Below are 576,716 nucleotides of genomic sequence, written 5' to 3'. Positions count from 1 at the left end.
ATGCCATCCAGCCATCTCATCTTCTGTCGTCCCCTTCTCCTCCTGCCCCCAATCCCTCCCAGCATCAGAGTCTTTTCCAATGAGTCAACTCTTTGCATGAGGTGGCCAAAGTACTGGAGTTTCAGCTTTAGCATCATTCCTTCCAAAGAAATCCCAGGTCTGATCTCCTTCAGAATGGACTGTTTGGATCTCCTTGCCATCCAAGGGTCTCTCAAGAGTCTTCTCCAACACCACAGTTCAAAAGCATCAATTCTTCGGCGCTCAGCTTTCTTCACAGTCCAACTCTCACATCCATACATGACCACTGGAAAAACCATAGCCTTGACTAGACGGACCTTTGTTGGAAAAATTATTCCCCTGCTTTTGAATATGCTATCTAGATTGGTCATAACTTTCCTTCCAAGGAGTAAGCATTTTTTAATTTCATGACTGCAATCACCATCTGAAGTGATTTTGGAGCCCCCAAAAATAAAGTCTGACACTGTTTCCACTGTTTCCCCATCTATTTCCCATGAAGTGATGGGACCAGATGCCATGATCTTAGTTTTCTGAATGTTGAGCTTTAACCCAACTTTTTCACTCTCCACTTTCACTTCCATCAAGAGGCTTTTGAGTTCCTCTTCACTTTTTGCCATAAGGGTGGTGTCATCTGTATATCTGAATTATTGATATTTCTCCTGGCAATCTTGATTCCAGCTTGTGCTTCATACAACCTAGCTTTTCTCATGATGTACTCTGCATAGAAATTAAATAAGCAAGGTGACAATATACAGCCTTGACATACTCCTTTTCCTATTTGGAACCAGTCTGTTGTTCCATGTCCAGTTCTAACTGGTGCTTCCTGACCTGCATATAGGTTTCTCAAGAGGCAGATCAGGTGCTCTGGTATACCCATCTCTTTCAGAATTTTCCACAGTTTGTTGTGATTCACACAGTCAAAGGCTTTGGCATAGTCAATAAAGCAGAAATCAATGGTTTTCTGGAACTCTCTTTCTTTTTGGTGATTCAGCGGACGTTGGCAATTTGATCTCTGGTTCCTCTGCCTTTTCTAAAACCAGCTTGAACATCTGGAAGTTCATGGTTCATGTATTGCTGAAGCCTGGCTTGGAGAATTTTGAGCATTACTTTACTAGCATGTGAAATAAGTGCCATTGTGCAGTAGTTTGAGCATTCTTTGGCATTGCTTTTTTTGGGACTGGAATGAAAACTGACCTTTTCCAGTTCTGTGGGCACTGTTGAGTTTTCCAAATCTGCTGGCATATTGAGTGCAGCACTTTCACAGCATCATCTTTCAGGATTTGAAATAGCTCAACTGGAATTCCATCACCTCCACTAGCTTTGTTTATAATGATGCTTTCTAAGGCCCACTTAATTTTGCATTCCAGGATATCCGGCTCTAGGTGAGTGATCACACCATCGTGATTATCTTGGTCGTGAAGATCTTTTTTGTACAGTTCTTCTGTGTATTCTTGCCAACTCTTCTTAATATCTTCTGTTTCTGTTAGATCCATACCATTTCTGTCCTTTATGAAGCCCATCTTTGCATGAAATGTTCCCTTGGCATCTCTAATTTTCTTGAAGAGATCTCTAGTCTTTCCCATTCTGTTGTTTTCTTCTGTTTCTTTGCACTGATCACTGAGGAAGGCTTTGTTATCTCTCCTTGCTATTTTTTGAAACTCTGCATTTAGATGTTTATATCTTTCCTTTTCTCCTTTGTTTTTCGCTTCTCTTCTTTTCACAGCTATTTGTAAGGTCTCCCCAGACAGCCATTTTGCTTTTTTGCATTTCTTTTCCGTGGGAATGGTCTTGATCCCTGTCTGCTGTACAATGTCATGAACCTCCATCCATAGTTCATCAGGCACTCTATCTATCAGATCTAGTCCCTAAATCTATGTTTCACTTCCACTGTATAATCATAAGGGATTTGATTTAGATCATACCTGAATGGTCTAGTGGTTTTCCCTACTTTCTTCAATTTATGTCTGAATTTGGTAATAAGGAGTTCATGATCTGAGCCACAGTCAGCTCCCGTTCTTGTTTTTGCTGACTGTATAGAGCATCTCCATCTTTGGCTGCAAAGAATATAATCAATCTGATTTTGGTGTAGACCATCTGGTGATGTCCATGTGTAGAGTCTTCTCTTGCGTGGTTGGAAGATGGTGTTTGCTATGACCAATGCGTTCTCTTGGTAAAACTCTATTGGCCTTTGCCCTGCCTCATTCCATATTCCAAGGCCAAGTTTGCCTGTTACTCCAGGTGTTTCTTGACTTCCTACTTTTGCATTCCAGTCCCCTATAATGAAAAGGACATCGCAATGCAAATCAAAACCACAATGAGCTGTCAACTCACACCACTCAGAATGGCCATTATTAAAAAAAAAAAAAAATCTGCAAATAATAGATCCTGGAGAGAGTGTAGACAAAAGGGAACCCTCTCACACAGCTGGTGCAAATGTAAATTGACACAGCCACTATGGATAATAGTATGGACATGCCTTAAAACACTAGGTATAAAACTACTATATGACCCAAAATCCCACTACTGGGTAAATATCCTGAGGAAATCGTAATTGGAAAAGGCACATGTACTCTAGTGTTTATTGCAGCACTGTTTACAATAGCTAGAATTGGAGGCAATCTAGATGTCCATCGACGGATGAGGGATGAAAAAGTTGTGGTACCTATATACAGTGGTATGTTATTCAGCCATTAAAAGGAGCACATATGAGTTAGTTCTAACGAGGTGAATAAATCTAGGGCCTATTATACAGAGTGAAGCAAGCCAGAAAAAGAAAAACAAATATAACATATTAACACATATATATGAAATCTAGAAAGATGGTACTGATGAACGTATTTGCAGGGCAGCAATGGAGATGCAGACATAGAGAACAGACGTGTGGACACAGTGGGGAAAGAAGATAGTGGGACAAATTGAGAGAATAGCATTGAAACATGTGCATTACCATTTGCAAAATGGATAGCCAGTGGGAATTTGCTGTGTGATATAGGGAGCTCAGGGCTTCCCAGATGGTGCTAGTGGTAAAAGAACTCACCTGTCAATGCAGGGACCCTAAGAGACATAGGTATCCTGGGTCAGGAAGATACCCTGGAGGAAGGCATGGTAACCCACCCCAGTATTCTTGCCGAGGAATCCTGTAGATTGAGGAGCCTGGCTGGCTACAGTCCATGGACATAACTGAAGTGACTTAGCATGCATACACGCAGAGAGCTCAAACTCAGTGCTCTGTGACAATCAAGAGAATTGGGATGGTGGGAGGGGTCGGATAGGGTGGGAGGTGGGAGATAGACTGAAGAGGGAAGGGACATATATATACATATATATATACCTATAACTGATTCGGGTTGATGTATGGCAGAAATCAACACAATATTGTAGTTATCCTCCAATTCAGTCTTATGGACTCTGTGGGAGAGGGAGAGGGTGGGGACATTTGGGAGAATAGCATTGAAACATGTATAATATCATGTATGAAACGAGTTGCCAGTACAGGTTCGATGCACGGTACTGGATGCTTGGGGCTGGTGCACTGAGACGACCCAGAGGGAGGGTAGGGGAGGGAGGAGGGTTCAGGATGGGGAACGTGGGTATACCTGTGGCGGATTCATTTCGATATTTGGCAAAACTAATACAATATTGTAAAGTTTAAAAATAAAATAAAATTAAAATAAATAAATATATTTATTTTTATAAATAAAACGTATTTATATTTATAAATAAATAAAATATATTTGAGGCTATGATCAAAAATCTCCCAAAAAACAGAAGCCCAGGACCAGGTGGCTTCACAGGAGAATTCTATCAAGCATTTAGAGTAGAGCTCATGCCTATTATTCTAAAACTCTTTCAAAAAATTGCAGAATAAGAAACTTCCAAACTCATTCTACAAGGCCACCATCATCCTGATATCAAAACCAGACAAAGACAACACACAAAAAGAAAACTATGGGCCAATATCACTGATGAACATAGATGCAAAAATCCTCAACAAAATTTTAGCAAACTGAATTCAGCAACATGTCAAAAAGCTCATACACTGTGATCAAGTTGGATTTATTCTAGGGATGCAAGGATTCTTCAATATATGCAAATAAATCAATGTGATACACTATATTAACAAATTGAAAGATAAAAATCATATGATAATCTCAATAGATGAAGGAAAAAAACCTTTGATATAATTCAGCATCCATTTATTATTAAAACTCTTCAAAAAATGGGCATAGATGGAACCTACCTCAACATGGTAAAGGCCATATGTGATAAGCCTACAGAAAACGTTCTCAATGGTGAAAAACTGAAAGCATTCCCCCTAAGATCAGGAACAAGACAAGTGTGTTCACTTCCACCACTATTATTCAACATAGTTCTGGAAATCCTAGCTATTTGAAAAGCAGAGACATTACTTTGCCAACAAAGGTCCATCTAGTCAAGGATATGGTTTTCCCAGTGGTCATGTATGGATGTGAGAGTTGGACTGTGAAGAAAGCTGAGTGCTGAAGAATTGATGCTTTTGAACTGTGGTGCTGGAGAAGACTCTTGCGAGTCCCTTGGACTGCAAGGAGATCCAACCAGTCCATTCTGAAGGAGATCAGCCCTGGGATTTCTTTAGAGGGAATAATGCTAAAGCTGAAGCTCCAGTACTTTGGCCAACTCATGTGAAGAGTTGACTCATTGGAAAAGACTCTGATGTTGGGAGGGATTGGGGGCAGGAGGAGAAGGGGATGACTGAGGATGAGATAGCTGGAATGCATCATGGACATGAGTCTGGGTGAACTCTGGGAGTTGGTGATGGACAGGGAGGCCTGGCGTTCTGCGATTCATGGGGTCACAAAGAGTCGGACACGACTGAGCGACTGAACTGAACTGAATGAAAGAAATCAAAGATGCCATAAACAGATGGAGAGATATGCCATGTTTCTGGGTAGGAGAATTAATATTGTGAAAGTGACTACACTACCAAATGCAATCAACAGATTCAATGTGATCCCTATCAAATTACCAATGGCATTTTTCACAGAACTAGAACAAAAAAATTCACAGTTCATATGGAAACACAAAAAATCCCGAATAGCCTAAGCAGTCTTGAGAAAGAAGAATGGAGCTGGAGGAATCAACCTTCCTGACTTCGGATCATACTCCAAAGATACAGTCATCAAGACAGTATGGTGCTGGCACAAAAACAGAAATACAGACCAATGGAACAAGATAGACAGCCCAGAAATAAACCCATGCACCTAAGGGTCTATTATATTTGACAAAGGATGCAAGAATATACAATGGGGCAAAGACAGCCTCTTCAATAAATGGTGCTGGGAAAACTGGACAGCTACATGTAAAAGAATGAAATTAGAACACTTCCTAACATCATACACAAAGTTAAACTCAAAATAGATTAAAGACCTAAATGTAATACCAGAAACTTTAAAACTCTTAGAACAAAACATAGGCAGAACACTCAAAGACATAAATCAATGCCAGATCCTCTATGACCCAGCTCCTTGAGTAATGGAAATAAATAAGCAAGTGGGACCTGATTAAACTTAAAAACTTTTGTATAGCAAAAGAAATTATAAGGAAGGTGAACAGGCAACCCTCAAAATGGGAGAAATGAAACAACTGACAAAGGATTAATTTCAAAAATATACAAGCAACTCATACAACTCAATACCAGAAAATCAAACAACTCAATCAAAGAGTCGGAAAAAGATCTAAACAGATATTTCTCCAAAGAAGACATAAAGATGGCTAACAAACACATGAAAAGATGCTCAATATCACTCATTATTAGAGAAATGTAAATCAAAACTGCAATGAGATATCACCTCACACCAGTCAGAATGGCCATCATCAAAAAGTCTACAAACAATAAGTGCTGGGGTGGGTGTGGAGAAAAGGGAACACTCTTACATTGTTGGTGGGAATGTAAATTGATACAGCCACTATGGAAGACGGTATGGTGATTCCTTAAATAATTAGGAATAAAACCACCATATGACCCAGTAATCCCACTCCTAGGCAAATACTCTGAGGAAACCAAAATTGCAAAAGACACATGTATCCCATTGTTCATTGCAGCACTATTTACAATAGCTAGAACATGGAAGCAACCTAGACATCCTTGGACAGATGAATTCACAAGGAAGTTGTGGTACATATACACAATGGAATATTACTCAGTCATAAAAAGTAACACATTTGAGTCAGTTGTAATGAAGTGGATGAAACTAGAACCTATTATACAGAGTGAAGTAAGTCAGAAAGAGAAAGATAAATATCATATTCTAATACATATAAATGGAATCTTAAAAATGACACTGAAGTTTATTTACAGGGCAACAATGGAGAAACAGATATAGAGAATAGACTTGTGGACATAGGGAGAGGGGAGGAGAGGGTGAGATGCATGGAAAGAGTAACATGGAAACTTATACTACCATATGTAAAATAGATAGCCAACGGGAATTTGCTGTATGGCTCAGGAAACTCAAACAAGGGCTCTGTATCAATCTAGAGGGATGGGATGGGGAGGGAGATGGTGGAGGGGAGCTTCACAAAGGAGGGGATATATGTATACATATGGCTGATTCATGTTGAGTTTTGACAGAAAACAACAAAATTCTATAAAGGAATTATCTTTCAATTAAAAAAATATATAAAGATATATAAACCATACCATGAACCAGGTTTATCCAAAGTATTTGTTGCTCCTTTTTGAAACTTTATTTTGTTGAATCGCCTTGAAAGATGTGTGGTTACACTCAAACATCTCTTCTGGGTATTAATCTGCTCAGGAGTATTATAATCCTTCATTGTTCCATGGAATCTTAAGAAGACTATTGAGCTAATAATGCCAGTGCAATAATTATTCTCTTCCATAAGATTGATAGACTGTTCATTCAGTGATATAATTGTGATATTTGTGGAAAAAATGTAATTTTAAGAATGTTTAGAAGACTTTAAGTATGAAGAGAATTTTGGAAGTATTTCAGTTAGCAGAATTCTGTTAACATCTAAGTTTATGGTCCTCCTCATAGTTTTAAGAGATGACCGCTTAAGCTTCTTGCATCTTATATCTTATCTAGTAAAATGTCAAAATTACCACAAACCTGATGACACTAATTCTATATGGAAAATCCAATAGATAGCTAGTGTATCTGTATATTACCCTTTTTATTCTATTACTAAAGCCCAAATTCATTGCTTTAATTGACAAACATGAAGTATTATATAGAAGTCAAGTTTAAATGCCAATAGCTTTTATTTTTACAGTCAATATTGTTATTTGCAAAGCTAAAGAGTTATTTTCCAAACTATAACTGGAGACTTCAATTTATAATTTCCTTAACTAAACCTGTATTTTAATGTATTTCTTCCTGTCACTGAATGCTTCCAGCCTTTTACTTTAAACAGTGTTTGCATTTGTTTTTGACAAATGTTGGCCTTATTATAAAACCAACCATTCATTTATATCCGTCAATTTCACATAACAACTGACAACTGAACCAATATCCTTTCCTTTAAAACTTTGGCATGTAAGGCAAGTCTTGCATGATTTTACCACTTGACTTTAATTTTCTCCACATGAAGGGGTTATAGGCACTTTAAACCTGATATCTACCACCTTGTGTACCATAAAAGTCAATGCAAGTTATTGTTTTGAATATCAGAGATCAATGGCATAATTTGTTTTTAAATAATGCATTCTCACTATGCCCAAAATAGTAAATTCTGATATCTAGAATTTTTTACATCAAGGTACATAGAATGAAACATAAATCTTAGAAAACTCTTCTTTCTCCTTCAAAAACATAGCAGTGCATGCTGATTCAACATGTTCAACTTTTCCTAAAATATGTCTACAATACTTATTATTACCTTTCTTCTCATGGCCATGTTCACTGTAGTTTACTGTAGTATACCATCATGCCATGTCACCTGGACTATTGAAACAGGCTCCAATCTAGTATATGTGCTGCAAATTCTTGCCTCATCTACTTGGTTCTATACAGTAATATCTCTGGTGGCTCAGTCAGTAAAGAATCTGCCTGCAATACAGGAGACCCAGGTTCAATGCCTGGGTCAGAAAGATACCCTGGAGAAGGGAATGGCAACCCATTCCAGTCTTCTTGCCTAGAGAATTTCATGAACAGAGGAGTCTGGTGGGCTACAGTCCATGGGGTTGCATAGTTGGACATGACTTAGTGATAAACACAAACACAGTAATATTAAAAAGGATTTTCTAAGAGCAAAATAAAGGTTGCTGCTGCTGCTGCTAAGTCACTTCAGTCGTGTCCGACTCTGTGCGACCCCATAGATGGAAGCCCACCAGCCTCCCCCGTCCCTGGGATTCTCCAGGCAAGAACACTGGAGTGGGTTGCCATTTCCTTCTCCAATGCAGGAAAGTGAAAAGTGAAAGTGAAGTCACTCAGTCGTATCTGACTCTTAGGGACCCCATGAACTGCAGCCTACTAGGCTCCTCCATCCATAGGATTTTCCAGGCAAAGAGTACTGGAGTGGTGTGCCATTGCCTTCTCCAAAATAAGGGTTAGACCTCCCAAATACCCAGGATCTTCATATGACATAAAATATGCTATTTGTTCTGAAACATGTCATTCTCTTGACTTTTAACACACCTTGCTGAACTTTGCAGTTTAACTATATAAAATAAGAGTAATAAATTTAGTACTACTACTAATAATAAAATATAATGAAAATAATATAATATAAATGAAACTAATATAATATTTGTTGTTTAGTCACTAAGTCATGTCTGACTTTCTGAGATCCCAAGGACTGCAACACACCAGGCTTCCCTGTCCTTTACCATCTCCTGGAGCTTGCACAAACTCTTGTCCATTGAGTCCATGATGCCATCCAATAACCTCATCCTCTGTCGTGCCTTTCTCCTCCTGCCTTTAGTTTCTCCAAGCATTAGGGTCTTTTCCAATGAGTCAGCTCTTCGCATCAGGTGGCCAAAGTATTGGAACTTCAGCTTCAGCATCAGTTCTCCCAATGAATATTCAGGAGTGATGTTTGCATTTTCTTTTCTTGAGGATGGTTTTGATCACCACCTCCTGTACAATGTTACAAACCTCTTACCATAGTTCTTCAAGCATTCTACCAGATCTATTCTCTTGAATCTATTTGTCACTTCCACTGTATAAAGATAATAGTAATTAAAAATAATAATAAAAAGAACTATTAACAGTATTTATTTAGTATTTAATATATAGCAGATATGCTAAGCTTTTTAAGAGAATTTTCTTATGTTATCACAATTCTCTAAGAAATCCATATTTTAAATTCCATTTCATAGACCAAGAAAGATATGTTTAATATATCTAATTACTTGCTCAAAGTTACAGAGCAGAGGCAGTATTTAACCTGATTCCTGGCACAAAGGCAAACTCTTAATGACTATACCACACAATTTAGATTTTTTATCTTTGCTTCATCCTCTACTGTTTTTCAAAATTCAGGATTCAGTTTGTGAGTAGCCTCTTTCATGGAACTTTCCTAAAATATACCTATTCTGACTTTATCAAATAAGCTAACCACACTTTTGTAAAATATAATCTCACTGTATTTTAAGCTTTTTTTCATTTCCGAAACTTCAGTTTATGAGCTGTGCTTTCTGATGCATTACATTTTAAAATTCTATTGTAAAAGAAAATGAATAAAATCAATGATGGAGTATACATTAAGTTGCTAAATTGAAAATAATTTATCACAGCAAAGATCCTTTGCTAAAGGAAATATTGGTCCTCCTTTTGAGATATCAAAATTTTGTTTCTCATATGAAATGAGAATACACTTTTAAATATCCTTTAAAAATAAAAGCAGTTTGAGCCCTCTACTTAAGATGTTAATAAATTATGAAATCTCATAATCTGAAAAACCATGGTCTACACTGAAGTCTCATGGGACCCTATATTTATTTATGTACAGATTTTCTTCTATACTGTAAAAACTCTTTAAGGATTAGTCATTTTCTATTTAACTTCACATTATTGGGACCATTATACTTTCTGCTTGTAGCGCAGGCTTAATATTGCTTTTGAATGTAGAGACATACTTGTGAAGGTTTCTTTCTAAATCCAAATTTTCTGTAACATTCTGTCAGTCCAAAATTTATACCTTTTTTCTTGCTGTCAACAGTACTGCTATTATTGCTACAATTACAAACCTGCTGTCTTACATTACCATTTAAATATTTCATGTGTATTATCTCCCACTCTTTTTCCTCATAAACACATGTTGCAGCAGATGGGGCACATTCAGTTATTTTAATAAAGCAGGAGAAGAAATTAAAGCTCAGAGAGATAAAATATTTGGTAACAATTCTTCAATTATTAAGTTATAGAGTTGGAATCAGAATCTGATTCTTTTGTCAGCCTAGTGAACACAGCGCCATGTCATATTCAGGTTTCTCTAACTCAAACTAGTTTATAAGCCCCACATTGTTAAGGATTATTTTGAATACTTTCTCACAGAGGTAGTACAAATGCCCTACATATGAAGATCTAAAAAGTAATAATAATCTTTTACACATAGTATCAATCAACAGGGTAAATTGATACTGTGTATAAATAGATAACTAATGAGAAACTACTGTATAGCTCAGGGGACTCTACTCAGTGCTCTATGGTGACCTAAATGGGAAAGAAATCCAAAAAAGAGGGGATATATGTACACATGTAACTGATTCACTATACCATACAGTCAAAACTGACACAGCAGTGTGAAGCAACTATACTCTAATACAATTTAATATAACACAATCAAAGAGAGTCAATTAAAGAAGTCTGTAGTTAATATTTGGAGAGTCCTAAATCAGGATGGGGCTTCCTGGTGGCTCAGTGGTAAAGAATATGTTTGCCATTACAGGAGACCTGGGTTTGATCCCTGGGTTGGGAATATACCCTGGAGAAGGAAACGGCAATCCACTCTAGTATTCCTGCCTGGGAAATCCCATGGACATAAGAGCCTGGCAGGCTACGGTCCATAGCTGCAAAAGAGCCAGACATGACTAAACAACAGCAATCAAATCAGGATACTCTTTCAGACTTGTCAAATAAATTACTTTGGTCAATATTATATCAGATAACTAGAATAATTTGATTTAGGTATACAATTTTCAAGCTATCATTCATCATTACCCATGCTTAATGCATGAACATGCTGCGTGGTTTCAGGTCTCTCGATCACCTTTCTTTTTAGAGCTAATTTAAGATCAACTAAGCTCTAGTTTGTTCTGCTACAGGAAATCTTGGATCTCACTTAAAATCCAAAGGCATTCTCTGAATGCTGATGCAAAGTACAGTGTCAAGAAAATCACAGAAGAATATACTTTTGTGTAAATTGGAGACTGAACATACCAACAATGGTCTATATGTATTTTGCCACCTTAAAATAATTTTTTAAAATAAAGACTTGATTTTTTAGAGCTATTTAAGGTTCACAGCAAAACTGAGGGAAACATGCAGAGGTAGCCCATATACCCCCTGCATCCAGTCATATATAGCCTCAACTCACCTGTGAAAGTGATATTCACTCAGTTATGTATGACTCTTCATGACCCATGGACTGTGGCCTGCCAGGCTCCTCTGTCCATGGAATTCTCCACTCAAGAATATTGGAGTCGGTAGCCATTCCTTTCTGGGGTTCTTCCAACCCAGGAATTGAACACTAGTCTATTGAAAAGGTGCACTGGGATGACCCAGAGGGAGGGTAGGGGAGGGAGGAGGGAGGAGGGTTCAGGATGGGGAACGCGGGTATACCTGTGGTGGATTCATTTCGATATTTGGCAAAACTAATACAATATTGTAAAGTTTAAAAATAAAAAAAAATTAAAAAAAAGAAAAAAAAAAGAAAGTTGCTTTAAAATTTTGGCAATTATAAGTAAAGCTTCTACGAACATCCATGTACAGATTTTTGAGTGGACATAAATTTTTAACTCCTTTGTGTGAATAAAGCATGTTTTGTTTTGTAAAAAGCTGTCAAACTGTCTTCTGAAGTGGATGCACCATTTTTATCCCCACCAGCACTGAATGAGGGTTCTTGTTGCTCTAAATCCTTGTCAGCATTTGGTGATGTCAGTATTCCAGATTTTCTAACAGGCATGTGGTGGTATCTCACTGTTGTTTTAATTTGCAGTTCTGTAATGACATATGATATTGAGCATCTTTTCATATGTGTATTTGTACTTTGTATGTTGTCTTAGACGAGGTATGTATTAAAATCTTTTGCTTATTTTAAAAATTGAGTTATTAAGTTTTAAGAGTTCCTTTTATATTTTGATAATAGTCATTTATCAGATAGGTCTTTTGTAAATATTTTCCCCCAAGCTGTAGCTTATCTTATTGTTTTCCACAGGACAGATTCAAAAATATTTTCAAAATCTGAAAACATCTCATATCCAAATGAATCTGAGCCAATGAAATATATAAAATTCTAACAGTTCTTAGAGATCATTCTACTTTGAAATCTTAGAGATGAAACTATTTTTGGTGGAGCTGACACTAAGCAAAAAGTTGAGAAGATTTTGGATGAGATTCCAAGAATTCTGGCATCTTTTTGGCAATCGTATACCCTAAATGCTTTGCAAGTTCCATTGTTATATTTTCTGACATCACCAGCACTTGACTTTTAAACAATAGGAATTTCAGTTTATCTTGCATATATAAATTGCTGTCACAAAATATTAGCTTAATGGGGAGCAGAATAATGACTTAAATAAGCAGATGAGCTTTTTTTTTTTTTTCTTTTAATTGCAAGTTTAAAGCCAAGAATTTTAGAGTAACATCAATTAGAAACTCTAAAAAGAGAATATAAATCTAGATTGATATGTTCTTATTTGGAAACATATATGACTTTTGTGAATTATTGACTTTGTTAGCTCCTTCCTCTAAAGGAAAAATATTTTAAATATGCTATGAGTACATTTATATTTAAATATGCTATGAGTACATTTCCAAATTTGGACTGGTTCCAAACTGGGAGAAGAGTACGTCAAGGTTGTATATTGTCACCCTGCTTATTTAACTTATATGCAGAGTACATCTTGCAAAATGCTGTACTGGATAAAGCATGAGCTGGAATGAAGATTGTCAAGAGAAATATCAGTTACCTCAGATATGCAGATAACATCACCTTTATGGCAGAAAGCAAAGAGGAAATCAAGAGCCTCTTGATGAAAGTGAAAGAGGAAAGTGAGAAAGTTGGCTTAAAACTCAACATATAGAAAACTAAGATCATGGCATCTGGTCCCATCACCTCATGGCCAATAAATGCAGAAACAATAGAAACAGTGACAGACTTTCTTTTTTGGGCTCCAAAATCACCGCAGCCATGAAATTAAAAGACGCTTGCTCCTTGGAAGAAAGGCTATGACCAACCTAGACAGCATATTAAAAAGCAGAGACATTACTTTGCCAACAAAGTTCAACTAGTCAAAGCTATGGTTTTTCTAGTAGTCACATATGGATGTGAGAGTTGTACCATAAAGAAAGCTTGGACCAAAGAATTGATGCTTTTAAACTGCGGTGTTGGAGAAGACTCTTAGAGTCCCTTGGACTGCAAAGAGATCAAACCAGTCCATCCTAAAGGAAATCAGTCCTGAGTATTCATTGGAAAGACTGATGCTGAAGCTGAAGCTCCAATACTTTGGCCATCAGATGCGATGAATGGACTCATTGGAAAAGGCCTTGATTCTGGGAAAGATTGAAGGCAGAAGGAGAAGAGGATGACAGAGGATGAGGTTGTTGAATGGCATCACTGACTCAATGAACATGAGTTTGAGCAAACTCTGGGTGTTGGTGATGGACAGGGAGCCTGGTGTGCTGCAGTCCATGAGTTTACAAAGAGTCGGACATGACTGAGTGACTGATGCGTATCTTAGTATAAGAAGGAATATAACCAGACTATGTACTATCAGACATTCACTATTAGACATATTTTCCTTCCTTAAAAAAAAAGTGAAAATTAAAATATTTTTTATATCCCTGAAAGTATCAAGGGCCTGCTGCACTGTGACTAATGGATAAGTCACTCTACCTCATAGTAATACTTTTATTAATTAGTTTAGTGTTTTTATTTATCTCAAATTTCATTCTTAAGATTTACTGCTTCCCATTCTGTTAGGAAGCTGAAATTGACCAGGTTATTAATAATAGCTAACATTTTTTCCACTTGTACTTATTATGTGCAATACTCACTCAAACATTGTTCCAAATACTTTTACATATATAAGCTCATTTAATTTTTATAACAAGCATAAGAGGAAGTATTACTTGTTAAAATTTTAATTGAGTAGTTGACAAAGTATTATATTATTTTCAGGTCCACAACATAGTGACTCAGTAATTTTATAGATTATACTCCATATAAAGTTAGTATAAAATGTTGGTTATATTTCCTGTGGTACATTGCATTCTCATGTCTTACTTGCTGTTTAGTTATTTGTACCTCTTAATCCCTTTCACCTCTCTTGCCTCTTTTCCCATTCCTCTTCCCACTGTTAGCCACTGTTTTTTCCTATGTATCTGTAAAACCATGAGGATTCCTCAAAAAATTAAAAATTAAACTACTACAGGAACCAGAAATTCCTGGTTGTATATATCTGAGTTATATCTGAAGAAAACAAAAAAGCTAATTCAAGAAGATATATCCACCTCAATGATCATAGTGGCATTATTTGCAGTAGTCAAGATATGGAGGAAGTATAATTTTCATGATTTCTCTTCTGTTTTCTGCTGTTGTATAAAATATTTCTCCAAAACAATGGAAAACAACAATTATTTTATTTTGTTCACATTTTGTGCATTAGGAATTTGCTAAGGGCTTCCCTGGTGACTCAGTGGTAAAGAATCCACCTGCCAATGCAGGAGACACTGGTTGCATCCCTGAGTTGGGAAAGTCCCCTGGGAAAGGACCCACTGGAGTCGACTCACTCCAGTATTCTTGCCTGGGAAATCCCATGGACAGAGGAGCCTGGCAGGCTACAAGTCATGGGGTCACATAAGAAATAGACACAACTAAGCAACTAAGAAACACCAAGGGCTCACCAGGATAGTTCTTCCTTGCAGTCTTTCTTATTAGATACCTGAACTGACTGTATTTTTAATGTGGCTCTTTTATACAGCTGGAAATTGTTCCTGGTTATTGGCTGGGAGATCAGCTGGAGTTGTTGACTGAAATAAATACATGTGGATCACAGGGCAGTTGTATTTTGTACATGCATTCTGACTTTCACCAGAGCAAACAGAGATAATCAAGTAACTCAATAGCTTTTTCTGATTCAGCTTTGTCAAACAAAGCATCATATTTGCTGTATTGTGCTGGTTATTTAAATCATGAAGAGTAGTTTAAAGTCAAGAATAAGAAATATAGACTATACTTCTCAGTAGAGGGAGTGCCAAAGAATTTATAGATTTGTTTTATTTATTTTTTTTTTCCATTTGGTTTTTTTATTTTATTTTTTTATTTAATTTAAATTTATTTTGAAACTTTACAATATTGTATTGGTTTTGCCATATATCAACATGCATCTGCCACAGGTATACACATGTTCCCCATCCTGAACCCTCCTCCTTTCTCCCTTTGCATACCATCCCTCTGGGTCGTCCCAGTGCACAAACCCCAAGCATCCAGTATCGTGCATCAAACATGGACTGGTGACTCATTTCATATATGATATTATACACGTTTCAATGCCATTCTCCCAAATCATCCCACCCTCTCCCTCTCCCACAGAGTCCAAAAGACTGTTCTATACATCAGTGTCTCTTTTGCTGTCTCGTATACAGAGTTATTGTTACCATCTTTCTAAATTCCATATATATGCATTAGTATATATATTGTATTGGTGTTTTTCTTTCTGGCTTACTTCACTCTGTATAATAGGCTCCAGTTTCACCCACCTCATTAGAACTGATTCAAATGTATTATTTTTAATGGCTGAGTAATATTCCATTGTGTATATGTACCCCAGCTTTCTTATCCATTCATCTGCTGATGGACATCTAGGTTGCTTCCATGTCCTGGCTATTATAAACAGTGCTGCAATGAACAATGGGGTACACGTATCTCTTTCAATTCTGGTTTCCTCAGTGTGTATGCCCAGCAGTGGGATTTCTGGGTCATAAGGCAGTTCTATTTCCAATTTTTAAAGGAATCTCAACACTGTTCTCCATAGTGGCTGTACTAGTTTGCATTCCCACCAACAGTGTAAGAGGGTTCCCTTTTCTCCACCCCCTCTCCAGCCTTTATTGCTTGTAGACTTTTGGATCACAGCCATTCTGACTGGTGTGAAATGGTACCTCATAATGGTTTTGATTTGTTTTAAATTGTCACAATTCCCTACTGATGTTGAGAAAATTGTAGAAAGAGGTGAAGTAAATTAAATGGGGAATCTAGTATTTAAACCCAGGCCATTCCAGCTCCTGGGACATTACATGTAACCACTCTTCTATGGAGCCACACTTGAGGCAGAATTGACATGGTCTGTGTAAGCACTCTGCTGTAATATGTCAGATCACTTTATTTAAACTCATGTCAATTTTTTAATGATTCTTTTGGAGAATATAGCAAAAGATGAAACATTAAAATTCATTTAGCCCAACTCAAGGATACTGTGTCTCATGGGCCAAATCTGGCCAATAATCCATTCCTGTTAAAAGAATGTTATCAGAACAAAACCTCACCTATTTTTTTTTTTACATATTGTCTATGGCTGCTTTTTTGTTTCAATGGCAGAGTCCAGTGGTCCCCATATGGATCATTTGTTCGCCAATTTCTACAATAGTTATTATCTGACTTTTAAGAAAATATTTTCCAATTCTTATTTAAAAGATCAGAGATTAAATGCTAAAGTAAGAGAGAAAACAGGCATTGTGATAAGAAAGGCTAAATAGCTAGCCCATTATTACTAAATCAATCAGTGTAGAGATTAATGCTAGTAAACAGGTAATGTCTCTTAAAGGAACATTCATTTTCATTTTATAATATCTGTATTTTATTCTAGTGATAGCTACATTCAATTATATAATAAGAGTCATAGTATTAAGTACATAAAAATGCCAACAGCATCATGCTGTAGTGAAAATAACATAAATTTGAAATTATAACAGAAAGAAGTCTTCCACTTATGATTATCAATAGTTTATACCGTCAGATCTCTGATTTGTCAAATAGGATTTTTGAGTTTTAATTAATTACTACATATAAAGTATATTCAATCTCACTTGTCACTGTTGTGAAAAGAATACTTTATGTGTTGACTTAGAATAAGGTATACCACTCCGATACTCATAAATTATGAGGAAGAAACCAGGATAAGCTAAGACAAAACCTAGACCTGTAAAACTGACAATTGAAAGTTAGGTTAGTCCCTAGGAAGGAATATTATTCAGAGAAACATAGTAAATTATTTATTTATGTGTTATGTAGTAATTTGTCAAGAAGCACAAAAGAAAGTTGTATTTAGAACCCCTATTATTACAGATGGCAGAAAAATGAACAGTAATCAAAATGAAAGAGTTCAGGTCATATTAATCTGAAATTTTTGAGCCCGTCTTTGAGGTTATTGAATAGGTGCTTTGATGACAGTTAAGGCAAGAAGAACATTAGAATTATCTCATTTAGCTCTTTCCATAAATCTTTGGCAATGATACAATTTTTCCTTGTTTCTCACATGAGGAATTGAGGTTGAGGAAATTCAAATCATATGTCCAAGGTCCCAGAATTACCAAGAAGAAGAATCAAAACTTCAATCAAACACTTTGTGATATAAAACATGTGTACCATAGCATTGACCATCACTAAAGGAGAAAAGAGAAATTTGGTTATTTGAAATGCAGTTTCTCAGAAATAATATCATGTTTTCATGTGTATTAGTCTTATATGCTAATACAAATAAAGACAATAATAACAACAATGATAAAAATCTTCCCAAAATATAGCTGTTAATCTTCCAATGTAATACTATCATTAAGCCTTTTTTCTCCCCTAATCAATCTTGCCAACCACCTGAAAACCAATAAAGAATTCTGATTTTAATCTCCATAACAGGCAAAAAGATAAAACTATGAAGAGAAATGGAATGCTCTGCCACTTCCTAGTCTTCTGCTTGTAATAGGTTACTTAAGCTGACCTAAAATATATTTATCTCATATTGTTGTTGGGAGGATTAAGTCAGACAATGTACACAAACTTGCTAGCATAGAATTATCAAATAGAAACTTAGGGAGTTCAAACTGTTGTGCTATCAGTATTATTGCCTTCTGGCACCGCAGTAAAGACATGCAACTTTGTGCAACTTCAAAGATGTTTTAGAAGACGGATTTAGCAGTAGATATGAGAAGAAGTCGAGGGTAAGTCTCCAGGGTCCAGAATAAGGGACTCCAGGCCCTTTAAATTAAGAAGAGCTTAAGGAGATATGGTGAGTAAATGTAATATGAATTCTGGAATTGAAAAGGGGCATTAGGCAAAATCAAAGAGACTTTGAACCCAATATGGGCTCTAGTTGATAATAATGTATCAATATTTATTCATTAACCATAAAAAATATGTAATATAAATGTAAGATATTAATAATAGTGATTGATGCTTTTAATAATAGGATTGATGCTTTTGAACTGTGGTGTTGGAGAAGACTCTTGAGAGTCCCTTGGACTGCAAGGAGATCAAACCAGTCAATCCTAAAGGAAATCAGTCCTGATTATTCATTAGAAGGACTGACATTGAAGCTGAGACTCCAATACTTTGGTCACCTGATGCAAAGAACTGACTCATTGGGAAAGACCTTAATGCTGGGAAAGATTGAATGCAGAAGGAGAAGGGGACGACAGAGGATGAGATGGTTGGTTGGCTTCACTGACTCAATGGACATGAGTTTGAGTAAGTTTCGGGAGTTCGTGAGGGACAGGGAAGCCTGGCATGCTGTGGTTCATGGGGTCACAAAGAGCTGGACACGACCTAATGACTGAACTGAACCGAATAATAGGGGCATCAGGGTACAGGATAAATGGAAACTTTATGTTGTACCTTTGTAGTTTTCTCTATGTATTAAATTGATCTAAAAAATAAAGTGTATGCATTTATATTTGTATAGAAATAGTGGATTTAAAGTACAGTGATTCACATTAGACCTTGGGCTAAGTAAATTCTTTCCTTAATTAAAACCCACTACACCCTCACCCTATAGGAATGTAACTTTATTTGGGTGGTGTCTGTTTTAAGAATAATCACCCCTGGAGAAATAAGTGTCCTGGTTGACTGACCACTGTCACAAGGAGAGGGTCATAAATTGTCAGCAGGCCCCCTGGCCAGAAGATGATGTAACACCCCTAAGACCTCTATACATTTGTATGAAGCACCTGACTTTGATAAAAGTCAGGACTGCTGACCCCGCGTGACTTTTGCATAACATCTCAGTGTATAAAAGTAGACCATGGAAAATAAAGAATTGGGATGAGTTTCTCAAAATAAATAAATAAATAAATAAAGTACAGTGATTCAATATTTTTATAAATTATACTCTATCAAAATTTGTTACAAAGTAATGGCTAAATTCACTGTGCTGTACAGTATGTCATTATTTCTCCTCTCTTTTATACTTAGTGGCTTATGTAACTAAGTCCCATATTTCTACCTTGCTACTGGCACCTTCTCTCTCCGCATTGGTAAACACTAGTTTGTTTTCTACATAGGTGAATCTCTCTGTTTTTCTATACACATTGGTAGGTTTTGTTTTTTAGATTCCACATAAAGTAATGACATAGAGCATTCTGCCTTTGTCTGTCTGACTGATTTCACTAAGCATAATATTCTCTAGGTCCATCCACATTGCTGCAAATGGTGGGATTTTATTCCTTCTTTATGACTAACATTCTGTTGTACGTATGAGCCATATCTTCTTCATCCATTCATCTGTTGATGGACATTTGCTTCCATGTTGGCTATTGTAAATAGTGCTGCTATGAACTTTGGGAGATATGTATCTTTCCTAATTAATGTTTTACTTTTTTTTGTATATATACCCAGGAATGAATATATCATATAATAGTTCTATTTTTATTTCTTTGAGGGAACCTCATCCTGTTTTCCACAGTGACAACATAAATGTACATTCCAACTGAGTGCACAAGGCTCCCTTTTCTCTACATCTTTATCTACATTACCTATAGTTACAGTTATATTAGTTATAGTTATTAGACCTCTTGATGATAGCCATTCTGACTGATGTGAGATGTTATCTCATTGTGGTTTTGATTTGCACACCTCTAGTAAATAATGGGGTTGAGAATCTTCATGTGCCTGTTTGCAATCTTTTTGTCTTCTTTGAAAAAGGGACTATTCAGGTCTTCTGCTCATTTTTAAAACAAATTTATCGCTTCTTTTATATGTAGAATTTTGTGAGCTGTTTATAAATTTTGAATATTATCATCTTATTATCATCTGTGATATCATTTGCAAATATTTTCTACCAGTCAGTAGATTGTCTTTTCATGTTATTATTTGCTGTGCCAAAACTTTTATACTTAATTAGGTTCCATTGTTTATTTTTAGTTTTATTTATTTTGCCTTAGGAAACATCTAAAAAATATTGCTATATGTTAAAGAGTATTCTATTTACTTATTTTTTCTTCTCGGAATTCTACAGTTTTAGGTCTCACAGTCAGGTCTTTGATTCATTTTCAGTCTATTTTTATATATGGTGTGAGGTAATGTTCTAATCTCTTTCTTTTGCATGTAGTTGTTATTCCAGCCAGTCACCGTATGTCTTTTGATTGGAGTAGTTAATCCATTGGCATTTAAAATTGTTATTGATAGGTTTATGGTTATCATCATTTTATTACTTGTTTTCTGATTGTTTTATAAATTATTCTCTTTATTTCTTTCTTTGTCGATTGAAGATTTTCTTTAGTAAAATACCTATGTTCATTTCTTTTTAGTTTCTATATATATATATTGTAGATCGATGATTTGTGGCTAGTATAGTGTTTATATACGTGGTATGCATGCATGCTAAATTGCTTCAGTTATGTCTGACTCTGTGCAACCCTATGGACTTCAGTCCTCCAGGCTTCTCTGTCCATGGTTATTTTCCAGGAAAGAATACTGGAGTGGGTTGTTGCCATGCCCTCCTGCAGGGGGCCTTCCCGACTCAGGGGTTGAACCCACATCTCTTATGTCTCTTGAATTGACAGGCTGGTTCTTTACCTTTAGTGCCACCTGGGAAGCCCTCACATACGTGGGCTTATAACAATTTATATCTACTTGTTTTAAAGTCATTTAAGTTCAAACACATTCTAAAACACCTACATTTTTGCTCCCTTTTCCCTCATTTTTATTTCTATTGTCATGTTTTATATCTTCATGCTTATCCTTTAATTGTTGATTGTAGTTATAGATGCTGTTACAATCTTTTTTTGCCTTTAATATTTTTATGGCTCAATCACAATTGAATCAGTCCCTAATATATATATATATATATATTAGGGACTAATATATATATATATATATATATATATATATATATATATATATCCTTTCCTAGTGGGCTTTTCCCTTTCCTATATATTCTTTTCTATTTAGAGCAGACCTCTTAACATTTCTTTAGTGTAAATTTAGTATTAATGAACTCTTTTAGTTCTTCGTTGTCTGAAAGGTTTTTATATTTCCTTTGATACTAAATGAGAATTTTTCTGGGTGTAGTATCTTAAGTTTCAGGTTTACCCTCTTTTAGCACTTTGAGTATTGGAGAAGGAAATGGCAACCCACTCCAGTGTTCTTGCCTGGAGAATCCCAGGGACGGGGGAGCCTGTGGGCTTCCGTCTATGGGGTCGCACAGAGTCGGACACGACTGAAGTGACTTAGCAGCAGCAGCAGCAGCAGCACTTTGAGTATATCATGCCACTCCTTTATGGTCTACAATTTTTCTGCAGAGAAATCAGCTCATAGCATTATGGGGATTACCTTATAAATATTACTCTTTGTTTTTATCTTTCTGCCTTTTAGAATTCTTTCTTTATCTTTAGCTGTTACTACGGAGAAGGCAATGGCACCCCACTCGAGTACTCTTGCTTGGAAAATCCCATGGACGGAGGAGCCTGTTAGGCTGCAATCCATGGGGTCGCTAAGAGTTGGACATGACTGAGCGACTTCATTTTCACTTTTCACTTTCACGCATTGGAGAAGGAAATGGCAACCCACTCCAGTGTTCTTGCCTGGAGAATCCCAGGGACGGAGGAGCCTGGTGGGCTTCCATCTATGGCGTCGCACAGAGTCCGACACTACTGAAGTGACTTAGCATAGCATAGCCTAGCTGTTACTATTTTAATTATGAAATGTCTTTGTACCAATCATTCTTTTTTTTTTCATCTTGATTGAAACCCCCCACCCCACCATGCTTTCTGTACCTGAATATCTGTTTCCTCTTTCAGGTTTGGGAAATTTTCAGCCATAATTTCCTCATATGCATTTTTGATCCCCTTCTTTCTCTCTTTTCTTTCTTTCTCAAGAATTCCAATAATGCAAATATATGTAAGCTCAATTTTATCTCATAAATCTCGTAAACTTTTTCATATTTTGATAGTCCAGATGTTTATTAAATGACATTTTATCATCAAGCAATTAGTAATAATCTTTCTTTCTTTTCTTCCTTCAACAAATATTTAGTAAGCATTTATTACATACCAGATATTATTTTATGTGCTGGAATAAGACAATAAGCAAGTTAAAGAAAAAATAAACATAAATCATTTTCAGTGATGAAGGAAATAAAACAGGTGATGTGATAAAGAATGTCTAGGTGGGGTGGGCTACCTTAACTCCAATGATCAGGGAAGTTGTCCCTGAAGAGTTTCAGAAAGCTCAGAAGCAAGAGAGAGGGCAAGAGTTTTCATCAGATAAGTTGCAAAAGGAATCATAAAAGTCCTAAGATGGTGTATTAGTCTCCTACAGCAGTTGTAAAAGACTATCACAAACTAAAAACTGTTTTCTTTTAGCTGTTCTGATTTGGTGATTTCTATTATTCTCTCTTCCAGATCACTTATGTGTTCTTCTGTATCACTTAGTAAGTTACTCATTCATTCCTCGTAGTGTTTGTTTTTAATTTCAGTTATTGAGTTGTTTATTTTTTAGATTTGGGTCTTTTTCTTATTTTTAAAACCTTGTTAAATTTTTACTATGTTCATCTATTCTTTTACCTAATTCAGTTAACATTCTTATTACCAATGTCTTGAGTTCTTTATAAAGTAAATTGCTTCTTTCTATTTCATTATTTTTTCAGAGGTTTTCTCTGGCTATTTCAATGAGACCAGTTTCTCTACACTTTCATTTTGTTTAACTTTCTCTCCTTCTATTAATTTAGATGAAACAGTTACCTATTGTAATCTTGAAGTAGTGTTCTTATGTGGGAGCATCTGTATAGAGACTATGCATAGCCAGTGCATTTGGTCACTCTCAAACTGGGTTTGATTTGAAGTCATAGATTTCCCCATGTTGTTATGCAGCTATCACTTTGGTAATGTTTGGGGCTGGAGATGGAGATGCTAGAGCAATGGCTGGGTGTGAGACATGACTTCCTTTCTGTTCAGTTTCCTTCATCACCCTCATGGGGTAGGGTACTGGATTAGAAGTTCTGAGAATGGGCCCTGAGTTGGCTCTGTTCCTTTCAAGTGTGTACTTCCAGCATAGAAATTCTTGTCCCAGCAGGGGATAGTGCTGAAATAAGGAATGCCTATGCATGTTTGTTTGTTTGTTTTCAGTAGCAGAGATCCAAGGTGTCTTCAACGCATTGCTTGTACAAGTGCCTACAATTGCTTGTCTTGATCTGAACAGATGCAGACACAGGTGAAAGTCCCCTTTGTCTTTCACAGCTGATCACTGCCCCCAGCCTCCACTGTCCCCGCATCCTCTCTATGGAGCCTCACTATAGTGCAAGGGAGCCCATGTGGGCACTTTTGTATATCAAGGTGTGATCTTTAATAAAGCAGCCACTGTCAGAGTTCTGGGCTCTTTCTGAGGGACTTTTGAGTAGGTGCCAACAATGGTCACCAGCCTACCCATGATTCACCCCAGGACCAGGTTGCCTTAGTGTTCCAGGGCCAAGTTTTCTCCCTGGTTACAGCATTCCTAGATCCCGTGCCACACTGCGAAGTGCAGTAAATAGGGATGAAGTGTTTGCTCTGCTCAGGTTCTGGTGCATGTCAAGGCAGGTGTGGGAAACCTGAAAGCCATTAGAGCAGTCTCCAGACTGCACCCTTCACCTTTCCTTAGGTGCAATCCAGAAACAATGTGCTTCTCATAAGTGGAGGGCTGACTTATCATAGCCCTCCTGCTAGTTTCAGTGGTCCTCCAGATAGCCAAAGACATCATCTCCCATGGGGGTGGGGGATGGTGGATGTAGGATATGGGAATTGGGCCTCCCAGTCTGTGACTTTTGATACTCACTCCAGGCAGGTTTCTCTCTTTCCCTTCGAGTTCCTTCTGAGAGTCTCAGGTCCCAACCCAATTGTCATTCCTTCTTACATGTTCATCGTTCTTACAGTCTTTCTACCAATTTCCATTCAGTTTTCAGTGAGAACTGTTCCATGTGTATATGTATTATTTTTTTTCTTTTTAAAATTCATTTATTTTTTAGTTGAATGAAATTACTTTACAGGATTTTGTTGTTTCCTGTCAGACTACAGTATGAATCAGCCACAGGTATTCATGTGTGCCCTCGTTCTTGAAACTCCCTCGCACTTCCCTCCCCATCCCACCCATCTAGGTTGATACACAGCTCCTGTTTAAGTTTTCTGAAACCTACAGAAAATTCCCCTTGGCTGTCTAATTTGCATATGGTAATGTAAGTTTCCATGTTGCTCTCTCCATATATCTCACCCTCGCCTCCTCTCTTCCATGTCCATAAGTCTGTTCTCTATTTCTGTTTCTCCATTGCTGACCTGAAAATAAATTCTTTGGCACCATCTTTCTAGATTCCATATATATGCATTAGTATATGAGCAGGGTCTTTTCAAATGAGTCAGGTAGCCAAAGTATTGAGTTTCAGCTTCAGCATCAGTCGTTTCAATGAATATTCAAGACTGATTTCCTTTAGGATGGACTGGTTGGATCTCCTTGCAATCCAAGGGACTCTCAAAAGTCTTCTCTAACACCACAGTTCAAAAGCATCAATCCTATTATTAAAAGCATCAGTCCCTATTATTAATATCTTATATTTTCTATTGCATATTGATTTATGATTAATGAATAAATATTGATACATTATTATCAATTAAAGCCCATACTGGGTTCAAAGTCAGTTTGATTTTGCCTAATGCCCTTTTTCATTTCCAGGATTCACATTACATTTACTCATTATATCTCCTTAAGCTCTTCTTAACTTAAAGGGCCTGGAGCCCCTGATTCTGGACTGTGGAGAATCTTCTCATATCTACTGCTAAAACTTCCTCCTAAAACACCTTTGAAGTTGAGCAAATTGCCTCTATCTCTTTACTGAGGTGCCAGAAGGCAATAATACAGATAGCACAGCAGTTTGAATTCCCTAAGTTTTTATTTGATAATTCTATGCTAACAAGTTTGTATACATTGTCTTGCTTAATCCTCCCAACAACAATATGAAATAAATATATTTTAGGTCAGCTTAAGTAACCTGCTACAAGCACAAGACTAGAAAGTGGCAGAGCAACACATTTCTCTTAATAGTTGTATCTTTTTGCCTGTCATGGAGTTTCAAATCAGAGTTCTTTATTGGTTTTGAGGTGGTTGGGAGGACCAAGGGGAAAAAAAGCCTTAATGATAGTATTACATTGGAAGATTAACTGCTGTATTTTGGGGTAGAGATATTTTTATTATTGTTGTTATTGTTGTCTGTTTATTTGTACTAGCATATAAGATGAACACACATACAAACATAATAATGCCTGCTAAGTCACTTCAGTTGTGTCCCACTCTGTGCAACCCCATAGACGGCAGCCACCAGGCTCCCCCGTCCCTGGGATTCTCCAGGCAAGAACACTGGAGTGGGTTGCCGTTTCCTTCTCCAAGGCATGAAAGTGAAAAGTGAAAGTGAAGTCGCTCAGTCGTGTCCGACTCTTAGCGAGCCCATGGACTGCAGCCTACCAGGCTCCTCCATCCATGGGATTTTCCAGGTAAAGTACTGGAGTGGGGTGCCATTGCCTTCTCCAAATAATAATAATATTTATATAATAATAATAATAATAATGCCTAGCTCTTCTCTAAATGTTTGATAGAATTAACCTGTTAAGTCATCTGGTCTTAGGCTTTTGTTTTTGGGAGATTTTGGATCACAGTTTCAGTTTCATTGCTTGTAATTGGATTGGTCATAATTTTTATTTTTTCCTGGTTAAGTCTTGGAAGATTGATCTTTTCTAAGAATCTGTCCATTTCTTCCAGGTTATCCAGTTTATTGTAATATAATTGTTCATAATAGTTTCTTATAATCCTTCATATTCCTGCATTGCCCATAGTAACCTCTCCTTTTCATTTCTAATTTTGTTGATTTGAGTCTTCTCTCTTTTTTTCTTGATGAGTGAGACTAAAAGTTTGTCAATTTTGTTTATCTTCTCAAGGAACCAGCTTCTAATTTTATATATCTTTCCTATTGTTTCTTTCATTTCTTTTTCCTTTATTTCTTCTCTGATTTTTATTTCTTTCCTTCTGCTATTTTTTGGGTTTTTCTTTCTTCTTCTTTTCCAGTTGTTTTAGGTGTAAAGTTAGGTTGTCTATTCAGTGTTTTTCTTGTTTCTTGAGATAGGATTGTATTCCCGTAGGTTTTGAGTTGTCATATTTTCATTGTCATTTATTTATAGGCTTTTTTGAGTTCCTTTTTGATTTCTTCAGTAACCTGTTTCTTATTTAGAAACATATTGCTTAATCTCCGTTTTTTACCAAATTTTTTTTCTTGTGATTAATATCTAGTCTCATAGTGTTGAGGTCAGAAAAGACGTTTGATTCAATTTCAATTTTCTTAAATTTACTGAGATTTGATTTGTGACTCAAGATGTGGTCTATCTTGAATGTTCCATGTGCACATGATAAGATTTATTCTTCTGCTTTTGGATGAAATTCCCTGAAGATACCAATGTGATCCATCTCATCTAATGTACCATTTAAGACTTGTGTTTCCTTATTAAATTTCTGTTTGAATGATCTGTCCATTGGTTTGAGTGGGATATTAAAGTCGCCTACTATTATTATATTACTGTCAATTTCTCCTTTTATGTCTGTTAGTGTTTGTCTTATGTATCGAGATGTTGGGTGCATAGATATTTATAATTGTCATGTCTTCCTCTTGGACTTATCACTTGATCATTATGTAGTGTCCTTCCTTATCTCTTGTAATATTCCTTATTTTAAGGTCTACATTGTCTGATATGTGGATTGCTGCTCTAGCTTTCTTTTACTTCCCATTTGTATGGAATATGTTTTTCCATCCTCTCACTTTCAGTCTATATGTGTCTTTAGGTCTGAAGTGGGTTTCTTGTAGACAGCATATATATGGGTTTTGTTTTTTTGATCCATTCAATCAGTCTGTGTCTTTTGGTTGGAGCATTTAATCCATTTACATTTAAAGTAATTACTGATATATATGTTCCTATTGCCATTTTCTTAATTGTTTGGGTTTGTTTTTGTGGATCTTTTCCTTCTCTTATATTTCCTGACTGTATAAGTCCCTTTAACATTCATTGTAATGCTGGTTTGGTGGTACTGAATTCTTTTAACTTTTGCTTGTCTGAAAGCTTGTGATTTCTCCATCAATTCTGAATGAGATCCTTGCTGGGTAGAGTAATCTTGGTTATAGATTTTCCCCTTTCAGTACTTTAAATATGTTCTGCCATTCCATTCTGGCCTGCAGAGTTCCTGCTGAAAGATCAGCTGTTAAACATATGGTGTTTCCATTGTATGTTACTTGTTGCTTTTCCCTTGAGGTTTTTTATATTCTTTCTTTGTATTTAATCTTTGTAAGATTGATTGGTATGGGTCTTGGCATGTTTCTCCTTGCATTTACCCTGTATGAGACTGTTTGCACCTCTTGGACTTGATTGACTATTTCTTTTTCCATGTTGGGGAAAATTTCAACTATGATCTTTTTTTAAAAAAAAAAATAAATGTATTTATTTTAATTGGAGGTTAATTACTTTACAATATTGTATTGGTTTTGCCATACATCAACATGAATCCGCCACAGGTATACACGTGTTCCCCATCCTGAACCCCCCTCCCTCCTCCCTCCCTGTACCATCATTTTGATTCCAACTATGATCTCTTTAAAAATTTTCTCATACCTTTTCTTTTCTTCTTCTTCTGGGACCCCTATAATTCGAATGTTGTTGCATTTAATATTGTCCCAGAGGTCTCTGAGACTATTCTTAGCTCTTTTCATTCTTTTTACTTTATTCTGCTCTTCAGCAGTTATTTCCACTACTTTATCTTCCAGCTCACTGATTCATTCTTCTGCTTCAGATATTCTGCTATTGATTTCTTCTAGGGTATATTTAATGTCAGTAATTGTGTTTTCTCTGTATGTTAATTCTTTAATTCTTCTAGGTCTTTGTTAATTGATTCTTGCATTTTCTCCATTCTATTTTAAAGGTTTTTGATCATCTTTACTATTATTATTCTGAATTTTTTTTTCAGGCACTTTGCCTATTTCCTTTTCATTTATCTGGAGTTCTGTATTTCTAGTTTGTTCCTTCATTTGGACAATGTTTCTCTGCCTTTTCATTATTTTTTAAAGCTTATTTTGTTTGAGATATCCTTTTCCCAAGCTTCAAGGTTGAACTCTTTCTTCCGTTTGGTTTCTGCCCTCCTAAGGTTGGTCCAGTGGTTTATGTAGTGGTTTATGTAATCTTTGTATATAGTGAGATACATGCTGAGGGTTTTTTTTTTTTTTTCCCCCCCTCTGATGTGCAGGGTTGAGTGAGGTGCTAATCCTGTCTGCTGATGGTAGGTTTGTATTTTTGTCTTGTTTGTTGTTTGGATGAGGCATCCCGTACAGGGTGCTACTGGTAGTTGGATGATGCTGGCTCTCTTTTTCAAATGGTTTCCTTTGTGGGAATTCTCACTATTTGATACTCCCTAGGGCTAGAAGTTCTCTGGTAGTCTAGGGTCTTGGAGTCAGTGCTCCCACTCCGAAGTCTCAGGGCTTGATCTCCGGCCAAGAACAGAGATTCCACAGGTGGCTTGCTATGGCATTAAATAAGATTAAAACAAATACCCAGAAGTTAGAAACCGAAGATGAAACCCCAGTCAAGTGACAGTTACAAAGTCAGGCAAATAATAATTAAAATAATGGAATACACACACACACACATATACACTTATAAGCAAAATCAAAACAGTCCAACAAAAATAAAGTACAATATATTGACCCAGTGAGCAAAGGAAACCAGAAGTTAAGAACAAAACTGGAAAACAAAGCTAAAGCAAGGTGCCAATTGGGGAATAAAACAATGAAACCAAAACTAACAAATATGCTGAGAAAAAGATTGAAAAGAAAGAATAGAAATTCAAAGTTCAATAGGAGTAGATAAAGAAGATTTATATATATTAAAGATTAACTTCAAGGGGAAAAGAACAGTAGGAGAAGCAAAGGAATAAATGTAGATAAAAATTATAGGTTAAAATTTTAAAATTAAAATAAAAAAAAAAAAAAAAAGGAAAGGAAATTCCATAGAACTGCAAAAAGCCAATATAGAGGCAGAGGTTTATAACAGCAATAAAAAGTGTGATTAAAGAAAAAAAACCTCAAAATCTTAATTAGATTTCATAGTGCTACTCAAAACCTTAATTAGATTTCATAGTGCTAATAAAATCAACAAATAGAAGGGGGTTGGGGGGATGAAAGAAAAAAAGAAAAGAAAAGAAAAAAATCCAAAAGTAACCACAGAAAAAGTCAAAATATAAGAATAATGTTTTTATTTACTATCTGCTGTCAGAATCCTTTCCCTTTCTGGGGGTCACAGTCCACTTCACCTCCCTAGGATGGCCTCCAACACTGTGCTGAACTCTGGACCTGCTGTGGGAGCAGCTCAGACTGTAATCTGGCCCTACTCCTGTGTGTTCTTGTCTCCAATGTCCAAAGCTATCAGAAATAGTTCATTTTCTTTTGTGGGAGCTCTCAGTGTCCTTTTATATATTCCATAGACATAGAGTCTGCCTAGGTGATTGTGTGAACTTAATTATCAGCTTCCACAGCTGGTGGAAAGGTTTTGAGTCTTCCTTAGACACACTGCCCCTGGGTTTCAGTTGTGGTTTTATTTCCACCTCTGCAAGTGGGTCGTCCACTGAGGTTTGCTGCTGAGGCTGCCATGAAGACTTGGGTTTGTCCTGGTGAGGGCCAGGTGGGATGTGGGGTAGCTCCTTGGGTCACAGGAGTTCTGGCAGCACCAGGTACTCAAGAGAAGTTGGCGGCTAAGGCATCAGGAAATATAGTGCTCTAGAAGGGTATCACAACCAGCAGTGGACAATACATTTCAATATTCCTGCTTGGAGAATCCCACTGACAGAGAAGCCTGGCAAGCCACATTCCACAGGGTTGCAAAGAGTTGGACACGATCAAAGTTGACCCCTTGTACATAAATGCAAGATTTTTTTTTTTTTTTTTTTTGCCTGTTATAGCTCTGTCACAGTGAGTGATGAGCATGAAGTTAGTGCAGCTGCTTGGGTCGCAGGGACCCTGATGGTGCCAAGTGTGCAGGGATTAAGACTTCTTCAGCCACAGGAGTTATGGCCCTATCAGAGTCTTTTTTCAAGCTGTAGCTGGCAATCAGAAGACCTCTTTGGCTTGTCTTTCTTTGTAGCTCCACCCTTTCAGGTACTTAGTGGGCTCCCTTGCCAGGGGTACTTCTCTGTTGTTTGTTGCCTCAGCACCACTGGTTGGGGTCCTACTCTGTAATTTGGTGCATCAGTCACTTCAAGGGGCACCCTAGGTGGGGTCCTACTCTATTGTTCCTGTGTTAGGCACCTGATGGGCCAGCCTCTGTATTGTTCAGCTACCAAAGCTGGCATGTCAGGGGAGAGAGGTGCTATGGTGATGGCTCCACCCTCTAATTGTGACTCAGCAGTATCGCCTTGCTTCCATGGCTGCCTGGCTTTCCTCCACAGGCATCTCTCACCACGATCTCTTCCCTCATGTCTTCTCAGTCCATTTCTCCATAGTCAACAGCAGCCCTTGCCCTGGGATTCCTCCACAATCCCTATGCTCCAGCTCCTGACTGCTGCTCCTTCCAGGAGACCTGTGTCCCTATCCAGGGCATGTATGGCTGTGGCAAGGACTGTCTGATTCTCATTCCATTTAGGCTGCCACAGATCAGTTGTTTCACTCTCAGCTGTAAATGTTTCTCCTCTGAACCACACAATTGTCCTGATGTGGGGATTGGACCCCTGCTTCAGTTCCCCTACTTGCCAAGGGAAGGTTCAGTCCTACTAACACTCCTGTTCCCCACCCCCACCCCGATTCTTTTGTCCTACAGAGCTTTGCGTGGCTCTATATATTCTTTTCCAGTGCTTACGTACTCCTGTCCACTCTCAGCTGGTGTTCTGCAAGCACTTCTGTGTCTGAGGGTGTATTCCTGATGCATCCACAGAGAGAGATGTACTCCATGTCCACCTACTCCTCTGTCACCTTTTTCCTGTTGCCCACATGTATATGTATTTTTAATGTGTTCATGGGAGGAAGTGAATTTCACATCCTCGTACCCCACCATCTCAATCTAACTGCCAATAAAGTTTATTTAAAAAAAAGTTATATTGGCTGTCTTTTGGATCTTTGCACAAAAATCCATACAATCAAGTCAATGATTTTCTTGAAGTTTAATTACATTGAAGGTGACATATTTGGGGCTCTTATTTCTAATAAAGAATATTTAAAGTTATATCTTGCAAATGCAGAAGCATAACAGTATCAGAGAGGAAGCTTAGTACATAAACGAAATTATGGCAAACTTAATCATAAACAGATTTGGCCATTTGACCAAATTTCTGAGATACACAAAAGCACACATTTGGATAAACTTTTATCCATAGAGAGTTATCTCCTTCTGTTTAATTCATTATAGAATATAAATGATATATTAATTCATGCATATAATATTCATATAAAATAGAGTCTACTAGCTATTGCATGTCATTTATTATTTGCAATGCCTCAAATAAAATGTAGTGATGTTCAGTTTTCTTTTTTGAAGTGCCATAGGGAAGAACATTATAATGAAAGTATTCCTCATTTTGCAAAATCTATTTCTGATTTTATTCATATTTTGCAAGTGATCTAAGTTATGAAAGGCAATTTGAATTGTCAATCACTGCCTGAGCCTGGTTTAAGTGATGAATTTTGCTTAGACTCATATGGCATATACAGGTTTAGTTTCAAAGGAGAGTTTTCTCTTTCAAATGTTACAAATATTAAAATTTTACCAAAGGAATTGAAATTGTCAGAAAAAAATATGACACTATTCTTTCAATTACAAAAATATATATGCCTTTCAAAGATACTGGTTATTTTCATCAGAATGGAAATATCTTTTCATTATTATTTTATAATAAAAGCAATTTCATACACTGCTTTCTACTGAGAGAATGAACCAAAAATGAGCCTTTTAAAAATCTGTCTTGATAATTAAGCATGCAAACAGGCATACGTAATTATTTAACAAGCTATTTCATGTGCCAGAAAGTAGACTATTTCAAAATAAATGAAGGGAAATTCTTGAAAATATTAGTATCCACAGGGCATGCATATACATATATGTATTATTATTAAATATAAATTAACTATCCTCCTTATCCTTGAGCATTATATAGATTCAGATTCCACCTTCTTTTTTTTCCTACTTACATTTACAATGCTATTACTTTTGAAACTTAAGTCTTTGTTGGTAATCTTTAATTGTGTTTCTTTATCTTAGTTTAAGTACTGCAGAGGAGTATTCAGGGGGAAGGTGTCATTCAGCATATAAGTCTACATTGTTTAAACTTATCAGTGTGGTTTGGAACCACAGGACCAATTTCCAAGCATCAATCTTTTCTTCTGGGAAGTACTTCTCTCTTCCCACACTCCAGTCACCCAGAAGGGACTTGGCATATTTGTACAAACCACTTCACCTCTTGACCTCCAGTTGAAGATGAGTCAAGAAAAAATAAGGTCAATGAATCTTTCCCTGGGATCTCTGGTCCTGGAACTAAGATGAGAGATTTTTGTCTCTTTCCATCAACTGAACTTGCAATATATAAAACACAGAGGTGATGCCTAACACCTTGCAGAAAGAAGTACTTTACAGGCTGAAAATTAGAAATCTATTACACAGAGTAGAAATGGGAGACACACTCAAAAACATTCAGTTAAGTCCCTGTTGTTCCTGAGGCTGAGCTGCACATGTCTATTTAGTAGACCCTACTGGTTCCCATCAAGATGCATTTAACTGATGCTAGGTGCTTGATTCTAGGTGCTTGCCCATCAATCTGGTTTCTCTGAGTTTGTTCATGGTCTTTTGGTAGATCCCTCTTTCACTTAAATCAATCTGCATTGAACTTCTATCACTTGCTTCAAAGAAAATTTTAAGTACAGAATATCCTACCAAAATACTATAAATGACATCTCAAACAATCAAGCGTGACAAATGTAGTGATTTTATTTTTATGTAATTAATGAAATAATCTGTATCAACCTACTGCATGTAGACTAAAAGTAATTACTAAACACTAATAGCCAATATTGTGTTATTTCAAATAGACCTTTAATATATTTTTGCTTTAATATTGGCAATGAACATCCTACTCCCATTTATATCACAGTATCTAGAAATGTATTCTAGCATATTTTATTTTCAGAGTTGATCTATTAGATAATCTTGAATATCTTGAAAATTCACATCATAGGGTGAAATATTTCTTATTGAATAATGTTTCATATATATGTAGTCACCATAAACCAGCAGATATCTGCTCATCTTCTGAGCAGATATCACTGTCCTCATCCATTAACGAGAGGGTTGTAAAGATTAAATAAGAGAACACATTTGAATATCTTACGTATAGCATGCAATTAATAAATATTTTTCATACCTCTTTTATACCATTATTTTTTCTATGATGGTTTATTATAATTATCTATTCCCATTTATAAACACATGTTGAAATTCTATTGTATTCTTTTATCTTTAAAAAACCAGGGATTTTTGGACACAAAATGATCTGAAGTATGGAATGCTTATTCTTTTTCAGTTTTTTCCTCCCCTTCAATTATTACTTTAATACTTTCTTGTCAAAGTTGAAGACGTCATCTAAATTTGCTAACATAAAGTTGTTGTTCAATTTCCCTTTTAATTTCAATCAGTCATTCTCAAACTTTAGCACCCATTCACAGAGAAATGATTGAAACATACATTTCTGAGCCTTAACTGAGTTTCTTCTCTTCCTCCTTCTTCTCCTCCATTTCCTCCTCTTTCTTTCTTAAGTAACAGAGGGACATCTCAATTTTTGATCAAAGAAGTAAACATACTTAAAGACATGTTTACACGAAACCCTCATTCCTTTAAATTATAATGATTTTACAAAGCCATTTTTATACTATAAGTCTCTCATTAATCATTTGCAAAGTGAGTGAATAAAGTTAACTTCCTCACATCTTCAAAGTCATATATGCCCTTATTTCTGATTTTGGCACCTTCTTTAAAACAAGTGAAACATTTGGTTTTATCTTTTCTTTATTCTGTCTAAACCATTCTATACTTTTTGCAACATTAGGACTACCACCAAATTTTTCACAGATTTTATTTCACAGATATTCTTCCCTTGTGGCTCAGCTGGTAAAGAATCCACATGCAATTAGGGAGACCTGGGTTCGATCCCTGGGTTGGGAAGATCTCCTGAAGAAAGGAAAGGCTACCCACTCCAGTATTCTGGCCTAGAGAATTCCATGGACTGTACAGCCCATGGGGTCGCAAAGAGTCAGATACAACTGAGAGACTTTCACTTTCACATTCTCTTATAAACCTCTACCTCTCATATTGCCTTTTCTTTAAACGCCTTAATACGTTCATGAACTTGAAAACAGATTATTTTGAATCAGATTTATTTTTATAGTATACAAGAAAACCAAAGTCATTCAAGATTTAGCTAGACTAGAGATGCTAATTTTTAAAAATTAAAAAAAGTATTTCAGAGAAGTTTTAACATTCGTGTTTCCTTTTTTTTTTTTTTTGCTTCTTATTTGTTGCTCATATATGACCCTTCTATTTAACAGAAAATGAATCCTTTAAGTAAATTCAGAAAATACAATTTGAAACTTCAGTAAAACAGATGCAAGTGATGATTTGGTATATTTTGTGATTATAGGCTACTAGAAAAACAAATTGATACATTCATTAGCTCTGCCCCTTTGTTTTGATCCAATGAGAATGCTATTTTTGTTATTCCTTTTATTCCAAAGCTTCCAGGTGGTGTATGTACCTACCACTTTTATGTCAAGATAGTTTAGAAGATTGTATCTCCAGGCTTTAACATTGGTAGCTTCAGATAGTGTTTTATTATTTTTTTTATTTTTGTATTTATGATTCCTCTTCCTCCAGATTTTCATAGCACATATCAAGTATCAGATGTTTGTTAAACATACTCTGATTTGTGAACAGCATCTTAGAAATGAAACAACTTTGAAATCATACAAAATAGTCATGAATTTAAATTTCAACTCTGCAGTTTATTAATTACAAGTCTTGGGTGAATAACTCAAGATCCCTTAAAAATCTATAAATGGAAATATTCTACATGCTTCACTACTTGCTGTGAGGATTAAGCAAGAGGTAATGTGCAAAATCCTGAGCATCATATTTAGCCCAAGCCATGAGTCACATAGCATCATCCTCACCACCACATGAACAATCAGATGTGACTTCTCTCTTCTTTCTCATTCTTCGTAAGCTCTGATTGTCAATGTTGTTGCATATTCATCTTTATCCATTCTTCTTCAATTGATTTTTGGAATTTAGCACTGAAGATGTCTTAGCTATCATTTCTTTTCTTAAATGGAACTATGTTAGTGATATAAATCAATTTTTGTAAAACACATACAAATTTCAGAATTTCCTATTTGTTTTATTTTTTATGAATTTATTAAGTTGACTTTATTTTAAAAATATACTTGCATAAAGTTGTTTATTATAATTTATCATTTTGTTAATAAAAACATCCATAGAAAGACTACTTTTGCTTTTGATACAAATGTTTGTATTTCTCCTATTTTATTCAAAAGTATCATTCAATTGTGTTAATGTTTTCATGGAGCAAACTTTATTTTTTGTTTTCTCTATTATGTATTTATATTATATTTAATTTTTTAACTGACTCCAATTTTGCATTTTATGTGAGCTTAGTTTTCTATTTTTAACTTTTTGATTTAAATAGTGAGATTATTGATTTTCAGGTTTTGTTTCTTAATATAAGCTTTTAAGTATTTCCTAATATAAGCATATAAGTGTAAAGACTTCAATTTTGGCCTCCTTTAGCTATGCTCAACACAGTTTTAATTTAATGTTTTGCACTAATTATAGGGGCTTTGCTGGTGGCTGACTGGTAAAGAATCCACCTGCCAATGCAGGAGATGTGGATTCAATCCCGGCAGGCTACAGTCCATGGGGTCACTGAAAAGTGGGATGCAATTTAGTGACTAAACACAACAGTAACAACAGCATTCATTATCGCACAGGGAAGAAACCTCTGCAGGAACCAGTACTGGGATAGGGAAGCCTCAACTGTAATTGATTAATCACTGTATGCTAAGTGTAGACAGTTCCAAAAATTAAGAAGCTCCACCAGGATGCAGTAATACAAGTTGTCCCATGCTTTTCAGTTTTACCACCAGGAGCTCTATTACCATCACACAGATTATATCAGAGAAAAATTCCCTCATGCTTCCAACAAAAGATGGGGGGAAGTCAACCTTTTGAAATATGCCAGAGCATTCTTTTCATCTTAACAAGATATGACTTCAGGAGAAACTATATAACCGGAGCTTAACCTACCTGAGGGAAAGAAAAAACTCAACTCCAGCACCCTCCAGCTATCCTGTCCCATCTAAAACTAGGACCTCATTACAGGGCATTAGGTGCTTCCCCTCCCCCCACAGAATACTACTGCATTACTAAAGGCCTGCTTACCGCAGGTCTTAACCAGAATGTTATACTCAACTCTCTACAAAAACAACAAAGCATAATGAAAGGGAGAAAGAAAGAGTTTGAGGAGACTAAACAAGCTTCAGAACCAGAGTCAAATACATCAGATATGTTGGACTTATCAGATTAGGATTTTTTAAAAAAGTAATGAATATGCTGAAGGCATTAATTCTAAAGTAAACAACATGAAAGAACAGGTAGTGTAAACATAAAAGTAGAAATTCTAGCATTTATTTTTGAATGAATTTTGAAAGATTCAAAAATAAATGCTAGATCAAAAATGCTAACAACACAAATGAAGAATGCCTTTGATGGGCTCCTTAGCAGAATGAACATGGCTGAAGAAACTCTGAGCTTGTGGATATGACAAGAGACACTTCCAAAATTAAAAAACAAAGAAAAAAATTCCACCAGAACAGTGTTCAAGAGGGATGGTATGGGGAGGGAGGTGGGAGGGGGGTTCAGGATGGGGAATACATGTACGCCCATGGCGGATGCATGTTGATGTATGGCAAAACCAATACAATATTGTAAAGTAAAAAAGAAAAAAAATAATAAAAAATTAAAAAAAAAGAAAAATGTGTAACATCTACAAAGGATATAACATACACATAATGGGAGAGCTAAAAGGAAAATAAAGGATAAGAAGCAATATGTGAAGCAATGAAAACTGAGCAGTTTCTTAAACTAATGCCAAAGACCAAACCACAAATACAAATAGCTCAGAAACAGCAAGCAGGCTAAGGACTAAAAATTATGCTAAATCATACTGTCTTCAAAGTTTAGAAAAAGGGAAGAAATTTTCATCTACAGTGAAATGTACTTCCAGAAAAGTTTATCTCTCTCCCATTTATTTATTCATGGTAAATTGCAAACCTTTATGTGGATTTTCAACTGTGCAGAGGGTCTGTACTCCAACCCCTGCTTTGCTGCTTTGTTCAAGAGTCACCTATATAGAGTATATATATATATATGTAAAATAAAGGACAGCAATGATACAAGGTATGGAATGAAGAGCTAGGAAAATTTTGCTTTTGTAGAGTACTTGCCTTACGTGGAAAATGGTACAGTGTTAATTCAAAGTGGATTTGGATTAGCTGTAAATGAAAATTATAAACTCTAAGGAAAACACTAAAAATTGTAAAATTAAAAGTATAACTGATGTACTATGAAATGAGAGAAATTGAAATCATAGAAAATCTTCCATTATAACCATAAAATACAGAATATGTAAGACAAAAATAAGAACAAAGACCAATTTAAATAAACAGAAAACAGTAAAAAAAAAAAAGTTGATTTTATTCTAACTATGTCAATATTCACTTTAAATATTAATGGTCTAAATACACCAAATAAAAGACAGAGATAAGCAGGGTGGATCAAAATACAAGATCTAGTTTTATGTTGTCTATAAAAGCCTTGATTTAATTAAGGAGATACACATGTCGTATAGCTGGACCTGCTTTGTTTCAATTAGTGCTAAGGGTAAAGAAATGGAAAAAAGATATAGTACTAATCAAAAGAAAGCAAGTCCAGCTATACTCACTCAGACAGTACAGATTTCAGTGTAAGGAAGGTTATTAGGAGTAGAGATGGACATTACATAATAACAAAAAGATAAATTCTCCAAGAAGACATACCAATCTTTGATATGCATGCACCTGGCAACAGAATGTTGAAGTATTTTATCTACCCTGGTTATCTCTGTCTTTTATTTGTTGTTTTATATTAATATTAACATTTAAAATGAATATTGACATAATCAGAAAAATCAACCCTATTTTTTTGTTGCTTTTTTCTACTTATTTTTTTTTTTTTCTACTTGTTAAAATTGTACTTTGTCTAAGAGTGATAGAGCTACAAGGAGATATAGACAAATCCACTATTATTTTTGGAGAGTTTAACACAGGTCAAGAAGCAACAGTTAGAACTGGACATGAAACAAAAGACTGGTTCCAAATAGGAAAAGGAGTACGTCAAGGCTGTATATTGTCACCCCGCTTATTTAACTTATATGCAGAGTACATCATGAGAAACACTGGGCTGGAAGAAGCACAAGCTGGAATCAAGATGGCTGGGAGAAATATCAATAACCTCAGATATGCAGATGACACCACCCTTATGGCAGAAAGTGAAGAGGAACTAAAAAAACCTCTTGATGAAAGTGAAAGAGGAGAGTGAAAAAGTTGGCTCACAGCTCAACATTCAGAAGATGAAGATCATGGCATCTGGTCCCATTACGTCATGGAAATAGATGGGGAAACAGTGGAAACAGTGTCAGATTTTATTTTGGGGGGCTCCAAAATCGCTGCAGATGGTGATTGCAGCCATGAAATTAAAAAATGCTTATTCCTTGGAAGGAACGTTATGACCAACCTGGATAGCATATTGAAAAACAGAGACATTACTTTGCCAACAGAGGTCCATCTAGTCAAGGCTATGGTTTTTCCAGTGGTCATGTATGGATGTGAGAGTTGGACTGTGAAGAAGGCTGAGCGCTGAAGAATTGATGCTTTTGAACTGTGGTGTTGGAGAAGACTCCTGAGAGTCCCTTGGACTTCAAGGAGATCCAACCAGTCCATCCTAAAGGAGATCAGTCCTGGGTGTTCATTGGAAGGACTGATGCTGAAGCGGAAATTCCAATACTTTGGCCACCTCATGCGAAGAGTTAAGTCATTGGAAAAGACTCTGATGCTGGGAGGGATTGGGGTCAGGAGGAGAAGGGGATGGCAGAGGATGAGCTGGCTGGATGGGATCACCGACTCGATGGACATGAGTTTGAGTGAACTCTGGGAGTTGGTGATGGACAGGGAGGCCTGGCGTGCTGTGATTCATGGGGTTGCAAGGAGTCAGACACGACTGAGCAACTGAACTGAACTGAACTGAACACCTCTTTATCAGAAATGGAGAGATCCAACAGACAAATAAACAGTAAGGATATAGTTGAACTCAGTAATGCCACTATCAACTTGATTTAGTTGACATCTACAGATTACTTCATTCTGAAACAACAAAACATACATTCCTCAAGCTCACATGAAACATTCCCAAATATAAACAACATTTTGGGTCATAAACACACCTTAACAAATTTAAAAATAATATAAATCATATAATATCTGCCCTCACACCACATTGGAATTAAACTAGATATCAGTATCAGATGTATGACTGGACAATCCCCAAATATTTCCAGATTAAATCCACTTCTAAGCCACATACAGTCAAAAAGTAAGTATCAAGATATATTTTTAATTATTTTGAGCTAAATGAAAAAAAAATTGCAACTCTCCAACACTTGTTTCATATACTATAAGTTGTGCTTAGAGGAAATTTTATGGCATTGAAAGCATATATTTGAATAGAAATAAAGAAAGATATAAAATCAATAGTCTAAGCTCCCACCTTAGAATATCAGAAAAGGAAGAGCAAATTAAAGTATGCAGAAGAAAAGAAAATATGAAAATCATAGCAGAAATTATCAGAAAAAGCAATTCAAATAAAAACTGGTTCTTTGAAAAGATAAGTAGACAATAGACTGATGCCTCTAGCCAAGCTAACTAAAAACAAAAAAAGAGAAGATTTAAATATCAATATAAGATATGAAGAAGGAAATACAGAAGGAAATGGCAACCCACTCCAGTATTCTTGCCTGGATAATTCCATGGACAGAGGAGCCTGGCAGGCTACTGTTTATGGGCTTGCAAGAGTTAGACACGACTTAGCACTATAAGATATGAAAGAGGGGATATCACTGTAGATTCTGTGGATATTAAAAGGACAGAAAATATATAAAAGAACTAATTAAATGGAGAGATATTCCATGTTCAAGGAAAGAGGACTCAGGTATAGTTTTTCCCAACTTGATTGATAGGTTCAATGCAATCTCAACCCAAATTCTGGCAAGTTATTTTGTAGATATTGACAAACATTATAAAGTTTTTATGGAAAGCAAAATCTGAGAATAATCAGCTTGTTATTTAAAGAGAAGAACAAAGTTGGAGCACTGACATTATCCTATTTCAGGACTTAACAGTAGTCAAACTACAATATTCAAGGTAGTGTGATATTAGTGAAACAATGGTCAAATATAACAACAGGACAGTATTGAAAGACCACAAATTGAACCATATATAGTCAATTGGTCTTTGACAAAGGAGCAGGGAAATACAATGGAGCCAAGTAATTATTAATAATGGTGCTGGATCAGGTGGGCATTCACATCCAAGAAAAATGAATCTAGACATGGACCTTACCCCATTCAGGAAAATTAACTCAAAGTAGGTCATCAATCTAAATGTAAACATGCAACTGTAAAACATCTAGAATGTAAATTAGAAGAAAACCTAGAGGTCCTTGGATATTGCAATGACTTTTTTAATGCAATACCAAAGTTAAAATCCATGAAATATTTGACAACCTGATTTCATTAAAATTAAGAACTTCAGCTCTGTGAAAGACAGTGTCAAGAGATTTTGAATATAAGCCACAGCCTGGAAGAAAATACTTGGAAAAGAAGTATCTAATAAAAGACTGTTATCCAAAATAAACAAAGAACTCTGAAAACTTTAAAAATTGATTAAAGAATGAGCAAAAGAACTGAACAAGGAATATACCCAGATGACAAACAAGCATATGAATGCGTGTTCAACATCAATTTGTGTCACATGAGTAATGTAACCTAAAACTACAATGCAATAACACTTTTATAATACTGATGAGATGACCAGAATCTGAAACACTGACAACACCAAATGCTGACAAGGATGTGATGCACCAAATGAATTTGAAATTTATATCTACATAGAAACCTGAATTCTGATAATATTTATGCTTTATTTATAATGGCCAAAAAGTTTTTAGCAATAAAATTTTTCTTCAGTAAGTAAATGGATAAATAAACTGAGATACACCCAGACAATGGAATATTTTTTAGTTCTAGAAATAATGAGCTATACAGCCATACAAAGATATGGAGGAAATTTAAGTACATATTACTAAATGAAATAAATTGATCTTTAAACCCTACACACCATCTAATTTTATCTATCTTAAATTCTGGAAAAGTGAAAACTATAGAGCAGTAGAATAGTGGTTGCAGGTATTCAAAGGGAGGGAGAGATGAATAGGCAGAGCACAGAAAAATTTTAACCAAGTGAATTCTACATATATAGCATATTGTCCTCTCTAAATCAAACAATGATAATTATGGATAAAGAGAATACTTAATGTGTATTATCTTTAAATTTTGTATTACTCAAATAAAAGCAAAAAGTTGTAAAATAATAAACTAAACATAATTATGTCTATAATTCAGTTCAGTTCAGTTGCTCAGTCGTGTCCAACTCTTTGTGACCCCATGGACTGCAGCACAGCAGGATTCCCTGTCCATCATCAACTCTCAGAGCTGACTCAAACTAAAGTCCATCGAGTCAGTGAGGCCATTCAACCATCTCGTCCTCTGTCATCCCCTTCTCCTCTTGCTTAAATCTTTCCCAGCATCAGGGTCTTTTCAAATGAGTCAGCTCTTTACATTAGGTGGCCAAAGTATTGGACTTTTAACTTCAACATCAGTCCTTCCAGTGAACACCCAGGACTGATCTCCTTTAGGATGGACTGATTGGATCTCCTTGCATTCCAAGAGACAAGAGTCTTCTACAACACCATGGTTCAAAAGCACCAATTCTTTGGCCCTCAGCTCTCTTTACAGTCCAACTCTCACATCCATACATGACTACTGGAAAAACCATAGCCTTGAATAGATGGACCTTTGTCAAAGTAATGTCTCTGCTTTTTAATACGCTGTCTAGGTTGGTCATAACTTTCCTTCCAAGAAGCAAGCGTCTTTTAGTTTCATGGCTTCAGTCACCATCTGCAGTGATTTTGGAGCCCAGAAAAAATAAAGTCTGCAACAATTTCCACGGTTTCTCCATCTGTTTGCCATGAAGTGATGGGACTGGATGCCATGATCTTTGTTTTCTGAATGGTGATCTTTAAGCCAACTTTTTCACTCTCCTTTTCACTTTAATCAAGAGGCTCTTTAGTTCTTCTTCACTTTCTGTCGTAAGGGTGGTGTCGTCTGCATATCTGCGGTTATTGATATTTCTCCCAACAATCTTAATTCCAGATTGCAATGTCTGTAATTGTATTTAATGTCTACAATTACATTTATAATAATAAGGATTGCCCTTAGAAGTTGTTCATAATCTACTAAAAGCTTGGCATCACCATATGCTATGTAACTAAGAGGCAGTTTAGATATAAATGCACAGGTAAGTTGAAAGTAGAAGGATGAGATAACATATCCCAGGCAAATAATAAGATTATTAATTCTAGTATGGCTATAATATCAAACAAATTTATCTTCAAGTAAAAATTATTATAAGAACTACAGTAAGTCATCTCATAGTGATAGGAAAATTAATTCAGTAGGAAGAAAACGATCATAAAAACAGATCATACATTGACCAAAATGAAAGTTAATAGACAAATCTAAAACATAGTCTGAAAATATATCACTGAGTTTCAATAATTGATGAAAATGTTAAAAACAAAAGTCATAAAGATATAGATCTGAACAACATTATCAAAAATCTTGACCTAACTGTAACTTATAAGGCAAGTACACCTAAAAACTGCAAAATACTCTTTCTTTAGCATGCTATTCAACAAAAAGTACTTATTATTGGAGCATAAAAAAAGTGTTAATAATTTAGAAAGATTGTAGTATTACAGATATTTGCTATTATGTTACCAAAGGAGAAGTGTTATAATATAAAGCAATAAGATATCTTTAAAATGCTCACATCTTAGAAATTAAAAAAAAAACACATTTTTAATATACGTATGAGTAAAAAATGTCAAAATTTAAAATTGCATTCTATTTCAACCTGGGAGATGAAGAAAGTATAACATATCAAAAGTTGGTGGATGCATGCAAAGCGGTGCTAAGAGGAAAACGTTTAGGTTTAATTGTTTACATTTTAGACTTGAAGAAAGCTCTACCTCTACATTCAATGAAATGATTTTTATTTACTTTAAAATAAACTTAGTTTTTTAAAGTTCTTGATTTAAAGAGAAGTTGCATAGATAATACAGAGAGTTCTCATAAATGTCTCACCAAGTTTTCCTTGTTGTTGACCTTTTATATTGCTATGAAATCAACAGTGGTTCTTTAGTACAAATAAAAAGAAATATTTGGTAGAAAAAATCAGCAAATTTTACACAGAGTGTAGAGGAGTAAGAACATAAAATAAATGAAAAAGCTTAAAAATATATTTAATTTGCTGAAGTTTATTTTTTTATAAATATCAATAAAGTAAATAAAATCTTATCAACACTGAACAACAAATAAAATCTTATCAACACATGAACTTATATATGTATAAGTTAATCACTAATGGACAGGGAGGCCTGGCCTGCTGCGATTCATGGGGTCACAGAGAGTCAGACACGACTGAATGACTGAACTGAACTGAACTGATATACTTGAAACCAACACAGCATTGTTGATCTACACCAATATAAGAAAAAAAAAAGTCATTGTAACAGTCACACACAAAAAAGAAAAATAATAGAAACACAATCCACCATCACATAAAAGTGGAATTTTTGCATGCAAAAATATATTTTTATTTTATCTATGCAATTTATTTATTTTTTTAAATTATAAGAAATATTACGAATAATTATATGCCAAGAAATTTGCTATATATTTTAGTCACATTTAGCCTCCTATAAGTAAAATTTCAAGATCAAAAGATTTTATTGGTAAATTATTTTAGTCATTTAAGGAAGCTATACAGCACACTTAAATGAAAATTTTTAAAGGATAAAGAGAAAACAATTTGAAATCTCTTGTGAAGTCATATAATCCTGATACTAAAATTGACAAAAACACTAAAATAAAAATCACCTCCATAAGTATAGATGCAAATAATTTTAACAAAGTATTATCAGCAAAATTCAGGACTACGTGCAAAGTAAAATATGATAAAGAACAAACAAACGTAGCACAAAAGTACATTGAGTACCAAAGAGATTTATCCTAGAAATGTGAAGTTGGTTTAATGTTTTAAAATCAGTGAAAGTAATTCACACCATCAAAAGGAAAACATACGTGTATGTACACACACAAAACACAACTCAGCCATTAAAAAGAATACATTTGAATCAGTTCTAATGAGGTGGATGAAACTGGAGCCTATTATACAGAGTGAAGTAAGCCAGAAAGAAAAACACCAATACAGTATACTAACGCATATATATGGAATTTAGAAAGATGGTAACAATAACCCTGTGTATGAGACAGCAAAAGAGACAACGATGTATAGAACAGTCTTATGGACTCTGTGGGAGAGGGAGAGGGTGGGAAGATTTGGAAGAATGGCATTGAAACATGTAAAATATCATGTATGAAACGAGTTGCCGCTCCAGGTTTGATGCACGATACTGGATGCTTGGGGCTAGTGCACTGAGACGACCCAGAGGGATGGTATGGGGAGGGAGGAGGGAGGAGGGTTCAGGATGGGGAACACATGTATACCTGTGGCGGATTCATTTTGATATTTGGCAAAACTAATACAATTATGTAAAGTTTAAAAATAAAATAAAATTAAAAAAAATATTACAAAAGAAAATGAAAAATCATTTGCTGCTTGTCACAATTTTTTTACAATAAAAACTCAGCAAACTTTGAACGGAAGGAAAGTTGTTAAATACAATTGATAATATCTATGAAAAAAACCACAAAGATACATTTAACGTAACCTACTTAATACATGCTCATTATAATAGGAATAAGGCAAAGATATTTTTCCACAGCCTGATTTAATGCTATAATCGATGATCAGTCCAATAAAATGTAGACAAATTAGGTTATAGATTCAAAAGTTAGAACTATTTGCAAATAACATCGCTTTTTATTAAGAAAATCTTCATGAATCTAAAATTAACTGCTGAAACTAAGTAGGTAATTTACCAAGGTGATAGAATATAATGTCATTACACAAAATTTTAATCTATTTTGCTGTGTTTGGATCAAACTACTAGAAAGTGAACCAAAAAACATGTATTTTTAATAGCAAAAGAAAATAAAATATCAAGGAGTAGATCCACCAAAAGATGTGCAAGAGTTTTATTCTCTTATCTGAAATTTACACTGACAGAGACATTTCTACAGCAAAGATGGGCTTATTTGGGATTAGCAGATAATTACAAATTGAGTTTTGCAACCATGAAGAGCATGTGTGCTCAGTCCCTTCAGTCATGTCCGACTCTTTGAGACCCTATGGATTGTAGCAATCCAGGCTCCTCTGTCCATGGGATTCTCCAGACATGAATACTGGAGTGGGTTGCCATCTCCTCCTCCAGAGGATCTTCCCGACCCAGGGATCAAACTCAGGTCTATTTTATCTCCTTCATTGGCAGGCTGATTCTTTACCACCAGTGCCACGTGCAAAGCCCCCAGATGAACCATATTTAAAGTCTCACTTGGCAAAAGAAGGAGAACACTTTGGTAAAAAGGAAAAGGAAGATGGGAGGGCAATATGGAACAGAGACCATGACTTTTCATTGGCTAAGTTCTTGCTAGGAATGAAGAAGATTTTTTTTTTCCTGTTTGGCTCTGTTGTTGCAGGACATGAGAATTCCCCATTCTGGACTCCCAATTCTGTTCAACTGAGATTTGTGTTTATTAAGTTTTACAATACTAAAGCTTATATAAATATAGAATTCATGGATGCATGTCATATACATGATTGTCAAGAAGCTAATTTGTCTAAGATTGATACATGAATTTGATATAATGCAATAAAAATATGAATAATTATTTTGATATAAATTGGCGACTAATTATAAAACTTACATAGAATTACAAAAGATTCAAATGACAAGAATAATTTTTTTTTAATTTTATTTTTTAACTTTACAATATTGTATTGGTTTTGCCATATATCAACATGAATCCACCACAGGTATACACAAGAATAATTTTAAGAGGGCTAATCTGGAAGACTTACTCCACATGACTTCATAATATCAGGAGAGTGCAGAGAAGGCAATGGCAAGCCACTCCAGTATTCTTGCCTGGAAAATCCCATGGACAGAGGAGCCTGGTAGGCTGGAGTCCATGGGGTCTAGAAGAGTCCGACACGACTGAGCGACTTCACTTTCACTTTTCACTTTCATGCATTGGAGAAGGAAATGGCAACCCATTCCAGTGTTCTTGCCTGGAGAATTCCAGGGAGGGTGGAGCCTGGTGGGCTGCCATCTATGAGGTCGCACAGAGTTGGACATGACTGCAGCGACTTAGAAGCAGCAGCATCAGAAGAGTGCAGTATAAGCATTAAGATACACAATACTGTCAATGTAACATAAATATGTAAGAAATATAACAGCACCAAATTGAAGAAATTTAAAAGGTGGAGAAAAAAACTTTTCAACAAAAAACTGGATTTCAGTGCAGAAAAATACATATCTATTTTCTATTATATGTAACTTAGAAAAACTATTTTGAATAAAGCATAAAAAGTTGTCTTCACTACTTTGAATTAGCTAGTCCTGTCTGACTCTTTGCGACCCCATGGACTGTAGCCTGCCAGGCTCCTCTGCCAGTGGAATTATTCAGGCCAGAATACTGGAGTGGGTAGCTGTTCCATTCTCCAGGGGATCTTCCCAACCCAGGGATTGAATCCAGGTATCCCACATTACAGGCAAATTCCTTACCGTCTGAGCCCAGGGAAGCTCAGAAAAGACATACAAAACTCAAAATATAAAATTTAAAAATTGATATATTATACTCCATCGATATGATAAACCATCAAAAGTCACATTTTAGAACGTATAAAGAAAAGCCACAGACTGTGAGCAAATATTTGCTATATGTATTTCTTACTCAGAACTTGTATTTAGAATACATAAATAACTCTCCCACGTAAATTATGAAAAAAGATCCATATAAATGAGAGTATTAGTCTGGGTTTTCCAGAGACAAAAAATGAATATCTGTCTCTATATCTAGATGTAAATAGGGTCAGAGAGAGAAGAAAGAGAGACAGAGACAGAGAGAGAGAGGAAAGAGAGACAGAGACAGGCAGAGAGAAAGAGACATTATATGATAGTGTTTTTCTTTAGAAACACACACACACAGACAACACACTACACCATTCTCAGAGATAAGGATGATTCAAGTTTGTTAGAAACACAAAGGGTCTATTTATCATCCTTGAGTAAGAGAGAGGGGGCATCATATATAACACATGTTAGTTACCTAGTGAGAACAAAGGAAATCTGGTGCTTCTTTTTTTAAAAATTGAACGTGAGATTTTCATTATGATACCCTGTCCCAACTATTATAAAACCCCCACTAAGAAAGCTCTTACTAATACGGCAGAGATTGAACTAAACTCTAAAGTTCCAAAGATAAAATTTCTTTCCTTCTGCATTTTGTGATCACTATTTCTTAAATGATTAAATTCTAACAATAAATTATGCCCCCTTTTCCTCCCTGCCCACCAAAATTCATATACTTAAGTCCTACCACCACTTCAGATTGTGATTGTGTTTGGAGTTTGAGTAATTTACAGTGGAAATTAAAGTAAAATGAAGTCATTAAGGTAAACCCTAATCCAATATTACCCATGTTCTCATAAGAAGAGATTTAGATATAGACACAGAAGAAAGCTAATGTGAAGGCACAAGAAGATATTCATCTACAAGCCTAGGAGAGAGGCCTGGGACAGATCCTTCTTTCATGGCCTTCAGAAGGGAACACTGCTGACACTGGCCTCAGGCTTTTGGCCTCCAGAACCATGAGAAAACTCATGTCTGTTGTTTAAGCCCCCCAGTCTGTAGTACTTTGTTACAGCAGCCTTAGCAAACAAATACGAAGTACATTTAAACAGTAATTTATTTTTCTGCTTTATATTCTGTTTTAAAATAGGCTTACCATTTAATAGTTTAAATGCTAAACCAGTAATTATACACAAACATATACTCATATATTTCCCAAACTATACAGAAATAAAAATCAAAATTAGATTTTCTTTCTTTTCATTAGAGTTACATAAAAAAGCAATACTGACATTTCCATGTGTAAATCCTTCTAGAGAAGGATTCCTTTAATATAAGTAGAATCATAATAATGATAAAGATGATGGTGATGGTGATGACAATGATGACTTATTTATTTACAATGTCACAGGCAGTGTTCTAAATGTGCACACATACTATTAATAACATTTACTCTTCAAAATAAACCATGGAGTAAATGTTATTATTTTCATTTTACAGTATATTAAATCTTACATTTCGTATTACAAATGGGGGTCACTTTCCCCAAACCATGAAGATATTAGTTAAATAAAGGAATTCAAGATTTCACAGGCTAGATGGTGTTCCTTCTTTGTATTTATGTATGTATGTGTATGGGCTTCCCACGTGGCCCAATGGGTAAAGAATCCACCTGCAATGCAGGAGATGCAGGAGATGAGGGTTTGATCCCTGAGCTGGGAAGACCACCTGGAGGAGATCATGACAACGCACTTTAGTATTCTTGCCTGGAGACTCCCATTGACAGAGGAACCTAGAGGGCTATGGTTCATAGGGTAGCAAAAGACAGACCTCTCTGAAGTGACTGAGCATACACACATGCATGTATGTGTATACATGTATACACACACATATACGTGTATACATATATATATAGTATATATATATTACTATATATAATACATATGCAAATATATATATATTACTATATATAATACATATGCATTTTAAAGTGTATGTACACACTACACTTAAAATACATATGACTACATTTTACAGAATTATATTGTGTTAACTTTGACACATAATAAAGATATATCTACACCAAAACATTGAGTTTTACCTTAATTCTAAAATTATTGCATAGGATTTGATAGTCTATATGTATCATTTTTTATTTAAATTTCTCCAAATTCATGGTCACTTAGGTTGACCTTAGCTTTTTCCCCTATATTACAATCATTGCTGTAACGAACAGCATGGCTTATGCCACTTTTTTAATTCTTTATTTCTCTGGGGGAAATATTAATAGAGAAATTGCTATTATTTCACTAAGTAGTAGAGAAATTGCTAGGTTAACATATGTAAATAAAAGATTTGTATAGTCACTGACAAATCTCTTGTCAAAATCTTGAAACAATTTAAAATCCCTCCACACTGTATGACAGTGTCTTTTCTCAAGGTGAAGACTTTTAAATATTAAGGTTATTTTATTTATACCACAGACAGCAGATTCAAATGATTTATTGATATTCCATAAAAGACAATTTTTGAGAAGTGCACAGAAAATCAAGGGTCTTGTTGATTACTTATAGTAACCCCTTTATCAGAGATCATGCTATAATAATAATCCTAATTGCTTTTCTTCCTTTCTTGTTTGTCTTAAGAAAAATGTATCCCTCATCTTCTTTCTTCTTATGGCAAGTTAGCTCCATTATAAACTATAATTAAATCAAATTCATAATCTTGTCTTCTTTCTATTATTATTAGATCTCTTTGTATGGGTAATTCTAATATGGATACAGATCTTCATTTTATCCAGGAAATATATCTTGGCAGCATATTCTAATATCTTGACCTATCGTGCATTTATACTTTGATTTAACCTCTTCTATATTCATAACCCTGATCCCAATTACTTTTTCCAGGATTCCTTATTATTGCCAAGGCACACATCGAATTCTCTTGACCCAATTAGCATAATATTTCTTCCCTTGGGAAGCTCAAGTCATTTTGTTTGGATGTGCATACTTGTGTATATGAATCAAATGGTGTTTTCTCAGGCACTATAGAATTATCATGAAAATGAAACAAACACAGGTATAAATGCAAAACTGTAACACTGACAATCTGCACTTCAACTGCCCATTCAAATGAGATGACAAAAATATTGATAGCTACACTTTTGAAGAAATGGTCTAGGTTAATAACTATCATTCAATAATCAATGCAATAAAAATTAGGAATACACCACAGTTCTATGTGATCACTTTGTATTATTTCCAGATGACTGAAGATTACAGTCAGCAGAGCTGTGAATAACTGGCCCTACTTATTTCAGTGAATATTTATTGAAAACCTATCTTGGGGAAGCCCCTCTGCAAAATTTTGTAAATAGATCTACACCAGGATTCATGGGTTTTCTGTCTTCCTTCCAGCAAGGCTCTTAACAACCAGATTATACACATAATAAAGCTAGACCTCAAGTGCATCAATCAAATCTGAGGGGAAACACACATAAAATAAAGGGAAATCTCAAATAATCAAGAGTAAGATATTTTTGTATGTTATGGACTATTTGTTTAAACATTCTTTTCTATCAGAAATGACATCCTCATTTTGGTCCAATTCAGTCCCTATTCAGAAAGCAGGGGAACAAGCCAGTAGTCCATTGCATACATATTTATTAAGAATTTCCTCTATAAACACACAGCAAGCACTGTTCTTAGGCTAGAAATTCAATGGTAAACAAAAATCTTGTGCTCTTATGATGATGTTGGAGAGATAAACAATGAACCAATAAAATAAATAAAATGCCAACTGATGACATATTCTATGGAGAAAAGTATTTCTGGGTACTGTTAGGGGGGATGGGGGTTGCTGCCTTCTATAGGTGTTTAAGGGTGTTCTCCTTGATAAGATTATATTTGAGGACAGACATAAATGCAGTACACTTGGCAGTTATCTGGATTTGTTTCCTCAGAAAGAGATTTTCCACCAGCAAAAGGGATAGCATTAAAGCCCTAAATTGTCAGCTTCCATTGTGATAAAAAGAACAAGAAGTATGTATATCTTTCTGGAACACAGTGGGGAAAAGAGAGAATGGTAGAGGATGAATCAGAGAAGCAGTTAGTAAGAGGTCATGTAGAGCCTTGTGGACAGACACGATGGTGGCCTCCATAGTCATGTCCTGTATAATGTCTTTTCCCTGAGCATAGGTATGACTTGTCATAGCTTTTCACTCTTAGAAGATGGCAAAGGTGATGGATTGTTACTCTCATGACTTCATAAGATACTTGCACCCCAATGTTCATTGCAATACTGTTTACAGTAGCCAGGACATGGAAACAATGAAAATGTCCATCAACAGAGGAATGGATAAAGAAGATGTGTTGTGTATACATATGGAGAAAGAAATGACAACCCACTCCAGTATTCTTGTCTGGGACATCCCCTGGACAGAGGAACTTGGTGGGCTATGGTCAATGGGATCTCAAAGAATAAGACATGACTGAGACTGAGCACACATATTCATATGTGTATACATACACACATATGCATGTGCACACACACACACACAGTGGAATATTTCTCAGCAATAAAAAGGAACCAAATTGTGCCATGTTCATAGATATGGATGGATCTAAAGATTGTGTGAAGTAAGTCAGAAAGAGAAATATCATATATTAGAACATTTGTGTGGAATCTAGAAAAATGGTACAGCTGAACCTATTTGCAAAGCAGAAATAGAGACATAGATATAGAGAACAAATGTATGAACACCAAGTAGGGAAAGTGAGGGTGAGATGAATTAGGAGATTGGGATTGACATGTATACACTACTATGTATAAAATAGATGACTAATGAGAACCTACTGTATAGCACAGGGAACTCTATTCAGTGCTCTGTAGTGACCTAGTTGGGAAGGAAATCCAAAAAAGAGGGGGAAAGTGTATACTTATAACTTATTCACCTTGCTGTACAGCAGACTCTAACATAATGTTATAAAACAACCATGTGTGTGCATGCTCAGTCACTTAGTCATGTCTATTTTTTGTGACCTCATGGAATATACTCCAATAATTTTTTTAGAAAATGCAGTATGATTTTACACACACACACACACACGAGATTCTCTTTCTCCATGTTGGTTTTGAAAAAATAAATTATTGTGTTCTGATAGAGTCTATGGACAGGGTCGCATGAGAAGAAATGCAGGTGACCCTTAGCAATGAGTGACCTGTGCATGGCAGCCAAAAAGAAAAAAATAGACCTCAGTCCTACAACCAATCACAAACTAGAAGCGGATTCTGCCAACAAACTGAGGAAGCTTGGAAGCACACCCAACTCATGATGAGACCATAATCCTGTCAGCATTAGGATTTCAGCCTGGTGAGACCTGAAACAAAAATCCTGGATAAGCTGTATCCAGACACAGCCCAGAGAAATCGTGAGATAATAAATATGTGTGATTTTAAGTCTTCTAAATTTATGGAGCAGTATGATACAGATACAAGATTTGTTAAGGTATTGTAAGGAATTTGTATGTCACTGCCTTACTCAAACATGGAAATGTTGAAAGATTTTGAACATAGAAGTGTCATGATCTGACTTACATTTATTTATTTATTTTTTTCTGACTTACATTTAAAAGGATGGTCTGGCTGCTGTGATGGAAAAACAAACAAACAAAAAACAGAGGAAAGCACAAAGGTAGAGATGTGGGACTAATTTAAACAAGAGATTTTTCTGTCTTAGGCTTGACTGGTATGATGTGATTTGATTATAAGTTGGGTTTGAAAATAGAAATGTTAGAGAAGAGCCAGGAATACCAAGTTTTTTGACCTGAACAAATGAAAGACTCTGTTGTCATTGGATATGACAGATAATCCTGAAAGTTGTACTAATCATCTGCTCCTCAAAGTAGACCTTTACTGACAAATGTCCCTATAGTCAAAGCAATGGTTTTTCCAGTAGTCATATATGGATGTGAGACTTGGACCATAAAGAAGGCTGAACAATGAAGAATTGATGCTTTTGAACTGTGGTGTTGGATAAGACACTTGAGAGTCCTTTGGACTACAAGAGATCAAACCAGTCCTAAAAGAAGTTAGCCCTGAATATTCATTGGAAGGACTGATGCTGAAGATGAAGCTCTGATACTTTGGCCACCTGATGCGAAGTGCCAACTCATTAAAAAATACCCTGATGCTGGGAAAGATTGAAGACAGGAGAAGAAGGCGACGACAGAGGAAGAGATGGTTGGACTTGATGGACATGCATTTGAGCAAGCTCTGGGAGATGGTGAAGAACAGGGAAGCTTGGGGTGCTGCAGTCTGTGGGGTTGCAAACAGTTGGACATAACTGAGTGACTGAACAACAACAGATCCCCAAAAGTAAGTGGTATGAAGCCTATGAATAAATAACTAAGGATATCATTAATTTTCCAATCCTTTTATGGGAGAACAACAGGGCAACAGGGCAACAATAGTTGTGGTCAACAGGGCAACAATAGTCAATGTGCTATGGAAGTGTTCCAGTCCAAGTTAACCTCACTGGTTATTGTTTACCTAATACTCTGTATCTGCAAACTGTATCATAAGACTGAATATCTAGGGCTTCTCATCTAGCCATATCTAGTCATATCCACACTGCTAAATACAACTTGTAGATATCATAGCTGTTGCTCAGTTTTTATCAAGAGATTATTTTATGCTTAACACCTTTCTGTTTTATATTCTTCATAAAATCCTATAACTATTAATTAATATTCATTAACAAAATGAGGTATTAAATTACCAAAGGTGGTCAGACCTTAAAGAATCCACTTGCCAAGTAGGAGATGCAGGTTTGATTCCTGGGTAGGGAAGATCTCCTGGAGAAGGAAATGACAACCTAATCCAGTATTCTTGTCCTGGAAATTCCATGGAAAGAGGAGCGGGGTGGATTATAGTCTGTGAGATTGCAGAGTTGGACAAGACTGAGTGACTAACACTTTAATAATTAATGTGGTAAAATTTATGCACATGGAGTGCCTTGATATTAGGTATTCTGTAGATGTTTGTAATAGAACACAGCAATAAACAGACCAAAGATCCAAATCATTATTTATGTAATTTTGATATGAAAAAATCATTTTTGCCGCTAAGACTATGTAAAACTCCTGTATGAATTCACGTACCTTCCCATAGTTACACCTGTAGAGATCAAGTTAGTGTAGTTTTTGCACTTGTGTGTAAATATTACAATTTAATGATGTTTATTAGATTTTATTCATACAAGACCCAAACTTAAAAGAAACGATGAAGAAAACTGCTTTCAACCTTTGTAAGAAAAATGTCTAAGTATAACCAACAAGAATTATATCTGATAAATTGAGGGCAATTTCCTTTCTAGAGTGTAAAAGTTGCCATAATCTTTTATTTTTTATTTATTTGTATATTTTTAATTTAAAATTATTTATTTTAATTGGAGGCTAATTACTTTACCATATTGTATTGGTTCTGCCACACATCAACATGAATCTGCCATGGGCATACACGTGTTACCCATCCTGAACACCCCTCCCACCTCCCTCCCCGTACCATCCCTCCAGGTCATCCCAGCGCACCAGCCCCAAGCATCCTGTATTGAACCTGGACTGGTGACTCATTTCTTACATGATATTATACATGTTTCAATGCCATTCCCCCAAATCATCCCACCTTCTCCCTGTCCCACAGAGTCCAAAAGACTGTTCTATACATCTGTGTCTCTTTTGCTATCTCACATACAGAATTATCGTTACCATCTTTCTAAATTCCATATTGGTGTTTTTCTTTCTGGCTTACTTCACTCTGTATAATAGGCTCCAGTTTCATCCACCTCATTAGAACTGATTCAAATGTATTCTTTTTAATGGCTGAGTAATACTCCATTGTGTGTATGTACCACAGCTTTTTTATCCATTCATCTGCTTATGGACGTCTAGGTTGCTTCCATGTCTTGGCTATTATAAACAGTGCTGTGATGAACATTGGGGTACTTGTAAATGAATGAAACTAGAACACTTTCTAACACCATACACAAAGACAAACTCAAAATGAATTAAAGATCTAAACGTAAGACCAGAAACCATAAAACTCTTAGAGGAGAACGTAGGCAAAACACTCTCTGACATAAATCACAGCAGGATCCTCTATGACCCACCTCCAAGAATATTGGAAATAAAAGCAAAAATAAACAAATGGGACCTAATTAAACTTAAAATGTTTTGCACAACAAAGGAAACTATAAGCAAGGTGAAAAGACAGCCTTCAGAATGGGAGAAAATAATGGCAAATGAAGCAACTGACAACTAATCTCAAAAATATACAAGCAACTCCTGCAGCTCAATTCCAGAAAAATAAACAACCCAATCAAAAAATGGGCCAAAGAACTAAACAGACATTTCTCCAAAGAAGACATACAGATGGCTAACAAACACAAGGAAAGATGTTTAACATCACTCATTATCAGAGAAATGCAAATCAAAACCACAATGAGGTACCATTTCATGCCAGTCAGAATGGCTTCTCCACTCCAGTACTCTTGCCTGGAAAATCCCATGGACAGAGGAGCCTGGAAGGCTGAAGTCCATGGGGTCGCTGAGGGTTGGACATGACTGAGCAACTTCACTTTCACTTTTCACTTTCATGCATTGGAGAATGAAATGGCAACCTACTCCAGTGTTCTTGCCTGGAGAATCCCAGGGACGGGGGAGCCTGGTGGGCTGCCGTCTATGGGGTCACACAGAGTCGGACACGACTGAAGCAACTTAGCAGCAGCAGCAGCAGCAGCAGAATGGCTTCTATACAAAAGTCTACAAGCAATAAATGCTGGAGAGGATGTGGAGAAATGGGAACCCTCTTACACTGTTGGTGGGAATGAAAAGTAGTACAGCCACTATGGAGAACAGTGTGGAGATTCCTTAAAAAACTGGAAATAGAACTTCCTTATGACCCAGCAATCCCACTGCTGGGTATATACACTGAGGGAGCCCTAATCTTTTAAATGTATTATTTTACTCTTCTCATCCAACTTCAACTCCTACCCAAAGTAAAATCTTTTACAAATTTGGGTAGTTTTTCTTGGAATATAGATAATCTGTTTTTTAAGCATAATGAAACATTTTGTAAAAAGTTTCACTATTTAAAAAAAAAACAAAAAAAAACTTTCCTGTCAACAAATTCATTGTAGATGTGATAAAAAATGTAAATTCTGGGTTCACAATATGTCAAGAAAAATTAAAGTTTTATGGGCTCATTTAATGCAAATCCATTAAACTTTATTAAATCTTATGCTTATGTCTAATATAATCATTGAGTCAGATCTACATGCATGAAAATAGTATAATGTTACCAGTTCTTAATGAAACAGTTTTCCAATTTGAAATATGACCAAAAGTTTCTAAAACAAACATATTTGATTTTCTTCAATATTACAGATTTACAAGAAGGAAATGCAGATTTCATTGTAATACCTGCCACTTCGGCAGCTGCAGCCACCCTTGGGTGTATTAGCAAGAAATAGAGGTTTCGTTGCCAGTTGAAAGTGAAAGTGTTTCCAATTCTTTGTGACTCCATGGAGGATAGCCTACCAGGGTCTTAGGTCCATGGGATTTTCCAGGCAAGAATACTGGAGTGGTTTCCCATTCCCCTCCCCCCCCAAGGGATCTTCCTGACCCAGGGATTGAACCTTGGTCTCCCACATTGTAGTCAGATGCTTTACCGTCTGAGCTACCAGGGAAGCCATTGCCAGTTTGGACTCCCATAACACTAGAAAGAAAAAAAAAAAAACACACACACAACAGAGATGGTGTGGTATCTACTTTTAAGAACATTTCTTTGTCTACTGAAGAAATGGGAAAATAAACAGAATTGTCAGCCTGCTAAGGTGTGTGTATGTATGTGTATATATATATATATATATATATATATATATATTATGTATTTGGAGCAAAGCCATGAGTGCAATTAAATTAAATATTAGATAAGGAATTAGATGGGGTGTTAGTGGGTAAAATTAAGGATAAAACATGTGGAGAGATAAGAAAAGGCTAAAGAAGTGGGCAAAGGTCCTGTGATAAAGGATCTTATTTGCCAGTATAAGAATTTACGTTTCTGAAGTGAAAGAAAAACTGAAATATTTAAGCAAAAATAATAGGCTTTTATTTTAGTTAGAAGATAGCTTTTATAGCGTTAAATGTACAGAAGTGAAAACTAATGAAAAAAAAGGCCCAGACCAAGATATTATCATTTAAGAGGCACATTTTTATTTCTGTAAAATCTGTTGAAAGAGATATGAGGCAAGGAGGCATGTTTGGGAATATTAATTAAGGAATCATCTGTGACAGGAGGTAAGTGGAATGAAGAAGGTCATGAGTCATCTTAGGAAAGTATACACAAGAGCAGGAAGGTGATAAAAAAAATCTTGAGCAACATCAATATTTGAAGGAGAGGAATAAGAAGTAAAGTGAGCAAGGTGGGGGGGGGCGTAGAATAAGGGATAGAAAGGTAAACAACTCTATGAGACCCCACGGACTGTAGCCAACCAGGCTTCTCTGTCCATGGAATTCTCCAGGCAAGAATACTGAAGTGGATAGCCATTCCCTTCTCCAGGGGATCTTCCCAACCGAGAGATGGAGCCTGAGCCTCCTGCATTGCAGAGATTTTCTGTACCATCCTAACCACAAAGGAAGCCCAAAGGAATCTATGTAATATGAAACTATAGACTCAAGAGAGCAGAGGTCTATGAAGGAGGGAACGGTATAGAGTGTCAAATGGAGCAGAATATGACAAGGTTAAGACTGAAATGTTTTTCACGGCAAATATAAATCTTTGATAAATTTAGTGAGCCTTGTTCCATACCAGTTAGGGCAGGACCTTAAGTACAGTGGTTTATGGAATGTATTGAATGAGTAGAATGAGAATAAAATTTACCATCTAAATCAGAACACTTTAAGAATAACAGTGAGAGTTAGTAACAATTTCAGCAGGTAAACAGATAAAACTAGAACTATTGTACCAAAGTCAGGGCATAAATTTACTCTGGAGATGTGTATTCTACATTGTCAAAAATGGTGGATGATATAAGAAGGAGAATAGATAGTATTTAGACAGAAATGCAGAGAATCAGGGAATTATTTTATACAATGAGAGCAACTGAACATGTAATGGCATCTAGAAATTAAAAAAGAAATGTAACATTTTTGAGTTAAATGACGTGGTCACAGAAATATCTGTGAAGGCAGAAGTGTAAGGAACGTCAGTCTGGCAGATAGTAAGTGGAGATAAGGTTGTACTGGCAGCAGATAACAGAATTGATCTCTATATACATGAATCACGAACAAGACTGTAGCATTCAGGAGCTGTATAGATAGGTATAGAACCTGTATAGATAGGTAACTTTCTACTAAACAGAAGATTGTATTCCCATATTATGCTGGATATGAGGCAGTTTTACTGATTTAATCTTTTTCCATGTTGAGAAAAAAAAAGTAAATACTTCAAATCAGAGTCTCAGGCAGTATATAACAGGCAGAAATCCAGTTATAAACCAAAACTGCTATAAGGACCCAGGGTATAGAATAGGCAGAAACCAAGTTAATGGAATGGCGATATGTTACAATGGAGCAATTCAAACGGTAGGCTTTGTTGGAGACACAATGTGTTGGATGTATGTGAAAGTTGCTCAGTCATGTCTGACTCTTTCAGACACCATTGACTGTAGTCCATGGAATTCTCCAGGCCAGAATACTGGAATGGGTAGCCTTTCCCTTCTCCAGGGGATCTTCTCAACCCAGGGATTAAAGCCAGGTCTCCTGCACTACAGGTAGATTCTTTACAAGCTGAGCCACAGGGGAAGGCCAGGAATACTGGAGTGGGTAGCCTATCCCTTCTCCAGTGGATCTTTCAACCCAGGAATCAAACGGGTCCCCTGAATTGCAGGTGGATTATTTACCAAATGCGCTATCAGGAATGTATACATCATGAGATTTTAAGCATACAATAGTGCATAACATAATTAACATTTGTTATCAGCATATATCAGTATCAAGAAATTCCAGTTATTCAATGTGGAGGACTGATTTACCAGAATAGCATATAGGCATAGGGTTTACTTTTTCCAGACCTGTGTTTTTATGATTTGGGGGGACAATTATATTGAACCTATTTGACTTATTTATTTTTAGGATTCATCTTTTGACATATGCAAATAAGACTCCATAAAATAATACTTATAATCATAAACTTGCATTTTAGATATGTAGTCTTAATGTATTCTAGACTTGTGTGTCTGCGTGTGTGTGTGCAATGAGTGTATAGAGGGTATTTGTGCATATTACTAATTCTTCTATAATTTTACAAAAAGACATTCTTTGTTATGCTTGCTCAGGTATTTTTACATGGAAAGATCTCTCCCATATCTTATCTAGATAGAAAAATTAAGAAATGCAAGCTTTTGTATTTTGTAGTATTACAAAAATAATCATTTTAACCAGCATTTCAATGCCTTAGCAGTAGAATGAGAACTTATACTGTTTTCATGACTACACAGCATCTGAGATCTTGCAATATCTTCATATGAAAGGGAAAATTCTTGCTAGATTAAGATATTTTTAGTGTCTCTCATTTGGTAGTCCAAGTGAATGATAATTTATGATTAATTTATGCTTAGATACCACTACATATTTGATTATATGGAGATTTTTCTTCAGTTTGTATGAGCACTTTCTAGTAAAAAGTTCTTAGAAGTATAGTAACAATTTAAATATTGACTATGTTTATGTTTAAAAAGTAAATATCTTTCTAAGTTTATTTTTAAAAGTGATATTAACAATGATAACAACCTAGTGGAACTAACAACTGACATGTGTTCAACACCTCTCTGTGCATGTATGCTCAGTTGCTGTCATGTCTGACTCTTAGCAACCCCACTGACTGTAGTTTGACAGGCTTCTCTGCCCATGGGATTATCTCAGTAGGAATATTTGAGTGGATTGCCATTTCCAAAGCTCCAGGGAATCTTCTTGACCCAAGGGATCGAGCCTGCATCTCCTTTGGCTCCTGCATTGGCAGGTGGGTTCTTTACCACTGATTCACCTGGGAAGCCCACCTTAACATTTATTGTTCACCATATGTTGGACTCAGCAATTTATGAGTCGTATGTTTATCAGCCACTTCAAAACACTCTGACAAATGATTCATTTAATTTACCAATGAAGAAACAGAGGTTAACAACATGGCTAAGTTGTCCAAGGTCACAGATGGGGTTAATGGTATCAGATAGGGTTTCGGCTTCTGTTCATCTTCAAAGTCTGGGCTCTTAAGCATTATCATTGACGTTCTGGTTTTCACCTTGAAAGGTAGTTAATGTTTGATGATTTATATTTTTCACTTTATCTTCATCAACTGCCTTTTCTTTGTCCATAACTCTGATCCAAACCTCTCTCTTCTGGCATTCAGATCAGATCAGATCAGTCCCTCAGTCGTGTCCGACTCTTTGCAACCCCATGAATCGCAGCACGCCAGGCCTCCCTGTCCATCACCAACTCCCGGAGTTCACTGAGACTCACGTCCATCGAGTCAGTGATGCCATCCAGCCATCTCATCCTCTGTCATCCCCTTCTCCTCCTGCCCTCATTCCCTCCCAGCATCAGCGTCTTTTCCAATGAGTCAACTCTTCACATGAGGTGGCCAAAGTACTGGAGCTTCAGCTTTAGCATCATTCTTTCCAAAGAAATCCCAGGGCTGATCTCCTTCAGAATGGACTGGTTGGATCTCCTTGCAGTCCAAGGGACTCTCAAGAGTCTTCTCCAACACCACAGTTCAAAAGCATGAATTCTTCAGCACTCAGCCTTCTTCACAGTCCAACTCTCACATCCATACATGACCACAGGAAAAACCATAGCCTTGACTAGATGGACCTTTGTTGGCAAAGTAATGCCTCTGCTTTTGAGTATGCTATCTAGGTTGGTCATAACTTTCCTTCCAAGGAGTAAGCATCTTTTAATTTCATGGCTGCAGTCACAATCTGCAGTGATTTTGGAGCCCCCCAAAATAAAGTCTGACACTGTTTCCACTGTTTCCCCATCTATTTCCCATGAAGTGATGGGACCGGATGCCATGATCTTCGTTTTCTGAATGTTGAACTTTAAGCCAACCTTCTCACTCTCCACTTTCACTTTCATCAAGAGGCTTTTGAGTTCCTCTTCACTTTCTGCCATAAGGGTGGTGTCATCTGCATATCTGAGGTTATTGATATTTCTCCTGGCAATCTTGATTCCAGCTTGTGTTTCTTCCAGTCCAGCGTTTCTCATGATGTACTCTGCATAGAAGTTAAATAAGCAGGGTGACAATATACAGCCTTGACGTACTCCTTTTCCTATTTGGAACCAGTCTGTTGTTCCATGTCCAGTTCTAACTGTTGCTTCCTGACCTGCATACAAATTTCTCAAGAGGCAGATCAGGTGGTCTGGTGTTCTCATCTCTTTCAGAATTCTCCACAGTTTATTGTGATCCACACAGTCAAAGACTTTGGCATAGTCAATAAAGCAGAAATAGATGTTTTTCTGGAACTCTCTTGCTTTTTCCAAGATCCAGCGGATGTTGGCAATTTGATCTCTGGTTCCTCTGCCTTTTCTAAAACCAGCTTGAACATCAGGAAGTTCACGGTTCACATATTGCTGAAGCCTGGCTTAGAGAATTTTGAGCATTACTGTACTAGCGTGTGAGATGAGTGCAATTGTGTGGTAGTTTGAGCACTCTTTGGCATTGCCTTTCTCTGGCATTGCCTAACTCCAAATATGAATGCTGCTGAAGTGCCTTCTGTATGTAGCCAATCTTTGGTATATGTAATAAAACTAAGTCATGATGGAGTGGCTGGCTGTTCCTAACTGGGAGCTAATATTCTAGCCAAGATGATTTTCCCCCTCAAAAACAGAATGACAGCCCAGAGAGAAGACAAAAGGTTAAAATGAGAGAGAAAAACGGAAAAGATACTGTACAATTTTCTAAGTGAAGCAGACAAAATTTGTGTGGAGGGTCAGCAAAGTTCATTTCTTTTCTTCTTTTTTCTCCTCTGTGGTCTGTTCCACAAACCATACACTTTGTGATTTAAAAGAAAATAACTTACAATAGCCCCTTTTCTTTTCAAAAATCTTTCAAATTGGCAAACAGCCATTTGGAATGCTAGGCACATTCTGGTCTTTCTACACTGATGTGAGGTTGGTACTTGTCCAAGAAAGAAATAGTCTTTATTTTCTATGAAACCACAGAAACTACACTCCTTTCCAAGAAAATCTATCTTTATAGCCAAATAGTTAACCCTGAAATCTCTAGTTTGAGTCAAATTCCCAGATTCATGAACATAGAATCTGAATAATGTTGGCAATGTTAAAACCATGTCCTTTCAATAGATTAGAAAGATAAATAGATTGCCAGGTGAGTTTTACAAACTCAATGTTTAATGAACATTGTAACCATTTTTTATACAGATAAAGTTAAGTGGGCTCTTCCTTTTATGCTTAATATAGTCATTCAGATAGAAGGCTTAAGGCCATATCTGCCTAGCCCTATGGTGATCCACAGCTCTTGGCACATGAGTGCGCGCGCACACACACACACACTCACACCATTGTTGACTTATTTGGAGAAAAAAAAAAAAACATAACTCTAAAAGTCTTCTACATGCCTTTTATATATATTAAGTCCATAACTTTGCAAGCTTTTTGTATAAATTTGATGCCAATCCCACATAAACATATTGTGATTTGTCAAGAAAATAGGCTGCCTACCAGCTCCTATTTGTTTAACTTCCAACATCTCAATTCATAGATGTTTGCTGTGTATTTTAAAATTTTCTGTAGATTAGGTTAAGGAAATAGAATTGCTGGATCAAAAGACTTGAGATATATATATTTATTATCAAATCGCTTTGAAATACATTATATATGTATAATTTACTATCAAATTGCTTTATAAAATATATAATATGCCTATATTTTTCAATTGTATTGAGTATATTATGTAGTATTTTATATATAAAATATACATATATTCTCATTATTTTCAATTATAATTTAGCCAAAATTATTATCAAATATTGGAGAAGGAAATGGCAACCCACTCCCGTGTTCTTGCCTGGAGAATCTCAGGGATGGGAGAGCCTGGTGGGCTGCTGTCTATGGGGTCGCACAGAGTTGGACATGACTGAAGCGACTTAGCAGCAGCATTATCAAATATATTTATGTATTATAGCATATATATAGTATATTGCAATGCATTATATCATTTATTATATCACTGCATACATGTAATATTATATGATATATATGTTATAATTAGCATTTTCATAACTAAGATGATAAATATATTTAATATGCTTATTTTGTATTTATAGTTTCTATATTAATTGCATAATTGTAAGCTTTGCAAATTTTTTCCCCTTGCACTCTTTTTTATATTAAAACTTTTATATATGTTAAAAATATTTACTTCAAGATTTTCATTTACTTTTTAACTTTGTGATTTCTCTTTATGAGCACATTTTTAAAATTTACTTAATGTAAATGAAATATATTTAACTTTATTCAGTGTGTGAAGCAGAGTGTCTGACTTTGTTTTTTTAAAAATGTATACCATTTGTCCCAAAATTTGTTGAAACATCACATTGTCTCCTGTGAGTAAAAGATGATATTTAATATAAATTAAATCCCAATCTACTATTGGTTCTTTATCTGGGGTTTATTTATTATGTTCCATAGAACAATATTTAAATTTTTTTGTGATAATGACAAACACATTCAATTATGATTTCCTTATATTACATCTGAAACTTGAAAGATCAACTACCTTGTGCTGGGCTGCATCCCACAGTACTGCAGCCTTTGCAACTATCCAGCCTCGAAACTAAAGAAGAACTCAGAGTCAGAGACAGAGACATCAATAATTTGTTGAACAGGGAGTCTTACAAGTCAGAGGCAAAGACCCAGGAGCAACACACTGCCTTGTATGGCTAAGGGCAGGCAGGACTCCACAGCCAGCTTTGCTACTCAGGAGAGGAAGAGGCTACCAATTACAGGGTGAATGACATCAGAAGGGCTCCCTAGTTACCAGGGGAACTGTGGAAGGAACGCATTCCCCACAAGCCTTCAGGATAGCAACCATCCAGGGGACTGACATTGTTGATCCCCCAATAATGGAGCCTCAAATCTGAGAATCAGAACAATTCTTAGCTGAAAGTTAAGGGATCATGCAGGCAGTTACTGATAAGATTAGGAGAGTGATGCAATCAGGGGCTTCCCAGGTGGTGCTGGTGGTAAAGAACCCACCTGCCAATGCATGAGACTTAAAAGATTCTAGTTTGATCCCTGGGTTGGAAAGATCCCCTGGAGAAGGAAAAGGCAACCCAGTCCTGTAATCTTGCCTGGAGAATCCCATGAATAGTTGGAGAGCTGCAGTTCATAGGGTCGCACAGAGTCAGACACGACTGAAGCAACTTAGCACACAGGCACACAATCATGTGAGTAAGGTGAAAGTGAAGCAGAACCTGGTAGGGTGTTGTCATCCTGTTCAGTCACTCAGTCGTGTCTGACTCTTTGCGACTGCATGGACTGCAGCACACCAGGCTTCCCTGTCCTTTGCCATCTCCCAGAGCTTGCTCAAACTCATGTCCATTGAGTCAGGGATGCCATCCAACAATCTCACCCTCTGTTGTCCTATTTTGCTCCTGCCTTCAATCTTTCCCAGCATGAGGGTCTTTTCCAATGAATTGGCTCTTTGCATCAGGTGGGCAAAGTATTGAAACTTCAGCTTCAGCATCAGTCCTTCCAATGAATATTCGGGGTTGATTTTCTTCAGGACTGACTCATTTGATCTCATAGGGGAATTCTACCAAACATAAAACCTATCCTTTTCAAATGAGTCTAAAATTTTGAAGAGGAGGTAACACTCTCAAATTCATTCTACAAGGTCATCATTACGTTGATGTGAAAACCAGACAAAATTTAAAAAGAAAATTGCAGGCCAGTATCTCTTGTGTATATGGATGCAAAAGTGCCTAACAAAATGTTAGCAAGCCAAAATTAAAAATTAAAAAAGGATTATACACCTGGAGTGGTATAGATAGAAAACACAAATCCCCCAGATAGATCACTGTGACTAATGATATGGGAAGAAGGAACTTACTTTACCCAGTTTCTGGACTTAAGCATTTTACTTATTTTGGATTAGAACTTTATAATATTTGATGATTTATCATGTATACTGTTTTGAAGAATGGAATAAAAAGCTGTAGATTGTTAACTCCAAGTTACATATCACCTATGCCTTCAATAATTTCTTTTAGGCCAGTATATTTCATATATGATACCCCATGTAATAAAACCAGTGAATCCAGTTGTTGCCAATGAACTGCTATACGTGTTTTTTTTTTTTTTTTCCTGTAAAGGGAAACCCTGGCTCTGATGTACCATTAGGCTAAATTCCATAGCAGTGTATCCAATGTTCTTAAACTCCTAAATACTGGGGCTAACTTATAAGTATATACTCATATTCATTCAAGGGATTCAGTTTAGTTTATTTGACAGGACCCCATAGGTGAATTGCAACACAAGCCCTTAGGATTTTGAAGAAAAGCTCTAACATACTCTCCTGACAGCTGTCTCCTTTTGAGAAACAACTCTCAGCCTGCTAGTAGGCCTTAGTAGAGATTGAATATTTAATCATGGGCCACCAAGTTATGCAACCTGAGCTGCCCACAATAAACTGGGTGTCATCTGACCTGCCAATCCATAAATTTAGTCATGGACAATAGCTGTCCATCATCAGAAGGAAGTGGTAAGTATATGATCGGGCTCAAGCCACTCCTGAAGGCACAAGTAAATTACTTCAACAAGTAGCCTGTGGTCTTCACTCATATGTCACATACTCCTCACTCCAAGCTTATGGTCTGCTAGGGAGTTCCCTATGCTCAGTTGACAGAGGAAAAGAAGCTTTGGGTTTTGTTAACATTTGATTCTGTGCAATATGCAGGCACTATTCAAAAGTGGACAGCTGTATCATTATACACTCTTTCTAGGATATTCCTGAAAAAATAGTGGTAATGGGGAATCCTCCCAGTGGGCAGAAACTTGAGCAGTGCCCAAGACTATCCACATTGTTTGAAATAAGAAATGACCAGATATGCAATTACTGATTCCTGCTCATGATGAGCTGTTTTTTTTTTTTTTTTTTTTTGTCATGGACTTGGAACTCATATGATTTAAAAATTGGTGAGAAGGAAATTTGGAAAATAGGTATATGGATAGAATTTTCTGTATGAGCAAAAAACATGAATATATTTGTGTCCCATGTAAATTCTCATCAAAAGGTGACCTCAGCAGAGAAAAAAATATTTATAGTCAAGTGGATCAGTTCAGTTCAGTTCAGTGGCTCAGTTGTGTCTGACTCTTTGAGAAGACCCCATGAATCGCAGCACGCCAGGCCTCCTGTCCATCACCAACTTCCACAGTTCACCCAGACTCACATCCATTGAGTCAGTGATGCCATCCAGCCATCTCATCCTCTGTCGTCCCCTTCTCCTCCTGCCCCCAATCCCTCCCAGCATCAGAGTCTTTTCCAGTGAGTCAACTCTTCGCATGAGGTGCCCAAAGTACTGGAGTTTCAGATTCAGCATCATTCCTTCCAAAGAAACCCCAGGGCTGATCTCCTTCAGAATGGGCTGGTTGGATCTCCTTGCAGTCCAAGGGACTCTCAAGAGTCTTCTCCAACACCACAGTTCAAAAGCATTAATTCTTTGGCACTCAGCCTTCTTCAGTCCAACTCAAGTGGATAGGATAAACTTTTCTATGTATACCACTCAGTCTCTTTCTCCAACTAACCTTGTAATTCCCCAAAGAAATGTGGATAAAGTTGTCAGTCACACAGGGGTGGAGGTTATGCCACCACTGGTCTTATAACATGGTCTTCCAGTAACTAAAGCCACCTGACCACAGTCACTGGTGAGAGCCCAATCTGCAAGCAGTAGAAATCAATTCTGAGTCCTAGATATGGCACTCTTCCCCAGGGTGATTAGTGAGCTCCCTGGTATTGGATTGATTATACTAGGGCTGTTTCATCATGAAAGGGCAGCATTTTTTCCCTTTGGAATAGATACTCTGTATATGGATTTCTCTTCATTGCATGTGGTGCTTCTTCAAAAATCACAGTGTGTGCAGTTACATGTTTCATTAATTGCCATGGTATTCCACACAACATTGCTTCTAATGAGTAAAAGTTACTTCACCACAAATGAAGTGCAGCAATGGGCCAGTAATTCACTGGTGTTACCGTGTTCTTCACCATTTTGGAGCAGCTAGCTTGACAGAGCAGTGGAATGACCTCTTGAAGTTTGTTACCTTGCCAGCTATATGGCAATGTTTGGCACGTCTGGGACACATTTCTCCAGAAGACTATTTACTCTCAGTATACAACTTGTGGCACTGTTTCTTTCTGATCCAATATTCACTGGTCCAGGAATCAGGAGATGGAAACTGAAGTAGCACCACTCATTATTACTCCTAGCTATCCATCAGCAAAAACTTTGCTATCTATTCCCATGATTTTGTGATCCGTTGGCCCAGAGATCTTAGTTTTAGAGAGAAGTTTACTTCTACCAGAAAACACATTGATTCTATTAAACTGGAATTTAAGACTGTGGTCCAGTTACTTTGTTCTTCTCATACCTCTGAGTCAACAGATGAAGGAGGGAGTTACTGGAGTAACCGATCTTGACTATCAAGGGGAAAATTGTACTATTATTCCACAATGGGACTAAAAGAGATCATGTTTGGAATAGAGCAGATCCCTCAGGGAATCTCTTAGTATTATTATGTCCTATAACTAAGGTCAATTTTAAATTACAACAGTCCAGACCAGACAGGAATAATAATGGCTTAGACCATTCACTGTGACCATGAGATGCTTGCTGAAGGCAGAGTGAATATGGAAAAGATAGTGGAAGAAGGTAATTGTAAATACCAGTTATGACCACTTGGACTTGTGTTGGTTAATTCTGTGTATCAACTCAGTTGGTACATGGAGTACCCAGGTAGCTGATTAAACATTATTTCTGGGTGTGTCTGTGATGGTATTTGCAGAATAAAATAGTACTTGAATTCACGGACTGAGTGAAGCTGATTGACTTCCCCAATTAGAGTGGATATCGTCCAGTCCTTTGAGGGCTTCAGTCAGGGGAAAAGAAAAAAAAAAAAAAAGCCAGAGGAAGGTCAGATTTGCTCTTTGCCTGACTGTTGAATTGGGACATCAATATTCTCCTGCCACTGGTTTTGTGACTCTGAGGCCTTCAGAAGTGTTTCTGGCTTTCCTGGGCCTCCAACTAGCATGCAGAAGATTGCTGAAATTCTCAGCTTCAATAATCACATGAGCCAATATCTCATAATAATATTTTTTGCACAAATATATGTACATATGCTGTGAAAATGCTGCACTCAATATGTCAGCAAATATGGAAAACTCAGCAGTGGCCACAGGACTGGAAAATGTCAGTTTTCATTCCAATCCCAAAGAAAGGCAATGTCAAAAAATGTGCAAAATATTGCACTCCTCTCACACGCTAGTAAAGTAAACCTTAAAATTCTCCAAGCCAAGCTTCAGCAATACACGAACCATGACCTTCCAGATGTTCAAGCTGGTTTTAGAAAAGGCAGAGGAACCAGATCATCAAAAAAGCAAGAGAGTTCCAGGAAAACATCTATTTCTGCTTTACTGACTATGCCAAAGCCTTCGACTGTGTGGATCACAATAAACTGTGGAAAATTCTGAAAGAGATGGGGATACCAGAGCACCTGACCTGCCTCTTGAGAAACCTGTATGCAGAGCAGGAAGCAACGGTTAGAACTGGACAAAGAACAACAGACTGGTTTCAAATAGGAAAAGGAGTACATCAGTGCTGTATATTCTCACCCTGCTTATTTAACTTATATGCAGAGCACATTATGAGAAATGTTGGGCTGAAGGAAGCACAAGCTGGAATCAAGATTACCAGGAGAAATATCAATAACCTCAGATATGCAGATGACACCAGCCTTATGGCAGAAAGTGAAGAAGAACTAAAGAGCCTCTTGATGAAAGTGAAAGAGGAGAGTGAAAAAGTTGACTTAAAGCTCAACATTCAGAAAACTAAGATCATGGCATCCGGTCCCATCACTTCATGGCAAATAGATGGGGAAACAGTGGAAACAGTGGCTGACTTTATTTTTCTGGGCTCCAAAATCACTGCAGATGGTGACTGAAGCCATGAAATTAAAAGATGCTTGCTCCTTGGAAGGAAAGTTATGACCAACCCACACAGCATATTAAAAAGCAGAGACATTACTTTGTCAACAAAGGTCCGTCTAGTCAAGGCTATGGTTTTTTCCAGTAGTCATGTATGGATGTGAGAGTGGGACTATAAAGCACGTTGAGCGCTGAAGAATTGATGCTTTTGAACTGTGGTGTTGGAGAAGATGCTTGAGAGCCCCTTGGACTGCAAGGAGATCCAACCAGTTCATCCTAAAGGAGATCAGTCCTGGGTGTTCACTGGAGGGACTCATGTTGAGGCTGAAACTCCAATATTTTGGCCACCTGATGCGAAGAGCTGACTTATTGGAAAAGACCCTCATGCTGGGAAAGATTGAGGGCAGGAGGAGAAGGGGATGACATAGGATGAGATGGCTGGATGGCATCACCACCTCATGAACATGGGTTTGGGTAAACTCCGGGAGTTGGTGATGGACAGGGAGCTCTGGCGTGCTGTGGTTCATGGGGTCACAAAGAGTCAGACACGACTGAGCAACTGAACTAATTGATGTACACACTTACTTACAATGAATAGGCAATTGTAAGAAACATGGAGTAATAAGGGCCAAACAGGGACTCAGGTCACACAAGCATGACATTTGATATTACATAACCAGGAAAACCCAACCTTCCAGCTGCAGCCCTTATTGTGTGTGTCTACAATATGCCTCTCTAATTCCGGTGTGCTAAGTCTTTTGTAGAGTCTGCATAAATGCTGAGATTAAGTCAAACTGGATTACCTTGATATATTGGAGAAACCTGAGGTTTCTGCTACTTACATATAAATTATTTTTCTCCATTTCTAACATGAGAATGTGATTTGCTCAATTACTTCCTTGCTCTCTTCTTTGCTATTCTGCCTTTTGGCTTTAAGTCTGTTGTTGATGGGAGCTACTATTTTGAAGACTGACTTCTTTTGAAGGTAAAATACTTCTAGTCTTCACTCCATGTGCTGAACTATTATCACTTATGTACTCCTCTCTATCACTGTATTGCAAAGAACACTCATTGAGCTCAAATAAAGATGTACCATTGGATGAAGAAAAGCAGAAAGCATCAGGGAAGGCGAATCAAGCAGTTATACATACTACCCCCATTCTTCTGTTCTTGCTCATCCAATTATTTCAGTGGGAGCAATTTTATACAGTGAACAGCACACATTAAAAATAAATGTGGGGAATTCTCAGGAAAATTTAAATCTAGTTAAACAATTAAGAAGTTATGCTATTTAGTATCAGTTCATTTAATTAGAAATTTATTTTTCTTTGTATAATTATTTTTATTATGGAAAAATATGGATAGCTTACTGATTTAGTTATTTTAAAATGGCATAAGTCCTTTCATGATGTTGCTCAACCACCATTGTCATCATTATTATTTTAATTGGAGGAGAGTTGCTTTACAGTGTTGCATTGGTTTCTGCTGTACAACAATGCAAATCATCCATTAGTGTATACATATGTATATATCCCCTCTGTTTTGAGCCTCCCTCCCACCCACCCCCATTTCACCCCTCTAAGTCATCACAGAGCACTGCACTGGGCTCCCTGTGTATACAGCAGCTTTTCACTAGCTATATCTATTTTATACATTGTGATGTATATATGTCAGTGCTACTCTCATAATTCATCCCACCCTCTTTTTCCCTCACTGTGTCCACAAGACTGTCTACTATGTCTGTGTCTCTATTCCTATCCTGCCTATATGTTCATCAGTACAGTTTTTCTAGATCCCATATATATGCTTTAACAATGTTTGTTTTTCTGAGTTCACTCTGTATAACAGGCTTAGCTTCATCCACCTCATTTTAACTGACTCAAATTCATACCTTAAAAAAAAAAAATCACATTTTCATTTATTGACACCTTTCAGATCTTTAGATAGCTTTAGTAAAACATATTATTTAATGGAAATATGAAGAAAATATGGCTGATTAAACTTGAAAGACAATGATAGGTTAAAATTATGGTAATTTCTATAGCCAGCATTTTTCAACTCTAATTATTTTAAAATCTGAGTAGTATTTGATACTCTACCATTGTATACATTCAGGGCACTTGAAAAATTTAAAGAATATTCTTTGAAATTGTCTTTTTCAGTTTAAATGTTCAGTCTTTCAGAATGTTTTCTCTTTTCCTCCCTCTTAATAAAGACATAACAAGAAGGTAACCTTTGAAAAACAAACAAAGAGGACTGAGAAGAAATCAAATCTACCAACACCTTGATCTTGGACTTCTAGTCTGCAGAACTGTGAGAAAATAAATTCCGATGTTATTTTGTAATGGCAGCCCTAATAAACCTCTTAATTTCAGTTATTTGTTGATATACATCTGCTGCTAAGTCGCTTCAGTCGTGTCCAACTCTGTGTGACCACATAGACGGCAGCCGACCAGGCTCCCCCGTCCCTGGGATTCTCCAGGCAAGAACACCGGAGTGGGTTGCCATTTCCTTCTCCAACGCATGACAGTGAAAAGTGAAAGTGAAGTCGCTCAGTCCTGTCTGACTCTTTGCTACCCAATGAACTGCAGCCCACCAGGCTCCTCTGTCCATGGGATTTTCCAGGCAAGAGTACTGGAGTGGGGTGCCATTGCCTTCTCCATGATACACATCAGGTGAATACAAATTCACACCACAACCAAAGTACATGAATTCATTTTTTTTTTTTATGTCCCCTCAGGCAAGGGAAGCAAAAGCAAAACCACATTGGACTATACCAAACTAAAAAGCTCTTGCATAGTAAAGGAAGCAATAAAATGACAAGACCACCTACTGAATAGGTGAAGATATTTTCAATTGTTATATATAATAAAGGGTTAATATCCAAAATATACAAAGAACTAATACAACTCAACATCAAAATAAGCAAACAGCCTAATTAAAAAATGGGCTGAGGATCTGATTGGACATTTTTCTGCGGAAGGTATGCAGATGGCCAATAGACACATGAAGAGATGCTCTATAGCATCAATCTTCAGTGAAATGCAAATTAAAACCACAACAACATATCACTTCACACTTGTCAAAATGGCTATTGTCAAAAACACAAAAAATAGCAATTATTGATGAGGATGTGAGAAGAGATAATCCTTATGTGCTGTTGCTGGGACTGTAAACTGATACAGCCACTATGGAAAACATTATGGAGATTACTCAAAAACTAAAAATTGAACTACTGTATGACCCAGAAACGGTAACCCACTCCAGTATTCTTGCCTGGAGAATCCCTTGGATGGAGAAGCCTGGTAGTCCACAGGGCCTACAGTCCACAGGGCCACAAAGAGTCGGACATGACTGAGTGGCTTAACTAACTATGACCCAGCAACACCACTCTTAGGTTTTTATACAAATGAAACAAAAACACTGTTAAAAAAGATATATACCCCCTATATTCATTACACTATTATTTATAATAGATAAGATATGAAATTTATATGAATTCATTTATAATAGATAAGATATGAAAGCAACTTAAATGTCCATTAATAGACAATTTAACAAAAAAGGAAAAAATTAGTCTTGCTATTTACAACAAAAGAATGAACTGTGAGGGTTTACCATGCTAAGTGACATAGTCAGAGTAAGACAAATATTGTGTGTTTTCACTTATATATGGAATCCAATAAAACAAAAGGAACAGACATAACAAGGCATCAGTTCAGTTCAGTTCAGTCACTCAGTCATGTATGACTCATTGCGACCCCGTGAATCGCAGCACTCCAAGGCCTCCCTGTCCATCACCAACTCCCGGAGTTCACTCAAACTCACATCCATCGAGTCGGTGATGCCATCTAGCCATCTCATCCTCTGTCATCCCCTTCTCCTCTTGCCCCCAATCCCTCCCAGAATCAGAGTCTTTACCAGTGAATCAACTATTTGCATGAGGTGGCCAAAGTACTGGAGTTTCAGCTTTAGCATCATTCCTTCCAAAGAATACCCAGGGCTGATCTCCTTCAGAATGGACTGGTTGGATCTCCTTGCAGTCCAAGGGACTCTCAAGAGTCTTCTCCAACACCACAGTTCAAAAGCAACAATTCTTCTGTGCTCAGCATTCTTCGTAGTCCAACTCTAACATCCATACGTGACCACTGGAAAAACCATAGCCTTGACTAGACGGACCTATGTTGGCAAAGTAATGTCTCTCTCTGCTTTTGAGTATGCTATCTAGGTTGGTCATAACTTTCCTTCCAAGGAGTAAGCATCTTTTAATTCATGTCTGCAATCACCATCTGCAGTGACTTTGGAGCTCCCCAAAATAAAGTCTGACACTGTTTCCACTGTTTCCCCATCTATTTCCCATGAAGTGATCGGACCAAATGCCATGATCTTCATCTTCTGAATGTTGAGCTATAAGCCAACTTTTTCACTCTCCTCTTTCACTTTCATCAAGAGGCATTATAGTTCCTCTTCACTTTCTGCCATAAGGGTGGTGTCATCTGCATATCTGAGGTTATTGATATTTCTCCTGGCAATCTTGATTCTAGCTTGTGCTTTTTCCAGTCCAGTGTTTCTCATGATGTACTCTGCATAGAAGTTAAATAAGTAGGGTGACAGTATATAGCCTTGACGTACTCCTTTTCCTATTTGGAACCAGTCTGTTGTTCCATGTCCAGTTCAAACTGTTGCTTCCTGACCTGCATACAGGTTTTTCAAGAGGCAGGTCAAGTGCTCTGGTATCCCCATCTCTTTCAGAATTTTCCACAGTTTATTGTGATCCACACAGTCAAAGACTTTGGCATAGTCAATAAAGCAGAAGTAGATGTTTTTCTGGAGCTCTCTTGCTTTTTCAGTGATCCAGTGGATGTTGGCAATTTGATCTCCAGTTCCTCTGCCTTTTCTAAAACCAGCTTGAACATCTGGAAGTATACGGTTCACGTATTGCTAAAGCCTGGCTTGGAGAATTTTGAGCATTACCTTACCAGCGTGTGAGGTGAGGGCAATTGTGCGGTAGTTTGAGGATTCTTTGGAATTGCCTTTCTTTGGGATTGAAATGAAAACTGACCTTCTCCAGTCCTGTGGCCACTGCTGAGTTTTCCAAATTTGCTGGCATAAGGAGTGCAGCACTTTCACAGCCTCATCTTTCAGGATTTAAAATAGCTCAGCTGGAATTCCATCACCTCCACTAGCTTTGTTCATAGTGATTTCTAAGGCCCCCTTGACTTCACATTCCAGGATGTCTGGCTCTAGGTGAGTGATCACACCATCATGATTATCTTGGTCATGAATATCTTTTTTGTACAGTTCTGTGTATTCTTGCCACCTCTTCTTAATATCTTCTGCTTCTGTTAGGTCCAAACCATTTCTGTCCTGTATCAAGCCCATCTTTGCATGAAATGTTCCCTTGACATATCTAAATTTCTTGAAGAGATCTCTAGTCTTTCCATTCTGTTGTTTTCCTCTATTTCTTTGCATTGATCACTGAGGAAGGCTTTCTTATGTTTCCTTGCTATTCTTTGGACCTCTGCGTTCTGATGCCTATATCTTTCCTTTTCTTTTTACAGCTATTTGTAAGGCCTCCCCAGACAGCCATTTTGCTTTTTTGCATTTCTTTTCCATCGAGATGGTCTTGATCTCTGTCTCCTGTACAATGTCACGAACCTCCCCGTCCATAGTTCATCAGGCATTCTATCTACCAGATCTAGTCCCTTAAATCTATTTCTCACTTCCACTGTATAATCATAAAGGATTTGATTTAGGTCATACCTGAATGGTCTAGTGGTTTTCCCTACTTTCTTCAATTTAAGTCTGAATTTGGTAATAAGGAGCTCATGATCTGAGCCACAGTCAGTTCCCAGTCTTGTTTTTGCTGACTGTATACAGATTCTCCATCTTTGGTTGCAAAGAATATAATCAATCTGATTTCAGTGTTGACCATCTGGTGATGTCCATGTGTAGAGTCTTCTCTTGTGTTGTTGGAAGAGGGTGCCTGCTATGACCAGTGCTTTCTCTTGGCAAAACTCTATTAGCCTTTGCCCTGGTTCAAATTTGCCTGTTATTCAGGTGTTTCTTGACTTCCTACTTTTGCATTCCAGTCCCCTATAATGAAAAGGACATCTTTTGGGGTGTTACTTCAACTTCTTCAGCATTACTGGTTAAGGCATAGATTTGGATTACTGTGCTATTGAATGGTTTGCCTTGGAAATGAACAGAGATAGACATAGTTAAAGATACAGAGAACATGTGTTTGCCAGACAGGAGGTAAGTAGGTGGAGGAAAGCAATTGCTGAGGAGGATTAAGAGGTACAAACTTACAGCTGCAAAATAAATGAGTCACTGATATGGGTACAAAATGTACATTAGGGTATTATATTCAACTATGAAATTTGCATGGTGACATATTGTAACTAGGCTTATTGTGGTGATCATGCTGAAATCTATAGAAATATCAAATTACTTTTTTTTGTAACAAGATACAACATAGTGTTGTAAGCCAATTATACTTCCAAAATAAGAAAAGTCATAGAAAAAGAGATCAAATTTGTGATTATCATTGATGGAGAGATGGGCAAGTGAGGGACTGGGGGAGGGGGATTTGAATGAAGGTAGTCAAAAGTACAAATTTCCAGTTATAATATTAATAGGTACTAGAGATATAATGTACAACATAATAAATATGATTAACACTACTGCTTGTAATATATGAAAGTTGTTAAAAGAATAAATCTTGAATCCTCATCCCAAGGTAAAACAAGGTGTCTATTGTTTTATTTAGTATCTATAGGAGATAGTAGTTATTCACAAAACTTGTGATAATCATTTCATAATGTGTGTAACTCCAATCTCTCTGCTGTACACCTTATACCATGGTATATGTCAGTTCTATCTCAATAAAACTGGAAGAAAAAATTAAATGAGAATATACAGAGACTCAAAATTGTTTGGTCCTGTCCTTGCTTTCTGGAGTCCCTAATTCAAAAACTTTCCTGTTTGTCACCACTATTATAATGTTTATGAGGGGCAGATTTTTTTTTTCCCCTCTGTTTTCAAGCAACTATATCACCTGATGTTAAAAGAGTATCTGGAACATAGTAGGCTTTTAAGAAACATGCATTGAATGAATGAATAAATAAACATATTTATTAAATACTCAGTAGGTATTGATATTCTAGTGTAATTAAGCCATGAAAAAGCTTAAGTACCTGCACCCATGAACTTACTGTCTATTGTTTACAACAATAAACTTGGAAACAGTATAATACAAGAACATGATAAAAATAAGAAAGAAAATAAAAATCAAGTAATATGATAGTGAATGGGAAGGAACTGAATATCATCTACTTGGGTGGGCAGAAAGGGTCTCTCTGGAAGATTTTACTTGGGCTGATTTTGATAACGAGGAAGACCAACCATACTAACATGTACAAGAAGTGTGTTCTAGGTATATGGTACAAAATGTGCAATGATATGAAATGGGAATGAGGAAGAGATTTTCCAGGAAGTGAAAGAATGTAACTGTTGCTAAAGAATTATGGTCATGGAGAAAGGATGAAATCAGCAAAAGTCACTCAGTTGTGTCCAACTCTGATAATTCTCCAGGTCACAATACTGGAGTGGGTAGCCTTTCCCTTCTCCAGGGGATCTTCCCAACCCAGGGATTGAACCCAGGTCTTTCACATTGCAGGCAGATTCTTTACCAGCTGAGCCACAAGAAATCAGGGATGTAGACAAAAAGTTCAGGCTGCATGGCCTCACCTACACAGAAAATTCAGATTTTATTCTAACTTTAACTGGAATAACTGCCACATGACAGCTTTCAAATGGAGGGAAAATAACTGAGAAGAGCTATGAAAATATCAGTTTTATTGCTATTGCTATGTGGTGATTGGATGATCATGGTGTGTAAAAATATTGATATTATTGTCCACTATTTCATTTACTGAACCACATTTGCATAGTTAAAAAATAAATCCTCTTTATTTCAGGTAGTTAGATATTGACTGTTTTTTTCTTTTTAAATACCTCTTTATACTTTCAATAGCATATTTTTTCTTAGTCAATTTAATTATTTTAAAAATTCATTTTATTTTTTTCAACATAATTAAGATTTATACAATTTTCACACAACAGATCAGATCATATCAGTCACTCAGTCGTGTCCAACTCTTTGCGACCCCATGAATCGCAGCACGCCAGGCTTCCCTGTCCATCACCAACTCCCGGAGTTCATTCAGACTCACGTCCATCGAGTCAGTGATGCCATCCAGCCATCTCATCCTCTGTTGTCCCCTTCTCCTCTTGCCCCTAATCCCTCCCAGCATCAGAGTCTTTTCCAATGAGTCAACTCTTTGCATTCTGATCTCCTTCCGAATGGACTGGTTGGATCTCCTTGCAGTTCAAGGGACTCTCAAGAATCTTCTCCAACACCACAGTTCAAAAGCATCAATTCTTCAGTGCTCAGCCTTCTTCACAGTCCAACTTTCACATCCATACATGACCACAGGAAAAACCATAGCCTTGACTAGACGGACCTTTGTTGGCAAAGTAATGTCTCTGCTTTTGAATATGCTATCTAGATTGGTCATAACTTTCCTTCCAAGGAGTAAGCGTCTTTTAATTTCATGGCTGCAGTCACCATCTGCAGTGATTTTGGAGCCCAGAAAAATAAAGTCTGACACTATTTCCACTGTTTTCCCATCTATTTGCCATGAAGTGATGGGGCCGGATGCCATGATCTTTGTTTTCTGAGTGTTGAGCTATAAGCCAACTTTTTCACTCTCCACTTTCACTTTCATCAAGAGGCTTTTGAGTTCCTCTTCACTTTTTGCCATAAGGGTGGTGTCATCTGCATATCTGAGGTTATTGATATTTCTCCTGGCAACCTTTATTCCAGCTTGTGTTTCTTCCAGTCCAGCGTTTTTCATGATGTACTCTGCATATAAGTTAAATAAACAGGGTGACAATATACAGCCTTGACGTACTCCTTTTCCTATTTGGAACCAGTCTGTTGTTCCATGTCCAGTTCAAACTGTTGCTTCCTGACCTGCATACAAATTTCTCAAGAGGCAGATCAGGTGGTTTGGTATTCCCATCTCTTTCAGAATTTTCCACAGTTTATTGTGATCCACACAGTCAAAGGCTTTGGCATAGTCAATAAAGCAGAAGTAGATGTTTTTTTGGAACTCTCTTGCTTTTTCCATGATCCAGCGGATGTTGGCAATTTGATCTCTGGTTCCTCTGCCTTTTCTAAAACCAGCTTGAACATCAGGAAGTTCACGGTTCACATATTGCTGAAGCCTGGCTTGGAGAATTTTGAGCATTACTTTACTAGCGTGTGAGAGGAGTGCAAAAATTCATTTTATTTTTTTCAACATAATTAAGATTTATACAATTTTCACACAACAGCAGGACACAAATGTTATTTGAGTCCCCATAGACTATAAACCAGGAGTCACTGGAATATATCCAGGGGCATAATACAAGGTGCAAAACCTTCAAGATCTGGAAGTCTTGGAATCATGCAGAACCTGTTCTCTTATCACTATGAAATCATGTTAACAATCAATATGAAAACATATTTGAAAAAAATCCACATATTTTCAAGTGCAACGTGACATTTACCAAGAGACATCTTTGACTTAGCCATTCAAAGTCTCAATAAAATTAAAAGACTAAAAAAAACGCAGAGGGTGATTACAGAGAAGAAAGCATTTAATTGAGAAATTAATATCAAAATCAGTAGTTAATATCAAAGATCCTGTAAAGACCCCATGTATTTGGAAATTAAATGTCCACTGTTAAATGATGGATATTAGAAAATATTTGTAACAATGAAAATGAAAAGAGAATTTATCAGAATATGTTGCATGCAGCTGAAGGTGCTCAATGCAACTACAATGTAGAATCTTAAATAAGACATAATAACAAATAATGGACTGTAGCATAAAATTTTGTGAAATTTGAACAAAATCTATACTTTAGTTAATGATACTGTTTCACATTGATTTCCTGTTTTTTAACAATGTATATTTATTGGTAGTCTCAAAATTCAATTAGAAGTTTCAAGCCTCATTCAAAATTTTCAAAAAATAATAATTTTTTAGACTATATAATATATAATACCACTCTGTTATATCAGATATAATATAAGCTGTCAGTGGAATTCTCCAGGCAAGAATACTAGAGTTTGTAGGCATTCCCTTCTTCAGGGGATTTTCCTGACCCAGAGATTGAACCTGGGTCTTCTGCACTGAAAGCAGATTCTCTACCATCTGAGACACCAGGGAAGCATAAAATATAATACCATTTTATCATTATTAGTCAACAGAAATAATATAATTCTATTCACTAGAAAGAAAGAAAGTGAAGTTGCTCAATCATGTCCGACTCTCTGCGACACCATGGACTCCTTCTCCTTGGGATTTTCCAGGCAAGAGTATTGGGGTGGGTTGCCATTTCCTTCTCCAGGAGATCTTTCCCACCCAGGGATCGAACCCAGGCCTCCCGCATTGCTGGCACACGCTTTACCATCTAAGCCACCAGGGAAGCCATATCACTAGAACTACCATTTAATAGAAATTGAAACATGTATATTATCATATGTGAAACAGATCACCAGTACAGGTTTGATGCATGAGACAGGGTGCTCAGGGCTGGTGCACTGGGATGACTCAGAGGGATGGGATGGGGAGGGAGGTGGGAGGGGGTTCAGGATGGGGAACACATGTGCACCCATGGCTGATTCATGTCAATATATGGCAAAAAACCACTACAATATTTTAATTAGCCTCCAATTAAAATAAATAAATTAAAAAAAGAAAACCCTGTAATCACTTTTTAAAAAATCCAGATGCATATTAAAATAGTATTGGAACTTATTGAAAAATAGAAATGCCCAGGTATTGCCTTTTTTCTCTCCAAAGCACCAGATGTGATTCTAGTGAGCAGACAGGTTTAAAAACAACTGGACTATATGATGATCTTTTCTTTTATATAGTTTGTTTCACTTTTTCTACTTCATATTCATTTAATTTAGGTCTCCCATTTCACTTACTTTATGTTTTCCAATTTTCCCATCTATTTTTGTTGTTGTTGTTGTTGTTCTTTCTCAAGCATTATCAAGTATAGTAGAAAGGCTTTTGTATACATGCCTGCATGCATGCTAAGTTACTTCTGTTTTGTCCGATTCTGTGACCCTATGGAGTGTAGCCTGCCAGGCTCCTCTGTCCAAAGGATTCTCCAGGCAAGACTGCTGGAGTGAGTTGCCATGCCCTCCTCCAGAGTATCTTCCCAACCCAGGGATTGAACCTGCGTCTCATGTCTCCTGCTTTGGCAGGCGGGTTATTTACCACTAGCGCCACCTGGGAAGCCCCATAACTAAATGGGTCCACTTAAATGATTGCTGTTCAGTCCCTAAGTCATGTCTGTCTCTGTGACCTCATGAACTGCAGCAAGTCAGGCTCCTCTGTCTAATGGGATTCTCCAGCCAAGAGTACTGGAATGGGTTGCCATGCCCTCCTCCAGGGGATCTGGACTCAGGGATAATCTCCTGCATTGACAGGTGGGTTCTTTACCAAGAAAGCCACCTGAGAAGCCCTTTGTGTGTGTGTGCACGTGTGTTTGTGTTGTATGTATAATATATATGTTTTCAAAAACATGAATTTTTGCTTCAGTTCAGTTCAGTTCAGTTGCTCAGTTGTGTCTGACTCTTTGCGACCCCATGGACTACAGCACACCAGGCCTCCCAGTTCATCGACAACTCCTGCAGTTTACTCAAACTCATGTCCATGGAGTCAGTGATGCCATCCAACCATCTCATGCTTTGTCGTCCCCTTCTCTTGCCTTCATTCTTTCCCAGCATCAGGGTCTTTTCAAATGAGTCAGTTTTATGACATTTTGATTCCACTTGTTTGACTAAGAATGCTAAATTTCTAATTTATATTCACTCAAAACTTTGATAAAGTTCAGTTTATTCTGGCATCTAATGTTACTGCTAAAAGTCAATTTAATTTTCTAATGGCTATCATTAATGATTTTTTAAACAACTACATTGTTTATACAACTATTAAAAGTTGAGACTTCAGTGCATATATATTTAGTGTATATCTATATATGTGTGTGTGTTTCCCAGGAGGCTCAGTGGGTAAAGAGACCTCCTGCAATACAGGAGACACAGGAGATGTGGGTTCGATCCCTGGGTCAGGAAGATCCCCTGGAGGAGGGCACAGCAACTCAATCCAGTATTCTTGCCTAGAGAATCCAATGGACAGAGGACCCTGGAAGGTTACAGTCCATAGAGTCACAGAGATTCAGACATATCTGAAGTGACTTAGCAGCAGCAACAGCATATATGTGTGCATGTATACATATATACAAATGTATTTGACTTGCTCTGTGCATGCATATTTGTACAGTGTGAGTTGTCTGTTTCATTGCTGGACCAAGAGATTCTGCATTAACCAATCTGATTGATCCTGCAGCAAGGTAGGCCCTCAATTGTTGTTGGGGAGACTGAATCACTGTTACTAGATATAGGGGTGACAGGCTGAGATTTAAAAATTCCTTTCCTTGTCTTGATAAATTTATTTTTCACCTAGCTTGTTATATTCTTTGTGTTTCCTTTTTCTCTTTCGAACATAGCTGTTGCTAGTAAATGGAGTTTGTAAGAAGTGAAGAGTTTTGCAGTCTCCACTCTCATGTTCCTATCATGCAAAACAAATCGTTTTCAAGCAATTTGTGTACCAAAAATATATTTCAGATGAAAATTAAATGCCAAAAATATTTGGTAAAGGGATGTAGAACTCTCAGCTGCAAGTATTTTCCCCACTATATCTTGTCATAGGTTCATCCCAATTTTATGATCTTCTGAATTTAATATCTATCAAAATATTTGTAAGTATTCAGTATCCTAAGACAAAAGCTAACATCCAACACTGGAATTGTACATTCACAGACAATCACACTCACAAGAATAACATATTTACTTAAAACTTCTCCATATAAAATATTCCTGTGTTTAAAGCAAAGGAGGATTTATTACATGGTTAAATCAATGTTGAAACGTATTTGTGAAGGTATATATTAGATAAATATAATACAGCTAATGAAATTCTATAGCATGAACAGTCTGCCTTGAGCATATATTATTTAAGGTCTGTGAAAACTGAGTGTTTTAACGCTCATTGTGCTGTTGATCATTATAGGTTTTTGACATCTTAAAAACAGGTTGTGTTTACATCTTGGGGATATGAAAATAAACAAACGCATTGAAACCTAGAGTCTCCTCTGTAATACAAGCTTTCATTTTATAGGTGCTTATTATGAACAGCAAGCTTTTCACAAATGGTTAGACTTAGGCTTAAAATGGTATTGAAAGACTTTTGTTTGAGTTTATAGTGCTGTTAAAATTGTAGACAGCTTTTTTCACTAAATATAATGGCATTCAAGGAGATGACAGGTTGCGGTGTCCCTTTTCATATCTATAAATTCTGTTTCTGTGTATGTGTAACAGCAAGGAAAATCTGAGAAATGTCACATCATACTCCCAACTTCCTATTCCTTAATGCTTTTGCATGATGGTATACTGGGATCTCATTACCCCATCTATAGTTGATCCATGACTCTATTTTAGTAAAAGTGCACCTTCTTTTGTGTGCTACCCTCTCACTTTGGCTCATTTCAAGTTATTGTTTGAGTACTTATCATGTTCAAGACAAAATGCCAGGCAATGCATACTCAAAAGTGATAAACCCAGGGCTCCTTTTCTGAAGGAACTGTTTGAATATACATGTATGTTCACAAACATTTTCTTTGTAAAAAAGTGAGTGGAAAGAGGTGGCATACATAAAGTGTTATGGTGATGTGAACAATGCTGAATTTTGGAAGAGATAATCTCATTATTTAAGTAAAGTATAAAAAACTGATTATGAATTCATATATTACCCTTCTAATCCACAGGTAATCTGAAAACATGAATATTTAAATTATTTACTTAAAGAAGTCTGGCTCTAGGTGAGTGATCACACTATCGTGATTATCTGGGTCATGAAGACATTTTTGTACAGTTTTCTGTGTATTTTTGCCACCTCTTAATAGCTTCTGCTTCTATTAGGTCCCTACTATTTCTGTCCTTTATTGAACCCATCTTTGGATGAATGTTCCCTTGGTATATATAATTTTCTTGAAGTGATCTCTAGTCTTTCCCATTCTATTGTTTTCCTCTATTTCTTTGCATTGGTCACTGAGGAAGGCTTTCTTATCTCTCCTTGCTATTCTTTGGAACTCTGCATTCAAATGTGTATATCTTTCCTTTTCTCCTTTGCTTTTTGCTTCTCTTCTTTTTACAGCTATTTGTAAGGCCTTCTCAGACAGCCATTTTGCTTTTTTGCATTTCTTTTTCTTGGGGATGGTCTTGATTCCTGTCTTCTCTACAATGTCATGAACCTCTGTCCATAGTTCATCAGGCATTCTGTCTATCAGATCAATCCCTTAAATCTATTCCTCACTTCCACTGTATAGTGCCTCTTGAGAAACCTGTATGCAGGTCAGGAAGCAACAGTTCGAACTGGACATGGAACAACAGACTGGTTCCAAATAGGAAAAGGAGTACGTCAAGGCTGTATATTGTCACCTTGCTTATTTAACTTATATGCAGAGTGCATCATGAGAAACGCTGGGCTGGAAGAAGCACAAGCTGGAATCAAAATTGCCAGGAGAAGTATCAATAACCTCAGATATGCAGATGACACCATCCTTATGGCAGAAAGTGAAGAAGAACTAAAGAGTCTCTTAATGAAAATGAAAGAGGAGAGTGAAAAAGTTGGCTTAAAGTTCAACATTCAGAAAACGAAGATCATGGCATCTGGTCCCATTGCTTCATGGCAAATAGATGGGGAAACAGTGGAAACAGTGTCAGACTTTATTTTTTGGGGGCTCCAAAATCACTGCAGATGGTGATTGCAGCCATGAAATTAAAAGACACTTACTCCTTGGAAGGAAAGTTATCACCAACCTAGACACCATGTTAAAAAGCAGAGCCATTACTTTGTCAACAAAGGTCTGTCTAGTCAAAGCTATGGCTTTTCCAGTGGTCATGTATGGATGTGAGAGTTGGAGTATAAAGGAAGCCGAGCATCGAAGAACTGATGCTTTTGAACTGTGGTGTTGGAGAAGACTCTTGAGAGTCCCTTGGACAGAAAGGATATCCGACCAGTCCATCCTAAAGGAGATCAGTCCTGGGTATTCACTGGAAGGACTGTTCATTGAAGCTGAAACTCCAGTACTTTGGCCACCTGATGTGAAGAGCTGACTAATTTGAGAAGACCCTGATGCTGGGAAAGATCGAGGGCAGGAGGAGAAGGGGATGACAGAGGATGAGATGATTGGATGGCATCACTGACTCAATGGACATGGGTTTGGGTAGACTCTGGGAATTGGTAATGGACAGGGAGGCCGGGCGTGCAGCAGTCCATGGGGTCGCAAAGAGTCAGACATGAGTGAGTGACTGAACTGAACTGAACTGAACATAAAGAAGTAAATAATTTGAGGAACTTCATGGAAAAACTGATAGGACATTTTAAATACAGAGTGAAGAGAGAAATTTTCATGTATATCGTATTCCACTAGGCAGGTCATTTGCTATGTGTTGCTGTAAATAATTACTTTATAGAAAATTGTTAATTTAGTTTTAATATTGATAGAAATTTCACTCCAGGAACAAGAAAATATGTACTACATATAATGGACTAGAAAGTGAGTGGATCAGCACTAGAATATTGTTTTATTACAAAAGAATACCATATCTACTATATGAAGAAATTTTGATAAAATATTTAACTTGCACAGCAATATGATTTAAGTAATTAAAATGATAGCAACATAGCTGTAGTGTATAAAAGTTAACATATGCTAATCTGTAAACATTGCAAGTAATTTTGGAGATTATTCCTTAGTTGTACAAAGGCTTATTTAAAAAGACTCTCACCTTAGGAAAGAACAAAACAAATGAATATGGTACATAAATTAATGACATATCTATAAAAATTTTCTGAGCCTGTCTTTCATTAGGTTCATTAATAGATACTTTGACTACAGTTAGAACCAAGTGGAGGGACTTCCCTGATGCCTAGTGGTTAAGAGTCTGCATTCCAATGCAGGGGATGTGTAGTCAATCTCTCTGTGGGAACTAAGATCCCACAAGTCTTGGGGTGGCTAAACCTGTGCCTGACAACTGGAGAGAAACCTGACAACGAAGAGCTGGCATGCTGCAACTAAGACCTGACACAACCAATCGCTCAAATTAGTCAGTATTAAAAAAATGAACAAGAAATTGGACAGAATTAGTTCATGCATTTCTTACTATTAGTATAATCTTATGATATTGATATAATCCCCTTTGTTTCTCAGAACAGGAACCAAGACTGAGGAAATTCAACTATCATATTCAAGGTCCCATAACTAGCAAGCAGCAGAATCAGAATTTAGTGACCAGAAGTCTTACAGATTCTATGGTGTACAGAAAAAGTTAAAAAAGTTAAAAAATATGAAAACAAAACAAACAAACAAAAAAAACCATGCACTGCCCTTGACTGAAAAATTCATGGAACCATATCAAGATGAATAATTTTTTTGTTTGTTCATTCTCTAATTTGTGTCCAACACTTTGTGACCCCATGGACTGCAGCATGCCAGGCTTCCTTCTCCTTCACTGTCTCCCAGATTTTGCTTATACTCATGTGTAGAAATGGTAGTGAGTGTGTTATGCACAGAAACTGGAGAAGGGATTGATACTTCTTCTTTGAATACTTGGACATATAATATATTTAAGGAAAAAATCAAGGAGCTTCAAGTATAGTGTGCCTGAAGTTTTAAAAAGAAAATACATAGCTGGAATAAAGACCACGCTTAGCTATACTTAGTACATCATGTGAGATCCTATTGTAAAATTAATATAAAGAAACAATTGATGTTATTTAGAGTACGTTTAAATGATATTTTTAAAAGAGAAAAAAATGATTCCAGGTACATGAGATTCAAATACTCATTAAGTTTGCTTCAACCTGACTAAAGACCTCTAAAATCACCCTTTTCAATCAAGTGTTATTCTTGCTTTATCTGATTAATATTCTGTTGCTGTTGACCTTTGCTATCTAAATTTGAGACCATTTTTCACATTTTGATTTCTTTTAAAGCTTTCTTTTATGAAAAGCACATTATGCCAAATATTTTGTGAATATGTTATTCCAATACTTAAGCAATCATAGGGAGTCAATATTATTATCATGATAGAGCTCAGAGAAGTAATTCACCCAGAGGCACACAAAATCCACATATCTGAACTGGGCCTTGAAGATAATTGTAGTCTTTCTATTGTGTCATCCAGTGTTATACTTTTCGTTGCAATCTTGGAAGTAGTTGGGCAGAGACTTTAATTATTTCAGAGAGCTTCAAGAATGAGGAACCATTTTCATGTTTTAGTATATGTTCTAATCTAGAACAGTGTCAAAATGAAATTTAAAGTTAAGTTGAAGTTTATGGGTTAAATATCAGCCTTAGAATGTAATGATATTAAAAAAATTAGCTGTAATAGGATCTGGATAACAAGTGAAAAATACTGAAATATAGACTAAATAATTATCAATAGGCAAATTGTTGTGTAAGTAGAATTTGATTTTGGTTGTTAAAACATGTTAATAATATTAGGCAATTAATCCTTGCTTCACACAATGAATGGTTTTAGATCATTTTGATATCTGGCAAAACTAATACAATTAAGTAAAGTTTAAAAATAAAATAAAATTAAAAAAAAACAAAATAGATGAAATGATACTACTGGTACTAACATTAGAAATCAGTCAGGTTTGCCTCTTCAGTTTACAAATGAAGATAGAACTTAAACTACTTGTGTAACTCCAAAATATCTATAAAAACACATGGGTAATTATTTCCTAAAATTTGCCTTCTGTCCCCTATTTAGAGTTCTTTTCATCATACATCACTGATTGTAGTTTTAGAAAGCAAGCAGAAAACTGAGACTGACAAATACAGAACTTTGTTGAAATAGAAAAGAGAGAAATAACATCAAATACAGAAGGAAATTAAAATCTGTCACAAGCTTACATCAAAATATCTGATTGTTTGGAGTAGGTAGACTACCATATGGCACAGTCCTAACAAATGTTAAGTTGCTCTGAGAATTTCTACTCTAGGAGCAACAAATAACAATGATTAAAGCAATCTACCACTGACTGATTCATCCATCCTGAAATTAAAATTATTGGTAGCCCACAACGAGGAACGGCTGTGCAAGTGTGTCAAAATATTAGAATTATTAAGGACAGTCATTTGGTAAACAGTTATCAAAACACTTTGCTCCAATATATTATCATGGTTTTCTAAAAATATTTTTTTGATGTGAAAATTAAGTCCTCATAGAATGATTGATATCTCCAGCTTTTGGTGTTTTCTTCTTTGTCCCATAGGTTTTCTTGGGATTGGGGGATGTAGCATTGCTAACCCAGTCCCCATGGATATTTGTAGTGGAGCCAGTTAGGAGGAAGATGTAGAGTTTGAAGCAGCACACCTGACAACAGAACCAAATCATTGGCAAATTGTCTCTGAAAGGAGACAGCACCAAGAAAACCGAAACTGTACACAAAGTGAGGAATGGAGGGATTAGAAGAAGTGGGGTGGATGGGTGCTTTAGGCAGCAAATAGGCCACCAGATGCTGACAAATACTGAAAGAAATCAATTCTGAAAATGACAGAGTGAGGAAAAGACACACATTCTAAATGGATAATTTTTCTTATCCCTAAATGTCTCATTTTTTTCAAAGTTTTATTATAAAATTTTCAAACGTAGAAAAACTAAAAAAAAAAAAAAATTAATGAATGTTAATTTGGCCACTCTAGATATTTTGCCCTTAATATTTTAATATGATTGGTTTCCTCATATGTATCAAACTATTTATCCCTCCATCTATCCATCCATCAATTCATTTCATTTTTGCTGTATCTCAAAGTAACTTGTGAATCTCAGTGCTGCTGCTGCTGCTGCTAAGTTGCTTCAGTCGTGTCCGACTCTGTGTGACCCCATAGATGGAAGCCCACCAGGCTCCTCCGTCCCTGTGATTCCCCAGGCAAGAACACTGGAGTGGGTTGCCATTTCTTTCTCCAATGCATCAAATTGAAAAGTGAAAGTGAAGTTGCTCAGTCGTGTCCAACTCTTGGCGATCCCATGGACTGCAGCCTACCAGGCTCCTCTGTCTATGGGGTTTTCCAGGCAAGAACACTGGAGTGGGGTGCCATCGCCTTCTCATGCCCTTAAATACATCTGTGTATCTCTTTTAAAAGGCCCTCCTGTGGTAAAATCTCCCCTCATTTAAATTTAAAGTGCTTTAAATATTTAAGGTTCTGAAAATTTCTACAAATACATGGCAAAGTATTTGCTATAGGATATAAAACTTTGGAGAATTTCATAAGCACACTGGAAGACTATATAATTTTAGTTCGAGTCAATATTCTTGGCAGTCTAACAATTGAAGATACACATGGTGTTAGAAGTTTCCATCAGTTCAGTTCAATTGCTCAGTCAGGCAGGACTCCCTGCATCCCCATGGGCTGCGGAAAGCCAGGCCTCCCTGTCCATCACCAATGCCTGGAGCCTACTCAAACTCATATTCAATGCATTGGTGATGCCATCCAACCATCTCATCCTCTGTTGTCCCCTTTGCCTCCCGCCTTCAATCTTTCCCAGCATCAGGGACTTTTCCAGTGAGTCAGCTCTTTGCATCAGGTGGCCAAAGTATTGGAGCTTCAGATTCAGCATCAGTCCTTCTAATGAATTATCAGGACTGATTTCTTTTAGGATTGACTGGTTTGATCTCATTGTAGTCCAAGGGCCTCTCAAGAGTCTTCTCCAACACCACAATTCAAAAGCATCAATTTTTCAGTGCTCAGCTTTCTTTACAGTCCAACTCTCACATCCATGCATGATTACTGGGAAAACCATAGCTTTGACTAGATGGACCTTTGTTGGCAGAGCAATGTCTCTGTATTTTAATGTGCTGCCTAGCTTTCTCATAGCTTGTCATCCAAGGAGCAAGCTTCTTTTAATTTCATGGCTGCAGTCACCATCTGCAATGATTTTGGAGCCCAAGAAAAGATAGTCTGTCACTGTTCCTATTGTTTCCCATCTATTTGCCATAAAGTGATGGGACTGGATGCCATGATCTTCATTTTTTGAATGCTGAGTTTTAAGCCAGCTTTTTCACTCTCCTCTTTCACTTTCATAAAGAAGTTCTTCAGTTCCTCTTTGCTTTCTACCATAAGGGTGGTATCATCTGCGTATCTGAGGTTATTGATATTTCTCCCAGAAATCTTGATTCCAGCTTGTGCTTCATCCAGGCTGGCAGTTCACATGATGTACTCTGCATATAAGTTAAGTGAGCAGGGTGAAAATATACAGCCTTGATGTACTCCTATCTCAATTGGGAAACTGTCCATTGTTCCATGTCTGAATTGAATTGCTGCTTCTTGACCTGCATACAGATTTTTCAGGAGGCAGGTCAGGTGGTCTGGTATTCCCATCTCTTGAAGAATTTTCTAGAGTTTGTTGTGATCTGCACAGTCAAAGGTTTTGCTGTATTCAATAAAGCAGAAGTAGATGTTTTTCTGTAACTCTCTTGCTTTTTTGATAATTCAACGGATGTTGCCAATTTTATTTCTGGTTCCTCTGCCTTTTCTACATCCTGCTTGAACATCTGGAAATTCTTGATTCATGTGCTGTTGAAGCCTCACTTGGAGAATTTTGAGCATTATTTTGCTGGCATGTAAGATGAGTGCAATTGTGCTGAAGTTTGAACATACTTTGGCATTGCCTTTCTTCAAGATTAGAATAAAAACTGACCTTTTCCAGTCCTGTGGCCACTGCTGTGTTTTCCAAATTTGCTGGCATATTGAGTAGAGCACTTTCACAGCATCATCTTTAAGACTTGAAATAGTTCAGCTAGAATTCCATCACCTCTACTAGCTTTGTTTGTAGTGATACTTCCTCAGGCCCACTTGACTTCAGACTAAAGGATGTCTGGCTCTAGATGAGTGATCACACCATCATGGTTATTTGGGTCATGAAGACCTTTTTTGTATAGTTCTTCTGTGTATTCTTGTCACCACTTCTTAATATCTTCTGCTTCTGTTAGGTCCATACCATTTCTGTTCTTTGTTGTTCCCATTTTACATGAAATATTCCCTTGGTATCTCTAATTTTCTTGAAGAGATCTCTAGTCTTTCCCATTCTATGTTTTCGTCTATTTCTTTGCATTGATCATTTAGGAAGGCTTTCTCATATCTCCTTGCTATTCTTTGGAACATTGCATTCAGATGAGTATATCTTTCCTCTCCTCCTTTGCAGAGGAGCCTAGCAGGTTACAGTCCATAGTGCCACAAAGAGTTAGACACAGCCGAAGTCACTTAGCACACATGAACATCTGTAGATATGTATTAAGTTTAACTGGTCTGCTACTGCTACTAAGTCACTTCAGTCGTGTCCGACTCCATAGCAGCCCATCTATGTGTGACCCTATAGATGGCAGCCCACCAGGCTCCCCCATCCTTGGGATTCTCCAGGCAAGAACACTGGAGTGGGTTGCTATTTCCTTCTCCAATGCATGAAAGTGAAAAGTGAAAGTGAGGTCGCTCAGTCGTGTCCGACCCTCAGTGACCCCATGGACTGCAGCCTTCCAGGCTCCTCCATCTATGGGATTTTCCAGGCAAGAGTACTGGAGTGGGGTGCCATTGTCCTAAAAGAACTTTGTTGTTTATTCATTTTTTGTCTGGGTGATAATTGGGCTGGTAAATTTCCATACTATTTTGTTAAGGTTTATTTCTATTTTTCTATCTGTTAATATTTGCTTTTTGTATTTAGGTACTTCTGAATTAGACACATGAATACTGTTTTATATCTTTTTTATTTATCCTTATATCATCAACAATGCCTTCCTTTGTCTTTTGTATATACTTTGTTTTAGAGTCTATTTTGTCTGATATGAGTTTTGCTGTCCCTAATTTTTGGTTTTTCTGTTTCATGAAATATCATTTTCATCCCCTGAATTTTAGTCTCCTTTGTCATTAACTCTGAAGTGAATCTCTTGTAAGATGTATAAATGGTTCTTCTTTTTTTATCCAATATGCCACCCTATGTCTTTAGATTAGAGTACATAATTCAATGATATTTAAAATAGTTATTGATAGTTATGTACTCATTACCACTTTATTACTTGTTTTCTGTTTTTTTTGTTTTTTGTTTTTCAGTTCTCTGTTCTTTTCATTTTTGAGTTCATCTTTTGCAGTCTTATAATTTTTTTTAGTGGTATGCTTGCATTTCATCTTTTGTGGATTGATAACTTTCTTTAGTGATGTACTTGTGTTCTTTTCCCTCTATTGTTTTATGTATTTATTGTAGGTTTTTTATTTGATCAGAGATGGGAATACCAGACCACCTGATCTGCCTCTTGAGAAATTTGTATGAAGGTCAGGAAGCAACAGTTAGAACTGGACATGGAACAACACACTGGTTACAAATAGGAAAAGGAGTTCATCAAGGCTGTATATTGTCACCCTGTTTATTTAACTTCTATGCAGAGTACATCATGAGATGCTGGACTGGAAGAAACACAAGCTGGAATCAAGATTGCCAGGAGAAATATCAATAACCTCAGATATGCAGATGACACCACCCTTATGGCAGAAAGTGAAGAGGAACTAAAAAGTCTCTTGATGAAAGTGAAAGTGGAGAGTGAAAAAGTTGGCTTAAAGCTCAACATTCAGAAAATGAAAATCATGGCATACGGTCCCATCACTTCATGGGAAATAGATGGGGAAACAGTGGAAACAGTGTTAGACTTTATATTTCTGGGCTCCAAAATCACTACAGATGATGACTGCAGCCATGAAATTAAAAGAGGCTTCCTCCTTGGAAGGAAAGTTATGACCAACCTAGATAGCATATTCAAAAGCAGAGACATTATTTGCAAACAAAGATTCGTCTAGTCAAGGCTATGGTTTTTCCTGTGGTCATGTATGAATGTGAGAGTAGGACTGTGAAGAAGGCTGAGTGGCGAAGAATTGATGCTTTTGAACTGTGGTGTTGGAGAAGACTCTTGAGAGTCCCTTGGACTGCAAGGAGATCCAACCCGTCCATTCTGAAGGAGATCAGCCCTGGGATTTCTTTGGAAGGACTGATGCTAAAGCTGAAACTCCAGTTCTTTGGTCACCTCATGCGAAGAGTTGACTCATTTTCCACTATTTCTTTGCATTGATTGCTGAGGAAGGCTTTCTTATCTATCCTTGCTATTCTTTGGAACTCTGCATTCAGATGCTTATATCTTTCCTTTTCTACTTTGTTTTTTGCTTCTCTTCTTTTCACAGGTATTTGTAAGGCCTCCCCAGACAGCCATTATGCTTTTTTGCATTTCTTTTCCTTGGGGATGGTCCTGATCCCTGTCTCCTGTACAAGGTTGCAAACCTCCATCTGTAGTTCATCAGGCACTCTATCAGATCTAGTCCCTTAAATCTATTTCTCACTTCCACTGTATAATCATAAGGGATTTGATTTAGGTCATACCTGAATGGTCTAGTGGTTTTCCCCACTTTCTTCAATTTAAGTCTGAATTTGTCAATAAGGAGCTCATGATCTGAGCCAGTCAGCTTTCGGTCTTGTTTTTGCTGAAAGTATACAGCTTCTCCATCTTTGGCTGTAAAGAATATAATCAATCTGATTTCGGTGTTGACCATCTGGTGATGTGCATGTGTAGAGTCTTCTTTTGTGTTGTTGGAAGAGAGTGTTTGTTATTACCAGTGCATTCTCTTGACAAAACTCTATTAGCCGTTGCCCTGGTTCATCCCATATTCCAAGGCCAAATTTGCTGTTACTTTAGGTGTTTCTTGACTTCCTACTTTTGCATTCCAGTCCCCTATACTGAAAAAGGCATCTTTTTGAGTGTTAGTTGGCATCTTTTTGAGTGTTAGTTTTAAAAGGTCTTGTAGGTCTTCATAGAAATGTTCAACTTCAGCTTCTTCAGTGTTACTGGTTGGAGCATAGGCTTGGATTACTGTGATATTGAATGTTTTGCCTTGGAAACAAACAGAGATCATTCTGTCTTTTTTGAGATTGCATCCAAGTACTGCATTTCGGACTCTTTTGTTGACCATGATAGCGTCTCCATTTCTTCTAAGGGATTCCTGCCCACAGTAGTAGATAAAATGGTCATTTGAGTTAAATTCACCCATTCTAGTCCATTTTAGTTCTCTGATTCCTAGAATGCCGACATTCACTCTTGCCATCTCCTGTTTGACCACTTCCAATTTGCCTTGATTCATGGACCTGACATTCCAGGTTCCTATGCAATATTGCTCTTTACAGCATTGGACCTTGCTTCTATCACCAGTCACATACACAACTGCGTATTGTTTTTGCTTTGGCCCCATCCCTTCGTTCTTTCTGAAGTTATTTCTCCACTGATGTCCAGTAGCATATAGGGCACCTACTGACCTGGGGAGTTCCCCTTTCAGTATCCTATCATTTTGCCTTTTCATATTGTTCATGGGGTTCTAAGACAAAAATACTGAAGGGTTTGTCATTCCCTTCTCCAGTGGATCACATTCTGTCAGACCTCTCCACCATGACCCGCCCATCTTGGGTGGCCCCACATGGCGTGGCTTAGTTTCATTGAATTAGACAAGTCTGTAGTCCATGTGATCAGATTGGCTAGTTTTCTGTGGTTATGGTTTCAGTGTGTCTGTCCTCTGATGCACTTCGCAACACCTACTACCTTACTTGGGTTTCTCTTACCTTGGATGTGTGGTATCTCTTCATGGCTGTTCCAGCAAAGCACAGCTGCTGCTCCTTACATTGGACGAGGGATATTAAAAACAAAAAACGTTTTTACTGTCTGAGCCACCAGGGAAGTCTTCAAAGAGTATCTTAGGTTTCAAATTTTTCCCTTTTAGCACTTTGAATATATCATGCCAATAGCCTCTGGGCTACAAAATTTCTGCTGGAAAATCAAGCCTTAAGATAGCTTCCCGTGCTTGTAACTCTTTTTTTTTTTTTTTTGCCTTTTTGTCTTTAGAATTCTTTTTATTTAACTTTTGTCATTTTAATTATCATATGTGTTGGTGTAGGTCTGTTTGGGTTCATCTTTTTGTGACCCTCTGTTGTTTCTAATACCTGGATATGTGTTTTCTTCTTTAAGTTTGGGAAGTTTTAAGCCACAATTTTATCAAATATATTTTGAATATTCTTCTCTCTTATCCTTTGGGACCACTACTCATGACTGTAGGTAGACTTAATATTATCTCATAGATTCCTTACACTGTTTTATTAAAAAAAATTTTTTTTTTCTGTTCAAATTGGGTGTTTTCCATTATTATATCAAGATCACTTAAACATTTTTATGTATCACCTGGTCTGCTATTAATTCCTTGTATTATGTTTTTCATTTCTATTATTGTATTCTCTAGTTTTGTCTGGTACATTTTAATATTTTCCACTTCTTTGTTAAGATTCTCACTGTATTCATCTCTTTCCCCAAATTCAGTTAGCTTTCTTTTTTCTAATGTTTTGAATTCTTTATCTGGTAAATTGTTTATTTCTGTTTCATTACTTGTTTTTACAAAGTTTTGTCTTCCTCTTCTAATTAAGATCATTTCTTCTGTCTTCTCATTTTGCTTAACCTTTATATTTCTATGAATCTTGGAAATAGTTACCTAATGTGGTCTTGAAGGAGTGTCCTTATGTGAGAGAGTCTCAGTGCAGTTTGTGCCCAGTTGCTTTGCTGGGAGACATGGATTTGCTGTGAACATGCCACATATTTCCTCAGGATATGCTGTCTGCTACCTTGCTGGGAGGTGGGGTAAATTTTGAGAGACTAAGGAAGGAGTGAAGAAGAACTAAAAAGCCTCTTGATGAAAGTGAAAGAGGAGAGTGAAAAAGTTGGCTTAAAGCTCAACATTCAGAAAACAAAGATAATGGCTTCCCATTACTTCATGGGAAATAGATGCAGAAACAGTGGAAACAGTGTCAGACTTCATTTTTTTGGGCTCCAAAATCACTGCAGATGGTGATTGCAGCCATGAAATTAAAAGATGCTTACTCCTTGGAAGGAAAGTTATGACCAACCTAGATAGCATATTCAAAAGCAGAGACTTTACCTTGCCAACAAAGGTCCGTCTAGTCAAGCCTATGGTTTTTCCAGTGGTCATGTATGGATGTGAGAGTTGGACTGTGAAGAAAGCTGAGCACTGAAGAACTGATGCTTTTGAACTGTGGTGTTGGAGAAGACTCTTGAGAGTCCCTTGGACTGCAAGGAGATCCAACCAGTCCATTCTGAAGGAGATCAGCCCTGGGATTTCTTTGGAAGGAATGATGCTAAAGCTGAAACTCCAGTACTTTGGCCACCTCATGTGAAGAGTTGACTAATTGGAAAAGACTCTGATGCTGGGAGGGATTGGGGGCAGGAGGAGAAGGGGACGACAGAGGATGAGATGGCTGGATGGCATCACTGACTCGATGGACATGAGTCTGTGTGTACTCGTGGATTTGGTGATGGACAGGGAGGCCTGGAATGCTGTGATTCATGGGGTTGCAAAGAGTCAGACATGATTGAGTGGCTGAACTGAACTGAACTGAACTGAAGGAAGGAGTCAGGTGTGAGCCAGATCTCCTCTATGCTCAGGGTCTATCACTGCCTTAGTAGGTGTGGAGTTTGTCCCCAAGTGCTACAGCAAAGATCCTGAATGTTTGATATTTATTGGCCCAATTCCTTCCCCCTGCCAGCACCAGTACCCCAGAGTGGAGAGTGCTGGAGCAAGAAGGATCTGTGCCACTTCAAAGCATGAGTCATTATCTTGGCTGTAGCTTTCCAGCTACAGACTGAGATCAGAGCTCTTTTGATGAACTGCTTAAATAAGTACCAGTAATAGCTGCTCCCACCCTGCTCATATTTGCCACTTCAGGTCTGATCTCCCTTTGTCTCACTGCCGGTCTTTCCCTTAGCTGCTGCCAACTTCACCCTGTTGTGGATTTGCTACACAAGGCTGTGAGTCCTTTGTGTGTTTCCAGCTGGTGTTCAGGGTATGAACTGGAGTGGTCCAGTTATAGATAGAGATTGGAGCTTCACCTGATGCACTGCTTTGTATAAGTACCTGTAATGAATGCTCCTACCTTGCTTTGATCCCATCTCTTTGTTTGAATCAAACCTTCTTCTTAGTTTGGAGTTGCATTGTGAAGCAGGCAGTACTGGAGTGTCAGGAGCCATGTTAGGCATTACTGACAAAATAGAGGCATGGCCCCAAACCCCTCTCCTCATCTCGCAAGCATGGTCCCTGGATGAAGGAGTTAGGCCTTGTGATTCTGACTTTTTCTTTCCTTTCTTCAGTTGAGTTGGCTGGAAAGAATGTTAAAGTGCTTGAGAGAAGCATGAGAAAGCACAAAGACTTCTGCAGTTATGCCCAGAAAATAATCTATAAAATAACCATTGACATTTGTTCAAGGATCTTTACAAAGAATGTTCCAGGATGAGCATGTAGGCTGCAACTTGAGGCCATGGGGAGGATTATGATCTGAGACCTGTTTGTGAGGGGAATGTTTATGGCAAAAGAAGTTCTCTGAGTTTAGGGTTTAGGAATAATTAAGAATAGCTAGAAGACTTTTTAGGAGATAGTGATCTTAAGATACTTGGGGCAAACAGGATTTAGAAAGATAAGAAATAAACTGAGGAATGTGGCATGAGTTACAGTGCAATCACAAGTTAAGTATAGGACACATAAGAGAAAGTAGATAACAGATAGTAAAGCTATCTGTTATTTAAGAAAGTAAATAGATAGTAAAAGATTCTGAGAGAATAGCTGAAGCAGGAACTCTGTTTGTAGGACAACAATGATTTCTGGAGACAATAAATCTGGGTGGGGAAAACTAAAAATGTCAAACCTCTGACCTAATGCTTTTGTCAAAGTATAAAAGAAAATCTGAAGCTTGAAATAAACATATAGTTCCGTACTATGAGTCAGAGGCTACATCATCGTCAGCCGACACCACTCACCCCTTCAGGCTGATTCCCTGGCTGCTAGGGCTAGACTCCGGCACTGGAGAATTCACTTGGCTCATGCTGGAACCAGCCACCCCGGCAGTCTCACTCTGGTCCCCTTCCCTTCTTTGGGAGCAAGTAGTTATGCATGTGGGCTTCCCTGGTAGCTCAGCTTGTAAAGAATCCTTCTGCAATGCAGGAGTCTCCAGTTCAATTGGAGAAAGGAGAGGATATCCATTCCAGTTTTCTTGGCCTTTCCTGGTGGCTCAGATAGTAAAGAATCCACCTGCACTGTGGGAAACATGGGTTCCATCCCTGGGTTGGAAAGATCCCCTGGAGGAGGGCATGCAACCTACTCCAGTATTCTTGCCTGGAGAATCTCCATGGACAGAGGAGCTGGGTGGGCTGCAGTCCATGGATCACAAAGAGTCAGACATGACTGAGTGACAAAACACAACCCAGCCCAGTTATGTATGTGCTTTTAATGAGTAATGTTCAAGCTTCCCATGGCCTTCTTGATAGTACCAGTGGCCTTCCAGTCAGCAAGCAACTGGTGTTCCCTGTTTGGACCTGAGGGTTGGAGGATCCAATTTGTGGCTTCAACTACTCACTCCCTAGGTAGGCTCTTCATCTATTTATTCGTCCTTTTCCTCTGAAATCCCTTCCAGGGCCATAGGTTGTCACTTGGTCACTTACCTTTCCTTCCTATCTGATTCCACATGGATCTTTCTTTCATCCTTAGTTGTTTGGGAGTCTTTCTGCCAGTTTCCAGTTGATTTTATTTTTCTGTTTTTTTTGGTTTAGATATTTTATTTTGTATTGGGGTGTAGCCAATTAACAATGTTGTGATAGCTTCACGCGGACTGCGAAGGGACTCAGCCATACATATACATGTATCCAATCTTCTTGAAAACCCCCTCCCATCCAGGTTGCCATAAAGCATTGAGCAGAGTTCCATGTGTTATATAGGAGGTTCTTTTGGTTATCTATTTTAAATACAGCAGTCTACCTCAAACTCCCTAACTTTCCCTCTAACTGATAATAGGGAAGTAAGTTTATAAGTAAGTTTATTTGTATCATTTATTTTTAGATTCCACATATAAAGGATGACGTATGATATTTCTTCTATGCCATTTTCAGCAACATGGATGATCCTAGAGATTGTCATACTGAGTGAAGTAAATCCAGTTAGTTTTCAGTGACACTTGTTCCATATGCAAATGCATTTTTAATGTGCACAGGGGGAGGGAAGTTTCATGCTCTCCTGCTCTACCATATTGGTCTCAGCCTTCTCAAACAGCACTTTTTTGAAATGTCTAAAGCATAATGTTTCTCGAAAATCATAATGGGCCTTTAGTCTAAATTTTCTATGTATTTTACTCTCTAGCACACATGTGTTAAAATGGCACCTGGAGTATTTGCCAGTTTATATTTACCACACTCACTTTCAATGGGAATTGAAAAGAAATATTTTTCAAGTTAATGTGCACATATGAACAACACAAGCTATGCTGGTCTATTTCTGTAAAGATAACACATTAAACATAGTATCCACAACCATGATTCATCTGGATTTTAAAGGGATTAAATTATGAATTGAATGCATACATTATGTCCCCACCCACTTGGCTTCTTTGGTCTTGGAGGGTGTTGGTAAACTCTGAAATTACTCTAAGATGCATTTATTGCCATTTAATTTATTGCCTATCCAATATCAGTACAAAATTTGTGTTTGTGTGCATGTATATACTTATAAACAAATAGCAGAATAAATAATATCAGAATTTCATATGATCTTTCTAACACTGATTAGACTTACACTAATTGTTTGTACATCTTCTTTAACCAATTCCCTAAACTTTATAAAATCTACTAGTAATCTGTCTTTTGCATTATATAAAACATTTATGCTAATCTGATAACCACAAATTCATATTTTGAGCTAATTAAATTAACTAGAACACTATGGTCTTTCCAGTAGTCATGTATTGATTTGAGAGTTGGACTGTGAAGAAAGCCGAGCACTGAAGAATTGATGCTTTTGAACTGTGGTGTTGGAGAAGACTCCTGAGAGTCCCTTGGACTGCAAGGAGATTCAACCAGTCCATTGTAAAGGACATCAGTCTTGGGTGTTCTTTGGAAGGAATGATGCTAAAGCTGAAACTCCAGTACTTTGGCCACCTCATGTGAAGAGTTGACTCATTGGAAAAGACTCTGATGCTGGGAGGGATTGGGGGCAGGAGGAGAAGGGGACAACAGAGGATGAGATGGCTGGATGGCATCACTGACTCGATGGACGTGAGTTTGAGTGAACTCCGGGAGTTGATGATGGACAGGGAGGCCTGGCATGCTGTGATTCATGGGGTTGCAAAGAGTCGGACACGACTGAGCAACTGAACTGAACACATTTTTTTTAAGTCTTTATTTTTTGTGATGGTTTGTTATACAGTAAAAGCCATCTGATTCAAAATTGAGAACTAGAAGAGAGGTATTGTCATAACAAAAGCGTAAAATATGTGTCTTTGGCATTGGCTGTAAAGAGGGGCTGGAGAAGTTTACTGCAAAAATGGCAACCCATATTGTTTTTTCTGATAATTTGTAAAACTGTCACCTGTTGTAACTAGAAATATAGAAAATACACAGTGAACATTTGGAATTGAGAAACAAAACAGTGAAGCACAATGTTGAAAGTCCAGTTAATTTCCATATGATAATGTCTCAATAGAAATATAGCAGCTAAAGAAAAACCTCTCCAATTTGTAAGCAGAATTTGGAAGAAATACAGAGGGATTGTGTGCTAAGTGGCTTCAGCTGTGTCCAATTCTTTGCAATCCCATGGACTGTAGCTCACCAGGCTCCTCTGTCCATGGGATTCTCCAGGCAAGAATATTGGTGTATGTTACCATGTCCTCCTTTGGGGGATCTTTCTGACCCAGGGATTGAACTCAAGGCTCTTATGTCTCCTTCATTGGCAGGCAGATTCTTCACCACTATTCCACCTGGGAAGCCCATCAGTTCAGTTCAGTTCAGTCGCTCAGTCGTGTCCAACTCTTTGCGACCCCATGAATTGCAGCACACCAGGCCTCCCTGTCCATCACAAACTCCCAGAGTTCACTCAGACTCATGACCATGGAGTCAGTGATGCCATCCAGCCATCTCATCCTCTGTTGTCCCCTTCTCCTCCTGCCCCCAATCCCTCCCAGCATCAGAGTCTTTTCCAATGAGTCAACTCTTCAAATGAGGTGGCCAAAGTACTGGAGTTTCCGCTTTAGCATCATTCCTTCCAAAGAAATCCCAGGGCTGATCTCCTTCAGAATGGAAGTCCATAGATGGATTATAACTTAATAAATTAGAAAATGAAAGCATTTCTGTATCCAACTTTTAAAATTCAACAGTGTTGTAAGAAAAAAAAATAGATTTGGTCTAAAAGTTGAATCAAATATATGGATCTAGATCACTTTTATAAAACTTTTGAAATTATTCATGTTAAATAACCTGTAGGGACACTTCAAAACCCAAATTCATGCAGGAATAATAAGACTATTGGACTACAATGTAAATTCACTAGATTATACACACAGTAGCTTGACTTTCTGAAAGAGAAGGTGGCTTAAAATAAATTAAGTCCTTAAGTCAAATTCATGGACAAAGTACACAAAATTTGAAAGATTTGTTAAAAGTTCTATCAGTCTTACTAAGAAACACTGAAATTGTTCAAAATTCTAAAAAATAAACAAACAACAAAGTTTACTTTGTTTTCCAATTTTCTATAGCCTAAAAGAAGGTTAAGAAAGTTGGTCAAAGGCCTATTAGAGTTCCATTTCAAAAGTGGTCAAGGTAGAAAAGGGAAAGCATTCCCGAAAGGGGAGCTAAGAGCCATGGAGAAAACTTCAAGGAATCGGGGCCCTTGCCAAAGACTATGTTTTCCTCTGGAGTAATGCACAGAATACTGAAAGTGTCAGTAGTATTTTCCACGTGTGATATTTTGTTCTCTGTTGACCTCTACATTTTTTAAAGTTGGAACATTCTTACATCACTTTCCAGACTGATTTCCTCATTTCATAAAATACATTCAAGCTTTGAACTCAAATCCCAGAAATTGTCTTTACTCGGAATCTGTTGACATTTTGACTGCTATATGTTGGGACTTGCATTCTTCAAAAATCTGTGTATTTGTCTGTCTTTCTCTTTTTAACTTCTCAACATTATGACACCACATATGTGCCTGTACATTCTATAAGGATTTAGATATATTCATTATGTTGATATATTCATTATGACCAGCAGCAACAAAATAAAAATGGGTATCCAAGAGATTCACAGATGTTTCTAACATATGCAATATTAGGAAAGATACACTTTTGAACTGTGGTGTTGAAGAAGACTCATGAGAGTCCCTTAGACTGAAAGGAGATCCAACCCATCCATCCTAAAGGAGATCAGTCCTGGGTGTTCATTGGAAGGACTGATTTTGAAGCTGAAACTCCAATACTTTGGCCACCTGGTGCGGAGAGCTGACTCATTTGAAAAGACCTTGATGCTGGGAAAGACTGAGGGCAGGAGGAGAAAGGAACAACGGAGGATGAGATGGTTGGATGGCATCACTGACACAATGGACATGGGTTTGGGTGAACTCCAGGAGTTGGTGACTGACAGGGAGGCCTGGGGTGCTGTGTTTCATGGGGTCGCAAAGAATCGAACACGACTGAGTGACTGAACTGAACTGAACTGACCTGAACACTAGTGATAAATAGTGACATTAAATTATTTTTTATAACAGCATGTAATGAAACTTTTTCTTTTCTAAGAACTTGCTGTAATTTGGGAAACTCACTCCTAGCATATTCTCTGAAGTTAAATGCCAAATCAAAGACATTTAGAGAAATATAGAGGCAATACACTCTTTCTATTAATTTTTTATCCTAGAGTAATTGACTGTGAAGAGACTAACTAGGATGATTTTTTCTTATAAGAACAATTATCTTTGTGTAAATTTACTTAAATAAAGCCAATAAAACTGCTACATGTCAGAATTTTCTACTTTTCTTTGCAAAAAGCAACAACATTGACTTCATGATATTTTCTCCTGTAGAAGAGTAATGAAGTCTTTACACTTTATGCACTGATTGAAAGGTAGAAAATATTGTTTAATATTGGTTCAATGCAATATTACTGGAAACTTAATGCCTCACTTTCATTAAGCTGAATGATGATCTTGATTTGTTACTTTTTGTGAGAAAATAATGGTATATTTAAAGAGTTGAAGTAACTTTCTCTTAGTTTATCAAATGTTAATGTTTTATAAAAATAGAAAATAAAATGAAATATGAATTTTACAATTATTCAATAAATTTCTTGATTCTTTCCAAATATGAAATTAATAAAGCAACAGTGAAAATCACTCTATCTATATTCCTATTAATTCTATTATGTCCAGAAATTAGAAAAGACCAAAAAATAAAGCCTAATTTTTGAGGAATTATTTTTTAAAGAAAATTTTAAAATAAATCACAAAAGTTCACACATATTTTCTTATGAAACAATATAGACTAGACTCAATATAATACAGTATACCATGAAATAATATAGGTAATACAGATATTATACCATTATATATAAAGACTGGTGAATGGAGAAACAAGACTGAAAAAGGAAAAAAAATGAATAAATTATTTGAAGAGAATGCAGGAAATTTAAGAGTTATACAGAAACCATATACAGAGTTATACCATGAAATAATGTAGGTAATACAGATATTATACCATTATATATAAAGACTGGTGAATGGAGAAACAAGACTGAAAAAGGAAAAAAAATGAATAATATATTTGAAGAGAATACAGGAAATTAAAGAGTTATACAGAAGGAAACAAGAGAGACATAGAGAATATCTGAAAAAGCTACAATTCCAAGTATATTATTTACATATACTTTTTTTATAGTAATGTCAAAATTTTTAAATATATCACATACTTTCAATTTAAGCTTCAGATGCTGTTATAGATTTCTTGATTATAGGCATAAAATTGTAATGAGTACTTATATTTTTCCAAATCAGCTTTATTAAAAATAAGGTTCACAGAGTTTAGGAGAAAAGGTCAAATATTTGCTGCTAAATATATATACCGATCAGCCCTGGGATTTCTTTGGAAGGAATGATGCTAAAGCTGAAACTCCAGTACTTTGGCCACCTCATGTGAAGAGTTGACTCATTGGAAAAGACTCTGATGCTGGGAGGGATTGGGGGCAGGAGGAGAAGGGGACGACAGAGGATGAGATGGCTGGATGTCATCACTGACTCGATGGACGTGAGTCTGAGTGAACTCCAGAAGTTGGTGATGGACAAGGAGGCCTGGCGTGCTGTGATTCATGGGGTCGCAAAGAGTCAGACACAACTGAGCGACTGATCTGATCTGATCTGATCTGATATATACCGTCACAACCATTATCTCAATAAAGGTATACAATATTTTTATCTCCATGAAGTGTTTTGTTGTACTTAAGCATTGCCTTATTTGGAAAAGCCTATTGACTGTGATTGGTTATCCTTAAGCTTTGATTTCTCAAGTTCAAGTCATTTTAGGCTTAGGCTTTGGTTTGCTTATGTAGGCAACTAATGCATTAGAGTTACCTCAGTTTAATGACCCCCATGTTTAATTTAATCTGTGGGAATTGCTTTTATGTGAAAACAAAGAATTTCATGGAGGCATGTCTATTGAAGTAGTATTTGTATTTGCAAGATAAAAAAAGAAAACAAAACAAAACAGCTTAAATGTTCTAGAGCAGAATGGAAAATTAAACCTTAAGGCTATACATCAGTTAAGGGCAAAGACCCAGGAGGCAGACTGCCTGGTTCAAATTCTGTATTTTTCATTTGCAATGTGACTATGGGCAGTTACTGACCCTCTCTATAAAAAGGAACTAGTAATAGACTATTTACCTCATAGGAGTGTATTGAGAATTAAAGTAAGTTAAAATATTTTAAATGGGTTCAAGTAAACATCTTGAATTAATAAAAATCATTTTATAACACAAAGAGTCTCAAGATAATTTTTACAACCCCATTTTACAGATAAGCAAATGACAGTCCAGTGAAGGGAAAGCAGCTTATGTGCCTGAGAGAGGCAATGAGCCCAATATTCAGATGCTTCTACTACAAAGCTCCTTCACAGCACTTTCTGTATTACTTATAATTGCTGAGTAGTATTTTACTGTATAACTTAAATTTTGTATTCACTCTCCTGTTAATGAACATAAGATTTTTAAATATTTTTTGGATATAAGAATTCAGGCCTCAGAATTTTATGACTATTCATAATTTTCATTATATATATATTACATATATATATGTGTGTATTTTAATAAATATATATGTAAAGATTTAGAGATATAAATAGATAGTTGGACCATAAAGAAGGATGAACACAGAAAAATTGATGATTTTGAGCTGTGGTGTTGGAGAAGACTCGAGTGTCCTTTGTTTTGTTTTGTTTTTTTTAAATTTTATTTTTAAACTTTACATAATTGTATTAGTTTTGCCAAATATCAAAATGAATCCATCACAGGTATACATGTGCTCCCCATCCTGAACCCTCCCCCCTCCTCTCTCCCCATACCATCCCTCTGGGTCGTCCCAGTGCACTAGCCCCAAGCATCCAGTATCGTGTGTTGACCCTGGACTGCAAGGAGATCAAACCAGTCAATCCTAAAGGATATCAATCCTGAATATTCATTGGAAAGACTAATGCTGAAGCTTAAACTCCAATATTTTGTACACCTAATGTGAAAGCTGACTCATTAGAAAGACCGTGATGCGGGGAGAGATAGTAGGTAGAAGGAGAAGGGGGAGACAGAGGACGAGATGGCTGGATGGCATCACCTGCTCAATGGACGTGAGATTGACCAAGCTTTGGGAGATGGTGAAGGACAGGGAAACCTGGTGTGCTGGAGTTCATGGGGTCACAAATAGTTGGATATGACTGCGAGACTGAACAGCAACACCAAATATATGTCCATAAAATTTCTGTAGTGGAATTGGTGAGTATTATAATGAGGATATAGTTGTCACAGAAAATTGCAGTTATTTTCTACTGTGGTTAAAATCTTTCGTATTCCCACCAGCAATTTATGACCATTCAAATTGTTTCACAGCCTTGTTAACCTGATATTACCACATTTTTAATTTAGCTCTTCTAGAGAGTTGATGCAATATTATTTAAGGAAACTATGTTAATTATCTTTTCATACATATTCAGGCAATCATATTATATTTTGAAAAATGTCTGTTTATTTTTGTTTTCTTTTTATTCGTTGCTTTTTTATTGTGGACATTTAAATTTTTCTTTACATATCTTGAAAACAAGTACTTGTTAAATATATGTGTTGAGTATTTTATCCCAGTTGTGGTTTGCCTTTTAATATGCTTAATGATAGCATATGAAGAGCAAAATTATTTACTTTTAAGTCCCATTTATTATTTCACTTTTCATTGTGTTGGCATTTTACTATGTTATTTATAGAAGATTTATTATTATTTTAGCTTTTATATTTATTATCCATCTTAAATTTCTTATATTGTACATAGATTTAGAAAATGTTTCAGCTTTTTTTTTTTTCTACAAGGATATCCAAACATTACAGTATCAAATGTAAAGATTTTCCTTTTTCCATTATGTTACCTGGGGTCTTTTTCAAAAATCAGTTTAATAAATATATACATATATATATATATATATACTTCATAATTTGGTTTTTATATTGTTTCATTTATCCATTTTTGTCTGTGTGTATGTAAATGCTATAGTTTTTTTTTTTTTTTTTTTTTTATCTTTTACTTTGTAGTAAGTTTTATGGTTCGTGAGTCCTCCAAATTAGCCTTTTTTCCCTTCAACATTTTTTGGACATTCTGGGTTTTTTTGGTTTGGAGAACAAGTTTAGAGTCAGTTTTTCAGTTAAAAAATGTTGAATTTTAGAATTAAACTTGCTGGTTAGTTTGGGGGAATTGACATCTTCACCATATTGAGTCTTCCAAATAATGAACAACATCCATTTTTCTATTTATTTATATCATATTTAAAATTTGCTTCTGTATTTTAATAGAGATCTTACACATTAATCATTAAAGTTTAAGTGTTTTAAAAGTTTTGATGTTATTTAAATCATAGAATAAAATTTGATATTATGTTAGTACATATAAATGAACTTTTTTTGTATACAGATCTTGTTTTCTGTAAAATTCATTATTTTTGTAGATTTCCTAAAGTTATTTTCTTCCCAATTTGCAAACCATTCTTTTTTTTATTATTACCTCATTGCACTGTCTGGGGATTTCAGTCCAAGAGTGTTAAAAAAAATAGGAGAGAAGACAACATTTTCTTGTTCCAAAATTTAATAGAAAAGCACTCATTCTTTCACTTCTAAGTGCAATGTTAGCTGTAGGTTTTATGGATGAAGGGAGGGGGTTCAAAAGAATTAAACTTCCAGTTATAAAACAAATGTAATGGAAATATAATGTGTAGTATGGTAATTAAAGCTGACAATATTTTATTGCATGTTTGAAAATTGTTGAGAGTGGATCCTAAAAGTCCACATCACAAGAAAAACAGTATATGGTGGTGGATATTAACTAATCTTGGTGATCATTTTGCAATTTATACACACATTGACTCATTATGTTGTACATCTGAAATTAATATAATGTTATGTGTCAGCTATAATCCAATTAAAAAAAAAACTGCAATGAGAGTGAAGTATATAAAACATGCAGAGTGAAAATTTCAAGGTAATATTTAAAGCTGGTTTATGTATCTTTTAAAACTTTTTTTTTTTTTGGGGTATCTTTTAAAACTTTTGATGGAAATATTTGTGTTTTAGGTGGTCAATAATTTCTACAATGTGGTATTCCATGTAGTACTCCATTCTAAACATTGAGAAATCCCAGTCTACTTTCTACTTTAAAAAGTTCATTTCTGCAGAATAACATTTTATTTTATTTTTTTTTAATTTTTTTTTCTAATTTTATTTTATTTTTAAACTTTACATAATTGTATTAGTTTTGCCAAATATCAAAATGAATCCGCCACAGGTATACATGTGTTTCCCATCCCGAACCCTCCTCCCTCCTCCCTCCCCATACCATCCCTCTGGGCCGTCCCAGTGCACCAGCCCCAAGCATCCGGCATCGTGCATCGAACCTGGACTGGCAACTCGTTTCCTACATGATATTTTACATGTTTCATTGCCATTCTCCCAAATCTTCCCACCCTCTCCCTCTCCCACAGAGTCCATAAGACTGTTCTATACATCAGTGTCTCTTTTGCTGTCTCGTACACCGGGTTATTGTTACCATCTTTCTAAATTCCATATATATGCATTAGTATACTGTATTTATGTTTTTCCTTCTGGCTTACTTCACTCTGTATAATAGGCTCCAGTTTCATCCACCTCATTAGAACTGATTCAAATGTATTCTTTTTAATGGCTGAGTAATACTCCATTGTGTATATGTACCACAGCTTTCTTATCCATTCATCTGCTGATGGACATCTAGGTTGCTTCCATGTCTTGGCTATTATAAACAGTGCTGCGATGAATATTGGGGTACACGTGTCTCTTTCCTTTCTGGTTTCCTCAGTGTGTATGCCCAGCAGTGGGATTGCTGGATCATAAGGCAGTTCTATTTCCAGTTTTTTAAGGAATCTCCACACTGTTCTCCATAGTGGCTGTACTAGTTTGCATTCCCACCAACAGTGTAAGAGGGTTCCCTTTTCTCCACACCCTCTCCAGCATTTATTATTTATAGACTTTTGGATCGCAGCCATTCTGACTGGCGTGAAATGGTACCTCATAGTGGTTTTGATTTGCATTTCTCTGATAATGAGTGATGTTGAGCATCTTTTCATGTGTTTGTTAGCCATCTGTATGTCTTCTTTGGAGAAATGTCTATTTAGTTCTTTGGCCCATTTTTTGATTGGGTCGTTTATTTTTCTGGAGTTGAGCTGTAGGAGTTGCTTGTATATTTTTGAGATTAGTTGTTTGTCGGTTGCTTCATTTGCTATTATTTTCTCTATTTTAAAAGGCATTCTTCTGACTCTAAGGATTTGGGGATTAGGGAATATCTGTCCCTTAGGTTTAATCTATTGCTGGTATTTCTTTCTATATAGCTTTTTGACATTTGATTTACTGAAAATGTTGAGCCCTACTTTGTTATTAGATTGTTAGTGAAAAAAAATAACATTCTGAGCAGAATAAGTCACTCCATCACTGCCTATGACCAATGTTTACTACATAATGGAATTCGATTCATAATGACATGTGACAGAAAAATTTGCTTGCTTTTTAGGGCTGATGAGTACGACCATAGAGATTGACATCAGCATAATTCTTTTTTATTTGTTTGCTTTTTATATTAGTGTGATTCTAAAAAGCATTTTTAAGAAGGGACAGATGGCATATTGGGTATGTATTGGCTTTGCTATCAGAGCTCTAAACTTTCTTGCTGGGTTGCTTAGTGAATTTTAGGATTCTCATCCATAGGTTAGGAAACAAGGATGTTAAATAACATAGTGCTGTGAATTCCATGGTGGTCCAGTGGTTAGAATGCTCTATTTTCTCTGCTGAGGGCATGGATTCAATCCCTGGTTAGGGAACTAAGATCCTATAAGTCTCATTGTGCATACAAAAAAAAAAAAAAATAGACATAAGGTACATGGGGCATGGAAATAAAATTAGTTATTCAAAGTAAACAAAATAATGTCTAAATAAATTGAGTAGACTTCTGACATGGAAAGGAACAATGACATTTATGGATTGAATTTATTATTTCCTTAAGTTTTTTTTTTTTTTTTTAAGATTTGGCTCTCAGAAAACATTAAATAGAATGATGATTTTTCTCACATCCTATATTTCATGGAAGAAATGTAATATATTTGATATTTATTTTTAAATGCTTACTTGAATTTTCTAATGTAACTATCTGGACCTGAAGTTTTCTTTAAAGAAAGGTACTAATTAGACCTTCAGTTAATTTACTATATATGGGACTATTTCAGTTCAGTTCAGTTCAGTTCAGTCGCTCAGTCCTATCTGACTCTTTGCAACCCCATGAATTGCAGCACGCCAGGCCTCCCTGTCCATCACCAACTCCCAGAGTTCACCCAAACTCTTGTCCATCGAGTCTGTGATGCCATGCAGCCATCTCATCCTCTGTCGTCCCCTTCTCCTCCTGTCCCCAATCCCTCCCAGCATCAGAGTCTTTTCCAATGAGTCAACCCTTCGCATGAGGTGGCCAAAGTATTAGAATTCCTGCTTCAGCATCATTCCTTCCAAAGAACACCCAGGACTGGTCTCCTTTAGGATGGACTGGTTGGATCTCCTTGCAGTCCAAGGGACTGTCAAAAGTCTTCTCCAACACCACAGTTTAAAAGCATCAATTCTTCGGCGCTCAGCTTTCCTCACAGTCCAACTTTCACATCCATACATGACCACTGGAAAAACCATAGCCTTGACTAGACGGACCTTTGGTGGCAAAGTAATGTCTCTGTTTTTGAATATGTTATCTAGGTTGGTCATAACTTTCCTTCCAAGGAATAAGCGTCTTTTAATTTCATGGCTGCAGCCATTATCTGCAGTGATTTTGGAGCCCCCAAAAATAAAGTCTGACACTGTTTCCACTGTTTACCCATCTATTTTCTGTGAAGTGATGGGACCAGATGCCATGATCTTCATTTTCTGAATGTTGAGCTTTAAGCCAACTTTTTCACTCTCCTCTTTCACTTTCATCAAGAGGCTTTTTAGTTCCTCTTCACTTTCTGGTATAAGGGTGGTGTCCTCTGCATATCTGAGGTTACTGATATTTCTCCTGGCAATCTTGATTCAAGCTTGTGCTTAGTATCCTTTTCCAGTTTTATGAATTTGTGTTTTTCAACACATCTATAATTCCATGTATATCATATAATTTATTAGCATAAAGCTGTTCATGAAGTTGTCATAATATCTTTTAAATATCTGTAGTAATATCTCTCAGAGAAGGCAATAACAACCCACTCCAGTACTCTTGCCTGGGAAATCCCATGGACGGAGGAGCCTGGTAGGCTACAGTCTATGGGGTCGGGAAGATTCTGATACAACTGAATGACTTCAATTTCACTTTTTACTTTCATGCATTGGAGGAGGAAATGGCAACCCACTCCAGTATTCTTGCTTGGAGAATCCTAGGGACAGGAGCCTGGTGGGCTGCCGTCTGTGGGGTTGCGCAGAGTCGGACATGACTGACATGACTTAGCAGCAATGGCAGCAGAAGTAATAGCTCTGGGCTCCCCTGGTGACTCAATATTAAAGAATACGCCTGCCAGTGCAGGAAATGTGGGTTTGATACCTGGGTCTGGAAGATCCCCTGGAGAAGTAAGTGGTGCTCCATTATACTTGCCTGGGAAATCCCATGGACAGAGGAGACTAGCAGGCTACAGATCCATGGAGTGCAAAAAGAGTCGCACAAGACTTAACGACTAAACAACATCAGTTAATATCTCTATTGATGGCTCTTGTTTTCTTGTTGGGTTTTTCCAATTTTTTCTGTTGTTTATCAATCTAGCTAGAAGTTTAGCAAATTTATTTTTTTTCCCCAATCAGATTTGAGTGTCTTTGAAATTCTTTTTCTTTGTCAATTTATTACTATTGATCTCTGCTCTTATTTTTATTGCTTACTTATTTCTTACATTGAGCTCAATTTACACCTCTTTTTCTTGCTTCATAAGGTAGAAATTTAATTATTGACTTAAATCTTATCTTTTCTAAAGTAAATGTTGAAATCTATACATTTCACTCAAAGTACTACTCTAGATGTATGATCAAAATCATATACCATGATTTTGATGTTTTGTTTTAACTATTATTTAGTTTGTACTGCTGTCTAATTCTTGTAATTTTTAAACTGATTTGTAAGAATTTGTTTGGTAAAAGAACATTCTGTTTATGATTTCTGTATTTTGAAATGTATCAAACTTATTTTATGGTCCATTATATTATCTACATCAACCAATGTTCAATGCTCATTTTAAAAGAATATGCAGTTTGTTATTGCATATGTTATGTTTCATGAGTCTTTGAGACCGATATGGTTGACAGGGTTGTTCTAGTTTATCCTCACTGATACTTCTCTATACTGTTATCAGTTGTTAAAAGGAGATTGTTGAAATCTTCCATTACATTTTGTTACTTTTTGAATTCTTTCAATTTTTACTTTATTTATTTTAAACTATAATTAGCCACATTTCAATCTGTTATCTCTTCTTTGTAAAATGACTTTTATCTATAATGATAATATTTGTTTATCTTTGGTAAATCATTTATTCTAAATTCTATCACATACAATATAAATATAATTTTATATTGGATACAATATAAAAATAGCTTCCTTACAATTTGTGTGTGCCTTATATCTTTTCCATCTTTTCAAATTTTTACCTACCTATATTTTTCTATTAAAACATCCTTCTCTTAGAAAGCATAAGGTTAGATCTTGGTCTTGTATACTGCCTAACAGTATCTGCTTTTTTTATTGCATTGTTGTGACTAATTCTATAATAAAATTATATTGGAGATAATACTAACATTTATATTTATTTTGTTTTATGTCTCAATTTAAAAAATTCTATTTGATGCCTTCTTTTGGATTGTATACTGTTTAATGTCAAAATTTGAATCCTTTATTGGATTATAAGCTATACTAGTATAATTTGTTGCTTATTGCTATAAAGTTTGCAATATATATTGATAAATTATTACCAATTTGACTTCAGTAATTTTATATTTATTATTATTATGCCACATAATATATGTTATTAAACTTTCAACAATGTAGTTTCATTTCTCTATTCCATCTTCTGTGCTTTGTTGCCATAGGTATTATTGCTACTTAAAATTTAAACCTCACAGTGTGTTGCTATCTTAAAGGTCATTTTTAAGTTTCATAATAAACATGATAGATGAATAAGTTTAGGAATATACATCATCACTTTTCTCTCTTTATTGTGCCTATGTGATTCAAGTACCAGTAACATTATATGATCTGGGAGAGTGTTATAAATGCAGCATCTCAGTCCCCATCCATATTCACTGAATCAAAAGCTGTAGTTTGAGAATACCTTCTTGTGATAATTATGCATTTGAAAGATTTAGAATCATCATTCTAATTTACTTTGAAAGGCAATTTTTTGAAAAGCTAATAATCAATAAAGACTAATAAAATGAGTTTTTTGGTACTATTGAAGCCATGGTGTTTCTGAAGAGGATTTTCTCATTTCTTTTGGTGAATAGTAGTTCTTTCACTTTAATGGTAGACTCCTTTATCAGTGTTTTTTCAGGAGTATTTTTAGTTTAACTGAATCATACATCATTATCCCTCCTATAATAAACATAACCAGATTTCATTTCCCTAACACTTTTCCAGAGATAATTACTTGCTTTGCTACAAGGGAATTATTAGATTCTTATATAAATTTGTGGCAAAGGAAAAGATCACAGTGTTTCCAAATTCTGTATTAAAATGCTTGTAAATATCTTAGAGATAAAAGTCAACTGTCAAAATTTATGTCCTGTGTGGTGACTTTTCATAAAGGAAATTAGCAATCCACAATACTATATAACTGCAATCTAAAGGCTGGGATATTAGTCACCTGATGAATCAGGGGAATAGCTGATACTCCCTGAACTATAAATGATAAAAGAAGACACAAGGCCATTTTTCCACTATGTTCTATCTTTGCAGACACAGACTATGAACCTGTCTCTTTGATAACATCCCTTATGATATTGGTATTCTTCTATCTCATGAAAGTTATAAGGTGAACATCGTTGCTGGACAGTGTTCTGCCAATCCCTTATCATATCATTTGACAATGCTGGTCTTCCTCTATGTGACATAAAAATTTCAAACCCAGGGATTGGGGATCCTTTTCAAAAGTTTGACATCTATCTTTATTAAATTCTTATGTGTTTTCTTAGAGTGTTCTGTCAACACTTTGCTAAATGTTTATGTGTTTCTTAGAGTGCTCTGTGACGCTGTTCTCTCTGTATGTGTCCTGAAAAAGCATGGTGCACTATATATTCTTAAGTATATAATTTTTTAAATCATAAAATACCTACTGTATGTGCCATTTTCTCAACTATATAAATATATTTATTTATTAAGAAAACATATTTGATCTTTTATAGGTATGCCAGGAAATTTAAATGTTAGGAAAGATACAGACAACTATATTGGTTCAAATCAAGCAGACCCTGTCCCTAATCTCAGTCATAATAATCAGGTAGGAAGGTAAACAAGAAAATAATTGAAAATATAATTAAAAAGTAAAAAGCAATGAATTGAGAAATACTCACAGTTACTCCAATTTGAAAGAAATGAATGTTTCACCAGAGCTGAAGAGTATATGCCATTTTTCACATTGAAGAAGCTTTAGGCAAAAATACTGCTACTTCTCCATGAGCATGAAACAACAACAACAAAATATAGCACTGGCAAGGCTATAACTTTCCTAGGAATTTACTGAAATATTAAAAATGGAAGGAAAAAATAAGATAGAAAATGAAGGTGTTTGATATATGTGACTCATGGCATATTTTCCAGTCATGGTGAGAATCTTATTTCTATATGCCTCCTGACACACAGCAATGGCAAGGCCAATTTATACAAAAGCAATGAAATTTTTTCACACATCTCTGTATCCAGGACCCCAAAACACCCCTCAGAGTTCAGAGAAAGAGAAAAATCTTAAGTTTATTTCTTGCTTTGGAATCTCAATTCCAATTCTTACAATTCATCTTTGTTCATTGATTTGTTGTCTTGCTTTGTTGCCTAAGAATACCTTAGAGAACAATTTTTAATAACACAGTTTAGAAGTTCTGATACATTTCATACATAAAAAACCAGCATACTAGATACAATAACAATCTAGCATATACAAGTCAAGTTAGTCCTTCTTTGCTTCATTATTCCTTTTACCATTTCTCTAGCTCAAGGACAAAAGAGCAGATTGGTCTGTTGTCTCATTTATCTTATTCTACATTCTCTATGATAAATTGCCCTAACAAAAAAAATACAGGTGCTTACAATACAATATATGACAAACACAAACATACATCTCTGCAAGAACAGGATTAACACAAAGACAAAAGGATTCTAAACTTCCATAGTGAAAAATTTTCACTTATAATTTTATAAATATTTATAGATAATTCAGGACTCTGAAACATTTTCACTTTTCTCTTGGAATCTTCCAACCATCCCATCCCCTAAATTGTAACAATCTTGGAATTTGTTTTCATATCATAGTGATTTTGATGTTTTAAAAATGTTTTCATTATGTAATAACACATATATAGAATTAACTCTAATTTATTTAGCTTCTATCAATATTGACTATTTTTTTTATTCTCTTTAGTATATGATCCTCCAACTTTATTTATTTACATAACTGTTTTTGTTATTTGGAGACCCTTGAAATTCCAGATGAATTTTAAGATGAATTTCTTTCTATTTCTGCCAAAAATATAATTAGGATTTTTAGAGGGATTCCACTGAATCTATAGATTGTGTTGGTTAGTATTGACATTGATTGTAACAATAGTAAGTTTTCCAGTCTGTGAACTTAATGTCTTTCTGTCATTTTATGTCTTCTTTAATTTTTTCAGCAATTTTTACAATTTTCAGCTTTACAAATTTTCAATTTTACAAATTTCAGTTTACAAATCTTTCAACTCCTTGGCTAGATTAAATTCTAAGTATTTTATTTGATTTTTATTGCAAATTGAATTAATTTACATTTTTTTTTACATTGTTCATTGTTAGTCTATAGAATACAGCTGATATTTGTGCATTGGTCTTGTATTCTGAAAAATTTGCCGATTTTTTTTTTTAAGCTTTAACAGTTTTCTGTGGCATCCTTAGAGTTTTCTAAATAGAAGATCTTGTAACTTTATATGAAATAATTTTACTTCTTCCTTTCCAATGTGGAGTCTTTTTATATCATTTTCTTGACTAACTGCCATGGCTAGAATGACCAGTGTTATGGTGATTCAAAATGGTGAGAGAGAGAGCACCTTTGTTACATTTCTAATTTTGGAGGAAAAGCATTATCTTTCATGACTGAATATTAAGCTGTAAGTTTTTCATAAATGCTATTTGTTTTGTCAAAGTTGTTTCCACTTCATGAAAGGATACTGAATTCTGTCAAATGTTTTTCTGAAACAATTGAGATGATTGTAATTTTTTCCTCAATTCTATTAATGTGATGTTTTACTTTGGTGAATTTTTATATGCTGAATCATGCTTAATTTCCAGAGATAAATCCCACATCGTCATAGTATATATCCTTTTAACATCGTGCTGTATTTGATATGCTAGTATTTCTTTGAGGCTTTTTTCTTCAATATTAATCAAGGGTGCTGACCTGTAGTTTTCTTGTAGTGTCTTTGTCTTGCTTTGGTGATGGGATAATGCTTGCTTTCCCCTTCATGGATCATAGTCTGATCATGGGGAAGGAGCTTGCATAATTCAATGAAGTGATGAGCTATGTCAGGTAGGGCCATCCACAGCAATGGGTCACAGTGAAGAGTTCTAACAAAATGTGGTCCATTGGAAAAGGAAATGACAACCTGCTCCAGTATTCTTGCCTGGAGAACCTCATGGGAAGATATTCAGTCACTGTCATGTCCAACTCTTTGAGACCCCGTGGACTGCAGCATTCAAGGCTTCTCTGTCCTCCACTATCTCCCAGAGTTTTCTCAAGTTTCTGCAGTCCTTGGGTGTAATCTCAAAAACAACAGGTTAATTTCAGTTCATTTTCAAGGGAAACCATTCAGCATCACAGTAATCCAAGTCTATGCCCCAACCACTGACGCTGAAGTGGCTGAAGTTGATCAGTTCTTTGAAGATCTACAAGACCTTCTAGAACTAACACCAAAAAAAGATGTATTTTTCATCATAGAGAACTAGGATGTGAAAGCAGGAAGTCAAGAGATACATGGAGTAACAGGCAAGTTTGGCCTTTGAGTACAAAATACTCTGGACTTCAATAGCTAACTAGCTCAGAGGAGCAACTACTAACGTAGGAATAAACCTTGAGTAAATTTAATGGGGAATATACTACTGAAGAATAAAGAGGAAGAAATTGAAGAAGATGGAGTGAGTCTATCTACACAGTCCAATGAAGATCTGACACTAATAGAGGATAAGGGGATGATAGGAAGATTGGGGGAAAATCAGACTGCAGCACAGTTCTAAGAAAGATTAAGCCAATTTGATTGAGAGTCCCTTAGCCTATGTGTTTTTTTGGAGGAGTCCTGCTTTAGTAATGGGAGGCAGGAATAGGCCTGAGTGAGTATCCTGCTATGCTCAGATATGGGCTGGAAGTAGTCAGCAGAAAGCAAGTCCTCAGCATGGACGTGCTCATAGACTCATAAAAGCAAGAATATGACTCAGTCAGCAATGCTCCCCACAGAAAGAGATCTGAACAGTACATGCTCATGGCTACCATATCTAAGATAATGCTTGTAGTCACTAGACAGAGGATCTTCTTGTTTCTTTGTCAGGGACACTTAACTTGAGGAGCACTGATAAGTGACCAGTTCAACAGCCATCTATCTCAGCTTAGACTTAGATTTGCAGACTATCCTCATTTTGGTGGTGATTTATTGTCTAAGTCGTGTCAGACTCTTGTGACCCCATGGACAGTAGCCTCTCAGGCTCCTCTGCCCATGGGATTCTCAGGCAAAAATACTGAAGTGGGTTCCCATTTCCTTCTCCAGTCCTCATTTTATTCCTCACCAAATTTCATCTTTTAAGTAATTCTCACATTTTTTAGCCTATTGATGCCAAAATTCTATGCTTCTGCCTGCTTTTATAGATGTGTTCTTTAGAATTGGTAGGATAATTATTTCTTTCCTTTCAAACAGTGAAATTCCAATTGGGTATGCATGATGCTCATACCAATATTTTAAGCTTATGTCATGGAGTAGCACATAACCATAAATGTTCACTTAAATCTACCAAGATAATTTTACAAATATTCATGATTAAGGTCCATGATAGATATGCCTAAAATATATAAATAAAATCAGAAATTATTTTATACTTTTTCCTGAGTGCAAAGATAGATTCTATTATTTAAAAATTGTTAACAGTTGCAAGACAGTAACCACAGAACATTAAATCAAGTATGGGGTCTATTTAATCATGTGACTCTACTACACAGGTCATACACCCATGAAAAGCCAAACCTGTCTGAAATACAAATACATGCTCAGAATATTAGGATGGTTTCACTATCTGAAAGATTATTGTAAGGGAACTCTAGCTGCAAAAATAGAGTTGTAAAACCTGATACATCCAATTTATGTTACACAGCAATACATCACTTCTGTTTTGAGATTCTTCTATACATTCAAGCCTCCTAAAGAATTTAACGAATATCTTTTTACATTTCTGTAACTAAATGGGTCCACTTAAGTTATTTTTGTTCAGTTGCTGAATTGTATCCAATTTTTTTGCATCTACATGTCATGCAGCACACCAGCCTCTTCTGTCCTCTGGTATCTCCCGGAGTTTGCTCAAATTCAAGTCTGTTGACTCGGTGTTGCTATTCCACCATCTCATCCTCTACTGACCCCTTCTCCTTTTGCCTTCAGTCTTTCCCGGAATCAGGTTCTTTTCCAATGAATTGGCTCTTTGGATCAGGTGGCCAAAGGATTTGAGCTTCAGCTTCAGTAGCTCAAATGACAATTCTCAGGAAAACAAAGTATGGTGTCCCTTAGAACTGAGTTTAAATTAAAAAAAAAAAAAGAAGAAGAAGAAGAAGAAAAAATTCTAAACTGTAAAATGCCTTCTTTCCCCCCAGCAATAAGAGTAAAAACCAATGAACACAAAAACTCTCAAACTGAAATTTATCCCATGGAACTGGCAGATGGTACTGTAAATGTAAATAAATGCACACATTCTGTTTTTCTAGTAGAATGTTGTTGCTATTCAGTCACTAAGTCATGGCTGATTCTTTGTGACCCCATGAACTGCAGCACATCAGACTTCCCTGTCTTTCACTATTTCCCAGAGTTTGCTCAAACTCATGTCCATTGAATTGATGATGCCATACAACCAGCTCATCCTCTGTTGCCTGCTTCTTTGCCCTCAATCTTTTCCGAGCATCAGGGTCTTTTCCAATGTGTCAGCTTTTCTCATCAGGTGGCCAAAGTACTGGAGCTTTAGCTTCAACATCAGTCCTTCAGTGAAAATTCTGGATTGATTTCTTTAGGATTGACTGGTTTGATCTCCTTGCTGTCCAAGGGACTCTCAAGAGTCTTCTCCAGCACCCCAACTCAAAAGTATCCATTCTTCAGTGCTCAGCCTTCTTTATGGTCCAACTCTCACATCTGCACATGATTACTGGTTAAATCATAGCTTTGACTCTACAGACTTTGTTGGCAAAGTGATGTCTCTGATTTTTAATATGCTGTCTAAGTTTGTCATAGATTTTCTTCCAAAAAGCAAGTCTCTTTTAATTTCATAGCTGCAGTTACTGTCTGCAGTGATTTTGGAGCCCAAGAAAATAAAATCTGCCACTGTTTCCACTTTTCCACATCTATTTGCCATAAAGTGATGGAACCAGATGCCATAATCTTAGTTTTTTGAATATTGAGTTTATAACCCAGCTTTTTCACTCTCCTCTTTCCATCAAGAGGCTCTTTAGTTCTTCTTCACTTTCTGCCATTAGAGTGATACCATCTGCATATCTGAGGTTGTTGAAATTTTTCCTGGCAGTCTTGATTCCAGCTTGTAAGTCACCCAGGCCAGTATTTCACATAATGTACATTGCATATGTATGTGAAAGTCACTCAGTCATGTCCAACTCTTTGCAACCCCATGCACTATAGAGTCCATGGAATTCTCCAGGTAAGAATACTGGAGTGGGTAGCCTTCCCTTTCTCCAAGAGATCTTCCCAACCCAGGGATCAAACCCAGGTCTTCCATATGGCAGGCAGATTCTTTACTAGCTGAGCTACAAGAGAAGCCCAAGAATACTGGAGTGGGTAATCTATCCCTTCTCCAGCAGATCTTCTAGAATCAAGAATAGAATCAGGGTCTCTTGCATTGCAGGCAGATACTTTACTAACTGAGCTATCAGCAATGAATACCAAACAAAGAGTTTAGTAACCCAAAAGGGTTAATACAGTTTGCCTTTGAAAGATTTCAGTCAATGAGGAAAGAACAAAATTCAGTATTAAATCAAAAAGTCAAATATTCACAGCTTTGGAAGTATTAAGTAGGAAGTCCTCATTTTTATTACAGGAAATTAAAAAAATAATTATTTCCACAAGAACAGTAAAAAAAAACTAATATTTAAAGCCCCAAATAACTGCAAATGTCATGTGATAAAATACTTGTGAAAAAAAATTATTCTCTGCTCCTAAAATACAAAAGGCAAAAAAAGTCAGTAAAGAATTATTCCCATTGCCCTACTGTTAAAAAGATTAAGGATGAGTATTTTGATAGTTGATGTTATGGAATGAATTATTGTTTATTTGCTTGTGATTCTGAAATAATTACTGGGCCATTTATTGTGGAAAAGATGAATTGATGGGCATAATCCTAGCACTATGATTTCCGTTGTTTCTCCTCTAGGTTTGCTCTGTGAGTTATTCATGCTCATTTTCCCATTCAACAAAACTCTTACACTGTATAAATTTACAGACTCTAATGCACAATTGGAAACGAACAAAGATCATTCTGTCGTTTTTGAGGTTGCATCCAAGTACTGCATTTCAGACTCTTTTGTTGACCATGATGGCTACTCCATTTCTTCTAAGGGATTCCTGCCCACAGTAGTAGATATAATGGTCATCTGAGTTAAATTCACCCATTCCAGTCCATTTTAGTTCGCTGATTCCTAGAATGTCAATGTTCACTCTTGCCATCTCCTGTTTGACCACTTCCAATTTGCCTTGATTCATGGACCTGACATTCTAGGTTCCTATGCAATATTGCTCTTTACAGCATTGGACCTTGTTTCTATCTCCAGTCACATCCACAACTGGGTATTGTTTTTGCTTTGGCTCCACCCCTTCAATCTTTCCAGAGTTATTTTTCCACTGATGTCCAGTAGCATATAGGGCACCTACTGACCTGGGGAGTTTATCTTTCAGTATCCTATCATTTTGCCTTTTCATACTGTTCATGGGGTTCTCAAGGTAAGAATACTGAAGTGGTTTCCCTTTCCCTTCTCCAGTGGACCACATTCTGTCAGACTTCTCCACCATGCCCACCCATCTTAGGTGACCCCACAGGGCATGGCTTAGTTTCATTGAGTTAGACAAGGCTGTGGTCCTAGTGTGATTAGACTGACTAGTTTTCTGTGATTATGGTTTCAGTGTGTCTGCCCTCTGAGGCCCTCTTGCAACACCTACCAACAGAATGGGAAAGACTAGAGATCTCTTCAAGAAAATTAGAGATACCAAGAGAACATTTCATGCAAAGATGGGCTGGATAAAGGACAGAAATGGTATGGACATAACAGAAGCAGAAGATATTAAGAAGAGGTGGCAGGAATACACAGAAAAACTGTACAAAAAAAGGTCTTCATGGCCAAGATAATCATGATGGTGTGATCACTCACCTAGAGCCAGACATCCTGGAATGTGAAGTCAAGTGGGTCTTAGAAAGCATAACTACGAACAAATCTAGTAGAAATGATGGAATTCCAGCTGAGCTTTTTCAAATCCTGAAAGACAATGCTGTGAAAATGCTGCACTCAATATGCCAGCAAATTTGGAAAACTCAGCAGTGGCCACAAGACTGGAAAAGGGCAATTTTCATTCCAATCCCAAAGAAAGGCAATGCCAAAGAATGCTCACACTACCACACAATTGCACTCATCTCACATGCTAGTAAAGTAATGCTCAAAATTCTCCAAGCCATGCTTCAGCAATACGTGAACCGTGAACTTCCAGATGTTCAAGATGGTTTTAGAAAAGACAGAGGAACCAGAGATCAAATTGCCAGCATCCGCTGGATCATGGAAAAAGCAAGAGAGTTCTGGAAAAACATCTATTTCTGCTTTATGGACTATGCCAAAGCCTTTGACTGTGTGGATCACAATAAACTGTGGAAAATTCTGAAAGAGATGGGAATACCAGATCACCTGACCTGCCTCTTGAGAAACCTATATGCATGTCAGGAAGCAACAGGAAGAACTGGACATGGAACAACAGACTGGTTCCAAATAGGAAAAGGAGTACGTCAAGGCTGTGTATTATCACCCTGTTTATTTAACTTCTATGCAGAGTACATAAGAAACACTGGGCTGGAAGAAGCACAAACTGGAATCAACATTGCCCAGAGAAAAATCAATAACCTCAGATATGCAGATGACACCACCCTTATGGCAGAAAGTGAAGAGGAACTAAAAAGCCTCTTGATGAAAGTGGAAGAGGAGAGTGAAAAAGTTGGCTTAAAGCTCAACATTCAGAAGACGAAGATCATGGCATTTGGTCCGATCACTTTATGGGAAATAGGTGGGGAAACAGTGGAAACAGTGTCAGACTTTATTTTTTGGGGCTCCCAAATCATTGCAGATGGTGACTGAAGCCATGAAATTAAAAGATGCTTACTTCTTGGAAGAAAAGTTATGACCAACCTAGATAGCATATTGAAAAGCAGAGACATTACTTTGCCAACAAAGGTCCGTCTAGTCAAGGCTATGGTTTGTCCAGTGGTCATGTATGGATGTGAGAGTTGGACTGTGAAAAAAGTTGAGTACCAAAGAATTGATGCTTTTGAACTGTGGTGCTGGAGAAGACTCTTGAGAGTCCCTTGGACTGCAAGGAGAGCCAACCAGTCCATTCTGAAGGAGATCAGCCCTGGGATTTCTTTGAAAGGAATGATGCTAAAGCTGAAGCTCCAGTACTTTGGCCACCTCATGAGAAGAGTTGACTCATTGGAAAAGACTCTGATGCTGGGAGGGATTGGGGGCAGGAGGAGAAGGGGACGACAGAGGATGAGATGGCTGGATGGCATCACTGACTCGATGGATGTGAGTCTGAGTGAACTCTGGGAGTTGGTGATGGACAGGGAGGCCTGGTGTGCTGCAGTTCATGGGGTCACAAAGAGTCGGACACGACTGAGTGACTAAACTGAACTGAACTGAATACACAATTATTCTGCATGAAATTATTATTGTCATGAACTTCTATTTAATGTAACATAACTGAGCAACCTCTATTTAATGTAACTGGGCAACTCTCTGCTTACAGCATCAACTCTTGCCTGCCATGTTGAACATTCCATAGAATATGGTTTCTAACATAAAATTCTGCTTAGCATCTAATTTTGTTACATACCAGAATTCCTGCCTGAACCCTGTGTTGCTTTATTGAACACTGGCCTATGTCTGTGCTTATTTGCCTTGAGATTTTGGGTGTTATTGTCCTAAACTGGTTTTCTGGATGAGATTGTCTTTTTTTTTAATTTAAATTTATTTATTTTAATTGGAGGCTATTGGGATTGTCTTCTAAATGTACACTTTTACAACTATCAGTGAAGCTTCCCTCGTTGCTCAATAGGTAAAGATTCTGCCTGCAATGAAGGAGACCCGGGTTCAGTCACTGCATTGGGAAGATCCCCTGGAAAGGAAATGGAAACCCACTCTAGTATTCTTGCCTGCAGAATTCCATAGACAAAGGAGCCTGGCAGGCTACAGTCCATGGGTTCACAAAGAGTCAGACATGACTGAGTGACTATCACTTCATTATCAGTGAAGATTTTGAGACTTTAACTAGCATTTCCTTAAACCTATTCCCAGACACAAAACTCAACTTCTGGATCCTGATACAAATTACAGCCACTTTACACAAGGGCTTCCTTGGTGGCTCAAAAAGTAAAGAATTTGCATGCAATGCAGGATACCCAAGTTCCATCCTTGGGTTGGAAGTTCCCCTGGAGAATGAAATGGTTGTTCACTCCAATATTCTTGCCTGGAGAATTCCAGGGACAGGGGAGCCTGGTGGGCCACGGTCCATGGGTTGCAAAGAGTAGGACATGACTGAATGACTAGCACTTTCATTTACTTTACACACTTCATATTTTACCTAATTGTCCATCCTTTCACGAGTCTGATAAACTTGTCAAGTTTTCAAGTACCAAATGCTGAAGTAGTTTTAATATCAAATACAATTGGATAAGAATAAGGATAGTAGGAAAGGGAATAGAACCAAATGTTTATTAGAAACACACAATGCTCAATGATTTGTAGGGCAACTTACATTATACCCTACTAAAGCAATACTATATATGTAATTTAATGCAATATGAAATGACAAAGCAAATAATAATATTACATGAGGTCAGGGAGCAAATAAAGACAGCTAGGCACCAGATCTTGGCAGCAAAATAGGCACTAAATTTATCACCTGTTGACAAAGAAAAAGAAAGTAGAAGAGAAAGGATGTGACCTTCAAGACACAGTGATTACACTTACTAGTGAATGCAGACCATTGTCCCATAATTTAACCAATGATTTATAATCATTTTCTCTCTACATAGTGAAGTTAAGAAACTCCATCTACAACTCTATTTTGGTAATATGATAGGCTGTAGGATCCAGGATTATTTTTGAATATTATTGGAACTTTTTCTACAGTGTATTTGGAAGATAATTCCAGCTTCCAGAATTTCTGTAAATGAGAGTAACTGTGTAATAAATTAAAGCTTCTGTTAAAAAACATAAGAAGAAACTTGATAAATTTACTTAACCTGTAGTACATTTTATATTATTTTTATGTCTTTTAAATATGTTCTTGTTTTGCTATTTAATTTTTATTAGAATTCTAGACAATTATTTTTAAAATGAGATATAACTGGTTCTTCATAGCTAACGTTTTCTCAGCTGTTACTTCATAACAGATTGTGCTAAGCATTATATATAACATGTGAGAGAGTTAATTCTTAGGTAGGTTGCTAAGAAGTCTGGGGTCCTGAGGAGGCAAAAAGGACAATTTTTTTTCCCCCTACATTCTTAGTCTTAGTCACATAATTTTTTTTTTCTCTTTTCTTTAAGCCCAGAGCTGATGATTACACAACAAAATATCTCATTTTAAAGTCTTTACTAAGGATTATATAACAAGAATAAATCCTGCTTGAGGACATGTTTCTCCTTCATAAGGACTGCTCACTAAGCCTGATATCTTAAAATATATATTGTGGGAGTAGGTCTGTTAAGATCTTTCTATTGTTAGTTCTAATCCTGTCATCTTAAAATGTAAACTATTCGAGTGGGTCTGGTAGGATCTTTACAACCTTGAAACATTCCTTGATTTGCCCATAATAACTAACTAATTTAGAAAAGGATTTAAAAAAAGGGAGAGTAACCAGAGATCAAATTGCCAACATCTGTTGGATCATAGAAAAAGCAAGAGAGTTCCAGAAAAACTTCTGCTTTATTGACTATGCCAAAGCCTTTGACTGTGTGGATCACAACAAACTGTGGAAAATTCTTTAAGAGATGGGAATACATGACCACCTTACCTGCCTCCTGAAAAATCTGTATGCAGGTCAAGAAGCAACAGTTGGAACCAGACATGGAACAACTGACTGGTTACAAATTGCGAAGGCAGTACGTCAAGGCTGTATACTGTCACTCAGCTTATTTAACTTATATGCAGAGTATATCATGAGAAATGCCAGGCTGGAAGAAGCACAAGCTGGAATCAAGACTGCCAGGAAAAATATTAATAACTTCAGATATGCAGATGACACCACCCTTATGGCAAAAAGTGAAGAACTAAAGAGCCTGTTGATGAAAGTGAAAGAGGAGAGTGAAAAAGTTGGCTTAAAACTCAACATTCAAAAAAGTAAAACAAACAAACAAACAAACAAACAAAAAGTAAGATCATGGCATCCAGTTCCATCACTTCATGGCAAATAGGTGGGAAAACAATGGAAACAGTGAGAGACTATTTTTGAGCACTCCAAAACCACTGCAGCCATGAAGTTAAAAGATGCTTGCTCCTTAGAAGAAAAGCCATGACCAACCTAGTCAGCATATTCAAAACCAGAGACATTACTTTGCTGACAAAGGTCCATCTAGCCAAAGCTTTGGTTTTGCCAGTAGTCATGTATGGATATGAGAATTGGACTATGAAGAAAGCTAAGTGCTGAAGAATATATACTTTTGAACTGTGGTGTTAGAGAAGACTCTTGAGAATCCCTTTGACTGCAAGGAAATCAAACCAGACAATCCTAAAGGAAGTCTGTCCTGGATATCCATTGGAAGGACTGACATTGAAGCTGAAACTCTAATACTCTGGCCACCTGATGCAAGGAACTGACTCAATGGAAAAGAATCTGATACTGGGAAAGATTGAAGGCAGGAGGAGAAGGGGACGACAAAAGATGAGATGGTCGGATGGCATCACCAACTCTATGGATATGAGTTTGAGCAAGGTCCGAGAGTTGGTGATGGACAGGGAAGTCTTGCGTGCTGTAGTCCATGGGGTCGCAAAGAGCCGGACACGACTCAGATACTGAACTTAACCGAATAACCAATTGAAAAAGTATATAGCTCCCTTGCTAAGACTAGTGACAAGGCACTCTCCGCCCCCTTATGTCTATGTCAGAGGCTTTCTTGTCCTTTTTCTCTGTAATAAGACTTCTACCATACAAAAGCTTTGAGTGGTCAAGCCTGGTCCCTGATCCGGAAGCTAAATCTTCTTATTTTGAGATCTTAATTCCTACACCATTCACTGTAAGCTATAACATGTGTATATACATATATATATAATTTTATTTTGATAGAAATAATGAATATGAGTTTTCTTATTTTATAGATGAAGAAAGTAAGGCACAATAATGCGAAACAAAGTCACCAGGCCTTTTTTTGGTGGGTAATGCTTTTGCAAATCAGAGTTTTAGATTTTGATCATGTATTACTAATTTTTGCTCAAGGAAATATGGATTTCATCCAAGGAAAAACAATTGCATAGAAAGAAAGAGCAAATTATGAATGAAGACGATTAGTGATAAAAAATGTCAGAAATTGTAAATAGCACATTTTTATCACATGTATGATTTCCATGAATTTCATATAAAGTTACATATGAATATGTAAATATTCACCTCTCTAGTTATAATATGCATTCAGGCTGGATGTAAGTTTAATATCTTTTATAAAAGAGATATTAATGCATAATATTAGGAATCTAGGGGATTCTGGATTTACCTACATTTCAGAATAATTTAAAAAAATGTTGCACAATAGAAGCTAATGATTCTAAAGCAAGTACTATTGAATCTTTATATTAGTAAGTGAAGATATTCAAATCTTATATGTGCTTATATCACACACAGAACTTTAACTTCAAATTTTCCAAATTTCCTTATAAATGTTGCTATGTATATACTTAAACCACAGAGAAAGTTAGTTAAAATGTTTCAAGGTTTAAATTACCCCAAATATATTCAGTATATATTTTGAAATAAATTATTACACATCAATTTGTAAAGTACTGTGAAGCTAACCACAGATAAAAATAGGTTAAAATTTTTATGTAAATATAAAACATGGGTTTGTGCTTTTTCATGAATCTGAGTTTTGTTTTTTTTTTTCTCTTTCTGAAGTAATTTAGTGAATAGAGAGACTGTTCAACTAATAGCATCTTGTTCTTCGGTTCCCTTGCTACCTCTTGAAATGGTAGGGTATATTTCTTAATATGAATAATGTTGTCATTAAATAATGGCTTATAGATGCTTAGTTAAATTATGGTTCTAAACAAATAAACTATATATCATGCCTTCATATATGGCAAGTCAATTCTTTATGGATCAGACATATTATATCAAGGGCTTCCCTTGTGGTTCAGCTGGTGAACAATCCACCTGCAATGGGGGAGACCTGGGTTTGATACCTGGGTTGGGAAGATCCCCTGGTGAAAGGAAAGGCCACCCACTCTAGTATTTGGGCCTGTATAGTCCATGGGATTGCAAAGAGTTGGACACAACTGAGCGACTTTCATTTCATTTATAATAAAGAGCAAACAACTTTGTGCTAATTTGTTCTACTACAATGAATAACAACAAAAAAAATGATAATTAGAATTGGCACATTGAATAGAAATGAATTCAAACTGAGAGTCTGGAAGAAATTTTTTTTAGTATATGTGTCTTTTAAACTTCCAATGATTTATCATGGAACTTAGAGCCAGACATTAAAATAATTTACTCACTTTTTTATTCAAATTATTTTACTTCTCTGTGTTTGAGATGATTAGTTGGAACATAGTTGATTTTTAAATTAAATTTGACAATCTCCATCCTTTATCCAGTGAGCTTTGTCCAGTTGTCTTTTTAGGGGTTATTCCTAAGATATTTGGAACTATCCTTATGGTTTTGAGATTTTGTTTATCCTGACCATTGCATATATTTTATTTTTCATGTTTGCTTTATTTAGGATTAATCACATATATTGCTTATACTTCTACTGTTTTGGAAATTGTAACATATTTTTGTTTAATCTCTCACTTTTTATACTGCATATTTAGGTTAAATGAATAAGTAATATATTCATGTTTTTACAGAAAAAGAGAAGATTAAAATAACTTATTCAAGTGTCCTTAACTGTCCTTTATCATTGCTTTCCACTTTTAAGTTCTAATATTGAAATTAGGTGACTAGGCTGGTAAAACAACCTGCCTGCTAATGCAGAAGATTCGTGAGATGCCCTTTTCCAAGATATCTTCCCAACCCAGGGATCAAACCCAGCTTTCCACATTGCAGGTGGGCTCTTAACTATGTGAATCACCAGGGAAGCCCAAAGTTTTAACCATACCCCGCAACTTTTATTAATTTATATTGTGTGGTAAGAGAATGTACACTATATTATTTAATTCTTTGAAATTTGTAGCTAATAGCCTTATGGCACTGTGTAATTTCTATTTTGGTAAATGGTCCAAGTGCCCCTGGAAACACAGATAAGCTCAACTATTCTATATAAGTGAATTGGTCTTCTCTGGTAGCTCAGCAGTAAAGTATCCACTCAAGCAGGGGACTTGAGTTTAATCCCTGAATCAGGATGATTCCCTGGAGAAGGGAACAGCAACCCACTCTAGTATTCTTGCCTGGGAAATCCCAAAGACAAGGGAGCCTGGCGGGTTACAGTTCATGGGGTTGTTAAGAGTCAGACATGACCTAGCGACTATACCAGCACCAACATAAGTAAATTAAATAAATTTGAACAATCTTATTTAAACCTGATACATTCTTAATGATTTTATTTCTGTCCACTTATCAGTTATTGAAAGATGATCTAAAATCCCCAATTATGATTCCAGTATATAGTGATTATTTAATATTCTTATAAGATGTCAGTATTCAAATCACTTGTAGAAATGCTCTATTAATTGCCTATTTTTCTCACTTTTAAGATATTCTCATAAATTTTCCTTGAATTTTGAATATTGTGGATTAATAAAAAAACTTGGAAAGAGAGATATTAAATGACTTATCTTTTCTTAAAAAGGCTTAACATTTGAATTTAGCCTTTCTAGGGTCTGGCTATCACTTTTAGGAATCATCCTTTCTGAAGCCTCTAGTAAAAGTTGTGTACTTACAAAGTCCCTGCCACTTTGTCAGAGTTTCAACATTTTTCTTGCCCCCCAAATGCTGAACTTACTATTCAGCTCTTTTCTGCTTCCTAGATGGATTTTACTTTCCCTGTTGTTTTATAGTCTTGCTCTGCACATGCTGAACTTACAGCTTAGAGTGATTTGTATGTATATTGCATTTATGAACTTCTCTGCATTTCAGTCTTCTCCAGGATTTTGTCCCTTAATGCTAGCCACTTTACAATCCCTAAACTTTGATCTTTACTTTCTGAGCCCAGAATGGTTGCTGTTTTCCATTTTAATTTTCTTTCCCTTTGCACTAAGATTTAGAGAAAATGCTGTTAGAGAAAAAAGTGATGTGAAAATAGAGCTCGTTCCATGTGTTGCTTTTCTTTCAGTGACCATGGTCATCAAATCATTCATGCCTGATTTTTCTCCAGAGTCTCCATTGTTTTAAACATTTTTATAATATGTATTTTGCTCAAATGTTACTATTCTTCTGTGAGAAAGCTAGCCTAGTATAGTTATTTCATTTTGTCCAGTGCCAAAAATATCTTTTAGAAGTTTTAATCTTCTGTCTTTTAATAAAAAATTTTTCATGACTGTAATTGACATTTGTGAATGGTTTGAGGCAAGGGTTTCAAATTCCTTTTTCTTTATCTTGATAGTAATTTCCCCCAGTAATGTTTATTTTGTGATTCATTCATGGAAATACACCTATATCTTCATTTTTCTTCTTAACCTCATTATGGAAATTGCTTTTGCAACCTACAATTATTATATTCTTTAAAATTGTTGATGATGTTCTAATATTCAATGATATGGCCATATCATATATTAACCAATATCCTATTGTTAAGAATTTGTGTGGTTTTCAATTCTCTTTCATTCTTTTTTTTCACTTTCTGGCAATTAGATTGAGAATAAAAATTATTAAACTTGTATGTAATAATTGCTTTTAATTGTGTAGTTAAATATATGTTTAAATCTTAAGAGAACTTACTCTGCTTCAAATCTATTAATGATATTTTAGGAAACATAAATATGGGAAAAATAAATAAATAAGATATACCATCTCTAAGTATACACTGGACCCACTCTATTTACAGAGACACATATAAGTGAAAGAATTCCATGTATGTGATAAGTCTACATAGCATATTACATGGACCTTCTTATTCTCAGGGTTGTTTCTGCTGCCAATTTCCATTGTTCTTATTCTGTCATCCTGGAGTTTAGGCTGTCAGAATCCATGGAAATTTCTGACTTAAATGATTTCCTTACTAACTCCTTTTGTATATGTATGCATTTTAAGAAATCTTTTTAAAGTTTAATTTTTATTGGAGTAGAGTTGCTTTACAATGTTATTTTAGTTTCTGTTGTACAGGAAAGTGAAACAGTTATACATATATCCACTCTTTTTTTTTTTTTTTTTAGATTTTATTCCCATTTAGGTCACCACAGAGAACTGAGTAGAGTGCCCTGTGCTATACAGTAGGCTCTCACTAGCTATCTATTTTATATATAGCAGTGTGTATATGTCAATCATAATCTCCCAATTCATCCCACACCCTCTCTTCCTTCCTTTTGTAACCATGTTTGTTTTCTACATTTGTGACTATTTCTGCTTTGCAAATAAGTTCATCTGTACATTTTAATAAATTCCTCATATAAGGATTATTATACTATGTTTGTCTTTCTCTTTCTGACTTACTTTACTCTGTATAAAAATCATGAGGCCCATCCATATTCCAGCAAGTGATATTATTTTATTCCTTTTTTATTTGTTGCTGTTGTTTACTTGCTAAGTCGTGTCTGACTCTTTGTGACCCCATGAACAGCAGCATGTCAGGTTTCCCTGTCCTTCACTATCTCATGGAGGTTGCTCAAACTCATGTCCATTGATTTGGTGATGCTGTCCAACTACCTCATCCTCTGTCAATTCCTTCTCCTCTTGCCTTCAATATTGCCCAGCATCAATTTTCCAAAGGGTCTTTTCCAGTGAGTCAGCATTTCACATTAGGTGTCCAAAGTATTCAAGCTTCAGTTTCAGCATCAGTCCTTCCAAAAAATATTCAGAGTTGATTCTTTAGTCCTATTCTTTAGGATGGACTGGTTGGATCTCCTTGCAGTCCAAGGGACTCTCAAGAGTCTTCTCCAGCACCACAGTTCAAAAGCATTGGTTTTTCAGCACTCAACCTTCTTTATGGTCCAACTCTCACATTCATACAAGACTACTGGAAAAATCACAGCTTCGACTCAGCTTCAGTTCAGTTCAGTCACTCAGTTGTGTCCAACTCTTTGCAACCTCATAAACCGCAGCACGCCAGGCCTCCCTGTCCATCACCAACTCCCGGAGTTCACCCAAACCCATGTCCATCGAGCTGGTGATGCCATCCAACCATCTCATCCTCTATCATCCCCTTCTCCTCCTGCCCTCAATCTTTCCCAGCTTCGAATATAAGGACCTTTATCAGCAAAGTGATGTCTCTGTTGTTTAAGACATTGTCTAGGTTTGTCATAGCTTTCCTTCCAAGGAGAAAATGTTTAATTTCATGGCTACAGTCACCATCTGCAGAGATTTTGGAGCCCAAGAAAATAAAATCTATCAGTGTTTCCACTTTTTCCCCTTTTATTTGCCATGAAGTGATGGGACCAGATGCCATGATATTGTCAACCTGTTTATTCATCTTATATGCAGATTAAGTAAGTAAGCAAAAGTCACTCAGTTGTGTCCGAATCTTTGCAACACCTTTGACTATACATTCCATGGAATTCTCCAGTCCCAATCTGTTTCCTTTTCCAGGTGATCTTCCCAAGCCAGGGATTGGACCCAGGTCTCCAGATTGTAGGTGGATTCTTTATATGGTCAGCCACCAGAGAAACGTGGTGTATATGCAGAGTACATAATGCAAAACACTGGGCTGGATGACTCACAAGCTGGAATCAAGACTGCTGGGAGAAATATCAGCAACCTCAGATATGCAGACAATGCCACTCTAACAGTAGAAAGTGAAGAGGAATTAAAGAGACTATTGTTAAGGGTGAAAGAAGAGAGTGAATAAGCTGTATTAAAACTCAACATTCCTATTTATGATTAAGGAATATTCCATTGTATATATGTACCACATCTTATTTTTCCATTACTGTCAATGGACATTAGTTTGCTTAAATGTCCTGTTTATTACAAATAGTGTTGCACTAAACACTGGCGAGCACGTATTCTTTCGAATTATGGTTTTCTCTGTCCAAGAATGTGATTGCTGGGTGACATGGTAGCTCTGTTTTCAGTTTATAAGGAATATCTCTACTGTTCTCTATAGTAATTATATCAATTTACATCTCTACCAACTGTGCGGGCTTTCCAGGTGGCGCTAGTGATAAAGAACTTGCCCGTTAATGGAGGAAACATAAGAGACCTGTGTTCGATCCCTGGGACAGGAAGATGCCCTGGAGGAGGACATGACAACCGTCTCCAATATTCCTGCCTGGAGAGTCCCATGGACAGAGGATTGCCAGGCTACAGTCTATAAGGTCACAAAGAGTTGGATATGACTGAAGTGACTTAGCATGCAGTATACACACAGTGTGCATCCACCAACAGTGTAGGAAGGTTTCTTTTTTTCCACTCTCTCTTTAGCATGTACTGTTTGTAAATTTTTTTGATGATGGCCATTCTGAATGGTTTGAGGTGAATACCTCATTGTAGTTTTGATTTGCATTTCTCTAATAATTACTGATATTGAGAATATTTTTGTGTGTTTGTTGGTCATCTTCATGTCTTCTTTGAATAAATATCTATTTAGATTTTCCACCCTTTTTTGATCTTATTTTTTATTGAGTTATTTGTATATTTTAGACATTAAGGTTTTTTTTGTTTGTTCATTTGCAAATATTTTCTCTCATTTCTTTTCATTTTGTTTATGCTTTTCATTGCTGTGCAAAAGCTTTTAAGTTTAATCAGGTCCATATCCTACACCTCATGTCTACTGATTAGGTAGAAGTTTTGACATAGAATGTTTTAAAATTGTATATGATAATTAAAATTATAGTAAAGAGAATATATATCTTGGCATTCAGTATTTAGCTTCTGCTCTGCCCTAACTTACTTCCATAGTTTAACCTGATATATCAGGTTATATGGATATTGCATTATATATTAAAATTTATATCTTGACATAGTACTGCTGGTGCACTTCCACTATCACTTAATTGCATTTAAAACTGCAAAAAAAATTTAAGAATATTCTGTTTAATTTGATTTTACACTTATTTGATGACAAAACATAATATATGGAAAAATATGACATATTCTTTATTTTTCAGTTCAGTTCAGTTCAGTTCTGTCGCTCAGTCATGTCTGACTCTTTGCAACCCCATGAATCACAGCACCCCAGGCCTCCCTGTCCATCACCAACTCCCGGAGTTCACCCAGACTCATGTCCATCGAGTCAGTGATGCCATCCAGCCATCTCATCCTCTGTCATCCACTTCTCCTCCTGCCCCCAACCCCTCCCGGCATTAGAGTCTTTTCCAATGACTCAACTCTTCGCATGAGGTGGCCAAAGTCCTGGAGCTTCAGCTTTAGCATCATTCCTTCCAAAGAAATCCCAGGGCTGATCTCCTTCAGAATGGACTGGTTGGGTCTCCTTGCAGTCCAAGGGACTCTAAAGAGTCTTCTCCAACACCACAGTTCAAAAGCATCAATTCTTCGGCGCTCAGCCTTCTTTCACAGTCCAACTCTCACATCCATACATGACCACAGGAAAAACGATAGCCTTGACTAGATGGACCTTTGTTGGCAAAGTAATGTCTCTGCTTTTGAATATGTTATCTAGGTTAGTCACAAATTTCCTTCCAAGGAGTAAACGTCTTTTAATTTCATGGCTGCAGTCACTATCTGCAGTGATTTTGGAGCCCCCAAAAATAAAGTCTGTCACTGTTTCCACTGTTTTCCCATCTATTTCCCATGAAGTGATGGGACCAGATGCCATGATCTTAGTTTTCTGAATGTTGAGCTTTAAGCCAACTTTTTCACTCTCCACTTTTGAGTATAAATATTTGTATGCATCAAAGCATACAGTGTATTAAATAACATGGTATTATTGTGTATTTCACTATAACTACAAATACTTGGCATATGAATAGTATAGCTTTTTAAATTGATATTCAGAATTTTGAAAATTATTTGGCCCCAAGGATTTATAAAATAATAGAGATTATCTAAATTTTTTCTTTCAAAGTGCCATCAGTACCATTTTCTGTGTGTGCAAATTTATGTCAATTAATTTTTTATTACTAGCTAATCATTTATGGAATTAGAAAATAAATGAATCTTCCATCAGAGGACTTTGTGAGGAGGATAAATGAGGCACACACACTTTAAATAATTCATGCTATATAAAAATGTTTATATCAGATTTTTTATTGTAGTCATTGTTTGTCTCTTTTTCCTTCCAGTCCTCCCTTCACTATTCAATGCCACATTTTATAAATAACAAAAAAATTCAATCTGCTATTTATCATTTTTTTCATTCATGAGGTCTAAACTGTATTTTGGAGAAGGCAATGGCACCCCACTCCAGTACTCTTGCCTGGAGAATCCCATGGATGAAGGAGCCTGGTGGGCTGCAGTCCATGGGGTCACTAAGATTCAGACATAACTGAGCAACTTCACTTTCACTTTTCACTTTCATGCATTGGAGAAGGAGATGGCAACCCACTCCAGTATTCTTGCCTGGAAAATCCCAGGGATGGGGGAGCCTGGTGGGTTGCCATCTATGGGGTCGCACAGAGTAGGACATGACTGAAGTGACTTAGCAGCAGCAGCAGCAAACTGTATTTGCTATCTTATATTCTCATATACATGCTTATGCTTACAGAATGCCAATATAAACTAGAACTTTTTCCTATTAGCAATGTTACAATTTGCAACTAATCAAGTCAATAATTGATCAAGTCATTGAGAAGTTATAAAACTAGGAAGGATTATGTGTATCTAGGTCATTTAATTAATTTATTTCCAACTCTATTTTTTAATAGATCTCTTGGCACATGTAATATTTTAGGTACACTTTGTTATTATTGAATATCACTTAACCTATCATTTTATGAATGAAAGTAGGTGATCACAATTAAGACGTACTTAAAAAAATTCTTCTACTACTTTTGTATTAAATCTAATAAAGATGTTATAAAATAACAAATATAATTAAATTATTTAAATAATTATATAAACATAAGAATCTGTATGGCTCATATGTATGCATCAGTTCGGTTTGCATCAGAAACTTCCTGTAGTAGTGGTAGATATAGTAGTAGTAGAATACACTGAGAAATACTGATAACCAGTGATGCCATAAGATAAAACTCACATGGGAAAATGCTTACATTAACACATGAATCAATAACCTTGTTGGAGATGTCAAACTGTGAAACTAAAAGACCTTTTCAATTGCTCTGGGGAGTATTTAACCTTCACTGGCAGAATTTTACAAAAAACAAATAATAACTAAATTTGAAAGAAAAATAGTAATGCTGTCAATAAACATATAGATTAGCAAGAAAGTATTTCATAAAGCTCTCTCAGATAAAAATCCAAAATATTATCTAAGTAGTTGTGGAAAGACAAAGAGAAGCAATTAAAGAAATACAGAAAATAGAATAATTTTTTTTTTATTTTTAACTAGTCATTACTGATGTAAAAAAGTCACTTAAAAATGAGAGAATGAAAAGAGAAAGAGATTGTGGGAAAGGGGGGAGAGAATGAAATTGAACTCTCATTGAACTAAATTTCTTTTGAGATTTCTTGTCTCCTAAATGCAGAGCTCCTTCTCAAAGAATCATTTTTTTATGTGTTAAACTACTCTAAAAAAAGTCACTGTTTTAGGTCAATTTCTTTGAAATTTACACTTCTCAGTTCTATTTCCCAGACATCTGAACTAAGTCTTTACTAAACCAGTTTCCACATAAAACTTACATGTCATCTTTATGTAGTAGGTGTTCTATTTAATTACTGGTTAAAGTTCAAGGTCATCAGATACATACTGAGGATAAAAGCAGATAAATAATTTGCAGAGTCCAGTATAAAAATGACTATTCAGGGCACCTGATTCTGATTATGAATTTAAGTACAGTGACAGCTGAGCCTTAAACTAAGTAGTGGGTGAGTGAAAGTCGCTCAGTCATGTCCTACTCTTTGCGACCCCATAGACTATACAGTTCATGGAATTCTCCAGGCCTGAATACTGGAGTGGATAGCCTTTGCCTTCTCCAGGGGATCTTCCTAACCCAGGGATAGAACCCAGGTCTCCCACATTGTAGGAGGATTCTTTACCAGCTAAGTAGAGGTCCCATCTAAAGGGAGAGACTTGTGGGACTGCACATTCATGAAGCACATTCATGAAACAGATTTCATCCAAGAGATATCCCTGTGACATAAGAGGTTCAACTGAAAACATCTATAGCCATGCCATGCAACATGGAAGCCACTAGCTATGTAGGTACCAAGCCACTGAGCACCTGAAATGAGGCTACTGCAACTGAGAAACCACCAATTAATTTAACTGAAACTTACATTTGTAAATCAAATAAAGTAAAATTTTATTTCTGATAAACAAATTTTTATTTTTTTGGCAGAATTATATTTTATTTTAAAATTGAAAGTTTCATGTGTAAATTGAGATGAGATATTAAGGTTAAAAGCATATTATGTTTCAAAGACTGAAACATGTAGTATGATAAAAGGGAGGTTCAATATCTCAATACATTTTGAAAATTAACTCCATGTTGTAATAACAAAACTCCACATATATTAAGTTAAGTAGAATATTTAAATAATTTAACTTTAAAAATTTTACTTTTTAAATATGAAAACCAGAAACTTTAAAATCACGTGTATGTCATACATTATTTTTCTATCTGAAAGTATTGATATAGAGATATAAAGAACTCGGGAAAGAACAAACCTAAGGTTTGTTAGTTTGTTCTTTAGGTTTGTAAATCATAAACAGTATTTCCTTGAAATTTTACTTTTCTAAGCAGTCTTATAATCGAGAGGGCAGTTGAAGAAATTCAGTGTACTGTAGATTTCAGAAAACTGGCATTGTACTGACAAAGTTGAGGTTTACATAATGTCTTTGATATCTTGATAAAATAAGAAAGTCTGCAAGGAGAAAATTAATGAAAAGAAAAAATAATCAGAGGGTATGAATTGAAAGAGAAATTAGATTATAAGAAGCAAAAGAAATGGAAATTTTGGAACAGTTTCTTTGTTGTGGCTGGTGGCAGCTGTAGACCCAGTCATGTCTGATTATTTGTGATCCCATGGATTGTAGCCCACCAGGCTCCTCTGTTCATGAGATTCTCCAGGCAAGAATACTGGAGTGGTTTGCCATTTCCTTCTCCAGTTGAGGCTGGTGAGAATTTACAAATAGCTTGGTCTGAGTCAGGGAAACACTTTTAATACTGGATTTAGATTTCATTGTGCTTATTCTCAGGCAGGCATAACAATACAGCCTAGATGTTTGAGAAAGCAGGTGCCTAATTCAATAAGAGTAATGACTTCTGTATTATTCAGTTGGATATGATGCAATTATTGGGAATCCAGACTGTATTTGATACATCAAAAGCACTTTTCAAACTGGAGTCTGGTGTGACCTGAAATGCAGGGGTTTCACCAGACAACTGGTGATCTCATCCAAGATCTCATATATTACAACTTTGGTAATCCATATTAAACTTGGAAGTAAGCATCTGTATTCTGTTTGTATAAATGACAAGGGAACTGTAAGGGGCATATTTTCCCCAGTATTACCCTGGTGTTTCACAGCAAAAGAAAGTTCCAGAAAGAATGCAAACTGCTATTTCCAAAAGAATCATTTTGGCTCCAGCCATTTTGAATCCTAAGAGAATTATGCCTTCTAAATGTAACTATCTATTTAAGCAGTGGCAAATCAATATGAAATTATTAAAAATGTTTTATAAATAGCTTATATCATATTTATTTCTATTGTGATGACTATTTATTTACTAATGTGATAACTATTCTTATTATTGTCATCATCATCATCATTCATATTATCGTATTATTGGTTTTTTGTTGTTGTTCAGCCAATCAGTTTAGTTCAACTCTATGTAACCCCTTGGACTGCAGCACACAGGCTTCCCTGTCCTTGACCATCCTCTTGAGCTTGCTCAAACTTATGTCCATTAAGTCAATGATGCCATCCAACCATCTCACCCTCTGTCATCCCCTTCTCCTCCCGCCTTCAATCTCAGCATCAGGGTCTTTTCCATTGAGTCGGCTCTTCACATCAGGTGGCCAAAGTATTGGAGCTTCAACTTCACCATCAGTCCTTCTAATGAATATTCAGGACCGATTTCCTTTAGGATGGACTGGTTGGATCTCCTTGTAACCAAGAGAATCTCAAGAGTCTGCTTCAACACCACAGCTCAAAAGCATCAGTTCTTTGGTGTTCAGCCTTCTTTATGGCCCAATTCTAAAATCCATACATGACCACCAGAAAAAACATAGCTTTGGCTAGACAAACCTTTGTCAGCAAAGTGATGTCTCTGCTTTTTCGTGTGCCGTCTAGGTTTGTCATACCTTTGCTTCCAAGGAGCAACTTTCTTTTAATTTTGTGATTGCAGTCGCCATGTGCAGTGATTTTGAAGCCCAAGAAAATAAAGTCTGTCACTGTTTCCATTGTTTCCCCATCTATCTGCCATGAAGAGATGGAATCAGATGCCATGATCTTTGTTTTTTGAATGTTGAGATTTAAGACAGCTTTTTCAATCCCTCTTTCACCTTCATCAAGAGACTCTTTAGCTCCTCTTCACTTTCTGCCGTAAGTGTGATGTCATCTGCATATCTGAGGTTATTGATATTTCTCCTGGCAATCTTGATTTCAGCCTGTGCTTCATCCAGCCTGATATTTTTGTATTTTTAATGGCCAATGAATGATGTTGGTATTAATACTTTATAACCACAAATATATCGATAATGTTAGACACTTATTTGGAGATAATACTACTTCCTGCATCCTTTGGCAACATATTCCTTTAACCTTCTAATTTAATTTTCTTGACACAATATTAAAGCACATAATTTTACATTAAAAGCAATTTTAGTGTTAAATGGATAAAAGATATTTTTAAGACTCTTAGAACTTTAAAAAATCCTCTTCCAGGTATTGCAGAATTCTTTAGCATTGATTTAGTTTGAAAAAAAAAATTCATTAGCAATAATAATTTTTCTTTATTAAATTTTATTTTCTGCATGTTTCTATGTAGACTGAACAGTAAATGGAAAATAGAATATAGTCCAGTTATTTTTTTCTTTTATCAGTGGCTTTTGTAAAAAATAAATAAGTATATATGGTGTAAAGAAAGTTAGTCTTGACTAAAACTATTAAATGTCTGATGTGCTTTGTGAGCTAAATCGCTTCAATCATGTCCAACTCTTTGTGGCCCTATGGACTGTAGCCTAATATACTCCTCTGTCGGTGGGCTTCTCAAGGGGAGAATACTGTAGTGGGTGTCTATGTCCTCTCCCAGGAATCTTTTCAACCCAGGGATTAACTTGACTTTCTTATGTCTCCTGCTTTGGCAGTTGAGTTCTTTACCACTCATGTCAATTATAATTTTTACTTTTAATTATTAGCATTTTTTTTTACTCCAAATGAGATATTAGTGCATTTTTTGAATCTTCATGCCATAGTGAGTGAAGTTGCTCAGTCGTGTCCGACTCTTTGTGATACCATGGACTGTAGCCCACCAGGCTCCTACCATCCATGGAATTTTCTAGGCAAGAGTACTGGAGTAGATTGCCATTTATAGTGCTAGTGATTAAAGGATTGATACTACACTGATGCTATACTCAGCCTATTCCTACATCCAGAAGGAAAGTAAATACCACCTCAAAAGGAAGTAGCACCTAAATATTGGTACATCAACAAATTTAAAATTGCATATGCTGAAGAAAATAACATTTTGAATAATTAGCTTGAATTTCAATATTACTTTTCATTGGATGAGGTAGCTATATGATTTTCAGCTTCTGTGTTAGCCCCAAACCAAGCTAAAGTTCTATGTTACACTTTATTATTTTCAGGAGAACTATTATATTTCAATATTCATAGTGCAGAACAATTTAGGTTTAAAGGAATTGAATTGAGAATAGATAGTAAGAATTCTCGGAAGTTACTGCAATTCAGATTCAGTAGAATATGTGTCAGGAGACACATAGGATTAGATTAGGTATGAATAGAGAAATGTAAGGAGTATAGGAAATCTTAATATTGGAAACTCTGCAAGTACTAAGTGTCAATTCATCTACATTTATTGATCACAAGGCTTACTTCAACATGGTATATGAAGCAATCTTGGAAAAATAGCTCAAAGTTTAGTAAAGAGTGATACTTGTACTTGGGTTCAAAAAAAAAAACAGGAAAATCTAATGTAGTTAGCACTTCATCTTCGTATGAATAGTCTCTGAGAAATTTTTAATTTTAGTGCAGTTTCACAAGCTTCTTAATCAGTTTGGCTAGCGTTCAGATGGAAATGTTGAAGTTAGTTGTCACATTGACATAAGGTGGTAATTACAAGGAAACCAAAGAAGAACATCTTGCTGACAATAAAGGTTGGTTTCATCATTTCAGAAGTTTGAGCCTGAACAGTGATTTTTGTTAACCACTCTTTCAGACAAAGTGAGTACCGTCCATATACTGAAAAGCTGAAATGCATAATTACCCAATTTAAACTAATTTGACAGTTTTATCTTTTGATAGATTTATCTTCCTCAAAACAGCAGATTATATATTCAGTTCAAGTGCACACAAAGAATTTACCAAGATAGCCTATATTCTGGACAATACAACAATCTTGGGTATATTTATAAGGATTCAAGTCATGCAAAATATATTTTCTGAATTTAATGGAATTAAATTTGAGGTTCACAACAGAATTAACTCTGAGAAAACTTAATATTAGGAAACTAAATAACATGCATCTAAATAAACCAATGGATCAGAAAAAGAAATAAAAAAAGAAACTGCAAAATATTTGGAAGTTGTAGAGGGATGGGAATGCTTATCGATTCCTAGTGTGAACATAAACTGCTAAAACCATTTTGGATAATGAGTTGTCAATTTCTTAAAAATTTACATGTAGATCTGCAATAATGTCCAGCTATTTCAATCCTCAGTACTTGCCCAAGATCACATATTTACATGCAGATTTGCATAGGAATATTTATAGCTGCTTTATTTGCAGTGATCCAAACTGAAAACTATTCAAATGTCTATCAGCAAGTAAATGGATAAACAGATTGTCCCATATCCATATCATGAAACACAGTCTAGCCTTACAAAGGAAAGAGCTATGGTACAGAAAACACCACCGGTCAATCTCAAAATAATTTTCCTAAGTGAAAAAAGCAGAAAAACAACAAAAAAGAGCATATACTCTCATTCAATTTATGTTGTTGTTTAGTCGCTGGCTTGTGTCTGCCTCTTTGTGACCACATGTTCTATAGCCCACCAGGCTCCTCTCGTCATGGGATTTCCCAGGCAACTTACTTCAGTAGTGGGTTGACATTTTCTTCTTCAGAGAATCTTCCTGACCAGGGATTGAATGCGTGTCTCCTGTGTTTCCTGATGGCAAGCAGATTCTTTACCACTGAGTCACCTGGAAAGCCCATTTGATTTATTTAAAAATCTAGAAATGGCAAATTAAAATATTAGGATTAGCAGATCAAGTTTTGCTTGGAGATGAAGCAAAAAGTTTTACTTGGAGTGTGAGTAGGATGAGCAGCAGGAAATAATTACCACAGGGAACAGGGAAATATATGAAGATGATATATTAATGCATGTTTATTATCTTAATTGCACAAATTATTTTATGAGTGTGTATAAAAACATCATATTGCTCACTTTTAAATAAATGTAACTTATTTCAATTTCAGCTCAATAAAATTATTTTTATAAAGAAAAAGAAATTTAGGTTTTTCTACTTGCTTCTACTAAAATAGAATGATATGCATGTTAAGAGGAACTAAAAAGCCACTTGATGAAAGTGAAAGAGGAGAGTGAAAAAGTTGGCTTAAACCTCAACATTCAGAAAACGAAGATCATGGCATCTGGTCCCATCACTTCATGGGAAATGGATGGGGAAACAGTGGAAACAGTGTCAGACTTTATTTTTGGGGGGCTCCAAAATCACTGCAGATAGTGACTGCAGCCATGAAATTAAAAGACGCTTCCTCCTTGGAAGGAAAGTTATGACCAACCTAGATAGCATATTCAAAAGCAGAGACATTACTTTGCCAACAAAGGTCCGTCTAATCAAGGCTATGGTTTTTCCTGTGGTCATGTATGCATGTGAGAGTTGGACTGTGAAGAAAGCTGAGTGCCAAAGAATTGATGCTTTTGAACTGTGGTGTTGGAGAACTCTTGAGAGTCCCTTGGACTGCAAGGAGATCCAACCAGTCCATTCTGAAGGAGATCAGCCCTGGGATTTCTTTGGAAGGAATGATGCTAAAGCTGAAACTCCAGTACTTTGGCCACCTCATGTGAAGAGTTGACTCATTGGAAAAGACTCTGATGCTGGGAGGGATTGGGGGCAGGAGGAGAAGGGGACGACAGAGGATGAGATGGCTGGATGGCATCACTGACTCGATGGACGTGAATCTGGTTGAGCTCCGGGAGTTGGTGATGGACAGGGTGGCCTGGTGTGCTGCGATTCATGGGGTGGCAAAGAGTCAGACACGACTGAGCAACTGAACTCTACTGAACTGAGCAAACAGTCCCAAAAAGCCATACATGCATGAATTGCAGAAGGAAGTTTCACAGAAAAATATAACCTGACTTTTGAAAGACTACAAAAGTGTTTGGTATAGAAAGGATATTTTATTTGGCATTGCCCAGGGATGAAGAAAGCCATGGTTATTTAATATATGTTAAAAAATAGGAAATGGACAAGAAAAATGAAAAAAAAAAATTGCTTCTATAAAGGCCATAAAGTATGGGAGAATTTACACTGACTGGCATAAACAAATTTAAAGTAGTAACCAATACATGGAAACAGACAAAAAAATTTCTAGATCTAGTTGAAGGAGGAAATGGACAGCACAGGCTCCATCTTGAAAGCAGGGCTCCATCTTGGGCCCTACTGTGGACTTTGAGCTATATGCCCAGTATCCGTGGAAACGACATACCAATACCAATTGGAAAACCAGGCTGCCGCCCCCCACCCACCCACCCATGGAAGAGCCCCAAGGCTCATACCTAGACTCTCTGCTGCTTAAAAGAATACCCTAATTATCTGTGTAACCAAATAGAATCATAAATTCTATTATGCTTATTGGAGTATGACCACAGGCCTATTGATAATTGTCCACTGTTAACTCACTAGGCTTAAGGCATACAAATCACGGGTTTAAGGCATATGAATCACAGGTTAACTTTGATTGTATCTTTATTTTCCTTTGCTCAGACTAGCTTCAGAGAATTTGGGGAGGTGAGTTTGAACACGTACATTTAGGTTATATAAGGTTTTCACAAAAACTGGTCGGGGACCTTGGCTAAGAGGAGACTCTGCCTTGGGCCCGCCAGTGTAATAAACTGCATTCCACTATCTGCATTGTCCTTCTGAGAGTTTGTTTCCTGAAATGCGTGGCTACAACACAGTCACATACAAAAAAAGAGGACCAGCATGTTTTCAACATTTCTTTTCTCTACAAGGCTTTGAACAGAGTATTTAAAAAATGATCAAAGGAACCAACTTCACTATTAATGATTTGCCACAAGATGTGGAGATATTTGTGACTCCCAGAGAAATTAAAAATGATGGCCAATACCAGATCTTAGAGATATTACAAAGGAGATATGCTATAGCTATAGGAAGTGCATTTGTTGACAGAGAAATTATGTGAGTTGAATACTAAACTTTCTAAATGCTTAAAAATGTTTATTTCTGTCAATTCTTACATCTCTCTCATGTATACTGCAAAGAAATATTTATTTTTATTATCATGAATATCAGGATGCAAATAGTTGTATTAAATATTAAAGTTGTAGAAGGCAATGGCACCCACTCCAGTACTTTTGCCTAGAAAATCCCATGGATGGAGGAGCCTGGTAGGCTGCAGTCCATGGGGTCGCTAGAGTCGGACATGACTGAGTGACTTCACTTTCACTTTTCACTTTCACTTTCATGCATTGGAGAAGGAAATGGCAACCCACTCCAGTGTTCTTGCCTGGAGAATCCCAGGGACAGGGAAGCTGGTGGGCTGCCGTCTATTGAGTCACACAGAGTCGGACATGACTGAAGCGACTTAGCAGCAGCAGCAGCATACATAAATATGCAAATATGTGTTGTTTAGTTTCTCAGTCATGTCCAACTTTTTTGCAACCCCAACAAAATGTATATAATGTAAAGTAAACATATTTTACAACTACTATATCAGTTATAATACACACATGTAGATTCTTATGTATTTGGATTTACAGATGTAATTTTAGATTTTATTATAAGATCTCAGAAACAAGTGTACATGTACGTACAAATTATTGTGAGTATTCACCCAGACATTGTAAAAATAGATATCAGAACTATGAAATTTTGAACAGAAAACTGTAGTAATAAAATAAGCACATTATAACTATGATTATAGTCTAACAAGAGCATGGGGAAACATTAACAGATGATTCCACTCATTCAAAAATGCTTTTTAGTTTTTTAGTATGTATTTCAAAATCTCATTTGCATGCATTTAATTAAAATGTAGTATTTTTTATTCATCTTCTGAGTCCTGAAAAATATTCACATACCAGTAAGCTGTAAGGAAAGCAGAAAAATAAATGTAATCCAAAGTATCAAACAAAAATAAATAAAAGTTTTATTTCAAACTTCTACTCACTTTCATATTTTGTCTTGACAGACCAGCTGTTTCTGACAGTACCAGGAATGTGTTGTCTAGAGCTATTGTCTCAATATGGAAAAGAGATTCAAAGTGAACTAGATTTGTCAAACTAGAAAAATTCGTGGAGGTGAGAGTTTAGACCAATAATAAAAGAGATGGAAAACTTAGCAGCTAAATTATTTAAAATCTTATTCATCCAAGAAGCTTCTTGAGTTTTTACCTTTAAGCAAACATGTACATATTTTATTTAAATAGACATATATTTTCTTCATAATATATGTCACTAAAAATAAGTCTATGACTTTCTCTAAAACTAGTTTGCTTTCTTTTAACTTGAAGTTTCCACCTTCCAGAATATTTAGAAATATCATTGCTATTGAGAAAGGTCAGCATAAAGAAGTTTTGACCTTTAACTGAGCTGAGGTGAATCCCAAGTGAACAGTTCTAAGGAGGAGTGTTTTATTTTTGCATTCTATTTGACTCCATTCTTTGCTTAATTCTAATTATAAACCTGATATCATCCAATAATTTTTTAATTTCCTAGTGGTCACTATCTTACTATAAAAATGAGATTCCATTCAGTATATGCATTGGCATAACTTGTTAAGTGTGCAGATCATTTATTTAAATATAGTAAGTGAGGAATCAGACTGAATCCCACAGGAAGTTTTAAACTTCAGTTATTTAAAATAATGAATGCCATTTTGCATATGTCAATTTGTGTTTTTATCCACCTAGAGATTGATAAATATAGCTGGTAAAATTTTTTCTCTATTAAATGAACAAGTATAAATTGATTTGATAGCAATTGACTGAATAAACTCTTAGGTGTTTTTTTGAATATATCATATTGGTGTGTGTGACATCTTATTTACTTAGTGTTTTTGTTGTCTGTCACTTTATCCAATCAAACTTAAGTATTATCCATTATGTCCTACTTTTTGAAGGTGACATGTTCATTCATGTACTTCTATAACTCCATTAATGCTTCTCCTTTTACGTAGAATTCTCTAATCTCCTTCAATAGTTCAAAGTGTATTCATATTTCACAGAGCACAAGTGTGATCTCCAGTGTGAAGCCTTCAAATTTCTATGTTGTCAACTCGATCCTTTAATTGAGGATACATTTAAAGCACACTATATTTGTTCATATATTTCTTATAATATAGTTTATACATTGATTTTATTTATGAAAATAGTTACAAGTCAACCTTATAGTCAAATTGCCTAATTTTTTTAGTAAATGAGAATTAAGCTTCTTTTCTTCTTTGCTTCTTTTGTTGTTGCATTATATCATTGTTTCAAATAAGCACTGTTTTTTTTTTTATTGTTGTTTGTTTGTCTTTGTGTTCTTAAAACCATATTTTAGAATGTTAGACCTTAGAGTGAGAAAAAGCAAAGAAAAATTTCTGACCTGAGTTATGGTAACTCCACCAAACTTCAGAACTTTATTGAGTATATATATCAGTTACTTTCACATACATTTTTCTTTCAATACCTATAAATAAATTAAGCAGTTTATCCCTAGTTAATGTCAAACTAGTGATCCCTAGTTTCCAGATGATGATTGAGGTAGATAATATTAAGAAATTTGGCCAAAGTTATTCAGATGTAAGTGACAAAGTCAAGAGTCAAGTAGATCTCATTAAAACACAACTGGAATAACAATAGGCTCATGAAAAGTGTCATAAATAGCTATACTATTGTGTCTAGCTATTGAATCATCTTCATCTTTATTAAAGTTAAGGTTTTTATTTAGTTATCTTTAAAAAATTTTCCTCAAAGTTAAAATTTACTGAGAGAAAAATAAAAAACAAGTTTTGTCTTTGCTGTAGTAACACACTCTCCTCCCCACCTACATATTCAAGTAAACTCTGATAGTTCAAACTGTGCCCCAACAATATATATCTATACCTTGTTTTCTATATTTCTTGGAATAGGTATCGTTTTTATAAATTGTACTCTGATAGTACTTAAATAGTTAATGCATGAGTTGGTATTCTAATCTGTCATTAAAAAATCTTAAGAAAAGAGAGACTTGCATACCATATTTAATTATCATCCAACTGGAAACTGTTTAATTATTTTTAAGTGAGTTTGTTTTTTGATATTTCTCTAAGTGATAGTAACAGAGTTAAGGGAAAAAGTAGGTGATTAAATAGTTAATCCTACTAAGTGATCATAAAGTGAAAGTGAAGTCGCTCAGTTCTGTCCGACTCTTTGTGACCCCCTGTATTGTAGCCTATCAGGCTCCTCAGTTCATGGAATTTTCTAGGCAAGAGTACTGGAGTGGGTTGCCATTTCCTTCTCCACAGGATCTTCCTGACCCAGGGATCGAACCTAGGTCTCCCACATTGCAGGCAGACACTTTACTGTCTGAGCCACCATGGAAGTGATCATAAGTAAAGGAAAAAGTATGAGAGACACCTATAAGTTGATGATCATTCAACAAAGCAGGCTTGCTTAGCAACAAAACCAAACAGCCTTGCTAAGCAACAAAGCCATGCAACAGAAGCATGAGTCATGCCCCCAAACAAAAAAACGATGATGGAACAAGACCCACATGCTGATCAGCAAGGTGAGTAAGTTAATGATCCCTAGGACATGCTGTCTGCATGCACTAAAAACACAAATATAAGGAAAAGGTGACATTATACTAAAACTTGAAATTACTATATTTTAGTATATGTTACTGACGATTTTGCTCATTTCCGTTGTGCCATAACCGTCGAAGTTTGACCATGCCGGGAGAAGGAAACTCCCTTGCTAGAAGTGGAGAAGGAACTGATGATGAAAGCTTGACATCTACTTAAGAATGAAAAAGGTGTTCTTCTTCCCCTCCCCACTTTCCCTTTGATTATAAAACTGTAGCCCACTAAGTTTCAGGGTGGCACCTCTTGCCCATCTGCTTATAAACATCGCAAGCACCCTATTCTAATAACTCATTTTGCCTCATGCTGAATTCTTTCTTAGCTGAGACATAAGGAACCAGAGCTCCTGAGAGCCCCCTGAGACATATTTCTGCAGTTTCACAAGGAATAATTAGCATTAATATCTAACAACTGTTTTAAAGGAATTTAAAGTATAATTCAAACATGTCATATAATTTTGCAACTGTGTAAATATTTTCTTGGTAATAAATTGTTACTTCCTGGCACAGCATTTCTCCTGACATCTTATCTTAAAAAATTTATGTGAGTGCATGTTAGGTCGCTTCAGACATGTCCGACTTTTTGAGACCCTAAGGATTGTAGCTCGCCAGTCTTCTCTGTCCATGGGATTCTCGAGGCAAGAATACTGGAGTGGGTTTTGACACCTCCCGGGTTGAACTCATCTCTCCTTTCTTTTGGTGAGTCTTCACCACTAACGCCACGTGGGAAGCCCTTTGAGAATTCAAAGTTTAGCTAAAGAAAACATGAGTATAAAACCAATAACTGATTTTAAATTGCATGATCATTCCCATATTATTATAGGAAAAATACACAATAAAATTTTGGAGTGCCTATACCTCATGTTCATTTAATGAGATGTAAATTTTCCCTGGAACATCAATCTTTGAGAGAAGAAACTATGGAAAACAATTCATAAGATGGGATGATTGTTTTTCCCAGCACCAGTAAGGAAACCATAAAGAAAATATAACAAATTAAACCAAGCTTTAAAATTGGATATAGTTTAGAAAACAATTCTTAGGTCATAACCGTCTTTTTCCAGAAATAAGATTTAAAATCAGTTTGGTCCAAATTTTTAGCTTCATGAAACAGTTAAGCCATCATGAATCTTCCTATTAAGTTTAAAATTAATTTATCCATTGATAGGGCAAGCTGGTGAAAAGTAGGAATTTTATAACTACAAATTGGACTCTGCAAAGAGAACAGTTTGAAAATAGATAACTGTTTTATCTAATGAAGGCTCTGACTCTTCATTAAATTCACAATTTAGGGCAGTAGGTGTCTAAATGATCAAAGGGATAAATAAGATTTAAAATTTTCATTTTAAAAGTGGAGAGAAATGATAAAGCTAGTATAATTCCCTCAAAACCTAAAACCATAACTAAATTTTTGGGTAAAGCACTCTTTAAGAGCATTATTTTGGAGCCTGTACAAAGATAACATCCAAAGTATGACATGTTTCTAAATAGACTGGGTACCAACTCACCGGCATAATGAAAATTATAGGTCTGTGTACTTCAAGTGCAGAATCCATGCAATTCATGTTTCTGAAATTAATTAAATGATTATTGGTTATTCAGTGGTTGGTGTCTATTGGGTGTCTAAATGATATAAAGATATTTTCGTCAATAGTCATAAATGCATGAGCATTGAGTGAAAATGACGATTATTGGTTTATCAACACATTAACCAACTATATTGAAGCAATTTCCTATTTAACCCAATAACTGATATCCAATTATTTCATCCCCCCCCCCTCCTGCCCTGGCACTCTAGATGTCATTTTATTTCTTTTATTATTCTCTGAAATTATCTTTCCTTTTCTTCAGTTTTCATAACAAAAATTCCTGAAGATATCATCTACTCTTGGCATGTTGGAGTTTAAAGGAATATTTGGAAAAAATGTAATGTTTTAGCCTGGTTCCATTTTCTTAAACTGAAAGAGAATGTGAATTCAAAATGTAACTACTATTGCTAAATGTCACCCAATTTTAGAAGATGTCTGAATATCTGGCAGCTGATATGAAATTCATATTCGTTCTCAGAGATTTTAAATAAAAGAAGCAAATTACATGCAAAGCTAAAAAGGGAAGTATTTATATTTCCACATTTTGATAGGAAAAAGCAGATGGCTTGTGGAGCACTCTGGAAATGCAAAAATGTTGTGCTGTTTAATAGCAAGAATAGAGGATAAAGGGGGTAAAAACCTGAGAAGGTTCCAATAAGGAAGTTCGCCAAAACATTTGCATATCATAATTCTTCATGATAATGATAGCATGACAATTTGTTCAGAGTAAATAAGAGAAAAAGTGAATGTTTGATTCATGGATTCACCATTCAAAAAGGACCTGGTAAATAGCTGAATCTGCAGCTGTCCTGAACTTACCTGCCTATACTCCATGTCGTTTTCCACTTTCTTTGCATTCATTAAAAGAGCTTGAATAAATAACATCACTTGGCTGATCTTTCAGGTTTGTTGACAACAGGAAAGTTTGCCCAACAAAAAATGGATGGAGAGATATAAGTGGGATGATAAATTCTCTCAATATATTTCTTCTTTCAGTTCAGTTCAGTTCAGTCGCTCAGTCCTGTCCGACTCTTGGGATTCCATGAATCACAGCACGCCAGGCCACCCTGTCCATCACCAACTCCCGGAGTTCACTGAGACTCACGTCCATCAAGTCGGTGATGCCATCCAGCCATCTCATCCTCTGTCATCCCCTTCTCCTCCTGCCCCCAATCCCTCCCAGCATCAGAGTCGTTTCCAATGAGTCAACTCTTCACATGAGGTGGCCAAAGTACTGGAGTTTCCACTTTAGCATCATTCCTTCCAAAGAAATCCCAGGGCTAATCTCCTTCAGAATGGACTGGTTGGATCTCCTTGCAGTCCAAGGGACTCTCAAGAGTCTTCTCCAACACCACAGTTCAAAAGCATCAATTCTTCGGCACTCAGCTTTCTTCATAGTCCAACTCTCACATCCATACATGACCACAGGAAAAACCATAGCCTTGACTAGATGGACCTTTTTTGGCAAAGTAAAGTCTCTGCTTTTGAATATGCTATGTAGGTTGGTCATAACTTTCCTTCCAAGGAGGAAGCGTCTTTTAATTTCATGGCTGCTCTCTAGAGAGAGTTAAAATCTGCATTTGGCAGTTAACATCCACCTTGTACTGAACCAACCTGAGAAATGCATAATCTTTAACCAAAATTGTTGTACATTTTGCCACTGTAACCAATAGGTTTTACAATTTTTTTTCCTTTATGAGGAAGAATTTGAAATTAAAAAATTGGGAGAAAAGATCTGTGGAAATAATATAATGTGATTTCTATATAATTTTATAGCATATTTACTCCAGTTACTTTTCAGTCTTGGTTGACAATATATCTTTGGCAACAATGTGATGGAAACACTAATAGCCTTCCTCTCAGGTTTAATGTGGAGAAGGCAATGGCATCCCACTCCAGTACTCATGCCTGGAAAATCCCATGGACAGAGGAGCCTGGTAGGCTGCAGTCCATGGGGTTGCTAAGAGTCAGACACGACTGAGCAACTTCACCTTCACTTTTCACTTTCCTGCATTGGAGAAGGAAGTGGCAACCCACTCCAGTGTTCTTGCCTGGAGAATCCCAAGGACAGGAGAGCCTGGTGGGCTACCTTCTATGGGGTCACATAGAGTCTGACACCACTGAAGCGACTTAGCAGTAGCAGAAGGTTTAATGATGTATCAAATCATGCATATTGATAGTGAAAAAGAAGCATACTCATTTGGTCCACCCATAGTGGTTTTAATCAAGTGACTGTTTAAAAAACTAAATCATTTTGGAAAATGGCTTTTCTTCTTTCATTAAATTGTTTAATCTATGGAATTATAAAGTATATGAAAGTATAAAGTAATTTAGCTTCTTAACTATGTTTCTTCTTTAGTTCAGTTAAGTACTCACGAGTTGCACTGAAAGATATAATCTGGGGTCAATAATGACGAATAGCAACCATTGATCTTGTGTTCTCTCTGTCCATCATGCCTTTAAGAAAACTTGTACAGGACACAATAGAGCAAATGCTATAATTCAGATTAAATGTCTATTGGAAAAAAGATATTTCCAAGAGTTTCCCTGCCAGACTTATCTCTAATGAGAACCTGATGTGAGATCTTGGTCTCTGAATCCTGGCTTTACCATTTTCTTACTATGGGAATCTGAGCAAATAATTTAACTTCTTCATCCCTCATTTCACCCTCTATTAAATGAGGAAAATAGTACTTATCTCATAGGTTTGATATAAGGATTAAATGAATCTGAATCTTTAAAATTATTACAATAAAGCTTTGGACATATTAAGCAGTGTGTGTTAGCTAAGTTCATTTCAGTTGAGTCGCTCAGTCATGTCCAACCCTTTGCGACCCCATGGACTGCAGCACACCAGGCCTCCCTGTCCATCACCAATTCCTGGAGCTTGCTCAAACTCATGTCCATCAAGTCAGTGATGTCATACAACCCTCTTATCCTCTGAGGTCCCCTTCTCCTCCTGCCTCCTGCCTTTCCCAGCATCAGGGTTTTTCCAATGAGTCAGTTCTTTGTATCAGGTGTCCAAAGTATTGGAGTTTCAGCTTCTGCGCCAGTCTTTCCAATGATGTTAGCTAAATATAGAAACATTCGTTAAAGATGATTTTTTTCCCAAGTAGAAGCCACAGGTGTGTTGTGTTTATGTGTGTTTGGGTATAGGTAATGAAGTTTACAACGCTGTTTTTCTTGCCAATATATTTGAGCTGGAATATTTAAACTAGCAAGACATGCTCACTTATTTAAAACATTTTGGGAATAGAAGTACAAATCAATGCTGTGTTATCCAATTATAACACATGATATATAATGTGTTATAATATCAGAAAATCTATATATTCAATGTATACATTATTAGAGTTTATTATATTTGAAATATACTTTCTCACAAAAATCTTGTGTTTTTTAAAGTTCTAATTCAGTCAGAGATAATACCACTTACAAGCTGTGTGACTTTAGAGGCAGCACTGGTTTTTAGTGTCTCATTTTGAAAATCTTTAAAATAGGCATAAACACTTCTATGTTGCAAGGTTATTGAAAGCATAAAACCCATAGTATATAAAACATCTGACACACTCAAAGGGCCAGATAAGTGGAAACTATGTTTTACTTCTCCATATTAGTTTACAAATATTATACAGAGAGTAGAATATGTGAAGTGGAATGGGTGATAGATGACACAATCTTCTCAGAAACTCAACTGTAATAGCTAACATTTACTGAGTTCCTACCATGGGCCAGTTACTATTCTAAGTACTTTAGAAGTATTGCTTCATTTAATCTGATAAACCTCCAAAGATAGAGTCTTTGATTTTTTTTTCAGATTTTACACGTGAGATAACCATGGTATAAAATGGATAAGTAACTTGCCTATGGCTTCACAGCTTTTGTTAAATGTGGGGAGAAATGATCCAGGAGTTGAGTTTTTGGAGAAGGGTACCCCTAAGCATTGTTACCGGGCTGTTTCAACAGACATTGGGAGGCATTAAAGTCCAAATGACTAACCTTTATAACCCATTCAGTGTTTCCAGATTAAGACTAAGTTATTTTAACTGCCTCATTCACTATAAACTATTTGTTAGGAAAAACACTAACCTCTCTGTCAGTGTCTCTCTTTCAATTGCTTCATGTTGGTTTTGTCAGCAAATGAATGACAGTTTTAGAGAAGACAATTCAGAACTTTGATACTGTAAAAATTAACCAGTTCTTTTCCATTTGATTTGTGCAGACATCTGTTTAGATGCAGCAGCAGCTCAGAGAGTTTGACTGCTTTTTTAATTAAGCAAACAGAACTACCACAGAATCCTCAGATCTTATAACTTTGTGTGATTAAAAAAACATGAAGTTTCTAGCATTGCTGAGTATTTTCTCCTCACTGAATTCTCTTCTGATATTCTGAAGCACAATGCGAGAAACATCATTCTGTAATCCTTGGTCTATTTGTCTATAATGATTTACTTTCTGTGCTATTTAATAATGACAGATACCCTTTAACATTTTATACTTCCTCTTTACTTATTTATAATAGAGCATACTTTCAGTGGTCATTTGTCAAGTAACCTTTCTCCAATACCAATGCAGAATAGGTAATATACTTGCATAAATTAACCTGAAACTTCTGTAGCATTAAAAAAAAAAAGAAAAAAGCTCTGATGGGAACAGAGAAGTGATCTGGAACAGATGCCACCATTAATTTCACCTAATTCTAGCAACCTCTCTTAGGCAGCTACTCCAAGTTCACCTTCTTGTTTCTTCACACAATGACCTAAAAAACTGTTAAATGCACATGGAAAACTCAAGTTGGGGCACTGTTTGTGGTATCTTAAGGAACAGTCACTAAGGAGGCTGTAATAAAAATATTCTAAAAGTTTGCAACAGTGTCACATCGCCTGACAGGGGAGTATCCAAGTTCCTTTGTCCTTTGCTAACTCTTTAGAGATACTGTACTGTGTTCTCACTAGTGATGAGAGACAAAGAATGATCCAGTTCTTCCTGAATTAGATATTATTCACCTTCACTGAAGCCAGTTGTGAAAGTTGTGGAAATTCTTCATTGTGGTTGTACTCATGGAAACAGAGCAACACAGAGCAGCAGTTTTGCTGCTGAAAAGATGGAGACTTGTGTGTGAAAGTGTTGTCACTGAAACAGCCACAGCTCCTTACAATTGTTCCAAGACTCAGATGAGAACAGACACTGATGTGTGATGCCACTGGGTTTGCTGTTCAGATTGCTTCATCCAAGTCAAAGAAGACTAAAATCTATGAAGCATATTAGACAGAGAATAATTAATTTTTTATCTTAACAAGATTCGCTTTAGCAGAAAGTCCCACTAATAAATTATATAACACAAACACACATACATTTTGAGGAACACATTCAAAATTGAGGGCTGTTTCCAGATTTTATATAGGTATGACTGATCAAAATTGTATATATTTAATATATGTAACTTGATATTTTGGTTTGATATACACATATTCTGTGAAATGATCACCACAAAGAAAAAAGAAAGGAAAATGGTGACCTTTGTGAGATAATGGATTTCTTTTGTTTCTTTCTTCATCGCTTCCTTTCTTTCTTCTTTTCTTTTCTTCTGTTTTCCTCTTTTTCTCTTTCTCTCCTTCTTTACTCTCTTTCTTGTCACAAAATTTACCATTTCCTTCCTTCCTTCTTTTCCTCCCTTCCTTCCTTTTGTGTGTGTGTGTGTGTGTGTGTGGTAAGAAAGCTTAAGATTTATCCTTCTGGTAAATTTCAAGTATACAATTTTGAGTTTTGTTAACTATAATCACATTGCTATACTTTAGATCTCTAGAATTTAATCATCCTTCATAACTGAGACTTTGTATCCTTTGACCTATAAATATCTCCTCCTTCCTCCTCCTGAGGGTCTGACAACCAACAATGTACTCTGCTTCTATGACTTTGTCTATTTTTGACCCTATAAGTAAATTAGATTTCTTTTCTGCATCTGGATTATTCGATCTAACATAATGTACTCCAGGTTTATGCCATTGTTTTTGGTTTGACTATAATGATAATCTCTGATTCCATTGACTTATGTAAACACATGTTCATGAAAGGTTTTAGAATAGTCAGTGAAGCAGAAATAGATGTTTTACTGGAACTGTCTTGCTTTGCCAATGATCCAATAGATATTGGCAATTTGATCTCTGTTTCTTCTGCCTTTTCTAAATGCAGCTTGAATATCTGGAAGTTCACAGTTCACATATTGTTGAAGCCAGGCTTGGAGAATTTTGAACATTACTTTGCTAGTGTGTGAAATGTGTGCAATTGTGCAGTAGTTTGAACATTCTTTGGCATTGCCTTTCTTTGGGATTGGAATGAAAACTGACCCTTTCCAGTCCTGTGGCTACCACTGAGTTTTCCAAATTTGCTGGCATATTGAGTACAGCACTTTCACAGCATCATCTTTTAGGATTTGAATAGCTCAATTGAAATTCCATCACCTCCACTAGCTTTTCTCACAATGATGTTTCCTTAGGCCCATTTGACTTCTCATTCCAGGATGTCTGGCTCTGGGTGAGAGATCACACCATTGTTCTTATCTAGGTCATGATAATCTTTTTTGTATACTTATTCTGTGTATTCTTGCCACCTCTACTTAATATCTTTGGCTTATGTTAGGTCCACACCATTTCTGTCCTTTATTATGCCTATCTTTGCATGAAATATTGCCTTGGTATCTCCGATTTTCTTGAAGAGATCTCTAGTCTTTCCCATTCTATTTTTTCCACTATTTCTTTGCATTGATCACTGAGGAAGGCTTTCTTATCTCTCCTTGCTATTCTTTGGAATTCTGCATTCAGATGGGTATACCTTTCCTTTTCTCCTTCCCTTTAGCTTCTGCTCTTTTCTCAGTTATTTGTAAAGCCTTCTCAGACAACCATTTTGTATTCTTGCATTTCTTTATCTCGGTGTTGATATTGATCACTGTCTCCTGTACAATGTCACAAAACTCTATCCATAGTTCTTCAGGAACTCTATCAGGTCTAATCTCCTGAATCCATTGTATCGTCAAAAAAGCAAAAGAGTTCCAGATAAACATCTACTTTTGCTTTATTGACTATTCCAAAACCTTTGACTGTGTAGATCACTAGAAACTGTGGAAAATTCTTAAAGAAACAGGAATATCAGACCACCTGATCTGGCTCTTTAGAAATCTGCATGCCGGTCAAGAAGCAACAGGTAAAACCAGACATGGAACGACAGACTGGTTCCAAATTGGGAAAGGAGTACATCAAGGCTGTATATTATCACCCTGCTTATTTAACTTCTATGCAGAATACATCATGTGAAATGCTGGGCTGGATGAAACACAATATGGAATCAAGATTGCTAGGAGAAATAACAATAACCTAAGATATGCAGATGACACCACTTTTATGGCAGAAATTGAAGAAGAACTAAGAAGCCTCTTGATGAATGTGAAAAAGGAAAGTGAAAAGTTGGCTTAAACCTCAACTTTCAGAAAACTAAGATAATGACATCCAGTCCCATCACTTCGTGACAAACAGATGGAGAAGTAATGGAAACATCGACAGATTTTATGTTCTTGGATTTTAAAATTACTGCAGATGGTGACTGCAGCCATGAAATTAAAAAATGCTTGCTCTTTGGAAGAAAAGCTATGAGAAACCTAGACAGCATATTAAAAGACAGAGACATTACTTTGCCAATAGAGATCAGTCTAGTCAAAGTGATGGTTTTTCCAGTAGTCATATATGAATGTGAGAGTTGGACTATAAAGAAAGCTGAGCACCAAAGAATTGATGCTTTTGAAATGTGTAGAAGACTCTTGAGAGTCCCTTGCACTGCAAGAAAATCAAACCAGTCCATCCTAAAGGAAATCAGTCCTGAATACTCATTGGAAGGACTGATGCTGAAGCTGAAACTCAATACTTTGACCATTTGATGTGAGAAAGTGACTCCTTGTAAAAGACCCTGATACTGGGAAAGATTGAAGGCAGGAGGAGTAGGGCACAATGGAGGATGAGATGGTTGGATGTCATCACCAACTGGATGGAGACGAGTTTGAGCAAGCTCCATTAGTTGGTGATGGACAGGGAAGCCTGGAGTGCTGCATGCCATGGAGTTTTAAAGAGTTGGACATGACTGAGCAACTGAACTGAACACGTTCATTATCATTTTCCAGATTATTTCCCCCAAAAGAGTGACTAAAACTGGTGATTTGTTTATTTTCAGAACAAGGGTCATTGGAAGCTAATTTCCTCCTGTCCTGACCTTCTATACAGGTTTAAATAATGTATTCAAGGCCAAATTACAACAGAGAATAGAGATAGTATTTTGTTTTTCATTGACAGCATTAATTCAAAAAGTTAATTTTTTTCTTACCTGTAAAAGTTAGTCATTCCCAACATTGTCTGTCCATATTGTAACTTTACTTGTCTTATCATGCTTACTACTTTATAAGTAGAATTTTAGATAAAATTACAGTAACTTTTGTGATTTGATTTAGATCTGCAACAAATTTTTTATTACTCTTTAGATTTTACCTCTACGGCTGCACTTCTCTTCATAACTTCATCTAATTTACCTTCAGTTCATAGACCAAATAGGAGTCATCCAAATTGCTTTGCCTTGCCATAATTGTGGCAAGGTTTTATTCTATCACACTGTGATAAATTAGTAACAACACCTCGACAGGATCTTCAGTGGGACAGGTATAAGGAATAATTTAGTGTTTGAATTTTTTAGCAGGGCAGTGTTAGCATGATTTATGTCTCTTTCATAGTGCTGAAAAGGAAAGCTAAGAACTACTAAAGGATTCCATACCTGCAGCAATGGGCTGTCAAGCCAAAAAATAACCCAACAAGAAATAAAAGTCCAAACCAAGAAGGGGGAGTGTGTACCTCGGACACAAGCATTGAGTGCAGCATCTATACTCTTAGAGGAACCGAATGTGCTAACCTCTTGGAGAAGGGACAACACATCAGCTACCTCGATGCATTCTGTTTCCTTTCTAAATGCAATAAACATATTCAAATGCTCAACTCTTATTCCACTTAATTTTTCTTATAATGTATCTTTAGAAAATAACCTCTTGCTACAACACAAATATAGTGGCACAGGTTTTATTTCATTAAATTTTAGCTAAACGATGGTACCATTCTTTTTCGCACGTTTCTAGTTTCTATAGAAGGGAATTAACAAGCTGTTGTTTATATCCTTGGTGGGGAAAAAACATCAATTCAGAAAAGACTTCTATTCAAGCAGGTGTTTCAGCTTGTAAAAAGTTGAATTACATCTAACAGCTATATTCCAATATAACCTTTTGTTGTTGAGGATAATAATGGCAGCTAAAGACAGCTGCTAAGCTTTATTTATTTATTTTTTTACAGCTAACCAACTTCTAGTTTACATCACTGTAACTGAATTTATTGCCTTTGACATATATAGATAAGTACAAATGCATTAAAATGATTTTGGGAAGGCTGCTCTGCTGCTATCTCTTGGAATTCTGTGAGCTTCTATATAACACTAACATAGATTCCACTGATCTGTATATCTTAGTCTCATCAACCTCTCAACTCTCTATGCTGATTTTACAAATGAGTTTATATTTTATGTAATATTCTATATAATATTTTATTAAATATCTATAATTCCATGTTAATGTCAGTCTTCCCCAATATATTGTAGACTCCATAGAAGCAGGTACCATTGTTTTTTTATTCACTATCTTTTTTACCTTACTTTTCTGAGGGCCTGGCTTCCCAGCTGGCACTAGTGGTAAAGAACCCCCCTGCCAAATGCAGGAGATATGAAACCTGGTTTGATCCTTGGGTCGGGAAGATCCCCTGGAGGAGGTCATGGTAACCCTCTCCAGTATTCTTGCCTGGAGAATCCCATGGACAGAGCAGCCTGGCTGGCTAAAGCCCATAGGGTCAAACAGAGTCAGACATGACTGAAGTGACTTATCTCTCTGATACACAGCAGGATTTAAGAGAAAAATGTTCTCTGAATACTACACTAATGCATATGAGAAATTCTTTCCCTTGATTAAATATGAAAGCATCAAAAAGTTTTGTTCAGAATGACTACACTTAACTTACTGAAACAAAAACTGTATTAATCCAACTGCACATAGTTATATACAATATACAAGAAAGAATAGAAGGTTTTATTCTTATGTCAGTGGCCAAATCTTTCTCACTAAAAACCTGGTGAACTGATTTTTTTTTTCTTTCTTTTTTTTTTTTTTTCTGTTGGATCTATCTGAACCTTCTTATATATGTCCTACCTAGTTCTGTCCTACACTTGTAGAGTCTCCATTTGTTACAGGGTCTTTGTTACTAGTCCTTATTACTAGTCACAGGCTTCCCTGGTGGTTCAGTGGTAAAGAATCTGATTGCCAGTGCTGGAGGCTTGGATTAGATCCCTGGATCTGGAAGATCCCCTGAATAGGCAGATGGCAACCTGCTCCAGTATTCTTGCCTGGAAAATCCCATGGACAGAGGAGCCTTGTAGACTTCAGTCCACAGGATCACAAGCGAGTTTGGCACGACTTAGCAACTGAAAAGCAATAACAATACAGATGGTCACAGAGAATACTTGGACCATGCTGACATTTCCAGTACATTACACAGGCTTCAAATATGTTAACTTTATCTTCGGTGTTCGATAATTTCAACTCCGGTAAAATATTCTTAAGCTCTTTCCTGGGATATAGATAAGTCACTTGGAAACACGTTGATCCTTCAGATCTTGCCTTAAAAATCTGTTAGTAAGAACAAGAGATGTTCTCAAGCTTTTGAAAATTGTTCCTTATTACTGAGGTGACCTGTGGAATCAAGGTTTTTCTGCCTGTTTGGTGGGAACCAGCACCATTCCCAGTCCTGCATGAAAGGTTTGCAGTTTTCTTCTAATCCTTTTAGAAGATTACTTTCCTAGCCTTAAGTCATTTTCTCTCATGCCTATGATCATCAATGCTCTGCTGAATAGACAAGGGATAACTTCTATATAGCTCTCTGCCCTCTAACAATGTCCTACAGATTCTTTCGTCCATGGTCTTCTTATCACTTGAAAACATTACTCAATTCAGAAGAGTCCCTTAGGCTACACTTGGTCTCCTCCTTTGAATATATTGAAAATTCTATCAGTGCAGTAAACAGAGAAGATCTTGAAATCAGAACTCATCTAGCTTGCTTCTAGCTGTAAGGAATCACTCTCCTCTGTTACTTGATGTCTTGAATCTTAAAAATTGTTGTCATATAAATTTGCTGTTGTAGTTTGTATTTTTAATATACTTTTTAGATCAGTTTTATGGTCACAGCAAAATTTAACAGAAAGTAGAAAGAGTTCTCATGCACTCCCTACCCCAGCCCAGACATGAATATATGCCCCCGATATGAATATTCTGCACTATAATTTGTAACTTGTTACAACCTATAATCGTTCATGGACACATCATTATTACTCAAAGTCTGTAGTTTGCATTAGTGTTCACTCTTGGTTGTTGTATACTCTATGGGTTTTTGCAAATGTGTAATTACAAGTATCCACAGTTGCCAGGAGAAATATCAATAACCTCAGATATGCAGATGACACCACCTTTATGGCAGAAAGTGAAGAGGAACTAAAAAGCCTCTTGATGAAAGTGAAAGTGGAGAGGGAAAAAGCTGGATTAAAGCTCAACATTCAGAAAACGAAGATCATGGCATCCGGTCCCATCACTTCATGGGAAATAGATGGGCAAACAGTGGAAACTGTGTCAGACTTTATTTTTTGGGGCTCCAAAATCACTGCAGATGGTGACTGCAGCCATGAAATTAAAAGACGCTTCCTCCTTGGAAGGAAAGTTGTGACCAACCTAGATAGCATATTCAAAAGCAGAGACATTACTTTGCCAACAAAGGTCCGTCTAGTCAAGCCTATGGTTTTTCCTGTGGTCATGTATGGATGTGAGAGTTGGACTGTGAAGAAAGCTGACACCGAAGAATTCATGCTATTGAACTGTGGTGTTGGAGAAGACTTTTGAGAGTCCCCTGGATGGCAAGGAGATCCAACCAGTCCATTCTGAAGGAAATCAGCCCTGGGATTTCTTTGGAAAGAATGATGCTAAAGCTGAAACTCCAGTACTTTGGGCACCTCAGGCGAAGAGATGACTCATTGGAAAAGACCCTGATGCTGGGAGGGATTGGGGGCAGGAGGAGAAGGGGATGACAGAGGATGAGATGGCTGGATGGCATCACTGACTTGATGGACGTGAGTCTGAGTGAACTCCAGGAGTTGGTGATGCACAGGGAGGTCTGGTGTGCTGCAATTCATGGGGTCGCAAAGAGTTGGACACGACTGAGCAATTGAACTGAACTGAACAGTTAGAGTAGAATACAGAATACTTCAAATACTCTGAAAATTCTGTGTGTTCTTCCTATTCACTTCTTCCACACCCATAACTATGGCAACCACTGATCTTCCTATTGTCTCTATATTTTTTCCTCTTCTAGAATATTTTGACATTCTAGAATGTCACATATACAGAATCACACAGTATGCAGTCTCTTCAGATTGGTTTCTTTCATTTAGTCATATGTATGTTAAAGCTCATCCATGGCTTTTCATGTCTTGATAGCTAATTTCTTTTTTGTAATTTTACTTATTTATTTATCATTGTGCTGGATCTTTGCTCTAGTTGCAGAAAGCAGGGATTACTCTTTATTTCCTTGTATGCACTTCTCATTATGGTGGCTTCTCTTGTGGAGAACTAGCTCAAGGGTGTTCAGGCTTTGGTAGTTTTGGTTGCTGGTCTGTAGAACACAGGGTCAGTAGCTGTGGGGCACAGGCTTAGCTCCTTCAAGACAGGTGGGGCCTTTCTGGAGCAGGAATTGAACCCATGTCTCCTACATTGGCAAGTGGATTCTTTACCACTGACACACCAGGGAAGCCCTCATTTCTTTTTAGTGCTGAATAATATGTCACTGTCCTAAATATATTGCAGTTTATTTGTCCATTCATTGACTGAAGACTGTGTTGGTTGCTTCCAAGTTTTGGCAATTATAAAAAAAGAGTCTAAATCTTCACATGTAGGTTTTGCATGGACTTTGGGTAAATAACAAGTAGAGTGATGGATCATACTGTAAGAGTGTTTAGTCTTATAAGAAATTGCCAAACTGTCTTCCGCAATGTCTATACCATTTTGCATTTTCAATAGCAGTGAATGAGAGCTCCTGTTGCTGTATACCCTTGTAAGCATTTGATGTTGGATTTGGTAATTCTAATTGTTTAATTCAGTTCAGTCACTCAGTCGTGTCCGACTCTTTGTGACCCCATGAACCACAACACACCAGGCCTCCCTGTCCATCACCAACTCCTGGAGTCCACACAAATGCATGCCCATCGAGTTGGTGATGTCATCCAACCATCTCATACATACTCTGTCGTCCCATGCTCCTCCAGCCCTCAATCTTTCCCAGCATCAGGGTGTTTTCAAATAAGTCAGTTCTTCGCATCAGGCGGCCAAAGTATTGGAGCTTCAGCTTCAACATCAGTCCTTCCAATGAACACCCAAGAGTGATCTCCTTTAGGATGGACTAGTTGGATCTCCTTGGAGTCCAAGGGACTCTCAAGAGTCTTCTCCAACACCACATTTCAAAAGCATCAATTATTCAGTGCTCAGCTTTCTTTATAGTCCAAATCTCACATCCATATATGACCACTGGAAAAACCATAGCCTTGATTACATGGACCTTTGTTGACAAAGTAATTCTGCTTTTTAATATGCTGTCTAGGTTGGTCACAACTTTCCTTCCAAGGAGTATGGCTTTTAATTTCATGGCTGCAATCACCATCTGCAGTGATTTTGGAGCCCAGAACAATAAAGCCAGCCACTGTTTCCACTGTTTCCCCATCTATTTGCCATGAAGTGACGGGACCGGATGCCAGGATCTTAGTTTTCTGAATGTTGAGCTTTAAGCCAACTTTTTCACTCTCCTCTTTCACTTTCATCAAGAGGCATTAAATAAGTAAGACGCATTAAATAAGCAGAGTGACAATATACAGCCTTAACGTACTTCTTTTTATATTTGGAACCAGTCTGTTGTTCCATGTCCAGTTCTAACTGTTGCTTCCTGACCTTCATACAAGTTTCTGAAGAGTCGGGTAAGGAGTCTGGTATTCCCATCTCTTTCAGAATTTTCTACAGTTTATTGTGATCCACACAGTCAAAGGCTTTGACACAGTGAATAAAGCAGAAATAGATGTTTTTCTGGAACTCTCTTTTTCCATGATCCAGTGGATGTTGGCAATTTGATCTCTGGTTCCTCTGCCTTTTCTAAAACCATCTTGAACATCTGGAAGTTCATGGTTCATGTATTGCTGAAGCCTGGCTTGGAGAATTTTGAGCATTACTTTACCAGCATGTGAGATGAGTGCAATTGTGTGGTAGTTTGAGCATTCTATGGCATTGTCTTTCTTTGGGATTGGAATGAAAACTGACCTTTTCCAGTCCTGTGGCCACTGCTTAGGCTTCCAAATTTGCTGGCATATTGAGTATAGCACTTTCAGCATCATCTTTCAGGATTTGAAATAGCTCAACTGGAATTCCATCACCTCCACCAGCTTTGTTTGTGGTGATGCTTTCTAAGGCCTACTTGACTTCTCATTCTGGGATGTCTGGATTCTAATATTTAGGTATTGGCATCTTGTTGTTGTTTCAGTTTTCAGTTGCCTGCTGACTTTCATATGCTTATTTGCCACTGCTTATCTTCAACTGAAAATAACAGAATGGGAAAGACTAGAGATCCCTTCAAGAAAATTAGAGACACCCAGGGAACATTTCATGAAAAAGATGGGCTCTATAAAGGACAGAAATGGTATGGACCTAACAGAAGCAGAAGGTATTAAGAAGAGGTGCCAAGAATACACAGAAGAACTGTACAAAAAATATCTTCAAGACTCAGATAATCAAGATGGTGTGATCAGTCACCTAGAGCAGGACATCCTGGAATGCCAAGTCAAGTGGGCCTTAGAAAGCATCACTATGAACAAAGCTAGTGGAGGTGATGGGATTCCAGTTGAGCTATTTCAAATCCTGAAAGATGATGCTGCGAAAGTGCTGCACTCAATATGCCAGCAAATTTGGAAACCTAAGCAGTGGCCACAGGACTAGGAAAGGTCAGTTTTCATTCCAATCCCAAAGAAAGGCAATGCCAAAGAATGCTCAGACTATCAAACAGTCGCACTCATCTCACACACTAGTAAAATAATGCTCAAAATACTCCAAGCAAGGCTTCATCAATACATGAACCGTGAATTTCCAGATGTTCAAGCTCGTTTTAGAAAAGGCAGAAGAACCAGAGATCAAATTGCCAACATCTGCTGGATCATGGTAAAAGCAAGAGAGTTCCAGAAAAACATCTATTTTTGCTTCATTGACTATGCCAAATCAGTTGACTGTGTGGATCACAAGGAACTGTGGAAAATTCTGAAAGAGATGGGAATAGCAGACCATATGAACCTGCTTGTTGAGAAACCTATATGCAGGTCAGGAAGCAACAGTTAGAACTGGACATGGAACAAGAGACTGGTTTCAAATAGGAAAAGGAGTATGTCAAGGCTGTATATTGTCACTCTGCTTATTTAACTTATATGCAGAGTACATGATGAGAAATGCTGGGCTGGAAGAAGCACAAGCCAGAAACAAGATTGCCAGGAGAAATATCAATAACCTCAGATATGGAGATAACACCACCCTTATGGCAGAAAGTGAAGAGGAACTAAAAAGCCTCTTGATGAAAGTGAAAGTGGAGAGGGAAAAAGTTGGCTTAAAGCTCAACATTCAGAAAACGAAGATCATGGCATCCGGTCCCATCACTTCATGGGAAATAGATGGGCAAACAATGGAAACAGTGTCAGACTTTATTTTTTGGGGCTCCAAAATCACTGCAGATGGTAACTGCAGCCATGAAATTAAAAGACGCTTCCTCCTTAGAAGGAAAGTTATGACCAACCTAGATAGCATATTCAAAAGCAGAGACATTACTTTGCCAACAAAGGTCCGTCTAATCAAGGCTATGGTTTTTCCTGTGGTCATGTATGGATGTGAGAGTTGGACTGTGAAGAAAGCTAAGAGCCGAAGAATTGATGCTTTTGAACTGTGGTGCTGGAGAAGACTCTTGAGAGTCCCTTGGACAGCAAGGAGATCCAACCAGTCCATTCTGAAGGAGATCAGCCCTGGGATTTCTTTGGAAAGAATGATGCTAAAGCTGAAACTCCAGTACTTTGGGCACCTCATGCGAAGAGTTGACTCACTGGAAAAGACCCTGATGCTGGGAGGGATTGGGGGCAGGAGGAGAAAGGGACGAGAGAGGATGAGATGGCTGGATGGCATCACTGACTCGATGGATGTGAGTCTGTGTGTACTCGTGGAGTTGGTGATGGACAGGGAGGCCTGGCATGCTTTGATTCATGGGGTTGCAAAGAGTCAGACACGACTGAGTAACTGAGCTGAAATGAACTGATCTTCAACTGTTGACCTAATACAATATAAAGTAGACTGCTATTCAAAGAATCATGGTTTCATCAGATTCTTTGAGGTAAAAGCTTTATATAAGTAACATTTGTTCTGGCTGTAGATATGTTGTAAGGGTTATTATCAGATTAATTTATTATTTACTTAAGTAATTCTTTTGCTAAGAATTTTACAATCTGTCAAATTCTTTTTATTTCTCTCTTTGGTCTGTTCTTTTTTAAATCTTCATTTATGTCATTAGATTTCATATCTTTTAATTTTCTAAAACAATAAACGTTTTCTAATAAGTATTTTGAATTTTTTTTCTAATGGGGTATAGATTCTGTCTCACATGTTTCTAGTCTTTTGTTTATTGCAATTGTCATTTTCTTTTTTTTTTTTTTTTTTTGAATGAGATCCTTATTATATAGAAGTTTAGGTAATTGATTTTCAGATCTTATTTTTTTAAATACAGTAAAATGCTTATACACTCCTCTCTATACATTCTCTTAGCTTTACTGTTAAGGTTTTTACATGTGAACTTTTATGTTATTTTAGTTCAAAATAGTTTCAAATTTCCAAGTTGGTTTCTTCATTTATCAATGAGTTAGAAGTATACCTGTGGCAGATTCATGTTGATATATGGCAAAACCAATACAATATTGTAAAGTTAAAAAATAAAATTAAAAAAATAGAACTAGGTTGCATAATTTACAATAAGTTAGATGATTTATTACTTACCAGTATGTTATGGATATCTTTAACAATATATTTTATTTTGTAGAAAACTTAGAGGTTTACAGAAAGATTAGGTGGAATGTACAAACTATTTAATGTAACCCTTTACCCACTCTAATATAGTCTTCATATGTAAAACCTTGCATTAATGTACTATATTTTTATAATTGATGAGCCAAATTTACATTTTATTATTAGTAAAAGTCCATAATTTACATGGTGATAAGTCTTTGTGCTTTAAAAATTTTCTCTCGGTCTATGGCTTATCCATTCATTTAACATTGTCTTTCACAAAACACAAGTTTTAAATTTTATTTAGTTTGGAGCCCAGGTTGTTAACATTTTTTAATACTTTGTGCTTCTCGTGTTATACCTAAAAATTCATCACAAGCCCAAAGTCACCTAGATTTGCTCCTACGTATTCTTCTAATAGTGTTAAATTTTTGTGTTTTACATTTAAGACTATCATTTGAGTTTATTTATTGTTAAAAATGTAAGATCTCTGTCTAGATTAATTTCTTTACATGTGAATGCCCAGTTGTTCCAGCATCATTTGTTGCTGCATTGAATTGCCTTTGATCCTTTTTCAAAGACTAATTAATTATATTTGTGTTGCTCTATTTTTAGGCTCTCTATTCTGCTCCATTGATCTACTTGTCTGTTCATTTACCAATACCACAATCTTGATTACTACAGCTTTAGAACAAGTCTTAAAACAGGTTAGTATAACTATTCCAACTTTGTTTTTCTTCTTCAATATTGTGTTGGATTTTCTGAATATTTTAGATTAGAAATTATTAAGAGTTATTTCATACTCAGGAATAGTTATCTATCAATTACTTCATTTTCCATTTCTTCTTCCATTTCTTCATACCTCACTAGCTATTTTGCCTTAAGAATTTCTGGAATTTTTATATGTAAGGTATTTACATAAGCACACATAATCAAATAAAATACTGCTATTATTTTGAAGAAAATGTTATCTGTTCAATTAAGAGTAAGAAAATATAAAAATTTCTCTTTTGCCTTTGCTTATTTCTGCTTTGATGCTGTTCCTTTCTTTATGTAGAGCTGAATTTCTGACCTAAATCATAATCCTTCTTTCTAAAGAACTTTAAAGAGACATTTCTTGATAAACAGATCTACTGGCACCAAATTTCTTCTTCTTTTCTTATCCTAAGAAAGTACTTCTCTTTCACTTTTGAAGGATATTTTTACAGGGACAGAGTTTTGTTTCTTTTTTTTTTTTTCTTTCTCTCTCTGCACTATAAATAGTTCACTTTATTGTTTCGCTTGCACTGTTTCTAAGCAGAGGTTGAACATAATTCCTTTTTTGTTTCTCTATTAGGTAAAGTTTCTTTCAGGATTTTACACTTAGTTTGATTTTCTACTGTTTTGAAAATGATATGCCTTGTGATAGTGTTTGTAGATTTATCCTGTTTGGTCTTCTCTAAGCTTGCTGGATTCTGTGTACGGCATTTATTTGGGTAAATTATAAACAATTATTGTTTCTCCTGTTTCTCTTTCTTCTTCTGGTATTATTATTACACATATATTACATCTTTGAAGTTATCTCATGGTCTTTGGATATACTGTTATGTCTTATTACAGCTTTTATTCTCCTTGCATTTTAATATTTGATGTTTCTATTGTTATATCCTAAGGCTCAGATTCTTTATTCAGCCAATCAAGACTAGTAATAAGTCCATCAAAGACATTCTTCATTTATTTTTCAGTGTTTTTTATCTCTAGCATTCTTTTTTTGGTTCTTTCTTAGGATATCCATCTCTTTATTTGAATTGTCTAGGTTGGTCATAGCTTTTCTTCCAAGGAGCAAGCATCTCTAATTTCATGGCTGCAGTCACTATCTGCAGTGATTTGGGGGCCCCCCAAAATTAAATCTGTCACTGTTTCCATTGTTTCCACATCTATTTGCCAGGAAGTGATTGGACTGGATCCCATGATCTTAGTTTTTTAAATGTTGAGTTTTATGCCAACTATTTCACTCTCCTCTTTCACTTTCATCAAGAGGCTTTTTACTTTTTCACTTTCTGCCATAAGAGTGGTGTCATTTGCATATCTGAGGTTACTGATATTTCTCCCCAAATCTTGATTCCAGCTTTTGCTTCATCCAGCCCGGCATTTCACATGATGTTCTCTGCATGTAAGTTAAGCAAGCAGGGTGACAATATACAGCCTTCACGTACTCCTTCCCCATTTGGAACCAATCTGTTCAATGTCCAGTTCTAACTGTTGCTTCATGACCTGCATGCAGATTTCTCAGGACGGAGGTCAGGTGATCTGTTATTCCCATCTTTTGAAGAGTTTTCCACAGTTTGTTGTGATTCACACAGTCAAATGCTTTTGTATACTCAATAAAGCAGAAATAGATGTGTTTTTTTTTTTTTTTTTCTGGAACTCTCTTGCTTTCTCAATGATCCAATGGGTGTTTGCAATTTGATCTCTGGTTACTCTGCTTTTTTAAATCCAGTTTAAACATCTGGAAGTTCAAGGTTCATGTACTGTTGAAGACTGGCTTGGAGAATTTTGAGCATTACTTTCCTAGCATGTGAGAAGACTGCAATTGTGTGGTAGCTTGAAAATTTTTTTACACTTTCTTTGGGATTGGAATGAAAACTTATCTTTTCCAATCCTGTGGCCACTGCTAAGTTTTCCAAATTTGCTGGCATACTGACTGCAGCACTTTCACAGCATCATCCTATAAGATTTGAAATCGCTCAACTGGAATTCCATTGCCTCCACGAGCTTTGTTCGAAGTGATGCTTCCTAAAGCCCACTTTGACTTAGCATTCCAGGATGTCTGGCTCTAGATGAGTGATCACACCATCATGGTTATCTGGGTCATGAGGATCTTTTTGTATAGGTCTTCTGTGTATTCTTGCCACCTTTTCTTAATACCTTCTTCTTCTGTTAGGTCCATACCATTTCTTTCCTTCATTGTGTCCATCTTTACATGAAATGTTCCCTTGATATCTAATTTTCTTGAAGAGATCTCTAGTCTTTCCCATTCTATTTTTTCCTCTCTTTGTTTACATTGATCACTGAGGAAGACTTTATCTGTCCTTGCTATTCTCTGAAACTGTGCATTTAAATGGGTGTATCTTCCCTTTTCTCCTTTGCCTTTAGCTTCTCTTTTCTCATCTATTTGTAAGGCTTCTTCAGACAATCATTTTTCCTTTTTTAATTTCTTTTTCTTGGGGATGAACTTGATCACTGCCTCCTGTACAGTGACATGAACTGCCATCCATAGTTCTTAAGGCACTCTGTCATATCTAATCTCTTGAATCTATTTGTCACTTCCACTGTATAATCATAAGTGATTTTATTTAAGTCATACCTGAATTGTCTAGTGATTTTCCCCATTTTGTTCAATTTAAGCCTGAATTTGGCAATAAGGTGTTCAAGATCTGAGCCACAGTCAGCTCCCGGTCTTGATTTTGTTGACTGTATAGAGCTTCTCCATCTTTGGCTGCAAAGAAAATAATCATCTGATTTTGGTATTGACCATCTGGTGATGTCCATGTGTAGAGTCTTCTCTTGTTTTGTTGGAAGAGGATGGCTGCTATGACCAGTGCATTCTCTTGGCAAAATTCTGTTAGCATTTGCCCTGCTTCATTTTGTACTCCAAGGTGAATTATGCCTGTTACTCCAGGTATCTCTTAACTTCCTACTCTTTCATTCCAGTCCCTTATGATGAAAAGTACATATTTTTTGGTTGTTAGTTCTAGAAGATCTTTATAGAACCATTCAATTTCAGCTTCTTCAGCATTACTGCTCAGGACATAGACTTGGATTACTGTGATACTGAATTGTTTGTCTTGGAAATGGACAGAGATCATTCTGTCATTTTTGAGATTGCATCCAAGTACTACATTTCAGACTCTTTTGTTGACTATGATGGCTACTCCATTTATTCTAAGGGATTCTTGCCCTTGGGAATATTATATTTAAATATTATATTATTTAAATATAATTCCAAACTCATCTCTCTTCAAAACTGCACTTATCTGAAAATAAATAAATAAACAAACACAAAGAAGTCTGTTATCTTGCATGTAAATTTCTTAGTTAAGGTCATTGGGATAGTCTCTGAATTCAGGAAGCACCCCTACTGGAAAAAATAACAATTATAGATAAAGTCTTTTTACGAGAGTATGAGCAACTCAGAGCAATGCATTAACAAATATCAACTCAAAATAGTGATTCAAAAACTTGATAAACATAAACCAAGAGGAAATCTAGTAAGGCTGTCAAAATTCATGTAAAGACTTCGGAATCAAGCCATCTTCAACAATTGTGGGAGTATGTGGAAGACATCAGTGAGAATAAAAGACCTGTAACTAGGGCCAGGGGTTCTTACACATCAGTTGCTTTTTTGGAAGTCAAATGGTGAGTATTCAGGGATGACTTGGTTGAAGCTTAGATCTGGAGATAATGAAGAACACCTGGTTGAATCAGACAACAAAAGGAAGGTACTTCCTGACAACTGCATTTTAGTTTTGTGGAAAAGTATCCATTTTGGAATTTTATAAACCACTTTCAATGCAAAGAACATAGTGAATATCCATCCATATTTTACCAATTCTGTCTAACTTATTTTTTAAAATAAATAGTTTTCAGGGTAAATTTTCTTATTTGTTGTACAATATTTTAAAAAATTTAAGGCCATATTTTAAACTGCTTTAGTATACTCACAATTTACTCAAATCCTTCCTCTGTGGTTTAAGAATATTTTGAGATTTCTGCTCATAGAAAAACACCTGGAATTGTAAATTGTTAGCATGGAATAAAATTAGCTTGTTTTATCACAGCTCCCTTCTTCTAAGTGCCTACCAAAGACTGGCAGATACCTCTGGTAACTTTTTTGCGAGTCAGCATTTAAGACAAGATTTCTCATAGGATAGTACAATAAGGGGTCCCTAGCCTTCCACATCAAAATCCATATTGACAACTTGCCATAAGCCTGAGGGCTAAACCTAATTAGCAGAGCTGCATTTCTCAAAATAAATTAATTAAGTCTAAACTTGGCTTAAAATTACTGAACTCTTATGGAACACTTTAAAAATATTATTACAAATGAGTGACTTTAATTATACACTCTTGTCAAGTTTTCTTGTACTTAGGAATTATCCAAGAAGCAAAATAGTGTGTTGAAACACTTCTAATCATATTTCCCTTTACATGACATGCAATATTCTTCATATTCTGACCCTTACCTCACTGTCCAGATTAATCTCCTATGTTTCCACGCCAGACAAAACTAAATTTTGACAGGATGTATTTGCATATATTTGTGTGCCTAATTATATAGTGTCTCCTCTGTTTGAAATGCTCTTTCCTGACTAGTATTTGAAAATCTTATTATTGTCACAGATCTTTACTCTGAATAAACATCTTCTGAAAGCGTTGCTTATTCTCCCAGTAGAGTTTGAAGTCTTTGCTCTTGTATTTAACCTCCTATTATCACAACTATCTTACATCTATGTCATTGTTTTTGGGCATCTACCCATTAGGATCCAAGTTTCTAAAAATCAAAGATGCTGTTATGTTTAATAAGTATTTGTAGAATGAATGAGTGAATGCAATGAGGGCAAAAACTTTTTAGCATTTTGCAAATAAATGAGACCTGCGGTAGTACAGACACATAGCACTGTGCCTCAAGGCATATAATGTCACCCTGAGGGTGGACAGAGATAAAATCTATCAGACAACATTACATTAAGTCCTGATTATAGTGTGAATGATACCTGCAGTGATATATATTTACTACAGATTTACCTTCAATATTTCTCACCTAGATACTCTTCCAAAATATTTGCTTCATATATATAAAAGTGGTTTCAGGTTACAAAGGGATATTTTCAAATACAATATATATCTGTAGAAAGTTTGTTTCTCAAAATATGTGATCTCTCCATGGTGTGCCCCAACCCATCTCACCAAAATAGCCACTGAGAATTTGGAATGATTTATATTTCTGCTATTCTAAATAAATAAAAAGTAAAGCTTTACAAGTGCTTTTGTTATAGATTTACTTGATATAACCTATCTGTCAGATAATTCATTATCTGTTATGTGGAGTGCCTAGTACAGAGTATACATGTTCAATAATGTTGCTCAGTATAAAGTAGCCAATAAATTATATTTATTATTATTATAGGTGGAAATATATTTTATTTATCTTTGGAATAGTATTTTATAGTATTTTTCTTATCAAAATGAATAAACACTTTTATTAATTTAAAATGAAATAGGCTTTGTTTTAGACCAAATGTTTGTGTCCTCACACTGCAAATTCATATGTTGGAATTGCAATTCCACATACAATGGTTTTAGGAAATGGAACATTTGGGCATTGATTTGGTCAAATGTGTGGAGCCCTCAAAAATGTATTTGGTGCCTTTATGAGAGTGCTCTTTGTTCACCTTGTAAAGATATAAGGAGAAAATAAGCATCTGCAATCCAGGAAGAGAACCTGCAATAAAAACCTAATTATATTGGCCCTGATCTCAAACTTCCAGTCTCCAGTATAAGAAATAACTTACTGATTAACTGCTCAGTTTATTTTATATATATATATATATATATATATATACACACACACACACATGTATGTATATATGTATATATTTAATAACAGCCTGGACTGACATGAAGCAGTTCCATAATTTTTTTTTTCATATATTTCACTCAAAATACTTAAGCCCTTCCAAACAAAAGAACCAAGACCTCCTTTCTTAAGGAAGTTACATTTTAACAGGGAAGAAAAAGTAATAATTATATAGGTAAATCATACTGTCATAAGAATGATAATGAAAACTATGAAACATATGATATTGAAGACCAAGTTAAGTATTTACTAGGAAGGAAGCAGGCTGAAATATCAAATTTGGTGTTATTTTCTTGCTGCTTTGATTAACACTAATAAGGTTCAAAGATAAGGCTAAAATTGTTAAATTTTTTTTAAAAATTAAAATAATCTTAATAATAACTTAGTTTTACACTTCTATAAATCTACAGAAAAGCAAACAATTGTTTTTATTGTCTGTTCCCAAAATCCTTATTTGAAATACATGCTAGTTGAGTTGACCAAATCAATTAATCCTTTTGAAATAATGTTGAAAACCTTGTATTTCATGGATAACTTTGTGAGAGGATAAAAACTAGGGAAATTTTAGCTTATATATCACTTCAATAATTTTATAATAACTAGCAAAATTAAATTACTATTTAGTAAACACACATTCCATATGAGAATTGTTATCTGCTTTATTCATTTTTAGGAAGGGGGCGATTTCTTTTATTCCTCCTATTTTGAAGTATAATTGAACTGCAATATTCTATTTGTTTCCGATATACAGCATAATAATTTGATATTTTTATACATAATGAAATGATCCCCATATAAGTCTAGTTACCATCTGTCACCAAAGTTCAATTCAGTTCAGTTCAGTTCAGTCACTCAGTCGTGTCCAACTTTGCGACCCCATGAACTGCAGCACTCCAGGCCTCCCTGTCCATCACCAAAGTTATTACAACATTATTAGCTATATCCCTTAAATAAGTCCCAGTGACTTATTTATTTTATAATTGAAAATTTGTACCTCTTAACCCCATCCATCTCTCCCTACCTTCATTTCCCCCTCTTGCTTCTGGCAACCACCAGTTTGTCCCCTGTATCTATGAGTCTGTTTCTGTTTTGCTCTGTTTGTTCCTTTGTTTTATTTTTAAATTTCCACATATAGGTGACATTACATGGGATCCACTTTATACAGTTTATCTCATTTAATTTTTCAGAACCACCATGAGGTAATTATTTTATAATTCCTTAACAGTTTAGAAAACCAAAGTTCAGGGAGATGAAAGAAATATCCAGACTTGTACTTATATCAAATAACAGAACTAGAACATAAATCCAGTCTTTCTGACTCCGAAGTTAATGACCTTTTCACGATAGTTTCAAATATTCTTTATCTTTTCTACAATCTTCTTTTAATGCTAATAGCAACTGAAATAGGCCTTAGACCAAATGAAAGCCAGATCTTGATATATCTGTACTAGTCTCATTTTCACACTTTAGATTCTTATGTAGGACAAAGATAAAAATTCAATTTCCTTGAATCCTTATAGCAGTTGAATCATTTGTACATGTTAAGAGTTTTCCTAAAATAAAAAAGTGCCTTTTTTTCCCATTATTCTTTTGTTGTGTCACAGACTTGCTAATTAGTTCTACCAACTCCTGTGGCATTTTCTTCTGACTTGAGTTATAATGACTCACGCATGAAAGTCAATTATTGAAATGATGATGCACGACAAGGATGAACAGTGATGAAATGCCATACTATTCTTATTTCCAAAACAGTCGAATAATACAAATCCTACCTGCATTAGTTCTCTAGTGTTATTATCTTTAGAATAAATCATCCACCATGGCCCATAAGTTAAAATGTAGCTTTTAATGAAAGCTACATTCATCTATAATTAATCTAACTAAATGCGGGATAGAAGGATCAAAACTTACACAATACCATTAATCACTTGCCTTGTTGACAACAACAAAAATAATAGAAAGCACAATCTATCAGGCATTTTCTATATGCCAGATACTGTGTGCCAATGAGTGCATTTGTTTGTAGTCTCATTTTAGTCTCTTATAATCCCTTAAAATTTGTCTTAGTGATGAGGGAAAAGCAACAGATAGGATTTAATACTTGATCTAAAGTCATAGATCTACTAAGTTCCTTGGCTAGAATTCAAACGTAGATTTTTCTGTCAATATATCATCTATTACACTGTCTCCTTTCTGGAAACAGTACAAGCTTCTTCTCAGCACTTGGTTAAAGTTAAGATTTCTTCTCTAAGATTATTACCAAAGAAGGTAACATAAAATGGTTACACAGACAAGTAGTTTTTAAAGTGTGTCTACAGACTTCTAGGCAGCTCAGAGAAAATTCCGTGAGACTGTAATGACAACAATTTTCATAATGATACTAAAATACATTATTTTTGTCTTTTTCATTGTGCTAGCTTGTGCCCTGATAGTGAACCTGTAAGTCTTTGGAATGATTCAAGTTTGTGGAATCAAGCAACATTATCATTGTATTCCTCATCTCTACACACTCACAGAAAAAAAAGTAACAATAAGAGATACATAGTGTACATATATATTTGCATTGCTTCTATTTTTTTACCCTTCTATTTGACATAAAGTGATAGGACCAGATGCCATGATCTAATTATTTTAATGTTGAATTATAAGCCAGCTTTTTAATTCTCCTCTTTCACTCTCATAAAGAGGCTTTTAGTTCTCCATCTCTTTCTGCCATTTAGTTCCTCATCTCTTTCTGCCATCTGCATATCTGAGATTTTTTTATATTTCCCCCAGCAATCTTGATTACAGCTTACATCTCATCCAGCCAAGCATCTCACATAATGTACACTGCATATAAGTTAAATAAACTGTGTGACAGTATACAGCCTTGTCATACTCGTTTCCCAGTTTTGAACCAGTAAGTTCCATCTAAGGTTCTAACTGTTGCTTCTGACCCATATATAAGTTTTTGAGGAGACAGACAAGATGGTCTTGTATTCCCATCTCTTCAAAAATTTCCCACAGCTCGTTGTGATCCACGCAAAGAGTTTCTGGTAGTCAATGAAGCAGAAGTAGATGTTTTTCTGAAATTTCCTTGCTTTCTCTATGGTCCAACAGATGTTGACAATTTGATCTCTGGTTCCTCTACCTTTTCTATACCCAGCTTATACATCTCAAAGTTCTCAGTAGATGTACTGCTAAAACTTCACTTTAAGGATTTTGCATATAAATTTACTAGCATGGGAAAGAGCACAATTGTCCAATAGTTTGAACATTCTGTGACTCTGCCATTCTTTGGGATGGGAATGAAAACTGACTTTTTCCAGTCCTGGGATAACTGCTGAGTTTTCCAAATTTGCTGGAATATTGGGCACAGTACATTAACAGCATCATCTTTTAGGATTTCAAATAGCTCAACTGGAATCCCATTACCTCCACTGGCTTTGTTTATAGTAATGCTTCCTAAGGCCCACTTGACTTCACACTCCAAGATGTCCGGCTCTAAGTGAGTGGCCATACCATTGTGGCTATCTGGGTCATTAAAATCTTTTTTGTATACTTCTTCTGTGTATTTTGTCACCTCTTCTTAATTTTTTCTGCCTCTGTTAGGTCCTTGCTGCTTCTGTTCTTTATCTTGCCCATATTTTCATGAAATGTTCCCTTAATATCTCCAAGTTTCTTGAAAAGATCTCTAGTCTTTCCCATTCCATTGTTTTCCTGTATTTCTTTGAATTCATCACTTAAGAAGGCTTTCTTATCTCTCCTTGATATTATCTGGAACTCTACATTCAACTGAGTGTATCTTTTCCTTTCTTCTTTGCCTGGTGCCTCTCTTCTTTCCTCAGCTATTTGTAAAAACTCCTCAGACAACTACTTTGCCTTCTTGCATTGCTTTTTCTTTAGGATGATTTTGGTCAGTGCCTTCTATAACATGTTACTAGCTTCTGTCCATAGTTCTTCAGGTACTCTGTTTATCAGATCTAGTCCCTTGAATCTATTCGTCACCTCCAATGTATAATCATAAGGGATTTGATTCAGGTCATACAGGAATGGCCTGGTGGTTTTCCCTACTTTCTTCAATTTAAGCTTGCATTTTGAAGTGAGGATTTGGTGATTTGAGCCACAATCAGCTCCCAGGCTTATTTTTCCTAATGCTGTAGAACTTCTCTATCAGTTCAGTTCAGTTCAGTTGCTCAGTCGTGTCCGACTCTTTGCGACCCCATGAATTGCAGCACGCCAGGCCTCCCTGTCCATCACCAACTCCCAGAGTTCACTCAAACTCACGTCCATCGAGTCAGTGATGCCATCCAGCCATCTCATCCTCTGTCGTCCCCTTCTCCTCTTGCCCCCAATCCTTCCCAGCATCAGAGTCTTTTCCAATGAGTCAACTCTTCGCATGAGATGGCCAAAGTATTGGAGTTTCGGCTTTAGCATCATTCCTTCCAAATAACTTCTCTGTATTCAGCTGCAAAGAATATAATTAATCTGATTTCAGTATTGACCATTTGGTGACGTCCAAAGGTAGAATAGTCTCTTGTGTTTTTCGAAATAGATGTTTTCTATGACCAGTGTGTTCTCTTGGCAAAATTCTGTTCACCTTTTCCCTTCTTTATTTTGTACTCCAAGGCCAAATTTGCCTGTAACACCAGGCATTTTTTGATTTCCTACTTTTTCTTTCTAATCCCCTATGATGGAAAGGACATCTTTTTTTGTTGTTGTTGTTGTTAATTCTAGAAGGTCATCAAACTGGTCAATTTCATCTTCTTCAGTATCAGGGGTTGGGGCAGAGACTTGGATTACTGTGATGGTGAATGCTTTGTCTTGGAAATAACCTGAGATCATTGTATCATTTTTGAGACTGCACCCAGTTATTGCATTTCAAAGTCTTTTGTTGACTATGAGGGCTACTCAATTTCTTCTAAGGGAATCTTGCCCACAGGTAAGGTCATCTGAAATAAATTCACCTATTTCTATTCATTTTATTTCACTGATTTCTAAGATATTGATGTTCACCTTGCCATTTCCTGCTTAACTATGTCCAATTTAGCTTGATTCATGGACCAAGTTCCTATGGTCCAATATTGTTCTTCACAGCACTGGACATTATTTTCACAACTAGCTATATCCACAGTTGAGTGTTGTTAACATTTTAGCTCAGCCACTTCATTCTTTCTAGAGCTATTAGTAATTATCCTCTGCTCTTCCCCAGTAGCATGTTGGACACCTTCTAACCTGAAGGACTCATCTTTCAGTGTCCTACCTTTTTCAATTTTCATACTACTCATGGAGTTCTCATGGCAAGAATACTGGAGTTGTTCGCCATTCCCTCTTCCTGTGGGCATGTTTTGACAGAACTCTTCACTATAATCCAGCTGTCTTGGGTGGCCCTGCATGGCATGGCTCATAGCATCATTGAGTTACATGAACACCTTTGTCATGACAAGGCTGTGATCCATGAAGTGCAAGTCGAAGCAGTAACAGGTTTTCTTTTCTTGGACTCCAAAATAACTGTGGATGCTGACTGCAGCCATGAAATTAAAAGACACTTGCTTCTTGGAAGGAAAGCTATGACAAAACATGACAGCATATTAAAAAGCAAATACATTAGTTTGCTGACAAAGGTCTGGATAGTGAAAGCTATTTTTTCTTTTAGTAGCCATGTACAGATGTCAGATTTGGACCATAAACAAGGCTGAATGTCAAAGTATTGATGTTTTCAAATTGTGGTGCTGGAGGAGATGCTTGAGAGTCTCATTGACTGCGAGAAGATCAAACCAGTCAGCCCTAGAGGAAATCAACCCTGAATATTCACTGGAAGGACTAATGCTAAAGCTGAAGCTCCTATATGTTTGCCACCTGGTGAATAGAACTGACACTTTGGAAAAGACCCTGATGCTGGGAAAGATTGAAGGCAGAAGGAGAAGTGGGTGACAGAAGATGAGATGGTTATATATTATCACTGACTCAATGGACATGAACTTGAACAAATTCTGGGAGATAGTGTAGGATAGGGAAGCCTGGAGTGGTGCATCATGGAGTCACAAAGAGTCAGAGTGACCTAGTGACTGAACACAATGATATATTTATGTGTATATATGTGTGATGTGTCTATGTATGTGTGAATAATACATATTCACACATATATACACACATATATCATTGTGTTCAGTCACTAGGTCGCTCTGACTGTGACCCCATGATGCATATATATATACATATAATAGGTATTTCCCTGGTGGCTCAGGTGGTAAAGAATCTGCCTGCAATGCAAGAGGCCACGGGTTCAATCCCTGGATCAGGAAGATCCCCTGGATAGTGCATGGCAACCCACTCATGTATTCTTGCCTGGCAAATCCTTTGGACAGTGGGGCCTGCTGGGCTTCAGTCCTTGGCATCACAAAGAGTTGGACACTACTGAGTGACTAACACTTTCACTTTCATGTGTGTTTGTGTGTAGCATAAAAAAGAATGCTTCAAGTTTTAAGGGTTTGCAACTACATCTTTGAGCTTCCCTGGTAGTTCAGTGGTAAAGAATCTGCCTGCCAGTGCATGAGACACAGGTTCACTCCCTGGGTCAGGAAGATCCTATGGAGAAAGAAATGGCAAGAATACTCCAGTATTCTTGCTTGGAAAATACCATGGACAGAGGAATCTGATGGGCTACAGTCCACTGGGTTGCAAAGAGTCAGATATGATTTAGCGACTAAACAAATACTAGACAAACTGCATTTTTTCCACTTATTAAAAGAGGTAGTATCACAATTCTGGACTATGGTAGATGCTAAATAAATAGGATTTATTTTTAGATATCTGTATAAAACTCCTGGAGTCTGCACCAGTGAAATTAATCTTTCCTACACTATTTCCACAAAAAACTGTGGAAAATTCTGAAAGAGATGGGAATACCAGACCACCTGACCTGCCTCTTGAGAAACCTATATGCAGGTCAAGAAGCAACAGTTAGAACTGGACATGGAACAACAGACTGGTTCCAAATAGGAAAAGGAGTACGTCAAGGCTGTATATTGTTACCCTGCTTATTTAACTTCTAGGCAGAGTACATCATGAGAAACACTGGACTGGAAGAAACACAAGCTGGAATCAAGACTGCCAGGAGAAATATCAATAACCTCAGATATGCAGATGACACCACCTTTATGGCAGAAAGTGAAGAACTAAAGAGCCTCTTGATGAAAGTGAAAGAGGAGAGTGAAAAAGTTGGCTTAAAGCTCAACATTCAGAAAACGAAGATCATGGCATCTGGTCCCATCACTTCATGGCAAATAGATGGGGAAACAGTGTCAGACTTTATTTTTTTGGGCTCCAAAATCACTGTGGATGTTGATTGCAGCCATGAGATTAAAAGACGCTTGCTCCTTGGAAGGAAAGTTATGACCAACCTAGATAGCATATTCAAAAGCAGAGACATTACTTTGCCAACAAAGGTCCATCTATTCAAGGCTACAGTTTTTTCAGTGGTCATGTATGGATGTGAGAATTGGACTATAAAGAAAGCTGAGAGCTGAAGAATTGATGCTTTTGAACTGTGGTGTTGGAGAAGACTCTTGAGAGTCCCTTGGACTGCATGGAGATCCAACCAGTCCATCCTAAACGAGATCACTCTTGGGTGTTCATTAGAAGGACTGATATTGAAGCTGAAATTCCAATATTTTGGCCACCTGATGTGAAGAGCTGATTCATTTGAGAACAGCCTGATGCTGGGAAAGATTGAGGTCAGGAGGAGAAGGGGACATCAGAGGATGAGATGGTTGGATGGCATCACCGACTCAATGGACATGGTTTTGTGTGGACTCTGGGAGTTGGTGATGGACAGAGAGGCCTGGCATTTTGCGGTTAATGGGGTCACAAAGAGTCAGACACGGCTGAGTGACTGAACTGAACTGAACTGAACACTATTTTGCAGTTACATTTGGTCTGTGCTTCTGGCATATTTCAGTCTGCTTTCCCAAGTTATTTGTTACATAATTTTGTTCATCATTAGCTTGTGAACTGCTGCGTTGAGGGGCTACAACATAATCATCTTTGTATACTCCACTTTACCCAGTAGACTGTTTTGCTCTTTAATTGTTCATGTTTTTCCTTGCTTGACCTAGAAGCCTTAAGTGTATAGGTTTGAAATATCAAAATGTGAGCAGACAGATAAATGGATAGGATGTGAGAGTGACCTTCCAACACATTTAATTTTTCCCCAGTATTGTCATTTATTTCAGTAATTCTGTTTACCAGACTAAAGTCAGACATCTCTGAAAAATAGGGAGGGTGCAAGAAAGATAGCAAAGGCAGGGGAAGACTGATTATATCTACTCTGGCTACTACAGTAAGTGCTGCAGCATCAAGATCAATATTATAGAATGAAATTCCAAGAATCAGTTGTGACAAATCAAAAACAAAACCTTGTTTTGCTGAAGATTTAGCCTGGACTTAAGTTGTATCCACAGTGGAATCCATGAGAAAATTCTTTCCACGGGAAGAGCATTAGGCATTTCAAGTATGACAGTAACAAACTTTGTTAGTGTTAGATAAGGGTCATTCTGGACACAGCATGTGATATTCTTCTCAGATTAATCTCATTTTCATCCCCAGCATAAGTAGAATTTATGCTGAATCTCACTGCTTTAAAGAGAGTTGGACTGGGAATTTAAATAAAAGTAAAAGTTCTGTTTCACTAAAAACTATTTGAAGTGTTAAGACCCACATTCATAGCATGGTTTTATTTACAGTCAGCACAATATAATAAAAAGTGAGGAGAAACACTCTTCTTCACATTGTAACTCAGTATATTAGAGTTTTGGCAGCTTGAGAATTCCAATGTGCCAAGCATATTAAGCTGTAAAAACAGTTGTCTTGTGGATCTAGTAGAACATAACAACAGGGCCCAAAACAACTCTCTTACTACCTAGTAAATGCAGGGGAACCCCTAGAAAGTGAAGTGAGGCATGAGAAGAGAGCTTAATTGGCAATGCCACACAAAATCTAAAAAGACTGTTCATAATCACTTATTAAACATACCTTGTGCTTCCTAAAACTGTCACAAGGAACTTTGCTGTAGATAACTTCCCACAAATGGGGGCAACATAGTCTGAAATAGACTATATGTAAATAATTTCATACATGTTTCTTTTTTGTATCTGTCCACCCTTTATTCACCTTTCCAATCTCATTCATTTAAAAGGATAAATCTAGGCATCTATTATCATCTTTAAATCTCTCCATCTACAGACCCCAGTGGGTGTTTCATAAGTGTTAGACCAGCCAGTATTGGACTGAAATGGCTGGTTAATAGATGGTGCATCTGTTTTTTTTTTTTTTTTTTTTTTTTTAGCAAAACACTGGAATTTTCCCCAGAGAGTGGGAGTGGGGAGTGGGATGAGAAAAAATACCTTGGTACTTTGAGTTTGGATTATGATCACTCAACAGGCTGAAAAGACACCCACAGTTATGCTGACAAATCTCTCTTTAAATAAATAAATAAAAAATGTTGCCTTAGGGCTAAGTGCTTTAATTTCCCTAGACAGTTATTATCCTCTAGTCTTAGACAATTCTTCCATACAATTGTTTTCCTAAAAATTACCACATTTCCTTGCATTGGCTTTATATCTACTGGTGACTTTGCTTTCAGTTTTGGACATAGAATAGAAACAATCAGAAGACAATCTCCAGGCTTCCATCCTGCTTTAGTATCTGCTTTAGTCATTACACCATATTTTCCTTTCAATTTCAATGGATATAATATTCCTGTTTCTATGAACTACTCCTATTCATCCTACCTTACTGAAAAAAAAAATGCCACTTACCTAGTTAGTATCTTTCTCTCCTGAGTCATCATTTTGTTTTTCCTGTTACATTATTTCAATCAGAGTATAACATACTAATGTTTATCTCTTTTAAAAATGTGGATTAAAATATTAATTTTAAAGTAGAATATAATTTCTTTACCATTTTATGTTGGTTTCTGTCATCCGTTCAGTTCAGTTCAGTTCAGTCGCTCAGTCATGTCCGACTCTTTGTGACCCCATGAATCGCAGCACACCAGGCCTCCCTGTCCATCACCAACTCCTGAAGTTCACCCAGACTCAAGTCCATCGAGTCAGTGATGCCATCCAGCCATCTCATCCTCTGTCATCCCCTTCTCCTCCTGCCCCAATCCCTCCCAGCATCAGAGTCTTTTCCAATGAGTCAACTCTTCACATGAGGTGGCCAAAGTACTGGAGTTTCACCTTTAGCATCATTCCTTCCAAAGAAATCCCAGGGCTGATCTCCTTCAGAATGGACTGGTTGGATCTCCTTGCAGTCCAAGGGACTCGCAAGAGTCTTCTCCAGCACCACAGTTCAAAAGCATCAATTCTTCAGCGCTCAGCCTTCTTCACAGTCCAACTCTCACATCCATACATGACCACAGGAAAAACCATAGGCTTGACTGGATGGACCTTTGTTGGCAAAGTAATGTCTCTGCTTTTGAATATGCTATCTAGGTTGGTCATAACTTTCCTTCCAAGGAGGAAGCGTCTTTTAATTTCATGGCTGCAGTCACCATCTGCAGTGATTTTGGAGCCCCCCAAAATAAAGTCTGACACTGTTTCCACTGTTTCCCCATCTATTTCCCATGAAGTGATGGGACCAGATGCCATGATCTTCGTTTTGTGAATGTTGAGATTTAAGCCAACTTTTTCACTCTCCTCTTTCACTTTCATCAAGAGGCTTTTTTAGTTCCTCTTCACTTTGCCATAAAGGTGGTGTTATCTGCATATCTGAGGTTATTGATATTTCTCCCAGCAATCTTGATTCCAGCTTGTGTTTCTTCCAGTCCAGTGTTTCCCATGATGTACTCTGCATAGAAGTTAAATAAGCAGAGTGACAATATACAGATTTGACGTACTCCTTTTTCTATTTGGAACCAGTCTGTTGTTCCATGTCCAGTTCGAACTGTTGCTTCCTGACCTGCATACAAATTTCTCGAGAGGCAGGTCAAGTGGTCTGGTATTCCCATCTCTTTCAGAATTTTCCACAGTTTATTGTGATCCACACAGTCAAAGGCTTTGGCATAGTCAATAAAGCAGAAATAGATGTTTTTCTGGAACTCTCTTGCTTTTTCCATGATCCAGCAGATGTTGGCAATTTGATCTCTGGTTCCTCTGCCTTTTCTAAAACCAGCTTGAACATCAGGAAGTTCACAGTTCACATATTGCTGAAGCCTGGCTTGGAGAATTTTGAGCTTTATTTTACTAGTGTGTGAGATGAGTGCAATTGTGCAGTAGTTTGAGCATTTTTGGCATTGCCTTTCTTTGGGATTGGAATGAAAACTGACCTTTTCCAGTCCTGTGGCCACTGCTGAGTTTTCCAACCTTGCTGGCATATTGAGTGCAGCACTTTCACAGCATTATCTTTCAGGATTTGAAATAGCTCAACTGGAATTCCATCACCTCCACTATCTTTGTTCATAGTGATGCTTTCTAAGGCCCACTTGGCTTCACATTCCAGGATGTCTGGCTCTAGGTCAGTGATCATGTTTCTGTCATACAACAAAGCAAATAAGTCATAATTATATCCCCTTCCTCTTGAGCATCCCTCTCTCCTCCCATTCCACCCCTCTAGTTTGTCACAGAGTGCCAGGCTGTGTTCCCTGTGTTTTATTGAAGCTTTCTGCTAGTTATCTATTTCACACATAGTACTGTGGGCTTTCTTGGTGGCTCACATGGTAAAGAATCCACCTGCAATGTGGGAGACCTGGGTTTGATCTTTGGGTTGGGAAGATCCCCTGGAGGAGGGCATGGCAACCCACTCTAGTATTCTTGCCTGGAGAATCCCCATGGCCAGAGGAACCTGGTGGGCTACAGTCCATGGGGTTGCAGAAAGTTGGACATGACTAGGCAACTAAGTACAGCACAGCACAGCACAGCACAAAGTCAATGCTACTTCCCAAATAATGTTCATTTCTTTTCTCAAGTCAATTTTTCAAGTTATATTTATTTTGTTTCTTCTCAAGCAAAATTTCTCACATTATATACACTCAGTGCCTGCATTTTGTTTTCTCTCTGTTTTAAGAATAATTATTTAATTTGATATATACCAAAGAAAATATTTTTACTTACATAGGTTGTAAAACAAAACATGCATCCATGGACTTAGCATTTAGTCTATCTGGTTTTTATTGATAATGCTGAATCTTATGTGTATGTTTTCTCTTATGTGTAACATTGCTTCATCAGTTTTACCTACTGTGTGATGCTATATGGTATGAGTGGACTATGTATTGATTGTCTTCATTTTTGGTTTTCTTCTTTATTGTTATTAATCTTACAATCTGCTATGAACATTCTTGTCTATGTACATAAGCATGGTTTTCCTTAATTATGGTTTAGTTGATTTATGCAATTATATTAAGGTTGGTGAAAATATAACTGTGGTTTCAGATTGTGAATTTTAAATTATTATAATTACGCTTAAACATATCTTTATAAATCTAAATCAACACATTTTTACCAATGGGAGCTAAGTTTGCTTATTCATGTAACATAAATCCATGCTTCAGTATTGAATGAATTCTCAGAAAACATTTTCTGACTCCTGCTGTTTGCAGAAGTGTTTTCCCTGCAAAAAGTTGTCAAGATGCTTAAAGAAGTTGTAGTCAGTTGGCGAGAGGTCAGGTTAATATGGTGGAAGTGGCAAAACTGTGTAGCACAATTCATTCACCTTTTGAAACATTGGTTGTGCAATGCGTGGTCAGGCATTATTGTGGAGAAGAATTCGGCCCTTTCTATTGGCCAATCCTGGATGAAAGCATTGCAATTTTTGGTGCATCTCATCAATTTGCTGAACATACTTCTCGGATGTAATGGTTTCTCCAGGATAAGCTGTAGCAGGTCAGATGAGCAGCAGACCACCAAACAGTGATCAAGTCCATTTAAGGTGCAGGTTTGGCTTTTGGAAGTGCTTTGGAGTTTCTTCTCTGTCCAACCACTGAGCTTGTCATGGCTGGTTATAGTATACATCCACTTTTTGTCGCATGTCACAATCCAATCCAAAAATGATTCATTGTTGTTGAGTAGAATAAGAGAAGATGACTCTTCAAAATGACAATATTTTTGATATGTGGTCAGCTTTGGGACTTCCCTGGTGGCTCAGCTGATAAAGAATCTGCCTGCAATGTGGGAGACCTGGGTTTGATCCCTGGGTTGGAAAGATTCCCTAGAGAAGGGAATGACTAACCACTCCAGTATTCTGGCCTGAAGAATTCCATGGACTGTTATAGTCTATAGGGTGGCAAGAAATTGGACAGGACTGAATGACTTTCACTTTCACTTCATGAGGCACTCACTTATCGAACTTTTTCACCTTTCCAGTTTGCTTCAAATAACTAGAATGGTTGACATTGAGTTCTTCAGCAACTTCTCATCTAGTTACGAGAGGATCAACCTCAACGATGGCTCTCAGTTGGTCATTGTCAACTTCTGATGGTTGATTATGCCCCACATCTTCAAGGCTCTTGTCTCCTCTGCAAAACTTCTTGAACTACCACTGCACTGTACATTTGTTAGCAGTTCCTGTGCCAAAGGTGTTGTTGATGTTTTGAGTTGTCTCTGCTGCTTTACAATCCATTTTGAACTAGAATAAGAAAATTATTTGAATTTCCTTTTATCTAACATAATTTCCAAAGTCTAAAATAAATATAAAATGAACAGTAAGTAATAAGTCATTAGGAAAAAACATAAAGCGAGAAATGTGCAATAAAATGATATATAACATAACCACATTTATCTTAGAATATATTCCAATATCAAACTGAAAATTTCAACAATGTGAAAATCGCGATTATGTTTGCACCAAATAACTTCAGTCTATGCACATTTGTTCCAGATTGTTGCACCATGTTTCCTTCTATAAATTGTTCATAGCAGCTATTGTTGCTCAGATTTTGCCAACAGTTGGCAATCACTGATATCCTTAATTTCAGATTAACTGAGTATCTGTATTTCATCTCAGTTTGCCTTAATTTGTATTCTCTTGAACACTTTCTAGTTTCAAACTCTTTATGGGCTGTTGCATTTTACTTATGCTTTTTTCCCTTATGTGAAATGTCTTATTTATGTATATTTTTCCACAATTTTCTACTGGACTGTTGGAGTTTTGTTTATTGATTTGTAGAATTTTGTTACATGGCCTGTATATAACATAAATTTGTGTTATGAGATTTCTTTAATTTTTTAAAACATGAGTTATAATTTACATACCATAAAATTTATTATTTCAGAGTGTGCAATAGTTATATTTAGTATATTCACAGAAGTATACAACCATATTTTGATTGCTGGCTCTTCATCCCTTGGGTGATAGAGATAGTTTCACCCTTGAGATATGGAGATGGCCAAACACATGACACCTGAAACTAAGCAGATGAAACTGATATCAGCTTATTAATCTCACATACTCAAACTCCCAGGGAGAGGACATAGCATGGCACATTGGGTCACAAAGAAATTGTGCTCAGAAACACAGTGAAGGAGCAGGGACTGTGGGAGGGAAGCTTTGCCAAATCAGGAGGGTAGAATGATCCTTAGTTTCCACAGAAAGATTTTTTTAAAAAAATAATTTCACAGACTGTCAAGGAACTGCAACCTGCTAGTCAAGTATATGCAGAATTTTGCCTTGTGTCTGTGATGATGGATGTTGTATGGATAGGGGACCTTATTCACAAGAGTAGGTTGTGGAGGATGGCTTACAGTTCAGTGATTAGACTCACAACCTCCCCTTCATTTCAGATGTCAACAAAGCACATAATATTGAACCTTCACAGTATTGAACCACAACCATGACCACTCTATTTTTAGAACATTTTCTGCTTAATGCTTAGTCATTCAGTTGTGTCCAACTCTTTGTGATTCCATGGACTCTAGCCTGCCAGGCTCTTCTGTCCATGGGGATTCTCCAGGTAAGAAAACTGGAGTAGGTCGCCATGCCCTTATCCAGGGAATCGTCCCAATCCAAGGAATGAACCCAGGTCTCCCATGTTGCAGGTGGATTCTTTACTGTGTGAGCCACAAGGGAAGCCCATTAGAACATTTTAATCACCCTTAAAAGGATGGCCATACCCATTAACAGTCACAGTACACTTTCTCTCTCTGTGAATTTGCTTATTCTGAATGTTTCATATAAATGGGATAATACAATAAATGAATCTCTTGTGTCTGTTTTTTTTTTTTTTTTTTTTTTCATTTAGCATGTTTTTGGACTTAATCCATATTGTAGCATGTATCAGTATTTCATTCTTTTTTTATGGATGACTAATATTCCATTTTAAGGATATACCACTTGGGTTTGCCCGTTCATCAGCTGATAGATAATTGTGACTTTTTTGGTTATTATATACAATAATTCTATGACTGTTCATGTGCAAGTATTTGTGTGGATGTATATTTTCAACTTACTTGTATATGTATACCCAGGAGTGCGATTTCTTGATCATGTGGTACATAGATGTTTAAAGTCTGAGGGACTGCTTAGACCATTTTCTAAATCAGCTGCATCAATTTTATGTTTCATAATGCTTTATTGCACCAGCACATATGAGGATTTGAGGGTTTGAATTTCTTCACATTTTTGCCAACCCCTGATATTTTCCATCATTTTTATTATGGCCATTTTATCCTGTGATAAGAACAAAAGCATTTGCTTTCTACTTTTATGTCTTTGTTCCATGTGAAATTGACTTATTTGCATGGCATGATATAAATATGATTTTTTTCAATATTGAGATCTAATTGCTCTTGTTATTGTTCAGTTACTCAATCTTGTCTTTAAGATCCCATGGACTTCAGCATGCCAAGCTTCCCTGTCCTTCACCATTGCCCAGAGATTGATCAAACTCATGTCCATTGAACTGGTGATGCCATCCAAACATCTTGTTCTCTGATTGCTCCTGCCTTCAATCTTTCCTAACATCAGGGTCTTTTCCAATGAGTCAGCTCTTTGCATCAGGTGGCCAAAGTATTGGAGCTTCAGCTTCAGCATCAGTCCTTCCAATGAATATTTAAGGTTGATTTCCTTTAGCATTGACTGGTTTGATCTCCTTGCTGTCCAAGGAACTCCCAAGAGTCTTCCAACACCACAGTTTGAAAGCATCAGTTCTTCAGTGCTCAGCCTTCTTTATGGCCCAAATCTCACATGCATTCATGACTACTGGAAAAACTGTAGCTTTGAGTAAATGAAGGCTACAGTCCATGAGGTCGCAAGAGTCGGACACGACTTAGTGCACTGTTTCAAATGGACTTTTGTTGGCAAAGTAATGTCTTTGCTATTTAATATGCTGTCTAGGTTTATCATAGCTTTTCTTCCAAGGAGCAAGTATCTTTTAATTTCATGGCTGCAGTCACCATCTGCAGTGTTTTTGGAGCCCAAGAAAAGAAAGTCTCTCACTGTTTCCATTGTTTCCCCATCTATTTGCCATGAAGTAGTGGAACTGTATGCCATGATCTTCATTTTTTGAATGTTGAGTTTTAAGCCAGCTTTTTCACTCTTCCTCTTTCACCTTCATCAAGAGGCTTTTTAGTTCGTCTTCACTTTTTTGCCAGAAGAGTGGTGTTATCTGCATATCTGAGGTTATTGAAATTTCTTTTTTTTTTTTTTTTTATTTTATTTTATTTATTTATTTTTTCTAATTTTATTTTATTTTTAAACTTCTTTTGGTGATCCTGTGGTTGTGCCAGATTGTACTTCATCCAGCCTGGCATTTTGCATGAACACTGCATATAAGTTAAATAAGCAAGGTGATGATATACAGTTTTGATGTACTCCTTTCCCAATTTTGAGCCAGTCCATTGTTCCATGTCCGCTTCTAAGTGTTGACTCTTAACCTGCATACAAGTTTCTCAGGAGGCAGCTAAGGTGGTCTGCTATTCCCATCTCTTTAGTAATTTTCCACAGTTTGTTGTGATCCACACAACATATTGATCATAAATTGTCCCAGAAACCTTTATCTATAATCCTCTTTTCTTTTTGTAATCTGGAATCACACTTTCACTATAAATTAAATCTCTAGGTTTCTCTATCTTGTTATACTTTTTAGTATGCATTTACTTTATCTTCATGTTATGAAAAAAATTTCTTGACATCTAATATGAGAAGATCCCCCACTTCCTGTTCCTTTGAAAGTGATCTGGCTAGTTCTTGACCTTTTGTTTTTCATATGAGTTCAAAATTAGTTTATCTTATTTTTCAAAGAACTTTTCTAAGATTTTTATTGGAATTGCACTGAGTTGATGAATCAACATGGAGAATATTGACAGCTTCACTTTTGTGAGTCTTGCCTAACATGAGCATAATATATGGCTTCGTTATTACAAAGTCCCCACATAGATACCATCTTCCACTCAAGAAGCAAATTGAGGCTTTAACTTATTGTAATTCTAATTACTAAACAGAGCTTACAGAAAAAATTCTGGGCTCCCCAAATCTTTCTTTTTGTTTAAATAATCCACTTTAATAGTCTCAGGTTTCCAGTATGTCTTTCAACTTCAATCTTGACTTTCACATATGTTAATTATTTTTAGAGACCCAAAATAAGGGGAAAAAAAAACCCAAACTCCTATATCAAAACTTACGGTTATAATAATAATAAAAAAATGAATTCAACAAATGCCCAAACCAATGTAACATTAGATACAAAGGAATGTGAAATCAAATGGATATTATCAAAATGGAAGAGAAACTCACAGGAAAGGACATTATACAATACTACAAATTTTCCAGAGGAAACTAAACCCAATTAGTACAAAGATATATCTTTTCCAGCTGAATGCTGAAAGCCGCTTCGTGTGTGTGTTAGTCACTCAGTCATATTCTAGTTTTTGTGACCCCATGGACTATAGCTTGCCAGGCTCGTCTGTCCATGGAATTCTCCAGGCAAGAATACTGGAGTGCGTTTCCATGCCCTCCTCCTGGGGATCTTCCCAACCCAGGGATCAAACCCAGGTCTCCCTCATTGCCTTTACCATTTGAGCCACCAGGTGTTCCTAAAAGTCTCTTTAGGAGTATTTATTTCATATATCACTTTTAAGTACATTTGAAAATAAGTTTCTAACAGCGATGGATTTAAATACAAAGGCTGGAATCACACTCACACAAGTCAGTGATCTTACTAAGACCTTACTAAGATAACCCTGAGGAATAAATACAGCTGGGAGACTTCAGGGATTGTCAAGGCAACTGTCCTTGCTACTTTGGATGTTTCTTACTCACATTGAATAGGAAATCCCCTAATTACTGTATGCAGGTACATTAGTGACAAAGAAAAATAAATCTGTTTTGATTATTAAGCATCTCCATTTTATACCCAGATAGTTACATAGAATAGGTGAAAGCCATGCACTGGAAATCCATTGATTGTGGACTTGTTTACTATTAAACATTGCTGGATATTGTAGGTACATCTTCCTAAAGCATTCTATTCATAGGGATTCTTCCAGTAGTAAATATCATTAGTTTGATTTCTAGAAGGTTTACCATTAACATTAGCATTATAATAATGTTTGACTGACTGACTTGCTTTCTTTCCTGGACTACATCATTGTTAGAGGAGAAAATGAATGGTAGATCTGTAGCTTAGCAATTTACTTCACAATATTCATAAAATTTGAATTTCATCAAACAGAATTAATAGAGGAGATTATTTTCGAACATAATTATAGATTTACATAAATTAATGAAGAAAAGGAACAACATGTTTGCATTTAAATGCTTTATCATCATCCTGTACAAATTATAATCCAAGCATTTCTTAACAGGAAAATCTACTAGAGATTTGGAATCATATCTATGCTTATCTTTTCAACTTAAACTACCATCAGCTTTGAACAACAATTTATTAAACAATCAAAGAAAAGAATGCGTAATATTACTGTCTAGCCCACCATGGCTTTTCAGTGCATTTTTTGGTCTGAAGGACTCATGCAATAAGCATATTGGCTGGTGCTGAAATAAGATTGTGCAATAGTTCAGCAATAAAATGGCACCCTCCAAATAATTTAAATTTCATAATCTCTGCATTTTTCATTTACAGCTTTTGCATTTAATATCTTTTAGGTAATACATCTTCTGTCTACTGGATTGTAAACTGTATGCATGTAAGACTGCCTCCTAGCCAGCATACACACACACACTTCTACATTAGAAATGATTGGGGCCATTTTAATTATGGATAAATGCACCTTAAAATTATTAATATTAGAAATGGAAAACTATAAACTAGAAACACTGAATGGAGCCCCAAAATAAGTACGCAAGTAAAAATTCTTATAGATAGGACCAAAGCCCCATTGTCTAAGGCTTTTAGACTCAAATTGGATGATAAAATCAATGATTACAGCTAGAGGCATACTCTTCATGGTGTGTAAATTTTCTGGGGCTCTGTAGAATGCAGAGTTGGAGTCACACTTTAGATAGGAATCAGGGTCCAAAAATAGGTCAAAATTCAAAATTGGAAATGAACCACCTACCTGAATGAGGTGAAGCTTTAAAATTCCTAGGCCAAATATTTTCTTTTTGTGTCATTAAAGATATAACTCCTTTATCTCTGATAAATAGACGATTGTACTTCCTCTGCAGGCACCCTTTCCTTTCTCTCTACTGACTAAAAAACTATCAGCTGTTGACAAAAGTAAAACTTCTCCTACCATTGTAACTCCCCCCCCCCCTTTTTTTTTCTCTGCTTAGGCTTTACTGGATCATCATTGAACATTTTCACTCAGCATACTTATGTCTGGTCGGTTTCTTCTTAGGTCCTTGTCTTGTAGTCATGAAAATTTAAACCAATAGTCCATGAAAGCTCATGCAGGAAGGACTTATTAAACAAGGGATGGAGTGATACCTTAGTTAGATGTAAGAGCTGATCAACCCTGTAGGAGTGGCCCCACCTCCTTCTGCAGGTTTTCCCTTTTTAGGTTTTCCTTTTTATGTCCTTTGTTCTCTCCCTTCAGTGGTCCCTGGTCCCTGGAACCTGATTGGTTTTGCCCCATGCCAAGCAGGGCTTGAGGGGACGTGCTGGGCCTGTTTTTCCCTCTGGAGGTTTTCACTCTTGACCTTCAGGTTTTGTGGGCTTTTTCTTCCTTGGTCTCTTTTCATGGGCTTTTCTTCCTCTAACCACCATTTTGGATTCATTCTTCTAAACTCTGAGTACCTAACACAAATCTCACTTAATATTTAACAAACATGATACTCACTGAAGAATGGTTAAAGTATATCATCTGCAAAGAATATATATTTATATATGTAAAGATATTGACTTAATGAAAATAATTGCTTATATTATTAAAAGTAGTGTCATATATTATTATTGAATGTTCCAAATATTAATGACATTTCAACCCTCCAATATGCAATTATAGTCCCCTTTGATTTATAAATATGTTGAATTTTAGCAATCTATTAGTAAATACAAAATGTGGCTTACTTTTTTGAGTTAGTCACTTTATATTTTTAGGTGAACTGTTGACATCTTTTTGCTAAAATTATATTTGTTTTTATATCATTAGAATATACAACTTGGGCTTAGTGCTTTCCTTTTTCTACCAGTGGTTTATCAATTTATTTACAAAGAAATTATTTGTTTAACTTTTCCATTACATCTTATGTGTATTTTGGAATTTTTTTTAAATTTTCTTCCAAAGGAAAAAAAAGACTTTGTCTCTAAAAAAATGCCCTGATTTAGTCCAGCTGTTCAACTTATTTTCAAATATTTTAGTATTTTACTAAAAATGATGTTTTTAAAAAAATTCTTATAACTGTGATTAGTTTATGCCTCCTTGAAATGACTTGAAATGTGAAAAGTTTACCTACATGTGCTCTCTAATTAATAAAGCTTTCTTAATGGAAAAACAAACAAACAAACAAAAAACAAAAACCAAAAACTGGCTTCAAGGTGAGTTGCTTTTATCTGAAGAAAATTTTAAAAGCTAAAAAAGCTGAAATATATTTTATTTCTATTTTTCAGCTAATTTATACATCTCAAAAACAGTTTCTATTTATACAGTCAAATGAATCCTCCATTTCCATGACAATAAATTTTATATCCTGCTTAATGTTGGTGAATCTTAAATAAGTATTTGTTAAATTGACAAAAATAGATGAATGCAAATATAACTGACATGCAGAAAATTTATAATCACTATAAATATCAGAGCATTTTGTAAGTAACTACACTTGATTCTGCACTTTCAGATAAAATATCTTTTTCATTTTACTGAATAAGATAGCTTAGTATGCATTACTATATTATAAATTAGCAAACCAGTAAACTCTTCAATCAGCTACATTTGCAAAACATCTTTATTCAGTAAGGCTGTAGTAATCATAATAAAGAAAAGTGACTCGCAAGGGTGAAATCATGAAAGAAATGTCTCAGAAGTTTAGTCCTGAGTATCTTAATCACAATTATGCCCTGCATTAGACCTCTGTCATAGTGACCTATTTCACTCCTGCACCCCATTACCTGAAATACTTTACAGAAATCAGCAGGACTAAAAAGGAGATCCTGTTTCAAAATGAGTAATCATAAAGAAAATAGCTTAGGCACTTATTTATAACAAAAGTCTCTCAAATATTTACTGTATGAATTACACAAGGAATTATAAATGAATATTTTACAACATGACTTTGATAAAATCAAAGAAAATAATGATATTTCCAAAAAAAAAAAAAAAAAAAGGCTATAATACCATAGAAGGAGATGAAATGTAATGTAAGCTGGTAGAACTCAGGAAAGAAATGAAACTAAAAAATAAGATATTATGTAAATTAGAGCCTCATTGGAAGTGTTGATTCTCCCCTGATTACCCCAGTGAGTAATCTGATGCCAGCCTTGTACTATGCCAAGCCCCCAGTCACTGCAACAACATGTTTGAGAAAGAAGAGTGATAATCCCGTGTTTTGGACAAGTTCCTGTTCTAGGGCTATAATTACACATTGGCAGCTTTCATCTCCCCTTCCTATAGCTGCTTCTTCTCACAAAGAACTTCAAATGTATCACCCCACCAGGAGTGCTTTCTGCTGCCCTCTGTGCTCATTGAGAATTCAGGGAGGAGGGATCATGAAATGCTGAGATTTACAGCACTGTGGTACACAGATGACACTCTGTGAAAACGTCTCACCATCAACCTCAAGCCAGCAGGGTCCCAGCTGTCCTTAGGCTTGTCAGAAGTGGAAACTCTAATGAAAACACCTTGGCAGATATACAATAAAAAGAAATAAGGAAATAACGCTTTTGAGGAAAGAACTTTGAAAAAATGCCAGGATGCCGTCTTACTTTAGGCTAGAAAATTTCCTTCTTAAACTATTTGTCTATTTGATATTATCAAGACTTCGTCAGGCTTCTTAGACTTGTAGCGGCACATGCTAGCCAAGATGTTTTCAAGCTAGTTTTAGAGTGGAATAATGGCTTCCCATTTCACTTCAGGTACATAATGAGACTGTAAAAAATAAATGTTAAGTAGTTTGATGTGTCTTTGTCATTTGACAATTTGCAGTACCTAAAGAGTCACTGCATTTTATTTTATGTTAATCATTTGCAGAATTGCAGAGTGTTTTTGAAAATGATACTGAAGCTCAAACGCTACAGGTCTATAAATATTTGGAGAGACTGTAGCACTAGTTAATTTGTAAGAAGTGGTTTTATTTCTAGGGCACTCATAACTAGTCATGTGAATTTACTTGTACTATTGGGTATACAGGCGTACCAGACTGCCTCTTGAGAAACCTGTATGCAGGTCAGGAAGCAGCAGTTAGAACTGGATGTGGAACAACAGACTGGTTCCAAATGGGAAAAGGGGTATGTCAAGGCTGTATATTGTCACCCTGTTTATTTAACTTCTAGACAGAGTACATCATGAGAAACACTGGACTGGAAGAAACAAGCTGGAATCAAGATTGCTGGGAGAAATATCAATAGCCTCAGATATGCAGATGACACCACCCTTATGGCAGAAAGTGAAGAAGAACTAAAGAGCCTCTTGATGAAAGTGAAAGAGGAGAGTGAAAAATGTGGCTTAAAGCTCAACATTCAGAAAACTAAGATCATGGCATCTGGTCCCATCACTTCATGGCAGATAGTGGAAACAGTGGCTGACTTTATTTTTTTGGGCTCCAAAATCACTGCAGATGGTGATTGCAGCCATGAAATTAAAATGCTTACTCCCTGGAAGGAAGGTTATGACCAACCTAGACAGCATATTCAAAAGCAGAGACATTACTTTGCCAACAAAGGTCGGTCTAGTCAAGGCTATGGTTTTTCCAGTGGTCATGTATGGATGTGAGAGTTGGACTATAAAGAAAGCTGAGTGCCAAAGAATTGATGCTTTTGAACTGTGGTGTTGGAGAAGTCCCTTGAGAGTCCCTTGGACTGCAAGGAGATCCAGCAAGTCCATCCTAAAGGAGATCAGTCCTGGGTGTTCATTGGAAGGACTGATGTTGAAGCTGAAACTCCAATACTTTGGCCACCTGATGTGAGGAGCTTACTCATTGGAAAAGACCCTGATGCTGGGAAAGACTGAGAGCAGGAGGAGAAGGGAACGACAGAAGATGAGATGGTTGGATGGCATCACCGACTGGATGGACATGGGTTTGGGTGGACTCTGGGAGTTGGTGATGGACAGGGAAGCCTGGCATTCTGTGGTTCATGGGGTCACAGAGTCGGACATGACTGAGCGACTGAACTGAACTGATTGGGTATATTGTTTCTGAACTTCCTCATTTATAAAATGAGTTACCACTGTCTGCCCTGGGTATTTAATTGGAATTTCCAAATACACCTTGCATGTTCACACCTGTATGTCTTACCAAATGTTGTTTCTTCTATACAGGAATGCTCACACTCACTTTTTTTTTCTCAGCCATGTAAAGTCACCCTCAAGTTTATTCTTTATTATCACTCATTTCCAACTTCTCCCACTACCAAGAAAAAATACTATTATCTCCTCTGTATTCTACAGTTCACTTAGTATTTTTAGTAAACATTATGGCTCCTAACTCTGGGAGATTATGATTTACAGGCCTGGTGGTCATGAATCAGTAATTTTTAACAAACTTACTGATGCTTCTTATGTAAAAAGTTCCTTGGCACTGAATTTAAGAAACTTCTACGGTAGCTTCTCATACGTATTTCTATTTTAGCTCTTAACATATTGCTACAATTAAATCATCGGAAAAGAGGTCATGTTTAATTGTTCTTTCAATACTGAGAACATAATTGAAAAATTAAATCAATACAATTTCATTGAATGAATGAAGCAAAATAGAGAAGAAACCCATAAGACATGATTTTCTGATATTATATCTTTCACTGCTTCTTTGGTTGAATGTTGAATGAGAGAACTTCACCACAGTAACAGGCTAAATAAGAAAAAAACTCACATTCATATCAACTGAGGCAAAAACAAATGTTTAACAGAATTTAATACCCACTCAAGGTAAAAATTCTTAGCAGACAATGATTACAAGAGCGTTCCTCCAGCTTGATAAAAAGTATCTACAAAATAGCATCATTTAAAATAATAACAATGACTGATTGGATATATCCTCATTAATATTGGGAACCAGACACATATGTCCATTTTCATCATTATTTTTTTTAACATTGAACTGGAAATTCAAGACAGTTCAATAAAAGCAGAAGAAGAAATAAAATGCCCTCTGATTAGAAAGGAAGGGTTAAAACTGTCTCAGTTGCAAGTTATGTGAAGTTAAATGTAGAAAATCCTAAGGAATTAAAAAAAAAAAAAAAGCAGATTAGAGATTTCTTCGTTACAATTGGAGATGCAAAAGGAACATTTCATGCAAAGTTGGGCACAATAAAGGACAGAAATGGCAAGGACCTAACAGAAGCAGAAGATATTAAGAAGAGGAAGCTAGAATACACAAAATAACTATATAAGGTCTTAAAGACCCTGATAACCTCGATGATGTGGTCAATCACCTAGAGCCAGACATCCTGGAGTGTGAAGTCAAATGGACATTAGGAAGCATTACTATGAACAAAGCAGGTGGAGGTGATAGTATTCCAGCTGAGCTATTTTAAATCCAAAATGATATTGCTTCCTGGTGGCTCAGAATCCTCAACCAGTAAAGAATCTGCCTGCAATGCAGGAGACCAGGTTCTATCTCTGTGTTGGGAAGATCTCTTGAAGAAGGGAATTGCAACCCACTCCAGTATTCTTGTTTGGAGAATTCCATGGACAGAGGAGCTTGGTGGGTTATAGTCCGAGGGGTCGCAAAGAATCAGGCACAACTGAGTGACTAACATGTTCACTTTAACTTGCAAAAGATGTTGCTGTGAAAGTGCTGAACTCAATATGCCAGCAAATTTGGAAAACTTGACAGTGGCCACAGGACTGGAAAAGGTCAGTTTTCATTCCAGTATCAAAGAAGGGCAATGCCAAAGGATGTTCAAACTACCATATAATTGCACTCATTTCACATGCTAGCATGACAATGTTAAAAATCCTTTAAGCTAGATTTCAGCAGTACATGAACCAAATTGGGTTTAGAAGAGGCAGAGGAATCAGAGATCAAATTGCCAACATCCATTAGATTATAGATAAAACAAGGAAATTCCAGTAAAACATCTATTTCTGCTTCACTGACTAGAAGAAATCCTTTGACTGTGTGGATCACAACAAACTTTGGAAAATTCGTAAAGAGATGGAAATACCAGACCACGTTATGGGCTTCCCAGGTGGTGCTAGTGCTAAAGAACCTGCTTCTTAATGCAAGAGACGCAAGTAGATACGGGTTTGATCCCTGGGTCAGGAAGATTCCCTGGAAAAGGGAATGATAACCCACTCCAGTACTCTTGCCTGGAGAATCCCAAGGACAGAGGAGCCTGGTGGACTATGGTCCATAGGGTCACAAAGAGTTGGACACTACTAAAGTGACTTAGCATGTAAGAGAAGCTGAGAAACTTATATGCAAGTTAAGAAGTAGCAGTTAGAACCAGACACAAAACAAAGTTCATTAGACAAAATTCTGTCAAACATGAGACTGGTTCAAAATTGAGAAAAGAGTGTGTCAAGACTGTATATTGTTACCCTGCATATTTAGTTTCTAGGCCGAGTACATCACATGAAATGACAGGATAGGTGAATCACAAGCTGGAATCAAAATACTGGGAGAAATAGCAACAATCTCAATTATGTAGATGATGCCTCCCTAATGGCAGAAAGCAAGAGGAACTGAAGAACCTCTTGATGAGGGTGAATTAAGAGAGTGAAATATCTGGCTTATAAGTCAACATTCAAAAAACTAAGACCATGGTATCCATTCCCACCACTTCATGGCAAATAGATGGGAAAACAATGGAAGCAGTGACAGGCTTTATTTTCTTGGGCTCCAAAATCATTGCAGACAGTGACTGCAGTCCTGAAATTCAAAGGTGCTTGCTCCTTGGAAAGAAATCTATTACAAACATAGATAATGCATTAAAAAGCAAAGACGTTGCTTTGCCAACAAAAGTAGGTTTAGTCAAAGCTCTGGTTTTTCCAGTAGTCATATTTGGATGTGAGAACTGGGCCATAAATGAGGCTGAGCACTGAAGAACTGATGCTTTTGAATTGTGGCGCTAGTGAAGACTCTTGAGAATCCCTTGGGCAGCAAGGAGATCAAACCAGTCAATCTGAAAGGAAATCAACACTGAAATTCATTGGAAGAACTGATGCTGAAGATGATGTTTAGATTCTTTGGCCATCTGATGCAAAGAGCCAACTCATTGGAAAAGAATTTGATGCTGAGAAGACTGAGGGTAGGAGGAGAAGGAGGTGACAGAGGATGAGATGGTGGGATGGCATCACTGACTCAATGGATGTGAGTTTGAGCAAACTCCAGGAGATAGTGAAGGACAGGGAAACTTGGTGTGCTGGAGGCCATGGAGTCACAAACAGCAGAACACAACTTAGTTACTGAACATCATCAACAACAAAAAGCTAGTTCTATTTTGAGCTTTTTGAAGAAGCTCCATACTGTATTCCATAGTGGCCACACCAATGTACATGTTCACCAGCAGTATTCAAGGCAAATCTGAGTTTCTGATATGTATAATTTTCCTTCTTTCTGAAGAACGTCTTTTAATATTTTTTCAGTGCAAATTGTTGGACAACAAATTCCCACATAAGTTGCTTGTGTGAGGAAGTTTTCTCTTTCATTTTTGAAGAATAATTGTGTAGGATACACCATTTTTGGTTGATGATGTTTTCTTTCTTTCTTTTTTTTTCTCAATATGTGAAATATTTCCATCCACAATATTCTTTCTTTTATAGCTTCTGAGAAGTAAGATGTAGTTCTCATCTTTGCTCTTCTCTCCCTTTAAAAGAACTACTTTGCTTTCTTTCAATGTTTTTTCTTAATCTTTGATTTTCTGCTATTTGCATACTACATATTGCAATATAAAAAGAAATAGAGAAAGCTTCTGACATAGACATCAGAAGGGGACAGAAAGAGTGCCTCCTTGATAGTATTTTGTTATTGTTCAATTGGTCAGTAGTGTCTGACTCTTTGCAACACCATGGACTGCGGCACTCCAGGCTTCCCTGTCCTTCATCAGCTCCTTGCTCAAACTCATGTCCACTGAGTTGGTGATGCCATCCAATCATCTCATCCTCTATTGTCCTCTTCTCCTACCTTCAATCTTTCCCAGCATCAGGGTCTTTTCCAATGAGTCAGCTCTTTGCATCAGATGGCCAAAATATTGTAGCTTCAGCATCAGTCCTTCTACTGAATATTCAAGGTTGATTTCCTTTAGGATGGACTGGTTTGATCTCATTGCATTCCAAGGAATTCTCAAGAGTCTTCTTCAACACCATAGTTCAAAAGCACCAGTTCTTTGACGCTCATCCTTTTTTATGGTCAAACTCACATCTGAGCATGACTACTGGAAAAACCATACCTTTGACTATAAGGACCTTTGTTGGTAAAGTAATGCTAGGTTTTAGCAAGGCATTTTATACCTGTTAACAAAGTGCTAATCAGATAAAAGAACACCTCTAGACTGAGATAGTTGTCCCAGTTGCTCCCACAACATGCATTTTGAGGTAGAATGGCACAAGAGAAGTCATCTCTGGCCATAAAACAATTGACATGAATCTTGAATAAAGGCAGATTTCAAAGCAAATACATAGTTTCATTAATATAGTTTAAGAAAACTTTTCCAAGAGTAAGATGTACTGGTTTGTGAGTCATTATTAGCTCAAGGTTTGAAAAAAAGGTAAGTCTTAGGGGGAACTGATTTGAAGAAAGGCAGATGCCAAAGCAAATACATAGTTTCACTGACATAGCTTAAGAAAAACATTTCCATAAGAAAAACTGCTGCAGTTAGCTGAAGACTTGAGAAAAGTTAAGTTCGGGGGAACCAGGTGTCCTCATAACACAGGAATAGAAGAGAGAGAGAAAGAAAAACAAAACAAAACAAAACAAAACAAAACAAAACGCTGCTACTTGCAGTTTATTTCCTCCTGCCTCTTAGGGACCTCTGGCCTCCCTATGGAAGCTGTTAGTCCTTTCACTTGCTTCTATAGTTTTGGGAATCCCTCATCTTAATTTCTTTTAGTGACTTAAGTTTTGCAACAGTCTTTCCTATTGACAGCCTTGACTTGTATTGAGTGTGGCAAGATTATGTGATGGATGCCTATTTTCTATGGGAAGATTTGGTTTATACACACTTATCAAACCTACAGCAAACTTACTGGTGGAAGGAGCACCAGCACCACAAAATGTTCAGTGTGTCCTACTGTTGAGCAAAAATTGTATAAATCTTAATTATGTGGATTTAAGTTTAGAGCCACACTGATTTTTTTTTTTAGGTTTTCATTTTTTTAAATTATGAAAATATGATAACACATTATAGGAGACTTGGAAAATACACAACAAGGTTAAATATAGTTCTACTACATATTGCAATTGTTTTTTTAAGACAGATAAATTCAGATTTTTAGTTGGAGTGTCAATATCACACTCTCAAAAATTAACAGAATAAATATACAGAGAAGTAGAAACATATAGTAGACCTGAAAAGCACTGTGAATGAATTCAACATAATTAAGATTTATACAGTTTTCACTCAACAGTAGGACACACTGAACATTTTGTGGTGCTGGTGCTCCACCAGTAAGTTTGTTGTAGGCTTGATAAATATGTATAAACACTTTTATGTGTATTCCTATGGTTCCTTCCAGATAAAGGTTAGCTAGGTATTAGCATTACCTTTTTGCTTTAGCTCATTCCTTTTTTATTCAGGGTGAGGTTACTCTCATTTGGGTTATTCTGTCATTTAACACCAGTTATAGGGAAACTGGGGGCTTCCCTGGTCGCTCTGACAGTAAAGAATATGCCTGCAATGCAAGAGACCTGGTTTCGATTCCTGGGTTGGAAAGAGTTCCTGTAGGAGGGCATGGCAACCCACTCCAGTGTTCTTGCCTGGAGAATCCCCATGGCAGACGGACCTGGAAGGCTACAGTCCACGTGGTCGCAAAAAGTCAGACATGCCTGAGCGACTAAACGCAGCACAGCACATAGGCACAGTGGACAACATGGTGGGTAGGAAAAATCCTGAGGTTTATGTTCAAGGTTTTTTTTTTTTTGGTTGTTTTTATTTTTTTAAATACATGTAAATGATTATTTTTTACTCACATAAAAATAAATGGCTTTCTATGAATCGTGAAAAAATTAATTGTGGATATATTCTTTAAAATGTCAATGGGTTAACACTAGTATCACTAATACTATTGATTTACATCTAATACAATGCCCTGTAGTTTTGTTTTCAGTAGTAAAGGAAAAAAGATTATAGATTTAACTTAAAGGGAAAGAAAGACTTCTGCTCGGGTTATTTGGCAAGGTAAATTCTGATTCCTAGAGACTGCTGCTTTATGAAAGAAAAGGCTCTGCACTGTTTCTCAGCTTAGAGGAAGATATTAACTCTTACCAAGGATGGATCAGGCTCAGAAGATTCATAAGATTTATGTGTGAAGGTCTCATTTTTCCCAGCCAGAGCGCTAATCTTGGCATAATAATAAAGTTACTTTGGCTGAGTGCTTACCTGTCTTTGAAGTTTAACCACAGTTTTGAATTTTCTATTCAGCTTTCTTTGCCCTTCCCTTAGAGAAGATTAGAAATTCTTTATATGTAGTCAAAGTGACCCTCAGGCTTCTATATCTGTCTTTCAAGTGCCAGTTTCTTTATCCCAAATGCTCATTTCCTCTAGATAGCATTAATCATGCTCAGGAGTGATTATATAATAACACTTCCTAACATCTGCTATTTATTTTGCAAGTCTCAAATACCTGGCCAGTCAGCTAATGGATTCCTTTCCACCCATACACCATCAAGATTCATCTCTGGCTTTAGCAATTGAACTGCCACCTTTTGCCAGGGACTGTCTGTACTCCAACTATCAAAAATGATGATGCCTTTATTACCAGTGAGGTGACTAGTTTGGTTATAAAATTTTATTACTTGCATTTTAAAACCATTTCTCTTTAAACTGTCTTATATGTTCTCCAGAAGCAGAAGTGACAGAGTTTGGAGTGCCATATACTCTCTAGCGATCAACACTTGTGAAAGGAATATAGACAGAACAGGATCAGGCAGGGTACAATTGAAGCTGTGATTCAGGCCCAACAAAGCCTCATTCAACTTAGTAAAAGCTCTGGAGTAACATTGTCCCTCTGAGTTTTCTTTTTAGAGGAAAGTAAAAATGTTAGGCCATTTTATCCCTGTGTCATTCAGTCACTGGATGCGAACTGACCAGTGAAAGGAAGGACATTTGGTCAGTAGGCTCTGTGGTGGAGAGCCTGAAAGAATTGATAGCTGGAATATTTCTCCTGACCATGCTTCCTTATGTAGGCAGTCTGGAATTCCTTGGAGTCTTATGGCTTTGTATACCATAGATATATAATTAACCACCTATAAGTTTAGCCAATGTCATGAAACTCTGTCCATAGTTCATCAGGCACTCTGTCTATCAGATCTAGTCCCTTAAATCTATTTCTCACTTCCACTATATAATCATACAGGAATTGATTTAGGTCATACCTGAATGGTCTAGTGGTTTTCACTACTTTCTTCAATTTCAGCCTGAATTTGGCAATAAGGAGTTCATGATCTGAGCCACAGTTTCAGCTCCTGGTCTTGTTTTTGCTGACTATATAGAGCTTCTCCATTTTTGGCTGCCAAGAATATAATCAATCTGATTTCAGTGTTGACCATGTGGTGATGTCCATGTGTAGAGTCTTCTCTTGTGTTGTTGGAAGAGGGTGTTTGCTATGACCAGTGCATTCTCTTGACAAAGCTCTATTAGCCTTTGTCCTGCTTCATTCCATATTCCAAGGCCAAATTTCCCTGTTACTCCAGGTGTTTCTTAACTTCCTACTTTTGCATTCCAGTCCTCTATAATTAAAAGGACATCATTTTTGGGTGTTATTTCTAAAAGGTTTTGTAGGTCTTCATAGAACCATTCAAATTCAGCTTCTTCAGCATCACTGGTTGGGGCATAGACTTGGATAACTGTGATATTGAATGGTTTGCCTTGGAAATGAACAGAGATCATTCTGTCATTTTTGAGATTGCATCCAAGTACTGCATTTTGGACATTTTTGTCGACCATGATGGCTACTCCATTTCTTCTAAAGGATTCCTGCCCACAGGATATAATTGTCATCTGAGTTAAATTCACCCATTCCAGTCCATTTTAGTTCACTGATTCCTAAAATGTTGACGATCACTCTTGCCATCTACTGTTTGACCACTTCCAATTTGCCTTGATTCATGTACCTAACATTCCAGGTTCCTATGCAATATTGCTCTTTATAGCATTGGACCTTGCTTTTATCACCAGTCACATCCACAACTGCGTATTGTTTCGTGACATTGTACAGGAGACAGGGATCAAGACCATCCCCATGGAAAAGAAATGCAAAAAAGCAAAATGGCTGTCTGGGGAGACCTTACAATTAGATGTGAAAAGAAGAGAAGCGAAAAACAAAGGAGAAAAGGAAAGATATAAGCATATGAATGCAGAGTTCCAAAGAATAGCAAGGAAAGATAAGAAAGACTTCCTCAGGGATCAATGAAAGAAATAGAGGAAAACAATAGAATGGGAATGACTAGGGATCTCTTCAAGAAAATTAGAGATGCCGAGGGAACATTTCATGCAAAGATCGGCTTGATAAAGGACAGAAATGATATGGACCTAACAGAAGCAGAAGATATTAAGAAGAGGTGACAAGAATACACAGAAGAACTGTACAAAAAAGATCCTCACCACCAAGATAATCATGATGGTGTGATCACTCATCTAGAGCTAGACATCGTGGAATGTGAAGTCAAATAGGCTTTAGTAAGCATCACTACGAGCAAAGCTAGTGGAGGTGATGGAATTTCAGTTGAGCTATTTCAAATCCTGAAATATGATGCTGCAAAAGTGCTACACTCAATATGCCAGCAAATTTGGAAACCTAAGCAGTGGCCACAGGACTGGAAAAGGTCAGTTTTCATTCCAATCCCAAAGAAAGACAAAGGTAAAGAATGCTCAAACTATCACATAATTGCACTCATCTCACATGCTAGTAAACTAATGTTCAAAATTCTCCAAGCCAGGCTACAGCAATACATGAATCATGAACTTCCAGATGTAGAAGCTGGTTTTAGAAAAGGCAGAGGAACCAGAGATCAAATTGCCAACATCCACTGGATCATCAAAAAAGCAAGAGGGTTCCAGAAAAACATCTATTTCTGCTTTATTAACTATGCCAAAGCCTTTGACTGTGTGGATCAGAATAAACTGTGGAAAATTCTGAAAGAGATGGGAATACCAGACGACCTGACCTGCCTCTTGAGAAATCTGTATGCAGGTCAGGAAGCAACATTAGAAATGGACTTTGGACAACAGACTGGTTCCAAATAGGAAAAGGAGGACATCAAGCCTGTATATTGTACCCTGCTTGTTCAACTTATATGCAGAGTACATCATGAGAAACACTGGACTGGATGAAGCACATGCTGGAATCAAGATTGCTGGTAGAAATATCAATTACCTTAGATACGTAGATGATACCACCGTTATGGCAGAAAGTGAAGAAGAACTAAAGAGCCTTTTGATAAAAGTGAAAGAAAAAGGAGAGTGAAAAAGTTGGCTTAAAGCTCAACATTCAGAAAACTAAAATCATGGCATCTGGTCCCATCACTTCATGGCAAATAGACGGGGAAACAGTGGAAACAGTGGCAGCCTTTATTCTTTTGGGCTCTAAAATCACTGCATATGGTGACTTCAGCCATTAAATTAAAAGATTCTTACTCCTTGGAAGGAAAATTGTGACCAACCTAGACAGCATACTAAAAAGCAGAGACATTACTTTGCCAACAGAGGTCTGTCTAGTCAAGGCTATTGTTTTTCCAGTTGTCATGTATGAATGTAAGTTGGACTATAAAGAAAACTCAACACCAAAGTATTAATGCTTTTGAACTGTGGTGTTGGAGAAGACTCTAGAGAGTCCCTTGGTCTGCAAGGACATCCAATGAGTCCATCCTAAAGGAGATTGGTCCTGAGTGTTCACGGGAAGGACTGATGTTGAAGCTGAAACTCCAGTAGTTTGGCTACCTGATGCGAAGAGCTGACTCAGTTGAAAGGACCCTGATACTGGGAAAGATTGAAGGCGGGAGGAGAAGGGGTCGATAGAGGATGAGATGGTTGGATGACATCACTGACTCAATGGACATGAGTTTGGGTATGCTCTAGGAGTTGGTGATGGACAGGGAGCCATGGTGTGCTGCAGTGTATTTGGTCACCAAGAGTCGGACACAACTGAGGGACTGAACTGAACTGACTGACTATATATATATGGGCTTCCCTGGTAAGTCATTTGGTAAAGACTCCTCTAGCATTACAGGAGACCCAAGTTCAATCCCAGGATTGTGAAGATGCCCCACAGCAGGCAAGAGCTACCCAGTCAAGTATTCTGGTCTGGAGAATTCCACAGACCATGTAGTCAGTAGGGTGGCAAAGAGGTGGACATGATTGAACCACTCAACTTATTATATATATATATATATATATATATAATAAAATGTAATGAAAAGTGAAAGTTTCTCAGTCCTGTATGTGTGTGTGTGTGTGTATATATATATATATATATATATATATATATATATATATATATATATATGTTAGTTTTGCCTGGTTGAGTTGCTCTTTGCCACCATATGGACTACATCATGCCAGGCTTCTTTGCTGTTTGTCAATTTACTGCGGGATCTTATTCAAACTCATGTCATTCTAGCCGGTGATGCCATTCAACCATCTCATCCTCTGTTGTCCTTTCTCTTCCTGCCCTCAATTTTTCCCAGCATCAGGGTCTTTTCAAATGAGGCAGTTCTTCATATCAGGTGGCCAAAGTTTTATAGTTTCAGCTTCATCATCAGTCCTTCCAATGATTATTCAGGACCAATTTCCTTTAGGATGGACTGATTGGATCTCCTTGTAGTCCAAGGGACTCTTGAGAGTCTTTTCTAACAGCACAGTTCAAAAGCATCAATTTTTCAATGCTCAGCTTTCTTTATGGCCCAAATTTCAAATCCAAGCATGAAGACTGGAAAAACCATAGCTTTGACTAGATAGACCTTTGTTAGCAAGGTGATGTCTCCGCTTTTTAATACAGTATCTAGTTTGGTCATAGTTTGTCTTTCAAGGAGCAAGAATCTTTTAATTTCATGGCTGCAGTCTCCATCTGCAGTGATTTTGGAGCCCACAAAAATAAAATCTCTTGCTGTTTCCATTGTTTCCCCATCTATTTGCCATGAAGTGACTGGACCGGATGCCACTATCTTAGTTTTCTGAATGTTGAGTTTTTTTTTTTTTTTTTTTTTTGAGTTTTAGACCAACTTTTTCACTCTACTTTCACATTCATCAAGAAGCTCTTTAGCTTTGCTTTGCTTTCTGCAATAAGGTTGCTGTGTTCTGCGTATATGATGTAATTGATATCACTCCTGACAATCTTGATTCCAGCTTGTGGTTCTTCCTGCCCAGCATTTCACATGATGTTCTCTGCATATAAGTTAAATAAGCAGGTTGACAATAAGCAACCTTTGATGTACTCCTTTCCCAATTTGGAAGAATTTTGTTGTTCTGTGTCCAGTTCTAACTGTTGCTTCTTGACCTGCCTACAGATTTCTCAGGAAGCAGGTAAGGTGGTCTGGTATTTCCATCTCTTGAAGAATTTTCCATAGTTTGTTGTGACCTACACAGGCAAAGATTTTGGTGTAATCAATGAAGCAGAAGTAGACATTTTTCTGATATTCTCTTGCTTTTTCAATGGTCCAAGGGATGATAGCAATTTGGTCTCTGGTTCCTCTGCCTTTTCTAAATCCAGCTTGAACATGTGGAAGTTCATGCTTCATGTATTGTTGAAGCCTGGATTGGAAAATTGTGAGCCTTACTTTACTATCATGTGAGATGAATGCAATTGTGCAGTAGTTTGAACATTCTTTGGCATTACCCTTGTTTGGGATTGGAATGAAAACTGATCTTTTGCAGTCCTGTGGCCACTGCTGAGTTTTCCATATTTGCTGGCATTACTGAGTGCAGCACTTTCACAGCATCATTTTTTTTTAGAATTTAAAATGGCTCAACTAGAATTCCATCACGTCCACTAGCTTTGTTGTTTGTGATGCTTCCTACGGCCCACTTGACATGACATTCTAGGATGTCTGGCTCTAGGTGAGTAATCACACCACTGTGGTCATCTGGTTCATGAAGATTTTTTGTTGTTGTTATATAGTTCTTCTATGCATTCTTCCATCTCTTCTTAATATCTTCTGCTTCTCTTTGGTCCATACCATTTCTGTCCTTTATTGAGCCCACCTTTGCATTAACTGTTTCCTTGATATCTCTAATTTTCTTGAAGAGATCTCTGGTCTTTCCCATTCTGTTTTTTCCCTCTATTTCTTGCACTGATTACTGAGGAAGGCTTTCTTATCTCTCCTTGCTATTCTTTGGAACTTTGCATTCAAATAGGTATATCTTTACTTTTCTCCTTTGCCTTTAACTTTATATATAGCATGCCTTTTGGAGAAGGTGATGGGATCCCTTTCCAGTACTCTTGCCTGGAAAATCCCATGGATGGAAGAGCCTGGTGGGCTGCCGTCTATGGGGTTGCACAGAGTCGGACATGACTGAAGCAACTTAGCAGCAGCAGCAGATAGCATGCCTTTATGTATACACACCATTATTTGGGAAATTTATGTGATCTAATATTGGAAAATTTGGCATTACTAATACTTTGAAGGTATCTATCATATCAAGTTTCTTTGGTTAGCAATTATTTTTTTGGAAATGCTTAGAGGACTAACAAGTGGTATTAAATATGGTCCAAAAGGTAACAATAATAGATTACTGGAGTACCAGAGATGGTTTTTGAATCTTGCCATGAGCAACTGGGTGGCAATTGTAAGATGGTTTATTTGCTGTGAAATACAACATTCAGATATTGTCCCTTCTTGCAAATACTCTGTGATGTCGTTTCCCCTACTTTTCCTACTTCAGTGTACGAGACATGCATTCTTTGAGTTAAGAGTGTATCAACAGCTTCAATAGAGCTTCAAGAGCTTCAATAGCTCAGTTCATGGTTCCCCTTGAATTTAAAAATATTTAAAGTTGGCAGAGTTGCTGATATCAAGCAGGGTTCAGTGGAGCTCTTGTGCATAAAATGTTCCTATGTCCTCCATTTCTTAGATTACAAGAAATGGCTTCATTCAGCTTCCAGGATGTCCCCTGAGTTCAAAATGGTAGGTTCCAAAGGTTAGAGAGAGAAGGGAGGAGATGCAAGACTAGGGAGTAACCATGAAGAAAACAGTAGCGCGGCCTTATGGCAAGGCCTGGTTTCTCATCAAGGAATACACTCAAAAATATCATTGAGCTATTTTGCAGATACTGAAATCCTACCACGTGGGAGAAGTTAATGGTTAATAATGGTATGCTGCTTATAAGCACGTAGATACCAGACCAGTTGGTGAGTGATGCTGACTCCTCCCAGTTAACACCAATCAGAAGAATATCCACAAGCTGAATAATGCCCTCTTTGAACCTCTATGTTTTGTACTATAAAACATCTCCCTACTTCCTCCAGATTGGGGCAGAAAATGCTGAAGGAATTAACCCATTGTGGCTCTCTGCCTGGCCAAGCTATAAAGCTCTTCTTTTCTCCTTGACCAAAAACTATGTCACTGAGATTTAATTAACAGGGTACAGAGACTAGATTCAGCTTCATTGCTATCATGTGCATAAATCTCTAGTTTTTACCTTTCCTTGACCACATAGCTTTCCTCATTATTCCATTTAGCATCCCTAGTCTCCCTCTCAGGAGTGTTTTCTTAACAAGTGGTTTCCTTGGAAGCTATGCAATATTTTTGAGGGCTTGAATAAGAGTCGATTTACTACCAGAAAGAGTAGTTTGGACATTATTTTCTAGATACACTATATATCTAAGATTCAATTTGGACCTTCATGTTCCCATACTGCAAATATGGGTCAAATTTCATCAGTTCACATACTTATACTCAAAACCTCCTGTGTTATTTTGTATTGGAAAATTCCATAGTCAAACAGAAGTGTAATATATGAAAAACTGGCATATGAGTTAATAAGCTGCTTTCAACTGATATTCAATTATAATAAAAATAGGGGCAAAACTTAAAGCCTTTGGTTTTGTATGTTTGGATGTTTTGTTTTGTTTGTTCATTTTTAGCTTAACTTTATCTGTGCAATCCTTTTCTATGCCCAAACATGGATAGTTGACTTTTTCTAGCAGAGCTGATTAAGCAGTTCTAAAAATCTCTCTGCATTTTAGCTTGCAGCTATATTTAATCAAATTTAATAAAGCAAAGAATGCCTGCTTAAAAACTGCACATATTTCATCATTCATAATTGTATTGCTAATTATCTTCCTACTTTCTGTTCATGAATTCATACCATTAGAAATTCTGAGGCTTTGCCTCTCCACTTGGATTGATAATTTGATTCATTTATTCACTACTATGTACCATACAGTGATAAATAAAATAAAGGTACAGAGTTACATACTAAAAAAGTTTCATTTCACTTATTCAAGCAATAAAGAAGTAAACATTTATAAAATAATGTCAATACAAGTATAGAAAGTAAAATGTTAAAAATAAATGTAACAATTTGAATAAAGAGTTGTTGCAAGAGGGTTGTTGAAAGAATCATAGAGGAGATGATCTTTTAAGCTTGGACATATATAAATAGGATATCATCTAGGGGAAAATAGAAAATACTAGCTTAGGTATTTGGAGTAAATAATATAAAAGAAGAGAAGAATTTTGAAGTAACCTGTTGTGTATGAGAGAGAAACAAACTAGTTAATATATACTACAAGATTGTAGTAGCTAAAATGAAACTGCTTATTTGCATCAACTCTGAAGAAAACATTGTAGAAAGTATTTTAGAACATTATAAAAATCAGAAGAGGTATCTGTGTCTCACAGTGTATGGTATAAAGAAGATATTCTGTAAATATATGTGTTCAAATGTATGTTTCCCCAGGGGTCAGATTAAGAGATTAAGACATACAAAAATCATGCAATATAGTATATAGTTTAGGAAATTGAGATTATTTCTTTTGAAATTGATTGTATTAGGCCATTATAAGATAGTTATTTTCAAAATAATGGCTCAAGACAATGATTGCAACAAGATAGGATTATTGATGACACGTAGTGTTTTTTAATATAAATTTATGTATTTTAATTAGAGGTTAATTACTTTGCAATATTGTATTGGTTTTGCCATACATCAAGAAAGCTGTGGTACATATACACAATGGAGTATTACTCAGCCATTAAAAAGAATACATTTGAATCAGTTGTAATGAGGTGGATGAAACTGGAGCCTATTATACAGAGTGAAGTAAGCCGGAAAGAAAAACACCAATACAGTATACTAATGCATATATATGGAATTTAGAAAGATGGTACCAATAACCCTGTATGCAAGACAGCAAAAGAGACACAGTTGTATAGAACATTCTTTTGGACATAAAGTGTTTTTAAAAATTATGTCCAGCATGTCTGCTTCACATTGTTGCTATCTATCTAAAGCCAATGTTTCCAAAAAATTATCTAGAGAACCGCTAGGATGTATTAGGGTGAACATACTATGCTGATTCATCTTGAACATTTTCAGCAAAAGTTAAAGCCAAAAGGGTATGAGCTATAAAATGTATACTCTATTTTGTGTTATCATAAAACTCCTCTAGGGAAACCAATACCTAATCCTAACTAGGGCTCTTGAACATCAAATGCTCTAGGGAGCACCTACCATTAAAAAGTTCAAATCTGTTTATTGCTACCCCTTCATATTCTGTGTCTGCTTGGAAACTGCTTCTGAAATAATATAGTCATCCACACAGAGGCTCCATCAACTTCAAACAGCTGAGAGGGCACCAAGATAACCCTGAGAAAATGTGGTGTTGCTACATATTTTTAAAAGCACCAACAACTTAAATCAGATAATCCCTTATAAGACCTTTAGATAAATGACAGGAAGAGGGAAAGTTTAATCTTAAATATTTTATGGTGCTTAACTTGAGTCTGCTGATTCACCATTCAGGTAACTGGATCTCAGCACCAGCTTAAGGATTTCCAGTGGTTGCGGATTCAAGTTATAAAAGAAGATGTTCTAGTGTCAGGACAAATTAAAATCATAAAAATAAAGGGTCAAGGAATTAATATAAAATGCTTCATGGACTTAAGGTGGTATGTAGATTCATAAAATTTTAGGGATGTAAAAGAACTTTTATTTATATGGTTTAAATGTCTAGTTTTGCTCTTACAGAACAAGGTTGTGTAAGGTAGTAAAATATGAAATTCTATCCTTTCCAGCTGGGAAAATTTGGGTATAACATAGTTGCCAGCATAATTTAACTTTATTAAGAACAGTATATTCAAGCAAATATTCATGTTATCTTTAATTCTATCTTTAAAACGATGCTGTGAAAGTGCTGCACTCAATATGCCAGCAAATTTGGAAAACTCAGCAGTAGCCACAGGACTGGAAAGAGGTAAGTTTTCACTCCAATCCCAAAGAAAGGCAATGCCAAAGAATGCTCAAACTACCACACAATTGCACTCATCTCACACGCTAGTAAAGTAATGCTCAAAATTCTCCAAGCCAGGCTTCAGCAATACATGAACTGTGAACTTCCAGATGTTAAAGCTGGTTTTAGAAAAGGCAAAGGAACCAGAGACCAAATTGCCAACATCTACGGGATCATCAAAAAAGCAAGAGAGTTCCAAAAAAACATCTATTTCTGCTTACGGACTATGCCAAAGCCTTTGACTGTGTGGATCACAATAAACTGTGGAAAATTCTGAAAGAGATGGGAATACCAGACCACCTGACCTGCCTATTGAGAAATATGTATGCAGGTCAGGAAGCAACAGTTAGAACTGGACATGTCACAACAGACTGGTTCCAAATAGAAAAAGGAGTACGTCAAGGCTGTATATTGTTGCCCTGCTTATTTAACTTCTATGCAGAGTACATCATGAGAAATGCTGGGCTGGAAGAAGCACAAGCTGGAATCAAGATTGCCAGGAGAAATATCAATAACCTCAGATATGCAGATGACACCACCCTTATGGCAGAAAGTGAAGAGGAACTAAAAAGCCTCTTGATGAAGGTGAAAGAGGAGAATGAAAAAGTTGGCTTAAAACTCAACATTCAGAAAACGGAGATCATGGCATCTGGTCCCATCACATCATGGGAAATAGATGGGGAAACAGTGGAAACAGCGTCAGACTTTATTTTTCTGGGCTCCAAAATCACTGCAGATGGTGACTGCAGCCATGAAATTCAAAGATGCTTACTTCTTGGAAGAAAAGTTATGACCAACATAGATAGCATATTGAAAAGCAGAGACATTACTTTGCCGACAAAGGCCCGTCTAGTCAAGGCTATGGTTTTTCCAGTGTTCATGTATGGATGTGAGAGTTGGACTGTGAAGAAAGCTGAGCACTGAAGAATTGATGCTTTTGAACTGTGGTGTTGGAGAAGAGTCTTCAGAGTCCCTTGGACTGCAAGGAGATCCAACCAGTCCATTCTGAAGGAGATCAGCCCTGGGGTTTCTTTGGAAGGAATGATGCTAAAGCTGAAACTCCAGTACATTGACCACCTCGTGCAAAGAGTTGACTCATTGGAAAATACTGTGATGCTGGGAGGGATTGGGGGCAGGAGGAGAAGGGGACGACAGAGGATGAGATGGCTGGATGGCATCACTGACTCGATGGTTGTGAGTCTGAGTGAAGTACGGAAATTGGTGATGGACAGGGAGGCCTGGCATGCTGCGACTCATGGGGTTGCAAAGAGTCGGGCATGCCTGAGTGACTGAACTGAACTGAGAAAAAGAGATAATAGATAATATAAATGGTCACAGAAGTGAGTGTATAATTTAAAATTGAGAGAGGGACTGGAAATGAATAACACGTTTAACAAAATAATCTGGCCAAGACTTGCTGTAGAGAGAGACATTGCTGAAGAAGAAATTCATTGCTTGAATTAGGTCTGAAGCTGGGCTCAGTGATGAAGAGGGACAGATATCAAGTAGACCAAGATGAATCATCCCACACAATTTACCTGACTCCTTCCTACCCCAACAAGTTCATCTCAAACTGCTCTCTCAATGACTATTTGAAAAAGAGGGATTGATTATCTGAATCTTACAGAAATGAGAGAGATAGTAGTATCGAATGGGCCAGGATCATGATGAACCTTGTGAGACAGTCTAAGCATTTTTAAATCCCTTGACTACTTTATGAATAGTGTGAGTCTAGTGAGAGTATATTGTGGAGATTTGATTTCTTGAGAGATTCTCTTTGCTTACACAACAGAGATGAGTGATGATATAACACTCATTATACTTGAAGGTTCTCAAAACATACATGTGTGACAAAATATCATAATGTTTATTAAATTATAAAGATTCACAAACAGGCAGGCATATATGAGTATGTGTGTATGACACACAAACACACACAATCACACATATATGTATGCATTCAGTATTACTACACCAAAAATACAAATGACACAGCTACATGCACAAATAAATTTAGTCTAAGTAAAAAAAAAAAATAAATTCAGAAATGTCAGGTAAGCTTAATTACTGAGAGTTTTGTGGAGTCTTTACTAAAGTACTGACTAACAGAGATGATAAAAATGAAGACTGATCCTTATAGTATATGTATGTTTTGTTGCCTTCTCAAGCTTCCAAATTTACAATCTAGTTAGTTTAACATAAGTGACTTGGTATTCTACACTATACTAACTTTCTCCCCAACCCCTTTCTATGTGACTCAATTGCAATTACCTTTTCTGAGATGATCATCAGATCAAATTTTATAATTTTACCTATGAAATGATGCACTAGAAAAAGTGTCATTTTCTTTCAAGTATTGGATTAATTATTCTACAAAATAGTACATCTATTTAGCACTTTAGCACTTATTTATGCTACATATAAAACCGTCATCTATGATAGTAACATGTAAGAAATGTAATATTATACTCACTTGAAAATAGCAAGTGTTGGGGTCAAGGAATTTAAACTGCCTATGCTGCTGCTGCTGCTAAGTCACTTCAGTCGTGCAACCCCATGAACTGCAGCCTACCAGGCTTCTCCATCCATGAGATTCTCCAGGCAAGAACACTGGAGTGGGTTGCCATTTCTTTCTCCAATGCATGAAAGTGGAAAGTGAAAGTGAAGTCGCTCAGTCTTTTCTGACTCTTAGCGACCCCATGGACTGCAACCTACCAGGCTCTTCCATCCATGGGATTTTCCGGGCAACAGTACTGGAGTGGGGTGCCATTGCCTTCTCCCAAACTGCCTATAGGTACACTGATAACTTGAAAACTCTGTCAAACCCATCGTATTTCATCAAAGTCTAGAGTCCTCCACATACATGAAGCTGATCAGAAACTTGGGTTCAAACAAAATTTCACTTATTCCTAAGTAAAACTCTTGGCACTACACATATTTGAACACTGAAATTAAATTTTTTACTAGAGTTCATAATAAGTTGGTATTCAACTAATATGGATTTTAGTTGAAAACAACAACAGTGATTGGGCACCAAAATGGAATACTCATGACTCTCAGTGTCTTTCAATCTTGAGGAACAATTAAAACTGGCTATGGTTATGTTAATACACAGCCCATCCCTTTTCCTTTAAATATAGGTAAATTTATCTTTTCAACACTGGTTACTTGTGCCAGAGCAGTAATACCTCATAAGAAATTGTTGAGATCTTGAGTAACAAATTGTTAATAACATTAAATAAACCACAGATAAGACATAGAATTAGTTTCAATCTAAAATTTATCTTTTCATACTGTTCATGGTGTTCTTGAGGCAAGAATAATGAAGTGATTTGCCATCCCTTCTCCATGGACCACATTTTGTCAGAACTCTACACAATGACCCATCCTCTTTGGTGGCTTATTTAACTTATATGCAGAGGATATCATGTGAAATTCTGGGCTGGATGACTCACAAGCTTGAATCAAGATTTCTGGGAGAAATATCAACAGCCTCAATTATGTAGATGATGCAACTCTAATGGTGGAAAATGAAGAGGAAGTAAAAGAGCCTCTTGACGAGGGTGAAAGAAGAGAGTGAAGAAGCTGGCTTAAACTCATCGTTCAAAAAACTAAGATCATGGCATCCAGTCACATCACTTCATAGCAAAAAAAGTGGAAACAGTGACAGACTGTATCTTCTTGGGCTCCAAAGCACAATGAATGGTGACTGCAACCACAAAATTAAAATACACTTTATCTTTGGAAGAAAACCTAGATAGCATATTAAGAAACAGAGATAACACTTTGCTGACTAAGGTCAAAGCTATGTTTTTTCTAATAGTCATGTGCAGATGTGAGAGTTAGACCATAAAGAAGGCTGAGCACCAAAGAATTGATGTTTTCAAATTATAGTGCTGCAGAAGACTCTTGAGAGCACCTTGGACAGCAAGATCAAACCAGTCAATCCTAAAAAAAAAAAAAAAAAAAAAAAAAAAACCCTGAATATTCATTTTTGTTGTTGTTGTTGTTTTTTTTCTGAATATTCATTTGAAGGACTGATGTTGAAACTCCAATAATTTAGACTGCCTGATGCAAAGAGCCAACTCATAGGAAAAGGCACTGATACTGGGAAAGATTGAGGGCAGGAGGAGAAGGGGCAACAGAGAATGAGATGGTTGGATGGCCATGACTTTGAGGAAAACCCAGGAGATAGTGAATGACAGGGAAGCCTGGTGTGATGCAGCTCCTGGGGTTACAAAGATTTGGACACAGCTTACCAACTGAACAACAACAACAAAATTTATCTTAGTGTATCACATATGGTTAATAGAATGCTTTAAATTCAGTTAAACATATCATAGGAAATCATTGATGAAGAATTAATTCTGTTTTAGAAATATGTTTGAATTCTCTGTTGATCACCAATATGGTTACATGGATAGATATGCATAAATATGACTCTTTCCATCATATATTTCAGCATGAGGGGGAACATTTGGATGACTTGGAAAGCAGATGTTCTTTTTTTTTTTTTTTTTTTTTTACTTTTACTTTTCTCCAGCTCAAGAACTTAGGAGGTGCTATTTTTAACATTCACTTGAGAATTTTCAGAATTCCAATACTGATTCTTTCTGTTTCTAAAGTTTTTTCTGTTGCCTTAACATATCTCTAAGCTTAATTTTTTAAATTGCAGTGTAGAATTGGCTTATTTTCCCTTTGTCTTTCCATAATTATGTGTAATCAGGTTTACCATATCCCGTATTTACAGATATATCAAACATATGTATAGTATCACAAATTTGGGCCCCTTCATGCTCCATCTCACAGATGATCTTTCTCATTAAGTTCTCATTCATCACCATTGCTGTTGTGATATGACCAGTCTCATATTTCTCAATTTTTTGATGGAACTGTCTTACCAAGACTACTAAACTGCATGAAATTCAAAGTAGTGACCTAAAGGACAAAAGTTTATTAGGATTTCCTCACCTTTTGCCTGGCGCCTGAAATCTAAGTACTTTAAAACTTAGCCATTAACGATTTAAGTCTACAATTTTTTAAGCCATATTGCTGCTGTCAGTGCAAATATTTTCTTCAAAAGGAACACAAGATAACTCCAAAGGCAAGCTGATCCTTTATAAGCAATGCTAGAGGAAGTTTTAAGTTACAAGTTTTTAATAATTATTCACTAAAACCTCATTTAAATGAATCATATTTCAAAATGACAATGAAGATACTAAATATAATTAAACATTCAAGTTATTCTGAATGTGTCACTTGAAAGGGAGAAATATAATCAGTATGTGCATAGGTAACAAACTATCCTGAAAAGGAAATCATCAAAGGTTATGAAAATATAGTTCATTCCCTGGCATGGTTCTTTCAGTTGTAGTCAGCAGAGAGTCCACTATTTTATGTTATGAGACATAATTTTTCTTTGCAAATTTTATTATATGTTTTACTCAGATTTTGTAACATTTCAAAAGTTTGTGTTTGTTGATGATGTCATCAGCAGTTTCATAGAATGAAACATTACTTTGAAATATGAAATATGGGAAATAGAAGACTTTGAATGAGTCACTTTAAGATTGCATTGTTTTTATTAAAATATGCATGCTAAGTTGCTTTCAGTCGTGTCCAACTCTTTGCAACACTATGGACTGGTACGCCGCCAGGCTCCTCTTCCATGGGATTCTCTGGGCAAGAAGACTAGAGTGGGTTGCCATTTCCTTAGGGAAGGGGACCTTCCTGACCTAGGGACTGAACCCACATCTCTTGGGTCTCCTGCCCTGGCAAGTGGATTCTTTACCACTAGCAAAAGTAATTAACCTCCAATTAAAGTAAATAAATTTATATTAAAAAAAGAAAAAATATAGAACATCTAATTAAAAGAAAGGAAAACAGATGTTTCACATTCCAATAGTCATGTGAAGACTACAATAGTCGTGTTTACATCAATAACACATTAAAAACTTTGTTGAATAAAGTTTATAATTTTTCTGTTTATTTTAATGTCTTCATTTTTCAAATATTTCTCTTTTTATTTCTAGTTTTTGTCTTCAACTATCATGTGGCTAATAAACTTATCCTGTGTTATAATTTATTGGAGTGTATCTAGCAGCAATGTTTTTTCTGATATCTTATTAATTTCATGCACATAATGATTGTTACATTTGAGGAAATGTGATTTACTCTTCCTTAAATATGCAAGTTTTGAAAATTTTTAAAAAATGAGATAAATGTGACTATTGGTGAATGCACATTATTTTTCATATAATGCTAATCTAGATAATGCAAAAACAAAAACAATTTCCCCAAACTGCTAAGCCCATACATTATTGCTACAAAGGTCAGAATATTTTTACCTCATCTTGGCACATCCAAAATATCTAGACATATAAAAAATTTAGAACATGAATTCTCAATGTTACTGAATATCCAATAATAGTGATATTTCAAAAATTGCTGCTCTATAGGCTTTAGATTCAGATTAATCAAAGACCTGGTGAACCCAGGAATTCATTTCACATCCTAGCTCTACCACTTGTCTAGATAAATTTGCCCTATGGAAATCCTTCAGTGAGTGTTTAGCATTCTTATTTTTAAATGCTTTCCAAATAATAGATGCTTAATATAATTTTCTTCATATGATTAAGATTCATGATTATTTAATGGAATATAACTGACAACATTACTTTGATCGCTTTCTTGTTTATAGATTTGCTTTTATATTATTGCTTATTGGTAAATGGCACTAATAAATGATTATTCCCAGTAATATAAATAAATGAGACTCACAGTAGCAGTATTTAGTTTGTGAAACAGTCGTAGTTAGTTTGTTTCTTCTATTATTCTCCTTAACCAAACCCTCATAATTTGATGAGTTAGTATGTTATCACAATTTTATGACAGATTAAAGAGTGCATTTATAAAATGAATTCAAGGAAAATCCTAAGATAATTAATCAAAAATAATCATAATTTTTGTTGCATTTTTATTTAATTAGTGGTGGTGGTTTAGTCGTTAAGTAGTGTCCAACTTTTGCGGCCCCATGGACTTTAGCCTGCCAGGCTCCTTTGTTCATGGGATTCTCCAGGCAAGAATACTGGAGTGGGTTGCCATTTCTTTCTCCAGGGGATCTTCCCAACTGAGGAATTGAACCCAGGTAATTTTATTTAATTATACGAGTTCAAATATGTATTTTGTTATCAATTTTAAATAATCCCAATAAATAAAGTTACTTTGTTTCCTAGATTTTACTTTCTAACTGAATGTTTTTTCCTTTGTTACTTTATTAAATATAACAAATTTATAATTTAAGAAAAACATATGTACATATACTTATTTATTTTTATCCTTTTTATCTATACTTTGTTAGTTTTGTCTGATTAAAATTATTTTTCTCTTTTTCTAAGTATTGCACTGCTGCTGCTGCTGCTAAGTCGCTTATCGTGTCCGACTCTTTGTGACTCCATGGACTACAGCCTACCAGGCTCCTCTATCCATGGGATTTTCCAGGCAAGATCCTCAATTTTGAATTTATTAATTTAATATATTTTATATACATATTCACATTTTATGAAAAGGGATAATAATGATGTTAGCTTATTAACTTAGATATATTTTAAACATATTTCCATATTATAAAATATACATTATATAGTATATTTATATACTATATATATATATATATATATATATGAAGTGAGACTTCATATGGTTATGACAATAATTGTTTGCAGGAATAAAAAAAGTTGTAAAAATCTATTCTAAAATATTGTAGGTAAACCTCTGGCCACTAAAAAAAGATATTTCCTTAGTATGAATGCTAAAGAAGTTACATTTTAAGGATAAAGACATGAATTTTTTAAATTAAATTTATTTATTTTAGTTAGAGGCTAATTACTTTACAATATTGTTACATTAAACTTTGGCTAATGGTTTTTTACATTTTATGTTTTAAATTTATTTTTTAGTTGAAGAATAATTGCTTTACATAATTTTGTTGTTTTCTGTCAAATACCAACATCACAAAGTAATATAAACAAAATCAAGATTTTATAGATGCAATTCTATCTTTAATATCATTACTGTATAAACAAGATACTTGGAAAGTGTTTCTTTTTTTGCCATTAGCTTACTATATAGGGAGATATTTGGCTAACTATTCAGGTTTATTCTGTAATACTCTGTAGCAAGCATTTTCACATGATTAGTAATGTTTCCTATTTCATCATTACTACTCACATGTTTCTAAAACTAGACTTAAAATCCGATATTGCACTCAGTCTACTATGAAATTTATATAGTTTAAATTTAAAAATTTTGGAGACACATGGGGAGAGTAGTAGTCTTTTTTTTTTAAATTTTATTTTATTTTTAAACTTTACAATATTGTATTGGTTTTGCCAAATATCGAAATGAATCCGCCACAGGTATACATGTGTTCCCCATCCTGAACCCTCCTCCCTCCTCCCTCCCCATACATCCCTCTGGGTCGTCCCAGTGCACCAGCCCCAAGCATCCAGTATCGTGCATCGAACCTGGACTGGCGACTCGTTCCATATATGATATTATACATATTTCAAAGCCATTCTCCCAAATCATCCCACCCTCTCCCTCTCCCACAAAGTCCAAAAGACTGTTCTATACATCAGTGTCTCTTTTGCTGTCTCGTATACAGGGTTATTGTTACCATCTTTCTAAATTCCATATATATGTGTTAGTATACTGTATTGGTGTTTTTTTTTTTTTGCTTACTTCGCTCTGTATAATAGGCTCCAGTTTCATCCACCTCATTAGAACTGATTCAAATGTATTTTTTTTAATGGCTGAGTAATACTCCATTGTGTATATGAAATCACTAATATTTGCTTTCTATGGTCAAATATAAAGTTCTCTGATATTTGAAGGGAAAAGGCAGAAGCAGTATGAATTAGAGCACAAAGATTCCTAATATTAAAATCATAGTTTTTTTTCCGTTTTCATTTTACACTTTTGGAAATAGCCAGACTTTCACTATGATACTGAACTTCTTTGCTGAGTGCAATGATGCCAAATGTGGAAAAAAAAAACTGTACCATTGTACCCACTTTACTCATCAAGCTATCTGAGACGATTGATTGCTTAGTCTTACATCCTTTTGAATGTACTTTGTGTATTTATCAAGGTTAAAATTTGCTCTTCATGTGTTTATTTATTCATTTAAAAATATTAATTATAAATCTAAGGTGAGTTATGTCAGGAACCTTCATAGGAACTGGTGACATGAACAGTCTGTCTTAAGAATTTTACATTCTAATTATTAAGAAAGTGAAGAAAAAGAAAAGTTTAAAACTATGTGAATGTTATTTAAGGTGGAAAAAAAAATGCTGTGATAAAGATAAAGCTAGGATAAGAGGGGGAAAGACTGCTGTGGAAAAAGGTTGTTGTATGGATAATCAGAAAGGACTTCTCTGCTGAAGTAATATGTGAGCAGAGAAAGTAAAGGAGGATAAAATGCATAGCTTCTTAGAGAAGACTGGCAGGGAAGATCAAATCAGATCAGATCAGTCGTTCAGTCGTGTCCGACTCTTTGCGACCCCATGAATCGCAGCACGCCAGGCCTCCCTGTCCAACACCAACTCCCGGAGTTCACTGAGACTCACAGCAGGGAAGATAGCAACTACAAAACTGCAAAGTGGGAGTATGCCTCTTCTATTCTAAAAAGAGTAAAACATCAAGTGAGTTTGGAGTGAAAAACAAATACAAGGAACATGGTGAGTTTTGAGAGACACTAGGGATTCAGATTATGTAAGGATTTAGAGAACATCTTGAGGAATTCTCTTTTTAAGTTTTGAAAAGCTGTAGAGTCTTGGGAAAATTTTTAACAGAAAAATGACTTGTGTTTTCTTTTCTATTTTTCAAAATATTTGATTACAATATTGACAGGAAATTATAGAATTCTGTGTTAGTTTTCTATGAATTCTGTAAGAAATTATCAAAAGCTTGGCAGTTTAAAACACAAGATATTTATTATTTTATAGTTCTGATAATAAGGAGTTGGACACCTACCTTACTGGGCTAAGATCAAGGTACTGACAGGTATATTCTCTTCTGGAAGCTCTATTGAGAAATTCATTTAGCTTCTTTGCCTTTTTCAGCTTCTTGTAGCTACTCACTTTTCTTGTCTCATGGTCTTTTCTTCCATCTTCACATTATTAACTTTAGGTAAAGTCCTTACATGCTCCTAGTTTTCTCTTCTGCTTTCTTCTTCTAATTTGAAGGACCCTTGTGATTATTTATGTTGTTAAAGTCAGCTGATTAGCAAAATATTTTTATCTGCTATCTTAAGTTTTCTTTCCTTATCACTAAAATATTAATAAGTTTTTGGGTCTGTGATGTGGACATATTTGGGGGGCATTATTCTGTCTATCACAGATAAGATCAATGTTGAAGAAAAGACTGGTAAGAAGGCTACTGAAATACACTATAAAAGATGATTGTAATTGCAACACAGTGAAAATAGCTGAGATGAAGAGAAATGGTTGAATTATGGAAATATTTTGAAAGTGTAAGAAGAGATTTCATTATACAAGTGTGTGTTTCTCATAGTGTGTGTATTAAAGAAGTAGACAGGGATAAGCACATAATTTCAGACTTGAACATCAGTGAAAATGAGAAGTTGTGATTCTTAAAATGGAAGAGACTGGATGAAAACTTGGATTTCTGTGTGTGTTTGCTATTGAGGGACAAAAACAGCTTGATTTTTTATAAAGTAATTTTGAGATGTCTATTAGACAGTAAAAGCATGATGATGAGCAGCCAATCAGCATGCAAAAAGTGCAGAGCTGAGTTTCGTAATGCAGATATGCAGATACAAATTTGTTAGCCTTCAAACTGGGTATCTGGATGAGAATATTTAGGAAATGAATGTTGATATGAAAGAGAATAGGTTCAGATCTAGAGCCTTTTGAACTTATAAAAAAGGATTTATACAGAAGGATGATGAGGTGAAATAGAAAGGAAAGCTGAAAATTAGCAATTAGTGAAGTAGGAGGAGAGATAATAGACTGGTATCCCAAAGGTCAAGGGAGTGCTTCAGGAAGAAGGGAGGGTTATTAAATATATCTGATAGTACTAATTAGCTACAGACTAAAAAATAATAATGGGACCTTGCAATATGGATGTCATCATGACTTGAACAAGAGCTATTTCTGTAATAGAAAGGCAGAATCTAAAACCTAACTGAAATGGATTCTGAAAGAATGTGATGAGAAAAAAAAAATGGAGTAGGCATAAATGAAAGATTCTTCTAAGAAGTTCTGTTACTATTGGAAAAGAATTGTGGGGAAATTAACAAGATGAACCCAGTCAGACTTTCTTGCCCTATGTTTTCACTCCTAGAAGGGGACGACAGAGGATGAGATAGCTGGATGGCATCACTGACTTGATGGACGTGAGTCTGGGTGAACTCTGGGAGTTGGTGATGCACAGGGAGGTCTGGCGTGCTGCGATTCATGGGATTGCAGGGTCAGGCACAACTGAGCGACTGAACTGAATTGAACTGAACCCCATATTCTGTAAACAATGACTTTACACGTTTATGTAACAGCTGAGATCACTCACAGAACTGAGCATGCATGTTACGAGGTACTCACTCAGTCACGGGCTACTTTGTGCTGTACACCTGTTTGAGCTTCACTATGAAAGCCCTGGATGCTGCTGCATTGGGGCTACACTGGAGCGACATCATGATTACGTTATATGAGTTTTAGCTATGGCTCCGTTATGGTTATGTTGTGGCTGCGGCTACAGCCACTGCGTCAGCCAGGATAGAGGCTGTGTTATCGCTTCCGTGCCAGCCAGGAGAGAATAAACATGTCTGTAGTTCCTACAGGCCCTTGAGTCTTCTTCCAGCATCTAAACTCGTGCCTTGCCTGACATGAGTTCAGCAAACAGTGCCCACAGTGTGAACAGCAAGACAATTGGCATCACGAACAGGATCAGCAATACAAGAACAAATGAGACTCAGGCAAGATACCAATGAGTTGTCAAATTGTTTTTAACTTGTTATATATTTTTCCTTTGTTTCTATTGTGAAAAATATCTCCAAAAAGAGATTATTTAATATATTTGAAAATGTAGTGACCAACATAACAGTAGTCAGAAAGATTAGCATTATTCATACAACCAGGTAGTAGCACTTGGCTTAAAACATTGAACACTGGTTACCAGTTTTGTAGCACTCTTTAAGTGACCTTTTCCATTTTCATATGACTTACTTTGCTCCTCTATCAACGGTGGATTTTATGTTAATAATTCTTTTTTTTTCCTGTACATTTATCTTATGTGTAAACACCCTTAAAATACTTTTTTAACCTAATATTGAATTTTATGTAAACAGAATAATTCTTTCTTTTTTATATAATTTTGATACATTCTTTTGTATATCTGCTAGATAATAATTCATTTGTTTTTAAACTTTATTAAAAGGAATGCCATGCTGTGTGTAATCTTTTGACATTTTCTTTACTTGATATCATGTTGCAAATATTCATCTGTATTGCTGCTTGTGGGTGAAGATCTTTACTTTGAATGCTAAATTATATTGTATTATGAGACTACATCTAAGTTTTATCATTCCTCCCTCCGTGAATGGGGATTTTGATCATGTCCAAGTTTTTGCTGCTATGAATGTTATTTTTGACACGTACGAGTCTCCCTTGATATACATGACATTTAGTACAGGTTGTGCTGTGTAAGAATTTCTCTAGGAATGGAATGGCTGTGTCATGAGATATGTGAGATAAGCCAACAGTTTTGTAAAATGGCTTCACCACCTTACTCTTCCACCAGCTAAGTATGAGTTCCTGTACATCCATATATTGACCAATACTTGGTACTTTGAGATCATTTAATTATTTTGAGTCAATGGAAAGTTTATCTCCAAGACAGAGTGAGAGCTTATGGCCTTAATACTATCTTGGGCTGAGTTGATTTGTAACCGGAGTGAAATATATTATGTTTCAGTCCACTCCTGACTCAACCCTGTTTCTAGGACACAGTCTTTCATAATTTTCAACTGAAATCTTGATGTTTTCTCTAGGACCTCTCCCTTGATAGGTCCCAAACTCTGATATTCGTTCCTCAGCACTATAAGCTGAACAAAAGTTCTCCTCTATTTTATAGATGTCTTTATCTTAATTTTGTTATCTATTTGCTCCATGCAGCTTAAAAAGCTTACAAACTGAATGGAAGCCAAGTATTTAAGGCTGTTCAAAATGTCCATGGTGTTTTCTCAATGCCAAGCAACTGCACAAAACTTTGTTGGCTTCTCTTCTTCAAGCAGCATCCCCTTCCCTGATTAATGCCTGGAAAAGCAAAAGTAAATTGCCCTATGTAACAAACCTGCAAATGCCCTTAGTAGAAAGTGAGTGCAGAACATTTGTTATTTTCTTTGACTCCAGGTCCCTAATGTCCTCATTGCTTAAAAGTTTTTCAATGTCATTAAAAATGGTTTTCTTGCTTCATCTAACTTTTCTACTTGTTCTTGTCTAATACAAGCGTGTGTATTTTAAGTGTCTTCTTCCCAAATATCATGTCATTTTGTTCTGTGGTCTCATTGTCCTTTAGTGGAGTTTCAGCTTCTATTAACAATGTGTATTGGGGAAAGCTGGATTTTGTTTTTGTTGTTTCCATAAAGAGGGTGGATAAATAGGGTGAAAAGATCTATTACTAAAAGCCTCAAAAGTGTCAGAAAATATAAACATTCCTTATCTGAAAAAAGCTTTTCAGATCTTCATTTCCTTTGTATATCTAGTGAAACATGGAGTTGGAGAGAGATATTCCTCAGATTATAATAAAGAATTTCTAGGAGTTTGTGCATTGGGGGTTGAATAAGTGGTTAACCTGTGGTTAGTGAATCTCCACTTGTTTTCTTAGTTGGTGATTACTGTACAAACAACATCTTTACTAGACACAATTCCCAGAATGGTATAGATAATTTTTTACTCATGATAACATAAATTACTGCAAAGAGTAAAGGACCAACAACAACAGAATCAAATGAAAACTTGAAGACCCCATTTTCCCTTTATATACCATTTCAAAACAGCCTCGCCTCCCATTGCTCCAAGTTCTCGTCATTGTTTCATTTTTTAAAAAAAATTATATTCGGAAATACATTGCAATTGATATTCTTATTTATCTTCTTGTGCATGTGTGCATGTACAAGTGTTTCTTTTTCTCTAGGTCTGAAACTATTAACACTAATTGTGTGGTATGCTTTAATCAACTTTAATTGACTTTGGCAAATTGCTTTTCTGGGCTCTGTAGTACTGCTGCTCCCTTACACCAGCAGTATAAGAAGAACTCCTCTGGCACTCACTCTGTATCCTAATAGATATTTGATTTTGAATGTTAATTTTTGCCAGTTGTTTTAATTTGATGTTATCTCATAATAATTTTATTTTGTATTTCCTAGTTACTAATGAGTTTGGTCATTATTCGATCTGTGTATTCACTAATTGTGCCTCTTACTCTGGAAATGCTTATTTATTTCTTTTGATTGCTTAATTAATTGTGTGATTAATATTGATTTGTTTTGCAGTTATTCTCAATTTGTGAGATATTTCTTTATGTATTTTGGATGATAATTCTTTATTAGTATAACTTTATTACAAATATCTTCTACTTTGAAACTTTTAAATTGTGTTTTCAACAAAATAAATTCTTAAATGCAATGTTTTCAAATGTATTTTTCTTTATTATATGTGCTTTTGATCTTGTTTAAGAAATGTTTCTCTATCTTAACATTAAAAGATATTTTCTAGAATTTCTCCATATTAAAAAAAATTGCTACTCACTTGTAAGAAAAGTTAGATTAGGAATTTTTTTGCATCGGTTTGAGGTCATGATCTTTCTTGATTTTTCTATATTATGTTAAAAAAATCCTTCTATTTTTACCGAATACTTTGTTCTTCCCCCTAACTTGCTATGGCTTATTAAACTAGTCTATATCCAAATATATCATGCGTACACACACACACACTGTACTGAAAGCTACATCTGTTTTACTTATTGTCAAGAGCTAAATGAAAATATAAACTGAGGTGAACTTGAATTATCGGAAACTACATTTATCCAGGAATAACAGAGGAATTTCAGCTCAGGAAATGCAAACTGGAGTAAACTTCAGGTTGTGAGTGCATTGAAGATTTGGAGAGGGCTATATATATGGGCAAGATGTGCAAGGAAGTGGGAGTCCAGGCAGAGTCCAAACAGTAAGTTGATTGACTTGAGGATGGGGAGAAATTCTTAGCAGATGTTCATTGGTCAGGAAACAGGTTTCCATTTTCTGTAAATCAGGAATATATGGGAAAGCAGTGTCTCAGTTCTTAAACTTTATATTCCTAAAGGCACACATGTGAGATTCTCTATTTCCTGTCTTCTGTTTCCATTTTAGATGGAAATTCACATTATTTTTTCATTTATTGCTACATTAATAGCACATTGTATTAATTAAGATGCTCTACTGACATCTATTAGAGCTAATTTTCCTTACTGGTTTTTATTCAGGAGTACCTTGACACTTTATAGCTCTTAATATTCAATATCAATTTTTAAATTGTTTAATTCTATACCAGCAGAAGTTGCATAAAATCTATACATAATTTTGACATGTAGATAAATGAATTGCTGTTTTATTATAATGTGTTTTCCACTCTATAAACATCATATGTCCTTTTCAAGATTTCATATTTCAAAACAGTTTTAGAGTATTTTGCTAGAATTTTAAGTTCACTCATTTTATTTTGCTTATTTAGAAGTATAAAGTTTTATCTATGTCTAGGTAGATAGAAAATTGTGTTTCTTACTTGTTTGTTGCTGGAAGATACAAATGTAATTGAAATTTTGGAGTTAAATTTTATCCTACAAAATCTCTAATACTTATTAGTTAAAATACCTTGTTCAAAAATTACTTTATCTATATTAACAAGCATACAATCTGCAATTATGGCAAGTTCTTTATTTCTATTTATATCTTATTTCACATAAGTCAACAATATTGAATTTCTAGGATTTCAACTTTAGGTCACCTAGCTGCTCTCCAAATCTCAGGCCTAGTCTTTGTAGTGTGTCCAAGTACTTAGCTAGCTAAAGCCACTGCTCTAGGCCAATAATGACAGGCAAATACTCCAAAGACAAAGACACAAACATTGGTTTCAACAGAAGCTTGTGATTTAGGGATTGTTTTTTCTTGTTATTTCTTGACTTCAATAATTTTTTAAAAAATTTTCTTGCAGTTTAAAAGTACTTTAAAATATTTTTTTTTGTTTGTTTGTTTGTTTTTCTTGTTTTAGCTATCATTTTTGTGATTGCTTTTCTGGAAGAGGATGACATTGGTCTGAAGTTTTTGTCTCCTTTGTGCTGACATGGAAATGTTTTACATTAGTTTTAGTTTAGTTTTGTTTTTAAGATAGGTAATAGCTTAGAAAATGCATTTTTATGCTGATGGGAATTAACTGGCAGACAGAATAATTAATCATGTGGAAATGTGGGAAAACAACTGAGTGGCAATATCTTTGCATAGTAGATTCTGAAAGGGAATGGGCTACGAGTCACAAGTGAAGGATTTATCCTTAGATGTTCAGACATTGTACAAGTGGAAATATAGAGAAGGTAAAGAGTAAGAATTCTGATACACAGAGATTTGTAGAACTGATAGTATGGCTGATAGATGTCTTTCTTTTTTCTCTGGCACTTGCTGCACTTAATTAAAGGGTCTTCATGGAGTTATGTTGAAAGGCCTTACCTCTACGCTCTGCTGCTGCTGCTTCTAAGTCGCTTCAGTCGCGTCCGACTCTGTGTGACCCCATAGACGGCAGCCCACCAGGCTCCCCCATCCCTGGGATTCTCCAGGCAGGAACACTGGAGTGGGTTGCCGTTTCCTTCTCCAATGAATGAAAGTGAAAAGTGAAAGTGAAGTTGTTCAGTCATGTCCGACTCCCAGCTACCCTATGGACTACAGCCTACCAGGTTCCTCCGTCCATGGGATTTTCCAGGCAAGAGTACTGGAGTGATGGGCTCCTTTTCCTGTCATGGTGAGTTTGCAGGTAAGATTTTCAGGCTCTTTTTCTTGAACTTGAATGATGATAGTCATTATTATTTGGTGTCCAATACTGATATGAATATTTCTATCCTATTTGTATAATTTATAGCTCTCCTAACAAACAAACCTGAATTAAGGCATTGAAATGTGTAGGTTTAAGTAGCTACCTCAAATCAAACTTGTTTTCTACATAATGATCTTTCTTGAGTGGGGCTCAGAGAGAATAATTTTTAGGGAAACACAGTGAAAGATATTTGTCCTGAGAGGTGTGGGAAGAATTTTGTAGTGTTCTAGTGATTGTGGAACTTTGGACATATTAGTTCACATTTTTTGCAGCTTGGTTCCTCCAAATATATAATATAGAGGTTTACCTTAATGAACATTTAATATCTCTTACAGATCTCACACAGAGGCTGGCAATTCTGGACGTGGACTATAAAACCAGATTTGTTTAACTATCACCTTCTGTCCTAATGTCAGTTCTTTATGGGATTAGGTAAATAAAATGACAGCAATAAATCAAGTGGAGTTTGCAAATGAATGTCTGAAGGTAATTTTTGTGCCAACCATCATAAACCTGTAGTTTGAACTGCATTCAAATTGGTCTAATTCGTAATTACCTTAAAATGAGATCATCTGTTAAAATCAATAGAGAAACTCAAATGTGAGGTAAGCATGTCCCTTCACTCTCATTATTTCTGAAACTTTCTGGAAGACATTAAGCCCTATAACTCGTAAACCTCTGTAATTCTTGTTTTCATTTTCTTTTCTCTCTTTTCCTTGAGTGTTCTGTCTCCTAGGAGCAAATTGATTGATTCAGATTCCATCAAAGAACAACCATTATACACTAAAGAGGTACATATTTGCTTAAAGACATTATAATTGATAACTTCTAATATTTTCAAAGGAGTAGAAAGTGTATAATTTTCTATAAGTTTAGAATGAGAGCAAGTTGCCCATATTAGTCCATATTAATAACATTTTAATGTGTTTCTAACAAGGAATAACTAATTTCACATCCAACATTTACAATAAAATATTCATTAGCCATTTATTTCAGTTTGTAATGCAAGTGAGGCAATGGAATCTCACTTAGTAATCGTGAGTTTTGTTTAAGCACAGATCCATAAACAGAAAAGCACTATATAATGTCTCTCCTATGGTGATTAAAAGTGACCTCTGAAAGTGAATGTGAAGTAGAAAAATAGTATAAAGTATGAGGAGTCATTAGGCATGAGTTCTTGACCTGATCATTCAGCGATCCTCAAACTGTGCATGTTATACCACTTTTTATTAATCTTTATTTTAAAGTTTTTTTTTTTCTTTTAATTGAAGTATGATTGATTTACAATGTCATGTTAGGTCCCTGTGCTATACAGTGGGACCTTGTTGTTAACTTATTTTTACATAATATCATGTATCTGCTAATCCAACATTTCTAATTTATTTTTCATCCCTGTTTCCCTTTCAGTAACTATAAATTTGTTTTCTATGTGTATGAGTCTGTTTCTGTTTTAAAATAAATTCTTTGCATCATTTTTTATATCACATGATATTTGTATTTTCCTGAATTACCTTTCTTTGTATGATAATCTATAGGTTAAGTTTCAAATGTTTGCTCAATCATAGGCACATTTTCATTTCACCTTTAGATACCAGAGGTAGGTGCGCTGTGTGTTAAGTTACTCCATTGGTGTCTGACTCTTTGCGACTCTATGGACTGTAACTTGCTAGGCTCCCTTATCCAAGGGATTTTCCAGGCAGGAATATTGGAGTGGGTTTCCATGCCCTCCTCCAGGGGATCATCCTGACCCAGGGATTGAAACCACATCTCTTATGTCTCCAGCATTGGCAGGTTCCACCTGAGAAGCCCAGAGGTAGGGAATGACATTTTTACTAGATAAAGTCTCATCAGAGAGACCTGGGAAATTCAGAGGTATCTTTACTATATAAGGTCTCATTAAGCAGGAAGCCTAAGTCAAAGTAAACTTTAAAAAAAATTACCAGGAAGGAAAGTTTGGTTATAGTCAGACCAATCTTTCACCTAGTTTTTGCCTGATGAAACTGCTAACATTAATAAATTTGATGGCTCATTATTTCCTAAGCAGAGGAGTACAAATATTTTACTAACCCACCCAAGACGAAGCAATTCTTTTCTTTAAACAAAAGGTTGCAGAAGCCTGGGGGAGGAGATGTTTGGTGAAAAAGTCAATGCTGCATTCATTCCAAGAACCAACTTATCATTAGCTCTAAGAGAAGAATTAATGTTCTATTGCTATAACTCTTGAAGTTGACTGCTATTTTTTTATATGTCCACTACAGACATGGGCATTTGACATAACTATTCTTAGAAGCATTTCTCTAGCCATGAGATGTGACTATAAGTAGATGGAGTTCTTAAATCCTTTTAAAGCTGGAAAATTAGCTATGAATATTTTATTTTACATCCAAAGAAATGGAAACTGCCATTCTTCCACCTTTAATTTTCTACTTTGTCCTTGTAGTTAAGAATGATCTTTCTGAAAAGGGAAATATAAATTATTTTCAATATTATGATTCAATTATACTAGGAAGATTTTCTAATTTGAGTCCCTCTTTGAAATAAAATTTTTCTTTGAACAAATATCTTCCATGTGTCTTTTTTGTCTACATATTCTTGTCACTATGAATTAAAGTTTAGAAAATTTAAAATAAATATAGATCTTTATCTTCTATTTCTGAGGTTCAAACTGTTAAAATTGAGTTTTGACTATGTGCCATCATTTTGTGCCATCATATTTTAAGATAACTTCTTAAAATCATAATTTCATAAGAGGCTTGTAAATATACTTAGGTGTGACCGTCTGATAATTCAAAATACTCTCTTCCCTACAAAAGTGGGGGGAGGGGGAAAGCATTGATTGTCTATATGTTTCAGTAGGAAGTAAATTTTCTCTCTCACTTCTCTTTCTCAATAAACACTGATATCATGTTGGAAAGTTAAAATTTTCCAATCTCCTAAATTATGAAATTATTTTTGAATGTTCCATAAAATTAAATAATATATCTCCAGGTAAAACCTCAAATGATGGCTAAATTATATTATAATTATCCCATAAATTTTCTTTTCTCAAATCAATTAACAGAAAATTATTACAGTTGAAAATATAATTTTGAAAAGACAAATTATGAATTACATTCAAACATAAATTAATATTTGTATTTAGTTAACATTAATTATTAAGTGAGTTAATTGTTTCAAAAAACTTGTCACTTTAGACATAAAACTGGTAATGTCCAACAGTCTCATAAACTGGACTCTAGGGTTATTTTTTCCATTGGACAAAAGATATTTACTGGTTTATTGGGCAAAAGTGTGCAAATTAAGCTTTGCTGCTACATAACTGTAAAATAACCTAGAAAATATCAGAAAATCAAGCTCAGCCCTATAGTAAAAGATCTTATAGCAAACTATTTTACCTATTTCTAAAGATTAATATTTTTTTCCTGGCAGAAATTTATGTGATATGACTTCGTAGACCTTCAAAGAATTGACTATACATGGGGAGAACACAGATTTAATGTGGAATTTCACATATTGGTATTTCCTGCCCCCAAATGTGAAACAGACATTTAGTAACACTTTACCCCAAATCAGTAAAATTGCAAATGTAGAGCCTGGTTCACAGGGAAATGTAAAGTTGAGAAGATCTAAAGGCTTTATGTGTTTGTTTCTGTTTTATTGTTTTATTTTATTAAAAAATTTAAGTTGAAGTATAGTTGATATACAATATAATATGTTATAAATCTACAATTTAGTGATTTACATTTTTAAGAGTGTACTGTGCTCCATTTATAGTTATAAAATATTACCTATATACCCTGTGTTATGCACTATATATATCCTTATAATTTTGTACATAATAGTTTGCACTTTTTAATCACCTAACTTTATATTGTCACTCTGCTAATCTAACTTATATGCGGAGCACATCATGTAAAACGCCAGGCTGGATGAAACACAAGCTGGAATCAACATTGTCAGGACAAATATCAATAACCAAAGATACACAGATAACACCACCCTTATGTCAGAAACTGAAGAAGAAATAAAGAACCTCTTGATGAAAGTGAAAGAGGAGAGTGAAAAAAACTGGCTTAAAACTCAACATTTGAAAAATGAAGATCACGTCATCTGGTCCCATCACTTCATGACTAATAGATGGGGAAACAATGGAAACAGTGACAGACTTTATTTTCTTGTGTTCCAAAATCACTGCAGATGGTGGCTGGAGTCAGGAAAATAAAATACACTTGCTCCTTGGAGGAAAATTATGACCAACCAAGACACCATATTAAAAAGCAGAGACATTACTTTGCCAACAAAGGTCTGTCTAGTGAAAGCTATGGTTTTTCCAGTAGTCATGTATGGATGGAAGAGTTGGACTATAAAGAAAGTGGAACACTGAAGAATTAATGCTTCTGAATTGTGGTGTTGGAGAAGATCCTTGAGAGTCCTTTGGACTGCAAGGAGATCAAACCAGTCAATCTTTTTTTTTTTTTTTTTATATTCTCTTTTTATTTTATTTTTATTTTTTATTGGAGTTTCAGCTTTATTTTTATTATTTTTTTAATTTAGTTTAATCTAATTTATTTATTTTTTAAATTTTATTTTACTTTTAAACTTTACAATATTGTATTGGTTTTGCCAAATATCGAAATGAATCCGCCACAGGTATTCATGTGTTCCCCATCCTGAACCCTCTTCCCTCCTCCCTCCCCATACCATCCCTCTGGGTCGTCCCAGTGCACCAGCCCCAAGCATCCAGTATCGTGCATCGACCCTGGACTGGTGACTCGTTCCATATATGATATTACACATATTTCAATGCCATTCTCCCAAATCATCCCACCTTCTCCCTCTCCCACAGACTCCAAAAGATTGTTCTATACATCAGTGTCTCTTTTGCTGTCTCGTACACAAGGTTATTGTTACCATCTTTCTAAATTCCATATATATGCATTAGTATACTGTATTGGTGTTTTTCTTTCTGGCTTACTTCACTCTGTATAATAGGCTCCAGTTTCATCCATCTCATTAGAACTGATTCAAATATATTCTTTTTAATGGTTGAGTAATACTCCATTGTGTATATGTACCACAGCTTTCTTATCCATTCATCTGCTGATGGACATCTAGGTTGCTTCCATGTCCTGGCTATTATAAACAATGCTGCGATGAACACTAGGGTACACGTGTCTCTTTCAATTCTGGTTTCCTCAGTGTGTATGCCCAGCAGTGGGATTGCTGGATCATAAGGCAGTTCTATTTCCAGTTTTTTAAGGAATCTCCACACTGTTCTCCATAGTGGCTGTACTAGTTTGCATTCCCACCAACAGTATAAGAGGGTTCCCTTTTCTCCACACCCTCTCCAGCATTTATTGCTTGTAGACTTTTGGATCACAGCCATTCTGACTGGCGTGAAATGGTACCTCATAGTGGTTTTGATTTGCATTTCTGTGATAATGAGTGATGTTGAACATCTTTTCATGTGTTTGTTAGCTATCTGTATGTCTTCTTTGGAGAAATGTCTATTTAATTCTTTGGCCCGTTTTTTAATTGGGTCATTTATTTTTCTGGAATTGAGCTGTAGGAGTTGCTTGTATATTTTTGAGATTAGTCCCTTGTCAGTTGCTTCATTTGCTATTATTTTCTTCCATTCTGAAGGCTGTCTTTTTACTTTGCTTATAGTTTCCTTTGTTGTGCAGAAGCTTTTAAGTTTAATTAGGTCCCATTTGTTTATTTTTGCTTTTATTTCCAATATTCTGGGAGGTGGGTCATAGAAGATCCTGCTGTGATGTATGTCGGAGAGTGTTTTGCCTATGTTCTCCTCTAGGAGTTTTATAGTTTCTGGTCTTACATTGAGATCTTTAATCCATTTTGAGTTTATTTTTGTGTATGGTGTTAGAAAGTGCTCTAGTTTCATTCTTTTACAAGTGGTTGACCACTTTTCACAGAACCACTTGTTAAAGAGATTGTCTTTAATCCATTGTATATTCTTGCCTCCTTTGTCAAAGATAAGGTATCCATATGTGTGTGGATTTACCTGTGGGCTTTCTATTTTTTTCCATTGATCTATATTTCTGTCTTTGTGCCAGTACCGTACTGTCTTGATGACTGTGGCTTTGTAGTAGAGCCTGAAGTCAGGCAGGTTTGATTCCTCCAGTTCCATTCTTCTTTCTCAAGATAGCTTTGGCTATTCGAGGCTTTTTGTATTTCCATACAAATTGTGAAATTATTTTTTCTAGCTCTGTGAAGAATACCGTTGGTAGCTTGATAGGGGTTGCATTGTATCTATAAATTGCTTTGGGTAGTATACTCATTTTCACTACATTGATTCTTCCAATCCATGAACATGGTATATTTCTCCATCTATTAGTGTCCTCTTTGATTTCTTTCACCAGTGTTTAATAGTTTTCTATATACAGGTCTTTAGTTTCTTTAGGTAGATATATTCCTAAGTATTTTATTCTTTTCGTTGCAATGGTGAATGGAATTTTTCCTTAATTTCTCTTTCAGTTTTCTCATTATTAGTGTATAGGAATGCAAGGGATTTCTGTGTGTTGATTTTATATCCTACAACTTTACCATAATGATTGATTAGTTCTAGTAATTTTCTGGTGGAGTCTTTAGGGTTTTCTATGAAGAGGATCATGTCATCTGCAAACAGTAAGAGTTTTACTTCTTCTTTTCCAAGTTGGATTCCTTTTATATCTTTTTCTGCTCTGATTGCTGTGGCCAAAACTTCCACCTAAGTCTACACCTAAAACAACTAGAAAAGGAAGAAATTAAGAACCCCAGGGTTAGTAGAAGGAAAGAAATCTTAAAAATTAGGGAAGACATAAATGCAAAAGAAACGAAAGAGACCAAAGCAAAAGTCAACAAAGCCAAAAGCTGGTTCTTTGAAAGGATAAATAAAATTGACAAACCATTAGCCAGACTCATCAAGAAACAAAGGGAGAAAAATCAAATCAATAAAATTAGAAATGAAAATGGAGAGATCACTACAGACAACACAGAAATACAAAGGATCATAAGAGACTACTATCAACAACTGTATGCCAATAAAATGGACAACGTGGAAGAAATGGACAAATTCATAGAAAAGTACAACTTTCCAAAACTCGACCAGGAAGAAATAGAAAATCTTAATAGACCCATCACAAGCACGGAAATTGAAACTGTAATCAGAAATCTTTCAGCAAACAAAATCCCAGGTCCAGACGGCTTCACAGCTGAATTCTACCAAAAATTTAGAGAAGAGCTAACACCTATCCTGCTCAAACTCTTCCAGAAAATTGCAGAGGAAGGTAAACTTCCAAACTCATTCTATGAGGCCACCATCACCCTAATACCAAAACCTGACAAAGATGCCACAAAAAAAGAAAACTACAGGCCAATATCACTGATGAACATAGATGCAAAAATCCTTAACAAAATTCTAGCAATCTGAATCCAACAACACATTAAAAAGATCATACACCATGACCAAGTGGACTTTATCCCAGGGATACAAGGATTCTTCAATATCCGTAAATCAATCAATGTAATACACCACATTAACAAATTGAAAAATAAAAACCATATGATTATCTCAATAGATGCAGAGAAAGCCTTTGACAAAATTCAACATCCATTTATGATAAAAACTCTCCAGAAAGCAGGAATAGAAGGAACATACCTCAACAGAATAAAAGCTATATATGACAAACCCACAGCAAACATTATCCTCAATGGTGAAAAATTGAAAGCATTTCCTCTAAAGTCAGGAACAAGACAAGGGTGCCCACTTTCACCAAACCAGTCAATCTTAAAGTAAATCAGTCCTGACTATTCATTGGAAGGACTGATACTGAAGCTAAAGCTCCAGTACTTTGGCCACCTGATGCAAAGAACTGACTCCTTGAAAAAGACCCTGATACTGGGAAAGATTGAAGGCAGGAGAAGGGGACGACAGAGGATGCGATGGTTGGATGGCACCACCAACTCGATGGACATGAGTTTGAGCAAGGTCCAGGAGTTGGTGATGGACAGGGAAGCCTGATATGCTGCAGTCCATGGGGTTTGAATCAGACACAACCGAGCGACTGAACTGAACCTTATATTGCCCCTCCATCATTTTCCTGTCCCTTCAAGTAATCACTAGCTTTTTCTATATATCTGTGAGTCTTTCTTTTTTATCTTATCACTACTTTGCTGTATATTTTATGTTCCACATACTAGTGATATCATACAGTAGTTATCTTTCTCTGACTAACTTATTTCACTTCGCATGTGTGTGTGTGTGCGTGCGCTAAGTTCCTTCAGTCATGTCTGACTCTTTATGAATCCGTAGACTTTAGCCCGCCAGGGTCCTCTGTCCATGGGATTCTCCTGGTAAGAATACTGGAGTGAGTTTCCAAGCCCTCCTCCAGGGGATCTTCCCTATTCAAGCCTCTCCATGTTGTTGCAAATAGCAAAATTTAATTCTTTTTTATGTCTGAAAACAATATCACCATGTACATATGTGTGTGTGTATATATATATACACACATATATGAAGTGAAAATCTCAGTCGTATCTGACTCTTGGCTCCATGGACTATACAGTTCATGGAATTCCCTAGGCCAGAATCCTGGAGTGGGTGGCCATTCTCTTCTCCAGGGGATCTTCCCAACCCAGGGATGGAACACTGGTCTCCCACATTTCAGGCAGGTTCTTTACCATCTGAGCCATCAGGGAAACCCAAGAATACTGGAATGGGTAGCCTATCCCTTCTCCAGGTGACCTTCCCATCCCAGGAATTGAACCGAGTCTCCAGCTTTGCAGGCAGATTCTTTACCAGCTGAGCTATCATGGAAGCTTATATATCGAAATATCTCACATCTTCTTTATCTATTCATCAGTTGGTGGGCACTTCCATGTCTTGGCAATCATATATAATGCTGCTATGATCATTGGAATGCATATACCTTATTGAGTTTGTATTTTTGGTCGATAAGGGACAGAAATGGTATGGACCTAACTGAAGCAGAAGATATTAAGAAAAGGTGGCAAGAATACACAGAAGAACTGTACAAAAAAGATCTTCACGACCAAGATAAACACGATGGTGTGATCACTCACCTAGAGCCAGATATCCTGGAATGTGAGGTCAAGTGGGCCTTAGAAAGCATCACTATGAACAAAACTAGTGGGGATGATGGAATTCCAGTTGAGCTATTTCAAATCCTGAAAGATGATGCTGTGAAAGTGCTGCACTCGATATGCCAGCAAATTTGGAAAACTCAGCAGTGGCCACAGGACTGGAAAAGGCCAGTTTACATTCCAATCCTAATGAAAAGTAATGCCAAAGAATTCTCAAACTACTGCACAATTGTACTCATCTTACATGTTAGTAAAGTAATGCTCAAAATTCTCCAAGCCAGGCCTCAGCAATACGTGAAGCATGAACTTCCAGATGTTCAAGCTGGTTTTAGAAAAGGCAGAGGAAACAGAGATCAAATTGCCAACATCTGCTGGATCATCAAAAAAGCAAGAGAGTTCCAGAAAAACATCTATTTCTGCTTTATTGACTATGCCAAAGCCTTTGACTGTGTGAAACAATAAACTGTGCAAAATTCTGAAAGAGATGGGAATACCAGACCACCTGACCGGCCTCTTGAGAAACATGTATGCAGGTCAAGAAGCAACAGTTAGAACTGGAAGTGAAACAGACTGGTTCCAAATAGGAAAAGGAGTATGTCAAGACTGTATATAGTCATCCTGCTTATTTAACTTATATGTAGAGTACACCATGAGAAACGCTGGGCTGGAAGAAGCACAAGCTGGAATCAAGGTTGCCGGGAGAAATATCAATACCCTCAGATATGCAGATGACACCACCCTTATGGCAGAAAGTGAAGAGGAACTCAAAAGCCTCTTGATGAAAGTGAAAGTGGAGAGTGAAAAAGTTGGCTTATAGCTCAACATTCAGAAAACGAAGATCATAGCTTCTGATCCCATCACTTCATGGGAAATAGATGGGTAAACAGTGGAAACAGTGTCAGACTTTATTTTTTTGGCCTCCAAAATCACTGTAGATGGTGATTTCAGCCATGAAATTAAAAGACACTTACTCCTGGGAAGGAAAGTTATAACCAACCTAGATAGCACATTAAAAAGCAGAGACATTACTTTGCCAAAAAAGGTCCATCTAGTCAAGGCTATCAGAGAAGGCAATGGCACCCCACTCCAGTACTCTTGCCTGGAAAATCCCATGGATGGAGGAGCCTGGTAGGCTGTAGTCCATGGGGTCCCTGGGAGTCAGACACGACTGAGCAACTTCCCTTTCACTTTTCACTTTCATGCATTGGAGAAGGAAATGGCAACCCACTCCAGTGTTCTTACCTGGAGAATCCCAGAGACCGGGGGGCCTGGTGGGCTTTCATCTATGGGGTTGCACAGAGTCGGACACGACTGAAGCAACTTAGCAGCAGCAGCAGCAGTCAAGGCTGTGGTTTTTCCAGTAGTCACGTTTGGATGTGAGAGTTGGACTGTGAAGAAAGCTGAGTGCCGAAGAATTGATGCCTTTGAAGTGTGGTGTTGGAGAAGACTCTTGAGAGTCCCTTGTACTGCAAGGAGATCCAACCAGTCCATCCTATAGGAGATTAGTCCTGGGTGTTCTTTGGAAGGACTGATGCTAAAGCTGAAATTCCAATACTGTGGCCACCTCATTCGAAGAGTTGACTCATTGGAAAAAACTCTGATGCTGGAAGGGATTGGGGGCAGGAGGAGAAGGGGACAGCAGAGGATGAGATGGTTGGATGGCATCACCGACTCAACGAACATGAGTTTGAGTGAACTCCAGGAGTTGGTGATGGACAGGGAGGCCTGGAGTGCTGCAATTCATGGGGTCGCAAAGAGTCAGACACGACTGAATGACTGAATTTAACTGAATACCAGAGTATGATTTTGAACATCTTTTCATATGCCCGTTGGCCACCTGCATATTTTCTTTGGGAAAAATTGTGTGTTCACGTCTTCTGTTCAATTTTTAATTGGGTTGTTTGGTTTTGGATGTTGAGTTGTATAAACTGTTTATATATTTTGGACAGTAATCCCTTTGATCATATGATTTGCAAATATTTTCTCCATTCAGTAGGTTTTTTTCATTTTTTGTTGGTTTCTTTTGCTGTGCAAAAACTTTTCAGTTAAATTCGGTCTCATTTATTTATTTTGCCTTTATTTGTTTTACTTTAGGAGATGGATCAAAAATATATTGCTATGATTTATGTCAAAGTGTTTTCTGCCTATGTTTGTTTTCCTCTAGGAGTATTATGGTTTCTGGTTTCATGTTCAGATCTTTAAGCCATTCGGTGTTTATTTTTGTGTATGGTCTTAGAGAACATTGTAATTTCTTCCTTTTACACATAGCTCTCCTGTTTTTCTAGCCACACTTATGAAGAGACTATATTTTAACTTTTGTATATGCTTGTCTCCTTTTTTTTGTGGATTAATTGAGTATGAATTAAAGTTATTTAAAAATTTTTTTTCTGATTCTGTGGATTTTGTTCCTAAACTGCTTAAGCCTTAGTTGGACAATAGGTAAGATATGTAAAATTGAAATAACAGTTATACCAACTCCACACGAAAATGGTGAAGAGTAGATGAGAATATGTTTATAAAACATCAGCAAGTTAACTGGTATATATATAGTAAGCTCTCATGAAATTATGTTTTTACCCACAGGTAAATTTTTGTCAATATATATTTCATTTCAAATAGTTTTTTTTACATAGCTTAATAATACCTCAAATGGACTCACATAGTGGATCCTCCCCTCCTATTTGATCAATTTTGACTACAGCTCATTTCATACTTTCAGAACTATTATAAATCCAAATGAAATGTGGTAGTGTAAATGGGGGAATATTGATGTCATCGTTTGTAAGTTATTGACATTGTTGTGATGGTGGTGTTGTTTAGTTGCTAGGTCATGTTTGACTCTTTTTGACCCCATGGACTGCAGCATGCCAGGCCTGCCAATGCCATTCCCTTCTTTTTCTGCCTTCAATCTTTCCCAGCATCAAGATTTTTTTCAATAAGTCAGCTCTTACCATCAGGTGTCCAAAGTGTTGGAGTTTCTCCTTTAGCATTAATCCTCCTAATGAATATCCAGTGTTGATTCCCTTAGGATTGATTGATTTGATCTCTTTACAGTCCAAGGGACTCTCCAGAGTCTTCTCTAGCCCCACAATTCAAAAGCATCAATTCTTCGGCCCTCAGTCTTCTTTATGGTCCAACTCACACATCTGGACTTGACTACTGGAAAAACCATAGCTTTGATTATACATGCATTTATTGGCAAAATGATGTCTCTGATTTTTAGTATGCTGTCTAGCCTTCTCATAGCTTTCCTTCCAAGGAGCAAATGCCTTTCAATTTCATGGCTGCAATCAAATTCTGCACTGATTTTGAAGCCTAAGAAAATAAAGTCTGTCACTGTTTCCATTTATCCCCATTTGCCATGAAGTGATGGAACAAGATGCTATGATCTTAGTTTTTTGAATGTTGAATTTTAAGCCAGCTTTTTCACTCTCCTCTTTCACCCTCATCAAGAGGCTCTTCGGTTCCTCTTCACTTTCTGCTATTAGAGTGGTATCATGTGCATATCTGAGGTTGTCGATATTTCTCCTGGTAATCTTGATTCCAGCTTGTAAGTCCAGCCTGGGATTTTTCCTGATGTACTCTGCAAATAAGTTAAACAGAGTGACAATATACAGCCTTGTAGTATTTCCGTCCCAATTTTGAACCAGTCCATTTTTCCATGTCTCTTGATCAGGTTTCTCAGGAGACAGCTAAAGTGGTCTGATATTCCTATCTCTTTAAGACTTTTCCATAATTTGTTGTGATCCACAGTCAAAGGCTTTCATGTAGTCAATCAAGCAGAAGTATCTCTGGAATTCTCTTGCTTTCTCTTTGATCCAACAAATGTTGGCAATTTAATCTCTTGTTCCTCTCCCTTTTCTAAGTCCAGCTTGTGGAACTGGAAGTTCTCATTTCATGTACTGCTGAAGCTTAGTTTGAAGGATTTTGAGCATAACTTTAGCATGTGAAATGAGTGCAGTTGTAAGTCATTGACATAGGCTTGTTAACTATTTAATTGTCATTTGTTAATGCTTGATGAGTACCAAAAGAGTGCTTAAAATTAACCTCAGAATGTTTTCCTTTGTGATATATTTTATATCCCTAAAGGAATAAGTGGGTTTTATTTGTAGTAGCAAATTATTATTAATGAGATACAATTTCCTTAAGTTAGTAGATGTTACTGTGCTTGTGTATTCGGATATTCCCCCTGAAAAAGTTAGTACACATATACTTTATTAGTTTTGTAGTGATACAGTAATAAATACCACAAACTGGTGGCTTACAGAAAACCAGAATTTTACCTTTTCATAGATCTGGAGTCTAGAAGTCCAAGACAAAGTTGTCAGTAGATTTGGTTTCTTCTGAGGCCTCTCTCCCTGAATTGCAGAATGCAGTCTTCTTGCTGTGTCCCCTCCATGGTGTTTTCTCTGTGCATACCTTCAGCTGGTATCTCACTCACACTGAATTAGGTTGAACCCAAATTATCTCATTTTACCTTAATTATATGCTCAAAGGCCTGTCTCTATTACAGTTACATTCTGAGTTTCTAGGGGCTAGAACTTCAACATGTGAATTTGTGGGGGACACATATTCAGTCTACAACATATTTATAAGGCTGGATGTATATATGTCTTGGGAAACTGTTTGAGCTTCTTTTGAATAAGGGAAAAATATCTCACCAGAAAGATGCTCTCTAAAACTATGCCGTGTGTATTTGTTGCTCAGTTGTGTCTGACTATTTGCGACCCCATGGACTCTAGACTGCCAACTCCTTTTTCCATGGAATTCTCCAGGCAAGGGTACTGGAATGAGTTGCCATTCCTTTTCTCCAGAGGATCTTCCCAACTCAGGTATTGAACCTGGGTCTCCTACATTGCAGGTGGATTCTTTACCATCCAAGCCACCAGAGACATTAATACTGCCTGATCTTGTACGCCACTCTACCACTACTTCCTCTGTCATTCTGAAAGCTACTTAATGTCCATGTATCTTATTCTTCTTTCTTCAATAGAGATAAAATTATAACACATATCTCCTATATTTGATGTAGAAAAGTGAGTTAATTCATTTATTACATTTAGAAGAATATCTATAAATATTCAATAATTCTTGGATCATATTGGTACTTATTTATTCCCTTGATGTAACATATCACAAGGAATATATTTTATATATATATATATATATATATATATATATATACCTCTCTTTATCTGAGGTACTGTATTTCATTAGTTAGCAACTAAAATATCTTCAATCAGGTTGATCCGTGTATTATCAGATTTCCAACAACCAAGAGAGAAAAGACTCTGTGTCTCTCTTAACCTGTACTAGAAAACACTCATTAGAACTGATTCAAATATATTCTTTTTAATGACTGAGTAATACTCCATTGTGTACTCCAAAGTACTTTGGAGTAATACTCCAAAGCTGTGTACCACAGCTTTCTTATGCATTCATCTGCTGATGGATATCTAGGTTGCTTCCATGTCCTCGCTATTATAAACTGTGGGAGAGGGAGAGGGTGGGATGATTTGGGAGAATGACATTGAAACATGTATAATATCATATATTAAATGAGTCGCCAGTCCAGGTTCAATGCACGATACTGGATGTTTGGGGCTGGTGCACTGGGACGACCCAGAGAGATAGTACAGGGAGGGAGGAGGGAGGAGGATTCAGGATGGGGAACACGTGTATACCTGTGGTGGATTCAGTTGATATATGGCAAAACCAATACAATATTGTAAAGTTAAAAAAAAAAAAAAAGATGCTATGTAGGAAAAAAAAATAAAAAAATTAGTAGTCACTGAGAAGTGAAAGTGAAAAAAAAAAGAAAACACTCAATCCTTTTTTGTGTGATTAATTCAACACAGTTGTTTATGAAATATATATAACATAAAATCTGGAGAAGATATATTTTGCTATTCTTTACATATATTTTGTTCCTCCACACAGCTTGTGGGATCTTAGTTGTCTGACCAGGGATAGAACCCATACTCCTTTAAATGGAAATGCAGACACCTAACCCCTGGACCACCAGGGAATTCCCTCCTTTACATAATTGATATTTAAGGTAATGGAATGTATTATATCAATAAGTTACTTGAAGAAATAATAGAGAATTTGAGAATTCTGTTCCTGATAGCTGGCTTCAATGCATGATGGCACTAAAGTAACATTCCATATTTGATGAAAAAGAAAACAGAGAAAAGAATGAGGATGAAAAGGGAATATTTGGTAACTATATATAAGCAAACATCAAATTGTGAGCTTATGTTAAGACAAAAATACTTAATAGAAGCTAATCCTAAAGTAGTGGTTTAAGGTCACATATTAGAAGCTGCTATCTATCTATTTGCAAAGTGAAATACAACACTGCACATTTTATCAGAGATTTCTGCATCTCTCTGACCCTGTGAGTCTGTAGAAACTTTACAGATATGATACAGCTCTCATAAATACTCATGACACCTCTTCAGCACTGAGTCAAAGGCAATTGATCTGGGTTGGCCTTCATCTGTATGATGCCAGGTGTATATTGTACTTTTCTTCTATTTTATCCCTAAATTATGATGACAGTTTCCCATTTTGCATCAGGTGTTTATTCTTACTCTCATTGGTGTTCACTTGAGAGGTTGGAAACAATCTGTATTTGCTCTATAGGAAGTTCAGTCCTTCCAACTCTTTGCAATATTATATTTGAGATTTTTTTAAACAACAGCTATCTTAATAATTCATATATAACCATAGGGTAAAAAATTGCTGATGATCCTGAAAAGAAGCAGAACCATGTTTCCCAGTTCCAGCTTATGGCCTTGATCTGACAAGCAACAATAAAAGGTAAGATTTACTGGCAGCAAAGAATAGCTAAGAAATTCATGGGCTAAGAGAATTTGACTTATTTATTTAACTGAGTATGAAATGAAATATATAGTATAGTGCAGGTGAGGGTCAGGGAGGAATTAAATAGAAGATTGGGGAGTAGAAATATTACCTGAGTTTGACTGAATATCAAATAAACACAATATATACTTGCTATGTTCTTTTAGAAATGCTTTATTAAAACAGTTTTCTTCCTCATTATTTTAAATGAATTTTATATTCCATTGGAAGGAAAAAGATACTGGCAGGACATTTTTGTTAGGTTTGAAGAACTGAATTTATACCAGCAAATAGGAATTTTATTGATCTTTCTAATCAATGTGTTTCCCTAATTGACAGCATTGCTAACTGGATTAGGCTTAGCTGAAAGATACTTTTTCTGTTCATTTATTAACATTATTGTCCTATACAGACATTGTGTGCTCTTTGAAAGGCAAAAGTCTAAGCTTTATTCATATGAAAGAAAACAAGATAAAATAGAGAAGTTATTCACAAATGTCAAAAATATTTTGAAAAACTTAAAGGAAAGACATCGTTGGCATAGAAACCTCAATGTCGTATCTAATTTCCTTATAACCAAAATGTTTGCAGAACATGATGAATACACAAGAAGAATAAGCTCATCAAAGACAGTCCACCATCACTGTGAACAGAATACTCAAGTGCTCATATTTCAGTTTTTGGACCTCAAAGCCTTAATAAATCTCCCATTTAATTTTCTATATGTAAAATAAACCCCCCTCAAAAAAAAAAGAAAAAAAAAAAAAAAAAGGTTTTTTATCTCAAGAAATTGCTCTCCAGGGAGTAGTTTGGTGTTAGAGATATTGGTTGATAAGATTTATACTTATTGTGTTGAAATCTCTGAATGCAAATATATGAATATCTGTAGATTTAAAACATTATATACTTCTTTTTCTCATCTAGGAATAAAATACTGCTATATGAGAAAAACAAACTGTCTTCATCTTATTTATTTAAATTTCTTTAGATTTTCTGAGAAACACTTCATTTTTTTTTCAATTTTAATGTTTTATTTTATATTGGGTTATAATTGACTAGGGGCTTCCCAGGTGACATTTGCGGTAAAGAACCTGCCTGCCAATGCAGGAGACATAGGAGATGTGGGTTCAATCCCTGGGTCAAGAGATCCTTTGGAGAAGGGCATGGCAACCCACACCAGTATTCTTGCCTGGAGACTCTCATGGACAGAGGAACACGCTACAGCCTATGGGGTTACAAAGAGTTGGACACAACTAAAGCGACTTAGCATGCATGCACATAGTTGATTAACAATTGCAGGCAAATATCACTGGTGAACATAGACACAAAAATCCTCAACAAAATATTAGCAATCCAAATCCAGCAATACATTAACAGGATCATGCATCATGATCAAGTGGGATTTATCCCAGGGATGCAAAGATTTTTCAATATCTGTAAATATATCAGTGTGGTGCACCACATCAAAAGATTGAAGAATAAAAATCATATGATCACCTCAATAGATGCAGAAAAGACTTGTGACAAAATTCAGCATCCATTTATGATAAAAGACTTTCCAGAAAGTAGACATAGAGGGAACACAGGTCAACGTGGTTAAAGCCATATATGACAAACCCATAGCTAACATCACATTCAACATTGAAAAACTGAAAGCATTTCCTCTAAGATCAGGAATAAGACAAAGACGTCCACTCTCACTGATATATTTACATCAAAAGAATATGGAACTGGAACAAAATTAGAAATACAGCTCAACAGAACATGATAGAAAGTCCTGACATAAGCCCACGCTCTTAGGCTCCATTAATCTATAATGAAGGATATAAAATTATACAATGGTAGAAAGAAAGTCTCTACAATAAATGGTGCTTGGAAAACTGGACAGTTACTTGTAAGAAAATAAAATAATTAGGCCATTCTTTAATGCCATACAAAAAATAAGCTCAAAATGGGATAAAGACCTAAATGTGGGACCAGACATGATAAAACTCTTAGAGAAAATCATAGGTAGAACACTCTCTGCCATAAATCACAGCAATTTCTTCTTTGATCCATCCCCCAGAGTAATGGAAATAAAAACAAAAATAAACAAATGGAACCTAATTATACTCAAACATTTTTCACACAAAGTAAACCATAAACAAATGAAAAGACAACCTATAGATTGGTAGAAAATATTTGCAAATGATATGACTGGCAAGGGGTTAGACTCCAAAGCTTTCAAAAACTTCATGTGATTCAGTATCATCAAAACAAACAACTCAATCAAAAACTAGGCAGAAGACCTACTTAGACATTTCTACAAAGAAGACATACAGATGGCCAACAGGCAAATGACAAAACATTTGCCATCTCTAAATCTTAGAGAGAGGCAAATCAAAACTGCAATGAGATTTCACTTCAAAATGTCAAAATGGCTAGCATAAAAAAAATCTATAAAAAATAAATTCTGGGGAGGCTGTGGAGAGAAAGGTACACTCCTACTCTATTGGTGGGAGTGTAAGTTGGTAGAACCACTGTGGAGCACAGTGTGAAGGTTTCTTAAAAACTAGAAACAGAGCTTCCACCAGCAATCCCACTCCTAGGTAGATATTCAAAGAAAGGCATGGTCTGAAATGACATATGAACCCAGTGCTGCTCATTGCAGCACTGTTTATAGTAGCCAAGACATGGGAGCAACCTAAATGTCAATTGAACACACATGCATGCTTAGTTGTGTCCAACTCTTTGTGACCCCATGGACTGTAGACTACCAAATTCCTCAGTCCATGGGATTCTCCAGGCAAGAATTCTGGAGTGCATTGCCATTTTCTTCTCCAGGGGATCTTCTCGACCCAGGGATGGAACTCATATCACCTGAAGCTCCGGCACTGGCAGGGAGATTCTTTACCACTGAGCCACCTGAGAAGTTTCAATGTCAATCAAAAGAGGAATGGATAAAGATGTGCAGATGACTCAGCAGTAAAGAAGCTACTTGCCATGCAAGAGATGAAGGAAATACGTGTTCTCTACTGTTGTAGAGTTTTAAGAAATCTGTGCCAGGTACTCAGAAAAGAGTACAATATATACATATTTTCTATTATTTCACACAATACACTTACAATAAATAATTATTAAGAAACTGGAAGCATGAACCTTAAGTTCTAATCCTTTAAAAATGTAGGAAATGAGTGAGGCTTAGGGAGGACAGTATGCAAAGGACAAAAAGAATCAAAGCCAGAGCCTTAGGACCAACCGCATATATTTAAGAGTTCAGAAAAGGACGATGATGAGTTGTTAACAACAGAGATAAGTAATGGTCAAAATGAAAACGACATGCTGGAATAGGCTACAGATAGAAATCAAAACAAAGGATTTCCAAAAGAAAGATGTAAAATGCACACTGTCCAGAAGGAGCAAATCAGTCATGAAAGTAGAAGGGTAACTTAGAGAAGGAGCTGACCATTAGTGGACACCAATATGTACAAAAAGTCAATATTATAAGTGAGAAAACTGATGTTTATATTCTTCAGTAACTTGGCCAGGGTCAGAACATTAGACCAAAGACAGTATTTTATTAAATAAAATTATCATAAACCCATCTTGTCCATTGAAGCACAAGAAACTGCCAAGTTTCATGCATAGAAAGGTTTAATTACCATGAAATTTTTCAGTCGGTAAAAATTATTCTGAAGCTATACTCCAACATTGTCTTCCACAATGCCCATTGGTACTTCCATCCATGTTTTTCTATCCTTTCTCTCTTTCACTTCACACTAGTTAGGGGCTTTGCATTCATGTGCTTGCATGAAGGCCTATGTGCATTCTAGTGTGTGCATATTTAACTAAGGTCTGTGATTTGAAAGGATAGATTTTATTCATTAGTTTGCTGAGTTTGTTCAAGAATCTAGGATAAAAATTTCACAATTATTTTATTCTCAAACTGACATTATTAATCAACCTTCATATTTATCAATAATATAAAAATGTGTCATATACTTTCAAATTTATGTCAATACCCAAAAATATAGCCTTAGAATTTATAAATATAATTAATCCAAAAGTGTTGCTCTGTATCAAAAAATTTTAATTTATTTATTTTAATTGGAGGTTAATTACTTTACAATATTGTATTGGTTTTGCCATACATCAACATGAATCCAAAATTTTGACTAACAGTAAAAAATAAAATAAGTGTTTTCCTGGATATTTTGACTTTTCTTGTGAGAATTTATTTTTATATGATGAGATTTTGTCTCAGATGAGCTGAATCACAAAAATATTGTGCAACCTATATACATAGAATTGGAAAATACATGGCTTAAACTTTTCTTGCTTAAGTAATTTGTTTTCTTTTTGAGATAATTCTTCAAAGAAGGAAAATATAATTTCAGTGTCCCTAAATATAAACTAGAATATCTTTGATTTTATCCACTGTCAAAGAGCCTACAGATTTGCTGCCTACTGTTTAAGGGACCCCCTAGATTTTACAGCCACATAAAGATGATTGCTGAGAAAATAAAAAAGGAAAATTATATGTTAAAAGGAGAATTACTATCATATCAGAATGTGGTATTAGGTATGAGGGATTTAGAATGAGTTATTTGGGACTTAACAAATGAGAAGTATTTTTAAGCAGGACATATGCTACATCATGTTACATACAGGACAAAATTTTTAGATGGATATTTGCACACACTCTTCATGCTCTTACAAATCTTTATTATACTTATACATGTAATAGGGTCAAATAAAAAATCCAAAAATTATTTATTTATTTTTTTTGGTGGCACCTAGATTTGTGGAGTCTTAGCTCCTTAATTACGGATTGAACCTGGGCCTTTCATAGTGAGAGTACATAGTCCTAACCAATGGACCACCAGTTCTAACCACTGGACCACCATAAATTTGCATTAAATTTAAATGCAAAAATTTAAATTTGCATTTAAGTTCTTCTTATGAAAAGCAATGTATTCTTATTTATAAAAAGTAAAAACACAGTTTTATTCAAAAAGAAAGTGACAGAAAGATGATGACACCATCAAAGAGAGAAATATTATTCATGAAGTTTTTATTTTACTGTTTAATATTTATCTGATTATTTTACTCATTAATTTTTATCTGGTGGATTTCTCACAGGACACACAAGTTTGTGACTTGTCTCTTAATATGATACCAGTATACTTTGCAATATCAGTAGGTATCTCTGTACATTTAATGTTAAATATTATCTGTTATTCATTTTATGTAAAATATATTGAATATTTGGCTTAAATTTGGGGAATTACAAAATATACAGTAATATTTCACTTTACATAAATGCTTTTTTGCATGCCTTGATACTATTGTATTCCTATCCCTAGAAGTAGACATTGCATGAATAATTTAAACAAACAAACACATACAATGCAATCGTTCATGTTGCTGAAAGATTCGTATTGCCAGATTGTTTTGCAGGAGGTTATAGTTGGCACTTGTGGTAAATAACCAGCCTGCCAATGCAGGAGACATAAGAGATGTAGGTTTGATCACCTGGTTGGAAAGATCTCTTGGCGGTGGGCGTGGCAATCCACCCCAGTATTCATGCCTGGAGAATAGCATGGACAGAGGAGTGTGGCAGTCTACCGTCTATAGCATGGCAAAGAATTGGATGTGACTGAAACGACTTAGCCTGCACACAGGCATACACACATACTAATGTATATTCCAAATGAGAGCATAAGAACGCTTGATTCCCTGGTGGCTCAGAGGTCAAAGAGTCGGGCCACAAAGCAGGAGACCTGAGTTCTATCTCTGGGTCAGGAAGACTCCCTGGAGAAGAATGGCAACGACTTCAGTATTCTTGCCTGGAAAATCCCATGGATGGAGGAGCCAGGCAGGCTACAGTCCTTAGGGTCACAAAGAGTCAGACACGACTGAGCGACTTCATTTTCACTTTCAAGTATCCTTGAAAAAAACTTAGAAACGACAAATTTTGCAGAAAATAGATATTTCCTTACTGGTTTGTTATAGATTTGCTTTTATTAATAGTGGGGTTGAATATTTTTCATATATATTCATGTGTTATCTAGTGTTTCCATTGCATATTATGGACTAAATGTAAGTTTCTTTGTCTCCTGGCTTCTAAGTTAACATCTTATGTTTGAGATTTGTAATTACAGTAGCACCAGACTTCTAGATGACAATTTCTATGTCAATTTCAGTAACTAAAAATGAAAGCTTTAATTTCTTATTCATTTTACATGTTCATAGAATTCTAGTAGAATCTTGTTTTTTACATGATTCTTATAACTTAGATAACAAATATTTATTAGAGGATAATGTCAGAGTGTCTTGAACTGGTTGTTAATGTTCTCATCAGAACATGACACATATTTCTTTTATTCCCAACTCTTTTTACTAGAAGAAGTCTCATGTCCCTATCCCAAAAAATAAACCAAGAAGTTCAATCTGAGAAGTGGGCACAAACATTTCAATTGTTTGATGCTATTATGTAGTACAATTGCTTTTTAGTTAATCTTGTATTTTCTGACTTTACTAAATTCACATTTTAGTTACGACAGAATTTCATGTTGTTTTAACTTTATATGTACAGTTATTATCACCTGTAAAACTCTTTTGAACATTTGATTTAAATTTTTAACTTTTTAAAAGTTTTTCCCAAAATGGCTATTTAAAAAATACACTTTTTTTTTTTAATTGAAGGATAATTTCTTTACAGAATTTTGTTGGTTTCTGCCAAACATCAACATGAATTAGCCATAGTTATACATACGTCCCCTCCCTCTTGAATCTCCCTCTCACCTCCCTCCCCATTCCACCCCTTTAGGTTGTTACAGAGCCCTGGTTTGAGTGCCCTGAGCCATACAGCAAACCCATTGGCTATCTGTTTTACATGATGTGATATAAGTTTCCATGTTTCTCTCTCCATACATCCCACACTCTTCTTCCTCCTTCCCTCATCCCAACATGTTCATAGTCTGTACTCAGTGTCTGGGTATCCATTGTTACCATGCAAATAATTTCAACAGTATCATCTTTCTAGATTCCATATATGTGTTCAGTTCAGTTCAGTTGCTCAGCCATGTTTGGCTCTTTGTGAAGTCAGGCCTCCATGTCCATCACCAACTCCCTGAGATTACTCAAGTCATGCCCATTGAGTTGGTGATGCCATCCAACAATCTCATCCTCTGTCATTCCTTCTCTTCTCACCATCAATCTTTTCCAGCATCAAAGTCTTTTCAAATGAGTCAGTTCTTTGCATCAGGTGGCCAAAGTATTCAGTTTCAGCTTCAACATTAGTCCTTCCAAAGAATAGTCAGGACTGATTCCCTTTAGGATGGACTGGTTGGATCTTCATGCAGTCCAAGGGATTCTCAAGAGTCTTCTCCAGTACCACAGTTCAAAAGTATCAGTTCTTTGGTGCTCAGCTTTCTTTACAGTCCAACTCTCACATCCATACATGACTACTGGAAAAATCATAGCTTTGACTAGACAGACCTTTGTTGACAAAGAAATGTCTCTGCTTTTGAATATGATTTTTAGGTTGGTCATAACTTTCCTTCCAAGGAGTAAGCGTCTTTTAATTTCATGGCTGGATCACCAACTGCAGTGACTTTGGACCCCCCAAAAATAAAGTCTGACACTGTTTCCACTGTTTCCCATTCTATTTTCCATGAAGTGATGGGGCCAGATGCCATGATCCTCGTTTTCTGAATGTTGAGCTTTAAACCAACGTTTTCACTCCCCTCTTTCACTGTCATCAAGAGGCTTTTTAGTTCCTCTTCACTTTCTGCCATAAGGGTGGTGTCATCTGCATATCTGAGGGTATTGATATTTCTCCTAGCAATCTTGATTCCAGCTTGTGCTTCATCCAGTCCAGCATTTCTCATGATGTACTCAATCTTGATTCCAGCTTGTGCTTCATCCAGTCCAGCATTTCTCATGATGTACTCTGCAAATAAGTTAAATAAGCAAGGTGACAATATACAGCCTTAACGTACTCCTTTTCTTATTTGAAACCAGTCTGTTGTTCCATGTCCAGTTCTAACTGTTGCTTCTTGACCTGCATACAGATTTCTCAAGAGGCAAGTCAGTTGGTCTGGTATTCCCATCACTTTCAAACTTTCCACAGTTTATTGTGTTTCACACAGTCAAAGGCTTTGGCATAGTCAATAAAGCAGAAAAACATGTTTCCTGGAACTCTCTTGCTTTTTCAATGATCCAGCGGATGTTGGCATTTGATCTCTGACCCTCTGCCTTTTCTAAATCCAGCTTGAACATCTGGAAGTTCAGGGTTCACATACTGTTGAAGACTGGCTTGGAGAATTTTGAGCATTGTTTTACTAGCGTGTGAGATGAGTGTAATTGTGCAGGAGCTTGAGCATTCTTTGGCATTGCCTTTCTTAGGGATTGGAATTAAAACTGATTTTTCCAGTCCTGTGGCCAATGCTGAGTTTTCCAAAATAACTGGCACATTGAGTGCAGCTCTTTCAAAGCATCATCTTTTAGGATTTGAAATAGCTCAACTGGAATTCCATCACCTCCACTAGCTTTGTTCATAGTGATGCTTCCTAAAGCACACTTGGCTTCACATTCCAGGATGTCTGTCTCTAGGTGAGTGATCACACCATCACAATTACCTGGGTCATGAAGATATGCTTTGTATAGTTCTTCTGTGTATTCTTGCCACCTCTTCTTAATATCTTCTGCTTCTGTTAGGTCCATACAGTTTCTGTCCTATATCGAGCCCATCTTTGCATGATATTTTCCCTTGGTATCTCTAATTTTCTTGAAGAGATCTCTAGTATTTCCCATTCTATTGTTGTCCTCTATTTCTTGCACTGATCACTGAGGAAGTCTTTCTTATCTTTCCTTGCTATTGTTTGGAACTCTGCATTCAAATGGTATATCTTTCCTTTTATCCTTTGCTTTTCAATTTTCACAGCTATTTGTAAGGCCTCCTCAGACCACCATTTTGCTTTTATGCATTTCTTTTTCTTGGAGATGGTCTTGATCCCTGTCTCTTGTACAATGTCATGAAACTGTTTATAGTTCATCAGGCACTCTGTCTATCAGATCTGATCCCTTAAATCTATTGTTCAATTCAGCTGTATAATCATAAGGGATTTGATTTAGGCCATATTTGAATGGTCTAGTATTTTTCCCTACTTTCTTCAAATTAAGTATGAATTTGGCACTTAGGAGGGCTGAGAGGAGGTACTCTATGTTAAAATCAGGATGGGTGACTGTGAGGAGATAACCCTTGTCCAAGGTAAGGAGCAGTGGCTTCGCTTTGGTGGAGCAGCCGTGAAGAGATATCCCACGTCCAAGGAAGAGAAACCCAAGTAAGATGGTAGGTGTTGTGAGAAAGCATAAGAGGGCAGACACACTGAAACCATAATGACAGAAAACTAGCCAATCTGATCACACAGACCACAGCCTTGCCCAACTCAATGAAACTAAGCTATGCCATGTGGAACCACCCAAGATGGACGGGTCATGGTGAAGAGGTCTGACAGAATGTGGTCTACTGGAGAAGGGAACGGCAAGCCACTTCAGTATTCTTGCCTTGAGAACCCCATGAACAGTATGAAAAGGCAAAATGATAGGATACTGAAAGGGGATCCTATCAGTAGAACTGATCCTAACAGTAGCACCCTCACTACTGAAAGGGTTGGTAGATGCCCAATATGCTACTGGATATCAGTGTGGAAATAACTCCAGAAAGAATGAAGGGATGGAGCCAAAGCAAAAACAATACCCAGTTGCGGATGTGACTGGTGATAGAATCAAGGTCCGATAATGTAAAGAGCAATATTGCATAGGAACCTAGAATGTCAGGTCCATGAATCAAGGCAAATTGGAAGTGATCAAATAGCAGATGGCAAGAGTGAACATCAACATTCTAGGAATCAGCAAACTAAAATAGACTGGAATAGGTGAATTTAACTCAGATGACCATTATATCTACTACTGCGGGCAGGATCCCTTAGAAGAAACGGAATAGCCATCATGGTCAACAAAAGAGTTCGAAATGCAGTACTTGGATGCAATCTCAAAAACAACAGAATGATCTCTGTTCGTTTACAAGGCAAATAATTCAATATCACCGTAATCCAAGCCTATGCCACAACTAGTAATGCTGAAGAAGCTGAAGTTGAACGGTTCTATGAAGACCTACAAGACCTTTCAGAACTAACACCCAAAAAAGATGTCTTTTTCATTATAGGGGACTGGAATGCAAAAGTAGGAAGTCAAGAAACACCTGGAGTAACAGGCAAATTTGGCCTTGGAATACTGAATGAACCAGGACAAAGGCTAATAAGTTTTGCCAAGAGAACACACTGGTTATAGCAAACACCCTCTTCCAACAACACAAGAGAAGACTCTACACATGGACATCACCAGATGGTCAACACTGAAATCAGATTGATTATATTCTTGGCAGCCAAAGTTGGAGAAGCTGTATACAGTCAGAAAAAACAAGACCAGGAGCAGAATGCGGTTCAGATCATGAACTCCTTATTGCTAAATTCAGACTTAAATTGAGGAAAGTAGGGAAAACCACTAGACCATTCAGTTCAGTTCAGTTCAGTTCAGTCGCTCAGTCGTGTCCCACTCTTTGCGACCCCATGATTCCCAGCACACCAGGCCTCCCTGTCCATCACCAACACCTGGAGCTCACTCAGACTCATGTTCATTGAGTCAATGATGCCATCCAGCCATCTTGTCCTCTGTCATTCCCTTCTCCTCCTGACTGCAATCCCTCCCAGCATCAGAGTCTTTTCCAATCAGTCAACTCTTCGCATGAGGTGGCCAAAGTACTGGAGTTTCAACTTCAGCATCATTCCCTCCAAAGAAATCTCAGGGCTGATCTTCAGAATGGACTGGCTGTATCTCCTTGAAGTCCAAGGGATTCTCGAGTCTTTTCTAACATCACAGTTCAAAAGCATCAATTCTTCGATGCTAAGCTTTCTTCACAGTCCAACTCTCACATCCATACATGACCACTGGAAAAACCATAGCCTTGACTAGACAGACCTTTGTTGGCAAAGTAATGTCTCTGCTTTTCAACATGCTATCTAGATTGGTCATAACTTTTCTTCCAAGGAGTAAGCGTCTTTTAATTTCATGGCTGCAGTAACCATCTGCAGTGATTTTGGAGCCCAAAAAAGTAAAGTCTGGCACTTTTCCCACTGTTCCCCATCTATTTCCCATGAAGTGATGAGACCAGATGTCACGATCTTAGTTTTCTGAATGTTGAGCTTTAAGCCAACTTTTTCACTCTCCAGTTTCACTTTCATCAAGAGGTTTTTTAGTTCCTCTTCACGTTCTGCCGTAAGAGTGGTGTCATCTGCATATCTGAGGTTATTGAGATTTCTCCTGGCAATCTTGATTCCAGCTTGTGTTTCTTTCCACCCAGCATTTCTCATGATGTACTCTGCATATAAGTTAAATAAGCAGGGTGACAATATACTGCCTTGCCGTTCTCCTTTTTAGGTATGACCTAAATCAAATCCTTTATGATTATACAGTGGAAGTGAGACATAGATTTAAGGCACTAGATCTGATGTACAGAGTGCCTGACGAACTATGGGCAGAGGTTCATGACATTGTACAGGACACAGAGATCAAAGCCATCTCCATGGAAAAGAAATACAAAAAAGCAAAATGGTTGTCTGAGGAGGCCTTAAAAATAGCTCTGAAAAGAAGAGGAGCAAAAAGCAAAGGAGAAAAAGAAAGATATAAGCTTTTGAATGCAGATTTCTAAAGAATAGCAAGGAGAGATAAGAAAGCCTTCCTCAGCAATCAAGGCAAAGAAATAGAACAAAACAACAGAATGAAAAGACTAGAGATCTCTTCACGAAAATTAAAGGTGGATTTAAAAATTAAAACAAGGAAATATTACATGCAAAGATGGGCTCAATAAAGGACAGAAATGGTATGGACCTAACAGAAGCAGAAGTATTAAGAAGAGATGGCAAGAACACAGAAGAAAAGTACCAAATACAAGAGCTTCACGACCAAGATAATCATGACGGTGTGATAACTCACCTAGAGCCAGACATCCTGGAATGTGAAGTCAAGTGGGCCTTAGGAAGCATCAGTATGAACAAAGCTAGTGGAGGTGATGGAATTCCAGTTGAGCTATTTCAAATCCTGAACGATGATGCTGTGAAAGTGCTTCACTCAATATGCCAGCAAATTTGGAAAACTCATCAGTGGCCACAGGACTGGAAACTTTTAGTTTTCATTCCAATCCCAGAGAAAAGCAATGCCAAAGAATGCTCAAATTACTGCACAATTGCACTCATCTCACATGCTAGTAAAGTAATGCTCAAAATTCTCCAAGCCAGACTTCAGCAATACATGAACCATGAACTTCCAAATGTTCAAGTTGGTTTTAGAAAAGGCAAAGGAACCAGAGATCAAATTGCCAACATCCACTGGATCATGGAAAAAGCAAGAGACTTCCAGAAAAACATGTAATTCTGCTTTATTGACTATGCCAAAGCCTTTGTCTGTGTGGGTCATAATGAACTGTGGAAAATTCTGAAAGAGATGGGAATACCAGACCACTTGACCTGCGTCTTGAGTAATCTATATGCAGATCAAGAAGCAACAGTTAGAACTGGACATGGAACAACAGACTTGTTCCAAATAGGAAAAGGAGTATGTGAAGGCTGTATATTGTCACCCTGCTTATTTAACTTATATGCAGAGTACATCATGAGAAACGCTGGGTTGGGGGAAGCACAAGCTGGAATCAAGATTGCCAGGAGAAATATCAATAACCTCAGATATGCAGATGACACCACCCTTATGGCAGAAAGTGAAGAGGAACTAAAAAGCCTCTTGATGAAGGTGAAAAAGGAGAGTGAAAAAGTTGGCTTAAAGCTCGGCATTCAGAAAACTAAGATCATGGCATCCGGTCCCATCGCTTCATGGGAAATAGATGGGGAACAGTGGAAAAAGTGTCAGACTTTACTCTTTTGGGCTCCAAAATCACTGCAGATGGTGACTGCAGCCATGAAATTAAAAGACGCTTACTCCTTGGAAGGGAAGTTATGACCAACCTAAATAGTACATTGAAATGCAGAGATTTTACTTTGCCAACGAGGGTCCGTGTAGTCAAGGCTATGGTTTTTCCAGTGGTCATGTATGGATGTGAGAGTTGGACTGTGAAGAAATTTGAGCACCAAAGAATTGATGCTTTTGAACTATGGTGTTGGAGAAGACTCTTGAGAGTCCCTTGGCCTGCAGGGAGATCCAACCAGTTCATCCTAAAGGAGATCAGTCATGGGTGTTCAGTGGAAGGATGGATGCTAAAGCTGAAACTCCAATACTTTGGCCACCTCATGCGAAGAGTTGACTCATTGGAAAAGACTCTGATGCTGGGAGGGATTGAGGGCAAGAGGAGACAGCCAAGACAGATGATGAGATGGCTGGATGTCAATACCAGCTTGATGGACATGAGTTTTCCTGATCTCCGGGATTTGGTGATGGACAAGGAGGCCTGGCGTGCTCTAATTCATGCGGTCACAAGGAGTAGGACACGACTGAGCAACTGAACTTAACTGAACTGAACTGAGGTCATGATGTCAGCCAAAATCAGCTCCCAGTCTTGTTTTTGCTGACTGTATACAGCTTCTCCATCTTTGGCTGCCAAGAATACAATCAATCTGATTTCAGTGTAAATATCTGGTTATGTCCATGTGTAGAGTCTTCCATTCTGTTGTTGGAACAGTCTATTTGCTATGACCAGTGCATGCTCCTGGCAAAACTCTATTAGCCTTTGCCCTACTTCATTCTGTACTCCAAAGCCAAATTTACCTGTTACTCCAGGTATTTATTGATTTCCTACTTTGGCATTCCAGTCCCCTATAATGAAAAGGAAATCTTTTTTGGGTGTTAGCTCTAAAAAGTCTTGTAGGTCTTCAGAGAATGATCCAACTTCAGCTTCTTCAGCATTACTGGTCGGGGCATAGACTAGGCTTGGATTACTGTAATACTGAATGGTTTGCCTTGGAAACGAACAGAGGTCATTCTGTCATTTTTGAGATTACATCCAATCACTGAATTTTGAACTCTTGTTGACTATGATGGTAACTCCATTTCTTCTAAGGGATTCTTGCCCACAGTAGTAGATATAATGGTCATCTCTGTTAAATTCACCCATTCCAGTCCATTTTAGTGCACTGATTCCTAAAATGTCAACGTTCACTCTTGCCATCTTCTGTTTGATCTCTTCCAATTTGCCTTAATTCATGGACCTAGCATTCAAGATTCCTAGCAATATTGCTCTTTATAGCATTGGACCTTGTTTTCATCACCAGTCATGTCCACAACTTTGTTCATCCCTTCATTTTTTCTGAAGTTATTTCTCCACTGATCTCCCATAGCATATTGGGCACTTACTGACCTTAGGAGTTCACCTTTCAGTGTCCTACCTTTTTGCCTTTTCACACTGTTCATGGGGTTCTCAAGGCAAGAATACTGAAGTGGTTTGCCATTCCCTTCTCTAGTGGACCACATTTTGCCAGAACTCTTCTTCTTCGGACAATGTCTTGTCCGTCTTGGGTGGCCCTACATGGCATGGTTCATAGTTTCATTTAGTTAGACAAGGCTTTAGCCCATGTGATTAGAATAGTTAGGTTTCTGTGATTGTGGTTTTCAGTCTCTCTGCCCTTTGATGGAGAAGGATAAGAGGCTTATGGAAGCTTCCTGATTGTAGAGACTGACTGAGGGGGAAACTGGGTTTTGTTCTGAAGGTGGGCAGGGAAGGACCCAAGAGGAAGGGTCCTCTTCAATTCTCTCTATCAGATAACAGTCAGATCTTTTAAAACTAGTTGTAAGTGTTAACTTCTCACAGTTTATGAGAAATATTGTGTATTATTATTTGCTCTTTGTATGTTTGACAGAACTTATCATTAAAACTTCATGGTGCTGGAGTTTCCTTTATGGAAAATACATTAAAACAAATGTATTACAATAAATTCAGCATTTCAGATAGGTGGATCTATTTAAATCCATGTCTGAAATATATTAATATGTTGATTCAACAGAAAACATACATTAAAATGAATTTTTCAATTTTTCAAAAGGTGAATACATATAGGATTTGCTTTAACAGAGACTTTTTTCTCTGATTCATATATTTTCATGGGACTGCAAATTTGGGACATTTTTGTCAGTTAATCCTTTAAGCAATTTTTATGTTCCAATCTCTATCTACTCTCTCTTTGGAACTTTATTTACACAAGTATTTAAGTCCTTGATATTGTTGCACAGGTTCCCAATGATCTGTTAAATTTTTAAAGCATTTTCTCTCATTTTTCAAGATATAATTTTTTTTCTGTATTGATGTTTACTCACTTTTTCTGGTATTGTTTCCATATTGCTATTAATTCTAGGCCATAAAATTTTTATTTCAGATACTGCATGTTTCTCTTTCAGAATTTCCATCTGGGTTCTTTTTTATGTTTTCTGTTTCTTAGTTAATATTTTGTTACTGAATTTATCAAAAATATTTTAAAAAATAGCAAAGAAAACATACTTAAAATAGTTGCTTTAAACTTCTTTTGAACACTTCAACCTCTGGGTCATTTATCTTAAGCCTTGTCTCTGTTGCTGATTTGTTATTTTTGTTTTCCTTGAAATTCATTAACCTTTTCTTATTCTCTATGTGCTTGTTAATTTGGTTGTTTCTCAAACTATGTGTGTGCTATAATTTGGGGTTCCTGATTTTATTACATACCTCAAAAGAGTATGTGTGTTTTTATATTTGCTTGTTTAAATCAGTCAATTATTCTGATTAGACTTATACATTAAACTCAGTCTTTAACGGATGGCAGCTCAAATCTCAATTTCATTATTTTAGCTTTATCTCCAAACTGTTTTTAGTCTGCCCTCTTAATTTGTAGCTTAATGATCAGAGACTTAAGTAGTCTTTGGAATCTCTGTTTTCTGCAGTTTCTCTTGGGAAGACTCCCTCAGGAGGAGGCCTTGGATTACAATTCTTCTTATGTAACTCAGATTCTACTTAACACTCTTCTTTGCTCCATTTCTGGATAGCTGCAGCTTTTATCATGGGCTCTTTGCTTCCCACGAATATGATTCCAAGTTTGTTTGTTGGTCTGTTTAACATAACTTGTAGTTTACTCATATGCTACGATATAAAATAATCAGGAGCATAAGCTGTACTTGTTTCTCCATTTTATGTTCCTAGCAGAGTTAATGTTACATATGGGACACAACATATTCTTTTATTTTACTATAAAACCAATTTAAAAAAGATTTTGGAAAATAAGTATACACATTGAAAATCCCTAATGGAGGAATGCCACAAGTCTATCTCATGGTGCAAAGAAAATGACAGGTTTTGACTGTTCTTAAAAATTGAAAACTTTTCATAGTATGTTGCTAACATTACAAAATTTGTAGATGGTTGGAAATCGTTTTGCTATTGAAGAACTACAAAACACATTTTACTAAATGATCATTTGACCAAAAAAAAAAAAAAAATGGCAGGAAGGATAGAAAGGTAATCAAGTCTTCAACTATGCAATTTATTTGATTGCCACTCTTTAAAATGAACATATATGGTTACCTGATTATGAAAAGGAGAATGACATTGGAAGTTTTGGTGAAATATCTTGTTGGATCTTTTAAAGAAAATAAAAACCATATTATCCTAATATAATTTATATATTGATGTCCTGGTTTGAACTTACATTGGTGTTTGTTGTATAATCAACTCTGATAGATGCTTAAACCTTTTTTTTTTTTTTTTTTATTTACTTGATTGAAACCTCACTGTAAAATCCTTATGCTTATTCAACATTGTCTCCATAATGCCTAATATAAGGAAGGAGAAGTATGTTGTTTAGAAAACTGGTACCCATACACATGGGGCAAAGAAAGACTGAAGAAAGAGCCAGATATAGAAGTCTTTCCTGGGTTCAGCTATGTATACCATCCAGATGGTCTTAACAACTCCTTACCCTCTCAAGGCTATGTCTTTAAACAGCTCCTACTGCAGGAGTGTTAGATAGAATGTATATTCCAAGGACACATGGATGGAATGAGGAGCTTCCTATTGCCAGGGTCCAGCCCAAGTGTCAACCAGTGGTTATGTCCTCTCCATTATCTTCTCCAATACTCCAACTCCTGTGACTAGCTCTTAAAATCTCATATACCCCACTTCCTCATTGTACTCTGAATGGTCGGCAAGGAGTTTTCCTAGAATGGAGGCAGTTTGTTTTCAGCAGCTATCTGTCTCCATTGGAGGTGGATACTACAGTAACAATGATATTCAGTTCAGTTCAGCTCAGTTCAGTCTCTCAGTTGTATCCGACTCTTTGCGACCCCATGGACTATATATAGCATGCCAGGCTTCCCTGTTCATCACGAACTCCTGAGCTTGCTCAAACTCGTGTCCATTGAGTCGGTGATGCCAACCATCTCAACTTCTGTTGTCCCTTTCTCCTCTCACTCTCAGTGTTTCCCAGCATCAGGGTGGGTCTTTTTCAATGAGTAAATTGTTCGTATCAGATGGCCAAAGTACTGGAGCTTCAGCTTCAGCATCAGTTCTTCCGATGATATTAGGCACACACAAAAAACAAAGATTCAGATAAGGATTCCCACGATAGACAGCAATGTTTTCCACCAAGAATCCTAAGATCTGAACAACTGATCTCTTAATTTCTTTAGACTCAGGCAAGATCACTCAGGGCATTCACTTGTCTCCTCATGTGAATGAATAAAGATGATACATTAGCAGTTTCATCAGGTATGAACACACAACATTCTGTTTGGATAATGTCACAAGCACCTCCTTTTAAAGAAGTAATAAATCCAAGCCCACCTTATTTTCGATCACAACTTTTTCCTTTAGAGACATTTTTTGTGTTCAGTAAAGACAGACTCTATTGGCTACCATTTAAGTTTTGTGGGGTGAATTTAGTAGGAGCTTCTCTGTATGCCATGTCCTCCAGGCAAGCTGAAGAGACCAGGACAGTGGCAGTAAGGAGACAAAGACAAATGGCTATTCCAGCAGAAAATAGAGCATGCTCATCCGGCCTTGAACAGAGGGAGGTTGGAAGCTTAAGGAACTTGTCCTGGTTGTGCATACCATATGTGTTGTCCTAGGGAGGCAGCACTGTCAGATGTGACCAGATGGACTGATGACAGGATATGCCAGACCAGGAACCCTTCCTTCTCCTCTCTTTCAATGTTCCATTCTAAGTATAGTGCATTTCAAAAGGTTTGCAGTAAAAAAATGGGGTCCCATGGGAGACAGTAGTTTTCTCTCACCCCAAAGTGAAAGGTGTCTCTCACCCCAAAGTGAAAGGTGTCTCAAGACATCCCTGTGGGATGTCTCATTGAAAACTGGAGGAGATAATGCTGTTCCCTGGGATAATGGGGCTTTGTGTTCTCAGTGCACTGCATATTGATCCATGATGAAAGTTGGAGCACTAGTTGTTTCCCACAATTTCCATACTTTCAGGGCATTGAGTATCTCTGTGGGGGTCCCATCTGACATACAGGGCATCAAGCCCTATTCCCAATTTCTAGCTATTGATTGAGTGTATCTGTACATGGTATTCAGCTTCCCTGGTGGCTCAGATGGTAAAGAATCCACCTGCATTGGGGGATGACTGGGTTCAGTCCCTTGGTTGGGAATATCACTTGGAGGAGGACATGGCATCCTGCTCTAGTATTCTAGCCTAGAGAATCCCATGGACAGAGGAACCTGGCAGGCTGTAGTCCATGGAGTCACAAAGAGTTGAACATGACTGAATGACTAAGCACAGCACAGCATAATCCTCTAATGATGGTGGTCTGATTTTCTTGGCAATGGAAAACTTACGGCAGGCCAGACACAGTATCCAAAAAATCAAGGCATATTTCAAACCCTCACTCAGAGTGAGGGAGTCAATATGATCAATTTTTCAATCTCACACCAACTTGCCAATCCCTCATTTGGGAACTGAAGTGGATGGCCTGAGTCCTTTGGCAGTTGCCTTGGGCATTGCTCAGAACACACAGAACATACTGCTGTTGCCACATAACGGAATCACTGTATTTCAAGGACAAATCTGGCATCCATGGGAATTTGCCATTCTGCCCAGTGCTCATACCCTGACTTAACACATCAGCTTCTTGATTGACAGTACATGTCACTGCCTTATGAATCAGGGTGAGGAAACAGTAAGGTATGCCTCATTCTCTTGCAGGTGAATCAAAATGTCTTCACATATCCTGACCCCTCAATGGCTTATTCATGATCATCTACCCCTTGTCTTTCCATCATCTAAGCCATAGAGTTAATTCCTCTAAAACAGCCCAACTGTCATTGTAAAGGCTCAAAAACCAGGGTTACTGTGTGATCATCAGCCCAACTGCTTTGAGTTCAGCCCATGGACTTGTTCATGTTTCTAGGCATTTCTATACCAGCCATTAGTAGGAATTTCCCCCACTCCCTCCCTAAAGGGCACAGGGTCTACTGTAGAAATAGAGGTGGGGGCCTACAAAGGACCTACATACACTGTAGGGCCTAGTAGCACCCACATTTCTAGAGACAGAGAGTTAGCAGACATGGTTGTCCTCTGCTGGCAATAGACTACCACTTGGTCAAAGTGGAGATTTGAGTCATGGCAAAGATGGGTCGATGGAACATATTCTCAATTTGCCCCTTGATAAGAAAGATATTTCTTACAATGATAATATGCTCCTTTCTAAGAAGCTTTATCTGGAAGAAATTAGAAGCTGTTGCTCTATTGGGGTATATTGGGTTTCTGCTCCTTTTCAGAGCTGGGACCAAAATCCTAGGGATAATGTCTCTGTTTCTGCCATAGTACCCAATCTGTACCTTCCAGAGTCACAAATACATTTAACTCAAATGATAGCCTGCTTGAGAGATGCCCCAAGCTTTATTCAGCTTGCCATATATATGTATATATATATATATTTTTTTTTTTTTTTTTCTTCTTCTTCTCAAAGGCAGTTTGTTCCTAGGACTATGACTCTCACATATGCCTTTTCTTCAGCAGGCAGTATAAGGGACAGGGACAGTATACCGAGATGAGAAATAAAATCCCCAACATCCGTATCCCTCTACCTTCTTAGGGACTGGATAGGATTGCACCTTCTCAGTCGTCAGTGCAGGGACAATATGTGTCTTACCCAACCTAGAACTTACCAAAACTTTAAAAAGGTGCCTTTGATTCAGATACACTGCTCATCCACTCCCTTGTAGATGTTCCAGAAAACCTTGCAGAGGGTCCTGAAGCAGAAGCAAGTATTTATATGTTAACATTATATCATATGTATAATATAGAGTTTACTGATGTGGGGAATAGGAAATGAGACAGATATTGGGCTATTATACCATGACATAATGTGGAATTGTGCAAGTAGACTTGGGAAAGTACTTGGAAGATGCATTATGGCCTCTCCAACATAAAGGCAAATTGATTTTAATACCAAAACCTGTACTTATTGGAGTCTTTTCCATGAATCTCCTTCAAGATGAAGCACTTTTGCAGGAACATGTTTGCAAAAGCATCAGAGTAAAACTGGCTTTTCATAACTCATAAAAGTTTTATTTTGGCTGTGTTTCACTGAATGTAGGATCTTAGTTCCCTGACCAGGGATAAAACTCATTACCGCTGTAGTGGAAGTACAGAGGCTTCAGCAAAGGACTTCCAGGGAATTCCCAGACAAAAGACTCAAAAGTAGTCATGGTTAAAAATTTCATGAGAGTTCACCATAATGCAATTGACAAGAAAATCTAGTCATTTCTGTGACAAGTATTTTAAAATTATAAATGAAAACATTATACAACAGCACATCATATTTTTAGGAATTTCATACAAATATAGCCTAAATAAAAATTTAGCATCACTTATTTGATAATGTTTCTAATTTAAAGTATCAAATAAGCCTAATTAGCTTAATATCTCTCATTTATAAGAAAAGATAACACATCTTTTGAGATATTAAGGGAAGGGAAGTCGTTCAGTCGTGTCTGACCCTCAGCGACCCCATGGACTGCAGCCTACCAGGCTCCTCCATCGATGGGATTTTCCAGGCAAGAATACTGGAGTGGGGTGCCATTGCCTTCTCCGACCCATTAGTGAGATATTAAAAAGAACTTCTAAAAAATCCAATTTTTTTTTCTAGTTCACCAAGAGTTCAATTAGAATTTGATTTTTGGAAAGTTTTTCAAAAAATATCAAAAGGTTTTAAAATACTTGTTTAAATAGGATAATCAGTTCAGTTCAGTTCAGTCGCTCATTCATGTCCGACTCTTTGCAATCCCATGAATTGCAGCATGCCAGGCTTCCTTGTCCATCACCAGCTCCCGGAGTTCACCCAAACTCATGTCCATCGAGTCGGTGATGCCATCCAGCCATCTCATCCTCTGTCGTCCCCTTCTCCTCCTGCTCCAAATTCCTCCCAGCATCAGAGTCTTTTCCAATGAGTCAACTCTTCGCATGAGGTGATCTCTGTAAAATAATGCTTACTTTTCCTTTAGCCATTATGATGACTAAATACTTCAAAGATAAATACAGATAATTAAATAGTTGTTAAAAACGTAGCTCTTTTAATAGAGAAGACTCAGTTTTCTTAAATAATCAGAGATCTGATAAAGGCAATATAAAATACAATAAATTATTTTGATAGATCTAGAATCTTTTCTTTCCAGGCAGAATAGGGTATGTCTGAACATTCTTTTCTAACCTCAGGTTTTTCTCCAAATTTCTTATTTGAGCTTCAGCTTCTAATTGTACATCAGTGGCCAGCTGAACTGCTTACAGTAGACATACTGTAGCAGGTGTTCGTTTCCCTTCTTTGTACTAGTGACTGATAAACAATTTCTCAAACACATTAAAACAGCCATGCCTTTCAGTGTACTTGTATTCACAGGGCATGCCACATCTTTGATATATAAGGGTCACCTCTCTCCACATAGACAGAGGTCAATGGCCAACTGGATATTTCCCCAGATGCCTCTTCCCCAAAACCCAGTTCTTTAATCTCCTGGCTCACTTGCCAATTCTTGGTACACAAATTGATTCCTGTACACAAAGGGTAAAGGGAGATTGAAAAAAGAAGCAGACCGTAAGTGGCAGTTTTAATCAGCAAGGAAACTTACTAAGTAGCCACAGTATGACCAAATCTCTGCATACACCTGCCAGAATCTTAGTTTATATAAAGATATTAACTGGGCTTAGTCATGTATATCATACTTCAGTATTCTTGCCTTGAGAAGCCCATGAACAGTATGAAAAGGTAAAAAGATAGGACACTGAAAGATGAACTCCCCAGGTTGGTAGGTGCCCAATATAGTACTGGAGATCAGTGGAGAAATAACTCTAGAAAAAATGAACAGACAGAGCCAAAGCCAAAAAAAAAACAAAAAAAAACCCACTTGTGGATGTGACTGGTGATGTAAGTAAAGTCTGATGCTGTAAAGAGCAATAATTGGAAGTAGTCAAACAGGAGATGGTAAGAGTGAACATTGACGTTTTAGGAATCAGCGAAATAAACTGGATTGGAATTGGTGAATTTAACTCAGATAACCATTATATCTACTACTGTGGGCAAGAATCCCTTAGTAGAAATGGAGAAGCCATCATAATAAACAAAACAGTCTGAAATGCAGTACTTTGATGCAGTCTCAAAAATGACAGGATAATCTCTCTTCATTTCCAAGGCAAACCATTCAATATCATGGCAATCTAAGTCTATACCTGACCATGCTGAAGAAGCTGAAGTTGAATCGTTCTATGAAGATCTACAAGACCTTCTAGAACTAATATCCAAAAAAAAAAAAAAAAAAAGATGCCCTTTTCCTTATAGGGGACTGGAATGCAAAAGCATGAATAAATACCTGGAGTAACAGGCTAATTTCACCTTGGAGTACAGAATGAGCAGGGCAAAGGCTAACAGAGCTTTGCCAAGTGAACACACTAGTCATAGCAAACACGCTCTTCCAAAAACAGAAGAGATACTCTACATATGGACATCACCAGATGGTCAATACTGAAATCAGGTTGATTATATATCATGTAGGTAAAAATAGAGAAGGTCTATACAGACAGCAAAAACAAGACTGGCAAATGAATGTGCCTCAGATCACGAATGCTTTATTGCCAAATTCAGACTTAAACTGAAAAAAGTAGGGAAAACCCCTAGACAATTCAGGTATGACCTAAATCAAATCCCTTCTGATTCTACAATTAAAGTGAAAAATAGGTTCAAGGGATTAGATCTGATAAACAGAGTGCCTGAAGAATATGGACAGAGGTTCCTGAAATAGTACAGGAGGCAGTGGTCAAGACCATCCCCAAGAAAAAGAAATGCAAAAAGGCAAAATGGTGGTCTGAGTAGTACTTACAAATAGATGAGAAAAGAAGAGAAACAAAAGGCAAAGGAGAAAAGGAAAGAAATACCCATTTGAATGCAGAGTTCTAAAGAACAGCAAGGAAAGATAAGAAAGCCTTCCTCAGTGATCAATGCAAAGAAATAGAGGCAAACAATAGAATGGGAAATACTAGAGAGCTCTTCAAGAAAATTACACTTAGCAAGGGAACATTTCATGCAAAGATGGGCACAATGAAGGACAGAAATGATACGGACCTAACAGAAGCAGCAGATATTAATAAGAGTTGGCAAGAATACACAGAAGAACTATAAAAAACACATCTTCAAGACCCAGATAACCACGATGGTGTGATCATTCACCTAGAGCCAGACATCCTGAAATGTGAAGTCAAGTGGGCTTTAGGAAGCATCACTATGAACAAAGCTAGGAGAGGTGATGGAATTCCAGTTGAGCTATTTCAAATCCTAAAAGATGGTGCTGTGAAAGAGCTGCACTCAATATGCCAGCAAATTTGGAAAACTCAGCAGTGACCACAGAGCTGTAAAAAGTCAGTTTTCATTCTACCCTCAAAGAAAGGCAATACCAAAGAATGCTCAAATAATGCACAATTGCACTTATCTCACATGCTAACAAAGTACTGCTCAAAATTATATAAGCCAGGCTTCAATAGAATGTGAACCATAAACTTTCAGCTGTTCAAGCTGAATTTAGAAAAGGCAGAGGACCAGAAATCAAATAGCCAACATCCTCTGGATCATCGAAAAAGCAACAGAGTTCCAGAGAAACATCTACTTCTGCTTTACTGACCATGCCAAGGCCTTTGACTGTATGGATCACCACAAACTGTGGACAATTCTGAAAGAGATGGAAATACCAGACCACCTGACCTGCCTCCTGAGAAATCTGTATGCAGGTCAGGAAGCAACAGTTAGAACTGGACATGGAACATCAGACTGGTTCCAAATGGGGAAAGGAGTATGTCAAGGCTGTATATTGTCATACTGCTTACTTAACTTCTAATACTGGACTGGATGAAGCACAAGCTAGAATCAAGATTGCTGAGAGAAATGTCAATAACTTCAGATATGCAGATTCCACCACCCTTATGGCAGAAAGTGAAGAGGGACTAAAGTGCCTCTGATGAAAGTGAAACAGGAGAGTGAAAAAGTTGGCTTAAAACTCAACATTCAGAAAACTAAGATCATGGCATTGGGCCCCATCACTTCATGGGAAATAGATGGGGAAACAGTGGAAACAGTGAAAGACTTTATTTTTTTGGACTCCAAAACCACTCCAGATGGTGATTTCAACCATGATATTAAAAGACGCTTGCTCCTTGGAAGAAAAGTTTTGACCAACCTAGGCAGCATATTAAATAACAGAGACATTACTTTGCCAACAAAGGTCCATCTAGTCAATCTACGGTTTTTCCAGTAGTCATATATGGATGTGAGAGTTGGACTGTAAAACAAGCTGAGTGCTGAAGAATCGATGCTTTTGAACTGTGGTGTTGGAGAAGACTCTTGAGAGTCCCTTGGAAAGAAAGGAAATCCAATCATTCCATCCTAAAGGAAATCAGTCCTGAATATTCATTGGAAGGATTGATGCTGAAGCTGAAACTCCAATATTTTGGCCACCTGATGCCAAGAACTAACACCCTGGAGAAGACCCTGGTGCTGCAAAAGTTTGAAGGCAGGAGGAGAAGGGGATGACAGAGGATGAAACTCTGGGAGTTGGTGATGGACAGGGAGGCCTGGGCATGCTGTAGTCCATGGGGACACAAAGAGTCAGACATGACTGACTGACTGAACTGAACTGAACCATCCAGATGGTCGGAACAGTACCTTACTCTCTGTAGGCTCTGTCCTTGTAACAGCTTCCACTATGCATATGATGGGAGAACATATATTCCAAGGACAGAGAAAGAAGTGAGGCATCTATGATTGCCTAGATCCAGTTTAATGGTCAATAAGAATGTGCATCCTCTTGATAACTTCCTCCAAGAACTAATAGAAATTAATGCAGCAAATAAAAGAAACTAAGAAAATATTAGTGCTTTAAGTGCCTAAAAGGAAACATATTTCCCCTTAACAAGGAAGTAAAATTGTACTGCAAGGTAAATATTTTTTAAAACTCTTAAATCAGGAAAGGAAAAGTACATTAAACATGAACAGAATGACTATCATAATTCATGTAAAAATATTTTTTAATTAAGCAACTTAAACTTGTTTTTATACATTTAAAACCCAATATTGAGGCCAAGATATTTTGTGCTCGAAATCTTCAAGTGAGTTTTTAAGGAAAAAAATGATTAAGCAAATCTTTATTAACATTTAAAACTATTCTCTATAGTTATTCCTCATAGATATCTTTCCTAAGTCTTTCACAGTCTACTGGGATTTCTAGCATATTTAGCTATCTCTAAAAGTTTTCAACAGGGATGTGATATTTTTAATATACAGGATAAATTGAGTGAATGGAAAAAATTTCGTTTCTGTGTCATATTGCTAAGATAAAATACCTGCTAAATCTTCACATACAAAATGCTGATCATGTTTCTTCTTATTCTGATGAGAAAAGACTTAATTACCTACAATCAGGGTGTTTATAGATATATGATAACCTAAAGGTTATTCATTTAGTTTGTGCCTAGTATCTGCACTCTGCCCTCCTATTTTTCCCTCTTCAAAGAAAATACTGGGTAAGGAAAAAGAGCATATCTCCTTATTTGTAAAAATTGCTAAAACAAGGAATACAGTCAGGGTTCCTTATGGCTGTTGACTTTCCCTACCCTTATTAACAATGCTCTAACTCTTTTACAAGAAGTTCTCATGAAATATTTTGTTTTAAAATTTTACTTTTCTTGCCTTTTGGTGACCTCACTTGGATAATTGCAGCATATGGTCTAAGTGAGTATGAAATTTAACTGTCTTAAAACATGCCAAAAGCAAGTATAACAAGAACTTTTTACCCAGTGCTCTCTAATGAACAAAATGATAATTTACCAGATGTTTCAGATTTGCAATAATTAGAACCATAAAATCTTTCCAATAGAATTGAGCAAGGATATAGAAAATCATATTTTTTTATATACTTGAGCTATGATTTCAGAGCCCAAATTAAATATCAGACTCTTTGTTAAAAATGTAAAAAATTACATAAGGATTTTGATTCTGAACTGTACTTTCAAGTATTAAAATTGGTAATCCATCACAATCACACTTTATAGCAATAAGAGCCTTCAGAAGTCAAGTGGAGGATGAGTCTGTAATTTTAGAAGAGAATAGCTGTTCTTAGTAAATTGTGTAGTAGTTTAAATATCAGATACTCAAAAGGTTATGTAAAGGACTGTTAGAATGCTATGTGTATCATTAACATATGCTTAATAATCATTTAATGGATATATCATTTGCAATAATAATAGTAACAATTATAATCTGAGTTAATTGAATTAGCTCATATATATTATGTGTCTTTCCGAACTTAACATATTATAAAATGAAACTGCTAGTAAAGTAATGCTCAAAATTCTCCAAGCCAGGCTTCAGTAATACCTGAACCATGAACTTCCAGTTGTTCAAGCTGGTTTTAGAAAAGGCAGAGGAACCAGAGACCAAATTGCCAACATCTGCTGGATCATTGAAAAAGCAAGAGAGTTCCACAAAAACATATATTTCTGCTTTATTGACTATGACAAGGCCTTTGACTGTGTGGATCACAATAAACTGTGGAGAATTCTGTAAGAGATGGGAGTACCAGACCACCTGACTTGCCTCTTGAGAAATTTGTATGCAGGTCAGGAAGCAACAGTTAGAACTGGACATGGAACAACAGACTGGTTCCAAATAGGAAAAGGAGTACGTCAAGGCTGTATATTATCACCCTGCTTATTTAACTTCTATGCAGAGTACATCATGAGAAATGCTGGGCTGGAAGAAGCACAAGCTGGAATCAAGAGTGCCCGGAGAAATATCAATACCCTCAGATATGCAGATGACACCACCCTTATGGCAGAAAGTGAAGAGGAACTAAAAAGCCTCTTGATGAAGGTGAAAGAGGAGAGTGAAAAAATTGGCTTAAAACTCAACATTCAGAAAACAAAGATCATGGCATCCGGTCCCATCACTTCATGGGAAATAGATGGGTAAACAGTGGAAACAGTGTCAGACTTTCTTTTTTGGGGCTCCAAAATCACTGCAGACGGTGACTGCAGCCATGAAATTAAAAGACGCTTACTCCTTGGAAGGAAAGTTATGACCAACCTAGATAGCATATTCAAAAGCAAAGACATTACTTTGCCAAGAAAGGTGCATCTAGTCAAGGTTATGGTTTTTCCTGTGGTCATGTATGGATGTGAGAGTTGGACTGTGAAGAAGGCTGAGTGCCGAAGAATTGATGCTTTTGAACTGTGGTGTTGGAGAAGACTCTTGAGAGTCCCTTGGACTGCAAGGAGATCCAACCAGTCCATTCTGAAGGAGATCAGCCCTGGGTGCTCTTTGGAAGGAATGATGCTAAAGCTGAAGCTCCAGTACTTTGGCCACCTCATGCGAAGAGTTGACTCATTGGAAAAGAGTCTGATGCTGGGAGGGATTGGGGGCAGGAGGAGAAGGGGACGACAGAGGATGAGATGGCTGTATGGCATCCTTGACTCAATGGATGTGAGTCTGAGTGAACTCCAGGAGTTGGTGATGGACAGGGAGGCCTGGCGTGCTGCAATTCATGGGGTCACAAAGAGTTGGACACAACTGAGTGACTGAACTGAACTCAGCTGAAGAGAATACCAGTGGAGATTATAAGTTAGGAGGAAGAAAACAATCTCTATAATATGTCTAGTTTACTACTGCATTGTTTGTGCTCATTATACATCTCAAAATTTTATTCTAATTCTTCCTAAAGGAATAATGATTATTATTGAAATTATTAGAAGTTACAGAGATAAATGCCAAAATTAAATTTGTGATAGTACCTAAAATAATTTATTTTGGTTTCACTTTATACATTGTGAATATTAAAATAATTGCATTTTGTTTAATTATATGCAAGCAATTTAAAATGGAAGAAAAATGATAAAATATTAAAACACAAAACCTAGACTTACAGCCTATCTTTGCACAATCAATATATTACAAGATATATATTTAAAGTGGACAAAACAATTAATGAGAAATTTGAATGACACAGTAAAATGGAATAAAAATGTATTTAAAGCAAATGGATACCTTGAAATCTTACACACTTTTAAGAAGTGCTATTTAGTTACATTTCATTGTAATTATAAAATTATTACTTTTATTATTTTATCTTATGGACTTTATATTTATAATGCTCAGAATAATATTTTCAATAGTTTATTTGGAAAAATAAATGAGTGAAATAAAGATTAGATCTAGAGATTAATGTTTAGGATTAGAAGGGAGATACTCTGCACTTTTCCAAGGCTTTTTATCCCTTGATGATGAATGAACCAGTGTCTAATTGTATAATTTTCAGATTTAGTTCATCATAGGATAATTTTCAGATTTGTTCATATTGGGCTAGTGTGGTTCTAATTAAAACATCTAGAAAAAAAATGCATAAGGGAAAGGAGATGCCACTGATTAGTATCGTTAGATCAAACATAAAGAAAAACATGAGAATAATATTACTAGACTCCAATTGAGCCTAATAGAGGAAAAATTATTTAGATTATCATTTTTATCCTCAATTCCAGGAGATAGCTCTTAATTTAGAGTTATGTATTAGTTAATCAAGTTCCAATTTAACATCTACCTAATACATTTCAATTACTTTGTTAGAAGAATAGAAACAATTTAAATCTATTGTTTCAAAAAATGTCCACCTCATTTCATTTGGAGTGCACCATTTTTAAAAATTATGTAGACTGCCTTTATACAAATATCTTCAATCTAGTTGCCTAATCTCTTTTTTATGCTGTTCATTTCATTCTTTTAATGAGTTTTCTCCAAGCTTGGCTTCAACATTACAAGATATTCAAGGTGAATTTAGAAAAGGCAGAAGAACCAGAAATCAAATTGCCAACATCCATTGGATCATACAAAAAGCAAGAGAGTTCCAGAAAAACATCTCCTTCTGCTTTACTGACTGTACCCAAACTTTTGACAGTGTGGATCACAATGAACTGTGGACAATTCTTAAGCAGATGGGAATACCAGACCACCTGACCTGCCTCTTGAGAAATCTGTGTGCAGGTCAAGAAGCAACCGTTAGAACTGGGCATGGGACAACAGACTGGATCCAAATCAGGAAAGGAGTACATCAAGGCTGTATATTGTCACCCTGCTTATTTAAATTATATGCAGAATACATCATAAGAAACACAGGGCTGGATGAAGCACAAGCTGGAATCAAGATTGCCAGGAGAAATATCAATAGCCTCAGATAAGCAGATGACACCACCCTTATGGCAGAAAGCAAAGAACTAAAGAGCCTCTTGATGAAACTGAAAGAGGAGACTGAAAAAGTTGGCTTAAAACTCAACATTCAGCCTAAGATGGCAGAGGAATAGGACCGGGAGACCATTTTCTTCCCTACTAATTCATTGAAAGAACATTTGAACGCTGAGTGAATTCCACAAAACAACTTCTGAATGCTGGCAGAGGACATCAAGCACCCAGAAAGGAAGCCCATTGTCTTCGAAAGGAGGTAGAAAATAATATAAAAGATAAAAAGAGAGACAAAAGAGGTAGGGACAGAGATCCATCCTGGGAAAGTGAAAGTGAAGTCACTTAGTCATGTCCGACTCTTTGCGACCCCATGGACTATAGCCTACCAGGCTTCTCAGTCCATGGGATTTTCCAGGCAAGAGTACTGGAGTGGGTTGCCATTCCCTTCTCCAGGGGATCTTTCCTACCCAGTGATTGAACCCGGGTCTCCTGCATTGTAGGCAGACACTTTACCCTCTGAGCCACCAGGGAAGCCCAAGGGAGTCTTAAAAAAGAGAGAAGTTTCCAAATACCAGCAAACACTCTCATTGGTGAGTCTGTGGTGAGCCTTGAAACCTCAGAGGACAACATAACCAGAAGGAAAAATAAATAAATAATTAAAACCCACAGATAACGTGCCTAATGGCAACTCCCAGCAGAGAAGCAGTGCAGATGCTCACATTTGCCACTAGCAAGTGGGAGCTGCATTGCTTAGGGTAAGGACCAGGCCTGAATGCCCTGAGGGCAATCTGAGGGAGCTAACTTGAGATAGTAACCCAGACTGTGGAATAGCTATCCCGTGAAATGCCCTAACCTAAGACACCACCAGGTCCACTCACAGAACAAAGGACTGAGCAGAGCTAGCCAGCTGTGGACCAGCCCATCCCCTGCCAGAGACAGACAGGTGAGGGCAACCAGAGCCAGAAGGGGACAATCATGGCCCCAGAGAGGCATCATTTACTAAACTGCAAGCAGGCTTCATTGCTAACTAAGACTTCTTGGGATGCTGGGCGGTCAACATCTGCCGGGAAGTTCGCAGCCAGAAATCAGCTCCCCAGAAGAGACAGACACATGGCACACCTGAGAAGGTGCACCAGTTGTACACCTAGAAAACCGAGTGGCAGGGACGGGGGAAGAGCTAAGTTGCAGCCCATACCTGGGGGCAACCGCACTCGCCAAGCACCTGGTCACCTGAGCTGCTAGGACCTGGGAAGGGCACAAAACGCAGGCCCAACCAAGTCTGCGCCTCTGTGGAATACCCGAGAAACTGAACCTGAGTGGCTTAGACCTGGGAAGTGCATACAACTCAGGACCCATCTCAGACATTTCCCTGCAGAGCAACCTAGACCTAAGTAGTGTAGACTGGGAAAGCACATACGCTGTGAGTGGAGGCAAACCCAGTGTGGCCGAGACACTGTGAGCACAAGCCAGTGATATTTGTTTGAAGTGTCCCTCCCCACAGCACGAGTGAGCAAGTGAGCCTAAAAAGGTGACCACCACTGCCCCCTTGGGTCAGGGCGGAAATCAGACACTGAAAAGACCAGCAAACAGAAGCAGCTAAAACAAAGAGAGGGAACCGCCTTGGAAGTGACAGGTGCAATAGATTAAAACCCACTAGTTAGCACCAACTACACAGGAAGGAGCCTATACACCTTGAGAAGTATAAGCGGGATCAATGAATTATCTGAAAATGAACTGACCCCACACTGTCCACAATACCACCAGAGAAAGTCCTAGATATCCAACCAGTCCATTCTGAAGGAGATCAGCTAAAGCTGAAACTCCAGTACTTTGGCCACCTCATGCGAAGAGTTGACTCATTGGAAACGACTCTGATGCTGGGAAGGATTGGGGGCAGGAGGAGAAAAGGACGACAGAGGATGAGATGGCTGGATGGCATCACTGAGTCGATGGACGTGAATCTGAGTGAACTACGGGAGTTGGTGATGGACAGGGAGGCCTGGCGTGCTGTGATTCATCGGGTGGCAAAGAGTCGGACTCGACTGAGTGATTGAACTGAACTGATTATCATTTTTAAATTAAAAAATATAAAATTTTATACATCTGTGTCTCTTTTGCTGTCTCGCATACAGGGTTATTGTTAAGTCCTCTATTACTCCTTTAATTTTCATTTTTATAACCTACTATTACTTTGCAAAAAAAGATCCTATTTTATAAAGCAAACTTTATATATATATATATATATATATATAATTTTTTGACTTTGTTTTTTTTTTAATATTGCATTTTGGAGAATCCAAACTCTACTCTAGATTTTTAATCTTTGTTTTTTGGTATTTGTTATCAATTTTGTGCTTTAAGAACCCAATCTTCAGTACCCATTTTTACTTGGGAAAGAGATTACTGGCTTGACTGCTCTCAGCCCCTTTGGACTCTCCTTTTTCTCCACCAGTCGCCTCTATTTCCTCCCTCCCCCTTCTCTTCTCTACCCAACTCTGTGAATCTCTTTGTGTGTTCTGGGCTGTGAAGAACACTTAGGGAACTGATTACTGGTAGATCTGTCTCTATCCTTTTGATTCCACCTTTTATCCTCCTGGCCACCTCTGTCTCCTTCCTCCCTCCTCTCTTCTCTATGTAACTCTACGAACATCTCTGAGCGGTCCAGACTGTGCAGAGCATGTAGGGAAGTGATTACTGGCTAGCTTGCTCTCCCCTCTTTTGATTCCCTCTCTTTTCCTCCTGGTCACCTCTATCGCCCTCCTCCCTCTTCTTTTCTCCATGTAGCTCTGTGTACCTCTCTGGTTGTCCCTCACTGTGGAGAAACTTTTTATCTTTAACCCGGATGTTTTATAATCAATGCTGTATAGATGGAGAAGTCTTGAGGCTATTGTAAGAATAAGACTGAAAACCAGAGGCAGGAGGCTTAAGTCCAAATCCTGAGAACACCAGAGAACTCCTGACTCCAGGGAACATTAATCGACAGGAGCTCATCAAAAGGAGTTTCAATAGAAACTCTTCAGCCCAGGAGGGAATGGCAGGACATACTTAAAGTGATGAAAGAAAATAACCTACAGCCCAGATTACTGTACCCAGCAAGGATCTCATTCAAATATGAAGGAAAAATCAAAAGCTTTACAGACAAGCAAAAGCTGAGAGAATTCAGCACCACCAAATCAGCTCTCCAACAAATGCTAAAGGAACTTCTCTAGACAGGAAACATAGAAAGGGTGTATAAATTCGAACCCAAAACAATGAAGTAAATGGCAACAGGATCATACTTATCAATAATTACCCAATGGTTTGAATGCCCCAACCAAAAGACAAAGACTGGCTGAATGGATACTAAAACAAGACCTCTATATGTTGTCTACAAGAGACCCACCTCAAAACAAGGGACAAATACAGACTGAAAGTGAAGGGCTGGAAAAAGATATCCCATGCAAATAGAAATCAAAAGAAAGCAGGAGTAACAATACTCATATCAGATAAAATAGACTTTAAAACAAAGGCTGTGAAAAGAGACAAAAAGGACACTACATAGTGATTAAAGGATCAATCCAATAGAAGATATAACAATTATAAATATATATGCACCCAACATAGGAGCACTACAACATGTAAGAAAAATACTAACAAGTATGAAAGGGGAAATTGACAACAACACATAATAGTGGAGTCTTTAATACCCCACTCACATCTATGAATAGATCAACTAAACAGAAAATTAACAAGGAATCACAAACTTTAAATGATACAAAGACCATTTAGACTTATTTGATATCTATAGTCAAGGCTATGGTTTTTCCAGTGGTCATGTATGCATGTGAGAGTTGTACTGTGAAGAAACCTGAGCACCGAAGTATTGATGCTTTTGAACTGTGGTGTTGGAGAAGACTCTTGAGAGTCCCTTGGAATGCAAGGAGATTCAACAAGTCCATCCTAAAGGAGATCAGCCCTGGGTGTACTTTGGAAGGAATGATGCTAAAGCTGAAACGCCAATACTTTGGCCACCTCATGCAAAGAGTTGACTCATTGGAAAAGACTCTGATGCTGGGAGGGATTGGGGGCAGGGGGAGAAGGGGACGACAGAGGATGAGATGGCTGGATGGCATTACCAACTCGATGGATGTGAGTTTGAGTGAATTCTGGGAGTTGGTGATGGACAGGGAGGCCTGGCATGCTGCAATTCATGGGGTCGCAAAGAGTTGGACATGGCTGAGTGACTGAACTGAACAGAACTGAATAGGACATTTCACCCCAAAACAACAAATTTCACCTTTTTCTCAAGTGCACATGGAACCTTCTCCAGGATAGATCACATCCTAGGCCATAAATCAAGCCTAGTAAACTAACAAAATGGAAATCATTCCACGCATCTTTTCTGACCACAATTCAGTAAGATTATATCTCAGTTACAGGAGAAAAGCTATTAAAAAGTCCAACATATGGAGGCTGAACAACACGCTGCTGAATAACCAACAAATCACAGAAGAAATAAAAAAAGAAATCAAAATCTGTATAGAAAAGAATGAAAATGAAAACATAACAACCCAAAACCTGTGGGGCAGTGTAAAAGCAATGCTAAGGGGAAGGTTCATAGCAAGCAATACAGGCATACCTCAAGAAACAAGAAAAAAAGTCAAATAAATAATCTAACTCTACACTTAAAGCAACTAGAAAAGGAAGAAATAAAGAACCCCAAGGTTAGTAGAAGGAAAGAAATATTAAAAATTAAGGCATAAATAAATGCAAAAACCAAAAGGGACCATAGCAAAAATCAACAAAGCAAAAAGATGGTTCTTGAGAAGATAAATAAAATTGACAAACCATTAGCCAGACTCATCAAGACACAAAGGCAGAAAAATCAAATCAATAAAATTAGAAATGAAAATGGAGAGATTGCAACAGACAACACAGAAATACAAAGGATCATCAGATCAGTTAAGTTCAGTTCAGTCGCTCAGTCGTGTCCGACTCTTTGCGAGCCCATGAATCCCAGCACACCAGGCCTCCCTGTCCATCACCAACTCCCGGAGTTCACTCAAACTCATGTCCATTGAGTCAGTGATGCCATCCAGCCATCTCATCCTCTGTCTTCCCCTTCTCCTCCTGCCCCCAATCCCTCGCATCATCAGAGTCTTTACCAATGAATCAACTCTTCACATGAAGTGGCCAAAGTATTGGAGTTTCAGCTTTAGCATCAGTCCTTCCAACGAACACCCAAGACAGCTCTCCTTTAGGATGGACTGGTTGGATCTCCTTGCAGTCCAAGGGACTCTCAAGAGTCCTCTCTAATACCACAGTTCAAAAGCAACAATTCTTCAGTGCTCAACTTTCTTCACAGTCCAACTCTCATATCCATATATGACCACTGGGAAAAACGTAGCCTTGACTAGGTGGACCTTTGTTGGCAAAGTAATGTCTCTGCTTTTGAATATGCTACCTAGGTTGGTCATAACTTTCCTTCCAAGATGTAAGCGTCTTTTAATTTCATGGCTGCAATCATCACCTGCAGTGATTTTGGAGCCTAAAAAGATAAAAAGTCTGCCACTTTTCCCACTATTTCCCCATCTATTTCCCATGAAGTGCTGGGACCAGATGCCATGATCTTCGTTTTCTGAATGTTGAGCTTTAAGCCAACTATTTCAATCCCTTCTTGACTTTCATCAAGAGGCTTTTTAGTTCATCTTCTGTTTCTGACATAAGAGTGGTGTCATCTGCATATCTGAGGTTATTGATATTTCTCTGGGCACTCTTGATTCCAGCTTGTGCTTCTTCCAGCCCAGTGTTTCTCATGATGTACTCGGCATATACGTTAAGTAAGCAGAGTGACAATATACAGCCTTGACATACTACTTTTCTTATTTGGAACCAATCTGTTGTTCCATGTTCATTTCTAACTATTGCTTCCTGACCTGCATATAGGTTTTTCAAGAGGCAGGTCAGGTGGTCTGGTATTCTCATCTCTTTCAGAATTTTCCACAGTTTATTGTGATCCACAAAGGATATTAAAAGACTACCATTAGCAAATATATGCCAATAAAATGAACAACTTGGAAGAAATGGACAAATTCTTAGAAAAATACAACTTTCCAAAACTGAACCAGGAAAAAATATAAAATATTAACAAGCACAGAAAATATGACAAGCACAGAAATTGAAACTGTAATCAGAAATCTACTAGCAAACAAAAGCCCAAAGCCCAGGACCAGATGGATTCACAGCTGAATTCTACCAAAATTAGAATTTTGGTAGAATTTTGGTTAGAGAATTAGAATTTTGGTAGAATTTTGGTTAAGAGAAGAGCTAACACCTATCTTACTCAAACTATTCCAGAAAATTGCAGAGGAAGGTAAACTTCCAAACTCATTCTATGAGGCCACCATCACCCTAATACCAAAATGAGACAAAGATGTCACAAAAAAAGAAAACTACAGGCCAATATCATTGATGAACATAGATGCAAAATCTTTAACAAAATTCTAGCAAACAGAATCCAACAACATAATAAAAAGAACATACAACATGACCAAGTGGGTTTTATCCCAGGGTTGAAGGGATTCTTCAATATCCACAAATCAGTCAATGTAATACACCACATTAACAATTTGAAAAATAAAAGCCATATAATTATCTCAATAGATGCAGAGAAAGCCTTTGACAAAATTCAACATCCATTTATGATAAAAAAAACCCTCCAGAAACAAGAATATAAGGAACACACCTCAACATAATAAAAGCTATATATGACAAACCCACAGCTAACATTATCCTCAATGGTGAAAAATTGAAAGCATTTCTCCTAACGTCAGGAACAAGATAAGGGTGCCCATTCTCACCACTACTATTCAACATAGTTTTGTAAGTTTTGGCCATAGCAATTAGAACAGAAAAAGGAATCCATATTAGAAAAGAAGTAAAACACTCCCTGTTTGGAGATGACATGATCTTCTATAAAGAAAACCCTAAAGCCACCACAAGAGAACTACTAAAGCTAATCAATGAATATAGTAAAGTTGCAGGATATAAAATCAACACACAGAAATCCCTTGTATTCCTACACACTAACAATGAGAAAATAGAAAGAGAAATTAAGGAACAAATTACATTCACCATTGCAATGAAAAGAATAAAATACTTAGGAATTATATCTACCTAAATAAACAATATATATATATATATATATATATATATATATATATATATATATATATAAAAAACTATAAAACACTGGTGAAAGAAATCAAGGAGGACACAAATAGATGGATAAATATACCATGTTCATGGATCAGAGGAATCAATATAGTGAAAATATGTATACTACCCAAAGCATTCTATAGATTCAATGCAATCCCTTTCAAGCTATCAACAGAGCTAGAACAAATAATTTCACACTTTATATGGAAATACAAAAACCTCGAATAGCCAAAGCAATCTTGAGAAAGAAGAATGGACCTGGAAGAATCAACCTGAGTGACTTCAGACTTTACTACAAAGCCACGGTCATCAAGACAGTATGGTACTGGCACAAAGACAGAAATATAGATCAACGGAACAATATAGAAAGCCCAGAGATAAATCCATGCACCTATGAACACCTTATCTTTGACAAAGGAGGCAAGAATATACAATGGAGAAAAGACAATCTCTTTAACAAGTGGTGCTGGGAAAACTGGTTAACTGCTTGTAAAAGAATGAAACTAGAGCACTTTCTAACACCATACACAAAAATAAACTCAAAACGGATTAAAGATCTAAACATAAGACCAGAAACTATAAAACTCCTAGAAGAGAACATAGGCAAAACACTCTCTGACATACATCACAGCAGGATCTTCTATGGCCCACCTCCCAGAATATTGGAAATAAAATCAAAAATAAACAAATGGGACCTAATTAAACTTAAAAGCTTCTGCACAACAAAGGAAACTATAAGCAAGGTGAAAAGACAGCCTTCAGAATGGGAGAAAATAATAGCAAATGGCACAACTGACAAATAATTAATCTCTAAAATATACAAGCAACTCTTGTAGCACAATTCCAGAAAAATAAACGACCCAATCAAAAAATGGGCCAAATAATTAAACAGACATTTCTCCAAAGAAGACATACAGATGGCTAACAAAAACATGAAAAGATGCTCAACATCACTCATTATCACAGAAATGCAAATCAAAACCACAATGAGGTACCATTTCACGCCAGTCAGAATGGCTGCGATCCAAAAGTCTACAAGCAATAAATGCTGGAGAGGGTGTGGAGAAAAGGGAACCCTCTTACAGTGTTGGTGGGAATGTAAGCTATTACACATACTATGGAGAACAGTGTGGAGATTCCTTAAAACATTGGAAATAGAACTGCCATAGGACCCAGAAATCCCACTGCTGGGCATACAAACTGAGGAAACCAGAATTGAAAGAGCCACATGTACCCCACTGTTCATCGCAGCACTGTTTATAATAGCCAGGACATGGAAGCAATCTAGATGTCCATCAGCAGATGAATGGATAAGAAAGCTGTGGTACATATACACAGTGGAGTATTACTCAGCCATTAAAATGAATATATTTGAATCAGTTCTAATGAGGTAGATGAAACGAGCCTATTATACAGAATGAAGTAAGCCAAAAAGAAAAACACCAATGCAGTATAATAATGCATATATATGGAATTTAGAAAGAAGATAATGATAACCCTATATACTGCTGCTGCTAAGTCACTTCAGTCATTTCCGACTCTGTGTGACCCCAGAGAAGGCAGCCCACCAGGCTCCCCCATCCCTGGGATTCTCCAGGCAAGAACCCTGGAGTGGGTTGCCATTTCCTTCTCCAATGCATGAAAGTGAAAAGTGAAAGTGAAGTCACTCAGTCGTGTCCAACCCTCAGCGACCCCATGGACTGCAGCCTTCTAGGCTCCTATATGTGAGACAGCAAAAGAGACAGAGATGTATAGAACTGTCTTTTGGACACTGTGAGAGAGGCAAGGGTGGGATAATTTGGCAAAGTGGTATTGAAACATGTATATTATCATATGTGAAACGAATCGCCAGTCCAGGTTTGATGCATGATATAGGGTGCTTGGGGCTGGTGCACTGGGATGACCCAGAGGGATGGGATGGAGAGGGTGATGGGAGAGGGGTCAGGATGGGGGACACAGGTATACCCATGAAGGATTCATGTCAATATATGGCAAAACCAATACAATGTTGTAATTAGCCTCCAATTAAAATAAATTTATATTAAAAAACCCCTCAACATTCAGAAAACTAAGATCATGGCATCCAGTCCCATCACTTAATGACAAATAGATGGGGAAACAGTGGAAATAGTGGCAGACTTTATTTTGGGGGGCTCTAAAATCACTGTAGATGGTGACTGCAGCCATGATAATAAAAGAAGCTTCCTCTTTTGAGGAAAAGTTATCACCAACCTAGACAACATATTGAAGAGCAGAGACATTAGTTTACCAACAGAAATTTGACTAATCAAAGCTTTGATTTTTCCAGTAGTCATGTGTGTATGTGAGAGTTGGATTTTAGAGAAAGCTGAGCACTGATGAATTGATGCTTTTGAACTGTGGTGTTGAGAAGACTCTTGAGAGTCCCTTGGACTGCAAGGAGATCAACCAGTCCATCCTAAAGGAAATCAGTCCTGAATATTCATTTGAAGGACTGATGCTGAAGCTGAAACTCCAATACTTTGGCCACCTAATGTGAAGAGCTGACTCATTTGAAAAGACCCTGGTGCTGGGAAAGATTGATGGCGGGAGGAGAAGGGGACGACAGAGAATGAAATGGTTGGATGGCATCACTGACTCAAGGGACATGAGTTTGAGTAAGCTTCCAGAGTTGGTGATGGTCAGGGAAGCCTGACATGCTGCAATCCATGGGGTTACAAAGAATCAGACACCGCTGAGCGACTGAACTGAACTGAATAAGTTTTTTATAATTCCTGGTATTTGGTTAGAAAGAAGAGCCAAAATTTGGATAATCCTATAAAATCTACCTTTACCTTTAAAGTAATAAGATTAGTCATTAACTCAAAATAAATCCTGCATACAATAGCATTCCCACTTAAAATAATTTTCAAAATATTTATCATTTTCCATGTCTTTCCTTTAAGCTGAAGTTTAATAGATGGGGAACGCGTGTGCAGCCATGGTGGATTCATGTTGATGTGTGGAGAAGCCAATACAATATTCTAAAGTAAAAAAATATATATATACATATATATTTATAAAATATTTTATATATAAAATAAAATATTGTATATATATATATATATATATACACAATTTTTGTTTTTTAAAAAATACCAAATTGCTATCTTTTACCTGACTCCTGTGGCTTCCCAGGTGGTGCTGTGGTAAAGAATCAATTTGCCAACGCAGGAGACATAAGAGAGGCAAAATCAATCTCTGGGTCGTGAAGATCCCCTGGAAGCAGGAATGGCAATTCACTCCAGTATTCTTGCCTGGAGAATATCTTGGACAGAGGAGCCTGGTGGGCTACAGTCCACAGCATCATAGAGGGTCAGATACAACTGAAGCAACTTAGTGTGCTCACACCTGACATTCCATGTTCATATATACAAAAGTTCAAGGAAAAAATTTTAAGGAAATAACCTAATCATATCATGAAATTCATATTTACCAATTCATCACTTGTTTTCAGAGTAACTCAGAGAATACTCACCTAATCTTAGGAATGACAGTGCTAAAAGTTAGGATCTTTTTGACTATGGACCATAATAATTTCTGATATTTATAATGCACTTATTCATTTATTGATTTCTTTATCTAGTAGATATTTATTGAAGGTTTAGTTTATCCCATGGAGGATGGTAGATACTGAATTTACTAGTGAACAACACTATCAGGATAACTAAATGAAGAGAGCCTATATTCATAGTATGGTTCTTACGGATTGAATTGTGATAGTCTAAAATTCATATGTTAGATTCCTAACACTCAAGACCTCTGAATCTGACTTTATTTAGAGATGAGGTCTTTAAAGAGAGAAGTTAAAATGAGATCATTAGGATGAGCCTTAATTCAGTATGACTGGTATCCTAATAAAAAGAGGAAATTTGAACAAAGACAGATACAGAAAAAAGACCATGTAGATATGCAGATGACACCACCCTTATGGCAGAAACTGAAGAGGAATTAAAAAGCCTCTTGATGAAAGTGAAAGTGGAGAGTGAAAAAGTTGGCTTAAAGCTCAACGTTCAGATAACAAAGATCATGGCATCCCATCCCATCACTTCATGGGAAATAGATGGGGAAACAGTGTCAGACTTTCTTTTTCTGGGCTCCAAAATCACTGCAGATGGTGACTGCAGCCATGAAATTAAAAGACACTTACTCCTTGGAAGAAAAGTTATGACCAACCTAGATAGCATAGTCAAAAGCAGAGACCTTACTTTGCCAACAAAGGTCCATCTAGTCAAGGCTATGGTTTTTCCAATAGTCATGTATGGATGTGAGAGTTGGACTATAAAGATATCTGAGAATCAAAGAATTGATTCTTTTGAACTGTGGTGTTGGAGAAGACTCTTGAGAGTCCCTTGGACTGCAAGGAGATCCAACAAGTCCATCCTAAAGGAGATCAGTCTTGGGTGTTCATTGGAAGGAATGATGCTAAAGCTGAAACTCCAGTACTTTGGCCACCTCATGCGAAGAGTTGACTCATTGGAAAAGACTCTGATGCTGGGAGGGATTGGGGGCAGGAGGAGAAGGGGATGACAGAGGATGAGAGGGCTGGATGGCATCACTGACTCGATGGACGTGAGTCTAAGTGAACTCTGGGAGTTGGTGATGGACAGGGAGGCCTGGAGTGCTGTGATTTATGGGGTCGAGAAGAGTCAGACACGACTGAGCGACTGAACTGAACTGAACTGAACTGAAAGACAGGTAGTGAGGACAGCTATCTACAAACCAAAGACAGAAGTCGCAGAAGAAATCAAGCCTGCCCATACATTCTTCTCAGTATTTAGAAACACAAGAATACACAAAATACATTTCTAGTATTTAGAAACACAAGAAAATTAATTGATGTTTTGTAGACCACCAAATGTATTTTTTTTAATGACAATTCAAGCAACCTAATACAAGGAATAGATAATATATAGAAGATAACCTTAGAATGCCATACTTGTTATGATAAGTAAAACACAAGATACCATAAATTAACCAAAAAGTGATATTGAACCTGGACTGAGAGCCAGCTTCATGAACATACTATTTGTGCAGTCAAACAAAGCCCTGCATTTGGTTTAATGCTTTGCTGTTGTCTTGGAATAGACTGCTAGATATTCCTCTAGCCAAGATGGGTTTATTTGGGATCAGCAGAGTCTTGCAATTTGGGGTCTGCAACCATGATTAGCAAAGTTCAAGTTCTCACATAGAAAGGGGGAGGAGAACACATCTATGGAGAGGAAGAAACTGATACAGCTAGAGTTAACAAAGTCTTCATGGATTTTCATTGACTAAGTACTTGTAAGGAAAGAAAAATAATCTTTCTTCTTCCTGTTGAGCTCTGCTACAATCTCAGATTGGTCAACCAAGTCTACTCAAAGTTTCTGTTTATTAGTTTTTACACTGTCATTGTCCTCAAGTTTTAATGTATTTTGACCAAGAGTCAAAATTTCATTTTGCACTGGGCTACACAGATTATATCTCTAGTCTTATTTGGATTTGTGGATCAAGAAGAGAATTCCTGGAGGAAGTTAAAGGATAAGTAAGGTTAAATTAGTGTGCTCAGCACATCTGTTATACTCATGAGTCCTTAAGTAAACTGAAACAAACATGAATTGTGCCTGGATATGTGTGCAAGTTTGTGTATATGTGTGTGTTGAAAGGCCAAGAGAAGAACACATTAAATTAATTGATTATATGTACAGTAATTTAAATGCAATTTCAAGTAGTCCTAAGTGTAGTGACAACAGAGTTACTTTAGAGAATCACACTTTCCTCTAAATCAAAAATAACATGTACATAATTAAAACTAAGGTGTAACTATTTTCCAGCAATTTTTGGTGATGGAAGGTATTATTAGGCTAGAATTAAATGACCTTATGCATTAACATATGTAAGGTGAAAAGTGAAAGTCGCTCAGTTGTGTCCACCTCTTTGTGACCCTATGGACTATATAGTCCATGGAGTTTTCTAGGCCAGAACACTGGAGTGGATAGCCTTTCCTTTCCCCAGGGGATCTTCCTAAACCAGGGATCGAACCTAGGTCTCCCACATTGCAGGCAGATTCTTTATCAGTTGTACCACAAAGAAAGCCCAGGAATACTGGAGTGGGTAGCCTATCCCTTCTCCAGGGGATCTTCCCAACCCAGGAATTGAACTGGGGTCCCCTGCATTGCAAGAGGACTCTTTATTAACTGAGCTGTCAGAGAAGGTAGAGTGTGTATAATGGTTTCAATAATCTTTGTTCACTCTCCTTTTTATTTTAGTGATTTTCATAATTTTGAAATTTTTATTATACTCAAAAAATCTAGCTTCTTACTAGAAAGAAATCGTTTTAGAGCATGAAGAATACAAAAAGAATCCCTAGTCCACTTTCTCAGCTTTTAGGATGGTTCGATACAGCTTTCCTATCTCTTCCTAGCAGGATTTTTATAAACAGACAACCGAGAAAAAAGATGTGAAACACATATAAGATAAATAATTCACTTTCTTAAAATGTCATTCTTCAGATTGCAAGAATTTGTTAATGTTCACAACAAAATTCTGGAAAATATTTTTGAAATTTTAGAATAAAATTAATGAAATATTGATATATGATGAAAAAGAGAGATGGAGAATAATTTTATCATAAAGGCATGAAAGCAGAAATCTGAATGGTAGCTATCAAAAGAGATATGTGGTCTATGCATTATTGCTCCCAAAATAGATTTCTGGAAACTGAACTCTCAGACCTTTGTTGACAATTTTGTTATACATTCATTTCTGCATTGTAGATTATTCCCCTTCTTTGTGAATTTGTAACACATACTTGAATTCTAAGTTGCTTCAGTCATGTCTGCCTCTTTGTGACCCTATGGACTGTAGCTTGGCAAGCTCCTCTGTCTATGAATAGACAGGAAGAATACTGGAGTGGGTTGCCATGCCATCTTCCAGGAGATCTTCCTGAGGCAGGGATCCAACCTGCATCTCTTAGGTCTCCTGCATTGGCAGGTGGTTTCTTTATTACTAGAGCCACATGGGAAGCTCTTATAACACATCACACTGTATTAAAATTGATGCTAACTTGCCTCAGTTTATTGATACATTGAGAAATTCTGAAGGGTAAGAGTCATATCTTTCATTTCTCTTTCCTAAATATTTAGTTCAATATCTCACAAGTAACAGCTGAAAACTAAATATATATATATATATATATTTATATATATATATTTATAAATATTTTATATATATTTTAATTATTTATAATTAATATTTATTTTTAATTAATTTAATTTAATTAATTTAATTTAATTAATTTAATTTAATTAAATTAATTAATTTAATTAATTAATATAATTTAATTAATAATAAATATTAATATTTATATTAATAATTAATTATTAATATATATTTAAATATATATATATATATATATATATATATATATTGAATGAGTGGAATGCTGATGGGCATCATCATGATTCCAAGGTGTTATAATTGAAAGATAGCAACCTAGAAAGAATATGAGAGAAGATTTACAGAATCATATATATATATATATATTTAAAATTAATTTTTATTGGAATATAGTTGATTTACAATGTTGTGTTAGTTTCTGCTGTACAGCAAAGTGAGTCAGTTATAGTGTGAAAGTGAAGTGTTAGTCATTCAGTCCTGTCTGACTCTGCAACCCACTGGACTGTAGCCTGCCAGGCTCCTATGTCCATGGAATTCTCCAGGCAAGAACACTGAAGTGAGTTGCCATTCCCTTTTCCCTTTGCCTTCCTTTTCCCTTTTCCATTTCCCATTCCCTTTTCTTCCCAACACAGGGATTGAACACAGGTCTTCAGGGCAGACAGATTCTTTACCATCTGAGCCACCAGGGAACGTGAGTCAGTTATACATACAGATCTATCCACTCTCTTTTTTAGATTTTAATAAGAACCATTAAATAGCAGAGGGAACTCTATTCAATATTCTGTAATGATCTATATGGAAATAGAATCTATAAAAAAAGAACCATATGTTTTTAAAGAAAAGTTCATATTCAAAATAAAAATAAACTTCTCAAACAAAAATGCTTTTCAAGTGATATTTTAGAAGACACTCATTAACTACTAGATAAGCATAACTTAAAGCATGTCAGAAAGGGCAGAAATTTAAAAAATCACAATTAACTAGATATGTTTGAACAAAATGATTCTTTTTACAAACTATATAATTAGTATCTATGTATATTAAGTAGGTACATGAATTATTGTTCATATTGGTTGCTAAATTGTTTTGTTTGTCAGATTAATATGTTGTTTTTATCTAAAATAAATTTATAAAACTTAGTTTAGGAAACGTAAAATAACAAAGATGTGTTACTTGGAGAAAGAAGCATGAGAATAATTGATAAAATTAAATTCAAATTAATTTCAAAGCAACTGAAATTAATAATTTCCTTGGAAACCAGAGTTCATAAAATTTGATTACAGTAGAGATGTAAGAGCTTTAGAAATAGAAATTAGAACATACACACATTATTATACGGATAATGAAGTGATGCAAGACAATTTCCAATCCCTGAAAGATAATAGGTATCTAGATTGAAATAACTCATTTTGTGCCCAGCACAATAGATTTGACAAAACCCACGCTAAGACGCCATTGATAATGACTCAGTTTCTGGTGAAGGTATGCAGACATTGATATAGAATCAATTTATATGCATGATTATGTTATAACATATCATGCTCTGAATAATATAGAGGAAATAATATTTTGTCATGAAAAAGAGATTAAGTAAAATTGGAGATCTCTGGAATTTTTTTTTAAATTTTATTTCATTTTTAAACTTTACAATATTGTATTAGTTTTGCCAAATATCGAAATGAATAAGACACAGGTATACCTGTGTTCCCCATCCTGAACCCTCCTCCCTCCTCCCATACCCTCCCTCTGGGTCGTCCCAGTGCACCAGCCCCAAGCATCCAGTATCGTGCATCGAACCTGGACTGGCAACTCATTTCATACATTATATTATACATGTTTCACTGCTATTCTCCCAAATTTCCCCACCCTCTCCCTCTCCCACAGAGTCCATAAGACTGATGTATACATCAGTGTCTCTTTTGCTGTCTCGTACACAAGGTTATTGTTACCATCTTTCTAAATTCCATATATATGCGTTAGTATACTGTATTGGTGTTTTTCTTTCTGGCTTACTACACTCTGTATAACAGGCTTCAGTTTCATCCATCTCATTAGAACTGATTCAAATGTATTCTTTTTAATGGCTGAGTAATACTCCATTGTGTATATGTACCACAGCTTTCTTTCTTTTTCTTTTCTTTTTTTTTTTTTGTGGAACAGGTCTTTTATTTATTTATTTTTTTCTTCTTTATTTTTACATGTGTTCCCCATCCTGAACCCTCCTCCCTCCTCCCTCCCCATACCATCCCTCTAGTCGTCCCAGTGCACCAGCCCCAAGCATCCAGTATTGTGCATTGAACCTGGACTGGCATCTCGTTTCATACATGACATTTCACATGTTTCAATGCCATTCTCCCAAATCTTCCCACCCTCTCCCTCTCCCACAGAGTCCATAAGACTGTTCTATACATCAGCGTCTCTTTTGCTGTCTCGTATACAGGGTTATCGTTACCATCTTTATAAATTCCATATATATGCGTTAGTATACTGTATTGGTGTTTTTCCTTCTGGCTTACTTCACTCTGTATAATAGGCTCCAGTTTCATCCACCTCATTAGAACTGATTCAAATGTATTCTTTTTAATGGCTGAGTAATACTCCATTGTGTATATGTACCACAGCTTTCTTATCCATTCATCTGCTGATGGACACCTCCCAGAATATTGGAAATAAAAGCAAAAAAAAAAACAAAAACAAAAACAAATGGGACCTAATTAAACTTAAAAGCTTCTGCACCTCAAAGGAAACTATTAGCAAGGTGAATATTAGACAGCCTTCAGAATGGGAGAAAATAATAGCAAATGAAGCAACTGGCAAAAAACTAATCTCAAAAATATACAAGCAACTCCTACAGCTCAACTCGAGAAAAATAAATGACCCAATCAAAAAATGGGCCAAAGAACTAAATAGACATTTCTCCAAAGAAGACATACAGATGGCTAACAAACATATGAAAAGATGCTCAACAGCACTCATTATCAGAGAAATGCAAATCAAAACCACTATGAGGTACCATTTCACACCAGTCAGAATGGCTGCGATCCAAAAGTCTACAAGCAATAAATGCTGGAGAGGGTGTGGAGAAAAGGGAACCCTCTTACACTGTTGCTGGGAATGCAAACTAGTACAGCCACTATGGAGAACAGTGTGGAGATTCCTTAAAAAACTGGAAATAGAACTGCCTTATGATCCAGCAATCCCACTGCTGGGCATACACACTGAGGAAACCAGAAGGGAAAGAGACACGTGTACCCCAATGTTCATCACAGCACTGTTTATAATAGCCAGGACATGGAAGCAACCTAGATGCCCATCAGCAGATGAATGGATAAGAAAGCTGTGGTAGCTTCCATGTCCTGGCTATTATAAACAGTGCTGCTATGAACATTGGGGTACACGTGTCTCTTTCCCTTCTGGTTTCCTCAGTGTGTATGCCCAGCAGTGGGATTGCTGGATCATAAGGCAGTTCTATTTCCAGTTTTTTAAGGAATCTCCACACTGTTCTCCATAGTGGCTGTACTAGTTTGCATTCCCACCAACAGTGTAAGAGGGTTCCCTTTTCTCCACACCCTCTCCAGCATTTATTGCTTGTAGACTTTTGGATCGCAGCCATTCTGACTGGTGTGAAATGGTACCTCATAGTGGTTTTGATTTGCATTTCTCTGATAATGAGTGCTGTTGAGCATCTTTTCATATGTTTGTTAGCCATCTGTATGTCTTCTTTGGAGAAATGTCTATTTAGTTCTTTGGCCCAGTTTTTGATTGGGTCGTTTATTTTTCTGGAGTTGAGCTGTAGGAGTTGCTTGTATATTTTTGAGATTAGTTGTTTCTCAGTTGCTTCATTTGCTATTATTTTCTCCCATTCTGAAGGCTGCCTTTTCACCTTGCTTATAGTTTCCTTTGTTGTGCAGAAGCTTTTAAGTTTAATTAGGTCCCATTGTTTTATTTTTGCATTTATTTCCAATATTCTGGGAGTTGGGTCATAGAGGATCCTGCTGTGATGTATATCGGAGAGTGTTTTACCTATGTTCTCTTCTAGGAGTTTTATAGTTTCTGGTCTTACGTTGAGATCTTTAATCCATTTTGAGTTTATTTTTGTGTATGGTGTTAGAAAGTGTTCTAGTTTCATTCTTTTACAAGTGGTTGTCCAGTTTTCTCAGCACCACTTGTTAAAGATATTGTATTTAATCCATTGTATATTCTTGCCTCCTTTGTCAAAGATTAGGTGTCCATATGTGCGTGGATTTATCTCTGGGCTTTCTATTTTGTTCCATTGATCTATATTTCTGTCTTTGTGCCAGTACCATACTGTCTTGATAACTGTGGCTTTGTAATAGAGCCTGAAGTTAGGTAGGTTGATTCCTCCAGTTCCATTCTTTCTCAGGATAGCTTTGGTTATTCGCAGTTTTTTGTATTTCCATACAAATTGTGAAATTATTTGTTCTAGCTCTGTGAAGAATACCGTTGGTAGCTTGACAGGGATTGCATTGAATCTATAAATTGCTTTGGGTAGTATACTCATTTTCACTACATTGATTCTTCCAATCCATGAACATGGTATATTCTTCCATCTATTAGTGTCCTCTTTGATTTCTTTCACCAGTGTTTTATAGTTTGCTATATATAGGTCTTTCATTTCTTTAGGTAGATATATTCCTAAGTATTTTATTCTTTCCATTGCAATGGTGAATGGAATTGTTACTTTAATTTCTCTTTCAGTTTTCTCATTACTAGTGTATAGGAATGCAAGGGATTTCTGTGTGTTGATTTTATATTCTGCAACTTTACTATAATCATTGATTAGTTCTAGTAATTTTCTGGTGCAGTCTTTAGGGTTTTCTATGTAGAGGATCATGTCATCTGCAAACAGTGAGAGTTTTACTTCTTCTTTTCCAATTTGGATTCCTTTTATTTCTTTTTCTGCTCTGATTGCTGTGGCCAAAACTTCCAAAACTATGTTGAATAGTAATGGTGAAAGTGGGCACCCTTGTCTTGTTCCTGACTTTAGAGGAAATGCTTTCAATTTTTCACCATTGAGGATAATGTTTGCTGTGGGTTTGTCATATATAGCTTTTATTATGTTAAGGTATGTTCCTTCTATTCCTGCTTTCTGGAGAGTTCTTATCATAATTGGATATTGAATTTTGTCAAAGGCTTTCTCTGCATCTATTGAGATAATCATATGGTTTTTATTTTTTAATTTGTTAATGTGGTGTATAACATTGATTGATTTGCAGATATTGAAGAATCCCTGCATCCCTGGGATAAAGCCCACTTGGTCATGGTGTATGATCTTTTTAATGTGTTGTTGGGTTCTGATTGCTAGAATTTTGTTAAGGATTTTTGCATCTATGTTCATCAGTGTTATTGGCCTGTAGTTTTCTTTTTTTGTGGCATCTTTGTCAGGTTTTGGTATTAGGGTGATGGTGGCCTCATAGAATGTGTTTGGAAGTTTACCTTCCTCTGCAATTTTCTGGAATAGTTTGAGCAGGATAGGTGTTAGCTCTTCTCTAAATTTTTGGTAGAATTCAGCTGTGAAGCCGTCTGGACGGGGGCTTTTGTTTGCTGGAAGATTTCTGATTACAATTTCAATATCCGTGCTTGTGATGGGTCTGTTAAGATTTTCTATTTCTTCCTGGTCCAGTTTGGGAAAGTTGTACTTTTCTAAGAATTTGTCCACTTCTTCCATGTTTTCCATTTTATTGGCATATAATTGTTGATAGTAGTCTCTTATGATCCTTTGTATTTCTGTGTTGTCTGTTGTGATCTCTCTATTTTCATTTCTAATTTTGTTGATTTGATTTTTCTCCCTTTGTTTCTTGATGAGTCTGGCTAATGGTCTGTCAATTTTATTTATCCTTTCAAAGAACCAGCTTTTGGCTTTGTTGATTTTTGCTATGGTCTCTTTTGTTTCTTTTGCATTTATTTCTGCCCTAATTTTTAAGATTTCTTTCCTTCTACTAACCCTGGGGTTCTTCATTTCTTCCTTTTCTAGTTGCTTTAGGTGTAGGGTTAGGTTATTTATTTGACTTTTTTCTTGTTTCTTGAGGTATGCCTGTATTGCTATGAACTTTCCCCTTAGGACTGGTTTTAAACTGTCCCACAGGGTTTGAGTTGTTGTGTTTTCATTTTCATTAGTTTCTATGCAAATTTTGATTTCTTTTTTTATTTTTTCTGTGATTTGTTGGTTATTCAGCAGCGTGTTTTTCATCCTCCATATGTTGGAATTTTTAATAGTTTTGCTCCTGTAATTGAGATCTTATCTTACTGCATTGTGATCAGAAAAGATGCTTTGAATGATTTATATTTTTTTTTAATTTTCCAAGGCTAGATTTATGGCCCAGGATGTGATCTATCCTGGAGAAGGTTCCATGTGTGCTTAAGAAAAAGGTGAAATTCATTGTTTTGGGATGAAATATCCTATAGATATCAATTAGGTCTAACTGGTCTATTGTATCATTTAACGTTTGTGTTTCCTTGTTAATTTTCTGTTTAGTTGATCTATCCATAGGTGTGAGTGGGGTATTAAAGTCTCCCACTATTATTGTGTTATTGTTAATTTCTCCTTTCATACTTCTTAGCATTTGTCTTACATATTGTGGTGCTCCCGTGTTGGGTGCATATATATTTATAGTTGTTATATCTTCTTCTTGGATTGATCCTTTGATCATTATGTACTGACCATCTTTGTCTCTTTTCACAGCCTTTGTTATAAAGTCTATTTTATCTGATATAAGTATTGCTACTCCTGCTTTCTTTTGGTCCCTATTTGCATGGAAAATCTTTTTCCAGCCCTTCACTTTCAGTCTGTATGTGTCCCCTGTTTTGAGGTGGGTTTCTTGTAGACAACATATGTAGGGGTCTTGTTTTTGTATCCATTCAGCCAGTCTTTGTCTTTTGGTTGGGGCATTCAACCCATTTACGTTTAAGGTAATTACTAATAAGTATGATCCCGTTGCCGTTTACTTTATTGTTTTGGGTTCGAGTTTATATACCGTTTTTGTGTTTGCTGTCTAGAGAATATCCTTTAGTATTTGTTGGAGAGGTGGTTTGGTGGTGCTGAATTCTCTCAGCTTTTGCTTGTCTGCGAAGCTTTTGATTTCTCCTTCATATTTGAATGAGATCCTTGCTGGGTACAATAATCTTGGCTGTAGGTTATTTTCTTTCATCACTTTAAGTATGTCTTGCCATTCCCTCCTGACTTGAAGAGCTTCTATTGAAAGATCAGCTGTTATCCTTATGGGAATTCCCTTGTGTGTTATTTGTTGTTTTTCCCTTGTTGCTTTTAATATTTGTTCTTTGTGTTTGATCTTTGTTAATTTGATTAATATGTGTCTTGGGGTGTTTTGCCTTGGGTTTATCCTGTTTGGGACTCTCTGGGTTTCTTGGACTTGGGTGATTATTTCCTTCCCCATTTTAGGGAAGTTTTCAACTATTATCTCCTCAAGTATTTTCTCATGGTCTTTCTTTTTGTCTTCTTCTTCTGGGACCCCTATGATTCGAATGTTGTAGCATTTAATATTGTCCTGGAGGTCTCTGAGATTGTCCTCATTTCTTTTAATTCGTTTTTCTTTTGTCCTCTCTGATTCATTTATTTCTACCATTCTATCTTCTAATTCACTAATCCTATCTTCTGCCTCTGTTATTCTACTATTTGTTGCCTCCAGAGTGTTTTTAATTTCATTTATTGCATTACTCATTTTATCTTGACTCTCATTTATTTCTTCTAGGTCCTTGTTAAAACTTTCTTGCATCTTCTCAATCTTTGTCTCCAGGCTATTTATCTGTGATTCCATTTTGATCTCAAGATTTTGGATCAATTTCACTATCATTATTCGGAATTCTTTATCAGGTAGATTCCCTATCTCTTCCTCTTTTGTTTGGTTTGGTGGGCATTTATCCTGTTCCTTTATCTGCTGGGTATTCCTCTGTCTCTTCATCTTGTTTAAATTGCTGAGTTTGGGGTGTCCTTTCTGTATTCTGGCAGTTTGTGGAGTTCTCTTTATTGTGGCGTTTCCTCGCTGTGTGTGGGTTTGTACAGGTGGCTTGTCAAGGTTTCTTGGTTAGGGAAGCTTGTGTCAGTGTTCTGGTGAGTGGAGCTGTATTTCTTCTCTCTGGAGTGCAATGAAATGTCCAGTAATGAATTATGGGATGTCTATGGTTTTGGGGTGACTTTGGGCTGCCTGTATCTTGGAGCTCAGGGCTGTGTTCCTTGCTGCTGGAGAATTTGCTTGGTATGTCTTGCCCTGAAACTTGTTTCACCCAGAGAGGTTTACAGCGTTATATGGAGAAGAGAAGAGTGAGGAGGGAGTTAGAGGTGACCCGAATGAGATGAGGTGGAATCAATAGAGGAGAGAGTGGGCTATTAAGTAATCTCTTCCTTATGTGCACTCCACAACTGGACCACTCAGAGATGTTCACGGAGTTATACAGAGAAGGGAAGAAGGAGGAAGGTGGCAAAGGTGGCCAGGAGGATAAATGGGGGGAATGAAAAGGAGGGAGAAAGATCCAGCCAGTAATCAGTTCCCTAAGTGTTCTCCACCGTCTGGAACACACAGAAATTCACAGAATTGGGTAGAGTAGAGAGGGGTTAGGGAGGAGACACAGGCAACCTAGTGGAGAAAAAGGAGAGTCCAAAGGGAGAGAGAGCAGTTTAGCCAGTAATCTCGCTCCCTAGTGAAAAATGGGTACTGAAGACTGGGTTCTTAAAGGTACAAAAGTGGTAACAAATACATAAAAGCAAAAATTAAAAATCTAGAGTAGAGTTTGGAATTTCAAAAATACGATGTTAAAGAAAAGAAGAAGGAAAAGAAAGAGAGAAAAAACAAACAAAAACAAACAAGGTTGCAAAAATTATAAAGAAAATATAGGTACAAAATTGATAACTAATACCAAAAAGCAAAAGTTAAAAATCTAGAGTAGAGTTTGGAATTTAGGAAAAAAAAAAAACAAGAACAAAAAAATCGCATAAATTATATATATAAAAAAAATACAGGTACAAAATTGATAACAAATACCAAAACCATAAATTAAAAATCTAGAGTAGAGTTTGGAATTTCAGATATACAATGTTATTTAAAAGAAGAAGAGAAAGAAACAGAGAAAAAGAAAAAAAAAAAAAAAAAGGGTCACAGAAATTATATAAAAACAAAAACAAAACAAAAAAAAAAAACTATAGGTACAAAATTGATAAGAAATACTAAAAAGCTAAAATTAAAAATCTAGAGTAGAGTTTGGAATTTCAAAATACAATGTTAAAGAAAAGAAGGGAAAAAAAGTCAAAAAATTATAAAATATATATATATATATAGTTTGCTTTAAAAAAATTTTTTTTTGCAAAGTAATCGGTTATAAAAGTGGAAATTATAGGAATAATAGAGGACTTAAAAACATTTTTTAAAATTAAAAAAAATAATTAAAAAAAAAAAAAAAAGATAGAATGATTGTACAAATAGTAAAAATATATCTAGGGCTTTTTCCAGTTTTGTTGTGAGTATTGTGGGTTCAGTTCATTTTTGGCTAGTTCCTTGGTCTGACTTATATTTCTCAAGATCTATAGGCCCTTTCCTATGTAGATGGTAGTAACCACAGGGTTTTAATCTATTGCCTGTAGCTTCCAAGGCGGTTCCCTCTGTTATAGCTTCTTCTGTTTGCTGGTCTCTTCAGTGTCTGGTTTCCACCCTGACACAAAGGGGATGGTGGAGGACACTTTTTTTTTTTTTTTAGGCTCACTTGTTCAGTCATGCTGAGGGGAGGTAGGGAGGGATGCTGCAAACAAGTAACACTGGCATGCGCTCGCAGTGCCTCAGCCACACTGGGTCTGCCCCCCATTTACAGCGCGTGGAGCCTCTCTGCCCACGCTGCTCAGGCTCTAGGTTGCTCTGCCGGGAACCATCCGCGGCCGGCCCTGGGCTGCCTGTACTTCCCAGGTCTAAGCCGCTCAGGTTCAGGCACTCGGGTAGTCCTCAGAGGCGCAGACTCTCGGTTGGGCCTGCGTTTTGTGCCCTTCCCAGGTCCGAGCAGCTCAGGTGATGAGGTGTTTTGCGTGCGCGATTGCTGCAACTTATCGCCTCCTCGCCGCTCAGTTATCTAGTTGTGCACTGGCACACCTTCTCAGGCAGATGTTGACCGTCCAGACCCCCAAGAAGTTTTAGTTAGCAAAGAAGCCTGTTTACAGTTTTATAGATAATGTCTCTCTGGGGCTGCAATTGTCCCCTTCCAGCTCTGGCTGCCTATCACTGGAGGGGGATGGTCTGCCGCCGGCTATCTCTGTTCAGTCCTTTGTTCCGTGCGCGGGCCTGGCGGTGTCATAGGTTAGGGCTGGCATTTCGCGTGGTAGATATCCCACAGTCTGGTTTGCTAGCCCAAAGTATTTCACTCAGATAGCGCTCAGGGTATTCAGGACAGATTCTTGCGATGCAGCCCGCGCCACACCTCCCTGCCCAGCCCCCGCTTGCTAATGGCGGATGCAGGCGTCTGCGCTGCTTCTCCGCTGGGGGAGTTACCGTAGGGCTCACAATGTGTGGGTTTTAATTATTTATTTTTCCTCCCTGTTATGTTGCCCTCTGTGCTTCCAAGGCTCGGCACAGATGCGGCAGTGAGAAGGTTTCCTGGAGTTTGGAAACTTCTCTCTTTTTAAGACTCCCTTCCTGGGACGGAACTCCGTCCCTCCCTCTTTTGTCCCTTTTTTTGTCTTTTATATTTTTTCCTACCTCCTTTTGAAGACTTGGGTTGCTTTTCTGGGTGCCTGATGTCCTCTGCTGGCATTCAGAAGTTGTTTTGTGGAATTTACTCAGCGTTTAAATGTTCTTTTGATGAATTTGTGGGGGAGAAGTGTTCTCCCTGTCCTACTCCTCCACCATCTTAGCTCTTCCATGGATTTTTAAGTTTATATCAGGATCATGTAGTCGGTGGGAAGGAGAAAAATCTATATTCCTATTGCCAATTCTAAAATTTGAGTTGAGAGGTGTAACAAAGAAAATATTATATAGATTTTTTTCAATTGGTAAGAAGAGTAGGTACCAGTGGAGTTTTGAGGGGGCTCATGATTCAGGAGAGCCTATTGAGCCTATTGTTAGCATCTCTTCTCAACTCTGTTCACTGACGTCAGATTGGAACTTGACCGTAATGGGAGTACTTTCAAGATAGAAATTGGCAAGCACCCCAAAGCAAAACTCTCTCACTTATTTATTTTTTCCACCACTGATTAACAAATTGTCATGGATTTACAAATACACAAGGATTCCTTCAAGAGTAATGGTGAAATATATTGTAGTTGGTTAAGATGGAAAACAATGTTTTCCAGAATCCTCTTTCCTGAATGGTTCTAGACCCAAAGAGGAACTTACACAAGTTTTTGAAGGCAGATGTGAAGCACAAAGACTTAAATTTTGAAGGCTCTTATGTCATCTCTATTCTCCACCACTTCAGATCCAGCTCATCCTCCTGACTCCTGGCTATGCTGACAGGAATTCTGTCAGATCCACATGGATGCTAACTATGAAGGGACTATAGTTTACTATACAGAGTTCTATTTTGCCACTGGATGTGCTTGACTTATTTGATATTTATACACTTTGCACTTTATCTCCTTGCACTATTGCTTTAGATGAATAAGCTAATGACTCTTTTTCTGATCCTAATATAAGGTGTTGTACAGTATCTGGACATAACATAGACTTCAGTAATACTTAAACTTGCCTAAAAATAAAAATCACCTAGGAAAGTCATTCAGCTATCTATCTTGTGTTAATCGTTGAGTCATGTTCAACTCTTTGCGACTCCTTGGACTGTAGACCTCCAGGCTCCTCTGTCCATGGAATCTTCTACACAAGAATACTGGAGTGGGTTGCCATTTTAATACTAATGAACCAGAATCTTCAAAGAATGATACTAGTAAACTATATGGCATGCAACTTTTAAAAGTAGCTTAATAAAAAGTTTTAAACATTTTGGAGCATGGGTTATAAAGGATTTTGTATATGTGAAAGATTAATGATGATAATGAAGGGCATATATTATCCATGTAGGAAATTGGAGGCAGCGATGGAGGCTGTTTCTGAATTATTTTAGAAAATATTTAATGATTATTTGAAATAGAAGGATAGTAGTTATGGAGATGGATCAGAGCAAATAGAAGAGAGACGAATAGAATTATCAAGATATAATGAAAACGTGTAAATCACAACATTTGCAAATGGTTCTTTATAGAGAGAAATACTTATTTTCTGAGATCTTTCCTGAGAGAGATACAGTTACATATAAAATCTGGACTTCTCTGAGTATCTTTTGATATTCTTAAGTGATAACTGGTAAAGTTTGATTACTTGTGAATTTCGATTAGCATATTTCTTATCTGCAAATATCTAGACACTTGAGTGATGCGAAAAACAACTTTCAGAGAGAGATTCGATTTACATTCATTGTGACCACATCAGTTCAGTATACTCTTGTCTTTTACTTCCATTCTACAACAAAAAAAGGAAAAAGGGTATTTGTAAAGTACTATGCTAACACTGAGAGATCCGTTGAGAAAACAACAATCTTTGGAAAGTATGAACTACCTGTAGTTATAGAAATACTTATTGTTAGCTGATCATCATTATTATTATTATTTTGCAAAGATAAGATAAAGCCCAAATATAGGGGCTTTGAAACCATGCTTAGCAGTTTGCACCTAATTCATTAGACAAGGGGGAGTATTAAAGGAAAGTGAGGAAAACAGAACTATGAAAAAACATTGGAAAATATTGATATAATTTAGAATATTGATATGGTACCAACATATAAAACAAAACTGAATAGGGAAGAACTATGAGTTGCAGCCATGAATGAGAAAGATACCATGACAAGACCTTTTAGAACTAACATCCTTTTCAATACAGGGGACTGGGATACAAAAGTAGGAAGTCAAGTGATACCTGGAGTAACAGACAAGTTTGACCTTGGAATACAAAATGAAGCAGGGCAAAGTCTAACAATTTCACCGAGAGAACGCACTGGTCATAGCAAATACCCTCTTCCAACAACACAAGAGAGAACTTTACACATGGACATTACCAGATGGTCAATACCGACATCAGGTTGATTATATTCTTTACAGTCAAAGATGGAGAAGCTCTTATGTAGTCAGCAAAAACAAGACTGGGAGCTGACTGTGGCTCAGATCACAAACTACTCATTGCAAAATTCAGACTTAAACTGAAGAAAGTAGGGAAAATCACTAGACAACTCAAGTATGACCTAAATCAAATCCTTTATGATTATACAGTGGAAGTGACAAATAGATTCAAGGGATTAGATCTGATAGAGTGGCTGAAGGAAAATGGTGGAGGTTTGTAACCTTGTAAAGGAGGCCATGAGCAAAACATGCCAAGGAAAAGAAACGCAAAGAGTCAAAATAGTTGTCTGAGGAGGCCTTATAAATAGATGAAAAAAGGAGAGAAACTAAAGGCAAAGGAGAAAAGGAAAGATATATCCATCTGATGCAGAGTTCCAAAGAATAGTGAGGAAAGATAAGAAAGGCTTCCTCAGTGATCAATGCAAAGAAACAGAGGAAAACAATAGAATGGGAAAGACTGGAGATCTCTTTAAGAAAATTACGGATATCAAAGGAAAATTTAATGCAAAAATGGGCACAATAAAGGACAGAAATGTTATGGAACTAACAGAAGCAGAAGATGTTAAGAAGAGGTGGCAAGAATACACAGAAGAATTATTCAAAAAGATCTTGATGGCCCAGATAGCCACAATTCTGTGATCAATCACCTAGACTGGGTGACCTGGGATGGGAAGTCAAGTGAGACTTAGGAAGCATCACTACAGACAAAGCTAACAGAGTTGATGGAATTCCAGCTGAGCTACTTCAAATCCTAAAAGATGATGCTGTGAAAGTGCTGTGTACAATATTCCAGAAAATCTGAAAAACTAAGCAGTGGCTACAGAGCTGGAGAAGGTCAATTTTCATTCCAATCCCAAGGAAAGGCAATGTCAAATAATATTCAAACTACCACACAATTGTACTCATCTCACACTCTAGCAAAGTAAATGCTCAAAGTTAGACTTCAACAGTGCATGAACTGAGAACTTCCAGATGTTCAAGCTGGATTTACAAAAGGAAGAAGAACTAGAGATCAAATTGCCAACCTCCATTGAATCATAGAAAAATCAAAAGAGTTCCAGAAAAACATCTACTTCTGCTTCATTGACTATGCTAAAACCTTTGACTGTGGATCACAACACACTGTGGAACATTCTTAAAGAGATGAAAACACCAGACCACCTTATCCTTCTCCCGAGAAACCTATATGCAGGTCAAGAAGCATCAATTAGAATGAGACATGGAACATGGCCTGGTTCCAAATTGGGAAAGAAGTAGGTCAAGGCTGTATATTGTCACCCTGCTTATTTACTTATATGCAGAGCACATCAAATGAAATGCTAGGCTGGATGAAGTACACGGTGAAATCAAATTGCTTGGAGAAATATCAATAATCTCAAATACACAGATGATACCACCCTTATGGCAGAAAGCAAAAAAAGAACTAAAGAGCCTCTTGATGAAAGTGAAAAAGCTGGCTTGAAACTTTCAAAAAACAAAGATCATGGCATCCGGTCCCATCACTTCATGGCAAATAGTTGGGAAAACAACAGATACAGTGACAGATTTTATTTTCTTAGGCTCCAAAATCTCTGCAGATGGTGACTACAGCCATGAAATTAACAGACATTTGCTCCTTGGAAGAAAAGCTATGACCAGCATAGATAGCATATTAAAAAACAGAGACATTACTTTGCTAGCAAAGTTCCATCTAGTCAGAGCTATGGTTTTCCAGTTGTCTTGTATGGATGTGAGAGTTGGACTATAAAGAAAGCTGAGCATTGAAGAACTGATCCTTTTGAAGTGTGGTGTTGGAGAAGACTCTTGAGAGTCCCTTGGTCTGCAAGGAGATCAAACCAGTCTGTCCTAAAGAAATCAGTCCTGAATATTCTTTGTAAGGACTGATGCTGAAGCTGAATCTGAAGCTCCAATACCTTGGCCACCTGATGTGAAGAACTGACTTACTGGAAAAGATTCTGATCCTGGGAAATATTGAAGGCAGGAGGAGAAGAGGATGACAGAGGATGAGATGGTTGGATGGCATCATTGACTTGACGGACATGAGTTTGAGCAAGCTCCAAGAGTTGGTGATGGTTAGGGAAGCCTGCGTGCTGCAGTCCATGGGGTCGCAAAGAGTTGGACACGACTGAGCAACTGAACTGAACTGAGTGACTGATCTCTCCTGAACTGATGATAGAATAGATGGTAATCAAAATACTCAAACCAAAGAGGTGATAATGATGCTGTATGAAAATTTCATCCTATCAATAACCAATATTATTGTGGAACCAGCCCTTCTTAGTCTTAGTATGATTATAAAGTATCCTTCAGCTGTAGCCATCAGGAAAATGAAAAGAAATGAAGTTTTTATTTATGAGACCTGGAAATTACTTAGCACACCTGAAGCCACATAGTGAGATTGAGAGTAGAGAGAGAAAGAGCACATGTAAGCCTGTTGTTGTTCAGTCACTGTTTCATCCAATTCTTTGAAACTCCAAGGACTGCAGGCATGGTAGTCTTCCCTGTCCTTCACTATCTCCTGGAGTTTGCTCAAACTCATGTCCATCGAGTCCGTGATGTCATCCTCTGTGGTACCCTTCACCTGCCTTCAATCTTTCCCAGCATCAGGGTCTTTTCCAATGAGTTAGCTCATTGGAGCCTAGTGGTCTTTTATTGAGGTAGACTGTGGGGGCCTAGGGTTTCACAAACTCACTCTTTATTGGTGAATTTAAAGCATAAAAGAATAAATTTAAAGTGAGGGAAGAGAAAAAAATAAAAATACAAGTGGCCCCAAATGTGCGCTTATCAAAATCAACCAGGATTTCTAAAACAAAAGAGCTTCAGTGAAGAAAGGGGGCCTGGCCCTTTATCTAGAGTGTGACTGGCAATGTGTTTATTTGAGATAGACCTCTTTGAAGTGGATGTTTCTTTGAAGTGGATGTCTCAGTAATAAAAGCTTAAGCCAGGCACTTATATTACAAAAAGAGAAGCCAACTGTCAGGGCTTACACAGCAAATGAGAAGAGAACAGAAGTACAGATTTAAAAGTTATTTCAGTTATACATTATGCAAAACTGGAAAATGGTTAGATATGGTATGCAATTTGGAAAGAAGAGTCAAAAATGTAAATGAACAGAAATGCAAAAGTTAACAGAAATGAGGCAAGTGGTTTCATTGTGTCCTTCTTATAATCACAAGCAGATTAACCATGAAGCTGGTGATGTGAGGCTTCAGAACCCTTGCAAAAAGAGTCGTTTTGAACTATTAGAAGGAATCCTAAGACTACAAAAAAGAGGTTTTTTTTTTTTTTTTGTAGAATTTACAGAAGGAAGATATTTTAATCACAGTCAGTTAAGGCTGCTACCTCTTTTCATTCCAGCTTTCATTTTATTCCACATCTTACTGCCCTTCTTGTTGGGTGACTGGGAATGACTGCAGGCACTTTTGTGATCTAGCTAACTGAAATTTACTTGCTGACACATTTAAATTTTGTAGAATATATTCATTTGCTTCACAGTCAATTTCCTGTATAATTAAGTTATTCTTAGTCTTCCTGGTATTAAAATGGTTTCCAGGAAGACAAGTACCTCTCACTCTGTAGATTCAGTCGTCATTAAAGTGGGAGATGCAAAGTCTGATGTGTTACTCTAACAGTATTGGGAGGAAAACATTTCCTATACCCTTCTAGGTTCTTCTGACTAGTCTAGTAATTAAATTGACACAAAACATAAGTAAAAAAAGACAAAATTTATATGTATATATAGAAATCTCAGTTATGTGGGACTTAAATGACTTAAACAAATGACTAAAGCAGGCAGTTTTTATACTTTCAAACAAAGAAACAATGCATCTGTGAAAAATTGATAAGATAATAGAGTTTGAGCTTGGGGTAGTAAATTAGTGAATAAGTAACAAGCCCTGTCTCTCTACTTCCTAGCACAGGGAGGATACCTTTCACAGGGCAGATTAATTTCTTATTTTCAGGGAGGGAGAGAGGAGGGTCAGAGTGTCCTCCTTGTATCAACTGTTTTACTAGTAACTTTAATTAAAAATAATAAACATGCCATGTAGACAAATATAGGGGTAGCCTGCTCTGCAGAGAAGGCAGTGGCACCCTACTCCAGTACTCTTGCCTGGAAAATCCCATGGACGGAGGAGCCCGATCGTCTGCAGTTCATGGGGTCACTAGAGTCGGACACGAATGAGCGGCTTCACTTTCACTTTTCACTTTTATGCACTGGAGAAGGAAATGGCAACTCACTCCAGTGTTCTTGCTTGGAGAATCCCAGGGACGGGGGAGCCTGGTAGGCTGCCTTCTATGGGGTCACGACTGAAGCAACTTAGCAGCAGCAGCAGCAGCAGCCTGCTCTGAGTCCCAGTGTGTGATGTCAAGTTTGTACTTGGTAGAGGAGAAAAAGGTTTTTGCAGTGTGTGGAGCTGAACATTAGGACTTCCCTGATGGCTTAGCACATAAAGAATCTGCCTGCAATGCAGGTGACCAGGGTTTGATCCCTGGGTTGAGAAGATCCCCTGAAAAAAGGAATGGGTACCCACTCCAGTATTCCTGCCAGGAGAATCCCACGGACAGAGGAGCTTGGCAGGCTACCGTCCATGGGGTCAGGTCGAAAACAGTTGGACACGGAGCTGAAAGTTAGACTATGGATATTCCTCCTGTCATTATTTTGTTGTTGTTGTTGCTTCAGTCGTGTCCGACTCTGCGTGACCCCATAGACGGCAGCCCACCAGGCTCCCCCGTCCCTGGGATTCTCCAAGCAAGAACACTGGCCTGGATTGCCATTTCCTTCTCCAATGCAGGAAAATGAAAAGTGAAAGTGAAGTCGCTCAGTCGTGTCCAACTCTTGGCGACCCCATGGACTGCAGCCTACCAGGCTCCTCCGTCCATGGGATTTTCCAGGCAAGAGTACTGGAGTGGGGTGCCATTGCCTTCTCTGCCTCCTGTCATTATATGTGTAAAATTATAAAACTTGATTGTATAGAATATATAATTATAAGAATTACTATATATCCTTTTCCCTTTATTAAAGCACATGCAGGATCTATTAAGCTTGATAAGTCATTTTTAACTGGAATTTAGCAAGATTATTTGGGACACTTGAATAAATCAAGTCAGAAATTATTGACTCCTGATTTGACTTATGAAGAAAACTTAAGACAATTATGTTGGATAATGTATAAGTAATTAAGTACAGAAAATTCAGATAAAATTATATTGTTTGAAAAACAGAATAAAGTAAAAAGCCAATAGAAATATTTTTACATGCAGGCATCAATTTTGAAGAAAATAATATATAATACATATACAGTAAATCATTAAGAGGAATAGATAAATTTCTGTGGATGAATAAACTCATTTGATAATCAAATTAATTAAAAGCATAAATCATATGTATACTTGTAAACATTTTATATCTTTCTTAATTAAAATAAAATACTGGCATTAATGTAGGTAAGATAAAAAATTCAAATGTGCCAATACAATGATATATTGCAGAAAAATCAATTCAAAAATACTTAAGCAAGCATAAAACATGAAATACTTTAAGTTCTTACAGCTTGTATACAAAGTACATTTTATTTTCCAAATTTAACTTTCTAAAATATGTGACTGATGTTGCCAATAAGTTGTGAAGAGGAAAAGAAAATTTCTAAGCAATTAAGAAGTAAAAAAAAAATAAAAATAAAAACCATGTTAGAGGCAAGAATTGTCTCATTTTCTTTCTAAAGAAGATAGTATCACAATATTTTGTCAAAGTGTATACAGACAAAAGTATAAAGAAATGTGTATTTTTAGAATTGTCTAGTGTTTAGTTAACTCAAAAATTTTTTCTGATTTTTTATTTTGATGTTATTTTAAAATTTTGTAATTGTTATAACACATTCTAAATATAAACAAAGTTCACTACATTTATTCATAAATTTATTGATTTTTTGAATAGCCCTCACTTTTGCATTTGTATGAACTTCAAGTACCCTGATTTGGAATTGCCTCTATCTAACTGAGTGCCGAAGAACTGATGCTTTTGAACTGTGGTGTTGGAGAAGACTCTTGAGAGTCCCTTGGACTGCAAGGAGATCCAACCAGCCCATTCCAAAGGAGATCAGTTCTGGGTGTTCTTTGGAAGGAATGATGCTAAAGCTGAAACTCCATTACTTTGGCCACCTCATGTGAGGAGTTGACTCATTGGAAAAGACTCTGATGCTGGGAGGGATTGGGGGCAGGAGGAGAAGGGGACGACAGAGGATGAGATGGCTGGATGGCATCACTGACTCGATGGACAAGAGTTTGGGTGAACTCCAGGAGTTGGTGACGGACAGGGAGGCTTGGCATGCTGCGATTCATGGGGTTGCAAAGAGTTGGACAGGACTGAGTGACTGAACTGAACTGAACTATCTAACTAGTCAATGAAACTTTGATATATACTTAACTTTTTAAAATATCTCTTTTCTCTCCTGGGTAGGAATACATTGTTCTCTGATTGTGTATGCAGCTTGGGTAAAAATGATGGAAGAGAAACTGCTGAACATAATTTCCTTTTGTATGACCTAGTAGTATAATTATTATTGATTGTGATTTTATTTTTGATACATTAATGCATTATAAGTCAACTTATAAGTTGACCTCTTTATATGTCAATTTTGTAAAATGACTTTTGTCATTTTACAATGTAATATGTCAATTTTGTAAAATGAAGTGACTTTCCTACAAAAGAGGAGAAAAGAGACAATTTTCAAGAAAGTCAAAAGGCTAATGAGAAATGTGTAGGTTACCTACATATTGCTGAAGATAAGTAATTGAGAGTAATTTATATTTCATGTTGAGCTTCCCAGATGTTGCTAATGGTAAAAAAATACTCGCCTGCCGATGCAAGATACATGAGATGCAGGTTAGATCCCTAGGTTTGGAAGATCCCCTGGAGAAAACCATGGCAATGCGCTCCAGTATTCCATGGACAGAGGAGCCTGGAGAGCTACAGTCCACAGGGTTGCAAAGAGTTGGACCTGACTGAAACGACTTAGCATGCGTGTATATTCCATGTGTCTCTTTTTTTAACCTTAAAATATTTCATAAAAAGTAACTTACATACAGTAAAGTTGAAAAGGGATAAATTTATGCAACTATCAACAAGGTTAAGATGTGTAATATCCCATCAGTTTTCTTAACATTCAACCTTCAGAGGTGATCCATATTTTAATTTCTATCAAAGATTAATTTTCCTTATTATATTCAAGTAGCTTTTGGTACCATTTCTAGGAAGGGTATACCCCATGTCTGCTTAACTACTAGTTACTCAGAACGTCAATAATTTTTGATGGAACTACATTATTAATGATATATTTCCCACAGAAAACATTTAATTGGTTCTTTCTTGGGAAAAAAAACACAAAAAACTTAGGGAATCAAGTATACTATTCTCTCTAACTATGCGGGCTTGTATGTCCATGTCTGTTCTTTGTGTTTGTATGTGTGAGCATGGTGTGTGTATGTGTGTGTGTGTGTGTGTGTGTGTGTCTGTGCTCATGTGAACTCATGTACTCAGGCAAACCTTTTTAATTTGGGGGACCTGGAAGAAACACAAGCTGTAATCAAGATTGCCGGGAGAAATATCAATACCCTCAGATATGCAGATGACACCACCCTTATGGCAGAAAGTGAAGAGGAACTAAAAAACCTCTTGATGAAGGTGAAAGTGGAGAGTGAAAAAGTTGGCTTAAAGCTCAACATTCAGAAAATGAAGATCATGACATCCGGTCCCATCACTTCATGGGAAATAGATGGGGAAACAGTGGAAACAGTGTCAGACTTTCTTTTTTGGGGCTCCAAAATCACTGCAGATGGTGACTGCAGACATGAAATTAAAAGATGCTTACTCCTTGGAAGGAAAGTTATGACCAACCTAGATAGCACATTCAAAAGCAGAGACATTACTTTGCCAACAAAGGTTCGTCTAGTCAAGGCTATGGTTTTTCCTGTGGTCATGTATGGATGTGAGAATTAGACTGTGAAGAAGGCTGAGCGCTGAAGAATTGATGCTTTTGAACTGTGATGTTGGAGAAGACTCTTGAGAGTCCCTTGGACTGCAAGGAGATCCAACCAGTCCATTCTGAAGGAGATCAGCCCTGAGATTTCTTTGGAAGGAATGATGCTAAAGCTGAAACTCCATTACTTTGGCCACCTCATGTGAAGAGTTGACTCATTGGAAAAGACTCTGAAGCTGGGAGGGATTGGGGGCAGGAGGAGAAGGGGATGACAGAGGATGAGATGGCTGGATGGCATCACTGACTCAATGGACGTGAGTCTGAGTGAACTCTGGGAGTTGGTGATGGACAGGGAGGCCTGGCGTGCTGCGATTCATGGGGTCGCAGAGTCGGACACGACTGAGCGACTGATCTGATGTGATCTGATCTGAATGATAACAGGTGATTGCAGCCATGAAATTAAAAGATGCTTACTCCTTGGAAGAAAAGTTATGATCAACCTAGACAGCATATTAAAAAGCAGAGACATTACTTTGCCAACAAAGGTCCCTCTAGTTAAGGCTACGGTTTTTCCAGTGGTCATGTATGGATGTGAGAGTTGGACTGTGAAGAAAGCTGAGCGCCGAACAATTGATGCTTTTGAACTGTGGTGTTGGAGAAGACTCCTGAGAGTCCCTTGGACTGCAAGGAGATCCAACCAGTTCATCCTAAAGGAGAATAATCCTGGATGTTCATTGGTAGGACTGATGTGGAAGCTGAAACTCCAATACTTTGGCCACCTGATGCGAAGTGCTGACTCATTTGAGAAGATCCTGATGCTGGGAAAGATTGAGGGCAGGAGAAGGGGACAACAGAGGGAGATGGTTGGATGGTATCACCGACTGGATGGACATGGGTTTGGGTGGACTCTGGGAGTTAATGATGGACAGGGAGGCCTGGCACACTGCATTCCATAGGGTCATAAAGAGTCAGACATGACTGTGTGACTGAAGTGAACTGAATGAGAACAGAAAAAAGAAAGAAAAAAGAAATAAGTGTACTACATTTACTGTTCTAATTTATATTTTTCTAAAAATAATCTTTTAGTAGAATAATTACATAAGTTGCTACATTTCTTTCATATCAATGCAGGAAAACTTTTGAAAAATTCAGTTTATCTATGTTTTGCAAAGTATGAGAGAGTTAAGGATTGATGGAAAGGAAACAGATGAACATTCAATTGAATGAAGAGGAAGAGCCCAAATACTGATAAAGGAGTAAACAAATTATGCAATCTAGCTGCCTAGCTAGTGAGCAGGTAGGTATTGTGATAGGGCTTCCTAGGTGCCTTAGTGGTAAAGAATCCACCTGCCAATGCCAGAGACACCGGAGATGTAGTTTCCATCCCTGGATATGGAAGATCCCCTGAAGGAGGGCATGGCAAGCCACTCCAGTATTCTTGCCTGAAAAAACCCATGGACAGAGGAGCCTGGTTGGCTACCGTCCATGGGGTTGCAAAGGATCCGACACAACTGAGCGGCTGAGCAGGAACATGGGAAGTTAGAGTAAAGCAAAGAAGAGAGGCATAAAGAAAAAATGAAATCAAGAAAGCAGACAAAGGACAATTGATATGCTTATCCCAATATGGATCAGAGTGGAGGGCTAACAAAACATAACTTCAGTGTAAGTAACAACCAGAAAATGGAGATTTTTCATTAAAGAAAAGATACTTTCTTTTATCCACTTGGTAAAAAGAGAAACCATAGATGTCGAGCTGTGTTTGCTTTGTCAGAGAATTCTAATTTGTGGTGCTTTAAGCAAATATTTGAGTGCCTTTTTCTGCCAGGTTCATTTTTTCTGTTATTCTGTTTTGTTTTCATTTTCGTTTTGGTGTGTGATGTCAAATAAATGCTGTCAAAGCAATCTCTTATTTCAGTACACAACACAGAGCCATATTTTTATTTCATGCTTCCTTGAAACATTTGAATTAATAAATCTTGCTTAAGATCCCAGTTTTCAAGTGCAATCAGTAGTCAATCTGAGATATCTCCTTCTCTAGAAAGCATTATTTTTCTTGTTTTCTCACTAATCCAACAATTCTTTTTGCTACTTTAAGGCATAGCATAAATAAAATAGCAGGGGGCTGATTAAATGTAGATGTTCCTCATTTAACAAATTGCAGTATCAACCTTATGTTTTTAAACTAGAAAGGAAGTACAAAGCATTATCTTATTCTCTATATTCTAGAATGGGAATATCCGTTTTGCAGGGACACTTTTCTGGGGTCAACTTTTCTGTTAACCCTTGCAAGGGTGGCATAATTGTTTTGTTCAATGATCCTTAATTCAGAGGCATGATTGGCTCAGATTCAAATTCTATAATTTAATATGTCATTTTTTAAATTCTATAACTTGGACAAATTACTTCTTATGCATCTTCACCTATAAAATAGGGATAGTAACCATATCTATTTCAAGCATTGCATTGATTGTTAATTGAAACAGTTGATGCAGCACTGTTGCAGCTCTTATCAGTTGTCCGAATTCCATTTGGAATTAGTACTTTTCCTGTTTTGTCTCTGAAAAGTTTTCCCTTTATTTCATATCCTTTTATGAGCCATAGATTCTCAGACTACTTAAAAACCCATTCCAAGAAACCAGTCTTTAGAAATTGTAGATTCATCCACCCTACACCATGCAAGCACAGCTCATAAATTGCAGCTGTGCTGTTGATTTCTGTATTCATGCTGGCTTGCTAGACAAACCTTTATCTTCTTTAACTTTCTTGGCACACAGAAAAATACTATAGCGTGTTTCAAATGAGAGATCTATGACTTCCTTAGCGTCAATTTGAATAAATTTGCACCCAATGCTGCTGAGACTACCATTCAGATCATTCACTAAAATGGCTAGTTTATCATAGTTAACTTCAAGCAGCCTTAGGACTGTATGAATAATAGGAAAATTTAAGCTTAACTCTTCAGATATTTAGACCTTGGGCAGACATATTATCTGCAAAGTTTATGGAGTGTGCCTTGGTGGAGAGGGGAAGCATTTGGTGTCATTATCTAGACTCCTGGGAATGAATACTCCAGAAATGGAATAAATCAACTCACTCCTTCAAATTATGCAAATATCCATTTTTCCCCTAATTCAAGGGCATTTATGCTTTTGAAGGATCAGATTTCTTTTTGATATCCAGCATTACTTTGATTATTATTAAGTTTATTGCACAGATAGCATATGTGCATATTTACAGTGTATTATTTATGATGGTTCGGTTCTTCCCATAGCCATGAACTCCTGACAAGCTACCAATATCTCTTGCCTATTTTGTTGGCAAAAGAAATAGATGCCATTAAATGGTTTATTATCTGATTCAAACTTAAAACCTTTCAATAGCTTCCTGTTTTTCTTAAGATAAAGGTCAAATGTCCATCATCAATACTTTGGCTACCTGATGAGAACAGCCAACTCACTGGAAAAGACCCTGATGCTTGGGAAAAGTTGAAGACAGAGGGAGAAGAGGGTGACAGAGGATGATTTGGTTGGATGGCATCCCTGATTCAATGGACATAAACTTGGACAAATTCTGGGAGTTGATGAGGGACAGGGAAGCCTGGCATGTTGCAGCCCATGGGTTCATGATGAGTTGGATGTGACTTGGTGACTGAAGAAAGGTCAATATCCTTAAAATTAACCTATGACCTTACAGGTTGGACCCTGCTCTAGTCTTCCTTGCATAGTACTTTCCATAGCTTCAGTTGCAGAAGTTTCCCTTCATTTCCTTACTCTTCCTTCCCACAGTAGAGTCTGCATATGTTGCTTACTGGGACAGAATTAGCCCCTCTCCCCAAACCAGCAAGCCTGCACCTAGTTAAATTCTAAAAGTCTATTAATGTAGAGATATTAGATTACCTAAGCCTTCTCTGAACCAAAGTCTGGTCAGGTTTTTATATAACATTCTCCTGTTTTAAAGATTACTTTTCTTTGGAGCACATATGCCAGTCTATGAATGGTTATTTCTTTTTATTTGCATATCTGTTTATAGTTTGCCTCCACTGATCAGTCTATAAACTCAGTAGAACCAGCACTGTGCTCCAAAGAAAAGTAATCATTTAAAACAGGAGGTCAATATATATATAAATCAGAGAAGGCAATGGCAACCCACTCCAGAACTCTAGCCTGGAAAATCCTATGGATGGAGGAGCCTAGTAGGCTGCATTCCATGGGGTCGCTAAGAGTCAGGCACGACTGAATGACTTCACTTTCATTTTTCACTTTCACTTTTCACTTTCATGCATTGGAGAAGGAAATGGCAACCCACTCCAGTGTTCTTGCCCGGAGAATCCCAAGGACCGGGGAGCCTGGTGGGCTGCCGTCTATGGGGTCTCACAGAGTTGGACACAAGCAGCAGCAGCAGCATATATATAAATTTGACTTTAATTGGAGGATAATTGCTTTACAATATTGTGTTGGATTCTGCCATACACCAAGATGAATTAACCATCAGTTCAGTTCAGTTCAGTTGCTCAGTTGTGTCCTACTGCAGCACATCAGGCCTCCCTGTCTATCACCAACTCCCAGAGTTTACTCAAACTCATGCCCATTGAGTCGGTGATGCCATCCAACCATCACATTCTTTGTCATCCCCTTTCTCCTCCCACCTTCAATCTTTCCCAGCATCAGGGTCTTTTCCAATGAGTCAGCTCTTCGCATCAGATGGCCAAAGTACTGGAGTCTCAGCTTCAGCATCAGTCCTTCCAATGAAAATTCAGGACTGATCTCCTTTAGGATGGACTGGTTGGATTCTCAAAAATCTTCTCCAACACCACAGTTCAAAAGCAGCAATTCTTTTGCTGTCTCAGCAAAAGAGACACAGATGTACAGAACAGTCTTTTGGACTCTGTGGGAGAAGGAAGGGGGATGATTTTGGAGAATGGCATTGAAACATGTATAATATCATATAAGAAATGAATCGCCAGTCCAGGTTTGATGCAGGATACAGGAAGCTTGGGGCTGGTGCACTGGGATGACCCAGAGGGACTGTATGGGGAGGGAGGTGGGAGGGGGGTTCAGGATTGGCAACACATGTACACCCATAGTGGATTCATGTTGATGTATGGCCAAACCAATACAATATTGTAAAGTAATTAGCCTCTAATTAAAATAAATAAATTTAAATTAAAAAAAAAGAAAAGCAAAAATTCTTCGGTGCTTAGCTTTCTTTATGGTCCAACTCTCACATCCATACATGACCACTGGAAAGACCATAGCCTTGACTAGATGGACCTTTGCTAGCAAAGTAATGTCTCTACTTTTTAATATGCTGCCTATGTTGGTCATAACTTTCCTTCCAAAAAGTAAGCATCTTTTAATATCATGGCTGCAGTCACCATCTGCAGTGAGTTTGGAGCCCTCAGAAATAAAGTCAGCCACTGTTTCCACTGTTTCCATATCTATTTGCCATGAATTGATGGGACGGGATGCCATGATCTTAGTCTTCTGAATGCTGAGCTTTAAGCCAACTTTTTCAGTCTCCTCTTTCACTTTCATCAAGAGGCTCTTTAGTTTCTTCACTTTCTGCCATAAGGGTGGTGCCATCTGCATATCTGAGGTTATTGATATTTCCCCCAGCAATGTTGATTCTAGCTTGTGCTTCCTCCAGCCCTGCGTTTCTCATGATATACTCTGCATATAAGTTAAATAAGCAGGGTGACACTATATAGCCTTATGAGCTGCATACAGATTTCTCAAGAGGCAGGTCAGGTTGTCTGGTATTCTCATCTCTTTCAGAATATTCCAGTTTATTGTGATCCACGAATCAAGGCAAATTGGAAGTGATCAAACAGGAGATAACAAGAGTGAATTTCAACATTTTAAGAATCAGCAAACTAAAATGGACTGGAATTGGTGAATTGAACTTAGATGACCATTATATCTACTACTGTGGGCAAGAATACCTTAGAAGAAATGGAATAGCTATCATAGTCAACAAAAGAGTCCAAAATGCAGTACTTGAATGCAATTTCAGAAACGACAGAAGGATCTCTGCTCCTTTCCAAGGCAAACCATTCAATATCACGGTAATCCAAGTTGATGTCCCAACCAGTAATGCTGAAGAAGCTGAAGTTGAATCGACCATAAGTATACATATATGTCCTCTGTCTAGAACCTCTCCCCCAGTCCCCACTCCATCCCACCCTTCTAGGTTGTAAATGAAAAAACTGATAAAACTTACAAGGAGTTCATGCAGTTCAATACCAGAAAAACAAAGAACCCAGTCGAAAAATGGATGGAAAACCTGAACAGATATTTCTCCAAAGATGAAATATAGTTGGTCAACAAACACATGAAAAGATGCTCAACATTTCTCATAATTAGAGAAATGCAAATCAAAACTACAATGAGATATCACTTCACACTGGTCAGAATGGCCATCAGCAAAAAATTACGAACAATAAATGCTAAAGAGGATGTGGAAAAGGAAACCCTCTTGCACTGTTGGGAAATGTAAACTGATACAGTCTCTATGGAAACCACTGTGGAGATTCCTTTAAAAAACTGGGAATAAAACTACTATTTTCTCCCTATCTTATCCCCTGGGCTTGGCCCTGTGAGAGGCATGGTTATAGTTACAGAAGGTGCTAACTCTGAAAGTTAGAAACCAGGTACTGATGGAAACTTACTTTAAAGCATAAGTAAGGTAGAGGTGACAACTAATTCTAGATTAATACCATATCTTTTTGAAATGAACTGTGGGGAATAGAAAAGAGTAATCTGACTCTTGACTCTTGAGTGTTGAATTTACAAATCTAGGGTCCATTTTTTGAAACTAAAGAGCTGAATTTAAATTGGTGCTTTTTTGATAGGGTTTACAGAAAACAGGGGGGCAGGAGGAGAAGGGGACAACAAAGGATGAGATGGCTGGTTGGCATCACTGACTTGATGGACGTGGGTTTGAGTGAACTCCGGGAGTTGGTGATGGACAGGGAGGCCTGGCATGCTGGAGTTCATGGGGTCTCAAAGAGTCGGACATGACTAAGCGACTGAACTGAACAGACAACAGAATTCTCTATTTTAAATACATTTCTTGGAAAGTTTTAAAATATAACAGACAAAATTTAAGACTCCAAAATAATTGAAAAAGATGACAAGATCAGAAGAACACCATCTATTTAAATAAATTACTACTATTTTCAGCATCTTACCATGTAATCCCTCTCTTTTATCCTTGAGATCCATTATGCAGATGAAGTGTTATAGGTATAGCTACATGGTAAATTTTAGTATTGGTTAGTTTGCTATAAAGTAGTGTGCTCTTTGAACTGATGATAATCTTAGGGTATAAGTATGCTGGTTTGGAGTTAAGTGGAAATATGAGTTTGTCTCTTAAATTAACCTCTCTTTAGATAGGTTTAGATCAAGTAATTAAAATAGTGAGATATTTGGCCTGTTGGCTATCTGATTTATGAATTCTTTACAAATTTCTTATTCAGACAATTTATTTGAATGCTAAACTGTCAAAATATTGTTTAATAATTTGGATTCTTAGCACAGATTTTGCTTATGTGATATATTATTAAATTTCAATTATAATACAGCATTCTTGAGTATCAAATTGTGCTGGTGTTATTATTATTTCTTGTTAACTTATAAATATAAATAATATCAATGATAGTAACTAATTTACATATTAAAACACTTTATTTTGCTATAAACTATACTAGGTAATTTATATAGAATACTCTAATCCTTTGACAGCATCTCTGTAGTATTTAGCATAAGATGAGCAAATATAGGTTCATTAGGACTATTTCATGAAATAATAAAGAAATGTGAAGACTGGCATTTTATTTCAGCTCCACTATTTTATTTTATTTTATTTTTAAACTTTACAATATATTAGTTTTGCCAAATATCGAAATGAGCTCTACTATAACTTATGTCCACCCTCTTTCAGAAATGCATAATTTTTAAAATTATAAAAAAGTAAGAAATTCTTCTTATCTTCAAAGGAAACAAGCTAGATTATAATCTTTCTTTTTAATCTAAATTACTAACAACAGGTAGTCCTGTTAAAAATGGAGACATGTATTTTGTGTAATCTTAACTTTTAAAGATAAATCTTAATATTGATCACAGAACTCCTTCAAGAAACATATTTTTTTAGTTTTATTTTTTCATATTTCTGGGAAATAGGTGATCATTTAATTTATTATTTCATTGCTAATGTCTCTTATGGCCTAAATAACTCCCAGAGGGTAGTTAATAATCACTTTCAAAATGAATTGATAGTTGAATAACAAAATCCTCTTTCATGTTCAGTAAATGCAAATATCTGAAATTGACTAAGTCAAAGCCCCTTTTCCTTGTGAATCATATTACTTCCTCTAGCTTAAACATAGCTGTTTCTTTCTAAGATCATTATATGAAAGCAACATTTAATAGAATGTACATCAGAAACATGTCAAAAAGCAATAGTTAGAACCCTGTAAGGAACAAGTGCTTGGTTCAAGATTGAGAAAGTAGTATGACAGGACTGTCTGCTGTCACCCTGTTTGTTTAACCTATATGCTGAGTACAACATGAGAAATGCCAGGCTGGATGGGTTACAAACTGGAATCAAGATAGACAGGAGAAACATCAACAACCTCAGATATGCAGATGATACCACTCTACTTGCAGACAGTTAAGAGGAACTAAAGAACCTCTTGATGAAGGTGAACAAGGAGAATGAAAGATCCAGCTTAAGATTAAATATTAAAAAAACTAAGATCATGGCATCTGCCTCCATTATTGCATGGCAAATAGAAGGGAAAAAGGTGGTAGAGACATATTCCCTCTTCTGGGGCTCCAAAATCACTGCAGATTGTGACTGCACCCATGAAACCTGAAGATGATTGCTTCTTGGCAGGAACCTGATGGGAAACATAGACAGAGTGTTGAAAAGCAGAGACATTATCCTGTCGACAAAGGTCCATATAGTCAAGGCTATGGTCTTCCCAGTGGTCATGTTCAGTTGTGAGAGCTGGACTGTAAAGAAGGCAGAATGACAAAGAATTGATGCCTTTGTACTGTGGTGCTGGAGAAGACTCATGGAAGTCCCTTGGACAGCAAAGAGATCATTCTTAAGCGAGGGCAACCCTGAATTTTCATTGAAAGGACTGATACTGAAGCTGAAGCTCCAGTATTTTGGTCATCTGTTGCAAACAACCAACTCATTGGAAAAGTCCCTGATGCTGGGAAAGGTTGAGGGCAGAAGGAGAAGAGGGCATCAGAAGATTAAATGGTGGACGGCATCACAGATGCAAAGAACATGAACTTGGGCAAACTCCAAGAGATGATGAGGAACAGGGAAGCCTGGTGTGCTGTACTCCATGGGGTCACAAAAAGGTGGACATGACTGGGTGACTGAACAACAATAACATCAGAAATATTCTTTGATTAAATTCAGCAACTTACAAAATAACATAGAGAAAATTACTAAAAACTTTTTATAGGTTGGGAGATTTTGTATACTCTAAAGTTCCGTAAAGCATATTAGAATTTGTTATATAATTCTATTATATAATGTTGTTATATAATGCTACTTATGCTTCATTAGATAATTTGCATCTGGTGATAAATTTAATTCTTAAAACAATCTCATGAGTCAGTTAGTGCTATTAGCTTTTAAAATTATATTGCTAAGCTTAGAAATCTATTATTCTAAATGCACATGTGGCTTTATTCTATTGAAATTGTAGTTCTGAGATATGAATCTAATAAGCTAGGGATCCTGGTACATAATAGAATATTGTAGATTTATTAAAGGATCATTTCTATTATTGCAGGCTAAATGGATACTCTTTGTGTATTACATATCCCAGATTTATCTGCCTATAAATTTTATCAAAAATATATTGAGAATATTCTGGCATGACATATAATTGTAAACTAGATAAAATATTCACTGATAATAACTTTCCTTTGAAACTATTCTCAATGTTTGCCCTTACATTTTTCTCCTGAAATTACACTGACATCACAATCAAGTTTAATTCACGTGTAGTTATCATTACCATATGCATCCAATTAAAAACATCATGGCATCTTTGATGCCAATATTTGTATGAACAATCCAGATTACTTTAACTTTTATTAATGCTGAGGTGTGTAACACTTTCACCAGGAAAACTGCATTAAGTTTCAAAATGTATATCACCATTCACTATTTTTGGGGTTTAGATCTCTCATTTATGTTTCCCCCATGCTTTACTATACTTGAAGTTTAAATTTGAATAAAATTGATGCTGCTTGATGATTCAGCTCTATGAATGTTAACACACATACAGATTCATGCAACACCATCACACTCAGGATGGAGACACGTTCTATTACTCCCCAAAACTCTTTCATGCTATTCCACTAAAGTCACACATTTTCCTAACTCCTAACCGTAGCACCAAAGCTTCTCTGGTGACTCAGTGGTAAAGAATCCACCTGCCAATGCAGGGAATGTGGGTTCAGTCCCTGGGTTGGGAAGATCCCCTAGAGAAGGAAATAGCAACCCACTCTGGTATTCTTGCCTGGGAAATCCCATGGATCGAGGAACCTGGTGGGCTACAGTCCAGAGGGTTGCAGAAGTGTCAGACACAACTGAGTGACTAAACAATAATAACAAGAAACCCTAGCAACCACTGATTTATGCTGCCTCACTATTAATTTTGTCTTTTCAAGAACACTATATGAATGAAATGGCATGCAACCTTATAAAATTGGCTTGTTACACTCAGTATGTAGCCCTTAAGAGACATTCAGGTTGTTGTAAGTATCAATAGAATGGTCCTTTGTATTACTGAGTAGTGTTCCATTGTATTGATGTGTAGTTTGGATAGCCATTTACCCGTTGAAGACATTTGAGCTGTTTCCAGGGTATACAGTAAGTCCCCTACATATGAACTTTCGAGTTGTGAACTTACAAAGATGTGAATGTGCCTTAGCGTGTCCATTCATGTAAGTTTGTTCACATGTCTACTTCACACTGTTATGTGTAAGCATCCTCTACAGGAGGTTGTGATTTGTGTACTTCACTGTACAGTACTGTATAGAGTACAATAGTACAGTATTTATTTCAAGCTAGAACTCCAAGAGAATAACATCATTGAACTCCTTGATGTTCAACATGAGGAACTTACTAATGAAGACTTGATGGAATTGGAGGCCCAGAGGGAGAATGAAGAGAGACGAGATGGAAAAGTATTTGAAGAACCAAAGAAATTCATGATGAAGGAAATGGAAAAGGGATTTTATTTATTTGACAAAGCACTGTTAGTTTCTGAGAAAGAGAAGCCAAATAAAGAATCGTAGAAGAAGGTTTCAGCAGCTGTTCAGAATGCAATCCAGTGTACTGTGTCATCTATGACAAGAAAAAAAGAGCTATTACCCAGACATCACTGGGTCATTTTTTTCAAAAGGATAGATAGGATTGAATTCAGCAAGGAATCAGGATCTGTGTCATTAACATCAGAGGTGAGTGAAATTGGAGCTTGCCCTCTATCTCCTATTAGTGACAATCCTTGAGCTTTATCATCTTCTCTGCTGCTGCTGCTGCTAAGTTGCTTCAGTAGTGTCCGACTCTGTGCGACCGCATAGACGGCAGCCCATCAGGCTCCACCGTCCCTGGGATTCTCCAGGCAAGAACACTGGAGCGGGTTGCCATTTCCTTTTCCAATGCATGAAAGTGAAAAGTGAAAGTGAAGTCACTCGGTCGTGTCCGACCCTTAGCGACCCCATGGACTGCAGCTTACCAGGCTCCTCTGTCCATGGGATTTTCCAGGCAAGAGTACTGGAGTGGGATGCCATTGCCTTCTCCAATCATCTTCTCTACCACCTCTTATTTGTTCAGTCAGTAACCCTTCTTGCTTTACTACTGATACTTACGACAACTTGATTGACTTAACAGATGCATGTTGAGTGAAATGCCAGCCCCAGTATGCCAGCTATTGTACTGTACTACTGTACTTTTCAAGGTACTCTATTGTAAAATTAAAAATGGTTTCTTTATATTTTGTATTTCTTTGTTTATATGTATTATTTGTGTGAGAAGTATTATAAACTTATTATGGTACAGTATTATATACCCAATTGTGTTAGGTGAGTAACTAGGCTAACTTTGAACAAATACACTCTTGGAACAGAACTTCTTTGTATGTAAGGGATTCACTGTATTATGAATACAGATACTATAAATATTTGCATATAGGTTTGTGTGTAAATGTAAGATTACAATTCTTTAGGGTAAGCACATAGGAGCAGAATTACTCAGACAATGTCAATATATGGACAACTTTATGAGAAACTATAAAGCTTCTTCCTCGAATGTATGTAACATTTTGCACTTATACAAGAAATGTGAAAGAGATACAACTGCTTGGTATACTTGCCATCAGTTTGTATTTCCAGTATTTTATTTGCTTATTAAAATGTTTTTCTTTCAGGTTTCTTAAATTGAAGGATAGTTAATTTACAATATTGTATTAGTTTCAACCGAATAACATAGTGATTCAATATTTTATATATTATATTGCATTTAAAGTTAATATATATTACTATATTAGTTACTATATTTTGGTGCATATAAATCTTTATAGCTTATTTATTTTATACATAGTTTATAGTTTTTATCCTCTATCCCTATATTGCCCCTTCCTCCTTCCCATTACCCACCAGTAATCATTAATTTTGTTCTCTTTGTCTGTTAGTCTATTCCAGCTATGTCATATCCATTTCTTTCATTTCAGGTCAGTCGCTCAGTCGTGTCTGACTCTTTGCGACCCCATGAACTGCAGCACACCAAGCCTCCCTGTCCATCACCAGCTCCTGGAGTTCACTCAAACTCATGTCCATTGAGTCGGTGATGCAATCCAGCCATCTCATCCTCTGTCATCCACCTTTTCCTCCTGCCCCCAATCCCTCCCAGCATCAGAGTCTTTTCCAATGAGTCAACTCTTGGCATGAGATGGCCAAAGTACTGGAGTTTCAGCTTTAGCATCATTCCTTCCAAAGAACACCCAGGGCTGGTCTCCTTTAGAATGGACTGGTTGGATCTCTTTGCAAATTATTTCAATTTCACATATAAGTGATAACAATATTTTCTGATTATTCAAGTGGTAAAGAATCCACCTGCCAATACGGGAGACATGGGTTCTATCTCTGGGTTGGGAAGAATCCCTGGAAAATAAAGTGGCAACTCACTCCAGTATTCATGCTTGGGAAATCACATGGAGAGGAGCCTGGTGGACTATAGTCCATAGCGTCGCAAAAGAATGGGATATGACTTAGTGACTAAATAGCAACAATAAGTGATAACATGCAATTTTTGTTTTTCTCTGATTTATTTCACTAAGAATACCGTCCAAGTCCATCCAGGTTGTTGTAAATGGCAAAATTTCATTATCTTTATGGATGATAAAGGTGATATATTCCATTTTATATGCACACACACACATGCAGTTGCTGTTGTTTAGTTGCTAAGTAATATTTGACCATTTTGCAACCCAGTGGACCATATTCCTACATGCTCCTCTGTCCATGGGTTTTCCCAGGCAAGAACACTGGAGTGGGTTACCATGTTCTTTTCCAGTGGATCATTCCTACCCAGGTTTTTAACCCATGTCTCCTGTATTATAGCCAGATTTTTTACTGCTGACCCACCAGGGGAAATTTATACGTGTATTAAGAAATAGAGGAAAACATAGAATGAGAAAGACTAGAGATCTCCTCAAGAAAATTAGAGATACCAAGGGAAGATTTCATGCAAAGATGGGCTCAATAAAAGACAGAAATGGTATGGACCTGACAGAAGCAGAATATTAAGAAGAGTTGGCAAGACTCCACAAAAAAACTGTACAAAAAAGATCTTCATGACCCAGATAAACACGATGGTGTGATCACTCACCTAGAGACAGACATCCTGGAATGTGAAGTCAAGTGGGCCTTAGGAAGCATCACTACGAACAAAGTTTGTGGAGGTGATGGAATTCCAGTTGAGCTACTTCAAATCCTAAAAGATGATGCTGTGAAAGTGCCACACTTAATATGTCAGCAAATTTGGAAAACACAACAGTAACCACAGGACAGGAAAAGGTCAGTTTTCATTCCAATCCCAAAGAAAGGCAATGCCAAAGAATGTTCAAGCTACTGCACAATTGCACTCATCTCACATGCTAGCAAAGTAATGCTCAAAATTCTCCAAGCCAGGCTTTGGCAGTAGGTGAACTGTGAACTTCCAGATGTTCAAGTTGGTTTTATAAAAGACAGAGGAACCAGAGATCAAATTGCCAACATCTGCTGGATCATTGGAAAAGCAACAGAGTTCCAGATAAACATTTATTACTGTTTTATCGACTATGCCAAAGTTTTGACTGTGTGGATCACAATAAATTGTGGAAAATTCTGAAAGAGATGGAAATACCAGGCCACCTGACCTGCCTCTTGAGAAACCTCTATGCAGATCAGGAATCAACAGCTAGAACTGGACATGGAACAACAGACTGGTTCCAAACAGGAAAAGGAGTTCGTCAAGGCTGTATATCGTTACCCTGCTTATTTAACTGCTATGCAGAGTACATCATGAGAAACGCTGGGCTGGAGGAAGCACAAGCTGGAATCAAGATTGCTGGGAGAAATATCAATAACCTCAGATATGCAGAAGACACCATGCTTATGGCAGAAAGTGAAGAAGAACTAAAGAGCCTCTTGATGAAAGTGAAAGAGGAGAGTGAAAAAGTTGGCTTAAAGCTCAACATTCAGAAAACAAAGCTCATGGCATCTGGTCCCATCACTTCATGGCAAGTAGATAGGTAAACAGTGGAAACAGTGACTGACTTTATTTTTGGGGGCCTCAAAATCACAGCAGATGAAAAAAAATCACAGCAGATGGTAATTGCAGCTATGAAGTTATAAGACGCTTACTCCTTGGGAGGAAAGTTATGAGCAACCTAGCCAGCATATTAAAAAGCAGAGACCTATGTTCTCTTCTAGCAGTTTTATAGTTTCTGGTCTTACGTGTAGATCTTTTTGATCATTTTGAGTTTATTTTTGTGTATGGTGTTAGAAAGTGTCCCAGTTTCATTCTTTTACAAGTGGTTAACCAGTTTTCCCAGCACCACCTGTTAAAGAGATTGTCTTTTCTCCATTGTATATTTTTGCCTCCTTTGTCAAAGATAAGGTGTCCATAGGTGCGTGGATTTTTCTCTGGGCTTTCTATTTTGTTCCATTGATCTGTATTTCTGTCTTTGTGCTAGTACCATACTGTCTTGATGACTGTGGCTTTGTAGTAGAGCCTGAAGTCAGGCAGGTTGATTCCTCCAGTTCAATTTTTTTTTCTCAACATTGCTTTGGGTATTCGAGGTTTTTTGTATTTCCATACAAATTGTGGAATTATTTGTTCTAGCTGTGAAAAATACTGTTGGTAGCTTGATAAGGATTGCATTGAGTCTATAGGTTGCTTTGGGTAGTATACATATTTTCACTCTATTGATTCTTCCGATCCATGAACATGGCATATTTATTCCTCTATCTATTAGTGTCCTCTTTGATTTCTTTCACCAGTGTTTAATAGTTTTCTATATATAGGTATTTAGTTTCTTTAGGTAGTTATATTCCTAAGTATTTTATTCTTTTCGTTGCAATGGTGAATGGAATTGTTTCCTTAATTTCTCTTTCTATTTTCTCATTATTAGTGTATAGGAATGAAAGGGAATTCTGTGTGTTGATTTTATATCCTGCAACTTTACTATATTCATTGATTAGCTCTAGTAATTTTCTGGTGGAGTCTTTAGGGTTTTCTATGTAGAGGATCATGTCATTTGCAAACAGTGAGAGTTTTACTCTCCAACATAAATCACAGCAGGATCCTCTGTGACCCACCTCCCAGAATATTGGAAATAAAAGCAAAAATAAACAAATGGGACTAATTAAAATTAAAAGCTTCTGCACAACAAAGGAAACTATAAGCAAGGTGAAAAGACAGCCTTCAGAATGGGAGAAAATAATACCAAATGAAGCAACTGACAAACAACTAATCTCAAAAATATACAAACATCTTCTGTAGCTCAATTCCAGAAAAATAAATGACCCCATCAAAAAATGGGCCAAAGAACTAAAAGACATTTCTCCAAAGAAGACATACAGATGACTAACAAACACATGAAAAGATGCTCAACATCACTCATTATCGCTAATCGCTAAGTCATTTCAGTCATGTCCAACTCTGTACGACCCCATAGACGGCAGCCCACCAGGCTCCCCCCTGCCTGGGATTCTCCAGGCAAGAACACTGGAGTGGGTTGCCATTTCCTACTCCAAAGCATGAAGGTGAAAAGTGAAAGTGAAGTCACTCAGTCATGTCCGACTCTAGTGACACCATGGACTGCAGCCTACCAGGCTCCTCTGTCCATGGGATTTTCCAGACAAAAGTACTGGAGTGGGGTGAGAAATGCAAATCAAAACCACAATGTGGTACCATTTCATGCCAGTAAGAATGGCTGCAATCCAAAAGTCTACAAGCAATAAATGCTGGAGAGGGTGCGGAGAAAAGGGAACCCTCTTACACTGTTGCTGGGAATGCAAACTAGTACAGCCACTATGGAGAACAGTGTGGAGATTCCTTTAAAAAACTGGAAATAGAACTGCCTTATGACCCAGCAATCCCACTGCTGGGCATACACACCAAGGAAACCAGAATTGAAAGAGACACATGTACCCCAATGTTCATCTCAGCACTGTTTATAATAGCCAGGACATGGAAGCAACCTAGATGTCCATCAGCAGATGAATGGATAAGAAAGTTGTGGTACATATACACAATGGAGTATTACTCAGACATTAAAAAGAATATATTTGAATCAGTTCTAATGAGATGGATGAAACTGGAGCCTATTATACAGAGTGAAATAAGCCAGAAAGAAAAACACCAATACAGTATACTAACATAAATGGAATTTAGAAAGATGGTAACGACAACCCTGTATGCGAGACAGCAAAAGAGACACAGATGTATAGAATAGTCTTTTGTTCTCTTGGGAGAGGGAGAGGGAGGGGTGATTTGAGAGAATGGCATTGAAACATGTATAATACCATATATGAAATGAATCGCCAGTCCAGGTTTGATGCATGATACTGGATGCTTGGGGCTGGTGCACTGGGATGACCTAGAGGGATGGTACAGGGAGGGAGGTGGGAGGGGGGTTCAGGATGGGGAACACGTGTATACCTGTGGCAGATTCAAGTTGATATATGGCAAAACCAAAACAATATTTTAAAGTAATTAGCCTCCAATTAAAATAAATAAATTTAAATTAAAAAGAAAAAAAAGAGAGACCTTGACAACAAAGGTCCATCTATTCAAGGCTATGATTTTTCCAGTACTCATGTATGGATGTAAGAGTTGTACTGTAAAGAAAGCTGAGCACCGAAGAATCCATTCTTTTGAACTTTGGTGTTGAGAAGACTCTTGAGAGTCCCTTGGACTGCAAGGAGATCTAACCAGTCCATCCTAAAGGAAATCAGTCCTGGGTGTTCATTGGAAGGACTGATATTGAAGCTGGAACTTCAATACTTTGGCCATCTGATGCAAAGAGCTGACTCATTTGGAAAAAAAAAAAAAACCTGATGCTGGGAATGATTGAAGGCAAGAGAAGGTGATGACAGAGGATGAGATGATTGGATGGCATCATTGTCTCAATAGACATGAGTTTGGGTAGACTCCGGGAGTTGGTGGTAGATAGGGAGGCCTGGAGTGCTATAGTCCATGGGGTCACAAAGAGTTGGTCATGACTGAGCAACCAAACTGAACTGAAAAAAAAAAAATCATCATACACAGAAAGAATGTGATGTTTGCCCTTGCATTTCTTAAAGTACAGGAAAAAAGATGAGGCACATTGAAAACAAGTTTCAATAAAGTTTAGAAGAAAATGCAGAATGGTCCATCATATCAACCAAGATAAAACATTAGAATCCATTCTAAGTATTCTAACATCACTCAAAGAGTTTAAAGATGTAAGTGAAGAGAAAAACTGATGTTTACAAACAAAAGAGAGTGGTTTTCAAAGGGAAAAAGAGTAATTGAAGGGAGTTCACTGATTTATTTTAGGAAATACTGAAACATAATGGAGTTCTTTTCTAAATGCCATCCATTATGAGAGAAAAGCTGTTGCCCCACAACCCAGTTTTCTTCAGGAAAACTTTACACAGACCTAATGTGTTCATCAGAGGCCTTTACATTCTACTATACATCCACAAATATACTAATGAAATAAAATTCAAAGTTCACAGAATATATAGGAATAAGCATTTTCAAAATGATGCTATCGGCATCTATTTTGGCCTAAGGATTGCTCAGCCAGTCCAGTTGCAAGGTGGTGTCTAACTCTTTGCAAGCTCATGGACTCCAGCATGTCAGGCTTCCCTGTCCATCATTAACTCCCAGAGCTTGCTCAAACTCATCTCCATCAAGTCAGTGAGCCATCCAACCATCTCATCCTCTGTCATCCCCTTCTCCTGTCTTCAGTCTTTCCCAGCATCAGGGTCTTTTCCAATAAGTCAGTTCTTCGCATCAGGTGGCCAAATTATTGAGGAGACCAAAGCACCATGTGGCCAAAGGATTGCTGGTAGAAACTTTTTTTTTTTCTCATAATTAGAGTTCCTCTTGCAGACGAGGTAATACCTAGATGATAGTAATGAAGAATTAAAGTACTAGCTATTGGTCTGTATTTGGTCTGTATTGGAGAAGGAATTGGCAACCCACTCCAGTATTCCTGCCTGGAGACTCCCCATGGACAGAGGATCCTGGAGGGCTATAGTCCATGGGATTGTAAAGACTCAGACATGACTAAGTGACTAACATACACACACACACACACACACACACACACACACACATTGGTCTGTATGTATATGTCCATTATTCTTGGTCTGTAAGTGAAATATTTCACTATGCTAAACCCAACAGCTTCATTATATCAAACTATGTGTGTATACTTTCATAAGCATATCTATTTCAGTTTAGGGATTGCACACCTCTTAAGGACATTTAGAGCACACCATGTTCCCTTAACTCCAGCTATCAAGGGTAAGGAATAGGATTAGAGGAAAGAAAAAAAAAAAAAAGTGAGAGAGAGAGAAAGAGAGCGCAAAATGGTGATCATTTTGATTCTTGCCTAAAGATATCTAACCCCCAAGAAGGAGGAAACTGGGCTTGTGCTATGTTGCTTGTATGGCATTTAAATTCCACTCAGAAAGAAAAAAAAAAAAAGACATTGAGGAACCAATTTATTTGCAGCTCATTTCATGTTTAAATACTCTGCCAACAGTTTACTCCATATTTCATTTAAGGTGAAGTTGACTAAGAGAAAACTACTTCGACATGGGCTTGCTGCTAATTAACATAATTATGTTTCCTTCATTTCTTTCTTTTAGATACAGTGATAAGAGGTACTAGGTGCATACCAAGTCAGTCATACACAATAACATTGTTTTTGAGCAACAATTCAGTCTAGCTTTTAAAAAGAACATATTGCTAATGGGCTTTGCCAATACTGCTTTCAGATGTCATTAGATTTACATGGATAATAGCAACATGGATAATGGCAGAGTATATTGGGATTAAAATAGCAAATCAAGAGTGTGCCATTATTTCTCTACATCCATGTTTATAACTTAATTTTTTTTCCTTTACCTTAACAACAAATTGACAATGCATTAATTTAAACGTTCAATTTAAATCCAGCTTCAAAGTTAATGCATTTAAATTGGTAAAAGGAAAGATAACAATAGGCGGAAAGCTTGGTGAAAATTGAAATGCTATCAACCCAATTTTAATAATTCTGGTTCTACCATGATTTATTGTCCTTATACTAGACTAAGACTTATCCACTTAGCTATTACTAATTTTAAAGTTTTGAAAACTCTTTGTTAATATCAAGGAACATGTTTGGGGAAATTGCCAGGGATTATCAGAGATTAATTGAACATCCCTCAAGACAAAACAATATCCTTTTTAAATCAGAGAATGAAGTTAAATTTTAATAGTTTTAGATCAATGCTATTTTTGAGAACATTTCAAAACAATGAATTATACTATACAAAGAAGTTTATGAAAAATATTTGATATATAAGTACATATGAATATAATTAAATTCATTTCAGGAATAAAACCTATTATAAAATTTTATTATCTGAGTAGAATGAAAAGTATAAACATATCCAAGTGCAATTTTAAAAATCCTAATTGATTGCGAAGTAAATCTATTCATAAATATCTCGATGTAAAATGAATTTTCTCACATTTTAGCTCAAACTTATATTGAACAAAGGTTTAAAAACCTTCTGTCTACTACAACTCTATTAAAATAAGTTATCATGGTCATCTACTCCAGAGGACATAGGCAATCTTGTTAAGTCATATTTGAAAAAAAAAAAAAAACAACTTACCAGAGAGCCAAGCAAACTTAGAGTTACAGGACAACAGGTTTAACTAAACCTAAACCTTGAGGACCATTAGTAAAATCTCATACACAAGATAAAAATCTAAGGTTTTTTTTTCATGATCATTGTTCTTTTCAATCTGTAAAATATTAGCAAATTTTCTTTCTTTCAAGGCTCTAGTCTTATTGTTTTGACTATATACTGCTTTGACTACATACTTATTTCACATACAAATGCTGTATATCAAAACGTAAGACTCTGTTATCACTCACATTAAAACATATTCTCTGGAACTGGGTGCGTATACCATATTCCTATAAAAATGCTGTATTCTAATTGTGATTCAGAATTATTTATAAAAATACTCAAATTATTAACTGCAGTTAATATGGGGGTAACTTTTTGAGGCTCTCCAAAGAAAATAATAGGTCGATTGAGAATGAATAAAAAAATTCGGTGTCCCCCACCTGATGGTTTTCGTTTTTTGCTTTTTGGGTATTTTGTTTTGTTACGTTTTGTTTCTCCTCTAGCATACCCTAGGCAGACACAATATCTGGAATTGGACACTAGGGCATAGACAGAACTCTAAATAAAGCTCTCTGATTTTGGCTTAAGGCACAGGAAATCAACTCTGTCTCCAAATATAGCCACACTGGAAGTGAGGGCTTCAACATATGAATTTGTGAGAACATGCAATTTAGTTCATAAAACCCAGAAAATTCATGTAGATACCAGAGCTCAAGTGAGTGAATCCGAGGCTTTTTAGGATTGATGAACTCACCGTTGAGTGGCACCTCTGTTGATCATCCCACAATAAGAATATCTGGGTAAATAAATGTAGACCACCAACTAAGCATTCCATACTGAATACCAGGTGATGAATTAATGGTATAGATTCAAGAAAGTCTTTGAAAACTGGACTGATATTAGAATTACAGCCTACAGAAAATAGTTGAAACTGAGAGTCTGAAATTTACCATGTTGTTTGTCTACTAAAACAAACAGAAAAAGATTCATTTCTAGGATTTAAATAAAGTCTGGGTTCTCATAATGCAACTTTCAAAAAGTCCATTATATAATTTAAAATTAATCTGCATGTAAAGAACAGGAAGCATGTAATATTACATGGGAAAAGAAAATCAACAGATATCAAACCTGAGATGACACAAACTTCAGCAGATGAATGGATAAGAAAGCTGTGGTACATATGTACACTGGAGTATTACTCAGCCATTAAAAAGAATACATTTGAATCAGTTCTAATGAGGTGGATGAAACTGGAGCCTATTATACAGAGTGAAGTAAGCCAGAAAGAAAAACACCACTACAGTATACTAATGCATATATATGGAATTTAGAAAGATGGTAACAATAACCCTGTATACAAGACAGCAAAAGAGACACTGATGTATAGAACAGTCTTTTGGACTCTGTGGGAGAGGGAGAGGGTGGGATGATTTGGGAGAATGGCATTGAAACATGTGTAATATCATATATGAAACGAGTCGCCAGTCCAGGTTTGATGCACGATACTGGATGCTTGCGGCTGGTGCACTGGGACGACCCAGAGGGATGGTACAGGGAGGGAGGAGGGAGGAGGGTTCAGGATGGGGAACACGTGTATACCTGTGGCAGATTCATGTTGATATATGGCAAAAACAATACAATATTGTAAAGTTAAAAAATAAAATAAAATTTAAAAATATATTAAAGAAGATATCTTTTAAAGGAATCATGAATATTTTTGAAAAATATGGAAAAATAAAGCATATAAATGTGTCAACTGAATATTCTAGCACTGAAATACAGTGACTAAATTTATTATATAAATAGAAACCCTCAGGTAGATTGGTCCAATGAATATGACAGAAGAGTAAGTAAATCCAAAGGCAAAGCTATAGAAAACATTCATTCTGTGCAAAAATAAATAAATAAATAAATGAAGTTCTTGCCTGGAGAATCCCAGGGACGGGAGCCTCGTGGGCTGCCGTCTATGGGGTTGCACAGAGTCGGACATGACTGAAGCGACTTAGCAGCAGCAGCAGCAGCAGCAACAGAGGCCTATTGGATGATAAGAAATTCTTCCATTTGATTCCCAAGACTCTAAGAAAGTAAAAAAGGAAGGTTGTGAGGCCAAAAAAAAAAGATATTTAATGAAATTATAACTAAAAACTTCTGAACTTTTGTGACACACATATAATTCAAAACATTCAGAAAGCCCCAAAGAAGGTAGGTAAATAAAAATATTAGTGCTCAAATACATCATAAGCAAAGTGCTAAAAACGCAAGTCAGGGAATAACTCTTGAAAGTGGGGGAAAAAAAAAAAGGGTAGCCTATAAGAAAACAGCAACAAGAATGTTTGCAGATTTCTCATTAGAAATTATGGTACTGAAATGGCACAGAAATTTTTTAGGTGCTAAAAAAATAGCATATTCTGTAAAACTAGAAACATTGTAAGTATCTCATGAAAATAAGTGAAATAAAGACAATTCTAAGATTAAGTAAAGCTAATAATTTGTTTCTAAAAAAACATCTCCATAAAAATTTTATAAAAAAAAGCTTCAAAGAACAAAATGGAAATAAGATGAAAGAAAGATGAGAATATATGGAATGAAGAGAGATCAATAGTGGCAGTAAATACATGAGCAAATATAATAAACTATTCCTCTCCTCTTGAATTCTTTAATACAGGTATGGAAATTGAAAGAACAATTTAAAATTATCTAATGGGATAACTACTAAAGAATTAATATATAGACAGCTGTCACATAGAGAAAGAGGATAAGCATCTAAATGATGGTAAGGTTCCTATGTAGACTAAGAAATGTGAAGCATCCATAGAGCAATACTCAGAAGCACTGAAAACATCATATGTGTTTATATAGTTTAAAAAAAGAATAAACTAACATCAAACGTGAAAAAACTGTTCAAATTTTTCAAAAGATGTCAGAAAAAGAGAGAGTAAAAAGTTAACAGAAAATGCTATAGTAATGTCCCAGTACAAAATAGTGACATAGAAGGCTGCCAAACTCACTGCCTTCCAAAGACACATTAAATCTACAGATATACATAGAATAATCCCCTGAAAGAAATTCAGCAACCAGCTAAGTGAGTCCTATACCTCAGGCTAATGAGATAATAAGCATATCAAGGATAGGAAAGCCTGAGACATACTCTTACAATAAAGACCATCCCCCATGTCTGGAACAGCAACATTTAATTTGGAAGGCATTCATATACTCCAGGCTTCTCCCTGAGGAGTGAAAGATTTTTATTGTCATCTAGCACCCCAACACTTAAGATTCCACCTGAGGGAAGGGCCCCAAATTACTAGTTCTAAAAAATAATGGGACTTTTGCCATGAGACCCACAAGACCATAGCAAATAAGGAAATGGTTCTTAAATGAATCATAAAGACTAGCTGTGGCTATCCCCAAGGGATCAGTGCACAGGGACGAGAGAAAGCACTCACCTCCCAATCTTTCCTTGAAAGTGGCCTATATGAATATTTCAAAAGCTGCTGCCTAAATGTCTGGAATTCAACCAGCTTTATCCAAGTGCATAACTAAATATTAAAAAGATAAATAAGAAAACAACCCCATTTAAAACCAGATCAAAAAGAAAAAAGTAACCAGGAATAAACTTAATCAAGGAGGTTAAAGATCTATACTCTGAAAACTATAGAACACTGATGAAGGAAATTGATGATAATGTCAAAAAATGGAAAGATGTCCTGTGTTTATAGAAATAATTAGTATTATTAAAATGTTCACACTACCCAAAGCAATCTACAGATTTTAATGCAATCCCTATCAAAATACCTATGGTGTTTTTAATAGAAAGTGAACAGATAATCCTAAAAGGTAAAGTTAGCAACAAAGATTCTGAATACCCAAAGCAATCTTGAGAAAAAAGAACAGAGTCAGAGGTATTAGGCTCCCTGATGTCAGTCATTTTATAAAACTACAGTAAATAAAACAGTACGGTACTGGCGCACACACACACACACACACACACACACACACACACACACACACACAAACAAAAACCAGCCACATAGATCATGGAATACAATAGATACCCCCCAAATAAAACAAGTTACCTGTGGGCAATTAATATATGACAATGGAGATAAGAATATACAATGGGAAAATACAGTCTCTTCAATAAGTGCTACTAGAAAGCTAAACAGCCACATATAAAATAATAAAAATAGAACACTTCTTCCTAAAATACACAAAAAATGAACTCAAAATGGATTAAAGTCCTAAACATAAGAATTTAAACTATAAAACTTCTAGAAGAAAACATATGCAGAATACTGATATAAGATCTAGAAATTTTAATTTCTTTTGGGTCTGTCCTCTCAGACAAAGTAAACAAAGGCAAAATTGCACAAATTTAAAAGCTCTGAAGAGCAAAATAAACCATTGACGACCAGACAACTTACTGAATATGAGAAAATACTTGCAAAATATGTGAATTATAAGGCATCAATATTCAAAGTATATAAAGAACTCATGAAAATCATGTCAAATAAACAAAAAAATCCATTTTAAAATGGACAGAAGATTTATATAAATATTATATGGAGAAGACCTACAGATAATCAACAGATACATGCAAATAACAAATATTGACAAGAACATGGTACATTGTTGGTAGGAACTTAAATTGATGCATTATGGAAAACAGCATGCCATAGCCTCAATAAAATAAAAATAACACTACTATATGATCCAGTGATTCAACTCATTTGTATATATGTGAAGAAAATTAAAAGGCAGTTTTGAACAGATAAATACACTTTAGCATTCATAGTAGCATTATTTGCAATATGTAAGATACAGAAGAAACTTAAATGTGTATCAACACATAAATGGATAAAAGTGATGCGGTATCAGTTCATTCAGTTGCTCAATCGTGTCCGACTCTTTGCGACGCCAAGGACTGCCACACACCAGGCCTCCCTGTCCATCACCAACTCCCAGAGCCTACCCAAACTCATGTCCATTGAGTCAGTGATGCCATCCAACCATCTTATCCTCTTTCATCCCATTCTCCTCCTGCCCTCAATCTTTCCCAGCAAGAGGCTCTTCTCAATGAGTCAGCTCTTCACATCAGGTGGCCAAACTATTGGAGTTCCAGCTTCATCAGTCCTTCCAATGAACACCCAGGACTGATCTCCTTTAGGATGGACTGGTTGGATCTCCTTGAAGTCCAAGGGACCCTCAGGAGTCTTCCCCAACACCACAGTTCAAAAGCATCAACTCTTCAGTCCTCAGCTTTCTTCACAGTCCAACTCTCACATTCATACATGACCATTGGAAAAACCATAGTCTTGACTAGAGGGACCTTTGTTGGCAAAGTAATGTCTCTGCTTTTGAATATGCTGTCTAGGTTGGTCATAACTTTCCTTCCAAGGAGTAATTGTCTTTTAATTTCATGGCTGCAATCACCATCTGCAGTGATTTTGAAGCCCCAAAATGAAGTAAGCCACTGTTTCCCCATCTATTTGCCATGAAGTCATGGGACTAGCTGCCAGGATCTTCGTTTTCTGAATGTTGAGCTTTAAGCCAACTTTTTACTCTCCTCTTTCACTTCATCAAGAGGCTCTTTAGTTCTTCTTCACTTTCTGCCATAAGGGTGGTGTCTTCTGCATATCTGAGGTTATTGATATTTCTCCCAGCAATCTTGATTTCAGCTTGTGCTTCATCCAGCCCAGGGTTTCTCATGATATACTCTGCATGTAAAGTAAATAAGCAGGGCAACAATATACAGCCTTGACGTACTCTTTTTCCTATTTGGAACCAGTATGTTCCACTTCTAGTTCTAGCTGTTGATTCCTGACCTGCATACAGTTTTCTTAAGAGGCAGGCCAGGTAGTCTGGTATTGCTCTTTCGTTCAGAATTTTCAACAGTTTACTGTGATCCACACAGTCAAAAGATTTGGCATAATCAATAAAACAGAAATAGATGTTTTTCTGGAACTCTGTTGCTTTTTTAATAATCCAGTAGATGTTGGCAATTTGATCTCTGGTTCCTCTGCTTTTTCTAAAACCATCTTGAGCATCTGGAAGTTCACAGTTCACATATGGCTGAAGCCTGGCTTGGAGAATTTTGAGCATTACTTTGTTAGCATGTGAGATGAGTACAATTGTGCAATAGCCTGAGCATTCTTTGGCATTGCCTTTCTTTGGGATTGGAATGAAAAGTGAAATTTTCCAGTCCTGTGGCCACTGTTGCATTTTCCAAATTTGCTGATATATTGAATGTGACACTTTCACAGCATCATCTTTCAGGATTTGAAATAGCTCAACTGGAATTCCATCACCTCCACTAGGTTTGTTCATAGTGATGCTTCCTAAGGCCCACTTGACTTCACATTCCAGGATGTCTGGCTCTAGGTGAGTGATCACACCATTGTGATTATCTGGGTCATGAAGATTTTTTTGAACAGTTCTTCTGTGTATTCTTGCCACCTCTTCTTAATATTCTGATTCTGTCAGGTCCATACCATTTCTGTCCTTTATTGAGCCCCTCTTCACATGAAGTGTTCCCTTGGTCTCTCTAATTTTCCTGAAGAGATCTCTAGGCTTTCCCATTCTATTGTTTTCCTCTATTTCTTTGCACTGATCACTGAGAAAGGCTTTCTTATCTCTCCTTGCTCTTTTTTGAACTCTGCATCCAAATGGGTATATCTTTTCTCCTTCTCTTCTTTTCACAGTTATTTTTAAGGCCTCCTCAGACAGCCATTTTGCTTTTTTGCATTTCTTTTTCTTGGGGATGGTCTTGATCCCTGTCTCCTGTACAATGTACAAACCTCTGTCCATAGTTCATGAGACACCCTATCAAATCTAGTCCGTTAGATCTATTTCTCATTTCCACTGTATAATCAAAAGGGATTTGAATTAGGTCATACCTGAACGGTCTTGATTTTCCTCACTTTCTTCAATTTAAGTCTGAATTTGGCAATAAGGAGTTCATGATCCAAGCCACAGTCAGCTCCCAGTCTTGTTTTTGCTGACTGTATAGAGCTTCTCCATCTTTGGCTGCAAAGAATATAATCAATATGATATCAGTTTGGCCATGTGGTGATGTCCATGTGTAGAGTCTTCTCTTGTGTTATTGGAAGAGGGTGTTTCCTATGACCAGTGCATTATTTTGGCAAAACTTTATTAGTCTTTGCCCTGCTTCATTCTGTACTCCAAGGCCAAATATGCCTGTTACTCCAGGTGTTTCTTGTCTTACTACTTTTGCATTCCAGTCCCCTATAATGAAAAGGACATCTTTTTTGGGTGTTAGTTCTAAAAGGTCTTGTAGGTCTTCATAGAACTGTTCAACTTTAGCTTCTTCAGCATTACTCATAGGGGCATAGACTTGGATTATTGTGATATTGAATGGTTTGCCTTGGAAACGAACAGAGATCATTCTGTCGTTTTTGAGACTGCATCCAAGTACTGCATTTTGGACTCGTTTGTGTGCTATGATGGCTACTCCATTTCTTCTAAGGGATTCCTGACCACAGTAGTAGATGTATTGATCATCTGAGTTAAATTCACCCATTCCAATCCATTTTAGTTCGCTGAAATCTAGAATGTCGATGTTCACTCTTGTCATCTCCTGCTTGACCACTTCTAATTTTCTTTGATTCATGGACCTAATATTCCAGGTTCCTATCCAATATTGCTCTTTACAGATATATATATATATATATATATATATATATATATACTCTTGCTTACATGGATGGTCAGTACATCTAGGGTAAATGCATATAACAATGAAAAGTATTCTATACAATTATACATGGTGATACAAATATGTAAAACAAACAAAAAAACACTATGATTACTGTTTTAGAAAACAGCTTCCATCATTTAGTCCTAAATAGCAGTAACAATGAAGATACATCCTAGGGAAAAATGGTGTAAAATCACAAGGCTTTTCAGGAAGAACCTCCACGAGGTTGAAAAGAACAACCAGAGTCTATTTTTTACTATCTATTTAATCCAACCTGTTATCGCCATGATTATTATGAACCAGCTTCCCTTCTGTTATTCATACCTTTTCTTTACCTGAAACATATCTCCTATATTACCAACCAGGAATTTTGTAAACTCTACAGGTAATATAAACATCCTTGCCCAACATTCTCCAAAATCTCCACATAATATTTAAAGTAATATTCAACAGTTTAGTGTAACAGTGTATGTCTCTTAATAGATCTCTTATGAACCTTTCCCTACTTTTCTCTTTAATGAACCCCACTAAACAAACATCCTCCTGCCCTGTGAGCTCTGTTTCTGGAATAAACTTTCTTTTAATTTCTTACTTTCTCTTCTTTAAAATTCAAATTGTGCTAGCTTCCCTGATAGCTTGTTAGCTAAGAATCTGCCTGCAAAGCAGGAGAGCCCGATTCAAGTCCTGGGTCGGGAAGATCCCCTGGAGAAAGGATAGCTACTCACTCCAATATTCTTGGTCTTCCCTTTTGTCTCAGCTGTTAAAGAATCTGCCTGCAATGCAGGAGACCTGGGTTTGACCCCTGTGTTGGTAAGATCCCCTGGAGAAGGGAAAGGTTACCCACTCCAGTACTTTGGCCTAGAGAATTCTATGGACTGTATAGTTCATGGGATCACAAAGTATTGGACACGGCTGAGCGACTTTCACTTCACTGCTAAGAAATCTTCCTTTACTAGCTAGTTTAATGTGCTTTTTTTCCCTATCAACTACTAAAGTATCTCCACAATTAGGCTGGCTGTAAACTCTTATATTTTAAGACAATACATCAACTCTAATGGAAAAGAGCATTATTTAACTATAGATGTCATACATATATCAAAATCTAGAATTTGTTGAAACAGGGTCTTGGCAGTGAACTGAATCAGATCTGCAAATAAACAGGGTACGAAAAAAAAAAAAAAAATTGTTTCAGTTTGTTTCTGGCCCTGCTTTTGGTTTAGTTTTTTTTTTTTTTTTTTCCCTCAGTGAGTGCACCAAACCTAAATTCTGAGCTCAAGGATTCTGTAAAGAGCCTAGTTGTTCTCAATACAACTTTTATTCTTTAACTTTTGAAATGTGTTAGTAGGAGGATGAGGTGGTATTAATGACTGATTACAGAATTAGATAAAAAGCTTAAAGTGTACATAGTAATGGTTAAAGGGAGAAAATATACACCATAAATAATGAATCCAAACTGAAGATCTGAATCTAATATATGGAAAGGATGAGAAGAAATAGACTTTTCAGAAAGATAAAATAAGCATATAAATATGCAAATTTCTTTTGCTTTAACATGTACTAACATTCAGGCTTGTCTTTATGAGGAGAAACTAGGCAGTCTGGAGAGCATTGTACCTTGACTTGCCTTCTGAGACTTCTGAATCAGAAATTTCTTCACCCTTGATGGTTTATAGATTTCATTGGAGGTTTTATTTATTTATTTATTTATTTTTAAAATTTATTATTATTATTTTACTTTACAATATTGTATTGATTTTGCCATACATCAACATGCATCTGCCATAGGTATACACATGTTCCCCATCCTGAACCCCCCTCCCATCTCCCTTCCCATACCATCCCTCTGGGTCATCCCAGCACCAGCCCCAAGCTTCCTGTATCCTGCATCGAACCTGGACTGACGATTCGTTTCTTATATTATATTATACATGTTTTAATGCCATTCTCCCAAATCATCCCCCTGCCTCTCCCACAGAGTCCAAAAGACTGTTCTTTACATCTGTGTCTCTTTTGCTGTCTCGCATTCAAGGTTGTCGTTACCATCTTTCTACATTCCATATATATGCGTTAGTATACTGTATTGGTGTTTTTCCTTCTGGCTTACTTCACTCTGTATAATAGGCTCCAGTTTCATCCATCTCATTAGAACTGACTCAAATGTATTCTTTTTAATGGCTGAGTAGTACTCCATGGTGTTTATGTACCACAGCTTTCTTATCCATTCATCTGCTGATGGACATCTAGGTTGCTTCCATGTCCTGGCTCTTATAAACAGTGCTGCGATGAACATTGGGGTACACGTGTCTCTTTCAATTCTGGTTTCCTCGGTGTGTATTCCCAGCAATGGGATTGCTGGGTTGTATGGCAGTTCTATTTCCAGTTTTTTAAGGAATCTCCATACTGTTTGCCATAGTGGCTGTACTAGTTTGCATGGAGAAGGAAATAATCACCCAAGTCCAAGAAACCCAGAGAGTCCCAAACAGGATAAACCCAAGGCGAAACACCCCAAGACACATATTAATCAAATTAACAAAGATCAAACACAAAGAACAAATATTAAAAGCAGCAAGGGAAAAACAATAAATAACATACAAGGTGATTCCCATAAGGATAACAGCTGATCTTTCAATAGAAACTCTTCAAGCCAGGAAGGAATGGCAAGACGTACTTAAAGTGATGAAAGAAAATAACCTACAGCCAAGATTATTGTACCCAGCAAGGATCTCATTCAAATATGCAGGAGAAATCAAAAGCTTTACAGACCAGCAAAAGCTGAGTGAATTCAGCACCACCAAACAAGCTATCCAACAAATGTTAAAGGATATTCTCTAGATAGGAGACACAAAAAAGGTGTATAAACTCGAACCCAAAACAGTAAAGTAAGTGGCAATGAGATCATACTTATCAATAATTACCTTAAACGTAAATGGGTTGAATGTCCCGACCAAAAAAAAAAAAAAAAAAAAGACTGGCTGAATGGATAAAAAAACAAGACCCCTATATATGTTGTCTACAAGAGACCCACCTCAAAACAGGGGACATGTACAGACTGAAAGTGAAGGGCTGGAAAAAGATATTCCATGCAAATAGAGATCAAAAGAAAGCAGGAGTAGCAATACTCATATAAAATAGACTTTAAAACAAAGGCTGTGAAAAGAGACAAAGACAGTCACTACATAATGATCAAAGGATCAATCCAAGAAGAAGATATAACAATTATAAATATATATGCACCCAACATAGGAGCACTGCAATATGTAAGACAAATGCTAACAAGTATGAAAGGGGAAATTAACAATAACACAATAATAGTGGGAGACTTTAATACCCCATTCACACCTATGGATAGATCAACTAAACAGAAAATTAACAAAGAACCACAAACTTTAAATGATTCAATAGACTAGTTACACCTAGTTGATATCTATAGGACATTTCACCTCAAAACAATGAATTTCACCTTTTTTCTCAAGTGCACATGGAATCTTCTCCAGGATAGATCACATCCTGGCCATAAATCTAGCTTTAGTAAATTCAAAAAAATTGAAATCATTCCAAGCATCTTTTCTGACCACAATGCAGTATGATTCGATCTCAATTACAGGAGAAAAAATATTAAAAATTCCAACATATGGAGGCTGAACAACACGCTGCTGAATAACCAACAAATCACAGAAGAAATCAAAAAAGAAATAAAAAAATATGCATAGAAACAAATGAAAATGAAAACACAACAACCCAAAACCTATGGGACACTGTAAAAGCATTGCTAAGGGGAAAATTCATAGCAATACAGGCATACCTCAAGAAAAAAGAAAAAAAGTCAAATGAATAATCTAACTCTACACCTAAAGCAACAAGAAAAGGAAGAAATGAAGAACCCCAGGGTTAGTAGAAGGAAAGAAATCTTAAAAATTAGGGCAGAAATAAATGCAAAGAAACAAAGGAGACCATAGCAAAAATCAATAAAGCCAAAAGCTGGTTCTTTGAAAGGATAGATAAAATTGGCAAACCATTAGCCAGACTCATCAAGAAACAAAGGGAGAAAAATCAAATCAATAAAATTAGAAGTGAAAATGGAGCGATCACAACAGACAACACACAAATACAAAGGATCATAAGAGACTACTATCAGCAATCGTATGCCAATAAAATGGACAACGTGGAAGAAATGGACAAATTCTTAGAAAAGTACAACTTTCCAAAACTGAACCAGGAAGAAATAGAAAATTCTTTGGAGTTTTTAAATCTATGGTTCATAGATTTCTTTGGAGTTCTTAGAATAATTTATTGGATACTTTCTATAGCAATTTACTGGTGTTTATGTTGTTTGCTGTCTTTAAAATTAGAAGTGATTGCTCTTCCCATATCTGATTGTCAATATATGTAAAAGGTATTCTGTGCAATGCTTGATGTGCAGAAAGTTACATTCTCAATTCTGTATAGCTTAATGGAGGTCAGAGTATCACAAAGTTATTATTTCTAGATTAGCCAATCTTGTAAAATATCATTATAGGTCAGCTGATTGACATTGCATAAATAGTTAACTGTGTGTTCTGAGGAAGCTTCTAGGATAAATTACTACTTATAGTAGAAGTAGTGCAAAGCAGTTATTAGAAATACTTATTTGAGTTTGAGGACTCTAATGTGGAGCTGTATCGGATTTTCATTTTTTTTTTTTTGTTACTCTGTTCCTCTTTTCATACAAACCAGGGTATTATAAAACATTTCTAACATTGAGAACCTAAATAGTTATATTCCACACACTTTAAAATATCTAAACATAGGCAGCAATTAAATATGTCTGCTCTAGTACAGAAATAATTTTCAATTCAATATTTCTTGGTTACTTTATAATCCATAGTTTATAGAAATTTGTAGAAGTAAACATTATATAAACATAGAATAATTTTGCTTATAGTTTATGACATATACGTTTACTATAGTTAATACAATTAAAATCACATCAGAACTATTATACCACTTTTCTTCAATGAGCATTTTGTGATGAAGATAATGATGACTATAATAAATTGCTGGTTATAATAAAAATGTGCCTGAAAAATTTAATACAAAATGATTTAGAGAAACTATAAAGATTTTGCAAGATGAAAAATTGCAGCCTTACATTAAAGTAACAGCTTTATTATTTTTTAACTCAGTTCTTTGTAAAAGTAAAGTGGTTATGTAACACAGTCAGGAAGCAATAAGAAACTTAGATATGCTTTTCATAGGTCTATGTTTTTAGCATCAGTAATGCTTTGAAAAAATCTGTTTCTCTAGTCGCCTTGTGAAAATAATCAATGATCTGTAAGTATAGCATAAACTGAAATATTGGTCTTGGGTTTTCTTCTATTTAGGTGATAGCATTGTCTTTATTAACTTGCAGAACAACATAAAATATTGCTGGCGACATATCTGGTCATACATTTCTACTTCAAAATTGCTCAGAAATATTAGTTGAACAAAATTTCTTTTAGGGATGGATTCCTGTCCTTTAATCATAATCTCCTAAGTAGGATGTGGATAAGATTGTGACTAGACTGACGGAAGCATTGTAACAAATTTAACATTTCGATATTTGGCAAAACCAATACAATATTGTAAAGTTTAAAAATAAAATAAAAAGATAAAAAAATAAAAAAGAATTTGGCCACAACATCGGTAATTTCTAGGCAGTGGCCCACAGAGTATGCGACTAAAGGCATTTTCTCCAGCTGACATAATGGTAACCTTTCTTCCCTGCACACAGGTCGAGAAGTTTACTGGAAAGATGTGTAGCATATATAGCCTGTGAATTTCTTCTCTCAAAGGAGAACACATGTCCCATTTAGAACTAAGGATCTTCAACTTAGCAAAAGATTTGAAATAAAGACAGATGCTGAGTTTGGCAAAAAACAACTTCCAAAATAACATCGACATGAATTTTTTCTCCCCCTCCCCCAAAAAAAAAGTTTTTTTTTCTAATTTTATTTTATTTTTAAACTTTACCTAATTAACCTTAAAAGCTTCTGCACATCAAAGGAAACTATTAGCAAGGTGAAAAGACAGCCTTCAGAATGGGAGAAAATAATAGCAAATGAAGCAAACGACAAACAACTAATCTCAAAAATATACAAGCAACTCCTACAGCTCAACTCCAGAAAAATAAACGACCCAATCAAAAAATGGGCCAAAGAACTAAATAGACATTTCTCCAAAGAAGACATACAGATGGCTAACAAACACATGAAAAGATGCTCAACATCACTCATTATCAGAGAAATGCAAATCAAAACCACTATGAGGTACCATTTCACACCAGTCAGAATGGCTGCGATCCAAAAGTCTACAAATAATAAATGCTGGAGAGGGTGTGGAGAAAAGGGAACCCTCTTACACTGTTGGTGGGAATGCAAACTAGTACAGCCACTATGGAGAACAGTGTGGAGATTCCTTAAAAAACTGGAAATAGAACAGCCTTATGATCCAGCAATCCCACTGCTGGGCATACACACTGAGGAAACCAGAAGGGAAAAATAAGTTTTTGAGGACTACACATTCTATTTAAAATTAAGATTTTGACCACATAATTAGAAGTCTTAATAATACTCACATAGTATGATATATTTTAGTTTTATATGAATTACTTTTTAACACATATTTTCTATATAACTTTTGAATTTCACAAAAAAGTACAAAATATCAATTATATGTTAATTGCAAAAATAATAATCAAATAATAATAATAATATACTTGTACTTTGCTTTCCAGAAATAACTTGTTTTGTAGATAGGGTGTATGTGCTTTTATGGAATTAGTAAACAAACTATATCATGTGTGTGTGTATTTGTGTGTGTGTGTGTGCATGTGTGTGCATGCATGCAGAAAGAAGCACTGGAGGGATCAAATGTGAGGGAGAGTACAGAGGCCAGGAGAGGTTTGGATTAGCCTAAGTGTAGTGAGATGCCATGAAAGGAATTAACAGAGAGAAATTTGTATTACATGGCTTGTGTTTTTAGAAGATCGCTCTTGTGCTCCTCATTGATGCAGAGTATTATTTATGAGGTTATTGCAGGTGAATAACTATAGCACCTCAAGCTGACAGAAAAATATGTTTATTATAGAGTTAATATTTATGTCCCAATCAGAATTCTTAAGATCTAATGATGCTGTAAAGAGCAATATTGCATAGGAACCTGGAATGTCAGGTCCATGAATCAAGGCAAATTGGAAGTGGTCAAACAAAAGATGGCAAGAGTGAATGTCGACATTCTAGGAATCAGCAAACTAAAATGGACTGGAACAGGTGAATTTAATTCAGATTACCATTATATCTCCTAATGTGGGCAGGAATCCCTCAGAAGAAATGGAGTAGCCATCATGGTCAACAAAAGAGCCCAAAATGCAGTACTTGGATGCAATCTCAAAAACGACAGAATGATCTCTGTTCGTTTCCAAGGCAAACCATTCAATATAACAGTAATCCAAGCCTATGCCCCAACCAGTAATGCTGAAGAAGCTGCAGTTGAAAGGTTCTATGAAGACCTACAAGACCTTTTAGAACTAACACCCAAAAAAGATGTCCTTTTCATTATAGGGGACTGGAATGCAAAAGTAGGAAGTCAAGAAACACCTGGAGTAACAGGCAAATTTGGCCTTGAATACAGAATGAAGCAGGGCAAAGACTAATACAGTTTTGCGAAGAAAATGCACTGGTCATAGCAAACACCCTTTTCAAACAACACAAGAGAAGACTCTACACATGGACATCACCAGATGGTCAACACCAAAATCATTTTGATTATATTCTTTGCAGCCAAAGATGGAGAAGCTCTATACAGTCAGCAAAAACAAGACCAGGAGCTGACTGTGGCTCAGATCATGAAATCCTTATTACCAAATTCAGACTTAAATTGAAGAAAGGAGGGAAAACCACTAGACCATTCAGGTATGACCTAAATCAAATCCCTTATGATTATACAGTGCAAGTGAGAAATAGATTTAAGGGCCTAGATCTGAAAGATAGAGTGCCTGATAAACTATGGAATGAAGTTCGTAACCTTGTAGAGGAGACAGGGATCAAGACCATCCACATGGAAAAGAAATGCAAAAAAGCAAAATGGCCGCCTGGGGAAGCCTTACAAATAGCTGAGAAAAGAAGAGAAGCAAAAAGCAGAGGAGAAAAGGAAAGATATAAGCATCTGAATGCAGAGTTCCAAAGAATAGCAAGAAGAGATAAGAAAGCCGTCCTCAGTGATCAATGCAAAGAAATAGAGGAAAACAACAGAACGGGAAAGACTAGAGATCTTGTCAAAAAAATTAGTGATACCAAGGGGATATTTCATGCAAAGATGGGCTTGATAAAGGACAGAAATGGTATGGACCTAACAGAAGCAGAAGATATTAAGAAGAGATGGCAAGAATACACAGAAGGACTATACAAAAAAGATCTTCATGACCCAGATAATCACGATGATGTGATCACTGACCTAGAGCCAGACATACTGGAATGTGAAGTCAAGTGGGCCTTAGAAAGCATCACTACAAACAAAGCTAGTGGAGGTGTTGGAATTCCAGTGGAGCTATTTCAAATCCTGAAAGATGATGCTGTGAAAGTGCTGCACTCAATACGCCAGCAAATTTGGAAAACTCAGCAGTGGCCACAGGACTGGAAAAGGTCAGTTTTCATTCCAATCCCAAAGAAAGGCAATGCCAAAGAATGCTCAAACTACCACATGATTGCACTCATCTCACATGCTAGTAAAGTAATGCTCAAAATTCTCTAGGCCAGGCTTCAGCAATACGTGAACCGTGAACTTCCCGATGTTCAAGCTGGTTTTAGAAAAGGCAGAAGAACCAGAGATCAAATTGCCAACATCCACTGGATCATGGAAAAAGCAAGAGAGTTCCGGGGAAACATCTATTTCTGCTTTATTGACGATGCCAAAGCCTTTGACTGTGTGGATCACAAAAAACTGTGGAAAATTCTGAAAGAGATGGGAATACCAAACCACCTGATGTGCCTCTTGAGAAACCTCTCTGCAGGTCAGGAAGAAACAGTTAGAACTGGACATGGAACAAAAGACTAGTTCCAAATAGGAAAAGGAGTATGTCAAGGCTGTATACTGTCACACTCTTTATTTAACTTATATGCAGAGTGAAAAACGCTGGACTGGAAGAAACACAAGTTGAATCAAGATTGCCGGGAAAAATATCAATAGCCTCAGATATGCAGATGACACCACCCTTATGGCAGAAAGTGAAAAGGAACTCAAAAGCCTCTTGATGAAAGTGAAAGTGGAGAGTGAAAAAGTTGGCTTAAAGCTCAACATTCAGAAAACGAAGATCATGGCATCCAGTCCCATCACTTCATGGGAAATAGATTGGGAAACAGTGGAAACAGTGTCAGACTTTATTTTTCTGGGCTCCCAAATCACTGCAGATGGTGACTGCAGCCATGAAATTAAAAGACACTTACTCCTTTGAAGGAAAGTTATGACCAACCTAGATAGCATATTCAAAAGCAGAGACCTTACTTTGCCAACAAAGGTCCATCTAGTCAAGGCTATGGTTTTTCCTGTGGTCATGTTTGGATGTGAGAGTTGGACTATGAAGAAAGCTGAGCGCCGAAGAATTGATGCTTTTGAACTGTGGTGTTGGAGAAGACTCTTGAGAGTCCCTTGGACTGCAAGGAGATCCAACCAGTCCATTCTGAAGGAGATCAGCCCTGGGATTTCTTTGGAGGGAATTATGCTGAAGCTGAAACTCCAGTACTTTGGCCACCTCATGTGAAGAGTTGATTCATTGGAAAAGAGTCTGATGCTGGGAGGGATTGAGGGGCAGGAGGAGAAGGGGACGACAGAGGATGAGATGGCTGGATGGCATCACTGACTCAATGGACGTGGGTCTGGGTGAACTCTGGGAATTGGTGATGGACAGGGAGGCCTGGTGTGCTGCGATTCATGGGGTCGGGAAGAGTTGGACATGACTGAGCTACCGAACTGAACTGAATTGAATGGTATTGTGAATATGCATTTGTATTGAAAAATAATAATGGAACAAATAATACCAACTGGCTTTCTGGTTTGATCAAATGGATAGATAACACTACTGTTTACTGACATTTGGAACATTGGGAGTGGGATGGGGAAGATATTTATTGGAAAGTAGAGAATTTTTAATTTCACTTTCAGTATGTTCAGTATCAGATATCTATGAGATTTGCAAGTGGCAGAGCTGATAAAACAATTAGATAATATGTGTCAGAACCCTATAGGACAAGTGTTGGTCAAAATAGGGGAGGTAAGAGAGAGTAACAGGCATGTAAATAGTAATTGTCTAGGAAAAACATATAGGGATGATTAAAAGATGTCAAGGTCTGAGCCCAGCACGAGAGGTTCAGTAGACAAGAAAAATTCAGCACGTTATTGAGAAAAGATGATAACCAACAAGTTTGTATTTAGAAATGTAGGAAAAAGGAAATTAAAATGTCCGTGTCAAAACATGAATAAAATTTTACTTAAAACATATTTCTTAATACAGTAACTCTTTTAGCAACTTATTTTTATGTCTAAATACAAGGAAATTTCAACTCTGTCTTTAAGCAGAAATTTTTAAGATTTTGACAGGACAGAGTCAATCTACCAAGACCCTTTGAGGACTAGAATTACCAAGTTCCTGAAATTAACTAGCATTTTTAAAAAACTTACTACTTTGAGGAATGACCCTTTATTCCTGCAATAGAACTGGTTTTAATGTCATTCCATACATTGAAGATATTGTGTGTCTTCATTGTATGTAATGATAATAATAATATAAATATATAAATATATAATAGATATTAGATAATTATATATAATACAGTGTGATACATTATATATATATATATATAAAAAAGATCTGAGTTTCATTTGTGAAAAATAAGCAACAAATACAATATATTTGACCACAAGGCTTAAGAGACATTTGGCCACACAACAAAACAAAACAAAAAACAGCTCCTGTATTAGAATTCAGATTCAATTCTCTAAATTTCCATTATTTTTTAAGTATACAAAATGTTCTATGAACGAATAGTCTATATTATCAATATAGCACTTCATGCACTTGGGCTACTTTTCAATTTCTACATAAAAAGCTACTAATAGATAGCAAAACCTAGTGGAGTTTCTTACTTTACTCCTTTCTCTAGCCTTTTTAGACAGTACTCAAATTTAAAAGAAACTATAAAACTCCTAGAGGAGAACATAGGCAAAACACTCTCTGACATACATCACAGCAGGATCCTCTATGACCCACCTCCTAGAATATTGGAAATAAAAGCAAAAATAAACAAATGGGACCTAATTAACCTTAAAAGCTTCTGCACAACAAAGGAAACTATTAGCAAGGTGAAAAGACAGCCTTCAGAATGGGAGAAAATAATAGCAAATGAAGCAACTGACAAACAACTAATCTCAAAAATATACAAGCAACTCCTACAGCTCAACTCCAGAAAAATAAATGACCCAATCCAAAAATGGGCCAAAGAACTAAATAGACATTTCTCCAAAGAAGACATACAGATGGCTAACAAACACATGAAAAGATGCTCAACATCACTCATTATCAGAGAAATGCAAATCAGAACCACTATGAGGTACCATTTCACACCAGTCAGAATGGCTGCGATCCAAAAGTCTACAAATAATAAATGCTGGAGAGGGTGTGGAGAAAAGGGAACCCTCTTACACTGTTGGTGGGAATGCAAACTAGTACAGCCACTATGGAGAACAGTGTGGAGATTCCTTAAAAAACTGGAAATAGAACTGCCTTATGATCCAGCAATCCCACTGCTGGGCATACACACTGAGGAAACCAGAAGGGAAAAAGACATGTGTATCCCAATATTCATCGCAGCACTGTTTATAATAGCCAGGACATGGAAGCAACCTAGATGTCCATCAGCAGATGAATGGATAAGAAAGCTGTGGTACATATACACCATGGAGTATTACTCAGCCATTAAAAAGAATACATTTGAATCAGTTCTAATGAGGTGAATGAAACTGGAGCCTATTATACAGAGTGAAGTAAGCCAGAAGGAAAAACACCAATACAGTATACTAACGCATATATATGGAATTTAGAAAGATGGTAACAATAACCCTGTGTATGAGACAGCAAAAGAGACACTGATGTATAGAATAGTCTTATGGACTCTGTAGGAGAGGGAGACGGTGGGAAGATTTGGGAGAATGGCATTGAAACATGTAAAATATCATGTATGAAACGAGATCCCAGTCCAGGTTCGATGCACAATACTGGATGCTTGGGACTAGTGCACTGGGACGACCCAGAGGGATGGTATGGGGAGGGAGGAGGGAGGAGGGTTCAGGATGGGGAACACATATATACCTGTGGTGGATTCATTTTGATATTTGGCAAAACTAATACAATTATGTAAAGTTTAAAAATAAAATTAAAAAAAAAAGAACATAGAATCAGTGAAGTTTAAGGAAATCTGAAATTTAATCATTCCAATTTTTCTAGTGCAAACCTGGAAACTGAGGTCCAACAAAGTGACAATCCATGGTCTCAGTGATGGTTAGGGATGACTAAGCTGTTTTAAAACAGAAACTGTGAATCTACCAATCTGAGTTGTTGTCAAAACTATTATGTAAAATTAGTATGAAAATGGAATACTTCAAATACACTAACTTATCATCTAGATTTGATCAACTATCCATCCTAAAATAAATCTAATTTTTTTTTGTAAAAAAAAAAAATAAATAAAAGTGACGTTGAATAACCTGGGGATCTTGTAAATATCCAAATTCTGATTTAGTCCTTCTGGAATATTGTATGAGATTTTGCATTGCTAATAAGCTCCCAAGTGATGCCATTGTTCTGTGTCATGAGACACACTTTGGATAGAAATGATTTAAAGAACTGAGTAGCTCTGAGCAGCTGATGGGGAGAAAGACAAACATCTCTTCTTAAACCCAAAGGGGAGGATAAAACCTAATCCAATTTAACAGTGGAATATGCAGCTGTACTTGGCTCTAAGAATCGTTAAGACTTATATGAACACTTTTTATTTATTTACTTATTCATTCATTATTTGTTTTCCCCTAATACATTATCCCAAACTTTAGTGGGTAAAAGCAATAAATATTTACTACCACACAGTGTCTGAGATTTGGAAATATTAAGAAACAGTACAGTTCAATAGTTCTGGCTCAAGGGCTCTCAGAAGGAGTTGTGGTCTGGATAATTAATCATCTGAAGGCTTCCCTGAAGCTGGGGGATGTGCGTCCAAACCTCTGCATCCACTCACACGGCTTGCAAAAATCCTTTGTGTCTCATCATGTAGACTTATCTATGTGGGTGTCTTCACAACATGAAACTAGCTTTCCCCAGAGAAAGCAATACAAAAGAAAATATGATATCTTCTGACTTAGGCTAAGTCATGCATCATCGTTTCCACAGTATCCTATTGGTGACATAGGTCAACCCTACCCAGTGTTGAAAGGAACTACAGTGATTTTCAGTCTCAGCACTGACACATTTTTGTCAGTAACAATAACATAACAAATAATTATTTGTTATGAGAGACTGTTTGATCCATTGTATAATGCTTAGCATCATTCTGGCTCTAAGCAATACACTAGTAGCCCCTCCCCCAATGAGATAACAAAATTTGTTTCCATATATTTCTAAATACTCCCCAGTGGCTAGGAAGACAGAAATTACCTATGAGTTACAGCACTGAACTATACAACAATTTAGATGACAGGAAGTGGAGATCTTTGTTGGACACTCGAAGATGGAGGCCATCTCATTTTATAAAGCAAAGAAAGAAACCTTGTTTCACTTCTTGATAAAAGTATAGTAGGGGATTCTTTAAAGACTGAATTCTACTACTACTTACACAACTAATTTGTTGCATACCTATATTTAATGATTAATTATAAAAATTAATTTTAGTTTCAATAATCAAGGTATTATGCTTTGAATAAGTAAAGCATTGTTACCAATGCTTTGGTTATTACTCAGAAGGAACTCAATAATTTTCATATAAAATGCTTAGCAAAAATCCATTTGTAATGCTTTATGTATTGTGTGTTTTATTATTGAATTCAAAAGGCCAAAATATGCACTAAGAACTGCAATAACAACTGACAAAAACAGACACATCTATATCTTCAGTGAGCTTGTGCTCAGATAGAATAGCATAGCTCCCTGGATCCAACAGTCATGCCCTTTGCATTTAAACATAAATTAGACTGATGTAGAATCATATTTGGAGAAGGCAATGGCACCCCACTCCAGTACTCTTGCCTGGAAAATCCCATGAATGGAGGAGCCTGATGGGCTACAGTCCATGGGGTTGCTAGGAGTCGGACACGACTGAGCAACTTCACTTTCACTTTTCACTTTTATGCATTGGAGAAGGAAATGGCAACCCACTCCAGTGTTCTTGCCTGGAGAAACCCAGGGACGGTGGAGCCTGGTGGGCTGCCGTCTCTGGGGTCACACAGAGTCAGACACGGACTGAAGCAACTTAGCAGCAGCAGCAGCAGCAGAATCATATTTGTGGCAAATTTTGTCAACTGCAAATTTTGAGGATTGGTGACATGGTAAAGTGAGATTCAAAATATTTTTCTTGTCTCAGGCATTCCTTAAAACATAAGAGATAAAAATATTTTTAATGTCTCTAGAAGGTTTAATACAATGCCAGGCAAAGGGGACAGCCTCAGTACAGAGGTATTAATTTCACAATTTATTACATCACATTGTCCAAAAGGTTCTCAGAGCTAATGCCTGGCTACAGTTCTTCCAAGATGACTTCTGCAAACTGCTCAGCATCATCTTTGAGATCAAATATTGGAAATTATTAGACAATGAGACTATGTCTCTCTCATAATCATACATTTATATGTCTTGATGCATATCTTCTTGATGATATCATTTATTTGAGAGTAGAGCTTATATTTGATGCCACTTTTTTTTTTTTTTTTAGTTTTGAAGGTTTTCTAAACACTTATTAACTGGTGTTCTCAATCAATTTGTCAGTGTAGACATGCTGTTGTATAGTGAAGTCATAAACACAAACTCTGAAAATAGACCCCTGTGTTTGTATTACAACCTTCATTTCCCATCTGTTTGAGCTTGAGGGAGGCATTACAACGTTTGTACTGAATGTTCCCTTTGTGTTAAAAGTGCTTCCACTAGACATTCACATAGCAAGTTCTCTGACTTCCTTATAGTCTTTGACCAAAGATCATCTGCTCAATAAACCCATCAGAAAATTTTATTTTAATTTAAGCCACTCATCTTCCCTACACCAGTTTACTGACCAACTACTGAATCTTCATTTTTATTCTTTTTATTTATTCTTTTTTTTTAATTTTTGATAGTATTTGAGTGACTGTGATAGTCACTCATTCATGTCCAACTCTTTGTGATACCATGATGCTCCTCTGTCCATGGAACTCTCCAGGCAAGAATACTGAGTGGGTTGCCATTTGCTTCTTCAAGGGATATTCCTGACCAAGGGATCAAGCCTGGTCTCCTGCATTGCAGGCAGATTCTTTACCATCTCAGTGAGCAGGGAAACCCTTGGTAGCATTTATCACCTATCATACTATATCATTTTCTAATTTTTATGATTACTGACTATTGTCCTTTAACCATTCTAGAATGTTCAGTTCAGTTGCTCAGTCGTGTCTGACTCTGCAACACCACAGACAGCAGCATGCCAGGCTTCCCTGTCCATCACCAACTCCCAGAGCTTACTCAAACTCATGTCCATCAAGTTGGTGATGCCATCCAACCAACTCATCCTCTGTCGTCCCTTCTTCTCCTGCTTTCAATCTTTCCCAGCATCAGAGTCTTTTCCAATGAGTCAGTTCTTAGCATTAATTTGCCAAATTATTGGAATTTTGGCTTCAGCATCAGTTTTTTCAGTGAATATTCAAGACTAATTTCCTTTAGAATTGACTGGTTGGATCTCTTTGCAGTCCAAGAGATTTTCAAGAGTCTTTTCCAACATCACAGTTCAAAAGCATCAATTCTTCTGTGTTCAGCTTTCTTTATAGTCTAACTCTCACATCCATACGTGACTACTGGAAAAATCATAACTTCGACTAGATGGACCTTTGTTGGCAATGTCTCTTCTTTTTAATATGCTGTCTCGGTTGGTCATAGCTTTTCTTCCAAGGAGCAAACATCTTTTAATTTCATGGCTGCAGTCACCATCTGCAGTGATTTTGGAGCCCCAAGAAATAAAGTCTGTCACTTTTTCCATTGTTTTCCCATCTATTTGCCAAGAAGTGATGGGACCAGATGCCATGGTCTTCGTTTTTTGAATGTTGAGTTTTAAGCCAGCTTTTTAACTCTCCTAACTTTCATCAAGAGGCTCTTTAGTTCTTCACTTTCTGCCATAAGGCTGGTGTCATCTGCATATCTGAGGTTATTGATGTTTCTCCTGGCAATCTTGATTCCAGCTTGTGTTTCACTGATGCAAGCATTTCACATGTTGTACTCTACATAGAAATTAAATAATCAGGGTGACAACATACATTCTTAATGTACTTCTTTTCCATTTTGGAACCAGTCCGTTATTCCATGTCTAGTTGTAACTGTTGCTTCTTGACCTACGTATGGATATCACAGGAGACAGTTCAGGTGGTCTGGTATTCTCATCTTTTAAAGAATGTTCCAGTTTGTTTTGATCTACACAATCAGTGTGGAATTCTAGAATGTAAGAACTTTGTTTACTGAGTTATCTCACATATCTAGGAAAGTGATTGAAAATTTGTATACAATTATCAGGCTTGAATACAAATTTTGTGATAAATGAAATTTGTTAAAATTAGGAAACCATCTATAAAAAATAATAAAACATTACTAATACTAAATGAAGTAGGAATATATGAAGCTAATTGTGGGACTTCATTTAGAGCATTGGAAGAGGTACTTATCAGTGAACAACCGTGATTTCATTGACTTCATTAACTTTCCAATAAATCCACCTTTGATTGACACTCAAATATTGTCTGAATATTTGAATTCAAATTAGCTGAACCTTAATTTCTTCAATACAATCATAATACATTGACTTATCATATAAAATGCCCAGAAAAAATGTGAATTAATACATATACATTTCTTTAAAAAGAGCCTGGAATAATGTCACTCCTCAATAAATAGCCATCATTGATAGCTTTTGAGGTTAGGCAAACACCAAAAGCTGAGATTATATTTTTTTCTCCATTCAAAATAATACAGATTCTATAATCCAGACTTAAAGTATATAATAAAGGAATAATATTCAAGCCATATTTCTGCCAAAGATCCCATATTAGAATGCATGCATTTATCCTGTTTGTGGATTTGTCAAAAGATTGAACACAATCTCACACTAATAAAAGCTTCTTAGTGTGATATAGATCCACTTATCCTGTGTGTTCCCCAAGTGCTCTGCAAGCTCCTTTCATACAGAAATCATTTCACCACTGAAATGAGGCTATTTCCAGGGCTGATAGCAGTAACCAAATAGACAATCTGCACAGAACATATGGCACAACAGTGGGGAGAAATAATTTTGGCTAAGATGAACAGAACAATTCTTACTCTTGTGAAATATGTCTTGTACTTCTTTAAGGCTCATTTATAGTCAAAATAACATGAAATATCAAGGTCATGCCTAGCCAGACACATTAACAACATAGCTGGGAAGACATGGCTTTCAGGAAAATCAGAGTCTTGTATTGATATAATTGTCCTTTGGATGTTTTATCATTTCAAGATAGATTTATTCTAACAGGAGTTACTTATGACTACTTTTAAAGGTTCAGATTGATTTCAAGGCAAGGTGAACTCCTCTGTATATATCTAGAAGAAAAAAAAAAAAAATATTTTCCTTGGCCCAAAGACAGTAGATCAAGAAATTCCTTGTCAGTATATGCATCTCTTTGGTGCAAAATGATAAAGGATAGAATATAATTTTCAAGTTATGTCAAGACATCAGTGTCATAATGGTAAAACTTGAAGGTGATCTCATTCAACTTGAAGAATATCGTGCAGCATACTATAGTACAGCCCGTCCTAATAGGAGAATTCATTTACTTTGAAGTAAATAGAGGCTTATTTTTTTCTTCCCATAAATTTTTGTTTGAATGTGAACCAGTAATCTTGCTGGCAGCCTCACTATGCATTTGTTATGGGAATTTTCAATGTCATGCATTGTATGATCTGTATACTCAAATAGTTTCAAATAAAAGTTGTCTGCTGCTTTCTGGTGGAGTGCCAGGTAAATTGTTTGATATGTTTTCTGTACATATAGTTTTACATATTCTATAATTAACCTGTCAATCCAGTCTCTCCTAGAAGCTGCTGTCAGGTATTATAGAGTATAGTAAAGGCTAAGAATCCTGGCGTAGGTACTGGCATATTTTTTCATACCTGTACTTGAGTTTTCCTTAATAGACAAAGACCAATTTAATTTTTAGTATTATGTGTCCTGTTTGATTTTAACCTGGGCTATCATTTCACATCATAGAAAAATAAAACAGGTTCCACTGTAACATTCAGAAAATAAAAAATCAGACATTAGTAGAGGGTAATATATTGAAAACAAAATGAGTTCCAGGTTCTGACAGCTCAAGTAAAACCCAGGATCCATAAATGAAACTAATGCAATAAAAGGATCTTTAAATTATCAAATATGATGTTTGGCATGAAGTTACTATATTTAGTTAATTCAGCTTAACTTTGTAGCTAATTTAAGCTACAATTTCAAGTTCTAAGTCATGGTATTCATCAAATGAAAATAAATCATTTTTGAGTTTTTAATGTGAATAGCTGTTTCAGTTGAGTTCAGTTCAGTTGCTCAGTCATGTCCGACTCTTTGTGACCTCATGAATCCCAGAGTGTCAGGCCTATTGTCCATCTCCAACTCCCGGAGTTCACTCAAACTCACGTCCATCGAGTTGGTGATGCCATCAAGCCATCTCATCCTCTGTTGTCCCCTTCTTCTCCTGCCCCCAACACTTCCCAGCATCGGAGTCTTTTCCAATGAGTCAACACTTCGCATGAGGTGGCTAAAGTATTAGAGTTTCAGCTTCAGCATCAGTTTTTCCAATGAACACCCAGGACTGATCTCTTTTAAGATGGACTGGTTGGATCTCCTTGCTGTCCAAGGGACTCTCAAGAGTCTTCTCCAACACAACAATTCAGTATACCTGTGGTGGATTCATGTTGATATATGGCAAAACCAATACAACATTGTAAATTTTAAAAATTAAATAAAAAGAGAGAGAGAGAAAAAAGCATCAATTCTTCAGCACTCAGATTTCTTCACAGTTCAACACTCAGCATCCATACATGACCAATGGAAAAATCATAGCCTTGATTAGACAGACCTTTGTTGGCAATGTCTCTGCTTTTGAATATGCTATCTAGGTTGGTCATAAAGTTCCTTCCAAGGAGTAAGCGTCTTTTAATTTCATGGCTGCAATCACCATCTGCACTGATTTTGGAGGCCCCCCCCAAAAAAAGTCTGACTCTGTTTCCACTGTTTCCCTATCTATTTCCCATGAAGTGATGAGGCCAGTTGCCATGATTTTCGTTTTCTGAATGTAGAGCTTTAAGCCAAATTTTCACTCTCCTCTTTCATTTTCATCAAGAGGCTTTTTAGTTCCTCTTCACTGTCTGACATAAGGGTGGTGTCATCTGCATATCTGAGGTGATTGAAATTTCTCCAGGCAATCTTGATTCCAGCTTGTGCTTCTTCCAGCCCAGCGTTTCTCATGATGTACTCTGCATATAAGTTAAATAAGCAGAGTGACAACATACATCCTTGAGGTACTCCTTTTCCTATTTGGAACCAGTATGTTGTTCCATGTCCAGTTCTAACTGTTGTTTCTTGACCTGCATATAGGTTTCTCAAGTGGCAGGTCAGGTGGTCTGGTATTCCCATGTCTTTCAGAATTTTCCACAGTTTATTGTGATCCACACAGTCAAAGGCTTTGGCATAGTCAATAAAGCAGATATAGATGTTTTTCTGGAACTCTCTTGCCTTTTTGAGGATCCAGCAGATGTTGGAAATTTGATCTCTGGTTCCTCTGCCTTTTCTAAAACCAGCTTGAACATCAGGAAGTTCACGGATCTTGTATTGCTGAGGCCTGGCTTGAAGAGTTTTGAGGATTACTTTACTAGCCTGTGAGATGAGTGCAATTGTGTGGTAGTTTGAGCATTCTTTGGCATTGCCTTTCTTTGGGATTGGAATGAAAACTAACTTTTTCCAGTCCTGTGACCACTGCTGAGTTTTCCACATTTGCTGGCATATTGAGTGCAGCACTTTCACAGCATCATCTTTCAGGAAATAGCTGCACTGGAATTCCATCACCTCCACTAGCTTTGTTTGCAGTGATGCTTTCTAAGGCCCACTTGACTTCACATTCCAGGATGTCTGGCTCTAGGTGAGTAATCACACCATCGTGATTATATCAGTTGTGAAGCCCTTTTTTTGTACAGTTCTTCTGTGCATTCTTGCCACCTCTTCTTAACATCCTTTGCTTCTGTTAGAGCCATACCATTTCTGTCCTTTATCAAGCCCATCTTTGCATGAAATGTTCCCTTGGTATCTCTAATTTTCTAGAAGAGATCTCTAGTCTTTCCCATTCTGTTGTTTTCCTCTATTTCTTTGCATTGATCACTGAGGAAGGCTTTCTTATCTTTCCTTGCTATTCTTTGGAACTCTGCATTCAGATGCTTATATCTTTCCTTTTCTCCTTTGCTTTTCACTTCTCTTCTTTTATTAGCTATTTGTAAGGCCTCCTCACACAGCCAATTTGCTTTTTTGTATTTCTTTTCCATGGGTATGGTCTTGATCCCTGTCTCCTGTACAGTGTCATGAACCTACATCCATAGTTCTTTAGGCACTCTGTCTAGCAGGTCTAGTCCCTTAAATATATTTCTCACTTCCCCTGTAGAATCATAAGGAATTTGATTTAGGTCATACCTGAATGGTCTAATGTTGTTCTATACTTTCTTAAATTTAAGTCTGAATTTGGCAATAAGGAGTTCATGATCTGAGCCATAGTCAGCTCCTGGTCTTGTTTTTGCTGACTGTATAGAGCTTCTCCATCTTTGGCTGCAAAGAATATAATCAATATGATTTCAGTCTTGACCATCTGATGATGTCCATGTGTAGAGTCTTCTCTTGTGTTGTTGGAAGAGGGTGTTTGCTATAACCAGAGAGTTCTTTTGGCAAAACTCTATTAGCCTTTGCCCTACTTCATTCTGTACACCAAGGCCAAATATGCCTGTTACTCCAGGTGTTTCTTGACTTCCTACTTTTGCATTCCAGTCCCCTATAGTGAAAAGGACATCTTTTTTGGGTGTTAATTCTAAAAGGTCTTGTAGGTCTTCATAGAACAATTCAACTTCAGCTTCTTCAATGTTACTGGTTGGGGCATAGGCTTGGATTACTGTGATATTGAATGGTTTGCCTTGGAAACAAACAGAGATCATTCTGTCATTTTTGAGATTGCATCCAAGTACTGCATTTTGGACTCTTTTGTTGACAATGATGGCTACTCCATTTCTTCTAGGGGATTTCTGCCCTCAGTAGATATAATGGTCATCTGAGTTAAATTCACCCATTCTAGTCCATTTATTTCATTGATTCCTAGAATGTTGACATTTACTCTTGACATCTCCTGTTTGACCACTTCCAATTTGCCTTGATTCATGGACCTAACATTCCAGGTTTCTATGCAATATCACTCTTTACAGCATTGGACCTTGCTTCTATTACCAGTTGCATCCACAATGTGTATTGTTTTTGCTTTGGCTGCATCCCTTCATACTTTCTGGAGCTATTTCTCCACTGATCTCCAGTAGCATATTGGGCACTTACCAACCCGGGGAGTTTCCCTGTCAGTATCCTATCATTTTGCCTTTTCATACTCTTCATGGGGTTCTCAAGGGAAGAATACTGAAGTGGTTTGCCATTCCTTTCTCCAGTGGATCACATTCTGTCAGACCTCTCCACCATGACCTGTCTGTCTCATGTGGCCCCACACAGCATGGCTTGGTTTCATTGAGTTAGACAAGGCTGTGGTCCGTGTGATCAGACTGGCTATTTTTCTGTGATTATGGTTTCAGTGTGTCTGCCTTCTGATGCCCACTCACAGCATCTACCATCTCATTTGGGCTTCTCTTACCTTGGACGTGGGTTATCTCTTCACGGCTGCTCCTTACCTTGGATGAGGGGTATCTCCTCATGGCCCCCTCTCCTGACCTTGAACATGGAGTAGCTCCTCTTGGCCCTCCTGTGCCTGTGCTGCTGCCGCTCCTTGGACGTGGGGTTACTCCTCTCGGCTGCCTCCTCTGACCTCGGACATGGGGTAGCTCCTCTCAGCTGCTCCTGTGCTCACGGAGCCTGGAACTCTCAGTCGCCGCTGACTAAAATCTATGAAATTTTTATTACAAACTGCTATTAGAGAATATCCATTGCATAAGTTGGATATGGAAGATCTTAGTTTGGGAAACTGTCCTGAAACTAGGAAATTCACCCAAATTCCCTTCTGCAGAAAGCTGGAAATTTCTCTACTTTTCAAGTTGCTATAATTCAGCATCACAGAGGGCTTAGATTGATTTTTTTTTTTCTCCGACTGTATGTGTATATTTTGACTTGTTAGGAAATTGATGAAAATGAAAAGAGACCTAACCTCTTTCACTTAACATATAGCAAGGAAAAAATTGGCCTCAATTCTTACAGAGCTTTTTGATGGTAAAACATGACTTACTATAAATGTAAAAATGTTTTAAACATGTGTCCTAGTATTATGATTTTTCTAAATCTGAGATAATTTATATGAATTTATGAATTAAACAGCAGGATAAAATTTGCTAAGAAGTAATAGACATAGATATGTATATATATTTGGTTATGTGAAAGATTTACCTTAACCAGTTAGTTAATTCAATGGTTGCACAGATAACTGAAAGGACTCACAGGATTCCACAGATAATAAACATTCCCAAAAAGGTAAAGGATGAAGTACAGTCAGAGAAATAAAATGCAGGGAAGTACTTTGGTCTCAAAAAACCTCTAAGTGCAGCTGCCAGGTTCTAAGTTTCACTGGATATGCTTTACCTCTGGATTATGATCTATCAAAACATGTAGGTAGTTCTCCATTTTAAGAGAGCTCCAATAGAAATTTTTAGGGATTTTTGTTTGTTTCAATAAGCTACAGATTTAATAGGGAAAACAGGCTGCCATGTCAGCCATTCATCTACACAGTGCTAGACAGTGGTCCTGGGTTCTGCCAGAAGAGTTTCAACTTAAAACACACATTAAAAATTGCTATCTCATCTCATCTCATCTTTACCACAGACAAATCTTTAGGTGACTTCCAGGTAACCCCAGAGACAATCATAGGGATGTTCTGATCTGGTTGTAAAGTAATTATCTTGTACAGTTCATGAGCCAGATTTTCATTCTGGCTGTGTAGACTTGATCAAACACTCTATCTATACAATCATGACTTGGACTAGATAAAAAATAACCCTGAATGAGAAAGCTTTCTTGGAGAAGGAAATGGAAATACACTCCAGTATTCTTGCCTGGGAAATCTCATGGACAGAGGAGCCTGGTGTGCAGCAGTCCATGGGGTCACAAAGACTTTGACATGATTTAGCAGCTCGACAACAACAACAACCAATTTAATGATAATTACACTAGGTAAAATATTATTAGTATTTTGATTAATGTTGCCTTTGTGACAATGTTGGTGTTTTGAAACCCAAATCATGAAGTTTTACACATATGATCAAGTCTAGGAAATCATATACAAGTAAACATTTCATCTAAAATTCCAGCTGATTCAGTTAACATCAAATTTCTGTCCCAGAGCAGGTTAGCCTCTAGCAATGTGTCAGTAGAGGAAAATTTTCATGTTACCACCTTACCATGTTACCACTGACTACCACCTAGTCAGTCATCAAGAATGACTTATTAACATTTGAGCTATTCCTAAGGTATGGAAAACTGAGCAGCCAGGTGGTTTTCACCAACTACACTTCATGACCTCTAGCATTTCCAGAATCCCCTTAGAAGTCTCTAAAGTCATCTGTTGATTATCTACAGAATTGTTTTAGTGTCTTCTGAGACTAGAAAACACCTATGTTTGTTGGTCTGCTGCTGCTGCTGCTGCTAAGTCGCTTCAGTCGTGTCTGACTCTGTGTGATGGCAGCCCACCAGGCTCCCCTGTCCCTGGGATTCTCAAGGCAAGAACACTGGAGTGGGTTGCCATTTCCTTCTCCAATGCATGAAAGTGAAAAGTGAAAGTGAAATCTCTCAGTCATGTCTGACTCTTAGTGACCCCATGGACTGTAGCCCACCAGGCTCCTTCATCCTCGGGATTTCCCAGGCAAGAGTACTGGAGTGGGGTGCCACTGATCTACTGGGTACTAAAAGGTCATATTTTACTGACTTCAAGTCTTTATTTTTTACAGAGGTGACCTCTGGTTTTATATCATAATTAGAAAGTTCCCAACTTTAACTTTGTTGGTATAAATAGTAGGAAAGTCTCTGGCCAGGAGTATTTGACAATGGATTTTCCTTTCTAAAGGAAAGAGCTTCCCTGGTAGCTCAGCTGGTAAAATATCCACCTGCAATGCAGGAGATCCCAGTTCAAATCTTGGGTCAGGAAGATCCCCTGGAGATGGGGTAGGCTACCTACTCCAGTATTCTTGGGCTTCCTTGGTGGTTCAAAAGGTGAAGAATCTGCCTGCAATGAGGGAGACCCAGTTTTGATCCCTGGTTTGGGAAGATCCCCTGGAGGAGGAAATGGCAACCCACTCCAATATTCTTGCCTAGAGAATCCCCATAGACAGAGAAGCCTGGCAGGCTACAGTCCATGAGGTCGCAAAGAGTTGGACATGACTGAGCAACTAAATACAACAGTTAAGGAAATAATCACATTATAGGAAAACAGAAAACCCTGAGTGTCCTTTGAGCATTGGTTGACTTTCCAAGATTTTTAAATTATAAATATGTGTCAACTGATGTTATATGGAGGCTTTTTTTTTAAAATATAACATTTTACAGCATTATTATTTTCCAAAACACTTTTTTTTTTTTAAATAAGAGTTTTTAAAATTCAGAAGCAGGTATCATTAGTGTTGTCAAGGGGCTTGTTAGGAATATTTTAACATTATTTTAACATAATTTCTTTCAGTGTCTCCAAAGCTACACCTGAGAAAAGGCAGTATATAAAAGGAGGTAGCTTTAAAACAAATACTTTTAAACTACAGTGTTACTTTCAGAAAACTATAAATAGAAATTCTGAAGTGTCCACTAATAGCTTGTTTTTCTTATCTTTTTCTTATCAAAGCAGTATGAAGAGTCAGTGCAATCTCAATCAAAATCCCAATGGCATTTTTCACAGAAATAAAACAAACGAAACTAAAATTTGTATGGAATCATGAAACATCCCCGAAGTTAAAGTATTCTTGAAGCTGGAGGCATCATACTCCCTGACATCAAACTATATTACAAAGTTATTGTAATTTAAAAAGAATACCATTGGCATAAAAGCAGACACATTGATCAATGGGTCAAAATAAACAGGCTAGAAATAAAGCCACCATATATGAATAATTAATTGATTACAAAAGAGCCAAGAATACAAAATGGAGAAGGATAATCTCTTGAATAAGTTGTGTGGGAATGTTGGATAACCACAGGCAAAACAATGAATCTGAACCACTATCTTATGCCATACACAAACATTAATTCAAAATGGATTAAAGATTTAAATATAAGACCTGAAACTATAAAACTCTTAGAAGAAAGCCTAGGTGGGGAATTGATTGACATTTGTCTTGACAATGGCTTTTTCTTTAATATGACACAAGAAACAAAAGCAAAAAAAGCAAAAATAAATGGGCTTATATCAAGCTGAGAAGTTTCTGCAAAACATAGAAACAAATGGGAAGGCAACCTCCTGAATGGGAGAAAATATTTTCAAATTGTATATATGATAAGGGGTTAATATCCAAAATATATGCAGAACACATACAACTAGAAAGAAAAGAAAAAAAAAAAGCTAAACAAAACTACAAAACTACCAAAAAAAACAAAACTCAAAATCAATACAATTTAATCATGAGCAGAGGATATAAATAGTTTTCCAAGATGTACAGACCAAGAGGTATATGGAAAAATGTTGTGTCATTAATCACCAGGTAAACGCAAAACATAACCATAACAAAATATTACTTCATATTTGTTAGAACGGCTGTCATCAAAAATACAGAAATAGCATGTGTGAGGGAGAAACTGCAGATTTTGGGGAGAATGGAAATGGGAATCTTGTGCACTGTTGGCGGTAATATAAATGAGTGCAGGAACTATGAAAAACAGCATGAAAGTTCTTAAGAAATTTCAAAGTAGACCTATCATATTATCTAGCTATTCTACTTCTGGGTATTTATCTGAAAAAGAACAAAAGGAAAAACTTAACTTAAAAAGGTATATGTTCTTTCATTTTTATTACAGAATTATTTACAAAAACCAAAATATGGAAGCAATCTAAGTGTCTATGGATGAATGAATGAATAAAGAAATCTTCATATAACTATACCATCCCAATAGGTATTTAAAGTATAAAAACACAAATGTAAATATGACTACAAAAATACACACTATATTGTAAATTTTGATTGAGTCCATTTATTCACCAGTATTATTTTTGCTTTATGCTTTTCAATAACAAAATTCTTAGCAATTCTTTAGCATTTCTTCTTATAGTTTTCTGAAATATATATATATATATATATATATATATATATATATGTATAAATCTGGGACTTCCCTGGAGGCTCAGTGTTAAAGAATCTGCTCGCCAAAGCAGGAATTATGGATTGGATACCTGGGTCAGGAAGATCCCTGGAGAAAGAAATGGCAACCCATTTCAATATTATTGCCTGGGAAACCCCGTGGGCAGAGGAGCCGGGCTACAGTACATGGGGTTGCAAAAAGTGTTGGACATGACTTAGTGACTAAACAACAACAAAATATAACTATGCTAAGTATAAATGCTATATAAATACTCAAATGATTAAATTTACTTATTTATATTATTATATAAAACCCATATCTATTAATTGTATTTTGTATTTTATAACACATTTTTAATGGGGAATTCACCTTTATATTTCAAAATGCTGTTTTGAAGCTGAAGGAAATATGTTTTTGTATAGTTAGAAGATAGAAAGTTACAGATGATAGCTAGATATCAATAGATCATAGATAGAGTTTCAATGACTATTATCCTGGATTGTAAAATAATAATAATAATAACTTTAAAAATGCACATGAGACAATCTAATACATAAAATGGGAATCTTTGACTAAGAGTTACACATAAAACACGTTAAAAGTTTAAAGTGCTCCCTACTAAAAAGTAAATAAAAGACTACACTGCTTCAAACTAAGATTAGACTCTAAAATAAAATATTACATCTGCCACATTCTTTCCTCTTTTACTGTTTTGTAACCCTGGACAAGGAAGTTTTGAAAGTTATCACTGATTCACACTCCTGGGAGCCTTCCACCTCCACCTACTGAACCACTTAGTCAGCTTTTATGGCAATGAGAAAAATGATGTTTGAACAAAAGCAAAGTTACTGGTATATGACTTGAAAGACTTTTAATCAGTCTGGAAAAAATAGTGGTAGAGGTAGTCTCTTCCATCATATGTCTAATTTCAACAACTCCGAGAACAAAAATGGCCAAGTATTAATCTTTAATTAATTGTAGTCTGATCATCATTGACAGGTAAAACCTAAAGACTGTGTTCCAAGTTATACATTAATTGCTTTTTTTTTATTTCAGTAAAATCAATCAATATTGAATGTTTTAGTAATATCTAAGTAAATGAAATATTGAGAAATGGATAAAAAACTACACATTTTTCCTTTTTCTACTACCTTCTTATACTAGCTAAGATATAATTGCTTTTATGATTCTAAAGAAATGCAACTTCTTCAGTGAAACATTCTTACTCTTAAAACAAATCTCAGTGTTAATGCCCTCCTACTGTTTCCTCTTTATTTTGGATTTTCCACAATTAAACATGTATAATTATTTAGAAACTTGATGTTATTTTCCTCATCAAATGATAAATTATATGAAAAAAGGGCAGTTTTTAACTCCCTGCTGCTGCTGCATCGCTTCAGTCGTGTCTGACTCTGTGCGACCCCATAGACGGCAGCCCACCAGACTCCTCTGTCCCTGGGATTCTCCAGGCAAGGATACTGGAGTGGGTTGCCATTGCCTTCTCCAATGCATGAAAGTGAAAAGTGAAAGTGAAGTCGCTCAGTCTTGTCCGACTCTTAGTGACCCCATGGACTGGAGCCTACCAGGCTCCTCCATTCATGAGATTTTCCAGGCAAGAGTACTGGAGTGGGGTGCCACTGCCTTCTCCTTTTAACTCCCTAGGATACCTTAAATTCTGTACACAGTGAACTGAATATAGGAAATAACCAGTACATATTTGTCATATGAATGTATCTCCTTGTTTATGGTCCTACAATAAAAATGGAAAGTAGATACAGTTTAGATTTATAAAATAACCGGATCTGGAGAAGATTATAATTATCAGAATGCTACTTCATATTTGACACATCATTTCATTATTAAAAACACCTTCACATTTATCTTAGAGGAGAGGACTCTCAGAAAGACTGATGTTGGGGGACGGTGAGGCAATGAGGACCTCTCAGCGTGATGAGATTCTCAAATTCTTGGTCAAAAGTATGACATAAAGAAAATGTTCTAAAACATTATTAATTGAATTCTGAATTGTATGAGCATATATGTCAGAACTTTGAGCATTAGTATGTGTTAAGTAAACTGATATGGATTAGTAGGAAAACAATTTTTTTTTTTTTTGGCTTTCATTTTTTTTTTTTAATTTATTTATTTTAATTATTTTAAAAAATAATTTAAACCTTGAAGCATAGATAGGATTTAATTAAATTAAATTACAAGTCCATGCATCATCAAGAAAAGTCAACTTTAATTCATTTTTATAAGGTAAGCCTTCAAACTGATTTTTATTTGCTGTAGTTTTTTAGAAATAACAAGTTTGGTACAAAGTAGAATTCAATTAGTTTTTTAAATCTATATCCAGGATTGATCTGAACTATTCAGCAAGAAGATGTTTGATTGCTTTGTTTAACCTGAAGAAAAGTAACAATATGTATAAATTATTTACAAATAATTGAAAGATTTTATGTAATAATATTCTAATAACTATATTCTAAATGCCTTTCATAAAATAATAATGAATACAGTTTGGCTTACTATGATCTTTCTTAAAACCTTTTAAGATCTTAATCTTTGTTGAAATCTGGCAAATCTAGAAGTAGTTTTCAGTTTTTAATTTTGATCAAGACTGCACAGGGGAGAGTCCCAAGATGGTGAAGAAATAGGACAAGGAGAAAACTTTATCCCTGACAAATTCATCAAAAGGTCATTTGAATACTGAGCAACGTCCACAAAACTTCTGAATGCTGGTGGAAGACACCAGGCTGCCAGAAAGGCAGCCCAATCTCTTCAAAAAAGGAGGGATTTGATTACCAGCTTGATTACTCTCCCCCCTTTTGATGCTTCCTTTTCTCCTCCAGGTCACTTCTATCACTTTCCTCCCTTTCTTTTCTTTACATAACTCTGTGAATCACTCTGAGTGTTGGGATGTGGAGAGCACTTAGAGATTTGATTACTGGCTAGATTACTCCCTCCCTTTTGACACGCCCTTTTCTCCTACTGGTCATCTCTATCTCCCTCCTCCCCTTCTCTTCTCTATATAACTATGTGAGTCTCTCTGGGTGTTCCTGTCTGTGGAGAATGGCTCCACCAATAACATAGGGGTTTTATCTTCTAGGGTTATCTGTCTCCAGCCTAGAGGATAAAAGTCTCAAGGCTACTGAAAGAGAAGGACCAAAAACCAGAGGCAGGAGGCTTAACTCCAAAACTTTAGAACATGCAAGAACTCCTGACTCCAGGGAATGTTAATAGACAAGAGCTCACCCAAAAGTCTCCACATGTACACTGAAACCAAGCTCCACTCAAGAACCAACAAGTTCCAGTGCAAGACATACCACTCTAACTCTTCAGCAAAACAGGAGTACAACCCTGAACATTTAAAGATGGACTGCCCAAAGCCATGCCAAACTATAGACACCCCAAATCACTACTGGCCACCTCACTGCACTCCGGAAAAGAGATTCAGCTCCACGCACCAGAATACAGACACAAGGTCCCCCAACCAGGAAACCTTCACAAACCATTAGTCCAAACCCACCCACAGGGAGCAGACTCCACAATTAAGAGGAATCACGAAATTCCAGCCTGTAGAAAGGGTACCAGAAACACAGCAATCTAAACAAAATGAAAAGGCAGAGAAATATTATGCAGGTAAAAGAACATGTTAAAAACCCACAAAACCAAATAAAAGAGGAGGAGATAGGAAGTCTACCTGAAAAAGAATTCAGAATAATGATAGCAAAGATGATTTAAAAGTTTGAAAACAAAATGGAGTTACAGATAAATAGACTAGAGACAAAGATTGAGATGATGCAAGAAATGTTTAACAAGGGCTTAGAAGAAATAAAGAAGAATCAATCAATAATGAATAATGCAATAACTGAGATCAAAAACACTTTGGAGGGAACCAGCTCAGCAGAATAACTTAGGCAGAAGGGAGGACAAGTGAGGTGGGAGATAGAACGGTGGAAATAAATGAAGCAGAGAGGAAAAAAAAAAAAAAAGAATTAAAAGAAATGAGGATAACCTCAGAGAGCTCTGGGACAATGTTAATCACCCCAACATTCGAATCATAAGTATACCAGAAGAGGAAGACAGAAAGAAAGTTCATGAGAAAATACCTGAGGGGATAACAGTTGAAAACTTCCCAAATATGGGGAAGGAAATAGCCACTCAAGCCCAAGAAACCCAGAGAGTCCCCAACAGGGTAAACCCAAGGCAAAACACCCCAAGACACATATTAACCAAACTAACAAAGATCAAACACAAAGAGCAAATATTAAAAGCAGCAAGGGAAAAGCAACAAATAACACACAAGGGGATCTCCATAAAGATAACAGCTGGTGTTTCAGTAGAAACTCTTCAGGCCAGAAGGGGATTAATGGCAGGACATACTTAAAGTGATGAAAGAGAAAAACGTACAACCAAGATTACTCTACCCAGCAAGGATCTAATTCAGATATGAAGGAGAAATCAGAAGCTTAATAGATAAACAAAAGCTGAGATAATTCAGCACCACCAAACGAGCTCTTCAACAAATGCTCAACAATCTTCTCTAGACAGGAAAAATAGTAAAAGTTTATAAAAAATGAACCAAAATCAACAAAGTAAGTGGTAACAGGATCACACTTATCAATAATTATCTTAAAGGTAAGTGGCTTAAATGCTCCAACCGAAAGACAAAGACTTACCGAATGGATCCAAAAGCAAGACCACTATATATGCTGTCTACAAGAGGCCACCTCAAACCCAGGGACACATACAAACTGAAAGTGAAGGGCTGGAAAAAGGTATTTCATGCAAATGGAGACCAAAAAAAAGCAGGAGAGGCAATACTCACAGCAGATAAAAAGACTTTGAAATAAAGACCATGATAAGAGACAAAGAAGGAAACTACACAGTGATCAAACGATCAATCCAAGAAGAACATATAACATTTATAAATATGTATTCTCCCAACATAGGAGCATCTCAATGCTTACAAGTGTTAACAAGTATGAAAGGGGAAATTAACAGCAACACAATAATATTGGGGGACTTTAATGCCCCACCCACACCTATGGATAGATTAGCCAAACAGAAAATTAGCAAGGAAACACGAACTCTAAATGATACAATGGACCCATTAGATCTAATTGACGTCTATAAGGCATTTCCACACAAAACAATGGAATTCACCTTTTTCTCCAGTGCCCACAGAACATTCTCCAGGATAGATCACATCCTGGGCCATAAATCTAACCTTGATATTTTAACAAAACAAAACAAATCATTTCAAGCATCTTTCCAGTCACAATATGGTAAGATTAGATGTCAACTACTGGAAAAAATCTGTTACAACTACAAACATGGAGACTAAACAATGCACTCCTGAATAGCCAACAGATCATAGAAGAAATCAAAATGGAAATCAAAATATGCATAGATACAAATGAAAATGAAAACATGACAACCCAAAACCTATGGGATCCAGTAAAAGCAATGCTAAGAGGGAGATTCATAGCAATACAAGTAGAGTTCAAGAAATAAGACAAACATTAAATAAACAACCTAACTTTACACCTAAAGCAACTAGAAAAAGAAGAAAAAAAGAACCCCAAAGTTAGTAGAAGGAAAGAAATCATAAAAATCAGAGCAAGAATAACTGAAAAAGAAATGAAGGGGACTATAGAAAAGATCAACAAAACTAAAGCCTGGTTCTTTGAACAGATAAATGAAATAGACAAGTTGTTGGCTAGACTCATCAAGAAAAATAAGGAGAAGAATCACATCAATAAAATTAAAAATGAAAATGGAGAAATTACAACAGAGAACACAGAAATACAAAAGATCATTAGATACCACTATGGGCAATTATATGACAATAAAATGGACAACTTGGGAAAAAATGGACAAATCCTTAGAAAAGTATAACCCTCCAAAACTGAACCAGGAAGAAATTAAAAAAAAAAAAATCTTAACAGACCTATCACAAGCAAGGAAATTAAAGCTCTGCTAAAAATCTTCCAACGAACAAAAGCCCAGGACCAGATGGCTTCACAGGTGAATTCTATCAAACATTTAGAGAAGCACTAACACCCATCCTACTCAAACTCTTCCAGAAAATTGAAGAGGAAGGCAAACTCCCAAACTCATTCCATGAGGCCACCATCAGTCTAATAACAAAACCAGACAAAGATGTCACAAAAAAAGAAAACTACATGCTAATGTCATGGATAAACATAGATGTACAAATTCTCAACAAAAATCTAGCAAACAGAACCCAACAACATATTAAAGATCATATATCATGATCAAGTGGGCTTTATCCCATGGATGAAAGGGTTCTTCAATAATCACAAAGCAATCAATGTAATGCACCATATTAACAAATAGAAAGATAAAAACGATGTGATCATCTCAAGAGATGCAGAGAAATCCGTTGACAAAATTCAACAGCCATTTATGAAAAAAAAAAAAAAAAAAACTTCAGAAAGCAGGCATAGAAGGAATTTACCTCAACAAATAAAAGTCATATATCACAAAATCACAGCAAACATTCTCCTCAATGGCAAAATATTGAAAGCATTTCCTCTAAAATCAGGAACAAGACCAGGGTGCCCACTCTCAGCACTATTATTCAACAGCTTTGAAAGTCCTACCCAAAGCAATCAGAGAAGAAAAAGAAATAAAAGGGATCCATATCAGAAAAAAAGAAGTAAAACTCTCACTGTTTGCAGATGACATGATCCTCTATACAGAAAACCCTAAAGATACCACCAGAAAATAACTAGAGCTAATCAATGAATATAGTAAAGTTGGAGGATATAAAACCAATACACAGAAATCCCATGCATTCCTATACACTAACAATGAGAAAACAGAAAGTGAAATTAAAGAAACATTCCCACTCACCACTGCAATGGAAAGAATGAAATACTTAGGAATAAAATTTACATAAAGAAACAAAAGACCCATACATAGAAAACTAGAAACCACTGATAAAAGGAATCAAAGATGACACAAATAGATGGATAAATATACCATGTTCATGGATTGGAAGAATCGATATAGTGAAAATGAGTATACTACACAAAGCAATCTAAAGATTCAATGCAATCCCTATCAAGCTGCCAACAGCATTTTTCATAGAACTAGAACAAATAATTTCACAATTTGTATGGAAACAAAAAAAACCTTGATTTTTCAAGATTCTCAAAGCAATCTTGAGAAAGAAGAATGGAACTGGAGGAATCAACCTGCCTGACTTCAGACTCTACTACAAAGCTACAATACTCAAGACAGTAGGGTACTGGAACAAAAACAGAAAATAGATCAGTGGAACAAAATAGAAAGCCCAGAGATAAATCCGTGCACCTCTGGACACCTTATCTTTGACAAAGGAGGCAAAAATATACAATGGAGAAAAAAATCTCTTTAACAAGTGGTGCTGGGAAAACTGGTCAACCACCTGTAAAAGAATGAAACTGGAACACTTACTAATACCATACACAAAAATAAACTCAAAATGTTTGAGTTTGTAAATGTAAAACCTAAACTATAAATATAAGTAAGAAAGAACATTTTTGGTCTTTAAATGTAAGACCAGACACTATAAAACTCTTACAGGGAAACATAGGTTGAACACTCTGACATAAATCACAGCAAGATCCTCTATGGCCCAACTCCCAAAGTAATAGAAATAAAAACAAAAATAAATATATGGGACCTGATTAAATTTAAAATCTTTTGCACAAAGAAGAAAACTACATGCAAGGTGAAAAGACAACCTTCAGAATTGGAGACAATAATAGCAAATGAAACAACTGACAAAGAGTTAATCTCCAAAATATACAAGTAACTTTGGAGAAGACAATGACAACCGACTACAGTACTCTTGCCTGGAAAATCCCATGGACGGATGAGCTGGTTGGCTGCAGTCCATGGGTTTGCTTAGAGTCAGAAACGACTGAGCGACTTCACTTTCACTTTTCACTTTCATGCATTGGAGAAGGAAATGGAAACTCACTCCAGTGTTCTTGCCTGTAGAGTCCCAGGGATGGGGGAGCCTGGTGGGCTGCTGTCTCATGGGTCGCACAGGGTCGGACATGACTGAAGCGACTTAGCAACAGCATACAACCAGCTTATGCAGCTCAATACCAGAAGAATAAACGACCCAATCAAAAATCAACCAAAGAACTAAACAGACATTTCTCCAAAAAAGACATACAGAGAGCTAAAAAACACATGAAGAGATGTTCAACATCACTCATTAACAGAGAAATGCAAATCATAACCATGAGGTACCATCTCATGCTGGTCAGAATGCCTATCATCACAAAGTCTACTCAGCCATTAAAAAGAATGCATTTGAGTCAGTTCTAATGAGGTGGATGAAACGGGAGCCTATTATACAGAATGAAGTAAGCCAGAAAGAAAAACACCAATACAGTATACTAACGCATATATATGGAATTTAGAAAGATGGTAACAATAACCCTGTATATGAGAGAGCAAAAGAGACACTGATGCATACAACAATCTTTTGGACTCTGTGGGACAGGGAGAGGGTGGGATGATTTGGGAGAATGGCATTGAAACATACATAATATCATATATGAAACGAGTTGCCAGTCCAGATTTGATGCACAATACTGGATGCTTGGGGCTGGTGCACTGGGACGACCCAGAGGGATTGTATAGGGAGGGAGGTGGGAGGAGGGTTCAGGATGGGGAACACATGTATACCTGTGGCAGATTCATTTTGATATATGGCAAAACCAATACAATACTGTTAAGTTAAAAAATACAATTAAATTAAATTAAAAAAAATGTCTACAAAGAATAAATGCTGGAGAGGATATGGAGAGAAGGGAATCTTCTTACACAATTGGTGGGAATGCAACCTAGTACAGCCACTATGGAGAACAGTGTGGAGACGTCTTAAAAACTGAAACTAGAGCTGCCATACGACCCAGCAATCCCATTTCTGGGCATACACACCAAGGAAACCAGAATTGAAAGAGACACATGTACCCCAATGTTTCTTGCAGCACTATTTATAATAGCTAGGATATGAACACAAAAAAGATGGATAAGGAAGTTGTGGAACATATACACAATGGAATATTACTCAGCCATAAAAAAGAATGAATTTGAGTCAGTTCTAATGAGGTGTATGAAACTGGAGCTTATTAACAGAGTGAAGTTAGAAAGAGAAACAATACAGTATATTAATGCATAAATATGGAATTTAGAAAGATGGTAACGATGACCCTATATGCAATACAGAAAGGAGAAGACACAAATGTAAAGAACAGACTTCAGGACTATGTGGAAGAAGGCAAGGGTGGGACGATTTCAGAGAATAGCATTGAAACATGTTTATTCAGTTCATTTCATTTCAGTCATTCAGTCATGTCTGACTCTGTGACTACACGGACTGCAGCACACCAAGCTTATCTGTCCATCACCAACTGCTAGAGTTTATTCAAACTTACGCCTATTAAGTCAGTGATGCCATCCAACTATTTCATCCTCTGTTGCCCACTTCTCCTCCCACTTTCAATGATTCTGAGCATCAGAGTTATTTCAAATGAGTCAGTTTTTCACATCAGGTGGCTAAAGTATTGGAGTTTCAGCTTCAGTATCAGTCCTTCAATGAATATTCAGGACTGATTTCCTATAGGATTGACTGGTTGGATACCTTTGCAGTCCAAGAGACTCTTAAGAGTTTTCCCCAACACTACAGTTCAATAGCATCAATTCTTCAGCACGCAGCTTGCTTTATAGTCCAAAACTCACATCTGTACATGACTACTGGAAAAACCACAGCTTTGACTAGATGGACTTTTGTTTCCAAAGTAATGTCTCTTCTTTTTAATATGTTGTATATATTGTTCATAACTTTTCTTCCAAGAAGCAAGTATCTTTTAATTTCATGTCTGCAGCCACCGTGTGCAGTGACTTTGCAGCCCAAGAAAATGAATTCTGTCACTGTTTCCATTGTTTTCCCATCTATTTGCCATGAAGTGATGGGACCGGATGCCATGATATTAGTTTTCTGAATGTTGAGTTTTAAGCCAACTTTTTCACTCTCCTTTTTCACTTTCATCAAGGGGCTCTTCAGTTTTTCTTCACTTTCTACCATAAGGGCAGTGTCATCCACATATCTGAAGTTATTTATATTTCTCCTGGCAATCTTGATTTTAGTGTGTGCTTCATCCAGCCTGGCAGTTCACATGTTGTAATCTGCATATAAGTTAAATAAGCAAAGTGACAATATACAGCTTTGATTTGTTCCTTTCACAATTTGGACCCAGGCCATGTTCCATTTCTCGTTCTGTTTCTTCTTGACCTGTATACAGGTTTCTTAGGAGGCAGGTCAGATGGTCTGGTATTCCCGTGTCATAAAGTATTTTACACAGTTTGTTGTGATCCACACAGTCAAAGGTTTTAGTATAGTCAATAAAGCAGAAGTACATATTTTCCCATAACTCCCTTTTTTCCATGATCCAATGGATGTTGGCAATTTGATCTCAAAAACGACAGAATGATCTCTGTTCATTTCCAAAGCAAAGAATTCAATATCACAGTAATCCAAGTGTCTTCCCCAACCAGTAATGCTGAAGAAACTGAAGTTGAACTGTTCCATGAAGACCTATAAGATCTTCTGGAACTACGCCCAAAATAGATGTTCTTTTCATTCCCCTGTAATGAAAGGGGAAGTCGAGAGATACCTGGAGTAACAGGCAAATTTGGCTTGGGAGTACAAAACGAAGCAGGTCAAAAGCTAACAAAGTGTTGAGAAGAGAATGCATTGGTCATAGCAAACACCCTTTCCCAACAACAGAAGGGAAGACTCTACACATGGATATCACCACATGGTCAATACTGAAATCAGATTGATTATATTTTTGCAGCCAAAGATGGAGAAGTTCTATACAGTCAGCAAAAACAAGACCAGGAGCTGGCTGTGGCTCAGATCATGAACCCCTTATTGCAAAATTCTGACTGAAATCAAAGAAACTAGGGAAAACCACTAGATCATTCAGGTATGAACCAAATCAAATCCCTTTTGATTTTACAGTGGAAGTGACAAATAGATTCAAGGGATTAGATCTGATAGACAGATTGCCTAAAGAACTATGAATGGAGGTTCATGATATTTACAGGAGGCAGGAATCAAGACTATCTCCAAGGAAAAGAAATGTAAAAAGGCAAATGTTTGCCTGAGGAGGCCTTATGAAGAGCTGAGAAATGAAGAAAAGCTAAAGGCAAAGGAGAAGAGGAAAGATATACCCATTAGAATGCAGAGTTCCAAAGAATAACAAGGAGAGATAAGAAAGCCTTCCTCAGTGATCAATGCAAAGGAATAGAGGAAAATAATAGAATAGGAAAGACTAGAGATCTTTTCAAGACAATTAGAGCTACTAAGGGAACATTTCATGCAATGATGGGCACAATAAAGAACAGAAATTATATGGACCTAACAGAAGCAGAAGATATTAAGAAGAGGTGGCAAGAATACACAGAAGAACTATACAAAAAAATCTTAATGACCCAGATAATCATGATGGTATGATCACTCATCTAGAGACAGACATCCTCAAATGTGACGTGTGGTGGGCCTTAGGAAGAATCAATATGAACAAAGCTAGTGGAGGTGATGGAATTCCAGTGGAGCTATTTCAAGTTGTAAAAGATGATGCTGTGAAAGTTCTGCACTCAATATGCCAGCAAATCTGGAAAACTCAGAAGTGGCCACAGGACTGGAAAAGGTCAATTTTCATTTTAATCCCAAAGAAAAGCAATGCCAAAGATTGTTCCAACTACCACACAAATGCACTCATCTCACATGCTAGCAAAATAATGCTCAAAATTCTCCAAGCCAGGCTTCAATAGTAGGTGAACCATGTACTTGCAGATGTTCAAGCTGGATTTTGAAAAGCCAGAGGAACCATAGGTCAAATTGCCAACATATGTTGGATCATCAAAAAAGCAAGAGAGTTCCAGAAAAACATATTAACATATGTAAAATGGATGACCAGTGCAATTTTGATGCAAGAAGCAGAGCACTTAAAGCTGGCACCCTGGATAACCCAAAGGAATGGGGTGAGGAAGGAGGTGGCAGATCAGGATGTGGGGACACATGTACACCCGTGGCTGAATTGTGTCGATGTAAGTCAAAAATCACCACACTATTGTAAAGTAATTAGCCTCTAATTAAACTAAATGAATAATTTTTAAAAAAATCTGAAAAAATAACCACTTCTCTTTTGTTCTTGGTTGTAACTTATACATAAACATAAAAAATATAAATATTCAAATACATTAATTTTTGTTGAAATACAGGTATAGCTAAATGCAAAACATCATAATTAAAAAAAAGAACTATGTTCTGAGTAAGTAAAGTGGTAGCCAGGTTGAACAGTACTGTGACTGAAAATCTTGGACAGAGACTAAAAAAACACACACTTTTTCACGGTGAAGATGTCAGTCTATAGTGCCCTTCTTAAATCCCTGTTTGCAACAATGAAGAAAAGATGCATATACAGGTAACAGGAATGAACCTGGCTCTGATACCCAGAATATGACAACATAAGACTAAGTGTGGCTCCTGCCTGCAATGCAGGATATCTGGGTTCCATCCCTGGGTTTGGAAGATCCCTTGGAGGAGGGCATAGCAACCAACTTCAGTATTCTTACCTGGAGAATTCCCATGGACAGAGGAGCCTGGCAGGCTACAGTCCACAGGTTCACAAAGAGTCAGACACAGCTGAATGACTAAGCACAAAACTAAGAGTGAATCGTAAATCACCATGTACTAGGGGACCTTCTGACTTTCGTGGTAGAGTGAATTATAGTATTTTACTTGTGAAGATAAGATTATGGATTTGTTTTCCCAGTTTTCAGGTTTGAGGTTTAGACTAATCATATGCACAGAAGAGTTCCCTGTAAAAGGTTGCTACTGAGAGCTCTGTGCTATGCCAGGATTTGTGCCCTCTGGAGGAGAGGATTGTGATCTGGAGCCAGAGACCAGGCTTGACCACTGGAGATTTTTGTGTAACAGAATTTTATTAAAGTATAAGAGAGATAGAGAAATCTTTTGATATAGACATCAGAAGGGGGCAGAAAGAATGCCCCCTTCCTAGTTTTTAGCAAGGTGTTTTATGTCTGTTAGGAAACTATTAATCAGATAAGAGAGATACCTCAAGGCTGAGGGAGTTTCACCAGGCCCCTCTCCCACAATATACATTTTTGAGATAGAATGACCTGAGGTGTGTCATCTCTGGGCATAGAACAGTTGACATGAATACTGGTTTGTTGAGCCATTATCAGCCCAAGATTTGAGGAGAAAAAAAAAAAAAAAAGTCTTAGATGGAACCTTTTTGAAGAAAGGCAAATTATAAAGCAAATACATAGTTTAATTAACATAGCTTAAGAAAAATATTTCCATAAGAAAAACGAATTGATTAGCTCAAGGCAGAACCAGGTGTTGTCAAGAAGAATCCTTGAATTTTGTGTAGAGAAGGAAAAACAAAAACGTCTGCCACTTGCAGTTTATTTCCTCCTGCCTCTTGGGGACCTCTGGCCTTCCTGTCTGTTACCCTGTCACATGTGACCTGAAACAGTCCTTGGAAAATCCCTGAAATATTTTCTTTCAAATTGATGCTCATGTAAAATATCATGTCAGTTAAGATGAATATTTACAAAAATGAAATAGCTCATGTTCTAAACAACTACGCTACATGAATAAAAGAGGGAACAAACTGATCATTCAGCATTAGATATGACTTGTAGTGACAAAGATTTGAACAATAATTATTTAAAATAATAGTGAGTTTCTGTAATATGAACATGTGAGTGCTAAGTTGCTTTGGTCATGTCTAACTCTGTGCGACCCTATGGACTGTAGCCCAGCAACCTCCTCTGTCCATCAGAATCTCTAGGCAAGAATACTGGAGTGGGTTGCCATGTCCTTCTCCATGGGATATTCCCAACCCAGGGATCGAACTTGTGTCTCTTATGTGTCCAGTATCGGGAGCTGGGTTCTTTACCGATATTGCCACCAAATATGCATGCTCACAGGATAGTTTCAGGATAATCAGAGACTCCAGTAGTCTACCTTTGTATAATTTGAGTAACTAAAGAAAACTTATATTGAAAGAAAGAAGCATAGCAAGAAAATGGAGATAAATTAAAACAAACAAATAAAAACTAGAAAGACTTTCTCATAATAATGAAGACTGAATGTATGAGAATCCTGAAGAATTAATTCCATCTTGTATGTTGTAAAGTTTATTGACTTCAAAAAATATACTGTGTCTTATTCTGCAAAGCAGGAATAATATGTTATTTATAAAGATTAAAAGAATTATAGCTGGACCTAGCCTTCTCCAGAGCAATTGTCAATGTTAGGAATTAGTACAACACTTTTTACACATCTTCAGGGAAAACAAACAAATAAACAAGTGATCCAAGGATTTTACACATTTCCAAACTAAATAAAATAAAATTAATTTAAAAAAATTAAAAAAAAAAAACCAACAGAAAACCATTTTAACTTTGTAATAACAGACGATTGTTATTCCCAATAAATTATTAATGAATCTCTTAGAAAGACTGAGAGAAGCAAGAGATAATTAAATAAATTAAAAATAAAAACAGAAATACTGGTAGTAGGTTTTTAACCTATCTAAATGAATTAGCAATATACAAACATTGTGATTTTGAGTTCAGAATTGAAGTAGTAACACAATCTAAATTCTATCTTCCCTAATAAAATAATTGAACACACAGAAAAAAAGAAAAAAATATGATAATTAAAGAACTCATTTTTTATATTCTGCTTTTTTAGTTTCTTTGTATTTCTTAGATCTGTGGTTTGGTATTTTTCATTAATTTTGAAAATCCACAGTTAATATCTGTTCAATTTTTCCTTCACTTCATTGTTTTTCCTTCACTTCATTGTTTTTCCTTCATTCTCCAGATATTAATACATATGTGTTGGGTAATTTGCCATTTTATTGGTGCCAGACTTATGATGGAGATTAAGGATTTCTTGACTCTGTTTTTCTACTCTGTCATAGTTTAGCTCTGTGACCTTGCACCTCCAGAAATGAATCTTCTTAGTATTAATGCTCCAACCTCTGCCTGAAACCGAGGACAGTGTCTAAGGTATGTGTGGATTTTCTGTCCTTCACCCTGCAACAGTATAACTCTGGTTTATATCAGTGGGTTCTGGTGATCATCATCTCTAGATCATCTTCTAGAAGCAGTATACTTTTGTTGAATCACTACAAGTGATTCAAGTCAATGATTCAATCAATCATCAACGCTGAATAGATTTTATGCCCCTGGTCCTTTACTATTATATGGCTTTGGTAATGTGGCACCCACCACTTATAGAAGGGTGCCAGCTAACATTCACGTGGTATTGGGTCAGGGACTGGGGATGTGGGTAGGTTTTCTTTATTCCCTTGAGTGGTAGTTGATCTTCACCTTATATGAGAGCAGGGTCTAATTTGGGGCAAAGGAATGTTGTTTGCTCTTTTTACAGTAGATACTTTCTTTGGTTCTTATCAGAGAAGAGTTTGGGGAACAAGTAGGTTTTACACTTATCTTCATGAGGGGTCTAGAACAAAGATGGACCACTATAGTTGACCAGTTCTATCCTGAAGTCTTAGCAAGCCTTACAACACCACTGAGAATGTCTCTATCAAGTCCACCTTTCCTTCCTTCTGCCTTCGTAAGCACTCTATGAAATCCTGTGGATAAATCTGGTGAGTGGAGCTTATATCCCTTATGGTCAGGACTTCAATGGATACAGATTTGTCACTCTTGGGTTAATCTCAACTTAACAAGAATTGGTTTAAAAAGCTGGTTGTTCTAACCCATCTGAAAAATAGTACATTAGAACTCACATAATAAACTGTTGTTTTCTTTTTTAAAGTCTGCAACAGAAAATAAAATCAATGATATAAATGACGTAATAAATGCTTATGAAAGAGTTTTTATTCTGAGATAATTCTATAACTAAAAGGGTTAGAGAAGAGTTAAAAAGCTATCCTTCTCAAAATCTTTCAAAAAATTGCAGAGGGAAGAACACCTCCAAGCTCAATCTATGAAGCGGCCATCACCCTGATGTAAAATTAGACACTGAGTTCAGTCACTCAATTGTGTCCAACTCTTTGGGACCCCATGAATCACAGCACGCCAGGCCTCCCTGTCCATCAGCAACTCCCAGAGTCTACTCAAACCCACGTACATGGAGTCGGTGATGCCATCCAGCCATCTCATCCTCTGTCGTCTCCTTCTCCTCCAGCCCTTAATATCTCCCAGCATCAGAGTCTTTTCCAATGAGTCAATTCTTCGCATGAGGTGGCCAAAGTACTGGAGCTTCAGCTTTAGCATCATTCCCTCCAAAGAACACCCAGGGATGATATCCTTCAGAATGGACTGGTTGGATCTCTTGGCAGTCCGAGGGACTCTCAGGAGTCTTCTCCAACACCACAGTTCAAAAGCATCAATTCCTCGGAGCTCAGCTTTCTTCACAGTCCAAATCTCACATCCATACATGACCACAGGAAAAACCATAGCCTTGACTAGATGGACCTTTGTTGGCAAAGTAATGTCTCTGCTTTTCAACATGCTATCTAGGATGGTCATAACTTTCCTTCCAAGGAGTAAGTGTCTTTTAATTTCATAGCTGCAATCATCTTCAGTGATTTTGGAGTCCAAAAAAATAGTCTGACATGGTTTCCACTGTTTCCCTATCTATTTCCCATGAAGTGATGGGATCAGATGCCATGATCTTCGTTTTCTGAATGTTGAGCTTTAAGCCAACTTTTTCACTCTCCACTTTCACTTTCATCAAGAGGCTTTTTAGTTACTCTTCACTTTCTGCCATAAGGGTGGTGTCATCTGCATATCTGAGGCTATTGATATTTCTCCTGGCAATCTTGATTCCAGCTTGTGCTTCTTCCAGCCCAGCGTTTCTCATGATGTATTCTGCATATAAGTTAAATAAGCAGGGCAACAATATACAGCCTTGACGTACTCCTTTTCCTATTTGGAACAAGTCTGTTGTTCCATGTCCATTTCTAACTGATGTTTCCTGACCTGTATATAGGTTTCTCAAGAGGCAGATCAGGTGGTCTGGTATTCCCATCTCTTTCAGAATTATGCACAGCTTATTGTGATCCACACAGTCAAAGGCTTTGGCATAGTCAATAAAGCAGAAATACATGTTTTTTTGGAACTCTCTTTCTTTTTCGATGATCCAGCGGATGTTGGCAATTTGGTCTCTCGTTCCTCTGCCTTTTCTAAAACCAGCTTGAACATCTGGAATTTCATGGTTCATGTATTGCTGAAGCCTGGCTTGGAGAATTTTGAGCATTACTTTACTAGCGTGTGAGATGGGTGTAATTGTGCGGTAGTTTGAGCATTCTTTGGGATTGCCTTTCTTTGGGATTGGAATGAAAGCTGACCTTTTCCAGTCCTGTGGCCACTGCTGAGTTTCCTAAATTATCTGGCATATTGAGTGCAGCACTTTCACAGCATCATCTTTCGGGATTTGAAATAGCTCAGCTAGAATTCCATCACTTCCACTAGCTTTGTTTGCAGTGATGCTTTCTAAGGCCCACTTGATTTCACATTACAAGATGTTTGGCTCTAGGTGAGTGATCATACCATCGTGATTATATTGGTCGTGAAGCTCTTTTTTGTACAGTTCTGGGTATTCTTGTCACCTCTTCTTAATATCTTCTGCTTCTGTTAAGTCCATGCAATTTCTGTCCTTTATCGAGCCCATCTTTGCATAAAATGTTCCCTTGATATCTCTAATTTTCTTGAAGAGATCTCTAGTCTTTCCCATTCTGTTGTTTGTCTCTATTTCTTTGCATTGATCACTGAGGAAGGCTTTCTTATCTCTTCTTGCTATTCTTTGGAACTCTGCATTCAGATGCTTATATCTTTCCTTTTCTCCTCTGCTTTTCTCTTCTCTTCACAGCTATTTGTAAGGGCTCCCCAGATAGCCATTTTGCTTTTTTGCATTTCTTTTCCATGGGGATGTTCTTGACCCCTGTCTCCTGTACAATGTCATGAACCTCAGTCCATAGTTCATCAGGCACTCTATCAGATCTAGTCCCTTAAATCTATTTCTCACTTCCATTGTAGAATCATAAGGAATTTGATTTAAGTCATACCTGAATGGTCTAGTGGTTTTCCCTACTTTCTTCAATTTAAGTCTGACTTTGGCAATAAGGAACTCATGATCTGAGCCACAGTCAGCTCCCCATCTTGTTTTTGCTGACTGTAAAAAGCTTCTCCGTCTTTGGCTGCAAAGAATATAATCAATCTGATTTCGGGGTTGACCATCTGGTGATGTCCATGTGTAGAATCTTCTCTTGTGTTGTTGGAAAAGGCTGTTTGCTATGTCCAGTGCATTCTCTTGGCAAAACTCTATTAGCCTTTGACCTGCTTCATTCCGTATTCTAAGGCCAATTTTGCCTGTTACTCCAGGTGTTTCTTGACTTTCTACTTTTGCATTCCAGTCCCCTATAATGAAAAGGACATCTTTTGGGGGTGTTAGTTCTAAAAGTCTTGTAGGTCTTTGTAGAACCGTTCAACTTCAGCTTCTTCAGCATTTCTGGTTGGGGCATAAACTTGGGTTACTGTTATATTGAATGGTTTGCCTTTGAAATGAACAGAGATCTTTCTGTCGTTTTGGGGATTGCATTCAAGTACTGCATTTCAGACTGTTTTGTTGACCATGATGGCTACTCCATTTCTTCTAAGGGATTCCTGTCTGCAGTAGCAGATATAATGGTCATCTGAGTTAAATTCACCCATTCCGGTCCATTACAGTTCGCTGATTCCTAGAATGTCGATGGTTCACTCTTGCCATCTCCTGTTTGACCACTTCCGATTTGCCTTGATTCGTGGACCTAACATTACAGGTTCCTATGCAATACTGCTCTTTACAGCATTGGACCTTGCTTCTATCACCAGTCACATCCACAACTGGGTATTGTTCTTGCTTTGGCTGCATCCCTTCATTCTTTCTGGAGCTATTTCTCCACTGATCTCCAGTAGCATATTGGGCACCTACTGACCTGGGGAATTCCTCTTTCGGTATCCTATCATTTTGCCTTTTCATACTGTTCATGGGGTTCTCAAGGCAAGAATACTGAAGTGGTTTGCCACTCCCTTCTCCAATGGACCACATTCTGTCAGACTTCTCCACCATGACCTGCCCATCTTGGTTGGCCCCACAAGGCATGGCTTAGTTTCATTGAGTTAGACAATGCTGTGGTCCTAGTGTGATTAGATTAACTATAGTTTTCTGTGATTATGGTTTCATCGTGTCTGCCCTCTGATGCGCTCTTGCAACACCTACTGTCTTACTTGGGTTTTTCTTACCTTAGGTATGGAGTATCTCTTCACAGCTGCTCGAGCAAAGCACAGCCGCTTCTCCTTTAGGACAAGGGGTATCTCCTCACCACTGCCCTTCCTGACCTTAAACGTGGAGTAGCTCCTTAGGCCCTCCTGTGCCCGCGCAGCCACCACTCCTTGGGGTAGGTCCTTTTGGCCGCTGCCCCTGACCTCAGATATGGGGTAGCTCCTCTCGGCCACCGCCCTGACCTCGGACATGGGGTAGCTCCTCCAGTCTACCGCTCCTGGCCTTGGGTGGTGGGTAGCTCCTTCTGGCTGTCGCCCCTGACCTCGGACTTGGGGTATCTCCCCTTGGCCGCCACCCCTGACCTCGGATGCAGGGTAGACAATTATATCAAAATTAGACAAATATATCACAGAAAAAGAAACTTACCGGCCAATATCACTGCTAAATACAGATGTAAAAATACTCAATAAAATACTAGCAAACAGAATCCAACAGTATATTGAAAGGATCATACACCCTGATTAAGTAGAATTTATCCCAGGGATGTAAGGATTCTTCAACATATACAAATCAGTTAGTGTGATACACCATATTAACAAACTGAAGAATAGAAATCACATGATCATCTCAATAGTTGCAGAAAAAGCTGTCAACAAAATTTGATACCCATTTATGATAAAACCTCTACAAATGGACATAAAGGGTAACTCCCTCAATGTAATAAAGGCCATATTCAACAAATCTACAGCAAACATCATTCTCAGTCGTGAAGAAATGAAAATATTTCCTATAATTCAAGAACAAAACAAGGGTGTCCACTCTCAACACTATTATTCAGCATAGTTTTGGAAGTCCTAGCCATGACCCTCAGATAATAAAAAAGAAAACAGAAATCCAAATTGGAAAAGAAGTAAAGCTGTCATTATTTGCATATGATATGATAATATACATAGAAAATCCTAAAGATGCTACCAGAAAGTGACTGGGGCTCATAAATTTATTTGGTACAGTTGCATGCAGGATACAAATTAATATACAGAAATCTCTTTCATTCCAATACAATGACAGCAAAAGATCAGAAAATGAGATTTAGGAAACAATGCCATTTACCACTGCAACAAGAATATCTAAGAATAACTATGAAGTCAAATGATATGTACTCAGAAAAGTATAATATTGTGATGAAAGAAATAAAAAACGATGCACAGAGATTGAGAGATATACCATGTTACTGGATTGGAAGAATCAATACTTTGAAATGACTATACTACCCAGAGATATTTATAGATTCAATACAATCCCTATCAAATTGCTGATGGATTTTTTCACAGAATACAAATAATATTTTACTATTTTGTATGGAAACACAAAGGACTCTATAGCTAAAGCAATCTTGAAAAAGAAAAAAAGAGCTGAAATAATCAGGCTCCCTGACTTTAAACTATACTACAAAGCTACAGTAATCAAAACAGTAAAGTACTGGCTCAAAAATAAAAATAAAGATTAATGGAACAGGATAGAAAATCTGGATATAAACTCACACACCTATGGTCACCTATTCTATGACAATGAGGCAAGAATATATAATGGAGAAAAGACAGTCTATTCTATAAACGATGCTGGGAAAACTGAACAGCTACATTTAAAACAATGAATTGGAACACTCCCTAATACCAAACACAAAAAAATAAATTCAAAATGGATCAAAAACCTGAATTTAAGGCTGGACTCTAATTTACTCTTAAAGGAAAGCATAAGGAGAACACTCTTTGGCATAAACTGCAGCATTATCTTTTTAGAGCCATCTCTTAGAGTAGTGAAAAGAAAAACAAATATAAACACATGGAATGTAATCAAAATTAAAAGCTTTTTCAAAACAAACAAATAAAATGAGTAAACAAAAAAAGTCAACCTCAGAATGAGAGAATTTGCAAAGTGAACAATAGACTAGGGATTAATCACCAGACATGCAAAAAGCTCATACAACTCAATACCAAATAATCCAGTAAAAAATGAGTGGGAGATCTAAAATAGACATTTTTCCAAAGAAGACATACAGATGGCCGAAAAACACATGAAAAGATGCTCAAGATCAATAATTAAGAGAAAAATGCAAACTGAAACTAAAATGAAATATCACTTCACACTGGTCAGAATGACCATTATCAAAAAATCTACAAACAATAAACACTGGAGAAGGTATGGAGAGAAGGGAGCACTCGTACACTATTTGTAGGAATGTAAATTGATATAATCACTATGGAGACCATACGGGCATTCCTTAAAAGACAGAAAAATGAAATAGCATGAAAATGAAAGTGAAAGTGTCCAACTCTCTGCATCTCCATGGACTGTAGCATGTCAGGCTCCTTCCTCCAGGCAAGCATAATGGAGTGGGTTCCCATTCCCTTCTCCAGAGGATCCTCCTGACCATATGACCTAGTAATCCCATTTTTGTGCATATACAATAATAGAAAATACACACAATCATCTTCATATTCCTAAAATAAATGTATAATTTTTAAAAAACTATTATTCCTTTGGAAATTAACAGCCCAAACTAATTGAAAGTAGAGGAATTTGAATAGCCTATTTTTCTGTTGCATGAATTTTGCCTGTTTAAATCTAACTCATAAGATAGAACAAGAATTTATTTCAAATTATTGTACTTATAATAAATATCAGATGATCATAAATTTTTCTGTCATTTTAACAATTGGTTGTAAGTAACTTTAATATTATCCCACTGATTTCAAGAATTATTAAGAGATAATAACCTAATCTCAGAAATGACTGAGTAGTTCTTCCTTATATCTTTTTTACTTTCTATCATGTCAGAGCTTTTTACATATAGGTGATTGTTTTTGAATATTACTTATTAAAGAGATTGTAATTGTATCTTTTAATTTTCAAATATCACTATTCCATAAAATACTTATCAGAGTCTGTATCCTCATTTCTAAAATAACCAAATTTGCAGTAGTTGGGTCATATTAAAAAAGTTGCATCAACTTTACTTATAATGAATATGCTATGGTTAGTAAAATGTTAGTAAAATCCCAGGGACGGGGGAGCTTGGTGGGCTGCTGTCTCTGGGGTCGCACAGAGTTTTCGGACATGACTGAAGCGACTTAGCAGCAGCAGTAAACTGTCTAGATTTGCCACAATTTCAGTTGATTCAGTTTTTAGAGATTTGTTTCTCCTAAGAAAGACAAAGGAACAAAGTTTCTTTCCATCTTTAATTGAAGTTTCATTAGAAGGGGAAATTATCCTATCTCAGATTTAGGCACTTGCACATAGATATCTTTGTGTTTATGCTAAAATATTCAAGCCATTTAAGCATGTTAATAATTGTATTTGGATTCTTATTGACACATTTCCACACAAATTTCAAGGGATTCCCTCATTAATTCTAACACAGTAATCCATCCTTTTTAAAATCAGCTCAAAAGAGCCAAGTACAAACTACAGCAATTCCACTAGGCTTAACTGAAGTCCCCTTCATACTGTACTCTCCTCCTTGTCTCCTGCTGTGCACATTTACTTGACTCTGCTTTGGGGATTTGTTTGTTTCCCTTGCAATAGTCTTGGCTGCCTTTCTTTTGCTTTGCCATATGTTGTTCTTCATCATACCGTCTTTGAATTTTCTTTCATCAAACTCATTATTATGATTTTGTGCTCGTCCCCTATTTTATGCTGCTTATTTGACAAAATAACTTACATTTTCTCCTATGCTGGTCATGAGGTTCTTTTCCTCAAAGTGTGCCTTTTCTTTGGCATTGGCTACATTGGGTTTACTTATTCCCAGTGTTTTCTGTTTGTTTTTTTGCCTCATTATCATTTGTCTTCTGGAAATCATCATCTATCTCATCATGCACATTCCCTATACATCTTATGGGGATGAGACTCACTCTTTTTGATGAATCTTTCTAAGAAGAATTAATATATAATTGTATTTTTTTATTTATTATTTTATTTTGTTTTTTAACTTTACAATATTGTATTGGTTTTGCCATATATCAACATGAATCTGCCACAGGTATACACATGTTCCCCATCCTGAACCCTCCTCCCAACTCCCTTCCCGTACCATCCCTCTGGGTTTTCCCAGTGCACCAGCCCCAAGCATCCAGTATCGTGGATCGAACCTGGACTGGCAACTCATTTCATATATGATATTATACATATTTCAAAGCCATTCTCCCAAATCATCCCACCCTCGCCCTCTCCCACCGAGTCCAAAAGACTATTCTATACATCAGTGTCTCTTTTGCTGTCTCGTATACAGGGTTATTGTTACCATCTTTCTAAATTCCATATATATGTGTTAGTATACTGTATTGGTGTTTTCCTTTCAGGCTTAATTCACTCTGTATAATAGGCTCCAGTTTCATTCACCTCATTAGAACTGATTCAAATATATTCTTTTTAATGGCTGAGTAATACTCCATTGTGTATATGTACCACAGCTTTCTTATCCATTCATCTGCTGATGGATATCTAGGTTGCTTCCTTGTCCTGGCTATTATAAACAGTGCTGCAATGAACATTGGGGTACACATGTCTCTTTCAACTCTGGTTTCTTCAGTGTGTATGCCTAGCAGTGGGATTGCTTGGTCATAAGGCAATTCTATTTCCAGTTTTTTAAGGAATCTCCACACTGTTCTCCATAGTGGCTGTACTAATTTGCATTCCCACCAACAGTGAAAGAGGGTTCCCTTTTCTCCACACCCTCTGCAGCATTTATTGCTTGTAGACTTATGGATCGCAGCCATTCTGAATGGTGTGAAATGGTACCTCATAGTGGTTTTGATTTGCATTTCTCTGATAATGAGTGATGTTGAGCATCTTTTCATGTACTTGTTAGCCATCTGTATGTCTTCTTTGGAGAAATGTCTATTTAGTTCTTTGGCCCATTTTTGGATTGGGTCATTTATTTTTCTGGAGTTGAGCTGTAGGAGTTGCTTGTATATTTTTGAGATTAGTTGTTTGTCAGTTGCTTCATTTGCTATTATTTTCTCCCATTCTGAAGGCTGCCTTTTCACCTTGCTAATAGTTTCCTTTGTTGTGCAGAAGCTTTTAAGTTTAATTAGGTCCCATTTGTTTATTTTTGCTTTTATTTCCAATATTCTGGGAGGTGGGTCATAGAGGATCCTGCTGTGATATATGTCAGAGAGTGTTTTGCCTATGTTCTCCTCTAGGAGTTTTATATTTTCTGGTCTTACATTTAGATCTTTAATCCGTTTTGAGTTTATTTTTGTGTATGGTGTTAAAAAGTGTTCTAGTTTCATTTTTTTTTGCAAGTGGTTGACCAGTTTTCCCAGCACCACTTGTTAAAGAGATTGTATTTAATCCATTGTATATTCTTGCCTCCTTTGTCAAAGATAATTGTAATGAATGAAAATTGAGTGTTCAAGTCTCCCAGTCGCTGGGTGGCTGAGACTCAGTATGGTATCTCACATTCATCAGTGCCTCTTTAGTCTCAAATGAAGGAAACAGATAAACAAGCACATTCTACAGAGCAGCAGGGCTTCTAACTAGGGAACACTTTCATCCATTAAAGATGATTTTTTTTTTTGAGAAGTGAATATTAATGGTATTTGACAGACCTGTAATTGCACATGACTGTCATTCCATATTGGGCAAAACATGTTCACTTTTTTTGTTTGTTTGGTTTGAATAACTCCAAATATAAATCATTACCAGCCACTCATTAATGAAAAAAGAATCAACTGAGAAACCTTTAAGGATTTTCATAGCCCTCTGCCTTTCTATTTGGCTTACCTTCCTTGTCTATTTAGAATTACAGCTGTCCACAGATATTTTTCTAAGTTCAATTGCCAAAGTAATGTTTAAGTGACTGAAATATATGCAACATTAGAGATAATAAATCTCAACAAAGCACATTTATTCTGTTCATAGTGGCATAAATGGAATTTTTACATAAATATTATTGCTTATTTTACATAAAGGTAACATCACTGGAAATACATGTGTATTTAGAAGTGTTATTTGAGGAATCATATTTTAATTATTCATATGTAAACAATGATATTCTTATAGGAGAAATAGTTTTGCTGATTGAGTATTAAAATTAATTACCTAAGTATAAAATGAATATACCAAGAAAGAGGTCCTGTAAAAACATATGAGGGAAAATAAATGAGCTCTGGCTTGATTCCAAAGCTTCAACAGATTTTTTTTAAATTAATCAATTAATTAATTAATTAATTTTTTGTTTCATACATGATATTATACATGTTTCAATGCCATCCTCCCAAATCTCCCCAACCTCTCCCTCTCCCACAGAGTCCATAAGACTGATCTCTACATCAGTGTCTCTTTTGCTGTCTCATACACAGGGTTATTGTTACCATCTTTCTAAATTCCATATATATGCATTAGTATACTGTATTGGTGTTTTTCTTTCTGGCTTACTTCACTCTGTATAATAGGCTCCAGTTTCATCCATCTCATTAGAACTGATTCAAATGTATTCTTTTTAATGGCCGTATTGTAAAAATGTATTCTTTTTAATACTCCATTGTGTATATGTACCACAGCTCTCTTATCCATTCATCTGCTGATGGGCATCTAGGTTGCTTCCATGTCCTGGCTATTATAAACAGTGCTGCGATGAATACTGGGGTACACGTGTCTCTTTCCCTTCTGGTTTCCTCAGTGTGTATGCCCAGCAGTGGGATTGCTGGATCATAAGGCAGTTCTATTTCCAGGTTTTTAAGGAATCTCCACACTGTTCTCCATAGTGGCTGTACTAGTTTGCATTCCCATCAACAGTGTAAGAGACTTCCCTTTTCTCTACACCCTCTCCAGCATTTATTGCTTGTAGACTTTTGGATCGCAGCCATTCTGACTGGAGTGAAATGGTACCTCACAGTGGTTTTGATTTGCATTTCTCTGATAATGAGTGATGTTGAGCATTTTTTCATGTGTTTGTTAGCCATCTATATGTCTTCTTTGGAGAAATGTCTATTTAGTTCTTTGGCCCATTTTTTGATTGGGTCATTTATTTTTCTGGAATTGAGCTGTAAGAGTTGCTTGTATATATTTGAGATTAGTTGTTTGTCAGTTGCTTCATTTGCTATTATTTTCTCTCATTGTGAAGGCTGCCTTTTCACCTTGCTAATAGTTTCCTTTGTTGTGCAGAAGCTTTTAAGTTTAATTAGGTCCCATTTGTTTATTTTTGCTTTTATTTCCAATATCCTGGGAGATGGGTCATAGAGGATCCAGCTGTGATGTATGTCGGAGAGTGTTTTGCCTATGTTCTCCTCTAGGATCTTTAGTAGATGAAATCTATTACTTAGAAATGACTGATTCTGAAGCCAAGAAATAAAGGCTATGTTCTCTGAAGCTGTTAACCAAGTGTAAGGTCACAACTGCTCCATCAAACTCTGACCAGCCTGCTTGAGATTTCTGGTTATTGTGAATGACTGTTTAGTAAAATAAATCACCACTTTCAAAATGTGCCATTTGATTTGCTATGATGATACTGGGGAACAATTGTATTCAGACCAGGCAGTTTACTTTACCAAGTAATGCAACTATGTGTTCAAAATGGCATTGAAACTGACATCTAAATCTTTGGTTAAAGTCCAGGTTCGATGCATGATACTGGATGCTTGGGGCTGGTGCACTGGGATGACCCAGAGGGAGGGTATGGGGAGGGAGGAGGGAGGAGGGTTCAGGATGGGGAACACAGGTATACCTGTGGCAGATTCATTTTGATATTTGGCAAAACTAATACAATATTGTAAAGTTTAAAAATAAAATAAAATTAAAAAAAATTCAAATCATATGCTTGCTATCATTGTGAAGTAGTCAATTCACTTAAAACATTGCAGTTTCATTGTTTTGTAAAATAGACAAAAATACTATTTTGATGATTGTAGTATTTTATAAATTATAAAACACATAATGCAAATTATTAACTGTTTGAACAAGAAAATGATAGAAAAGAAAAATTTCTGCCTTGACTTTGAACTAAAGTACAGATTGTGCAGATAATTCTACTGGGGGTACTATTTGTCAAATTAGTAAAGATAAAGAAATAATAAGAACTTGTGAGATTGTGTGAGTGTGCAAACTTACAATAGGTAAATGACGAAATGAAAAACTGTGTCTTTAAGATAAATATAAATACACCATTGATATTAAACAATATTCCTTTTTGTTGTTCAGTTACCCTGACACAATTGTGTCTGAATTTTTGAGACACCATGGACTGAAGCACCAGGCTTCTCTGTCCCTCACTATCTCCTGATGTTTGCCCAAGTTCATGTCCATTGCATTGGTGATGCCATCCAACCATCTCATCCTCTGATGCCCTCTTTATCTTCTGCCTCAATCTTTTCCAGGATCCGGGACTTTTTCAGTGAGTCAGCTGTTTGCATCAGTTGACCAAAATACTGGAGCTTTAGCTTCAGCATCAGTTCTTCCAATAAATATTCAGAGTTTATTTCCCTTAAGATTGACTGGTTTAATCTCCTTGCTGTCTGAGGGACTCTCAGGAATCTTCTCCAGCACCACAGTTCAAAGGCATCAATTCTTAGGCACTCTGCCTTCTTTACAGTCCAGCTCTCACAACCATACATGACCACTGGGAAGATCAGAGCCTTGACTATATGGACCTTTGCTGACAGAATAATATCTCTGCTTTTCAACACACTATGTTTGTCATTGCTTTACTGCCAAGAAGCAATTTCTTCTGATTTTACTGCTGCAGTCACCATCCACAGTGATTTTAGAGCCCAGGAAGAAGAAATCTGTCATGACTTTCACCTTTCCCCCTCTATTTGCCATGAAGTAATGGGGTCGGATGCTGTGATCTTAGTTTTTTTTTTTTTTTTTTTTTTTAATACTTAGTTGTAGGCCAGCTCTTTCATTCTCCTCCTTCATCCTCATCAAGAGGCTCTTTAGTTCTTCTTTGCTTTGTGCCCTTAAAGTGGTATCATCTGCATATCTGAGGTTGTTGATGTTTTACCCAAGTACCTTGATTCCAGCTTGTAACTCATCCAACTGGGCATCTTATGATATGCTCAGCATATCAACTAAGCAAACAGGGTGACAGCAGACAACCCTATATTACTCCTTTCTCAATCTTGAACCAATCAACTGTTCCTTACAGGGTTTTAGCTGTTTCTTCTTGACTCGCATACAGGTTTGTAATATTCCTAGCTAACAGTTAATCATTAAGAAAAGACTGGCTAGTGATTGTCAAATTTTCTCTAAACGCATACCTTTAAAATTTAATACATACTTTCTAATAAATAAAAAAAAAATACCAAGATAGTAAACCAAGAGATAATGCCATACATCTATGGCCACCTTATTTTTGACAAAAGAGGCAAGAATACGCAATGGAAAAAATAGTCTCTTTGATAAGTGGTGCTGGGAAAACTGGTCAGTTACATGGAAAATAATGAAACTAGAATACGTTCTAATGCCATACCCAAAAATCAACTCAAAATGGAATAAAAATTTAAATGTAAGCCAGAAACTATAAAGCTGTTAGAGAAAAACATAGGCAGTACGCTCTTTGACGTAGTTTCTAATGTTTACCAAATACTAAGGTAGAACAAATACAACCCACAGATAAGGTAGAACAAATATAACCCACAGAAAAGGGAATTTCACAACAGTTGCATGGAAGTTTTAGGCCCTCAGATATTTACATTTTGACAGGGGAAAAACATTGTGATAAAATAGATAATAGTGATAAATGACAGTATATAAGTCATATAATACTTCACAAATTTTGGATTTTGAATTCTATTAATATTTATCTTTCCTTTCAGAAGTTCCATAATAAAATTTTTTCTTCAAAAAGTATTTATTTTATTTTCAACTTCAAGGGAGAATTAATTTTAAATTAATAATTTAAAAAGATAATTAATTGCAAGGGCCTTTTGCTTTTAGATTTTGTTAAGTAATTTCCAATTTATTGTACTGTGAGCAGCATTTGTAAATATTTCTGATTTTGGAACCTACTCTTGCTTTCTTCGTGATGAAATATTTGATCATTCATTGGAATGCTCCATGTTTGAGGAACAGGCACATTTTTTATTAACAGCATGTAAAATTTAATACCTAGTGGTAATAATTTTCTTAAATTATGTTAGTTAAATTATGTATTCCATAAAAGACTTGAACTTTACAGGATAAGATTCTACTATATGTGGCTTTTTACCTGGGGACCTTCTACATTTTTCATAGGGTGGTATTATGGACTCACATAGAAAGGCACAGAATTACTTGCTTAAATAATTATAGTAGAGTGTGGGCCTTCAGAAACAGCTTATAAATGAGGAACAAAACAGGGGAAAATGTCATTATAATTTGAATATTAGCTGCTCAATTTACTGGGTGACACCTTAATTGGGCTTCCCCAGGGATTCAGCAGTGCAGGAAACAAGGGTTCAGTTCTATGATCAGGAAGATCCCCTGGGACAGGAAATGGCACTCGACTTCAATATTCTTGCATGGGAAAGCCCATGGACAGGAGTCTGCTGCACTATAGTACATGGGGTCACAAGTGTCAGACACCATTTAGTGACTAAACCACCACCTTAATTATACATGTGAGAGAGAAATGTCGAATTCCCCACAGAAAAACAATAGCCCAAAAGCCAAAGGAATATAAAGTTTTACTTGCTGCCCACTTCAGGGATGACAGAGTTTAAATTTTTGTTCAGCAAAGTTAGTATAGATAGCTAGTACAAAAATAAATATTTTAAAGAAAAATTAACAGAAAAAGGAGACTTCACAACATAACATCCAAAATGGTCAGTATATGATAAAACAGGTTAGACTTGAAAAGAAACAAGAAAGTGTATACCATTTGCAATCAATAAAAATATATATCAAAATAGATTAGATATAGGAACTTGAAGAAAATGAAACTTTTACAGATCTATTAAATATCTGCTCAAGAACTTACAAGAAAATATAACCTTAATAAATAAAAATCTGGCTACTATTAGCAGAAAAATGGACAGTGTGAAAATTAACAAATTGAAATTCCAGACCTAAAAATGAAATATGCTAAGTCACTTCAGTCATGTCCAACTCTGTGTGACCCCATAAACGGCAGCCTACCAGGCTCCCCCATCCCTGGGATTCTCCAGGCAAGAACACTGGAGTGGGTTGCCATTTCCTTCTCCAATGCATGCAAGTGAAAAGAGAAAGTGAAGTTGCTCAGTCATGTCCAACTCTTAGCAACCCCATGGACTGCAGCCTACCAGGCTCCTCCGTCCATGGGATTTTCCAGGCAAGAGTACTGGAGTGGGGTGCCATTGCCTTCTCCGAAAAATGAAATATATAAACTGCAAATTCCAACAGTAAGCCCTGATGATAGATTGAAAATGCAGAAAAAAAAAAAAAGAAAACTTGGTTCAGTGATTTTAAATCTACATTAACATTAAATACATAGCGTAAAAAGACTAAAAAAAGTAAAGTTATTTAGTGACTTAAAAACATATCTTTAAACAAATATGTAACTGGAACACAGAAGCTTAGAAGAGAGAATGGATTTTTTTTTTTTTTTTTTGCCAAGCTGTGTGGCGTGCAGATCTTAGCTCCCAGACTAAGGATTGAACTAGTGACCTCTGCATTGGAAGCTCAGAGTCTTAACCAGTGGAGGACCAGGCAAATTCGAATGGCAAGTTAAAAAAAAAAAATCTGAAACTTGATTTGAAAACTAAACAGAAATGCATGCAAAATGTTCAGCTAATCAGGATTTATACAAGTGAAATAATAACTAGGAAATAACAAACAGCTGAAAATATTTAAGCCATCATAGAAAACCATCACATAACAATAAAAAGTCAGGAAAATATCAAAGGATAAATAAAAGTAAAGGGAATATATATGAAACAAAGTCCAAGATATAATAATTAAGCCCATGATATATTAATGAGAGTGTGAGATGGATTAAAGGATAGAACCCAATCATATTCTACTTGAAACAAACTTTAAATTGCAAAACACAGGTAACTAGGAAGAAAATGGGTAGAAAAACACAAAAATCAAAATAATGAACAAAATATCTCTGTAGTAGTGTTTAAGATCAAAGTAGACTTTCAACACAGAGTATTACCAAAATTAAAGTGACATATTATGAAAACAAAATAATTAAAGTACTAAAAAGGTATAATAATCCTAAATGTGAATATATCTAACCCAAACTCAAAATTCATGAAGAAAAATTTGATAAAACTAAAGAGAGAAACAAATTATCTCTAAAATATAAATCATAGAAAAGTAGAGAAAAATGAGTTACCATTAGATAATTTAAATAAAACTACCACACAACTTGATCTAAATGGTAAATACAGCAGTATCACCAACAATTGCAGAATATACATTTTAACAAGCCAACATGGAACATTCACCAAGATAGAATATTTAGTAGACTATAAAGCAATTATCAATAAAAGTAAAATAATTCCAGACATCCTGGAGTTTAAAGTCAAGTGGGCCTTATGAAACATTACTACAAACAAAGCTAGGGTAGGGGGGTAGTGACAGAATTCCAGCTGAACTATTTCAAATCCTAAAAGATAATGTGGTTAAAGTGCTGGACTCAATATGTCAGCAAAACTGAGAAAACTCAGCAGTGGCCAGAGGATTGGAAAATGTCAGTATTTATTCCAATACCAAAGAAGAGTGTGGCCAAAGAATGTTCAACTACCATACAATTGTGCTCATTTCACATGCTAGCAAGTTTATGCTCAAAATCCTTCAAACTAGGCTTCAGCAGTGTGAGATCCAAGAATTTCCAAATGCACAAGTTGGGTTTAGCAAAAGCAGAAGAACATCCGTTAGACCATAGAAAAAGCACCAGAATTCAGAAAAACATCTACTTCTGCTTCATTGATTATGAAAATATTTTGACTATGTGGATGACAACAAACTTATTAAAAATTCTAAAAGAGATGAGAATATCAGAGCGCCTTACCTGTCTCCTGAGAAACCTATATGCAAGTCAAGAAGCAACACTTAGAACCAATATGGAACAACAGATTGGCTCAAAATTGGGAAAGGAGTACATCAAGGCTGTTTACTATTACCCCGCTTATTTAACTTATATGCAGACTGGGCTTCCAGTGTTGTGCTAGTGGTAAAGAACCTGCCTGCCAAAGCAGGAGACTTGTAAGATATGCAGCTTCAATCCCTGGGCCTAGAAGACCCCTTAGAAAAGGGAATGGCAACCCACTCCAGTATTCTTGCCTGGAGAATCCCATGGACAGAGGAGCCTGGCAGTCTACAGTCCATAGGGTCACATAGAGTCAGACACGACTGAAGTGACTTAGCATGCATGCATGCACATCATGCCAAATGATGGACTGGATGAATCCCAAGCTGGAATTAAGATTGCTGGGAGAAATATCAACAGACTCAGATATGGAAATGATACAACTCTAATGGTAGAAAGTAAAGAGGAATTAAAGAGCCTCTTGATACGGGTGAAAGAAGATAATGAAAAATCTGGCTTAAAACTCAACGTTCAAAAAATGAGGATCATGGCAACTGATCCCATCACTTCATGGAAAGTAGTTGGGGAAAAGGTGGAAACAGTGACAAGTTTTATTTTCAGCCAAAATCACTGCCAATGGTGACTGAAGCCATGAAATTAAAAGATACTTGCTCTTTGGAAGAAAAGATATTAAAAACCTAGATAGCATATTAAACAGCTGAGACATCACTTTGTCAACAAAGATCTGTATAATCAAAGCTATGGTTTTTCCAGCAGTCATATACAAATGTGAGAGTTGGTACATAAAGAAGGCTGAGCACCCAATAGTTGATACTTTCAAATTGTGGTGCTGGAGAAGACTCGAGAGTCCCTTGGACAACAAGCAGATCAAGTCAATCCTAAAGCAAATCAACCCTGAATATTATTTGGAAGGACTGATGCTGAAGCTGTAAATCGTTGGCCACCTGATGCAAAGAGCTAACCCACCAGAAAAGACCTTGATGCTGGGGAAGATTGAGGAGAATGGGGCAACAGACAATGAGATAGTTGGATGGCGTCATTAGCTTAATGGGCATAAGTGTAAACAAACTCCTGGAGATAGTGAAGGACAGGGAAACCTGGCATGTTGCAGTCCACGGGGTCACAAAGAATCAAACATGACTTAATGACTGAACAACAAAAGCAATTTTAGCTATAGACTAGATTCTCTAACCACAATGATAGTAAAATTGAAAATAATTTACAGTAGCTGATTTAGAAAAAAAAAAATCCCTGAAAATGTTAAATAATAGAAACTAGTGTAATTGGGATGAATAAAAAAAAAAAGTAATATCAAAATCTGCATGATGCAGCAAAAGCAGGACTCAGAGGAAAATGTATTTCTGAATGCTCATTGTAGGAAAGTAGAATGGTCTAAATGCAATTATCTAAGCTCTTTGCCTAAAAGGCAAGATAAAAATAAAGACTGTGATTCCTAAATAAGTAAAAAAATAAAAGTATTTCTGAAAAAATCAAACACTAGGAAAAGGGTAATAATAGAGTACAAAAATTTTATTCATTTATTCATAAAAGTATTAACTATATGAAGGGAAAGAGAGAAAAACACCAACCTAAGAAAAAAATGAGAGAATTTTTCACATGAATCCTACAATATTAAATTAATCATGTAGAAACATTTTCAAGAAATCCTAGGGCAATAAATTTGAGAACATAGATGAAATAAAAAAAAAGTCCTTAAAAAAAGAGTTCTCAAAATTGATGTAAATTTTAAAATATCTAATAATTGTATGTGTTATAGATATAGTATTTGTAACCAAAAAAAATTGCAAAGAATAGCTTTTAGACTAAGACAGCGTTCACTGATGACTTATACCAAACATTTAAGGAAGAAATGGTAATCTTATGCAAGTATTTTAGAATTCAAAAAGAAAGAAATATTTCTCCTTTTGATTTGTGAAGCTAGAATATTAATGATACCAAAGACTGATAAATATATTATCAAAAATAAATGCATAGACTAATAACCCTAATGAAGAGACCTACAAATGTTCTTGATAAAATATTTGCAAATAAAATCTGACAATAAATAGCAAGAATAATAAGCCATGGTCATGCAGGATTTATTCTAGCAAAGCAAGGTTGAGCTAACTGTATTTATGTATTGAAAAAAAGCAATACAATATTGTAAAGTAATTAGCCTCTAATTAAAATAAATACATTTAAATTAAAAAAATCAATCAGTTAAATTGAGTTAATTTTTTAATTAAAATAATTAAAAACAAGCATATGGTCATTGTAAAACATACAAAATATTACTTGACAATATTCAGCAGTCAAGTAAAATAGCAACTTTCTGCCTCTGAAGAATAAAAGGAAACTTTTTTAATGTGAGAGGGGGCAAAAGAGGAATCTAAAAGGACAGCAACAGATGGTGGAGATGAAGGATGTGCATTCATCTCCTGTAAGAGCACCAAAATCACAACTAGTTACTGAATGACCATTGACAGGAGAATGCTGAAACTTACCAAAAAATATACCCTATATCCAAAGACAAAGAAGCTACAGCAAGATGGTAGGAGGGACATACATATGATGAAGTCAAATCCCATACCCTCCTGGTGAGTGACCTGCAAACTAGAGAACAATAATACCAAAGAAGTTCTCCCACTGTTTTGAAAGTTCAGAACCCCATGTCAGGCTTCCCAGCCTGGGGACCCAACAAAGGGACTTGGAATCCCCAAAGAATCTGACTTTGAAGGCCAACAGGATTTGATTACAAGACTTCCACAGGACTGGGGTAAACAGAGACTCCAGTCTTGGAGGGCACAAACAAAACTTTGCCTGCACCAAGATTCATAAAAAAAAGGAGCAGTGACTCAACAGAAGACTGAACCAAAAGTGCCTGCTGGTGTTGGAGGGTCTCCTGTGGAGGTGTAGGTGAGCAGGGGCTCACTGCAGGGACAGGGGGACTGGCTACAGTTGTCTGAGAAAGTTCCTTTTGACATAAACACTCTTGGAGGTCCACATTAACCTGACCATAGAGCCCACAGACCCAAGGACTAGGTTGCCATCAGCAGACAATTGTATTAAAGCTTTACTGAGTAAAAGCTTTATTCTTATCACCAGTCTCTCCTATCAGGAAGCTCTTACACAAGCTTCTTAGCCTCCTCCATCAGAGGGCAGACAGAAGAAGCAAGAAGAACTACAATACCACAAAACCACATTACAGAAAGTTAATCAGAATGAAAAAGCAGAAAGTTACATCCCAGATGAAGGGACAAGATCAAACCCCATAAAAACAACTAAATGAAGAGGAGACAGACAATATTCCAGAAGAATAACTCAGAACAGTGATAGTGAATATTTAGGACCACGGGAAAATAATGGAGGCAAAGATTGAGAAGATGCAAGAAATGTTTACCAAAGACCTACAAGAACTAAAGATCAAACAAACCAAGATAAATAATACATTGGAAGGAATCCAAGGCAGAATAATTGAGGCAGAAGCACAGATAAATGATCTGGAGGACAGAATGGTGGAAATCACTGCCACATGACAGAATATAGAAAAAAGAATGAAAAGAAATGAAGGCAGCCCAAGAGACTTTTGGGACAGCATTAAATGCATGAACATTCTCATTGTAGGGGTTCCAGAAGGAGAAAAGATAAAGAAAGGACCTGAGAAAATATTTGAAGAGATATTAGCTGAAAACTTTCCTAACATGGGAAAGGAAATAATCAACAAAGTCCAGGAATCACAGAGATAAACCCAAGGAGGAACATACCCAGACACATAGTTATCAAACTGACAAATATCAAAAACACAGATAAAATATTTAAAGCAACAAAGGGAAAATGACAACATACAAGGGAACTCCTTTCAGGTTATCAACTGTTTTCTCAATGGAAACTCTACAAGCCAGAAGGGAATGGCATGACATATCTAAAGTGATGAAAGGGAAGAACCTACAACCAAGAATACTCCACCCAGCAAGGCCCTCCTTCAGATTTGATGGAGAAATCAAAAGCTTTCCTGACAAGCAAAAGTTAAAAGAATTCAGCACCACTAAGCCAACTTTATAACAAATGCCAAAGGAACTTCTCTAGGCAGAAAATAAGAAAAGGAAAAGTCCTACCAACAGAAAAATAAACCCAAAACAATTAAGAAAATGGTAATAGTATCATACATATCAATAATTACCTTAAATGTAAATGGATTAAATCTGCCAACCAAAAGGTATACTGGCTGAGCAGATGAAAACATGTGCATATATGCATTTCCACTTATGACATCACTCTGCTTGATTCCTCAAATTGTATGTTATTATTTTTTAATTGTTAGCTTAATCATGTTCCCATTATGGCTTGCAATTGTAATTATCTTCTATTTTTTGTCTTATTATTGATTGTGAAAACTGATAAACATATTTTACTCTTGTGATTATGCAACTGTTACCCACCTAATACCATTGTATCATGATTGATTGAATAACAGAAAAATTATAAAATTCTATGTCATCAAAAACACCATTTAATAGAAAAACTTCCTGTAATCACTTTTTAAAATACAGATGTATAACAGAATTATCTTGGAATTTTTGAAAAATACAAATGTCCAGGTATTGCTTCTTTTTTTTTCTTTTGCCTGAGCTCCAGATGTTTCTAATGAACAGCCATGTTAAAAAAACAACTGGACTATTTGAAGATCTTTTACTTTTATCTACTTTGTTTTCCTTTTTCTATTTCATATTCAGTGCTCCAATTTAATTTATGTTTTCCAACTTCTCCATGTCTTTTTTTCTGTTCTTTCTCAGGCCTTTATCAAGAGTAGTAGAAAACCTTTTGTACACACACACACACACACACACACACACATATATATATATATATATGTGTAACATATATATCAGAAAACTTATGAGCTTTTGCCTAACTAAAATAGTTATGACCAACTTAGACAGCATATTGAAAAGCTGACCCAACCAGTCCATCCTAAGGAAATCAGTCCTGAATATGCATTGGAAGGACTGATGTTGAAGTTGAAACTCCAATACTTTGGCTACTTGATGTGAAGAACTGACTTATTTGAAAAGACCCTGATGCTGTGAAAGATTGAAGGTGGGAGGAGAAGGGGATGACAGAGGATGAGATAGTTGGATGGCATCACTGACTCAACGGACGTGTGTTTGAGTAGACTACAGGAGTTGGTGATGGACAGGGAAGCCTGGCATGCTGCAGTCCATGGGGCTGCAAAGAGTTGGACATGACTGAGCGACTGAACTGAACTGAACTGAATTGATTCCACTTGTTTAACTTAGTATGAACAGGATTCCAGATTTCAAATTAAATATATATATATATAAATATGCAACAAACAACAAAGATTTACTATATAACACATGGAGCTATAGTCAGTGTCTTATAGTAACATATAATGGAAAATAATTTCAAAACTAACATATGTGCATATGTATAATGAATCACACACACAACAAGAATTCTACTTTTTGAAATTTGGTAATGTTTATCTTTTTGCAAGTTTTTCTAAATGTCTAACGATGGAGGGGCCTGGTAGGCTGCAGTCCATGGGGTCACTAGGAGTCGGACATGACTGAGTGACTTCACTTTCACTTTTCACTTTCATACATTGGAGAAGGAAATTGCAACCCATTCCAGTATTCTTGCCTGGAGAATCCCGGGGACGGGGGAGCCTGGTGGGCTGCCGTCTATGGGGTCACACAGAATTGGACACGACTGAAGCAGCTTAGCAGCAGTAGCAGCAGCAACAACGTATGGGGTAGAAAATTTTAAATATATTTGTGTAGGATATAATTAATATAAATTCATTCAATACAAATATATTTAAATCATTAATGACACCATTCAGGATGCTCCTATTCTTATTTTTTCTGCGCTTGATAAAATATTCTGAGAGAAATGTCAATATGTCTCACTATGATTATATATTTTTCTTTTCCCTTATATTTCTTCTTATTTTTGCTTTATGTATCTTTGTTTCTTTGTTGTTAAGGTGTCTAATATTTTATGATGTCTATTTTCTTTATGAATTGTACCTTTTATCATTAAAAACATTCACCTTTTTTTCTAAAAACAAGTCTTCTCCAGCAAATACATAAATAAAAGCACAGCAACAGGTAACAGAATATATAAATTTTGAGAAAATGTGTCCCTTGTAGATAGGTATTTCAGTGGACCGTCCACTTGAACCACTTCTGTTCACATTGTACCAGAGGATTTTACCCAGTGCAACATTTCAAGAAAAAAACATTTTAAAGGAAGTGTGAAATTATCTCTGTCCTAGGATAACATTATCATTGGTGAAGAAAGTCCCAAGTAATCTAGAGACCAACCAACAGAAAAAACAGGAAAATTTGGTAATGTCATAGAGTACAAAATCAATTTATAAAATCAGTTGCAGAAAACAGAATATTTTTACAATAATGTTAATATATCATGTTACACTTAAGAATGTATTTAAGAAAGACCTGGAAAAATTACACAATGAATGCTGCAATATATCACTGAGACCAAAAAAAAAAAAAAAAAATAGGGCAATACATCATTTAAGAATTGGAATTATCTCTTACTGCAGCTCTCTTCAAATAGTGTATTCAAGTCAATCCTAACCATAACCTCAGTGGTTTTGTTATAGAAACTGACAAGGCTATTTTAAATGTATGTAAAATTTCAATGCATTTAGAATAAACAAAAAGTGGGTCAAAATTGGGGAATTTTCCTTAACTGACTACATAACCTTCAGAAAGAAGTCATGGAAGTAACAGCAAAATGATAATGAGTCAATGGATTAAATTGAGAGTCCAGACAAAGGCCTGCATTTATACAGTTTATTGATTTTTGACCAAGACAGTCAAGCAATTCAATGATTTTAAAAAGTGTTTCAGTGTATTGTACTGAAATATCTGGATATCCATATAAGAAAGAAAAAAAATCCAACGCTTTCCTATTATATATAGAAATTCATATATAATAATATATATATATATATATATATATATATATATATATATATAATATAACAAATATATATATGCCAGAATAGAGTGTATGTGTATATATATCTGCATATATATATATATATATATACAGATATATATATAGTCTATATACTATGTGCTCTGTCACTCAGTAGTGTCCGACTCTTTGTGGCCCCATTGACTGTAGCTTTCCAGGCTTCTCTGTCCATGGGATTCTCCAGGCAAGAATACTGGAGTGGGTTGCCATTTCCACTTCTCCAATATGCTATATATACAAGTATATATATGAAAATGTGTATATATATATATATATACATATATAAACTTTATATATGTATATATATACACATATAAAGTTTATATATGTATATATATATATATGCATGTATATATAGTACTATATATCCTGTTTATGAAAGTGTTATTCATGATCTATAGGTAAGGAAAGGTCTCTTATGACACAATAAACTATCCACTGGAATGACTAAAATGGAAAGACTGAAGTAAAACAAATGTTGACAAGGATATGGAGCACCTGGAATTTTAATACATTAATGAATGAAGTGTAAAATAATACCACTACTTTGGAAATTGTTTAGTGATTTGTAATAAAATTAAGCATGTGCTTACCTATGACTTAGAAATTTCACTTCTAGGTATATATCCACGAAAAATAAAACACATTTTAAAGAGAATTTTATATTTGTTGCCATTTTATCCATGAAAAGCAATAAGTAGAACAGTCAAAATATATATCAATGAGAGAAAATAATTTAACTGTGTTATGAACATGCAATGAAATATTCAGTAATGAAAAACAAATTACAAATATCACCAAAAATATGAATAAATTTCATAGATATTGCATGTGTGTAAGTCGCTTCATTTGTGTCTGACTTTGCAACTCTATGGACTGTAACCTGCCAGTCTCCACTGTCCATGCGATTTTCTAGGCAAGAGTACCCGAGTGGGTTGCCATGCCCTCCTCCAGGGTACCTTCCTGACTCAGGATTGGAATCCATCTCCTTCCTCTAACCTGCATTGGTAGGCAGGTTCTTTACCACTAGTGCCACCTGGGAAGCACTTTTAAAAAATCATTGAAATGCTTTACTGTCTTGGACAAAATCAATAAATTATATAAAGTTGGGCCTTTATCTAGACTTACAATTTAATCCCATTGACTCATTTAACATTTTGTTATTACTTCCATGACTTGTTTCTGGAAATCATAGACATTAAACAGAGGAAAAACAGTCAGATTTAAAAGAATATTATACAAAGTACACTCATACAAAGCTCTATGACAACTAAAACTAAAATACAGTGTCAAAACTCAGAAAGTTTGGTTGTTTTGGAGGATGCCTAAAAAGAGGCATGTACAACAATTTTGTGTTGGTGAATTAGTTATCAGATTAAATCAGTTGTTCAGTCGTGTCCCACTCTTTGCGACCCCAGGAATCACAGCAAGCCAGGCCTCCCTGTCCATCACCAACTACCAGAGCTCACTCAGACTCACGTACATCGAGTCAGTGATGCCATCCAGCCATCTCATCCTCTGTCGTCCCCTTCTCCTCCTGCTCCCAATCCATCCCAGCATCAGAGTCTTTTCCAATGAGTCAACCCTTTGCATGAGGTGGCCAAAGTACTGGAGTTTCAGCTTTAGTATCACTCCTTCCAAAAAATCCCAGGGCTGATCTCCTTCAGAATGGACTGGTTGGATCTCCTTGCAGTCCAAGGGACTCTCAAGAGTCTTCTCCAACACCACAGTTCAAAAGCATCAAATCTTCTGTACTCAACATTCTTCACAGTCCAACTCTCGTATCCATACATGAGCACAGGAAAAACCATAGCCTTAACTAGACAAAACTTTGTTGGCAAAGTTATGTCTCTGCTTTTGAATATGCTATCTAGGTTGGTCAAGACTTTCCATCCAAGGAGTAAGCGTCTTTTAATTTCATGGCTGCAGTCAGCATCTGCAGTGATTTTGGAGCCCCCAAAAATAAAGTCTTACACTGTTTCCATTGTTTCTTCATCTATTTCCCATGAAGTGATGGGACCGGATGCCATGATCTTCGTTTTCTGAATGTTGAGCTTTAAGCCAACTTTTTCACTCTCCACTTTCACATTCATCAAGAGGCTTTTTAGTTCCTCTTCACTTTCTGCCATAAGGGTGGTGTCATCTGCATATCTGAGGTTACTGATATTTCTCCCAGCAATCTTGATTCCAGTTTGTGTTTCTTCCAGTCCAGCATTTTTCATGATGTACTCTGCATATAAGTTAAATAAACAGGGTGACAATATACACCCTTGACAGACTCCTTTTCCTATTTGGAACCAGTCTGTTGTTCCATGTCCAGTTCTAACTGTTGCTTCCTGACCTGCATACAAATTTCTCAAGAGGCAGATCAGGTGGTCTGGTATTCCCATGTCTTTTAGAATTTTCCACAGTTTATTGTGATCCACACAGTCAAAGGCTTTGGCATAGTCAATAAAGCAGAAATATATGTTTTTCTGGAACTCTCTTGGTTTTTCCATGATCCAGTGGATGTTGGCAATTTGATCTCTGGTTCCTCTGCCTTTTCTAAAACCAGCTTGAACATGAGGAAGTTCACGGTTCACATATTGCTGAAGCCTGGCTTGGAGAATTGTGAGCATTACTTTTCTAGCATGTGAGATGAGTGCAATTGTGAGGTAGTTTGAGCATTCTTTGGCATTGCCTTTGTTTGGGATTGTTATAGACCCTGATAATTTTATGTATGCATGTATTTGTTAAAATGTGCTGAATAGGGCTACAGAGGATGAGACCGTTGGATGGTCAGTCAGTGCTGTCGCTCAGTCGTGTCCGACTCTTTGTGAACCCATTAATCACAGCACACCAGGCCTCCCTGTCCATCACCAACTCCCGGAGGTCACTCAAACTCATGTGCATCTAGTCAGTGATGCCATCCATCCATCTCATCCTCTGTCGTCCCCTTCTCCTCCTGCTCCCAATCCCTCCCAGCATGAGTCTTTTCCAATGAGTCAACTCATTGCATGAGGTAGCCAAAGTACTGGAGTTTCAGCTTCAGCATCATTCCCTTCAAACAAATCCCAGGGCTGATCTCCTTCAGAATGGACTGGTTGGATCTCCTTGAAGTCCAAGGGACTCTCAAGAGTCTTCTCTAACATCACAGTTCAAAAGCATCAGTTCTTCGGTGCTCAGCTTTCTTCACAGTCCAACTCTCACATCCATACATGACCACAGGAAAAACCATGGCCTTAACTAGACAGACCTTTCTTGGCAAAGTAATGTTTCTGCTTTTGAATATGCTATCTAGGTTGATCATAACTTTCCTTCCAAGGTGTAAGCCTCTTTTACTTACATGGGTGCAATCACCATCTGCAGTGATTTGGGAGCCCAGAAAAATAAAGTCTGACATTGTTTCCACTGTTTCCCCATCTATTTCCCATGAAGTGATGGGACAAGATGCCATGATCTTCATTTTCTGAATGTTGAGCTTTAAGCCAACTTTTTCACTCTCCGCTTTCACTTTCATCAAGAGTCTTTTAGTTCTTTTTCCTTTTTCTGCCATAAGGATGGTGTCATCTGCATATCTGAGGTTATTGATATTTCTCCCAGCAATCTTGATTCCAGGTTGTGTTTCTTCCAGTCCAGCGTTTCTCATTATGTACTTGGCATATAAGTTAAATAAGAAGGATGATAATATACAACTTTGAAGTACTCCTTTTCCTATTTGGAACCAGTCTGTTGTTCCATGTCCAATTCTAACTTTTTCTTCCTGACCTGCATACAGATTTCTCAAGAGGCAGGTCACGTGGTCTGGTATTCCCATGTCTTTCAGAATTTTCCACAGTTTATTGTGATCCATACAGTCAAAGGCTTTGGCATAGTCAATAAAGCAGAAATAGATGTTTTTCTGGAACTCTCTTGGTTTTTCCATGATCCAGCGGATGTTGGCAATTTGATCTCTGGTTCCTCTGCCTTTTCTAAAACCAGCTTGAACATCTGGAATTTCATGGCTCACTTATTGCTGAAGCCTGGCCTGGAGAATTTTGAGCAATACTTTACTAGCATGTGAAATGAGTGCAATTTTGGGGTAGTTTGAGCGTTTTTTGGCATTGCCTTTCTTTGGGATTGGAATGAAAACTGAACTTTTCCAGTCCTGTGGCCACTGCTGCATTTTCCAAATTTGCTGGCATATTGAGTGCAGCACTTTCACAGCATCATCTTTCAGGATTTGAAATAGCTCGACTGTATTTCCCTCACCTCCTCTAGCTTTGTTCATAGTGATGCTTTTTAAGGCCCACTGGACTTCACATTCCAGAATGTCTGGCTCTAGATCAGTGATCACACCATCGTGATTATCTGCATCATGAAGAACTTTTTTGTACAGTTCTTCTGTGTATTCTTGCCACCTCTTCTTAATATCTTCTGCTTCTGCTAGGTCCATACCATTTCTGTCCTTTATCGAGCCCATCTTTGGGTGAATTGTCCCCTTGGTATCTCTAATTTTCTTGAAGAGATCTCTAGTCTTTCCCATTCTGTTGTTTTCCTCTATTTCTTTGTACTGATCACTGAAGAAGGCTTTCTTATCTCTTCTTACTATTCTTTGGAACTCTGCATTCAGATGCTTATATCTTTCCTTTTCTCATTTGCTTTTCACTCCTCTTTTTTCACAGCTTTTTTGCATTTCTTTTCCATGGGGATGGTCTTGATCCCTGTCTCCTGTACAGTGTCACAAACCTCCATCCATAGTTCATCAGGCACTCTATCTATCAGATCTAGGCCCTTAAATCTATTTCTCATTTCCACTGTATAATCATAAGGGATTTGATTTAGGTCATACCTGAATGGTCTAGTGGTTTTCCCTACTTTCTTCAATTTCATTCTGAATTTGGCAATAAGGAGTTCATGATCTGAGCCACAGTCAGCTCCTGGTCTTGTTTTGGTTGGATGATATCACTGATTAAATGGATATGAACTTCTGAGCAAACTCTAGGAGTTGGTGAGGGACAAGGAAACCTGGCTTGCTGCAGTCCATATGGTTGTGAAGAGTTGGACATGACTTGACCACCGAACTAAACAAGAACAACTAAATTTTTCACTGGTTATTTGTAACATTCAGTTTATAAATTTTATCTCCAAATCACAAAACTTATAAGAAAAATATTAAACTTCATCTACTAAGTTTGCTCTTTACAGTAGTATGGGTTAGCAATTCTGACAGAACCCTTCTGTATTTTAATCTTTAGCAAATGAATAAATACATATAGGACAACAGGAGACATTTTCTTATAGTTTGATAAATATTACAAGCATGTAAAAGAAATAATTGAATGTAGCTGTGGCATTGAATTGGCATTGGATATATCAGAATGATAATTATCTTAATATATAGAGATAGATATGCACAAGAGTAAAGGCCTATATCATCTATCTATTTATGTATTTATCTATTTATCATCAGCAAATTTTCTAGCTCTGTGTTGAGAGAACTGAGGGGCAATGACCCAGCCACTGAACTGCACATCCATCATCCAGATCTTGTTTTTTGAAAATGTTATCAATCTATTAGAATAATTAAGTTTCCTTACAGAGAAAGCTCATTTCAGGGATAGGAAGAGAAATATAAGTCCAGAATATCATGTGGTACCAGGAAGTAAGGAAGTGCTCAAAGAATGATGGGGATATCAAAAATACTGGCCAAATCTGTGACAATTTTACTACCAAAATAAATAGAGAAATTAATTACTTTAATGTATTGAAAAAGCATATTCTTAAATTGATTTTGAATTTTTAAGAAATTTGTTGTTATTCTTCTAACTTTTTATACACTCTGAATTATTAAAATTTAAAATTCAATTAAATAGGGTTCTCTGTGTATACAGTATGTTCTCATTAGTTATTTATTTTATACATAGTTTCAATGGGGTACGTATGTCAGCCTAATGCACTGTGGTGGCCTGAATTGGAAGGAAGTCAAAAAGGCAGGGGAAATATATATATATGATTCATTTTGCTACACAGTAGAAACTAATAAAACACTATAAAGCAAGTATCATCCAATAAAAGCTAATTAAAAAAATAAAACAAAACAAAATTTTTAAATCCCAAAGAAAGAAAATAATCAAGTTTCTTTTTTTCTTTGTATATTGAATTAGCAGTCATGCATATAAAAATAGGAAATCATGCAATCAAATTGAACAAAAAGAGAAAAACATTTAGGAATAGATCTTTTTTTTTTTTTTTTAAGAAAAGGATAATGAATATATCTGAAAAATATCTTGTTCAGGGACACAGAACACCATCTCCATAAATGATAAACAGGACCTTCATAAATGATAAATAAGGAGAACCCTGAACATTGTAAAATATCAATATTTTTCTCACAACATTTTATGCAATTGTAATAAATAAAGATAACATGTAATGCATTTTATTTGTTAGATAAGCAAAGATAATGCACTTCAAATTTATAAGAAATAGAGTCAATGCTTGGGAATAACCAAAAATTGTGGAACTAGTAATAAAATATGGGCTTGGTTAAAAGGTTAAAAAATATACTAAATTTCTATTATAATCAAAATAGAATGAGTTTAAAAATTAACCCAACAAATGTGTGAGTGTGTGCTTAGTTGCTCAGTCATGTCCAACTCAGTGTGATCTCATGGACTGGAGTTTTCCAGGCTCTTTTCTTGGAATTTTCCAGGCAAGAATACTGAAGTTGGTAACCATTTCTTCCTCCAGGGGATCTTCCTGACCCAGGGATCAAACCCCTGTCTCCTGCATTGGCAGGAAGATTCTTTACTACTGAATAAGCATAAAAGAATATACAAGAGTAATTACAAGTTAACAATATCTGTCCTACTTCCCATCCCCATCCTCTGGTAACCACCATTTTACTCTGTTTTTAAGAGTTTGACTTTTTAACTTTTTGGCCACACTGCTTAGTTTGCAGAATCTTAGATTCCTGACCAGGATTCAACCAGGCCCTCAGCAGTGAAAATACAGAGTGCTAATCACTGAACCCCATGTCCAAGGTCAGGGACAGAAGCCAGGAGGACCCCATGCCCGAAAGGAGGTGGCCTAGAGGAGCTACCCCACGTCTGAGGACAGGGGCCGCGGCCTGGACGACCTACACCTCACCCAAGGCCAGGGGCAGTGGCCCGGAGGCCTACCCCATGCCCGAGGCCAGGGGCAGCGGCCTGGAGGAGCAACCCCACCTCCAAGGAGTGGTGGCTGCGTGGGCACAGGGGGGCCTACAGGAGCTATTCCACGTTCAAAGTCAGAAGGGGCGGCAGTGAGGAGATACTCCTCGTCCAAGGTAAGGAGCAGAGGCTGCGTTTTGCTGGAGCAGCAGTGAAGAGATAACCCACTTCCAAGGTTAAGAGAAACCCAAGTAAGATGGTAGGTGCTGCAAGAGGGCATCAGGGGGCAGACACACTGAAACCATACTCACAGAAAACTAGTCAACCTAATCACACTAGGACCACAACCTGTCTAACTCAGTGAAACCAAGCCATGCCCATGGGGCCACCCAAGACGGGCGGGTCATGGTAGAGACGTCTGACAGAATGTGGTCCACTGGAGAAGGGAATGGCAAACCATTTCAGTATTCTTTCCTTGAGAACCCCATGAACAGCATGAAAAGGCAAAATGATAGGATACTGAAAGAGGAACTCCCCAGGTCAATAGGTGCCCAATTTGCTACTGGAGATCAGTGGAGAAACAATTCCAGAAAGAATGAAGGGATGGAGCCAAAGCAAAAACAATACCCAGTTGTAGATGTAACTTGTGATAGAAGCAAGGTCTGATGCTGCAAAGAACAATATTGCATAGGAATCTGGAATGCCTGGTTCATGAATCAAGGCAAATTGGAAGTGGTCAAACAAGAGATGCCAAGAGTGAATGTCAACATTCTAGGAATCAGTGAACTAAAATAGACTAGAATGGGTGAATTTAACTCAGATGACCATTATATCTACTACTGCAGGCAGGAATCCCTCAGAAGAAATGGAGTAGCCATCATGGTCAACAAGAGTCCGAAATGCAGTACTTGGATGCAATCACAAAAACGACAGAATGATCTCTGTTCATTTCCAAGGCAAACCATTCAATATTACAGTAATCCAAGTCTATGCCCCAAGCAGAAACGCTGAAGAAGCTGAAGTTGAACGATTCTATGAAGACCTACAAGACCTTTCAGAACTAACTCCCAAAAAAGATGTCCTTTTCATTATAGGGGACTGGAATGAAAAAGTAGGAAGTCAAGAAACACCTGGAGTAACAGGCAAATTTGGCCTTGGAATACGGAATGAAGCAGGGCAGACTAATAGAGTTTTGCCAAGAAAATGCACTGGTCATAGCAAACACCTTCTTCCAAAACACAAGAGAAGACTACACATGGACATCACCAGATGGTCAACACCGAAATCAGATTGATTATATTCTTTGCAGCCAAAGATGGAGAAGCTCTATACAGTCAACAAAAACAAGACAGGGAGCTGACTGTGTCTCAGATCATGAGTTCCTTATTGCCAAATTCAGACTTAAATTGAAGAAAGTAGGGAAAACCACTAGACCATTCAGGTATGACCTAAATCAAATCCCTTATGATTATACAGTGCAAGTGAGAAATAGATTTAAGGGACTAGATCTGATAGAGTGTCTGATGAACTATGGACTGAGATTCGTGACATTGTACAGGAGACAGGGATCAAGACCATCCCCATGGAAAAGAAATGCAAAAAAGCAAAATGGCTATCTGGGGAGACCTTACAAATAGCTGTAAAAGGAAAGAGAAAAGCAGAGGGGAAAAGGAAAAATATAAGCATCTGAATGCAGAGTTCCAAAGAATAGCAAGGAAAGATAAGAAAGCCTTCCTTAGCAATCAATGCAAAGAAATAGAGGAAAACAATGGAATGGAAAAGACTAGAGATCTCTTCAATAAAATTAGAGATACCAAGGGAACATTTCATGCAAAGATGGGCTCAATAAAGGACAGAAGTGGTACAGACCTAACAGAAGCAGAAGATATTAAGAACAGGTGGCAAGAATACACAGAAGAACTGTACAAAAAGATCTTCATGACCCAGATAAACACGATGGTCTGATCACTGACCTAGAGCCAGACATCCTGGAATGTGAAGTCAAGTGGGCTTAGAAAGCATCACAACGAACAAAACTAGTGGAGGTGATGGAAATCCAGTTGAGCTATTTCAAATCCTGAAAGATGATGCTGTGAAACTGCTGCACTCAATATGCCAGCAAATTTGGAAAACTCAGCAGTGGCCACAGGACTGGAAAAAGTCAGTTTTCATTCCAAACCCAAAGAAAGGCAATGCCAAAGAATGCTCATACTACCCCACAAATGCACTCTTTTCACATGGTAGTAAAGTAGTGCTCAAAATTCTCCAAGCCAGGCTTCAGCAATATGTGAACCGTGAACTTCCTGATGGTCAAGCTGGTTTTAGAAAAGGCAGAAGAACCAGAGACCAAATTGACAATATCCGCTGGATCATCAAAAAAGCAAGGGAGTTCCAGAAAAACATCTATTTTCTGCTTTGTTGACTATGCCAAAGCCTTTGACTGTGTGGATCACAATAAACTGTAGAAAATCCTGAGAGACAGGAATACCAGATCACCAGACTTGCCTCTTGAGAAACTTGTATGCATGTCAGGTAGCAATGGTTAGAACTGGACATGGAACAATGGACTGATTCCAAATAGGAAAAGGGATACGTCAAGGCTGTATATTGTCACCCTGCTTATTTAACTTATATGCAGAGTACATCATGAGAAATGTTGGGCTGGATTAAGCACAAGCTGGAATCAAGATTGCCAGGAGAAATATCAATAACCTCAGATATGCAGAAGAACCCACCATTATGGCAGAAGGTGAAGAGGAACTAAAAAGCCTCTTGATGAAGGTGAAAGAGGAGAGTGAAAAAATTGGCTTAAAACTCAACCATGGCATCTGATCCCATCACTTCATGAAAAAAAATGGGGAAACAGTGGAAACAGTTTTAGGCTTCATTTTTTGGGGCTGCAAAATCACTGCAGATGGTGACTGCTGCCATGAAATTAAAAGATGCTTACTCCTTGGAAGAAAAGTTATGACCAACCTAGGTAGCATATTCAAAAGCAGAGACATTACTTTGCCAACAAAGGTCCATCTAGTCAAGGCTACGGTTTTTCCAGTGGTCATTTATGGATTTTAGAGTTGGACTGTGAAGAAAGCTGAGCACCGAAGAATTGATGCTTTTGAACTGTGGTGTTGGAGAAGACTCTTCAGAGTCCCTTGGGTGGCAAGGAGATCCAACCAGTCCATTCTGAAGGAGATCAGCCCTGGGATTTCTTTGGAAGGAATGATGCTCAAGCCGAAACTCCAGTACTTTGGCCACCTCATGCGAAGGGTTGACTCATTGGAAAAGACTCTGATGCTGGGTGGGATTGGGGTCAAGAGAAGAAGGGGACGACAGAGGATGAGATGGCTGGATGGCATCCCTGACTCGATGGACGTGAGTCTGAGTGAACTCCGGGAGTTGGTGATGGACAGGGAGGCCTGACGTGCTGAGATTCATGGGGTCGCAAAGAGTCGGACATGACTGAGCGCTAATGAATCACTGAGCCACCAGGGAGTTCTTGAATTTTACTTTTTTTAGATTCCAAATATAAGAAATATCATAGAGTATTTGCCTATCTCTCTCTGATGTATCTCCCTTAACATAATATCCTCAAATGTTCTATATCAATACCTTAAATATACACAATGTTATAACTAAAATGTATATCAATAAAAACTATGCAATATTAAATGTAATAAAAGTCCAAAAGCCGGTATGCATTTGAATTCAATATGCAAATATTGCAATTTATTGAGAAGTTATGTATTTTTGATAAATAATGAAAACAAGATTGGTCTCTGTTCTCACAATATATGCAAAAGTCTTTTCCATATAGTTTAAATTTCCACCAATATTTATAAGAACTTTTTCAACAAAGGTCCATCTAGTCAAGGCCATGGTTTTTCCAGTAGTCATGTATGGATGTGAGATTTGGAGTATAAAGAAAGCTGAACGCCAAAGAATTGTTGCTTTTATACTGTGGTGTTGGAGAAGACTCTTGAGAGTCCCTTGGATGCAAGGAGATCCAACCAGTCCATCTTAAAGGAGATCAGTCCTGGATGTTCATTGGGAGGACTGATGCTGAAACTGAAACTCCAGTATTTTGGCTACCTGATGGGAAGATCTGACTCACTGGAAAGACCCTGATGCTGGGACAGATTGAGGGCAGGAGGAGAAGGGGACGACAGAGGATGAGATGGTTGGATGGCATCACCAACTCAATGGACATGGGTTTGGGTGAACTGCAGGAGTTGGTGGTAGACAGGGAGGCCTGACGTCCTGTGGGTCATGGGGTCACAAAGAGTCAGATACGAAAGAGCAACTGAACTGAACTGAACATTTAGAAAAATAAGGAAATTTTAGTCTCAGAAAATCTTTCAAAACAATACAAGCACTCATGAACTTTAAAGTAAATAATATATTTCTTTGCAATTTTTCAAAGTGATGACAAAACTGTCTCAGCTTAAGCAGATTACAGAAATACAAAAGCAAGGTATACCTCTGGTCCCTAACTTTTGAAGAGCTAAGGATTACAGACAAAAAGCCATAAACATCCACAAAAGAATGGGCAATACTACAGAGATCATTTTATAAATTAAAAGTTATAAATGATCAATAAGGATATAATCATTCATTCCAAATAAAAAGAGTGGTAAACCACTCACAATCTATAAAATGGAAAGCAGACATAGATGCATCACAAAATTCAACTAGGTATATTTTAAGGACGTGTGTGTGTGTGTGTGTGTGTGTCTGCATACAAAAAGTGAAAACAAGGAAGACAGTTAAAAACTGGTTAATGGTTAATTGATGTACAATTTGATTTCAGGACATTTGTATTTTATTCTTTATACCTTTTCCCAAAAAATGATTAAGTAAAAGAAAACATAGTTAAGATACTTGCAATATGACATATACTATAATTAAATGATCTAAAAAATCATTTCCAGAAAATATTTTTGCTGATTTTACCTAAGCTTCACAGTGTAATGACAGCTGTATTTATGTAATTATGCACAAATCAAGATGTTGTATTACTGAAATATATATTTGTTCATTCACTTATTCAAGCATTGAATTTTAAAAACATTTAAAAAATTTTAGAGCTATTTTATTGTGTCTAATAATAAGAAATATCAAAATACAAGTGGAAAACTATGACTAATCAAAGGAAATGAAGTAGTCTTATTGCCCACTGGTCTAAACTCACTTTTCACTTAATAACTTATATTTTTGTTCATGACCTATGTCATTTTCCCCCTCTATCATAAATATGATTTATAGCAATTCTTGCATGTCATCAGTAATCTCCTCTCCAAGATTAAGTACAATTTTAGTAATATTATTTATGTAGGCATTTGTTATGCTTAACTATTATTCCCTCTCTCATACATTGAAGCTCTAACATTTTTAAATTCCTATGCTATGTTTTTCATGATGGCCAGAACTTGTTAGTCAGTTAGTACTGGTACTGACATTTTTATTTGCCACTCCTAAGTTTTTTCTTTATCTCTCTTTTTTTTTTTTCTTAACATCTCTCTGTTCTTCCACATGGTTCCAGCTCTTTTCAAGTTCATGAGACTTTTGAATCTTGATTAAGTAACCCTACATTTTAAGCAGTCAGAAATACATGTAATTAAAAATAGTGTATTAATATAAATGTATGAATTATAATTAATAGTATCTGTTGTTTATAATAATAAAGCTTTTTCTTAAAATAATATATCCATTCTGACTAGGAAACCAGAAGGGAAAGAGACACATGTACCCCAATGTTCATCGCAGCACTGTTTATAATAGCCAGGACATGGAAGCAACCTAGATGTCCATCAGCAGATGAATGGATAAGAAAACTGTGGTACATATACACAATGGAGTATTACTCAGCCATTAAAAAAAAATACATTTGAATCAGTTCTAATGAGGTGGATGAAACTGGAGCCTATTATACAGAGTGAAGTAAGCCAGAAGGAAAAACATAAATACAGTATACTAACGATATATATGGAATTTAGAAGATGGTAACGATAACCCTGTATATGAGACAGCAAAAGAGACACTGATGTACAGAACAGTCTTATGGACTCTGTGGGAGAGGGTGGGAAGATTTGGGAGAATGGCATTGAAACATGTGAAATGTCATGTATGAAACGAGATGCCAGTCCAGGATCAGTGCACGATGCTGGATGCTTGGGGCTGGTGTGTTGGGAAGGCCCAGGGGATGGTATGGGGGAGGGGGAGGGAGGAGGGTTCAGGATGGGGAGCATGTGTATATCTGAAATTAAACAATTAATAAAAAAAAAAAAAGAGCATGCTAAAAATATGATTTTGAGATATTTAAATATATAATATGATTTAGAAATTTTGGTTAAATAGACTTGGTTTTGAATTGGGAAAGAGTTCTTCTATGTCCTCAAGCACATTTTCTAAGCTTGAATTTTAACTTTTAAGTGGAGATAATAATAGTACCTCATGTCAGGCTGTTTTGAAGATTAAGTAGACAACATGTTTTCCATAGAATTATCATCATTATTAGTGCCCAAGAATTTTAGCTATTAATTATCATTTGACTGCTATTACCTCACATTAAATTATTGATCTGGAATTAATAAAATGAAATTTTGCAAATAAAAAAAAATAATATATCCAGAAAAAACTACTTTTACTTATAATAAATAATAGTATGTTACTGTACTATTGCATAAATATCAGATACAGTTTTCATTTGATTGCTGAATGCATGTGCATTACCTGCTTACAACGATTACTTGAAAAGCACACCTGTCTTGAACCCCGAGAGGACACATGTGACATTTCATAAAGTGATGTGTTTTAAGAATTCCCATTCATATTTTACTTAAATTCATAAATAAAATATTGTTATTGTTATTACAGATTCTGAAGCTAGAACTTATATTCCTTTTTTGTATAAAACAGAATTAAGCCTCCTGTGATTTAAAACACACAGAATAGGCAATCCTTTTATCAATATTTTAACCCCAAAGAACAAAATCAAAATGAAAAAAGTGGTTAAAAGAAAGATAACATACTAATGCATATATATGGAATTTAGAAAGATGGTAACAATAACCCTATGTACGAGACAGCAAAAGAGACACTGATGTATAGAACAGTCTTATGGACTCTGTTGGAGAGGGAGAGGGTGGGAAGATTTGGGAGAATGGCATTGAAACATGTATAATATCATGTATGAAACGAGTTGCCAGTCCAGGTTCGATGCATGATACTGGATGCTTGGGGCTGGTGCACTGGGACGACCCAGAGGGATGGTATGGGGGGGAGGAGGGAGGAGGGTTCAGGATAGGGAGCAAATGTATACCTGTGGCAGATTCATTTTGATATTTGGCAAAACTAATACAATATTGTAAAGTTTAAAAATAAAATAAAATTAAAAAAAAAACAAACAGAAAACTAAAAAAAAAAAAAGAAAGATAACAGTCACGAACTTTGAGAGACTGGATAAATTACTTAATTTCTAAGCCTTAATATATTAATCTGTACTATTGGGGTTTTAGGATTCCTTTTATCACAGGATTTTTATGAGATCAAATAAGATAATACGTGTGAAAAGTTTTAGAAATTACTGTACAGATATTAATAGCTAATACTGTATCAGAGAAGAACAAACTTGACTTCATATTGGATCTACTCTTTTAACTCTTAACTTTTTGTCTGTTGCCTGTACTTTAGTCATGCTGGCTCTTCACCTTTGTCTTGTCAATCAGTAAAATAGTGTTGCTTCTAGGCTGAAAGGCACATTATAACCATTTCTTAAGGCTCTGCGTCCCATGAATAACCTTTAAAGTCATAACACAGGATTCATATAGAGATAAAAACTTGCAAAACACTTGTTTTGTTGAAGATTTTCAGGAACATCTTGACCAGATATAACTTGAATTGGACAGCTGCCAGAACAGAGGATTATCACATCCCCTTAGGGTCTGACCAGCATCAAGAAATTTTCAGCAACAAGCCATATTCTCTCACCTTTTAGTATAAAAGTTACCTAAATTCTAGCTTGGATAAGATGGTTCTTTGGGATAATAGTCTTCTATTTTCTCAATCTGCTGGATTTCTAAACAAAGTTGCTATTCTTGGCCCCTACACCAAATCTCTCCCTTGATTAGTCTGTCATGGGGGGAGCAGCAGGAGCTTGGTTTTGGTAACACTTCTACTGATGTTAATCTGTTCTTAGATATTGATAATCAATTAATTATATTTTACTATAAAGAAATTATGCAAATATTTCAATCAAGCTTCAGTAAGTATTTGATAAGGAAACAGAGTTGTGTTAATCTTTAGCCATAATATTTTATAGAAAAGTGTGGAGACTTAAGAAACTCTGAGTTTTATTTTGTTTTAAAAAAATAAAATAAATAAAACACACACACACAAAAAGAAACTCTGAAGAGTTTTAAAAACAAAATATAAGCTAGATATCTGAAAACTTTTATTACAATTAGTCATGACATTTTCAATCAGTCAGTATTAAAAAAAAAAAAAACTTTCTACATTTAACAAAGCTAGTGTTGGAGATACTTATTTAGTTTTGTAGAACACAAAAAGATTAACACAGTAGTCTTTCTCAGCAAACATTAGAATTTAATACCAACATATTTTCAGTGGAAGAGGTCCAGTGCATAGAAATGAATATATTTAGAGTAGATGTTATTCTGCAGTATTGAAACTGTTGAAGTTTTCTAAAGCCTGAGGAGAGACAAGAACTATATTCACACAACTGAAATTTTTCAAGAGACCCTGTTTTAGTAGCAAACTTCAGACCTGTAAAGCTCATGTAGGGTTAAAATTAATTCAGAATCTCTTTTGCCTTCTGACTTGATAACATATTCTTTAAAGTAATTTATATGCAAATGTTTATTGGAAAAAATACAAGATTATTGGATAAACACTCAACTCTACTGCATGTCAGTACCATTTTTAAAACTAAAGAAAGACTCATTCCGTCTGCATTTATTATGCCTTGTTTTATATATATATTTTTTTAACTTTTAGAATAGCTTTATCTAAAAGACCACAGATAGTCAAGTGTTAGCAAGGATGTGGAGAAAAGGGAACCCTTGGACATTGTTGTTGGGAATGCAAATTTTCTTTTTTTTTTTTTAATTTAATTTTATTAAAAAAATTTTTTTTTTTTAATAGAAAATTATTTAATTAGTATACATGTGTTCCCCATCCTGAACCCTCCGCCCTCCTCCCTCCCCACACCATCCCTCTGGGTCGTCCCAGTTCACCAGCCCCAAGCATCCAGCATCGTGTATTGAACCTGGACTGGCATCTCGTTTCATACATGACGTTTCACATGTTTCAATGCCATTCTCCCAAATCTTCCCACCCTCTCCCTCTCCCACAGAGTCCATAAGACTGTTCTATACATCAGTGTCTCTTTTGCTGTCTCGTATACAGGGTTATCGTTACCATCTTTCTAAATTCCATATATATGCATTAGTATACTGTATTGGTGTTTTTCCTTCTGGCTTACTTCACTCTGTATAATAGGCTCCAGTTTCATCCACCTCATTAGAACTGATTCAAATGTATTCTTTTTAATGGCTGAGTAATACTCCATTGTGTATATGTACCACAGCTTTCTTATCCATTCATCTGCTGATGGACATCTAGGTTGCTTCCATGTTTTATATTTGACAGTTGTTTATTTGGGCATATAAGATGGTACCGACCAGATTTCTGAATTTCACTTAGTGTTAACTTATTCAGAACAACTCAGGTTTCATTGCTTCATTATATTAAAGATACATAACATGTTGCCTCTCTGGAAGTTACGTGGTGGTAGTGGTTTAGTTGCTAAATCACGTTCCAGCCAGGTCCCTCTGTCCATGGGATTCTCCAGGCAAGAATCCTTGAGTGGGTTGCCATTTCCTTTTCCAGGGGCTCATCCCAACCCAGGAATTGAACCTGGGTCTCCTGCATTGTAGGTAGATGATTTACCAACTGAGCTGTGAGGGAAGTCCAGAAGTTAAGTAGAGGGAAACAGTAATATTTAAAGCTCTGCACAATGATCAATAAATGTTTGTTAAATCAAATTGATTAAAAGATCCTGACAAAGTGATTGCAACATGTAGTGGCTAGTATCTTGCTACCTTCAGTCTCTATAACTAAATCTAAGGAAGGTCATCAAGTCTAAAGATTGATTATATTCCTCTTAATTCATTATCAAATCCAAGAAAAGGAATTGATCGGCAAAGCATAATCTAGACTGTCTTATATTTGTTAAGTGTATCCTTCCTCATTTTCGTCAAGTGTTCCTGTTTCATTTGTTGTTTTATCTTGGTGAGTGAGTGAGTGAGTGAGTGAAGTTGCTCAGTCGTGTCCGACTCTTTGCGACCCTGTGGACTGTAGCCAACCAGGCTCCTCTGTCCATGGGATTCTCCAGGCAGGAATACTGGAGTGGGTTGCCATTTCCTTCTCCAGGGGATTTTCCTGACCCAGGGATCGAACCTAGGTCTCTCGAGTTGCAGGCAGACGCTTTAACCTCTGAGCCACCAGGGAAGTCTTGGTGATAGTCTCCAAATACAAAAACTGAAGATGATCTATTTCTTCCTTTTCCTATCATGCTTTAATTGAGAAATAAACCCATGATATAACACTGATCAGTTGGAAACACCAAATACAAAAGGGGTGTTTGAGTTTAGTAATCCAAGACTACATCATTTTTAAATTCCCTAAACTCTACCCCATCCTTATGTTTCTCTATAAGCCTTCTTTACTCTCTGTCTCATGAATGAGAACGGTCTCATATTGTGGTATATTACATACTTATTTAAGTCCCTCTCACTAACATAATGGAGAAGGCAATGGCATCCCACTCCAGCACTCTTGCCTGGAAAATCCCATGGATGGAGAAGTCTGGTGGGCTGCAGTCCATGGGGTCGCTAAGAGTCGGACACGACTGAGCGACTTCACTTTCACATTTTCACTTTCATGCATTGGAGAAGGAAACGGCAACCCACTCCAGTGTTCTTGCCTGGAGAATCCCAGGGGCAGGAGAGTCTGGTGGGCTGATGTCTATGGGGTCACACAGAGTCGGACACGACTGAAGTGAGTTAGCAGCACTAACATAAAAATTCCATGACTACAGGGCAGCTCATTCTTCATTACTATATCCCCAGGACCTAGAATTGTCTTTTATGCATAACATTCCCTGAAAATACATTTGCTAGATAAATAAATAAATCATAAGTAGTGTCATTGTAATTGTAAATGTGTCACGGTAAATGTAATAGCATCCTGGTTAGTCTTAGTGTTGTGAGGCTATATTTGGGGCTCTTGCATTGGTCTCCACATGGTTTATTAAATTCATCAGTTTCCTTTAGTTTTTTTCTTATATTTACTTATTTATAAGTTAATTTATTTTGATATTTTTGTTAAAGTACAGATGACATATAGCATTGTATTAGCTTCAGGTACATAACATAAAGGTTCAATATTGTATATATATATTATATATTACATATATGACATTTTTATTCTTTTATCTATTAATAGACACTTAGATTGTCTCTATATCTTGACTATTGAAAATAATTGAATGAACATAAAGATGCATGTATCTTTTCAAATTGGTTTTGCATTATCTTTGGATAAACAGCCAGCAGTGCAATGTGTTTGTGGGTTTGTGTGTATGCTCATTTGTTTCTGACTGTGACTCCATGGACTGTAGCCTGCCCATAGACAGGATCTCCGTCTATGGGATTATCTTGGCAAGGTTACTGGAGTGGGTTGCCATTTCCTACTTCAGGGCATCTTCCCGACCCAGGGATCAAGCCCATGTCTCTTGCATTGGCAGGTGGATTCTTTACCACTCTACAACATCTGTATCAAATGATACTTCTATCTTTAATTTCTTTAACAAGCTGCATTCTATTTTTCATAGTGACCGCATCAGTTTACATTCTCATCAACACTTCACAAAAGTTAACCTTTATTCTACAACCTCACTTATTTCTTGTGTTGTTAATAATAACCATTCTAACAGTTGTGATTTGATATCTCATTGTTTTAAATTGCATTTTTCAATTGATTAGGGAAGATGACCACGTTTTCACATGCCTGCTGACCATTTATATGTCTTCTTTAAAAAAAAATATTTTCAGATCCTCTGCCCATTTTCAACAGGATTGTTTTATCATTACTATTTTTTTATTTATTTTATTTTATTTTTACTTATCTGGATAGAAATGTTCTTTTTTTTATTATTTTTTTGACTTTAAAATACAGTATTGGTTTTGCCATATATCAACATGAATCTGCCACAGGTATACACATGTTATTTTTGAATTGTGTGAATACTTTATTTTTTTGTAAATTAATGACTTATTTGCAATATGGTTTACAAATTTTTTCCCTTCCTTCCTGTGCAGAACCTTTTTAGTTTGATGTAGATATACTTGCTATTTTTTCTTGTATTGCCTTTCTTTCTGGAAAAAGATGGGAAAAGTCATCTTCAAGGCCTATTTGAACAAGCTTACAGCCTAGTTTTTTTTTTTTTTTTAATGACTTCATGTCTTTAAGTCTTTATTTTGAATTAATTTTTGTGTATGGTATAAGATTGTTCTAGTTTCATTCTTTTGTATATGACTGTCCAGTTTTCCCATGATTGTTTATTGAAGAGGCTACCTTTTTCCCATTGTGTATTTTTGTTCTTTTATGGTAAGTTAATTGATCATATATGTATGAACTTATTTGGGGCTCTCAATTGAAATCAATTGAACTATGTATCTGTTTGTTAAAATACAACAATGTAGTACTAACTACAGCTTTATAAAATAGGTTGAAATTAGGAAGAATGATGTACCAAGCTTCATTCTTTTTTTTATTTTCTTTAATTAAGGTTTAGTTGACATATGATATTATATTTAAGTTGGGGGAAAATAATTGTGGCTTTAGATTATGAATTTTAAATCATTTAACTATACTCAAACACATTTTTATTAACCAAAATAAGAACCATTGTAATCAACACATTTTTACCAACAAGAAATGTTTGTATACTCCTGTAGCATACAAATCCATGCTGTGGGATTCAGTGAACTCTTGGAAAACATTTTCTGATTCCTGCTGGTTGTGGAAGCATGTTCCCTGCAAAAAGTCATTGAGATGCTTGGAGTAGTAGTAGGTGGTTTGTGAGAGGTCAGGTTATTATGGCTGATGAGGTAAGACTTCATATGCCAGTATGTTCAACTGCTGAAGCATTGGTTGTGAGATGTGTGGTTGGGCATTGCTGTGGAGAAGGACTGGGCCCATTCTGTTGACCAACGCTGACTACAACTGTTGCAGTTTTTGGTGCATCTCATTGATTTGATGAGCATACTTATATGTAATGGCATCTCCAGTATTGTGAAAGCTGTAGTGGATCAGAGAGGCAGAAGACCACCAGTGACCATGATCTTTTTTGTGGGCAAGTTTGACTTTGGGACATGCTTTGGAACTTCTTGGTCCAGCCACTAAGCTGGTCATTGCTGGTTGTCATATAAAATCCACTTTTCATTGCACACCACAATCTGATCAAGAAATGGTTTGTTGTTGTTGTGTAGAATATGAGTAGACACAGCAATATGATGATTTTTTTTTTCCAGTGAACTCATGAGGCAACCATTTACTGAGTTTTGTTCACTTTTTCAATTTGCTTTAAATGCGGAATGACCATAGAATGGTCAGTGTTGAGTTTAATTTCTCATGTAGTTGTTAGAGGATCAGCTTTGATGACTGGTAACTTAACTTTTGATGGCCAGCCACTGCATTCCTCATCTTCAAGGCTCTCATCACTTTGTAAAACTTCATGAACCACCACTGCACTGTGGTTCCATTAGCAATTACTGGCCAAATGAAATGTTGATATTGCCAGTTGTCTCCAATGATTTTTGACCCATTTTGAACTCAAATAAGAAAGTTCCTTGAATTTGCTTTTTGTCTAACATTATTTTTGTCAGTTCAGTTCAGTTCAGTCACTCAGTTGTGTCCTGACAATTTGTGTCCTGACCCCATGGACTCTAGCACACCAGGCTTCACTGTCCATCACCAACTCCTGAGGCTTCATCACACTCGTGTCCATTAAATCAGTGATGCCATCCAACCATCTCATCCTATGTCGTCCACTTTTCTGCGTTCAATCTTCCCAGAATCAGGGTCTTTTCCAGTGAGTCAGTTCTTTGCATCAGGTGGCCAACGTAGTAAAGCTTCAGCTTCAGCATCAGTCTTTCCAAAGAATATTCAGGACTGATTTCATTTAGGATTGACTATTTGATCTCCTTGTAGCCCAAGGGACTCTAAAGAGTCTTTTCCAACACCAAAGTTCAAAAGCATCAATTATTTGATGCTCAGCTTTGTTTATGGACCAACTCTCACATACATACATGACTACTTGACAAACTATACCTTTGACTAGATGGAACTTTGTTGGCAAAGTAATATCTCTTTAATATGTTGTCTAGGTTGGTCATAGATTTTCTTCCAAGGAGTAAGTGTCTTTTAATTTCATGGCTACAGTCACCATCTATAGTGATATTGGAGCCCAAGAAAATACAGTCTGTCACTGTTTCCATTGTTTCCCCATCTACTTGCCATGAAGTGATGGGGCCAGATGTCTAGATCTTTGTTCTTTGAATGTTGAGTTTTAAGCCAAGTTTTTCACTCTCCTTTTTCACTTTCATCAAAGGGTGCTTCAGTTCCTCTTTGCGTTCTGCCATAGAGCCATATGCCCTGCATATCTGAAGTTATTGATATTTCTTCCAGCAATCTTGATTCCAGCATGTGCTTCATCCAACCTGGTAGTTCACATGATGTACTCTGCATATAAGTTAAATGACCAAAATGACAATATACACCTTCGAGGTATTCCTTTCCCAATTTGGAACCAGTCTGTTGTTCCATGACCAGTTTCTAACTGTTGCTTCTTGACCTGCATACTGATTTTTCAGGAGACAGGTAAGGTAGTTTGATATTCCCATCGCTTGAAGAAATTTTTAGTTTGTTGTGATCCACACAGTCAAAGGCTTTGGCATAGTCAATAAAGCAGAAGTAGATGTATTTCTGGAACTCTCTTTCTTTTTATATGATCTAACAGATGTTTGCAATTTGATCTCTTGTTCCTCTGCCTTTTCTAAATTCAGCTAGAACATCTGAAACTTATTGGTTCATGTACTGTTAAAGCCTTGCTTGAAGAACTTTGAGTATTACTTTCTAGTGTGAGATGAGTAAAATTGTGTAGTATTTGAAAATTCTTTGGTATTGCCTTTCTTTGGGTTTGGAATGAAAACTGACCTTTTCCAGTCCTGTGAACACTGCTGAGTTTTCCAAAGTTGCTGGCATATTGAGTGCAGTATTTTAACAGCATCATTTTTAGGACTGAAATATCTCAGATGGAATACCATCACCTCCACTAACTTTGTTCATAGTGATGCTTCCTAAGGTCCTTTTGAGCATGGATTCCAGGATGTCTGGCTCTAGGTGAGTGATCACACAATCATGGTTATCTGGGTCATTAAGATCTTTTTTTGTATAGTTCTTTGGTGTATTCTTGCCACCTTAAAAAAAAAAAAAAATCTTCTGCTTCTGTTAGTTCCATGCTGTTTCTGTTCTTTATTGTGTCCATCTTTGCATGAAATGTTCCCTTTATATTCCTAATTTTCTTGAAGAGATCTCCAGTCTTTTCCATTCTATTGTTTTCCTCTATTTCTTTGCAATGATCACCGAGGAAGGCTTTCTTATATCTCCGTGCTATTCTTTGGAACTCTACATTCAGATGGGTATATCTTTCCTTTTCTCCTTTGCCTTTTGCTTCTTTTCTTTTCTCAGCTATTTTTAAGGCCTCCTCAGACAACCATTTTGTCTTTTTGCATTTCTTTTTCTTGGGGCTAGTCTTGATCACTGCCTCTGGTACAATGTCACAAACCTCTTTCCATAGTTATTCAGGCACCCTGTGTATCAGATCTAATCCCTTGAATCTATTTGTCACTTCCACTTCACTTATAATCGTAAGGCATTTGATTTAGGTCATACCTGAATGGTCTAGTGGTTTTCCCTACTTTCTTCAAGTCTGAATTGTGCAATTAGGAGTTAATGATCTGAGCCACAGTCAGATACTGGTCTTGTTTTTGCTGACTATATGGAGCTTATCCATCTTCGGCTGCAAATAATATAATCTACCTGATTTTCAGTATTGACCATCTGTTGATATCCATGTGTCGAGTCATTTCTTGTGTTGTTGGAAGAGGGCGTTTTCTATGACCAGTGTGTTATCTTCACAAAACTCTGTTAGTCTCTCCCCTACTTCATTTTGTACTCCAAGGCCAAATTTGCCCTTTGCTCCAGCTATTTCTTAACTTCCTACTTTTGCATTCCAGTCCCCTATAATGAAAAGGACATCTTTTGGGGGAGTTAGTTCTAGAAGGTCTTGTTGGTCTTCAGAGAACTGTTCAACTTCAGCTTCTTTGGCATTAGTAGTTGTGTTATAGACTTGGATTACTGTGAAATTGAAAGGTCTGCCTCAGAAATGAACAGATCATTCTGTCATTTTGAGATTTCACCCAATAACTGCATTTTGGACTCTTTTACCAACTATAATGGCTACTCCATTTCTTCTAAGGGGTTCTTGCCACAGTAGTAGTTGATATGATGCTCATCTGAATTATATTCACCCATTCCTGTCCATTTTAGTTCAATGATTCCTAAAATGTTGATGTTCATTCTTTCCATCTCCTGTTTGACCACTTCCAAATTACTTTGATTCATGGACTTTACATTCCAGGTTCCTACACAATATTCCTCTTCATAGCATCAGGTTACTTCAATCACTATTCCCATCCACAAATGGGCATTGTTTTTGCTTTGGCCCCATTTCTTCATTCTTTCTAGAGTTATTTTTCCATTCTTCTCCATTAGCATATTGGGCATCTACCTACCTGGGGAGTTCATCTTTCATTGTCATATCTTTTTGCCTTTTCACACTGTTCATGGGGTTCTCATGGCAAGAATACTGAAGTGGTTTACCATTCTCTTCTCCAGTGGACCATGTTTTGTCAGAACTCTCCACCATTACCTGTCCATCTTGGGTGGCCCTTCATGATAAGGCTCATAGTTCCTTTGAGTTAGACAAGGCTGTGGTCCATGTGATCAGTTTGATTAGTTTTCTCTGATTGTGCCTGATTGATTTTCATTCTGCCTTCCCTCTGATGAATAAGGATAAGAGGCTGATGGCAGTCTCCTGATAGGAGAGACTGACTGGGAAACTGAGTCTTGTTCTGATGGGAGGGGTCATGCTCACTAAATCTTTAATCCAGTTTTCTGTTGAATGGTGGGGCTGAGTTCCCTCCCTATTGTTTGGCCTCAGGTCAAACTGTCAATCCAGGTGTCCACTGGAGACTCCAGGAGTCTCACAGGCAAGTTTGATTCAGCCTCTGTGGGGACACTTCTTTCTTCTGGCTCCTGATACACACAAGGTACATATAAGGTACTCATGGCATGCACAAGGATTATTTCCTTAGTAGAAAATAAATACAGAATACACAACAAGTAATAATTCTTTAGCAAAAAACATAAAGTGACAAATGCACATTTAAAATGATGTGTAACATAAACACATTTATTTAAGAATGTATTTCAATATTAAACTGGAAATTTCAACAATGCAAAACCACAATTACGTTTGAACCAATCTGTTTCAAGTATACAACATAGTGATTCACAGTTTTAAAGTTTATACTCCATTAATGGTTATTATAAAATATTGCTCATATTCCCTGTGCTGTGCAGTATATTCATAGAGCATTTTTAATACATAGTTGTTTGAACATATTAATTCCCTACCCTGGTCTTGCCCCTCCTCCCCACTGGTGACTACTTGTTCTCGTTGTCGGGAGTCTGCTTCTTTTTTGTTGTGTTCACTAGTTTGCTATATTTTGTTAGATTTCACGTGTACATGATACAATGTGGTATTTGTCTTTCTTTATCTGACATTTTATTTATCATAATACCCTCCAAGTCTACCTGTGCATTCATGCTCAGTTGCTCAGTCATGTCCAAATTTTTGCAACACTCTGCAAAACTAGCCTGCCAGGCTTCTCTGTCCGTGAAATTTTCCAGGCAAGAATACTGGAGTGGGTTGCCATTTCCTTCTCTGCTAAGTCCATCCATATAGTTGCAAATGGCAAAAAAAAAAAAAAAAAAACAAAACAAAAACCGAAAGAAAGAAAAGAAAAGAAAATCACATTATTTTTTGTGGCTGAATAGTACTCCATTGAATGACTCTGTGTGTGTGTGTGTGTGTGTGTGTGTTACATCGACTTTACACATTCATCTGTTGATGGACACTTACACTGCTTTTATATCCTGGCAACTGTATATAGTGCTGCTATGAGCATAGAAGTGCATTAATTTTTTTGAGTTAGGTTTCCCGCCCCCCCCCCCCACTATATAACCAGGAGTAACATTGTTTTTTGAGAAAAAAATGCCAGTCTTTATATGGATTTCAGCATACATACATATAAATAAAATAGAACCATCAACCAAATTATATCATTTGTTGGATAACAAAGGTTTGCCAGGTTATGTTTTAGACTCTGTTATTTGCCAGTTAGCAAATTTGCCTCTCACATCAGTCCTTACTAGTTACTGCTGTTGACTTCTAGTTTGAAATAAATATAGATAACCTCACTGCACTTTTAGGCAGTTATTTATATATGTGGGAATTGTCAATTTGGAGGCATGAATTTAGAAAACAAATTTTGTTCCATAGAACACATTCTCAGTGCAGGTAAATTGAAAATAGAACTTTTAAAAAATTCCTTTTCTTGCTAATATATACAAGACTATATGACTATTAATTTGTAGCATAACGTATATGGTGGACTTTCTAAAGAAAATTCATTCAAAATAATTCCTATTTCTGAGATTAAAGATTGATCTGGTCACATTGAATGATTGTAAGTTAATCACTTCAGTTCAGTCCCTCAGTTGTATCCGACTCTTTGCAACCCCATGAACTGCAGCACTCCAGGCCTCCCTGTCAATTACCAACTCTGGGAGTCTACCCAAACCCATGCCCATCGAGTCGGTGATGCCATTCAACCATCTCATCCTCTGCCGTCCCCTTCTCTTCCTGCCGTCAATCTTTCCCAGCATCAGGGTCTTTTCAAATGAGTCAGCACTTCGCATAAGGTGGCCATAAGGTGGAGTTTCAGCTTCAACATCAGTCCTTCCAATGAACACCCAGGACTGATCTCCTTTAGGATTGACTGGTTGGATCTCCTTGCAGTCCAAGGGACTCTCAAGAGTCTTCTCCAACACCACAGTTCAAAGGCATCAATTCTTTGGCGCTCAGCTTTCTTTATAGTCCAAATCTCACATCCATACATGACCACTAGAAAAACCATAGCCTTGACTAGGCAGACTTTGTTGGCCAAGTAATGTCTCTGTTTTTTAATATGCTATCTAGGTTGGTCATAACTTTCCATCCAAGGAGTAAGTGTCTTTTAATTTTATGGCTGCAGTCACCATCTGCAGTGATTTTGGAGCCCAGAAAAGTAAAGTCTGTCACTGTTTCCACTGTTTCCCCATCTATTTCCCATGAAGTGATGGGACCAGATGTCATGATCTTAGTTTTCTGAATTTTGAGCCCAAAACCAACTTTTTCACTCTCCTCTTTCACTTCATCAAGAGGCTCTTTAGTTCTTCACTTTCTGCCATAAAGGTGGTGTCATCTGCATATCTGAGGTTACTGATATTTCTCCAGGCAATCTTAATTCCAGCTTGTGCTTCTTCCAGCCCAGCATTTCTCATGATGTACTCTGCATATAAGTTAAATAAGAGGGTGACATTATACAGCCTTGATGTACTCCTTTTCCTATTTGGAACCAGTCTGTTGTTCCATGCCCAGTTCTAACTGTTGCTTCCTGACCTGCATACAGATTTCTCAAGAGACAGATCAGGTGGTCTGGTATTCCCATGTCTTTCAGAATTTTCCACAGTTTATTGTGATCCACACAGTCAAAGGCTTTGGCATAGTCAATAAAGCAGAAATAGATGTTTTTCTGGAACTCTGTTGCTTTTTCCATGATCCAGTGGATGTTGACAATTTGATCTTTTGTTCCTCTGCCTTTTCTAAAACCAGCTTGAGCATCTGGAAGTTCACGGTTCACGTATTGCTGAAGCTTGGCTTGGAGAATTTTGAGCATTACTTTACTAGTGTGTGAGATGAGTGCAATTGTGTGGTAGTTTGAGCATTCTTTGGCATTGCCTTTCTTTGGGACTGGAATGAAAACTGATCTTTTCCAGTCCTGTGGCCACTGCCTAGTTTTTCAAATTACCTGGCATATTGATAAATATTATTAAAAGAAAGTAGTAGTTTTAAGACCTGACTTGGACAGTTAGTATTTCAATGAATTTAACATATACATTGCCATATGTAAAAAAGATAGCCAGTGGGAATTTGCTGTACTTCAAAAGAAACAAATATGATAATGAAGTTTTCCAAATAAATAAGTATCATAGTCATATATCTGAAAATTTTCCTCTGATGTGATCCTGCCTTTTACAATGTGGACAGATGATGAAATACAAGTATTTATACTGTGTATATTTATCCTATAACTTTTTGTTTGTCTATGAATTGGTGTATTTGGAGTCACATCTATTCACACACACTCTGTAAGGCTTTAAAGTAAGGATCTAATGTTCATTATTGTGAAACATATTCACCTTTAATGTAAAACCAATGTCCATTACTCCAAAGTATTAAGTGGGCTTAGAAAGTTAAAAGCCGTTGGGAATGTTTTCCCTATTATTGCAATTCAATTTATTAATGTAAGTATTATTGAACTTAATCTACTTTTGTTACTTAAATAAATTGTTTGGCAACATAAATTCTTTAGCTATATTCAAGTATCCATTTAAACTTTTGCCATTTGGACTAAGAATTATCCCACTGTGAAATATAACAATCTCTTCTATTTTTGTGATATAGATAGACTATTGTTATATGTGCATGCTTGAAAAAGAATATTTGAGTAATCTCACAAAACATTCAGATTCCGAGTATTCATATTTTCTAAAGGAGAAAAGTAATTTCAGCTTACATTGATTCTTCATCCTGGAGCATTTCTATCTAAGTGTTAAACTTACTCCCTCTTATGTGCTGTGCATGTAATGAGAGCTACAATATTAAACACTTTGCTTGGAAACTTACCACCTCAGTGAGAAATCAGCTGGTGAGGATGACACCTGTGAATTACATTTGAAAGGTAGTATTTCCAAAGCAATACACATTGCATTAATTTGGGTCCTGTTCAATCAAAATGCATATTGGAAGTAGCAGCATTATTTCTATGATATACAGTTAAGTCCATATCACAAAGAATTTTTTAACCACTTTCTATTTGTCATCAGAATGCTGCTGCTGCTGCCGCTAAGTCGCTTCAGTCGTGTCTGACTCTGTGCAACCTCAGAGACAGCAGCCCACCAGGCTCCCCCATCCCTGGGATTCTCCAGGCAAGAACACTGGAGTGGGTTGCCATTTCCTTCTCCAATGCATGAAAGTGAAAAGTGAAAGTGAAGTCTCTCAGTCGTGTCCGACTCCTAGCGACCCCATGGACCTCATGCAGCCTACCAGGCTCCTCCGTCCATGGGATTTTCCAGGTCGCCAGAATAAGAATGCTATAATTAAGTCATTTAATGAGTTATCTAATGATTGCTAGGTTATCACTGAAATTATTTCTATTTATTTAGACAGAATTTCCAATTCTGATACCCTTTGTTCACATCTTATACTAAAACATAAAATATATTTTTTAATTTTAAAATTTTCATTTTCTTCTGCATCCACTAAGCAATTATTTGTAGTTTGCTTCTCTTTTTATAAAAAAAAGTGTTTATCTAGAACTACATACAAATTACTAAAACATAGGAATTGCTTCAGTAAAACATGAACTTTTACCTTGCATTAGGCTCTATTATTAATTGTATGAATGTAAGTGTATAGCTTTCTAAGTAAGCTATTAAATTGGAAGGCCTCTATAGGGAGTAAACACAAATAAATCTTCTTGGGGTGATAGTTTCTTCATAATAAATTCTTAAATATTTTATAACCTGAATATTTTCTTTTCATATGTTAGGGTACTTTTTTTTTTTTACCATACCATGAACTTTACTATTTATCTTTAATATATGACCTAATAAAAATAAGAACTCTATGCTATGATTAATATTGCCTATCCTACTATTATCAGTGATGTATTGAGTAGTATTTTATTCAGGTAATGTTTTGTAAATGAAACTACAATAATGAACTAACTATAACTATAAAATGTATTTTAAAAGCCTAAAGGAATTTGAAATTATGTCACCTGTTGAACATGGAAATAATTTAGATAATGTAAAACTAAATATTTATGGCAGAAATTCAGTGTTGCCAGCAGCTTATTTAGCGTGAACTCTTTATAATAATGTGAGAACTTTGTTTTACATTTAGAGTATTCAGTGTTTAGCTTCTTGATGGTTGTGGGAGGGACAGTTTCACAGTAACCTGCTTCTTGAGTATGTTTAATGGTGATTCACAAGGAGAATCATCACACAATGCAATGGAAGCTCACTGACGACCTGCATCTTTTGGCAAAATTGTTATTTGCTTTTTCCCTGAAATGGGCTCTAGAATAGCTTCCATCTTCTCAGTGCAAGATAGCAGACATATTGATCAAAGGAATGCAGTAGAAGAGGAACTACCACAGATCACTTATTAGAGATGCAGTGCAGAAACCAGACGTAACTGCTTTTATTAACAAGTCAAGCAGATGTGTGCTCATCCTACAAGAGCATACTGTAGGATAGCAAATGCCTTGTTAAAAAATAATTAGTAAGAAATATATGTTTAAAGAACATAGTTTGATAGAGCTGATGAGTAAAGCCTAACAACTATTGCAATTTAGAAATGAGGGCTCTGAGTAAAGATACAATCATTCCTTGGTGGTTTTGATTAAAAGGAAGAACTTAATTAGAATAGCTGAGATACCTGGCCAAAAGTACTGGAGTTTCAGCTTTAGCATCATTCCTTCAAAAGAAATCCCAGGGCTGATCTCCTTCAGAATGGACTGGTTGGATCTCCTTGCAGTCAAGGGACTCTCAAGAGTCTTCTCCAACACCACAGTTCAAAAGCATCAATTCTTTGGTGCTCAGCCTTCTTCACAGTCCAACTCTCACATCCATACATGACCACAGGAAAAACCATAGCCTTGACTAGGCAGACCTTTGTTGGCAAGTAATGTCTCTGTTCTTTGGCATTGCCTTTCTTTGGGATTGGAATGAAAACTGATCTTTTCCAGTCCTGTGGCCACTGCCTAGTTTTCAAATTACCTGGCATATTGATAAATATTATTAAAAGAAAGTAGTAGTTTAAGACCTGACTTGGACAGTTAGTATTTCAATGAATTTAACATATACATTGCCATATGTAAAAAGATAGCCAGTGGGAATTTGCTGTACTTCAAAAGAAATAAATATGATAACAGAAGTTTTCCAAATAAATAAGTATCATAGTCATATATCTGAAAATTTTCCTCTAATGTGATGCTGCCTTTTACAATGTGGACAGATGATGAAATACAAGTATTTATATTGTGTATATTTATCCTATAACTTTTTTTTTTGTCTATGAATTGGTGTATTTGGAGTCACATCTATTCACACACACTCTGTAAGGCTTTAAAGTAAGGATCTAATGTTCATTATTGTGAAACATATTCACCTTTAATGTAAAACCAATGTCCATTACTCCAAAGTATTAAGTGGGCTTAGAAAGTTAAAGCCATTGGGAATGTTTTCCCTATTATTGCAATTCAATTTATTAATGTAAGTATTATTGAACTTAATCTACTTTTGTTACTTAAATAAATTGTTTGGCAACATAAATTCTTTAGCTATATTCAAGTATCCATTTAAACTTTTGCCATTTGGACTAAGAATTATCCCACTGTGAAATATAACAATCTCTTCTATTTTTGTGATATAGATAGACTATTGTTATATGTGCATGCTTGAAAAAGAATATTTGAGTAATCTCACAAAACATTCAGATTCAGTATTCATATTTTCTAAAGGAGAAAAAGTAATTTCAGCTTACATTGATTCTTCATCCTGGAGCATTTCTATCTAAGTGTTAAACTTACTCCCTCTTATGTGCTGTGCATGTAATGAGAGCTACAATATTAAACACTTTGCTTGGAAACTTACCACCTCAGTGAGAAATCAGCTGGTGAGGATGACACCTGTGAATTACATTTGAAAGGTAGTATTTCCAAAGCAATACACATTGCATTAATTTGGGTCCTGTTCAATCAAAATGCATATTGGAAGTAGCAGCATTATTTCTATGATATACAGTTAAGTCCATATCACAAAGAATTTTTTAACCACTTTCTATTTGTCATCAGAATGCTGCTGCTGCTGCCGCTAAGTCGCTTCAGTCGTGTCTGACTCTGTGCAACCTCAGAGACAGCAGCCCACCAGGCTCCCCCATCCCTGGGATTCTCCAGGCAAGAACACTGGAGTGGGTTGCCATTTCCTTCTCCAATGCATGAAAGTGAAAAGTGAAAGTGAAGTCTCTCAGTCGTGTCCGACTCCTAGCGACCCCATGGACCTCATGCAGCCTACCAGGCTCCTCCGTCCATGGGATTTTCCAGGTCGCCAGAATAAGAATGCTATAATTAAGTCATTTAATGAGTTATCTAATGATTGCTAGGTTATCACTGAAATTATTTCTATTTATTTAGACAGAATTTCCAATTCTGATACCCTTTGTTCACATCTTATACTAAAACATAAAATATATTTTTTAATTTTAAAATTTTCATTTTCTTCTGCATCCACTAAGCAATTATTTGTAGTTTGCTTCTCTTTTTAATAAAAAAGTGTTTATCTAGAACTACATACAAATTACCAAAACATAGGAATTGCTTCAGTAAAACGTGAACTTTTACCTTGCATTGGGCTCTATTATTAATTGTATGAATGTAAGTGTATAGCTTTCTAAGTAAGCTATTAAATTGGAAGGCCTCTATAGGGAGTAAACACAAATAAATCTTCTTGGGGTGATAGTTTCTTCATAATAAATTCTTAAATATTTTATAACCTGAATATTTTCTTTTCATATGTTAGGGTACTTTTTTTTACCATACCATGAACTTTACTATTTATCTTTAATATATGACCTAATAAAAATAAGAACTCTATGCTATGATTAATATTGCCTATCCTACTATTATCAGTGATGTATTGAGTAGTATTTTATTCAGGTAATGTTTTGTAAATGAAACTACAATAATGAACTAACTATAACTATAAAATGTATTTTTAAAAGCCTAAAGGAATTTGAAATTATGTCACCTGTTGAACATGGAAATAATTTAGATAATGTAAAACTAAATATTTCTGGCAGAAATTCAGTGTTGCCAGCAGCTTATTTAGCGTGAACTCTTTATAATAATGTGAGAACTTTGTTTTACATTTAGAGTATTCAGTGTTTAGCTTCTTGATGGTTGTGGGAGGGACAGTTTCACAGTAACCTGCTTCTTGAGTATGTTTAATGGTGATTCACAAGGAGAATCATCACACAATGCAATGGAAGCTCACTGACGACCTGCATCTTTTGGCAAAATTGTTATTTGCTTTTTCCCTGAAATGGGCTCTAGAATAGCTTCCATCTTCTCAGTGCAAGATAGCAGACATATTGATCAAAGGAATGCAGTAGTAGAGAAGTATCACAGATCACTTATTAGAGATGCAGTGCAGAAACCAGGCGTAACTGCTTTTATTAACAAGTCAAGCAGATGTGTGCTCATCCTACAAGAGCATACTGTAGGATAGCAAATGCCTTGTTAAAAAATAATTAGTAAGAAATATATGTTTAAAGAACATAGTTTGATAGAGCTGATGAGTAAAGCCTAACAACTATTGCAATTTAGAAATGAGGGCTCTGAGTAAAGATACAATCATTCCTTGGTGGTTTTGATTAAAAGGAAGAACTTAATTAGAATAGCTGAGATACCTGCAACAAATTATATATATATATATTTTCAAACTGGGCAAAAAAAAAAAGTTATCTTTTTTTGACCACAAAAATATTGTTGGCCATAGAAAGTTACTGAATTGCTTTTATGGCTTCTTGGTGTATCTCATTTTATATATCAATAACTATTTGCTGACAGCAATTTCATGGTATGCTTTTTGATGAAAGTCTTTGTTTTCATAGCACAAGTAATAAATATTCATTGCAAAAAATTTTTAAAGAAAATTAAGACCCAAACATACTTCTCTTAATATGTAAGTATAACCCTTTTGGCATTTTTCTATGTTTGAACCAAAATGGAAGTACACATTTCATAATATTTCATAGTTTGCTTTGTTGTGTTTGTTTCAGTTCAGGTCAGTTCAGTCACTCAGTTGTGTCTGACTCTTTGTGATCTCATGAACTGCAGAACACCAGGCCTCGCTGTCCATCACCAACTCCTGAAGTTCACCCAGACTCACGTCCATCGAATCAGAGATGCCATCCAGCCATCTCATCCTCTGTCGTCCCCTTTTCCTCCTGCCCCCAATCCCTCCCACCATGAGACTCTTTTCCAATGAGTCAACTCTTCGTATGAGGTGGCCAAAGTACTGGAGTTTCCGCTTTAGCATCATTCCTTCCAAAGAAATCCCAGGGCTGATCTCTTTCAGAATGGACTGGTTGGATCTCCTTGCAGTCCAAGGGACTCTCAAGAGTCTTCTCCAACACCACAGTTCAAAAGCATCAATTCTTCAGTGCTCAGCCTTCTTCACAGTCCAACTCTCACATCCATACCTGACCACAGGAAAAACCATAGCCTTGACTAGATGAACCTTTGTTGGCAAAGTAATGTCTCTGCTTTTGAATATGCTATCTAGGTTGGTCATAACTTTCCTTCCAAGGAGGAAGCGTCTTTTAATTTCATGGCTGCAGTCACCATCTGCAGTAATTTTGGAGCCTAGAAAAATAAAGTCTGACACTGTTTCCACTGTTTCCCCATCTATTTCCCATGAAGTGATGGGACCGGACACCATGATCTTCCTTTTCTGAATGTTGAGCTTTAAGCCAACTTTTTCACTCTCCTTTTTCACTTTCATCAAAAGGCTTTTTCGTCCCTCTTCACTTTCTGCCATAAGAGTGGTGTTATTTGCATATCTGAGGTTATTGATATTTCTCCCAGCAATCTTGATTCCAGCTTGTGCTTCTTCCAGTCCAGCGTTTCTCATGATGTACTCTGCATATAAGTTAAATAAGCAGGGTGACAATATACAGCCTTGACATACTCCTTTTCCTATTTGGAACCAGTCTGTTGTTCCATGTCCACTTCTAACTGTTGCTTCCTGACCTGCATACAGATTTCTCAAGAGGCAGGTCAGGTGGTCTGGTATTCCCATGTCTTTCAGAATTTTCCACAGTTTATTGTGATCCACACCGTCAAAGGCTTTGGCATAGTCTAGGTGAATATATACTATTATTTTCCCTGTTGTGTATATGAAGGAACTGAGTCACAGAAAGGTGAAGTGGTTTGTCCAACAAAAGCAGCAAAGCCAAGATTTTAATCCAGATTTGACTGAAAAACTGTGTTTCTTAACCATTTTGTTATGATTTTTCTTTTGCCAGACTCTATGGAAGTTCAGAAGAATCTTGGGTAAGAGTATGCTTAGGGGAGATCTCTTGGAGCTCAGAGTGGAAATGAGATGGAATAGTTGTCATACAGGGTGCCATGAGCTCAAACCTTGGCAGCGTGCCAGAAGCCACGGGCTCAGTATAACTAGGAAAGGTTGCTTGTGTAGGCTGAGGGGTGTGTGTAGACAGAGACGGGAAACAAGGCAGGACAGGCATTTCTAGTGAGGAGGGGCCAGTCTGTGCAAAGCCTCTAGTGCAAAGCTGAGTATCTCTCTCCTTGCTTTAAAGCAAGTCTTCTAAGGGAATTCCCTAGTGCTCCAGTGGTTAGGACTCTGGAGACTCTGTGCTCTTATAGTGTGAGTTTCCTAGTGAGGGAACTAAAATCCCATGTATCACATGGCCAAAAAATAAAAATTAAAAAAAGAAAAAGCAAGTCTTCTCATTATCCTTTGGATAAAATCCTAACTCAGCATATCCTGCAGGACTCTTGTGGCATTGATACTACTACTATTCCAATTTTATAGATGAGGAACCTGAGGCACAAGGGAGATGAGGCCAGACTGCTTAGACTTGAACCCTGGATCAGTCACTTAAAGGACTGTGAATTAAAGGTAGACTTGAATTAAATTTAAGGTCAATCACTTAAAGGCAGATGAATTCACCTCCCATGATTACATAGCTAAGTTGCTCACCTGAGACTTGATACCAAGGTTCATGCTATACAGCCTCCCATTGAAGAAACTTACCACACTGGCAGTAGTAACTGTTTATTTGTCAGTCTCTCTGTCTAGACTCTCTGGTCTATGAGGTCACTGCTGGTGCTCCAGTCCAATGTCACTGTTGAAACCCCGATTAAATGAATTAATGATGCTGGGCAGCTCAGACATGTTATTCAGGTGATGGAAGTGGTGGTAATTGCATCCTGGCCTCCCCTGCAGCATGCTTTTAGAAATGCTTCAGAGTCTTCTACATAGTCCATGCCCCTCTGCTCTACTCCATAGAACCTGTACCCTTACCATGATCTCAGCAAAAATGATAGTGAACAATAAGTGAAAACTTAATTGAAACACAGGATTAGTCTTTTGGCAGATAAATATATATTGGTCCAGGAATTGGATAAACTCTTAGCTGGGAGAAACCACAGTAGAAGTAGTGGGCAGAATGCCACAGATAAGCTTGGCCCTAAGCAAGCCCTTTCTTTGGCTAGGCAGCCTCCCCTGCCTTCCCTCTAATCCCCCAACCAGAAGCTGGCCCCAGTATTCAGGTGCCTGCCTGCCAGCTCTCTGTTTCAAGGAAGTAGAGAAGCAGAGATGTTAGTGGCTTCAGCATGAGTGCAAACATCACCAGATGCCAGAGAAGTGAAGTGAAGTTGCTCAGTCATGTCTAACACTTTGCCAGAGAAGATGACATCAAATCCAGGCCTGGCTGGCCATGGCCTTGGGGAGACTCCCTAAATGGAGAAGCCAGATGCTCTGGGGGTCACTGTGAGAGGCAACACAAAGTGGAGACTGCCAGCTCAGCTCTTAGAAAATACATCTGATGGTTTTGTTCCATTCATTCTCAAGGACTCCATGACTTGAAATAGTTTTCTTTCTGAACCTATTGAAGTCAGAAATTATATAGCTTTTTTTTTTTTTTTTCTTGCTAGTCCCTGATGCTGGGAAAGATTGAAGGCAGAAGGAGAAGAGGGTGTCAGAGGATGAGATGGCAGGGCATCACTGATGCAATGAACATGAACTTAGACAAACTACAGGAGATGGTGAGGGATAGAAAGGCCTGGGGTTGGAAAGACTCTGACACAACTGGGTGACTGAACAACAACAACAATTCCTATTCAGAGCATCAGACCAGCATGAACTTGACAGGGTGACCTTTCAGAATTGTTGTTGTTCTACCTACAGCAAAGTATGTATGGCTTTGATGTTAAAATAATTGATTTGATGGACTTCCCTGCTAGTACAGTGGTTAAAAATCCACCTGCCAATGCAGGGGACATGGATTCAATCCCTGGTTCAGAAAGATTCCACAGAGCAACTAAGCCCATGCGCCACAACTACTGAGCCCACATCCTCCAGAGCCCATGCTCTGCAATTGGCACCACAATGAGAAGTCACCACAATAAGAAGCTCACTAGCCACAACTAGAAAGTAGGCTCCACTCGCCACAACTAGAGAAAGACTGTGCAGCAATGAAGACCTGTCACAGCCAAAAATAAAATTAATTAAAATTAATTAGAGGGTGAGGGTGGGATGATTTGGGAGAATGACATTGAAACATGTATAATATCATATATGAAATGAATTGCCAGTCCAGGCTCGATGCATGATAATGGATGCTTGGGGCTGGTGTGCTGGGACAACCCAGAGGGATGGTACAGGGAGGGAGGAGGGAAGGGGATTCAGGATGGGGAACACATATATACCCGTGGCGTATTCATGTTGATGTATGGCAAAACCTATACACTATTGTAAAGTAATTAACCTCCAATTAAAATAAATACATTTATATTAAAATTTAAAAAACAATAAGTTTTTTACCAAAGGAAAAAAAAAAAATTTAAAGATCTTGAGTCCCACACTGCCTGGGTCCATCACTTGCCTAAAGTTTTGTGATTATGGGCAATTTCCTGCAAAACTTTGAATCTCTTTCCTTATCTGAAAACTAGAGGAAGAACAATTTTTAGGGCACAGGATCATGGTTGGGATTAACATGTATTCAGTGAGGTCCAATCATGTGCCATGTTGTCACACCAGTGAGTAAATCATAGTTCCTGCCTCCACAGTGTCTGTCAAGGAAAGGCAGACAATAAACCAATAAATACTTAACATAGCAGGTAGTGGGAAGTGACACAAAGATAGATAAGGCACAGTATGGAGGATAGAGTGTCAGGGTGGGGTGGAGCTATTTAACTTCAGAATTGTCTACGAAGGTCTTCCAGATAAGAGATGACTTCTAAGCCAACCCCTGAATGAAATAAAGAAACAATTCATCTGGGGGAAAACACTTCCAGACAGGGAAACAAATGTGTGCAAAAGTCCTGAGCAAGGGGCATGCTTGGCATGTAGACAGAAAGGCAGAAAGGTCAGTGTTGCTGACATGAAGTGGGGAATGGGGAAGGTAGACTAGATGGCATCAGAGAGGAAGCTGGGGACAAAGGTGTGTAGGCTCTGGCAGCCTACTGTCAGGACTTTGGCATTTACTCTGAGTGAGATTGGAACCACTGAGGATTTGGAACCACAAAGGAAGGAGATGAAAGGTTTTAGAGGATTCCCCTAGCTGCCATGTAAGAATAGACTGTAGAAGAGCCAGGAAGCAGGGAGACCAGTTAGAAGGCTGTTGCAACTGTCCAAGTGAGAGCTAATACATTTGATTGAATTGGAAACAGTAGGAGGTAAGATGTGGTCAGATTCTGGACAGAAAATGCATGTGTGAAAAAAAAAAAATAAGAAAGTAAAGTAAAATAAAATGTGTGTGGGGACTTCCCTGGGGGTCCAGTGGTGAAGACACTACGCTTGCACAGCAGGTGGCATGGATTCAATTTTGATTGTCAGGGAACTGGGATCCGACATGAGAGAGAGATCAAAGATGATATTCCAAAGTGTTTAACTTGAGGAACGGGGTCACCACTTACTGAGGTAGGGAAGACAATTTATGCAAAGTGCTTATCATAGATGTGATCATGAAGCAATTTGTTGTTGCTCAGTTGCTCTGTTATGTCCAACTCTTTGTGACCCCATCGACTTCAGCATGCCAGGCTTCCCTGTCCTTCACCATCTCCAGGAGCTTGCTCAAACTCATGTCCATTGAGTCAGTGATGCTCTCCAAATATCTCTGTTGCCCCCTTTTTGCTCAGTAAATATTAGTTATTTGTAGTACTGATGAATTTGGTTTCCTGTGCTAAACTCCATTACCCAAGGCCTTGCAAATGCTGAGCAGACCTGGCAACAACATCATAGGTATCATGTCTGAGGAATTATTGTGTGCCAAGCATATGACAATCTTTACTTAGCAGTTAAAGTGTTAATTGCTCAGTTGTGTCCAACTCTTTGTGACCCCATTGCCTGTAGCCTGTCTGTATCCTATGTCCATGAGATTCTCCAGACAAGAATACTGGAGTGTGTTGCCATGCTATCCTCCGGGGGATCTTCCCAACCCAGGAATTGAACCCGGATCTCCCGCATTGCAGACAGATTAGTAACACCCTGCAAAATGTATGAAAGTCCTATGAGAAAATAAACATTTGTTGAATTTTTAACATATTACAGTTATTGGGCATTTCTCACTTAATCCTGTCTCTAACACTGAATTGTAAATTGCATCAGAGATCTCTTATGGTTCTTGCATACTACTGTGTACACCTGGCACACAGTAGCCACTGTAGTTAATATTTATTAAATTATCCATCATTACTATGAATGGAGTTTGAATAACTTCCCCAGGTGAAGCTGTGTCTCGAATTATTGTTTGTCAGATAAAGGGATGAATAAGTGCCTGCTACATTCCCACTTTAGAGAAGAGAACATCTGTGGGCAGATCAAATTCAAATTCAGGATTTCCTGATCCTTAAACTTCCTTGGTGGCTCAGTGTTAAAGAATCTGCCTGCCAGTGCAGAAGACACGGGATCCATCCCTGGTTCAGAAAGATCCCATGGAGAAGGGAATGACAGCTCACACCAGTATTCTTACCTGGGAAATCCCATGGACAGAGAAGGCTGGCAGGCTACAGTCCATGGGGTCACAAAGAATCTGACATGACTGAGCAACTGAGCACACACACATACCAGGAAGGGTTTCCCTGGTGGCTCAGACGGTACAGAATCCACTTGCAATTCAGGAGACCTGAGTTTGATCCCTGGGTTGGAGAGATCTCCTGGAGGAGGGCATGGCAACCCACTCCAGTATTCTTGCCTGGGAAATCCCTATGGACAGAGAAGCCTGGCAGGCTACAGTACATGTGGTCACAAAGAGAAATGACTGAGTGACTAAGCACACCATAGCACAACTATTAACATGTATAATAAAATGTACATATCTCTCAATTCAATATACATATTCAGCAATTTCAAACGTTGCTTCTCAACACCATCAGACTGACTTTTAATGACAACTATTTGATAATGTTGGCATATTTATGTTACATGCTAAGTTTGTATAATAAAGAGAATGCCAAATAAAGTACATTTAAAAAGATGGGAGTGTATTTGCCACTTAGGTGACAACTCTGAGGTAGACAGATGATCTGGTTCTGGTAGGCAGCCCTACTATATTCTATCTTGCTTTTCAACCTCTGTATGGTTTTTTGTCTTCATATGTATGAGGACATGACTGGTACTAATTTGCCATCATTAGAACCAAATTCCTGAAACACACACACACAAACACCTCAAACCTTAAAGATCAAAGCTTGATGTTTCTCTTGTATATCCCACTCATTTCCCATTGGCAAAAACTTACAAAGAGACACAAAAATGCAATAAATTCTGTGTAATGTAATTTCTGCCTAAGTAGACAGTACTCTACCCTGGTTAACAATTTTCTATTGCTAAAGGAAGGTAAGAAAGGATATTATAGTTAAACAAATGGTCTCTGTCAAACCTACTTTACAGAGGTAAAAGAACTAGGTACAGAATTTAAAAGCTAAACTCTTTTGGTAAAATAATATAAGATTTCAAAGTTAACATATAATAAAAGAATATGAAAATCTGATTTCCATGAAGTCATCAGAGGCATGTACTTTCATAAAACCCAAGTTTAAAAGAAACAACTTGGATGAAATAGCTTCAGATAGAAAATTATACAGATGTGTTATATTTTTTGTTCAGTCAATCAGACATGTCCAACTCTGCAACATCATGGATGCAGCACACCAGGCTTCCATTTCCTTTACTGTCTTCCAGAGCTTGCTCAAATTCATGTTCATTGAGTCGGTGATGCCATCCAAAGATCTCATCCTGTTGCCCGCTTCTCCTCCTGCCCTCAATTTTCCCAGTGTCAGGGTGTTTTGCAATGAGTCAGCTCTTTGCATCAGGTGGCCAACTTATTGGAGTTTCAACTTCAGCATCAGTCCTTCCAATGAGTATTCAGGGTTGATTTCCTTTAGGATTGACTGGTTTGATCTCCTTCTTGTTCAAGGGACTCTCAAGAGTCTTCTCCAACGCCACAGTTCAAAAGCATCAATTCTTCAGCACTTAGCCTTCTTTACAGTCCAACTCTCATCTGTACTTGACTACTGGAAAAACCACAGCTTTGACTAGACAGACCTTTGTTGGCAAAGTAATGTCTCTGCTTTTTAATACATTGTCTAGGTTTGTCATAATTTCCCCCCCCAAGGGGAAACTGTCTTTTAATATCATGGCTGCAGTCACCACCTCCTAGGATTTTGGACCCCAAGAAAATAAAGTCTGTCACTGTTTCCACTTTTTCCTATTTTCTATGAAATGATGGGACCAGATGTTGTTATCTTAGTTTTTTGAATATTGAGTTTTTAATCAGCTTTTTCACTGTCGTCTTTCACCTTCATCAGTAGGTCCTTTAGTTACTCTTCCCTTTCTGCATTAAGGTGGTGTCATCTGAATTTCTGAGGTTATTGACATTTATCTCATTGGCATCTCAAAAAGTGTGCTATGTTGATACTACTGGTTTAATTTTCTGAAATCATTACCTAATTTAGCAATGTTCCAAATGGAACAGAGTTTTCCCTCAATTTATATGGTTTCATTCCTGATCGTTAGAGTGTATAATAAAATCATAGCAAAACAATTTGCATTTACATTCAAAGCAGGGTGATATTCTAGGCTTCAATAATTATTAACCTTTTATCATCAACATGAATAATTGTTAGTATATTTAAAGTTTTATGGGATGTTCATTAATTATTTTTTTCTGATACAGCTAGTAATATCCAGTAATTATTGTGACAATCAAAAATTATTGTGACAATAAAAAAAATAACTCCTATATTTCTAGAATGTACTAGGGAGAAGTGAAAATATCACTAATAAGTGCTAGTAAAAACAAGTAAGGTTTTCATTTTATCAAGTCTATGTTAAAGAAACCATGACAGTATTTTCATGAGCATAGATATTCTTAAAAGGAAGGAGTCAATACCCAACGATTCAAGCAGAAAGCTGAGTAAGCAAGATACAGCATTATGAAATTCAGAATTGCTAAATCCAACTCTATTTAATGCTCTATGCTATATTTGAAATATGTATGAAAATTATCAGAAAATTACCAGGGGTACCACAAAATAAATAACATTTATCAAAATAAGTCTTCTTACATTGACACTTATAGCATAGCATAGTTATAAAAATGTTCTATAACCTCTCTATCCAATTAATTTTCTTTGACATCTTCCTCTTTCATATCAACAAAGTTTGAAAAAATATATCTTTCTCATTACTTTGCTTTCCTGAACAAAGCAGTTACTTGTATCTGAGACTAAAATCAACAAGTTAAGTTTTCTTCAGTTTATATAGCTGTTTAGATTTACATATGTTTTATCATAAACATGCAAGATCAACTATGTCAAACTTTGTTGAACTAAAGCAATTATTTACTTGGTTTTATTATTCTTTGTAGCTAAAAACCTTCCTTTTAGATATTTTTTTGTCTAAACATTGCCAACAACAATCTACCCCTTCTTATTACCATAAGAAAATTGCAGATCTAGTTTGTTACTTTTTTTATTAATTTATTTTAATTGGAGGCCAATTACTTTACAATATTGTAGTGGCTTTTGACGTACATTGATATGAATCAGCCATGGGTGTACAGTTTGATACTTTTTAAGCTTAATGTCTAGTCTGAGTCACTGACATCTTTGAATTGATATTTCTTTATGTATATGGTGATCGATAATATTAAGCTGTTTACTTTGAATTTTCATCTTCCTAATATCAGCACTCCTCTCCTTTTTTATTCTATATTCTCCTACTATTTCTTGAGGAAATTTTAGGCATTTTTAATAATTTTATATATGTCTGTTTCTTGCAAACTAAGAGAGCTTTGTGAAATCATTACCGTAGTCTTAAAGTCTTCACCTTTTGATCAAAGAGTCTGACATAATTATATTTATTTTCATGTCTGTTGCTTCTGAATTTATTATAGTTATATTGCTGTATGTTACTGTACTTTCTGGTTATTTGCTGTTTAAATATACAATATTTTTCCTTCCTCAAATTTTGAAAGATTAAAATCATATTTTCATTATAAAATCAGTTACTTATAATTTTATCAGATGCATAGGTAAGTGCATATTTCTATAAAAATAGTTACAAAAATAAAAACAAATTGAATCCTTCTTCCACAGTGAAAAATGTAATGCATTTTACAACCCTTGGTATGCTCCTCCACTTTATAATGCTTATTAATTTGTTTGAAAGTTAGAGATACTGCTTGTAAATAATTATTATGATTCAACATGCAAATTATATTTCTCAACAAAATTAAATTTACATGTAAGTATGTAAACCATATTTACAGCAGTATTTTTGCAATGTCCTTTCCAATATTATTATGCCATTACTTTCAAAATATTTTTATTTTATTATTTTATTTTTATTTATTTATTTTTTTACTTTACAATATTGTATTGGTTTTGCCATACTTTCAAAAAATTGATTTCTTAATTTTAATTTATTTTTACTCAAGAGTGCATCTTCAATCTCCATTCTTGCAGGAAAATATTATTTTTCTAAGGCTTTCATAATTTGCCTATATGGTGGCTTAGTTAGAGAGAGAGAATTTGAATCACAATAATCTCTCCGTTCTCTTTACTGTGCACTGGATATTTTTTTGCTCATTTTACTGTTGGCACTTGACTCTGAGAGTACAGCATTTTTGTTAGGTGCACATACTTTTGAAAAAATGATGGGTTTGAATCTTAAGTTGACCAGATATTTGTTTTACATGAGCAAGTCACTTAGTATCTCTTTATGTTAAATTTCTACATGAGGTTAATAGGGGTATCAGCTTTATAGTTTGTGCAACTATTTCTTAATATTTGAATTGATATTCCTAAAGTACTTAAGAGAGTAGAAATAATGTAATAAGTTATGCATAATATTGGCCATAATTGTTTCAAGAATTCTAAGTAGTCTGATCTTTTTCCATGATCTGTTTTGCTGCTACAATGCTTGACAGAACTTTTGTTTAACCTTAAAACTAACTTTGACTTAACCTTAAGATTCAAAACATTGCTTGAAACTTGGTGACCTCTTTGGACTTGGAGACTGAAAGCTATTTTTCATTAAGAAAAAAGTAGCTTCAATTAAGAAATTAAAAATGCATTTTACTGTTATTTTAAGTTCTGTTCTTTACCATACAAATTTTTCTTAGGTTTTATGTTTTTTCACTTAAAATTTTCTCAAACTTCCCAACGGATTGGTTAATTTTATGACCTATGACAGCTTTTTCTTTCTGAGGTTTCTTTTTAACAACATAATTCTGTTGTCCTCCATTTCTTTCCACATTTCTGCTGTCATTTCATCATTTATTTATTTACCTTTTTATGTGTTTCTTTTTTTTTTTTTTCATAAAAGCCATAGCTAACGTTTTTGGGAAAGTTGTCAAAAATTCTTCAAATGTTTTGCCATTATTACTATTACCATCATTAATGTTATTATTATTTACTTTGAGAAACCTTGTTTCCACTGTACCACATATTGAAGAACATAGATTTTAGTATTAGTCTTTCCTTGGACCCATCATCCAAGTATCATGATATAAGCTTTCTTTCTTGCACCACTTTCTAGTAGTGGAGTCTAGGAGCTGTAATCTGGGGGGAAAAAAAATGGGAAAGCTATGCCCTGGTTGATGATAGAGGGTCAGTGGTATAAATCTGACTACCGCTGGTAAAATCATCCATGGGACATAACAGATTAATTTTATGTTCAATATATTTCTCTATCTTCATGTTTAAGGCAACAAAAACCACTGTCTTCAATCTTTCATCAATATTCAGAGTTCTTTTCTCACTTCTTGTAAAATTTCTCCTAGATAAAAGTTATTCATTTTTATGCATTATTCTAGACTCAATTTACAATATGGCTATATAAAATTTTTAAGTTCAAATGGTGGAGAGTTTAACATGTTTCGTGTATAAAAATATCAACCTGAATAGCATTTCAAGTTGTCTTTCCCAATAGTTAGTTATTTTTGCTTTGCCATAACATCATATACTTAGCATCTTGTTACTTTCATCATGCATGCATTTACATACACAGGTCTCTCTTCCCTGGGAGACTACCAGTGAGGACAGGGATAGCTTTTACCTGATTTATCACTGTCTCTCTAGGTACTAAAAGGCCTAAAAAAGATTTGTTAATTATTCATTGAATTGTATGATCATATACTGTGAGATTGTGGTTTATTGTTTATTTCTTTTGTATTGAGAGGTTTTATTTAGAAATTCACATTATTTTCCATGACTTTCCTTTCTTATATATATTTTTTTATGGTTGAGGAACGAAAATATAAAGTTGGGAATTGTTTTATTGGTTAATTAAGATAATAATGGAATCTCATTTTCTTGGTTAAAAAAGTTGGTTAAAAAGCTACTTATTATATAAACTTTAAAAAAAAATAGCAAATAATCATAGTTATCACTAATTCTTGCCAAATCTATGAATCGTAGGTTGAGAATTAATGTCATAATTCTTCAACCCTCTAGACCAAATAATTAAGTAACACCAACAAGATAAAATAAAATATTTCAACAAAAAGTGAATGATGTACAGGAAATGATGTACTGATGACTGACATAGAACTTTTGAAAACTAATTTTGCACTACTGTTCTTGTTGTTTAGTCATTAAATTGTGTCTGACTCTTTTGCAACCCCATGAACAACAGCCTTCTAGGCTCCTCAGTCCATGGGATTCTCAGGCAAAAACTCTGGAGTGCATTGCCATTTACTTCTCCAGGGGCTCTTCCTGAACTTAAATCTCCTCCTTGGCAGGAAGATTCTTTATCACCGAGTCACCTAGGAGCCACTGATAATTGATATAAAAGCTCCAAAAATTAATTTTGCACTATAGAGCTTTATAAAGGTTAAGGAATTGAGAAGACATACACAAAATCACTGCAGATGGTGACTGCAGCCATGAAATTAAAAGACACTTGCTCCTTGGAAGAAAAGTTATAGAGCTAATCAATGAATATAGTAAAGTTGCAGGATGTAAAATCAACACACAGAAATCCCTTGCATTCCTATACACCAATAATGAGAAAATAGAAAGAGAAATTAAGAAAACAATTCCATTCACCATTGCAACGGAAAGAATAAAATAGTTAGGAATATATCTACCTAAAGAAATGAAAGACCTATATATAGCAAACTATAAAACACTGATGAAAGAAATCAAAGAGGACACTAATAGATGGAGAAATATATGATGTTCATGGATTGGAAGAATCAATATAGTAAAAATGAGTATACTACCCAAAGCAATCTATACATTCAATGCAATCCCTATCAAGCTAACAACAGTATTTTTCACAGAGCTAGAACAAATAATTTCACAATTTGTATGGAAATACAAAAGACCTCGAATCGTCAAAGCAATCTTGAGAAAGAAGAATGGAACTGGAGGAATCAACCTATCTGACTTCAAGCTCTACTACAAAGCCACAGTCATCAAGACAGTATGGTACTGGCACAAAGACAGAAATATAGATCAATGGAACAAAATAGAAAGCCCAGAGATAAATCCACACACATATGGACACCTTATCTTTGGCAAAGGAGGCAAGAATATACAATGGAAAAAGACAATCTCTTTAACAAGTGGTGCTAGGAAAACTGGTCAACCACTTGTAAAACAATGAAACTAGAACACTTTCTAACACCATATACAAAAATAAACTCAAAATGGATTAAAGATCTCAACGTAAGACCAGAAACTATAAAACTCCTAGAGGAGAACATAGGCAAAACACTCTCTGACATACATCACAGCAGGATCCTCTATGACCCACCTCCCAGAATATTGGAAATAAAAGCAAAAATAAACAAATGGGGTCTAATTAAAATTAAAAGCTTCTGCACCACAAAAGAAACTATAAGCAAGGTGAAAAGACAGCCTTCAGAATGGGAGAAAATAATACCAAATGAAGCAACTGACAAATAACTAATCTCAAAAATATACAAGCAACTCCTACATGTCAATTCCAGAAAAATAAACAACCCAATAAAAAAAATGGGCCAAAGAACTAAATAGACATTTCTCCTAAGAAGACATACAGATGACTAACAAACACATGAAAAGGTGCTCAACATCACTCATTACCAGAGAAATGCTAATCAAAACCACAATGAGGTACCATTTCACTCCAGTCAGAATGGCTGCAGTCCAAAAGTCTACAAGCAATAAATGCTGGAGAGGGTGTGAGAAAAGGGAACCCTCTTACACTGTTGGTGGGAATGCAAACTAGCCACTATGGAGAACAGTGTGGAGATTCCTTAAAAAACTGGAAATAGAACTGCCATACGACCCAGCATTCCCACTGCTGGGCATACACACCAAGGAAACATACAGTATATTAACGCACATATATGGAATTTGGAAAGATGGTAATGACAACCCTGTATGCGAGACAGCAAAAGAAACACAGATGTATAGAACAATCTTTTGGACTCTGTGGGAGAGGGAGGGGAGGATGATTTGAGAGAACAACATTAAAACACGTATAATATCATATAAGAAACGAATCACCAGTCCAGATTCGATGCAGGATACAGAAAGCTTGGGACTGGTGCACTGGGATGACTCAGAGGGATGGTACGGAGAAGGAGGTGGGAGGGGAGGTTCAGGATTGGGAACACGTGTACATCCGTGGCAGATGCATGTGGATGTATGGCAAAACCAATACAATATTTTAAAGTAAAATAATAAGAAGAAGAATAAGAATAAGAAAAAAAGAAAAATTATGACCAACCTAGATAGCATATTCAAAAGCAGAGACATTACTTTGCAAACAAAGGTCTGTCTAGTCAAGGCTATGGTTTTTCCAGTGGTCATGTATGGATGTGAGAGTTGGACTGTGAAGAAAGCTGAGCACCAAAGAATTGATGCTTTTGAACTATGGTGTTGGAGAAGACACTTGAGAGTCCCTTGGACTGCAAGGAGATCCAACCAGTCCATTCTGAAGAAGATCAGCCCTGGGATTTCTTTGGAAGGAGTGATGCTAAAGCTGAAACTCCAGTACTTTGGCCACCTCATGCGAAGAGTTGACTCATTGGAAAAGACTCTGATGCTAGGAGGGACTGGGGGCAGGAGGAGAAGGGGATGACAGAGGATGAGATGGCTGGATGGCATCACTGACTCGATGGACGTGATTCTGAGTGAACTCCGGGAGTTGGTGATGGACTGGGAGGCCTAGTGTGCTGCGATTCATGGGGTCACAAAGAGTCGGGCACGACTGAGCTACTGAACTGAACTGAACTGAATAGTCATAGTGGTGCTTTTTACAAGAGGCTCCTTTTAGAACTAAATTTTAGAAAGGAGTTAGACAGTGGGATTCTCTTCTCCAAAGTTTGTAGTGAGTAATTGTTTCTTCACTGTCCCAAGAAAAGCAGAACATTGGATTCTTCTATTCTGTAACAGAAATTCTCTGTATTCTATACCACATACAACAGGAAATATGAGTGAGCTACTGATCTTGAAACAGAAGGCTAAGTGAATGTTTATATATTGACTATTTAGATACTTTCTTGTCTCTAATTCTCTTCTACAGTAAGCTGCAGGAGCACTGACAACCAGAATTATGGATCCAGATAAAAGACTGGAGAATTTATTTTAGTTTTAAGATTTACAAAATTCCAAGTTGAAATGCTGTCTCTACCAGTTTGCAGAGCTTTTAGTAAGAAAATTAAAATGCAAAAACATCACAAACAAAAGCATAATAAAATTAAATAGAAGTAGTATTATAATAGGAACTGTAGAAGAAAAAGAATAATATCAATAATATCATCAAGAAGAAAGAGTACTAATTTGATACCCAAGATGCTTTATAAAATATAATTTAAAAATGACAATAATCTATAAAAATAACAAAGAAGAAACAAATGACAAGAAAATCAACAAATAACAAACTAAAGAAACAAATAGCAATTAAAAACAACCAACAAACAAAACTCTAATAAATCAACAAACTTGACAAGAAAAGAAAATGCTAACGCAAAATGACTTTCAACTTTAATTATATACCAATATTGTCAATCAGTCTAAGAACTTATATCATTCGAAGGTGAGAATAGAAAAAAGTAAACAAGAATGTTACCAGAAAAAAAAAAAAAGAAAATTCTACTCCCATGCTGACTTATTCAGGAAAATAATGAAAAAGATAAGTTTCAAATCTGGGGAGTAAAAGAAAAAAAAGAGTAAAGCAAGATTGTAGGAAACTACAGGAAATCCAGAAAACATGGATTCCTAAAAAGCAGAAAAATCTTGATAAAAGGAATTCTATAAAACACGAATTGGAGCAGAACTCAGATCCCCAGACAGCACTTCTTAAAAGAAGAGAGAAAGAGAGAGAGAATAAGAGTTAAATGTTAATTTTGCTGCTTGAATGTGCTAGAAGTAAAGCCATGGTACATATACAACTAAACAAAACTACAATTATTAACAATAAAATGGAAATGTTATACAAGTTATAAAAATATTTTCTAATTCTATTGAGGCAAATGTTAAATATTTATTTAGAAAATATGTGATGAGTTTATACTACAGACATAGTACAGGAAAAAATTATAAGGGAGGGCAGGCTGATGTTTATCTCACCTTTCTTATTAGGAATCAATATAATAACAAAGATAGAAAGCCAATATTAATATACACTTATTTTGAAATATGTTAGTAATTTTCAGAAGAAAATCAAATTAAAAGCAGAAATAAGAATAAGGGATATGAAGGAGTGGATGTGGTTGATTTTTCATTTTAAATATCATGGTGCTATTTAATTTTAAAATGTAATTATGCATTAATTATAAAAATAACTTAAAAATTAAAAATAGTTATTGGAGTATATCTAATTTTTTATGTTAGGAGTGAATACTGGGAATTATCACATGATAATTCAATGATTAATCAAGGATAATTGAAGATATGTGTAAGTTGGCTTCCCTGGTGGCTCAGTGGTAAAGAATATGCCTGTCAATTCAGGAGATGCAAGTATGATCTCTGTGTCATGAAGATCTCGTGGAGAAGGAAATGGAAACCCACTTCAGTGTTCTTGCCTGGGAAATCCAATAGATAGCAGAGTCTGGTGGGTTACAGTCCATGGTTTGCAAAAGAATCAGACACGACTTACTGACTAAACAACAATAAATGTATAAGCACACACCAAAATATATGCATATGGACACTATTTCTTTAAAAAAATGAAATTTTAAGACCAGAAAAGGAGGCATAAAGTGATGACCTATGGGCCAAAATCCACTATCTTGTCATTAATTTAAAAATGATCTAAAATTATTTGAGTAGTTCATTAAAGATCTTCACTTAATTATTCTCTCTTAGTGGTACCTAGTTCCCAAAGATAATTGATTTATGATATTTTGGCCTAGAAATGTATATATTAAAAACAACTGAGCTTTGGGAATTCTCTGGCAGTCCAGTTATCAGGATTCTCTGTATTCACTGCCAAAGGTATCGGTTTGATCACGGATTGATGAACTAAGAGCTCACAGGCTTTACGGCATGACAAGAAAAACAAAAAGAAAACAATTGAACTTTACATCCTCAATAAAAAAGTTAATTTTTAATGGCCTAAAATCAATATCTATCAGGGTAATTTCTTTAATGCAGAACTATATAGAACTGACTGAGGAAACTGAGATTAACTTAATATTTAAATAAATACATACATACATAGGTACATACATACACATTTTGAAATAAAGATCTAGATTCCTACTTTTATTTCTAACTTTTAAGAAAAATCAAAGCTAATTAAAACTGGGAAAGCTGAAAAATTTTGCAATATTGTGTCATGCCTTTTCCATATTATAGGCAAATTCAGTTCATGGATCACAAAAGAATACATTGAATGACTGCATCATTAAGAGTTTATTTGGGGCTTCTTTGGTGGCTCAGTGGTAAGTAATCCACCTGACATTTCAGGAGACCTGGGTTCAATCCCTGGTCCAGGAAGTTTTCACATGCTGCAAAGCAACTATTGAGCCTATGCTCTAAAGTCCAAGAGCTGCAACTACTGAGCCCATATGACACAACTGTGGAAACACACGCACTCCAGAGCTTGTGCCCTGCAACAAGAGAAACCACAACAATTAGAAGTCCAAGCACTGCAACTAGAGAGTAGCCCCTGTTCATTGCAACTAGAGAAAAACCCATGGAGAAACAAAGACCTAGCACAACCAAAAATAAATGAATAAATACATTTAAAAAGTATGTATTTTTCTATATTTATCTAAAAATACCACTACCATTATGCATATGTTTATATACTAGTATATCCAATAAATACATAGCTATTGCCTCAAGCTTATCAAAAAAAGCTTTTATAACTCACCCTGATATCTAAGTCCTAATTAACTTAATCATAGTTTTTTTGATTATTCTATACATAAAAGCTTGCACATTATTTGCAACCCATGTAAAATCACCTCACATGACTATTTTAATGTAAGTTGTGAGTTTCTGATCACTGCTTAAAAAGGTTCATAACTTTACAGGATTTCTCTAAAGACACTACCTGAAAATTTAACTCAAGTAATGACTGTATATTTCTATATATCAAGAAAAATAATATCAACACAATTATTAATAGTATCTTACATTTCTGCTATGAACATGCATTTTTAATTCCTTAATACAGCCAGCTCATTCAAAAGTTATTTTGCTTCTACTTTACCCATGGCATATAGCTTCTGTGAATTAAATTATACATGATGCTATCTCTTTCCCTTTAGACTTCACTGTCAATTAGGAAGTCATATATAAAGATATAATTATGCCACATTGTGTAATACATGTGCTATAATGTGGGTATGAACTCTGTTCTCTGGTGTACTACAGAGTATAGCAGAAGAGATGAAATCACCTGAAGTTGTTAGAAAAGGATTTACAGGAAGGGAGGTATTTTGATTCTTAGGCTCTAGGTAAGTATCACTAGGCCACAAAATAACACATTTTGTAATATAGTGGTAGGCTGGTCAGATCACCCTTTTGGAAGATCTCCTACTGTTTGTAAACCCTTATGTTTGTGATTTTTTTAGGCTCTTTGGTATTATTAATAGTTCAATGCCAAGGACCTGGGTATTTTTCGACAGTATGGTAGATAATTTTTTTTTTTAAGTTAACCCGTTAATAGTACATTATTTTCTTTATGTCTCTGTCTACTTTGCTGACCTGCACTTAAGGATAGCATTGAAACATATACATTACCATATGTAATATAGATGGATAGTGTAAGTTTGATGTATGATGCAGGGCACCCAAAGCTGGTGTGACAACCTGGAGGGATACAGTGGGGAGGGAAATGGGAAGGGGTTTCAGGATGGAGGGGACACATGTATGCATACATGTGTGCTAAGTCACTTCAGTAGGGTTCGACTCTTTGCGACCCCATGGACTGTAGCCCACAAAGCTCCTCTGTCCATAGGACTCTCCAGGCAAGAAAATTGGAGTGGGTTGCCAGTGCCCTCCTCCAGGGAAATTCCCCACCAGGGATCAAACCCTGTGTCTCTTATGTCTCCTGAGTTGGCAGTTGGGTTCTTTACCATTAGTGTCACCTGGGAAGCACATGTATACCTACGGATTCATACTGATGTACGGCAAAAACTATCACAACATTGTAATTATCCTCAAATTAAAATAAACAAATTAATTAAAAAATAATAATAATATAATCTTTTGTTTGTTTAGAGAGGAAAGGTAGCTTCTGAAGATATACAGTGCTCTCCTGACCCTATCCTGCACCTGATGTGAAGCCCCTTGATCGAAGAGCACCTTTATGAGGGGGTGGAAAGCTCTGGGGAAACATGCATGCTTAATCATTTGCTGTTTGTTCTACTCTGAAGTGTTGAAATATATTATTAGCCCAAGATAAATAAAAGCTTTCTTACTACCATGAAAAGAGTTTTATGTCATTTCTTTGAGCAAAACTATTGAGTTCCAGGTTTCTCAAAGTTGAAAAAATAATCCAGGAGAGATGAATTAACTGCAACCAGAAATCTAGAATTTAGGAAGGTAGAGAAGGAGAAGAAAATGGCAACCCACTCCAGTATTCTTGTCTGGAGAATCCCATAGACAGAGAAGCCTGGCAGGCTACAGTCCATGGGGTCACAAGAGTCGGACACGACTTAGTGCACTGTCTCTGTCTCAGAGTGAAAAAGATATACCTCCCCCCACTTGGTGGATGACTGGTATGGCAGATTTTATTTCCAAGATGACCACAAAAAGATCTTCCATCATAAATTCCCTACTGAAAACATGATGTTGAAGTGGCATCTATGTTCCTTACTTTTGAATCTGAGTATATCTGTAAGGAAGACTTGATGCTATGTTATTTCTGAGGCAAAGTGATAAAAGTTGATCCAGTGTTTTGGGGGTGCTTGCTTCTGGAACCTACTCACTGCTATGAAGCAGAGAGAGCACAGAGTGAGGCCACATATAGCCTCACTAACAGCATAGATCACTGTTCTCTGTGCCAGAAGAGAATTGTCAATTCACACATGTATCGATGAGCAAGTTTTCAGATTTGTGGTGTCCAATATTATAACCACAGACCACCTTACCTGCCTCCTGAGAAATCTGTATTCAGGTCAAGAAGCAACAGTTAAACCCAGACTTAGAAAGATGGACTGGTTTCAAAGTGGGAAAGGAATAAATCAAGGATGTATATTGTTACTCTGTTTATTTAACTTATATGCAGAGTACATTATGCAAAATGCTGGGCTGGACGAAGCACAAGCTGGAATCAAGATTTCTGGGAGAAATATCAATAACTTCAGATAGGCAGATGACAACACCCTTATGTCAGAAAGTGAAGAACTGAAGAGCCCCTTGATGAAACTGAAATAGGAGAATGAAAAAGCTGTCTTAAAACTCGATATTCAAAAAATGAAAATCATGGCATTTGGTCCCATCACTTCATGGCAAATAGATGGGGAAACAATGGAAACAGTGGCAGATTTTATTTTCTTGGGCTCCAAAATCACTGCAGATGGTGACTGCAGCCATGACATTAAAAAATGTTTGCTCTTTGGAAGAAAAAGCTATGACCAGTCTAGACATCATATTAAAAAGCAGAGACATTACTTTGCTGACAAAGGTCCTTCTAGTCAAAGCTATGATTTTTCCAGTAGTCATGTATGGATGTGAGATTTGGACCATATAGAAAGCTGAATGCTGAAGAACTGATCTTTTGAACTGTAGTGTTGGAGAAGACTCCTGATAGAAACTTGAATTGCAAAGAGATCAAACCAGTCAATCCTAAAGATCAGTCCTGAATATTCATTGGAAGGACTGATGCTGAAGCTGAAATTCCAATACTTCAGCCACATGATGCAAAGAACTGACTCATTGGAAAAGACACTGATGCTAGGAAAGATTGAAGGCAGGAGGAGACAGAGATGACAGAGGGTGAGATGGTTGGATGGCATCAATGACTGGATGGACGTGAATTTGAGCAAGTACCAAGAGTTGGTGATGGACAGGGAAGCCTAGCATGTTGCAGTCCATGGTGTCACAGAGTCAGACACGACTGAGTGACGTAACTGATTGAGGCATAATTGGCTATTAAAATTAATTGTTTTTCTATTTAATTTAATTAAAATTGATTAATTAATAAATAGTTGCAAGTAGCTTGTGGCTACCATATTAAACCACTCAGATATAGAATAATTCCATCTTTGTAGAAAATCTTTTTAAACTGCATTGTTTCAGATGATTCCCATCCCAGCTAAGGAGGTACTTCAAGACTTCAATGTTCATTGTTAGGGCCTCAGATATCATAGGTTGAGATGTCATCCCTGATGTGCACTTTTCAGCTCCTGGTCTATAGGTTGTGGTTTTACACATTAATTTTGGCTTGTCATGCAGTATTCAGTTCAATTCAATTCAGTCGCTCAGTCCTGTCTGACTCTTTGTGACCCCATGAATTGCAACACGTTAGGCCTCACCATCCATCACCAACTCCTGGAGTTCACGCAAACTCATGTCCATCAAGTCGGTGATGCCACCCAGCCATCTCATCCTCTGCCGTCCCCTTCTCCTCCTGCCCCCAATCCCTCCCCCAGCATCAGAGTATTTTCCAATGAGTCAACTCTTCACATGATGTGGCTAAATATTGGAGTTTCAGCTTCAGCATCATTCCTTCCAAAGAACACCCAGGACTGATCTCCTTTAGAATGGACTGGTTGGATAGCCTTGCAGTCCAAGGGACTCTAAACAGTCTTCTCCAACACCACAGTTCAAAAGCATCAATTCTTTGGCACTCAGCTTTCTTCACAGTTCAACTCTCACATCCATACATGACTACTGGAAAAACCATAGCAGTATTTGCTCTTGTTTAGTTGGTAAGTCACATCTGATTCTTTGCAACTCCATGAACTGCTGTAATAGTTAGCTCAAACATACTTTGAAATCTGGAACTGGGTTGTTACCATAACAACAACTTAAAACTTGGGACTAGGTGGTAAGTAGAAACTAAAAGGGCATTGAGGAGCCTTTCAGCAAATGGCTAACATGTTCCAGGGAATATCATTGCAAATGGAAGTGAAGGGACAATTGTTATGTAGTGGAAGAAAGTTTGGCAAATATGTCTCCTCCAGTAATGTGGACTTAAAACCAATTAGCTAACTCTATGATATATGGTCATTTCCATATATGGAATGTTAAAAGGGCCAGTTACATTATTCCAGCAATTTATGATGAAATTCTATAGCAGAGAGAAGCCAAAAATAGAATGCTTAAATATAACTGGTCCAAGACTTGCTGGGCTTGAGAATAAAACTAATTGTTCTTCTCAACCTCTCTGGCAAGCAGGTTTTTTTTTTTTTTTTCCAAAATAAAGAATTCAGAGTAAGGATTAGACCCAAGTACCACTTTTAGGAAGATATGAAGCTTAGGGAATGACTGTGAAACTCTTCTTTACAGCTTCAGAAATATCTAAAGCATTGACTCATAGACTTTACAGTTAAAAACACTATACAAATCTTAAGAATATGCTTCATGGATATTCTCCTTAGACAGTAGGGTTTAATGGTTTTCAGCTATATTTTCACAGTGAGTGTGATCTAAAAGATAGTCTATATTGAAGTTATCTGTAGTTGTATATTTTGTCTAATATAGTGAAGATTCACAAACAAACCACAAAGCTGATGTTTGTTTATTTATTTTAGAAAGCAACTGTCCAAGCAGAAGCATAACCAACTTAGGCTAAATGTGAAAAAACAAATGAACAAAAAACAGTACAAATGAGAGACCTCTGGACCCTGAACTTATTATGGAAAAGAAAAGGTGAATTACTTGCAAACATAATTTTATTGAAAATAACAAACTAAGAAAATAAGTTGAGGTTAGAACCAAAAGTCCAAAGGGCAAAGTCAAGAGGAATCACTCACAGAAAATGGAAATATGCACCTGACTCATTTCAGAATTGCTATGGATCAGAGAATGCTGCATGCCTCCTCTTCTTGAATATTGTTGTCTGATGGGTGTGTATGGAGCAGATAACTTGTTTAGTTAATTAGATCAACATATGAAAAGGAAATGTTTTTTTTAGGAGCTAAATAAGAGACAGTACTGAAGGAATTGCATTCACATCTGCATCAGATATAGATGACAAGAGTCCTGAAACTCTAGCCTGAGACTGATACTGCAATGGATTAAAAATTTGGGGGAGTATTTTCAGAAGATGAGGGTATTATGTATGTGAGAGGAATAGAAATAATATGTGACTAGAAAAAAAGAGTTGGGAAACTGTAATGCATAGATTCAATGGCAACCCACACCAGTGTTCTTGCCTGGAAAATCCCATGGACGGTGGAGCCTGATGGGCTGCAGTCCATGGGGTCACTAGGAGTTGGAAACGACTGAGCAACTTCACTTTCACTTTCATACATTGGAGAAGGAAATGGCAACCCACTCCAGTGTTCTTGCCTGGAGAATCCCTGGGATGGTGGAGCTTGGTGGGCTGCAGTCTATGGGGTAGCACAGAGTCAGACACGACTGAAGCGACTTAACAGCAGCAGCAGCAGCAACACATAGATTCAACAATTTTCTGTTACTCCTTGTATTTCTTCCCTGGCATCTGGACTGTGTAAATGCTGGATCAACAGAAAAGAGAAATGACTTATTGCCATCATTGGGTCTGGTCCTTAATAAATGTTTTAAGCTTTACTTGAGATAGCTTTTTATTTGAATCATTGTGCTGTTAGAAGCCAGGTGTAGATGTTCTGGCTTATAGGTCCAGATAAGGTCCCAGCTGACAGCCAGCATCACCCTCTAGAACCTGAGCAAGGTGTCAGATAATTTCAGCCCCTAATCTTAAAGTCACCTCAGGTGATGTTATGTGGAGCAGGAGCTGAGATATCTCTGCTGATCCTTGGTCAAAACTGCAGAGTTCTGAGAAAAATAAATGACTGTTATCATTTTTAGCCACTAGTTTGGGGATAGTGGTTATGCAACAATAGATAATAGAATCATCAGATATAACCTTAAGGAACTCAGTGATATCAAAATTATGAACTAAATCCTGGAAGTCCTGTCAGTGGGATAAATGTGGGATATGATATTTATTGAATAGGATTTCCAATTAAATAACAAAGGTATGGAAACAGGAATAGTGGAAACCTTTTTAGGATTAGTGCTTGCTTCTTGAGAGAAAGTAGAGGAGCAAGATCACCATTTAAGAGATGGTGGTAATTATTTCAATACACAGAAAAAAAAAAAAAAAAAACAGAAATGATCTCAAAAAGGCTCTTTTTGCTCCATTTAGTTGCAGTGGGAAATAAACCACCTTAACACCTATTAGGAGAAAGAAAGACAGTGGCTATTACTGAACTGGAGAATTTTCTGCTATACTAACAAATAAAAAATAGAGTTTGGCTCATCTTCACAGCTGGAAACTCTTTCCTAATGCTTCTCATACAGCAAGTATTTTCCAAGACATCCAATGGCTAGGAAGCTAGACAACCTGATTACTTAAAGTCTAGTTTTGAAATTAGTGAGCAAAATTCAGAACTCCTTGACATATTGATGATGATAATAAGGAAAATCAGGGCTGTGAAAATATGCTTGCTGAGGACAAAAGCTGTCTGTAGGAAATGAATTTCAAGCAGAGGTTCTAAGGTAGGAAGGAACATACTCATTTATTGTCATGGCAGCATCACTCAATATCTGGCACATAATAGATGATGACAGATAGTAATTGAAAATAAAGGTAGTTAAAACTCTTATAAGAATTTTAAAAAAATCCTACTTGTAGAATATCTCTAATACTCCTTTCTTAAAATGTGTCCAAAATATTTTCATAGGTTACTTATGCCATAATTCTCTCCCAAGTCTCACTCCTGAGTTTAGACTTCACTTCATATTTTTTTCAAGTCTTTTTCAGTTTTTGCCCACATCCTTAACTCTAGGAATATGTCCAAACAAGGGCAAGGTAGATCAGTGCTGTTAATTATTATATATTTACTTCCTAAATGTGTAATGTCAGTTTATAGTGGTTTAATTATATTTACATGATCCTTAGAAACTATATTTGCCCCAGGGAGCATCAAGTCAGTTCATAAGTGGGAATTCAGTTAAGCCTATCCAAAGTGACGAGAAACGTCACATTAACTGACTCTGCCACATCAAATCCTTTGTGTCATTTGAATAGAAGTACTCTGATGAGAAGAACAAAGCAACATTTGAAATCTTTGGAAAGTAGCGTTGGTATATATGCTTGCCTGCTGCTCCATCTTCACTTAATTCAGATGCCTGATTATGATTAGTTTTACACTGTCCCTAACCACCTTTAAAAGCTTTCATTGGGTCCTTACTATAAATAGAAGAGGTTTTTGAAACATCCCTTTTAGTATTCCAATGGTGACTATAGGATGGCTAAAAAAGAAATGTCTTTGGGACTGAGAAGGAGAATGGATGGGGTTGCAGTTTCATTACCTTGCTCAAAACAGGACAGTTTCATTCTTGACAATTGATCTATTTATGACAATTTGGAAAAGACCCTGATGCTGGGAAAGATAGGAGGCAGGAGGAGAAGGCAATGACAGAGAACAAGATGGTTGGATGGCATTCCTGACTCAATAGGCATGAGTTTGAGCAAACTCTAGGAGAGGGTGAAGGACAGGGAAGCCTGGTATTCTCCAGTCCATGGGATCGCAAAGAGTTGGACATGACTGAGTGACTGAACAACAAACTGAGTGTGTCTGTGAAAGATTTCACTGAGAGGAATATATCAAATCTAAAGCTAATAGGCAAGGTATAGTTTTAGGATGGTTTTCATGGTGGCTCAGTGGTAAAGAATCTGCCTGCCAATGCAGGAGACACACGTTCTTTCCCTAGGTGGGGAAGATCCCTTGAAGAAGGAAATGGCAACACACTCTGGTATTCATGCCTGGGAACCCATGGACAGTGGACCCCAGCAGGCTACAGTCCATGGTGTCACAAAAAAGTCAAAAATTAACTTAGAGACTAAATAGCAACATCATTTTAGGATACTTTTCTAACTAATCTGTCACACAGAAATCTGAATAATAATGTCCCCTAATCACAGATTTTTCTTTCATCTCTTGTCTTATTCAGTTATACCCATTCTCTAGCCTCATCACAATGTTCACTTTCTCATACCTACTAAGTCATTGCTCCTCCCCAGTATAATTAATTTTATAGGACTTCATTGAGGTTAATATCTAAGCTCTATGTTTGATTGTAAAATTGATTTCTTCTTGCCTTGCATTTATGTAGAACTTGATGGACACTTCAAGCCCTACTCCTGTAATAATATTTTGTTGCATTTATTGGTTTCTTCAATTCTTCTACTTCTATTTTTACTTTAGGACTCAGTTCAGTCACCCAGTCATGTCCAAATCTTTGCGACCCCATGAATCACAGCACTCCAGGCCTCCCTGTCCATCACCAACTCCAGGAGTTCACTCAGACTCATGTCCATTGAGCCAGTGATGCCATCCAGCCATCTCATCCTCTGTCGTCCCCTTTTCCTCCTGCCCCCAATCCCTCCCAGCATCAGAGTCTTTTCCAATGAGTCAACTCTTCGCATGAGGTGGCCAAAGTACTGGAGTTTCAGCTTTAGCATCACTCCTTCCAAAGAAATCCCAGGGCTGATCTCCTTCAGAATGGACTGGTTGGATCTCCTTGCAGTCCAAGGGACTCTCAAGAGTCTTCTCCAACACCACAGTTCAAAAGCATCAATTCTTCGGCGCTCAGCCTTCTTCACAGTCCAACTCTCACATCCATACATGACCACTAGAAAAACCATAGCCTTGACTAGACAGACCTTTGTTTGCAAAGTAATATCTTTGCTTTTGAATATGCTATCTAGGTTGGTTATAACTTTCCTTCCAAGGAGTAAGCGTCTTTTAATTTCATGGCTGCAGTCATCATCTGCAGTGATTGTGGAGCCCAAAAAAATAAAGTCTGACACTGTTTCCACTGTTTCCCCATCTATTTGCCATGGAGCGATGAGACCGGATGCCATGATCTTTGTTTTCTGAATACTGAGCTTTAAGCCAACTTTTTCACTCTGCACTTTCACTTTCATCAAGAGGCTTTTTAGTTCCTCATCACTTTCCGCCGTACAGGTGGTGTCATCTGCATGTCTGAGGTTATTGATATTTCTCCCGGCAATCTTGATTCCAGGTTGTGTTTCTTCCAGTCCCTATCAAATGTAATGCTTCATATTACTTGTGTTCAAAACTCTAACACATACACAGTGTCAGATGAATTATATATAATTCATCTGACAACTCCCGGAGTTCACTCAGACTCACGTCCATTGAGCCAGTGATGCCATCCAGCCACCTCATCCTCTGTCGTCCGCTTTTCCTCCTGCCTGCAATCCCTCCCAGGAGGGATTTACACATACACACCATGGTATGTATGTATGTATGTATATATATATATATATATATATATATATATATATAATATATATAAATATATATAAATTATATATATATATATATAATAGGCTTCATTTTTTAGGTTCACTTCAAAACTTGAGAAGGAAAAACAAAAATGTTTCATAAACCCTCTTCCCTACCCATGCATAGCTTCCTCCCTGATCAGCATCTCCACCAGAGTGGTACATATGTTATAATTAATGAATCTACGTTAATACATAATTATCACCCAAAGTCTATAGTTTACATTAGTATTCACTCTTGATATTGTACATTTTATGGGTCTAGACAAATTTATAAAGACATGTATCTATCATTATAATATTATGTACAGTGTTTTTTTTACTGCCTTAGGAATCCTCTGTGCTCTGCCTGTTCATCTTCTCTCTTCTCTAATGCCTGGGAACAACTAAAATTTTCCATAGTTTTGCCTATTCTGGAATGGCATATAGTTGGAATCATAGAGTAGATGGTTTTTTCAGACTAACTAATTCACTTGTGAATTTAAGTTTCCTCAATGTCAATTAATTGCTTGATAGCTCATCTCTCTCTAGCTTTTTTTTTTTTTTAACACTAAATAATATTCTACTGTCTGGATGTACCACAGTTTATTCACCCATTTATCTACTGAAAGACACCTTGGCTGCTTTCAAGTTTTGACAATTATTAGTAAAGCTTCTATACATATCTATGTGCAGATTTTTGTGTGGAGACAATTTTTCAGTTCCTTTGGGAATGCAGGGTAATTGTGAGTTCATATGGTAAAAATATGTTTAGTTTTACAGGAAATCACCAAATTTTCTACCAAAGTGTCTATGCCATTTTACATTCCCAATAGTAATAAATGTTTCTGTTGTTTCATAGTCTCACCAGCATTTGGTTTTATTGGTGTTATGAATTTTTTCAATTGTAATAGATGTGAATGATTAGTCTAGTTAGAGGTTTATTTAATTTATTGAATTTTTCAAAGAGCCACATTTTGGTTTTATTGATTTTCTCAATTGATTTCCTATCTTTAATTTCACTGATTTCTACTTTTACTTTTACTATAGGTTTTTCCCTGATTTTTTGGACTTAATTTGCATTATTTCTGTTCTCCTAAGGTAAAATCTTCGATGATTGATTTAATTTTCCTTTTTTTACTAATATATACAATCATTCTCCCTTTAAGCACTGCTTTGGTGACCTCCCACACATTTTATTTAATGTTTATTTTTATTTTCACTTAGTTTAAAATATTTTAAATTAATTTATCTATTTTAATTGAAGACTAGTTACTTTCCATGGGGTCGCAAAGAGTCAGACACGACTGAGCAACTGATCTGATCTGAATTACTTTACAATATTGTAGTGGCTTTTGCAATACACTGACATGAATAAGCCATGGGTATACTTGTGTCCTCCATCCTGAAACCCACTCCCACCTCCCTTCCCTTCCATCCCTCAGTGTCATCCCAGTACACCAGCCCTGAGCACCCTGTCTCATGCATCAAACCTGGACTGTCAATCTATTCACTTATAGTAATATACAGGTTTAAATGTTATTCTCTCAAATCATCTCACCCTCACCTTCTCCCACAGAGTCCAAAAGTCTGTTCTTCACATCTGTGTCTCTTTTTCTGTCTCACATATAGGATCATTGTTACCATCTTTCTAAATTGCATATATATGCATTGATAGACTGCATTGGTGTTTTTCTTTCTGACTTACTTCACTCTGTATAATAGGCTTCAGTTTCATCCACCTCAGTAGAACTGATTCAAATGCATTCTTTTAAACATCTGAGTAATATTCCATTGTATATATGTACCACAGCTTTCTTATCCATTCATCAACCGATGGACATGTAGGTTGTGTCCATGTCCCAGCTATTGTAAACAGTGCTGCAATGAACATTGGGGTACATGTGTCTCTTTCAATTCTTGTTTCCTCAGTGTGTATGCCCAGAAGTGGGGTTTTTGGGCTGTATGACAGTTCTGTTTTCAGTTTGTTAAGGAATCTCCACACTGTTCTCCATAGTGGCTGTACTAGTTTGCATTCCCAGCAACAGTGTAAGAGCGTTCCCTTTTCTCCCCATTCTCTCCAGCATTTATTGTTTGTAGGCTTTTTGATAACAGATATTCTGACCAGCATGGGATGGTATCTTTTTGTGGTTTTGATTTGCATTTCTCTGATAATGAGTGATGTTGAGCATCTTTTCATGTGTTAGTTAGCCATTTGTATGTCTTCTTTGGAGAAATATCTGTTTAATTATTTGGCCCATTTTTTGATTGGGTCATTTATTTTTCTGGTATAGAGCTGCATGAGCTGCTTGTATATTTTTGAGATTAATTATTTGTCAGTTTCTTCATTTGCTATTATTTTCTCCCATTCGGAAGGCTGTCTTTTAACCTTGCTTATAGTTTCCTTCGTTGTGCAAAAGCTTTTATGTTTAATTAGGTCCCATTTGCTTATTTTTGCTTTTATTTCCATTACTCTGGGAGGTGAGTCATAGAGGATCCTGCTGTGATTTTTGTCAGAGAGTGTTTTGACTATGTTTTCCTCTAGGTTTTTATAGTTTCTCATCTTACATTTAGGTCTTTAATCCATTTTGATTTTATTTTTGTGTATGGTGTTAGAGAGTGCTCTAGTTTCATTCTTTTATAAGTGGTTCACAAGTTATCCCAACACCACTTGTTGAAGAGATTGTCTTTTCTCTATTGGATATTCTTGCCTCCTTTGTCAAAGACAAGGTTTCCATAGGTGCATGGATTTATCTCTGGGCTTTCTATTTTGTTCCATTGATCTGTATTTCTGTCTTTTGCCACTACCATGCTCTCTTGATGACTGTAGCTTTGTAGTACAGTCTGAAGTCAGGCAAGTTGATTCCTCCAGTTCCATTCTTTCTCAATATGGCTTTGTCTATTCAAGGTTTTTTTGTATTTCCATACAAATTGTGAATTATTTGTTCTAGTTCTCTGAAAAATACCATTGTTAGCTTGATAGGGATTACACTGAATCTATAGATTGGTTTTGGTAGTATACTCATTTTACTATATTGATTCTTCTGATCCATGAACATGGTATATTTCTCCATCTATTTGTGTCCTTTTTGATTTGTTTCATCAATGTTTTACAATTGTATATATATATGTGTATATATATATATGTCTTTTGTTTCTTTAGGTAAATTTATTCCTAAGTATTTTATTATTTTCATTGCAATGAAATGAATTGTTAATTGTTAATGAATTGTTTCCTTAATCTCTTTCTGTTTTCTCATTGTTAGTGTATAGAAATGCAAGGAATTTCTGGGTGTTAATTTTAAATCCTTCAACTTTACTATATTCATTGATTAGCTCTAGTAATTTTCTGGTGGTGTCTTTAGGTTTTTCTATGTAGAGGATCATGTCATCTGCAAACAGTGAGAGTTTTACTTCTTTTCCAATCTGGATTACTTTTATTTCTTTTTCTTCTCTGATTGCCGTGGCCAAAACTTCCAAAATTATGTTGAATGGTAGTGGTGAAAGTGGGCATCCTTGTCTTTTTCCTGACTTTAGGGGAAATGCTTTCTATTTTTCACCATTGAGGATAAAGTTTACAGTTTGTTTATCATAAAAGGCTTTTACTGTGTGGACATATGTTCCTTCTATGCCTGCCTTCTGGAGGGATTTTATCATAAATGGATGTTGAATTTTGTCAAAGTCTTTCTCTGCATCTAGTATGGTAATTATATGGCTTTTATCTTTCAATATGTTAATAATATGGTGTATCACATTGATTCATTTGCAAATATTGAAGAACCCTTGTATCCTTGGGATAAAGTCCACTTGGTCATGATGATGATCTTTTTAATCCATTGTTGGATTCTGTTTGCTAGTTTTGTTTTTGTTGTTGTTGTTGTTGAGGATTTTTGAATCTATGTTCATTAGTGATATTGGCCTGTACTTTTCTTTTTTGTGGAATCTTTGTCCAGTTTTGTTATTAGGGTGATGGTGGTCTCATAGAATGAGTTTGGCAGTTTACCTTCCTCTGCAATTTTCTGAAAGAGTTTTAATAGGATAGGTGTTCTCTGTTCTTTAAAATTTTGGTAGAATTCATCTGTGAAGATATCTGGTCCTGAGATTTGGTTTGTTGGAAGATTTTTTTTTAATTTTAAAATTATTATTATTTTACTTTACAATATTGTATTGGTTTTGCCATACATCAACATGCATCCGCCACGAGTGTACACGTGTTCCCCATCCTGAACCCCCCTCCCACCTCCATCCCGTACCATCACTCTGGGTCATCCCAGTGCACCAGCCACAAGCTTCCTGTATCCTGTATTGAACCTGGACTGCTGATTCGTTTCTTATATGATATTATACATGTTTTAATACCATTCTCCCAAATCATCACCCCTCTCTCTCCCACAGAGTCCAAAAGACTGTTCTATACATCTGTGTCTCTTTTGCTGTCTCGCATACAGGGTTGTCGTTACCATCTTTCTACATTCCATATATATGCGTTAGTATACTGTATTGGTGTTTTTCTTTCTGGCTTACTTCACTCTGTATAATAGGCTCCAGTTTCATCCACCTCATTAGAACTGATTCAAATGTATTCTTTTTAATGGCTGAGTGGTACTGCATGGTGTACATGTACAACAGCTTTCTTATCCATTCATCTGCTGATGGACATCTAGGTTGCTTCCATGTCCTGGCTATTATAAATAGTGCTGTGATGAACATTGGGGTACACATGTCTCTTTCAATTCTGGTTTCCTCAGTGTGTATGCCCAGCAGTGGGATTGCTGGATCATAAGGCAGTTCTATTTCCATTTTTTTAAGGAATCTCCACACTGTTCTCCATAGTGGCTGTACTAGTTAGCATTCCCACCAACAGTGTAAGAGGGTTCTCTTTTCTCCACACCCTCTCCAGCACTTATTGCTTGTAGACTTTTGGATCGCAGCCATTCTGACTGGCGTGAAATGGTACCTCATTGTGGTTTTGATTTGCATTTCTCTGGTAATGAGTGATGTTGAGCATCATTTCATGTGTTTGTTAGCCATCTGTATGTCTTCTTTGGAGAAATGTCTATTTAGTTCTTCGGCCCATTTTTTGATTGGGTTGTTTATTTTTCTGGAATTGAGCTGCAGGAGTTGCTTGTATATTTTTGAGATTTGTTGTTTGTCAGTTGCTTCATTTGCTATTATATTCTCCCATTCTGAAGGCTGTCTTTTCACCTTGCTTATAGTTTCTTTTGCAGTGCAGAAGCTTTTAATTTCAATTAGATCTCATTTGTTTATTTTTGTTTTTATTTCAAATATTCTGGGAGGTGGGTCATAGAGGATCCTGCTGTGATGTATGTCAGAGAGTGTTTTGCCTAAGTTCTCCTCTAAGAGTTTTATAGTTTCTGGTCTTATGTTTAGATATTAAATCCATTTTGAGATTATTTTTGTGTATGATGTTAGAAAGTGTTCTAGTTTCATTGTTTTACAAGTGGTTGACCAGTTTTCCTAGCACCACTTGTTAAAGAGATTGTCTTTAATCCATTGTATATTCCTGTCCCTTTTGTCAAAGATAAGGTGTCCATAGGTGCGTGGGTTTATCTCTGGGCTTTCTATTTTGTTCCGTTAATCTATATTTCTGTCTTTGTGCCAGTACCATACTGTCTTGATGACTGTGGCTTTGTAGTAGACCTTGAAGTCAGGCAGGTTGATTCCTCCAGTTCCATTCTTCTTTCTCAAGATTGCTTTGGAGATTCGAGCTTTTTTGTATTTCCAAACAAATTGTGAAATTATTTGTTCTAGTTCTGTGAAAAATACCGTTGGTAGATTGATAGGGATTGCATTGAATGTATAGATTGCTTTGGGTAGTATACTCGTTTTCACTATATTGATTCTTCCGATCCATGAACATAGCATATTTCTCCATCTATTAGTGTCCTCTTTGATTTCTTTCATTCAGTGTTTTATAGTTTTATATATATAGGTCTTTAGTTTCTTTAGGTAGATATATTCTTATTTTATTCTTCTTGTTGCAATGGTGAATGGAATTGTTTTCTTAATTTCTCTTTCTATTTTCTTATTATTAGTATATAGGAATGTGAGGAATTTCTGTGTGTTGATTTTATTTTATTTATTTTTTTGACATATAATTTCATATCTTTATTATACAGAGAGGTCATAAAATGAAGTGAGGAAACTCTTTCAGAGAAGAAAGATGAGAAGTCCAATAGCAAAACAGGCTACAAGGCAACCCAGAAAAGGCAAAATATATACCAATGTTTATTAAATATGAAGAGATGTTTATCATCATTAAAAAATACAAATTACATGAACATTTTTTTGATCTAGCATATTGACAAATTATATTCTCTAAACCTTATGTCAGTGAGAGTGGGGAAACAGATACATTCATGCACTGTTTGTATTAATAAATATTGCTTTGACTTTTCTGGAATTATATGTATCATTATGTCAATTACCCATAATCTTGGGCCCAGGAATTCCATATCGAAGGCTTTATTTTAGGACATTAACCCTGTAAATTTAAGAAGATTTCTGTCTACAGTGTTTCTTAATTGTTTGTTTATCAAGAGAAACTATTCCTTAGCCCAGATAGTCATAGTTTCATAGTTCAGGCACATGGGTAAGTTACAAACTTCAGTGAAACTCAACTCAAGGAAATTCTTTTTTTTTTTTTATCTTTTTTTTTTTAATTTATTTATTTATTTTTAAATTTTTTTATTATTTTATTTTATTTTATTTTTAAACTTTACATAATTGTATTAGTTTTGCCAAATATCAAAATGAATCCGCCACAGGTATACATGTGTTCCCCATCCTGAACCCTCCTCCCTCCTCCCTCCCCATACCATCCCTCTGGGTCGATTTTATATCCTGCAGGCTCAAACTACAACACAATTGCACTCATCTCACATGCAAGTAAAGTAATGCTCAAAATTCTCCAAGCCAGGCTTCAGCAATACATGAACCGTGAAATTCCTGATGTTCAATGTGCTTTTAGAAAACTCAGAGGAACCAGTTATCAAATTGCCAACATTCGCTGGATCATGGAAAAAGCAAGAGAGTTCCAGAAAAACATCTACTTCTGCTTTATTGATTAGCCAAAGCCTTTGACTGTGTGGATCACAATAAACTGTGGAAAATTCTGAAAGACATGGGAATACCAGACCACCTGACCTGCCTCTTGAGAAGTCTGTATGCAGGTCAGGAAGCAACAGTTAGAACTGGACATGGAACAACATACTGGTTCCAAATAAGAAAAGGACTAGTCAAGCCTTATATTGTCACCCTGCTTATTTAACTTATATGCCAAGTACATCATGAGAAACGCTGGACTGGAAGAAACACAAGCTGGAATCACGATTGCTGGGAGAAATATCAATCACCTCAGATATGCAGATGACACCACCCTTATGGCAGAAAGTGAAGAGGAACTAAAAAGCCTCTTGATGAAGGTGAAAATGGAGAGTGAAAAAGTTGGCTTAAAGCTCAACATTCAGAAAACGAAAATCATGACATCCGGTCCCATCACTTCATGGGAAATAGATGGGGAAACAGTGGAAACAGTGTCAGACTTTATTTTTTGGGGTTCCACAATCACTGCAGATGGTGACTGCAGCCATGAAATTAAAAGACGCTTACTCCTTTGAAGGAAAGTTATGACCAACCTAGATAGCATATTCAAAATCAGAGACATTACTTTGCCAACAAAGGTCTGTCTAGTCAAGGCTGTGGTTTTTCCAGTGGTCATGTATTGATGTGAGAGTTGGACTGTGAAGAAGACTGAGCGCCGAAGAATTGATGCTTTTGAACTGTGGTGTTGGAGAAGACTCTTCAGAGTCCCTTGGACTGTAAGGAGATCCAACGAGTCCATTCTGTATGAGATCGGCCCTGAGATTTCTTTGGAAGGAGTGATGCTAAAGCTAAAACTCCAGTACCTTGGCCACCTCATGTGAAGAGTTGACTCTTTGGAACAGACTCTGATGCTGGGAGGAATTGGGGGCAGGAGGAGAAGGGGACGACAGAGGATGAGTTTCCTGAAGGGCATCACTGGCTCGATGGACATGAGTCTGAGTGAACTTTGGGAGTTGGTTATGGACAGGGAGGCTTAGCCTGCTGTGATTCATGGGGTCCCAGAGTCGGACACGACTGAGTGACTGAACTGAACTGAACTTTGCTATATTCTTTGCATAGCTCTAGTAATTTTATTGTGGAGTTTTTAGGGTTTTCTATGTAGAGGATCATGTCATCTGCAAACAGTGAGAGTTTTACTTCTTCTTTTACAATTCGAATTCCTTTTATTTCTTTTTCTGTTCTGATTGCTGTGGCCAAAACTTCCAAAACTATGTTGAATAGTAGTGGTGAAAGTGGGCACCTTTGTCTTGTTCTGGACTTTAGGGGAAATGCTTTCAGTTTTTTACCATTGAGGATAATGTTTGCTGTGGGTTTGTCATATTTAGCTTTTATTATGTAGAGGTATGTTCCTTCTCTTCCTGATTTCTGGAGAGTTTTTTTTTATCATAAATTGATGTTGAATTTTATCAAAGGCTTTCCCTGCATTTATTAAGATAATCATATGGCTTTTATTTTTCAATTTGTTAATGTGGTGTATTACATTGATTGATTTGTGGATAGTGAAGAATCCTTGCATCCCTGGGATAAGGCCTAATTGGTCATGGTGTATTATCTTTTTAATGTGTTGTTGGATTCTGGTTGCAAGAATTTTATTAAGAATTTTTGCATCTATGTTCGTCAGTGATATTGGCCTGTAGTTTTCTTTTTTTGTGGCATCTTCATCAGGTTTGGTAATAGGGTAATGGTGCCCTCATAGACTGAGTTTGGAAGTTTACCTTCCTCTTCAATTTTCTGGAAGAGTTTGAGTAGGATAGGTGTTAGCTCTTCTTTAAACTTTTGGTAAAATTCAGCTGTGAAGCTGTCTGGACCTGGGATTTTGTTTGCTGGAAGATTTCTGATTACAGTTTCAATTTTGGTGCTTGTGATGGGTCTGTTAAGATTTTCTATTTCTTCCTGGTCCAGTTTTGGAAAGTTGTAATTTTCTAAGAATTTGTCCATTTCTTCCACGTTGTCCATTTTATTGGCATATGATTGCTGATAGTAGTCTCTTATGATCCTTTGTATTTGTGTGTTGTCTGTTGTGATCTCCCCATTTCATTTCTAGTTTTATTGATTTGATTTTTCTCCCTTTGTTTCTTGATGAGTCTGGCTAATGGTTTGTCAATTTTATTTATCCTTTCAAAGAACCAGCTTTTGGCTTTGTTGATTTTTGCTATGGTCTCCTTTGTTTCTTTTGCATTTATTTCTGCCCTAATTTTTAAGATTTCTTTCCTTCTACTACCCCTGGGGTTCTTCATTTCTTCCTTTTCTAGTTGCTTTAGGTGTAGAGTTAGGTTATTTATTTGACTTTTTTCTTGTTTCTTGATGTATGCCTGTATTTCTATGAACTTTCCCCTTAGCACTGCTTTTACAGTGTCCCATAGATTTTGGGTTGTTGTGTTTTCATTTTCATTCATTTCTATGCATATTTTGATTTCTTTTTTGATTTCTTCTGTGATTTCTTGGTTGTTCAGCAGCGTGTTGTTCAGCCTCCATATGTTGGAGTGTTTAATATATTTTCTCCTGTAATTGAGATCTAATCTCACTGCATTGTGTTCAGAAAAGATGCTTGGAATGATTTCAATTTTTGAATTTACCAATGCTAGATTTATGACCTAGGATGTGATCTATCCTGGAGAAGATTCCATGTGCGCTTGAGAAAAAGGTGAAATTCATTGTTTTGGGATGAAATGTCCTATAGATATCAAGTAGGTCTAACTGGTCTATTGTATCATTTAAAGTTTATGTTTCTTTGTAAATTTTCTGTTTAATTGATCTATCCATAGGTGTGAGTGGGGTATTAAAGTCTCCCCCTATTATTGTGTCATTGTTAATTTCCCCTTTCATACTTGTTAACAATTGTCTTACATATTGCAGTGCTCCTGTGTTGGGTGCATATATATTTATAATTGTTATATCTTCTTCTTGGATTGATCCTTTGATCCTTATGTAGTGTCCTTCTTTTTCTCTTTTTACAGCCTTTGTTTTAAAGTCTATTTATCTGATATGAGTATTGCTACTCCTGCTTTCTTTTGATCTCTATTTGCATGGAATATCTTTTTTCAGCGCTTCACTTTCAGTCTGTATGTGTCCCCTGTTTTGAGGTGGGTCTCTTGTAGACAACATATATAGGGGTCTTGTTTTTTTATCCATTCAACCAGTCTTTGTCTTTTGTTTGAGACATTCAACTCATTTACTTTTAAGGTAATTATTGATAAATATGATCCCACTGCCATTTACTTTATTGTTTTGGGTTCGAGTTTATACACTGTTTTTGTGTCTCCTTTCTAGAGAATATCCTTTAAAGCATTTGTTGGAGAGCTGGTTTGGTGATGCTGAATTCTCTCAGCTTTTGCTTGTCTGTAAAGCTTTGATTTCTCCTTCATATTTGAATGAGATCCTTGCTGGGTACAGTAATCTGGGCTGTAGATTATTTTCTTTCATCACTTTAAATATGTCTTGCTATTCCCTCCTGGCCTGAAGAGTTTCTATTGAAAGATCAGCTGTTATCCTTATGGGAATCCCCTTGTGTGTTATTTGTTGTTTTTCCCTTGCTGCTTTTAATATTTGTTCTTTGTGTTTGATCTTTGTTAATTTGATTAATATGTGTCTTGGGGTGTTTTGCCTTGGGTTTATCCTGTTTGGGACTCTCTGGGTTTCTTGGACTTGGGTGATTATTTCCTTCCCCATTTTAGGGAAGTTTTCAACTATTATCTCCTCAAGTATTTTGATTACAGTTTCGATTTCTGTGCTTGTGATGGGTCTGTTAAGACTTTTTATTGCTTCTTGGTTCAGTTTCGAAAGGTTGTACTTTTCTAAGAATTTGTCCATTTCTTCCAAGTTGCCCATTTTATTGTCACACAGTTGCTGATAGTAGTCTTTTATGATCCTTTGTATTTCTGTTTTATCTGTTGTGATTTCTCCATTATCATTTCTAATATTATTGATTTGATTCTCCCCCCTTTTTTTCTTGATGAGTTTGGCTAATGGCTTGTCTATTTTATTTATCTTCCAAAAGAACCAGCTTTTAGTTTTGTTGATTTTCCTCTAATCTTCTTTGCTGCTTTTTCATTTATTTCTGCCTTAATTTTTATGGTTTCTTTCCTTCTACTAACTCTGGAGTTCTTAATTTCTTCTTTTTCTAGTTGCTTTAGCTGTAAAGTTAATTTATTTATTCAATTGTTCTCTTGTTTCTTGAGGTAAGCCTGTATTGCTATGAACCATCCCCTTAGCACTGCTTTTACTGAATCCCATAGGTTTGGGGTTATAATGTTTTCATTTTCATTCATTTCTATGCATTTTTTTTGGTAATTTCTTCTGTGATTTGTTGGCTATTCAGAATCATGTTGTTTAGCCTCAATATGTGTCTCTGTGTGTGTGTTTTCCCCTGTAGTTGACATCTAATCTTACCGCATTGTGATCAGGAAAGATGCTTGAAATTATTTCAATTTTTTTGAATCTACCAAGGTTAGATTTATGGCCCAGGATGTGATCTATCCTGGAGAATGTTCAGTGTACACTTGAGAAAAAGGTGAAGTTAATTGTTTAGGGGTGAAATATCCTATAGATATCAATTAGGTCTAACTGGTCCATTGTATCTTTTAAAGTTTGTGTTCCCTTGCTAATTTTCTATTTAGTTGGTCTATCCATAGGTGTGAGTGAGGTATTAAAGTCTCCCACTATTATTGTGTTATTGTTAATTTCCCCCTTCATATTTATTAGCATTTGCCTTATATATTGTGGTGCTTCTATGTTGGATGTATATATATTTATAATTGTTACACCTTCTTGGATTGATCCTTTGATCATTATGTGGAGTGCTTCTTTGTCTCTTTTTGCAGCCTTTATTTTAAAGTCTATTTTATCTGATATGAGTATTGTTACTCCTGCTTCTTTTTGGTCTCCATTTGAGTGAAATATCTTTTTTGAGTCCTTCACTTTCAGTCCGTATGTGTCCCTTGATATGAGGAGGGTCTCTTGTGGAGAACATATACAGGGGTAATGTCTTTGTATCCATTCAGCCAGTCTTTGTCTTTTGGTTGGGGTATTCGAACCATTTACATTTAAGGTAATTATTGATAAGTATGATCGTATTGCCATTTACTTTGTTGTTTTGTGCTTGAGTTTATAAGCATTTTCTTTGTTTCCTGTCTAGAGAAGATACTTTAGCATTTGTCGAAGAGCTGGTTTGGTGGTGGTGAATTCTCTCAGCTTTTGCTTGTCTACAAATAGTAAAAGGACTATGTCAAGGCTGTATATTGTCACCCTGCTTATTTAACTTATATGCAGACAACCTCATGAGAAATGCTGGGCTGGAGGAAGCACAAGCTGGAATCAAGATTTCCAGGAGAAATATCAATAACCTCAGATATGCAGATGACATCACTCTTATGGCAGAAAGTGAGGAAGAACTAAAGAGCCTCTTGATGAAAGTGAAAGAGGAGACTGAAAAATTTGGCTTAAAGCTCAACATTCAGAAAACTAAGATCATGACATCCAGTCCCATCACTTCATGGCAAATAGATGGGGAAACAGTGTGAGATTTTATTTTTTGGGGCTCCAAAATCACTGCATATGGTTATTGCATCCATGAAATTAAAAGACACTTACTCCTTGGAAGGAAAGTTATGACCAATCTAGATGGCATATTAAAAAGCAGAGACATTACTTTGCCAAAAAAGTCCGTCTAGTCAAGGCTATGGTTTTTCCAGTGGTCATATATGGATGTGAGAGTTGGACTATAAAGAAAGCTGAGCCCTGAAGGATTGATGCTTTTGAACTGTGGTGTTGGAGAAGACTCTTGAGAGTCCCTTGGACTTCAAGGAGATCCAACCAGTCCTTCCTAAAGATCAGTTGTGGGTGTTTGTTGGAAGGACTGATGTTGAAGCTGAAACTCTAATACTTTGGCCACCTGATGAGAAGAGCTGACTCATTTGAAAAGACCCTGATGCTGGGAAAGGTTGAGTGCAGGAAGAGAAGGGGACGACAGAGAATGAGATGGTTGGATAGCATCACCAACTCAATGGACATGGGTTTGGGTGGGCTCCGGGAGTTGGTGATGGACAGGGAGACCTGGCGTGCTAAGGTTCATGGAGCTACAGAGTCGGACATGACTGAGTGACTGAACTGAATTGAAAGCTTTTGATTTCTCCTTCATATTGAATGAGATCCTTGCTGAGTATAGTAATCTGGGTTGTAGCTTTTTATCTTTCATCACTGTAAGTATGTCCTGCCATTCCCTTCTTGCCTGAAGAGTTTCTATTGAAAGATAAGCTGTTATCCTTATGGGAATCTCCTTGTGTGTTATTTGTTGCTTTTAATATTTACTCTTTGTGTTTCATGTTCGTTAATTTGATTAATATGTATCTTGGGATGTTTTGTCTTGGGTTTATCATGTTTGGGACTCTTTAGATTTGGGTGGCTATTTCCTTTCCCATTGTAGGGAAGTTTTCAACTATTATCTCCTCAACTATTTCCTCATGGCCTTTCTTTTTGTCTTTTTCTGGGACTCCGATGATTTGAATGTTGGAGTGTTTAACATTGCCCCTGAAGTCTCTAATGTTGTTCTCATTTCTTTTAATTCATTTTTCTTTTTCCCTCTCTGCTTCATTTATTTCCACTATTATATCTTCCGCCTCACTTATCCTATCCTCTGCCTCAGTTATTCCACTATTGGTTCCCTCCAGGGTGCTTTTGATCTCAGTTATTGCATTATTCATTACTGATTGAATATTTTTATTTCTTCTAGGTCCTTGTTAAACATTTCTTGCATCTTCTCAATCCTTGTCTCTAGTCTATTTATCTGTAACACCATTTTGTTTTCAAGAATTTGGATCATTTTTACTATCATTATTCTGAATTCCTTTTAAGGTAGACTCCCCATTTCTTCTTCTTTTGTTTGGTGTGATGGGCATTTATTATGTTCTTGCTGTTCCATGTACCTGTTGAATATTTCTATAATTTTTCATGTTGTTTAGATCACTGTGTTTGGAGTGGCCTTTCTGTAGGCTCAATCTTTGTGGTTTCTCTTTATTGTGGAGACTTCTCCCTGTGGGTGGGGTTGGACTAGTGGCTTGTCAAGGTTTCCTGGTTAGGCAAGCTTGCATCAGTGTTCAGGTTGGTGGAGCTGGATCGCTTCCCTCTGGAGTACAATGAAGGGTCCAGTAGTGAATTTTGAGCTACCTATGGGTTTGGTGTGACTTTGGGCAGCCTGTCATTTAATGTTCAGGGCTGTGTTCCTGCATTGCTGGAGAATTAACATGGCATATCTTGCTCTAGAACTTGTTTGCCCTTGGGTGGTGCTTCGTTTCAGTGTAGGTATGGAGGCTTTTGGGTGAGCTCTTGTCAATTAATGTTCTCTGGGGTCAGGAGTTTTCTGGTGTTCTTAAGTTTTGTATTTAAGCATCCTGCCCCTGGTTTTCAGTCTTATTCTTACAGTAGCCTCAAGATTTCTTCCATACAGCACAGATGATGAAACATCTAGTTCAATGGTGAAAAGATTCTCCACAGTGAGGGACACCCAGAGAGGTTCATAGAGTTACATGTAGAAGAGAAGAGGGAGGAGGGAGATAGAGGTGACCAGATAGAGAAGAGTTGGAATCCAAAAGCAAGAGACCGGTCTAGCCAGTAATCAATTCCCTATGTTCTCTCCACTATCTGGAACACCCAGAGAAGTTCATGGAGTTACATAGAGAAGAGAAGAGGGAGGAAGGAGATAGAGGTGACCAGGAGGAGAGGACGGTGAGTTAAAAGGGGAGAGACCAGTCCAGCCAGTAATAAGTTCCTTAAGTATTCTCCACAGCCCAGGACATCCAAAGAGATGCACAGAGTTAAGTAGAGAAGAGAAGGTGGAGGGAGAAAATAGAGGTGACCTGGGTGAGTAAAGAGAGAGGCAAAGGGGAGAGAGTAATCAGACCAGTAATCACACTCCTAAGTAATAGTGGATACTGAAGATTAGATTCGTAAAGGTATGAAATTGATAACAAATACCAAAAAGCAAAGATTAAGAATCTAGAGTAGAGTTTAGACTCTCAAAAATACAAAACAAAATCAATCACAAACATTATAAATAAATAAATATACATACATATATGTGTGTGTGTGTGTGTGTGTGTGTATGGAATTTGCTTTAAAAATAGGGTCTGTTTTTTTGCAAGGTAATAGGTTATAAAAATGAAAATTAAACGAGCAACAGAGAACTTAAAAATTAAAAAATGAAAATAGTAAAAATATTCTAGGAATTTCTCGAGCTGTTGAGGGCTGTGTGGGGTCAGTTCAGTTTCAGCTAGTTACTTGTTCCAGTTTATACTTCTTCTCAAGGTCTATAGGCCCCTTCAAATGCTTAGTCAATGTCAACTACAGGGTTTTAATCTGTTTGCACCTGTCACTTCCAGAGTGGTTCCCTCTTCTTTGTTTATTTTGGGTTCCTCTGCTTTAAAGTCTCTTCAGTGTCTAATTTCTGCCCTGATACAAGGTGGCAAACGTGGTCACTTATTTAGGCTCACTTGTTCAGTCCTGCTGTGTGGAGGGAGGAACACTGCAAACAAATATCACTAGCTTGTGTGTGGGAGTGTTTGCAGTGTATGGACCACACTGGGTTTGCCCCAGCTCATGGCAGTGTGTGATTTCTGGGTCTACACTGCTTAGGCTCCAGGTTGCATTGCAGGGGAACTGTCCTAAGCGAGCCCTCTGTTTAGTGCACTTTCCAGGTCTAAGCGGCTCAGGTTTGGGTTATTGGGTTTTCCACATAGGCACAGACTCATTTGGGCCTGCGTTTTGTGCCCTTCCCAGGTCTGAGCAGCTCAGGCAACCAGGTGCTTGGTGAGCACACTGTCCCAGGTGAGCTGTGCATCTTAATCACCTCCCTGGCCCCAGCCGTTTGGTTTACCAGATTTTTCAGGCCACAAGAACACCACCTCAGGTGTGCCCTGTGTCTCCTCTGGGGAGCTGATATGAGGCTGCAACCCTCCTGGCGTCCAGTATCCCAGGAAGACTTGGTGAGCAACTGGGAGAGTGTTCACAATTTGGTGGAGAATGCCATCTTTGGGGCCGAGATTGCCCCTTGCCTTCCAGCTCTGCCTATCACCTGCCTGCCTCTCTGTCTCTGACAGGGGGATGGGCTGGTCCGCAGCTGGCTAGCTTTCCTTTGGTGTTCACTCACTCCTTTGTTCTGTGAGCAGACCAGGCTGCACCTTAGTTTAGAGCTTTGTGCGGGAAAGTTCTCTCTCTCCCTGGTTTTTTTCTTTCTCTCTCTGGCTATGCCACAGTTTGGGTTGCTATCTCACATTATGTCCCTCAGATTGTCCTCAGGGCATTCAGGCCTGGTTCTTACCCTACATGCAACCTGTGCCTCCCTGTCCAGCACTTGTTTGCTGGTGGTGGATTTGATTGTCTGGGATACTTCTCTGCTGGAGTTCTGGTTAGGCACATATTTTGTGGGTTTCCCCCGCCCTCCCAGTTATGCTGTCCTCTGAGATTTCAAAATCCCCCACAGACCCACCGGTGAGAGGGTTTCCTGTTGTTTGGAAACTTCTCCTCTTACACGACTCCCTCCCCATACTGGTCTCCATCCCTAACTCTTTTGTCTCTCATTTTGTCTTTTGTATTTTGTCCTACCTCCTTTCAAAGAGAATGGGCTGCCTTTCTGGGTGTGTGGTGTCCTCTGACAGCATTCAGAAATTGTATAGTGGAAGTTGCTCCTCGTTTAAATGATCTTTTGATGAATTTGTGGGGGAGAAAGTGGGCTCTCCATCCTATTCCTCTGGTATCTTTTTCAGTAACCTTAGCTTAAAATATTTTAAAATTTCTCTTGAAATTTCTTCTTTGATCCATATGTTATTCAGAAGTTTGCTGTTTAATTTCGGGGATTTCCCAGTTATCTTCATGTTATTAATTTTTAATTTAGTTTCATTATCTGAGAGCAAAGATTGTATGTTTTTATTCTCTTAAATACTTTAAGATGTCTTTCATGTCCTAGAATGTGGTCTATCTTGTTGAAAGTCCCATGTGAGCAAAGAGAAAACCATACGTTCTGCTGTTTTTGAATGAAATTGCTTCAGTTCAGTTCAATTCAGTTGCTCAGCTCTGTCTGACTTTTTGTGACCCCATGAATGCAGCATTTCAGGCCTCGCTGTCCATCACCAACTCCCTGAGTACACTCAAACTCAAGTCCATCAAGTCGGTGATGCCATCCAGCCATCTCATCCTCTGTGGTCCCCTTCTCCTACTGCCCCCAATCCCTCCCAGCATCAGACTCTTTTCCAGTGAGTCAACCCTTCGCATGAGGTTGCCAAAGTACTGGAGTTTCAGTTTTAGCATCAGTCCTTCCAAAGAAATCCCAGGGCTGATCTCCTTCAGAATGGACTAGTTGGATCTCCTTGCAGTCCAAGGGACTCTGAAGACTCTTCTCCAAAACCACAGTTCAAAAGCATCAATTCTTCGGCACTCAGCCTTCTTCACAGTCCAAATCTCACATCCATACATGACCACAGGAAAAACCATGGCCTTGACTGGATGAACCTTTGTTGGCAAAATAATGTCTCTGCTTTTCAATATGCTGCCTAGGCTGGTCATAACTTTGCTTCCAAGGAGTAAGCGTCTTTTAATTTCATGGCTGCAGTCACCATCTGCAGTGATTTTGGAGCCCCCAAAAATAAAGTCTGATGCTATTTCTACACTTTCCCCATCTATTTCCCATGAAGTCTTGGGACCAGAGGCCATGATCTTCATTTTCTGAATGTTGAGATTTAAGCCAACTTTTTCACTCTCCTTTTTCACTTTCATCAAGAGGCTTTTTAGTTCCTCTTCACTTTCTGCCATAAGAGTGGTGTCATCTGCATATCTGAGGTGATTGAAATTTCTCCCAGCAATCTTGATTCCAGCTTGTGCTTCTTCCAGTCCAGTGTTTCTCATGATGTACTCTGCATATAAGTTAAATAAGCAGGATGACAATATACAGCCTTGACGTAGTCCTTTTCCTGTTTGGAACCAGTCTGTTGTTCCATGTCCAGTTCTAACTGTTGCTTCCTGACCTGCATATAGGTTTCTCAAGAGGCTGGTCAGGTGGTCTGGTATTCCCATCTCTTTCAGAATTTTCCACAGTTTATTGTGATCCACACAGTCAAAGGCTTTAGCATAGTCAATAAATCAGAAATAAATGTTTTTCTGGAACTCTCTTGCTTTTTCCATGATCCACTGGATGTTGGCATTTGATCTCTGGTTCCTCTGCCTTTTCTAAAACCAGCTTGAACATCAGGAAGTTCATGGTTCACATTATTGATGTCTTTTGTATCCAGTTTATTAACTGCATTGCTGATTTTAACTATGCCCTTATTTTTTACCTGATGTGTCTATCAATTTTTGATAGGGGGCTGTTCAATTACCCCCTCATAGAGTTTTCATTTAATTTTCTTTGTGGTGTGCTGTGTTTAGTCACTCAGTCATGTCTTACTCCTTGAAACCCCATGGTCTGTAGCCTGTCAGCCTCCTCTATCCATGGGGATTCTCCAGGAAAGAATACTGGAGTGGATTAGCATGCCTTCCTCCAGGGGATCTTCCCAATCCAGGGATCAAACCCAGATCTCCCACATTACAGGTGTATTCTTTACTGTTTGAACCACCAGAAAAGCACAGTTTTGCTTGTATTTCTATTAATTTTTGACTTCTGTATTTAATATTCTCTTTTTAGTCATATACATACTAAGGACTGTTATGCTTTCTTTGTGAATAATCTCCTTTGTTGTTGTATAATGCCTCTGTGTCTAAGAAATTTCCCTGTTCTAAAGTTTTCTCCATCCAAAATTAATACATCCATTTACACTTTCTTCCAATTACAGATAGCCTGAAATGCATTCTTTTGTCCAGTTACTTTTAATCTATTTCTATCTATAAATCTAAATTGGCTTTCTAGTAGACAGCGTAGAGTTGACATACTGTAACAATCTCTTCAGTTAAGTTCAGTTCAGTTTAGTCACTCAGTCATATCCGACTCTTAGTGACACCATGAATTGCAGCACACCAGACTGGATTTAATCTTCTCCTGCCTGGGAAGTCTCAAGCACTCAGGTTTTCAGTGTGCCCCTGAACTGCGCAGGCACAGGAGAGCCTAGAATAGCTATCCCATGTTGAAGGTCAGGAAGGGCGGCGGTGAGGAGACACCCCCCGTCCAAGGTAAGGAACAGCAGCTGCGCTTTGCTGAAACAGCCATGAAGAGGAACCCCATGCCAAAAGTAAGAGAAACCCAAGTAAGACGGTAAGTGTTGCAAGAGGGCATCAGAGGCCAGACACACTGAAACCATACTCACAGAAAACTAGTCAATCTAATCACACTAGGACCACAGTCTTGTCTAACTCAATGAAACTAAGCCAAGCCTGTGGAGCAACCCAAGAGGGACAGGTCATGGTGGAGAGATCTGACAGAATGTGGTCCACTGGAGAAGGGAATGGCAAACCACTTTAGTATTCTTGCCTTGAGAACCCCATGAACAGTATGAAAAGGCAAAATGATAAGATACTGAAAGAGAAACTCCCCAGGTCAGTAGGTGCCCAATATGCTACTGGAGATCAGTGGAGAAATAACTCCAGAAAGAATGCAGGAATGGAGCCAAAGCAAAAACAATACCCAACTGTGGATGTGACTGGTGATAGAAGCAAAGTCCAATGCTGTAAAGAGCAATATTGCATAGGAACCTGGAATGTCAGGTCCATGAATTGAAGCAAATTGGAAGTGGTCAAACAAGAGATGGCAAGAGTGAATGTTGACATTCTAGGAATCAGTGAATTAAAATGGACTGGAATGGGTGAATTTAACTCAGATGACCATTATATCTACTACTGCTGGCAGGAATCCCTCAGAAGAAATGGAGTAGCCATCATGGTCAACAAAAGAGTCTGAAATGCAGTACTTAGATGCAATCTCAAAAATGACAGAATGATCTCTGTTAGTTTCCAAGGCAAATCATTTAATATCACAGAAATCCAAGTCCATGTCCCAACCAGTAATGCTGAAGAAGCTGAAGTTGAACGGTTCTATGAAGACCTACAAGACCTTTTAGAACTAACACCCAAAAAAGATGTTCTTTTCATTATAGGGGACTGGAATGAAAAAGTAGGAAGTCAAGAAACACCTGGAGTAACAGGCAAATTTGGCCTTGGAATATGGAATGAAGCAGGGCAAAGGCTAATAGAGTTTTGCCAAGAAAATGCATTGGTCATAACAAACACCCTCTTCCAACAACACAAGAGAAGACTCCACACATGGACATCACCAGATGGTCAACACCGAAATAAGATTGATTATATTCTTTGCAGCCATAGACGGAGAAGCTCTATACAGTCAGCAAAAACAAGACCAGGAGTTGACTGTGGCTCAGATCATGAACTCCTTATTGCCAAATTCAGACTTAAATTGAAGAAAGTAGGGAAGACCGCTAGACCATTCAGGTATGACCTAAAACAAATCCCTTATGATTATACAGTGGAAGTGAGAAATAGATTTAAGGGCCTAGAAATGATAGAATGCCTGATGAACTATGGAATGAGATTCGTGACATTGTACAGGAGACAGGGATCAAGACCTTCCCCATGGAAAAGAAATGTAAAAAAGCAAAATGGCTGTCTGGAGAGGCCTTACAAATAGCTGTGAAAAGAAGAGAAGTGAAAAGCAAAGGAGAAAAGGAAAGATATAAGCACCTGAATGCAGAGTTCCAAAGAATAGCAAGAAGAGATAAGAAACTCTTCTTCAGTGATCAATGCAAAGAAATAGAGGAAAACAACAGAATGGGAAAGACTAGAGATCTCTTCAAGAAAATTAGAGATACCAAGGGAACATTTCATGTAAAGATGGGCTTGATAAAGGAAAAAATGGTATGGAACTAGCAGAAGCAGAAGATATTAAGAAGAGATGGCAAGAATACACAGAAGAACTGTACAAAAAAGATCTTCATGGCCCAGATAATCACGATGGTGTGATCACTGACCTAGAGCCAGACATCTTGGAATGTGAAGTCAAGTGGGCCTTAGGAAGCATCACTATTAACAAAGCTAGTGGAGGTGATGCAATTCCAGTTGAGCTATTTCAAATTCTGAAAGATGATGCTATGAAAGTGCTGCACTCAATATGCCAGCAAATTTGGAAAACTCAGCAGTGGCCACAGGACTGGAAAAGGTCAGTTTTCATTCCAATCCCAAAGAAAGGCAATGCTAAAGAATGCTCAAACTACCCCACAATTTCACTCATCTCACATGCTAGTAAAGTAATGCTCAAAATTCTCCAAGCCAGACTTCAGCAATATGTGAACCGTGAACTTCCTGAAGTTCAAGCTGGTTTTAGAAAAGACAGAGGAACCAGAGATCAAATGCCAACATTCCCTGGATCGTGAAAAAGCAAGAGAGTTCCAGAAAAACATCTATTTCTGCTTTATTGACTATGCCAAAGCCTTTGACTGTGTGGATCACAATAAACTGTGGAAAATTCTGAAAGAGATGGGAATACCAGACCACCTGATCTTCCTCTTGAGAAATGTGTATTCAGGTCAGGAAGCAACAGTTAGAACTGGACATGGAACAACAGACTGGTTCAAATAGGAAAAGGAGTACGTCAAGGCTGTATATTGTCACCCTGCTTATTTAACTTTTATGCAGAGTACATCATGAGAAACACTGGACTGGATGAAGCACAAGCTGGAATCAAGATTGCCGGGAGAAATATCAATCACCTCAGATATGCAGATGACACCACCCTTATGGAAGAAAGTGAAGAGGAACTAAAAAGCATCTTGATGAACGTGAAAGTGGAGAATCAAAAAATTGGCTCAAAGCTCAACATTCAGAAAACGAAGATCATGGCATCCAGTTCCATCCCTTCATGGGAAATAGATGGGGAAACAGTGGAAACAGTGTCAGATTTTATTTGGGGGGGCTCCAAATCACTGCAGATGGTGACTGCAGCCATGAAATTAAAAGACACTTACTCCTTGAAAGGAAAGTTATGACCAACCTAGATAGCATATTGAAAATCAGAGACATTACTTTGCCTCAAAGGTTCATCTAGTCAAGGCTATGTTTTTTCCTGTGGTCATGTATGGATGTGAGAGTTGGACTGTGAAGAAGGCTGAGCATCGAAGAATTGTTGCTTTTGAACTGTGGTGTTGGAGAAGAGTCTTGAGAGTTCCTTGGACTGTAAGGAGATCCAACCAGTCCATTCTGAATGAGATCAGCCCTGGGATTTCTTTGGAAGGACTGATGCTAAAGCTGAAACTTCAGTACTTTGGCCACCTCATGCGAAGAGTTGACTCAGTGGAAAAGACTCTGATGCTGGGAGGGATTGGGGGCTGGAGGAGAAGGGGACGACAGAGGATGAGATGAATGGATGGCATCACTGACTCGATGCACGTGAGTCTGAGTGAACTCTGGAAGTTGGTGTGGGACAGGGAGACCTGGCGTGCTGGGATTCATTGGGTTGCAAAGAGTCGGACACGACTGAATGACTGAACTGAACTGAGGCTTCCCTGTCCATCACCGATTCCTGGAGTTCACTCCAACTTATGTCCATCAAGTCAGTGAACCATCCAGCCATCTCAGCCTTTGTTGTCCCCTTGTCCTCCTGCGCCCAATCCCTCCCAGCCTCAGCGTCTTTTCTAACGAGTCAACTCTTTGCATCACTATATTCAAAGTGATTATCACATAGCTGGAATAATATTTACCATAATTGCTACTGTTTTGCATAATTAGTTCAGTTCTGTTCAGTTGCTCAGCCATGTCTAACTGCAACCCCATGGACTCCAGCATGCCAGGCCTCCCTTCCATCACCAACTCCTCAAGTTTACTCACACTCATGTCCATTGAGCTGGTGATGCCATCCAATCATCTCATCCTCTGTCATCCCCTTCCCTTTCCGGCTTCAATCTTTCCTAGCATCAGGGTCTTTTCAAATGTGTCAGCTCTTCATATCAGGTGGCCAAAGTATTGGATTTTCAACTTCAGCATGAGTCCTTCCAATGAATATTCAGGACTGGTATCCTTTAGGACTGTTTTGATCTCTTTGCAGTCCAAAGAACTCTCAAGGTTCTTCTCCAACACCACAGTTCAAAAGCATCAGTTCTTTAGTGCTCAGCTTTCTTTATAGTCCAACTCTCACATCCATACATGACTACTGGAAAAACCATAGCTTTGACTACACAGACCTTTATTTGACATTGTTGGCAAAAGTTTTCCATAATACTTTCCCTTGTTTTTGTTTCTTATTTTTTCTTAATACTCTTTCACTGACTTTTGTGGTTTTATTAGACATTTTGTATTAGTTAAATTTCTCTTCTTCAGCATATTAGTTATACATACAACAAATTATTTAGTGGTTTCCCTAGAGTGATTGCAGTTTATATTTACACCTATCTAGTCTTTTCCACTTTTAATAACATTATATAATAGGTAGTGTAGGTTCCTTATAATAGCAAACAATTGCAATTCCTCTCTCTCCTTGCATTTTTCATTAAGATTTCATTCATTTTACTTATCATAAGTTTTTTGGGTTTTTTTTTTTTTAAATTTTATTTTATTTTTAAACTTTACAATATTGTATTAGTTTTGCCAAATATCGAAATGAATCCGCCACAGGTATACCCGTATTCCCCATCCTGAACCCTCCTCCCTCCTCCCTCCCCTACCCTCCCTCTGGGTCGTCCCAGTGCACCAGCCCCAAGCATCCAGTACCGTGCATCAAACCTGGACTGGTGACTCGTTTCATATGTGATATTATACATGTTTCTTTTTGTGTGTGTGTGTATGCTTTTTTTAAATTTTATTTTATTTTTAAACTTTACATAATTGTATTAGTTTTGCCAAATATCAAAATGAATCCACCAGAGGTATACATGTGTTCCCCATCCTGAACCCTCCTCTCTCCTCCCTCCCCATACCATCCTTCTGGGTCATCCCAGTGCACTAGCCCCAAGCATCCAGTATCGTGCATCGAACCTGGACTGGCAACTCGTTTCTTACATGATATTTTACATGTTTCAATGTCATTCTCCCAAATCTTCCCACCCTCTCCCTCTCCCACAGAGTCCATAAGACTGTTCTATACATCAGTGTCTCTTTTGCTGTCTCATACACAGGGTTATTGTTACCATCTTTCTAAATTCCATATATATGCGTTAGTATACTGTATTGATATTTTTCCTTCTGGCTTACTTCACTCTGTATAATAGGCTCAAGTTTCATCCACCTCATTAGAACTGATTCAAATGTATTCTTTTTAATGGCTGAGTAATACTCCATTGTGTGTATGTACCACAGCTTTCTTATACATTCATCTGCTGATGGACATCTAGGTTGCTTCCATGTCCTGGCTATTATAAACAGTGCTGCGATGAACATTGGGGTACACGTGTCTCTTTCAGTTCTGGTTTCCTCAGTGTGTATGCCCAGCAGTGGGATTGCTGGATCATAAGGCAGTTCTATTTCCAGTTTTTTAAGGAATCTCCACACTGTTCTCCATAGTGGCTGTACTAGTTTGCATTCCCACCAACAGTGTAAGAGGGTTCCCTTTTCTCCACACCCTCTCCAGCATTTATTATTTGTAGACTTTTGGATCGCAGCCATTCTGACTGGTGTGAAATGGTACCTCGTAGTGGTTTTGATTTGCATTTCTCTGATAATGAGTGTATACAATGGATTAAAGACAATCTCTTTAACAAGTGGTGCTGGGAAATCTGGTCAACCAGTTGTAAAAGAGTGAAACTAGACCACTTTCTAACACCATACACAAAAATAAACTCAAAATGGATTAAAGATCTAAACGTAAGACCAGAAACTATAAAACTCCTAGAGGAGAACATAGGCAAAACACTCTCTGACATACATCACAGCAGGATCCTCTATGACCCACCTCCCAGAATTTTGGAAATAAAAGCAAAAATAAACAAATGGGACCTAATTAACCTTAAAAGTTTCTGCACATCAAAGGAAACTATTAGCAAGGTGAAAAGACAGCCTTCAGAATGGGAGAAAATAATAGCAAATGAAGCAACAGACAAACAACTAATCTCAAAAATATACAAGCAACTCCTACAGCTCAACTCCAGAAAAATAAATGACCCAACCAAAAAATGGGCCAAAGAACTAAATAGACATTTCTCCAAAGAAGACATACAGATGGCTAACAAACACATGAAAAGATGCTCAACATCACTCATTATCAGAGAATGCAAATCAAAACCACTGTGAGGTACCATTTTACTTATCATAAGTTTTTATAAGAATATTTATTTAAATATATATATACACACAAACATATATATATATTAATTTTGCTTACACATACTCAAATATATTGCTACTTTTTAGTGAATTATTATCTCTTAGATCAACTAAGAATAAGAAACAGTAGTTTTTATTTTACATTGACTTTCTTTCTTTCTTACATTCTTTCTCTGATTCCCTTATATTCTTTATTTACATTACAGAAAACTTATTAGTTTTTCTCCTAAAGAACGTCATTTAACATTCATTGCAAAATAAGTCTATTGACAACAGATACTCTAAATTTCTGTTTGTCTGAGAAAGTATTTCTTCTCTCACTTTTCAAGAGTCATTTTGCAGAGTACCTAATTCCAGGTTGGTATATTTTCTCTGAACATGTTAAACATTTCATTCTACTTCTTTTCTTACTTGAATGTCTTCTAAGGAGAAGACATTGTAATTCTTATCTTTGTTCTCACACATCTTAGATGCTTTTACGCTCTGGCTTCTTTCAATTTTTTTTTTTCTTTATCTTTGATTTTCTGTAGTTTGAGAATGATATGCCTACTTATATTTTTTTTTATGACATTCATCATTTTTTGTGTTTTCTAAACTTTCTGAAACTGGGATTTGGCATCTGACATCATATTGGTAAATTTTCAGTCACTGATGCAAATACTACTTGTGTTTCTTTCATTCTCCCTTTTCTGTTATTCCCATTCATATGCTACACCTTTGTAGTTGTTACACAGTTCTTGGACATCCTGCACTTTTTCTTTTTTTTCTCCAAGTCCCTTGTTGTTTTTTTGTTGTTGTTGTTGTTGTTGTTGTTGTTGTTTTCCTGTTTACTTTTCCAGTTTGGTGGTTTCTATGGAGATATGCTCAAGCTCAGATGTTCTTTTTTCAGCTGCATACAGCTTATTAAGTCCATCAAAGAAATTCTTCATTTATGTTGCAGTGGTCTTGATCTCTAGAATTTACTTTGGTACTTTCTTAGGCTTGCCATTGTTCTGTTTTCATTAAACCCTGTTTACGTATTATATCCCTTAGTATATTAATCATACTTGTTTTAAAAACATTTACCTGATAATTCCAAGTACCCTGCCACATGTGAGTCTGTTTTTGATGCTTGTTTGGTGTTTTAAAACTATTTTTTTCCTTTGGGTATGCCTTGTAATTTTTCACAGTGTACCCGGTAAAAAGAACTTGTGTTAATGAAACAGATTTTTAATAGCATGCTGGTGAGGTGTGGGAGGGGGGCAGAAATGTTCTCTAGTACTATGATAGGGTCTCAGTCTTTTACTGAGCTTATGCCTCTAAACTCTAAACTTTATACACACTTCTCAGTTCACTCCCGCTCTCACTACCCTCTTTAGATGGGACAGGATGGTTAGAGTGGGCAGGAGTTTGGTATTTCCCTTTCTACAAGTCAGTTATGTGCTAATCAATCTTCATCAGGTAAGGCTCTGTTTAAATATTTTCTCCTGATATCAGACTTTATTCAAAGAATGCTCTGGCATATTTAAAAATGTCTCCTCTTCTCTTCCTACTGACCAAAGCTTGGGAGGATGATTATTTTTCACTGTGAAAAGCAAATCAAACCCCTTGTGGTAAAACTCACGAAAGCATGGGCATGCTTTTATACCTGAGTATCCTTTGGGATTTTAACTTTTGGAGTTGTCCACATTAAACAGACAACGATTCAAAAATAACAGTTTAGATTTTCCTAACTCCTTACTTCCCTGATGGCTCAGATGATAAAGAATTTGCCTGCAATGCAGGAGAGCCAAGCCTGATCCCTGAGTCAGGAAGATCTCCTGGCAAAGAGAATGGCTACCCATTCCAGTATTCTTGCCTGGATAATTCCATGGACAGTGGAACCAGGAAGACTACAGTCCACAGGGTCGCCAAAAGTCAGATATGATGGAGCAACAAATTCTTTTCCTTTTTTTTTTTAACCCCATAATTGTTACTATGAAGTTTAAAAACTACGACATTTAATGCCAAAGCAATCTCTTAATAACTTCTGATATCAGGAGAAAATATTTAAACAGAGCTGTACCTGTTGAAGTTTTATTAGGACCTAACTGACTTGGAGAACAGGAAATACCTAACTCCAGGTTTTCCACTCTTGTAAGTTGTGATTCTCTGAATTTGCCTGTCAATCTCCCTAATTTTGAGTGCAGTATTTTACCTTGTGACCTCCTTCTCTTTAGGATCTAAGAAGGCATATTTATTTTTCAGTTTACTTAGTTGTTAGGATGTAGTGGTGACTTCCAAGATTCTAACATGTAGGGTTGGAAAAATTGGACTTTTATGTTTATATTTGATAAATGAAGTTACACACTTTATAATAGCTAGTAATATTGAATAGCTAAAGAATAACTCTAATTTTCACAAAACACAGTAAGATATATAATGCTATCACCATTTTAAGAAAAGAAAAATAAGCCTTAGTGATTGATTGACTTGATGCATACAGAGGTTGTAAATGGAGGTCTTTATATTCAAAACCCTTTTTCAAAGTTGGCCTCCTTGTAACATACCTTCAAACAACCCCAACCCAGCAACTCTCCTCTTAGTTCACTCTCTTTACTTTCTTCTCTCTTTTCTCTAACAATTTTTTTTGTTTTTGCTTCTTCCACTTGATTACTTCAAATCTCAGATTTCAGTAGTATGTTCCTAATGCCTTAGGCTTGTCATCACTTTATGGCTTAATATTTCAACAGATATATCTTTAGATGACCACTCTCTCATGTTACTGATCAATTGCTCTTTGGGGCTGAGATGAGATATGCAGGCAATCTGGGCTTGGTATGATGATAGTATATTCATAAGGTTCTTTTTGTTTTACAATGTTCAAACTGTGGTCCTTATTTTTTCTATGGCAATCTATCTCTTATGACTTTTGTCAGTTTATATTTTTTTCCCATTTCTTGCACTTAAGTTAAATCCTGTTACTCTGCAAAGGAACAAGTAATAAATTTTTATATCTGTTATTACTTAGTACATTTATAATATTAAATCAAAAGAGAGATGTATTTGAAAACATTTTCTAGATGTTGTTATCCTATTTTTGTGTTTATAGTTTAATTATTTGTTTGAGATATCAAACTCTGCCTCAAGTTCAATTTTTCTTAATTTCAGTTACTTAGAATATTATAGACCATTGTTTTTGTCAATCTAAATCAAACTAAAGCATCTTAAACTTATGGATCTTACCCTGGAAGAATCTGAATGTTTGGCTGAAATAGCAAAATTTTCCTAAGTGTACTTTCAGTAATATAAAGAGTGAAAGTCACTCAGTCATGTTTGACTCTTTGTGACCCCATGGACTATAGAGTCTGTGGAATTCTCCAGGCCAGAGTACTGGAGTGGGTAGCCTTTCCCTTCTCCAGGGGATCTTCCCAACCCAGGGATCGAACCCAGGTCTCAGGCATTGCAGACAGCTTCTTTACCAGCTGAGCCACAAGAGAAGCCCAAAACTACTGGAGTGGGTAGCCTTTCCCTTGTCCAGCAGATCTTCCTGACCTAGGAATCAAATTGGGGTCTCCTGCATTGCAGGCGGATTCTTTATCAACTGAAAGATTAGTGAAGCCCACAGTGATATAAAACTGTACTTCTAAAATTATAGCATTTAAGTAAGTACCTGTGGTTGATATCACACATGTTATAGGCTACTGATAACAAGCCTCGTGCAGTAAATTTAATGAAAATGACTTTATTTTTAAGCAAACCTTATAACCTCTAACTGTAGATATGCTTCAATCCTTCAATCACATATTAAGTAATAATTCATTGTACAATTGGTTTGTGTGACCCAGACTGAAATCAACTTCTATGAATTAAAATTATTAAATTTAATTGAAAATCCAAGGAATGAGTGCCAGTTTCTCTGAATCGAAATAGCAGGGTCAGGTTTTAAGGAATTATTCTTAGTGAAGCAATACAATTATTCTTCAGGTCAGGGGAGACACAAGTGCAAAGTCTTAAGGTGAAAGTAAGTATGTGGTTTTGGCATCCAGAAAAAGTCTCAGCCAGAACCAAAATTGGCATAGTCACTGCCCAGATAAAATTCAGGATAATAATATAAAATGTAATAACTATTATGAGTGTTATTCATGAGTATTATGATAGGGCTTTTAAAAATACTCCATGATGCTGAAGAAACAGAGCACTTAACATAATCCATAGGATTATAGTAAAATTCCAAAAGAAGAATTTTGTTTTACTTTCTTTGGAAAGATTTGACTTTTACTGTGTGCCTCCTCCCCTGTCTCCTACTGGAATTACTGATATTGTGGGGTTAAAAAAAGTAAGTTTATGAATCTGGAGATACACATGAGTTAGGCCATGGGAAACATGTATGTTACTCAGGATAGGATGCAATAAACTAAATAGACATTTCTCCAAAGAAGACATACAGATGGCTAACAAACACATGAAAAGATGCTCAACATCACTCATAAAATAAAAATTAATTTTTTTGAAAAAAAAAATTTTAAACTCCCGAAACTCAGTTGGTTAACACAATAAAAGTTCATTTCTCACAGACATTTTAGCCCCATATAATTGATGCATTCCCCTTACTTCTTTTTTTTTTAATTTAATTTTATTTTTAAACTTTACAATATTGTATTGGTTTTGCCAAATATTGAAATGAATCCGCCACAGGTATACATCCTGAACCCTCCTCCCTCCTCCCTCCCCATACCATCCCTCTGGGTTGTCCCAGTGCACCAGGCCCAAGCATCCAGTATCGTGCATCGAACCTGGACTGGTGACTCGTTTTACACATGATATTATACATGTTTCAATGACATTCTCCCAAATCTTCCCATCCTCTCCCTCTCGCACAGAGTCCATAAGACTGTTCTATACATCAGTGTCTCTTTTGCTGTCTCGTATACAGGGTTATTGTTACCATCTTTCTAAATTCCATACATATGTGTTAGTATACTGTATTGGTGTTTTTCTTTCTGGCTTACTTCACTCTGTATAATGGGCTCAAGTTTCATCCATCTCATTAGAACTGATTCAAATGAATTCTTTTTAATGGCTGAGTAATACTCCATTGTGTATATGTACCACAGCTTTCTTATCCATTCATCTGCTGATGGGCATCTAGGTTGCTTCCATGTCCTGGCTATTATAAACAGTGCTGCGATGAACATTGGGGTACACGTGTCTCTTTCAATTCTGGTTTCCTCAGTGTGTATGCCCAGCAATGGGATTGCTAGATCATAAGGCAGGTCTATTTCCTGTTTTTTAAGGAATCTCCACACTGTTCTCCATAGTGGCAGTACTAGTTTGCATTCCCATCAACAGTGTAAAAGGGTTCCCTTTTCTCCACCCCCTCTCCACCATTTATTGCTTGTAGACTTTTGGACTGCAGCCATTCTGACTGGTGAGAAATGGTACCTCATAGTGGTTTTGACTTGCATTTCTCTGATAATGAGTGATGTTGAGCATCTTTTCATGTGTTTGTTAGCCATCTGTATGTCTTCTTTGGAGAAATGTCTATTTAGTTCTTTGGCCCATTTTTTGGTTGGGTCATTTATTTTTCTGGAGTTGAGCTGTAGGAGTTGCTTGTATATTTTTGAGATTAGTTGTTTGTCAGTTGCTCATTTGCTATTATTTTCTCCCATTCTGAAGGCTGTCTTTTCACCTTGCTAATAGTTTCCTTTGTGGTGAGGAAGGTTTTAAGTTTAATTAGGTCCCATTTGTTTATTTTTGCTTTTATTTCCAATATTCTGGGAGGTGTGTCATAGAGGATCCTGCTGTGATGTATGTCAGAGCGTATTTTGCCTATGTTCTCCTCTAGGAGTTTTATAGTTTCTGGTATTATGTTTAGATCTTTAATCCATTTTGAGTTTATTTTTGTGTATGGTGTTAGAAAGTGTTCTAGTTTCATTCTTTTACAAGTGGTTGACCAGATTTCCCAGCACCACTTGTTAAAGAGATTGTCTTTAATCCATTGTATATTCTTGCCTCCTTTGTCAAAGATAAGGTGTCCATATGTGTGTGGATTAATCTCTGGGGTTTCTATTTTGTTCCATTGATCTATATTTATGTCTTTGTGCCAGTAGCATACTGTCTTGATGACTGTGGGTTTGTAGTAGAGCCTGAAGTCAGGCAGGTTGATTTCTCCAGTTCCATTTTTCTTTCTCAAGATAGCTTTGGCTATTCAAGGTTTTTTGTATTTCCATACAAATTGTGAAATTATTTGTTCTAGCTCTGTGAAGAATACTGTTGGTAGCTTGATAGGGATTGCACTGAATCTATAGATTGCTGTGAGTTGTATACTCATTTTCACTATATTGATTCTTCCCATCCATGAACATGGTATATTTCTCCATCTATTAGTGTCCTCTTTGATTTCTTTCACCAATGTTTTATAGTTTTCTATATGTAGGTCTTTAGTTTCTTTAGGTAGATATATTCCTAAGTAATTTATTCTTTTCATTGCAATGGTGAATGGAATTGTTTCCTTAATTTCTCTTTCTGTTTTCTCATTATTAGTGTATAGGAATGCAAGGGATTTTGGTGTGTTGATTTTATATCCTGCAACTTTACTATATTTTTTGATTAGTTCTAGTAATTTTCTGGTGGAGTCTTTAGGGTTTTCTATGTAGAGGATCATGTCATCTGCAAACAGTGAGAGTTTTACTTCTTCTTTTCCAATTTGGATTCTTTTATTTCTTTTTCTGCTCTGATTGCTATGGCCAAAACTTCCAAAACTATGTTGAATGGTAATGGTGAAAGTGGGCACCCTTGTCTTGTTCCTGACTTTAGAGGAAATGCTTTCAATTTTTCACCATTGAAGATAATGTTTGTTGTGGGTTTGTCATATATAGCTTTTATTATGTTGAGGTATGTTCCTTCTATTCCTGCTTTCTGGAGAGTTTTTATCATAAATGGATGTTGAATTTTGTCAAAGGCTTTCTCTGCATCTATTGAGATAATCATATGGTTTTTATTTTTCAATTTGTTACTGTGGTGTATTACATTGATTGATTTGTGGATATTGAAGAATCCTTGCATCCCTGGGATAAAGCCCACTTGGTCATGGTGTATGATCTTTTTAATGTGCTGTTGGATTCTGATTGCTAGAATTTTGTTAAGGATTTTTGCATCTATGTTCATTAGTGATATTGGCCTGTAGTTTTCTTTTTTTGTGGCATCTTTGTCAGGTTTTGGTATTAGGGTGATGGTGGTCTCATAGAATGAGTTTGGAAGTTTACCTTCCTCTGCAGTTTTCTGGTAGAGTTTAAGTAGGATAGGTGTTAGCTCTTCTCTAAATTTTTGGTAGAATATGGCTGTGAAGCCGTCTGGACCTGGGCTTTAGTTTGCTTGAAGATTTTTGATTACAGTTTCAATCTCCGTGCTTGTGATGGGTCTGTTAAGATTTTCTATTTCTTCCTGGTCCAGTTTTGGAAAGTTGTACTTTTCTAAGAATTTGTCCATTTCTTCCACTTTTTCAATTTTATTGGCATATAATTGCTGATAGTAGTCTCTTATGATCCTTTGTATTTCTGTGTTGTCTGTTGTGATCTCTCTATTTTCATTTCTAATTTTATTGATTTGATTTTTCTCCCTTTGTTTCTTGATGAGTCTGGCTAATGGTTTGTCAGTTTTATTTATCCTTTCAAAGAACCAGCTGTTGGCTTTGTTGATTTTTGCTATGGTCTCTTTTGTTTCTTTTACATTTATTTCTGCCCTAATTTTTAAGATATCTTTCCTTCTACTAACCCTGGGGTTCTTCATTTCTTCCTTTTCTAGTTGTTTAAGGTGTAGAGTTAGGTTATTTATTTGACTTTTTTCTTGTTTCTTGAGGTATGCCTCTATTGCTATGAACTTTCCCCTTAGGACTGCTTTTACAGTGTCCCACAAATTTTGGGATGTTGTGTTTTTATTTTCATTCGTTTCTATGCAAATTTTGATTTCTTTTTTGATTTCTTCTGTCATTTGTTGGTTATTCAGCAGCGTGTTGTTCAGCCTCCATATGTTTGAATTTTTAATAGTTTTTCTCCTGTAATTGAGATCTAATCTTACTGCATTGTGGTCAGAAAAGATGCTTGGAATGATTTCTATTTTTTTGAATTTACCAAAGCTAGATTTATGGCCCAGGATGTGATCTATCCTGGAGAGGGTTCCATGTGCGCTTGAGAAAAAGGTGAAATTCATTGTTTTGGGGTGAAATGTCCTATAGATATCAAATAGGTCTAACTGGTCTATTGTGTCGTTTAAAGTTTGTGTTTCCTTGTTAATTTTCTGTTTAGTTGATCTATCCATAGGTGTGAGTGGGGTATTAAAGTCTCCCACTATTATTTCGTTATTCTTAATTTCCCCTTTCATACTTGTTAGCATTTGTCCTACATATTGCAGTGCTCCCGTGTTGGGTGCATATATATTTATAATTGTTATATCTTCTTCTTGGATTGATCCTTTGATCATTATGTAGTGACCATCTTTGTCTCTTTTCACAGCCTTTGTTTTAAAGTCTATTTTATCTGATATGAGTATTGCTACTCCTGCTTTCTTTTGGTCCCTATTTGCATGGAAAATCTTTTTCCAGCCCTTCACTTTCAGTCTGTATGTGCCCCCTGTTTTGAGGTGTGTCTCTTGTATACAACATATGTAGGGATCTTGTTTTTGTATCCATTTAGCCAGTCTTTGTCTTTTGGTTGGGGCATTCAACCCATTTACATTAAGGTAATTACTGAAAAGTATGATCCCGTTGCCATTTAATTTATTGTTTTGGGTTTGAATTTATACACCGTTTTTGTGTTTCTTGTCTAGAGAATATCCTTTAGTATTTGTTGGAGAGCTGGTTTGGTGGTGCTGAATTCTCTCAGCATTTGCTTATCTGTGAAGCTTTTGATTTCTCCTTCATATTTGAATGAGATCCTTGCTGGGTACAATAATCTGGGCTGTAGGTTATTTTCTTTCATCACTTTAAGTATGTCTTGCCATTCCCTCCTGGCTTGAAGAGTTTCTATTGAAAGATCAGCTGTTATCCTTATGGGAATTTCCTTGTGTGTTATTTGTTGTTTTTCCCTTGCTGCTTTTAATATTTGTTCTTTGTGTTTGATCTTTGTTAATTTGATTAATATATGCCTTGGGGTGTTTCTCCTTGGGTTTATCCTGTTTGGGACTCTTTGGGTTTCTTGGACTTGAGTGATTATTTCCTTCCCCATTTTAGGGATGTTTTCAACTATTATCTCCTCAAGTATTTTCTCATGGTCTTTCTTTTTGTCTTCTTCTTCTGGGACCCCTATGATTCGAATGTTGTAGCGTTTAATATTGTCCTGAAGGTCTCTGAGATTGTCCTCATTTCTTTTAATTTATTTTTATTTTTTCCTCTCTGATTAATTTATTTCTACCATTCTATCTTCTAATTCACTAATCCTGTCTTCTGCCTCTGTTATTCTACTATTTGTTGCCTCCAGAGTGTTTTTAATTTCATTTATTGCATTATTGATTATATATTGACACTTTTTTATTTCTTCAAGGTCCTTGTTAAGCCTTTCTTGCATCTTCTCAATCCTTGTCTCCAGGCTATTTACCTGTGATTCAATTTTGATTTCAAGACTTTGGATCAATTTCTCTATCATTATTCGGAATTCTTTATCAGGTGGATTCCCTATCTCTTCCTTTTTTGTTTGGTTTGGTGGGCATTTATCCTGTTCCTTTATCTTCTGGGTATTCCTCTGTCTCTTCATCTTGTTTAAATTGCTGGGTTTGGGGTGTCCTTTCTGTATCCTGGCAGTTTGTGGAGTTCTCTTTATTGTGGTGTTTCCTCACTGTGTGTGGGTTTGTACAGGTGGCTTGTCAAGGTTTCTTGGTTAGGGAAGCTTGTGTCGGTGTTCTGGTGGGTGGAGCTGTATTTCTTCTCTCTGGAGTGCAATGAAGTGTCCAGTAATGAGTTATGAGATGTTTATGGTTTTGGGGTGACTTTGGGCAGCCTGTATCTTGGAGCTCAGGGCTGTGTTCCTTTGTTGCTGGAGAATTTGTTTGATATGTTTTGCCCTGGAACTTGTTGGCCCTTGTGTGGTGCTTGTTTTCAGTGTAGGTATGGAGGCGTTTGATGAGCTCCTGTCAATTAATGTTCCCTGGAGTCAGGAGTTCCCTGGAGTCAGGGTTTGGACTTAAGCCTCCTGCTTCCAGTTATTGGTCTTATTTTTACAGTAGTTTCAAAACTTCTCCTTCTATACAACACCATTGATAAAACACCTACGTTAAAGATGAAAAGTTTCTCCGCTGTGAGGGTCACCCAGAGAGGTTCACAGTGTTATATGGAGAAGAGAAGAGGGAGGAGGGAGTTAGAAGTGACCCAAATGAGATGAGGTGGAATTAACAGAGGAGAAAATGGGCTAGCCAGTAATCACTTCCTTATGTGCACTCCACAACTCGACCGCTCAGAGATGTTCATGGAGTTATACAGAGAAGACAAGAAGGAGGAAAGAAGCAGAGGTGGCCAGGAGGATAAAATGGGGGAATGAAAAGGAGGGAGACAGATCCAGCCAGTAATCAGTTCCCTAAGTGTTCTCCACCATCTGGAACACACAAATTCACAGAGTTGGGTAGAGTAGAGAGGGGTTAGGGAGGAGACACAGGTGACCTGGTGGAGAAAAAGGAGAGTCCAAAGGGAGAGAGAGCAGTCAAACCAGTAATCTCGCTCCCTAGTGAAAAATGGGTCCTGAAGATTGGGTTCTTAAAGGTACAAAATTGGTAACAAATACATAAAAGCAAAAATTAAAAATCTAGAGTAGAGTTTGGAATTTCAAAAATACAATGTTAAAGAAAAGAAGAAGGAAAAGAAAGAGAGAAAAACAAACAAACAAAAACAAAGTCACAAAAATTATAAAGAAAATATAGGTATAAAATTGATAACAAATACCAAAAAGCAAAAGTTAAAAATCTAGAGCAGAGTTTGGAATTTCAAAAATACAATGTTAAAAAAAAAGAAGAAAAAGAAAGAGAGGAAAAAACAAAACAAACAACAAAAAAACAAAGTCGCAAAAATTATAAAGAAAATATAGGTACAAAATTGATAACAAATACCAAAAAGCATAAATTAAAAATCTAGAGTTGAGTTTGGAATTTCAGGTATACAATGTTATATAAAAGAAGAAGAGAAAGAAAGAGAGAAAAAAGTCACAAAAAGTATAAAATATATATATATATATGTACAAAATTGATAACAAATACCAAAAAAAAGCTAAAATTAAAAATCTAGAGTAGAGTTTGGAATTTCAAAAATACAATGTTAAAGAAAAAAGAAAAGAAAAAAAAAAAAAAACAAGGTCAAAAGATTATAAAATATATATATATATGAAGTTTGCTTTAAAAAAAAAAAAAAATAGGGTTTTTTTTTTTTTTTTTGCCAAGTAATAGGTTATAAAAGTGAAAATTAAAGGAGTAATAGAGGACTTAAATTTTTTAAAAAATTAAAAAAAAAAAAAAGAATTATCGTAAAGATAGTAAAAATATATCTAGGACTTTCTCTGGTTTTGTTGTCCGTATTGTGGGTTCAGTTCATTTTTGGCTAGTTCCTTGGTCCGACTTATATTTCTCAAGATCTATAGGCCCCTTCCTATGTAGACGGTACTAACCACAGGGTTTTAATCTATTGCCTGTAGCTTCCAAGGCAGTTCCCTCTGTTATAGCTTCTTCTGTTTGCTGGTCTCTTCAGTGTCTGGTTTCCACCCTGACACAAAGGGGATGGTGGAGGACACTTTTTTTTTTTTTAGGCTCACTTGTTCAGTCACGCTGTGGGGAGGGAGGTACACTTCAAACAAATAACACTGGCATATGCTCACAGTGCCTCAGCCACACTGTGTCTGCCCCTGCTCACGGTGTGTGTAGCCTCCCTGCCCACACTGCTCAGGCTCTAGGTTGCTCCGCTGGGAACCATCCATGGCCGGCCCTGGGCTGCTTGCACCTCCCAGGTCCAAGCCCCTCAGGTTCAGGCACTCGGGTAGTCCTCAGAGGCGCAGACTCTCAGTTGGGCCTGCGTTTTGTCCCCTTCCCAGATCCAAGCAGCTCAGGTGATGAGGTGTTTGGCGCACGTGATTGCTGCGACTTATCACCTCCTCGCTGCTCGGTTATCTAGGTGTACAACCGGCACACCTTCTCAGGTAGATGTTGACCGTCCAGACCCCCAAGGAGTCTTAGTTAGCAAAGAAGTCTGCTTACAGTTTTATAGATAATGTCTCTCTGGGGCTGCGATTGCCCCCTTCCGGCTCTGGCTGCCTGTCACCGGAGGGGGATGGTCTGCAGCCTGCTATCTCTGTTCAGTCCTTTGTTCCGTGTGCAGGCCTGGCGGTGTCTTAGGTTAGGGCTGGCTTTTCGCGTGGTAGATATCCCACAGTCTGGTTTGCTAGCCCAAATTATTTCACTCAGATAGCACTTGGGGTATTCAGGCCAGATCCTTACTCTAAGCGATGCAGCCCATGCCACGCCTCCCTGCCCAGCCCCCCGCTTGCTAATGGCGTGTGCAGGCATCTGCGCTGCTTCTCCGCCAGGGGAGTTACCGTAGGGCTCGTAATCTGCGGGTTTTAATTGTTTATTTATTTTCCCTCCCTGTTATGTTGCCCTCTGTGCTTCCAAGGCTCTGCACAGATTCAGCAGTGAGAAGGTTTCCTGGTGTTTGGAAACTTCTCTCTTTTTAAGACTCCCTTCCCAGGACAGAACTCCATCCCTCCCTCTTTTGTCTCTTTTTTTGTCTTTTATATTTTTTCCTACCTCCTTTTGAAGACTTGGGTTGCTTTTCTGGGTGCCTGATGTGCTCTGCTGGCATTCAGAAGTTGTTTTGTGGAATTTACTTGGCATTTAAATGTTCTTTTGATGAATTTGTGGGGGAGAAAGTGTTCTCCCCATCCTACTCCTCTGCCATCTTAGCTCTCCCCAATACCTCCTCTTACTTCTTGTACCCATGAGATCTGGAACACAGGATTTCTAGGTAGCTACAGAAAGAAACCGAGGAAGAGAATTGTAAGATGTTTGTATAGTCAGGCTGAGAATTGGCTTGTCTTAGATTACTTCTGTTCATACGCCGATACAATATTGCTTCACATGATCCAGATGTAATTGCAAAGGAAGTTTGGAAATGTAGTCTCTATGCCCAAGAGAAACATGTGGCTCGAAGAACACCTAGTGTTGTTGTTCAGTCATTAAGTTGAGTCCAACACTTTTTGACTCCATGGACTATAGCACACCAGGCTTCCCTGTCCCTCACTATATCCTAAAATTTGTCCAAGTTCATGTCCACTGATTTGGTGATGCTATTCATTCAACTCATCTTCTGCCGCCCTCTTTTTTTACCTTTAATTTTTCTCAGCATCATGATCTTTTTCAGTGAGGCAACTGTTTGCGTCAGGTGTCAAAAGTATTGGAGCTTCAGCTTCAGCATCAGTCCTTCCAGTGAATTCATTGGTTCAGGGTTCATTTTCTTTAGGATTTACTTTTTGATCTCCTTGCCATCCAAGTGACTCTCAAGAGCCTTCACCAGCAACAAAATTCTAAAGCATTAGTTCTTTAGTGCTCAGCCATTTTTATGGTCCAAATCTCAAATCCATACATGACTATTGGAAAAACTGTAGCTTTGACTGAATTTATTGGCAAAGTTATATCTTTGCTTTTTAATACACTGTCTAGGTTTGTCATAGACATCTTCTAATTTCAAGACTGAAGTCACCATATGCAATGATTTTGAAGAGAAAATCTGTGACTGCTTCCACTTTTTCACCTTTCCTTTGCCATGAAGTGATGGGACCAGATGCCATGATCTTAGCTTTATGAATGTTGAGTTTTAAGCCAGCTTTTCACTCTGTTCTTTACCTTCATCAAGAGGATCTTTAGTTCCTCTTCCCTTTCTGCCATTAAAGAGGTATCATCTGCATATCTGAGGTTGTTGCTATTTCTCCCAGGCATCTTTATTCTATTTTGTAACTCATTCAGCCTGGCATTTCACATGATGTATTCTGCATATAAGTTAAATAGGAATGGTGGCAATAAATAGCTTTGTCATACTCCTTTCCCAGTTTTGAACCAGTCTTTTTTTCCATGTAAGGCTCTAACGGTTGCTTCTTGTTCGGTGTACAGGTTTCTCAGTAGACAAGTAAGATGATGTGTTATTTCCATCTCTTTAAGAATTTTCAATAGTTTGTTGTGACTTACAAGTCAAAGGCTTTAGCATAGTCAATAAAGCAGAAGTATATGTTTTTTTCTGGAATTACCTTGCTTCCTCTATGATCCAACAGATATAGGCAATTTGATCTCTGGTTCCTTTGCCTTTTTAAAATCCAGCTTTTATATCTGGAAGTTCTTGACTCAAGTGTGCTGAAGCCTAGCTTGAAAGATTTTAAGCATAATTTACTTGCATGCAAAATGAGTGCAATTGTCTGTTAGTTTGAACATTATTTAGAACTGCCCTTTTTGGGGATTAGGATGAAAACAGACATTTTCCAGTCCTGTGGCCACTGCTGCATTTTCCAAATTTGCTGACATATTTAGTGCAGTACCTTAATAGCATCGTCATTTAGGATTTTAAATAGCTCAGCTGAAATTTTTGTCACTTCCACTAGCTTTGTCGTTAGCAATGCTTCCTAAGACCCCTTTGACTTCACATTCTAGGTTATCTGTGGTGAATGACCACACCATTACAGTTATCCTGTTCATTAAGATCTTTTTTTATATAATTACTCTGCGTATTCTTGCCACCTCTTCTTGATCTCTTCTGCTTCTGTTAGGTCTTTACCTTTTTCTGTCCTTTATCATGCCCAACCTTGGGTGAATTTTTTTTTTTAATATCTCCAATTTTCTTGAAAAGAACTCTAATTTTTCACATTCTCTTGTTTTCCTCTGTTACTTTGCATTGTTAATTGAAGAAAGCCTTATATCTCCTTGCTATTCCCTGGAACTCTGCATTCAGTTGGGTATAGCTTTCTCTCTCTCCCTTGCTTTTCCAGTCCTGTGGCCACTGTGAGGTTTTCTCTTCTTTCCTTAGCTATTTGTAAAACTTCATCAGCCACTTAACTTTCTTGCATTTCTTTTTCTTTGGGATGGTTTCGATCACTCCTTCCAGTACAATGTTATGAACCTATGTCTATACGTAATCTGTCTACCAGATCTAATCCCTTGAATCTATTTGTCACCTCCCCTGAATAATAACAAGGGATTTTATTTAGGTTATAACTGAGTGGCCTAGTGGTTTTCTCCACCTTCTTAGTTTAAACCTGAATTTTTCAATAAGTAACTGATGATCTGAGATATAGTCAGCTCCAGGTCTTCTTTTTGCTGACTGTATAGAGCTTCTCCATCTTTGGCTGCAAATAATATAATCATTCTGATTTAGGTATTAACCATTTGGTGATATCCATGTGTAAAGTCGTCTCGTGTTATTGGAAAACGATGCTTGCTGTGACTACTGCATTCTCTTGTCAAAGCTCCGTTAGCCTTTGCCTTGCTTCATTTTGTACTCCAAGGCCAAACTTGCCTGTTACTCCAGCTATTTCTTGACTTCCTATGTTTGCATTCCAATTAGCTATGATGAATAGGACATGTTTTTTGGTATTACATCTAGAAGGTCTTGTAGGTCTACATGGAACTGGTCAGCTTCAGCTTCTTCAGCATCAGTGGTTGGGCATAGACTTGGATTACTCATGTTGAATGGTTTACCTTGGAAACAAACTGAGGTCATTCTTGAGAATGCACCCAAGTACTGTTCATTTTTTATTAGACTACCATGTTAAAGAGTGAAAAGTGCAGTCTAAACATAAAGGTTTTTGTTGTGTGTGTGTGTTTTTCCAAATAAAGAGCTTAATTTCTCTATATATGAGTATCATGCTATCAAGGAATTTATGAAAAGCATTTATAAGTGAGAATAATTAAAGTGGCATTAAGGTATTTACATGAGGATTAATTGACAGCCTAGAAGGATCAAATTAGCAGAAGTACTAAAATGAAAATATATTTGAGACTAAACATTTATTAAGGCTATTTTCTAGAAATCAAAGGACATGTAGAATGGATATAAAATGACATTTAAAGATAAATCATTTGTGAAACTAACTTACAGTGCAGTAATGCTACTACTCAGCCTATACCCTCAAAAAACCATAATTGAAAAAGATGCATGTACCCCAAGGTTCATTGCAGCACTATTTACAATAGCTGGTACTTGGAAGTAACCTAGATACCCATTGACAGATGAATGGATAAAGAAATTGTGTACATATATACAATGGAATATTACTTAGCCATAAAAAGGAATTAAGTCAAGTCAGTTTTAGAAGTGGATGGACAAAGAGCTTAATTTTCAATTTAATAAATTAGGATGTAGATCCTAATTATTAATAAAGCCAGAAACACTTTATTAAAAATAAATTTAAAAAGAAAACAAATCAGTGTTAATCAGTGTCAAACTACTATACCTTCTCATCCTTCATCTTTAGCTTTATATATTTCTTTTTCAAAAGACACTAAGGTTTTCTATAGAAAGTAAGTTAAATTTTAATCAAATTATTACAGTTTAGTGTAATAAAAATCAAGCTCAGAAATAGAAAAGCAAATGTCTAATGTTAACACATACACATAGACTTTAGAAAAATGGTAATGATGAACCTATTTGAAGGGCAGGAAAAGAGACTCAGACGTAAAGAATAGACTTTTGAACATAGTGGCAGAAGGAAAGAGTAGGATGAATTGAGAGAATAGCATTGAAACATATATATTACCATATGCAAAACAAATAGCGACAAGGAAGTTGCTGTATAACACAGGGAGCTCAACCCTGTACTCTGTGACAACCTAAAGGAGTGGGATGGGGTGGAGGATGAGAGGTTGAAGGGATGTTAAAGAGAGAGAGGGCATATATATTTTATTGTTGTTGTTCAGTTACTAAATCGAGTCCGACTCTTTGTGACGCCATGGCCCTTCAGCATGCCAGGCTTCTTTGTCCTTCACTGTCTCCCAGAGTTTGTTAAAATTCATGTCATTTGAGTTGGTGATGCTATCTAACAATCTTATCTTTTACCACACCCTTCTGCTTTTTCCTTTCATCTTTCTGATCATCAGGGTCTTTTCAAAGAGTTAGATGTTCACATCAGATGACCAAAGTATTGGAGCTTCAGCTTCAGCATCAATCCTTCAAGTGAATATTCAGGATTGATTTTCTTTACGATTGACTGGTTTGATTTCAAGGGACTCTCAAGAGTCTTCTCCAGTACCACAATCAATTCTTCAGCACTCAGCCTTCTTTATACTCCAACTTTCATATCCATACTGATTCCTGGAAAAAATCAAATAAAGTTAAATAAAATCTTTGACTATATAAACTTTTGTTGGCAAAGTTATGTCTTTGTTTTTCAGTACATTGTCTAGTTTTGTCATAGCTTTCCTTCCAAGGAGAAGCATTTTTTAATTTCATGGCTGCAGTCACCATCTGCAGTGATTTTGGAGCTCAAGAAAATAAAATCTGTCACTGCTTTTACTTTTTCCCCTTCTATTTGCCATGAAGAGATGGGACCAAATACCATAGTCTTGGCTTTCTGAATTTTGAGTTTTAGGCCAACTTTTTCACTTTCTCATCAAAATGCTTTTTAGTGCCTCTTCACTTTCTGCCATTAGAGTGGTATCATCTGCATATCTGAGGTTGTTGATATTTCTCCTCGCAGTCTAGCCCAGCATTTCACATGATGTACTCTGCACATAAGTTAAATAAGAAGGGTAGCAACGTATTTACTTTTCATACTCCTTTCCCAATTTTGAACCTATTAGTCGTTCCATGTAAGGTTCTAACTGTTGTTTCTTGATACACATACAGGTTTCTCAGGAGACAAGCAAGGTGGTCTGCTATTCCTATCTCTTTAAGAATTTTCCACAGTTTGTTGTGACCTACACAGTCAAAGGTTTAGTCTAGTCAATCAAGCTGGAGTAGACATTTTTCTGGAATTCCCTTCCTTTCCCTATGATCCAATAAATGTTGGCAATTTGATCTCTGGTTCCTTTGCCTTTTGTAAACCCACTTGTATATCTGGAAGTTCTTGGTTCATGTACTGCTGAAGCTTAGCTTGAAGGATTTTGAGCATAACCTTACTAGCATGCAAAAAATACAACTGTCTAGTAGTTTCAACATTCTATGGACCTGCCTTTCTCTGGTATTGGAATGAAAATTGACCTTTTCAAGTCCTGTGGGCACAGCGGTTTACTTTCTACTGATTCATATTGTAGTAGGCAGATAAACACAACACTTTAAAACAATTCTCAAATTAAAAATAAATTTAAAAAAATCAGTGTCAATCAGAGTCAAATTAATATGTCTTCTCATTTTTCATTCTTACGTTTATACATTTCTTTTTCAAAAGACACTAAAGTTTTCTATAGAAAGTAAGTTAATTTTTAATCAGATTTAATATAGCTTAATGTAATCAGAGACATTATTTTGCCAACAAAACTCCAACTAGTCAAGGCTATGGTTTTTCCAGTGGTTATGTATGGATGTGAGAGTTGAACTGTGAAGAAAGCTGAGTGCTGAAGAATTGATGTTTTTGAATTGTGGTTTTAGAGAAGACTCTTTTTTAAAAAAATATGCATTTCTTTATTTTAATTGGAGGCTAATTACTTTATAATATTGTATTGGTTTTGCCATACATCAACATGAATCCTCCACGGGTGTACACGTGTTCCCAGTCCTGAACGCCCCCTCTTCCACTTCCCTCTCATTACCATCCCTCTGGGTCATCCCAGTGCACCAGCCCCAAGCATCCTGTATCATGCATCGAACCTGGACTGGTGATTCATTTCATATATGACATTATACATGTTTCAATGCCATTCTCCCAAATCATTCCACCCTCTCCCTCTCACACAGAGTCCAAAAGACTGCTCTATACACCTGTGTTTCTTTTGCTGTCTTGCACACAGGGTTATCGGTACCATCTTTCTAAATTCCATATATATGCATTATTATGCTGTATTGGTGTTTTTCTTTCTGGCTTACTTCACTCTGTATAATAGGCTCCAGTTTCATCCATCTCATTAGAACTGATTCAAATATATTATTTTTAATGGCTTAGTAGTATTCCATTGTGTATATGTACCACAGCTTTCTTATCCATTCATCTGCTGATGGACATCTAGGTTGCTTCCACGTCCTGGCTATTATAAACAGTGCTGCAGTGAATATTGGGTACACATGTCTCTTTCAATTCTGGTTTCCTTAGTGTGTATACCCCGTAGTGGGATTGCTGGGTCATGAAAGTGAAAGAGAAGTCGCTTAGTCGTGTCCAACTCTTTGCGACCCCATGGACTGTAGCCTACCAGGCTCCTCCCTCCATGGGATTCTCCAGGCAAGAATACTGGAGTGGGTTGCCATTTCCTTCTCCAGGGGATCTTCCAAACCCAGGGATATAACCTGGGTCTCCTGTATTCCAGGCAGATGGTTTAACCACTGAGCCACCAGGGAAGCATAAGGCAGTTCTATTCCCAGGTTTTAAGAAACCTCCACACTGTTCTCCATAGTGGCTGTACTAGTTTGCATTTCCACCAACAGTGTAAGAGGTTTCCCTATTCTCCACACCCCCAGCATCTATTGCTTGTAGACTTTTAGATAGCAGCCATTCTGACTGGCGTGAAATGGTACCTCATAGTGGTTTTGATTTGCATTTCTCTGATAATGAGTGATGTTGAGCATCTTTTCATGTGTTTGTTAGCCATCTGTATGTCTTCTTTGGAGAAATGTCTGTTTAGTTATTTGGCCCACTTTTTGATTGGGTCGTTTATTTTTATGGAGTTGAGCTGCAGGAGTTGGCTGTATATTTTTGAGATTAGTTGTTTGTCAGTTGCTTCATTTGCTATTATTTTCTCCCATTCTGAAGACTGTCTTTTCACCTGGCTTATAGTTTCCTTTGCTGTGCAGAAGCCTTTAATTTTAATTATGTCCCATTTGTTTATTTTTGCTTTTATTTCCAATATGCTGGGAGGTGGGTCATAGAGGATCCTGTTGTGATTAATGTCAGAGAGTGTTTTCGCCTATGTTCTCCTTAGAGAAGACTCTTAAGAGTCCCTTGGACTGCAAGGAGAGTCAACCAATCCATCCTAAAGGAGATCAGTCCTGGGTGTTCGTTTGAAGGACTGATGCTGAAGCTGAAACTCCAATACTTTGGCCACTTCATGCAAGAGTTGACTCATTGGAAAAGACCCTAATGCTGGGAGGGATTGGGGGCAGGAGGAGAAGGGGATGACAGAGGATGAGATGGCTGGATGGCATCACCGACTCGATGGACATGAGTTTGGGTATACTCTGGGAGTTGGTGATGGTCAGGGAGGCCTGCTGTGCTGCGATTCATGGGGTCACAAAGAGTCGGACACGACTGAGTGACTGAACTGAACTAAATGTAATCAAAATCAAGCTTTGAACATGTTTATACATGTTAGCATTTTCCTTTAATATGACATTTGTTGGTGCAAATATTATATTTTAAGGTATATTTTAATCTTTGAGTGTGAAAATTATACATGATCATGCTAATTTCTGTCAGTAATATGAGTGAGTTGGCATTTACATTCTCCTTGAAGAATGAGATTGTATGGAGTTTTTGGAATAGAATACAGCAACACTATCATTCAATTATAACATGAATTCTGCTTATGAATGTATCCTATAGATTTAAAAATGCTAGTATGCATATTTGGCTTCAGAGGCAGCAAAAAATTCATAATAATTGACTTTGGTAACTGTCTCAATAGATTTTACTGCACATAAACTGCAGTATCATTAGATAGGAAGTTTTGGGTAAACACAATAAGATGATTTTTTAGAAATAAGTCAATACAAATATATCTGTATTTTTGCATGATTAAAATTTTATGCTCATGATAACAATTGTGGGGATGTCATAGTATTAGACTTTTAATCTCCATTGTCACGAAGGGCTGGGGTTTGTGTGGGAGAAAGATGAAATATTGGAAAAAAATTTCAACATCACTGTAATAAATGATATTTTATTCAGTGAAAATGCAATACAAAACCCTATGAAACATACTACTCGAAATTCAAAAATGGTTAAGAACTGTATCTGTAAGTTTATATGGACAAATGAACATTTACTTCTTCAGCTGACCCAGGAAGTAAGAAGTGTATATCTTGAAATTCTATAATTTTAACAGGTTTTCAGGAATCAATATTAGTTTCTTAAAAATAAATCAAATACTCATGAAAACTTTTATATTATGATAAGTAGTTACTATTTTCCATATTGGTACTTTTGTACATGCTCAGATGGAACCTGGGCCTTTACATAGAGTCTAGTACTTGAAATATAATCAGTTCAGTTGTTAAGTCGTGTCCGACTCTTTGCGACTCCATGGACTGCAGCACACCAGGTTTCCTTGTCCATCACCAACTCCTGGAGCTTGCTCAACCTCATGTCCATAGAGTCGGTGATGCCATCTGACCATCTCATCCTCTGTCGTCCCCTTCTCCTCGCTCCTTCAATCTTTCCCAGCATTAGGGTCTTTTCAAATGAGTCAGTTCTTCACATCAGGTGACCAAAGTAATGGAGCTTCAGCTTCAGCATCAATTCTTCCAATGAACAACCAGGACTGATTTCTTTAGGATTGATTGGTTGCATCTCCTTGCAGTCCAAGGGATTCTCAAGAGTCTTCTCCAACACCATAGTTCAAATGCGTCAATCCTTTGGTGCTCAGCTTTCTTTATAGTCCAACTCTCACATCCATACATGACTATGGGAAAAATCATAGCTTTGACTACATGGACCTTTGTTGGTAAAGTAATGTCTTTGCTTTTTAATATGCTGTCTAGGTTGGTGATAGCTTTTCTTCCAATGAGCAAACGTCTTTTAATTTCATGGCTGCAGTCACCTTGTGCAGTGATTTTGGAGCCAAGAAAATAAAGTCTGCCACTGTTTCCATAGCTTCCCCATCTATTTGCCATGAACTGATGGGACCAGATGCCATGATCTTAATTTTCTCAATGTTGACTTTTAAGCCAAATTTGTCACTCTCCTCTTTCACTTTCATCAAGAGGCTCTTCAGTTCTTCTTTGCTTTCTGCCATAAGGGTGGTGTTATCTGCATATTTGAAGTTACTGAGATTTCTCCTGGCAATCTTGATTCCAGTTTGTGCTTTATCCAGCCCAGCATTTCTCATGATGTATTCTGAATAGAAGTTAAATAAGCAGAGTGACAACATACAGCCGTGACGTACTCCTTTCCTGATTTTGAACGAGTCTGTTGTTCCATGTCCAGTTCTAACTGTTGCTTCCTGTCCTGCATACAGATTTCTCAAGGGGCAGGTCAGGTGGTCTGATATTCCCATCTCTTGAAGAATTTTTCACAGTTTATGGTGATCCAGACTGTCAAAGGCTTTGGCATAGTCAGTAATGCAGAAGATTATTTTTCTGGAACTCTCTTGCTTTTTCAATGATCCAATGGATATTGTCAATTTGATCCCTGGTTCCTCTGCCTTTTCTAAATCCAGCTTGAACACCTGGAAGTTCACCATTTATGTACTGTTGAAACCTGGCCTGGAGAATTTTAAGCAGTATTTTGATAGTGTTTGAGATGAGTGCAATTGTGTGGCAGTTTGAAAATTCTTTGGCATTGCCTTTTGGGGATTGGAATGAAAACTGACATTTTGAAGTCCTGTTGCCACTGTTGAGGTTTCCAAATTTGCTGGCATATTGAATGCAGGACTTTCACAGCATCATCTTTTAAGACGTGAAACAGCTGTACTGGAATTCCATCATCTTCACTAGCTTTGTCCATAGTGATGCTTCCTAAGGCCCGCTTGACTTTGCATTCCAGGTTTTCTGACTCTAGGTGAGTGATCACACCATTTTGACTATCTGGATCATGGAGATCTTTTTGTATAGTTCTTATACTGAAATACAATAGTCACATGGATTATATCCAATGCTGCTATTTAACATTAGGTCAGACGTTTACTAACCATAGTAAAGATGACGAGGTAAGAATTTGACTTTTCATGAGCTTTTCAAAATTCTGATCCCCTCTATTCCTGCATTATACCTGTCAGAACTTTGCCTCCTTTGGGGCTCTTTTTGTATTCTGTTGGTTAATATGTCAAAATCCAGTTTTTCTTATTCTTATGAATTTGTTCAAGACATTTCCCCCATCACCTAGTTCTGAGCTATGTCAGACCAAAAACCACAAACATTTGAACTCTGAGTAAAAGGCAGCATTCTTAAGTAATTCAGTAACTTTTTTTTTTTTTCAGTGACAGCCTATTACACTGAAATACACAGTGCAAAATTTTAAAGTAGTTAGACTCTCACAATCTATCCCTCCCTTTAGAAAGCACTTTTCCCTCTTAAATTTTTTTATGCCTATGGCTTGGTCCTTGAAATATGAAACTTGAAGTGGGCAATGACCTTGTGTGCTCCTCCTCAACAGGAGCTTGTTTCTTTGTAAATCTTGGTACTAAAAAATGCTCAATGCTTGTCCCCAAAAATTCACATTCAAAAAGGATTGTCTCTGCCTACAAGTGCCTGTGAGTTTTCAGCCTGCTTCAGATAATGCATTTTCAAAGGTCAGCTGCCTTCTACTGAGGCTTTGATGAAGGCTTTGAAAGAAGGTTCTCAGAAACAGCCTGTGTGCAATGGCCCAAAACTCCTGTTAGCTACCAACTGAAATAATCTGATTTCTCATTTCCGAGCTGCTAGTTTTCAGTAAACAATTAATTATATAGCCTATCAACAATTTTGTTAAAAAAAAAAAAAAGAGAGAGAGAATAACAAAATGAAATGTCTTCAATATTTCTAAAAATTGTGATATTCTGTTTCCACAGTATACACTCCTCTTCAGCAAATAGGTTTTGAGCTCATATATGGCATTATACAGTGAACAGGAAAAAGCTGAGTCCTTGAACAAGTTACACTCTAGGCAAGAATAGAATACATTACTGATGAATACTTATGTTTTATATATTATAGTTTATCTGTATTGATTCTTCTCCCATATTTAAGAGAATTCTTAATATTCAATGGATTCATTAATTCAAGTGAATAAGGCAGTCTATCCTGTGTTCTGATTTCTAGACAAACAGGCACACACATGCACACTCACACACACAAATGTACATTTAGTTTTACAAATAGATGATTGTTTAAAAGACTAGAAGCAGAAGAGAAAAATAGGCCTTGAAAATCTAACTTCAAATACTGAGGATAATACTATTTATTACTGTCAGATATCAGTCCCAATATCTGATAAACCAACTGAAGAAACAAATGATTTAGGTTTTTTTTTTCAAAATTCACTTCTACTAAGTGATCCACATTGCTCAGAGACAGAAGAACTTGACATAAAGTGAAATATAGTAACTGTATGCACAATTAAAGGGAGGATAAGTTGACCTAAAGAGGGAAATGGGAAGAAAAAAATAAAGAGACAGGCAAAGTTAATCCTGTCCTTACCATTTTATTTTTTTCTCAGAAAAAAATTTTCATATGAGCCTTTTTATCATTAAGCAATTGAGATTGAAATGTATCAACTTTAGGTAATCATGTCTTGAATTCTAATTTATCTCCATGGGATCAATTTAAATGTGGCAAATTGAACTGAGCACGAAAGATTAATAAAAGTGAAATGGCAGTCATTCCTTTAATGTACTGCACACAATTTGAACCAATTTTACTGCACCCCTATGAGGAGAATTTTATCTTTGAAGTAATTGAAAAGATTAATCCACTTAGAAATAATGAGCTGGAGGTTAGTGACTTTTCATTCCACACTTAAAAATTTTTGTTAAAACCAGTTTGAAATCTAGATTTAAAAAGTCCAATAGTCAGCTCATATTTTAATATGAAAATCTGCTGGTCTGTCCCCACAGTTCACCTGTCACATAACTACACACATCTCCCTTGGTGCTTCTTCTGTATGATTAACCATATTCCCCCCCCTCCTTTAATATTGAACTTTTTTTTTTTTACAGAACACAGTTTATATGATTATATCTTTCTTCTTCAATATCACATTAAACTGTCAGTTCTGACCTATCTAATCTTTTTGACTGGTTTATATCCATATTTTTGCACACTACATATCAGTGTGTACCATTGCATATTAATAGGCAAGCTGTTTGACGATAGCTATAACTTAGAAAATGGTAAATATCATACTTATTTCTGGTTTTAAAAGTTCCAGAGCCAGGGTTGCATGGGTACAAAACAAAAATAGATACCAAAATATAATTGTATTCTGTTCTGAAGGGAAATTTTATATTTATTAAAAAGTGAAATGGATATATCATAAATAATCCTGGTTATTTCAAGGCAACTCACGAGCATCCCCTGATATAAAGTAGCATACTAAAGGCCTGCTGAAACTCATCATCCTTACAGTGAAGAATTATATTCAATTTCCCCATTTGAAAAATATTTGAACTCCCTTCTCCTACTGCTCAGGAAGAGAGGAGGCTCATTCTTTCTCCTCTCTACCTCCTACTGCCTGGAGAAAGAAATTCAGAAATACTGACTACATAATAAGAGGAAAAGGTGAGGACCTGAGAATCACTGGGAGTAGAGGAAGAACATTCTTTTTGTACAGATTTCATGACACTCATTCCCTTTGTAACATCCTTTTTAATAATCAATTGATTTGATGTAAAAAAGGTATCCAACAATAGTAATGCACAATTCCACTGAACCAGAAGGTAAAGCACGGCATGCGTACCTGCTCAGTCATGTCTAACTCTTCGTGACCCTGTGGACTGTAGATCCCCAGGCTCCTCTTGTCCATGGAATTTTCCAGGCAAGAATACTGGAGTGCACTGCCATTTTCTTTTCCAGGGTATCTTCCTGACCCAGGGATCGAACCTGTGTCTCTTACGTCTTTTGCCATGACAGGCAGGTTCTTTACCAGCTGAGTCAGCAGGGAAGCCGAAACATAGACAGATGCTAGACTATAATGAAGGACAAATTACTCTTCAGGCAAGTAGAAGTTTTCCCTATTGGGAAAATAACTCTACATAGCAAGTTTATTGACAGGTAAGTGATCACTTAATAGGGTACTGATGCAAGGTATTGGGATAGTCAAGATTTCTTCCTAAGAGTTGAGTTAGATCCTAAAGTATGTGTCATTCAAATGTAAATGAGAGGAAGGGCATTCTAGACTCCATGCTGCTGCTAAGTCACTTCAGTCGTGTCCGACTCTGTGCGACCCCATAGACGGCAGCCCACCAGGCTCCCCCATCCCTGGGATTCTCCAGGCAAGAACACTGGAGTGGGTTGCCATTTCCTTCTCCAATGCATGAAAGTGAAAAGTGAAAGTGAAGTCGCTCAGTCTTGTCCGACTCTTAGAGACCCCATGGACTGCGGCCTACCAGGCTCCTCCGTCTATGAGATTTTCCAGGCAAGAGTACCGGAGTGGGGTGCCATTGCCTTCTCCGTCTAAACTCCATAGAAATCCTTTTCATGTGTAACATGAATTATTTAGACAGAAAGTTTCTATCACAATAATTGGGTCTGGACCACAAATGTCCTTGTGGCTCAGCTGGTAAAGAATCCACCTACAATGCAGGAGACTTGGGTTCAATCCCTGGGTTGGGAAGATCCCGGGAGAAAGGAAGGGCTATATCCTCAAGTATTCTGGTCTGGAAAATTCCATGGATTGTGTAGTCCATGGGTCACAAAGAGTTGGACACTACTGAGCGACTTCCATTTTCACAAATGTCCAATGAGGATAATTATTTTGAATTCTCACATTGAGTGTATGGGATAGGGAAGAAGTGGAGGAAAATGCTTTTAATAAGGAAAGTAAAAATAATTGGATCTGAGGATGAGTTTAGCTTTCTTTAACCCTAGAGAAAAAAATTGGGAAAGCAAGGTTGGTTAGGATTGTTTTACAATGAGACTCCTCAGTGGGGTAATGTTTGTGGAGTGCTAAATCCGCATCAGATGGAGAGAGATAGGAGAAGACAGTTTTGACATGCCCAGAGAAGAGAAGATGGTCATTAATAAATGACAAACAGTAAGAATCAAGAACAGGACCTGGCTTCCCCTGTAGATTTTTGGAACTCAAGTATTTGAGATAATTTGATGAAATTGTGGAGAAGCAGATGCTTAAATATAAAGTAATTTTAAATAACTGACTAAAAGGATATAACAAATATTGTATTCAAATGTAATTAAACTGAGTATACATTACTATAAATTTACAATATTTTAAAATTAGACATTATTATTATGCTATGCTATGCTATGGTAAGTCACGTGTCCGACTCTGTGTGACCCCGTAGATGGTAGCCTACCAGGCTCCCCCATCCCTGGGATTCTCCAGGCAAGAACACTGGAGTGGGTTGCCATTTCCTTCTCCAAGGCATGAAAGTGAAAAGTGAAAGTGAAGTCGCTCAGTCGTGTCTGACTCTTAGCGATCCCATGGACTGTAGCCTACCAGGCTCCTCCATCCATGGGATTTTCTAGGCAAGACTACTGGTGTGGGGTGCCATAAAAAAAAAAAAAAAAAAGAGACATTATTATTATACATTAAGTAATTTTATATGGCATTAACCACTTCCAAGAATGGGAGTGTAAAAATGTATCCCATCCTGAACCCTCCTCCCTCCTCCCTCCCCATACCATTCCTCTGGGTCGTCCCAGTGCACCAGCCCCAAACATCCAGTATCATGCAACGAACCTGGACTGGTGACTCATTTCATATATGATATTATACATATTTCAATGCCATTTTTGGAAGGGGATTAAGTCTCTAAATTCATAATAACAAACACAAGTACAGAGCCTGTATGAAAATATAAAAGTTAGCTTTTAGGAATTTAAAATGAAAAACTAACCAGTTTGTCAATCATTAGATATCACCAGAGGAGGCAACTTTAACCTGCTCAGAAATTACTCATTGCTTGGTAAAATTCATCAAAGTCTGGATAATGCATCTAATTTACCTTAGCTCATTTGATGCCCTACAGTTGTTTCGATTAGAAAACATGAAATCATGCTAAGACAATTTTCTAAGAATTGTATAGAAAGCTACACTTGTATTACTTTTCATGATAGATCAAAGCTTCAGACTTATGCAAGGTATGTTTAAGCCTAATTAGCTCACAATTTCACTTTGTTTTCTAAGTAGGCTGTTGGTCCTAATATTGTCAGTGCTGTTTGATAAGCATGCAGTCAGTTTACTAGCTGATTTTACTAGTCAGTTTATTAGCTGATTCAAAACCCTAACTGTTGTGTTCTGCTTTTCTTTCTCTTCTTAATAATAACTGAAATAGCACTTTTGTCAAAACCATTATAAACCCAAGACAAAACAAATGGAATAATTACAAAAAAAAAAAAAAAAACTGGTGGATATTTACTCTTGAAAGAAGGAAGCACAATAACTGATATCCACATTACACGTGTCCCTTAGAATACTTCCCAGTTCCTGTGGCTGCATTTTGGAGAGAACTAGTAAAGACTCCTCATTTTTGATTGAGGGAAGTGAAGGTGAAAATCTCTCAGTTGTGTCTGACTCTTTGTGACCCATGGGATCCTCTGTCCAAGGAATTCACCAGGCAAGAATACTGGAGTGGGTTACCATGCCCTCCTTCAGGGGATCTTCCAAACCCAGGGATGGAACTCAGGTCTCCTACATTACAAGCAGATTCTTTACCATCTGAGCCACCAGGGAAGCCCTTGATTGAGGTGTCAATGGGTAGAGTTCAGTGTTGTATGATCCAACTAACAATAAAAGGGAAAATCCCAGAAAGGAGCGAGCCAAGAATAAGGACTGAACTTAAAATTCTGTATGATAACAATAACACAAAGGAGGAGGTGGAAACAGGCATATAATTAAGTAGATTTTTGTAGTTAATTTTTATTGAAATTAAGTATTTAGAATGTTTTATGTCACAATGTTAATTTTCATCTCCCAGATAGTTTTTAAATAATTGAAACATATAATAAAAAAGAATTAAAATAGTACAATAGAGAAAATCTATTGAAAATAAAAAGAGGCTGTAATGGAGATAAAAAGAAAAATAATAAGACACTCAGAAAACAGATAGAAAATCGTGGATATAAGCCCTACATATTCAGTAATTATATTGAACACAAATTAATTGAACACTCCAATCAAAAGGCAAAAACCGGGGGAAGGCGCCAAGATGGTGGAGGAGTAGGACGGCGAAAACACTTTCTCCCCCACAAATTCATCAAAAGAACATTTAAACGTCGAGTAAATTCCACAAAACAACTTCTGAATGCCGGCAGAGGACATCAGGCACCCAGAAAAGCAACCCAACTCCTCGAAAGGAGGTAGGAAAAATATTAAAGACAATAAAAGAGACAAAGAGGGAGGGACGGAGTTCCGTCCTGGGAAGGGAGTCTTAAAAGAGAGAAGTTTCCAAACACCAGGAAACCTTCTCACTGCCGAATCTGTGCCGAGCTTTGGAAGCACAGAGGACAACATAACAGGGAGAAAAATAAATAAACAATTAAAACTGCAGAGATTGCAGGCCCTACGGTAACTCCTCCAGCGGAGAAGCAGCGCAGACGCCTGCACGCACGCCATTAGCAAGCCGGGCTGGGCAGGGAGAGGCGCGCGCAGGCTGCATCGCTTAGAGTAAGAATCTGGCCTGAATACCTGAGCACTATCTGAGCGAAATAATTTGGGCTAGCAAACCAGACTGTGGGATATCTACCATGCGAAAAGCCAGCCCTAACCTAAGACACCGCCAGCCCACGACGGAACAAAGGACTAAACAGAGGTAGCCGGCTGCAAACCTTGCCCCTCTGGTGACAGGCAGCCAGAGCCGGAAGGGGGCAATCGCAGCCCCAGAGAGACATTATCTATAAAACTGGCTTCTTTGCTAACTAAAACTTATTGGGGTCTGGGCGGTCAACATCTGCCTGAGAAGGTGTGCGGTTTTACACCCAGAAAACCAAGTGGCGGGAGGCGATAAGTCGCAGCATTGGCGCGCCAAACACCTCATCACCTGAGCTGCTCAGACCTGGGAAGAGCACAAAACGCAGCCCCAACTGAGTCTGCGCCTCTGAGGACTACTTGAGTGCCTGAACTTGAGCGGCTTGGACCTGGGAGGTGCATGCAACCCAGGGCCAGCCTCGGATTGTTCCCGCGGAACAACCTAGAGCCCAAGCAGTGTGGGCAGGGAGGCTACACGTGCCGTGAGCGGGGGCAGACCCAGTGTGGCTGAGGCACTGCGAGCGCACGCCAGTGTCATTTGTTTGCAGCATCCCTCCCTCCTCCCCATAGCGTGACTGAACAAAGAGAAGAAATACAGCTCCACCCACCAGAACACCGACACAAGCTTCCCTAACCAGGAAACCTTGACAAGCCACCTCTACATACCCATACACAGTGAGGAAACGCCACAATAAAGAGAACTCCACAAACTGCCAGAATACAGAAAGGACTCCCAAACTCAGCAATTTAAACAAGATGAAGAGACAGAGGAATACCCAGCAGATAAAGGAACAGGATAAATGCCCACCAAACCAAACAAAAGAGGAAGAGATAGGGAATCTACCTGATAAAGAATTCCAAATAATGATAGTGAAATTGATCCAAAATCTTGAAATTAAAATGGAATCACAGATAAATAGCCTGGAGACAAGGATTGAGAAGATGCAAGAAAGGTTTAACAAGGACCTAGAAGAAATAAAAAGAGTCAATATATAATGAATAATGCAATAAATGAAATTAAAAACACTCTGGAGCCAACAAATAGTAGAATAACAGAGGCAGAAGATAGGATTAGTGAATTAGAAGATAGAATGGTAGAAATAAATGAATCAGAGAGGATAAAAGAAAAACAAATTAAAAGAAATGAGGACAATCTCAGAGACCTCCAGGACAATATTAAACGCTACAACATTCAATCATAGGGTTCCAGAAGAAGAAGACAAAAAGAAAGACCATGAGAAAATACTTGAGGAGATAATAGTGGAAAACTTCCTAAAATGGGGAAGGAAATAATCACCCAAGTCCAAGAAACCCAGAGAGTCCCAAACAGGATAAACCCAAGGAGAAAACACCCCAAGACACATATTAATCAAATTAACAAAGATCAAACACAAAGAACAAATATTAAAAGCAGCAAGGGAAAAAAACAAATAACACACAAGGAATTCCCATAAAGATAACAGCTGATCTTTCAATAGAAACTCTTCAAGCCAGGAGGGAATGGCAAGACATACTTAAAATGATGAAAGAAAATAACCTACAGCCCAGATTATTGTACCCAGCAAGGATCTCATTCAAGTATGAAGGAGAAATCAAAGCTTTTAGACAAGCAAAAGCTGAGAGAATTCTGCACCACCAAACCAGCGCTCCAACAAATACTAAAGGATATTCTCTAGACAGGAAACACAAAAATGGTGTATAAACTCGAACCCAAAACAATAAAGTAAATGGCAACGGGATCATACTTATTAGTAATTACCTTAAACGTAAATGGGTTGAATGCCCCAACCAAAAGACAAAGACTGGCTGAATGGATACAAAAACAAGACCCCTACATATGTTGTCTACAAGAGACCCACCTCAAAACAGGGGACACATATAGACTGAAAGTGAAGGGCTGGAAAAAGATTTTCCATGCAAATTGGGACCAAAAGAAAGCAGGAGTCACATGTAAGACAAATCCTAACAAGTATGAAAGGAGAAATTAACAATAACACAATAATAGGGGAGACTTTAATACCCCACTCACACGTATGGATAGATCAACTAAACAGAAAATTAACAAGGAAAAAAAAAAAAAAACATGTACCTATAAAGTTCACTAAAGCAAAGCACAGAAAATGAGGTATGGCAATAAAAGGCGTTAAATTTATCAAATAAAAAAAAAAATAAAGTGCTGAAAAATTAAAGCTTTAAAAAATAAATAAATAAATAAATAAACCTTTGAGTAAAAAAAAAAAAAAAAATATATTGTACAATACAGAGACCATAGCAAATATGTTTTAATAACTATAAATGGAGTATACTATTTAAAAATTATGAATATCTTGTACACATGTAATGTATATAATATTGTACATAAATTATACTTCATTAAAAAAAAGGGAAAGTTGCCAACTAGTTATGGCAGATCATTATGAAGCAGATCTGAGAGGGAGCTGGATGAAGAAACTAAGGCTGGAGAAACTAAAGTTCAGTGGATCAGGCCCAATTTTAGCTCAAATATGGCTAGTTCATTTTGCAGCACAAAAAAAAAAAAAAAAAAAAAAAAAAAAAACCGTTCTGCTACAATGTTTAAAACATTTTTGATCCAACCTTTAGGCATTATAAAACACACATAGTTAGGACTCAGAGACACAAGTAAGATTGAAGAATGGGAAAGATTAATACTGATCCTTTACAAAGTTTTCAAAAAAAGGATAGAGAAGACTTCCCAAGATATGCAATGTGCATTTTAATACTCTGATATCATAATCAAAAAAGAAAATAATAAGATATTTTAAAATAATTAACAGTATTTAATATAAATGTGCAAGTTCAACAACATGGAAACAGATTGAAGCTTATGATTGAATGGGATTTACCTCAAGAATGTAAAATGTAATTAATATATGAAAATAAATGCAATGTGTGAAAGATACAAACCGTATGACTATCTTGATGTTTGCTGAAAAACATAACAAAATTCAACATATATTCATGATAAAAATGATGTTAATAAATTAGATGTAAAAGGAATGTAGATATGAGATCAACATATATGACAAGCTCACAGCTCACATCATATTCAAAATGAAAAGGTAAAAGCTCTATCTATAATACAGAAACAAGATAAGAATGCCCACTTGCACTACTATATAACCTAATACGAAAAGGTTAGACAAGAAATGAAGGTTGGGCAAGACACGAAAGGTGTCCAAATTGGAAAGATATAAATAAAAAGTCTCCCTGCTCACAGTTAACATGACAGTATATGTAAAAAACCTTAAGATGCCATCAACATGTTTTTTGGAACAAGGTAACAAATTCTGCAAAGTTTCAGGTTTAAAAAAAAACAATGTGTTTTTGTACAGTAACAATGAATCATGAAACAAAAGAAAAAGTCTCACAATATCATCAAAACAATAAATTAATCAAGAAATAAAATTAATCAAACTGGAAAATTGCACACTGGAAACTCCAAAACATTCATGAAAGAAATACAACAGTACACAAATAAATGTGAATATACCCTGTATTTAGGGACTCTAGGTGGTTTCAGTGGTAAAGAATCTGGTTATCAGGGCAGGAGACACAAGATACCCTGGTTCTACCTCTGGGTTGGAAAGATCCCCTGCAGTGGTGGTGGTGGTCGTTTAGTTGCTAAGTCATGTCTGACTCTTGTTATCCCATGGACTGTAGCCAACCAGGCTCCTCTGTCCATGGGATTTTCCAAGCAAGCAAACTGGAGTGGGCTGTCATTTCCTTCTCTAAGAAATTGTCCCGACCCAAGGATTGAAACTGCAGTCAGGGAGTAGGAAATTGCAACATGCTCCAGTATTCTTTCCTGCAAAATTCTGTGGACAGAAGAGCCTAGCGACCTACCGTTGTTAGGGCCTCAAGGAGTCAGAAGTAACTGTGCAAATGAGCACACACACCCTGCACTTATGGATTAGGAGAATTAATATGTCAACTGTTCATACTATCCAAAGTGACCTACAGTTTCAAAGCAAACCCTTTCAAAATTCCAACTCATTTTACACAGAAATAGAAAAAAGTTCCTAAAATTTGTGTGGAATCACTGAAGACCCCAACTAGTTAATACAATCTTAAGAAAGAAAAACAAAGCTAGAGGCATAATGCTTCTTAACTTCAAATTATATTACCAAATTATGTTAGAAACTTCCATAATCCAATAGCTAAATAAATAAATAACCTGATTAAAAAATAGGCAAAATGCATCATGCAAAATGCTGGGTTGGACAAATCACAACTAAGATTATGGCATCTGGTCCCATCAATTCATGGCAAACTATTGTAGTTGCTCAGTCACTAAGTCATGTCTGCCTCTTTGCTACCCCATGGAATGCAGCATTTCAGGCTTCCCTGTCCTTCACCATCTCCTAGAGTTTGTTCAAACTCACGTCCATTGAGTCAGTGATGCCATCTCACAGTCTTCCCCATTGTCAACCCCCTTCTCCTCTTGCACTCAATCTTTCCTAGTACAGGTCTTTCCCAATAAATTGGTTCTGCATCAAATGGCCAAAGTATTGGAGTATTAATGCAACAGTCCTTTCAATGAATATTCAGGGTTGGTTTCCCTTAGGATTGACTGGTTTGATCCCTTTGCTGTCCAAGAGATTCTCGAGAGCCTTTTCCAGCAATACAGTTTGAAAGCATTAATTCTCCAGCTCTCAGCCTTCTTTATGGTCCACATTTCACATCCATACTTAACTACTGGAAAAACTATACCTTTGACTATAGAAGAGGAAAATATGGAAACAGTGACAGATTTTATTTTCTTGGTCTCCAAAATCATTGCAGATGGTGAATGCAGCAATGAAATTAAAATATGCTTGCTCCTTGGAAGGAAAGCCATGACAAACATAGATAGCATATTAAAAAGCAGCGGCATCACTTTGCCAACAAAAATCTGTATGGTCAAAGCTATGATTTTTTCCAGTAACCAGGTACATATGAGAAATGGACCACAAAGAAGGCTGATAAAATTATAAATTATTTTATAATAGCTTTAATCAGAGAAGTTCATGTATGTTCCCAGAAAGAAGAAAATACCACTGATAAAAGTTGAAGAAGACCTAAGTGATAAGATATTGTTTAAATTAACTGAAAAGGTTAAAATTGTTAATATGACAACACTACTGAAATTCATACAGATTTAATATATCCACTATAAAATTTTGCACAGATTGACAAGCTAATAGATAAAATGTAAATGCAGAATAGCCACAGCAATCTTGAAAAAGTAGAACATAGTTTGCAGATTTGTAATTTTCAAACTTATTACAAAGCTGTAGTAATGAAGACAATGTGATACTAGAATAAGGAAAAACATACAGAAGAATGGAATAGAAATGAGTATGGAAATAAAGTCTTACATTTGTGGTGAATTGATTTTTGATAAGTACCCAAAGGCAATTCAGTGGAGAAAGCCTATAGTATTTTCAAACAATGATGGGACAAATGGATGAATACATCAAAAAGAGTGCACTAGGTACCTTGCCTTCCATAACAGACAAAAATTAACTTAAAATGGATATAGATCTAAATACAAGAGACTGAATTGTATCAATTGCAGAGGAAAACAGAAAGTACATTTTTGTGACTCAATTATTGCAATAATTCTAGATATGACAAGAAAACACAAGAACTAAAAGAAAAGTTAGATAAATTTGAAACTGAAAGTGAAAGTCTTTCAGTCGTGTCCAAATATTTGAAACCCCATACTGTCCATGGAATTCTCCAGGGTAGGATACTGGACTGGGTAGCCATTAACTTCTCCAGGGGATTTTCCCAAACTAGGGATCAAACCCAGATCTCCCACATTGCAGGTGGATTCTTTACCAGTTGAGCAAACAATAGAAGAAAGAAGACCTTAGGACGTCACATTAACTATGGAGAAGAAACAGTGTCTACAACACTTTGCAAATAAAAAATAACTTAAAAGAAGACTCTATATAGTCATTTTATTGACTTTCTTTATATATTCTCCTTCAGTTCAGTTCAGTTCTGTCGCTCAGTCATGTGCGACTCTTTGTGACCCCATGGACTGCAATACGCCAGGCCTCTCTATCCAACACCAACTCCCAGAGCTTACTCAAACTCATGTCCCTTGAGTCGGTGATGCCATCCAACCATCTCATCCTCTGTCAGCCCCTTCTCCTCCTGCTTTCAATCTTTCTCAGAATCCAGGTCTATTCAAATGAGTCAGTTCTTAACATCAGGTGGCCAAAGTAATGGAGTTTCAGATTCAGCTTCATCATCAGTACTTGCAATGAATATTCAGGTCTGATTTTCTTTAGGATGGACAGGGTGGATCTCCTTGCAATCCAAGGAACTCTCAAGAATCTTCTCCAACACCATAGTTTAAAAGCATCAATTCTTCAGTGTTCAGCTTTCTTTATAGTCCAACTTTCACATTCATACTTGACCACAGGAAAATGATAGCCTTGACTAGAAAGAGTTTGTTGGCAAAGCAATTTATTTCTGCTTTTTAATATGCTGTATAGGTTGGTCATAACTTTTCTTCAAAGGAGCAAGAATCTTCTAATTTCATGGCTGCAGTCACCATCTGCAGTGATTTTGGAGCCCCCCAAAATAAAGTCTGTCATTGTTTCCATTGTTTCCCCATGTATTTGCTGCAAGGTGATGGGACCAGAAGCCTTGCTCTTAGTTTTCTGAATATTGAGTCTTAAGTCAACTTTTTCACTCTCCTCTTTCACTTTAATCAAGAGGCTCTTTACTTCTTCACTTTCTGCCATAAGAGTGGTGTCATCTGCATATCTGAGGTTACTGATATTTCTCCAGGCAATCTTAATTCCAGCTTGTGCTTCATCCAGTCCAGCACAGCCTTTTTCATGATGTACTCTGCATATAAGTTAAATAAGCAGGCTGACAATATACAGCCTTGCCATACTCCTTTCCTGATTTGGAACCAGTCTGTTTTTCCATGTTCAGTTCTAACTATTGCTTGTTGACCTGCATACAGATTTCTCAGGAGGCAGGTCAGGTGTTCTGGTATTCCCATCTCTTTCAGAATTTTCCACAGTTTGTTGTGATCTACACAGTCAAAGACTTTGGCATAGTCAATAAAGCAGATTTTTTTTTTTTTTTTTCTGAATCTCTCTTGTTTTTTCCATGATCCTATGGATGTTGGCAATTTGATCCCTGGATCCTCTGCCTTTTCTAAATCCAGCTGGAACATCTGGAAGTTCATGGTTCATGTACTGTTGAAGCCTGGCTTGGAGAATTTTAAGCAGTACTTTGCTAGCATGTGAGATGAGTGCAATTGTCCAGTAGTTTGAAAATTCTTTGGCATTTCCTTTCTTTGGTATTGGAATGAAAACTGACATGTTTGAGTCCTGTGGCCACTGCTGCATTTTCCAAATTTGCTGGCATTTTCAGTGCTGCACTTTCACAGTATCATCTTTTAGAATTTGAAATAGCTCTTCTGGAATTCCACCGCTTCCACTAGCTTTGTTTGCAGTGAGGCTTCCTAAGGCCCATTTGACTTTGCATTCCAGGATGTCTGGCTCTAGATGAGTGATCACACCATTGTGATTATCTGGGTTGTGAAAATGTTTTTGTATAGACCTTCTGTGTATTCTTGCCACCTCTTCTTAATATCTTCTGCTTTTGTTATGTCCATACCATTTCTGTCCTTTATTGTACCCATCTTTTCATGAAATGTTCCCTTTTTATCTCTAATTTTCTTGAAGAGATGTCTAATCTTTCCCATTCTATTTTTTTCCTCTATTTCTTAGCATTGATCACTGAGGAAGGCTTTCTTATCTCTCCTTGCTATTCTTTGGAACTCTGCATTCAAATGGGTATCTTTCCTTGTCTCCTATGCCTTAACTTATCATATATATTCTCCTTAACTTATTGTAATTAGCCCTTTTCCAAAATCTTCCCCTCCATGTTTCCCTTTTCTGTGTCACCAACTATAATCTGTATAGTCAAACTCAACAACCTCTCTCTCTCTATTTTTTTTCTATTTAAATTAATTTTTATTGAAGTATAGTTCCTTTGCAATGTGGTATCAACTCTCTGAGACCCCATGGACTCTGAGGTTCCTCTGTCCATGGAATTTTCCAGGCGATATTCTGGAGTGAGTTGCCATTTTGTCCTCCAGGAGATCAAACCAGGGTATCCTGCATTGCAGGCAATTGTTTACCATCTGAACCACCAGGGAAGTTCATGTTAGTTTCTACAATACAGCAAAATGAATTAGCCATTCCTATACAAATAAGCAGAAAGTGAAGAGGAACTAAAAAGCCTCTTGATGAAAGTGAAAGTGGAGAGTGAAAAAGTTGGCTTAAAGCTCAACATTCAGAAAACTAAGATCATGGCATCTGGTCCCATCACTTCATGGGAAATAGATGGGGAAACAGTGGAAACAGTGTCAGACTTTATTTTTTGGGGCTCCAAAATCACTGCAGATGGTGACTGCAGCCATGAAATTAAAAGACACTTACTCCTTGGAAGAAAAGTTATGATCAACCTAGATAGCATATTGAAAATCAGAGCATACTTTGCCAATAAAAGTCTGTATAGTCAAGGCTATGTTTTTGCCAGTGGTCATGTATGGATGTGAGAGTTGGACTGTGAAGAAAGCTGAGTGCTGAAGAATTGATGCTTTTGAACTGTGGTGTTGGAGAAGACTCTTGAGAGTCCCTTGGACTGCAAGGAGATCCAAGCAGTCCATTCTGAAGGAGATCAGCCCTGGGATTTCATTGGAAGGACTGATGTTGAAGCTGAAACTCCAGTACTTTGGCCACCTCATGCGAAGAGTTGACTCATTGTAAAAGACTCTGATGCTGGGAGGGATTGGGGGCAGGAGGAGAAGGGGACGACAGAGGATGAGATGGCTGGATGGCATCACTGATTTGATGGACGTGAGTCTGACTGAACTCTGGGAGTTGGTGATGGACAGGGAGGCTTGGCATGCTGCGATTCATGGGGTCGCAAAGCGTTGGACATGACTGAACTGAACTGAACTGATACATACACCCCTCCCTTTTGTACTTTCTTCCCATTAGGTCACCACTGTGTATTAAGTAGAGTTCCCCGTGCTATGCAGTATATTCTCATTAGCTATCTCACATATAGTATCAATAGTGTATATGTGTCAATCCCAGTCTCCGAATTCCTCCCTCCTCCTCCTTTCCCACTTATACAAGAAAAATGTATATATTTCTTGTACACATATGGGAAAAATGTATATATTTCTTGTACACATATGGGAAAAATGTATATATTTCTTGTACACATACAAGAAAAACATATATATTTCTTGTCTATGTCTCTGTCTCTATTTCTCCTTTGCAAGTAAAATCATCTATAGTGTTTTTCTAGATTCTTCTTGCTTGACTTCACAGCATAATAAAACTTTGACCCTCCTTGCTACTTATTGAAACAATTTTACTGTTGGCTTCAGTAATGCACATTCTAGTTTTTAACTGTATCACAGGGCACTCTACAGTCATTCATTTATAGTCCCAACTCTTTGCATACGTTTCTGAATATTTAAGGGACAAGGCTCAATCCTAGATTCTCACTTTACAACTATAGGGCAAATTAGTTTTCCTGTTTCAAACCTTCAGTGCACATCTCTGGCTAGTTTTTTATATTTCTTCAAACATACGAGATAGCAAAAGAGACACTGATGTATAAAACAGTCTTATGGACTCTGTGGGAGAGGGAGAGGGTGGGAAGATTTGGGAGAGTGACATTGAAACATGTAGAATATCATGTAAGAAATGAGTTGCCAGTCCAGGTTTGATGCGTGATACTGGATGCTTGGGGCTGGTGCACTGGGACGACCCAGAGGGATGATGTGGGGAGGGAGGAGGGAGGAGGGTTCAGGATAGGGAACACATGTATGCCTGTGGAGGATTCATTTTGATATTTGGCAAAACTAATACAATTATGTAAAGCTTAAAAATAAAATAAAATTAAAAAAAAAAAAAAACATCTCCCTTGACCTGGCCCAGAGAAGAATGCCAGGATTCTTGTTAATGCCAGGATTAACAAGAAGGCTATTTCATGACAATTTTTAACATTTTCATAAATATTTATAATCTGAGGCTAAACATAATAGATACAATCTGTTGAAGTTCTTGATACTGATATTAATAAGCTCATTCAAATTTTGGCAGTTTGTTGGAGTATGTGCCCTGAAAGATGATATTAAGAACAAGTTCATTCACATTTATGATTAAAAATAATGTTTATGAAGATAGATATTGTATTTTATTGATATATTATTTATAGTTGATAAAATTATTTTGTATATATTCTATAATTATGTATTTGATATATTTGATAAAATTATATATTTTATTGATATTTTATATCCACATATATTATTGTTATTATGCACTAGAAATTAGCAAACTACATCAATTATATCTGTTTTTATAATTGAAAAAGTGTGTTTGGATTATGTAGAAGTATGGTAAAATATATATGATTTAGATTTTTTGTTCAAACCTATTTTTACTAAATTGTTGCTATTCTAAAAGCCTTGGTAAAATTGAATTTAAAAAATAATATGGGCAAATGATATCTTATACATTCAGAATATGTTAAAACAAAGTACTTATTTCTTTTATGATTTCACTTAAGGTTTTACAATATAGCCATTGTTTAAATTGCAGATTGAAAATTGATATCTTGGGTATCATTTGCTCCCAAGTCTTCCCACATCAAAGTATTTAAAAGTATCAATTAGGTTTAGCATTCAACTCCACAAGTATGTTAATGTAGACTATGATTTATCTACCAATAAACACACAAAATGTATATAAAATTGCTAAATTGATCATTTTCAATGGCCAATATTAACTTTTTTTTAACCAATATTTTTGATAGTAATTGCTTCTTTTCACCCAGATGGTCATGTTTTGATATTACACAAGCAGGGGATTTTTATGCAGATTACATTTATTTTTTGAAGCTTGGCAAAGAAAGTTGCCAAATATAAATGTTTGGCAATTTATATTCAATATGAAACATGTTCAATAAGTTAAATAAATAATATCACCAAATACACCTAGATCTATTTTAAAAGCTACATTATTTGTGGATAAAATGAATCTTGTAACTCCTATAAAATCTTAAAAAGAGTAAATACAAGGCAACATTATTTTCTAACACAGAATCACTGATCACAATATATATTATGTTCTAGATCATAACATTTTTTAAAAACCCTCTTTGAATAGTATGCTGAATTTTGCTATCATGTTGTACCCTATGAATAAAATTTAATCTGTGTGGCCCTTTATTTTTATTTGAAATAATAGCAAGTCAGCTATCCAATATCTTATAGGAGTAAAAGTAATCTTAATTCAACTACCTTCATTTGAATAAATGAGTTTGAATTTTATAATTAATATTCTCAATGATTTATTTGCCCAGTATATATTGTTATAATACGATTTTATACTTACAACCAATAACCTTACCATATTGTATAAGTGAGTATACAAAGAGTAATTCAATTTTAGTTCAACACTTCAATTTCCTAATACTATAACCAAGACCAAGAGAAGTTGTAACCTGCTCAGGTTATAAAACTAGTATTAACTGAAATTAATTCAGCATCCAAGATGTTTACCATACTTTTATTTATATGGGTATCCTTCAGTTTTGCTATTCTTCTTTGTGTCTTTCTTACAAGCATTCTGCTAAATTTGAGTCTTCCAAAATATGCCAACATACACCATTTTCTCAAAAGTACTTTTTAATTGCTTTTACTGATATTACCATTTTAAATATGGTACATATTTTGGCTTTAGGGATAATAAAGAACTTCCCTGTAGATCAAAGGGTAAAGAATCTGCCTGCAATGCAGGAGACCAGGATTCAATCCCTGGGTCCGGAAGATCCTCTGGAGAAGGGAATGTCAATCCACTCCAGTATTCTTGCCTGGAGAATCCCATGGACAGAGGAGCCTGGCGGGCTACAGTCTGTGGGATTGCAAAGAGTTGGACATGACTGAGCAACTAACAAACACAGAATTCATAAAATCAAGTCATTCATAAGGCCATGTGGCATTAGATGTTAGGATAGGTACATACTTCAAGAAATTTAAGGCAGTACATTTTGAGCTATGTACATGCAGTAAACCACTTCTTCCATTGTAAATGTTATAATCCATATCTACTTGTACCTCTCTCCTCACCTACTATAATCTTTTATCTGCCAGCAATACATCTGATACCACACATTTGTGTTTCTCTTGTTCATCATCAATAGGGCAGGCAAATAGCTAGTTCATTATTGTATATATTAACCTAGTTAAAAGTTCAACGATTTTAATACAAAGCTAGAGTAGTTAATCTCAAGATGGCTTTATTTAAAAGTTAGAGAAATCAAAAACAACTAAACTGCCTAATCTTGAAGAGGAGGAGAAATTCTCATGAAAATCACCTTCAACTCTTTCAACATAGTAACGTACAAGGCCTCACTGATGTGGTAGTTGCTCATCTTTCCATTCATACTTTGCACCTCACTTTGGCTTTCTCACCCAGCTCCAGCCATTAGATCTCTTTTTAGCTCTTGTGCTGTGCTGTGCATAGTGGCTCAGTCATGTCCGACTCTGAGACTCCATGGACTGTAGCCTGCCAGGCTCTTCTGTCCATGGGATTCTCCAGCCAAAAATACAGATGTGGGTTGCCATGCCCTCCTCCAAGAGATCTTCCCAACTCAGGGATCGAACTCTGGCCTCTTGCATTGTAGGTGGATTCTTAACCATCTGAACCACCAGGGAAGCCGTTTTAGCTCCTCCTCCTGCTGCTGCTGCTAAGTCGCTTCAGTGGTGTCCGACTCTGTGAGATCCCATAGATGGCAGCCCAGCAGGCTCCCCCGTCCCTAGGAAGCATCAAATCTTGGAAAAGTTTTCTTTTTCCTTTTCTCTGTCTTTCACATGGATATATTCTGTTTATCCTTTGCCTGTTAGCTTAAATATCATTTTCACAGAACATCTTTAACCTAAGTTTAAACTTCTTATTATAATATTTCACATCAACACATTTACAGAATCAGTGAAATTTGTAAATATATATCATTTTATTCATCTAATCATTGTTTAATATTTTTCAAAATAGACTGTAAGTACCAAGATGGCAGAAAATTAGTTTCTTTATTATTCATATGCAGATTTTATGTTAGCAAGTAGTATATATCAATTTTTTTCTGTTCTAGGAGATAATTTATGGTTATATCCAATAACGAAATCCATTGCTTATTTCTGTTACTTATCTCCCTAATACACAAAATTTATTCCAATGCTTTGGTTTAATCTACTAGTTAGTAAAACTATGTTTTAATATGTCTTGTTTCTGAATATAATAAAAATGTCCACTGAAATGAGCTACTTCACACATCAGTGATATCTAATTCAATCAACAATAAGATATTTCTCAGCTGTATATCATTACCTATAATTAATTTTGCATTGCACTTTAAATAAGTAGTTTGAATACTTTAATGCCTGATTACTTTCTATTATGGAAAAATACCCCCTTTTTGAGTCCTGGGAAGATTCAGTTTATTTGATTGACTCCATTGTAATCATATGCAATTGAGGAGTTGATAAAAGTAGACATTAAACAGATGCCCAGAAATAAGATAACGTCATAGTCATCTGGAAATGTTTAGTTAAAAAATTATCTCCTAAAAATGGAAAATTTGCCCTTACAATACTATACCAGAAATAGCAAGCAGAACATTTCACTTTTATTGAACTAAGGTTCATTATTTAAAATAGCTAATTGTATTGCATAACATAGGAAAAAAAATCAAGTTGCTTACAGACTATTTACAGAATGCAATTTCTTCTATACTTTTATTAAGTGAGATAAAACCTCCAGATGCCAGTACTTTAAACTGTGTTATACAGAAAATTAGAACAGTTGTTTAATATTTTTCAAAACATGAAAGAGGGAAAGAGTCACTTGTCATCTTCATCAAAAAGAGGTCTTGGTTGAGGGTGAGAGCATATAATTAGCAATTTTATTCATTAGCATTTCCTTCCTCTTTAAAAAGAAATATTGGCTTTAATTTTGCAAAATATATAAACTGTACATAATATTTCAAAATACATAAAATTTTTAGTAAAGACACCCTCATTCATGTGGATTCTTTTTTTTTTAGTTTCTTTAAGTACTAGCAATGTTCATATTATGGTGCACAACGTGAAATAAGAATTCATTGTCAGCAGCATTACCCACCAAAAGGCATGGAATACTGCTTGGACTTATATAAAAGGTCTATTAAGAAAAAAGTTGTCCAGGGGAAAGAATAGGGCAGGAAGAAAACCCTCAAAATAATATGCTGACCTGAAACAAATAGACTGTCAGGTGTTTTTCTAGCAAAAATGGGTTTATTGAAGATCAGCAGAGACTAGGGATTGGTAAACAAGGTGAGACATCTGAAATCCCTGCTCAGCAAGGGAAGGATACAGCTTTTACAGAAAAAAAGGAAGTGGGGAAGGTTGCAGTAAACCAAGAGTCTATGGCTTTTCTTTATCTGAGTCCTTGCCAGGAGAGAAGAGTCTTTCTTCATGCTGTTTGGCTCTGCTATAACTGCAGGAAACAAGAATGCACCCTTCAGTTTTTCCAAATTCATTTAATTGAATTTTCTATTATGTTGTACAGTATAAACAGAAAAGCAGAAGTTATAGTCAAAACAGGGCACAAAGTCTTATTTATTCTTGCTGTTGTAGCCTCTTTCATTTCCAATTATCCCTTCTTCCCTCGTATTTTTACTTGATAATGGAAAACTGTAATGGTAGATTCTTCTTTTCCAGAGACATGGAGTAATATTGTATAGGTCTTATTAGTTTAAGACTGTCACAATAAATCTCCCTGGGGAGAAGATACTATTTTCAACTCACAAAGTTAGCAGAATGTGAAATCACTTCTGATTACTCTTCTTCTATTTCATCCTGGTTCAATTAGCATAGGATATTGTATTTGTGAATTACTTGTCATCCAAGGCTTCCTGGTATGTTTATAATGGCAAATGAATTATATGCTAAGAATTTTCTATAATGTACATATAAAGCTATTTATTATGTGATGTACAACAATTGTGTTGGAATATTAGCAAAAAAGAAAGTGATATATTCATTTATTTTACAATCAGTATAATCTTTGTCATGTCATCAGTTTATTCACTATTAAAAAAAAAATTAAACCTAGAAAGAATACAAAGTATTTTCATTGACAATTCAGGTAGAATTCTCAACAATAGATAAAATTTTTAGGCTTAAAGAAGAAAAATGATTAAAATCATCCATATTCAGATACTTTTTTTCTGCACTGAAAATTTATTAACAAGAGAAAGGAGAATAATTAGAGACTTTGTTCTTGCAATTGATGTCTTTTGCTATATTATTTGATATATACCTGATGTAAAATGTTGTGTTAGTTTCAGGTGTATAGCAGTGATTAAGTTTTATATTTACATATATATATATATATATATCCATTATTTTTCAGATTATTTTATTATAAAATAGTTAGTATAGTTTCTATACAGTACAGTGCTATACAGTAGTTCCTTGTTGGTTATATGTTTTATATATAGTAAAATGCATATATTAAACCCAAAGTCCCAGTTTATTTCTGCTCTCCTATCCACTTTGATAACCATAAGTCTTTTCTATTTAGGTGCATCTATTTTTGTTTTGTAAGTAAGTTCATTTGTACCTTTTTTTTTTTTTGATCCCACGTATGATCAATATCACATAGTATTTGTCTTTGGCTTATGCACTTAGTGTGATAATCTCCAGGTCCTTCTATGCTGCTATGAATGGCATTATTTAATTTTTTTAATGGCTTAGTAATAGTCCATTGTGTATATATATATATAACATATTTTATTCATTCATTTGTCAATGGAAATTTATGTCACTCTCATGTTTTGGTTATTGTGAATATTGCTGCTATGAATACTGGCATGCGTATCTTTTTGAATTAGAGATTTTTCTGGATATATGCCCAAGACTGGGCTAGTAGGATCACTGGATCATATGATTAGTCTATTTTTAGTTTTTAAAGGAATCTTTGACTGTTTTCCAGTGTCATACCAACTTACATTACAATCGAGGGTTCCCTTTTCTCCACACCCTCTCCAGTGTTTATTATTTGCAGACTTTTTGATGATGCCATTCTGACCAGTGTGAGGTGGTACCTCATTGCAGTTTTGATTTGCACTTCTCCCATAATTAGTGATGTTGATCATTTTTCTATGAACCTGTTGGCTATCTATATACCTCCTTTGGAGAAATGGCTGTTTAGATTTTCTGTGCATTATTTGATTGGTTGTTTTCTTTTCCTTTGGAAGGGGGAGAGAGTTATAGCTCTGTATCAGCTGTTTGTATATTTTGGAAATTTACCCCTTTTTGGTCACATCATTTGAAAATATTTTCTTTTATTCTGTAGGGCTTCCTAGGTGGTCTAGTGGCAAAGAACCCACCTGTCAATGCAGGAGACAAAAGAGATGCAGATTTGATCCCTGGGGTGGGAATATCCCCTGGAGGAAGGCATGGCAATCCACTTCAGTTTTCTTGCCTGGAGAATCCCAAGGACAGAGGAGACTGGCGGTCTATGAGCTATAGTCCATAGGGTTACAAAGAGGTGGACAAGACTGAAGTGACTTAGCATACTACAAGGTTGGTTTTTCATTTTGCTTATGGTTTCATTTGTTGTAAACACACACACACACACACACACACTTTTATTTAGGTTCCATTTGTTTAGTTTTATTTCCATTGCTCTAGGAGACATCCAAAAAAATATTGCTGCAAATTATGCCAAAGAGTGTACTGCATATCCTGTTTTCCACTCTGATTTTCGTGGTATCTGGTCTTACATATAAGTCCCAGAAATAAGCCTATGGTCAGTTAATCTAAGACATAGGAGGCAAGCATATACAATGGAGAAAAGACAAGCTCTTCAATGAATAGTGTTGGGAAAATTGGACAGCTACATGTAAAATAATAAATTTAGAACACTTTCTAGAATCATATACAAAAACAAACTCAAAATTTATTGAAGATATAATTACAGCTTATTTCTAACTGGATTCCAAAATTTCCAATGATTTTTATTTTTATGATTGTTGAAGCAAAGCAGTTAAAACTAATTTCTTGTTTGTACTAGAGACATGTGAAACAGAAGAATTTCCTCTATTGGGAAAACAATTATTTTCTTCTCTAGAAATTTGAATACTGAAATCTCAAATGGTAAGTGTAACACTTTGAATGTATTCATGGTTGAGTAATACTGAAAGCTCATGCAGGACTAGTGCATTATGGCAATTAAAATATCTAATATATTTTTAATATCCTAAAATGGTATATCATTTTATGTATGCCATATTTAACACTGCCCAAATGAAGAATAGGAACTTATTACTGGGAAGAAAATACAAAATTATTTGACTATCTTCAACATTTTACAAGTTATATAATATTTAATGTAAAGGAAAATAATCATATTAGTTCTCTGTAATTTTTGAACTGGTCTGAATTATTTTCACTTTTTAAATGAATACATTTCCTTCTTTCTTTCTTTCCTCTACTCCTTTCTTCCCTTCTTTCTAGAGTGGATTAGAAATTAAAGGATAGATATGTAACAGAAATATGTATGATAAATATTAAAAATAATTAACATTATCCTAAATCAAAGTAGATAAAGCTGAATTATTGAAGAAAAAGGAGACTTCAGGCTAACTTAGAAAATAAATTGTATCTTTGTAAGAAATGAAAATCTCTTCCACTCAGAGCATGGATCACTGTCAATAGGTTAAAAAAGAAAAAAAAGATAATCATTTTCACTGTATCATCTCACTGAGTAAATCATTGCTGGGAAATAATAAAACTTCCTGTCTTTAAAGTGGCACTTTTATTTCCTTAAGTACAAATTCTATTTCCTCTCCTGGAGGGTTTTGACAGCTAAAATAGATATTTCCTTTCTTTGACTTTCTCGGACAATTTTGCTGGTTAACACTTCCCTAGATAAAACAGAAATTTAATTGTGAGATTTTTGTTGTTCTATTGTTCCAATATGCATCCAAACAACCTCTCAGAATCTTAGGATAAAATGTTGCAATATTGGAATCTACCAGCTATTTCCAATGCAAGATAATTGTCAATTGTCAATAAGAAAATTATGAGTTGACTACATTTTTTTATTTTCACTGTTTCAAACTAAAAACCAAGAGTACCAACTTTTAATTTTCCTTTACAAAGATATCATAACTAGTTTAATTATTCAAATTTATTTTTCTGACCTATAAAATGGAAATAATAGTATCTGGTGCCTGTCTTCTTTTTTAGGTTAGCATGGAATTGCTAGGTGGTTAATGGAAAGTATGACTAGAATTCCATGCAGTTGAGAAATAAGTAACTTAGATTTATTTTGCTTGACTGGGCTTGTTGATCGAGGGTGTTGGGAATGGTCATTTTTAAAAGCTTTTTCATAAGTTAATTATAATATTAACTAATACTAGAAATTGAAGTTATAGTTGTAGAATTAAAGAAGGAAAATTATTTTTCAACATGACCACAAGTTTTATTTTTGCTGTAAAATTTATGAAATTTTCCTATGTTTATCAAATAAATTTATGTATTCTACACTCATTTAATGCTACTCTGTTGGATGACAGGCAAAGTACTAAAGATAAAAAGGAAAATATTACTTATGTTTAGTCCTAGAAACATGACAGAGAGAAATACAAATCAATAATTATGAACAGAAATCTTTGATAAATGCTAAGAAAAATACTAAGGATGAGAAATAAAACTAGAAGGATTTCCTAAGTGGCCAGGGAAAGGTTAAATTTGGCCTGAGAGAATGATGAATGTAAATACAGAAGGTCATGGACCATCATCATGCCTCTGCTATTAACAGGTATTTATTTAAGACTAAAAGACTTGGTGAGACTGGTGGAAGTTGCACCTAGAAGTGAGGACAGGAACTAGAATATGAAAGACTAAATGTGCTTGATAGTATATTTTATTTGAAATATACTAGGAAGATCATCATTTGTGGTATACACTGGAGAATTTTGTTGAAGTTTTTGTTTATTTATGCTTGGCTTTTTACCTAGTGGAAAAAAATTTTTTTTTGTTATTGAGAATATATAAAGATGCATTTTGGGATAGAGATCAGAATCATGAAGTTATATAAATTCTAAACAGACCAATTACAGAAAAATATTAAAAGTTATTGAAAAGCCCTGCTGTATCTCATAACTCAGTAGATTCACCAACCTAGATGATTTCATGAGGGAATACTAAAAAAAATCTTAAATCACACAGTTCCAGTACTAGTTGAAATGTTCCAATAAAGAGAGAAAGAAAATATTCAAAAACTTTTCTTTTAATCAAAACAAGGCAAAAGTGGGCTGCCGTCCATTGGGTTGCACAGAGTCGGACATGACTGAAGCGACTTAGCAGCAGCCAGCAGTAGCAGCAGCAGCATCATAAAAAAAAAAAAAAAGAAAAAAAAAACTATCTTGTTTACCATTTATTTTGGTATGCAAAATATTTCATATTTAATTAGAGCTTATGTTTATTTTTTATTATTATTTTCCCCCCGTTACTCTAGAGGTGGGTCAAAGGGGATCTTGTTGCCATTTTTGTCAAATAGTGTCTTGTCTATATTTTCCTCAAAGAGTTTTATAGTGTCTGGCCTTACATTTAGGTCTTTACTTTGTTTTGTGCTTATTTTTGCATATGATGCTAGGAAATGTTCTAATTTCGTCTTTTACATGTAACTGTCCAGTTTTCCTAACACCACTTACTGAAGAGGCCGTCTTTTCTCCATTGTATATGTTTGTGTCCTTTGTCAAAAATGAAGTGCCCATAGGTGCATGAGTTTATAACTGCCTTTCTATCTTGTTCTATTGATCTATATTTCTGTTTCTGTGCCAGTACCATACTGTCTTGATGACTGTAGCTTTGTAGTATATTCTTAATTCAGGAAAGTTAATTCCTCTAGCTTTATTTTTCTTTCTCAAAATTGCTTTGTGTATTTGGGGTCTTTTGTGTTTTATACAAATTGTAAAAAGTGTTGTTCTAGTTCTGTGAAAAATACCATTGCTAATTTCATAGATGCTTATTTGAATTGGTAGTATAGTCATTTTAGCAAAATCATTCTTCCAATTCAATGGAAGAATGGTAAATCTCTCCATCTGTTTGTATTGTCTTTGATATCTTTCATCAGCATCATAGTTTTCTGCATATAGGTCTTTTGTCTAATTAGGTAGGTTTCTTCCTAGGTAGTTTATTCTTTCTGTTTCAATGGTGACGTGAATTGTTAATTTATCTTTCTGACTTTCTCGTTGTTAGTATATAGAAATGCAAGGGATTTCTGTGAAAAGAAGACCCTTGGAAGGGGAGAAAATAATTGCAAATAAAGCAACTGACAAAGGGTTAATTTCCAAGATACATAAACAACTCATGTAGTTCAATATCAGGAAGACAAACAATCCAATTAAAAAAAAAAATGGGTGGAATACCTCAACACATATTTCTCCAAATAAATACAATGTTCTTTCTTTATAGCTTCTGCTGCTGCTGCCGCTAAGTCACCTCAGTCATGTCCGACTCTGTGCGAACCCATAGACGGCAGCCCACCAGGCTCCCCCGTCCCTGGGATTCTCCAGGCAAGAATACTGGAGTGGGTTGGCATTTCCTTCTCCAATGCACGAAAGTGAAAAGTCAAAGTGAAGTCGCTCAGTCGTGTCCGACTCTTAGCAACCTTATGGACTGCAGACTACCAGGCTCCTCCGTCCACGGGATTTTCCAGGCAATAGTACTGGAGTGGGGTGCCATTGCCTTCTCCACTCTTTATAGCTAATAAACATTAAAAGATGTCATTAATAGAGAAATGCAAATCAAAGCTACAATAAGTTATAACCTCACACCTGTCAGGATTACCAACATCAAAAAAATCTACAAACAATAAATGCTGGAAAGGATGTGGAGAAAAGGGAATACTCTTCAACAGTTGGTAGGAATGTAAACAGATACACTTACTATATAGAGTGGTATAGATATTCCTTAAAAAACTACGTATAAAACTACCATACGAGCCAGCAATCCCATAACTGGACATATACCCTGAGAAAACCATGATTCAATAAGACACATGTACCTCAATATTCTTAGAAGAATTATTTACAGTAGCCAAGATATGGGAGCAATCTAGATGTCCATCAACAGATGAATAGATGAAGATCTATTCTATGAAGATCAAATATCAAAATATATTTGATACATATATACAAAGGACTATTACTCAGCCATAAAAAGGAATGGAATTGAGACAGTTGTAGTGAGATGGATGAAACTAGAGTCTGTCATATAAAGTAACATAAGACAAAAGAGAAAAACAAATATTGTATATTAACACAAAGATATGGAATCTAGAAAATGGTACCGATGAACTTAATTGCAGGGCAGGGATAGAGACGCAAATGTAGAGAACAGACTTGTGCACACAGCAGGGGAAGGAGAGGGTGGGACCAATTGAGAGAATAGCATTCACATATATATACCACTATGTGTAAAATATATAGCTGGTAGGAAGCTCCTGTATACCACTGGGAGCTCAACTTGATGCTCTTTGATGACTTAGAAGGGTGGGATGGGGTGAGATGGGAGGGAAGCTAAATAGGAGGGTATATGTATATACTTAGAGCTGATTCATGTTGTTGTATGGGAGAAACCAACACAAAATTGTAAACCAATTATTCTCCAATTAAAGCAAACAAAAAACATCAAAATAAGTCAAAAGGTGAAAAGTGTGTATCCTAATACAGCTGAATAAGTTATTATTTGGCATTAATTAAATGATAAAGAAAAACAAACAAACAAACAAAAAATCCTAGAACTCAAAACACTCATATATATTTTGCCAAACTTCTAAACAAATAGAAAACAAAATCCTGTAGGATATCAATATCATGATTTATTTGTTTCAATCTAGATTTGTAAAATAGTAGAATATTCAGTTCAGTTCAGTTCAGTCCCTCAATCATGTCTGACTAATTGCAACCCCATGAATCGCAGCACACCAGGCCTCCCTGTCCATCACCAACTCCCAGAGTTTATTTAAACTCATGTCCATCAAGTTGGTGATGCCATCCAGCCATCTCATCTTATCCTCTGTCGTACCCTTCTCCTCCTGCCCTCAATCCCTCCAAGTATCAGAGTCATTTCCAATAAGTCAAGTCTTCACATGAGGTGGCCAGAGTACTGGAGTTTCAACTTTAGCATCAGTCCTTCCAATGAACACCCAGGACTGATCTCCTTTACAATGGACTGGTTGGATCTCCTTGCAGTCCAAGGGACACTCATGAGTCTTCTCCAACACCACAGTTCAAAAGCATCAATTCTTCAGTGCTCAGATTTCTTCACAGTCCACTCTCACATCCATACATGACCACTGGAAAAAACATAGCCTTGACTAGATGGACCTTTGTTGGCAAAGTAATGTCTCTGCTTTTGAATATGCTATCTAGGTTGGTCATAACTTTCCTTCCAAGGAGTAAGCATCTTTTAATTTCATGGCTACAGTAACCATCTGCAGTGATTTTGGAGCCCCCAAAATAAAGTCTGGCACTGCTTCCACTGTTTCCCCATCTACTTCCCATGAAGTGATGGGACCAGATGCCATGATCTTCGTTTTCTGAATGTTGAGCTTTAAGCCAACCTTTTCACTCTCTTCTTTCACTTTCATCAAGAGGCTCTTTAGCTCCTCTTCACTTTCTGCCATAAGGGTGGTGTCATCTGCATATCTGAGTAGAATGTTAGGAATTCTATAAATATGTCATAATAATAAGTCAAAAAGAAAAAATAGATTATCTCCATAATTCCAAGTAGGGTGTTTCATAAAACTCAGTAGCCATTATGGGTAAAAACTCACATTCGCAAGTGAAACACAATAAAACAAACAAAAAGAGATAAACAGAAACTACAAAAATTACAAGCAAAAAATAAACAGATGAATAGATAGAAACTGCTTTATCGTGATGATAGGTTTGCATGAATAAAAAGCCATCAGTTTGCTTAATGGTGAAATTTTAGAAGGACATCCATTAAGTCAGAATATCACTATTGCATTATCATTTCATATTTTTCTGACTGATGCAATTAGGAGAGCAGAAGGCAAGTCATCAACACTCATTAGGAGGAGAATAAATAAATTGTGAAACATACATACAGAGGACTATAACTCAGGTTTGGAGTAATAAGATAACAGAAGTGAGCTAGTACTATATATATATATAGTACTATATATATATCCTAATGGATCTGTATTGTATATGAAAATAGCTACATAAAGAAGAATATGTGCAATGAACTTCCGTTTCTTTAAAAAACATGAATATATGTAAATATGCTTATATAAGCATGGGCAATTTCTGGAGTGATACACACACACGCACACATGAACAAACTACTATGCTTTAGTGTTGGGGCTGGAACTATTGAATGATAACGGAGTTTATCTTTTGTTATACAATATGTATCCTTTCTAATTTTTAGCCAAAACAATATAGCCAAACCAATTATTATTTATCCTTTTAATAGATTACTTACTCTATAAAAAATAAATTCCTTAAATAATCTGGTATCTAGAATTCGAAATTTACACAAAAATATCATGTCTCCACACCATACTACTAACTACCTATCCCATATTCATTTTAGCAATATTAGCTTAGCAACCGTGCATTTAGCAATATTTCTAAGTTGTTATTTTAGAGTCCATTTTTTCTTAACTATTCTTATTTTATTTATTGTGGTTTAAACTTGAGGCTACATTTCTTATCTCCAGTTTCCTTGGAAAGACATTGAGTTAAAGACTAACACTTTATCTTAAAAAGTGTTACTGAAGAATTCAAAGTGAAAGCAATTACATTTTAAAATTTAACTTAGACATGATTGAGGATAGTGGTATTGAAAGTGAAAAATGAAGTTGTTCAGTTGTGTCTGACTCTTTGCGACCACATGGACAGTAGTCTGCACCAGGCTCCTCCATCCATGGGATTTTCTAGGCAAGGGTACTGGAGTGGGTTGCCATTTCCTTCTCCAAGTGGTGTTGAAGGGGTGTAGATTATGGCTTATATACTGATACAAATATGACCTTTAATTGCTGCTGCTGCTGCTAAGTTGCTTCAGTCGTGTCTGACTCTGTGCGACCCCATAGACAGCAACCCACCAGGCTCCACCGTCCCTGGGATTCTCCAGGCGAGAACATTGGAGTGGGCTGCCATTTCCTTCTCCAATGCGTGAAAGTGAAGTAGCTCAGTCGTGCCCGACTCTTAGCGACCCCATGGACTTCAGCCTACGAGGCTCCTCATCCATGGAATTTTCCAGGCAAGAGTACTGGAGTGGGGTGCCATTGCCTTCTCAGATGACCTTTAATTAGTATCTAATAAAATAACTTACTCCTGTTTATACATTTAGCATAGGGCAAACTCTAATCTTATTATATGGAATACATGAGATGAAAGCAAAATAGATCAGTGCACACATAATGTGACTTCTGAATTAGAAGTTGTTTTTGAATGGCTCAAAAAAAATTGTTTTTGATGACATTAAGAGGCAGAAACAGTAACAAAACGAATGAAATAGAACACAAATGATGTAAATAATTGAAGATGAGCCATTACCATTAACATAGACTCTTCTCTAGATTGTAAGACAAAAAGGGTCTCCATTCAACAACCATCTAGATGACTGATACCTAAAATTGATTTTTAAGCATAAATAATCCTGATCAGTTTAACTGCATAGAGAAATGTTCAACTTTTACTTATACAATAATTTTTATAATAACTTGATTTCATATAGAAAATTTTATTTCCTTCACACTGATGCAGTAACAGTGGTAGTAATATCTCTAGGGCAATTTATTCTAAAATCATCAGTGTAAACAAATAAGGATTTCTGGAATACAGAAAAACTGAGGTTAAGCAAAAGGATGTTTTACTATTGGGCTGCTTATCCAAGATTAATATGCATCACAATGATGGAACACTTTGTAATTAAGCTGTTGTTTCCTTTTTTAAATTGACTTTGATTTTCAAGTGTACTAATAAACGTGTCAATTACATTAAATAGAGAACTTAGGTTTCAATAATTTTCAACAAATGTTTTAAATGTTCTTACCGTAATGATAACTGGTAACTTGGGCTCTAAAGTAACAAATTATTCCTCCATTGCCTTTGGTTTTTCTATTCTCCTTGATTCGTTTAGTTATTTTTCTTTATTTAAGATGCAGATTCAGTCATTTAAATAAGCTGCAGGTCAGGAAGGTTTTACTGTAGGTGCATTACTTTTTTTTTTTTTTTTAAATAGATAGCTGAATACACCCTGTTGATAATCTAATATTGTTAATTTTCATTTGCCTATGCTACTAGGAATTTCTCAAATATTGTAATTTTCATAAAATTATTATAAAATGTTAGCTACACAAATCTCTTTGTAAAGATGAATATTAATATATTTGGCTATTTTTTCAATAACTGATGTTCAATACTAAAAGAATATGAGATAATATCACTCATCAATAGCTGCTGTTAGAATCATTTTTTATTATTGCTCCAATGTAGGAACTTTTTTAATTTTTAAGTTTAAAGTCTTGCCAATTTTCTTTCTCTATGACATTCTTATTTTTTTAATTTATTTTTATTTTTAAATTTGATTTTATTTTTTAACTTTGCAATATCCTATTGGTTTTGCCATATACAGGCAAAATGAATCCACCACAGGTATATATGTGTTCCCCATCCTGAACCCTCCTCCCTCCTCCCTCCCCATACCATCCCTCTGGGTCGTCCCAGTGCACCAACCCCAAACATCCAGTATCGTGCATTGAACCTGGACTGGTGACTAGTTTCATATATGATATTATACATGTTTCAATGCCATTCTCCCAAATCATCCTACCCTCTCCCTCTCCCACAGAGTCCAAAAGACTGTTCTATACATCAGTGTCTCTTTTGCTGTCTCGTACACAGGGTTATTGTTACCATCTTTCTAAATTCCATATACATGCGTTAGTATACAGTATTGGTCTACCAATGGCACCCCACTCCAGTACTGCTGCCTGGAAAATCCCATGGATGGAGGAGCCTGGTGGGCTGAAGCCCATGGGGTCGCTAAGAGTCAGGCACGACTAAGCGACTTCACTTTCACTTTTCACTTTCATGCATTGGAAAAGGAAATGGAAACCCACTCCAGTATTCTTGCCTGGAGAATCCCAGGGACAGAGGAGCCTAGTGGGCTGCCATCTATGGGGTTGCGCAGAGTCGGACACTACTGAAGCGACTTAGCAGGAGCAGCAACATACTGTATTGGTGTTTTTCTTTCTGGCTTACTTCACTCTGTATAATAGGCTCCAGTTTCATCCACCTCATTAGAACTGACTCAAATGTATTCCTTTTAATGGCTGAGTAATACTCCATTGTGTATATGTATCATGGCTTTCTTATCCATTCATCTGCTGATGGACATCTAGATTGCTTCCATGTCCTGGCTGTCATAAACAGTGCTGTGATGAACATTTGGGTACATGTGTCTCTTTCAGTTCTGGTTTCCTCAGTGTGTATGCCAAGCAGTGGGATTGCTGGGTTGTATGGCAGTTCTATTTCCAGTTTTTTACGGAATCTCCACACTGTTCTCCATAGTGGCTGTACTATTTTTCATTCCCAGCAACAGTGTAAGAGGGTTCCCTTTTCTCCACACCCTCTCCAGCATTTATTGCTTGTAGACTTCCAAGCATCTTTTCTGACCACAATGCAGTAAGATTAGATCTCAATTACAGGAGAAAAACTATTAAAAGTTTTAACATATGGAGGCTGAAGAACAAGCTGCTAAACAACCAATAAATCACAGAAGAAATCAAAATTTGCATAGAAATGAATGAAAATGAAAACACAACAACCCAAAACCTGTGGGATACTGTAAAAGCAGTCCTAAGGGGAAAGTTCATAGCAATACAGGCATACCTCAAGGGACAAGAAAAAAGTCAAATAAATAACCTAACTCTACAACTAAAGCAACTAGAAAAGGAAGAAATGAAGAACCCCAGGGCTAGTAGAAGGAAAGAAATCTTAAAAATTGGGGAAGAAATAAATGCAAAAGAAACAAAGGAGACCATAGCAAAAGTCAACAAAGCCAAAAGCTGGTTCTTTGAAAGAATAAATAAAATTGACAAACCATTAGCCAGACTCATCCAGAAACAAAGAGAGAAAAATCAAATCAATAAAATTAGAAATGAAAATGGAGAGATCACAACAGACAACACAGAAATACAAAGGATCATAAGAGACTACTATCAGCAATTATATGCCAATAAAATGGACAACGTGGAAGAAATGGACAAATTCTTAGAAAAGTACAACTTTCCAAAACTGGACCAGCCAGGAAGAAATAGAAAATCTTAACAGACCCATCACAAGCAAGGAGATTGAAACTGTAATCAGAAATCTTCCAGCAAACAAAAGCCCAGGTCCAGATGGCTTCACAGCTGAATTCTAACAAAAATTTAGAGAAGAGCTAACACCTATCCTGCTCAAACTCTTCCAGAAAACTGCAGAGGAAGGTAAACTTCCAAACTCATTCTATGAGGCCACCATCACCCTAATACCAAAACCTGACAAAGATGCCACAAAAAAAGAAAACTACAGGCCAATATCACTGATGAACATAGATACAAAAATCCTTAACAAAATTCTAGCAATCAGAATCCAACAGCACATTAAAAAGATCATACACCATGACCAAGTGGGCTTTATCCCAGGGATGCAAGGATCCTTCAATATCCACAAATCAATCAATGTAATACACCACATTAAAAAATTGAAAAATAAAAACCATGTAATTATCTCAATAGATGCAGAGAAAGCCTTTGACAAAATTTAGCATCCATTTATGATAAAAACTCTCCAGAAAGCGGGAATAGAAGGAACATATCTCTATGACATTCTAATAGTACCTGGCACATTAACTGCTCTATTAAGAAAACTTTATTAAAGTAAAATTGTTGACAATAAAAATATGATAAAAGCCATTCTATCTACATGAGTCCATGCAAATATTGTGAAGTAGAATTATACTTGACAAACATAATTATACTTGATAAACATAAAATATTGATCTAATTTATTTAGTACTAATATAACTATGTATTCATTGTTTTTACACATAGCTGCGAGTGTATATCTAGGTTTCAGTTTATTAAATTTATAAAGATTAAGTTCAACAACGGGAAATATAAGGGGAAGTAGAGAACTTCAAAGTCTGAGATATTCTTGGACCAGGGAGCTGTAAGCATTATTTCCTTAGAGTTCTTTAGCAATTTTGATAAGGAAATTTATAAATAAAAGCTGAGAAAAATATCATGCTAAAAAAATTTAGAGCACTTGCTTCTTGATGGGTTAACCAAGGAAATATTTCAATGTTTTACAGTTTTTAGAATGTGTGGCTTCTTAGAAACATAGATGTTAGATGTCTAGTGGCAAAATTCAGATTTGCTATATCACGTGTGGTTTAGGAATTTGCATTTGAACTAGTACCTCATTTGAGTCAGATGATGAGAAACACTAGCCTAGGGATTTTTCTCAAATTTCCCACATTCAATAATTGAATTTTTTCATTGCCCAAAGAAAGAGAAGCACATGAGACTTATTTTGTCAAACAGATTCTCAACAAGCTAACATAAAATAAAATGATTAAGGCTTAATAGCAACAAAAGACTTCCAGACATATTAGACTGGTTTGTCTTTATAGTATCTTCTACATAAGAAGCCAAATTCTTTCATGTAAACATATTTCTAGAGCTTGGAATTTTAAAGAGTAGTTTATCTTGCTAGATAGATTTAAGAAACTGTGGTGGATAATTTGCCCATATCCACAGGTCTGGAAGGGTTTCTCAAACTTTGAAAAATGTGCATATGAGCCCAGGATATCTTGATGAAACACACAGATCTTAATTCTGTAGGATAAGGCCCTAAATTCTAAATTTGTAACAAATAGCCAAATAATGGAGAGACAGAAGGTGCTGATCTAGGGACCACACTTTAAGAAGTAAGGCACTGGTAGGATTCAATAAAATAAAATATTCTAGGCAGCCAGTGAATATATTTCCTGTAAGCTATAATTTCTTCACTCAATGAAATTTGTCCAGGCTAAACCACTCTATGATTGAACATGCAAACGTTTTTTCTTCTTGTAAGCTTCCCTATGCATATACATCTTTTCTGGAGTACAAACGAACAAAACTCTTAGCTAGAAGATGTAACTCTTGAACTGTGGCGCCAAGTGAATGGAGCATGAATATTTTCAACTTAGCCAAATAAAATTAATTTGCTTTCTAAAGTTATAATATTATCACCTATGAGTAAAGTGTATGTGCTGAACTGTATTTTATTGTAGTTTATATTAGTATTTTCATTTCATGAACCAGGTTGATAATTTCTCATTAACTTCATTTTCTATTATTTATTCTGTCATGCAGTAATTTATTTTGCTCATTTTACTATTAAGTTGTCATTTTCTTGTTAATTTCAGAGTTTCTAATATGGATACTAATGATTTGTCTAATATGCTGCTGCTGCTGCTGCTGCTGCTAAGTCGCTTCAGTCATGTCCGACTCTGTACGACCCCATAGACGGCAGCCCACTAGGCTCCCCCGTCCCTGGGATTCTCCAGGCAAGAACACTGGAGTGGGTTGTCATTTTCTTCTCCAATGCATGAAAGCGGAAAGTGAAAAATGAAAGTGAAGTTGCTCAGTCGTGTCTAACTCATAGTGACCCCATGGACTGCAGCCCATCAGGCTCCTCCACCCATGGGATTTTCCAGGCAAGAGTACTGGAGTGGGTTGCCATTACCTTCTCCATTTTTCTAATATAGATACTAATAATTCAGCTACATGAATGGCAAACATCCAGCTTCTTTTATTCTTTTCTTCTGTATATGGTAGCCTCTGAAGAGTAAATATTATTGCTTTCAATGTTGTAAATGTCTATCACCTGTCTCTTTTTAATACTTTTTTACCTTTTGTACTCTGCTTGAGAATATCTCTGAGCAAAACTAATACAAATATTTTCCTATATTATAATTTAAAAAACTCTAAAATTTTATCTTTCACAAATAAATGTTCATTCTTCCTGGAACTGATTTTTTGCGATGTGAGAAGGAAGGATTCAGGTTTTTATTATTTATTACATATAATCACAGTTTGACAAATGATCTCCCCACTACTCTGCAATGTCAATTTTGTTATGGATCAAGTTTTCACATGTGAGTGGGTCTGTTTATCAATTCTCTATCAGTTTCATAGAACAATTTATGAATTCCACAATAGTTCCATTAGTGCAATTGATATGAGTTAGAACAATTTCCCCTCATGTTCTATTTCTCCAGGGATGTCTCAAATATTCTTTACTGTCTTAATGGAAGTTCATGTATTTCAAATCAGCTTTTCCAAAAATGTATAAGACCCCAATGAATTTTTTGTGAACTGGGAAAGACTATTTTCATAATCTTGAGTCTTCTTAAAATCAGTGTAATTTTTCACCAATTTTAAGGACTTCATTTATTGTTCTGTGATCAATAGAAAACTATGAATGTAACTGAGTGTGATTTCCAGGGCTAGGATATAAAAGGGATTTCAGTCTCTGCCTTGGTCTCCAGATTTCTTATCATGGGAGCAACCAGCAGTCATGCCATGGGGATGTTCATGAGGCATAGTGGAGCGACCCGCAGGAAAAAAACACGCTTGTTAACAATGTGGGGGTGGAAAAACTTGGAGATAAATCTTTTTGAAGACTGTAGCCCCAGCCAACATCTGACTGCAATCTCACGAGAGAGCTTATCATAGCTGCCCAACTATATCACCCTTAAGTTACTGTCCCACAAAGAGGGTGAGATAAAAAATCATTATTGTTGTTTCAGGTTGGTAAACTTTTCAGTGATAAGTTAGGCAGCAATCGATAAGTGATACAGTAATATAATAATAATATTGATATATAATAATACAATGCATTATAGTTATTACATTATATGATTGATATTTGGATTAATTTATTCCTGTTTTACTATTATGTACAGCTCTTTGCCTTACTTTTCAGTTTTTCCTTTTGTAAAAGACAAACTTTTCTTATCAAAGTATATGTTTCAGAAGTGACATAAATGAGCTTTGGGCTTAAATTTTCCTTCAGTTTTAATCTTTCTAAAATTGTGTTATTTTCTTTGCATATTTGAAAGTAAGTTTGCTGAGTTACCATTTTACCAGTAAATTTCTGTTTATACAGGCCTAATTTACTTTATGCAAGTCAGGAAGCAACAGTTAGAACTGGACATGGAACAACAGACTGGTTACAAATAGGAAAAGGAGTACATCAAGGCTGTATATTGTCACCCTGCTTATTTAACTTATGCGCCGAGTACATCATGAGAAACCCTGGACTGGAAGAAACACAAGCTGGAATCAAGATAGCTGGGAGAAATATCAATAACCTCAGATATGCAGATGACACCACCCTTATGGCAGAAAGTGAAGAGGAACTAAAAGACTCTTGATGAAGGTGAAAGTGGAGAGTGAAAAAGTTGGCTTAAAGCTCAACATTCAGAAAACGAAGATCATGGCATGCAGTCCCATCACTTCATGGGGAATAGATGGGGAAACAGTGGAAACAGTGTCAGACTTTATTTTTTTGGGCTCCACAATCACTGTAGATGGTGACTACAGCCATGAAATTAAAAGACGCTTACTCCTTGGAAGGAAAGTTACGACCAACCTAGATAACATATTCAAAAGCAGAGACATTACTTTGCCAACAAAGGTCCATCTAGTCAAGGCTATGGTTTTTCCTCTGGTCATGTATGGATGTGAGAGTTGGACTGTGAAGAAAGATGAGTGTCTAAGAACTGATGCTTTTGAACTCTGGTGTTGGAGAAAAACCTTGAGAGTCCCCTGGACTGCAAGGAGATCCAACCAGTCCATTCTGAAGATCAGCTCTTGGATTTCTTTGGAAGGAATGATGCTAAAGCTGAAACTGCAGTACTTTGGCCACCTCACACGAAGAGTTGACTCATTGGAAAAGACTCTGATGCTGGGAGGGATTGGGGGCAGGAGGAGAAAGAGACGACAGAGGATGATATGGCTGGATGGCATCACTGACTCGATGGATGTGAGTCTGAGTGAACTCTGGGTGTTGGTGATGGACAGGGTGACCTTGCGTGCTGCAATTCATGGGGTCACAAAGAATAGGACACGACTGAGCAACTGAACTGAACTGAACTGAATTTGCTTTATAGATTCATGTTACGTTTTGTTTTCAGAACATAACAATAGAGTTAATTCTAACCTCACACTAATATGGTCATTATTCAAATTCTAAGAAGACACATTTATAATTTTTCTCCTAAATGTTCAGATTGATATCTGACAGAACTGTGTAAGCCTGTGGTAGAAATATTATTATCATTATTTCTTTTCTGCTTTGTCTGAGTGCATTAAACATCTGATATAAATCCACAAATTTTTCATTAATTAACTTTAGGTTTATGACATGATTAAAAAAATTGAAGCTCTAAGGTATTGGTGAAATATTAATAACCCTGATGCCTGCTGACCTTTCTAGTCATATTCTCCTATAAATCCTCTGGCTTTAGAAGAGTTATCATCTTGTTGGGTCATCCACACTCTAAAAGCATTGTTACAGTTTTTCTGACATTGTTACATATTTTGTAAGAAGTCTATTTTGGAATATCAGATTTACAATGTTGCTATAGAGAGCTCTGGAGAAGGCAATGGCAACCCACTCCAGTACTCTTGCCTGGAAAACCCATGGATGGAGGAACCTGGTAGGCTGCAGTCCATGGGGTCGCTAAGAGTCGGACACAACTGAACGACTTCACTTTCACTTTTCACTTTCATGCATTGGAGAAGGAAATGTCAACCCACTCCAATGTTCTTGCCTGGATAATCCCAGGGATGGTGGAGCCTGGTGGGCTGCTGTCTATGGGGTCACATAGAGTCAGACACGACTGAAGCAACTTAGCAGCAGCAGCAACATAGAGAGCTCATTGACATAGAAGATGTAAGCTAATGTTTCTGAAAATCATTCTTGCAATGTTATAGGAAATTATTTGGAAAAATAGATAAAAATTAGATTCAAGGACTTCAAATAGGCAAATTTTTAAAAGATGACAAAAAGCAAGGTTCAGGTATGATACTTTGTGTCTCAGATAGATGATTGCCATGTGTAGAAAGAGAATGCATAATCGTTTTAAAAATGTTTTCTGATGAAGACCAGATAATCAAGACAATAAAGAATTTAGAACTTAGAGAACTTTTAGATATTTTCTATCTTCTACATAAATAGTGCTGTTAGAGAATCTGTTAAGAATGGAAGTAGCAGAATTGTGGAAATTTGGATGTTTTCTAACACCTATTCTAAGGATTGTTTAAGGATTCTAAGGACTGTAAGTTTAAGGAAACTAACTAAATGTTAATTTAAATGCTATAGTGTTTCTAAATGCCTAGTCACAGTTGCATAAAATAAATTTATTCATGATCATTTTAGGTCATTTCTGTGGTTCTGAATTGCTGTATAATTGAGTGGTCATCGTGAAAGTGTAGAATTAGGAAATTATGACAACAAATAAGGGCATAATTTCATACTTGGAAATCCCCAAGGTGGACATGACAAAAAGAAAAAAAGTGAAGACATAAAACAAAAACCACACATTGAATAAACTGCACAAGCTACACTTGCTGTTTAGTCACTAAGTCATGTTTGACTCTTTGTGACACCATGGACTAAAGCCTGCCAGGCTTTTCTGTTTGTGGGATTTTCCAGGCAAGAGTGAACTATCATCTCCTCCCCCAGGGGATCTTCCCAACCCAGGGATTGAATCTGTGTCTCTTGCATTGGCAGGTATACACTCCACCACTAAGGCACCTGAGAAGCCAACACAATACACAAGTTGACAAATACACAATACACAAGAGTCTTGTGCCAGACTGTATGCATGGACAGTCTAAGTGAAAAATATAAAAATCAAAATAATGAGCTTGAGGAATATATTATTTTTTTTTCTTATTGCAGCTAAATAATATCCTACCTAAAGAATAATATTGCACAGGAACCTGGAATGCTAGGTCTATGAATCAAGGCAAACAGAAAGTGGTCAAACAGGAGATGGCCAGAGTGAACTTTGACATTTTAGGAATCAGCGATATAAAATGGGCTGGAATGGGTGAATTTAACTCAGGTAACCATTATATCTACTACTCTGTGCAAGAATCCCTTAGAAGAAATGGAGTAGCCATCATAATCAACAAAAGAGTCTGAAATGATCTCTGTTCATTTCCAAGGCAAACCATTCAATATCATATTAATCCAAGTCCATGCTCTGACCAGTAATGCTGAAGAAGCTGAAATAGAATGGTTATTTGAAGACCTACAAGACCTTCTAGAACTAGCACCCCCCAAAAAAGATGAATTTTTCATTATAGGGGACTGGAATGAAAAAGTAGGAAGTCAAGAAATACCTGGGGAAAAGGGTAAATTTGGCCTTGGAGTACAGAATGAAACAGAGCAAAGACTAATAGAGTTTTGCCAAGAGAATGCATTGGTCATAGCAAACACCCTCTTCCAACAACACAAGAGAAGACTCTACACATGGGCATCACTAGATGGTCAATACGGAAATCAAGTTGATTATATTATTTGCAGCCAAAGATGAAGAAGGTCTATAAAATCAGCAAAAACAAGAATCAGAGCTGACTGTGGCTCAGATCATGAACTCCTTATTGCCAAAATCAGACTTAAATTGAAGAAGGTAGGGAAAATCCCTAGACCATTTAGGTATGACCCAAATCAAATCCGTTCCTATTATACAATGGAAATGAGAAATAGATTCAAGGGATTAGATTTGATAGACAAAGTGTCTGAAAAACTATGGATGGAGGTTTGTGATACTGTACAGCAAGACCATCTTCAAGAAAAAAAAATGCAAAAAGGCAAAATAGTTGTCTGAGGAGGTCTTACAAATAGCTATGAAAAGATAAGAAGTGAAAGGAAAGAAGGAAAGGAAAGATACACCCATTTGGATGCAGAGCCAGAGAATAGGAAGCAGAGCTATGAAATAATTCCTAAGTGATCAGTGCAAAGAAATAGAGGAAAACAACAGAATGGGAAAGACTAGAGTTCTCTTCAAAAAAAATGGAGATAACAAGGGAACTTTTCATGCAAAGATGGGCTCAATAAAGGACAGAAATGGTATGGATCTAACAGAAGCAGAAGAAATTAAGAAGAGGTGACAAGAACACACAGAAGAACTATACAAAAAAAAAAAAAAGATCTTCATGAGCCAGATAATCATGATGGTGTGATCACTGTCCTAGAGCCAGACATTCTGGAATGTGAAGTCAAGTGGGCCTTAGGAAGCATCACTATGAACAAAGCTGGTGGAGGTGATGTAATTCCAGTAGAGCTGTTTTGCATCCTAAAAGATGATGCTGGGAAAGTGCTTCACTCAATTTGCCAGCAAATTTGGAAAACTCAGCAGTGGCCACAGGACTAGAAACGGTCAGTTTTCATTCCAGTCCCAAAGAAAGGCAATGCCAAAAAATGTTCAAGCGACAGCACAATTGACCACATCTCATATGCCAGTAAATGCTCAAAATTCTCCAAGCCAGGCTTCAACAGTACATGAATGGTGACCTTCCAGATGTTCAAGCTAGATTTAGGAAAGGCAGAGAAACGAGAGATCAAATTACCAACATCCAGTGAATCATCGAAAAAGCAAGAGAGTTCCAGAAAAACATCTACTTCTGCTTTATTGACTATACCAAAGTCTTTGACTATGTGGATCTAACATAGTGTGGAAAATTCTTAAAGAGATGGGAATACCAGATGACCTGATCTGCCTTTTGATAAATCTGCATGCAGGTCAGGAAGCAACAGTTTGAACTGGACATGAAACAACAGACTGGTTCCAAATAGGAGAAGGAGTACATCAAAGCTGTATATTGTCACCCTACTAATTTAACTTATATGCAGAGTACACCATGAGAAATGCTCAGCTGGATGAAGCACAAGCTGGAATCAAGATTGCCAGGAGAAATAACAATAACCTCAGAAATGCAGATAACACCAGCCTTGTGGCAGAAAGTGCAGAAGAACTAAAGAGCCTCTTGATGAAAGTGAAAGAGGAGAGTGAAAAGGTTGGCTTAAAGCTCAACATTCTGAAAACTAAGACAATGGCATCTGGTCCATCAGTTCATGGCACATAGATGGGGAAACAATGGAAACAGTGACATAATTTATTTTCTTGAGCTCCAAAATCACTGCAGATGGTGACTGCAGCCATGAAATTAAAAGATGCTTGCTCCTTGGAAGAAAAGCTGTGACCCACCTAGACAACATATTATAAAGCAGAGACATTACTTTACCAACAAAGGACCATATAGTCAAAGCTATGATTTTTCCAGTAGTCATGTATGGATGTGAGACTTGGACTATAAAGAAAGCTGAGCGCCAAAAGATTGATGCTTTTGAACTGTGGTGTTGGAGAAGAATCTTGAGAATCCCTTGGACTGCAAGGGGATCCAACCTGTCCATCCTAAAGAAATCAGTCCTGAATATTCATTGGAAGGATGGATCCTGAGACTGAACCTCCAATACTTTGGCCACCTGATGCAAAGAACTGACTCACTGGAAAATATCTTGATGCTGGGAAAGATTGAAGGTGGGAGGAGAGGAACAACAGAGAATGAGATGGTTGGATGGCATCATCGACTCAATGGACATGAGTCTGAGTAAACTCCAGGTGTTGGTGATGGATAGGGAGGCCTGGCATGCTGCAGTCCATGGGGTCTCAAAGAGTCGGACACAACTTAGTGCATGAACTAATCCTATTGAATATTCTACCATCCTACTTTTTTTTTCTTTTTTTACCATCCTACTTTTTAAACTTAAGATACTGAAAACTCATAAAATACAGAGCCATTTTGTTAAGAAAATGTAATAAAATTTATGAATCTTTATTTTTTTATGTGGGTTAATATCATTTACAGTTACAAAAATATATAAATAAATCCAGAGGAAAAATTTCCATGACATGGAAGAAATTCCCTTGTCTAATATGTTGGTGGTATGGAAATATTGGATATCAAATATTGTTTTCCAACACCTAGAGTCACGTGAAGACATATTTTTCATTATAGTTATAGGTGGCCTGTTTACAAAATGCTTGTAGCCACACTTACTCAAGACTAATAAACACTTTCTCACTCTTCCTAGTTTTGAGTCTATTTATGAGTGACAGGAAATACTTATTATTCATCTTGTGTTTTATATCAATTCATCTTGGAAGTCTTAAAAATAAGGCAATAATTTCTTCTCTTCTAGCTTAATGGAAGCTTTTAGTGGGAGTAGTGTTTGTGTGATTAAGCAGAAGCCAAGTAGCATTAGGTTTCTATTAGGATAGGGTTTGGGCTTCACTGGTGGCTCAATGGTAAAGCATCCATCTGCCAGTGCAGGAGACACAGGTTTGATTCCTGGGATGGAACGATCCCCTGGAGAAGGAAACTGCAACCTAATCCAGTATTCAGAAATCTCATGGACAGAAGAACCTGGTGGGCTACAGTCCATGGGTTCAAAAGAGTCAGACACAGCATAGCAACTAAACACCATAACCAAAACAGGGTAAGATTTAGGCAACTTCCCAAGTGAATATTTCTTGACTAAGAAAATTGAAGATCTTCTGACTTTGTAATTATATGCATACTAAATATAAGGTTGTTGTTCAGTTTTTAAGTCATATCTAACTCTTTAAGATCCCATGGACTGCAGTACACCAGGCTTCCCTGTCTTTTACCATCTCCTGAAGTTTGCTCAAACTCATGTCCATTGAGTTCCTGATACCATCCATCTATCTCATTCTCTGTCATCACCTTCTCCTCCTGTCTTCAATCTTGCAGAGCATCAGGGTATTTTCTAATAGTTTGATTATTCTAATCAGCTGACCAAATTATTGGAACTTCAGCTTCAGCATCAGTCCTTCTGATGAATATCCAGGGTTGATTTCCTTTAGGATTGACTGGTTTGATGGCCTTGCTGTCCAAGGGATTCTCAAGAGTCTTCTCCAGCACAACAGTTTGAAGGCATCAATTCTTCTGTGCACAGCCTTTTTTATTGTCCAGCTATCACATTCATACATGACTATTAGAAAAACCATAGCTTTACGCAAGCCTTTATTGGCAAACTAATGTCTCTACTTTTTAATACACTGTCTAGGTTTGTTCTTCATTATCTCCCAGAGTTTGCTCAAACTCTGTTTGCTCATGTCCAATGAGACAGTGATAGCATCCAACCATCTCATCCTCTGTCATCACTTCTCTTCATGCCTTCAATTTTTCCAAGCACTAGGATCTTTATCAATGAATTGGCTCTTCACATCAGGTGGCCAAAGTTTAGAGCTTCAGCATCAGTCCTTCCAATGAATATTCAGGGTTGCTTTCATTGAGGGTGGATTGGTTTGATCTCCTTCCTGCCCATGGACTATCAAGAGTCTTCTCCAACATCACAGTTCAAAAGCGTCAATTCTTCGGCAGTCAGCCATCTTTATGGTCCATTTCTACATCAGTACATGACTACTGGAAAACTATAGGTTTGACTACATGGACCTTTGTCAGCAAAGTGATTTTCTTCTTTTTAATACTCTATGTTTTTCATAGATTTTCTTCCAAGGAGCAAGTTTCTTTTAATTTCATGGCTAAAATCACAATCCACAGTGGTTTTAGAGACCAAGAAAATAAAGTCTGTTGCTGTTTCCATTGTTTCCCCCCCATCTGTCTTACATGAAATGATGGGACTGGATGCCATGATATTAGTTTTTTGAATGTTGAGCTTTAAGCCAGTTTTTTTCACTCTCCTCTTTCACCTTCATCAAGAGGCTCTTTATTTCCTCTTTACTTTCTGCCATCAGGGTGACATCATCTGCCATTAGGATGGCATCATCTGCATATCTGAAGTTACTGATATTTCTCCCAGCAATCTTGATTCCAGCTTGCAATTCATCTAGCCTGGACTTTTGCATGATGTACTCTGCACAGAAGTTAAGTAAGGAGGGTCACAATATACACCTTTGATGTACTCCCTTCCCAATTTTGAACCGGTCTGTTTTTCCATGTCTGGTTCTAACCGTTGTCTTGACATGCATACAGCTTTCTTAGGAGGCAAGTAAAGTATTTCCATCTCTTTAAGAGTTTTCCACATTTTGTTTTGATACATGCTTTAAAAGGCTTTAGCGTAGTCACTGAAGCAGAAACAGATGCTTTCCTAGAATTATCTTGCTTTCTCTGATTCAGTGGATGTTGGTAATTTGATTTTCATTTCCTCTGTCTTTTCTAAATCCAACTTGAACATTGGCAGGTCTCCGTTCACTTTCTATGGAAGCCTAGTTTGAAGGATTTTGAGCATAACCTTGTTAGCATGTGAAAAAGTGCTATTGTGCCATAATTTGAACATTGTTTGTCATTACCATCTTTATCATTGGAATGAAAACTGAACTTTTTTAGTCCTGTGGCCACAGCTGAGATTTCCAAATTTGCTTGCATAATGAGTGCAACACTCTCACAGCATCATCTTTTAGAATTTAAAATAGTTCAGCTGGAATTCCATCACCTCCACTGGCTCTGTTTGTAGTAATGCTTCCTTTTTAAAATTTTATTTTATTTTTTAACTTTACAATATTGTATTGGCTTTGCCATATATCAAAATGAATCTGCCACAGGTATACACGTGTTCCCCATCCTGAACCCTCCTCCCTCCTCCCTCCCCATACCATCCCTCTGGGTCGTCCCAGTGCACCAGCCCCAAGCATCCAGTATTGTGCATTGAACCTGGGCTGGTGATTCGTTTCATATATGATATTATACATGTTTCAATGCCATTCTCCCAAATCATCCCACCCTCTCCCTCTCCCATAGACTCCAAAAGACTGTTCTATACATCAGTGTCTCTTTTGCTGTCTCGTATACAGGGTTATTGTTACCATCCTTCTAAATTCCATATATATGCGTTAGTATACTGTATTGGTGTTTTTCTTTCTGGCTTACTTCACTCTGTATAATAGGCTCCAGTTTCATCCACCTCATTAGAACTGATTCAAATGCTTCCTAAGGCCCACTTGACTTCACACTCCAGGATGTCTGGCTCCAGGTGAATGATCACACCATCATGATTATCTGGGTCACTAAGACCTTTATGGCACCATTTTTCTAAGTATTCTTGCCACCTCTTCTTAATCTCTTCTTCTTCTGATAGTCCCTACTATAAGCTAGCTAAGTAAATAAACACTCTCGGAGAGACCACTGTTATAAACCTAGATAGAAGTATCACATTTGGAATCAGGTCCCAAGTGGCTCATATAGTAAACAATCTGCCTGCAATGCAGGAGACCTGGTTTCAATCCCTGGGTCAGAAAGATCCCCTGGAGAAGGGAATGGAAACTCACTCCAGCATTCTTGCCTGGAGAATTCCATGGGCAGAGGAGCCTGGTGGGCTACTGTTGATGGGATTGCAAAGAAGCAGACATGACTGAGTGACTAATGCTTTCAAGGGCCAACACTTCTGAAAACAAGCAGATATTAAAACAAGTAGATTATACCATGAACTTATTTATGAAATGGAAACAGACACAGACTTAGAGATCAAACTTATGGCTGCCAAGGAGGAAGGTGGAGGAGGAGAGGGCTAGTAATGGAGCTTGGGTTACACATCCAACACACTGCTACAGTTAAAATGGATGAACAACAAGGACCTACTGTATCACCCAGTAACAACCTAAATGGGAAAATAATTTGAAAACATATAATAAAAATAAATAAAACAAGTAGAAAACGAGGGTAAATCTCGAATAACATCAGCTTGCTTCTATGACTTAAGTTTACAATCCCAGAAGGGTGCATTGTAAATGTGTTTCTAGTCAACTTAACTGATCCAAGTTAAGACAAAGGAACACTGAATGTAGCTTTTCTTAGAGATTTAATAGATGCTCAGTACTTTTAAATAATGTTTTGTCAGTTATGCAAATTCAGATTTAATAGAATTTTTTATCTCTGAAATTATATCAAACAAGTTGGTGAACCCAAGCCTAAACATTTTGATCAATAAATGCAATAGTAGTTATTACTCCAAGAGCAAAATTATGACTAAACACTTCTAATGCAGGACAGATCGTATTTTAATTTTCATAATTTCTTTTTGTCAGTATCTGAATATCCTAAAAAAATCTTCATGTGGTTGCAGATACTGATTGTTCGAATGCAAATAATAGGAAGCTAGATTGTCAAACTCACTAGCATTTTCTCATTAAACCCTTGAAATGGATGGCAAAGCCTTAATTTGAAATCTGTTTGATCAAGCAATGTAAAGGAGCAGATGATTAGACTTGCAAACTTTAACCTGTTGGCAAAAAATGTTGTTTTCTAAACAGGTGCTGCCTTTTTGTGATCTTCTGTGTGAGTGCCAGGTATATTCTCTTATGCAATTGCCAAATTTAAATCAGTTATACAATGTTCATTGATAAACCAATGACTCATTAATATTTGTTTTTATTATTACCAGAGGTGGTGGTGACAGTTATTAATTACAAAATATTTGAAAAAGAAAATAGTTTTTTGTTGTTGTTGTTGTTGTTATTGTTATTAGTTTCCTAAAGACATGAATATTACTTGGGTGCTATTTTTAATGAGTAAAGACTAGGAAGAAACTTGTAAACTTCTGAGAAGAACATTGATATTGAATTTTTGCAACATTTAGTTAACCTCAGGAAACATCAGAAGTTTTATATATATATACACATATATACACACACACATACATAAACATTGTGTGTATCTTAATGATTCCTGACAGAAATAAACTGAACATAGCTTAAAGGGTTTTAATAAATGCCTTCCATCTTTTATACTCTTCTATACAAGTGTAGAAAATAGACAGATGTCATAAGGATTAACCAGAAAATATTCCAGATGGCTAGCATAATTTTTATAATTCTCAACTTCCAAATTCTACAAACACAATAACATTAAGTTCAAATTAAAGCAGCAGATATTTAACTGATTGATATGCACATGAAACATATGCTTCACCTTTTTCTTAAAAAAAAGAAAAAACTAAAGAATTACAAATGCCAAACAGTATTCTTAATGTTCTCACTGTCAAAATGTTGAATATTCCTGTTTATTTCAAATATATTTTTCTCTAGAAAGGTACCATGCATCGCTGTAGTGGGACTGCCCATGCTACAACATAACTACCTTGTGGAATGCCACCTGTTGCGCATGGCAACTCAGAAAGAATTCAACAATATTTCACAACTTAAATTAGGGAGAGATTTTAATGTGTGATAGACATAATTACAAGTCATAGATCAGCAAGAGAAGACATATGATGCAATATGAAGAATTTTAAATGAGCCCCTCATCCTTTCATTATTTTATGGGCACTCTAGTCTCTGTGCAATTTGATGGATTCATTTAGTGAGTGCTTTTGTGTTTAAGTATAGGAATCTTTCACACTCTCCCATTGGTCTGGTCTTCTGTGTCATAAAGTAGGCATAGAAATAAACTTGATGGGGGATGAAATTTACACTCTTCCATCAGGATGTCTGGATATGGATGGTAGTTATTGATAGGCATTAACCTAGAAATATCAGCTTCCAAATGCTAAGAGGCATTGGGCCAAAGGGAGAGATTTAGTCTCTTCTGGCATGAATAATGTCACAACTTTTCCTGGCAATTTAAGCTTGGTTCAACCTCTTCAGGAGGTAAATGTACTCAAGTTTTTTTTTTTTTTTTTTTTAAACAACTGTACTCATTATTTTATAATCATTTTCAATGGAAATATTTTGCCCTCATTTATAGAGGCTTCTAATTAAATATAGAGGAATTGGTTCACAAAAAGACAAATGGATCACCTGATTAATCACATTCTTCAGGCTGAGTGCTGAAGAATTGATGCTTTCAAACCACAGTGATGGAGAAGACTCTTGAGAGTCCCTTGGACAGAAAGAACATCAAACTAGTCAATCCTAAAATAAATCAACCCTGAGTATTCATTGGAAGGACTGATGCTGAAACTGAAGGTGTAATACTTTGGCTTCCTAATGCAGAGAGCCAAGTCATTGGAAAAGACTGATGCTGTGAAAGATTGAGGGAAAAAGAAGAAGGGGACAACAGAGGATGAGATGGTTCGATGGCATCACTGACTCAATGGACATGAGTTTGAACGAATTTCAGGAGATCGTGGACAAGGAAATCCTGGCATGCTGCAGCTCATGAGGTTGCAAAGAGTCAAACATGACTTACTTACCTATTGAACAACACCAACATCAGAAAGGACACAAATGTACTTGAATATGTGCCTGGATGGAAACTGGAAAGGATGGAATCTGGATGGAAAGTGAGTACTCTATATAATTTACTGTTTATGCTTAACTGTATGATATATGGATTTTGCTAAGTAAAGAGCAAAAATAAAAGCTTTAGATGTCAAGGAAAAGAGTACAAATGTAAAGCAAGGGGAAAAAAAGATAGTTAATAAGCCAATTGTTCTCTTGAACAGAAAGAACCAAGAGAAATATTTTATTAATATCTCTTCTTCTCTCTTAACTCTTGTAATAAGCATGACAACAAACAACAGTTCAAGAGGTTAATACTCATTCATGCTTGCACTGTTGAAAAAATTTATAGCATATATTAACTTTTAAATATGTAACTCTCAGCTGGAGCATAAACTCACAATTTGATTAAAAAAAAAAAAAAACACTCTAAGTTCCTGTTTAGCAACAAAGTTCTATTTACCTCTGGCTGATATCACATCCTGTCATTCTAAGAACCACTGTTAATACTGAATTAGAGTTTTTAATTTTAATTTTGTATGAAGATCTTCTATTAATGGAGTTGTATTTCATGCAGTTAGCTTATTAAATAGTCACCATGTGTTAGTAAATGATTCTTACATTGAAAAATATAATGTTCACACTACTTTTCATTTGGGAAAGTGAGACCCAGGAAAGAAAGATGACTGGTAATAATGTGATTAAAAGGAGAGGATTGCATTGCAATGGTCCTTTTTGAAAGAGCAAACTAGAATTGTTCCTAAATATTATATCACCATTAAATAATAAAGGCAGAATAGATTTTTCTTCTCTCTTCTTAGCCATATGTAAATATGTATGTGTATACACACACAAACTCTATATATGCATGTATTTCATATATTAAGAGAAAAGAAAGGGAAGAGAGATGACAAGCCAATCTCTAAAATTACTTAATAACAGTCATGTATTTTGGGAGGTAAAAACTACAGTCTTTTATCACTTTATGAAGTAAAATTTTTCACATTTTAGATCTACACATGACATCTTAAAATAACTGTTAGCTACATGGCAGAGGCATCAAAATTTTAATTCCTGGTGGTGTGACCAGACACTTCATTTCTCAAGAATTCAGTCATGAAGCATTTAAGAACAAATTGGATAACAAAAAGAAGTCCAGCTTATATCTGAAAAACTTTCCATTGGACATTTTTGGGGAAAATAAAACGTTCAAAATTTGCAGAATTTGCCTTAGAGGCTTTGAAGAATATTCTTTAGACTCATCCTCCAGGGAACTATAATGACTATCTGCTTGTGGGTATGTAGCATTTGATATGCACTTAGCATAGATTAAAATATGATGTAAGCAAAAAATATTCACCAAATCTAAAAAATTAGTATGTCAGTTTAGTTCAGTCATTCAGTTTTGTCCAACTCTTCGCAATTTCATGGACTGCAGCACACCAGGCTTCCCTGTCCATCACCAACTCCCAGAGCTTGCTTAAACTCATGTCCATCGAGGTGGTAATGCCATCCAACTGTCTCATCCTCTGTTGTCCCCTTTTCCTCCTGCCTTAAATCTTTCCCAGCATCACGGTATTTTCCAGTGAGTCAGTTCTTCCCATCAGGTCACCAAAGTATTGGAGCTTCATCTTCAGTATCAGTACTTCAATGAATATTCAGGACTGACTTCCCCTAGGATTGACTGTTCAATCTTCTTGCAGTCCAAGGAACTCCCAAGAGTCTTCTCCATCACCACAGCTCAAAAGCATCAATTCTTCAGCATCCAGCTTTCTTTGTAGTCCAACTCTCACCTCCATACATGATTATGGGAAAAACCATAACTTTGACCACATGGACATTTGTTGGCAAAGTAATGTTTCTGCTTTTTAATATGCTGTCTAGGTTGATCATAGCTTTTCTTCCAAGGAGTAAGTATCTTTTAATTTCATGGCTTCAGTCACCATCTGCAGTGATTGTGAAGCCTGAAAAATAAAGCCTGTCACTCTTTCCATTGTTTCCCCATATATTTGCCATGAAGTGATGCATCTTGATGCCATGATCTTTGCTTTTCGAATGTCGGGTTTTAAGCCAGTTTTTTCTCTCTCCTCTTTCACTTTCTTCAAGGGGCTCTTCAGTTCCACTTCACTTTCTGCCATAGGGTGGTGTCATCTTCATATCTGAGGTTATTGATATTTCTCCCAGCAATCTTGGTTCCAGCTTGTGCTTCATCCAGCCTGGCATTTCACATGATGTATTCTGCATATAAGTTAAACAAGCAGAGTGACAATATACAGCCTTGATGTATTCCTTTTCCAATTTTGAACCAGTCTGTTGTTCCATGTCCAGTTCTAACTGTTGCTTCTTCACCTGCATGCAGATTTCTCAGGAGTCAGGTAGGGTGGTCTGATATTCCCATCTCTTGAAGAATTTTCCACAGTTTGCTGTTATCCATACAGTCAAAGGCTTTAGAGTAGTCAATAAAGCAGAGGTAGATATTTTTCTGGAATTCTTAAATTTTCTTTCTTTTTTTTTTCTTGGAACTTTTAAATTTATTATTGAAAAAAAAAAGTTGGTTTATACTGTGATAAAAAATACAATATTGTTTAATTTAATATGTTTTACATTTTAGTGTATTATAAGTAAACAAAATTACATATGTTTCTCACATTATATTTCTATTGCACATTTTGCTTAAAACCATATGGAACATGCTTTTTTGAATGATGCTTCATCAAAAGCATTTTGATGGATCAGAATAAGATATTGTATAGAAAACATAATTGTTAATGATCCTGAGTCAATAACAATTCTGAAATTTTGGAAAGTGAATGTTAGTAGTTTGGGAGTTTTTTTTTTTTTTTTCCCCAGGACTTTGTGAAGTATGGCCAGAAATCAAATTCCAGCTATTATCAGTTTCTGTGAAAAAAAAAAAAAAATAGAACACATCCATGTCTGTTAGATTGCATTTTGTGTTTGTCTATGGGCACTTCTTGCTACAGTGGCAGCTTTGAGTGTTTGTACTGAGACCTTCTGGCCACAGACTCTTAAATATTTACTATCTGATTTTACAGAAAATATTTGCTAGCCTCTGTCTTAAGCAATTTATTTTGTTTATTTTTTATTATTGCACAGAAATGATAAAATATATATGCATAAAATGTAAGTATGTAATGAATTCTAAATAATAAAACATCAATAAGAAAAAATATGGGTAATTTGTTTAACATTTTTTTCTGAGAGTTTATATTGCTATGTGTTCCTTCAAATGGATGCTTGGGGCTTGTGCACTGGGATGACCCAGAGGGTTGGTATGGGGAGGGAGCGGGGAGAGGGTTCAGGATGGGGAACACATGTACACCCATGGCAGATTCATGTTGATGTATGGCAAAACCAATACAATATTGTAAAGTAAAAAATAAAATAAATAAATAAATAAAATAAAAATAAGCAAACTCATTGAAGAAAGACATCAGGTTTGTTGTTAATAGAGATGTGGATGAGAGAGGGATCAGAGGAAGGATGTCAAAAAGTACTAGGTTCCAGTTACAAGATAAATAAGCACCAGTAGTGTAAGGTACAACATCATTAATATAATGAACATTGTTGAAAGTTAGATTAAAACCTAACAGTTCTCATCAAAAGAAAGAAAACTTGTTTTATTTTGTATCTATATGAGATAATGAATGTTTCCTAGTGTTATTGTGATTATCTGCTGCATGTATATTATATATCAACAAAATTGGGGAAAAAAAGATACTATGTGTTCTTATCCAGTCTTAGAATTGATGAATTGTGTTTATATCAAGAATAGATTGTTTTCCTGTTTATATAGATAAGTATGAAAGTTTATACTCACTTAGTAAATAATTTTTGAGACATTTCCATATATTATACATTGTTTAGGATAAATATGTAGAATTAATTATATGGAATAAACTAGTATTTAATTAGGAACATCATCTGGAAAGAGAAACACAAAACACACAACTGCAGGTGTTAAAGTGCACATCAGTGAGAAAAAGAGGTTTATCATTTTAGAGAGAAATAATAAGCTGTTTTAAAAATGATGTTAGATCAAGCAATTAGTCATATTGGGAAATTAAATCGGATTTATCTCTCACAAAGAACATTATGAAAAATTCCAAAGAATCAAAGACATATTTTAAGATGCAGCAAATCAAAATATATTAGAAAAACATAACAATTTTTAGATATTTTGGAAGGTAAAACATTTTCTAAAGTTCAAAAAGTAGAAGTAGTAAGAAAGGCTAATGAATTCAACCAAAAATTACAAATTTAAGCATTTTTACAGGGAAAAATACACAATATCAAAAGGCAAATAACTTCAATTAAGAAAAAATAGTTGTAACTATTAATACAGAAAATAGGCGATATGAAGTATGTGAAGTGAGAGATGTTAGAATTAGGGTGGGAAACAAGCAATTAGCTGAATTTGCAGTTAATACTAGAGGGAACAACACAGAGAAAACATAGTCGAAATTGGCACATGGTTCCTTTTAATTCTTTCCCTGAGTAAAATTAGTGCCTGCATCTTGTGAAATTCAATAAGACTGGGCAAAGAACAACCATGGAACTGTAACATCAACAATTACCAGTGCACACGCAAGGCCAAAATGATGTTCAAGTTCTAGTCCATCAAATTTGAGAACTCACATTGAACACTTGGAATATTCAATGGATGAGTTCTTTGCAGGGTACATTGTCTAAAGTGTACCATATAAATGAGCTAATGAAACAACCAAGCTCATCCTTTAAAAACAGGAAATGTTTTCCAAAAATATGTTTAGTACTCTTAAGGGAAAATAATACTATTCTGATATTCAACAGATTATTATTAGCATGATTGAGATAATGGAATTAGAAGACAGTCTCAAATAGCTCTCACAAATATACTCAAAGATTTAAAGAAAACTATAAATAAAGGGGTGAGAGAATTTGCATTTTTAACTAATGAAAAATGAAACTTCTAAGTAAAAAGTAAAATATATGAAATTTTAAAAATCACTGGATTTGCTTAAAAATTATGTACTGCAGAAAAGAAAAGTAATAAATTTAGCAGGGTAGAAATAGGAACTAGTCAAAATGAAACTGTCCAGAAGGCAGAGAAAAAAAAAATCTGAAAAAAATATAGCAATATAGAAAGAAGAAAGAACAAAAGTTTGTTTCTTTGTTTGTTTTTTTCAAAAGTAATAGCTTAAAATGCTTCAAACTTGATGGAAAGGTGATAAGCCCATACATTTAAGAAGGTAAATCAACCTAAAGCATTTGAATAAACACAAACAATGCAACATAGACAAGCTACAATTAAATTAAAGAAACCAGAGAAAGTAAAAGCATTGAAAAATCACTCAGAGAAAATGGGGATATTACATACAGGAGAGCAAGAGAAGAGCTATTACTAGTTTTTCATCTGAAAAAGATGTCACTCTGAAGACAAGAAAATAATGTCTTTACCATACTAAAAGAAAGACAAATAAACAAATAAAAATTGAATTCAATCTAGAATTCTATATTGAATATAAATTTACTTCAAAAATGAAAGTCAATTTAAGATGCTTTTCAGACCAACATAAAGACATTTTCAAAGAAACACAAACGGAAATTTTTCTTTTTTTTTTTTTGTTTAACCTGTATCACTTTTCTATAAGACACATTGTTGTTCAGAGTATGGACCAGATGAAAACTTACATCTAATATAGGAAAATAAGGAGATCTCAAAATTAGCAATATACAAATAAATGTAAAAGTCTTTTTATTCATTTTAAATTTTTTTTAAAAAATGTATTGACTGATTGAAGCAACACATACAATGTATTTTATATAAATTCAAAGATATAGCATGCAATTAATAGGAATTCTAGAAAGATATAAGAGAGAACATAGAAAGTTGAAAGAAGTAACTTTTCAATTACATAATGAACACAGTGTCCAAAAATAAAGAACACAAAGAATCCAAATTTCTCGATTTAATGAGCATTTTGATTGTTGACTTTGGACAAGAAAGGAATAACAATATCACATCACATAATTTACAAAGTAATGGGGAAAAAACAGAAAATCCTAATTATTTCCAGAGAAAGAAAAATTATGAAAGCTTACTTATAAATGTAAAGTAATTGAAATTGAACTGATATCTATTAATTCTTGCAACAGACCATTCCAGAAACATAAGAACAATGGGGGAAATGTTCAAAGTTCTGAGAGAAAAGTATTTCTAAAAAATATACAATCAATTAGAGATACCAAGGAAAATTTCATGCAAAGATGGGCTCCATAAAGGACAGAAATGGTATGGACCTAACAGAAGCAGAAGATATTAAGAAGAGATGGCAAGAATACACAGAACTGTACAAAAAAGATCTTCATGACCCAGATAATCACGATGGTGTGATCACTGACCTAAGCCAGATGTCCTGGAACGTGAAGTCAAGTGGACCTTAGAAAGCATCACTACAAACGAAGCTAGTGGAGGTGATGGAATTCCAGTTGAGCTATTCCAAATCCTGAAAGATGATGCTGTGAAAGTGCTGCACTCAATATGCCAGCAAATTTGGAAAACTCAGCAGTGGCCACAGGACTGGAAAAGGTCAGTTTTCATTCCAATCCCAAAGAAAGGCAATGCCAAAGAATGCTCAAACTACTGCGCAATTGCACTCATCTCACACGCTAGTAAAGTAATGCTCAAAATTCTCCAAGCCAGGCTTCAGCAATATGTGAACCATGAACTTCCTGATGTACAAGCTGGTTTTAGAAAAGGCAGAAGAACCAGAGATCAAATTGCCAACATCCACTGGATCATGGAAAAAGCAAGAGAGTTCCAGAAAAACATCTATTTCTGCTTTATTGACTATGCCAAAGCCTTTGACTGTGTGGATCACAATAAACTGTGGGAAATTCTTCAAGAGATGGGAATACCAGACCACCTGACCTGCCTCTTGAGAAATTTGTATGCAGGTCAGGAAGCAACAGTTAGAACTGGACATGGAACAACAGACTGATTCCAAATAGGAAAAGGAGTATGTCAAGGCTGTATATTGTCACCCTGTTTATTTAATTTATATGCAGAGTACATCATGAGAAATGCTGGACTGGAAGAAACACAAGCTGGAATCAAGATTGCCAGGAGAAATATCAGTAACCTCAGATATGCAGATGACACCAGCCTTATGGAAGAAAGTGAAGAGGAACTAAAAAGCCTCTTGATGAAAGTGCAAGTGGAGAATGAAAAAGTTGGCTTAAAGCTCAACATTCAGGAAACTAAGATCATGGCATCTGGTCCCATCACTTCATTGCAGATAGATGTGGAAACAATGGAAACAGTGTCAGACTTTATTTTGGGGGGCTCCAAAATCACTGTAGATGATGATAGCAGCCATGAAATTAAAAGAAGCTTACTCCTCGGAAGGAAAGTTATGACTAACTTAGATAACATATTGAAAAGCAGAGACATTACTTTGCCAACAAAGGTCCATCTTTTCAAGGCTATGGATTTTCCAGTGGTCATGTATGGACTGTGAAAAAAGCTGAGCACTGAAGAATTGATGCTTTTGAACTGTGGTGTTGCAGAAGACTGTTGAGAGTCCCATGGACTGCAGTGATATCCAACCAGTCCATGCTAAAGGAGATCAGTCCTGGGTGTTCATTGGAAAGACTGATGCTGAGGCTGAAACTCCAATACTTTGGCCACCTCATATGAAGAGTTGACCCACTGGAAAAGTCCCTGATGCTGTGAGGGACTGGGGGCAGGAGGAGAAGGGGATGACAGAGGATGAGATGGCTGAATGGCATCACCAACTCGATGGACATGAGTTTGAGTGAACTCCGAGAGTTGGTGATGGACAGGGAGTCCTGGCCTGCTGCGATTCATGGGGTTGCAGAAACGGACATGACTGAGCAACTGAACTGAACTGAGCTATTTTTCACTTTAGGCATGAAATAAGTTCAGTCGCTCACTCATGTCCTACTCTTTGCTACCCCATGGACTACATCACACCAGGCTTCCCTATCCATCACCAACTCCAGGAGTTTACTCAATCTTATGTCCATTGATTCAGTGATTCCATCCAACCATTTCATCCTCTGTTGTCTCCTTCTCTTCCTGCCTTCAATCTTTCCAAGACTCAGGGTCTTTTCAAATGAGTCAGTTCTTTGTATCAGGGAGCCAAGTGTTTATAATTACCATTTACTTTACAATACGATTTCCTTACATTGAGACAAATTAATGAAGAGATTATAAAAGTCTTAAGAAAACTACTGCAAATTATCTGTCATGATTTTTTTTTCTTCTAAAATACAGAACTTTTCATTTTATAATGAAATTTAATTTTTAAAGTAAACTTCAATTGTGTATCACTATGATGTCTTCCCTACTGGCTCAGACAGTAAAGAATCTGCATGCAATGCAGGAGACCTGTGTTCCATCTCTGGGATGGGAAGATCCCCTGGAGAAGAGAATGGCAACCCACTCCAATATTCTTTCCTGGACAGAGGATCCTGGCAGGTTACAGTCCATGAGTTTACAGAGAGTTGTACACAACTGAGTGACTAACACATTCACTTTTTACATTTACATTTTTATGTTTTACTTTAAAATAAATTCAATTTTATACTTTATAATTGTGTGTCCTCTTACATGTGGAAAAAAACATATATTTCAAAAGGAGACTATTACTAGTGAGCTTTTGCTATATAACATTAACTCTGGATTAGGATATTTGAAACTTAGCACTCACTAATTGCATTTAGGACCAAATAATTCTTTATGTGAGGATGCAGTGTAGGATATTTAGCAGATTCCTTACCTCTACCCATTTGATGTCAGTGAAAATCCCCAGACACCAGCCACATGCCATGACAACTAAACATGTCTTGAGATATTTCTCCACTGGGGGGATAAAAATCATCCCTGACTAGGAACCACTGCTCTGCATTTAAGAGGAATTTCAGGTCATTCAGCATTGAAATTTAACTGTTAGAACAAAATAACTATAACATGATTTAGAATACATTTTGTGTATTTAATTATGTTAATGCATATTACTATCCTGTGGATTATCATATTATGATTTTTTCTATGAAGGACTGTTGCTTTTCTACTTTAGAAATAATTTTCATAATAGTTCTCACTCAACTGCAAGGGTAATCCAAATGCATAATAGAAATTAAACAGTGCCACTAAGAAAAAGTTATGATTTAGATCAATTTTTTTCCCAGAAGCTTCCTGGCAAAACATTAATTTTATTCTATATCTTGTAGGCTTTTGTCAATCTTTTGAACTATTTAAGTGATTTAGGATTGCAAAAAGGAGATAAGAATGAAATTATCTGTCATTGATTTCAGAATTTTTCCTGATACCATGACTGCAGCTTGAAACATGTCAAATTCATAAATAGTTGATTTTAACTTGTTTATTGATGACTGGTACAATTGATTGTAGTTAGTATAGTTGAACTTGTTTAATATGTGCATTCTAGGCTATGGTTTATATAATGAACCATTTGATACCAGGCCCCACACAAGGTGGCTCCCCTCTTGCTCTATGTACAACCTCTGCCTCAATTTTATCTTACTTGCATGTTTGCTTTCAAGCATTATCAGTATATATGAATGGCCTGACCTCCAGCTAATACTTGATCTGAACAGCTTCATTATATTAGGTTATTGACAAGAAACTTTGGCCCTCATAATGGTTGCTAACCTGATTAGTTGTGAGGGATGCATTCCTTTAGCAGTTCCCCTGGTAACCAGGAGTCTTCTGACAGCATTTCCCCTGTTACTGGTGTTCCCATTCTTCCTTGAGTAGCAAAAATTGCCACTGTGTTCTTCATGTCCTCAGTCATACACACTGGTGTGTCTCTCCAAGACCTTTGCCTCTGACTTGTAATATTTCTTATTCAATAATCACTGATAGCTCTGTTTCAGATTCCAGGCTCTTTCTTCAGTCTGCTGGCTGGGCTGTTACAAAGACTGCACAGGGTAAAGGATATACTCCAAAAAAAATGGGGATGTAAACCAAAATAGAAAATACATATAGTCCAGGAAACAAGCGTTCAAACACAGGGGAACAGGTATGAAAATGATCTAGAAATCAATCAGTCCCAGACTGAAAATTAAAGAAAGTTTGAGAATGTGGTTTATAAAACAGATTATGTGACTAGGTAGCAAAGGAATTTTATAGGTCTATGGGAAAGTTATAGTAAATTTAGCAATATAAGACAAAACTAAGCCCTGAAAAGCAATGATTAATTCCAGGAAAAGCAAAAAAGTAATTACAGTATACCATTTTATTAACCTTGTGACTGAGAGGGAAAAGAATCAGCCTGTAATACAGGAAGCCTGGGT

The sequence above is a fragment of the Bos mutus genome, chromosome 15, assembly GCF_027580195.1.
Source record: "Bos mutus isolate GX-2022 chromosome 15, NWIPB_WYAK_1.1, whole genome shotgun sequence".
NCBI lineage: Eukaryota > Metazoa > Chordata > Mammalia > Artiodactyla > Bovidae > Bos > Bos mutus.
This window is presented reverse-complemented; position numbering follows the sequence as displayed.